A 521,643-nucleotide genomic window follows, 5' to 3' on the forward strand; every position below is an offset into this window, starting at 1 on the left:
AAACTACAGCCTTCAAACTTGATGCACATGCATAATTTTGTGTACAAAGAACTTTATCCTTGAAATTGATCTAGTGACCTACTTTCACATTTCTCAAGCTACAGCTTTCGAATTTGGACCACATGCACAGTGTTGTGTACGGAAATGAAATTTGACCTTGAGCTAGTCATTAAGTCTTGAAATTTGGAACACTCAAAAATGGCACATTGGTGGGCGCCAAGATCACTCTGTGATCTCTTGTTATTTCTACATATTATATGATTTTTTTGACATTTTTGCGAGTAAAATAAGTCAATGAAAGTACAGAAAAAGATAAATGGATATGCTTAAAAATATTGAATTAATAGTCTTTTGAATAAACATCTCTGTTATGAATTATCTCCAATAAATTATTTGTTATCATTTAGTTACGACCTTGTTGCACTAAGTTTTTGACAAAATTTCCACACATTTAAGCGCAACATGGTCGTAACTGGAAAACTTTCAAATAACTCCTCAGTGAACATTTTTTTGACATTTTTTCCTGTAGTATTGTAGTTATTATTGTTATTTGATAAAAATAATATAGATTTTATTGTTTTTCATTACATCATTTGAATACAAAAATATTTTTTGCTTCTCCTGTATAGTTTTCAAAAAATGAGTTACGACCGTGTTGCACTGACCCATCGATTTGACCCCAGATGACCCAATATCTAACTCGTTCAAGATTTTATTGAGGGTAACATTCTGACCAAGATTCATTAAGATTTGGCCAAAATTGTGACCTCTAGAGTGTTAAAAAGCTTTTCCTTTGGTCTGACCTGGTGACCTAGTTTCTGACCCCAGATGATCCAATATGGAACTCTTCCAAGATTTTATTGAGGGTAACATTCTGACCAAGTTTCATTAAGATTGAGCCAAAATTATGACCTCTCAAGTGTTAACAAGAATTTCCTTTGATTTGACCTGGTGACCTAGTTTTTGACCCCAGACGACCCAATATTAAACTCGTTTAAGATTTTACTGAGAGTAACATTCTGACCAAGTTTCATTAAGACTGGGTCAAAATTGTGACCTCTAGAGTGTCAACAGTCAAATTGTTGACGGACAGACGACGGACACAGGGCGATCACAAAAGCTCACCTTGAGCACTTCATGCTCAGGTGAGCTAAAAATATACAACTATGTACAATTTTCTGATACTTGTATATTTTTTTCAGGCACAAGCACCGAATGAATGTTACCACACATCAAAATCACGTGTATTGAAGGCCTCATCATGTTCTTTGAAGTACCGTTGTATATGCCAAAGACACATCTAGAAGAAAATTCTAGTATATACCTATGACTAAATGAGCATACATACAATATACTGCAGAAGAAGTTTGTTAAAATGATACATTTTTGTTTGCATTTCTTGTTGTCAGTGTGGTGACTGTCTGTTTCTAAAAGAAAACTAATGTCAATCTGTAGGAAATCTTTAAAACTTTACCCTGCTTAATTTCTAAAGTGGACAGGTCTATCATTCAGTTTGGACAGTACCATTTATTATTCAAAGGGGTGTTCACTGAAAATTTACAGATGTGCAGGCTCATCTTGGTCTGCACTGGTCGCAAAGGCAGAATCACTTGCCGCCAGCAGGCTAAAGGTTTAGGAAAACTAACTGACATAGAGAACCTTTGGGAAAACTAATGGGAAAAAAATAATGAAAGCACAATACAATCACTTAAGTAAAGTCGTGTTTCTTTTGCAAAAAATAATATATGTACTTCAGCGTGATTCTAGCGTTAACAACGATTTTCTATTATTTTACCTTGTGGCCTAGTTTTTTCAACCCAGATGACCCAATAAACAAACCTGTCCTATATTTTATTAAGAGAAACATATTGATGAAGACTCATTGCATTTTGGAAAAATATGTGATCTTTGGAGGGCGAATAGTCAAACTGTTAAATGTCAAACTGTTAACGACTGACACGAGACGCCACCAGACACACAGCAATTACAACAGCTTAAGATAGACACTTTGTGTGTACGAGTGCTAAAACAGAGCCGACTGGCGATTTTAATTCTAACATATCGTGGGCTGAGCGCGAAACTATTGTATCTTGTTCTTTATTCATATACAGTTACAATAGTTTCGCGCTCAGCCCTCGATATGCTATCGGCGAGTTTCAAGATATAAAATCCATTCTTCTGCTACCAGAACCAATATAACAGAAAGACTCATCTACTCACCACATACTATCATCCTAAGGAGACTTATCAAAGAGGCAAAAGTAAAATGACTAGATATCATCTTGTCGCCTAAACACTCAAAACAGTGATTGTACTCCCAGTAGCTTCAATGGTGAGCAAAAGAAAGCATTAAGTCAGCATCATTTTGCTCTGGTGGGCTGAATTGCAGAAGGCACTTTACTTTCGTACAATATAACAAAAAAAAATGTGAATAGCAACATTTATTCTAGAGACAGTTATTAACAGCACATATATATGGCAATCACAGTAACAATGACATATGAGCCGTGCCATGGGAAAACCAACATAGTGGGTTTGCGACCAACATGGATCCAGACCAGCCTGCGCATTCGCGCAGTCTGGTCAGAATCCATGCTGTCCGCTTTTAAAGCCTACTGCAATTAGAGAAACCGTTAGCGAACAGCATGGATCCTGACCAGACTGCGCGGATGCGCAGGCTGGTCTGGATCCATGCTAGTCGCAAAGCCACTACGTTGGTTTTCCCATGGCACGGCTCATATGAGGAAAACATTAAGTAAATCTTGCCCGACACATTAAGTGGTGCCTTATATACATATAAGTACACTTTCAATGCATGCATGTGCATATTTTCGTGAACGGAATACTTACAACAGCAGGATACATAGAAATGAAAAGCATGTAAAACTTTTTTTTTCTATTGGATCAGTCGCAGATAAAAAGAACCATCCGACAGCTTTAAATTAACAAACCAGTTTTCTGATTCCCAATCACGTACCCTTTTTACAGCAGTAAATATAGACCCTTCTGTATAGCAATATGTCTTATTTATACACTGTAGTAAAATATAGTATGTGCATCTCGTATATATTGTTCATATGGGTTTTATGGTGCATCAATGTTATTTAGCACATCTTATATACATTGAAATACGATCATGCGGTAAGGAATCAACTTTTATACCAGCTGGAATCACAGAGATACAGCAAAACCAAGTGTTCAGACCCTATTAGTAGACTCATAGGATCATGCCAAGATAAGACACTGGTTCCAATACTGTCCATACAGAAGTTGTCCCAGAAAAAAAGGGGTGCATCTTTTATATAAAATCGACTTCAAAGGGACTCATCTCCAGCTGTATGTCAGTTTTTAAATTCCTGTATGTTTTGATGGGTTAGGAGTATCATGACACAATTTAGGTCACATTGCGACTTTTCCAGCTTTTGTTGGTGCAGGAAGACTCCGTGTGCCTTTCCGGCATCGGAGGGCACCTGTGTAATCACAAAAAGTCTGTAAGACAGCTGGGTTTCTCACATGAAAGAAATCTACATGCCATATGAAGTTTCAAACCAACATGGCAACATTGGTCCTGGACATGTAATTTGAAGCCAGCGACCTTAACCACTCTGCCACATAGATGGGAAAACACCTGTTTGCAACAGTAACACAAGAACATTTTGATTGACATTGGGATTAAGGTAATATCTATGTCAAACAGGTACTCAGGCAGTTATAAGATGTATAGAAAAATATTAGGAATGCAAAATTTGTGCAGTAAATTTGTAGAACTGTGGCGGTTCATTGAAGCACACAACAAAACCATCAATTTCAGTCATATTCAATTTTAATTTCAATACCCTCCATATGTTTTAATCTGTTTTGAGAATTAGAACATTTTGACAAAAACCTGGAGTTAAGTCCATTTAAAACATTTTGATTCGGTAAGATGGCCCTTTCTGAAAGTGACAACATAATTGAATGTGTACTCAATTCATATAAACATCAGTCATCAATATACCCTGCATTTTTTCCATTTCCACGTAACGAAAATACCCCGTTACAGCCTTTTTGTCCAAATTTCGTAACAGTCCACATAATGTAAACATCAGGCATAAAGGAACAACATACTCCACATAATTCAGTAACACAGTCTCAAAAACATTCATCAGTAATCTATTAACCGGTGTCTCCATTGTATAAGATATCGTTTATACTCAACTAAAACATACAAAAAATAAAATCAACAATCCCTAAATAATATTATATATGAAATAGAAAAAACTCTATCATATTATCCAATAAATAAACTCTTCTAATTTATATTACTTTAAAGACATTCAGTAAGAATGCCTCAACTCTCATTTATGTCAGTTGTAATGCCTTCCTATGTATGGCAGTATGGTATTATTAGATATGTACATAACATATACAACATAAAAATCATGCTAGTTACTGCCTAACCCCTTTGTAGATAGATATGTGAATACATGCCTTCTGATGTGAAATGTAGCTATGCTACAAATGTTACGAAAATGGGATATAACTATTAACCAATGAAATGTGACAACTTTTAAGATTTCTTCTGTGAACCGGCTATATCCAGGCAAGAGGGACAACCAGCTATATCCAGGCAAGAGAAACATCAATCACAACAAAGTTCTGTGACCTAACAAATTCACAAACGGTACATGACTGTTTCACAAACGGTACAATCAGAAAAGGCTACTTACATACCAGAACACTTTGCAAAATCATAATAGTGATTAAGGATTAAAAACAAGAGCTGTCCATAAGGCAGCGCGCTCCACTATTCGGCGATTTGACAGTAAAATGAATTTATGTCTGAATTAAAAAAAAAAAATTAAGTATAAAAGGGGCATAATTTGGTCAAAAATACAAATCAGAGTTATGGGGATTGTTACCACACATGCAGATGATGATGATAAAGATACATTTTAAGTTTCAAGTCATTATCTTATATTGTACTAAAGTTATATCCAGAAAGCGAAGATTGCCTAAAAACATTAAGTATGAAAGGGGCATGATTCTGTCAAAAATACAATTAGAGTTATGGGGATTGTAACCACATACGCAGATGATGATTATAAAGAAATATTTTTAATTTCAAGTCATTACCTTTTAAAGTACCAAAGATATGTCTATAAACGAAGCTTTTGAAAAAATTTAACATGAAAATAATTCCAAGTATAACAACTTGGTGACCTTGACCTTGGGTATAATGGGCCCAGCCCCTGCAGGTACTTTGTTTGTATGCTGGACAATGTTTATGTAAAGTTACAGTAAGATATAAGCAATAGTAACAAAGATATGACAGAAAAACAAAGGTTGCCGAAAAACTGACCATAAAAACAACCTAGTAAGTATAACACCTTGGTGACCTTGACCTCGAGTATAATGGGCCCAGCCCCTGCACATACTTTGTTTGTATGCTGGACAATGTTTATGTGAAGTTACAGTAAGATATAAGCAATAGTAACAAAGATATGACAGAAAAACAAAGGTTGCCGAAAAACTTTAACCAAGAAAGTGACACGCTGACGTCAATGCCAACGCAGATGCCGACGCCGGGACGAGTAGAATAGAACCCCTATTCTCCGAATAGTGGAGCTAATAAACTGGTATAAAAATAAGATACCAAAATATTTGAGTTCCAGTAGCTACCCTAGCATTAAGCTGTTATCACAAATAAATGTAAATGAATGTTGGCTTAGTACCGTACTTGTATGTTGGCTTAGTACCAGTACTTATAACAAGCAAGGATGAAATGTCTGTGTGTGTGTGTGTGTGTGTGTGTTTGGGTTTAACATCTTTTTCAACAATTTTTCAGTCATATAAACGACGGTGAAATGTCTGAGTGACATGGAGGAGAAAATGAGTTCCTGACCTATCACATTCTTCCAATCACAATTGTGCAAGTTTACATCATATCAACTCATACTGACAAAACAATCTGGGCAAATAATCATTAACATTCTGAGCCTGCATTTCCCTATGTCTGGGTGGGCCCATATTTATGAACACTTTAGGCCGATACTCGCCAACTGCCTACTTACGAAATACAGACTGAAGGATGAGAAAATACATGCCTTCTGATAAGAAAGTAGCTACGCTACAAATGTTGACTATGAAAATGGGATGTAACTATAAAGCAAACATTTCTGACCGTCAATATCTAACAGCCAGACTGACCTATGACTGGTGGAATAAACTGCACTTGAAATCCCCCGCGACTAGCAATATTTATCTATCTGGCGCAAGCTTTGTAAAACTTATTCACCAATCGCAAATAATCTGCACCACCTATGGCAAACAGGGATGTAACTGATTAAATGTTAATGAGATACTGATGCATCAACAACATAACAATGATTACCATTTTGAATATCAAACATCAAATAGTATTTTGCCAAACAATGAATTTCAACTTCAGCCAAAAACATTTCTCTGAAATTAACCAAAAAGTATACCAAGACTTGATCCAGGGCTAACAAATTTGATACATTTTTACCTTATTCTATAGATATATATATATATATCAATATGAATTCTTAATCAATTACATCAAATTAAACATCATCCCCCACAGCACCTATGGCAAGCAACTGTCACTACTGGGACAAGATAGTCTCTGTTTTACAAGTAAACAAAAACGAATCTGACATACCCAAACATACAGCTACATAAAACGTATGAATATAATGGTGATCAGTGTAAATTTTAAAGTAAATAAAATAAAATTATATATACCGGTAATACACTTATAGCATTCATAATTAATTATGTGGAGAAACTTGAGACTACAAAATGTGAGACTATATTTGGTGCTTAGGGAAGCAACCTATACATAAATGCAAGTATTAATGTAAAATAACTATGACTAAACAATAATAAAGAATCTTGAAAAAAAAATGGTTGCTTAAAATAGAACATATGGCTCATAAATAAAAGTAAATATGTTGGTTAAAATTGAAAAATATGTAATCCGTATTCAAATAATAACAAAATTATCCATCATTACAATAATTCTGTGACAACTCACAAAATACATTGTCATAACAAATATTAAAACCAAATTCATTTATCTTTAATATAACATTTGCCCGAGTTTAAATTATGAAACGAATAAACTGCTGATAAGATTTGAGACAAATGGACTGCAATTTTAAAATATATTGGGCAACTTTCCGGCTTCAAATTGTCTGGGAAGAACCAAAGTGCTTCTTTTGGCATTATTTCAGGAACCGGCAGCCACCTGGGTAAAACCACCGATCTTATACCTGCCAGTTAGACAGCTAGATACCTTCATCTCTGTGTACGGAATACTTTGGTGCTTTTTTGGTTTCATATTTTTTTGTTGGGTTTTGAGACACATGATTCAGGTCTTGATACAGCCAATATATGTTATTGCTGGTATACTGTTAAGCAAGAAATAGTAAACATGTAAAACATATCAATATACAAATTGATGAACATAACAATAAGATTCTATCTAATACTTGTTTTGCAAGAACTATAACCACTAATCGATGGAATGAGTAAAATTTGTAACTTACATTATTTAAACAAGAGGACCATGATGGTCCTGAATCGCTCACCTGCCCCCACATGAACTGAGTATGACGTCGTTTTTTTCTATTATTTGACATAGTGACCTAGTTTTTGAGCTCATGTGACCTACTTCTGAATTTGACCTAGATATCATCAAGAGAAAAATTCTGACCAATTTTCATGAAGATCCATTGAAAAATATGGCCTCTAGAGAGGTCAAAAGGTCTTTCTATGTTGAGACCTAGTGACCTAGTTTTTGACCGCAGTTGACCCGGTTTCAAACTTGATCTAGATATCATCAAGATGAACATTCAGACCAACTTTCATGCAGATCCCATGAAAACTATGGCCTCTAGAGTGGTCACAAGGTTTTTCTATTATTTGACCTACTGACCTAGTTTTGGATCGGACGTGACCCAGTTTAAAACTTGACCTAGATATTATCAAGATGAACATTCAGACCAATTTTCATACAGATCCCATGAAAAATATGGCCTCTACAGAGGTCACAAGGTTTTTCTATTATTTGACTTACTGACCTAGTTTTTGACCGCACGTGACCCAGTTTCGAACTTGACCTACATATCATCAAGATGAACATTCTGACCAATTTTCATACAGATCCCATGAAAAGTATGACCTCCAGGGAGGTCACAAGAATTTTCTATTTTTAGACCTACTGACCTAGTTTTTGATGGCACGTGACCCAGTTTCAAACCTGACCTAGATATCATCAAAATGAACATTCAGACCACCAACTTTCATGAAGATCTTGTGAAAAATATGGCCTCTAGAGAGGTCACAAGGTTTTTCTATTTTTAGACCTACTGACCTAGTTTTTGACCGCACGTGACCCAGTTTCGAACTTGACCTAGATATCATCAAGGTGAACATTCTGACCAATTTTCATAAAGATCCCATGAAAAATGTGTCCTGTAGAGTGGTCACAAGCAAAAGTTTACGCACGCATGCACGGACGGACGGACGCACAGACTTTGTGACAGGTGAGCTAAAAAGCAGATATTCAGAAGCTAACAGTAATCCATTTTATATATCAAGAGTCCTACACAACAATTGTATAATTTCAATATATACGTGGCTTTTTTATCAAGTATAAGCTCACAAAGGGAAATAACTATTATCATAGACAAACCATGATAAAAAACTTTTTTCCATTAAAAGAATCGACATCACCACAAGTGATAGCTTACAGTTTTAGCATTCTAGAGCTTCTGCTTCCAAATTTACATCTGTAGGCTAGAAAACAAAACAGACTGACCAAAAAATGGTAACTATATACTCCTATGTAGCCTTTTCACCGGGCATGAAAATACAATAAATCCTTACTAAACAAAAGCACATTTCTAAAATGACCAGTAAGCACAGCAAAATAAACAAAACAAAGATAAGAAGTATCAGAATAGTCTAAAAATAACAGTTCTTCACACAACAGAGTTTTCCAAAAAGAAGTTGTAGATTTCAAAAAGTGGGTGTCTGTGCCATGGTGATGCTGACTCATGGCACTTAACTGTCTGTTGTACATTAAGAGCATTTTCAATCATAGTATCTCTACAAAAATAATCCAAAGTTTTTCTTATGTCTGACTTAATGTGAAAATAAAGCATATTGATGAGATCTGTGATATTTAATGGATAAATTGGTGTACATCAGACGAATGTTACCTTAAAACTTGAAAACTGTATAAGGGTAAGCATTCCTTCTCTAATAAATGTACCATACTAATTATGTAAAAATTTTATGGCAAGCTTATTTTGAATTTTTGTTGGTATACCACTAACAACGTTTACCAAAACATTTCATTATAAAACTGTTCTTTGATTTTCATTTGGCACTGAAATAATCACATCAGGAATAATGATATTTAGTTTCTTTTTATAATCAACTAGATAAAATAATAAAGATCATAACCTTTGGTCAAGAACGTTTCTGCCAGATATAAAATTACTTAAAATACATCTTCTGTAAAACATTATCTATTGAGCTATAAAGTATGTATGTTTTAAATAATGAGACAACACAACATGAAGTATATGTTAATTAATTCTACTAAGCATCTAAAGCAAAAAGCAATCTGTGAGTAAGGCTCTAAACAAGCATAAATGTACAAAAATGTATAATTTTATTGGGTTAATAAATAATATTTAAGTGATTAAATACCTATTTAATGACAATATAATATTCATTTCATATGTTGTACAATGTCTTGAAAAAAAATCAAACTAGAATCTAATTTAAAAAAAAATGTCATAATAATTCACCATCAGAACAGGAGATCATACATTGTAAAATTACACAAATGACATAGAAATAAATTCGCAAGTAAAGCAAACATATTTCAAAAATAAACCTGAAACCATTCAAAAACAGATACCAAGTTGATAAGGATATAACTCAGATCTGTACAAAGTCTAAATATAACCCATATTGTACAGAAAAATTTAAAATAAACAATTTGTTCTATACTCATCTTTTTGGTGCAAATCTGTATTGTTTTTGTTGGGTTATGTATCACACTGACACAATTATAGGTCATATGGTGACTTTCCAGCTTTTCATTAAGGAGGAAGAACCCAGGTGTCCCTCTGGGGAATTATTTAATCACAGACGGGCACCTGGGTAGAACCACCAACCTTCTGTAAGCCAACCAGATGGCTTCTTCACAGAAGGCTTGAACCCACAACAGTGAGGGGCAAGTGATTTGAAGTCTACGAGCTTAACCACTCGGCAACGGAGTCCCTTTCTTGGTGAAAAATGGGGGAAAAAATTCAGACCAACTCAATCTAGATCAAGGGGTTCAAAATTACTGGTAACTTAAAAAGTACACACAAAGAATAATGCAACAGCATTTGATGACTTTGATTTTCATGCTTATACTTTTATCATCATAAACTTTTATTGTTAATTCATGTAGCAATAACAAATTCTGAATTGTCTGATTCAGAAAATACTGTACTGTCATGTGGAGCAAGTCATAATCATTTATTGAAAGAAGTAGGTATATGAATTTCCAAAGAAAAGGAAAGTGCAATTTTTCTTCCATGAATGAACAGCTGAATTTGACTTAATCACATTAGTTTTCATGGTCATCCTAACATTAGTATATAACAACTTTCCCCAACATCAAACATTCTAAACAACACAAATTTTCATTCATAAAAAACAATGAATACAATTATGGAAACCTGTGGAGATTCTTTTTGGCAAAATAATGTTCTTACATGGATAAAACGTTGATCAAGATTACAACCATTATAATCCTTGAAATACCCATACGAAGGTGACTAGAACATATATGCTTTGAACACAATCATAAATGATGCATGAATGATGCTGTGTATTACACTATGACAAGAAGGAGCATATTTTACCTATCTGAGATAGTGGTAAAAAACCTGGACTACAAAGCCAGGGTTCATGTATTCTATTCTCAAGCCCCCAGCTCTTCTAACTAAACTTCCTGACTCTCTTTATGATATAACTTTAAATCTAAGTTGTGTAGGGTGCATCTCATAGAAAATCTAGCTGGTTATCATGTTACCAAGTCTGGTGAAAACTGGACAAGAGATGCTCAAGCGAGCAGAAAACTTTAGTGGACTCCATCATCTGCCTGCCCACCTGCTGCAGGTGATCAATTTCAAAGGCATATAAAAATGAAACACTTGCATCTTGTACAATATTTTCAAAACCTAAGTTTACTAATTTTCTTATGGAGGAGTGGTCCAAATAAACCCATGGCAACTTTAAATACACTTAGATAAAACAACACTTCATCTACCCATTACCTGTGTTAAGATCACACTAAGAAGAAAAAAATATACATTTTGGCAACCATTATGTAGAAAACTGATTATCAATATGTAACTCATAATAGTGATGATGATTCGAATATATGACTAGACATTTCAAATATCTACCCATTTTCCTAAATTTATCAAAATGATTTATACAGATTTATGTGTCATTTTTCTTCCTTGATTTATACAGATGTCATTCACATGATTTTTAATATAAAAAAATTCTGAACATTAATTATCATGAAAAAAGCTGTTGCATATGCCTCTCACCCTACTGATGACCTGTTTCAAGGTTTGAAGTGTGATGGCCACAGGCCCAATCTTTCTGTAGCTGTGTGTCATTAAACAGTAATGGACTGGCCAACTCATTCTCAAACTGATGTAAAACCATTTTTATCCCGATGTTGCTGTGACCTTGACCTCAGAATGCCTGATCTCCAAAAACAAAATGGGTATCTACAGACTTCAGATAATAAGCCCTGTGTGGCAATACCGTTCTCTGGCTACAGATGAAATACCATTTTTCTAGTCAATGACTTTGGCCTACTGACCCCCAAACTAGAAGTGGTCATCTGGTAATTACAGGCAACCATCCGTTGAATCTTGAACACTTTAGTCTGAAGCATTTTCTGATATCTTATAGGAAACCATTCTCAGTAAACAAATAGAAACAGACTGGCATGAGCAAAACAATATACCCCATTTTCAAGTGGGTAACAAGCTTAAACAGACTCAAACAAAACTTCTTTAACAAAAAAGACACATCTCAATCAAGAAATAAATATTTTCTTACAAATTTGTCTAAATCCAGGTATGGTAAGCTTAGGGGCAGATGCCATTCAAGATTACTAACTTCCTTTCATATTTTGGAAATCTTTCTAAAATCTGTCATATCAAATATATAATTTGTTCTGACTGAATTTCCTGTTCTAATTAGGACAGTGATTCTTTCTGGTAACCATGACTGAACGAGGAACATGACATGCAATTGAAATTGCTGTGATAATTTGGTCATTTTGCAACTATAACTTATCAGGGAACAGAGACTTGTGGGTCTTAAACAGCCGAAATTTCTATATGAATCAGTGATGTAGTTGTATTAACATAATTGCATTATTTGTTGCTTATTGAGAAGAGATTATACACCTCATTTTAAACTAATCTTTTTCCTCGTTTATTGCTTTTTTTCTTTTGTTCTTTTTCTTCTGAAGGAAACTGTTGAGACATCACATCCTTTGGAATCTCTCCTATCTTGTCATCATATTTGGTTTTCTGCTATTCCATTTATATTATTCTCTGAGGCCTTTACTTGCAATTCTGTACCATGCAGAAGTTCCTCTTCTACAGCTGCCGCAACCTCATCACGTGCCCACGGTTGTATTTCACCCGAAGCAAATATTCCATAGAAAACTGCGCCAAATATGTAGAAACCACCGGCTATATAAAACACAATCTGCCATTGTTCCCTTGACTGGTCCTGTCAAAATATACACAAAACGAAATTTAATTTTTAGAAAGTTGTTTTCTTTTTATTACTTGAAAAAAAAATGTTTGACAGAAAACTAGGAAACAATACGTTTTCAACATCTCCTGCAAGTTTTATTAAGATACAGGTAAGAGAAAACAGTTACAAACAAAAATGAGCTGATCAACCAAGCAAAACTCAGAATATTTGACTGACCAATGATACCATACAAACTTGTTAATTGTATTCTAAGAACTTGCATCTTCATTAACAATTTCATCTACCAAATTTTAAGGTGAACATTTTAAGAGATTTACGTTTGAAGCATACAAAAAACTGGAGTTAAAGAGCTAATTTTATTTAGTACTATTAGTTTGGAGGTATTTTACAACTTCATCTGGGATACATAATGGCCCCAGAATGCTCAGCTAAGATTCAGAGCTCAAACAGGCTAGAGAATAAGTAATTTGAAAGATGACCATCATACGCTCCAAGGGTAAAAAATGAGAAGAAGTTGATTACGTAAGTGAGAGATGAAAAATAGTTCATACACTATAATGCTTCTTTATAGGTCTTTAAATCTGAATGGAAAAAGCATAGAATGACAACTGAAGCAGGCTGAAGGTGTTTTGGAAGGTCTCTTTAATATAGTTCTATTTTTACTATTAGCTCTGGTGACCCCTAAAAGGCGCCAAGCTCCAATGTGAACAAATTTTCAATGTGAACAAATTTTGGAGAGGACCTTATAACAATCTTAAAGATCAACTTGATAAAATTCCATAGAGTGGTTCACAAGAAGAAGTCGTATAAAGGTACTTCTATTTTAAGCTCCAGTTGCTCCTACAAGAGGCCAAGAGACCCCATTTTATAAAACAAGAGTGTCCTGAAAACCCTGTATTGCTCAACTGACCCAGCTCTTATCCCAATTAACCTAGTATCTAATTTGGCCTAATTTTCATAAACAAACATTCTGACCATGTTTTATGCAAATGATGTAGTTCATTCACAAAGTTTTCACAATAGTTTGACCTAGTGACCTGGTGTTTTATTAAAGTGACCCAATTATCAATTTATTCAAGATTTTAATTAAACGTTCAGACAAAGTTTGATGAAGATCATGTTGAATATGTTACCTCTGGAATGTTATCAAGGTTTTTCTATGATTTGACCTAATTACCCAGTTTTTTAACTAAGTGACAAAGTTACATCCTAGATTTTAAATAAACACTAAATACCATGGAGATCAGCTAGAAAATATGGCCTTTTTAGTGATAAAATCCAGTGACCTCGTTTTTGATCTCAGGTAATCCAATCTTTAACATGTTCTATATTTTATGGAGAAGTCCGCCCACTTAGCTCAATAGAGAGAGCACAGATCTATGGATCATGGGCTCGTGAGTTTGATACCTGCACGGTGGGTACGTTCTCCATAATGTTTTGATAAAAGACATTGTGTCTGATTTAATTTGTCTTCCACCTCTCCATTCTTGTGGAGAAGTTGGCAGTCACTTGGGGAGAACAGGTTGGTACAAGTACAGAATCCAAACAGTTGTCTAAGGTTAACTGCTCGCCGTAACATAACTGAAATACTGTTGAAAAACGGTGTTAAACTCAAAACAAGCAAACATACCTTTATGGAGACAAACATTCTCACAAAGATTTATGACAATCAAGATTAAAGTTAGGGATCTATGGTGTGAACAGGGTTTTTCAATTATCTGACCTGATTAAGTAGTAAATGTAGCCTCTAGAGTGTTAACAAGGTTTCCTATTAACTGAACTAGTGACCCATTTTTGAACCAAGATGACCCATTGGCAACAGTCTGACTAAGTTTTATTCAGATTGGGCCAAAAATGTGACCGCTCGAGTGTTAACAGTCAAATTACTGAAGATGCACAATGATGGGCACAGGGGAGTCACAACAGCTCATACTGTTTTCATAATCTAATAACAGATTTTTGGAAATTTGTATGAGGAATGTGTTTGATTAACTTAATATATCAAACCAAAAGATAGACATAATTATTACTTTACAAAAATATTCATAAATAAACAACAGCGATAGACAGAAAATATTACTACATACTAGTAATGTCTGTTTTTGTCAGACTTAACTTGACACCAATACAATTAACGGTCTTATAGCAAAATATAAAGAAATGAAAGTTTATTATCTGCAAAAATGATGAGCCATTTTCTGCTGTAAATCTTACATACTGTGAAATCATTAATATTCGTGGGGGACTAATATTCGTGGATTTCGTGGTTGAGTCAATCCACGAAATTTAATCCCAACCAACAAGTAAAATTCCCATTCATTTTATGTTCAAAAGTTGAATTTATATCCCCACGAAACTGCCGTTTTGACCAAAACCACGAAATTTCATGCCCACGAAATTAAATGATTTTACAGTACCTATTTCTTTTCAATATTTTACCAGTTTACTAAAATAGCCAATAAAGTGTGATCAGTGTGCTCTCCAATTTTGTCACATACGTACAGAAAGAACTCTTTTTAAACATAAAGAAATATTAAAAGGCTTTTTCAGCAATTTATCACAGATGAAACATTTCAAAGTAAACAGAAATCGTCTATCTATATTTTTCAAACCTGTATAAAGTGGTTTACATTCCAGAAATTCTGTTAGCTTACCAAGTATGGTAGTGAGAAACTAAACACTTGTTACAGTGTATACAATAATTTCCTGCAGATAACCAGCACAGTTGTATATTGTATAACGCACATTTGTTGTTTAACCCCTTATTATTTTGAAAATGGAGAAAAAAGATATGGCTTGTAAGTGGCATTCGTAGATTACCAACTATATCTCATGTGAATATATACTACAACACTATGTGTTTCACTTCTGTTTTTCCCTAACTAAACAGGCAGGTGAAAAATATGGTAAAAGAGCCTGTATACTAACTATGGCAACTTATTATTTTTCGATTCTACAGTGACAAACTTATGAATTAAACATTGGGAAGGCAACAAAATGTCAAATTTTAATTTGAACAAAAATAAATTGGTTTATATCATACATTGCCGCATAACGCACAGGTCGTATCTTTAAGGTTAATGATAACCGTTAGTTTACCTGCTGGAAATTAAGGTATATGCTAATAAAACGCAAACAGTGATGACAAAGATTGTCCTAGCAACAAGAAAGTAAAACACAGTCAAACAGAAGCTTTTTCTCCAGGAAAATAAAACTCAGCAGAAGAGAATAACTTACCATCTTAAATACAACCATGAGAAAGAATATTTTCCTGGAATTTTTCCAAGGCCAATGTAAAATAAATTTCTATAAATTCTCATGCAGCAGACATAATGCAATATTTCTATATGAATTTATCACTTTTCTAGTTAAAAGAAATACTCTGAAGGAAAAAAGCCATTGAAACAGTTTAACCCTTACTCTGCTAAATTTCTATAATGAACTTGTCCATCTTTCAATTTGGACAGTACCATTAACCGTGAAAAGATACTGGCTGAATGGTGAATAGTGCAGATCTTGATCAGACTGCGTGGATATGCAGGCTGATCATGATCTACACTGGTCGCAAAGGCAGAATCAACCGCGTCTAGCATGGTAAGGTTTAAATATCATATCGGAATTGATAGCATAAAAATAAGTTTACATTGGCCTTCAAGAAATATAAGAGTAAATACCTGCTTAGATATATCTTGCTGCTGTATTTGCATAATAAAATATAATATTGTATTTTAGACATGACCAATGCTTTAGCAACCACTATAAATCAATCTAAGGAAAATACACATATATCAGGATCACTTATATTTCATTCTCTTCTCTGTCGGTTACAGCTGTCGTCGTAAATTGCTACTGATGATACGATCAAGTCAATGAAATATGTATACAGAATTTTAAAATATCATTACAATATAAAAGCAAAATGTGATAAATAAGACTATTGCCCTGGTCAAAATATATAACAAGAAACGCGGCAATGCCACGAAACCAGGTTTTCAACACTTTTCATAAGAATAAACAAGAGTGCCAGAATGTCACAATATACGCCCGTCACAGCAAATTTCTTTACTCTAGCACCTGTATTTGCAGATGTAATTTTAATTTTGTGGTTGTTTAGTAATCATTGTAATTCTTTTGTTTTTCTAAGTCCACAAAAAAACTCCTTACCAGGTAGAGATACCTTAAAATACACCTAAAATTAGAAAGTAACAACTATGTTGTACCACAGAAAAGTGGTCTTAGTATTTCCCTACGGTCAATTATAAAAAAGTTACAATATAAATTATTTACAGTAACAACTAAGGGAAGTTAATCTTAAAAAAAAAAAAAAATAAAAAAAAAAATAAAATAGAATACAAAAAAAAAATTGTAAGTCCACACAGAAATTCTTACCAGGTAGAGATTGGTCAAAATACACCTCAAAATTGGATGTAACATGCATGTTGTACTACAGAAAAGTGGTCTCGATTTTTCCCTATGTCTAGTAATGAAAAAGTTACAATATAAGCTATTTATAGTAACAACAAAGGGAAGTAATTCTAAAGAAGGGAACTGCGCAAGACACTTCGTCTTATGATGGTGTATAATTGTGCCAAGTTACATCAAAATCCCTCTATGCATGAAGAAGATATGCTCCGGACAAAGTTTTCATTCTTGTATCCTTTGACCTCTAAGTGTGACCTTGACCTTAGACCAAGGGACCTGGTTCTTGTGCATGACACTCCGTCTCATGATGGTGAACAATTGTGCCAACTTTCATCAAAATCCCTCCATGCATGTAGAAGATATGTTAACCCTAACCCTAACCTAACCCTAACCCTATTTTTAGTAACAATGACCTTGACCTTGACCCCAGAAACCCCAAAATCAATCCCAAGCTTCAACTTTATATAAGTTTTCTATACACCAAGTTTCATCATGATAGCTCATTCCTAAGTTAAGTTATTGACCGGAAACCCTTTTTCTATTTTAAGTAACAGTGACCTTGACCTTGACCCCAGAAACCCCAAAATCAATCCCAGCCTTTGTCTTGATATAAGCTACATACATACCAAGTTTTATTCAAATATCTTTACCGAAACAAAAGTTATTGACTGGAAACCCTTTTTCTATTTTAAGTAACGTTGACCTTGACCTTGACCCCAGAAACCCCAAAATCAATCCCAGCCTTTGTCTTGATGTAAGCTACATACATACCAAGTTTTATTCAAATATATTTATCGAAACAAAAGTTATTGACCGGAAACACCAGTTTGACGCCGCCGCCACCGCCGCCACCGCCGCCCGCCCGCCCAACGACATCTACCCTTATCTAATAACTCAGGTTTTCGATGAAAACCTGGTTAAAAATAAGGAGCTGCGTTCAATAAACGCTTGATGCCCCCGGTGGCATCCTTGTCGATACAAAGCAACCTAAGTCCAAAACGAGGTCAAGGTCAAACTGAGGTCAGGTGACGTTTGAAGATGAGGAATGGTCACAGGTTACATCTGTATTAGTATCAATTCATTCTTGAAAGCTGTACTGATGCTAGACGAAACAGTCCCATTTGGTTAACCAAAAGATGGCCCATATAGAGCAACCTAAGTCCAAAATGAGGTCAAGGTCAAGGTCAAACTGAGGTCAGATGATGTTTGAAGATGAGGAATGGTCACAGGTTACATCTGTGTTAGTATCAATACATTCTTGTAAGCGGTATTGATGCTAGACGAAACAGTCCCGTTTGGTTAACCAAGAGATGGCCCATATAAAGCAACCAAAGTCCAAAATCAGATCAAGGTCAAGGTCAAACTGAGGTCAGGTGATGTCTGAAGATGAGGAATGGTCACAGGTTACATCTGCATTAGTATCAAGTCATTCTAGTAAGGGGTATTGATGCTAGACGAAACTGTCCCATTTGGTTAACCTCGTACTCGTACGGACGGACGAACGAACAGACGGACGGACAGAACAATCACTATATGCCTCCCGCATCAGTAGATGCCGGGGGCATAAAAACAAGTTTTAAGCTCAAGTTGTATTATAAGACATACCATGGAATATCTATTAGCTCATTCAGTGACTGATGGAAATAATTTGTATACTAACGATATCATTAAATTTTCTATCCTACTTCACTTAAAGAGCAGTAATTTTTCAAGGCTATATTGTAACTAACCATGCAGGAGTGAAAAGCTTCATATAATGCAAATACACTCAAGCACAATATATGTTCCAACACCAGAAGGATTAATGTCAAATTTTTCTAGCACTCTTCTTACACTTGTTCTAGTTTTCGGAAAATGAAATTAAGTTTTGCAGTAACAGAGCACAATAGAAAGAACTAATACCTAGATTCATAAGGTCAATAAGTGATTTGGAACCTATCTATAGATTAAAGTATCCCATTTGATACTTACTGAATCATTTAATAAATCTGTTTTGAGCAGTTTTGAGCAGTTTTTTCAAATTCCTAGTAGTAAATGGATAAAAAAAATGTTTCAAATAGTTTTAATAAATCAAAAACCTAAGCAGTCACTGAAGCTCTTTCATAATGTTTATTCTGACAAAATGTGTAAAACTAAAATCCAACAGTGCCAGAAAAACCAGCATTAATCCTTCATAGCTTAGACGAAAAATTCGTACTTACCACATCAGTAATTACTCCAACAACATAGGGTGACAAAAATCCTGTTACAGCCGCAATGGAGTTGGTTATACCAAACAATATTCCCGCAAAAGCTGGGGCAACATCCATATGGTTCACAATCCATCCACTGTACTGAAATCCTGTTGTTGCCACACCAAGTATCAGCAGGGCAATAGCAACACCCGGTTGGGTGCAGTCCACATATCCAAGGCCTATCAGTAATGCTGCTGGAAGCAACATCCCTTAAATGAAGAATGATAGAAGGTCCATTGAAACACCTCTGAACATGCCAAAAACTACAATATATATGTTTGCTTGTTTGTTTGTTTTGGGTTCAACGCCTTTTTTCAACAGTATTTCAGTTATGTAATGGCTGGCAGTTAACCAAACCAGTGTTCCTGGATTCTGTACCAGTACAAACCTGTTCTCTACAAGTAACTGCCAACCTCCCCACATAAATCAGAGGTGGAGGACAAATGATTTCAGAAACAATGTCTTTTATCAAACTGTCACGGAGTACAGCCTTGCCCAGGAATCAAACTCACAAGCCTGCAAGCCGTAGATCTGCACTCTCCCTACTGAGATAAGTGGGTGGGTCAAACTTACTACAATACAGGTAGAAGTATCGTACATTTACTAACTGAATAAAACATTTGTTGTAACTGTACAATGAAGCTTATCTGAACTTCAAGTATAATTTTTAACAATGCATTAAAGTAAGCCATCCTTAAGCTTTTTGTACAAAGCTTTGACCAAATAACTGCATGAAGTGCCTCCAGTAGACTCTTTCAAACAAGAGCTCTGAGAACACTAAATGCCCCCTTGATGCATTCAGTATTTGCACAAGGATCAGAAATTATTTGCTTACTGTAAACAAAAGTTCTACTGTTCTGGTACAATGTGACCTTGACCTTTAACCTACTGACCTCAAAATCAACAGGGGTCACCTGCTGGTCATGATCAACCTCCCTATTAAGTTTCATGATCCTATGCCCAAGCTCTCATAAGTTATCGTCCGGAAAGGGTTTTACTGTTCTGGGTCACTGTAACCTTGACCTTTGACCTACTGACCTCAAAATCAATACGGGTATTCTGCTGGTCATGATTAACCTCTCTATTAACTTTCATTATCCTTGGCCCTAGCGAGTTATCGTTCGGAAACCATTTAACTGTTCCTGGCCAATGTGACCTTTAACTTTGACCTAATGACCTCAAAATCATTAGGAGTCATCTGCTGGTCATGACCACCCTCCCTATCAATTTTCCTGACCCTAGGCCCAAGCGTTCTAGAGTTATTGTCCGGAAACTGTTTTACTGTTCCTGGTCACTGTGACCTTGACCTTTGACCTACTGATCTCAAAAACAATACAGGTCATCTGCTGGTGATAACCAACCTTCCTATCAACTTTCAGGATCCTAGGCCCAAGCATTTTAGAGTTATCATCTGGAAACCATTTAACTGTTCCGGGTCACTGTGACCTTGATCTTTGACCCACTGATCAAAAGGGGTCATCTACTGGTCATGACCAACTCCCTATCAACTTTCAACTGATCCTAGGCCCAAGCATTCTTGAGCTATCATCCGGAAACCGTTTAACTGTTATGGGTCACTGTGACCTTGACCTTTGACATAATGATCTAAAAATCAATAGGGTCATCTGCTGGTGATGACAAACCTCCCTATCAACTTTCTAGTGCCAAGCGTTCTTGAGTTATCATTCAGAAACGGGTTGGTCTACATACCGACTGACCAACATCTGCAAAACAATATACCTCTCCATCTTCGAAGGGGGGCATGAATATATAGATATAACTTGATAGGATCAAACTATTTTTCTTGTGTTGATGCATGTGTAAAACCTGCTGAATCATGCACACACTGGAATTTGGGACTTCATGTCAAATGTATAAACTATTCGACAAGGTTTAAACATGAATATTAACATTCACTGTATGTTTTTAGTAGAAACAAAACAAGGACTTTTTCTTATAAGTAACATTGGTGCAATCATATCAATGATGACCTTTTCCACGAGACTGCACAAACAATCTTCCATCACTCATTAAACAAGAGGACCATGATGGTCCTGAATCGCTCACCTGTCCCCACGTGACCCAGTTTTGAACTGAGTATGACGTCGTTTTTTCTATTATTTGACATAGTGACCTAGTTTTTGAGCTCATGTGACCCAGTTTTAAACCTGACCTAGATATCATCAAGATAAAAATTCTGACCAATTTTCATGAAGATCCATTGAAAAATATGGCCTCTAGAGAGGTCATAAGGTTTTTCTATTATTTGACCTAATGACCTAGTTATCATCAAGGTGAACAATCCCACCAATTTTCATGAAGATCTCAAGAAAAATATGGCCTCTAGAGAGGTCACAAGGTTTTTCTATTTTTATACCTACTGATCTAGTTTTTGATCGCATGTGACCCAGTTTTGAACATACCCTAGATATCATCAAGGTGAACATTCCCACAAATTTTCATGAAGATCCATTAAAAAATATGGCCTCTAGAAAGGTCAAAAGGTTTTTCTATTTTTAGACCTACTGACCTAGTTTTCAACTGCAGTTGACCCAGTTTCAAACCTGACCTAGATATCATCAAGATGAACATTCAGACCAACTTTCATACAGATCCCATGAAAAATATGGCCTCTAGAGAGGTCACAACGTTTTTCTATTATTTGACCTACTGACCTAGTTTTTGTCGGCACGTGGCCCAGTTTCAAACTTGACCTAGATAACATCAAGATGAACATTCTGACCAATTTTCATGAAGATCCATGAAAAGTATGGCCTCTAGAGAGGTCACAAGGTTTTTCTATTTTTAGACCTACTGACCTAGTTTTTGACTGCAGGTGACCAAGTTTCAAATCTGACCTAGATATCATCAAGGTGAACTTTCAGACCAACTTTCATACAGATCCCATGAAAAATATGGCCTCTAGAGAGGTCACAAGGTTTTTTTTATTATTTGACCTACTGACCTAAATTTTGAGGGCACGTGACCCAATTTCGAACTTCGTCTAGATATTATCAAGACGAACATTCTGACCAATTTTCATGACGATCCATTTGAAAAGTATGGCTTCTAGAGAGGTCACAAGGTTTTTCTGTTTTTAGACCTACTGACCTAGTTTTTGACCGCATGTGACCCAGTTTCGAAACTGACCTAGATATCATCAAGATGAACATTCAGACCAACTTTCATAAAGATCCCATGAAAAATGTGACCTCTAGAGTGGTCACAAGCAAAAGTTTACGGACGGACTGACGCACGCACGCACGGACAGACGACGGACGCCGCGCGATCACAAAAGGTCACCTTGTCACTCTGTGACAGGTGAGCTAAAACCATTAACAAAATGGCGTCATTTGAAAGCATCTTTCAAAATTGGACACCAAAATTTTTAAACAAGAGGACCATGATGGTCCTGAATCGCTCACCTCTTCCCACATGACCCAGTTTTGAGTATGACGTCGTTTTTTCTATTATTTGACATAGTGACCTAGTTTTTAAGCTCATGTGACCCAGTTTTGAACCTGACCTAGATATTATCAAGATAAAAATTCTGACCAATTTTCATGAAGATCCATTGAAAAGTATGGTCTCTAGAGAGGTCACAAGGCTTTTTCTATTATTTGACCTATTGACCTTGTTTTCAAAGGTACGTGACCCTGTTTTGAATTTTACCTAGATATCATCAAGGTGAACATTCTCACTAATTTTCATGAAGATCTCATGAAAAATATGGCCTCTAGAGAGGTCACAAGGTTTTTCTATTTCAAGACCTACTGACCTAGTTTTTGATCGCAGTTGACCCAGTTTCAAAGTTGACCTATATATCATCAAGATAAACACTCAGACCAACTTTCATACAGATCCCATGAAAAATATGGCCTCTAGAGAGGTCACAACGTTTTTTCATTATCTGACCTACTGACCTACTTTTTGAATGCACGTGACCCACTTTCGAACTTGACCTAGATATCATCAAGATGAACATTCTGACCAACATTTATGGAGATCCATTCACAAGTATGGCCTCTAGAGAGGTCACAAGGTTTTTCTATTTTTAGACCTAATGACCTAGTTTTTGACCGCATGTGACCCAGTTTCAAACTTGACCTAGATATCATCAAGATGAACATTCAGACCAACTTTCATACAGATCCCATGAAAAATATGGCCTCTAGAGAGGTCACAAGGTTTTTCTATTATTTGACCTACTGACCTAGTTTTTGAAGGCACGTGTCCCAGTTTCAAAATTGACCTAGATATCATCAAGGTGAACGTTCTGACCAATTTTTATGAAGATCTTATGAAATATATGGCCTCTAGAGAGGTCACAAGGTTTTTCTATTTTTAGACCTACTAACCTAGTTTTTGATGGCACGTGACCCAGTTTCGAACTTGACCTAGATATCATCAAGGTGAACATTCTGACCAACTTTCATAAAGATCCCATGAAAAATGTGACCTCTAGAGTGGTCACAAGCAAAAGTTTACGAACTGACGCACGCACGCATGCACGGACGACGGACACCACGTGATCACAAAAGCTCACCTTGTCACTTTGTGACAGGTGAGCTAAAAAACCATTAAATCATAGCTAAAACTGTTTCTCAAATGGTTAAGATCAAAACTGAACAAATAAAACCACATGATTTTTTCAAGATTCAACGATATATCATATAAAACTCTGGAACAGCTGAGCTCAGCCAAATATCAAGGCTCTAGCTATTATCACTTCAGGGAAGAATATTTTTGAAGTTTAATAGCTGTCAACCTAATTTTAGCCATAGTGACTCATATGTTCAATGAACCGGAACTATTTGAACAACTTTGGAAGAGGGCCACAAAGAAATCATTTGTATAAAGTTTCAACAAAATCCATTCAGTGGTTTTATGGGAGATATCATTTACAGAAATTGCTGACGATGGATGCACGCACAACATACGACCAACACAGCGTGATCACATTAGCTCACCATGAGTACTTCCTGCTCAGGTGAGCTAAAAAGAAAAATAATATTTGAATTATTTTCAAAAGTCAAGTGATTTTCATGGTCACATGGTATTCATGGTATAACCTAGAGGCCCGTACTGGTTCTTCTCAGAAAAGACGGCTTCGCGTGTATGGGTGCTACACACCGGGCTCGTTAAAGAACCAGACTGTCTATTCGCAAAGAGCTAGGCTAAGTTAGCCGGACAAGTCTGTATCTAAAAAGGATTCTTTTTCTCTGTTCTGGGGCTTTATCTCACTCTGTCCCTTTGGTCAGATCACGCTGTGTCTGTACTAGCAGAGGATGAATTTCGCGCCCCGTGTGGCTGCATTTGCTATATGTAAAGCGCCTTTGAATGTGTTTATCATGAAAAGGGTGTTATATAAATCTGGTATGATAATAATAACTAGAGCTATCACTAAAGGTGATGAATGTACCCCCCGCATGCACTGACACAGTACATTGCAATTTGACACACACAAGACTGCATAATTATGTGGACTGTATGTATATAGACTGTATGTATACAGTATAGTAACAAAAAACAAAGTCTCATAACTATGCAGAATATTTATCTAAAAGAATGTAACATGCCCCATGGACAACTAGGGTTGGTACTGATCACTTGTGTGAAGTTTCATTAAATTGTGTGCAAGGGTTTGGTAGATTAGGCACGCACAAGATTGCATATGCAGACTGTATGTACATAGTATGTTAACAAGAAACAAAGTCCCATAACTCTGCAATTTTTGTCGCTGAAAGAACCTAACATGCCCCATGCACAACTACTGTTGCTACTGATCAGTTGTGTGAAGTTTCATTAAATTGTGTCAAGGGGATGAGGAGAGATGGTGCCCACAAGATTGTGTCTATGTCTATAGTATAGTAACAAAAAAACAAAGTCCCATAACTCTGGAAAAAAAATTTCTGAAAGAACCTAACATGCTTCATGCACAACTACTGTTGTTACTGATCACTTGTGTGAAGTTTCATTAAATTGTGTCAAGGGGATGAGGAGAGATGGTGCGCACAAGATTGTGTCTATGTATATAGTATAGTAACAAAAAACAAAGTCCCATAACTCTGCAAAAAATTTTTCTAAAAGAACCTAACATGCCCCATGCACAACTACTGTTGGTACTGATCACTTGTGTAAAGTTTCATTAAATTGTGTCCAGGGAATGAGGAGAGATGGTGTGCACAAGATTGTGTCTATGTATATAGTATAGTAACAAAAAAACAAAGTCCCATAACTCTGCAAATTTTTTTTCTAAAAGAACCTAACATGCCCCATGCACAACTACTGTTGGTACTGATCACTTGTGTGAAGTTTCATTAAATTCTGTCAAGGGGATAAGGAGAGATGGTGCGCACAAGATTGCGTCTACGGACAGACGACCAGACGGACAGACAGACAGACAGACAACCTGAAACCAGTATACCCCCCCTTACAACTTTGTTGTCGAGGGGTACAATAATTCAAAATGACAGTGATTAATGTAAGGTACATACCCAAATGGGTTTGTATTACACATTTTCCAACTTTTAATGAAGCAGAAACCTGCATAAACTAATGCAGTATCAATGCTCTAATTCATATCTATTACTATTGTATGACAGTGCATGTTTAAATACATTGTTTTTATTGCTCTCCATACCTGCAATAGTGAAAGACTTTCTGGCTATAACAATTGTACAGCATCCCTTTGCCATGATAAAATCAGCCATCCACCCTGACACATTGATCATAGCCCAGAAAACAATGTATGGTAGGGCAGAGAATAAACCATTCTGAAATTAAAATCATACAATATAAACATCTGTTATACAAGATGAATTCAAGGCCAGATAATACTGATATCAAACTTTTGAATACCACGCTAATTCATGTCTCTTCTGATGGAAATATATATATATATCCCACTGCATATAATATTAACAATCAGTGTTAATACAATATTTGTGGATAATATGCACTGACTGTTCTATTAAAGGAACAGCTTCCATTGCAAAAATGGCTTGTCAGCGATATATGGGGATGTAATTTTCAGTCTCAAATATTCAATGACCTTTGACCTACTCGGTCAATTTTCTGTTTCTAAGTCAACGTGATCATCTACTGACAACAAGCAATCATCACATGAAGTTTGTTTAAACTGACCGCCACAGGCACAACTTACCAGAAGCTGTTTTCAATCTTGGAAACATACTGACCTTGAACTCTTGACTTACTGACATCAACTGACACCAAAGCTTATTACTGTAAAATCATTTAATTTCGTGGGCATGAAATTTCGTGGTTTTGGTCAAAACGGCAATTTCGTGGGGATATGAATTCGTGGATTTCAACTTTTGAACATAAAATGAATGGGAATTTTACTTGTTCGTTGGGATTAAATTTCGTGGATTGACTCAAACACGAAATCCACGAAAATTAGTCCCCCACGAATATTAATGATTTCACAGTATTAGAATAAGCAATAAAACCCTACACATAATTATGTACATCGTTTTAGAAACTGAACGTCTGCTAATTAAATAGAGCATACTACAGGAGTGTCTTTTCATATTGAATGTATTAAACGAGTTGAATAAAATAATAAAATGAGAGGCTCTGCCGAGCATTTTATCAATTTTTTTCAACTTGTTTAATAAATTCAATGTGGAAAGACACTAAATAAATGTAATATTCTTTTTATCACATGTAAGCTTTTCCTGTTGAAACATCAAAATTTCTTCTTTCTTTACCTATTAAAGACCAAGTAAATTCGCCCAACGTCTCCTATTAATAAACGACGTCAACATCAAAGCTTTATTACACTAGTGTATAATCAAATATATGTAATGGCTTTATTTTACTCCCATGACGTCAAACATGTGATAAATTTTATTAATTTATGCAGTATTCTTGGTTAAAAAAAAAGTCAAACCCAAATTCTTGGGAAAAAAATCTCTGAAGTTGCTGCATAAGACACACACGTGAAATTAAACAAAGAACAGTACTCACTGCCGATATATCGAGTTTTAAAACTTCATTCATGTATGTTGGTATACTGGTGAGTAGAGTGTATGTTCCCCAGTCCGTCGTAATGTTAGCAACCAGGATAGCTATCACAGGCATTGATACTGCCATACGTAACCATGGCACGTCTAATTTCTGTTTAAAGTAGAACAGTGAGTTAATTTTGTTGAATTAAGTAACACCAAAATACTATTTAGTTTATGTTTATTTTGTGAATAAAGTCACATCAATCTAGTTTATATGGTGATATTCCCAGCTTTTGATGGTGTAAGAAGACACCATGTTTCAGGCATCGTCAAGCACCTAAGTAGAACCACAGTCATTCCATAAACGTTGGCTACCGGGCTCGGGCACCAGCAAATCCATTGGGATACTGCAGATGTTATAACAAAAAAAACATGCGTTATTCCTACAACTAGTTGACAAGAAATTCAGGAAAAAGACAAGAGGCATCATTTTATACTTATTATTCATGCCGTTCTGTTTAACTAATTCTGCATGCGCGACGCATTAATGCATCAACCGATTATCTGTATACAGCGTGCCACTTCTAGGCGGTGTTGTTATCTACATCTGGAAACCGCACGCCGCGTACATGCATCTTTGCAGTAATAGCTCTGAATTCCGCATGACGCATTCAGTCGTCACATTTCATTGGTCTTAAATAAAATCTTTTAGTTCTTTCTAAGAAATTGGACCGGTAAGTTTTTGTTGCGTAACATTTTTAAAACATAAATAAAACAGGATGTTGTGAAAAAAAAAATGCTTCCGTTGAAGAAAACTGTAAAAGCGAGCGTCATTCGAGTTATAATTTGTGATTTCTCGAAGCCTGAAAATTACAGGTGATTCTTTATATGATCGAAACATAAAACAAGAGCACCGCCATGCGGGTGCTGACGCTCATCTGATTTTGTTTGTATAATAGAAATATTGTCCTACCCATGATTTTCTAAGTCTAAAAAGGGCCATCATTCTTGCAAAAAGCAGGATAGAGTTATGTTTCTTGATGTACAGTGTCCACTTATGATGGTGAAAAACTGTTGCAAGTTTTAAAGCAATAGCTTCGATAGTTTATGAGAAAAGTTGACTTAAACATAATATTCAACCAAGAAAATGATTTTTCTAAGTCCAAAAGGGGCCATAAATCTTGCAAAAAGCAGGATGGAGTTATGTTGCTTGCTGTACAGGGTCAGCTTATGATGGTGAACAAGTGTTGCAAGTTTTAAAGCAATAGCTTTGACAGTTTAGGATAAAAGCTGACCTCAACATAAAACTTAACCAAGAAAACTGATTTTCTAAGTCCAAAAGGGGCAATAATTCTTGCAAAAAGCAAGATGGAGTTATGTTTCTTGATGTACAGGGTCTGCTTATGATGGTGAACAAGTATTCCAAGTTTCAAAGCAATAGCTTTGATAGTTTAGGAGAAAAGTTGACCTAAACATAAAACTTAACCAAGAAATCCGATATTTTCTAAGTACAAAAGGGGCCATAAATCTTGCAAAAAGCAAGATGGAGTTATGTTTCTTGCTATACAGGGTCAGCTTATGATGGTGAACAAGTATTCCAAGTTTCAAAGCAAAAGCTTTGATAGTTTAGGAGAAAAGCTGACGTAAACATAAAACTTAACCTGGCAACGCCGACGCAGACGCCGACGCCGACGCCAACGCCGACACCGACGCCGACGCCGACGCCGACAACCGCTCAAGTGATGACAATAACTCATCATTTTTTTTCAAAAAATCAGATGAGCTAAAAATGAATAATAAATAGATACCAATGAATATTCATTGAGAAATGACAGTTGAAATAATGCAACCCAAAAGTATATACTTTTTCGCTCGTCGCTATGTGGCAAATAATGCCATCTGCGGGTACAATCAATTTTATGGCTAAATGAGTTTATTCTCATTATTACCGTATCCGTGTTACGTTTTATTACAAAAAAAAATTATTATTAAACATTGTGCCAGAATTTCATTTAAATCTGTCAAAATGTAAAAGAGATAAATAAAAAAAACCCAGCTATGGAGCAAGAAAAGGCGCTGAGTACATTCTTTATAAGTACGTTCTAAACATTTGAGTGTGGAAAAAAATTGAATTGTAAATGATCGTTATAAAAAATACACTTCAGTAAAGACAGACTTACATAATTACCACACAAAAATAACATGTTCGTTTCATACTGAAATGCAAAACAAAAATTTCATAGAATTATTTTACATTTTCATACCGCGTGAACATTGTCACATCTTTACGTCGTGATGATGCACACAACACTGCCTGGACAAAACTGGTAGAATTGTGGATTATATCATTGAAAAGAAAAGAACTAAAATATTTTCTTTTACATGTAAGGTTAAACTATCTTCAACTCATGCACACCAGATCTTTCATTTTTACTTATGCGATATAACAATGCTCATGTGTGTATGAAAGAGTAAAACATCTTCATGGGTATTTATTTATGTATTTATTTATATTTATTTATTTATTTATCTATTTATTTTGTTGTTAAACTCCGAGACTGTCCCTTGATCTATAGAATAAAGTGTTAATAATAACTCAATTATTTCGACAGCTTGTGTGTGATACTTCAGAAACTCTACAAAATTGTTTCAAAATTCAAATTTTCATAGAGTACATGTTTTCTGAAAATTAGTCCAAATAATCTCATTTTCAGCACAATAGTTTCTGTATAAAATAGTAAAAATATTCACTTTTTTCATTTTATTACATCTTCATCCTAAACACATACGCTTTTTTTTTATGAGAAATAACTTTATTTTGATGCGTTTTGATTGCCTGTATGCATATAACTGAGTAAAATCAGTGTTAGAAAATGACCATATTAATATGTATTTAAAATTATTTTTAAGAATTGTTCGTATTTGTTGTTTAAATATGTTCATGATAAAATTTAGCATTTTATAAATGTTGTTTAGCCAAAACAAGATCTGATGAGAGAATACGGTCATTTGTTTTGTTTCTTTAATTCAACAGTCTGTTGAAATTATCTTTGTTGCGTAGCTACTTCAATTTACTTACAAAGAGTGCAAATTCCATACCTATTAGCACATATTTGATGTCATATGTCACTAATTAACAACAATATCCCAAGCAAAAAACTACAAAATCAATGTTATCACTCAAAACATCTCTCGGTATTCTGGGTAGATTGGCTTATCAGACTCCTAGGTGGCTGAAAGATAAATATCTACACAGTAGAAGTGGAGATAATGCTTTAGGGCAGAATAAGTTAAATAATCTTAAACTGGAAGTAAAGCCTTTTCTCACTAACCTTATCACCATCAGATTTAACGCTGTCTTTGAGAGCGTGTTGGATATAGTGTCTCTCAGCTTTAGTGATACGCCGATGCTGCGCTGGAGAATCACTCACAAAGATCATCCATAGTACGAGCCAAACAAAACTTAGAATTCCTGAAAAATTAATTTAATAAAATATTTCTATACAATAGTAGTTTCTATCTATGAATCATATCATCTACATATTCTTATGCCTTTAACCTGCTAAATTTCTAAAATGGACTGGTCTATCATTCAAGTGGGGCAGTACCACTGATTATTCAGAGGGGTGTTCACTGAAAATTTACAGACTGAATAGCGAACAGTGCAGACCATGATCTTGGTCTGCACTGGTCGCAAAGGTAAAACGACTTGCCGCAAGCAAGCTGAAGGTTAAGGGGTATGGTGGAGCAAGGACTGACACACCAGAAAAATAGAAATGGTCACCAAAAAAATATTACATTCACTTTCTCTTTATACACGAGACTGAAATTGAGTTATAACGTTCTGTATACCTTGCTATTGGTAAGATTATGCTTGTAAGTTTGCTGAAGCTTAACTGCAAAGAAGCCCGCCCACTTAGCTCAGTAGGTAGAGCGTTTGGTCTACAGAACGCGGGGTCGTGAGTTCGATCCTCAGATTGGGCGTATGTTCTCTGTGACTATTTGATAAACGACATTGTGTCTGAAATCATTAGTCCTCCACCTCTGATTCATGTGGGGAAGTTGGCAGTTACTTGCAGAGAACAGGTTTGTACTGGTACAGAATCCAGGAACACTGGTTAGGTTAACTGCCCACTGTTACATGACTGAAATACTGTTGAAAAATGGCATTAAACCCAAAACAAACAAACAAATAAATAACTGCAAAGAAAACATAAAGTTAGCCTAACCCTTATCATTTTGCACACGATTGATTCTGCCTTTGCGGCCAGGCCAGTTCAGATCATGATCTGTCTGCACATCTGGCAGTCTAATCATGATCTGCACTGTTTGCCATTCAGTCAATATCTTTTTGGTAAGCACCCCTTTTAACAGTTAATGGTAGTGTCCAAACTGAAAGATGTGCAGGCTGATCATGATCTACACTGGTAGCAAAGGCAGAATCTATCATGTCCAGCATGATAAGGGTTAAATTATGCATACTGTCAGCTTGAAGACAGCAAAATATCCCTAAATTTGCTTATTCACTTGTTTGGGATATTTCACCAAGCCATAGCTCTGCCTAATTTGGTTATTTTACTTTAATTACAGACTCAAAACCTACTAACTAGTTGTTGTCATTGCATTCGGATATATTACCTAATATATAGAATATGGATGGCCAGCCACCAGCAAAACCATATTTACAGAGTAGACCAGCTAGAGGGAATGTTATAACATTTCCAACCTGTGAACCTGAGAACAGAAAAGTACAATTCAATTAATGCTGAACCTGAAAATAAAAAGATCAATTAAATAAATGATTAATTTCAAACAAGAGTACTCAAAGAAGAGACACAATAAACAAGGCAGTCTGAAAGACAGTTAAATCCCCCGCCACTGCTATGGATAGTGAAAGGGTAAACCTTTGATTTTAGCTGTGACCTTGACCTTGAACTGACATGGCTGACTCATGAATTCTGCACAATGTCTTGATGTGACCATTTGACGAAAGTTTCATGAAAATCCTTCAAGGGGTTTAGAAGATACAGAGCTGAAACCTTTGACCCTCAGTTGTGACCTTGACCTTGAGTTGACATGGCTGACTCATGAGTTCTTGATGAGGTGATCATTTGACTCAAGTTTGATGAAAATCCTTCAAGGGGTTAAGGAGATACAGAGTGGGCACCAAATGGAAGGCTCAAACCTTCGACCCTTAGTTGTGACCTTGACCTTGAGCTGGCATGGTTGACTCATAATTTCTGCACATCGTTCTGATGAGGTAATCATTTGACCCAAGTTTTATAAAATTCCTTCAAGGGGTTTAGGAGATATAGAGCGGACACAAAATGGAAGGCTCAAACCGTTGACCTTCAGTTGTGACCTTGACCTTGAGCCGACATGGCTGACTCATAAGTTCGGCACATCACCTTGATGAGGTGATCGTTTGACCCAAGTTTGATGAAAATCCTTCAAGGGGTTTAGGAGATATAGAGCGGACACAAAATGGAAGGCTCAAACCTTTGACTCTAAGTTGTGACATTGACCTTGAGCCGGCATGACTGACTCATGGGTTCTGCATATCGTCTTGATGAGGTGATCATTTGACCCAAGTTTTATAAAATTCCTTCAAGGGGTTTAAGAGATATAGAGCGGACACAAAATGGAAGGCTCAAACCTTTGACCTTGAGCTGTGACCTTGACCTTGAGCCAGCATGGCTGACTCATGGGTTCTGCACATCGTCTTGATGAGGTGATCATTTGACCCAAGTTTTATAAAATTCCTTCTAGGGGTTTAGGAGATATAGAGCGGACACAAAATGGCAGGCTCAAACCTTTGACCTTGAGTTGTGACCTTGACCTTGAACCAACAAGGCTGACTAATGGGTTCTGCACATCGTCTTGATGAGGTGATCATTTGACCCAAGTTTCATGAAAATCCTTCAAGGGGTTTAGGAGATATGGACCGGACACGATTTTGTTACGGACGAAAGGACGGACGGAAGGACGGATGCAGACCATTCCTATAATCCCTCCGCCACGGCGGGGGATTAAAAAGCAAAATAGAGTTATGGAACCTATGCAATGTAAGTCAGTTAATCAAAGTGAAAAGGAGTGTGAAGTTTCAATCCATTCCCATAAGTGGTTACTGAGATACCAGCTTACATGCAAAAACTTAACCAAATCTGGATGCTGATGCTGACGCATGGCTGGGTCCAATACCTCTACCTATTCTTCGAAGAGTCAAGCAAAAATCAAAAACAAAACAAAAATGCTTCAGGTGATAAAAAAGATGGAAAATGGATCTGCATTCAAAGATTCCCCTTGAAAATTATAAAAGGGGGAAAAAATGTAAACATCAAATTTCATAACTCATTCAAAACTGCTTAATCAGTATTTTACCAATTTTCTTTTAAAAGAAAATACAGTAGTATTACCTTAAAAAAATGCATATCTGTTATATTGGTGATCTATAGTTTTCAAGTAGTATTCCAAAATTTAAGGTTATTTCTTCTATACTTCTTTTTCAACTGAAAGTTTTAAAATTCCATGACTTTTCCTGAAACAGATCATTTTCTGAAGCCTGGATATCAAAATTCCGGAGTCCCTCCTAAATTTTTGCATGATATTGCCGACTACAAATACTGTTGGGTTTTTTTTTTTTTAAATGACCATTCTAGAAACTTGCTTACCAGCATAGGTAAATGCAGCCAGTTTACTCCTCTCCAAGGGTGGTGCCCAGGCTCCCCACAGGGCATGCATGGACGGGTAACAAACTCCCTGTTGTAAAGAGAAAAACTTAGATCATAAAATTCCATGTTGTTTAAGAATCAAATGCTATTTTTTGTGCCTTTATACGGGTATAAACCACATTTGGACTTACTGCGCTAGCGATTCTTGGATGATCTGCAAGAAATCCCAATGTGGTTTATACCCATATAAATGCACAAAAAAGAATATTCAATTTTTATAGTTACATTTTCTTTACAACAGCTTGCTAAAAAATATAAATGGTTTGCTTTCCAGGAATACCAGAAAATCAAAATATATGTCAAGATACTGATCATAAATTTAAACATCAAAATAGAACAGCAAAAAAGACCCAGCAACCTTCAATTATTGTAATTAGCCTTCCAATAAAAATACAGTTCCTGGTTTTTATCTAAAATATTATTAAATCCAGTGTTCGCTAATGGTTTCTCTCATTGCAATAGGCCTTGAAAGCGAACTGCATGGATCCTGACCAGACTGCGCGGATGCACAGGCTGGTCTGGATCCATGCTGGTCGTAAACGCACTATGCTGGTATTCTCATGTCGCGGCTCATTTTATTATTTGTTGTGGAATACTTTTAGTTGAATTTACAGTTGTGTCCAACCAGTGGATTCACAAAATCAAATCTATATGAAAATGAACCCATTGAAAATTTTCAGTAGAACATACCTTTCAAAACTAAGAGATCAAAGAATTTGCCTGTGCCCATTAAGTTTCTTTCCAACAAAATAAAGTGATTTCAAAGTATGCTACGCTAATCACTTTCTTCAATAGCACCATTTAAAGCCTAAAATCAGTGTTTCAAAAGGTTTCATACAGAATATTTCATCCAAAAAAAAAAAGAGTATTGAAACTTTGGGTTTCTTTATCAAGTAAAATAAAATGACGAGAAGATCAAATGCTATCACTTTTACTTAAGTCCCTTGATAAACATGTTTCTATTTTGATTGCAAAAAGAACCAAACTGTAGTTCTAAAGCAGAATTTATGTAACATATCATTAATAAATATGTTTTAATTCAAAAAGATGTAAGATAAGAGACTAAACAGTTTACCTAGATAAACATTACTACAAAACTTTTCCTGACAACAGTCCAAGCTCTCTACAGTGAATCCAACTAAAAACACTAACGTTTTTCTGTTGTACTGAGGTTTTTGCTGGGAAGGGACTAATTAACTACAGTGAAACACTGCTCAATTAACATTTGAAACATATGACTGATAGCACCTGGTAGTAAATAAATTAAAACTTTGTATTAATGTTGTGTATACTATTACAAATTTATTGTTTCTGTACTTTCTCAGCACAATAAATAAATTTTGTGAGCATAATACTTTCTTGTTCTGGCTGATACACTTACTTTGGATGATGTCAACAATCACTCGCATGAAGAGAACCATGACCTTAACCCTTATCCTGCTTAATTTCTATAATGAACTTGTCCATCTTTCAGTTTGCACAGTACCATTAACTGTTAAAATGGGTGCATACCAAAAAGACACATGTACTGACTGAATGGTGAACAGTGCAGGTCATGATCAAGACTGTGCGGATGCGTAGGCTGATCATGATCTGCAATGGCCACAAAGGCAGAATCAATCACGTCCAGCATGATAAGGGTTAATTCTGACATGCATCATGCAGCTTATTCCAAGTTATCTGACCTTTCGCCTGCTGGCGGCAAGTCATTCTGCCTTTACGACTAGTGGAGACCAAGATAAGCCTGCACATCTGTGCAGGTAGATCATGATCTGCACTGTTCATTATTCAGTCAATAAATTTTCAGTGAAAACCCTTTCAATAAATAAATGGTACTGCCCAAATTGAATGATGGACAAGTCCCTTTCAGAAATTTAGCAGGCTAAAGGTTAAAGATTTTACAACATATATAATTTCACCCTTACCGAAGTAATTCCAACAATAACACGTAACACTATCAAGAAGATATAGTGTGTCTGGGCTGCGAACGGTGTGAGAAATGTAGCTATGGTGGCCCCTAACATGCTGTATCCGAAAACACGTTTTCCGCCAATCTTGGTTGCCAGCCAGCCCCCGGGAATCTGGGTGAGCAGGTATCCCCAGAAGAATGATCCAAGTATCACTCCTTGCACAGATTTGTTCCACTCAAATTCCCCATCCTGTAAAATATACAGAACAACTGAACCTCTACACACTTGACAAAACTCAAAATCTGTTAGTTTAAACTGGCATATATTTATCTCAAATGATGCATTCTGAATACCTGCTCCATTAGCCTAGAGGTAAAGTGCTTGCTTCTAGTGCAGAAGTTCATGGGTTCACTCCTTGGCTGCGTCATACCAAAGACATGAAACAATGGTCCTAGTAGCTTCTGCATTAAGATGATAGTTCTAGAATCCCAGAAATTTAGCAGGGTAAAGGTTAAAGCAAAGTACTGAAAATCTGTGGCTGCCCAACCGACTTTAACAGAAATTTCACTTGCTCTGGTGACTCTATTTTCTTTCGTTAGGCAAATGTGCATTATTTATAACACTGTGTGATGCTTTTCCTTACCTTCATATCAGTACCAGTTCCATTTGAAGCATTTTTTGCTTCAATAAATCCACACTGACTACTGGAACTTATTTGCGTTTCGTTACTGCCCACTTTTGCATCTTTGAGACGAATTGCTGTTTGGTTTACCATGCAAACGATTGCAACACTCATGTTCACGCGTAGAGCATACACATTCACAAACCCGAAAAATCCTAATACTGCCAATGCTAGACGACATGAGCTCCACCATGGCACTGAAAAATACCAATGAAAACCAACTTATTACCAAGTTAAGTTTAAAGGGCAAGGAAAGCCTGAAAATAAGTTCATTTTTTATGAAAGCCATCCTCAAGACTCTCATAATGCTGAAAGAATTTTTAAAATCGGACCACTATTGAAAAAGATATGGCAGTTTGAAAAAGAAAATGGCTGATCATTGAGGCAGCCATTTTTTTAGTGTGTTTATGACGTCATTTACATACTGCTGAATTCTTTATTTAGCAAATAACTTTTTAAATAGACTAATGTCATATGTTTCTTGAGTGTAAGATGTAAAACATGGTAATCCCTTTTATTATAGCTTGAAAAAGTAGAGAAAATTATTTTACAGAAATAAGTAAATACAGTTCAAATATGTATCTAGAAATTTAAGAAATCCGCAATTTTGTTTTTTGTTGCCATGAAAACAAAATGGCCACCATTTTGATCAAATATTTAAATGCTGATAACTTTTCATTTTTAAGCAGATTTTGAAAATTCTTTCACTTCTTTAAATGAAATATGAAATCCTAGCAAACAGAATTAACATAAGAACAACATTGCCTTTCCCTTTAAGCGAAATTTTGACTGTCTAATAATACAACAGGTCAACAGTAAATAGAGAGATAAAAAATTAACAAGCAAATTCAGTGAATTTATATCCTTTGCCGAGTAAGTGGTTTTGTGAATGACGGGGCTATATTTTCAAAGATGTTTTATTTCCAGATAGTTATGTACAAACGGACCATGCAATGTTGTTGTTTTTTCAAAATCAAGAGAACAAGCTCTGCCCTAAAGTAACTTATATTTGAATTAAGTTTCATGAAGATCCATCAATAGGTTACTTTGTTTTATAGGATTTATGAATTTTAAAACAAAGGGCAATAACTATGCAGTTACTGAAGAGATCCTGATGAAAGATACCCATACACAACCACCCTATAGCGAACTTTATTTGTGTAAAATGTTATGAAGGTCCATCAAAGGGTTACTTTCTGGTTAATTAAGTTATCCTGACAACGTTTCATGATGATCCATCAATAGGTTAATTAGATACAGTCAAAAATCCCTATTTTTTACCAAATCAAGATGAAAAACTCAGCTTTTTCTGGGTCAAGGAGGATAATACTAAACGTGAGCGAAGGTCATGTGCTTATCAGTCATTATGTGAGGTTTAGTGATTCTACTTGAAAAGCTCTTTGTATTATAGGCATTTCAATTTTTTTTACCAAATCCGGAGAAAACCTCTGCTTCTACTGGGTCAAGGAGAATAATACAATATGTGAGCAAAGGTTATGTGCTAGTTAATAATTATGAGAGGTTAGATGATTCTACAAGCATCTGCAATTGTCTTTTACCAAAGCAAGGGAAAAAACTCTGCTTTTACTGGGTCAAAGGGGATAATACAAATACTAGCAAATGCCATGACATTGTGCTAATTAATAATTGTATGTCAGATTTTTTGATTCTAGCTGAAATACTTTCTGAAGTTTAAGCATCATCATTTTTTTTCAAACAAATCAAGGGGAAACTGCTATTACTGGGAAACGGGGGATAATACTTGATGTGAGCAAAGAAGATGAGCTAATTAATAATTATGTCAGATTTTGTGATTCTAGCTGAAATACATTTTGGACTAGAGCTGCTTTTAAGAAAAGCACATGTCCCCCACAACTGCCTAATCATCTGAATAGTAGTATATTAGTCAACCATGCACCAAGACCTCAACTGCCTTATCAGACTTTCAGTGCTTTGATTATCAAAAACAAGTTGCAAGGGCAATAATTCCAAAGTGCCTTGGCCGATTTGGCTAGTTATCGAACCTGGCCGAGACTCAATGGCAAACACATTTTGTTCAAGTTTGGAGAAGATCGGATGAGAAATATTCGACTGGAGTGTGGACAAGATTTGTGACAGACAGACACACAGACTGACACACACACAGACAGGAGTAAATGTCTCCCCCACCAATGTGTGGTGGGAGACATAATAATAAGCATTTCTAAATTTCGGATGGATGGATGGACGCCTGCACAGATGGATGAACAACCAGAAGAACAACACCAAAAACAATATCCCTCCACCTTCGTAAGGGGAACACAAATCATCAAATTTTTGCATACATGAAAGTGCATTCTCAGGCCTATCTCTCCCAATCTCATGGGTCTGACAATTATATTTATATATGACTTGTATATTTCCTCACGTAAATAAGGTTGCATGTCCACCAAGGATGGAAAATTACCAGCCTAACGTTTGGTGGAAACTAATTCGTAAATTCTAGTTAATGCATAAATAAAAATAATTAGGCAATGAAAAAACAGGCATCCTTAAATTTTGAGCCTGATATGAGACAACATAATTATATGGGAGTAGCATGATCAATTTAGATGTGGGTACTCAAAAGGAGAGTGTGGGGAGTGGGGAGAGGAATCCCCTCTTTGGCAGGGTCCAGGGAGCCTCCCCCTTGGAAATTTTAGAGCAAACAAATAGAAGTTAATTTTCGTATAAAGAACATTGGAGTAATAACATCAATGACGGCCCTTTACGCCAGATTGCACGCGTAATCTGATGTCCTTCACCAAAAACATGAACAAAATGGCCTCTGTCCAAAAATTCTTTCAAATTTGGACACCAAAACTTTCAAAAAGAACATGTTATAATAAATTATAGCATTAACTAATTTTTCTGATGTTGAAGATCACAACAGAATCGACAAGAGCAGTATAAATTTTCACTGAAGTTAAAAATATTTTAAATAAAAACCAGGAACAGTTCACTGTATTTTTATCGGAAGGCGAATCATATAGTTGAACATGGGTGGGTCTTTTTGACTGTTAACGAAAAGATCGAGATCTTAAAATTTATTTTAATTTTCTGATACTCCTGGAAAGCAAATCATTATTTTTTTAGCAAGCTATCGTAAAATGTAAATATAAGAATTGAATCCTATTTTCTGTGCGTTTATATGGGTATGAACCACACTGGAAGGCTTCTTGCTATTCATGAGTTTGCAGAAAGTGGTTTATTACCGTATAGGGGCACAGAAAATAGCATTTAATTCTTAAATAAAGCACACATGTGTGCATACGTTTTACAACAGAATATAATTATGCAAATCACTTTGCAGTAAATACTCTAAAATGCCTAAGAACGAGGACAAACTTTGACTTAAGCACAATTTCAAAACAGACAAAATGATGAAGCTATTTCAACAGATTCATTGTTTCAGTAAATTTATGGTAAATTCTCTTTTCAATACTGCAGTTATAGGAAAATTTTGTAAGCAATATATTGTTTTCTAGACCAAGGTAATTACCAAAAGTTATTGTTTGCCATCTGTTGTATGTTTGCATGTTTGTAATATCACAATTGTCCTGGCACATTTCTTTTCAAAACTTACAATTTCCCTGAAATGTATCTCTACATTCTTTGAAACAATCAAGTAAATAATGATACAGAGACAAAAGTCTTGTGACAGATGTTTAGGCTGAAATATAAAATCTAAATTCACAAAACGATAATAAGAAAATGTGAAGACAACATTACTAAATAAATATTTGCTGGTTATGAGTATTTATTACATATATGTATTCTAGGTTTAAAGAAATCGAGGTATTACCGTATTTCAAAGGTATTGAAGTGTAGGATGTACAATTATTTCGTGCGTTAAATAATTTTGATTAATGTATTTTTTCAGCAATAAATTTTGGGAAATGGGTGTCAGGGCATAAGAAGAAGGTGGCTGGTGTTAAAATTTGGTTTCTTTTTACTGTGTGTTTGGGTTTAACATCTTTTTCAACAATTTTTCAGTCATATAAACAACGGTGTCTACTTGTAGCAGTGAGCACAATGCCGAACTTTATAGTGCTGCCTCACTGGAATATCACGCCGTAGACACGTGGCATGATACCCCACCCAGTCACATTATACTGACACTGGGCTGACCAGTCCTAGCACTATCCTCTTAATGCTGAGCACCAAGCGAAGCAGCTACTAGTACCATTTTTTACGTCTTTGGTATGACGCGGCCGGGGATCGAACCCATGACCTCCCTCACATGAAGCTACCCCACCCACTATGGAGTGAAGTAGGTTGAGTAGGTGCCTCGCAGCATGATGACCCGGGAAGTACATATATTCATAACCATATGTTTCCATGTAGAAATTCATGAATTGATAGTTTATATGACTGAAGTTGAGTGTTATACTATGGCAATGCAGACAACAAAGTCTAAATGTTAATTTATGAATCTGTTCTTTTTACTCCTGTTGATTCTCTTTGATTATGAAATAGATAATTTATTTTCGTTTGGGCGTAGCGAATTAGGAAATAATGCTTGGGAATTCATAGCTGTTACAGACACAGTTGTTTATCCTTCCAAATTTAACTAGTGATGGACAACTGCCATTAAGAAGATTGTTGGTCAATAGCAGCTACAGTATATTATTATATGCATGATCTGAAATCATATATGTATTTAGAATTTTAAATGTATTTAGATTTAAATATGTATTTACAATAACAAGTACAACTGCAGCAAGAAACAGATTGGTCTACATATAGATCAACCGACCGACTGATGACCGACCGACATCTGCAAAACAATATACCCCTCCTTCTTCGAAGGGGGGCATAAAAATGCAGCCCCTATTGCATACACAAGGTTTTTTTTTTTATTCAACCAGGTGACCTAGTTTTTGACCCTAGATGACCCATATTCGAACTTGACATGAAGGTCATAAAGACAAACACCCTTATCAATTCTCATGAGTTTCAAACTTAAAATGTTGTCTCTAGAATGTTAAAAAGATTTTCCTTAGATCTGGCCTAGTGACCTAGTTTTTTACCCTGTATGACACAGTTTCGAACTTGGCCTAAAGATCATCAAGATAAACATTCTGACCATTTTCATGAAGATAAGGTAATAAATGTGGCCTCTAGAGTGTTAACAAGCTTTTCCTTCTATTTGACCGGGTGACCTAGTTTTTGACCCCACATGACCTGGAACTTGACCTAAACGTCATCAAGACAAATATTCTGACCAATTTTCATGAGTTTCAAACTTAAACTGTGGACTCTAGTATGTTAACAAGATTTTCCTTTGATCTTGCCTACTGACCTAGTTTTTGACCCCACATGACCCAGTTTAGAACCTGACCTAGAGATCATCAGGACAAACATTCTGACCAAGATTCATAAAGATTGGGTCAAAACTGTGGCCTCTAGAGTGTTAACAAAGCAAATGTTGACGCAAAACGGCCGACAGTGACCGGTCACAATAGCTCACCTCAAAATCAAAGAGACTTGTATTTAGCTATTTCATGTGTACATTTATGTAAGCAAATTACTCAAAACAGAATGTATGTCTTGATGGTGCTTGTTAGTTTTGAACAAGAGCTGTCACTAATGGTGACAAATGCCCCCGCAGCACATTGACCTTTGACCTTGAGACCTTGACCTCTGACCTAATGACCCCAAAGTCAATAGGGATCTTGTACTCAATAAGTACTATCAGCACGTGAAGTCTGAAGGTCATGCGTGCAGTGGCTCACGAGTAAAGTGCCTTCATGCAAAAAGTTAACATTGGCCCCTGTGACCTTGACCTTTGACCTGGTGACCCCAAAGTCAATAGGGGTCGTGTACTCAATAAGTACTATCAGCATGAGAAGTTTGAAGGTCCTGGGTGCAGTGGTTCGGGAAGAAAGTGCCTTCATGCAAAAGTTAACATTGGCCCCTGTGACCTTGACCTTTGACCTGGTGACCCCAAAGTCAGTAGGGGTTGTGTACTCAATAAGTACTATCAGCAAGTGAAGTTTAAAGGTCCTGGGTGCAGTGGTTCGCAGGTAAAGTGCCTTCATGCAAAAAGTTTACGTTGGCTTGTGACCTTGACCTTTGACCTGGTGACCCCAAAGTCAGTTGGGGTGGTGTACTCAATAAGTACTATCAGCATGTGAAGTTTGAAGGTCCTTGGTGCAGTGGTTCACGAGTAAAGTGCCTTCATGCAGAAGTTAACGTTGGCCTTCATGCAGAAAGTTAACGTTGTGATGAACGAACAAACGGACGGACAGTGATTGCATCAATTCCATTATTTTTTTCAAATAATATACATTTTTAATATCATCTAATATTACTTTATCCAACATTTTTATTTTATTTTTTCCTGACCGAAAAGCACTATTCAAATGAAAACTGTAACATTATCATAAAATATAAAACTATCTCTGCATTTATAACATCAAACATTTTGGACTTGTTCACTAATTAAAACCACTTAACATGTTAAAAAGTAATATTACACATTAATTATAACGAAAACTGTTTATAAATTTCATATTTTTTCAGGGACCGGAAAGCGCTAGCGTAATATTATCCTACTTATAATCCTAATATGGGCCGTGCCATGAGAAAACCAACACAGTGGGTTTGCGACCAGCATGGATCCAGACCAGCCTGCGCATCCGCGCAGTCTGGTCAGGATCCATGCTGTTCGCTAACAGTTTGTATAATTGCAATAGGCTTTGAAAGCGAACAGCATGGATCCTGACCAGACTGCGCAGAAGCAAACAGCATGGATCCTGACCAGACTGCGCGGATGCGCAGGCTGGTCTGGATCCATGCTGGTCGCAAACCCACTATGTTGGTTTTCTCATGGCATGGCTCAATTTTGTATGAAACCTCATTAGCCTAAAATTTATCAAATTATTTCTTTCTTTCTTCTGTTAATGACTTCAATCAAAACTGATCATTATGTCATGCGGGTGGCAAGTTAAACAGTCAGAAAAATTGATAAAACAACTACCCATATATAATACAATTTATAAAATAAGTAATTTTGAAGCCAAAATCGCTCTGACAACCGAATTACATGTTTAAAAAGGGTAGCTGACACAGCCTGCTAAAATTATGTACAAGGCCATAATACATTATATTGACATAATAGCCTTCTTAAAGGAGTTGTGACAGGGTGATGTTTATGATGTAATTTTTTATATTAAATATAATGAATATTCAATATGAAATTAGCATTTAGGCAATTAGATTATAAAAAGCTCACAGTATAAGTTCTTGCAGACTGTAAAGGTCATTAATTATTAAGCATTAGTTTCAAAGTCCATTGAGATATTGCTTTGATATTTTGCATACTTGTTTACCATCATGACCCCAGTCTGTAAAAAGGAGGAGGCAACTCTACCAAGCATTTTGACTGAATTATGGCCCCTTTTCGACTTAGAATATGCTTATTGTAATGTTAAAGTTTGCGTACCACCCCAAATATTTTCAAAGTCCATTGAGATATTGCTTTGATATTTTGCATACTTGTTTACCATCATGACCCCAGTCTGTAAAAAGGAGGAGGCAACTCTATCAAGCATTTTGACTGAATTATGGCCCCTTTTCGACTTAGAATATGCTAATTGTAATGTTAAAGTTTGCGTACCACCCCAAATATTTTCAAAGTCCATTGAGATATTGCTTTGATATTTTGCATACTTGTTTACCATCATGACCCCAGTCTGTAAAAAGGAGGAGGCAACTCTATCAAGCATTTTGACTGAATTCGAAAAGCACTGAGAATAGTCGAGCGCACTGTCCACTGACAGCTCTTGTTCATCTTCAGTCCACTGATTTATTTGTGCCACCTTCTCAAATTTTTCCATGAAAAAGTTAACATTTTCACCATCTTGAAATTGTGGAGCATTGACTGTCATCTTTGCTCTTGGCAAACTTTAACATTTGTGTAATGCTCAGGCTCACACTCATGCTCACGCCGACGCCGGGGCAAGTAGGATAACTCCCCTATTCTTCGAATAGTCGAGCTAAAAATGTGTTCAATTCTGTTTGGTGATGCCTAAAAGTGCAGAACAGTGGTACTTAAACTTAACTGAGATGTAAAAAGGAACTTTGATGACCTTAAGAAATCTTTTAAAAACTGTTTTGACAATGTCAGTAACCATGCAAAGTTGTATGGTCAATTCATGAACTTGTGTCAAAAAAACAACACTGTTCAGCAGTATATCGACAATGTGACCTCCTGTGGAAGACTTCTAAATAAAACTGAAGATGAAATAATGGACAGAATTATATATGGGATGAAAGCAGACATTAAGAAACATGTTATCATGAAGGAGCCAAAAACTGTGGGCAAATAGTGAAATATGCTAAAATGGCAGAAGACGTACAAGAGGTACACGATGCTAAAATACCTCTTAACCAAACACATGAATCAAATGGGCAAACTGGGCGAGAATCAACTGGCGATCTATCTGGGCAACAGACCTACAGACCGAGACAACCATGGCGGCACAACCCCTACAGAAGACAAGGATTTACCCAGAAGCAGAAGAACAAGTGCATTCATTGTGGTAGGTGCAACCATTTGTCTTCTGATTGCTATTTAAAGAATGCCACTTGTAATATTTGCAAAAAGATAGGGCACACAGCAATGGTACATCAGTTAGCTGGTAAATAGGGATGCGAGCCTGTCCCACAAAATTTGGGGGATGGGCATAGAAGGGAAAATTTAAATAATGGCACAAAAATTGGGAAAGCCTATCAAATTGGGAATGAGAAAAATTTAGTCCATGTAAGATTGGGAAAATTTTCAGTGGCTGCTATGTTAGATAGTGGTGCCTCAATTTCATGTATTACTTTATCAATGTACAAACATTCTGGCCTTAGTAAAGAGTTCCAAATTTCGGATTCTGAAATTAAACATGCTGAAACTGTTGATGGTACGTCAATGCCAATTATTGGTAAAATTTGTGTCCCAATGACAATTTGCAGGCTTACGTTAATGCAGACCTTCTATGTTTTCAAAAAGCTTAATCAGTCTGTGATTCTAGGTCATGACTTCCTAAAAGACCAAAAGGCCTGGGTTGATTTTGGCAATGACATTTTACAGATTCAAGGGGGACTGGTTGAAACACAAATGTTTTCCAATCCGAGAAAAAGTAATCTTGTGAAACTGATAAATAAAATCAGTATTCCTCCTTAATCATGTTGTATTGCTAAGGTCAAGGTCAAAACTTCAAATGTAGAAGGATTAGCATTGGTAGAGCCCATAAGAAATTGCCCAATAAAAACCAAGTGATAGGAGCAAGGGCCATAACTGAGGTCGAAAGAGGTAAGACTTGTGTACAAGTGTTATACCCAACAAATGACTGGGTGCATTTAAAGCAGTATGAACCAACTGCTCGAATTGATAGGATTGACAAATTTGCTGTCGTTGAAGATTTCGATAAAAATGAAAGTTCGGTAGAAAATGAAGGGGACCTAGAAAATAATGATGCTAACAATGAGCAGCAATATGCTGACATAGCAAAGTCCATTATAGATTTGTCAGAGACTTGTTTAAGTGATGAGCAAAAACTCAAATTGCTCAAATTGATAGGTCAAAATAGGGATGTATTTGCCGCATGCACTGCTGAATTAGGGCATACTGATATTTATCCTCATAGAATTGAGACAAGTGATGCTGCACCAGTAAGAAGGCCTCAATATAGGATGACTCCTGAGCAAAAATTAGAAACTGAAAGGCAAACTGAGGACCTTGAAAAACATACATGTAATATCATTAGTAAGTCGACCACTATGTGGCAAAGTCCTGTTGTGCTACAGTGAAAAAGAAATCAGGGGACTACAGGTTTGCTATTAATTATCGCGGCGTTAACAAGGTGACACGTCCTATAACTTTTTGATCACCCAAAATGTGGTTGATTCTAGGGCTGTCATCGATAGAAACGATATCGATGTATCAACGATATTATTTTGTCGATCGATTATCGATTCCCATTTTCAAAAATCGATACTTTACAGAGAGAAAAAACTACCCAAATAAACACTCAGATCCTAAAAAACAACTAAAGTTCACAAAGTTGTAAATTTGGATAAATGCAGAAAAAGGAGTGAAGGCAAAATAAAAATGAAAGATGTTATTAATTTTTATGTATTTCTTTTATTTCATAAATACAAACACAATACAATCAAACAGAAATATGGAAAGTAGGCAATAAAACTACAAATAGCATTTACAGCGGAAGGTATATAGTATGCATATGAACAAATAGGTCGTTAATCTAACTTAATAATCAATATATCGATGTATCGTCGATATTTGTCTTCTGATATATCGGTATCGCCGATACGCCTAAGACCCAATCAATGACAGCCCTAGTTGATTCCTTAGGTCAGTCAAATTCTGCAATGTATTCTGTGCTAGATATGGCTCAAGGGTACTTTCAAATACCATTAGACCCAGAAACAAAGCACAAAACTGGATTCAAAACCCATCAAGGGGTATGGGAATTTAATAGATTACCTTTTGGCCTAATGAATAGTGCTTCTGCATTTAGTATGGTAATGACCAAGGTTCTTAGAGGTATTAATTACAAATATGCCTTAGTCTATATCGATGACTGTCTCATTTTTAGTAAAGATTTTGAAGAGCATTTGCGACATTTGACTGAAGCGTTTGATAGGTTCAGAAAGGCAAATCTGAAGCTTAAGCCTACTAAGTGTACATTTGCTGCTAAAGAGGTAAAGTTCTTAGGTCACTGCTTCACACATGAAGGTATCTGGGTTGATCCTGACAAAATTTCTGCAGTTACTAGTTACCCAGAACCTAAGGATCAGACATCTGTACGTGCTTTCTTAGGATTAGCAAATTATTATCGTCGCTTTGTGAAAGGATTTGCGGATATTACTAGCCTTTGAACAACCTTTTAAAGAAGGATACCCTGTTTTGTTGGGATGAGAGCTGTCAGGCAGCTTTTGATAAATTAAAACAATTGCTGACTACAGCACTTATCCTAGCATTTCCAGACTTTAAAAGGGAATTCATGTTGTACACAGTTGCGTCAACACAGGCAATAGGCTTTGTACTAGGACAGAAGGACGATCAGGGCAGAGAAAAGGTTATATCGTATGCGGGAAGAAGCTTGCGACCTGCTGAAAGGAACTGGGGTATTAGTGATCTAGAAGGATTGGCTTTAGTGGAAGGAATAAGATATTTCCATACTTATTTAGCAAACAGGCATTTTACAGTGTATACTGATCATATTGCATTACAGACATTGAAGGACAATAAGACAACAGGTAGACTAGGTAGACGGGCTGTCTTTTTACAGGCTTACCAGTATGACATAGTGTAAAAGGCAGGAAAACAACATTCTAATGCAGACGCATTATCTGGGAGGGCCTATCCAATGGTCATTGAGAATAGTGAGTCTGATGCTGACGACCTACCCATTGATCCGTAGGTATGCACTATAAATAATGTAACATCTGTAAGTAATAATGTAATGTCAGAGTCCAGGGAATACACATTAATATTTTCACAACCTGAATGTCCTGTGGTTAACTCAGTGTCTACACGTCAAGAAGAAGCCGAGCAACATACGTTATCTATAATGATGTGTGCGATAGATGCCTACGAAAAAGTAGATCCTGTTCAACAGATGGCAAAGATCAGTGACATGACCCCTGAAAAGTTACGCAAACTGCAGAAGAAGGATACAGATTACATGACAATGTTTGAATACAAGGAAAATGGGAGGGTACCAGATGATAGGAACCTAGCTGATAGACTTGTGGCTGAGGCGCAGTATTATGAGCTAGATAATGGTGTTCTCTATCACTTGTACCAACCCAGAACAAAAGGGCATAGATAGTCAGATGTGAAGAACAATTGTCTGTACCTCATGTATTGCAGGATAGTGTATTGAAGTCGTATCATGATGCACTGACAGGTGGACACTACGGAATAGAAAAGACATATGAGGCTAATCGACAGAAATTCTTTTGGCCATCCATGTACAAAGATATAAAACTCTACTGCCAATCATGTGAGCTATGTCAACAATCAAAGAGATACACTCATTTCCACAAGGCACCAATTTACATCCATTACCCGTAGGCGAGGTGTTCTCGAGGATTCATATGGACATTTTAGGACCCTTACCAAAAACAGAGAAAGGATGCAAATACATTCTTCTCATTATGGATTCCTTTTCTAAGTGGCCTGAAGTATTACCTTTGTACACCATGGAAGCAAGAGAGGTGGCATGGAAGTTGTATGATGAGGTTATTTGCAGATATGGTTGTCCAAACTCCATACTAACTGATAGGGGAACAAATTTTATGTCTAATCTGATACAGGAACTTTGTAGCATTTTTGAAATCAGTAAAATAAATACAAGCAGTTACCATCCAGCTACAAACTCAACAGCTAAAAGAATGAACAGTGTAATTTTACAAAAGCTGCACATTTTCTGTAACAAAAAGCAAACAAACTGGGCTCAACTGTTGCCAAGTATTATGATGAGTTATCGCATGTCTCCTTCAATAGATGCAACCTGTTACTCTCAATTCTACATCATGTTTGGTAGAGAATGTCGACTTCCTCTAGACACTGGGTTGATACCAACATCAACAGCACTTGCGCCGCATAACTGAAAATCAGAGAGTTTGCAGGGAAATGGTTAGGGAGAATATCCATAAGGCCCAGGAGAAATACAAGCGCCAGTATGATAAATCCTCAAAAGCTCCAGAGTTTCAAGTATTTGACAATGTGTGGTTGTACAACCCAAAGACAGAAACAGGAATCTCTCCTAAGTTAATAAAGGCTATTTACACCTTAAATTCTGTTGAAAATGAAATAACAAATATAATAAATAAGACTTAATCTGTGTTCACCTAAAACTTGCATCTAAATTGTTTACAGCATTCACCCAAATGTTGACCTTTTCTATCAAAACCTAAATAACCAAGGAACTCCAAATGAATACAGTATACACTGTTCCCTGCCGATTAATTTTATTGTAAAATAAACTGTTGATAACAGATTAATGAGTGTACCTAACCCTTGAATGAATTATATTTGAAATTCATCAGAAAACAAGAGCTGTCACTAATGGTGACAAATGCCCCCGCAGCGCCTTGACCTTTGACCTGGTGACCCCAAAGTCAGTAGGGGTCGTGTACTCAATAAGTACTATTAGCATGTGAAGATTGAAGGTCCTAGGTGCAGTGGTTCACGAGTAAAGTGCCTTCATGCAAAGAGATAACATTGGCCCCTGTGACCTTGACCTTTGACCTGGTGACCCCAAAGTCAGTAGGGTTCGTGTACTCAATAAGTACTATCAGCATGTGAAGTTTGAAGGTCCTGGGTGCAGTGGTTCGCGAGTAAAGTGCCTTCATGCAAAAATCATTACCGTGAAAATTTCGTCGTGCAACACAGCCATATCTTGGCCAAGAATTGTAATGGTTACCTAAGAAGGCGTTTCATGCAACCCGTTTGATCAGCCTATCACAATAACTCTCACTGAACTCTAAGCTTATAGTTGTCTTGCAACCGGCCACTAGAAAACCCCGAACAGGCTTGTCTAGAGGTACTGGCACGTACCTCTAAAGTCAGATTCTAGAGGTACAGATCCATACCCCTAGATACTTCCTTTGCAGAATAAGGTTAGACTTGAGACCTCTCTTCTATGCTCTGGACTATCCGGATCTAATTCAGTCAACATGTCATGGTTGTCACCCACATGACTAGACCTACGCCACCTCCTACATACCCGTCTTGTCACAGTGCGTTGCACCTTTTCAATACTCTGCACATTATGCTGGGTGTACGGATTCCATACCGGGGACACATACCCAATCTGGGGCCTGACTAAAGTTTCGTATGTCATAATTCTTGTCCCCTGCCGCAAGGGAAAGGTTACGACGTATGAAACCCAGTGTTCTAGTGGCCTTGCTAGACACATTGTCTATGCGTTTGGACCAATCCAAAAGTATTGACCAGTGAAAGTTACAACAAGATAACTATATGATTTTTCAATAATTTGTCGATTTAAAAGTAGATAAAACACTTAAAACCCAACAGAACATCCCTTTTATGTTTCTGTAAGAAATATGAGTGGTTTCCGGTGTTTCAGTGCTTTCCAGTGATTCTATTCAGACATAAAGGTAATTATAGTGTTGCGACTGAAAGACATTTTGTCTTTTGAAGGCATTTTGCCTTTCGAATAAAAGACAGTGGATCAATAGAATATCTCTAAATCTAGTCCAAAATATTAGACATGTACATGCTCATTTTACCTTCAACATCCATTTTTTTATTATTTTACGTTTTATTTTCAATTTGCATTCTAACATAATATTGGCATAACCGATAGACGTCAAAATGTAAAAATCGGCCACACAAAAAAACAAATATACCCAAATCTTCTCAAAATAATTATGTTTAGAGCAAATTTATCCACTTATATTATGTGAAATGTACGTATTATGATTGCAGCAATTTTTTTCCTTCTTTATAAAGTACCCCTAAAACAGGAAGGTCTAATACATATCAGTTGTTCCAGCCTAAAAGGACCTTTTCTCAATTGAAAAATGCAATCTTTTTTCCCAATTATCATCCAAATATTCCCCAAATGACCAAATTAAGTTTGCATTTTGATGATTGCAGAAGGAAAACTTAGTTACATTGACATTCACCATGATTTAACCATTCAAACAATTTGTTTGATGATATTTACATGGAATTAAAGGAAGAAGCATTCTAAATGATGTTATTAATTAACTATAAAAATTCCCAATCTGAGTAAAAACCCCGCTATTTTTCTCAATTTATCTGGTACCGGACCTTTTCCCAAAAGGGAAAAAAAAATCACTGGATTGTTTTGTTAATTTATTTCCTATAAATATTTCAAAAATATTGGACAATGACCAAATTAATGAGAAATGTATTCATGCCAAGGATTTCAGTATGGTGGTCATGAGAATAACTTTCCATGATAACACCTTGTGTTGTGACTTGCTTTCGCTTAACGATCCTTGTGAAAAAATAAAACTTTAGGACCAATATCTTATTTACTGGTTCGAGTCGTAAATTCGGCCACTTTTTGCGGTTTTTCATAAATATTTCTTTCGTTTTACAACTGATTTGTACAAAATTTCTACCATATGTGCTTTAATACAAGCAACATTGATTGTTATCATCAACGGCCGTTTACAGTACAGTAAACAATAAAATAGCGCTTAAAATAACGGACGGGTTTAGCCTCCACATTTTGCCTTCTAGAGGTTGTAAATATTCGGCCACTTTTTAAACATAAAGTTGGTTATATTTTCAACATTGTCTAGGAAATAAATCGATGCTACAGCCAAATCGTTCTATTTTAAACAAACTGCAATCAATTTTCAATAGCATACCTCGTGGTAAATATTTGCCATCAGAGATTTAAAAAGCGCCTGTCATCCTTCTCAAAGCAGCATGACGTAGTTCAGTTTTTACGTCACAGTTAATCACACATTTTAGCATAAAACTGCTGTTCTTGCCACTTTTCGGGGGTGTTTCAGCAGGGGAGTAAAGAGAATCTCTCGCTCACATGCTATTATAACAACTTTTTATATTACAGAGTGATCTTGGCACCATCCACTGAGCCATTTTTGAATGTTCCTAATTTCAAGACTAGCTCAAGGTCAAAATCAAGGTCAAATTTCATTTCGGTACAAAACAGTGTGTACGTGGTCCAAATTTGAAAGTTGTGGCTTGAGAAATGTGAAAGTAGGTCACTAGATCAATTTCAAGGTCAAAGTTCATTTCGGTAGACAGAACTATGCATGTGCTTCAAATTTTGAGGATGTAGCTTGAGAAATGTGAAAGTAGGTAATAGGTAAAATATTAAAAATCAATGTCAAATTTCAATTCAGAACACAAAAATATGCATACGGTTCAAATTTGAAGCCTGTAGCTTCAGAAATGTGAAAATAGGTCACTAGGTCAGTCTCAGGATCATAGTTCATTTCGGTACACAAAATTATGCATGTGGTTCAAATTTAAAGGCTGCAGCTTGAGAAATGTGAAAGTAGGTCACTAGGTCAAAATCAAGGTCAAATTTTATTTCGGAACACAAAACTATGCAAGTAGTCCAAATTTGAAGCCTGTACTTTAGAAATGTGAAAGTAGGTCACTAGGTCAATCTCAAGATCAAAATTCATTTCAGTACACAAAACTATGTTTGTGGTTCAAATTTGAAGGCTGTAGCTTGAGAAATGTGAAAGTAGGTCACTACGTCAAAATCAAGGTCAAATTTTATTTTGGAACAAAAACCTATGCATGTAGTCCAAATTTGAAGCCTGTACCTTCAAAAATGTGAAAGTAGGTCACTAGGTCAATAACAAGGTCAAAGTTTGTTTTAGCACACAAACATATGCATGTGGTCCAAATTTGAAGGCTGTAGCTACAGAAATGTGAAAGTAGGTCACTAGGTCAAGATCAAGGTCAACTCATGTCAAGGTTCATCTTGCCGTTCAAAACTATACATGTGGTCCAAATTTGAATGATGTAAGTTATGGACATGAAGATTCTATGTTTTTCCCTCTATTAGTCTATATGAATCATGTGACCCCTGGGACGGGGCCATATTTGACCCTAGGGGGATAATTTGAACAAACTTGGTTGAGAACCACTAGATGATGCTACATTACAAGATACATAAGCCATAGTCTTTGTCGTTTGGAGAAGAAGATTTTCAAAGTTTTTCCCAATTTAAGTCTATGTAAACCATGTGATCCCCAGGGCGGAGCCATATTTGACCCTAGGGGAATAATTTGAACAATCTTAGTAGAGGACCACTAGATGATGCCATATACAAAATATCAAAGCCCTAGGCCCTGTGGTTATGGACCAGAGGTTTTTCAAAAAATGTTCCTATATAAGTCTATATAAATAATGTGACCCCTGGGGTGGGGCCATATAATATTATTTGACCCCAGGGAAATAATCTGAACAGTCTTGGTAGTGGACCACTAGATTTTGCTACATACCAAATATCAAAGCCCTAGGCCCTATGGTTTTGGACAAGAAGATCAGAAACCGTTTAACTGTTCCTGGCCAATGTGACATTGACCTTTGACCTAATGACCTCAAAATCAATAGGGGTCATCTTCTGGTCATGGCCAACCTAACTATCAATTTTCCTGACATTAGGCCCAAGCGTTCTTGATTTATTGCCCGGAAACCATTTTAATGTTCCTGGTCATTGTGACCTTGACCTTTGACATACTGACCTCAAAATCAATAGGGGTCATCTGCTGGTCATGACCAACCTCCATATCAATTTTCGTGACCCTAGGCCTAAGCGTTCTTGAGTTATCATCCGGAAACCGTTTCACTGTTCAGGGTCACTGTGACCTTGACCTTTAACATACTGACCTCAAAATCAATAGGGGTCATCTGCTGGTCATGACCAACCTCCCTATCAACTTTCATGATCCTAGATCCAAGTGTTCTTGAGTTATCATCCGGAAACCGTTTTACTATTCAGGGTCACTGTGACCTTGACCTTTGACATACAGACCTCAAAATCAATAGGGTCATCTGCTGGTGATGAGCAACCTCTCTATCAACTTTCATGGTCACAGGCCCAAGCATTCTTGAGTTATCATCCGGAAACGGATTGGACTACATACCTAACGGCCGACCGACCTACCGACAGACCAACATCTGCAAAATAATATACCCCTCCTTCTTCAAAGGAAACAACATAGACATGGAAATTCAAAGACGTTGAGGGACAATATATTCATTTTCTTTGTTTTAACGGGTTTTATGCTAGTTAGTGTATGTTCTTTTTGTGTTATAAAGTTTAGATTTGAATTAACCCTTGCCGGGCCTCAGCATAAACGAGCGCGTGCAATGACGTCACGCGAACAGCGAGACAAAATATTTGCTAATTAGAGTACACAACTTTAGGGAAGGACAGACAACTTTTTTTCTACTCATGTCAACTTGTAGTTTTTTGCCGACTTTGTTGCTAACACAAGTGCTTGTGATGACATAGATGCGTTCTCAAGCATCTGGCTCGAAAAAAGGCTTTAAAGTGGGTGGCCGAATATTTACTACCTGGCCGAATTTACGACTCAAACCAGTACTTCACTTGTTAAACAGTGCTGTTCACTGCCTTCTTTCACATAAGATCCCGAAGAACAGTCGTGAAAACTGAAATTATCACCTTTTCTAGCCACATCAGATTTATATTCAATCAGAAGATAAAGTACGCATCTTCTGCAAAAATCAACCCTCCCCCATGCCCCTGGCCCCTTCTATTAACAAATGTGTTCTTTTAGTGATTCTTATAGGAAGTGTCTAGGGATACGGATCCGTACCCCTAGACATTTCCATTCTTATGGCAGCGAACTTACTCGTCCGGAACCGGTTCTCTAGCCAGATTACCGTGCATAGGCTAGGGAACCGGAATTTTATTTCTACATGCATAAAGCTGTCAACATTCACTTTGTTTCTTTTGGAAAGTGTCTTGCATGTTATTATCTTAATTATTTTCACCATTTCAGCAAGCTAGCTATGCCCTTTCATTTATCTGTGTTTACTATGTCTCCAAAAGTGTACTCTCCGCATACTATCCGCCATATTGGAAGATAAACTTGTACGAATGAATGCGGAAATCGTCGGCATTGGAGCAAGCCGAAATAAACTTGAAATTTAAACTTAAAAAGTACAATACAATAAAAGAAACAATTAAAACAAACTAATTAATTTCTGTTAATCAGTATTGATCGCACATCTTTGAACGTGTAATGCCGAGGTGTTACAAACCAGTATATAAAGTGATCAGATAATCTGCAAGAAGTTTTAATGGCAATTAAATTAGTTTGTACATCTATAATTATAAACATGTAATGACGCAAATACAAATTAATACTATTTAAAAAAAAAATAGTTTAAACATTGTACATGTTTAAAAAAAATAACATTTAAAAACGACAAAGTAGTATTCACGCATTACATCATTCCAATTAATATGTCAGACACGGTATGCGGCGAGTACATTTTTGGAGACAGTAAACGCAGATAAATGGAAGAGAATGGTAAAATTAATTAAGATAGTAATATGCATGATACTTATAGAAACAGAGTGGATTTCGGCAGTGTTATAAAATTCCGGTTCCCTAGCCTATGCAACGTATTTTGGTTAGAGAACCGGTTCCGGACTAATAAGTTCGCTGTCTAGGGAACCGATTCCGGTTCTCTAGCCACTGCCCATTCTTATATTATACCAGCGCGTTAATTAATGCATCTATATAAAATCTTCATATTATACGCCCAATCTTTAATCAAATTAATGCCTCACATTGCTTCTGAAATCTCTGCTAGTGACTTACCAGATTCTTTATCAAAGTTATCGTGATTTTCATCAGATTCTGTTTCGCTCCTTTCTTTCATTCTGTTTCCGAACAAAAGCTAATAACTTTAGACAAATCAAACGTTTTGAAACCAAACAGCAAATTATGTCTCTCCTCCCTGTTGGCAACAAATTTCAAAGATTTATCTTCATGTCTTAAAAAAATATATTCTGTTATAAATAGACACCTAATACGGCTAACACGCTTCTCGCTACGTAAACAAACAAATGATGCAACCGGATGCTGGTCAATTCGGATACAAATCTACTTTTTACCCAAATCCTCCAAATTTACCATAAATACAGCATTGCTTCGGTGCTTTCATATTTTTCTGGTCCTTTAGGATCAATGTTCATGGGTAATGAGTTCCGCTTAAGGTAGTTCTGCACGTTCAGATCGATTTTTTTTCTACAATGTAGAATTTGATTAAACATTCCATTTTGCCCATACCTGCCTTCATAGAATTAGATTGTTAAAATATTATATCGTGGTATTCGTGATATTTTCTGTTTAATTAATTGTGGATTTGTAAATAATTAATGATTTTGTGTAGTGTGCTAATTATCATAATGGCGGACAATTGTGCTTTATGTAGTGAGGTTGTGCGTCCTCGGCAACAGGCACTTTCTTGTGATAAGTGTGACACGTGGCAACACTGCACGTGTAACGCAGGTAAGTGTTTATAAATTTATGTGTTATTGTTGAGATGAAAATTTGACTTTTATATATTTCATACCCATGTGTTTGTTTTGGAGTTCCACCTTGTGTAATTTATTATTTTGATGTAATATAAAAATGCCTTTTCAACAACTTACATATCCTCAATAGTCACGAATTAAAACATGTTCAACCATTAACTATGCCTTGAATGTTTAGAAAATATAACATTTTTGTACTACAATGTAATGTATTTATGTGTTTGTTTTATTTTATTTTAATAAAAAATATCGCCTTTTAATCAATTTATTTTATTTCAATAAAAAATTATCGCCTTTTAATCAAATCATAGCTCCTTGATTCATCACCTAGTTGATATACCGCACGTGTTTCAAAACATACTAAAGTACCCGGTCAATTGAAGTTTAAATCAATTGACACTATAACACTTTCGCACCTTTTTTACGTCTGTGCTACTGACAGTTTCTTTCATCATCACATAAAATGTAATGCCTGTAATATTTTTTGGTTCCATTGAGACCCTGACAACATCTTATAATATTGTGTTTACAAATTGTAACTATTTTGTCTCTTATTAATGTTATTGTGCCTCCGATAACATCTATTAATGACTAAATGTAATTATTTTCGTTTGCTGACCAATATATCATATGTGGCTATAAAATGTAAACAATGTTTGATGCCGAAATAAACGTATTGTATTGTATTGTTTTGATTGTTTATTTGAGTCTAATCCCATAAACATGGAACAATTTTCACAATGCACATAATAGTAATGATGTACATAATTGAGCCGCATCATGAGAAAACCAACATAGTGCATTTGCGACCAGCATAGATCCAGACCAACCTGCGCATTCGCGCAGTCTGGTCAGGATCCATACTGTTCGCTAACGGTTTCTCCAATTACAATAGGCTTTGAAAGCGAATAGCATGGATCCTGACAAGACTGCACGGATGCGCAAGCTGGTCTGGATCAATGCAGATCGCAAATGCTTTATGTTGGTTTTCTCATGTTGCGGCCCATATATATAATGACTGTATCTAACATGTTATCATCTAATTCATATACCGCACGTGTTTCAAAATATATATACAAAGTACCCGGTCCACTGAAGTTTAATTTTTACGACCGAACTACTAACAGTTTATTCTTTATCATATAATGATAAAGTTATAATTTACAAGCGCGAATGTACAATGTATATTTAACTAATTTGCAATTTGTCTGTACGTTATATGTAGTATAAGTAGATTGCATTTCGAGAGGCGGCGAAGGGTGAGACGGAGATCGCCTTCACGTGCTTCTTGTGCAGCGAGGCTGAGGAAGATGTCAACATATCTGCCCACGGCATTGAGACTGCGGCCCATTCAACAATGATAGAGCTATCAACATCTACCCACGTATCACTTTCAACCTCGAGTTCAGTACCGGGAGGTGACACTACCTCCGCTACAGAAATCACCGACACCGCTACCACCGACATCGCAACTAATGAACTGATGAAACAAACTTCGACATCACCCGTGAGGGCCTGACAGATATTACCTACGGAATTCCGTTAGGGCCATCGCCTTTGTACGTGTTGATCTGAAACGCAATACTCGAATTCCGTAATTACCCTCATTCAGGACAGAGCCATCATCGAACCGCCACTTACTAACCCCATTCAAGAAGACAACGACGATGAGACCATGGTGACGTTTGAAGTTGTTGTAGTGGGAACAACGCACAGGAAGAAGAAGCTGGTAGCATCAGATTGATTTTCATACTGTGTAAATGTAACTTCAGTTTAGCTTAATACAGACTTAAATGTCAGATTTAGAATATGATTTTTGTTATTTACATTATTGCTCTCATGATTCTTATTCTATTAATGATATTCCTTTCAGTTGTTAAATGTCAAACACGAAATCCCCGTTACTGCGTTTTCATAAATATTTTCATTTACAGAAAATACATACTATAAAATTAAAGGTACTACCTGTTTAACACTATTTCTTGTGCTGGAACCATTCTAATGCTTATATTACAACTAAACGCATGTTGTATTGCAAAATGTATGGATGAAATATCAGAATATGTTCTGTTCTGTTCTGTTCTGTTCTGTTCTGCACGTGAAAAAAAAACAAGCAATTTTCATATTTCATATCTTTAAGGAAAATGTGGCAGTCTCATTTTACTTTGTTTTTATTTTATTAAATATTTTAGCAAATATATGTGATTTAAAATATGGTTTTAACAAGCGATTTACATAGATGTACTTAATATTTTAAACACAAAGGCTTTATAAACGTTTAATGTCCATTTATTTTAGAGAGAGGCTACTAACAGAGTCCAATGGAGATGTTCCGTCTGGCGAAAGCAACTGATGTCCTATGCGAGTGTGACGCAGCGTGGTGATATTTTCTCTGTAGGCACAGTTAAACACTGCCATCCGGCCGACCCACTGGTGAAAAAGAGAGTAATCATCAAAAGAGACGGTTATGTCTTCATAAAGAAATGTTCACATATAACTTCCGGATCATCCAGTGTGCTACTCATCCCATCTATTTCTAATATAGCGTTTCTGTACAATAAATTACGGAAGTGAAACTTCCGTTTTCTTGAAACAACTGGACTGAACTTCAACCTTTTTACTACATTGCAGGGCCGTCGCCGGCTTCGAAAAAGTGGTCCGGTCATGGGACACCGAAGACAGGCATCCCGCGAGAGCATAAGGCAGGAGAGGATGGAGAGCACGAGTTGGGAGATTTCCCCATATCCCCCGAGAAAATTAATACTTCTTTGATCGAACTGTGTTACCTAAAGTAATTGTTTATTATTGTTTTATTATAAATTCATTACTGTTTACAGATACGACGTGAGGCAGTCATAGACGTCCATACCGCATCCGGCCGCCCTTGTTTGAAGACAAAACGTTTGACTTTGTTTTTCACTCGCATAGATTTTAACCTGCCTAAACCAGCTGCGCTTGTTCGTCAGACAGACCATATAAAATAGATTTTTTAATACATTTGATTTGGGGTTCAGTTTACATTGATTTATTTTAGCTCCACTGTAAATCTTCAAGATTTTTTTAACACTCTGAAATCCGCTTCCTTGAAAAACCAATACCGGTGTCATAAAAAAATGGTGTGGGCTCGAACATACGATCCGCGAGTTGAGTGGCCGGCACCTTTACCACTAGACCACCGCTGCCTGTTATCCATTTATTCAGCCTTGATAAAAAAATCAATAATGTATACGACATGTTATTCTCTTTAGTGGTGGATCTATTGAAGTCATAAGGACTACAATCTGTTAAAATATTTAAAAGAACTTCCCAGAAATATATAGGGATATGTACGTGTACTTTAAAGATAATCAAAACAAAAAAATTATATGTACGAATCTTTGAAGATTTGAGGGAATAAAATTTCTTAAAGCGTTATATACATTTTGTATATTGATATTGCAGAAGATTCTGAAACAAGCATTTCTTATTTATTCAAACGATATTGGTGCATGATTAAAAATAATATTAGTTTGAAATATCTAAAATATGCTAATCTCTGTCAGACTAATGGTCTAGGTTGTGACTACTTTTCATTACATTAAATAGCACAAAGATGATATTTATCTTGCGAAATAATGACCAAATGCCTAAATAAAACCCTTGTTCTTAAATAACTCACGGAAGATGTCATGCAATCGAATCTGAGACGAAATATCAAATTTAGAGTATAGGCAATGTTGTTTTAATGTACATTATGTATTCTATCAATTGTATGTTTCCTTAAATCATTTAATGCCCTGAGGGAATATTCAAAATCGGTTTGAAATGAAAACAATATGAACATTTCAAATAAGAAGCCATTTTGATTCAATGGCAACGTAAAACAAAATAGTGAATTTCTTAATTTCTACACATAAAGTACATATTAGCGCATCATTTACATTGAACCATTGTTTACATGTATGTTAGGTTCATACAGGTATGACATTACCAGATAAAATAAGAAATGGCAATTACCATCCTCCAAAATCAATTCACATCTATCAGATACATGGATTAAAGGGATAGGGTCAGGATTTACTTATAAAGTTACATCATGCGAGTGTTCATCATTGAGAAATTACCATATAATACATCATATGATTGATCTATGTGTGAAAGTCTGCAATTTCTCTGATCAATAGTTGATAAAATAAAGCAAAAATGGCAACACTATAGCACGGCTACTAAACCCTAGCTCCACCACCAAAAAGCGGTGATAAGGAAATATGCTGTCGACACTTCAGTGGCGCAGCTATCACCGGTTTCAAATTGATATAATTTTTTACATTCGTTTCATATCTTAATTTGTAGAGCTTATTTCAGAAATCGGAGAATGTAGTGTGGTGTAGGAATTCTTTTACTACAGACTGACCGTAATTGTGTTAAAATTCTATGTAAATTGTGATCTCTTGATTTGGACGTTTGTACATTTTGATATGTTTACATTCAAACAACATTTCGATGCATATACATATTATATTAACATTATCACGCATGCAAACGGTATCAATGTGTATGATACTTTCAAAGGCAAACATTAGTTTTAACTAGGATGTTGACAATGTCGATACTATATTTGTTGGCATACCGCCTGAATGACTCAAACATTTCAATCAATTAATTAAAACAATCTTGTCCCAAACTTAAATTATTTAACAGAAACGATCCTCCACACAGAAGAAAAAATCTAAGGCTACATTTCACCTAAACAATTGATGTGTCATCCATATTGTACCGCAGAAAAAATATGGTGTTAATTTATCCGTACGATAAATAATTTTAAAAAAGTTACAAAATAAGCCAACTATAGAAACAACAAAGGGAAGTAATTAAAAAAAATATAGTCCAAAAAATTTTTTTCCATCCACAAAAAATATCCTTACCAGGTAGAGATAGGTCAAAATACACCTGAGAATTTGAGATACCATCCATGTTGTACCACAGAAAAGAAGTCTCGGTTTTTCCCTACGGCCTATAATAAAAAGTTACAATATAAGCAATTCATATTAACAACACAGTAATTCATAGTAACAACAAAGGGAAGTAATTCTATAAAAAATATTGTAAGTCCACAAAAAAGGGATTTGCCAAAACAGATTGATCAATGCATGTCAAAGTCTGGCCTAAGATCTTATATGTCATTTGACCCCTAAGTGTGACCTTGACCTTTGAGATAGGGGCCTGGGATTTGTGCGTGACACTCCGTTTCACTGAGGCAACGATTTACACCAATCAAAATAAGATTGTTCAATGCATGTCCAAGTTGTGGCACGAGCAAGCTCTAAAATGACCTTTGACCCTAAGTGTGACCATGACCTTTCAGGTAGGGATCTGGCAGTTGCGCGCGACACTCCAACACATTGAGGCAAACATTTATGCCGAATAAAAAAAAATAGACTGGTTTATGCATGGCAAAGTTACAGCCCGGACAATCTCTAAAATGACCTTTAATCTCTAAGTATGACCTTGACCTTTGAGAAAGGACAGTATTCCGTCGTATGAAGGTGAAAATTTATGCCAAATAAAAACAAGATTGCTCCATATTTATCAAAGTTATGGCCCGAACAAGCTCTAAAATGGCCTTTGATCCCTAATTGTGACCTCAACCTTTGAGACAGGACTCAGGGAGTTACGTGCTGCACTCCTTTTTATTGAGGTTAACATTCATGCCAAATATGAAGAAGAAATGTCAAAGTTATATGCCCCATACAATATCTGATATGACTATTACCTGCAAGTTTGACTTTGACCTTTGAGATAGGAACCTGGTGCTTGTGCATGACACTCCGTCTCACTGAGATAAGCATTAATGCCTTTTATAGCGTGATTGCTCCTTGCATTGTTCGGACAAAAAATCCGGACGGGCGCACTAACGCACATACTCGTACACCTAACATCCATTGGTCGATTATGTCCTCACTTTCCACTAGCGGACTCGACCTTCCTTAAAAGAAACATGGCAGTATATTTTAAGTGGGGGAGCTATCGTACTAGTGATGACGCTATATCTGAGTAGTGGTGGCGCAGTGGTGTATGATATATTGCGGCTACTAATTAACACTTCCATATTGTTTTAGATTTGAACAAAATGAACAAATTTTTTTCTCATATACAGTGAAACACCGCTCGCTCGAGCATCGATGCCGATCAGCGACCCGGGCCTGCTCTGAGATAGTGGGCCTGGGATTTCGTGCTGACATTTTCTATGAGAACATTTAACCAATCATGGTTCAGCATGATAACATCGTTCGTGGCATCGAGCAAGCCTAAATGACCTTTGATAATTGCCCTCTTTGGTTATGGAAATCTGGCAAGTGGCGACATCAACACATTGCGGTCAAATTTATCCGATAAATAAAAATGTCACTGAGTATATGCATGGTCAGTCCCGGGACAATCTTAAATGTTTATCTTAGTTGTATGATTTGATGAAAGGGAAGTATTCGTTATGATGAAAAATGCAATAAAAAATTTTATTTGATCAAAATGTTATAATAATTAAAGCTTTGTTTTTGCGGGCCCCTTGAGAAGATAATTATGGCATCTTATTTTTGAGGTTAACATTTTTGCATGAAAAAGAAATAAATGCCCTTATACAAATTGATATGACTATACTGAAGTTTTTTTATTTGAGATAGGAACTGGTGCTGATTCATGACAGTCCTTTCCTAGATAAAAATGCTTTAGCTGTTGTCTTACGATTTATCGACAAAAATCCGACGGCGTACTAACGCATTCGTTACATAACACCATGGTCGATTATTACCTCACTTTCCACTAGCGGACTCGACCTTCGTTAAAACAAACTTGCAGAAATTTCTTAGTGGAGTGTTGTAAATGTTTGGGCGCTTATCGAAATGCCATGGGATAATCGGCATTTTTCTCATCACTTGTTGATTCTCGAACAAATGACAATTTTTCACTTAGCTTGATATTAAAGTCATTAATTTCGTATCAGAGAAAAAAAAAACAGAAAAGATGTAACAGTTCATTACGAATCATCACAGAATACTGTCTACAAAATTACATTTCCTATGGCTATTAATTTGTTTCTTCAAGAAGGTTGTCATTATTCATATCTATAACTTGCTGAACGCCTTATGCGTTGAATCATTTTTAAATAACCGTATACAGGCAAAAGTATCAAGTTTCGACAACTCAGAAATTAATTATCATTTTATATTTTCTTTTTTCTAATATTTCTTTGTGTTTGTATGTTTTCGGGTTTCGTGTCTTTTTCAACGTCAAATATTTCTTTTGTTTTTGTTAGGTTAAACGTCGCACCTAAACAAGTATAGGTCATATGGCAACATTCCAGCTTTGATGATTTAAGAAGACTCTAAGCCAGTTGGACGGCTCGCACAAAGAATTCGACGTGTAATGCTCGAACCCACATTGGTGAGGGGAAAGGGGTTTAAAGTCAGCGACCTTAACCTCTAGGCAACGGGATCCCCTTCAAATATTTCTAGAACATCTTCAAAAACTTGAAATGATTTGCTTCCTAACATTTTTCTTTGTTAAAAATAAAGGAATCAGTCGACTTATCTGCTTGATTAATTGCAGAGACGTTATACGCACCTAATGAATGAAAGTGCCACGCTGCTCCATTTCTCTAATATTTTCAAGAATTTCTCCATGTTCGTTTTCATTGTAGAATCGTTTCATATCTTATGTGTTTCTTAACTTAATAACGAATGACTTGCCAAAGCTGTACTCCGTTTGGAAAGTGATTTTATTTCTTCATGAACATCTTTTGATTTGGTGAACAAATTTAGCCATACTGCATGGCGATGTTTTTCTGGAGTATGTTTTCTTTTTCTGTGATGCACTTGTGTAACTGGCTGGAGAAAAAGGCTTGGCAAGATATTGTTCGTGCTTTTGTTGTTAGCAGAGGCCCTCCTTCAATTTGCAGTTGATAAACAGTGTATGCTTAAATTGTCATAGTGATACTTGAGTATACATGTATAAAAGTTTTGTTGATCTACAAGTCAAAAATCAATCATTCGCTAATTGTTCGCACACATCCTTCTCTTAATTCAAGAAAGATAATAATTATGAGAATAAAATGGTAAATGACAATCCTTAATTGGAAGCATACCATTCTTTTTCATTAGTAAAGTTTGTTATTTCTAGTCATGATATTGTAAATTCATAAACCAACAGTCTTGTCAAAACATGTTTCGCTTTAATAAGCTTCTTTGACAATATATGAAATATACAATGATATATGAAATACGAAAATGACGACGACGCGCTAAATGGACGTCGACGTTTAGACGCCACAAATGGTGCATAAATGTGCATCATCAAATAACATGTCTTTATATGTTCAAATGCTAAACATTATTACACAAATTCTTCAATGTAAATAGTTGCAGACGTGATCATTTAGATAATACACAACAAATTATCATTAATTAACTGGGTCAAAACTGATGAACCTGAACTTCCTTAGAGACTCGGCCAGTAAATAATATTCAAAGAAGCGGAAATAACAGTTCATTAATTGATGATTCAAATACAAATGTTTTTAGGGGAAACAGAGATTCTTCTTAAATAGCTTTTAACTTGGATCATAATGCCATGATAAAGCCAAACTTTCTAGTCAGACATTTAGCATTTATACGCCAGAGAGCGCCACCACTATCGTTTGATCAATGATGCGATAGCGCAACCACCTGTATAAAATTAATGCTGTCATATTTCTTTTAGGGGAGAATTTCATCAATCCTAATGTTTGCATTTGTAAGTAACCTATACATTTTGATCATTTACATGCGCGATAATATGGTGGCTGATTTCTGCCATTTCGCGTTTTCGCCCCGCGACCCCGCCGAGCGAAAACATGAGAATTTACAAGTTAAAATGGCGGGGACGCGGGGCAAAAACTCGCTATTTAGCGGGGGCGCAGAGCGAAAACACGATAATAAGCGGGGTCGCGGGGCGAGAGTTAGTAACTGGTATGTCGGGGGCGCGTGGCGAAAACACGATAATTAGCGCTGCTTAAACGCCGAGTTTTAGCACCACACCCCCGACATTCCAGTTCCTAAATCTCGCCCCTCGACCCCGCTAATTATCGTGTTTTCGCCCCGCGACCCCGCCGAGCGAAAACACGAAAATTAACAAGATAAAATGGCGGGGGCGCCAGGCGAAAACTCGCTATTTAGCGGGGGCGTGAAGCGAAAACACGATAATTACTATGGTGGCTGTTTTCTGCCGTTTCGCGTTTTCGCCCCGCGACCCCGCCGAGCGAAAACACGAGAATTAACAAGTTAAAATGGCGGGGGCGCGGGACGAAAACTCGCTATTTAGCGTGGGCGCGGAGCGAAAACTCGCTGTTTAGCGGGGTCGCGGGGCGAAATTTAGTATCTGGTATGTCGGGGGCGCGAGACGAAAACACGATAACTAGCGCTGCTTAAACGTCGAGTTTTCGCACCGCGCCCCAACATTCCAGTTACTAAATCTCGCCCCGCGCCCCCGCTAATTATCGTGTTTTTGCTTCGCGCCCCCGCTAAATAGCGAGTTTTCGCCTGGCGCCCCCGCCATTTTATCTTGTTAATTTTCGTGTTTTCGCTCGGCGGGGTCGCGGGGCGAAAACACGATAATTAGCGGGGTCGAGGGGCGAGATTTAGGAACTGGAATGTCGGGGGCGCGGTGCTAAAACTCGGCGTTTAAGCAGCGCTAATTATCGTGTTTTCTCCACGCGCCCCCGACATACCAGTTACTAACTCTCACCCCGCAACCCCGCTAATTATCGTGTTTTCGCTCCGCGCCCCCACTAAATAGCGAGTTTTCGCCCCGCGCCCCCGCCATTTTAACTTGTAAATTCTCGTGTTTTCGCTCGGCGGGGTCGCGGGGCGAAAACGCGAAATGGCAGAAATCAGCCACCATACATAGCTCCTTTCCTTATCACCACTTTTTGGTAGTGGAGCTGTAAGATCCAAAGAAGTTAAGAAGTTTATGGAGAGAAGAGGGTTTGAGAGAATGATTTAATTTGTTTGTTTGAGTAAACAATCGATTTTGCATTGAGCCCAAATAGATTTATATATTAGGTCATTTATGCCCTTTGGAGCGTGAGTGAGTGAGTTGGGTTTTACGGCGAATCGACACAAAATGGTCATATATCGCCGAGAAGAAGTTATATTGTAAACGCCGCCTTTTGGGGCAGTCAATCGTATTTAAACAACATTTTATGACATTTTTCATTTTAGTATATTCTGTTAGAGATTTACTTAAGGAATAAAAGATATATTTCATATAGTTAGCGCCTTATTAGAAATGTATGTTTTATCATTTTTATGAAATTTTGCAATTATTTCTCTTCAATATAAAAACATTAAAAATACACTATTGTTGTTTTTTTTTTTATTTCAACATAATTTTTAAACTTACATTTGCATTTGATAGATATTGGAATATTTCAACAAGTGTGTAGCTTTGAAATTCATTTATTTTTCAGTCTATCCTGGTAGCGCATCCAAGATAAATAAAGAGAGGTCATAGGAATTTTACAAACTTGCATATTTAATGAATTTTAAAAAATATAATAGAGTAGTTCTTTTATTCATGTGATTTCTTAGGCAAAGTATGTTCATTAAATTTATACACATGCTGATTTTTTTTTATTTCGTCAAGGTTACATATCAGTAACTACAGACAATATATTAAATATAACAGATTGAACACAGAATTAGATTAACTACTTTTAACAGAATAATTATTATTCAAAAGGTGTAATTTTTCACCTAATTTTGCGAGTGCAATTTTGATATTTTCGAAACAAAGTGCACGTGTCGGTTGGCTGATGTAAATGAGAAATTACAGAGTTCTTGTAAAATGCTCTTATAGAATATCGGATAAGAGAAAGTTTTGCTTTTGTTTTGTTTTTAAGTATCTGATTAAATAAGAAACAAGAATCTTTATTCAAACAAATTGGTGCCAATGTGTAATACCGTCATATATATTATATAGAATATAGATACAAAACACTGTATAAGAGACAGAAGCTATTACACATTTTTCGATGGAATGTTTTCTAACTGCTCATTTTAATTTGGCATAATATGACACCGTAAAATTATAAATTGAGTGAAAGTAAGTTTAAGACAGTTGTTAAAAAAGGAAAAAGTATGTTGATTTTCTATATTATTTTAAACGCTTTATATCGGTATACTTAATTCTGCACATTTTTGTCATTTCTTAGAATATCTTGCCAAATTCAATGTCAGTAAGCCTGTACTACTTTTACTGAGCTTTTCTGAGAGAGAAAAAACAAACTTTTGCTTAAAAATGAGTCCCTTCAAATATACCCTGTTTACATAAGAAAGAAATCATATGCAGTATGAATATACATATGCACTGAAAAACATGCTTTAAACGCCTTTTGATGGACGATGATATGCGTCTAGTTTTTAGTTTTATACGTGATTCGCCACTTCTAAACTCAAACTGAAACTGAATAGATTGATTAAACGCTTATTTCTATACACTGACATATTCAATGGCGTTGTACACAACAACAATAATAATAATAATAACGACAATAATAACAATCATAACAGCCTTATTTAAACAAAAAGTCATGACCGCAGCCCCTCCCCCTGAGGTTATTTTACCCCACTTGTAATTACCAGAGCTTAAAGCCTTACAGGTTCAACCCCCCTGGTTAATGGTGCCATCACAGACTATTTGGGGAAAAAATACACACTACCCTACTCACAGAGCCTGTACCAGCAATGTTAATCGAATTTGTAAATATTTTTTTTTAATTAAGGTATGCTACCAACATGATAAATTCAGTTTTTAAAGTGTTCATTATCAGGTTGTTTCTATTCATCCAGTCATTGATTATAACTGCGCACCGTTTGAAACTACGTTTCCGACCGCTTGTGATTCTACAGAAACAGATGTGGGAGAAAAGCTTTTATTTGCTATATGATCATCTGCAAAACCGTAGACTGATATGGATTTTGGAATGACAACAAAAAGAGTTCCACCACAGGTGAGATACAACCACGGACCCAGGCAACTGCCTTTGGGTACACTGCATTCAAGATGGCGCTCTGATTTGGTTGTTTGGGTTTAACGCCGTTTTTCAACAGTATTTCAGTTGTGTAACGGCGGGTAGCTAAACTAATCAGTGTCCCTGGATTCTGTACCAGTACAAGCCTGTTCTCCGCAAGTAACTGCCAACTTCCCTTCGTGAATCAGAGGTGGGGGACGACATATAAATGTAAATGGATTGGTTCTGGTGTCTACAACAGAGTCAACATGACTGCTAGCTAAAGAAATATTCTTGGCTTCTTACATAATTCATTTCATTTACATTGTTTTACGAATTCACTAGCAAATCTATGTATCTTATTGAAACTATATTCTAAGAAATAACACAACTTACCCCAAAGATATCACTAATTTCCATATCATTAAAAGATGCGTCATCTTCGATGCCTTACATCAAATATATTCTTAATGTTTATTAGTGTCCCGTCAATGTGTAAGAAAAGCCATAGCAACAAATACAGTCGAGACTGTTTTAAGAGACCGACTTTGGGAAGCAGCGAAAAAGGTCACATATGACAGGGAGTCTCTTAAAACAGTCTCACTTAACAGGATGACGCTGGTTTCATATATTTTTCCAATTAAAGTACATGAATATCGGATACTTATATATTGGCCTCTTTTAAGGTAGGAGTGGAAAATGATTAAATACTATTTCTTTAATTGCATATTGATAAAATATAAATTTCAAATAATTTGCATCATTCGTATGATGTTGATAAAACAAATTAAAGCTCATGATCTGGCAAGAAAATAAAGGAGAGCAGTAAAATATAAATGTTCCATTTGAACTATTTACACACTGCTCATGAGGTTTATGATATTTATATTTTTGTGTACTAATTGTTCATTGACATTTATTCGATTATTGACTGCATCTTTAATCTGTGTTTACTTCGTCGTTTCCTGTTAAATACCGCCATATTTTTGTTTCACCAGGAATAAAGTTAATTTATGCACCGACTCCGAATTCTTCAGCGACTTTATACGCTGGTTTTCCCTAATCGAGCAATTCAAGTGCCTTAACACGCTGTTCTAATGTCAAAACAGTTCTTTTTTATGTTTTTCATTAGCCATTTTTTGTAAACAAAAAGTTCTCGTCTCAAACAACTTCACGCGAGATAAAGAACGGTAACTCTATCGTGTAAAGTCTTGCGAGGGAGCGTCTCAAAGTCGCTGAAAACGGTCTAAATATCGATTCGGGAGCCTGATTTCACAGTCGCTTGTCGCGTAAGGCAGGGGGTTGCTTAATTCAGACTCTTTTAATAGTAAATTGCGTCCGGAGCATAAAATAGGGTCGCATATGACAGGGAGTCGCTAAATTCAGGGGGTCGTTAAGGCAGTCTCGACTGTATGCCCAAAATATTACAAAGGCGGTAACGAAATATGCCAAAAGCGTGCTAAAATATTTTACTTAGCTTGCAAGTACATGTATATACTTACTCTGAACAACTAACAGTTGCCTTGGCAATAGGTGTTTGATGACACTAATCATGGCCAGCTAAAATCCGACCTGATCAGAAAGAAAAATACATAAATAAATGTATCAATATTATCCTTGAGAGACAGGTATCTGTTTTGCAGGTGGAACAATTTGGACTGGACCATTGTCACAGTGTGGTGTCTGTATACAAATAGTCTTTATTATCAATAACAGATTATACAAATAAAAACTTTATCTTCCTTCTTTTATATAGATGTGACCAACAAAGCAGTTACGTAACATGCAAAATTAGATGTGTCAATAAATATCAAACAGATAACCCATTTATTACTGCCCATGGCCAATATAGGGAACAGTTGCTATTTTTCGATCAAGTCATGTTACATATGGTATTATATTTTAGTGTAGCCCTCTTTACTAATATGTCTCAGTGACATATACATATCTGTCTCAAAGCTGCTGTTCCTGTGTACATGTCACAAATGTCAAATGTACTCTTGTATAGCGTAGAATCGAGTGAGTGCTAATATAAGTTCTTCACATTTACTACAACAGTTTCCGAGATTGATAATTTAATACTTCATGACTTTGCAGTAACAGTTGCTATTTTCTCGTGAGGTATATTCATCTCCAGGTAAAATTTTATTTTAAATTATTCAGAGTGTTACGACTAGACTACCCAATTGTCCATGTACTATAACGTGTTAATTTAATAGATTATGTCACAAGTTTGACACCTCTAAATAGATAGATGTGTACAGTGATAGACTTTGTGAACGTAATTATTTTTTCTACATTTAAGTTAAAGATTAACACTGGACATAGCTTTCACAGACGCGCGGTTCCAACGCCGCGACGGTGGAGGATTTGTTGCAGACACGGTGGATAAATATGGCCGGATGAAGGTAATCAGTAAGTTTTCTAATGACTATTATCTTATTTTTCACGTTTAGCCGGAAACAACAAGTGAGACAGGAGCCCACATATATGTACTCTTCCAGTCACAAACAATTCTTTGACATGAATGTAAATACTTCTGTACAATTTGTGAGGGACTGCCGTTTTCTGTACGATTTTGATTACAATTGTAGCATTTTGTACAAAACGACTCTTGATTACGTTTGCATGAAAACGTAAGTATGGCAGTATCAAACAACAACCATTTACTCGTAATCGGTGCATTGTAATTGCCAGCATATAAAAATAATCGACCAAAAATGATTCCAATGCAGGGGCGGTGGATACAATTGCAACGTATTACGGTGTATCCGATTCCGTTAGTGATCGTTTTGGACTTTTAACTTACCTAAACTGCACCTTCCCGGGATTTTGACTTGTGTACGACCACTACATCACTTTGACACAAGACAGCAATAGAAACTCGATTAATAGCAATAATGTATAATTGATTTGCACTTCTGTTTTCTGACTGTTGAGTAACCTATATGTTTTGAACCATATGTTTATGCTTTATCTACTGCCATGAACTAACACCATGTTCTGATCGTAATAATTGCATCGAAAATGTGCTCCATTTCCTGCGTTTCTATGAACGCATGAAAGAGTAATTTAACATGCATTTCCCCAAAATATAAACAAAATATCAATCAATGTGACTCACTGCAGAACTGGATTCAAGCAATTTGAATGAAAAATATCTTTAATGCATATATTTTGTAACCATGGTAATACTGCCCTTACCTTTAGTCAGTATATTATACATATTATACACTAAATGCGTGCGGACATGCAATAATTTGCGTATTTTGCCGTGCGCTCCAATGGACATGCCAGAAAACCGCTCCAGCTCTGCAATGAGCAACATCGAATATCAATAGATAATACGAATGTTAATTAATGTCTGACCTGATTCAACTTTTACCCGATATACCTTACCATATTCACTAATGTGAAGTACAATGAATAGTACGTAGACATATATCAATAGCATATTATAACAAAGTGGTACTGAGTTGCTGCGTTATACGAGTTTAGGTTTTTTATAATTTGGCTGACTTATCTTCACTTCTACAAAATTAAAGATTCATTTAAAAAAAAAACAGGAAAGGAAACAGGAACAGGAAAATATTGACAATACTTTTGACTATAAACTGTCAAACATTTCAATAAGTGCTTTATTTTTTGAAAGGAATCATTATAAGACAGGGAACAACCGCGATGCAGTCCAAAAATATCAAAATGTATTGATCTACATAAATAATGCACTAAACTTGAATAAAGCTTCTCTATGCTCTGTGGCGGAAAGAAAATCCGCGAAGATTTAAAGCAAAAAACTGTTATTACTAACTACAATTATAGTAGTATGTCGGCCTCGGTTTGGGAACAGGATTTGAAAAGTGTTTTGAATGTCGAGATGTTTGATGTCTTATTTGCAGTAAATAAGAACGTGACAAGAAATTTTAGCATCCCGGCAATAGTGTTAATAAAAAAACTTTTAAGCTAATGGACCGGCAAGTATTCATGGCTGTTCAAAAACTATGTAAAAGCCATGCTATTAGTTTAACTGAATACACATAGTGATCGAATGTCCTTTATTCTGTTTATTTCCTTGTCCTACATGTCCGTGATGAAAGCGTAAAAAAGTTAATAAGCTTCCACTAAAATGCATGGAAACCAATTTAAAGCAAAAATCATGGAGTATCGTGTTTTAGAATACCTAATTCAGTTCCGGCAATACCCAGTTCAAACTAAAATGATGGGGTAATACCCAATTCACTTTGAAAACTTATCCTTTACTCTGTACAGTATATTATTTTTTGACTAATTAGCCCAATAAGCATGTGTTGAAAATAGACCAGTCATATCGCACAAGCTATGGATCAATGATTTATATAAGCAGTCAATGTAATAACATACACTGTTTCTAAACGTTGTGTTATCTAGTGTCAGAGTGGTGTGATGGCCGTAACCAAGTCCTTTCCTGGGAAAGTGTACTTTAGTTAAGTTTAAAGCCCAGAACGGACATTAAAGGATTCAGACTCACCGTAATGCGTTGCAACTGTATCCACCGCCCACTGCGTTGGAATCATTTTTGATCGATCATTTTATATACCTGCATTGACAATTCACCGATTACGAGAAAATGGTTGTTGTCTGATAGTGTCATACTTACGCTATGATGCAAACGTAATCATGGGCCGTTTTGTACAAAAATCATCAAACTATACAGAAGTGTTTACATTTTAATGGCAAAGAATTGCACTGAACAAGTGTTTGTGGCTGGAAGATCACTTATGTGAGCTCCTGTCACTCTTGTTGTTTCCAGCCAATGAAACAAAAAATAGGACAAACTCATTAGACAGTGGAAATACATTCAACCGGTCATATTTATCCACCGTTTCTGCGACGACATCTCCACCGTCGCGGCGTTGGAACCTTCGCTTCTGTGAAAGCTATGCATTCACCTGGTCATATTTATCCACCGTTTTTGCGACGACACCTCCACCGCCGCGGCGTTGGAACAACCGCTTCTGTCAAAGCTATGGCCAGTGTGAGATTCGTAATATGGGAATTAAGATTAATAAATGGATTATCAAACATTTATTATAGTCTCATCAATGCACAGTAACATGTTGTACTTTAAATATACATACATGTATAACCAAACTGCATCGCTTATTCATAAATGAATAACAAGAGACTTTTAAAACTACCGGTATTTATAGACATCTAAATTACTGTGTGAATAAAAGTCACATTTTAAAGCAACAAACTGTTATTATTATACATAAACTAGATTGTTATTGCTAATCCAAGGTTTAAAAAAACTGCATTAAAATACCTAAAATAAGACACTGAGAATATTAACTTTTCACTTTAACCATGAAATTCACCATAAAATTGTTGGAAGAAGCAACTACATCAGCATGGATCTGCATCTTGCATCTCGTGTCTACAAGCAAAGTTGTCCGTGTTGTAGATATACCTTGGAACAGACTACAAGTACGCATCACGACAACCATTTACACTCGTCTGTTTTATGTGTCACTACATTTACAAAAGAACCAACCGTTTGGGGTTAAGCATGGATCATTTCTGGGTGTCAGCATATATACTGGTAGGTTTATTCATATATACATCCATCTTGAAATAACGTGTAGTTCATCTTTGGCGGTTGCTCGGATTCAGTGTCATTTTATATTTGATGTTTTTGTTTGAGAGCACCATTGTATTAAGAATTTGTGTACTATGCCTAAATAATCAACTTTGTTTCCGGTGAGATTTTCAAACAATGAGTTATATAGTTCCTTGTTCTTTAGCAATCTCTTTCAAGGAGCTGTCATTACTATCAGAAGACGTTCCAGTTCAAGAATGTTTCCTGCCTTTTAGCATGTCAGGTGTAAAGGATCCATACACGGGACTCATACCAATGTTAGTAATTCTACTTGGAGGAACGGGGGCATGAACTCACGACCCCTGCTTTCGTAGACTAGAAACCACTGGACCACTGTGCCTCATCTTCTATTTTCTCACAATTTTATTAAGAAAGAATGTTCTATGCTCTGCAGAAATGATATTTATTTATTATACGAAGGCAATGTCTTTAGATAAAAAGGTACAGGTTTTAAACGTGCATGCGTCTTCTTCAGTGATACAGACCGCCACCACTGGCTGGTATTTCTTTCCTCAAAGAAATACCTCAAGACGAAAAGCTCAAGTATTATCTCAACCTATATAATTATTTACCACACATATTTTTACAAACGTTTAAGAACATTTACAACTGTACTGTTAGTAATATGAACGATATTTCCAAACATCAAAGTGGTCTAGAAGTTTTGTTAAGGGACCTAGGAAGAAAATTTGCAATTTGATAGAGAATGGGTCAGACTGGAAGGGTAGCCCTGTTTTCATTTTCGAAAAAAATCTTTTTAACTCAAAAGTGATAACCTACCACTTATTGTATGATCTCACCGATGAAGAGATTAAACCAGTTAAGTTGCCAGATTTGTTTTCTATTTCTATTGAAATTTGGAGTCTTTCTCCATACAGTCAAAACCCGCAAAATAATATGTGATATTGTTTTGCAAATATAGTCCAAATATAAGAATCTAGCTGTTTTTTGTCCTCTTTTAGGTCAGTAAATCTATGGTAAATTGTGATAAAATGGGTAAGTTCACACTGAAGCTCTAGGGTAGAGTAGAGACCGACTCTATAATTGATAACCCACTTGAACGGTGTAAGTAAGTACACAATCGTACCTTCCCTGTTGAAGAGCTGGCTGAACTCTACAAACTCCACGGCGAGGTAGGGTTTACTGGTTCCTTGCTTTTCATCACAGCGCTCAATGTGCAGGGGGAAAAAGTTTTACATATTTCCAGGGCCTAATTTTTGATTGGTCGGTTACTTTACTGGTGGGAGTAAATATCATCTACACAACAGCCTACCCTTCCCTAGATCTTCGTTGTGATTGTGAACTTACCCCACATGGTGGTAATTGTTAGAGGCATACTGGTTTGAGATGAATCTGTGACTTTGAGATCTTCACGTTTGCCTGACATTTGAATATGTGAAAGGAAAATAACATGAACGTTACTAACAGGTTTATATTTATTAACATGCGTTTAAAGTCTTGCAGTAAGCTTTTTTCGTGTTGAGGATTTCGAAGAACGTATATAAACTTCTTCAGGAGGAAAACCCGTATTATAAACTACGTAAATATTTTGCTAAATTTTACTATAATTGTAATTCAGATTTGGATATAAATTTTAAAAGTAATATAAAGACACTCCTATGAGAAGGTATATAAAAACATGAGTTTACAAACTTGATATGATATTTTCCAAATTTATCTGGTTACGTTTTAATGAAGAGGTTTGATAATGTCTGACGGAGCATGTGGAATACTCTATGATAGGCAGTTTTTAAATCCCTCAGGGGCTGAGCTGTTTTGATAGCTGTCTTCTGACCTGTTTCGCCCGGCCCTTCATGGTATTTACTGCTGATGCTCTGTCTTCTGCAAGGGCATTGAGTACATGTATTTTAGGTCCTGAACTTTTACTTTTTATATAAATTTACTAGAGCATTTTTGTGTTTTACATGCCATGCCTTCTACTACGTTGTGTCTATTAGAGATTCGCCTGGCGGTGATAATTTTTATTTATACTGCCGTGTAGCTTTGGAACATGCTGATGTTAGGTGTGCACCATATGGCTTTGTCACCGTTCCAAGGCGTTGCCCCATTGTGTTCCTTATTTTCCATTTTTTCTCGTATGTTTGCTTTGTCTTTGTCTGCGTATATGTGTGCGTGTGTTTGTCTATATGTGTTAGTTTTGTGCACGTCCGCATGCTTTGGGCTGGGCTTTTGGGAGGCTGCGTATTTGGAACGTGGCTTAACCTATTCGATATTCAGTTGTTTTTTTCTTCAATTATATATCAGGATAATGATATATTACAAATAAATATTTGTACCAGTTTAACATGACCTAACTACAAGTTCTACAGCTTTAACAGAGTATGTAACTGTAGCACAGTTTCTGATGTCATTCAATTTCAATTATCAAGTTAAATGATTAAAACATAACTCGTCCGATTTAGGGATAATATTTAGTTCACTTTAAAGGCAATTTTGTACACATGAGCTATGTTCTTTCTTCTACATCTATATCTAACATATATACGTTATACTGTCAAACATGAAAATGCTATAACGGTACATAAGATAAGGAAAAGAGAGGAAAAGATAGTTATAGATAGAAGTCACAGTCAAGGTGGATAGTATCAAAAGAGACAGATAAATAAGATAAAGTGACCCCAGCTACTTTCTTTTTGTAACTGTGATAAAGGGTCCCCATTAGTAGATCAGGTTGGACCATCCACTCTTACAGGATGCCAAAGAATGAGCCCCAACAACTCATGCTGGTACGTTGTTCCATAGTGGAATACATCTCGGAAAAAAGCTGTACTTGTACATGTCTGTAGATGCGGAGTACGGCAGGAATCTAGCACTGTGTGAAGACCGTGTCAATGCTTTTGCTGGTTTGAGGTAGGTTTATGACTCTATGTCTATTATGTGATGGGTGATTTTGTAGAACATAATGATCTGAAGTTTTTGGCGGCGAGCTTCAACAGTTTCCAAATTTAGTAAGCCGATCATGTCGGGCACACTGATTGTATTATAGTACCAGTCAGTTTATGACGAAGCGCGCTGCTTTGTGCTGGACAATATAGATCTATCTTATTTTAGAGATATTTGTGGTGTGGATTCTAGATGGTACAAGAATATTCCAGATGTGGACGAACGAGGGAGGCTCTTACGTCATAGAAAGCCAGGCATGTTATTTGTCTTTTTCGTCACTCTATTTGTGATTTCCGAGCCAGGCCTGATCGAAGATCCTCTCTCAGGAGTTTTGATGTCCGTTCCTCGGTGAGTTAGATGCCTTTTAATATGTGATTCACTGGTGGAGTTGATTTTGACCTTGTCACATGTAAAACACTACATTTTTGTAGGTGAAAGTTTATTCCCTACTTCTGTTTCAATTTGACTAGAGAGTCTAGGTCGGTTTGTAGAAGTAGCTGTCATCTGCGGGCCTTATCTGGCGATAGAGCTATCAGTCGTCTGCACGCAAAGAGGCGGGTCTTAGAAAGCAATCCCTCAGGAAGGTCGTTGCTGGAAGTTAGTAACAGTAGGGGACCTAAGGCGGATCCTTGAGGGATGACTAATTGTTGACTATGACTTTTTGTGATCTTTCGTGCCAGCAGGAAGAAATCCACTCTAGGATCTGCCCCCGTATACCATGGTGGTGAACTTCCTCAAGAAGCCGCTGGTGTGGGACACGACCAAAAGCTTTGCTGAGGTCAAAGATGACCATGTTCATCTCGGTCCTCTTGTCAGGTGACGATGCCAACTCACATACCAAGATCAGCAGGTTTAGCAACTCCTCTTCGCCCTGAAGCCATGCTGGCAGTCATGGAGGATATCATTCTTGTCTAGGTGTTTCAGCGACAAGCTCGAGCAACTTGCTACAAAGACATGTGAGAGACACAGGCCTATAGTTAGCGGGATTCTGCCTTATTGCCATTTTGTAGATTGCTGAGACATTTGCGAGCCTCCAATCGTCTGGCACCCTGCCCTCATTACCGGTAATTTAATGCTCAAATATCATAGACAAGATTGAGGCGAAGTCCGCAGCCAAGTGTGAAAGGCTGGGTATCTTGTCCATTACATGGTATGGTGTTTTTGTTGGGTTTGGGGATAACATCTTTTGAATCGTGTGTGAAGACAGATATATGTTTCTGTTCAGAATGTCGGCATTATTTCGTGCTGAATTGAAAAGTCTTCCTTTGTCTTTGAGGGGTGAAATACCAGAGGAGTTGTCTTCACGTAAGGATTTTATAAAACTCCAAAACTTTTTTCTGCTTGGGCTTTTTAGTTTGGTCAGAGCCGTTTAATTTCTATCAGGTTATTTTATATATGAATTGAAGGCTTGTCTTTCTAGCTTTTTGTGATTTTGCTTTAATCTTTATAATTTCCGGTATCGGAGTCTTTGTTTGATTTCTTCATCTTGGTGTATAACTTAAACCTTTTCCTGATGGTAGCCTTTATCATCTTAGTCTGGATATGTTGGTTCATCAGAGTGCCCATTATAGTTGGCTCTGTTATAACAGAAAATTTTCCGTTTTCAAGAGTGGTGGGATCTTGTGAAGCAGCAGGCTTCCTTCAATATAGACTTGTATGTCTGTAGTCGTTGATAGCATTCGCTTATTTTTCATTTGCAGTAATATTAGAAAAATACGTAAGATTTAATTACCTACGTCAATGATTTTGTACTAGATCCATTAAAACCGGGAATCATAACAGAATCATTTCCATACATAACCGATTGGTTATGATTCTGGAGATTACCGGGCGTATTATTCGGGTAGAGAAAACATTACCGTTTCCTACCCCGTTGCTCGCTTGTTGTGCGTAAATGGTTTGGAATTGGGTTTTGAAGTAAAGTTTTTCTGAAAGGTCATTCACCTGCCCAAAAGGCAATAATTGATAAGAAAATATTTTTTTGAAAATTGCGGAACTGGAAGCAATGCACATGTAAAAACGCCGATGTCCACCTTTCTAATGGCAAAAAAAATTCAAAATGACTGTTTGGCATTTCTCTCTCAGAAAATTAACATTATCATTGTAACAAATTTAAGTGTGCTGTATGACTCATGGACCCATACTGTATCCTAGATACGTTATTCTATGAATCTGCTGTTGGTTATCTGATGCTTTGATGCCAGGATTGACACAGCTGTTATTCCAATCTATGTCGCTCAAGTTAAAGCCATCCCCTATAACCAGACGTGGGCACCTTCCGGAATCTTAACCAGGTTCTCACTAATTCCAACGGAACAGACGAAAAGTGGACATACACGCTGGTTTTTTTTTATATCAGCTACTCCTCGCAATGGAACATCACTCCTATTGGAACCGAATATACAAGTTGTAGCCGAAACATTGGGACAGCCAATGTGGATGTTGGTAGTTTAATTTGTTTTATGGTGAATCTCTTTCTTTTGACCAATCGCTGCGCGTTAGTCAAGTGTTATTTCCGGTTTATTTCCAATTAGCAGACAATTAATTAATCCGTTTAAAAAGGTAGATATGTCCTTTCTTATAACCTTTTATGATTTCAAAATCCTGCTAAATAACAAGTCGTGTATTTTTATCCAAGAATACATTAATTTGAATTATTTTGCTTTAATACATTTACGACATTATTGTTGTAATCGCCTGAAGAAAGTGTCCTGTAGTTCGGACAGCCATCTCGGCATCTGTATTTTGTATATTTCTTATCTAAAAATTCCTTCTAGGGCTTATCTTAATCAAAATATATGTGTATTTTTCTTTTAATGTTGAAGTGAATGAAATGAAATAAGTCATTGCTTAGCCACTGATCATATGTGGTACAGGGTTCTTCCCAGGATTTTGTTATAGCTGGGCTCTGTGGAATTATACCCAGGTACTCTTTTTAAGGGGTTTATCGTGCTAAAAATATTATTCATTTAAGTAAACTGAGGTGATGAATTATAAGAATGATATGAAACAGCTTCTGAAACTGTAACATATTTATCAAAGGTAGCTTTAGCCTTTAGTAAATAAATAAACAGGCAGGTAACATTGCCCGATCGGGCTTACGACATAAAAAGTAATATTTCTTGAAAAATAATAAAGGTATTTCTTTCAAACTTGGTCCATTTATTAAGCATAACAAATGATACAAATTAGAATTAAAATTAACTTGGTTGCCTTCAGTTTTGGTAGAATTATTTCCCCTTTTCCGATTTTTATGATGCATAATCTTTGAAGTCCAAAACAATATGTTCTAATGCTAAGTTTAAAACAAAAAAGGGTTAAATGGCTTTCTAATTCTCTGAATCAGGGTTTTTTCTTGCTGTTTTGAGAACATAGCCTATACCCCAAAAATTGGGAATTTTGACGTAAATGTTCCGAATTGGGAAATATTTAGACCCATAGTATATAGTAAGAATGTGTTTAAGCACTTTCTTATAGTATTAACTTATACACTTGTTTCACATTGTACAACCTCTTTAACATACTGCCATTACAAAATTGTCCATAATTTGGTCAGTGTTTGTGCAATTTTGATGAAATTTTTTTCAGAATGTAGATTGGGAATTTTTGCACTCATATTGGGATAAAAACCATACTTTTTAGCTTTGGGAATATAGCCCAATAACGGCTATAAAAACGGCCGAAAAAAACCCCTGTAAATTATTGCGCTAGTACATGAATATATACATTTTACTCTGCTTTCACTTAGAACATAAAAGAGAAATGTAAGTTCTAAAAAAATGCTCATACATGTGCACTAGAAAAAAAGTATTTACCCTAGATATTCAGAAGTTGCACAAGTTTGGAGCAATAGAAAGCCATTGAACCTTTTCTGTTTTAAACATTGCATTAAAACATAACTTTTAGGACTTCAAAAATTATGCATCATAAAAATGTGAAAAAAGGAAGTAATTCTAACAAAACTGAAGGTAACAAAGTTATTTCTATCTTGATAAGCATCATATGTTAGATATGCTTAATAAATGGACCAAGATGAAAGAAATATCTTCATTATTTTTCAAGAAATATTAATTTTTATGCCGTAAGCCCGATCGGGCAATGTTACCAGCCTGATAAAGAAGAAATCAATGCAAGAATCATTATATTTTCTATTTGATTTTCTTTGAAGTTGGGTTTAAAAGAAAATATGCATTGTGATTTTTTTCTTGCATTAATTAAGTTTTTACAGAAACATAGCAGTTTTTGAGAGGAAATATAAATGTCAATCTATTTGGACCTTATACAGTGTCAAACACGAATCTAACTTTTAAACCCAGGCGTAAAAAAAAAATATGTATGTTTCCGGTGACCCGACCCCAAACTTTTTTTCGGACGAAAATTTGCGGGTACGAAAAAAATTTTATGCTCTCATTTAGAAACATCGGATCGATGTACATTCACTGGGCTTTTTGAACAAGTCCACCCGCCGACAGGCAGTTTCTTTTGAAGGATCTGACAGTTCTATATTCACCTCCATCGTACATTGACGAGTTAAATTCTGGATAGGACGAGTCAAAGAAATATTTATTTTTATAGCTCTTTGGACAAGTGGACTTCGCTGTATACTCGACCGATCGGGCGAGTGGTTTTAACGTCGTTATTTTACCAAATTCAGAAATTATAACACGAAAAAATACCTGGATTGACTGGAATTAACCCGCGAATCATAAGGATATCAAAATGTCATGCCGGTAATTTTCCATTCCATGAGCACGTGCGACCTATCGTAATATCTAATCTCGCCGTTACTTTTGTTTATCGACACGAACACAAAAAACGCGCGTAGTGCATTCATTTTTTAATATAATCGCTTCAAATTTTCAACACCGCTTGAGAAGTAATACAGTTTAAATTCTATAATAATTTTAATAAGACATTGACAAAACTGTAGGCAAAATTCTATAAAAACGGCCGAATTTTCATGTAATCACTTGTAACATTTCAAACAGCGCGATCTTGATTACTTATTTCTTTCTTAAAGTAAATAAATGATACATAATACGGTCATAAAATTCAGACTTTTGAACAGAAAGTATAAAAATAGAATTAAAAAATCTTAAATAATGAAAAAGTGGCAGCAATTTAAATACATGGCAGCGTTCGACACTAACTTTTTTGCCAGGTATCCCAAAGGAATACCTGCTGGGAAATTTAGGAATCCCTGCTGAAAATTAGGAGTCCCTGATAACAAAATGTGGTAAGAACATGAAAAAACTAAAATCTAACAAACAACTGTTTACAGTACTAGTAGTACTACTACTACTACATGTAATTTATTTCCACTTTATTTCCATTTTACATCAATGACAACAATAGCTTGTATGACTTTTGCAGTAAAAGAATAATGTCATTTCTGTCCAGGTCTTCTTCCCCCTCATCTTCACTACCATCGCACTCCTCTGCCATTTGTTGTAGTTCGTCTAAATGTATGCCGCCTAGTTCATTCCCCCTTATAACCCCCTTATTTGTAATCATTTTTTTGACAATTCCGAAGTCTCCCTTAAATAAAAAAAAAATAAAAATGTTCCGACCTACCTACCCTAATTTTTTGAGCATGTTACCAGATACAAAGATTTTTTAGGCCTTATTAATGCAACTCCCACAGACTTTATCTAAAACTAGTACTTTGGTCATAACAGATTTTCTTAAACATTTCATATTTTAGTTGTTTTATTTTGCACATTGCCTAAAAGTGGGTGGGGTTTAGTGTTTGCATGCTTTTATTATTAGCAAATTTTTCTAAATAAGAGCTGCTTTGGCAACAGTGATCATATTTTTCGTAAATGCAGACGTTTTATTGGCTTTTTATTTTAGTTTGTACTAGAAAAATCTTGTAAGAAATGATAAAAATGTTCGAAAATGTCGGTCTAGAAAACGAGTGACAAATACGAAAAACAAAAGTAACAGTTAAAGTTCTTGAAAAGAGAACTGTTTTAACTTTATTTTCTCATTATACCACGTATAATTTCTGCTTATTTAATTTGTTTTGCCCAAACAAAGCCTCGGCAACGATAATAAATTTGTTATAGACCGTAACGGCCGACGATGTAATCGTATCGAGCACACAAATGAGTACAACACGATAATCTAAGGCTGCATTGTTTATCAATTAATTTGTAAACATTGATCATGACAAGGCATATTGTACTAAATACAAACCTCGAGATAAGCAAGTGTCATTTGGCGCGTGGCGTGACTGACATCTGTCGGTAGCTAATTAACATACGACGCTCCGCCTACTGCCATTTTTCCGCTTGTACCGGCGAACAATATTGAAATTCACTGGGATTTTGATTGACAGGGGGCAGAACTATCGAACTTGGAACGCATCTAAGTAAATTTCCGCGAGTCAAGCCGACGCACGTGCCGTAATTTATGCGGGTAAAATACGAGTTTTTCTCGATTTTCGCGGGTCAAAACCCGGGACCTCGGGTCAACTGAACGCCCTGGCTTAGCAAAAGACCGATGTTTGAGCGAACAAGACTGGGGAATTTCATTTTTTTAGAATCATATTTTATCTGAAAATCAAGAGTCCCGACGGAACACCGAAATTGTGAACTTTAGGATCCCTTGCAGATTTTTGGTGTCCTCGGGATCCCGGGACACCGTTAGTGTCGAACGCTGCATGGAGTAAAACGATTTTTCGCAAACAGATTTCTGTTAGAGCGGCAGAATAGGTTACGTGACCTCGTGAATGTAAATAGAATTGTGGCTTTAGAATAATGCAGTATGATGTTGTTGCGGTTTTTGATTAAGTTTTAAATGAATCTTTTCGTACAAGTATTATTTTTGACATGACACTTTGTAAGATATTCTTCTCTAACAATAATGTAAATTCTTTGAGGGCAAACAGGTCACAGAGGTAGGGTATCCGGTATAATTGTTTGACACATTTACCTGTCAGTTCATTCGTGATGTTGTACATTCGCTTTTAAAAAAAGTAAAGAAGAAACTTTTTTTATTGATTTCTTCTCAACAATTTAAAGAAGCAAGGCGGTACGATCAAACAGTGATGTTTCACATGGCGCGAAAACGTATGACGTAATGCCATGACAATCTCGGGCAACTATACCGCTTTGATCTTTCCTTCAGATGCCATGATACCGACACACTTCTTTTAGCTCTTTGGAGTGTGTTAATTAATGATCAAAAAAAAAGGCCAATTACTTAGCTTATAAACAGAATAATTTCCGATAATTTTTTTTTTCGCTTTCACAAATTTAGGGTGTGTGGATGATGATAATTATGTCCATATTTTGGGGCCACTTTTCAAAATAATTATTTTCGGGAAATAAGTCTTGAGAAAATGAAAATAACTAAATATTTTATGCTGTCCTAATAGTTTAGGAAAATACGGGAGGGGATAGACTTTAATTATTATTACTTTTGGAGAGCAACTTGCTGGTGTTGCTGACAAAAATACAGGAAAGAAAAATAAAAATGTCTGCTTTTAAGAAGAACAAATATGCCACCTAAAAAAAGGAAATGTAGGGTACAAGAGAATAGTATTTGTCTACTGAGTGTTACATTTGAAATTTACTTATTGTATAATACTCCTTTCATAAAAGTGACAATATTAAACATGTCAATTATAATGGCAAGTGACTGTTCACTAAGGGCAAGCAGATTTTAGTGGTTAGTAGTCCTGCAGGGCAGGTGGTAGGGAAAAAAAATACACCCCTGCCTTGACATAAAATATCATGAGTTTAAGCTAGGCTTGAACCAATGGAAATCCAAAGGTGCATTCTGTTGAAATATTCTGACGGCATGTATTTAAAAATTTGACTAAAAGTCAAAGGGAATATAAAAAGCAGTGTATTTAAAGTGTATAGCATCTACCATCTAGTACAGACATATATGTATTGATGAGACAATAGGCAAAAAGCAAAGACAAGGGAATTCCACTACTGTAAAGATGTGTATTCTAAAAAAAAAAAAAAAAAAAAAAATCGACCTACCTACCCTATTTTTTTCTGGCATGTCACAGGAAACATACATATAATTTTTTTGGCCCTACCAATAATTCTGTGTTTCCTGTTTTAGTTGAATCTGCGGCTCATTTCATGAAAGAATATTTAATTTAAAGTAAAAGTAATTTAATCAAATTATTGATGTTTTTTACTTTCTCTGACACTATGCATTGACTTATCCGAATTTGTGTTGTGTGAAATACGCTGCAGTTTTAGGTACGATTTTTCCCGATTTGTAATTATTAATCCCCCGCCACGAGTGGTGGGTTTCCGGTCTGTATCTCCTAAACCCCTTGAAAGATTTTCATGAAACTTGGGTCAAATGATCACCTTATCAAGACGATGTGCAGAACCCATGAGTCAGCTATGTCAGCTCAAGGTCAAGGTCACAACTCATGGTCAAAGGTTTGAGCCTTCCATTACGTGTTTGCTCTGTATATCCTAAATCCCTTAAAGGATGATCATTAAACTTAGGTCAAATGACTAGCACATCAAGACAATATGCAGAACATATGAGTCAGCCTTCAGCTCAAGGTCAAGGTCACAATTCAAGGTAAAAGGTTTGAGCCTTCCATTTTGTGTTTCCGCTCTGTATCTCCTAAACCCCTTGAAGGATAATTATAAAACTTTATTCAAATGATCACCTCATCAGGGTTCGATCTTAACGCAGTCCCGCGATCCCGAGGACACCTATTTTAGCGGAGGGCCTCCTGAACTTGGAAGCTGGCTGTCCCGTCGGGACAGTAAGTTTTCAGTTCAATATCTATAGCTAAAAAAACTTATCAAAAATACCAAAATGACAGAAAAACCTTGCTTTGAAACGATTTTCGAAGTCGACATCTCAGCAGGGGTGTAAAATTCCACTCGCCCGCTCGCATTGGCGAGTTAAAGTCTGAGTAGGACGAGTGGACCTCGCTGTATACTCGACCGATCGGGCGAGTGGTTTTTTTACGTCCTTACTTTACCAAAATTCAGAAATTACAACTCCAAAACGTCAACAAACTTTGAGATGGTTCAATCGCTACCTGGATTGACTGGAATTTACCCGCGAATCGTAAAGATATCAAAACGTCATGCCGATAATTTTCCATTCCACAAGCACGTGCGACCTATCGTATTAAATATCTAATTTACATCGACACGTACACAAAAACCGTGCGTAGTGCATTCATTTTTTAACATTTTCACTTCAAGTTTTCAACTCCTCTTGAGAAATAATACTATTTGAATTCTATAATGATTTTAATAAGATATCGACAGAAATGTAGGCAAAATTCTATAAAAACGGTCCAATTTTCATATAATCATTTGTAAAAATTCAAACAGCGCGGTCTTAGTTACTTATTTCTGTCTAAAAGTAAATAAATGATGAATACTCTGGGCATAAAATTCAGACTTTTGACCAGAAGGAACAAAAAACAGAATAAAAAAATCTTAAATAATGAAAAAGCGGCAGCAATTACAATACATGGAGTAAAACGTTTTTTGGCAAACAGATGAGATTTCTGTTAGTGCGGCAGAATAGGTTACGTGACCTCGTGAACGTAAATAAAAATGCGATTTTAAAATAAAGCAATGTGATGTCATTGCTGTTTTTAGTAAGTTTTAAATGAATCTTTTCACATGTATTTTTTGACCAACAATTTAAGTTTTTTTTTGTCAAACAGTAATGTAAATTCCTTGAGGGCAAATAGGTCACAGAGGTAGAATATCCACTATAGTAACTATCGTTTGAGACATTTACCTTTTATACGGGATATAGCACATTCGCTTTTGATAACAAATTAAAGAAGAAACTTTTTATTGATTTCTATTTCTCAGCAATTTTAAGAACCGATGCGGTACGATCAGACAGTGATGTGTCACATGGCGCGAAAACATGACGTAATGCCATGACAATCTCGAGCAAAAATACCGCTTTGATCTCCACTTCAGATGTCAAGATACTGACACACTTCTTTTAGCTCTACTTTGAGGGGGTGTAAATTGATCATGAAAACAAGGTCAATTACTTAGTTTATCAACTGAATAATTACCGATAATCTTTAACGTTTTTTCCCATCTCTTTCAACACGGGTGGATGGACGATGATTATTGTGTCCAAATTTTTTAGACACTTTTCAAAATAAATATTTTTCGGGAAATAATACTATTGTACATAATACTCCTTTCATAAAAGTGACAGTATTAAAAGTGTCAGTTATTAGGGCGAGTGGCTGTTCACTAAGGGCGAGTAGATATTACTGGCTACTAGTCCTGCACGGCGAGTGAAGTGAAATTTTTTTTTTACACCCCTGTCATTCTAACCACAGTCCGGATGTTTACTCTCGAATACATACATGTACGTAGACTGGTTCCGCGTTATTTTCAAAGTTCATGGCTGAAGGACTACAAATGTTAATGTATCGATTCTTTATGTTCAATAAATATAAATAAAAGAAAGATGTATTTGCTTTGGTTATATATGTTTATTGAATCTTTTTAAATAGTGTTAACAATCGATAAAATCACTGAAAATGGGAGGGATTCCTGAAATCAGGGAGGGACAGCTGAATTTGTAAGGAGGAATCCCGCCAGGATTGTTAGAAAAAAAGTAAGCATCTAACCCTGCTCATCAAGATGATGTGCAGAACTCATGAGTCAGCCATGTTGGCTCAAGGTCAAGGTCACAACTCAAGGTCAAAGGTTTCAGCCATCAATATTGTGTCGGCTCTTTATCTCCTAAACTCCTGAAGGATTTTCATGAAATTTGGGTCAACTGATCACCTCATCAAGACAATGTGCAGAACTCATAACTCAGCCATGTCAGCTCAAGGTCAAGGTCACAACTCAAGGACAAAGGTTTGAACCTACCATTTTGTGTCCGCTCTGTATTTCCTAAACCCCTTGAAGGATTTTCATGAAACTTGGGTTAATTGATCACCTCATCAAGACGATGTTTGGAACCCATGAGGCAGCCATGTTGGCTCAAGGTCAGTGTCACAACTCAAGGTCAAAGGTTTGAGCCTTCCATTTTATGTCTGCTCTGTATCTCCTAAACCCCTTTAAAGGTTTTAATATGACTTGGCTTTAATATTTCCCTTATCATACATGTATGTGCAGAATTCAAAATTCACCCCTGCCAGCTTAAGGTCAAGGTCACAACTTGAACGTTTAATGGTTCCACCCAATACCATAAACCCTTTCACTAACCATAACAGCGGCGGGGGATATAGCTGTCTTACAGACTGCCTTGTTTATCCTGTAATTGATTGCAAACAGCAACCCATATGTCAAGATGTTTATTACACACGTTACTTCACACAGGTGAAAAAACGCAGACTGCGTATCAGTATCGATTTTTCGCAACCTGAACAGAAGGCAAGTTATGTGAACCAGTCAAAATTCTAGAAAGGTTACGATTCAGAACAAACAAATATGTAGAAATTTCCATTTTTGCCACTTGCGATTATTATGAGCCACTTTTATCGCATATTCGCCAATTGGCTCAAGTCACGAACAACAGCGTGGGCCCTGACACAAGTTTGATAATGCTGGCACCAGTCTGTTCTGAATTATGCACTCTTTTTACTAATAGAATAGTGTTATTTCTAGAGCTCAAAAGGGCTAGGGTGCTGTCCGAAAGGGGCAGGGTGCTCTTTTAGATGTGAAAGCGACCGTAGCAGTAGTTGCATTTCTAGATGTCTATAGCTAATATGTATTCCATTTATCTTTATTACACACTTGAAAGAAATGTCACAGAATAAAGTGCTAAATCTTCCCAAAACCAGTAACAAAGTTTACAAAGGCTTTTTACTTACTTTATAGTTTAGGTTAAACCATTCAAGCCTTTCTCTTAAAAATGTCAGCAAGAATGTCAACTTATTCATATGAACGTGGAATAGTGGAGGGCCTTAATATAAGCTTAATCTTGAAACCAAGATAATGTTAATTGTGAACAACATAGTTAAATGCCTGTTTCAGTCACATTGTAAACTGATAATTATCAAAAGTCCTGTTGTATTTATCAGGTCTTTCATCAGTATTTCATTAACAGAAAAGTGCTAAATTACAGTAAGGTTAAAGTTTACAAAATCGCATATCCAAAATATACTATCCGGATACAAGTACACTTTCGGAATGTTATCTGAAAGTAGTTTTTACTCAGTTTAAATGACCCACTAGGGTAAATCAGAGAAAGTTCTACATATTTTGATGTTTCTCATCATAAAAAATGCAACGACTGTCAGCTTATTTGAAGGAAATATGGAAAAATTGAATACGACATCGGGAGTAATAAGACTCGTGAACGGACATTCTAAACTTTCTTTTACTTTCGATAATCATTAAAATTTTCTAGTTTAAATTACAGTAGAATCAAACTGCATTGATATATACTGGTTATACTAAACGACGGTCTAATTCAAATTTTGCCCAAAGAAATCTAGGGCACTTTTCACATGCTCAGTAATCAGCTGGCCGCTTACGCACGCTTTGTTGACATTTCACAGGATCCATACTCTTTATCAATTTGTTTTAACACTTCATAGATTCTCATTACCTGTGTGCACTCGCCGTGACGTAATTTGCAGATCAAAAAATCGTTGAGGCATGTCAACAGGGAAATTGGCGGGATTTAGCTGAAGATCAGAGGCAAGAGGGCACATTTTACGGGCAGCGTGGCGGCAGTAAAAAAGGACAGGGCGGGGCGCCCCGCTGCGTCGCTCTAGAAATAACACTATAGAATTTCTGGTTCAAGTTGTGATGCTCTAAAATTTGCTGTATCTCCAGTATTACTAAATAGATTTGATTCAGACTTAAAATAGTTGTTCCGAAATAGCCACATGATATGACACATGGTGCATTACTTTTGCAGAAGTTTTCCATGCATTATTTTCTTTTTATACTGATTTGATGTTTTGAGACTTAAGCTATTTTCCAATATATTCATCCACATTTGAGTCATTAAACATTCCAGTGACAGCTTCAGCTTCCTCATATGTGCCCAATTTCACTATCCAGCATCAAAATAATCAAGCGCGCTGTCTCCTGTGACAGCTCTTGTTTTATTTCTGCCTCAACACTGTTAAGTGATTCAAAAGGTGGCTATAATTTTCTTGTTTCTAGATAAAAAAAACATTGATGTGACCATTCATTTTCTTAGTTACATCACTTCCTATACAGTGGTAATTGTTTCATTACAAAATTCTGAAAAAAGTTGTTTTCAAAAATTCAAACCGATGTTGTAAATCTAACCTGTTGATTTTTGATGCTGTATCTTGTATGAATGCAGGATGAAAGTGTTTATTATTGACATGAGTCACTTTGGTGAACAGTATCTCACTCAAAAACAACTGAAAGTAAACTGTGTAAACTAGAAATTATTCAAATCAATTTATCAAGGAAAGTAAATTTTACTTTACATGTCATTCTTTTACCATAAATACCAAATAAATGTGTACAACTCCAATTAATCGCATGGTCAATCAACAATTTCTTGTTGTTTTTTAGCTCACCTGTCACAAAGTGACAAGGTGAGACCGTGCGCTGGCCGATCAATCCCGTGACGATAAGATCACTCCGACTCTGCGTGCGTGCTAGTAGCGAGTTAAATCTATTTTGCTTGTGATTCAACAGTCACATTTTCATGGGAATTTATAAGTTGGTCAGAATTTATCATTGCGGATCATCGAGTTGCATTTCGCGAGAATGAGTCAAATTGTGCGTCCAAAAACTTTGCCAAGTGTCAATAAATAGAAAAACCTGGTCACGAATACAGTGATATTTCTTAAATGGAATTCACTTCTGAAAAATTTGACTTAGTATTGATTTTACTCCTAGTATCTCGGTCCAGTTTTGAAAACTGGTTTCACGTGGGTTCAAAAATGCCAGTATCTTGAAACAAGAAAAACTGTGTACACTACTTTAGGGCTCAGTTTTTCATGTGCGATCTTTAAAAAATTAGTAAATTTATGATTTATCTATCAAGCCGAACGATTCAAGGTATTGACGTCAATACTAGGTCAGAAGTCAAAAAAAGAATGCATCAGCCTTGTCAACTTGTACAGTGCCTGTTTTCAAAAGAAATCAAAATGATCAGATTTTTTCACTTTGGTATATAGGGTACAATTTCACAAAAAGCCCCTTGTGGATCAAAAAGTCAGTTGATCTTTAAAAATAAAATATGCGACCTCACTTGTAGCCCTATTTTTAATGAATATCAGAAAAGTGAATCAAAGTTACATTTAAAGCTTTTATGGTTAATTCGAAAAACTTGTATGTTCAAAAATGGTTCTCAGTAGGTCTAAAAATGAATAAAACCTATACTTTTAAGCATGTTTCTTCAATGGATGCTTAGAAAATTCATAGAGTTGTTCAGCATTGATGACATCTAGTCCAATTTTTTAGAAGAGAAAATGATAGTCTATGATAGAGGCAATAAATGGTCATCGCTTTAAAATAGAAAAACTTGTGACCTAGAGGCCATATTTTTCATGAGATCTTCATGAAAATTGGTGAGAATGTTCACCTTGATGATATCTAGGTCAGGTTCAAAGTGGATCATTTGCCTTCAAAAACTAGGTCATTAGGTCAGATAATAGAAAAACCTTGTGACCTCTCTAGAGATCATATTTTTCAAGGGATCTTCACGAAAATTGGTCAGAATTTTTTATCTTGATGATATCTAGGTCACATGTGCTCAAAAACTAGGTCACCTTGTCAAATAATAGAAATAACCATGTCATACTCAGTTCAACACTGGGTCATGTGGGGATAGGTAAGCGATTCAGGACCATCATGGTCCTCTTGTTTTTGCACTAGCACATGTTGACAATTAATGTCAAAGATGAACCGCGGTGCTAACTGGCCGAATACAATCATCTCTGGTGTAACGGATAATTTGATTCACTTCCGAACTTCTCGCGAAAATCGCAAGTACCTAAAGTAGGCGGAGTTTAAATTATGCTATCTGCATGTGTTTGTGTATTCAACACTCAATTTTGACATCGTGCAAATTGTATACAGTCTGAGTAGCGGTAATTAGCGATTGCGGATCAAAAAATCGGACGAGTTGCATTTCGCTTTGAGGTTAGATTTGAGCGAAGTTTGCAGCTCCAAAGCGACTATTTCGCTCAAGTCGCCCACTCGCGAGACCCTTTGGAAAAGTAAAAATATCTGGTCACGAAAATACATGATATTTGACATCTACACTCACATGGAATTACAACTTTCTGTAAACGAGATTTTGTACTTAGGTATTGATTTTTTAGCTCCCACGCATCGTTCCAGTTACTAAAAATAGAAACAAGACTGGTTTTCCCAATTCTTTTTGGGTTTCATGTGTAAAATGCCAGAATTATCTTGGTAAAACAAGAAGTTAACTGTTAACTATATTAAATTTTGGGCTTCAGTTTTTCCAACATGTTCGCGTTCTTTTAAAAAATTCGAGAAATTTGAGATTTTCTCATTCAAACACAGGATCGTATTCAAAGGTATTTTGAAATCGTCAATTACTAGGTCACAAGGTGCCAAATTCATAAAGACATTTGCATCAGCTCTTGCAAATTGGTACAGTGTCTGTTGTCAAGAAAATCAAATGATTCAGATTTTTCCCTTTTGGGTTTATCGGGCTACAAATTTTTCCCATCAAAAAGCCACATGTTGTTTTGAAAAATCCAAAAAAAATTCACTGAATTTTGAAACATTTTTTGAGAATAAAATTAATATGCGCAGTCTCAGCACTTGTACTGCAGCTATGTATAAACTGTAATACAAGGACTAGTGAATATACAAAATGTAACATTTTAAAGCTTTTATTGGGCTTAATCCGACATAAATTATTTATTGTTCACAAGGTTCTGCTAATTAGAGCTTAAAAAAAGAATAAAAAGAAAAAATTATAAACATGTTTCTTTTTGATATGAACTGCTTGAAAGATATTCACTAAAGATCTTTGTTAGCATTATTGGATGGATCATTCCCAATTTATTTAAGAGAGGAAGAGACATATTTGAATAGCTCCTATGATAGAAGCATTATTGGATGGATCATTCCCAATTTATTTAAGAGAGGAAGAGACATAATTGAACAGCTCCTATGATAGAAGCTCTGGCCTTGAATGGACTTGCAAAATTTACTGTACTTTATTGATCTGTAAAAATCATGCTTTCATTACTTCAGTAATGCATGCACATCTAAGGCTTTATATCGAGAAACTTTTAGGTTTTCCTTGTAATTTTATGGACTTTCAGCATTGATGAAGAGCATAGACATGAATTTGAAGCCATGATAATTACATTGTATCGCCACTGGACCCACATTGGTGTAATGACACTATCAAGATACTGCAAATTATAGAATTTTTGTGATTTCACATGTAACAAACAATTTCGCGAAATTTTGAATTCACTGACAACTGCAAAAATGGCTGGAAATTGCCGCTGCATGTTCTTCGTAGATTTCTGGTGACCCAACTTTTTGTGATATTTAATGTATTAATGGAAAAATTACATAATTTCGGATGGACATATTTCCAGATATGCCGGAACAGTAGACTATTGAAAATTATGGAAATTGAAGAAAATATTATTATTCATTGTCATGAAAATATTGAGGGTAGCTCTAAATATATGTAGATATGACATCAGTATTAATATGACACGTACAAGACAATATTTGTGTGTGTGTGTGCTCGGGTTTAACATCTTTTTCAACAATTTTTCAGTCATATATGGTGTCTACTTGTAGCAGTGAGCACAATGCCGAACTTTATAGTGCTGCCTCACTGGAATATCATGCTGTAGACACGTGGCATGATACCCCACCCAGTCACATTATACTGACACCGGGCTGACCAGTCCTAACACTATCCCCTTAATGCTGAGCGCCAAGCGAGGAAGCTGCTAGTACCATTTAATATTTAGCTTAAAGTGGAGAGAACGTGTAACCGTTGACATTGAACATTCATAGAAATGAAAATATTTTCAAAATCAGACCACATTAGGAAAAGATATGGCACTTTGAGATTAAAGAAAATTTTTAGTAATAAATTCCAACAGTTGGGGCATATAGTTTTTATGCCCCACGAAGGTGAGCATATTAAAATCGCACTGTCCGTCCGTGCGTGCGTCAGGTAAATTCTTGTCCGGTCTGTAACTCTCCCATCCATATGATTTTGAAATGTTCACCATAGTGAGATGACATGTCATGAGCAAGACCCAGCTCCAGGGTCAAGGTCACACTTAGAAGTCAGAGGTTAACAGGGTCTGTTTCTTGTCTGGTTCATAAATATGCCATTCATCAAGGGATTTTGAAATTACTTGGCATTAATGTTCCCCATAATGAAACAACGTGTCTTGCGCAAGATCCAGACCTCTAGCTCTAAGGTCAAGGTCACACTTAGAGGTTAAAGGTTAACATGGTCTGTTTCTTGTCTGGTCCATAACTCTGCCATCAATGAAGGGATTTTAAAATTACTTGGCATAAGTGTTACTGTAAATCCGGTATTATTCGTGGTGTTTTAATTTTCGCGAATCAGGTGCTTCGCGAAATCATGAATCCGCATAAATATCCTTCTATAACATACAGACATATCCAAAAAATGTCCAAAATACGGTCAATACTAGCCGCCTATGCATCGATGTTTATTGAATGAATTTCAATTCATTTCACATTTCAATATATTAGGAATAATTCATGTAGAATATACTGCTTAAGGTTAGATTTACATGCAGCTGGCAGTTTTTAGCGGAGAGCATCTCCTTGATGCACTTCGTATGTGTCAAACAAGCAGAGCGCGTGTTGCCCGAGGGGAAGATCATCCCTTATCTTCTCAACAAACCTGACTTTTTTACACATTTTGTTTAGACAACAATAGGGATTAGCGGACAATTTATCACACCCTTGTATTATTATACTTGTACGTTAATTATTTATGAAATGGCTGTAACAAACTTTGAACATTTTATCAGCTATGAAGTGTAATAAGAATAATCGCCAGTAAATTGAACAAAGGATTTAAAGGCTCAATTATTTCAGTCTGTGTTAATAAAGTAACCGATTGCTAATACGAAATGTGTTTAACGAGTCTTTGGCATGCTAAAATTCGACACAGTACTGAAAAATGGGCATTAATATAATCATGGCTTCTGGAATTGAAATTTCACTAATATAAGATAAGAACCTTCACGAATTTAAATTCCTGACCCTTCCGTCGCGAATTCATAAATCTGCAAAATAATTCAGGGTGGCGGAATTCGCGAAATAAAGATCACGCTAATATAAAGTGATTTACAGTACCTTTAATGAGATGACTTGTTATGCACAAGACCCAGACCCCTAGCTCCAAGGTCAAGGTCACAGAAGTCAAAGGTTAACATGGTCTGTTTCCTGTCTGGTCCATAACTCTGCCATTTATCAAGGCATTTGAAAATTATTTGACACAAATGTTAACCATATTGAGAAGGTGTGTCACGCTTATGACCTGAGTCTCTCAGGTCAAGGTCACAAAATGATTCATACTTAAACTATTCTGGCATATTTTGCGCAGACAGCTATAGCATTCTTGGGCACGCTTCGCGGGCATTTGTCACTAATAGTGACAGCTCTTGTTACTTCTGCAGTAGGCTCGTATGTATCAAATGAAAATGTAGTATATTTGATTATGTTTCATTGACAAAGGATTGTTATACAATAAAGATAGAAATTCATAGAGTATGACATCCTCCACTACATTGTACCTTACAAGGATGCACAAATATATGTGATATATAAATTTGACTCAGTGATGTTGCCTTCCTGATTAATTTGTCAGGCAAATGACTTGTTTCCTTTCATATAGCTTGTTTTACATGTGTTGTTTTTATGCTTGTCCAAATTAATTAATTATGCAAATAATGAAGTCAGCAAATATAGCACTTTATGTGCGTTTTAATGACAGTTTTATCATTTTATTATACAGCAATATTTGTATTTATCCTTTACGATAAATGTATCCCATGTCAGTGTAAGAAAATTTCATATGTTTGATTAACTTTATTATTTGACAAGGATTGAACAGGGCAGATCTACTGGCCCTTTTTAAGTATGAGTAGAAATTGGAATTTGTAGTAATACTTGTCCTGTAGGACGAGAGGGAGTGTTGACCAGAAATACATTACATTAGACTTCATATTAGACTTTAACAGAGTCATGCAGAAGCAGATCTAAATCGGAATTTGGTTTTATGTTTGTACACTAAAATCAGTCCTGTTCTTTTACAAAATTTTACTTTACACATCTACAGATTGCATTACCTAGACGCCCTAAAGCCCAGAACAAAATCCTGGAATGTATCGGTTTTAACACATTTGAAAACAGAGCTGCCTGTAAAAATGTTTTTTCTTTAGATGAATTGCAGGACAAATACAAATGTGAGACTTGATGAGAAAAAATTCTAGGCTGTTTGTGATGACATGCTTTCAAAGATTTGTTAAGCCCAGTTTTATATTTAGCTCACCTGTCACAAAGTGACAAGGTGAGCTTTTGTGATCGCGCAGCGTCCGTCGTCCGTGCGTGCGTGCGTCCGTGCGTGCGTAAACTTTTGCTTGTGACCACTCTAGAGGTCACATTTTTCATGGGATCTTTATGAAAATTGGTCAGAATGTTCCCCTTGATGATATCTAGGTCAAGTTCGAAACTGGGTCACGTGCAGTCAAAAACTAGGTCATTAGATCTAAAAATAGAAAAACCTTGTGACCTCTCTAGAGGCCATATATTTCACAAGATCTTCATGAAAATTGGTCAGAATGTTCACTTTGATGATATCTAGGTCAAATTCGAAACTGGGTCACGTGCAGTCAAAAACTAGGTCATTAGGTCTAAAAATAGAAAAACCTTGTGACCTCTCTAGAGGCCATATTTCTCAATGGATCTTCATGAAAATTGGTCAGAATGTTCACCTTGATGATATCTAGGTCAAGTTCGAAACTGGGTCACTTGGGGTTAAAAACTAGGTCAGTAGATCTAAAAATAGAAAAACCTTGTGACCTCTCTAGAGGCCATATTTCTCAATGGATCTTCATGAAAATTGGTGAGAATGTTCAGCTTGATGATATCTAGGTCATGTTCGAAACTGGGTCATGTGCGGTCAAAAACTAGGTCAGTAGGTCTAAAAATAGAAAAACCTTGTGACCTCTCTAGAGGCCATATTTTTCACGGGATCTTCATGAAAATTGGTGAGAATGTTCACCTTGATGATATCTAGGTCAAGTTTAAAAGTGGGTCACGTGCCTTCAAAAACTAGGTCATTAGGTCAAATAATAGAAAAACCTTGTGACCTCTCTAGAGGCCATATTTTTCAATGAATCTTCATGAAAATTGGTCAGAATTTTTTATCTTGATGATATCTAGGTCACATGTGCTCAAAAACTAGGTCACTATGTCAAATAATAGAAATAACGACGTCATACTCAGTTCAACACTGGGTCATGTGGGGATAGGTGAGCAATTCAGGACCATCATGGTCCTCTTGTTTTTTTCTAAAATTGCATGGCTCTTCTGCTGCCATTCAGTGTTCTTTGACACACACATCCCTTAACAGCAAAAATATAAAGCTGTGTAGCTCTTCCACAGTCGATCAAGGTCCTGTGACACCCTAGTCCCTTACCAGCAAAAACTAAAAAGATGTGTGAAACTTACAGTTAGGGGCCTCCGTGACCAGTGGATAAGGTCCAGTACATGTACTTGTAATCGCTTGCCCCTTACTGCTGTGGGTTCGAACCTTGCTCTGGGCATTGAATTCCTTCTTCATGTGAGGAAGCCATCCAGATGGCATACAGAAGGTGGATGATTATACCCAGGTGCCTGCCTGAAATGAAATAATGCAGGGAGGGCCACCTTGGGTCTTTCTCCACCCTCAAAAGCTGGACAGTCGCCATATGACCTATAATTGTGTCAGTATGATCTTATAATCAATCAAGTCACTATGATAACCCAGTCGTCTAAAGCTGTGTGATTCTTCCACAGTCAGTCAAAGTATTGTGACATGCCAGTCCCTTAACAGCAAAAATCTAAGACTGTTTGACTTTTCCACAGTCAGTCAAAGCCCCATGACACCCCAGTCCCAAAATAGCACAAATCTAAAGCTGTGTGTCTCTTCTACATTCAGTCAAAGTCCTGTGACATACAAGTCCCTTAACATCAAAAATCTCTACCTGTGTGGCTCTTCCAGTCCTATGACATAAAGCTGTCTGGCTCTTCCAGAGTCAGTCAAGGCACTGTGGCAACACAGTCCCTAAATAGAAAGAATCTATTTAAGCTAACAGGTTCTTCCATTGCCAGGCAAGACTCTTCCAGTGTCAGTCAAGGCACTGTGGCAACACAGTCCCTAAATAGAAAGAATCTATTTAAGCTAACAGGCTCTTCCATTGCCAGGCAAGACTCTTCCAGAGTCAGTCAAGGCACTGTGGCAACACAGTCCCTAAATAGAAAGAATCTATTTAAGCTAACAGGCTCTTCCATTGCCAGGCAAGGACACCCCAGTCCTTTAACAGCAAAACTCTTCAACTGTTTGGCTCTTCCTCATGTTATTCAAAGCTCTGGGGTACCCCAGTCCCTAAATAGCAAAAATCTAAAGATGTGTGTCTCTTCCACATTCAGTTAAGGTCCTGTGACACCCTAGTCCCGTTAACAGCAAAAAACTAAAGCTGAGTTGCTTTAATAGTATTCATGATTGTAAAGGAGTAAGAGTTCCTTACAATTTTTCTTGATCCAGCATTTTTTTGCCTCAAACTTCAGTTCTTTTTGGCTCTATATATGTTTGCTTTACTTTTGATATCTTGAAAACATTGTTTACACAAAAGCAACATCGTTTATTTTTGTAACCAGAAAATGAGGGAGAAAAACAACAAAACATCTGTGTTGCCACTAAATTTTGATTTTTTAAAGCATGTGCTGAAGTTACTTGTTTGCTGTTCATAATTATAAAACATAAAATGATTTGCATAATATGTTGATGCAAGACAGTTTCTATATGAAACATAAAAGCATGGCAGATAAAATACTGTGAAATTTCGTTTTTTGCAATTCGTTAAACTAAAGGTTTTGTAACGTAACTGATGCATGGGTAACTTACATAACAGAAGAACTTCAATAAATACACATTTACAATGCATTTATATTGAAATTTCAAGTTTTTGCCACTGATGCAACTTTGAGAGATGATTTGTTAACTTTTTTTATAAGCAATATCTTTTATAATCATAGACTGCTGCATGTTTGTGCAGCTGCTGATTGAATAAATAGCTGCATTTTTCCTCTCTTCCCTCCCCCCACCCACCATGGTGGCAACATTATTTATATTTTGTCAAGAAACAGGTTGCTGATGTTGACCTTACTGCATCTGGTTTTCAAAGGTTATAGGTCTGAGTTTGGAGACCAGTCTCGAAATTAAATATATGTAAGCATGCATGCCATTGGTCAATTTCAAGGTAGCAACCAATCAGATGCAGGCCTTTTGAAGCTGGTCTCTTTAATTGAACCCAGAAAATGATATTTCTACTGCAGGATTTTGACAAAATTTCTAAACTTCATTAGAATTTATGCAGCCTTTACCTTTCTGCATTTCTTCTTGGGATGTCCCCTGGCTGTTTCAGCCGAGCCCACATATGAGCTGTGCCATGAGAAAACCAACATATTGGGTTTGCGACCAGGATGGATCCAGACCAGCCTGCGCATCCGCTCAGTCTGGTCAGGATCCATGCTGTTCGCTATCAAAGCCTATTGGAATTAGAGAAACTGTTAGCGAACAGCATGGATCCTGACCAGACTTCGCGGATGCGCAGGCTGGTCTGGATCCATGCTGGCCGCAACCCCACTATGTTGGTTTTCTCATGACACGGCTCATATGGTTAATGTTGTTAGTCCATCCAGTTGATCTATACAAAGTCATGTCTGTCTTTAACTTTGAAACCTGAAGTTGTATGTGTATATTTTTGATCACCATGATACAAAGGTTAGTTGAGTACCTAATATATACCGTACTTCACCTCCCTTGCCAACCGATACAATGTACGTAGCCCTGACTCAGTTCTTAATCAGTCTGTATCGTTACTTTGTTTGGACACTTTTAGCCAGAAAGATATACAAGAAATAGAGCAATATGTTGTTTATTACTCTGCAACATTTAATTACGTCCACTTTGGTGTTACTTATAATGTTTGAACTTTTTTTTGTAAATACTATGTTTGAACTTTTTTGTAACATCATTTTCAATAGAAAACGAGGAATTTCCCTGACTGTATGTTACTTGCCATTGACTTACGCGGAGCAGACATAAGACAAAAAAATCCTGTTTTGGGCTTATCATTTGTAACTTTTTTTTATGCCCCCAGCATCTACTGATGCGGGAGGCATATAGTGATTGTCCTGTCCGTCTGTTCGTCCGTTAGTGCGTCCGTACGTGGTTAACCAAATGGGACCGTTTCATCTAGCATCAATACCCCTTACTAGAATGACTTGATACTAATGCAGATGTAACCTGTGACCATTCCTCATCTTCAGACATCACCTGACCTCAGTTTGACCTTGACCTCATTTTGGACGTAGGTTGCTTTATATGGGCCATCTCTTGGTTAACCAAATGGGACCGTTTCGTCTAGCATCAATACCCCTTACAAGAATTAATTGATACTAATACAGATGTAAACTGTGACCATTCCTCATCTTTAAACATCACCTGACCTCAGTTTGACCTTGACCTCGTTTTGGACTTAGGTGCAAAATCTGTCGACAAGGATGCCACTGGGGGCATCAAGCGTTTACTGAACGCAGCTGCTTGTTTTGTCTGTGGCTTTCCCAACCACAGATAGCAGACCCCATATTAAATGCACTGGCCTCAAGATTTCTTTCTTGAAAATTGAAGTTTGGTCATATTATGAACATTAGAACAGGAGTTTTTGTTTCAGAACTATCTTTAAAATGCCAAATCGAGAAAAAAAAATATACCTGAGTCAGGAATCAACCCCAGCCACCTCAGCAATAAAATTTTTCCTGCTCTTGACACTCCATGGAGGAGTACTTACTATCATTAAATATAAAGCTTTTTAAGCGGTATCCCATTACAAACAATTTTGAATGTAAAAATAAGTAAAAATAACAAATTCTCATGTGTTTCCATATCATGTAATCTTATTAACTGTCAGTAACTAAGTTTCAGCAATAATTTCCTGATATCTAAAAAATGTTTTTGTTTTTGTTGTTGTATGATCAGGAGGTCAGTGCGTTTAAATGGTTTCACAGTTCTTAAATTATCCAGACCTAATATGAGTCATAGAATAGTAATTTAAGACATGTGGAACTTTAAACTATTTATGAACATATTTTACCATGGTACTTCTTAAATCTGAATATAGGACTGAACACTGTTTTGCTGCATATACATGTATAGGTTCAAGGTCATCTATATTGTCCTAACCAAACATAATTGTTGGAGTGCCAGCAAAACAATATTTTTGTAACTTTCGTATCCTTTCAGCATCTGTAAGGTAAAAAAACATATTAGCATCTGATGGACAGGCTTCCGTAGAATCAACATCTCAAATACAGAAATATGGTTTGACATTTGCCTTGCAAGAATCTTTATAAATGTGCCATTGTCCTAAGGATATAAAATATTACTTTGAGCTGAGGATGTTGTAAGATGGTAAACACAGAAGCAAACTGTTTGTGAATTAAAATTAAAATTACTAAAAAATTTTTGGCGGGGTGGGGGAGGGGAGAAGGATAAGAATGCCGTTTGCTATTGGTGCCTTACATCAGTCATGGAAGAGAACCAGTGATGACTCTGTCCCAGGATGATACTATCTTGAAATTTCTGACTCAAAATTCTGTTCTATTTGATTAAGAAAGATAATTTTGTTAGTCCAATTATACAGAAGCATTCATCATTATTATCTCCCTTTCTTATCATAATAGTAGAGATTTTTTTTTTTTTTTTTTTTTTTTGGAAATGTATACAATAATATACAGTTGAAAGAGAAGCTGAAGCTAATAGTGCAGTTGCTTTTATATATAAAATTGTCATTCACAAAAAGTATGTTTTTGTATACAGACACTAGTGGTGTCCAGTACCAGATCAATTTTTGAGGTCCTCCCAAACTCTTTGGTGTCTTAGCTATGGCATTCAATTTTGATTTAAATGAAACTTACACAAATGCAAAGCATGATAAGATGATGTGCCCGGTATGAGAGTCAGGGTAGTACCTCCAAGCTCATTGGTCACAGGCAAAGTCTTCAATTACATATTTGACAGTTATGGAGAAGGCAATTTTTTTAAAATTTGTTAACCAGGTATTCAAAAAGATTGCAATAAAACTTTTAGGTAGCTTGCTTAGAAACAGAGTTTAGAATGAGATCTCAAGGGTCAAGGTCAATGTCCCATTGGTTAAAATACCACTGCAAGCTCTATAGAGTGAACACCACTGCAACTTCAGTATAGCAGGTTTTTTTCAAGCAAATTTGGGAACATGGCCTGTACCCCCCAAATTGGGAATTTTTACGCGTAAAATGTTCCAAATTGGGAAATATTTTGTCCCAAAGGATATAGTAAAGATGTGTTTGAGCACTTTCTCATACACTTTTTTCACATTGTACAACCTCTTTAACATACTTCCATTACAAAATTGTCAATAATTTGGTCAATGTTTGTGCAATTTTGATGAAATTTTTTTCAGAATGTATATTGGGAATTTTTGCACTCATTTTGGGAAAAATACATACTTTTTGGCATTGGGAATATAGCCAAATAACGGCTATAAAAACGGCTAAAAAAGCCTGGTATAGTGAACACCAGTGCAGGCTGTGTGGGGTGAACTCCACCACATCCTCTGTAGAGTGAACACAATTGCAACTTCAATATAGTAATCACCACTGCAAGCTCTATAAAGGGAAAACCACTGGAACTTCAGTATAATGGACAGAACTGCAATTACTGAAGAGTGAACATTATTGTACCCTCTGAAGAGTGAACATCACTGAAAGCTCAATAGAGTGAACATCATTGCACCCTCAGTAGAGTGAACACATTGCAACTTCGTAGAGTGAGCACACTGCATGGCAAGATCGCAATGAAGTGCGCACATTGGTGCCTGAGCATGTTATATGGTATTTCTGATGAACAGTATGAAGTAACGTATCTTTTGTGGTGATTTATTACAACTTTCTGCAATTTTTTAACCAGCACAACAAACAGGGAGTGAATCGGTCAACATTCAGGCATCTTATAATGTGTTTTTACCTCTAAAAATGGCCAAAAATACATGTTATGCAGGGACTTTTTATAAATGCCTAAAATTCAAAGATGCCGAAATTGTAAATCTTGGTCAAAACAACGCTAATTTTGGTCTTTGCTTATTCAGTTACTGTCACAGAAACACCAGAATATGGAGAAACCTAGGAAGTAACAGAATAAAAAAAAAATATAGCGCTTAAGGCATATAGTGCGATGCATATACAAAACGTTCCCTCAGTGAAGACATTTACATGGTCGTTGACATGTAATCTTTATGAAAATTTGCGGTGTGTTATAATGTAGCACACAAACCTACGTTGAAGAATGTCAATGGTTTTGAAGGTCTATATATACACTTATAACTGAGACATTTGGTGATAAAACCAGCAGTTGGGCTGTCCACAAAAATCATGTAGGACACAGCCTCCTTGAAGATTTCCTACTTTCAGTGAAGTTTGAGTATTTATATTTTACCGGTGTAACTATGGCTTTGAATGATAATTATAGGGTACATAACATTTAACATTTTGGTTTTGTATAGCTGTGATGAAGCGGTTCAAAGTAATTTGTGTAGAACACGGCCCCAGTAGGACACGGTCCCACAAAATCAGATTTTTTCAGTATGTTAACCATTTCATCCTAAAATGTCATAAATTTTATTTTGGTAACATGTAGCATAAAATAGACATTAAAGATTGTTACCTAATCAATATTACAATAAATAAATTTGTTTTATTCAAAATTCTGTAAATTGAATATTGTAGATAGAACTGTAATTTTGAAAGCATAAAATTTTTAATATCATACATACATTACTCAGAAATATACACAATAAATTGCAGTTACCAGTAACTGTTATAAAAGCAAAATAATAATAAATACATAATAAAAAAAAATTGTTGTTCAAAAACACCATGCATAAAAACTTTAACCAGTTATTAATGAGATCCTCTCAAGTTAGGTTTTAGATAGCCATTTCATTAATTGATCAAGATATTAAAGTTACTTAAATAGGCAGCATGTTGTAACATAAGGTAGAACAGTAAAGTTTCAGACCTATAAATGTACACATGAACATATCGTTCATATAAATTTCATTCGAACATGATGTTTAAACAATTTCCGTTATTGTAACATTATTTTAGTTTGGTCCGTAAGTACAGGTACATGAAATGTGCTCAATTTTTATCTTTAACACGTCTTTTGTTCCATATCTGTGTTTATTTGATCTCATCTATAAATGCATATACAAAATCTAGTATCAATTTTACCATGATTTGTTACAAAGTAAACGAATAAAATACTCCAGTGCCTTTTGATGACATTAGTGTGTAGGACACGGCCCCTTGTGGTAGTAGGTGTAAACAAGTCAAAATTTCGATACATTGTGGATACATTTGTGCTATTCCAACACCGCAGACTGTAGTGTGAAAAACACTGCAGAACACCACTGTAACCCCTGTAGTGCAAACAACACTGCAGCCTATAGTGCGAACACCACTGCAGACTGTAGTATGAACACCACTGCAACCTGTAGTGTGAACAACACTGCAATCTGTAGTGCGAACAACACTGCAGGCTGTAGTTTGAACAACACTGCAGAACACCAGTGTAACCTCTGTAGTGCGAACAACACTGCAGCCTATAGTGCGAACACCACTGCAGACTGTAGTATGAACACCACTGCAACCTGTAGTGTGAACAACACTGCAACCTGTAGTGTAAACAACACTGCAGACTGTAGTGCCAACAACACTGCAGACTGTAGTGCGAACAACACTGCAGACTGTAGTGTGAACAACACTGCAGACTGTAGTGCGAACATCACTGCAGACTGTAGTGTGAACACCACTGTAGACTGTAGTGCGAACAACACTGCAGACTGTAGTGTGAACACCACTGCATTTTAGTAGAGCAAACACCACTGCAACCTGTAGTGTGAACACCACTGCAACTTCAGTAGAGCAAACACCACTGCAATTGTAGTGCAAACAACACTGCAGACTGTAGTGTGAACACCACTGTAGACTGTAGTGCGAACAACACTGCAGACTGTAGTGCGAACAACACTGCAGACTGTAGTGTGAACACCACTGCAACTTCAGTAGAGCAAACACCACTGCAACCTGTAGTGTGAACACCACTGCAACTTCAGGAGAGCAAACACCACTGCAACCTGTAGTGTGAACACCACTGCAACTTCAGTAGAGCAAACACCACTGCAACCTGTAGTGTAAACACCACTGCAACTTCAGTAGAGCAAACACCACTGCAACCTGTAGTGTGAACACCACTGCAACCTGTAGTGAGAACACCACTGCAACCTGTAGTGTGAACACGACTGTTACCTCTGTAAGGTGAACACTACTGCACCCTGTAGTGCAAACACCGCTACAACTCAGTAGCATATACACCACTGTTACCTCTGTAGTGTGAACACTACTGCACCCTGTAGTGCAAACAACACTGCAACCTGTACAGTGAACACCACTGTAACTTCAGTAGAGCAAACACCACTGCAACCTGTAGTTTGAACACCACTGTAATTTCAGTAGAGCAGACACCATTGCAGCCTGTGGTGTGAACACCACTGCAACTTTAGTAGAGCAAACACGCACTGCAACCTGTGGTGTGAACACCACTGCAACTTCAGTAGAGCAAACACCACTGCAGCCTATAGTGTAAACACCACTGCAACCTGTAGTGTGAACACCACTGCAACTTCAGTAGAGCAAACACCACTGTAACCTGTAGTGTGAACACAACTGCCAATGTTTTTTCCCACTAATTTGGGAATGGGGCCAGGGCCTTTACAATTGGGAAAAATGCGTTGTAAAGTGCCTAAATTGGGAATTGTTAAAAGTCATAATTCTTATTAAAATGTCACATTTAAGAAAAAATTGCCATAATTTATCATTATGCATTAAGTTAACTAACTGTCTTGTGTTTCAAATGTTTAAGGTTTCAGTCTTGTTTGAAAAAGTTGAAAAAAAAAGACAATAAATTTAACTTTGGGAATTTTAGCTTTGAAACTGGGAGAAAAACATACTATTTGCCACTGGGATTGAGGCCCCAAATTGGCCAGAAAAAAAACACTGACTGCAACTTCAGTAGAGCAAACACCACTGCAACCTGAAGTGTGAACACCACTGCAACCTGAAGTGTGAACACCAGTGCAACTTCAGTAGAGCAAACACCACTGCAACCTATAGTGTGAACACCACTGCTACTTCAGTAGAGCAAACACCACTGCAACTTCAGTAGAGCAAACACCACTGCAACCTGTGGTGTGAACACCACTGCAACTTCAGTACAGCAAACACCACTGCAACCTGTAGTATGAACACCACTGCAACTTCAGTACAGAAAACACCACTGCAACTTCAGTATAGCAAACACCACTGCAACCTCAGTAGAGCAAACACCACTGCAACCTGTGGTGTGAACACCACTGCAACTTCAGTAGAGCAAACACCACTGCAACCTATAGTGTGAAAACCACTGCTACTTCAGTAGAGCAAACACCACTGCAACTTCAGTAGAGCAAACACCACTGCAACTTCAGTAGAGCTAACACCACTGCAACCTATAGTGTGAACATCATTGCTACTTCAGTAGAGCAAACACCACTGCAACCTGTGGTGTGAACACCACTGCAACTTCAGTAGAGCAAACACCACTCCAGCTTCAGTACAGCAAACACCACTGCAACTTCAGTACAGCAAACACCACTGCAACCTGTAGTATGAACACCACCACTGCAACTTCAGTAGAGGAAACACCACTGCAACTTCAGTAGAGCAAACACCACTGCAACCTGTAGTGTGAACACCACTGCAACTTCAGTAGAGCAAACACCACTGCAACTTCAGTAGAGCAAACACCACTGCAGCCTGTAGTGTGAACACCACTGCAACTTCAGTAGAGCAAACACCACTGTAACCTATATTGTGAACACCACTGCAACTTCAGTAGAGCCAACACCTCTGCAACCTATATTGTGAACACCACTGCAACTTCAGTAGAGCAAACACCACTGCAACTTATAGTGTGAACACCACTGCAACCTGTAGTATGAACACCACTGCAACTTCAGTAGAGCAAACACCACTGCAACTTCAGTAGAGCAAACACTGCTGCAACTTCAGTAGAGCAAACACCACTGCAACCTGTAGTATTAACATTACTGCAACTTCAGTAGAGCAAACACCACTGCCACCTCTGTAGAATGAACACAGAGGAACATATGTAGAGTGAACACCATTGAAGCTTAAGTGGAACAAACACGACTGCATCCTTATTAGAATGAAAAACATTACAACTCTAGAGTGTACACCACTGCCACTTCAGTAGAGCAGTGGTAACAGAGGATATACTGTGGCTGTAGCTCCTGTTGTTTGAAATAAGTGGAGTATTAAATATAAATGATCCAGTAAATGATAAAAGTGAAAGGGAATTTGTCACAGATGTTATAAGAAAAAGAAAATATTGAACATAAAAAAATGAATAGCATTCTTGAGATTACATATGGTTTGTGTTTTGTGAAATATTTTTCAAATTGATTCTTCAGCAGCTTGCATTTAAAGCCCTAGGTAATTTTTTAGGGGCACAAAAACACACTGTGCAGTTGAAAAGTTATCGATTCCTCTGTAGTAACATGCAAGTTACTTCCCATCGTCATGCATGTATATAAAGCAGCCATGCAGTTACACTTACATGTACATGTATTATAGAAAGACAATCTAAGAACATGAGTCTGATTTAATCTACGACATACTAAACATTGAAAAAGAACTGGAATAGAAATTTTCAGGATGTTAATTCTTAACATTTTCTAAAACATGCATAAATAATATAACAAAGATGTATATTTGAAAATTTACCCCACCTAGCTTTTGATGTAAATATTTTGCGTCGTACAATTGTTTTCTACATGCAGTATGTCAGAAAATTAGAGTAACAAGTCATTGTTTCCTTTTAGTTCTGAGGGAATAATGGCAGAGTCCATCAGGAGGTGCTCATGATGAGCTTTTAGGACTGTTGATGTTCATCATCCGTTGGCCTGTTGTCCCTCCGTCCATCGTCTGTCCGACTGTTGTCCCTTCATGCATCGTCCGTCCGTCTGATGTTCACAATTTCTTTAAAGAACATCTTGATCAATAAGCCAATGTCAACAAAACCTTAAAAGATTGTTCCTTGGGTGATACCCCAGTCAGATTCCTCCAAACCTAGATCATCCATTGAGAGTTCTGGTTGCCATGACCCAATTTCGGAATAATTTCACAGAAATGTTCCTTGGGTGCACATGTTCCTCTAACAAATTCCTTCAAATTGTTCTGTTTCGTTAAAAAACTTGTTTTCCCAAAACGCTGGCTTGATTTCAAAATAATTTGACAGCATAATTGTTCCTTGGGTGACCCTCTACCAAGTTCCTTGAAGATGCTTATTTTCTTAAAAGATATGGCCTCCAGTGGGCAGGGCTAATATGCCCTATATGACTGCATGGAAGGCTTCGAAAAATCTTCTCCTCAGAAACCGCAGACTCGATTTTAAAACAGTTTAAAAACAAAGTTCTATTGTAATTGGTGATTATTCAATATAGCCCAAGACAACTTACCAATAACCTTAGATGGTAGATACAGCTGTATCTAGAAGTGATACGGCAGATTACTGGGTTGTGTTATTGAGGACGTCTAGCCGGCTGGAACGCTCCACAGGAAATCACCCTTTTCGGCTTCCGGTAGGGCTATCCTCACGTATGTCGGACCAGACCGGACAGGCACTACACTCCTCCCCGTCCTATAGAAGGAGGTAGTCTTAGACCATGGGAGTTAGCCGTGGTCTCTTACTCTCAATAATGAGAGATTCCTGGGTAAAACCAGTACTAGTATTGCGGCTTTTCAGTCACAATACCACAACTACCGGTGACCATGAACATTTCATCCACAGTACACCGGGTTGAGCCCCTATGGCTTAACCGGACTCATCACCGTACATTGAGACTGGAGGGAGCTTCTCAATGTACAGTCTTTTTGCATTATCGCTTGCCAACTTGAGGAGGTCACCCCAAGATTGGCCTCTGGCCTCAGCTACCCTGGATGCTACCCATCCAATCATATAGGGATTGGACTTTTTACAGCGTGGCGGACTGAAATAAGGAGCATCCGTTTCAAGGAGCAAACGGGAAGACTCTAGTTTCCGGAGCATGTCTAGGTAGTCATTGGACTTACAGATCATAACTGTGAACCCAACATAAGTGTTAGGGAACACCTCTAACCATTTCTGTAATATGTCCAAAGACCCTGTAAAGCAGTGAAGGTGAATCAGCTGCTCCTTACTGACTGAGGGATGACTCCGTAACAAGTAAAACATAGTTAACAGAGACTCATCTGAAAGGTTTGTCAAACTTCTGCAATGAATAACGAGCACATGCTCCGGTTGCAGCAAAGTCAGGACTTGCTCAACCTTGCGGAGCTGTTCAGCCCATTTTTCAGCAGGTTCAGTTCGATCAAGACCTATCTCCCCCAATCCTGCTACCTCCGGAAATTGGAGAACTTCCACCAGCTTACTGAACCCTTTATCGGTAAGAGCCTTCCGGGGGTGGATTCCCACGACCGGTACGACACCCTGTTCAGACCATGATTTAATACCCTCCTGTGTAGGGTAAGTCTCAGGGTCACAGAAAACCCCTACAACTCCCACGAGGTGAACCTCGTGAGACTCTAGCGGGTTCAGATTACTCATCTCTTTCAGAGATGGGTTAGTCATCCCCACTCCCTCATAGTCCTGTCAAGGTGACAAATGACTATCAAAGGCCTCAGGCAACTTAGGGAGATTCTGTTTGATCATCTTGGGACAGCTGAAATAGTGTCCAAGTTTCTCACACTGATGTCGCTCTAACATTGACATCAATGACAATAGAAAGCGCCAGTGTACCAAGGCCGTGACATCATTACCCTCCGGTCTTAATATCACGTCCCTAGCAACCGACACCCCCCCAAGTCCACCCAAATTCAACCATTGCCTGCACAGTGGAGGCATCTGGCTGCTCAACCGAGGATAGTGGACTCAGCGATTCAATATAAACCAGTAAATCACTGAGCTCCCGATGTGCTCCTAAAAGCCACCTGCAGCATAGCTTCAGGGCGCTTAACCTGCGTTGAGATATTTCATCTCCTGAAAGTGCCAGATTAAACACACCAGGCAAATGACAGAGAAGCGCATGTTTGCGACTAACACCTGCCCCACATCCTCCTACCGGACACCTAGGGCCATGCCCTGGTTGCCCTGTTTCTCCCAAAGACAGCTTTGGCCTCTTTGCAAGGGTTTCCACTCAGCGTATGCTGAAACTGAACTGCCCTTAACATGGGACCCTTTCCCCGGACCAGCAGGCTGCTTACCCTTACCCGGCACAGTAATGACTAGCTGAGGCTTGTCTTGCCGAACAGAAGGTCTTTGTGCCCTCTCTGCCGGGCTTCTAGAAACAGGGCCTTGCGGAACTGCCCTGTCCCAGAAGCACTGTGCTGGGTCTTACTCTCGTCTCGCTCACGCGGACGAGGCTTAACCGGACTAACCGGCTTCCCACTGCCTGAGGGTTTTGTTGGGCTGTTACCTCCCAACAACTTTTCGGCAGTTCCAGAAGAAACCGATTCTGACTCGCTGTCAGCCTCTCCCCCAGCAAGCAATTGCTGCTCTGCCGGAGGAACCGACTCGAGATTCTCACCAGTCCGTTCAATAGCCGGATCTGTCCCTAATCGGATGTCCCTACTCTGTTCACGTGGGGCATCCTGCCACTTGGATTTACGAATGGGCCCCAAACGGCTCACATTCTGGGAAATCCACTCACGGGAGTGACACTGTAGAATGTCTAACTCCCTGGCCAGATCCCTTAACCAACTAAACTTATGCCTGTTTCTGGCTTCACGGACATGGTCCAACAGGATTTCAAACCTGTTCGGTCGCCTACTAGAGGTGATTTTGAATGCTAGTTCCTTTGGGTTCATCAGGTTGCCCATCTTGAGCACCTTCATTGCCCTGCCCAGACCGTCCCTGTACTCTTCAGCCATGATTCTGAAAATAGACCCAAAAATGTTCAATTTTGAGTCCTCACTCTTCTTAGACAGTCCGGACACTTGTATTGATTTATGTCTAGTGCATCTGAAGCGGTTATGTTCACACAGGACCCATGGAACCACTCTTTACAGAAATCGCACTGGATCATAAATCTACCCTGCCATGGCTTTCGACATAAGCAGTAGACTCGGTCGCTGCCTTTAGCGGCAGTTATGTCACCTGGATTTTGCTCCCAGTGCTTAATCCACCGTGGCACTTCCCTGTCCTTACACTGTTTTAGTCTATCATGGTTTACTACCAAAACAGCATTTCTTAGTTTAACACGGAAGAGGAATGATGACAATTTGGATACTATCACCCCTGGTCCCTTCCATGGTGGACAGAGCTTGCGGCATTTACCCTTCAATACCGCAGTATCAAGTAGGTAGACCCTATCACCTACCTCATAATTCCTCTCTAGTAAACGCAAGTCATAATTGCGCTTCATTCTTTTTGAGGAAGTTTTCATCATTTTGCGGGCTATATCATGTGCTTCCCGCAACTTTTGGACCAATTCATCTGAGTAATCACTAGGGGACTGGCCTTTACCCAGATGCTGAGGAAACATTAGGTGAGCAGGCGCATTGACCTCCCGACCTAACATTAACTTATTGGCCGTAAACCCGGTCATACGGTTCACAGATGATCTCAACGCCCCAGCTATTTGCTGAAGGTGCAAATCCCACTGGTTTTGTGATTTGCCAATGAAACACCTAACCGCATCCATCAGAGTGCGATTATACCTTTCTACCTGACCGTTTGCAGAAGGTCTATACGGAGTAGTCCTTGCTTTGTGTATTTCAAGAACTTTACAGACCTCCGTAAACAGTTTCGATTCAAAGTTTCTGCCCTGATCAGAAAAATCTCAAAGGGCACTCCAAACCTAGTAAAGAAACCGTCCACAGCTGCCCGTGCAGTAATTTTCTGCGGACTGGTTAGGGAGTGGTTTATACATTCCACCCATTTGGTGAACTGGTCCACCATCATAAGCACATACTCATTACCCCTAGGAGTTTTAGGTAAGGGACCTAGGAAAATCAATATGTACTCTTTCCATGGGCGAACCTGCCTGGTACTCAGTCAATCGGCACTTTCCTTGCCGATCGGCTTTCTTATTCTGATTACAGTTTCACATTGCGACACGTACTGTCGAACGTCCCTGCCTAACCCATACCAGACAAATTTCTCCTTAACCCTCCTTAGTGCGTTTCACACCCTGATGCCCCGAAGATGGAAGTCTATGGTTGAGTGCTATAGCTTCCTCTTTCAGGCTTTCTGTATAACAAGACGAATGTCGTCTTGTTCTGAGTCATTTGGTATAAAACACCATCTAACAGAAGAAATTGTTCTTTGTTTAAACCAATTTGACTTAGCCCCTGGACTGGCACGAAACAGATCGGACGGATCCGGATCTATTCTCTCTCGTAACCAATTCAAAACAAACAGCAATTCCACATCCTGTTTCTGAGCATCTCTCATATCTGCTACTGAGAACCCCCAACTACACAGCCTTGATTTATCCCTCAGAGTTCCTTGATCTGGTACCGGGGTCGAACTCTGAAGGCTAGACCCCTGACTCTGTATAGAGTCGGAGTTACCTGTCGCACCCGTAGGTACGGCAAGTCCTTTGTCCTTTCGGGGGATCGGACCTTATACTGTGCATTGGTTGCCCTGCAGTAGACACTGAACCTGATTGTCCAGAATCGACTTTATTTACCGAGACCCTTACCTGCCTCAGTCTGATTTTTGGCACCCTTCCTCGTGGTTACCATATTAATGCTTGTAACTTCAGTTCCTGGGCTGTGCTCAGACACCTCCCAGGGAATGAGTTCTACAGCATCCCTGAACATATCTACCACAACAGGGCTTACTCCCCCAGAGTGGTCTACATCCATGCCAGATAAAATTACTTCATCTGGTAGGCTACTCTCAGATATGCATTCTGCATCTGAGACTTCTATTGCAAGGGCTGGCTTGCCACTCTCACCTTCAGTCTTAGTGGTGGTTCCGTCTTGATACCCGTAGACAGTCGTTCCCATGCCTTTGTTGGTCCCAGGCTTCCCAGATGCTCCGTGATGGCCACCCACAGAGGTATTGTCTGGGTTACCCTTATTTACCAACGGCACTGCGTCGTCTACTTCTTCATAGAAGTTTTCCCAACTATCATGGGCCTTCTTACAATATTTACACCGCCACAAGGCAACTGTTCCAGTCGTGTACCAGCATGATACTCTTCGCAATGCCCATCCTCAGCCGGCATTCTAGACAAAGCGTCAGCATTACCATGCTCACGACCCGCCCTGTGCTGCAGCACCATATTATACTGAGACAGCTCCTCTAGCCATCTCGCCAGTTGACCTTGAGGCTCTCGGAACCCCATTAACCACCTTAAACTCGAGTGGTCAGTCCGTACAATAAACGGTCTGCCAAGTAAATAGTGTCTGAACTGCCTGGTAAATCTAACTACAGCAAGCAGCTCCTTTCTTGTGACACAATAATTTCTCTGCTCTTTGTAAGAGCATAACTACCATATGCAATGACCTTTTCTTTGCCATCCTGGACCTGAAGTAATTCTGCTCCAATAGAATTATTAGAGGCATCCGTGTCCAGGATGAATTTATCAGTTTCGGTTGGCAAGGCCAACACAGGCGGCTGCGTCAGAGCTTCTTTTAAAGCTTCAAAAGCTTTAGCCTGCTCTTCCCGCCATACAAAACTGACGTTGGCCTGTCACAGCATACAGAGGTTCAGCTAACTTCGAAAAGTTCTTAACGAAGCCTCTATGGTAGTTCGCTAGGCCCATAAACCGTTCTACATGCTTTGCGCATGTTGGAAACCGGCCATTGCTGGACCACTTCAATGTCAGTCTTAGACATGGCTAAGCTATTGCCATTGACATTCCTTCCAAGAATTCTATATCTTTCTGGAAAAAGATACATTTCTTAGGCTTCAGTTTCAGCTTGTATGTGCGAAACCTCTGCAAGGCCTCTTTCAGATTAACCATATGGTCTCTGAAACTTTTACCAAGCACTACTATATCGTCCAGAAAGGCTAACACCGCTTTCCATGTTAGGCCTCTGAGGACTAAATTCATAATTCGGGCATATGTAGCTGGTGCTCCACATAGACCGAATCCCATTCGCACATGCTCAAAAAGACCGTATTTCGTTATGAAGGCAGTCTTTTTCCGGTCTTCTTCCCTGATGGGAACTTGCCAGTAGGCAGAGTTAGCATCAAGCTTCGAAAACCATACACTCCCGGACAGAGTGTCTAGACAGTCATCCACTAAGGGCAAAGGAAACACATCTTTCTGAGATTTTTCATTTAAAGCTCTATAGTCAATGCACCACCTGACGGTGCCGTCCCTTTTCCGGATAAGTACTGGGGCGGAAGCCCAGTCAGATATTGACTCTTGGATGACCCCTGCCTTTAACATTTTATTGAGGTGGGCCTCTTCCTCACCAGCAAAACACACAGGCGTGCGCCTCATGCGTTGCTTAACTGGTTCAGCATTACCCGTTTCAATAACATGTTCCATTGCCGTAAAATTACCAAGATCAAACTCATCTTGAGCAAACACATCTTGATACTCAATAAGCAACTGAGCCAACTGCTGCTGTTGCTCTTCATTCAGATGTTCACAGGAATCGGAGTATACTTGCTGAAGGTGGGGCGGGAGAGCACTATCACTCTCCGGCCTAGGAACAGTGTCCTGTTGCCGACCCAGATCAGAAATCTGATTTATTTTATACTCCTCATCCTCCTCCCCCACTTCAATAATTTCGGACACTGGATAAGCTCTCCCTATCTCAGATCCCTTTGAAATTAATTTATACCTATCAGTGGGGTTTACAACACAAACTACTGGATCAGTGAACCCTTCCCTGACCACCCTAGGCTTCCATACCTTAGACTGGTCTAATGGCTCTATGACATAATCAGTAAGTTCTGTGTCCATTTTACATTTTACATGGGCTACCGAATGAGGGGGAATAACCTTGCGTTTAGCCACAGTAACCCTGGACACTGAAGGAAAACCGTTTATGCTATCAACATCAAGAGTTATGTGCATGCCGTCAAAGATTATTATACCCCTACCCATGTCTAAAATCGATTGGCCTTTATCACAGAGAATGTCAAAACCTAACAACATTTGTTGTTCTATTGGGGCAACATATACATTCTCCTTATACCATTTCGATCCTATTTTCAACCGGACGGGGCCAACAATGTAGCCGTTTAACCATAACTCCCTCCCAGCAGTCATAAGTTTAACCTCTTTGACCTTAGGGGGCTTATGCCGCAAGGAATTATAGACCTTGTCTGAAATAATTGTGACCTGGGCAGCAGTGTCCACAATTGCTTTTACCGGTTGATCACCCACTTGAATTCCCATGGAAAATTGAGAGGCCGATTTTACCTGGCATACAATAACATGCTCAAGATCAGATTCAACCTCCACCCTAACCTGGTTATTACAAGTGCTATTACAGTGGTCTTTCTGTTCTTCCGGAACAGGGAATTTATCTAGGGTCGGGGTGCCACTGCTTTGTCCGACCCTTTGTAGTTTAACCGATCCTGTTGATCGGTTCTTTTCTTTGGACAGTCCCGGCGGAAATGTCCCTCCTTGCCGCACCCATAACACCGAAAAGGCCCTTTCTTAGCTTTAGGCTTTGGCCTATCTCGGTTGTGCTTAACTGCCATGACTTTATCAAATGTCTGTTGCAACTGTTTAATTGCCTCCATGACAGTTCTATTATCCGGTGCTTCTCTAGCACTTCCGGATCCTTCACTCACAGCGTAAACCCGTTCAGATTCACGCCGCTTGCTTTCGCGTTTTGATTTGTCATATATGGCCGAATGTCCCTGTTGGTACTTTCGAACCATCTGTTTAGCCTGTTGGATACTAGGAGGATTAAGCATGAACACATTCTGTCCAGCATCCTTATCCAATAGGCCCTGACAGAAACGATTTATGACCTGATTGGTCACAAATGAATCTGGCAGACTTTTAAATGCTTTCGCCGCAAGAGTCAAAAGCCGGTCTGCATAATCATCCAACAACTCACCATCTTTCTGGCAAGCCTGTTGAAATTGTGTTTGAGCTGCTGCCGGCAGCTCCTGTTCCCCAAAACGCGCTTCCATTTTACTACGTAAACTCTTATACGAGTTCACCACCGCTCTATCATGTATTAATACATAATATTCAATAGCTTTGCCAGTAAGTGCCCAGCACAAGCCATCAAATTTCTCTACATCTGACCATCCGCAGGCCTCCGCATATCTGGTAAACTTTAAATCAAAAGCTTCCCAGCTGCCTTTACCGTCGAATGTCAGATGTTTTGGTAAGGAACTTATTGACTTCCTTGCCCTACTATAGTCAGCGGTCACCTCTAACTCTGGCGATGGTTTGGTTGCTTTCGCATTACCATCACCCTCTTTAGGGGTGCTAGTTTCACCAAGGTCGAACTTCAGTTTCGTCCTTGGTACCTCTGTTTTACTCCTGCCCGCCGGTGTTGTAGATACAAAGTCGGCCGGACTTTTCAACAATGGCGGAAATTTACTATGAAATTCCTTTTGAGCCATTGCTGACATATAAATAGGTCTGGGGATGGCCCTTACTGGCGAAACCCCAGGTCTAGCATGAGCAGACCTTATACCTTCGGCCTTTATACGTGATGCTATACTAGGCTCCTTAGGAGTCTTAGCCTCTTCATCACCTTCCACCTGTACCCACATTTTATTCCGGGTAAAATCAATTTTACCCAGCTCTAAGTCCGTAAATTTCTTACGACAAATTACCAACAGCGTTTCTGGGGTTAAATTCCCAGTAGCCTCACGAACGGACAAAAGTGCCTTGGCAATTTTTTCATTTATGCCTGGTATTGTTTTTAATTGCTCAAGTGTCGCAAAATTAATTGGGACCACCTGTGCACTTACTTCTATAGCAAAAGGCTTACCTTTTGAATCTTCTTTCTGTGCCATCTTCGATAAAAATCAAAAGAATAACAACAAACAATATAGAAATAAATTTATTATTTCAATTCCAGACTAATCCAAAAAATATACCTTTTATGGATCCTGAAAAATTCACCAAAGGAAACTGAAATGCCGACTTCCTGGATTTCCGATGGCGCATGCGCAGACAGTCATCCGCGAGATTCAAATAATTATTTCAATTATTCGACTAAATACACTCAAAATAAAATTTTAAATGTATCTGACCAAGAACGTAATCGTCTAAATACAATTACGCCCCCTTGGTCCTTTATCTCACCCGAATTACAAAGTTTTTAGATCGGCAAAATGGCCGAATCTAAAAATCAAATTCTGCTAGGTAACGATTTATTGGTCGACGAAATTGGGCTCTAAATCACCGCTGCCACCAATATTGTAATTGGTGATTATTCAATATAGCCCAAGACAACTTACCAATAACCTTAGATGGTAGATACAGCTGTATCTAGAAGTGATATGGCAGATTACTGGGTTGTGTTATTGAGGACGTCTAGCCGGCTGGAACGCTCCACAGGAAATCACCCTTTTCGGCTTCCGGTAGGGCTATCCTCACGTATGTCGGACCAGACCGGACAGGCACTACAGTTCCTTTGGTGACCTTCTACTAATTTCCTCAGAATCGTACTGTCTCGTTAGAAAACATAGCCTCCAGGGGGCAGGGCAAGAGTTCCCAGTATGACTTTTTGGAAAAGTTTGAAAATTTTCTCAACTGAAACCACTTGTTTGAATTCAAATGGTTCCAAAATTATTCAGTCCAGCTGTGAGTTTTGGTCGAGTGATCTGGGGCCATCATGGCCCTCTTGTTTATTTTCAGTAATCCTTTTGTGTAAGGATAGTTAACTTTATTGCCAGTTGAAAGAAATGACCATGTTCAAGTGGAGTTACACTAACAGATTTTTAGCCCACTATCATCAGATGGTGGGCTATTCAAATCACTCTGCGTCCGTGGTCCGTCCGTCCGTTAACAATTTCTCGTTATCGCATCTGCTCAGAAACTACCAGGGGGATTTTGACCAAACTTTGTCAGAATGATGTATTGGTACCCTAGTTGTGTCCCCCTGAAAATCAGACTGGTTCAACAATATTTGAGTGAGTTATGGCCCTTTGTTTATTTCTATAATTTACATAGAATTATACAGGGAAAAATTTTGAAAATCTTCTTGTCCAAAACCACAGAGCCTAGGGCTTTGATATTTGGTATGAAGCATCATCTAGTGGTTCTCTACCAAGATGATTCAAATTATTTCCCTGGGCTCTAATATGGCCCCGCCCCAGGGGTCACATGGTTTATATAGACTTAAATAGGGGAAAACTATGAAAACCCTCTTGTCCAAACCCACAGGGCCTAGGGCTTTGATATTTTGTATGTGACCTCATCTAGTGGTCTTCTACTAAGATTGTTCAAATTACCAACCTAGGGTCAAATATGGCCCTGCCGTGGGGGTCACATGGTTTACATAGACATATATTGGGAAAAACTTTGAAAATCTTCTTGTCCAAACCACAAAGCCTAGGGCTTTGATATTTGTAATGTAGCATCATCTAGTGGTTCTCTACAAAGTTTGTTCAAATTATCCCTTTAGGGTCAGATGTGGCCCCGCCCTGGGGGTCACATGGTTCATATAGACTTATATAGGGAAAAGCTTTTAAAATATTCTTGTCAATAACCTACAACATTCAAATTTGGACCACATGTATGGTTTTGAATGGCAAGATGAACTTTGAGATGAGTTGACCTTGATTTTGACCTAGTGATGTACTTTCACATTTCTGTAGCTACAGCCTTCAAATTTGGACCACATGCATAGTTCTGTGTACCAAAACAAACTTTGACCTTGACATTGACCTAGTGACCTACTTTCACATTTTTGAAGGTACAGGCTTCAAATTTGGACCACATGCATAATTCTATGTTCCAAAATAAAATTTCGTCTTGATTTTGACCTAGTGACCTTCTTTCACATTTCTCAATCTACAACCTTCAAATTTGGACCACTTGCATAGTTTTGTGTATCGAAATGAACTTTGACCTTAAGATTGACCGAGTGACCTACTTTCTTATTTCTGTAGCTACAGGCTTAAAATTTAGATCACATGCATAGGATTGTGTACTGAAACAAACTTTGACCTTGACTTTGACCTATTGGCCTACTTTCACATTTTTGAAGGTACAGGCTTCAAATTTGGACCACATGCATAGATTTGTGTTCTGAAATGAAATTTAACCTTGATTTTGACCTGGTGACCTACTTTCACATTTCTCAAGCGACAGCCTTCAAATTTGGACCACTTGCATAGTTTTGTGTACCAAAATAATTTTTGACCTTAAGATTGACCTAGTGACCTACTGTCAAACTACAGCCTTCAAGTTTGATGCACATGCATAGTTTTGTGTACAAAGAACGTTGTCCTTGAAATTGATCTAGTGACCTACTTTCACATTTCTCAAGGTATAGCTTTCAAAGGGCTAGATTCACTAACTATCAAAATTGGCCTAATATCAGAATAAACTGAAATTTTCAACAAGTTATCAAAAATATATAAATTTTTGAAATCTGGGGTGATAAACAATATACATTTCCCAAAAATCTAAAAAAATAAAGTTTTTGGCATGGCTCTGAGTAAAGAAAAACTCAATATAAAATGGGGGTATATGAAATGAAATACCTTTTATTCTTATTTATGTTAGTTTGTTAACAACAAAAGTGACATGTTCACTTTAAGAAATATTGATACTTCCAAACAAAACAAAAATCAAATGTTTTCACTCCTGCGTATATGAAAAAACAAGGGAGATAACTCTTATTTTCTACAAATCTGAAATTTTACAAATAAATAGCGATATTTACGATAAATTATGTTTTTCACATTTTGTATTCTAAAATACCATATATAATCGTTTTAACTAATAATATGTAAAAATATGACAGATAAAACTATCAAAAACTACATCTGTTACCATGGAAACAGTCACCTAATTCCTTAATTTTACTGTATTTAAACAGCTGTTACAATAACTACCGTAATTATTTTTTAAAAGGATAGAACTTTTCAAGTCAAAATAAAAGTAATTAATTATTAAAAAGAATTGCATAAATGACACGGAACGGTTACCATAGCAACTACCTTGAAATACAAAATTTCTCATATTCAAATTTTCAGTTGATTTTTTAAAAGCAAACGTTTTAAAAACTGTGCGAACAAGTTAATACATTATTATTTCTATGGAATGCACTCTCAGTTTTATTTCTACAGAAACAGAACCCTCAGTACTATGTTGTTATATCGTGTTTGTAATTCTTTTGAGCTGATTATACAGAAACATTTTGAATGTAATCAGTTAAAATATGACCTTTTAATAAATGATCATTTTAACATAAATTGGTTGCTATTACCTTTTTTCAATGACCATCCAGTTTTACATACTAAATGATATACAAGTGTACATTCATATACAGAATATATCCGTACTTAAAGAAGAAAGTTGACTGGATGAACATAATGAAGGCTACCATGGTTACAAAACATGACTCATACATCACAATAAAATCTGATGATGAAAAGTTTTAAAAATATCAAACATTTAACATTGAGGGATGGTCTAAGTTCTACATAATGTCGGTGCGCTGCAGTTACTCTTCGATACAACTCGCCTCACTTTCCGTCTCAGAGCTATCAATTGGATCTGGTAAATTACTGGCATCAGACAAATGTAATCCCCAGTCACAAACTCCGTACCGATTGATGAAATACCTCGCATAACTCAGGTACCAAACAATTGCAGCCACATGCGCACAAACACCAACAACACGTGCCCCTGCGCGGCACTTGCAATACCACGCCGTCACCTCTGACGCGGTAAATTGTAACCACAACAGGTATGTTCTTGACGAAACGTGACGACTCTGAATTCTTACACGGATAAGATTTGCATTTTCCTTATGCACATAAATATCAGAATCTCCATCAATATATTCCTGTATATAACTTGGACTTAGCCGTAACTGGTATACTCTTCATCATTTACAGCAGACCATTTTGCATTTCCGCGCTCTAACTTATTTTCCTCGACATACGTTTTAAGCATGTTTACTTGAGAACTCAAGTGACGCATGTGTGCTGCTAACTGAATGTCACTTTCTTCAAGATTTGCCAAACTTAAAGGAGGTAAATATTTGTTACAAACTGCACATACTATACGCACATAGTCACCAATATATGGTACTTGACTGGTAGGTAGCACGTGGTCCAGGTATTTCCAAGCTTTGATCCTCGCATTAGCTGACTCTACAACCCATCTTATCTGAAATTAATGTAACAAACTGATAAATACTGTTCGTGTTGATATGATTTTTTTATGAATAGCACTATGAGGAAGGTTGCGATTTCATACGTATACGAGCATGCGTACTCGTATGCGAACGTGAAAAAATGTCCCTTTGTAATTTCAATCAGTTTCCGAAAAGACACAAAACAGATTCTTAAATATTAAAGTGTATATTTACCTAAAACGAGCAAATAGCGGACACTTTTAGCAGATAATATAATACTACTGCACATACTGACATTAGTGTGCAAACTTAATTAGCAGTTCTAAATACACATTTTACATTTACAATACTGGACATTTGACACTTCAAGTGTTAATCTAGCAGCAGATTTTCTCTACTTATACATCTGTCTAACATATATTAAGGTTTTATCATTCATAGCCGGTGAGCTTATGAAATTAATTTGTTAATCCTTATCATGCTGGACACAATTGATTCAGCCTTTGCGACCAGTGTAGATCATGATTCGCCTGCACATCCATGCAGTCTGATCAAGATCTGCTCTGTTTGCCATACAGTCAGTATCTTTTTGGTAAGCACCCCTTTTAACAGTTAATAGTACTGTCAAAACTGAATGATGGACAAGGTTATTATGGAAATTTAGCAGGGTAAGGGTCAATAAAATATAAATACCTTTGTCACCATACGACTTGAATTAGCATCATCTGTTGGCATCTGTTTTGCACCTTTAGTCATGAATGCTGGCATCTCTGCTCGTAAACCGAGATCTTCTAACAAAGAAACAGAATCTCTAAATCCTCGGTCCACAACAAATATATCTTTCTCTTTCACAAAATTTCTTATGTCCTCCGTATTTGAACGAAGCATGTGATTTAAGATTGCTGCATCATTATTTTTACTGTCAGCAAAGAATGGTCCTACTATGGTAACGAAATACCCAGTTGTTGTCACTACAACCATAGGTTTCACTAACGGTCGACCTTTGTGTATACTGTATGATCTTCTCTGAAACTTAAAATTGCCACTTTTCTGAATATAAATGTACGTACCGTCTAAAACCAGAATCATCTCATCTTCTTCAGCACCAAATAGATGTTTTGCAAGAGGTCTTGTATGTTGTGAAATAATAGTATTTCTAGTGATACTTTCAAGTCCAAGATACAAAGGGACAAAACTCCTCATCAGTGCTTGCCTTACAGTCCTAATAGCCCGTCGCACACTTGATTTACTTACCCTGAAAAGTGTTGCTAACAATTTATTAGACATTCCGGACCGTAGTTTTAATAAAAGCAGCCCTACCGATGTCCGGCTTGTCCGTGCCGGTGTAGCTTTTACTTTGTCCTTTATGTGTGAGAATAAATCATTGAACTGTTCGAGACTAAGTCCAGTTAGATTTCTCATTTCTTCATCCTTTATATTGTCAAAGTCCAATATGTTTTGTTTCTTACAGCACATTTCTCTCATTTGCTTCAGTAAATTCAGAATAGTTGTTCTATTCATAAACGATTGCTCTGTAACTGGTATATTTCGTAAACATTCTGGTCTAAGCATACATGTTTTTTCTTCAATGTGACTTGGACAGCATCTTGCTCCAGCAGGAATTATAACATTATGATGAAGAAATGCAGCAAATCGGGCAGGTGCCGAAATAACTATAAGTTTAGGTCCTGGTTTCTTGCATGCCAAACACCGTGCATGTGTTTTTGGTGTAGATGGTATATTTAACTTTACCGAAGGTGGACTGGCTGCTGGAACAGATGAATTTGAAGCGGTTGGGTGAAAATCTGCATCCCTGGTAGATTGAGAATCTCTCTTGCTGTTGTTTTGCTTAGACTTTGTACATATATCATACGTGTAATACTTGTGTTTACATTTGTTGCATATGATATCTTTTTCTGAACTGAGCTCGATAAATAATGCCTTTCTGAGGTATTTCTTCACATCTTTGTTTATAATGCGTCTTTCCTTTGGTTTGGTTCGTTTGTTACACACAACACAGTTGTAGTGTTTCGTCATCTGTAATGAAGCAAACAAATCACTGCATTTTCTCATAGAACATGTGTATAAATAAATTCAGAATGGGCTAGATTAATATAACTCCAAATGTACCAGACGTTTTCTTCAATTACTATTAGAAATTATTCCGGGGAATACAACCCCCACCCATTCCAGATGAGCATGCTCTATAATGCCACTCCACAAACTATCCTGAGAATGTGTACCTACACATTCATAAAGAACTTGGTGCTGTGATATATTTATAACAAAAAGGTGAGAACACCAAAACGTTTTTGGATTTTGATGAAGATGCGTAGGTTATCAGTGCTTTTAGAATATATCAAATATTGATGCCTGGTAAGCTTATAAAATTCTAGTAACATTTGACTGAAAAAAAGAAAACATAGAAATGTAAATCACATGACAATAATATGTTACAGATTTTTTTTACTAAATATATTTATTTATTTTGTTGGATTTAACGTCGCACCGACACAATTTTAGGTCATATGGCGACTTTCCAGCTTTAATGGTGGAGGAAGACCCCAGGTGCCCCTCCGTGCACACTTTCATCACGAGCGGGCACCTGGGTAGAACCACCGACCTTCCGTAAGCCAGCTGGATGGCTTCCTCACGTGAAGAATTCTACGCCCCAAATGAGGTTTCGAACCCACATCGATGAGGGGCAAATGGTTTGAAGTCAACGACTCTAACCACTCGGCCACGGAGGCCTTTACTAAATATAGTCTTCAATGAAACGTCAACAGAAATCCAGTTATTACAGTGTAAGTTTTATCATTTTGCAGTCAGAAAACATGACTGTAATGATCCTTGCATAATTATTTATGGTCATCTTATTCAATAATTCTTGTTCAGCAGACACAACTCTTTCAAATGATACCAAAAGACATAGGGTCATAAGGCAAGGAAATATTGCGTATATGTTGATCGGTCGGATACCTTAATTCAGATATTTAACAGTAATAATTAAAACAGCAGAGGAGTTGTATCAAGAGCAAGTACTAAGACTGATAGAAAGCGTTGTTTAAAAAAAAAAAAAAAAAAAAAAATCATGTTTCACATCGGATTCGAACTCGGGTTTTCGGATTGGAAGGCCATCATGCCATCCGCTACACTACAGAGGAATTAGTTACGTAATAGCAAATTAATGTACTATTTAAAAATAAAATATTATCTAGTAATATTCATTTTACGTCTACCCCTTTTTTTTTCAACGGACTGCATACTCTGTTCTAAACGTTATTTCATTCTCGCACTACTATAACGTCATGTCTATGGACTTTGTATGTAACGCAGCTAACGTTAAAACCTACTACAAATTGCACGGTACAGTTTGGCACATTTATCTACAGTAGTGATACAGAATCCCTTTTCACATTCATCAAAATTCCAACAATGAACTATGTGAATTCAGTGTATAAAGCCAAACAATGTGTGGAATTAACTAGCTTTTCAAGCCTGGGATCGTTGAATAAGAAGCGATTACGAAAGTCGGAACAAAATGGGGACGAATGTTGTCAACATTTTAGCGTCTGCAAAAAAAAGAAGCAAACGAAAATATCAAATAAAACGTTACTTACCTTTCTTGTGAATTTGAATTCCTTCAAATATATACTTAATCCATTATCTAACGTATCATTTACACCAGTGGTTCCACTAATAAAACAAAAAAGTTCATTTGTTTATCTATTTTTAGCGTGACGTTTGACAGATTTTCTTCCGTTTCGTACTCCGACTTATTCGCTCCTTCTATTTTCCTACGGGTGGCATTAAGTGTCGTATTTACTTCTTGCAACACAATACTTTCTCTGTTTGCATAATTATTTTTTGACCTTTATTCGTCTTAAAATTAATGTTTTGATGTTAAAAACTGCCGAATTTATGAGTCATTCTCCCGATAGGTTAATAAAAACTGGCAGTTCAAGGTATTAGAAAAAAGTAAAATGCATAATGAGCGCAGGTGTCGACAAACTTAAGATTTTCACAGACTATATATGAATATACAACGAATTTAAACACAAAAAATAAAAACTGTCGACAGCTGCGCTGATATCTAAATTTTGATGTGAACATGGAAATAACAATAAAAAACTTGAAAATCGCCGATTTGGGGTATGTTTGATACGATATATCTGCTATATTGCAATCAATATTTTGACAACAAATGTCTTATTCGTACAGATTAAGGTATAAACTAATGAAAAATAGTAATAATTTTAAGACAGTAAATACTGTAGTAATTGTCATAATCTTAGGCCAAAACTATGGGTTAGTGAATCTAGCCCTTTGGACCACATGCATGGACCACATGCACATAGTTGTGTACTGAAATTGAATTTGACATTGAGCTAGTCAGTTAGTCTTGAAATTTGGAACACTCAAAAATGGCACATTGGTGGGCGCCAAGATCACTCTGTGATCTCTTGTTAGCTCACCTGGTTCAGTGTGAGCTATTAGGTAAAGGTAGATGGACAAGGGGTCCGTCGTCCACATTTTCACATAAACATCTTCTCAGAGACTACTGGTCAAAATAACACCAAATTTGGTCTGTAGCATTCTGGCGAGGTCCTCTATCAAGTTTATTCAAATGGGGGCACTTTGTCCCCTTTAGGGTCCGCTAGAGCTGAAAATAGAAAAACCTTTATTTGACTTCTTTTCATGAATCGCTAGATAGATCTCCATCAAACTTGGTCAGTAGCATCATTATAAGGTCCTCTCCCGAATTTGTTCAAATGGGGGCACTTGGCCCCCCTTTTAGGGGCTGTTAGAGCTAAAAATAGAAATACCTTTAAACAACTTCTTATCATGAACCGCTTGATGGATCTTCATCAAACTTGATCTGTAGCATCATTATATGGTCCTCTTCCAAGTTTGTTCAAATGGGGGCACTAGGCCCCTTTTAGTGGACGCTAGAGCTAAAAATAGAAATACCTTTAAAAGTCTGCTTCTCATGAACCACTTGAGATGGATCTGCATTAAACTTTGTCTAGTATAGTTATATGGGCCTCTCCCAACTTTGTTCAGATGGGGGCACTTGGTCCCTTTTAGGGGCTGCTAGAGCTAAAAAAAAAAATAAATAAGCTAAATTGTAATAATACATATTGAATAAACAGTGTACTGTTCTACTGAGTAAGAATTATTTATAAATTCTCTTGAATAGGTATAAATTAAATTACTTCTTTACGAAAAACTTTAAAAATCTTCTTGTCTGAAACCGTAATGTCCAGGGCTTAGATATTAGGCATGTAGCATTAAGTAGTGGCCCTTTAGTTCACCTGTCACATAGTGACAGGGTGAGCTTTTGTAATCACCCTTCGTCCGTCGTCAGTCCATGTGTCCATCTGTCAACAATTTCTTGTCTGCACGATAGTGGTTTCATTTATGATTTTATTTTAACCAAACTTGCACACAACTTGTATCACCATAAGATCTCGGTTCCTTTCTTGAACTGGCCAGATCCCATAATGGGTTCCAGAGTTATGGCCCCTAAAATGGTCAAAATTAGCTATTTTGACCTTGTCTGCACAATAGCAGCTTTATTTATGATTTGATTTTTACCAAACTGGCACACAACTTGTATCACCGTAAGATCTTGATTCCTTTCTTGAACTGGCCAGATTCCGTTATGGGTTCCAGAGTTATGGCCCATGAAAGGGCCAGAATTAGCTATTTTGACCTTGTCTGCACAATAGCAGCTTCATTTATGATTTTATTTTAACCAAACTTGCACACAACTTGTATCACTATAAGATCTTTGGTCCTTTCTTGAACTGGCAAGATTCCATAATGGGTTCCAGAGTTATGGCCCCTGAAAGGGCCAGAATTAGCTATTTTGACCTTGTCTGCACAATAGCAGCTTCATTTATGATTTGAATTTAATCAAACTTGCACAAAACCTGTATCGCCATAAGATCTCAGTTCCTTTGTTGAACCGGTCAGATCCCTTAATGGGTTCCAGAGTTATGGCCCCTGAAAGGGCCAAAATTAGCTATTTTGACCTTGTCTGCACAATAGCAGCTTCATTTATATTTTGATTTTAACCAAACTTGCACACAACTTGTATCACCACAAGATCTTGGTTCCTTTCTTGAACTGACCAGATTCCATCATGAGTTCCAGAGTTATGGCCCCTTAAAGGTCCAAAATTGGCTATTTTGGGTTTTGCTGCCATATAGAGACTTCATTTCTAGTTTTATTTGATACAAACTTCCAAAATATCTTCAACAACAATAAATCTTGGATTCCATGACAAATCAGATCCAATCGTAGGTTCCAGAGTTATTTTATATCTGATTACCTCCCCTGATTGTAATCAAAATGGATTTATATCAGTAAGTACTTATAGGACTTCTTTGAAATTTCATTATTGTCATTAGTTGGACTGAGTCAATCAGGGTAGATAACTGTGGACTGATTTTATGTCAAATTACCTGCCTTTATTTCAAATTAAAATTGGTATATCTCCGTAACTAATGAAGATACTGATCTGAAATTTCATTTATGTCAACCAGATTTATTTGGCAGATTCTTCTTTTGTTCACTTACAATAATTTTCTTTGTAATTACTTCCCTTTTACATTACTATAAATAGCTTATTTTTAGTAACTTTTTTATTACCGGCTGTAGGGAAAAACCGAGGCCACTTTTTAATGGTACAACTTGGATGGTACCTCCAATTTTTAGGTGTATTTTGACATATCTGTACCTTTTAAGAATTTTTTTTTTCTTTTTGGTTAAATTTCTTCCCTTTGTTGTTCCTGTCCTTTGGACTTAAATATTTTTTCTGAGGACCTTCTTGTCCTCAAATGCAATGATAACAGGTGAGCGATATAGGGCCATCATGGCCCTCTTGTTCAAATCATGCCCCTGGGGTCAAAATTGGCCCTGCCCTAGGGCTCACTGGTTTTACATAGAATTATAGGAATAACTTTTTTTTCATTTTTATGCCCCCGAAGGGAGGCATATAGTTTTTGAACCATCTGTCGGTCTGTCAGTCTGTCTGTCGGTCTGTCAGTCTGTCCGCAATTTTCGTGTCCGGTCCATATCTTTGTCATCGATGAATGGATTTTCAAATAACTTGGCATGAATGTGTACCACAGTAAGACGACGTGTCGCGCGCAAGACCCAGGCCCGTAGCTCAAAGGTCAAAGTCACACTTAGACATTAAAGGATAGTGCGTTGATGGGCGTGTCCGGTCCATATCTTTGTCATCGATGGATGGATTTTCAAATAACTTGGCATGAATATGTACCACAGTAAGACGACGTGTCGCGCGCAAGACCCAGGTCCGTAGCTCAAAGGTCAAGGTCATACTTAGACGTTAAAGGATAGTGCATTGACGGGCGTGTCCGGTCCATATCTTTGTCATCGATGGATGGATTTTCAAATAACTTGGCATGAATGTGTACCACAGTAAGACGACGTGTCGCACGCAAGACCCAGGTCAGTAGCTCAAAGGTCAAGGTCACACTTAGACATTAAAGGTCATTTTTCATGATAGTGCATTGATGGGCGTGTCCGGTCCATATCATTGTCATTCATGCATGGGTTTTAAAATAACTACGCATGAATGTGTGACACAGTAAGACGACGTGCCGTGTGCAAGACCCAGCTCCGTAGGTCAAAGGTCCTAAACTCTAACATCGGCCATAACTATTCATTCAAAGTGCCATCGGGGGCATGTGTCATCCTATGGAGACAGCTCTTGTTTTTTGAAGCTTTGGTAAAAAAATTGTTCAAGCAAGCAACTAAACTCAGGTGAGCGATATAGGGCCATCATTCATGGCCCTCATGATTTTTTTGTAGACAATGCAGTTTGTACCATTTTTATTGAGGTTAAGAAAACACCCACTACTTCAAGTCCTTATTTGGAATAGTAATGGTCATAAGAATGTTTCCTGTGATAAATTGGAAATAGGTTTAATGATATACTTAAATAGGTTTATTGATGACTGGAATGTGAATTTGCTGTTCCACTATGTAATGAGGAATTATGTAACAAGAAAATGGGCAGGAAACAAGCTCCATAAACTCTATCTACAGATTTAATTGCATATAATACTGCAAAGCGTAATTATAAGACAAGTTAGGGATTTTTATCAGTGGCAAATGATCTTGCAGAAACTTTGAAGGATGTAGTGAGGAGTGGTGCGCATTAACTTTAGTGATTGCTAATTATTGTTTTACGAAAATACATTTTGCTTGCCTGATATTGTTTTTGTTGGGTTTAGCATAGCACCTACATAATTATCGGTGATATGGCGACTTTCCAGTTTTGATGGTGGAGAAAGACCCCAGGTGCCCATCCATGCATTATTTCATCATGGGCAGGCACCTGGGTAGAACCACTGACCTTCAGTATGCCACCTGGATGGCTTACTCACATGAAGAATTCAACGCCCCTAATGAGGGGATATATTTTGAATGACTTTGCCTATTGTTTTTCAAATAGAGTCGCTCAAAAGCTCTGTTGAGCTTATGTTCATTGTTTCATAAAGTGAAGGTAAATGAAATTTACTTTTACTTTTTTAGTTCATCTGATCACAATGGGCACTGAATGAGCTATAACATATCCTTTCTGCACATCAGGGATCATCCTACAAGGCAATTTGAGCGATATCGTCGCTTTAAAGTTGGCCACTTCGCCTAATTATCGCCTCCGGGCGAAATCCAAATCGCCGAGTTTTTCAGCGAGTTATTTTCTGTAAAACTTGATGCATATTCTAGATTAAATTATCGATAAATTCATAGTCAACCCCGCCTACTCGCCTGTCAAATTTCAGCCAATCGTAACGTGTAAAAAGCCGATAAACTTAAAGACAGCATGATCTTATGCAACAATTGTATATTATTCTTTCATTTTATTAAAGATAACTTCAAAAATTATTTCAATTACCATGATTACGGTCAATTTCTGCAAATGAATTGCTCGGGTACCGTGGATAAAAAATGATTTCGCGGACGTCAGAACTGCCGTACAAAATATTGTAAAAAGATGGCCATTATCTACGAGTTTGATATCATTTTCGAAAAAAAAAAATAAATAAATTAAATGTATAAATCTGAACAAGTTGATGCATAAATCAGGCATTATAAAAGCACGAGAATCGAAACATGAATGAAAATTTTCACGGCGTTTTGATCGTGCACCTGTTAAAAATACAAGTTTCGGACATGTAAATTTCGGATAAAGATTTAAAGGCGACTTTTTCATAGCTAAGTTTATGCTTTATTTAGAAATTCATGAAAATGATAATGCAAGAATCAATTTCCTTAAATAATTACTGTTTATAAGTTACAGCTAGACCCACAGAAAGTGGATATATATAGGCAGGAAACTAAATGCTATGCAGATTCTTCTCCTTAAATTCCTCAACTTCTCCCTAAATTCTGTGGAGGGAGAAGTCACTTCTCCCTAAAATTTTGACCTAGGATGATCCCTGCACCTGTAACATTATAAAACATATTATCGTCTGATGGCCCTTTAACGCTTCCGTATAATCAACATTTATTACACAAAATTCATTTTGAAATTATTTCTGAAATGTCTAGGTTTGCAGCTCTCAAATACGGAAACATCTTACATCCGAGGCATACACTGACACTTTCAGACAACACCAAAAAGGACCCTTTGAACGATTCAACGAAGTTCCAAAAATCTCCATATAGTCCCTTGCTCCGTTACGGACCCCTGTGGGATTTGTGTTTATTCCGCGTTCAAATATGTTTCTCTAGATAAAAAGCTGACACGTTGTGCTAAAGCCCAGGTATTTCCAAATCGTTAGAAAGTGCTGAAAATTGACTCCCTATTAGCAAAAAAAAAGAAGTCCATGCGCATATATTTAGATGGGGTGACCCCTGCGCGTGAACCCTGACTATCGACCAATGCAAATGCAACTCGTTTTTAAGTTTCGCCTGTCTACTTTCATTTTCTTTACTTTCGGGAATAGCTGAAGGCCGAGTGATGTCATTTTCTGTGTTGTCAAAAACATATTTATGCCTGGCGATATTGCATGAAAATGTGCCCGGTCACAGTCCTAAGGATATTTAAAGAATGAAGGTTTTTGTCAAAATGTGTATCTTTTCTCATTAGCAATTCCTTGGCGTAAACAATACAATACAGGGATCATCCTAGGTCAAAATTTTAGGGAGAAGTGACTTCTCCCTCCGCAGAATTTAGGGAGAAATCGAGGAATTTAAGGAGAAGAATCGGCATAGTATTCAATTTCCTATAATTATATATTTCCACATTCTCTGGGTCTTGCTATAACTTATAAACAGTAATTATTTAAGGAAATTGATTATTGCATTATTATTTTCATGAATTTATAAATAAAGTATTAACTTAGCTATGAAAAAGTCGCTTTAAAATTGTTATCCGAAATTTACACGTCAAAAACTCGTAAATTTATCAGGTGCACGATCAAAACGCCGTGAAAATTTTCATTCATGTTTCGATTCTCGTGCTTTAATAAGGCCTAAAAAGAAAATATGTCTGTTTCCTGTAACCCGACCGACCGTAAGTTTTTACCGCCGACCGCAATTTTTTTATGGGCCGAAATTCGAGATTCTGATCATATCTTTATTGATTATAGGGATAATTTAGTTGTACCCGACCTCATGGCGCATAGTAACGAGCGTTCCTGGTTCCGTCGACATGAAACAACATGGCGAAAAGCCTGTTTGTCGGTAGACTTTCACCCGCGAAAATTGAGAAGTTTTCTTTGATGCATGTCGAGTTCAAAAGTTCTGTCCCTTGTCAATCAAAATCTCGGTGAATTTCAATACTGTTCGCCGCCACAAGCGGAAGTATGGCAGTAGGCGGAGCGTCATATACTAATTAGCTACTGACAGATGTCAATCACGCCATGCGCCGACTGACACGTGGTCATCTCCCGGTTTGTATTTAGTACAATAATGTCCTTCATTATGAAAGGTGTTTATTGATCAATGTGTAAATGTTAATTGATAAACAATTCGTAAAGAGCAGCCTATTATCATGTTTGTACCACTTGTTCAGGGGTCACGCTGTCAGTTGCACTTGAGCCATTTGCGACAAAAGATTAATTGTGGCCCCGAAAATCTCTATGTCTGCAAAACTATGAACTTTGCCTGTTACACAATGTTTACTGAACAAAAGGAATCAGTGTAGAAAAAAACTTGTATGAACACGTCTGTTATTGAAAGGAGTTAAAGTCAGGATAGCACAAATGGACTACTCCACTGATCGGGAGAGTGGTTTTTACGTGGTAACTTTACCAAATTGAGTAACTACATCAGGCAAAATTACCTGGATTGACTGGAATTTACCCGCGAATCGTAAAAATATCAAAACGTCATGCTGGTAATTTTCCATTCCACAAGCACGTGCGCCCTATTGTAATACTTAATTAACCTCGCAGTTACTTTTGACACAAAAAATGCGCGTAGTGCATTCATTTTTTAATATAATCGCTTTAGATTTTCAACACCGCTTGAGAACTAATACAGTTTGAATTCTATAACAAGTTTAATAAGATATCGACAGGAATGTAGGCAAAATTCTTTAAAAACGATCAAATTTTCATATAATGTTTTGTAAAATTTCAAACAGCGCGATCTTGATTATTTATTTCCTTTTTAAAATAAATAAACGGTACATGCTATGGTAATAAAATTCGGACTTTTGACCAGAAAGTACAAAAAACACAATTAAAAAATCTTAAATAATGAAAAAGCGGCAACAATTTAAATACATGGAGTAAAACGATTTTTTGGCAAACAGATTTCTGTTAGCACGGCAGAATAGGTTACGTTACCTCATGAACTTAAATAGAAATGTGGTTTTAAAATGAAGCAGTATGATGTCGTTGCGATTTTTAATAAGTTTTAAATGATTCTTCGTACATATATTTTTTGACACAACACTTTGTTAGATATTCTTCTCAAACAATAATGTAAATTTCTTGAGGGCAAATAGGTCATCATCGTTCACGGTCTGACACATTTACATGTCAGTTTATTCGGGATATTGCACATTCACTTTTAAAAAATTAAAGAAAAAACTTTTTTACTGATTTCTACTCAACAATTAAAGGAATCGAGAAAGTACGATCAGATAGTGATGTGTCACATGGCGCGAAAACATGACGTAATGCAATGACAATCTCAGAGAAACTCTACCGCTTTGATCTCCACTGCAGATGCCACAATAACCGACATGCTTCTTTTAGCTCTTTGAGGGGGTGTTAATTGATGATGAAAACGAGGCTAATTGCTTAGTTTATCATCAGAATGATTACCGATAATTGTTGATGTTTTTTTTTTCACTTTCAACACTGGTCAGGAGGATGATGATTGTGTCCATATTTTGGGACACTTTTCAAAATAATTATTTTTCGGGATAACAGAGATTGTTACAGTCTTCCATTTTTAATTATTTTAGAAATAAGTCCTGTTTCTTTGAGTCATATGAAGTTATGACGTCTACAGCATCACAATTTATGAGATAGAATTGGAGGTCCACTAAAGTCTGAGCAGGTCTACTAGATTTTAGCAGTTGGTGAACCTGCTGGCAACTGCTGAAAAAAGTTAAGGTCGAGGCCTGATTAGGCAGTTAATTGGTGATAATAAGGTTACTAAACACTGAAATGTTCTGACACCTACTAAAAAAAAAAAAAAAAATTCCTACCTACCGACCCCCATTTTTTTCAGCATGTTACAGGAAACAAACATATTTTCTTTTAGGCCTAATGCCCAATTCTTGCATCAAATTGTTCAGATTTATACATTTAATTGATGGCCCGCCCGCTTAGCTCAGTAGGTAGAGCGTCGGTCTACGGATCGCGGGGTCGTGAGTTCGATCCTCGGGCGGGGCGTATGTTCTCTGTGACTATTTGATAAACGACATTGTGTCTGAAATCATTAGTCCTCCACCTCTGATTCATGTGGGGAAGTTGGCAGTTACTTGCGGAGAATAGGTTTGTACTGGTACAGAATCCAGGAACACTGGTTAGGTTAACTGCCCGCCGTTATATGACTGAAATACTGTTGAAAAACGGCGTTAAACCCAAAACAAACAAACAAGCAAACATTTAATTGATATATTTATTAATCTTTTCGAAGTGCCCGCACGCTTAGCTCACTAGGTAAGAGCATTGGTCTACGGATCGCGGGGTCGTAAGTTCGATCCTCGGGCGGGGCGTATATGTTCTCCATGACTATTTGATAAATGACATTGTGTCTGAAATCATTAATCCTCCACCTCTGATTCATGTGGGGAAGTTGGCAGTTACTTGCGGAGAACAGGTTTGTACTGGTACAGAATCCAGGAACACTGGTTATGTTAACTGCCTGCCGTTACATGACTGAAATACTGTTGAAAAACAGCGTTAAACCCAAAACAAACAAACAAACAAACAAAATCTTTTCGAAAATAGTACCAAACTCGCAGATATTGGCGATCTTTTTACAATGATTTTGTACAGCAGTTCAGACGTCCGAAGAATCGTATTTTTTTATCCACAGCGCCCAGGCAATTCATTTATAGAAATTGAAATATTTTTGTACCCCCCTGACAACAAAGTTGTAAGGGGGGGTATACTGGTTTCAGGTTGTCTGTCTGTCTGTCTGTCTGTCTGTCCGTCTGTCCGTAGACGCAATCTTGTGCGCACCATCTCTCCTTATCCCCTTGACAGAATTTAATGAAACTTCACACAAGTGATCAGTACCAACAGTAGTTGTGCATGGGGCATGTTAGATTCTTTTAGAAAAAAAATTTGCGGAGTTATGGGACTTTGTTTATTTGTTACTATACTATATACATAGACACGATCTTGTGCGCACCATCTCTCCTCATCCCCTTAACACAATTTAATGAAACTTCACACAAGTGATCAGTACCAACAGTAGTTGTGCATCGGGCATGTTAGGTTCTTTTAGAAAAAAAAATTGCAGAGTTATGGGACTTTGTTTTTTTGTTACTATACTATATATACATAGACACAATTTTGTGCGCACCATCTCTCCTCATCCCCTTGACACAATTTAATGAAACTTCACACAAGTGATCAGTAACAACAGTAGTTGTGCATGGGGCATGTAAGGTTCTTTCAGAAAAAAAATTTGCAGAGTTATGGGACTTTGTTTTTTTGTTACTATACTATATACATAGTCACAACCTTGTGCGCACCATCTCTCCTCATCCCCTTGACACAATTTAATGAAACTTCACACAAGTGATCAGTGACAACAGTAGTTGTGCATGGGGCATGTTAGGTTCTTTCAGCGACAAAAATTGCAGAGTTATGGGACTTTGTTTCTTGTTAACGTACTATATACATACAGTCTGCATATGCAATCTTGTGCGTGTCTAATCTACCAAACCCTTACACACAATTTAATGAAACTTCACACAACTGATCAGTACCAACCCTAGTTGTGCATGGTGCATGTTACATTCTTTTAGATAAATATTCTGCATAGTTATGGGACTTTGTTTTTTGTTACTATACTGTATACATACATTCTATATACATAAGTCCACATAATTATGCAATCTTGTGTGCGTCAAATTGCAATGTACTGTGTCAGTGCATGTGGGGGGTACATTCATCACCTTTAGTGATAGCTCTAGTTTGAAGTAATTTTTAATAAAATCAATAAATAATATACTATTGATGCATAAGATATCATGCACTCATTAAGTTTATCGGCTTTTTACACGCCGCCTGAACATTTTCAAAATGGCGGCGGCTTACAATATTATTTTTACAACTTTAAGTAAACAGATTACAACACTCAGAAAAACTCGGCGATTCGGATTTCGCCTGGAGGCGATAATTAGGTGAAGTCGCCGACTTTACAGCGACGATATCACTCAAATCGCCTTGTAGGATGATCCCTGCAATAACAGGGTGGCCAACCCACATTACTTTAACATTTTTGCTTATATTTTCCTTACTACTTAAGGACGCATGTGGCAGTTTTGGGTAAAAAATTTCGCAATAGAATTTGTTCAAACTTTGTATATGAACACATTGTCATGTTAGAAACAGAATTATGAAAAAAAATTCGAAGGTCACCATGCTTGTACAGGATTTATCTGTCCTTGAATATAAAAATTTGAAGAAAAATCCAGTTTTAAGGGCAGATAAGTCCTAAACAAGCATGGTGACCTATGAGTGTTTTTGCATTTTTAGCTCGACTATTCAAAGAATAGTCTAGCTATTCTACTCACCCTGGCGTCGACGTCGGCGTCACACCTTGGTTAAGTTTTTGCATGCAAGTACATACAGCCATCAATTAAAAGCATATAGCTTTGAAACTTATTTTTTCTTTTTCTAGGTCAATTACCAACCTCTCTGGGTCAAGTCCCATAACTCTGACATGTATTTTGAGCAAATTATGCCCCCTTTTGGACTTAGAAAATTTTGGTTAAAGTTTTACATGCAAGTTACTATCTCCAAAACTAATGCAGATATTGATTTGAAACTTCACATGTGTCTTGGGGGTTATGAAACTAGTTGATAGCAACAAGTCCCATAACTCTGACCTTCATTTTGGCCAAATTATGCCCCCTTTTGGACTTAGAAAATTCTGGTTAAAGTTTTGCGTGCAAGTACATACAGCTATTTCTAAAAGGCATATAGATTTGAAACTTATTTTTTCTTTTTCTAGATCAATTACCAACCTCACTGGGTCAAGTCCCATAACTCTGACATGTATTTTGAGCAAATTATGCCCCCTTTTGGACTTAGAAAATTTTGGTTAAAGTTTTACATGCAAGTTACTATCTCCAAAACTAACGCAGATATTGATTTGAAACTTCACTTGTGTCTTCGGGGTTATAAAACTAGTTGATAGCAGCAAGTCCAATAACTCTGACCTTCATTTTGGCCAAATTATGCCCCCTTTTGGACTTAGCAAATTCTGGTTAAGGTTTTGCGTGCAAGTACATACAGCTATTACTAAAAGGCATATAGATTTGAAACTTATTTTTTCTTTTTCTAGATCAATTACTAACCTCACTGGATCAAGTCCCATAACTCTTACATGTATTTTGAGCAAATTATTCCCCTTTTTGGACTTAGAAAATCCTGGTTAAAGTTTTGCGTGCAAGTACATACAGCAATTACAAAAAGGCATATAGATTTGAAACTTTTTTTTTTTCTAGATCAATAACCAACCTCACTGGGTCAAGTCCCATAACTCTGGCATGTATTTTGGGCAAATTATGCCCCCTTTTGGACTTTGAAAATTCTGGTTAAAGTTTTACATGCGAGTTTCTATCTCCAAAACTAATGCAGATATTGAATTGAAACTTCACATGTGCCTTTGGGGTTATAAAACTAGTTGATAGCAGCAAGTCCCATAACTGATATGCATTTTGGTCAAATTATGCCTCGTTTTGAACTTAAAATTCTTTTGATATTTTACCTTTTTGGGTAATATTTTCCTGCTTCTGGGACAATATTTCGAATAGTCGAGCTTGGCTGTCTTATGGACAGCTCTTGTTCTATTATTGCACCATCTCTCATACAAGAAACTGCAGCAAGTGACTTTAACAGATTTCAATAAAATAAGAAGCCTCAAAAACACGAAACTGGGTGCTTTCCTTGCCACAATTTTAAGCATCCAACAGAAATTCTTGATACTGAAATTTCTCGAATCACCTTGCCCAAATGTTTTTTCATGGACCAAATGTGTAGGTAACGTACACACTGGAATTTGGGCAAAGTGTTTGAAGACAGTATTGATTCAGTCTGGCAGACATTTTGTGCAGAGGAAAGCACTGGTTTTTCTGTCTTCAACACTTGTTATCTTATTAAAATCTATCAAGTAGTAAGGAAATTGGAAACAAAAGTGTTAAATCCAAGTAAGCGGTTTTCCTGTGTGTACAATATCGAAAAGTCATCTGAGTTAGTCACCCTGAATAATATTACTATAAAATTTCCAAACTTTGCAGGATTAGCTTTGATGAACTGAGTTTCGATTGAAAAAGAACACTAACAATTGTAAGTCAGTCTAAATTGTCTCATCTACATTTGAATAACCTTTTTATTAGCTCACCTGAGCATGAAGTGCACAAAGGTGAGCTTTTGTGATCGCCCTTTATCCGTCATCCATCGTCGTCAACAATTTGACTGTTAACACTCTAGAGGTCACAATTTTGGCCCAATCTTAATGAAACTTGTTCAGAATGTTACTCTCAATAAAATCTTGGACGAGTTTTGATATTGGGTCATCTGGGGTCAAGAATTAGATCACCAGGTCAAATCAAAGGAAAAGCTTGTTAACACTCTAGAGGTCACAATTTTGGCCCAGTCTTAATGAAACTTGGTCAGAATGTTACCCTCAATAAAATCTTGGATGAATTCGATATTGGGTCATCTGGGGTCAAAAACTAGGTCATTAGGTCAAATCAAAGGAAAGCTTGTTAACACTCTAGAGGTCACAATTTTTGCCCAATCTTAATGAAACTTGGTCAGAATGTTATCCTCAATAAAATCTTGGACGATTCGATATTGGGTTATCTGGGGTCAAAAACTAGGTCACCAGGTCAAATCAAAGGAAAAGGTTGTTAACACTCTAGAGATCACAATTTTGGCCTAATCTTAATGAAACTTGGTCAGAATGTTACCCTCAATAAAATCTTGGATGAGTTTGATATTGGGTCATCTGGGGTCAAAAACTAGGTCACTAGGTCAAATCAAAGGAAAAGCTTCTTAACACTGTAGAGGCCACATTTTTGACTATATCTTCATGAAACTTGGTCAGAATGTTAGTCTTGATGATCTCAAGATCCTCATGAAACTTGGTCAGAATGTTAGTCTTGATGATCTCAAGATCCAGTTTGAATCTGGGTCAGGTGTGGTCAAGAATTAGGTCACCAGGTCAAATCAAAGGAAAAGCTTGTTAACACCATAGAGGCCACATTTATCACTGTATCTTCATGAAACTTAGTCAGAATGTGAACATTGATCATCTTTAGGTCAAGTTCGAATCTGGGTCATGTGGGGTCAAAAACTAGGTCACCAGTTCAAATCAAAGGAAAAGCTTGTTAACACTCTAGAGGCCACAATTATGATCATATCTTAATGAAACTTGGTCAGAATGTTAATCTTGATGATCTTTAGGTCAAGATCAAATCTGGGCCAGGTGGGGTCAAAAACTAGGTCACCAAGTCAAATCAAAGGGAAAGCTTGTTAAAACCATAGAGGCCATGACTATATCTTAATGAAACTTAGTCAGAATGTGAACGTTAATCATTTTTAGGTCAAGTTCTAATCCAGGACATGTGGGGTCAAAAACTAGGTTACCAGGTCAAATCAAACAGGGTTCCCACGGTCAGGGAAAAGTCAGGGAAAAACAAAAAATTTTCAAGGTCAGGGAAAAGTCAGGGAATTTTGTAATTGGTCAGGGAAATTTGGAAATTGGGCAAAAGTGAGGGAAAAGTCAGGGAAATTTGGAATTAGTGCTCAAGGGTTTAGGAATCAATTTGTAAAAAGCAGAAAGAATGTAATAATAGGCTATGGCAGTTTCTTAAATTTTAGTTTAAATCTAGCACTTTGGAAATATTTTAGTCAGCACTGTAAAATTATTCTGTATTTCATATCCAAAAATTATAGTCTATCTATCATTAAGTCTGTTTAACAAAACTAGTGTAGAATTTTAAAAGAAAAATTAAGACTGTAGAACATTATTTCGTAAAGCAAGCTTATATCCCTTCTATTCGCCATTAAAAGCTGACTCGCACAGCAAGTACCATAACTCTACATTGCTGTTTGAAAGAATTATGGCCCCTTTTGGACTCAGAAAGTCATGGGTAGGACAATATTTCTAATATACGTACAGAGACAAAAAAATCAGATGAGTGTCTGCACCCGAAAGACGGTGCTTTTGTTAATCATATTAAAACCCAAACATAGTCATAGGTAGTCTTTCAGTGAATAGTGTGGACCTTTCTTATTGTCTGTTACATCTCACTAAAATAATACAGGGTTTGTTTAACTGAAACAAACTTTATTTACGCCATCGTTATCACTATAACAAGAAAGGTGATGAAATTTAGCTGATACGGAGGATTGAGGTCAATATTTATAAATCTATGCCCAGGTAAACTTCTGTGAACATGGAGCGTTTTGGTCAGGGAAAATTGGACTTTGGTCAGGGAAAAGTCAGTGAAAAGTCAGGGAATTTTATATTCTCTGCTTTGTGGGAACCCTGTCAAAGGAAAAGCTAGTTAACACTGTAGAGACCACATTTATGATTATATCTTAATGAAACTTGGTCAGAATGTTAAACTTGATGATCTATATGTCACATTCAAATCTGGGTCAGGTGGGGTCAAAAACTAGGTCACTAGGTGAAATCAAAGGAAAAGCTTGTTAACACTTTAGAGGCCACATTTATGACTATATCTTCATGAAACTTAGTCAGAATGTTAATCTTGTTGATCTTTAGGTCAAGTTCGAATCTGGGTCATGTGGGGTCAAAAACTAGGTAACTAGGTAAAATCAAAGGAAAAGCTTGTTAACACTCTAGAGGCCACATTTATGACTATATCTTAATGAAACTTGGTCAGAATGTTAATCTTGATGATCTTTAGGTCAATAGGTCAGGTGAGCGATACAGGGCCTTTATGGCCCTCTTGTTTTTCCTTACTTTTATATATCAGTATTTTAATAAACCCATATATCAAAAGTACAGTCTGAAAAATCTTGGATGGCGATATTGAGTGATCCTTAGTAGTTCCAGAAAGACAATAAACTGAAAATAATGTCCCCAGAAATTTGGTTGCCATCAAACTACCTAGACTAAGCTAGGTCGTTGGTTCTTTCCAGATGCCCGGCTTCCTAAATTGCCCCAACAAAGTAAAAAAAAAATATGACTGAAAGCTTTTAAAGTAGACTTTTACCACAGATGTTAAAATAAAAAAACACTTGATTTATGCAAGTTACATAATATAATTGCTTGCCTTGATAGATTTGTGCCAATTAAGAGGCAAATAATGATTATGATAGAATACAACTAATAATTGTCACCTTTGCTATTATTTAATGAATAGCATTTGGCATGCTGGATTATTGTACAAATAATTTATAAGAGCGGTGATGTAATGTTAGTTTACTGAAATGGCTCTAATGCAGTAGTGGACGTAATTTTCACTCATGATTTATGATGCATTACAGGTTTATTCAGCAAGAAATGAAAATATTATTTTTCTTTTTTAGCTCGACTATTCGAAGAATAGTCTAGCTATTCTACTCACCCTGGCGTCGGCGTCGGCGTCGGCGTCACACCTTGGTTAAGTTTTTGCATGCAAGTACATACAGCCATCAATTAAAGGCATATAGCTTTGAAACTTATTTTTTCTTTTCCTAGGTCAATTACCAACCTCTCTGGGTCAAGTCCCATAACTCTGACATGTATTTTGAGCAAATTATGCCCCCTTTTGGACTTAGAAAATTTTGGTTAAAGTTTTACATGCAAGTTACTATCTCCAAAACTAATGCAGATATTGATTTGAAACTTCACGTGTGTCTTCGGGGTTATAAAACTAGTTGATAGCAGCAAGTCCCATAACTCTGACTTTCATTTTGGCCAAATTATGCCCCTTTTTGGACTTAGAAAATTCTGGTTAAAGTTTTGTGTGCAAGTACATACAGCTATTTCTAAAAGGAATATAGATTTGAAACTTATTTTTTCTTTTTCTAGATCAATTACCAACCTCACTGGGTCAAGACCCATAACTCTGACATGTATTTTGGGCAAATTATGCCCCCTTTTAGACTTAGAAAATTCTGGTTAAAGTTTTACATGTAAGTTACTATCTCCAAAACTAATGCAGATATTGATTTGAAACTTCACATGTGTCTTCGGGGTTATATATCTAGTTGATAGCAGCAAGTCCCATAACTCTGACCTTCATTTTGGCCAAATTATGCCCCCTTTTGGACTTAGAAAATTCTGGTTAAAGTTTTGCGTGCAAGTACATACAGCTATTTCTAAAAGGCATATAGATTTGAAACTTATTTTTTCTTTTTCTAGATCAATTACCAACCTCATTGGGTCAAGTCCCATAACTCTGACATGTTTTTTGAGCAAATTATGCCCCCTTTTAGACTTAGAAAATTTTGGTTAAAGTTTTACATGCAAGTTACTATCTCCAAAACTAATGCAGATATTGATTTGAAACTTCACATGTGTCTTCGGGGTTATAAAACTAGTTGATAGCAGCAAGTCCCATAACTCTGACCTTCATTTTGGCCAAATTATGTCCCCTTTTGGACTTAGCAAATTCTGGTTAAAGTTTTGCTTGCAAGTACATACAGCTATTACTAAAAGGCATATAGATTTGAAACTTATTTTTTCTTTTTCTAGATCAATTACTAACCTCACTGGATCAAGTCCCATAACTCTGGCATGTATTTTGGGCAAATTATGCCCCCTTTTAGACTTTGAAAATTCTGGTTAAAGTTTTACATGCAAGTTTCTATCTCCAAAACTAATGCAGATATTGAATTGAAACTTCACATGTGCCTTCGGGGTTATAAAACTAGTTGATAGCAGCAAGTCCCATAACTGATATGCATTTTGGTCAAATTATTCCCCCTTTTGAACTTAAAACTCTTTTGATATTTAACCTTTTTGGGTAATATTTTCCTGCTTCTGGGACAATATTTCGAATAGTCGAGCTTGGCTGTCTTACGGACAGCTCTTGTTAACCCAGTGGTTATGAATAATTTATGTCCATATTTAAATATCGCACAATTTATATGCCTGTGAAGTAAAATGGTCAGATAGCTCAAGGTTAGGCTAAATTATCTGGGGTTTCCAGCGATCCAAACATTATGACCACATTAACCCTTAGCCTGCTAAACTTCTAAAATGGATTGGTCCATCATTCAGTTTGGGCAATACCATTCATTATTCCAAGGGGTGTTCACTGAAAATTTACTGACTGAATAGTGAACAATGCAGACCATGATCAGCCTGATCTTGATCTGCACTGGTCGCAAAGGCAAAATCACTTGCCGCCAGCAAGCTAAGCATTAATTACTTGAGCAACCCTGAATTCTGTAGCTGTTGATGCTAAAGCAAGTGGTGTTCTGCTGAAATCTAGACTAAATAGAAAGTTGTTATGTTTTTAGCTGACCGGAGTCGTAGGTTCTGGTTAATCTGCACGTATAATCAAGTCTTTATCTTCAGTGTCTGCCAAACATTTGCCATTGGTTTCATAGCTTTATTTGAACACCTAAGGAGCGAAGGAGCTAAAAATAGAACTGTAGAACTGGTGTCTTTTCTCGACAGTGTCTCAGTTGTTTTGACATCTTTATGTAGCAGCAGAGCTCAAAATAGAACCTTTACCTATTGTTTCTGTGGACTGTGAGTATACTAGCATTCTTCAGGAGGTGCATGGTAAGGCAGAACAGAGGAGTCGTAATACTGAATGTAGCGCCATCACATAATGAAAGTTATTTTGGAATCAGTTGTAAATTAGGACAAAAAATTGGATCATAAAATTGATGCCAGAAAGCCTCATAATCACCTGCTAAATGCAAGCTCATTACAGATAACTAGTAACCGTATTCTTTCATTAAAGGTTGAGGACCATGTACCAATTTCTAACTCTCGGAAAATATTGCTATATCTCTGAGTTTATCTGTTGTAATCTTAAGGTCAAATTGTGACTCAAACTTGGGAGGATGATCCCAGGGAGAACTTTCAAGTTCAATGATTGAAACAGCAAAGTTGAATAGTGCTACGTCTAGGCATAAATTCATAGACAGTATATCCCTTTAAATTTTGGTGTATATTGCCAGACTATAGCCCACCCACTTAGCTCAGTAGGGAGAGCGTTAGTCTATGGATCGCGGGGTCGCGAGTTCGATCCCCGGGCGGGGCATATGTTCTCTGACGATTTGATAAAAGACAATGTATCTGACATCATTCATCCTCCACCTCTGATAATTCATGTGGAGAAGTTGGCAGTTACTGGCGAAGAACAGGTTTGTACTGGTACAGAATCCAGGAACACTGGTTAGGTTAACTGCCCGCCATTGCATGACTGAAATACTGTTGAAAAATGGCGTTAAACACAAAACAAACAAACAAACAAACATTGTCAGACTACCTGTATTTGCCCTCCAGTTAATGTTCCCTGTCAGCCTGAAATTTCTGTGAACTTCCATTAAGTAAAAATATGAATGATAGTAGATATTAGTTTTACAAAGCAGAAATATTTCTTTGCAAAAATTGTGACTCTTTCTCCATCACATACTTTTGTGACCCAAGTTTGTGGAAAGTTTTCAGTTATTTTAGAAAGACTTAAAAGTGCAGACTCATTGACTTTTAAGACCAAATACAAACATTCAGAATGGAAAAACAATGTCAAAGAAAGACTTACAAGTGCTAATTTAAGACCAAATACATGTAAAACATCCAGAAAATGTTGGAAAAAGTATAAACTCTTAATTTGTAACATTAAGAATAAATATGCTTAGAATAAACAAGTCAAAACCATTTTCAAGTTATGTGTTACTACTCACGCACGATAATTTAAATGACAAGATGTTTATATTATTGTTTGATTGCACAGTTCTCATGCATTGTTGAACTCAAAAAGGTTGTCCATGATAGAAGTTAATTGTATACTGTAATGTTATACAAAAATATTTTCTGTATTGAAACGTTTTAATGAAGAAAAATCATAATTATCAAACATGCTATTGTTCGAGTTATCGTGTGGGATTTATACTTGTTGATTAGGGCTAATGTAAACACTGAGCATTGTATAAGAGATATTTACTCACTCATTATGTTTTTCTTACATACTACTTCTATGTACTTTATTTGAAACACAATTTTGTGGTTTATGTTTATAATTGTATGGGCAACTTTTGAATATATATATAGTTTGAAGAAATTCTATTGTTGGGAAAAATTTTGCCCATCTCATATACAGAGACTGCTAACATGCGCCTTTAATACATTTATACACAATGGGTAGATATATGTTGGGTGAAATTATTTCATACGACGTTTTACAGCCGGAGTGTATAAATAATGTTTAAACACTGTTTTGCTATAAATTATTTCAATTTTAATATGAGATTTTTTATCATGAAATTTAGATCAAATATGATCTGTTTTTTTTGGCGCACATATGGCGCTAAACTGTACATTGTTTATGCACGCCAGGACTGGTCATGGTAATATGTCTTGCAGAATTATAAGTTCCATTAGAGCGCAAATGATGACAAACTATTCTGCACAGCAAATGACTAATTCATTGTGTGTGTAAATTAATCAAGACGGAATTTTTAAACTGTTGTGCTATGTGACATTTGGTTTTAATTATGCCCCCCTTCGAAGAAGTTTGCAGATGGTCGGTCGGTCGGTCGGAATGTAGACCAATCCGTTTCCGGAAGATAACTCAAGAACGCTTGGGCCTAGGATCATGAAAGTTGATTGGGAGGTTGGTCATCACCAACAGATGACCCCTATTGATTTTGACATCTGTATGTCAAAGGTCAAGGTCACAGTGACCCTGAATAGTAGAACGGTTTCCGGATGATAACTCAAGAACACTTGGGCCTAGGATCATGAAAGTAGATAGGGAGGTTGGTCATGACCAGCAGATGACCCCTATTGATTTTGAGGTCAGTATGTTAAAGGTCAAGGTCACAGTGACCCTGAACAGTTAAACGGTTTCCAGATGAAGTCATTAGGTCAAAGGTCAAGGTCACATTGGCCAGGAACAGTTAAACGGTTTCTGATCTTCTTGTCCAAAACCACAGAGCCTAGGGCTTTGATATTTGGTATGAAGCATCATCTATTGGTCCTCTGCCAAGATGATTCAAATTTTTTCCCTGGGGTCTAATATGGCCCCGCCCCGGGGGTCACATGGTTTACACAGACTTATATAGGGAAAAACTTTGAAAAACCTCTTGCTCAAAACCACAGGGCCTAGGACTTTGATATTTTGTATGTGACATCTAGGGGTCTTCTGCTAAGATTGTTCAAATTATCCCCCTAGGGTCAGATATGGCCCCGCCCCGGGGTCACATGGTTTACATAGACTTGTATAAGGAAAAACTTTGAAAATCTTCTTGTCCAAACCACAAAGACTAGGGCTTTGATATTTGTAATGTAGCTTCATCTAGTGATTCTCTGCTGAGTTTGTTCAAATTATCCCCCTAGGGTCAAATATGGCCCCGCCCTGGGGGTCACATGGTTCATATAGACTTTTATAGGGAAAAGCTTTTAAAATCTTCTTGTCAATAACCTACAACATTTAAATTTTGACCACATGTATGGTTTTGAGTGGCAAGATGAACCTTGACATGAGTTGACCTTGATTTTGACCTAGTGACCTACTTTCACATTTCTGTAGCTACAGCCTTCAAATTTGGACCACCATGCATAGTTTTGTGCACCGAAAAAAATTTTGACCTTGACATTGACCTAGTGACCTACTTTCACATTTTTGAAGGTACAGGCTTCAAAATTAGACCACATGCATAGTTTTGTGTTCCAAAATGAAATTTGATCTTGACTTTGACCTAGTGACCTGCTTTCACATTTCTCAAGCTACAGCCTTCAAATTTGGACCACATGCTTAGTTTTGTGTACCGAAAATATTTTGACCTTAACATTGACCAAGTGACCTACTTTCACATATTTGAAGGTGCAGGCTTCAAATTTGGACCACATGCATAGGATTGTGTACCGAAATGAACTTTGATCTTGAGATTGACCTAGTGACCTACTTTCACATTTCTGATTGTACAGACTTCAGATTTGGACCACATGCATATTTTTATGCCCCCGGCATCTACTGATGCGGGAGGCATATAGTGATCGTCCTGTCTATCCGTACGAGGTTAACCAAATGGGACCATTTCGTCTAGCATCAATACCCCTTACTAGAATGACTTGATACTAATGCAGATGTAACCTGTGACCATTCCCCATCTTCAGACATCACCTGACCACAGTTTGACCTTGACCTTGACCTCATTTTGGACTTAGGTTGCTTTATATGGGCCATCTCTTGGTTAACCAAATGGGACCATTTCGTCTAGCATCAATACCCCTTACTAGAATGACTTGATACTAATGCAGATGTAACTTGTGACCATTCCCCATCTTCAGACATCACCTGACCTGAGTTTGACCTTGACCTCATTTTGGACTTAGGTTGCTTTATGTGGGCCGTCTCTTGGTTAACCAAATGGGACTGTTTCGTCTAGCATCAATACCGCTTACAAGAATGAATTGATACTAATACAGATGTAACCTGTGACCATTCCTCATCTTCAAACATCACCTGACCTCAGTTTGCCTTGACCTCATTTTGGACTTAGGTTGCTTTGTATCGACAAGGATGCCACCGGGGGCATCAAGCGTTTATTGAACGCAGCTCCTTGTTGTGTTCTGAATTGAAATTTGACATTGATTTTTACCTAGTACCTACTTTAACATTTCTCGAGCTACAGCCTCCAAATTTGAAGCGCATGCATATTTCTGTCTACCGAAATGAACTTTGACCTTGATATTGATCTAGTGACCTACTTTCACATTTCTCAAGCCACAGCTTTCAAATTTGGACCACTTACACATTATTTTGTACCGAAATGAAATTTGACCTTGATTTTGACCTTGAGCTAGTCTTGAAATTTGGAACATTCAAAAATGGCTCAGTGGATGGCACCAAGATCACTTTGTAATCTCTTGTTAGGTTAATAGGTTAAAGGTCAAGGTCAGATTAAACCAGAATGGTAGAACTTTTGTTTACAGTGAGCATATAATTTCTATTCCTTGTGCAATTACTAAATGCATCAAGGGGGGCATTTCGTGTTCGACGAGCTCTTGTTATGTTTTTAGCTCACCTGAGCCAAAGGCTCTTGGTGAGCTTTTGTGACCGCTCAATGTCAGTCGTCCATCGTGTGGCGTGCGTTGTGCGTCTGTCAACAATTTGTAAAGAAATCTTCTTCTTGAAAACCACTGGGCAGAATTACACCAAACTTAACAGGAATGATCCTTGGGTGGCCCCCTTTCAAAATTGTTCAAAGAATTGAATTCCATGCAGAACTCTGGTTGCCATGGCAACCGAAAGGAAAAACTTTAAAAATCTTCTTGTCCAAAACCACAGGGCCTAGGGATTTGATATCTGGTGTGTAGCATCATCTAGTGGTCCTCTACCAAAATTGTTCAAATTATCCCCCTAGGGTCAAATATGGCCCCGCCCCGGGGGTCACATGGTTTATATAGACTTATATAGGGAAAACTTCAAAAATCTTCTTGTACAAAACCACACGGCCTAGGGCTTTGATATTTGGTATGTAGCATCATCTAGTGGTCCTCTACCAAGATTGTTCAAAGTATCCCCCTAGGATCAAATATGGCCCTGCCCCGGGGGTCCCAAGTTTTACATAGACTTATATAGGAAAAAAAAGTTTAAAAATCTTCTTCTCTGAAATCACAACACTTAGACCTTTGATATTTGGTTTGTAGCATTGTCTTAAATTATGGTCTTCAACCAAAATTGTTCAAATTGTACCCCTGGGGTAAAAAGAGGCCCTGCCCTGGGGGTCCCAAGCTTTATATAGACTTACATAGGAATAAACTTTAAAAATCTTGTGTGAAACCATACGACCTAGGCTTTTAATATTTGGTATGATGCATTGTCTAGTAGTCCTCTACCAAATTTGTTCAAATTATGCCCCTGGGGTTAAAAGAGGCCCTGCCCTGGGGTCACTTAGTTATTATATGTGAGTTGTTTAGGAAAAAATACTTAAACAATCATCTGATCCTATTTCCAAGACTGTTTAATTATAATTACCTGATGACCCCAAGTAATATTATGTCACTTGACTGTGACCTTGACCTACTGACTTACTTTCCTGTTTTTTAAGATACAGCCTTGAAGTTTTGATGACATACACAGTTTTGCACACTAATCGTAAAACTGAATTTCATTGACCATGAATGTGACCTACTGACTTTCTTAATATTTTATTATCAGTTTGACATTTGAAACATGTAGCTCATATTACTCAGTTGAGCGATTCAGGGTCATCATGACCCTCTTGTTAAGTAAAATTTGGATCAAATTTCAAAGCGTTATTTCCCAATGCATACATCAGGCGCTTATAAATACCACGTCAACGTGATGTCACTATAATATCGTTGTGATGATTTAAGCATTGCTTGTCATATTAGAATGTTGGTTGGTACACTCTTTATTAGCCTCTGATCAGTAACTGAAGAAAGCCTGGATGTACCCATATCAAACTTCAAATGAGCCGTGCCATGAGAAAACCAACATAGTGGGTATGCGACCAGCAAGGATCCAGACCAGCCTGCGCATCCGCGCAGTCTGGTCAGGATCCATGCTGTTCGCTTTCAAAGCCTGCTGGAATTAGGTAGCGAACAGCATGGATCCTGACCAGACTGCGCGGATGCGCAGGCTGGTCTGGATCCATGCTGGTCGCATCCCCACTATGTTGGTTTTCCCATGGCACGGCTCAAATGATTACCAGTAGTCAGTAAATGATGCCTTTTGTTTTATTGACCAGTGGCTTATGAATGCCTTGGTTTACAAAATCTACATGTGAAATGGGGAATCAAAGGTCAAGGTCATAGTAGCCTTGGAATGGAAATGTTTTTGATTAATAATTAGAGTCCTCTTGGTTCTATGGCTGTTTATAGAATCATGATTGCTTTTGGATAATAGGTGATGATTACTTTTTGATAATAGGTGACCTCTTATTTTCTGAGTGTCAGTTATGAGGTCAAAGGACAAGGTCAGTTACCCATGACTTACACAGTCTCCAGTCAATTAATGGAAACTGTTTGGCCTTTGTTGTTTCCTGTACGTAACTTGTATTATTTTTCTTTTTTCTTTTTTTTTGGGTGAGGGGTGGGGGGGGTCAGAGGTCAAGGGCACAGCTCACTGGGGATGTGAACAACTTAGACAGGCCTTTAAGGGCTTAAAATTATGTGTTTTACAAGCAGTTCTTGCTTTCATTTCTATTTCAGTGTACATGTCTTTTACTGCGTAAACTGCAGAATTTCTAGTTATGCCATGTATTCATTCATGCCATACAGTTGTAGATTAAATGGAGTTATTTTGTTGCCACACTAACTCTGTGAACATAAATGCCAAGATAAGGACTTTACTGTATTTTAACTACAGAATGATAAAAGCTATGAAAAAATATATAATGCCTTGAAGAGAGCTGTTTGTTTTAACTGGCTTCCATTAGATAAGTGAAATATTGTTTGAAAAGTGGCATGAACACAACACAAATGAGTTATAAATCACCTAGCAACACTGTGAAGGAGGGTTGAGAACCTTTAAAGTTTGTTTTGTAATGAAATGCAAAGCTTTTATCACTAATTTTCTGCAAATTTATCTTCAACATTTTAACAGCTCTTTTAGTGCCCTGTTATATATCATCTGGAGTATTAACACATATTTGCATCCTAATAGTCTTGCAAGTTTTCAATAAAATTAATCGTAAAAATAATGCAATACAGATGCTTGCGAGAAATTATGATATTTTTTGTCTCCCAGTCAAGTTGTAAAATACGGGATCTGGCACAGTTTTCTGTTTGTTTTGAAGAAAGGAATATTTCTAATGCGTCTTAATTAGTTTGTTTATTCATATTTCTATTTGTTTTTGTTTTTTTCTGATAATCAGTGACTGAACATCAGGATTTTTGGTTTTAAAATTCCTCAGTATAAGATCAGTTAGATATTTAGTTATGTAACAAAATTAATGGAATTGTTTTTTAAGTGGGGATGTCAGGCAAGGTGTATGTAGGCCCTCCGGCAAAATTCTTAATATATATTTAAAGACTTAACAAGTCTATACAGCTGCATTAAAACTGGAAGTTGGGACCGTTATCAAAATTAAATTTTTAGGAAACATTAAAATATTTAATGCTTGTCAGGACTTCTCTTATTATATTGGATTATACCTGACTACATTAAGATTTAATTTTTCAGATTTTCAGGGGTTTTTTTATTTTTCAGGTGTTTATTGTGGTTTTAGCCAGTATTTTGTACAAGAGAAACAGAAAAGGTAACAGCGAAGTATTATATCACGGACCACCAAACATTTCTGATACTGTAGAATTCCAAAAAGGTAAGTAGGTCTGGAAATGAGATGTCAGAAAGAAAAATGTTGCCGGCAGCTGTTTTAAGAAAAAACACATGATGGGGGAAAAAAGAAGTTTTTTTTTAAATTTCAGTTTAAGATTGTTACACTGGTTTTGTTCACATGAAATATTTGGGTGGAATGATCATTGATGAGCCATTATAAGTTTAAATTTGTAAATGGAAGTCCAGCAGTATCTCTTGGTCTTCAGCTTTTAATTACATGTTGACATTTTTAGCTCACTTGATCACAAGGTGCACAATGTAAGTGATTGTGATAGCTCACTATCTACAATATGTCTCTAAAATTTATGTATTTTTATACTGTAAATATTTTTGTAAAAAAAAAAAGGTTACAATACTAGAAGATATAAAACTTCCAAAGATCATGAACAGTGAAAATTAAGTTCTTTAGAGCAGGTCATTGAAAAGGCTCAGTATTCTAAAATGGTTCTGCGAAGCAATTTGATATGAAGTGAAATAAAGTCTACAGGTTTCTAACTCACCTGAGTACAAAGTGCTCAAGATCATTCTGTGTCTGTCTTTCTTTGTAGTCTGTTGTCTACAATTTGACTGCTTAAACTCTAGAGGTCACAATTTGGCCCAGTCTGAGTGAAACTTGGTATGAATGTTGCCCTCAGTAAAATCTTGGACAGCTTCTTTACCAGGCTCATCTGGGTTCTAAAACTTGGTCACTAGGCTAGTAAAATAGGGTAACTTTGTTAATACTCTGAAGCCACATTTTCATTAAATGTCTCAGAATTACAGGACAGTATCGAAACTCTGTTATCTGGGATCAAAAACTAGGCCACTAGATGAAATTATACAAAAACCATGTTTACTTTCTGTACACCACATTTTCTGCTTGATCTTCATTAAAGTTTGTCAAGTTGTTTGTCTTTATGAAATCAACATGTAGGCCAAATTTGAAAATTGGTTACCAAAGGTCAAAAACTAGGTCAGATCATAGAAAAACTTTAGTAACTCTTTAGATGCCACATCTTCTACCTGATTATCGTAAATTTTGTCAGAATATTTTTGTCAATGAAATCTGTTTGAAATTCAAAACTTGATTACCTATCTAAAATCAAAAAGTAGCCCACTAGGCCAAATCATAGGAAAAAAAACAACAGAAAAACAGGTAGAGGCCACATTTTCAACATAATCTTCATAGAATTTGTCAGGTTCTTTGTCTCTATGAAATCTAGGTCAGATTTGTAAATGGATTTCCTGAGTTCAAAAACTAAGTCAATAGGTCAAATCATAGAAAAACCTTGTAAACACTTCCATTAATGGCTGCAATTTCTACTACTTCATCATAAGTATTTGTCAGAATTTTTGTCTCTATAAAACCTAGTTGAGTTTTGAAACCGGTTTACCTGGGGTCAAAAACTAGGTCACTAGGTCAAACCATTGAAAAGCCTTGAGGCTTAACCACACCGTAGAGGCCACATTTTCTACCTTAACTCCATATATGTTTGTTAGAAAATTAGTAGGACGAGGTCAAAAATTATGTCACTCAGTCAATTCGTTGCAAATTTTATACCTGATTTTATAAAATTTGGACAGTTTATCTGTCTGTATCAATGTTAGGTAAGTTTAAAACTGTTTAACTACATTCAAGAACTTGATCATAAAAACTTGGTTAATGTGCTGCAGGATTTGAATAAATCTCAGCACAGTCAGAGTGTTTGTTGTATTGAAAAGTAGCTAAAGGATACAAGGTTACCTAGAGTTTCTAGGTCAGGTAGAAGCATACAGAGCAATCATGGCCCTCTTGTAAATATTTTTTCCATAAAGGGAGGTAATCACAGAAACTGATAAAATTAAATGAAACCCACCTGTAAGATGATGAACAGTAGGTCTAAGAAACATCCCTACTCACTCTACAAATGAAGACAAAATTTCCTTGATCAACTGTCAAGATCTTAGACCAAATAAATTGTTTTTTCTGAATTAGAAAGAAAATACGTTTAGAGCTACAAATTGATAATGTGATTGACCACCTTTAGTAAATGTATAGAATACTTCTTAATCACATGCAAGGAGGAAGTTTTGCAACCTGTCAGGTGTTTAAATCTCTATCAGATTGCTATGAAATTTTAGATTTCTGCATTTGCCTCAGGCATATTACATTATAAGTCAATGATATAAAGTCTTTACATTTAGATAGAAAAGTTTTTTTAAAGTTTTAAATCTAGAAAAGAGATTGGAAAATAAGAACAACTAGACTCTGGTATGATGTTTACTTTGGGCTTGATTTTGACCTAGTGACCTACTTTCACATTTTTGAAGGTACAGGCGTCAGATTTGGACCATATGCGTAGTTCCGTGTTTCAAAATGAAATTTGATATTGATTTTGACCTAGTGACTTACTTTCACATTTCTCAAGCTACAGCCTTCAAATTTGGACCACATGCATAGTTTTGTGTACCAAAAAAAACTTTGACCTTCACATTGACCTAGTGACCTACTTTCACATTTTTGAAGGTACAGGCTTCAAATTTGGACCACATGCATAGTTTTGTATTCCGAAATAAAATTTGATCTTGATTTTGACCTAGTGACCTACTTTTACATTTCTCAAGCTACAGCCTTCAGATTTGGACCACTTGCATATTTTTGTGTACTGAAATGAACTTTGATCTTTACATTGACCTAGTGACCTACTTTCACATTTTTAAGGTACAGGCTTCAAATTTGGACCACATGCATAGTTTTGTATTCCGAAATAAAATTTAACCTTGATTTTGACCTAGTGACCTACTTTCACATTTCTCAAGCTATAGCCTTCAAATTTGGACCACATGCATAGTTTTGTGTGCCAAAATGAACTTTGACCTTTACATTGACCTAGTGACCTACTTCCACATTTTTGAAGGTACAGGCTTCAAATTTGGACCACATGCATAGTTTTGTATTATGAAATAAAATTTGACCTTGATTTTGACCTAGTGACCTACTTTGACATTTTATCAAGCTACAGCCTTCAAATTTTGGACCACTTGCATAGTTTTGTGTACTGAAATGAACTTGACCTTTAGATTGACCTAGTGACCTACTTTCACATTTCTGTAGCTACAGGCTTCAAATTTAGACTACATGCATAAGATTTTGTACCGAAACAAACTTTGACCTTGACATTGACCTTGTGACCTACTTTCACATTTCTCAAGCTACAGCTTCGAATTTGGACCACATGCACAGTGTTGTGTACTGAAATGAAATTTGACCTTGAGCTAGTCAATAAGTCTTGAAATTTGGAACACTCAAAAATGGGACATTGGTGGGCGCCAAGATCACTCTGTGATCTCTTGTTTTATTTTATTTTTTTTTTTTTTTAAAGATGAACTTTCCTTAGTTGTAACTATAAATAACTTATATTGTAACTTTTTTATAATTGACTGTAGGGAAAAACCAAGACCACTTTTCTGTGGTACAACATAGATGTTACTTTCAAATTTTAGGTGTATTTTAAGGTATCTCTACCTGGTAAGGATTTTTTTTTGTGGACTTAGAAAAACAAAAGAATTACAATAATTGTTAAGAAATTTGCTGTGACGGGCATATATTGTGACATTCTGGCACTCTTGTTCACCATAGACAGTTTGGGTGACAGTATGATGTGAAAGTGCAAAAGCATTATGGGAAAGTCATAAAATTATATTGGTATTGCGTCTTTGCATCATGTATTTTGCATTTTTGCATTGTATTTGCATGCTGTTGCATTATTATTAAAATATTCACATCTTCATCTCATATTATCTTGCAGGTACTGAGGGTGAAGGGGGAATCATTAATGGGCCTAAAAGAAAACCTTACTCAGTGAGGTGTATGCCATGAGTTTAGAAGACACTGTGGGAATGAAGTAGACTGGCTACTCCTCCCTAAAATGACATTTCATTCTTTATATGCCTTTATGATCACCATTTGACTTATCAGTGCCTTCCTAAGGGATTATAATGTTCTTGCAATTTCTGTGAGACAGAGCAGGGGCTAAAAGATATCAAGTTCATTGTTAGCAGTTGTCAGGGATTGTCCCCTTTCTCTGATAAGGCTTTAGACCCAATGTAGATTATGCACATTATTAAGGTGATAAGAAATGTTGATAAAAAGTAAAATCCGGCTTAAGACATTATCTCTTGGCTTTTAGTTTTCATACTATGCAAGAGAATTTTTTAGATTTTTGTAATTAATGCATTAAAATCATCCAGGAAAGCTCCTCTGTTTTAGGGAATTTTGAAATGAACCCCGTGTAATGGCGTCTTTAGTCTGAAATAAGCAACTTAGAAAAAGGTAAAAAAAAAAATATGTATGTATATACTTGAAAGGTTGTTTCAGTACATTTATATTAGTGGCAGTCTTACACCCAATTAATTTTCGGGCAATCTGATATCAAGTTTACTAAATGAGGATGACAAGATGGTCCATATAAAATCAGTGGTGTGTGTAAATTTCAAGTTGACATCGTATTATTTCAAAGGAGTTGGTTTGACAGTCTAGTGTCCAATTCAGGATATATGATACTTAAGTATAAATACTTTACATATTGTCAGAAAATAATATTATATTATAATAAACTTTGTGGCAAAAAATAGAATATGATATTTTTACCACATTGTATGGCCCATTCTTTACACACAGCCTGCTTTATGCAACAAATTTTATACTAGATTTTTATAATAAATGCTTTTAGTGATAGCATACCCCCAAACAACAACAAAAACCAATAGAAATGTGCAGAAATGATGAGAAATCACTTGTAAACATGTAATACGTAATTATGTGGAGAAATGGTTGTTAAAGGGCAAGGAATGCCTGATAATAAGTTAATTTTATATGAAAGCCATCCTCCATTCTTTCACAACCCTGAAAGAAGTTTTAAAATCGGACCATTATTGAAAAGGTATGGCAGTTTGAAATTTTAGAAAATGGCTGATCATGGAGGCAGCCATTTTAGTGTGTTTATTACGTCATTTACACACTGCTGAATTCTTTATTTAGATAGATTAATTTCATATGTTTCTTGAGTGTAAGATGTAAAACATTGTAATCCCTTTCATTATAGCTGAAAATAATAGCGAAATTAATTTACAGAAATAAGTAAATTTTTGTATCTAGAGATTTAATATACCCGCCATTTTGTTTTTTGTTGCCAAGGAAACAAAATAGCCATCATTTTGATTAAATATTTAAACGCTCATAACTTCCTCATTTTTAAGCCAATTTTGAAAAAAAAAATTCACTTCTTTAAATGATTTAAGAAATCCTAGCAGATGGAATTAACATTAGAACAAAATTGCCTTTTCCTTTAATTTTTTTTCTGTACATTGTGAAATCTCTATATTTCTTATTATTTCTCTTAGTGCCATTAATTGTCAAAATTGCATAAAAATGCGAAATATGTTAAAAAATTGAACTTTGCATTATTTTTATAGCATTATGGCAATATGAAATATGAAGATGCCTAGTCTAAATAATTATTAAGTTTTATGCAACATAAAGGAGAAAATGTCTGATAGCACTTACTGGATTCCGTAGCCTAAACAGTAGCCTTTAAAACCACAACTTATAAGGTAGTTGTCAGACGTTTTAGTGTGATTTTGTCCAGAGCCTCTGATACACATTGAAAAGTTTTCAGTATCATTTTGTCCACAAAATCTCATTCATGTGGGAGAGCTTTCAGTTGCATTTTGACCATGTCCTCTGATTAGCCTTTGAAGTTATTCAGTTACATTTTGTCCACAATCTCTGATTTGTGTGTGGTAAAATTTTCAGTTACATTTTGTCCATTAGCTCTGATTTGCGTGGACAAGTTTTAAAGTACATTTTGTCCACAACCTATGATTTGTGTGGGAAAGGTTTCAATTACATTTTTGTTCAAAACCTCTGATTTTTGTGGAAAAGTTTTCAAAGACATTTTGTCCATAACAATTCTGATTTATGTTGGAAAGATTTCAATTACATTTTGTTCACAACCTCTAATTTGTGTGGGAAAGTTTTCAGTTACATTTTGTTCACAACCTCTGATTTTCAATTACATTTTGTTCACAACCTCTGATTTTCAGTTACATTTTGTTCACAACCTCTGATTTGTGTGGAAAAGTTTTCAATTACATTTTGTCCATAACACATCTGATTTGTGTGGGAAAGTTTTCAATTACATTTTGTTCACAACCTCTGATTTTCAATTACATTTTGTTCACAACCTCTGATTTGTGTGGAAAAGTTTTCAATTACATTTTGTCCATAACACATCTGATTTGTGTGGGAAAGTTTTCAGTTACATTTTGTTCACAACCTCTGATTTTTGTGGGAATGTTTTCAATTACATTTTAATCACAACCTCTGATTTTTGTGGGAAAGTTTTCAATTACATTTTGTTCAAAACCTCTGATTTATGTGGGAAAGTTTTCAGTTACATTTTGTTCACAACCTCTGATTTTTGTGGGAAAGTTTTCAATTACATTGTGTTCAAAACCTCTGATTTATGTGGGAATGTTTTCAGTTACATTTTGTTCACGACCTCTGATTTTTGTGGGAATGTTTTCAATAAGATTTTGTTCACAACCTCTGATTTGTGTGGGAAAGTTTTCAGTTACATTTTGTTCGCAACCTCGGACTTCTGTCAGAAAGTTTACAATAGCCTCAGACTCATGGGAATGTTAGCTAAATTAGATAACCGAAGTACTGTTAAAATGATATAAAGACCAGCATCAAGAAAATAATGCTTTCATTTAGAAGAAAATAGTCCTTAAATTATTTCAGCCATTTGGAAATCTGATGTTCAGAAATGAAGCATTTAAGTCCTTCTTCAAAGTAGATTACTATTTCATAATGACAGAGATGAAAAGAAACTGATTACATAATTTGCAGTTATAGCCATACTTTAAAGGAAAATGTTGACATGTTACTGCTTTTCCTAGAAAATAAAGCAAGGTAATTGTTACTTTATGGAGCTTTAATGTGAACTATTTTCATGTAACCAGAACTTGGCATTTAGAAGCAGTTTCAAAATATGAGTTATAAACTGTTCATTAGTGGTTATTATTCTGAAATATTTTCCTAAAAAAATAAATTCACATCTAAGTTTTCATGAAGTGTTGAAAAACCCTAAATTTGTGAAATTTAATCTCTTGTGAATGTTTCTGATTTGACAGTAATAGGATAAAAAAATTCTGTCTGATTGGATTAGCAGACATGTTGTAATAGCTTCAGAGGAAATATGTTTGCTTTGTAAACTGGAAATATATCCCAGACATGGCATATGGAAATCACGTGTATTGTTTACAACTCAGCTCATAATAGTAATGTTTTTTGGAGGGAATAATTGTATAGTTGATAAACAACATCTTCTGAGAGCCTGATTCAGTTTTGGCATACACTTGTTTGTTATTCACTCAAAATACCCATTCACCTTGCCTTTGGAAATTCCCTGAATCTGACAATGTACTTTCATGTACTGTTCTTCAAAATGCCCATTCACATTGCCTTTGGAAATTCCCTGAATCTGACAATGTACCTTCATGTACTGTCCTCGCATTGCTTTTGGAAATTCACTGAATCTGACAATGTCCCTTCGTGTACTGTTCTTCAAAATGCCCATTCACATTGCCTTTGGAAATTCCCTGAATCTGACAATGTACCTTCAAGTACTGTTCTTCAAAATGCCCATTCACATTGCCTTTGGAAATTCCCTGAATCTGACAGTGTACCTTCATGTACTGTTCTTCAAAATGCCCATTCACATTGCCTTTGGAAATTCCCTGAATCTGACAATGTACCTTCAAGTACTGTTCTTCAAAATGCCATTCCCATTGCCTTTGGAAATTCCCTGAATCTGACAATGTACCTTCAAGTACTGTTCTTCAAAATGCCATTCACATTGCCTTTGGAAATTCCCTGAATCTGGCAATGTACCTTCAAGTACTGTTCTTCAAAATGTCTATTCACATTGCCTTTGGAAATTCCCTGAATCTGACAATGTACCTTCATGTACTGTTCAGAATACCCATTCACCTTGCCTTTGGAAATTTTCTGAATCTGAAAATGTACTGTTGTTCAAAATGACCAGTAACACAGGTTTTTGTAAGTATAAGTTTGGTATCCTGGTTTATTCAATACTGAATGGGTCTAGAGATAAAGCATTTCCCGGGGCATATATTTTTCCCCAGCAGATATTTATGTTTGTTACTGTACAATTTTATTCAGTTAATTTCCTGTGGTAGATGGAGTTTGTGGTAATTCCATTGGGGCATTATATTATTCTGGAGATTGGAATGACATTTAGTAGAAAACTGAGGATATAAACAAACAAATAAAATCACATTCAATATACTGTGAAATCATCAATATTCATGGGGGACTATGTTGATTTAATTGTTTCATCAGTCCATGAAATTTAATATTTGGAAACAAAGCAGATTCCCAGTAATTTTATCTTTAAATTTTGAATTATGATTCCATTATTTTTATGCGCATGAAAAAAGACTTAACAGTAATTTAACCTTTAGTCTGCTGTCGGTAAGTGATTCTACCTTTGTGACCAGTGCAGGCTGATCATCATCCAGGTCTGCACTGTTCTCTATTCTGTCAGTAAATTTTCATTGAACACCCCTTTGAATAATACATGGTACTGCCATTATTGAATGATGGACCAGTCCATGTTAGAAATTTAGCAGGCTAAAGGTTAAATGATGATTAACACTGTATATTATCTCCCTTTATAGAATCAGAATTTGTTAGTATTTGTTTAGGTTTGACATTATTTCATTTCTATTAATGAGATTAAAATAAGTTATTGATGTGAATTTGACAGAGCTTGGATCAGATCATTTAAGAGAATGTTTGGCCTGGCTGTGGGTTTGATTTTGTAGCCTCTTTACCTAATAATTTGTATATTTGATACTTTGATAACGTCACACAGAAGTACAGATATGGTGCTTGACTCTTTTTCATTCTGTCATTGCTATAAATATAGTTGAACTGCTGTAAATAATAGGATTTGGGTCATTTATGGACAATTTGGGTTAATTTCAATAGCATCTCACATTATGTACATAAGTAAAATACTCTGTTGTAAAATACCATGTATGAATTAGGATCAATCAGAAACAAGTTCTAATAATAGCACCAATCAAAGCGCACTTCTGCTAGGTATAAATAAGTAGACAGATGACTGTGAATTCTTTCTGTATCCAGTGATTGATGTAGACACATTGAGGATGATGAGAAAGCTATTGCAGGCTGAGCATAGAGACATACGGTTTGGTATTCTGCTGAGACAGTAGGAGAGTTACAGCTTACAGACGAGGTTCAACGATACTGATGAAGTACAGCCAAGGTATTAGGGTCATACCTGTATGGTAGTTTAGTGCTATAATTAAGTTATAACATATAGGCGCCGAGCATCAGGAGTCGGGGCAATCATATTGAGTTGCAGCTTCAATTAAGAGGACATGGGCTGAACAACTATGTGATAGGACTTGTATGTTGTTGATTCAAGGACGTCGTCCGACGGGAACTTCAACAAAAGGACCAGTCAAGTATAGTATCTCCAGCCTATAGGAGTTTGAGCTGATTATCATTAGTTGAAGGTTGTTAGTTTAAAATATTGAGTGATTTGTCTGATCCCTGAAATTATCTAGCTCGATCATAATTGAAATCATTTATAAATCATTGGTATAGTATCATTTAGGCCAGAGAAAAATTTATATATAGAGATATATGGTCTCACTAGCTCTACATTTTAACAAAGGACATTCTACATAGTTTGTCATCTAGTCTGAGACAATTAGTCACCTTAGCGATTGGACCCATTTCATTGCTCAAGATACTAAAAAACGTAGGCACTTCCCTGGGTCATATAAGTCGTATCCTGACACTGCTCACATAATTATAATAAATACATCAACATCCAGTGTATGAACGACAAGCTTTTGTATTCTGGTTTTGAAAAAAATGATGTGGGCACAGTCAGATGTTGCATGGTCTGGGTGAATGCTTTTGGCTTTCCAATGTTGCATTGTGGGCCTGAAGATCCGATATGCAGTTGACTTCATTTTGTGATTTTCAATTTTTGCTTCCAGAAAATTAACATAAAATAAACAACATTGCCTTGGTTTATCGTTTGTCATGTACATCTTGTCATTTTCCAGCTGCTTATCTGTGTCAAATGTTCAAATCATTAATATTGCAGAAATGTGGGTAAAAAAAGTGAAGTTTTAAGCCTGAAACCAAATAACTTGGAGACACAGTTGAAAGAACATGCTAAAACTGTTGAAACCATAGCCATTAAAATGACATTAAACAAAATGTGTATCTCATATGCTCGCATGCTTATGTAGATGTTAAGATTAACATCAGAAAAGGTTTTATTGCTCGTATCACTCCACCAGGCTGAAAGGATTTTTTTTTATATCAAACCTATGAGAAATAGCCTTTTTTTTCTCAAGGTTCCCTGAGTTTCGATGAGTCATAACTATTTTTTATGATGCACATTAACATAGATATTTATAAACCTTAATGCTGAAGAAACAAATGAATACAAGTATATACATGTACTTAGAATAAAATGACAGAAACCTACAAATGATTCTGTGGAGAAGGCTGCCTATTATAATGTTCTGCTCAGATTGTCAATTAATTGTTTTGTCAGGAGCCCTAATATTTAAACTCATATTTTTGTCAGGAGCCAATTTATGCTTTGTTCTTTAATGTGTTTGTCAGTCAATTTGTTCTAGTCAGTGAGTCTGTAAGTGTTTTCCTAAGAAGCCTATTAATGTTTTAGTCTGGTACCTATTGGTGTTTTTGTCAGGTGCCTATGAGTTAATGTTTTGGTTTCTATTTATTTCTTGTCGATCCATAGTACACATTTTTGTCAGAATGTTCATTAATATTTCTGTAAAATTTAAAAGATTTTATATGAAAAGATTTTTTAAATTTCTATCATGTCCCCCTAATAATTTTTCTTTCCCCCTTGGATTTTTTTGTCAAACCACCCCCGGTACCCTTTTGGGGTTTTAGAGCACTTTGATGTGGGGGTTTTGGTATTCCCGGGTTTGGCATCAATTAAGGATAGATAGGGCTGGTCGCCTGGTGTCAGTTGGTGATGGGTGGGGTATATGTATGTGTTTTCGGCAGATTAAAAAGTTGGGCACTGTGCTGAGTGCTAAAAGTAGACATTGTGTTTAAATGACTGAAAAAAATTGTTGAAAAAAAAAGTAAACCCTGAACACACACTCAATGCATGTAAAGGGGTTTTGACGCCCAAATCCCTTAATAATTTAGACTGATTGGGAAAATAAGTTTAAATTCAAGGACTGTTGGATAAAAGGGTTTTCATGACTGTCTAAGCAGTATTGTCCCTGTTAAGATTTCATTCCTATCTAAAAGATAAATTTGAGTTTTGGGAAAAAAAAAAACTTACTTTTACAAAAAGTTAAGAGAATTTCAATTTTTTTTTCTTTTATCCGCTGTAGCAAGTTTTGTCTTCATTTTTCTAAAAAAAATTCGTTCCAGATAAAAAAAATTCGGGGCTGTAAGGATTAGGGAATAGTGCTTTTTGAACCCTTGAAGGTTTTTTCAATGACTTGTCTGCAGTTTAAGCACCCTTCCCTTAAAATTTCTTTGAAAAGCAAGAGTCTTTAAAAGAAAAATTTCATTCTTTTTTTTCAAGTGAGTGACTAATGCACAAGACTAAGGAAAAGCATGGTTGTTTTTTTGTATCCAAAAAACAGGTATTTAAAATTTTTGTTTGTTTTGGTTAGACTACCCACTAGAGATTTTAAAGAATTTGCCAAAATTTTCAACTTTTGTAATTTTTGTCTTTTTTATGACAGTGGAGTTACAAAATAATGAAAGTCTATTTTACAGTTTTTTGTAGAGAACTGGCTGTAAGATATTTGAATGGATAAAGATGGCTACATTAAATTTTAAAAAAAAAAATTAAAAAAAATTTTATCATAGTCTGGAGTTTGTCTACTTGTGGGCCCGTGCTAATATTACAGAGGGAACCTGTCCCTTAACACAACATCATTTAATTAGCAAAAATCATAAAAAAACCTCCCATAAAATTATAGTAAAAAAAAACCACTTAAAATTAAAAATTCGCTGAAAAATGTTTGTTAATTAGTACCTCTAGGGAATAACAACAGATGTGAAAAAAAAAAAAACAACTTTTGTCCCTTAATTGGGCCCTTTTCTTTATATTTTTAGCCTTTCTCTATGGGAAATTACTTGTATTTTATTCAAAAATTCAAAATATTTTGTGGTTTTAATGTTTCTGTTGGAATTTTTTTGTGGCCTCTGGCTGAAAATTGGATTTAAATTTCAGGAGGGGGGAAAGGTTTCAAATTACCCAATTTTGAGGAAAAAAAAAAACCTAAGAAAAATTTGTTAAAGAGTTAAGATACAAACATTTTAGGCTTAATTTGAACTAGTGAAATTTGTAATTGAATTTATGGTATTTTTAGGATATATGTGATTAATTTTAATTTTTAAGTGAAGCATCCCTTAAAAATTTAAAAAAAGCTTTACATGTTTAAAAGTAAAGAAGTAGAAAAAAAAAAATTTAAATATTTACTTTTTTGGGGAAATATTTGAATGGTGTTTTTAATAAATTTTAGGGTTTTGCAAAATATTTTGTAAAGCATTTTGCCCTGCTGAGAAAACTTGAAATTAGATTGCGTGTATAGGGTGGGAAAACACAAAAAAACCAAGTTCCTTCCAACTTAGCGATATAAAACTGGAAAAAGTTTGAAAGAGGCCCTTTGATGGTATACAAAAAATGTTGGTTGGAATTTAGCAGCGTTTGGTTGTTTATTGTCAAGAAATAACATCCGCTGTCGAAGAAAACCAGTTTTCCAGATTTCTCTGAAACGGAATACCAGTTTTGTGAATTTTCAGTGTGCAATGAAGGATATATAGTTTCATTTGTTACGAAAGAAGCTAAAATTTGTTAAATGAGTGAAATTTGTGTATGAACTGGAAAACAGTGAGGTTTTTATCTCATTGAAAGAAAAGTGGGTGGGCAAAAAATTTTTAAAAGTGGCGCGGTTTTAAACACAAATCATGGAAAAAAACCCCCAACACCAGTCCCCAGTCAACAGGTATCAAATCTTATTTTGATCTCTCTTGCAGTTTTACTTTAAAAAAAAAATGGGCAACATTTAAACCCCCCATAGATTTTTCAGGAATGTTACATTGCTTTTTACGAAAAATTGAATGCATAGAATTCTGTGTTGATAAGGTTTAACCCTTCCGTGTAAATTTTTATGACTTCCCCACTTTAAATTTGGGTATCATTCTTTTTTAAAATCCCAAAAAGATATGATGAAGGCCACATGCAATCTGTCTATAGGGTCAAAAAGGGAAAGAATCAGTCGTTCTGGTAGAAAAAGGTAAATGCTTGTTTTTTTTTTCCCTCAGTCCCTTACAAATGTTTTTTTTTGAGTGAGGTCTGATTTTTTTTCAGAAATATTAAAGGGGGGAAACCCTAGGCTTGGTCAGCCTCTCTGATTTTTTCAGAGGGGGAGGAAAAATGACTTCGGGCCTTGGGAAGATTGCCATCCCTGAAGTCAGATTGCGACGCGAAAAAGGCTTTTTTAGTTAGTTTTTAAATGTACAGACGGGCCTTTTGGGCTACTTTAAGAATGAGTAGAAATTGTAATTTAGTATTTGTGTCTTTATCTTTTGTTTCTTTTAGTTTTTCATATTTTCCCTTTAAAATGTTCAAATGGTACTTCCATGGCCCTTTTTAAAAATTTGTTCCCCATTAAAAACATCTTTCCTTGAACCTCTTGATGAATGTGCACCGTTTGGTAAACTTTCATTTTATATCTTTATGGGCAGCAGTATAAAAAAAAAAATCTTGTTGATTTTTTTGTAAGGATGTTTTAAAAATATTATGGCTTGATTTAAGTTTGATTTTTTTGGAAAACGATTTCCTGGAAATTTTTTTAGAGTGATTGCCCTTTTTTAGACAAAAAAAATAACATTAATTTCTTCTGTCATTGCAGTTTAAATTATTGATTAAAAAAAACGGGCTTGTTTGGTTTTAGAGTTTGCCCCGAGAGATTTTTTAATTTGTATTAAAGCTTTCCCGTCTTTGCCGTGTTAACCAACCAAAAGTAACCCTTTGTTTAAGTTACTATGTTATTATGCCTTGAACTTTATATAAGGTGATTTTAAAATCAATATTTAGTACATATTTGAAAATTTCTCTTTTTTAGTTTCTTTCTAGAAAAAAAATTTAAATAAAATTCGTTTGAGTTAGCAACAGTCTGAATAATTTTTAGTTCTGATTCAAGGGAAAAGTGGTAACGGAGCAATTCATGGGATGGGGTTGGGAGGGGGGGGGGGGGGGGGGGCATTTTTTTTTAACCTATGGGCCAATGTGTGCAGTTTAGAAAAATTTTAAATTTTTTCTCCCCCTCACGTGGTGTTTGGGGGAATTGATTTTTTCTCCCTCTGTGTGGTGTCCCCTTCACAAAGCTTGTCCGCACTTAAGTCAAATTTCTCATCCCCTTTTCACCAAAATTTAAAAAAATGTGTTTACCCTAAGACCCCCCGGCCAAAAACGATAACTGGCCCAAAAACGGTCTTGGTGTTTTTGGCCCCTTTAAAACCAAAAAGGTCTTTTTTACTCTTGTCCGCACTTTTATTCGTATTTCTCATCCCAAACTTCACCAAACTTAAACAATCGTGTTGGGCCATGAACCTCGGCCAAGTTCGATAACTAGCCCCAATCGGGCCAGCATTTTTTAGTTACGGCCCTTGAATTTTCGAAAAAAATGGCCTTTTTACTCATTCCGCACTCTTAAAACAAAAATTCCATCCGACTTCACAAACTTGCAAAAAGGTTTTACCAGGACCTCGCCAGTTCGATAACTACCCCAAAGGTCCAGGCTTTTGAGTTCGGCCCTTGAATTACCGAAAAATCTGTCGTTTATCTTGTCCGCTCTCTAAATAAAATTTTTCTCCGATTTCACCAAATTTAACAAAATTGTTGGGCCCTAAGGCCCTTTCCAATTCGATATAGCCAGATCTGCCCCGCACTTTTTTTTATGGCCCTTTTAATGATTGGATCCCCTATTTCCCCAAACCTCTATTGGATCCATGTCTAAAAAATCAGAGAAACTCATTTTTTTGGGGCGTTGTGGGAGTTTCTCAAAAAAATTTCCCAGTTTTTTTCGATTTTAACATAATCAATAAGTCCTTTTATATTTTCTAATTGAGGAAAAAAAAAAAAGCAAACAGAATGAAATAAAAACAGCCGTCAGACTTGAAATTTTCTTAACCCTGTATTATCATCCATATTTTAGGTCAAAATGTCACGGTCAGGGTTTTGCCCTTTAAAAAGGGCCCGTGTTTTTGAAAAAAAAATGATGTTAAAAATTTTTAAGTTTTCGCCCAAAAAAACCCTTGTATAAAGATATTTCAATGCATTTATTAAAAAATACAAATTTAAGTAAAACGGTTTTCCAAGGGTAATGTTTTTTTTTCTCTAAAGTAGATAATATATCTCCATGTTTTATGTTTTTGATGGTTCTTACCCATCATTACAGAAGCTTGTGAATCACTCTTTTCTTTCCTATTTTTTTGTTCTGCAAAAAGGCTTAATATAAATCATTTTTAAAAGGTTATTACTTTCTTGTTTCTGAAAATTACGATATTTTTAGCTCCCCGTGTTGGAAACTTGGTGCGTTTTTGTCGCTTTTTGTGTTAAAAAACAGATTTTGAACACATTTTTGGGGGCTTTGGGCTCAAAGGGCTATGGTGTCTAAATTAAACATTGAAAAGTTGTCATGGTTTTAAAAAGGCTGTTTTTTGTCCCCTCCTTCTTCAAAAGAAAGGGGGAATAAATGGTGGTCCTTTTTTTCCCCCCCCTTTTCCGTCCATCCCTTCGTGTCCGGTCATACTCCACCCCATAAGGGTTTAGAATAATTGCACCAAAAATTTCCCCAAAAGGAAAGACAGTCATGGTAAGACCAGCCCAGTCCCAAAATCAAGGTCACGGGTCAAAAATTAAAGGGGTTTTGTATCCCTGCTAAATCTGCACTCTCAAGGGAAATTTTAAATTACTTGGCACAAAGTTCCCCTTGGACGTATGTCTTGGGGCCCCGACCCAAAACCCTTTTTCTCTATGGTAAGATACACTTAGAGATTAAAATTTTTTGTTGGTTAATAATCTGCCCTTCATCAAGGATTTAAATTTTGGCCCCAAATGTTCCTATAATGAGTTGATGGTCGTGCTGGCTCCAAAGGTCAAGGGGCCCTTTGGAGATAGAACTTTTTTTTTGTTGTTGTAACTTTTTTTGATTTGGGGTTATTCAAATAACTTGGCATAAATTTCACCTTACAAGCTTTGTTCTGTGCAAGGCAAGGTCACGGCACCCAAGTTAACTTTTTTTTTTTATTCGTACAGACATTACCCCTTTTATTGTTTTGTCAAAACATGTGTTTTTATATCAGTTTTTCCACTATTTTAAAATGAAAATTTTTTTTAAAATAAGATGATTGATGTTATGGTTTAATTGTAGATTGTAGAAAACAAGCCCCGGCAAAATAAATTAATGGCATATATAAAAACCCTAAGGTTTATATGTAGGCGCACTGCTCACGAAAAATTAAAATTTTTTTTTTGGTGAGTAAATTTAAAAAATATTATCTATTTTTAAAACAAATTATTTTGTCCATATAAATGCGCATTTCATTTGTTTTTAAATTTCCTCCCTTTTTATGATAAAATATTTCGCTATAATAGTTTTATTTTTTTTCCTTTTCCCAATTTAAAAAAGAAATCCATTAAATCTTTAAAACAGATTTAGATTTGAAAGCATTCCCCATTAAAATTTCCAGACATTTTCAAAAATTCATAAAGTCTTCAGAAGTTATATAATATAATTACAACTTCATACATTGTTAGTATGTTGCCTAATTACTTAAAATATGTTGTACTGGCATGCAGTTTTTTTTGTAACAATTTCCTAGGTGGGGGGTTTTTGGTAATTTTTACAAAAATTTTTGTCCTATTTTGATGTTTGTTTAACTCTTTTACAAATTCTTGTTTTTCTGATTTTGGAACCAAAATGTTTTTTTGTCTTGAAAAAACTTCAGTGATTTAAAAAATTTTGAGAAGCTCCCCGAAAAATTTTTTGGTATGATGGTTGCATAGGAATCATTGTTTTTTGTTTCAAAAAAATCCCCTTTTTAAAAAACTGGTTTTTTTTAGCTCGACTATTTTGAAGAAAAAGTAGAGCTATCCACTCACCCCGGGTCGGGGTCGGGTCGGCGCGGTTTTCGGGTGGCGTCACACCCGGTTTAAATTTTTCGTACCAGTCCACATTTTGACAAAATCTTTTGAGATAAACTTTGAAAACTTCAAACTTGTTTTCTCACCTGCAGTTTAGGAGAGTAAAAAAACTCCCTCAGCTTTTGGTTGAATTTGGCCCCTTTTTGACTTAGAAATCTTGGTTAAATTTTTCGTACCAGTCCACATTTTGACAAAGTCTTTTGAGATAAAGCTTTGAAACTTTCAACACTTGTTTACCATCACAATGTCCAGTTGTAGGCAAGAGTACATAACTCCATCAAGCATTTTGTCTGAATTATGGCCCCTTTTGACTTAGAAATCTTGGTTAAGTTTTTCGTACCAGTCCACATTTTGACAAAGTCTTTTGAGATAAAGCTTTGAAACTTTCAACACTTGTTTACCATCACAATGTCCAGTTGTAGGCAAGAGTACATAACTCCATCAAGCATTTTGTCTGAATTATGGCCCCTTTTGACTTAGAAATCTTGGTTAAGTTTTTCGTACCAGTTTATATTTTGTGTAAAGTGTTTGACATATGGCTTTGAAACTTTTATATCTTGTTCAGTATAATAGTCTCTATCAATAGGCAAGAGTACGTAACTCTCTCGTCTTTTTTGGCTGAATTATGGCCCTTTTTGAACTTGGAAATTGGTTTTGTTTTATATATGTCCATGTTTTGTCAAGACTATTTGACATTTTGGCTTTTAAACTTTAAACACTTGTTTATCATTATGATTTCCATCTGTAGGCAAGAGTACATAACTCTGACAACTATTTTGACTGAATTATGGCCCTTTTTGGACTTTGAAATTTGTTCAGTTTTTTAGCTCACCTGTCACAAAGTGACAAGGTGAGCTTTTGTGATCGCGCGGTGTCCGTCGTCCGTCCGTGCGTCCGTAAACTTTTGCTTGTGACCACTCTAGAGGTCACATTTTTCATGGGATCTTTATGAAAGTTGGTCAGAATGTTCATCTTGATGATATCTAGGTCAAGTTCGAAACTGGGTCACGTGCCATCAAAAACTAGGTCAGTAGGTCTAAAAATAGAAAAACCTTGTGACCTCTCTAGAGGCCATATATTTCACAAGATCTTCATGAAAATTGGTCAGAATGTTCACCTTGATGATATCTAAGTCAAGTTCGAAACTGGGTCACGTGCCATCAAAAACTAGGTCAGTAGGTCTAAAAATAGAAAAACCTTGTGACCTCTCTAGAGGCCATATTTTTCATGAGATCTTCATGAATATTGGTCAGAATGTTTATCTTGATGATATCTAGGTCAAGTTCGAAACTGGGTCACGTAGGGTCAAAAACTAGGTCATTAGGTCTAAAAATAGAAAAACCTTGTGACCTCTCTAGAGGCCATATTTCTCAATGCATCTTCATGAAAATTGGTCAGAATGTTCACCTTGATGATATCTAGGTCAAGTGCGAAACTGGGTCACGTGGGGTTAAAAACTAGGTCAGTAGATCTAAAAATAGAAAAACCTTGTGACCTCTCTAGAGGCCATATTTTTCATGAGATCTTCATGAATATTGGTCAGAATGTTCACCTTGATGATATCTAGGTCAAGTTCGAAACTGGGTCATGTGGGGTCAAAAACTAGGTCAGTAGATCTAAAAATAGAAAACCCTTGTGACCTCTCTAGTGGCCATATTTCTCAATGGATCTTCATGAAAATTGGTCAGAATGTTTACCTTGATGATATCTAGGTCAAGTTCGAAACTGGGTCATGTGCGGTCAAAAACTAGGTCAGTAGGTCTAAAAATAGGAAAACCTTGTGACCTCTCTAGAGGCGATATTTTTCAATGGATCTTCATGAAAATTGGTCAGAATGTTTACCTTGAAGATATCTAGGTCAAGTTCGAAACTGGGTCACGTGGGGTTAAAAACTAGGTCAGTAGATCTAAAAATAGAAAAACCTTGTGACCTCTCTAGAGGCCATAATTTTTCATGAGATCTTCATGAATATTGGTCAGAATGTTCATCTTGATGATATCTAAGTCAGATTCGAAAACTGGGTCACGTGGGGTCAAAAAACTAGGTCAGTAGGTCTAAAAATAGAAAAAACCTTGTGACCTCTCTAGAGGCCATATTTCTCAATGGATCTTCATGAAAATTGGTGAGAATGTTCAGCTTGATGATATCTAGGTCAGGTTCATAACTGGGTCATGTGCGGTCAAAAACTAGGTCAGTAGGTCGAAAAATAGAAAAACTTGTGACCTCTCTAGAGGCCATATTTTTCACGAGATCTTCATGAAAATTGGTGAGAATGTTCACCTTGATGATATCTAGGTCAAGTTTAAAAGTGGGTCACGTGCCTTCAAAAACTAGGTCATTAGGTCAAATAATAGAAAAACCTTGTGACCTCTCTAGAGGCCATATTTTTCAATGGATCTTCATGAAAATTGGTCAGAATTTTTTATCTTGATGATATCTAGGTCACATGTGCTCAAAAACTAGGTCACTATGTCAAATAATAGAAATAACGATGTCATACTCAGTTGAACACTGGGTCATGTGGAGATAGGTGAGCGATTCAGGACCATCATGGTCCTCTTGTTTTAACAAGTCAGCGTTTTGTCAAAACTATTTGAACTGTGGCTTTGAAACTTTTAACACTAGTTTATCAACATGATTTCCATCTGTAGGCAAGAGTACATAACTCTGTCAACTATTTTGACTGAATTATGGCCCTTTTTGGACTTGGAAATTAGTTAAATTTTTCATATAAGTCCATGTTTTGCCAGACATATAACTTAACATATTTGCCATCATGGTCACACATTGCCAGTTAGTGCAAGACTAATCGAAATCCACAAATACAGGAACATTTTTTGTTTAATCCATTTTTTTGTTTAGTCTGAAAAACTATGGAAATATTTTGACCCCATTCTTCAATCAATTCTTCGAATAGTCGAGCGCGCTGTCATCCGACAGCTCTTTTTTGCACTTGGTCTGTAGCATCCTTGCATCAACTTTTATCAGTTCTGACCCGCTTTAAAAACATGATGACTGCTTGATGGATGTTCAACAAATTTGGTCTGTATCATCTTAGCATGGATCCTTATAAGTGAATTTCAGCAGTTTTGCTCTGATGCATATATGTGTAATGAGAGCTAGAAATAAAAATGAAACATTCTTCGAATAAGTCATTGCATTAAAAAGAAGAAAAGCCCTTCAGTGTAAAAATATAATTAAAATTATTTGTCAGTCAGTCAATCTTTGCTCATTTAACTTGCAGTTGGGAGTAAAAAGGGAGGCAACTAGAGTTAAAAAAGGGTTAATTATGGGAGAAAGGGAGGTAATTAGAGTAAAAAGGGAGGTAATTGGATTACAGTCTCTCTGTCTTGTGAGGTTAACTGAGTGGGGTCATTGTTTAGTGTGTTGGCCAGCATCTTCACCAGGCCTCCATGCAGCCACTGAAATTATTTCCACTTATCCATATTGAATCAAGTAAAAGGAAAACTAACTAAATTACTAACTCTTTTCAAAAGTAAAATTATGTCTTCTTTTTATACAAAGAATATTCTGATGAAAGAAATTTGTGTCAAGTTTTTGCTGGAAGGGTATGCTCACTTGACATTGACTGCAATAATAAATTCTGTTTTGTAGTACTTAATATATATTGCAAGATTACTTTATATATTAGTGACCATGTTTTGGAATATGGTTAGTTTTTGGATTTTCTTTATGATTAATTATTGTTTTCGTCTAGTGCATATCCACCCTGTGTAGTTGGTTATACTGATTTGCGGTTACTTGTTTGTGGTGACATCAAAGGCTAAAGTAGAAGTTTTTGGAACACTCAGTGCTTGTTTTTCTGTCAAATAATCAACACAATACAGATAGGTTCTTGTTTTACTTCTGTAGGTTCTTGTTTCATGTCTACAATTATCGCATAGTGCAGCAATTTTCCTTTGATCTTTGCAGCATGTTATACATAGTAACACACATTATTACTACAAAACTGTGCTGATATCTTACAAAACTGTTGCGATATATATCAACACGGAAATCTCTATGGAGTTTCGTAAGAAAAAAAGTGTTCCGATATATATCAGCACAGTAAAACTGTTCCGATATATATCGGAACACTTTTTCTCTAGTGAGGTCCTATCAAGGGAGTATAATTTTTTCCTTTCAAAGAAAAGATGATTTTAGCTCCAATTTACAGTTCACAGAGAAAGAATTGTCACAAACACCTACATTTATAAAGTAAAAGAATAAATAAACTAGAATATTTCAAAAACTTGATAGTTATTGCCAAATTCAGAAATACATGAAATATATGAAATTCTGAGATTTCTCAATTGTTTCTTTTTCTTTGATTTTTTTTACAAACAAAACAACAAGTTTTACAATATGTCTGGCCAATGAAATACAAATATTTAAAACCAATGCAGAAATTTGTTGGGTACTTTTATCTGGGGAACACATTTTCTAAAACAGAAGTTTTAGTGTTTCAGTCTGCGAGGCACAGAAAGGGAATCAAAATAGTAAAAATAATAATAAACAAATTTAAATGAAAATAATATATAAATTTTAATGATAAACTATGCGATAAAACAGTTATAATATGTAGTGCTCGTGTGTTACCAGGATATATCAGAGCTAGGGGTACATCTCGTTATTTTTCTCTTCACATATCTGTCTCGGCCTACCGGCCTCGACGATATATGCAGAGAAAAATACCCTCGATGTACCCCTATCTCTGATATATCCTGGTAACACACTCTCACACATACTATAACTATTACTTAACAGAGCAGCTTTCAGAATGATTACTAATTCTGATAACAGCGTATTGATGTCTTTTTTGCAACAAATTTGCATTGTCCCTGCAAATTTGTGTTACCTTTCAGTGACTGGGAAAGAAATTTTGTCCATGGGACAATGGCTCGTCATACACAATAAATTATGTGACATTTATAAATCTTATGTGACATTCAGAAATTTCTATGGGACAATTGCGACTTGTAAACTAAGAACTGGCATTGTAGTATGTACACATTTCATATTAAAGAAGCTCTCAGTAAAAAACAAATATAGTAACTAAAACTGTAACAGCTTGTCAATAAAGAAAATTATTGAAAACTGACAAAAAATGGAAGTCTAGAATAAAATACGATGTTAAAACATGTTTTTAAACACTGGAAGCACTTTGAATCTGCACACTGAATACATTCATTTGTGTAAGATTTGCACTATTAAATAGTTTCATCCTTTTGCATTCAATACAATTTAGACATATGACACAGGGCTCATCAGCACTTAAACTTATGAGACATTTTTCATTTTTATGTGACTATGGCTCATGTCTCATGGGTTTCCCAGTCACTGACCTTTTGAAAATGGTGATATCTGTTCAACTTTGCATGTTGTTATCAAAATAGATTGTGAACTTACAATTAAATATACCAATATTGCTCCTATCAGCTTTGTTTTGTCAATTAAACATGGTATGTGTACGTGATGTCATTGATCAACTTGGATGAGATGGTAGATATACCTTGTATTCATGTTGTCGCTTGTAAGTTGCAAAGCCGCAAATTTATGTTACTGATTGAACAGTGTGATGTTTCAATCTTGCTTTTTGTGAACCTGACATACATAAATTCAGACTGCAGTTATTAATGATTGCCATAGGGTGTTCATTAAGGTAACTGTCTGTGTCTTCATTTGCTTGACTTATTTCACTTTTAAAGGATGAAATATCCTTGTACTTCAATACATGTATTAGTATTTCTATTATAATTAGGAAATTTTCACTCCTAGTTGAAATGAAAAAATGTCACATTATTAACTGTGTTTAGTGGGTTGAGTTTCGTTATTATGCCCCCGAAGGGAGGCATATAGTTTTTGAACCGTCTGTCGGTCGGTCCGCAGTTTTCGTGTCCGGTCCATATCTTTGTCATCCATGGATGGATTTTCAAATAACTTGGCTTGAATGTGTACTGCAGTAAGATGACGTGTCGCACGCAAGACCCAGATCCGTAGCTCAAAGGTCAAGGTCACACTTAGACGTTAAAGGTCATTTTTCATGATAGTGCATTGATGGGCGTGCCCGGTCCATATCTTTGTCATCCATGGATGGATTTTCAAGTAACTACGCATAAATGTGTGGCACAGTAAGACGATGTGTCGCGCGCAAGACCCAGGTCTGTAGCTCAAAGGTCAAGGTCACACTTAGATGTTAAAGGTCATATTTCATGATAGTGCATTGATGGGCGTGTCCGGTCCATATCTTTGTCATTCATGCATGGATTTTAAAATTATTGGGCATGAATGTGTACCACAGTAAGACGACGTGTCGCGCGCAAGACCCAGCTCCGTAGCTCAAAAGTCAAGGTCACACTTAGACGTTAAAGGTCATATTTCATGATAGTACAATGATGGGCGTGTCCGGTCCATATCTTTGTCATTCATGCATGGATTTTAAAATAACTACGCATGAATGTGTGGCACAGTAAGACAAGGTGTCGCGCCCAAGACCCATGTCCGTAGGTCAAAGGTCCTAAACTCTAACATCGGCCATAACTATTTATTCAAAGTACCATCTGGGGCATGTGTCATCCTATGGAGACAGCTCTTGTTTTTCAGACAGGAAGGCAGCTCAGCACCTTAAACAGGTTCTTATCACTGACATTTTTGTCACCAAAAATTGTATATAAAGATCTGTCTTGGGATTATATTTGCCTTTGTTGTGGTCATGGTCAAGGTTTCTGTTTCTGAAAAAATAGGAAAATGATTCAGTAAATGTCTACGTATGTGTTGGGCTGCAAAAGTTACTGAAAATGATATTGATAATGAAGCGAATATAGGTTAATTCCATTTTGGAAACTTAAGTCTCTGTACTTTGGGAGTAACAATTAAGAAAAGAACTTCTAAATGACTACTTCTTTGGGAGTAACAAGAAAGAACTTCTAAAGCCCAGTCTGTCTGCTTGAGCGTTAATTCATAGAACGATGTCAGAGTGCCAAATGCAGTGTGTCTAAGGGTACTTATTAATCATACAGCTAATTTTGTTAGTCTCTTAAGAGTGCTTTTTTTTTTATCAGACAGCTTATTATGAGCAGCTGCAAGACTGCAGTTGTCACAAAAGATCATCATTATTATGAAAAACTACTAGTAAATGTTGTATTTATTTTATGATTCATGCTGCTTATATAATACCTTGTGCCACTGTTGCAGTATGAGTGGTAAAGTACAAAGTAAATATTACTGATCCATAGTGTCTTTAGTCTTAAAGATTTAGATCTTTAGATATGTTAACACAGTGGTTTCATTAAGGGCGAAGTGGTGGCGATTCTCCACCCCCCCCCCCCTCCCCACCCCTCCCCCGTGTAGCAGAAGTTCTAAATTGGAGGAGCCTCAGACAGATTTTCTACTTTGTAACTTCCACCTTCTGCTTCAATGATTAATGAAACTCCTGTAAATCAAGGCAGAGATTTCATACTTGTATGTGTTGTTGAATTTAAAGTGACTGTAGGCACAATGTATATCATATGCAACTTTCTAGCTTTTAAGACCCAAGATGCCTCTCATTTATGTTAGCATGGGGAGTCTCCTTGCATCCGTAAACTAGCTGAATGGCTTCCCTAGGAGGGGTTGAACCCACTGAGTTGTCGGAGAAATGATTTGAAGTTAGTTACTTTTTAGCTCATCTGATTTTTTGACAAAAAATGATGAGTTATTGTCATCACTTGATCGGTGTCGGCGTCGGCGTCAGCTGGTTAAGTTTTATGTTTAGGTCAGTTTTTCTCCTAAACTATCAAAGGTATGCTTTGAAACTTGCAACACTTGTTCACCATCAATAGCTGACCCTGTACAGCAAGAAAAATAACTCCATCCTGCTTTTTGCAAGAATTATGGCCCCTTTTGGACTTGGAAAATATCAGATTTCTTGGTTAAGTTTTATGTTTAGGTAAACTTTTCTCCTAAACTGTCAAAGCTATTGCTTTGAAACTTGCAACACTTGTTCACCATCATAAGCTGACCATGTACACCAAGAAACATAACTCTGTCTTGCTTTTTGCAAGAATTATGGCCCCTTTTGGACTTAGAAAATGTCAGATTTATTGGTTAAGTTTAATGTTTAGGTAAACTTTTCTCACTATCAAAGCTATTGCTTTGAAACTTGCAACAGTTGTTCACCATCATAAGCTGACTCAGTACATCAAGAAACGTAACTCCATCCTGCTTTTTGCAAGAAATATGGCCCTTTTCTGACTTAGAAAATCATGGGTAGGACAATTATTATTCTGTTATACAAAAAAATCAGATGAGCATCAGCACCCGCAAGGCGGTGCTCTTGTTTCTTCTCAGCCACAGAGATACCCTATACTTGTACAGGTATGTACTGGTACATACCTGTAGTGTTATGTTAGAGTGGCGGAACCTGTGCCCGGCATATTCTAGTGCTTGCCATATTTCTTATTCGTTAAGGGATGTCACAAGTACTTCTACAATTTTAAGAAATATTGTCTGTGTGCAGTATTTGTTTATTTCTACTTTTCAACTTCCCCCCCCCCCCCCCCCAACACACACACACACACTCAAGCAGCAGTTTTGCACAGACTCAAAAAAAAAGGCCATTTCATTTCCTACTTTTGCACTATCTGTTTATAAATAGGTTGGTTTGAAAATAATGTAGGTGTAGCCACATGCATATCATGAATTTTCAAAACTACTTTTAACTTTTCACTCTTCCTGAACTGGCAAAATGCCTTGTATGAAACTTGGAGAATTTGTGTACATAGCTGTTTAATCAACCAGTTTGTATTCATGGCATTAGTTATAATATATTCACATGGTCAAACCCTGTTCACATGTTGATAGAAAATGTCGCGTGTGATAGTGTCAAAGCCATAACTTTGCATAAATAGGCTATGGCTCGTTAAAAGTTATATCGATTTATAATCAAATGCGTTTTAATAATTTTTTTTATCAGAAATGTCTTTCATTGTTACAAACTTGTAATAAGTTCTTTTAAAAACACTCATTTTAGTGAAAAACTTGAGTGATATCTCCCAGTTTTTTTTTTTGAAGACCTGGGGGGGCATATAGTGTTAGAACTGTCTGTACTTCAATGTGTCACTCCATCTGTCACAGCCTCTTGTGTACTCAGCTCCTCCTACAGTTTTCATCCAATTGAAATGAAGCTTGGTCTACATCATCAGTATGAGGTGGACATATATGTAATTTGGGACTTTCATGTCTGATAATTATTTCTAGAGTTTAGCCCTTTTCGGACTTTAAAATACAGAACATTGTGTACTCAGTTAAGTCCTCCTACAGTTTCTGTCCAGTTGAAATGAAACTTGTTTGTTATACAGCATCATCATGAGGTGGACATGCATGCATTTTTTGGACTTTTGGGTCTTTAAATATGATTTCTTCTTGACTTACAACCTTGTTGTGGACTTTATTTATTATTCTATCAAGCGTTTTCAGGGGTCATGTGACATTGCAATGTTGACATCATTCTTGTTCCTTTATGTCAGCTATTAACTTCATATTTATTGGAGTGAGTTGTGAAAATACAACCTCTGTTAGCGAAAATTCAAGTTTTGCATCTTACCTCTGTTAGCGAAAAATCAAGTTTTGCATCCCAAATGTACAGCTTTTTGGATAGGCATACATTCGGATATGCTAATATAAAATAAGTCAGAGAAATGTGAATTGTCTATGTCTGGATCTGAAATGTACGCTACTAACAAATGAAAAGTCTAAAACATACAACTCTCATGCTATAAAGGTAAATTGCTGCAAGGAAGACAGACAAAGTTTCCTCCTATATCTACCTTGTTTTAATAAAAACCCACTGAGATAATTAAACATTAACATAATGGGGGGAAAAAATGATACACGTTTGTTTAACAAGTGATAACTTCGTTAGCTTAATGTTTGTAGTGTAATAAAGTCAGTCTATTTGAAGAATGTTGACAAATGTTGTTTAATTAAATTTAAATAAGTTTTTAACAAACAGTGTTAAAGCATCTAAAATAGTTATGTAAGCAGGATTGAATATGTTTTTTTCTTTTGTAAGCAGGACGGAATATGTTAAAAAAAAATGTTGACATGTAAATGTGAAAGTCTTCTCAAGAATTTCACTAGGTCTATCTGTATTTGAAATCTTGACATTTCCCAATATTACCCTTGGCAACCTGCGTAGCATTTCATAGATAGAAAACATTTTATTTTGGAATACTTTTGGCTCCAGTTGGAGCGATAAGCAGTTTTCCTAATCTTGTTACTGATAATTTATCATCCACATGTTATGCAGTCCAATCATTTATATAAGTAGATATTTGATAGCAAAATCTAGAAAAGCATTCAATTATAGCTTATCAGTATGCTTGTTAATGAAATGTTTTGAACAAACTTTTATAGTATAGTTTTTGTGTAGGGAAATAGAGCAGAGAATTGTGAACTAACATGATAAAAGTTGTATATTTCATTTGGGATATGGCTGTCATTTAATTATCTATCAGAGATTTAGATTTGGCTTTTTTTGGCAAAATTTAAGTAAGTGTATTACCTCCCTTTATTATTAATTTCTCTATTTTTTGTGAGACTTTTGCCGACTCATCTCGGTGAGATGGCTAAAACTCCAAACATTTCAAAGGACAGGAAATGCATTGCTTCCAGGTTCTCTTTTCATTACAAATATGAAGCCAGCAACAAATCACAATCATGTGACAGTGAAATATAAAAGACAATTAGCTTATTGAAATATGACTAAATTGAAACGGGTCTTTCAAAGCAGATATTTTCCACAACAATCCGCCGTTTTGAATGGGAGACCATCATTAATAAAGTGTTCAATGATGTGGAAAGAAACAATGTGGCTTCATTTTCTTTCAATCTGACTGAAGCACCCAGTATCTGAAGGCGAAATATTCAAGTCCTTCTTGAAAAAAAGAGGTTTCAGGATCGCTATTTTTATTTCGAGTCAAAACAGTTGTACCATAACATCTGTAAGAAGATTCTTTGGAAGGATAGAATGTTACCAGGCACAGTGATAGCAGACTCAGACAAGAAAATAATATGAAATTAGGTAAAGCCTCAAAGCGAGGTTGAGGAAATCAGATTTTACATTTTTTCCTTCAAATTTTTTTACAAGCAACTATTCACTACTCTGAAGAAGGTAGAAATTTGAGAGGAACTATTCTCTTGAAAAGGGTTTAAATATAGTATTTTCATACCTGTTACAGTGAATATCATCATTGAGTTGATGACATTGTCGCGATGATGTCATTTCCTGTTCGCTGTGTTTAATTAATATTTATTATTGACACTCTTTTCCAATTTCTTTCTTAAATTTAGCTTTACCTGCTGAATTTCTATAATGGACTGGTCCATCATTTTGTTTGGGCAATACCGTTTATTATTCGAAGGGGCGTTCACTGAAAATTTACTGATTGAATAGTGAAAAAGTGTAGACCAAGATCAGCATGCATGTCTGTGCTGTTGCGACCAGTGCAGACTAAGATAAAGTAGTTATTCCACATTATTAGCGACATGACACATAGTGCATTACTGTTGCAGAAGGTTTGCAAGAATCAAGTCCCTTTTATACTCATTAAACTTTATCTTTATCTGTTATTACTTAGACTTAAGCTATTGTCCAATATCTTGATCCACATTGGAGTCATTAAACACTCCAGTGACAGCTCCAGCTTCTTCAGATGTGCCGAGTTTCACTATCCAGCATCGAAATAGTCCAGCACGCTGTCTCCTGTGACAGCTTTTGTTAAGCTAACCTTGTAATGTAATATACATTAGAAATTATGTCTTCCTTTTTTTCTAGGTAAATTTGTTGTCAATTCCTGTCACTGCACATTAATTTTTATGCTCTAGGGGAAGGTATGAAACTCACTTCCAAGAGAAATGCTCATTTTATACCTCAATTTTATGAGTAAAATCGATGCCATGCTGTCTGCATGGATGATTAAGAAGTTCTTACTATGTGCATCCTGCATTATGTGTTAACAGTTTGAATAAAAGATCTGAATATCTTTGTTTACATTAACTTCAAGGTCAAATGTATATCTATATCATTGAGAAATATAATTTATACATTTTGTAATGTAAAATGGTTGAGAGTCACATTGGCATAATCGTAATTATAGTCATGTGAAGATTTTTCAGCTTTAATGGCCAAGGAAGGACCCAGGTAACATCTACAAAAATATTTCATCAGTAATCCTGGGTAGATTAAGTCAGATAAGTTCCTCACAGTCGAAAACTTCTTCATTTCCATGGGTGAGGGAACCAGGCATTTAGTAATAAAAGTTTTATTAAGTTGTAATGAAAATAGCTAGTTAACGTTCTATAGTAAAATTTCCATTAGTGTAGTCAGTTACTTCCCTTTATCATTTTATAAGAATATAGCTGTGTAGTTATGATGGTATTATTAAAAGAAAAAGAAAGAAACAATAAAGGAAAATCTTCTAAATCAGGATAAAATTTCTTTGATGTGACAACTATAAAAAAATTATGTCCTGGAAAAAAGATATGTAATATCCGCCTTTACAATATACATTTCCTGATATATATGTATGACTGCCTTGCTACTTGAAATACCAGGATATAAGATGTGATAGATAAGTAAGTATGTAAATCAGTTAATCAAAAGAACTTATCAGAGAATGTAACAGATGAGCCAGATGATAGACACAGATTACTGGTCACTTAACGTAGATCAAGTGCTTTTTGCTTTGCAGATTTTTTTACAGTTTCTTAAGTTAACCTTTAGCCTGCTGGCAGCAAGTGATTTTGCTTTTGCGACCAGTGCAGACCAAGATCAGCCTGCACATCCGTGCAGGCTGTCATCATGGTCTGCACTGTTCGCTATTCAGTCTGTAAATTTTCAGTAAATACCCCTTGGAATAAGATTTAATGGTATTGCCCAAATGACTGTAATGATGGACCAGTCCATTATAGCAATTTTGCCTGGTAAATTTAGGTTAACAGCTCTTTTTGACTTGTGTCTTCATGTAGTTTAATTAATCACTTTGCTGATAAATAATCATGACTTTAAGACTTAAATTTGGGAGTCAGTAGTATCTTGCTGATATGAACGAAAACTACAATTGCTGCAAACACTATCTGATGTACAGTATATTTGATATGATATATGCATGTGTTTTATATTTGTTTATTATATATGTGCTTTGCAAGAAGAAATCTTTAAAGCAGTGTTTGTTTTGACTGGGACAAATTTATCAGCCTGGAACAAATTTTCTCCCAGACTGTGCTGTATATGGAAAATAGGAATATTAAGGAAGTGGTATTGGAATAAATTGCACTGAGCCCATGAGCTGATATTATACTGGAGATATTAAATTTGACCTACAAATGAAAGCCTGGTTATTCTGGGAATTTTCACTTCACATCCTCTCAATTTGGAGAGCTAATGCTTAGTAATTGGAACTGTTTTAAAGGGGACTTATTAAATTTCAGAAGCTGCTTGGAGTAAATAGCAAAGTAGTAAGTACACGTACGCTATAATTGGGCATTCCTTCTTTAAATTACTGTAATTAAAATGGTATGTAAACAGAGATAATTACAGTAGTATATTTTTTTTTAACTTGCGTAATTTGTAGATAGATCATGTAGAAGAGTGATATACTGTGTTAATCACGAAGTAAAAGTGAAAAAGGATGTAAAGTAGAAGAATGTTTGTTTGTATTATTTGGGTGTTGTTATGTGTTTTGACATTGATGCTATATTCATCTTTATTTCTATCTGGATAAAAATAACGCACCACATTATTTCACCATCCAGCATCGAAATACGTATTCTCGCTTTGTCTCGATCCTGTGACAGCTCTTGTTCAACGTTTTGTTCACTAAAAATTTACTAACAGAACAGTGCAGTGCAGGCTGATCTTGGTCTGCTCTGGTCACAATGCAAAATTAATACTTTTGAGAGTTAAAGACCTAGATATAGCACTGTGTTCTGGTAAATTCCAAGTGCACAGTTCATGCATAGAACATAGACACAGGTATGATAAGTTTCTCATTATTTTATGACCCAGAGATTTACATGTCAAGTCTGACATGTCTACACAACTGTTGTATTCTGTAAGGATTTTAGAACTTGGAATGATAAATTCAGAAAATTAAATGTTTTGAATTGTAATTTTTGAGAGGAAAGAGAACAAGCTTTGCCTGAAAATATCTGGCTTCAATAGTCTTTAACTTCACAGAAATATCTTTACAACAAACAACTGTTGCTTAAGTGTGGCTTAACCAGCTTGATATTTTTTTTTTTTTTCAATCATTATTCTTACAATGATCTTGGCATTGATTATCTAATGTTTTGAGAAGAAAAGGGACATAATTATACAAAATTTGAATAGCCTCAGGAGTTATCTCCTGTGAACAAAACATAACTGTTGCATGCATCCATACGTGAAGATGGCGGCATGGATATTCATGTCAGTCTGATGCCTGATGTTGAATATAAAACATTTTCTCTATCTGATTCATAAACTCTGATGAATTAATGTTTCCAGGACTTTTGTGCGTAAAGAGCATGATCTCATAATGTTAGTGTGCAGGGTAGATGGCTTTTATGCCCCCAGCGTCTACAGATGCAGGAGGCATATAGTGATTGTCCTGTCCATCCGTTCGTTCATTCGTTTGTCTGTCCGTACGAGGTTAACCAAATGGGACCGTTTCGTCTAGCATCAATACCCCTTACAAGAATGAATTGATACTAATACAGAATGTAAACTGTGACCATTCCTCATCTTTAAACATCACCTGACCTCATTTTGACCTTGACCTTGGCCTCGTTTTGGACTTAGCTGCAAAATCTATCGACAAGGATGCCACTGGGAGCATCAAGCGTTTATTGAACGCAGCTCCTTGTTTTCCATATGAAATCTTAAGATACATTTTAGAGAAGAAAAAAAAGTCTTGGATTTACTAATCTATTTCACATTCATGTCTCATAACTCTTGTATAAAGAGAATTAAGTTGTCAGTTACCTCCCATAGAATGTTAACTTAGCTACAAGTCTTAGGTAATATGATACCTGAAAGGAAGAAGTTTTTATTTGTGGACCAAAACATGTTACAGTTGATTGACAGTCCACTAATAATTTGATGCTAGGTGGGCTGACAGTTTGAAGGTGATTATCACAATTTGTTAAGACAAAACATTTTCAACTGGGCAAAAATAGATGCTATAAAAAGATATAAAACATTGATTTATGAGCTTTGTTTGATTAATTACACCTAGTTTAGTAATGAAATATGCAGACGGCATATTTTCAGTGTCATTTCATAAGTCTACTTTTAATAACAGGTGTAAAATACGGCTCATTACAGTAGAGGTGCATAAATTTATAATGATCTATAGAGGATACATTGTACTGTGTGAACCGCCTTAATTTTGATACACAGTGACTATTCACTTGTTATGATTTTATCCCTATCATGGTATTTCCTTGTTTATCAGTGATATATTGTTATCAAGGGAGGTAAATCAGAAGCTTGTTGAAGTTTTTATAGCAATGCTATAGAGAAAAGGAGATGATTGTGATCAAGAAAGACAACTCAGGAGATTACTGCAAGTTTTCCAAAGTCTTAATAAAGGGGAAAGAGCATTGTCAAGGGAGGTAAATCCTTATTTTGTTATAGGTCAAGTAACAAAAAGAAAAAGCGATTTTATTATTAAGGGATGCTGAAGCTGAAATGGTGTGGATATTTCAGTGATGGTAGGAAGTAAATAAGAAACTTTGTTAAAGCATGAATAGAATGGAAATATCTATTGTCAAGCTTCTGAAGAGGGGAAGTAGTTCAGGGAAAACATGAAATAAACTAAATGTTAAAGGGAAAAACTATGTTATCCTGAATAAATGCCCCCCCTCCCCCCCCCACCCCATTTATTTAGGGGTCCAGTTAAAAAATGTAAGTGGATATACTTATGAATTAAACTTTTAAATTTTAACAGTTAACAAAAAAATGCTAAAATTCATTTTCATTATGCCCCCCATGGCATGTAGTAGTTGCAGCATCCATCCGTCTTTTCATCAGTTTGTTTGTTCCGATTTTGTGTCCACTCTGTAACTTTGTCATTTATTCAAAAAGACATAGCACAAATGATCAATATGACATGACTTTGTTCCGTGTGCAAAAACCATAAATCTACCTGTCTGACTTTATGAATGTTCTCCCTTAATTGAATGTCTATCCTGATTTTGTGTTCAGTTTGTACTTTTGTTGTTCATAGATCAGTTTTGCAAAAAGTTTGCATCAGTGATCAGCATGACATGACGATATGTGGCATGAAAGAACATTAATACAACTCTTGTCACTTTTTGAATTATCTCCCTTTATTGAATGTCTGTCCAGATTTTCTGTCCAGTCTGTAACTTTGTCATTGATAGATGGATTTCAAAATAACATTGCACTCCTAAATCAGCATGACATGGTGATGTGTATTGTGCAGGAACCATAACTCTACCGGTCCCTTTCTTTTTGAGTTATCTCCTTTATTGAATGTTCTTGTCCAGGGCTTCTGTCTAAAGACTGCTGTAGGGAATGTATGCAAATTGCACCTAAAGATAGAGAACAAATAAAATTAAACCAGTATCTAATAAGTTTTATGTAAAGTTATAGATAATAAAAAAATGACCAAACATTTTACCCAAATATTACATATCAGTTACCACTTTCATTCAAAAGAAGCAGTGTTAGGGGCATGCAATTTTTCAAAAGAAGTCTCTTGTTCATTATCCCCATGCAATGGGGGTGAAGTGTGGGGGAATTTAAATTAGTATTTTTGATTAAGGGAGGTAAATCTGATTTTTTTTTTAAACCCAAAATAGAATGATTAAAAGAGATAAATCTGAATATCTGAATGTTGCTTAGAGAATATAAAGCTGAAGTAGAGAGGAAATACAATTACATGAATATAGGAGGTAAATCAGAATTTTTTTATGTTTTCTGAAACTATAACAGGATATATGATATAGTATGTCACCAAAATGTGGCTAGCATTTCATTGAATTTGATTGTGGTATAATAATTGTTGTCTTCCTGCTTTTGTAAACATACATTTGATACCTTTGAAAATTGTGAAGCATTAAGTGACAAATGCAAATTATTTTTGCCTCTCATTAAAAATGATAGTTATAATATTTCGTTTGGGTTTCCACCCAGCTTACATTCATCTGTAGCGGTGTATGTTTTACTTATTATGTACGCTCATCTTGGAAAACTCTTCCATTTAAAAAGCTATTTAGTTTTGTTTGTTTCTCTGCTGGAGGCCTAATGTTAGCAGTAATCTATTCATTTGTTTTCATTTAGACTAAATTGAAAGGGGCGTGAAATGTAATCATTTGTGCGCCAAACGAAAAAGCTCAGATAAATTGCATTAGCATTTTTCTGTAAATTTACTAAATAAATGTAATTGCAACATTGATTTACCGAAGTTGATGATAAAGTTGGTATACAAAAAATCATATATTACAGAATACTGGAATATATTATAATATTTCAGGAAAAGTTTCATACACATATTTTCTGCGTTGCATAGATATTAAAGTTTGGTTTTCAGTGAAATCCTAGGATATATATAAACTGGATATGTGTTTTGACAGTTTAAATTGCTTATATATAGATATATCAGTGAAAATGTTAGGTACACTAAATTAATGTATGGCTCTATGCAGTCAAGGTCAAAGGCAGTTTTACTAAAAAAAGAGTAACATCACATAGTCTAGTGAAACATGGTACATGTATGTTAGGTGGTATTTTCCATTGAGTGAAAAAGGTAATGATGGCTTTTCGGCTGTCTGATAATAATCAAGGTCACTGTTTCTACAGTAGAATTTCCATTTCCATGTATAGAATTAGTGTGAAGTTGTAGTATATTGCCAAAGAACTTAAATTTCAATTCATATTTGGGGTTTAGTTTAAACTAGATGTTTAAATGCCCAATACAGAATGGAAGGTTCAGATTATTGGGTGGCTCATTATAATCAAGGTCATTTAGGTCACTGTTACTTTGAAGTATATTTTTCATTTCGCGACAGAAATTTACCGCATTTTGGTGCATATAGGTCGCACTTTTTCTACCCATTTTGCTGCCTGAAAAAGTTCCTGCGACCTATACGACAGAACATTGTCAGCAGAATTTTTTTTTCGGGCCAATTTTCTGACCGTAGCTCTCGCAAAATGACGTGCATCTGTTACGAACGAACAAAATGGATAAAACATATCAATATCGGCGGCTTTTCAACCAATAGCGGTTACTTTCAATAAAATATATCGTAAATAACCCATACAGACTATTAAAATTACGATTGACTAATTCAAAGATGTTTTTGCAGTTTGAATTACGTTTGTTTCTACTTTTGTTTTACTGGATGCCATTGACATGTACTCCGGGTTGGATAAAATCCGGACAGATCTGTCCTCCATTCCAAACATTGTTTATACTAATTCTTAGCGTATTAAAAAACTTGAAAGATAAATTTTTTACTTTTGATTTTTAAATAAAAGAAAAAAATCCAAAAAGTGATATTTTGTTAATCTTTTAACTCAGAATCAAAAGAACGCGGTTAATTACATGACGTGGAAAGGTGTTATAATTGCAGTGAAAACAATTCACACTTTCACTTGCATAATTACAGAATGTAAACACAAACCGACTGCTGCCAATTAGTGTCAAAAAGCCGCTTTTCTTTGATTTGAGATGTAGTCTGTTACCGATACTACTGTTGGTACGAAACGGTTGGGATCGAAAATAACTCTGTGCGATTTCCACCAATCAGGTTCTGATAATAATTCAGTCCGCGGCATCAATATGGCCACTGCCATAACTTTTTTGCCGGTAAATATTGCTGAGGAAAAAATCCGAAATTTAACTGCAACTAATACGCTAGAACTTAAATTTTCCGACAATTTCCAGAGCAAAAATTAGATGTGGACTATACATTACCGCGACCTATACGCACCAAAATACGGTATGTGACGATTTGATAAAAGACATTTTGTCTGGAATCATTCGACCTCCACCTCTGATTCATGTGGGGAAGTTGGCAGTTACTTGCGGAGAACAGGTTTGAACTGGTATAGAATCCAGGAACACTGGTTAGTCTGCCGGTTGTTTAACATAACTGAAATAGTGTTGAAAAATGGCTTTAAACCCAAAAAAACAAAACAATAATGGTCTTTATATGTGAGCAGCTGTCTTGTTGAAGAAATTAGGTCACTAGGTCAGATGTGTAGAAACATGATGGTCAGTTTAATATTAATTTCCGAAATGCTGGTAAGGAAAATACAGATGAGGGATGCTGGACCATTTCTTGGTAAATGGTATTTACCAGGGACTCTGGTCTGATGCATTAGGGTAAATATTAGTACCATTTCAGTTAATGTTCTGATGGGCAAAACAGCTCAGCGCAGTGTACAGTAAAATTATACAGGATGTGTTCTAATGGGAAAACAGACACTTGAATCCTGAATAGGTTCGCAGATGGAAACTTAAAACGAACAGATATTTAAGCAGTGAGAGATGTAAACCAAAAAACTGAAAAACAAATGAGCCGTGCCATGGAAAAACCAACATAGTGGCTTTGCGACCAGCATGGATCCAGACCAGCCTGCGCATCCGCGCAGTCTGGTCAGGATCCATGCTGTTCGCTAACGGTTTCTTTAATTGCAATAGGCTTTGAAAGCGAACAGCATGGATCCTGACCAGACTGCGCGGATGCGCAGGCTGGTCTGGATCCATGCTGGTCGCAAAGCCACTATGTTGGTTTTCCCATGGCTCGGCTCAAATGTATAGCGCATATGGGAAGCTGTAGTATATATAACACAATGTGTTTTTACATGTGTGCTAAATTTATTATGTTTTCAAGGTCGTTTTACTGTAGTTTGATGTGAGAAGTGTTTCAAAGAACTATTTATCTCTTATATTTATCAGGATTAATTGTCATATATGTTTGGTAAGTATTACATTTTGTATGAAAGGAAGATACTCCATTAGTCTTGTTAAGTTTACCTTTACCCTGCTAAATTTCTGAAATGGACTGGTCTATCATCAATTTTGGCAATACCACTTATTATTCAAAGGGGTGTTCACTGAAAATTTACTGACTGAATAGCAAATAGTGCAGACCATGAACAGCCTGCCTGGATGTGCAGGCTGGTCTTGGTCTGCACTGGTCACAAATGCTGACAGCAGGCTAAAGGTTAATGACAGTGGAAATTATTCATTATATGCCCATCTGTCTATAGTACACTGTCAACTTCATAGTGGACTTTGCCCAAGGTGTGGTACACTTATGGCAGAAGAAACCTTTTACTTTCTCTATGAGGTTTTGTTATTTGTAAACTTAACGAACAGATAATTGAACTGGCTGAGGTTTTGCTAGATTTATTGCCCTTTGATATTTTTATGTCCACAGGCATATAGTGATTGAACTGTCTCTCTGTTTGTCTGTCCATAGGAACCAGATTGCCTACAGTCCACATTAATGATCAGATTTAGTTCAACAGTCCTTGTTGCAAGACCTAGATACTGACCTATATATAGATGACCTTGACCTTTGCCCTCATATGACCTTCACCTTAAAATTAAAACCCTAATAAGCTACATATTTGGTCCTCAGCCCACTTAAATGATACAATTTAGTTCATACACACACTCAACAATCCTTGTGGCAGGATTTACAAACAGACATATATATAAATGACATTGACCCACATATGACCTTCACCTTCAAACTTAAAACCTTAATAAACAACATTTTTGATCCTACTACCCACATAAATGACCTAATTTAGTTCATACTCGCACTCATGATCCTTGTGGCAAGACCTACAAACTGACCTTTATATAGATGACCTTCACCTTCATCTGTCCATACAAAATCAGATTGCCTTCAGTCCACATTAATGAACCGATTTAGTTCATACCCACACTCAACAATCCTTGGGGCAAGACCTACAAACTGACCTATTATATATAAATGACCTTGACCCTTATATGACCTCCACCTCCAGACTTGTTGCACATGAACTTATTTTGTCAAAAGTCATAAAGGGAGGTAATAATGAAGACAGGATTCAGTAATTCTTTGTTAATAAGATAGTCAAAAGTATATGAAATAAACAATTACCAAAAATAGGAAGGAACAAGACATTATTATATTTTATATTCATAACAAAAACATTTGACAGTCACATAAGTTTAAGAAGCCATTATGAACCATTAATATTTTCAAATGAGTTCATAATTGTATATACTGAGGGTCTTTCATTTTTACCAGAATTTAGACCCTTTAAATATTGTCATTGTTTGCTATTTGGTTTCTGTCTTAATTATCATATTCCCAGATACAGAGTATATGAGTGGCTATATTATAGTCACATGTGTCTGTCCCCTTGTTGGTCTGTCTGCCTGTCCATCATTTTGTCTCCATATCTAGACCGTTAAAAAGATTTTCATCAAACTAGTATTAGTTGTGCATAAGGTAAGTTCTTAGGTCCAAGGTCAAGGTCACACTTGGACGTCAAACGTCAAAAAATAGCCCTTAAAACTTTATGACCAGTTTATATTGTCTGATCCATGGAATATTTACAGAAAACTAACATCATTCGTTAACCTCACCAAAACAAGATGCAGAGTGCACAATCCAGGTTATTAGGTCTAAGGTTAAGGTCACATTTGGAGGTCAAAGGTTGAAGAGCTTAACTTTATGTCTGCTCTGTATTTTCTTAATTGCTTGGAAGTTTTTAATAAAACTAGCATCATATTTGCTTTGATGAAATTTAAGTTGAGTTCAAATAGGAGTCATCTGGGGTCAAAACTAGGTCACCCAGTAAAATCGAAGAAAAACTTTGTGAATGCAATAGGGGCTTCATTTTAGGCAGGATGTTCATGAAATTTGATCAAAATGTTTGCTTTGATGAATTCTAGGTCAAGTTTAAATATGGGTCATGTTGGGTGAAAAACTAGGTCACCTGGTCAAATCAAAGAAATACCTTGTGTAAGTGTTAGGGGCTGCACTTTAGACTGGATATTCATGAAATTTGATCCTGCCAATTGTTTTGATGAAATCTAAGGTCTGAGGTTCAAGTTTGGGTCATCTTTGGTCAAAAAATAGGTTTACCGGTCAAATCAAAGAAGTACCTTGTTCTATCTGTTCTCTGGTGAGCGACCTAAGACCATTTGGTCCTCTTATTTTTGCATATAATCATATAGGAGAAAAAAAGTTTCATCTGACTGGCCAGAAAAAAAGTTGGGTCGCAGCAATTTTCACGGGTAGGCCATGTTACTGCAAACAAATGTTTTTTTAATGATAGCCCAGTGAAAAACAGTTGTGTAATAAAAGACATTCATTTATATGGAATTAGTTCTTTACCTTTTTGATTTCCAGACATCATGCAGAAAATAATGAATATTGTTGCAATACATTATTAATATTTATTGTCATGCCTTAATGCACAGATTGTTTAGTATGATTATATGTTTTGAATTAATAGCACCAAAAGAAACTTTATTGAAGAAATGGAGAAGATTGTGACTCAACTCCTAAGATATCATTATATTGGGTCCCAGTTCTGTACCTTTTTACAATGCAATGTACATTAAAGATAACACAACTTTATCTAGTAAACAGAAACCTGTAAAAGTCTTGGACTAGACAATAGTTCTTCCTGTGTAAGAAAGTAAATCATCTGAAAGTTCATAGAAATACTGTAAAATTATAAACTGCTGTCAGGGACTAATTTTCTTCGATTCCATTTGTTGTTAGTTTAAACATATTAAATATTCTATAGATTTGTACAATTACAACAGAAAAGGGGAAGAATGAAAGACATGTCTTATAGAATTCTTCTCCTCATTGTTGTTGCATTATCCACTTAAAGTAAACTGGCAAGAAACAAAAAATCCAATTCATTTGCAACATACCCTACTTGAAATCAACAAGCATTTATATCACCTTTTGACTTGAAAACAATGAATATCCATACCCAAGAAATTAAATGGATTCACAGTAGTATGATATGTACATAAAGCTTAAGTTAATTAGTATTGCTAACAGTGTACTAATTATAATCTGTCATTTGAAGAAGAGTTATCATTTTTAATTGTGAAACTTAACATTTGATTGCTGTGTTTTAAAGGAATTGTGAGCTATTGTGATGGGCCTGTGTCTGGTGTCTGACATTAGCTTTTAATTCATCTTTAAACAACTTCTTCTCATGAACCCTTTGATGTGGTCTGTAGCATCCTTGTAAGATTTTCTCAGATTTGTTAAAATGGTTCCGCCTGACTGATTTAAGGGGCTGCCAGAGCTAAAAATAGAAAAACCTTTAAACAGCAGGACTTCTCATAAACCCCTTGTTGGGTCATCACCAAAGTTGGTCTTTAGCATGCATGTAAGGTTCTCTCTCAAATTTTCCTTGTTCCGTTTGACTGATTTTACATGGGACCAGCTAAGAATAAAAAAAAACTAGAAATGTGTCCATGGTACACAGATGCCCCCACTACATGACATTAAAATGAAAATTTTTTCCTAGGTCAGGGGCCATAACTCCTACAATACTGAATGAAACTGGACGCGAAACCCCAGGTGCACAACTGCACATGCTGACCAACATTCCTGTAAACATTGGTGACTCTAGGTCAAATACTTTTGGAGCTACGTGCAACACAACATTAAAATGACCAATTTTTAACTAAGTCAGGGGCCATAATTCCTACAGGACTGGATGAATCCGAACGCGAAACCCCAGGTGCACAACTGCACATGCTGACCAACATTCCTGTAAACTTTGGTGACTCTAGGTCAAATACTTTTGGAGCTATATGTGACACAACATTAAAATGACCAATTTTTGTACTAAGTCAGGGGCCATAACTCCTACAGGACTGGATGAATATGAACGCGAAACCCCAGGTGCACAACTACACATGCTGACCAACATTCCTGTAAAGTTTTGTGACTACGTCAAATACTTTTGGAGCTAGGCGCGACACAACACTAAAATGACCAATTTTTACAAAGTCAGGGGCCATAACTCCTACATGACTAAATGAATCCGGAAGCAAAACCCCAGGTGCACAACTACACATGCTGACCAACATTCCTGTAAAGTTTTGTGACTCTACGTCAAATACTTTTGGAGCTAGGCACGACACACCATTCTCGGAAGGATGGACAGACGGACAAGGGCATATCTATATGCCCCCCCCCCCCACCCCCCCAAAGTGGGGGCATAAAAATTAAACAATTTCTTCTCATGAACTGTTGGATGGAATGTCTCAAAACGTGGTTTGTAGCATCCTTCCTCTCTCAAAGTTTTACAAATGGTTTTGTTTCACTGACTAAAAATTAGGGGCTGCCAGAACTAACAATAGAAAAAAAACTTTTTGTCCTGAACAGCTTAATAGATCATCAACAAACTTGATCTGATCTAGCATTCATCTAAGGTCCTCACCTAAGTTTGTTCAAATAGTTTCGCTTTACTGATTTCGGGGGCCATCAAAGTTTCTTTTCATGAACAGCTTGATGGATCACCACCAAACTTTGGCTGTTGCATTCTTGTGAGGTCCTCTCAGGTTTGTTTAAATGGTTCTGCTTGACTGATTTTTGGGGCCAGCAGAGATGAAAATACAAAACTTTTAAAGGACTTTTTCTCATAAACCCCTGGATGGATCATCACCAAACTTGGTTTGTAGCATCCTAGGTCCTCTGTCAGATTTGTTCAAGTTAATTCTGCTTGACAGGTTTTAGGGGCTGCCAGGATCAGAAAATTTCTGTTTGTTCTGGTCAAGGTCAAGTTCGAAACTTGGTCATTTGGGTTAAAAAACTTGTTCACTAGGCTGAATCATAGAAAAGCCCTCTTAACAGAGGCCACATTTTATACCTGTTCCTCATCAGATCTGGTTATAATGTTGTTTCAATCAAACCATGAGTCATTTTCTAAACTGGGCGATTTAGGGTCAAAAGTTAGGTTAAAAGCTCAAAAGAGGTCATGTTTTCTGCCTGATATGAACCAAACCTGATAAGAATATTTGTGTTTATATGGTTTAGTCTGAGTTTGAAAATGAGCTGTCTGTTGGAAAAAAAACAAAAAAACTACGTCTTGAAAAACTTAAGCATTCTAAAGGCCACTTCTTTACCTGATGTACATGAGACTTGGTGAAGAAGATTACTTTTTATGTAATGTAGACCATGTGTGAAACTGGATAATCTATCTTAAAAACTGGGTTACAAAGTCAAATCACACAAAAACCTTGTTAACACCCCAGATACTACATTTTTACCTGAACTTCATGAAACTTGGTCAGAGCGTTCACTACAATGAATTCTAGATAAAGTGCCAGAGTCATATATGTCAAAATTTGGGTTACTAGGTCATTTCCCAGGAAAATCTTGTTTGCAGTGTTTGGAGATCCCATCTTTACCTAATCTATATGAAACATGTCAGGATGTTTGTCTTTATATAATCTATTTCAAAACTCAGTAATCTTAGGTAAAACATTTAGTTAATAGGAAAATCTAATTAACACTTAGGAGGAGACCACATTTGTTTTCTTGATCTTCATAAAACCTGGTAAAAATGCTTGCCTAAAAAAAAGCTAGAAGGAGTTCAGAACTGGGTCAAAATGTAGGCCAGTAGGTCAAAGTATAAAAAAATCTGCATTAATGCTCCAGTGACAGACATTATCTAGGTCACGAGGTCAGATCATAAAAAATGTTATTTACACTTAGAAATGAAGTTTTTGACAGAACATTTCTTGCCTGTCTAATTTCTATACTAAACACAATTTTTACATTTCAACATACAGTTAATTGTGACATATATTGAAGGTCAAATGGTCATGGTCTGGTGAGGGACGTAGGGACATGATTGAAACAGAAAGGATTGGTAGACTAAAGTTTTGAAATATTCAGCCATTGTATGATGACTCACCCTTAACAATGAAATACTGAGCTTATATGAAAATGTATCATAAACTGTCTTGGAAATTGTAGTTTTCCTAGAAATTTTTAAGTGGAAAATACCTGCCAAATCTGAAGTGTTTCATGTCGAAATACAGTTTTTGTTGTCGGTTATTGATGTAGGGCATGTCTGGCAGTTTGGTCTATATTTGCAAACTTTTCAAGAAGTGAGACAGGCCTCATTTGGAAATTGTGAGTTTTTTTTTTTTCAAAAACTAAGTCACCAGGTTTAATCAAAGGAAAAGCTTTTTTACACTCTAGAGGTCACAATTTTGGCCAAATCTTAATGAAACTTGGTCAGAATGTTACCCTCAATAAAATCTTGGACGAATTTGATATTAGGTCATCTGGGGTCAAAAACTAGGTCACCAGGTCAAATCAAAGGAAAACACTCCCCCCACCTCGGGATACAAAGCATATGATATGGGACCTATATTGGAGTACATGTTGTATCTGTTTGTTTGTCATTTCTTCTGGTGGTATATTGTTAGATGGATTTTCAAAAAAAAACAACAACTAATGTTTGTAATGTTTAGTGCGACAACCTACATGCACATTTAAGATTAGCTGGTCCATTAGGGCAGTGAAAGGTCAAATAATTTCATAATTTCATACCTTCTCAACTGCTTGAATTTTTCCTTAAAATTATTAGATCATTAGATTCAAGGATAAGGTCTAACTTGCAGGTCAAAGGACATGATCTCAGCATTTTCCCTTCACTTTGTCAGAGTGACATCTGGGGTCATTAATCCTCTAAAGTGAATCCTTTGTGTCTGCACAAAGTCATGTCTGTCCATCTATATGTTTGTATTCATTATATGCATTATTAATTTTTTTTAGTTACCTCCCTTCAGTGAATTTTCATTTGTAATTTTTAACCAAAAGTCTCACGGTGAGCTCTCTACATACAGGTTCATGGTCCTTCATAAACAGTTTAACTTAGAAATGTCTTCTTCTCTAGAACTACGTGCCAGAATCACACCAAGCATCCTGGCAGTTTATTTAAATGATTCCACCTGACCCCTTTTAATGGCAGCCAGAGCTATAAGAAGAAAAAATAAACTGAAAACAACTTCTTCTGATGAACCGCATGAACCAAACCTGGTCTGTAGCATCCTTCTATAGTCCTCTATCAAATTTATTCTAACGTTGTTGCTTTTTTCCCCCTTTTAGGGTTCATAAGAGCTAAGAGTAGAAAAATCTTTAAACAGCTTCTCATGAATTACTGGATTAATCTTCACCAAATCTTTTGACTTCCCCCAAGTTTGTTCAAATGGTTTGTGCGAACGAAAAGAAGAAGAAGTTCAAATGGTTTTGTTTGGCTGTTTTAAGGGGCTGCCAGAACTAGAAATAGAAAAACCTTTAAACAACTTCTGATATATCTTCACTAATTTTGGTCCTAAGCGTTCTACTATGGTCATCTCTGAAGTTCAGTCACATAGTTCAATTTGACATCTCGACCTTTAGTAAGTTGCAAAAGCTGAAAATAGAAAACCCTTTAAATGACTGCTTCCCATGAACCACTTTTAATAGATCTTCACCAAGCTTCGTCTATGGTATCTACGTGTGGCCTCTCTCAGAGTTGAAGTGGGTAGGCAGAGCTAAAAAAAGACAATCTTTTAAACAACTGCTTCTCATGTACCACTTTATAGACCTTCATCAAACTTGTCTGTAGCATCTATATATTATGGTCCTCCCACTATTTTGTCCAAATGGTTCCACTGCCAAAAGTTAAATAAAAAAAAGTTTTTATAACAGTTTCTGATCAATAAATGAGGCCAGAGTTTTTTAATTTTTTGTTACTCGGATTCTGAGCATAAAAATGCAGACAGGAGGAGGGAAAAAAATAAAAATAAAAAAGGCAGGAAAACTTGATGATAAATGATCAAAAGCTTTATTGGACTCCTTTGTTCAGCAGCACTGTTTTGCCTCACAGGGTCACCGATATATATTTCTTCCCATATCATACATTATTTCCAAAATGCATGTCAAATTCACATTCAGTGTTGCTATTGTTATTTACATTTGGTTACATCTAGCAAATTTTGTTTGTTTGTTTGTTTTGGGTTTAACACTTTTTCAACAGTATTTCATGTAACGGCGGGCAGTTCACGTAACCAGTGTTCATGGATTCTGTACCAGTACAAACCTGTTCTCCGCAAGTGAATGTAAACTACCCCCTCATGAGTCAGAGGTGGAGGACTAGTGATTTCATGACCCCGCGATTTGTAGACTAACACTCTATACCTACTGAGATTAACTGGTGGGCAGCATAAATTTGAGACATTGTTTAATTGTCGATATACCGGATTTCACTTTTTCATCGCATTTTGTAAATGGTTCAAAGACAATCCTAAATTTCACACAATTGTTTACATATTGAAGACACTTTCATTTGAGAGGAAATCACACCTACAAGACTCTGACACCTAATACACTGACAAATATTGGAGTTGTCATCATTTAGAACTCAGCAAAACTTCAATCATTGAGTTTTTCTGATAGCTCGATGTCCGGCGTCCGTCGTCTGTCTGTCGTCTGTCGTCCGTCAACATTTAGCTTGTGTATGCGATAGAGGCTGTATTTTTCAACTGATCTTCATGAATTTTTGTCAGAATGATTACTTTGATGAAATCTAGGCCGAGTTGGAAAATGGGTCATCTGGGGTCAAAAATTAGGTCACTTGGTCAAATCAAAGAAAAACCTTGTGTATGCAATAGATGCTGTATTTTTCAATTGGTCTTCATGAAATTTGGTCAGAATGATTGCCTTGATGAAATCTAGGCCAGTTATGAATATGGGTCATCTGGGGTCAAAAACTAGGACACAAGGTCAAATCAAAGAAAAACCTTGTGTATGCAATAGGGGCTGCATTTTACACCGGATCTTCATGAAATTTGATCAGAATGTTTGTCTGGATGAAATCTAGGTTGATTTTTAATATGGGTCATCTAGGGTCAAAAACTAGGTCACCCGGTCAAATTAAAGAAAAACCTTGTGTACGCAATAGGGGCTGCATTTTACACTGGATATACAAACAATTTAGTCAGAATGATTGTCTTAATGAAATCTAGGTCAAGTTAGAATATGGGTCATCTGTGGTTAAAAACTAGGTCAAATTAAAAAAAACCTTGCGTATGCGATAGAGACTGTATTTTTCAATTGATCTTCATGAAATTTGGTCAGAATGATAGCCTTGATGAAATTAAGGTGAATTTTGAATACAGGTCATCTGGGGTCAAAAACTAGGTCGCTAGGACAAATCAAAGAAAAAGGTTTTGTATGCGATAGAGGCTGTATTTTTCAATTGAGGTTCATGAAATTTAGTCAGAATGATTGCCTTGATCAAATCTAGGCCAAGTTTGAATGTAGGTTACCTTGGCTTAAAAACTAGGTCATTATGTTAAATTGAAGAAAATACTTGTTTACACTTCAAGAGACTACATTTTTGGTCCAGTCTTAATGAAAATTGGTCAGAATATTTGTTTCCATGAAATCACTACAGTCCGTGTATGATAACTTCAAAGTGACGTCACATTTGTTCATGTTTTCTGGACTTATTAAACTAACAAAATAGGTAAAGCAGCTTACATAAACAATAATATTGGGTATATTTTATTGCACCAAGTCTATCAGTCCCGGTAGCTCAGTGGTTAAGCATTGGTGTTTGAAATATCCAATTTTGCGGGCCGTAGGTTCGAATCGGGGTTGTTTTTTTTTTGTTTCTCTTTCAGGGTAACCACCATAATCATTCATTTCTCCTGGAATATAATAATATAATTTAGATAGACATACTATTGAATTAATTTCTGTTTAAAGAAGATCAGCCATCAGCTCTGTGTAAACACATCGTATTATGAATGCATAGTCACGAAAACACTCGAAAATTTCGTGCAGGTTAAATTCCTCTCTTGTATATTGCCAGTATTAGTGTAGTCAACATGTCCGAGGCGTCCACGTCTTTTTTGCAAAGAAAAAGTTAACACTGTTCAGTATAAGAATGTACAAACTATTACTCTGAAGGTTATTTCAAGCATCATCATTTTTCCATATTTCAGTTCATTATTGTATACCGTAGTGCTGTATTACTGCTATTTGAATATTTTTAATTGTCTTTGAATTTTTTTTAAATTAAAACAGAGATAAAAAGCAGATTTAAAAAAAGTATAAATCACGGTGGGATTCCAACCAACGGGACAATGGAAATATAAAAGAATCGCACATGTAAGGCTAACGCTCTATGACCAGTACTAATCTTCTACTTCAAAATAAGCGTTCCATATAGTAGAATAAAATAAAACTGTGTACTTAGATAATGATATTTATCTATTATCCTCCTGACTTGGACTCGTCCAAATAGTCACTCCGAAGTTATCAGACACAGACTGTATGTCAAACATGTTAACACTGTTATGGTGTGTTTAGGTGAGCGACCTAGGGCCATCTTGGCCCTCTTGTTCTTAAAAAAATTTCAAATTTTTGAAATTTCATTTTTTTTTTTGTGAAAATGACAGAAAATAGGGCAGGAGGGTATGAGTAATGAAAAATAAAAAAAAACTCTGGCCTGAGGAACTCAGCAGTTGTCTGTAGTCAGCCCTGACAGATCAAGTTCAAGGTTATGGTGATTGTTAACTGTTTCCAAATAGTTGGAGAAGTCTTAGGATTATGAGAGTCTGATTGTGAAGTCATTTGATTATTGTTTTATAATCTGGATCAAAGTTCAAGGGAATGTATTGAAAATACTTAGTGATCAAGAATAAACAATTCAGCCTACAGCCATCAGCCCTTCATTGTCAGTAGGTAATCCCTGTTGTTATGAGGTCAAAGGTCAAGTTTCTAGCTGGTCTGTGTTCAGAACATTGTTCATGGACGATAGTAGCCACAATAGTTTCCAGCATGCTTAAGACTGCAAATTCATGACAGGCCATCATTGGGGGCATATTTTTTTCAAGCAGCAGCTGTTGTTTAATTAACTTTTACCCTGCTAAATTTCTAAAATGGACTGGTCCATCATTCAATTTGATGAGTACCATTTATTATTCGAAGGGGTGTTCAGTGAAAATTTACTGACTGAATAGCAAACAGTGCAGACCATAATCCATGTGGCCTGATCTTGGTCTGCTCTGGGCGCAAAGGCAAAATCACTTACCATTAGCAGGCTAAAGGTAAGAGTGTACAACCCTAACTAAAGGTTAAAAAAGTTCTGTTATTACCTGCGGCCTTCAAGAATAAATGCTTTTTATCTCTGTTTTAATTTAAAAAAAATTCAAAGACAATTAAAAATATTCAAATAGCAGTAATACAGCACTACGGTATACAGCCTGAAGGCCGCAGGTATACTGGAATGCAACAAGTAGTGTAGCACATGGGGAATGGGTGATATCACGTGATTTTTTACCGATATGTGATTGGTTTATCACATTTATGGAACGCCGTTTCCGCAATATAGCTGGCGAGCTATATGATATATAAAGAAATGCTTGTGATCTGAATTCCTCATTCATTATTTCATATAATTTATTCAAACTTTCAGCAATGATCAATATTGATACTTAGTTGTGCATAAGAGATTTTTAAATGCTCTTTAATTTCCTGGATTATGGTTCTGTGTTGTTTTACTCTATATGTCAACGACGTCCAGGTGAAAGCATGAATCACATTTGTGACAGCTCTAGTAAAGTGTTTCAATAGTCAAGGAATGTGACCAGTTGAGATAAAAGCTATGTTATACATAAAAGGGAAATATAGTTATTTTGCTCAAAACAATGACTTTTAGAATTAAGAAATACCAAAGAGCTATTAAAATAAATTTAGATTAGATTAAAAATAGATTATCTCCTGTTGCGATTCTGTGTATTTCATACTTATTTGGAAATGTATATTTCATAGATCTACTTATAAAACACGTAGAATGGAGTAATTTTCTACATTAAAGCGTAATGGTACGATAAAAAAAAAAAGCTCCATTTTCACCCATAAATTACTTTTTAGACTGTGGTCACACAAACATCAATAACAATTTCTGGTCTGTTTAACTTCTGGCCGCAGGAAATCTTTCGACTTGTAATAGATTTGGTGTAGTCATGTATATTCTGACAAGCAATGGTCTGCAATATACGAAATTCAAATAAAAAAGATCACTAGTCTTGGTGGGAGGTATTTTAGACCAAACAAATTATTAGACTCTGAAAGAAGCACCAATGTCTAGGGGACTCAGTTCTTGTTCTTATCAGATATATGTTTTCACTTGTAACCTAAAGCCCTCTACAGACGGTAGGTTTTTGTTGTACAACACTAATTATCTGAAAGATGTACAATTTTGAAATTGTACATTTTTCACATACAGACAGTATTCCATTCTCATAAAAGTCACAGAGATTTACCTAGTAAACATAGTGCATCAGGTACTGAAAAAAAAATGTAACTATTAATAATAAAAATAATATTCGCCTTTTTATGTTCCATAAATTTGATTACGTATGACACAAATGAGTCACGCCATGAGAAAACCAACATAGTGGCTTTGCGACCAGCATGGATGCAGACCAGCCTGTGCATCCGTGCAGTCTGGTCATGATCAATGATGTTTGCTTTCAAACTCTATTACAATTAGAGAAACCGTTAGGGAACAGCATGGACCAGACTCGGAAACGCACTATGTTGGTTTTCTCATGGCGCGGCTCAAATCATTTAACTTTTCAGTGTCATCCTTTTTCTATTATGCATTAGAAGCCATTTTATATTAAGATTTGTGTTTATTTTTTGGGCAATTGTTTCTGGAATTTCATTCACTTGCCTCTTATCAACTAATTATTTACCAATTTGTTGCTTGTCAACGTGGGTGGTACGTAAGGCAAAACTTACGAAATAGAACATGTCCTAATCTGTAAGTCAAGACTTAAGATTTACGAAATCAAGGAATAGCATCGTACACACGGTAATATTTGGCTGTACATCTTGAATTTAATTGGTGTTGTACAACAAAAACTTACCGTCTGTAGAGGGCTTAATGGTTTCTTTGTAAATCTGTCATTCTCAGGCTTGTCACATGTTCTGCCATTAATAGCAGAGATAATTGTGGTGTCACAGAGCACAAAAATAAACTTTTTAACAGTAGTTCCAAACTGACAGAATGATTTATCATTAAGCAAATGATTTATTAGTAAGAGCTTATCTTTCTGGGAAAAAGCTATTATTTTCCCAGAAAATCTAAAATTTTGCTTGGCTCAGTAGACATCTATGTCTCCATTGTGAAGAGTTAATCAATACTGAAATGATGCTCTTAAAATTTTCTTGATCACAAACCACATTGGAAAAGTTTTGTTACTGTAATAAACATTTACAGGTGATGTCACAAACATTAGTTCTATTTCAGGATTGTCTTGAATTAGTAACTTGCAAATTTCAAATGAATGCTGTTGTATTCTCAGGCATGAATATTTTTACCTTGCCTAAGCAAGAAGTGCTCAGGGTGGGCTTTAAGGATCGTTGTGTGTCTGTCATCCATCTGTAATCCATCTGTAATCCACAATTACTTTAAAGAACATCTCCTGCTAACTTCACAAGAATGTTCCTTTGGTGGTCCCCCTACAGATTCCTTCAAATCTACGTCATCCATGCAGACGTCTGGTTCCTATGGTAACCAGAAATAAAAATCTGTTAGTTAGAAACCACTGGGTCCCATTTTTAAATACTTCCACAGAATTATTCCTTGGGCGACTGTCCACCAGATGTCTTCAGATCATTCTGTTTCTTTAAGATTTTGCAGTATATCACAAAACAATAGAAATTTTTAGTAAACAAACAGCATCTTGACAAACAACCTATCTGTCCAATACATGTTTTACTGTTTTGTCCCATAGAGTTTGATACTTAGTATTCTAAAGGAGTTGTCCCCCTTTAAAAAGAATGCCATTTGTGAAGAAATAAATGTAAACAATTGTCAAAAACAATGTTTTACCTAGTTATGATAAGTTTACAAGCACTGGTACGTTGTTGCAAATGCATCAAAAGGAAGACATGTAACAGCTTTTTAAAAATGGTGAGTTTTTAAAGGCGCTGAACTGTCCAAAAGTGTGGCCCCACCATGCAGTCCCTTTCTGGAATACATATATGAGTAAATTGACAATGGTTGTGTAGAATAATATAAATGTTTTAGATGCTGTTAAATTTTCATGTAAAACAGTGCTTTCTTTCTATGATTTGATGATGTTCGAACTTTTTTCTCCGAAACATGGACATAACTCTTAATAAAACATGGTTTCCAGAGGGCTGGTTTTCTCTAGGATTGGAAGAGAAAAATAGCTAAAGAAAAATGCGCTATAATGTTGTACTGTATATTGTTGCTTCTTATTTTACTTTACATGACGGAGGTTTAATAAGTTATTCTGTTCTGATCTGTTCTGTTCTATCCCTATTGAAAATTTCATGAGCTTTTCTTGAAATCTTCATGAATTATTTTTTTTATGAAGCCATGAACTGAAAATGAGACTCCTTTCTGTTGATGAACAGATCATGAACACATTTTAGGATTTTGTTCATGAACAAATTCCATAATGTGTTTATGAACATATTCCATAATGTGATCATGAACAAATTCCATAATGTGTTCATGAACAGTTCATAAACTGGAAAGTCCCATTTTCAGTTCATGAGCTTTTCAGTGAAACTTTCATGAACAATTCATGAAACTTTCAAGTTGCCTGTTGCCTGTTGCCTGTTGCAAAGGCACTAAATATTTAAGTAACCCTATCAAAAAATTTCATGAACTTCAGATCTTAGCAAGATTTTTTTTTGAAACTACAGTTATTTAGCATACTGACCATCTAAGCCAATGGCACATCCCATGAAATCTGACAACTGTAGGTCAAAGTGTTGTTCAGTTAGTGGCCAGAGACTGTTTTTTTTTTAGTCTCAGTCACTGTGACAATTTTTAAACCCTCAATAAATGACATGAGTAAGACAGTAAACTCAGAGTGGGATTGGGAGCATAATAAGAAGTAAACAATTGCTGGGTAAAATACAAAACATTAATTAAGTTAAACAATGTATAATTTACTTTAATCTCAAGATTGAGATTCAGATACTTGCCTTGCTTCAGGGTTGTAAAAACTTGTGACATTTTAAAAGGATTCTATATGTTTTGAAATGAACGATAATGACAACACCATAATTATTTATTTAATATTCAGTGCACTCCTGTTCCTTTTAAACCATTCCTTGCTGTAGTATGATAAATAGTCCCTTCTTATTTGCTACACAAACTTCTGAAATCACATGTGCAAAAACATTTCCCAGCATGCAACAAAATAATGGAAACTGATCATGTGACCAAATCAAATTTAATGTTCATGAACAGTTCATGAACTTATTCATTATTGTAAAAGGTTGAATAAGCCTAAGTATTATGTATAATGAATGAATATTTCAATGTTCATGAACTGTTCATGAATTAAGTTGGCTAAAGATGTTTTGTTCATGAACCACCTCAAATTTGTTCATGTACTTTTCATGAATAATTGTTCATGAATACACTTTATGGATAGATCATGAGCAGTTCATGAACACTTCATGAATGCTCATGAAATGAAATTTTCATGAAAGTACATGAACTCATGAACATTATCTCGACTGGGAAATTTCTGTATTATGTACTCAATATATTGTTTTGCTTAGGGTAGAAAAATAATATAACATACAGTATAATCGCTTAATGATTTCATTTTGAGACACTATGTTGCCTTATCTTGTCCTGTCATCCAGAAATAGAAAAAGGAGAGTCCAGTTCTCTGATAAACTAGCCCAGTTAGACTGTATCAAGTTCATATTTCTATCACATGTCTGTAGTGTGCACAGTTTAAACCTTGACATTCATGGATTTTGCGGCTACCTTAAAAGCTCTCATGAAATTGTTAGACAGTCCTAATTCACATAGACCTATTTATCTGGTGTTTGTTTGAAAAATATGTCTACTGAAAGTTTGTCAACAATGAAAGTTTTCTGATAACATAGAATTTGTGTCCAAGATAATGTGCATGTCCCCGTTTGATAACGGCCAAATCTAGGTCGCTTTTGGTCTCAGGTGATCTAACATAATGTAGCGTGAAACTGATAACGAATTTTAATAGTAGTTATTCACACAAAATATTGAATTATTTGATGTAGTTTCTATCTTTTAATTTACTTAATTGCATGTGTCTTGGATACTGTTATTCATGGACCTCGATCTTGCAGACGTGTTCATGGGTATGCTTTTTGTATTGTCTTCTGTCTGTACTGAATAGGGGAGATAATTCAATCTGTTTAAGAGGGGAGCTAATTTGATTATTACAGCGCAATAGACTTTTTCATGTAAATTGCAGAATGCTATGAAAAAATTAATGTAAAATAGAAATAATAAATTGTGAAACACATGTAGGTTAGTTATTGTACAGGTGATGTTTGATTAGATAATATATATTCTGCTTCAAATAAATACCTGGGGTGGGCCCGGAGGTGGAAGAAAACTTGTTTCAATATAAATGGTACAGTGGTAATGTTATATAGAAGTTAGTTTCCTGGAAAGCTGTAGAGGCCTCAAGGCAGGGTAGTTATTAGGCCATTGACTCTGAATGTCTTGTCCCTAAGCACTGAAGGTGTGAGCCTTGCTTAGGCTAAGCTTTGGAGCCAAGGAAGGTTGCAGAAGCACAGATGTGGTTTTTCTGAAGATTTGTGTTTTTCTGCAGTTCCTGTGGCTCTAGGGATAAACTGAAACAGTAGATACATGTTTATTAAAAAGTGTTTGTTTCCTGTATTTTCAGACAGTGGCACACTGGATTTACAAGACGATAAACTGGATATAGATGGCAGTGTGGTAAGTACACTTAAAGTTATTTGCCCTTGGATGTATGGACAGTTATGAATAATTTAGATGTAGTTCAAACAAACCTGCCATTTGATAAATCATGATGGCAAAAGAAAGTTACATTATGGTTACTATACATCAAAATCTTTGAGACTGCAAAATTGTTCAGTTAAATCTGAACTGTTGTTTTTCTACCAGAAAAACCTGCTTTAGTCATCTGTTATCCTTCCACTATTAAAATGGCAGAGAGTGTGTTTTATAGCTCATTTGAAAAAAAAAACAAATTGGCAGACTTTGTCTATTCATGATTTGGCTCGTATTTAGATATTTATAAAATGTCCTTGTGCCTAAGTCCTCCTACATGGTTGGACCTTTACCAGAGCTGCCTCCAACCAAAAAAATGTTTTATTTCACAAGATGTTCTCTTTTGAAAATTTAGAAATTTTTGGAAAGGTTGAAATGGTTTTTCTTAGGCAAATAACATCTATAGGAATTAATACTTTTATTAGTCCCATACCGTAACACCGGAGGGGACTATAGGAATGCTCTCTGTTTGTCCGTCTCTCTCTCCGCAAAACTGGATCCTGCAATTACTCAAGAAGTATTCAAGCTAGGTTCATAAAACTTGATATGTTAATAGAGGGCAATATGTAGATTATGCTTGTACATGACTTATGCTTGTAGGTCAAAGGTCAAGGTCACTATTGAAGGTCAAGTAAAAATTGATTCTACCATAACTTTTATATGCATTGATGGATTATCTTAATAGTGCTACACAGAAATGTTCCCCATGATGAGACAAATTGTGTTCTATGCTTTTCGGTCAAGGTCACTATTGAAAGTTTTCCACCGGTAGGGGACTTCTGTATTGCCACTGCAATACTCTGTCACTTGCTTGAATTTAATATGTTACAAAGGTGTATAGAATTTGTCAAAAACATATAGAAGTCTGTTTTTTTAGCTCCCCTGTCACATAGTGACAGGGTGAGCTTTTGTGATCGTCTGTCGTCCGTCCGCAATTTCTTGTCTGCACAATAGTGGTTTCATTTATGATTTTATTTTAACCAAACTTGCGCACAACTTGTATCACCATAAGATCTTGGTTCCTTTCTTGAACTGGCCAGATCCCATTATAGGTTCCAGAGTTATGGCCCCTGAAAGGGCCAAAATTAGCTATTTTGACCTTGTCTGCACAATAGCAGATTTATTTATGATTTGAATTTAATCAAACTTGCACAAAACTTGTGTCACCATAAGATCTCAGTTCCTTTCTTGAACCGACCAGATCCCTTAATGGGTTTCAGAGTTATGGCCCCTGAAAGGGCCAAAATTAGCTATTTTGACCTTGTCTGCACAATAGTAGCTTCATTTATGATTTGATCTTAACCAAACTTGCACACAACTTGTATCACCACAAGATCTTGGTTCCTTTCTTGAACTGGCCGGATTCCATTATGGGTTCCAGAGTTATGGCCCCTGATAGGGCCAGAATTAGCTATTTCGACCTTGTCTGCAGAATAGCAGCTTCATTTATGATTTGAATTTAATCAAACTTGCACAAAACTTGTGTCACCATAAGATCTTGGTTCCCTTCTTGAACCGGCCAGATCCTTAATGGGTTTCAGAGTTATGGCCCTGAAAGGGCTAGAATTAGCTATTTTGACCTTGTCTGCACAATAGCAGCTTCATTCATGAATTGATTTTAACCAAACTTGCACACAACTTGTATCACCATAAGATCTCGATTCCTTTTTATATGCCCTAAGGGACATAGTTATCGCCTCTGTGACCGTCTGTCTGTCTGTCTGTTGGTTAGCAATTTCCCTTCCGCTCTGTAACTCTTGAACCCCTTGAAGGATTTCAAAGAAACCTGACACAAATGTTCACCTCATCGAAATGTTGTGCAGGGTGCATGTTCCGGATCTTCAAGGTCAAGGTCACACTTAGGGATCAAAGGTCATATGACTTTGTTTTCTGTGTATATCGCCCTGCATTTGCGTTGCATTGCAGTGCTCTTGTTTTTTTAATTCGCAGATCCTTCTTTTGTTCACTTACAATAATTTCTTTTTAATTACTTCCCTTTTATGTTACTATAAATAGCTTATTTTGTAACTTTATTATTATTGGCCATAGGGAAAAACCGAGACCACTTTTCTGTGGTACAACATGGATGGTACCTCCAATTTATAGGTGTATTTTGACATATCTGTACCTTTAAGAAAATTTGAGCTATATTTTCTCATGATTCTTTTGATGGATCTTGATTATGATTTTTTGACCTTCTTGTCCTTAAGTGCAATGATAACAGGTGAGCGATATAGGGCCATTATGGCCCTCTTGTTTTTCGTTGGGAGTTTCATGTAAGATTGAGTTCCAGTTCAGTTACATAGTGATCTGTAGAACTAGATTTCCTTAAAAATGACTTTTAAAGGTACAAGAAAAAAGAAAATTTTTAGATTTAGATATCAGAAAACTATTGCTGTATTTCTTAAGAAGGCTTTTAAACTTAGTTACTGACAGATTTTATGTTATGGAAACAGGGAAGATATAATTGTTTTTTCCATTCAAAATTTTGAGGAGTGTTTGTAATGGGATACTAGAGGTTAAATGCTTTATATTTAACGACTGTTAAGGTTTAGGGGTAATCATCAAAACACAGAAAATAATGGATAAACAAACAACATCTTTACCAACAACTTGCCAGACCATTATATGTTCCTCCGTACTGTACTGTACTGTGGATACTTAAAATGTTCTGGAAAAGTTGTCTACCTTTAAAAATGAATGCCATTTGTAAAGAAATAAAAATAAACTATTGCTGAAAACTACATTTCACCTAGTTATCTGGAATTTGACAGCACTGGGTACAGCAACAAAAAAATTAAAAAGAAATTTAGGTATAGGGAAATTAATGCTATACTTATTTTTACAATGAAAATTGAAAAGCCTTTGTAACGCTTTACTTGAGGTAAATTGTATTTATATTTAATGCATTAAACTTGATCCTCTGTGGCGGTATTGGTAAAGACAGCAGAAAAGGTTTTATTGCCGTGGTGGCTCGGGTTCCATTCCCGACCCGACGCGGGCATCATTTTTAGCTCGACTATTCATAGAATAGTAGAGCTATTGGACTCGCCCATGCGTCGGCGTCCGCGTCGGCGTTCGCGTCCCGCTTTGGTTAAGATTTTGTATGTAAGCTGGTATCTCAGCAACCACTTGTGGGAATGGATTGAAACTTCACACACTTATTCACTGTAATAAACTGACTTACATTGCACAGGTTCCATATCTCTGTTTTGCTTTTTTACAAAATTATGCCCCTTTTTTGACTTAGAAATTTTTGGTTAAGGTTTTGTATGTAAGCTGGTATCTCAGTAACCACTTGTGGGAATGGATTGAAACTTCACACACTTATTTACTGTGATAAACTGACTTACATTGCACAGGTTCCATAACTCTATTTTGCTTTTTTACAAAATTATGCCCCTTTTTCGACTTAGAATTTTTTGGTTAAGGTTTTGTATGTAAGCTGGTATCTCAGTACTCACTAATGGGAATGGATTGAAACTTCACACACTTGTTCACTGTCATGATTTGACATGCACAAAGTAGGTTCCATAACTCTATTTTGCTTTTTTACAAAATTATGCCCCTTTTTCAACATAGAAATTTTTGGTTAAGTTTTTGTATGAAAGCTGGTATCTCAGTATCCACTAATGGGAAAGGATTGAAACTTCACACACTAGTTCACTGTCATGATATGACATGCAGTGCAAAGGATCAATAACTCAACTTTGCATTTTACAAAATTATGCCCCTTTTTCAACTTAGGAGTTTTTGGGTTAAATTCTTATATGTAAGCTGGTATCTCAGTACCCACTAATGGGAATGGATTGAAACTTCATACACTTGTCCACTGTCATGAGCTGATAAGCACTTTGCAGGTTTCATAACCCTATTTTACTTTTTTACTAAATTATGTCCCTTTTTCGACTTTCTTATTCATTCAAGCGACGAGGCTGTTAAATAGTCGAGCGTTGCTGTCCTCCGACAGCTCTTGTTATGCTTTAAAATCGCACTGTCCGTCCGTCTGTCCGTGTGTGCGTCCGGTAAATTCTTGTCCGGGCTGTCACTCTTCCATTCATAAAGGGATTTTGAAATAACTTGGCATAAATGTTCACCATAATGAGACGACGTGCCATGTGCAAGACCCAGACCCCTAGCTCCAAGGTCAAGGTCACACTTAGAGGTCAAAGGTTAACATGGTCTGTTTCGTGTCCGGTCCATTTCTCTGCCATCCATGAAGGGATTTTGAGACAACTTGGCATAAATGTTTATCATAATGAGACGACTCGTCATGCTCAAGACCCAAACCCCTAGCTCCAAGGTCAAGGTCACACATAGAAGTCCAAGGTTAACAGGGTTTGTTTCGTGTCTGGTCCATAACTCTGCCATTCATTAGGGGATTTTGAAATTACTTGGCATAAATGTTCCTCATAATGAGACGACATGTCATGAGCAAGACCCAGACCCCTAGCTCCAAGATCAAGGACACACTTAGAGGGCAAAGGTTAACATGGTCTGTTTCTTGTATGGTCCATAACTCTAGCTGCCATTGATGAAGGGATTTTGAAATTACATAACATAAATGTTCCCTATAATGAGATGAGGTGTCATTCGCAAGACCCAGACCCCTAGATCCAAGGTCAAGGTCACACTTAGAAGTCAAAGGTGTTTCTTGTCTGGTCCATAACTGCCATTAATGAAGGGATTTGAAAATAATTTGACACAAATGTTAACCATATTGAGAAGATGTGTCAAGCTTATGACCTAGGCCTCTTAGGTCAAGGTCAAGGTCACAAAATGATATGTGATTTTTTTGCGCATACAACTGTGGCATTCTTGGGCCTACTTCGGGGGCATTTGTCACCAACAGTGACAGCTCCTGTTTTTCTTTATTTAGCATTTTTAACATTGTATACAAACAGAAACTCATATTCTTATGTTCATAATATGACCAAACTTCAATTTTAAAGAAAGATGATTTTTAGCCAGTGCCTTTGATTTTGGACACTTAACTATGAACACAATTATTACCTTAAACAGGGGCGATATATTATATCATAGGCTTATAATGTTCTGAATCATGACACGATAGACATTTAAGAAGTCAACATATGTCATTGTATTGATATAACAGTTACTGCTGTCAATGTAAGATAATGATATCTATTGGAGATTGTTAGAGTTCCCTCCCTTCTATTAAAAGAAAAAAAAAAAAGAAATTAATACCAAAAGGCCAAACATGATAACACAGTGGTTTCTGTGTGTCAACAGCACAGCAGTATTCATTTATAAAAGCACTCAATGTTGAAGTAGAAATTGCAGAATGAAAAGTGTTTAGTCATGTGTTAAATATTAATTGATACTGTCTGTGTTGATATTAATACACATGGAGATATTGATCTTTATTTTGATTCAAGTTGTATATTGTTTTATCTTTTGACCTTATCATGTACACAGGAAAGGATTAATTTAACAATACTAGTGCTTTTTGACCTCATTGTGTTCTAGACAGAGAGCTCTTACCAGTGTTAGTATGTTCATTTTTTTGCATGCTGCTTTATAATACAAGTTCTCAACATGAACTTGAGGCGAAGGGTGAAAACAAGTCCTGTAGATCATCACTTTGTGCAGGGACCAGACTCTTGATTTAAATAGTCTGGTGCTTAACCTACTGAGCTGCTGTTGTTTGAGCTCCTCAACATTAAACTGCATTGTAAAGAGGATATTTGTTTGTTTTAGTGTAAGATCAAAATATATTACACTGAGTGAACACTATAATGCAATATTTTCATCAGTGGCGCAGCCACGAGTGAAAATGTAAATTATGGTGTTCACGAGTGAAATATATTTCAATCTTACACTGAAACAGAAATTTTTCTATTTATTTTATGCATTTTTAATGGTTTTAACGAAATTATATCCAGTTTGTCTGTAGCAATAATCCCATTCATAATGTCATGACGTTAGGATGCATCTTTGTAGAAAAACTGTGTATAGTTCTATTACGTTTCCTGATTTCTTTTACATTTTATTATGATAGAATGTAAATATTTATGATCTTGTTATTATTTTTATACATCTTTCTTTATTTATTTACAGTTAACAATTATAAAAATAAATTTAATTTTTTATTATTTATAGCTTTACACTGAGGTGATGAAGTGACTTTACTTACCTTTTGCAAACAAACCCTCTGCTTAGTGTATTAAATGTGTTACAAGTAGGAAGCAGATGCATGCCAGCAGGTCTGGGCAGTGCTTGCACATGTCTTGGAAATGCCAAATACTTACACTTTTCTTTGCAGTGCCTTTTCTTTGCAATGCCACCTGGTCTTGACAATGCTTACACATTTCTCAGAAATTCAGAAATGCCAATAGGTCTAGTTAATGCTTACACTCTACTGCACAATTCCAAAAGGTCCCAGGGGCATACACTTTCCAGCTCAGTGCCAACAGGTCTTGGCAATGCTTACACTTTTCTGCTCAGTGCCAACAGGTCTTGGCAATGCTTACACTTTTCTGCTCAGTGCCAACAGGTCTTGGCAATGCTTACACTTTTCTGCTCAATGCCAACAGGTCTTGACAATCCTTACACTTGTCTGTGCAATGCCAACATTTCTTGGCACTGCTTACACTTTTATGCACAATGTCTACAGATGTGGATCATTTGTTTGGGCAGTGCCAACAGGTCTGGGTACTGCTTACACTTGTCTATGCTGTGGCAACATGTGTCAGGAGTGCCAGCAGGTTTGGGAAATCAGGGGTGTAAAAAAAAAATTCACACCACTCGCCCTGCAGGACTAGTAGCCAATAATATCTACTCGCCCTTAGTGAACAGCCACTCGCCCTAATAATTGACACTTTTAATACTGTCACTTTTATGAAAGGAGTATTATGTACAATAGTATTATTTCCCGAAAAATATTTATTTTGAAGTGTCTAAAAAAAGTTGGACACAATAATCATCGTCCATCCATTCGTGTTGAAAGAGAGGAAAAAAAACGTTAAAGATTATCGGTAATTATTCAGTTGATAAACTAAGTAATTGACCTTGTTTTCATGATCAATTTACACCCCCTCAAAGAGCTAAAAGAAGTGTGTCAGTCTCTTGACATCAGAAGTGGAGATCAAAGCGGTATTTTTGCTCGAGATTGTCATGGCATTACGTCATGTTTTCGCGCCATGTGACACATCACTGTCTGATGGTACCGCATCGGTTCTTAAAATTGCTGAGAAACAGAAATCAATAAAAAAGTTTCTTCTTTAATTTGTTGTCAAAAGCGAATGTGCTATATCCCGTTTAAAAGGTAAATGTCTCAAACGTTCGCTATATCCCGTATAAAAGGTAAATGTACAAACGATAGTTACTATAGTGGATATCCTACCTCTGTGACCTATTTGCCCTCAAGGAATTTACATTATTGTTTGTCAAAAAAACTTTTAAATTGTTGGTCAAAAAATACATGTACAAAGATTCATTTGAAACTTATTAAAAACCGAAATGACATCACATTGCTTTATTTTAAAATCGCATTTCTATTTACGTTCACGAGGCCACGTAACCTATTCAGCCGCATTAACAGAAATCAGCCAAAAATCGTTTTACTCCATGTATTGTAATTGCTGCCGCTTTTTCATTATTTATGATTTTTTTTATTCTGTTTTTTTTTGTTCTTTCTGGTCAAAAGTCTGAATTTTATGCCAAGAGTATTCATCATTTATTTACTTTTAGAAAGAAATAAGTAACTAAGATCGTGCTGTTTGAATTTTTACAAATGATATTACATGAAAATTCGACTGTTTTTATAGAATTTTGCCTACATTTCTGTCGATATCTTATTAAAATCATTATGGAATTCAAATAGTATTATTTCTCAAGAGGTGTTGAAAACTTGAAGCGAAAATGTTAAAAAGTGAATGCACTACGCACGGTTTTTGTGTACGTGTCGATGTAAATCAGATATTTAATACGATAGGTCGCACGTGCTTGTGGAATGGAAAATTACCGGCATAACGTTTTGATATCTTTACGATTCGCGGGTAAATTCCAGTCAATCCAGGTAGAGGCTGAACCATCTCAAAGTTTGTTGACGTTTTGGAGTTGTAATTTCTGAATTTTGGTAAAGTAAGGACGAAAAAAACACTCGCCCAATCGGTCGAGTATACAGCGAGGTCCACTCGTCCTACTCAGACTTTAACTCGCCAATGCGAGCGGGCGAGTGGAATTTTACACCCCTGGAAATGCTTACATTTTTATGCACATTCTGCAAAAAGGTCTGGGCAATGCATTCACTTGTCTGCGCAATGTCAACAGATCTGGGCAATGCTTACATATGTCTGTGCAATGCCAACAGGTCAAGGCAACGCTTACACATGTCTCGGAAATGCCAACAGGTCTGTGTAATGCTTACACTCTACTGCACAATGCCAAAAGCTCTTGGCAATGCTTACACTTTTATGCACAACTCCAAAAGGTCTTGGCAATGCTTACACTTGTCTGGGCAATGCCAACAGGTCAAGGCAATGCTTACACTTTTCTACACAATGCCAACAGGTTTGGGCAATGCTTACACTTTTCTGCACAATGCCTACAGACGTTGGGCATTTGTTTGGGCAGTGTCAGCAGGTCTGGGTACTGCTTACACTTGTCTATGCTGTGGCAACAGGTGTCGGCAATGCTAACACTTTTCAGCACAATGCTTAAAGGTCTGGACAGTGTTTTTAAACACTTGTGTAGACAATGCCAACAGGTCTGAGCAAGGCTTACACTTGTCTGCGCAATGCCAACAGGTCTTGACAACCCTTGTACTTGTCTGATCATTGCAAACAGTTTCATCCCATACTTGTCTGTGCAATGCCAACAGGTCTGAACAGTGTGTGCCAACAGGATTAGGCATTGAATGGCTGTATGGTTGCAATGGACCTATAAGCTTATTTAAGAAAACAAGTTTGAACTACCAGTTCAGGTGTTTGATCCTCAGGTAAAGAAAATTTTCAGGTACACGCTTTCTGTCTGGGATAAATAAAGACATTAATGTTTGCAGAGTGAATCAACTTTAATTAATGTGAGGGAATTGTCAGTTAGAAATAGCGAACAAGTTGAAAGTGGTGTGAAATCTAGGATTGCCCAAGGCCTGACTTACTACAGATTCTGTAATTCTGTTGAAAAACTACTTTACAGTTTAAAGTGGAATTATGCGCATTTTTCAAGTAAAAATCCGGCTGAAGTAAATATGTGTCTAAAAAGGGCGGAGGAAATAATTATAGCTTTTAACCAAATATACCAAACTCTTTCTGTTACCAGTACGTTTTCAAATATGACTTTTCTTATTTTGACTGGGGCAGTCTTTTTAAGAAAAGTCAAAAGGCACGCAGGAGTTGCTTCCCTTCAACTTCAGAAAATTTTCACTATATGTAAGGGAGATCACTGGGTAGAAGATTGAAGAAAATAACTATTATTTTATTAGTCCTATTTCTTTATTTATAAAGCATCAATTTCAAATACTTATGCGGCACTATCGTTAATTTAACTCATTTAAATGCACAGCAACCGAAAATTGCTTTTATAAAACATTCACCAAAAACACACTATGTGTAGTAAGATGCGCATAATGCCACTTTAAACTAAACTAGAAGGAAGATTTCATCTAAAAGAAAAAGAATAATAATGTGTTATTAAAAAACAGAAAAAAACCCAAAATGATGCCAAAGCTAAAGAATACAAAAAGCAAGTTATGACAGGTATGTGCAAATATTCCTACTGCTATAAAAAGAAAGAGTTCTTTGCCTTTCTGCATGTCATCATTTAAATTTAATTAAAACATTTACAAGTCATCATAAATGACACATTTTAACAGTGTATCATTTACCCACAAAAGTCTATTTATTCATCCCTTGCACAGCCTTTGTGATAGATCAAATTCCATTCAGGCACCTGAAATTCTATAGTTTGGTGACTGGGTCGCCCACTATGTACTTATCGCTGATTCTATCGCCCTGACTGGGTGATCTTAAGACTTGGAAACTATAAAGCAACAAATAATCCAATTGTTCAAAATTGACACAAACACAAAAAATTGTAGAATCTGATCTCTGGATATCATTCTTTTTTATCTTAGTTACAAAAAAATGTGTGGTGTAGGGTACATGACATTGTGGTCTGTTTGTGTATAAAAGCTTTGTTACAACAGGTTGACAGGAGTTTTGCATATAATCATGTCTGCTGTCCAGATATGTTTTTTTGCTTTTGGTAGACTAAAAGTATTGTTGACTAGGTTATTATTGGTGTAAGGACTCTTTTCAGTCTACTGCTACAGGGGTGATTATATATGGCCTAATCACAAGTTGAAAAAATTACATGTTACTTTCCTCTAACAGCTTTTCTAGTTCTGTTCCACATCTAGATAATAATAAATAACCACAGGCACCAGTATGGACCTGGGGCAAACAAATATGACCAGACTGATAAAAAAACCTGTTTTCATCCTAATTATGTCCAGAATGAAAAATACGTAGTGAAATATGAGCCCCCTTCATATGATATGTACATTCTGCTGAAGAATCTAGAGATTCGAGCCTGCGAGCAAGGTGTTCACTTCCTAGGCCATTGTGAAATAAATTATTCCAGGAAATTACACAAACTGTCACTATTTCAGGTTGGTATTTAGATACAAAATGAGACTGACCACAAGTCTTTAGCACTTCCCATTCATAAAATATCTATAAGGAAATGTCAGTGCCTTAATTCCTGCTGCAAGTCCCAGGTAGGTAAAAATGCGGCACAACGAAACGGTACTGAAACATAGACTAAGATAAATTCACTTGCCATTACTAACAAGTATAACTAGATACGTAAATTAAGGCCCACTCACTACCGTCAGTAGCATCTGCTACACGCGATATTTACTGTTGGTCTTTCGATTGCATTCGCCGCCATTGAACAGAATTCCTTTGGTATTTTGGAACGTAATTTCTGATTGGCCAATAGTGACACACCTCCGACAGAACCACAATGTGGCCAATAGCGACACACCTCCGACAGAACCGCAATGTTTTGCACAAAATTACTCGGATATTATCATACTGCTTTCAGTGGCGGCAAAATGCAATCGAAAAACCAAGGGGAAAATAAAAAAGTAAATACTGCGTGTAGAAGATGCTACTGAAGTTCCTGAGTGGCCTTAATTTACATATTTTAGTTATACTTAATTGTTAGTAAAACTTAATTTACTTATTTACTTATGCCCAAGTTGCCAGAGGGAAGACGGCTTTTAGTTTGAGGACTCCAAAGGTCAAGGTCACAGGGAATAATTTCCACATGCTTGCCTTCACTTGTATCAGTTCCAGATCAAGGTTGTATGCATTGTGAGGTCGTATCGGCTGTATTTCTTGTCCTTTCTGTATCTTAAATTTTTATCTCTTTAAAGGATTAGTGATGCAATATGTAAAATCAAGGTCATGTAGACAGCTAGTACAAAAGATTCATAATTAATGGAATTTAAAATTACTTGGCACAAGTATTTTTCCATAACGGGAATACCTGCGAAATTTAACTTCCTGTCATACCATTTCAAGGTTAAGGTTGTGCATGGCATTGATTTGGTCACAGACAGTATATTTTCTGACCATTATAATAGCTTTGAAGGATTTTCATATAATTTACCATTATAGTGTGAATTCAGAAATGATCAGGTCAGAAGAATTGTTGAAACAAGATGTTAGAAAACTTTATTCTAAACTCCTATGAAAGTTTAATCTTTCATGGAAGCGAGTGAATTGGCTTTAGGGAAGTACTTTCTCAGAACATACATTGCCTGATGTGATATTATAAATGAGAAATGTTTGCCTGTGGGGTAAGAAATGAGATATTACTCGCTATAGCTGCCAGATATGCCACTTTGTCAATACAGTTATTGAGGAGAAAAAAACCCAGTTTTCTGCCTGTTGCATTGTTTTTCTAGATATTGCCGATTCTGATGACTCCGCTGTCTACTATTTTTGGTTTTTCATTATATTACCAGCAAATTTTTGGAGCGCCATAAAGTTGTCAGTGATACGACCATCATCATGATAATTTTCGTGTCAAAATAACATTTAGTAGACTCTAGTGTGCGTTAAAAGTGTCCGCGGCAATATTAAATACTGACAGTTTATGAACCTTGCCACTGAGGGCATTGTCAAAGGCCTGATTCATTGGATTCGTGATCTTTAAATAAAATTTCAAACTGTTGATTTAAATGTTTCTGATGCTTTTATACGTATTGATAAGTAATAAAATTGTTGAAATGTTTTCAATAGTTTGATTTTAAGTATCTTTTTGCCCTATCATTAAGTTATCCATGTATGGATAAATAAACGCCCAGCAGACACAAGCGTTAACTTTAGGTGGGGATTTCATAAAGGGATATGAGAAAGATATCGAAGTACCGTTTGAATACTGTATACCCTCAGCCATTTCCTTTCAATTCTCTGTGTTTGTCAACTATTCAGCAAAGAAATTTATGTCAATATTTGCAAGCATGTAATAAAATCAGAAACACAATAAACTTCTTATCTTGTCAGAAGAAATCTTTATTCTTTATTCATCATTACATTGAAAACATTTATCTTTACAGAAAATCGAAGTCCGTATTGAATAAAACATTTTTTTTTTTTTGGTTTTTCTTTTTTTTGGTAATTTAGAATAAAATAAATATGCGGACTTTAAATGATATTATTTGAAGGATACTGTCAAGATATTGAATTTCATAGTTGTTTGTCTTAGATGACTAATAGAGGAAGAAAAATGAAGATGACAGTTATTTAAAGTGTTTGGAAATTACATGATGTTCTAGTAAGTTGAGTTTAATAATAAAAAAAAAAAGCAGGAAAAACCATGTATTTTACCATGGTACTCATTCCAAGAGCTTCTCAATTGTAATATTTTTGTATAAGGAGACACACAGTTTCTGTTCAAGGTGGTCCATCTGATTTTAGATATGTGACATGGATGGTTCTTTGAAACTCTGGAGTATTGTATGTACTCTGAATATTTTAGTATTAAGATACCAACAGGAAATATTCTTTAATTTTGGTTTTTCTCACCGTGTGTCACAACCAGTTAAATGTAAGATTAATAACTGTATTTTGGACAAAAAAATTTAGGGGTATTAAAAGACTTAAATACAGAATTATTTTTGTAAATTTGACAAAAGAAAACATTTTTTTGGCGAAAGATATACCATTAATTACAGTTAACATTTTTATTACCTCCCTTTTGTCTGTATTTTCGACACATTTATAGAGCATACAGTGACTTTCCAGCTTTGATGGTGGATGAATACTCCAGGTGCCCCTCTGTGCATTATTTCATCACAGACGGGCATCTGGTTCATCAGAACCATCGACCTTCCGTAAGTCAGCTGGGACGGCTTCTTCACATGAAGAATTTTACGCCTCGAGCAGAGCTCCAGATAAGCTTTGGGTGCAATTGGGTATTTACCCATCACTTTTTGTCTGAATTGGGTATTGGAAATTTGAATTGGGTAAAAATAATATCATTACCCAGCCTTTTCAGAAGTAATTGGGTATTTGCTAAAACCAATTGGGTATTTTACCAATCTCGCACTAACAATTGAGTATTTTTTTGCTTACAGTATACATGGTATATATCATTAAACAGGACTGACTAAGTATTTTAATGGCGCCCTTCAATGTTTAATACAAAAATGTATTTAAAATTGTAACGAATGTTTCATACTGTTGTTTTCTTTTTCACTTTTAATGCAGTCTGAGATAGTTCATCCACAATATCCCAAACGATATGGTCACCGCAGTATGCATTCTCCCAAAAGATGTCATCCAGTATTGGTGACACTGCATCGTCACAAACAGATAACTGTCATTGTTGAACAGCAAAATATCCCACTAATTTGTTTGTTTGTGCTGCAACAATGTTTTTTCCTGCAACCTCTTTACATTTTATCGGCGTAAAATTGTTTACAAAGCGTCCAAATAACACCGATCAGCCGACTGAATGGTCCTGTTATTTTTCCGATAATTGCAACCTGTTCTGCAGTAACGTATAACCAGTCAGTCAAATCTAGCGTTAAAGTCTCGTACCCGTTCTAGTTATAAGGAAAATGCGATATGCAAGCTATTTTTTACGAATTGGGTATTAGGAATTTTAATTGCGTTTCAGTACGCACACTGTATGAATTCAATTGGGTTTTCTGCAATTTTAATTGCGTATATACGCAAATACGCAGCTTATCTGGAGCTCTGGCCTCGAGTCTCAGGTTCGAACCCACATCGATTAGGGGAATGTGATTTGAAGTCAGCCGCTTTAACAGCTCGGCCATGGAGGCTCTCTTTCTGTCTAAAAATGGTTGCATATATAGCTTAAGTTAGAAACAGTTAGAAAATATCTATGCAAGCATAAAATTACTCCATACATAGCCAAATCAAATGGAACAGTAAAACATATTTTTTTGTTGAAATCAAAAGAAATAAAATATAGTTAAAGGGAGAAGAGTAACAACCTTAAACAAAGGTGAATAAAACATACAATTTTTCAAAGGTAGTTGACTGTATGAAACAAATGGTACTGTTAGTTAAATATATATCTGTAATGTGTAATAATATTAATGAAATTGAACACCTTTAACCCTGACCCTGCTAAATTTCTGTAATGAACTTGCCCATCTTTCCATTCATGGACTGTACCATTAACAGTTAAAAGTGGTGCTTGCATGCCAAAAAGATACTGACCTTATGACAGCAATGTAGATCTTGACCAGACTGCATGAATGTGCAGGCTAATCATGATCTACACTGTTTGCAAAGGCAGAATCGGTCTTGTCCAGCATGATAAGGGTCAACACAGAGTTTGAAGCATCAGTGTTCAAACAAACATAAAAGCTATAGAATATAGTTTCTCTTGTTAATGAAATACTTTGAAAGTCTAAATTGTTATTTAAATAGATTACCTGAAGACAGACAATGTTTTATTGAATGGATATCAGATAAGTAGGGGAACAATTGTTTAAAGCTTTCACTATTTATGCATGTGCAGCCACACTATCACCTAGGCCAGGGTAAAAATATATTGTGAAGTCATGCAGAGACTAATTTTTGAAGATTTCAGGGTTGTGTAAATTTGTGAAATTCAATCCAAACTCCCTTTTATTTCACTTACTTAATCTAAAATCCACAAATTCACAACCCACGAAATAAATTTTGGCCAAAACCGCAGAATTTCATATTCCAAGAAATTAAATGATTCAACGGTATTAAGTTGTACCTAATCCTTATCATGCTGGGCACGATTGATTTGGCCTTTGCAACCAGTGTAGATCATGATCAGCCTGCACATCTATACAGTCTGATCAAGATCTGCACTGTTCGCCATTCAGTCAGTATCTTTTTGGTAAACACCCCTTTAGACAATTTCTTCAAATAGGTGCATCCTAGATAATTTTTCAGTTATTAATTTAAATGATGCTTTATTTCCGGTAATCTGAAGTGTTCTAGTTTTTTTTATAACATGTACAGTGAAGAAGGAAGTATTATGTGATCACCCATTGTGGGCGGGCAGCATCCAATGAAATTGTCCGCTTTCTATAACTTCAGCAGTTCTTATCCAGTGTTCACCAGACTTGGTCACAAATTGTTTATGTGCATAATATCTTGGCCATGACTTTGATACCAGCTAAACTGTCCCAGAGGCTCAGACAAAATGGCCCTTGAATTACCAAAAATTGTGACAGATTGACAGTATCAGCAGTTCTTATCCAATATTCACCAAACTTTGTCAGAATGTTTTTAATGGATAGTCTTTGTTGCTCTGGAGTTATGGACCTTGAATTAGTCAAAAGTGGAAAAATTGACGACTGGTCTGAATTTGCCGTGATGGGCGTATTATGACAGTTTGCCACTCTTGTTCATTTTAGTTCTCTGTCTGTAAAAAGTGCTAAAAAGTCATGGGAAAAAATCATGGATAATTCATGGAATTTGTCATGAGCATTGGGCTTATAATACACTGTAGTATTATGGTGTGCAAACACAATTAGAAAACCCGATATAAACAAGCATGTCACTTTAAGTGATGTAATACTATACATGACTATGCTGTTATTGAAGAATTGATTTTTGTGCTTTTAATACTTTCGTTTCATGTGCAATTTCTCGTAAAAATGAAGCTGCGTAATTGACATCCACAATCAATGCAATGGGTTATTGCATAAAAGCTGATTGTGATAATGAAAATATTTCTTAGATATTAGCCTCAAGATATAGTAAAATGAAAATCAAAATATTGCGGTTTGTGTAAATTTTGATAAGTTTGTCAGCATTAAATGTTTAGCTTTCAGGAATACATGTGCATGGTTTATAAAAAAATTTAGGTTAGGGGAATTTTTTTGTTAAATATATTATATGAAACGTACGTTTGTTGTGAATTTAAGGGGTTTTGATTGGGGAATAGTTTTGTGCAGGAGGTAAGTGTATTTATTTATATGTGAGAGATAACATGAGAAGATTACATAATTATTTAAATACACATACCTTACAGGTAAAGTCTAAACTTTAAATTCTTGGTTTAATTAAGGTCCTTTACCCAAGGCATAATGTAAACTTAAAACTGCTTATAAAACCTTACAGTTTAATACTATAGAACCATTTTGACCACTCGTATTTGGATAGTCTGTTATGTAAATATTGTTAAAGTTACATTTAAGCTTATTTTACACATGGTTTATTTCTTTTGTAACCGTCAAGTCTAGTATATATTTAAAAGGACAAATTTATTACTATGACAAGACTGTTACAACCAATGTTTAATGCTTAAACATGTTAATTTTAGCTCGTAAAAACACTTAAGTCGCATACAAAAACGTATCACCAATTTTCGGTTGAGTGATTATCATAAAGGACATAAATTGTATTCATACTACAAAATAGGAAGATATCGAGGTGTCTGTTAGTGATCAGTAAGGCGAGAAATAGAATGTACATTTTTTTCTTACTATTTTATATATAGTTGTCACGTGTGGGGAAATAAGTAAAGTGTTACATAGAGTATGCAATACTGGAACGGAAATTTATTATGAAACCAGGAGTAACGTGCAGCTGGGTTTAAGGTTTGTGTTTATACTTAAAATAGTATGTGTTTTCGCTTTAAACTGGGTCAGTTCATATATCTTTATCTTTGGTTATACATTGCATTAAGATTGAATGGCCATGCAGAAGGATAATACAAGTATAAAATTTAATATTTACTTTGTATTCAAAACATAGCAGTCATTGTTTTTTTCATTTTGTTGACATTTTCTTTCTTATGTATATGGGGCCTCTGCTGAAATAAAGGGGAAAAAGCAAAATAGCTATGAAATAATTAAGAACAAGACAACGAAAAAAAACTTAAGCACATTTTGCTTAGACTAGCTGCTAGACTGTGATATCTAATTTTTTATTTTTCACCTTTAGCAAGTCTATATCATGTTCAATGCCCAGTGTATCATTGTCTGATAATCTTATTGTCTCTAAGATAGACTTAAAAAGTAAAAGTCTGTCTGTATTTTTGTTATCAGTCTTGGAGCAAGTCTTTTTAAGGCTGTACAAGCTGTAGATACATCAACATTAATGTATCCTTGAAAGAGTGAAAGTAGTTTCTTCTGGTTTCTTTTTTTAGCTCACCTGTCACATAGTGACAAGGTGAGCTTTTGTGATCACCCTTCGTCCGTCGTCAGTGCGTCCGTCTCGTGCGTCCGTCAACAATTTCTTGTCTGCACGATAGTGGTTTCATTTATAATTTTATTTTAACCAAACTTGCACACAACTTGTATCACCATAAGATCTCGGTTCCTTTCTTGAACTGGCCAGATCCCATTACAGGTTCTAGAGTGATGGCCCCTGAAAGGGCCAGAATTAGCTATTTTGACCTTGTCTGCACAATAGCAGCTTCATTTATGATTTGAATTTAATCAAACTTGCACAAAACTTGTGTCACCATAAGATCTCGGTTCCTTTTTTGAACTGGCCAGATCCCATAATGGATTCCAGAGTTATGGCCCATGAAAGGGCCAAAATTAGCTATTTTGGCCTTGTCTGCACAATAGCAGCTTCGTTAATGATTTGATTTTAACCAAACTTGCACAAAACTTGTATCACCACAAGATCTTGGTTCCTTTTTGAACTGGCCAGATTCCTTTATGGGTTCCAGAGTTATGGCCCCTTAAAGGTCCAAAATTGGCTATTTTGGCTTATGCAGCCATATAGAGACTTCATTTACGGTTTTATTTGATACAAACTTCCAAAATATCTTCAACAACAATAAATCTTGGATTCCATGACAAATCAGATCCATTTGTAGGTTCCAGAGTTATTTTATATCTGATTACCTCCCCTGATTGTAATCAAAATGGATTTATATCAGTAAGTACTTATAGGACTTTTTTGAAATTTCATTATTGTCATTAGTTGGACTGAGCCAATGAAGGTAGATAACTATGGGCTGATTTTATTTCAAATTACCTCCCTTTATTTCAAATTAAAATGGGTATATCTCCGCAACTAATGAAGATACTGATCTGAAATTTCATTTATGTCAACAGATTTATTTGGCAGATCCTTCTTTTGTTAACTTACAATCATTTTCTTTTAATTACTTCACTTTTACCTTACTATAAATAGCTTGTTTTTAGTAACTTTTTTATTATTGGCCGTAGGGAAAAACTGAGACCACTTTTTTGTGGTACAACATGGATGGTACTTCCAATTTTTAGGTGTATTTTGACATATCTGTACCTTGTAAGAATTTTTTTTTTTTTTTTGGTTTAATTTCTTCCCTTTGTTGTTCATGTCCTTTGGACTTAAATATTTTTTCTGAGGACCTTTTTGTCCTCAAGTGCAATGATAACAGGTGAGCGATATAGGGCCATCATGGCCCTCTTGTTATACTGTTTCATATGCTTAAAGCATACATTGCTAAGAGTGTTTAATTCATTTTAAGAATCATTTGTCAGCCGCCTTTGCATGCATGCCATCTCTTTGGTGCTTCAAGAGTTATCTGTTCATATTTGCATGTTGTGTGTTTGTTTTTGGTTGCCCCGCGTCTACAGTTGGTTTGTTTATTTTTTTTATTTTGGATTTAACATCGCACCGACACATGATAGGTCATATGGTGACTTTCCAGCTTTAATGGTGGAGGAAAACCCCAGGTGCCCCTCTGTGCATTATTTCATCACGAGTGTGTACCTGGGTAGAACCACCGACCTTCCGTAAGCCAGCTGGATGGCTTCCTCAGCTGAAGAATTCAACGCCCCGAGTGAGGCTCGAACCCACATTGATGAGGGGCAAGTGATTTGATAGTTTGTTTATGTTTTAACATTGTATCACTAAATCACAAAAATATTTGGTAAATGAGTAACACCTTTACCAAAATCTACCTGTCCAATTCACTTTTACCAAAAATACTGGCCCTTTAAACCCTTATAATGCTGGACAAGATTGATTCTGCCTTTGTGACCAGTGTAGATCATGATAAGCTTGCACATCCGTGCAGTCTTATCATGATTTGCACTGTTTGCCATTCAGTCAGTATCTTTCTGGTATTAAGCACCCCTTTTAACAGCTAATGGTACTATCCAAATTGAAAGATGGACAAATTCATTATAGAAATTTAGCAGGGTAAGGGTTAAGACTGGATATTTAAAATATTCTCCAAAAGTTGTTCCCCTTAAAAAAGAATAATGCCATTTGTAGAAAATTAGTCAATATGTGAAATTTCAGCACTGGGACATAATTGTAAATGCGTCGAAACAAGATATGTAAGTGAGGTTTTAAAGGCGTTGAACTCCCAGAAAAAGTAGCCCCTTTTTTGCAGTCCTTTCCCTGCATTGTATGCTTATATCAGTAAATTAACTGTTGTTTTGTAGAGTTACAAAGTATACGTGTTTTATATGCTGTTCAGTTTTTATGTAAAACAACTACGTCTTTCTATGATATTATGTTGTTTGAAATATTTTTTTCTAGTAGCAATCCTTTTCAAACTGACAATGTGACAGCAACTGTTGGAAATTTGAATCTGTAAAAAAAATCCTAAAGACTCACGCATTGTGCTTTAGAATATGATCACAGGAGAGTTTCAAAGACATTAATTATGTCTCTCACCACACAGTGGCGTGGGAAACATATTGATCGATTTACTCCTGTCTGTGTGTGTGTGTGTGTCTGTCTGTCACAAAGCTTGTTCGCACTCTAAGTCGGACATTTCTCATCCGATCTTCACCAAACTTGAACAAAATGTGTTTACCAATTAGTCCTCGGCCAGATTCGATAACTAGCCAAATCGGCCCAGGCACTTCAGAATTATGGCCCTTGAAACTTGTTTTTAATAATCAAAGCACTCAAAGTCTGGTAAGGCAGTTGAGGTCTTGGTGCATGGTTGACTCATATACTACTATTCAGACAATTAGGCAGTTGTGGGAGACATGCGCTTTTCCCAAAAGCAGCTCTAGTTACTTATTAATATCAAGGGCAAGCCTATTTAAATGTTACTACCTTCATTTATTTTCTGGTAAAAATGAAATTTTCGATTTATAAAAAAGTTGTAACTAAAGAAGTAATTAATATGAGTAAATGTTTTTGCAGAAATAGAAGAAAAAAGAAATTAGGTACAATTTAAAAGATACAGGTATACTGAGCATCATAATGCATTAGCCACCAAGGAATTATTGTTTTTACCTGAAAAGTTGTAGTGGTTGTCTTGCTTGAATTTTATATGGTTGTTATTATTAGTTTTTCCTCTTGATTTGTTTGGGGAAGGGAGAGGGGTGGATGCTTATAAATCAAAAAGTATTTCAACTGGAATCAATAAACCTCATATAATGATTAATTAGCACATGAACTTTGCTTACACATTGTATTAGCCTCCTTGACCGAGTAAAAACGGACTTTGTTCTCTTGATTTGGTAAAAAAAAACGAAATGCTTATAATTAAAAAAGTCTTTTAATTGGAATCACTAAACCTCACAAAATGATTAATTTAAGCACATGACCTTTGCTCACATCTAGTATTATCCCTCTTGAAGTTTTTCCCTTGATTTGGTAGAAGTTGGGATTTTTTACTGTACCTAAGTAACCTATTGATGGATCTTCTCACATACCTAACCAGAGTTATTATGTATGTTGTTTTTGCCCTTCAGTCCAAGCAAACCAGAGAACATTTGTTGGGCACTGAAGACAGTAGGTAACGGTAAATTCTGTTCATTCTGTACTGCTTATTTGGTACTTTCTGTCGCTTATTGAACAGTTTATAACAAAAGAAATGCCCAATAAAGGTATGTAAGAAAGTCCATCCCTCCGTCACACTTCATTTCTGATCAATAACTGGAGAACCATTTGACCTAGAACCTTCAGACTTCATAGGATGATAGGGCTTATGGAGTAGATGAAACATTAGGGGGTCACACAATCAAAGGTCAAGGTCACAGGGGCCTGAACATGGAAACATTTTCTGATCAATAACTTGAGAACTGTTTCACCCAGAATGTTGAAATTTTATAGGATGATTTGACATGCAGAGAAGATGACCCCTTTTGATTTGGGGGTCACTCAATCAAAGGTCTAGGTCATAGGAGCCAGAATCCTTCACATCTTATTTCCGATCAATAACTGGAGAACCATTTCACCTAGAACCTTCAAACTTCATTGTGGGATAGCGCTTACGGGGTAGATGACTCCTATTGTTTTTAAGTTCACTCCAGCCAAGATCAAGGTCACCGGGGCCTGAACATGGAACACAATTGTTTCTCAATTACTTGAGAACCTCTTGACCCAGAATGTTGAAACTTCATAGGATGATTTGACATGCAGAGTACATGACTCCTATTGATTTTGGGATTACTTGATCAAAAGTCAAGGTCAGCAGGTCCAGAAAATGGAAACCGTTCCTGATCAATAACATGAAAACCATTTGACCTAGAATCTTTAAACTTCATAGGGTGATAGGGCTTACAAAGTAGATGACACCTATTGTTTTTGGGGTCACTCCATTAAAGGTCAAGGTCACAGGGTCCTGTTTCCAATCAGTAACTTGAGAACCACTTGACCCAGAATGTTGAAACTTCATACTATGAAGCTATTAGGATGATTGGACATGCAGAGTAGATGACCCCAATTAATTTTGGGGTCCCTTGATTAAAGATCAAGGTCACAGGGGCCAGAACATGGAAATATGTTTCCAATCAAAAGAACTTGAGAATCACTTGACCAAAAACCTTGAAACTTCATGGGATGATTGGACATACCGAGTATATGGTCCTTATTGCATTTCAGTCACTAAGCCAGCCATCAATGTCTCTTTGACTTTTGCTCCTGTCCCCTATTGACTTTAAGATCTTGCCTACTTAATTTGGCAGAGACATGTGCTTTTCTACAAATTTAAAGCATCTTCTAGTTGCCCTTGAATTATTTTACAATCTACAAATTCCAACATAGCAGTGATCTGTTGGTGGGTACACAAATATAGATCACTGTAGGGTATGGTGCATTCTTTCATCATGATCTCATCAGTAACTGAAGACTTATTTATTTTTAACCCTTAGGCTGCTGCAGGCGACTTTAACAGCCTTTGCAAACAGCTTGGAACCAGATCAGACGCCGATTAAATCGGCGTCTGATCAGGTTCCAAGCTGTTTGCTACTCTGACAATATTTCTTCCAATTTTGGAGCAAATTGAATGAACTTTACAATTTTAGCAGACGACAATTTATCTAGCATGCTAAGGGTTAAATGGCTTAAAGTTCATAAATTCATAAATTCACACAAAACAAAGCAACCCTTTGATGGATCTTCCTGAAACTTTATACAAATATAGATCACAATATGGAGGAGAGCTTTTCCCCTTGATTTTGTAAACATGGTCCTTTTGTACAAGGTTTATAAATAACTTCATTATGAATCAGAACTACATAAATTAAAATGCTGTGAATCGTTATGAAAGATGACATGAGATATTAAATACATTTGTTGTGTTTAAAAATAAAATTTTGGTTGTCATTATCCATACACTCATAACACACCAAATATATTTCATATCCAGAACTCTTGATTCCTTGCTACAAACACCCACCATTTAACCTTTAGCCTGCTGCAGGCTGTCTAGCGTCCCTAAAATTCCTACTTTTTCCTATTTTTTTTCAATTTGGCTAAAATTCCTATTTTTTTTAAAAAATCAAAGGCAATTCCTAAAAAGGCCCTATTTTTTCACAAAAATTCCTAATTTTTTAACTGTTTTGCAGTGATCAAAAAGAGAAAATGTTTTAAATGTTGTTTAAAAGTTCTTCTAATTCAGAAAAAAACAGTTTAGCACAGTTCAAAGCAGTTTACCAGTGGTAGATGTCTTTTCTGTAAATAAAGCACTATTTGTGAGTTACTTTTATGTCAGTCACATAAAGGTAAGCACATTATATGGTCTTTAAAGTCCATATTTTAATTTGAAAATTTCTAGAATTACCCCTAAAATTTCCTTAGAATTGTACCAAATTCCTAAGTTTAGCCCTATTTTTTTGTACAAATTGCCCTAAAATTAGCCCTAATTTTTTGTCAGGGTATGCTAGACAGCCTGCTGCTGGCGACAAGTGATTTTACTGTTTTGACCCGTGCAGACCAAGATCAGCCTGCACGGAGTAAATTTTCATTGAACATGTTGCACCTCTTTGAATAATAAGTGGTACTGCCCAAATTGAATGATAGGCCAGTCCATTTAAAAAATTTAGCAGCATAAAGGTTAATTTGAAAAGGATGTCCAGAAGATCTTAAAAAACATCTGGTAGAACATATGTTACATGAGGACTTCATGTATTAGTTTTATATATAATCAGAGCATCATTTACATAAATCATTTTTAGCTCGATTTTTAGCTCACCTGTCACAAAGTGACAAGGTGAGCTTTTGTGATCGCGTGGCGTCCGTCGTCCGTGCGTGCGTCCGTCCGTCCGTGCGTGCGTGCGTAAACTTTTGCTTGTGACCACTCTAGAGGTCACATTTTTCATGGGATCTTTATGAAAGTTGGTCAGAATGTTCATCTTGATGATATCTAGGTCAGTTCGAACTGGTCGTGCGGTCACTGGCAGTAATCTTTAGCTTGTGACCCTCTAGAGGCAATTTTTTCTGGATCTTCATGAAATTGGTCAGAATGTTCATCTTGATGATATCTAGGTCAAGTTCGAAACTGGGTCACGTGCGGTCAAAAACTAGGTCAGTAGGTCTAAAAATAGAAAAACCTTGTGACCTCTCTAGAGGCCATATTTTTCTTGAGATCTTCATGAAAATTGGTCAGAATGTTCACCTTGATGATATCTAGGTCAAGTTCGAAACTGGGTCACGTGGGGTCAAAAACTAGGTCAGTAGGTCTAAAAATAGAAAAACCTTGTGACCTCTCTAGAGGCCATATTTTTCAATGGATCTTCATGAAAATTGGTCAGAATGTTCACCTTGATGATATCTAGGTCAAGTTTGAAACTGGGTCACGTGGGGTCAAAAACTAGGTCAGTAGGTCTATAAATAGAAAAACCTTGTGACCTCTCTAGAGGCCGTATTTCTCAATGGATCTTCATGAAAATCGGTCAGAATGTTCACCTTGATGATATCTAGGTCAAATTTGAAACTGTGTCACGTGGGGTCAAAAACTAGGTCAGTAGGTCTGAAAATAGAAAAACTTTGTGACCTCTCTAGAGGCCATATTTTTCATGTGATCTTTATGAAAATTAGTCAGAATGTTCACCTTGATGATATCTAAGTCAAGTTCAAAACTGGGTCACGTGCGGTCAATAACTAGGTCGGTAGATCTAAAAATAGAAAAACCTTGTGACCTCTCTAGAGGCCATATTTTTCAAGAGATCTTCATGAAAATTGATCAGAATGTTCATCTTGATGATATCTAGGTCAAGTTCGAAACTGGGTCACATGCGGTCAAAAAGTAGGTCAGTAGGTCTAAAAATAGAAAAACCTTGTGATGTCTCTAGAGGCCATATTTCTCAATGGATCTTCATGAAAATTGGTGAGAGTGTTCAGCTTGATGATATCTAGGTCAAGTTCATAACTGGGTCATGTGCAATCAAAAACTAGGTCAGTAGGTCGAAAAATAGAAAAACCTTGTGACCTCTCTAGAGGCCATATTTTTCATGAGATCTTCATGGAAATTGGTGAGAATGTTCACTTGATGATATCTAGGTCAAGTTCAAAAGTGCGTCACGTGCCTTCAAAAACTAGGTCATTAGGTCAAATAATAGGAAAACCTTGTGACCTCTCTAGAGGTCATATTTTTCAATGGATCTTCATGAAAATTGGTCAGAATTTTTTATCTTGATGATATCTAGGTCACATGTGCTCAAAAACTAGGTCACTATGTCAAATAATAGAAATAACGACGTCATACTCAGTTCAACACTGGGTCATGTGGGGATAGGTGAGCGATTCAGGACCATCATGGTCCTCTTGTTTAAAGAATGCCACTGCTATGGTGCAAAACATCAGACTAGCAACATTATCTTTACAGTTGAATAAAAAATATATGCAAAAACGTTTTAGAGCAGTCTTTAATTTGTGCTTGGGGTGCAATGTTTACAAATAAAATTTTAACGTATTGATTCTTGGCATAATTTTGCCCTTTTCCCATATACAAAATGTATGACACTTTTCTGCTCTTCCATGTAGATAAGCTTACTTACCTAAACTAATGGTTTTACTTCAACTTTCCACATTTTCTGGCTATTTTCAGTTACTGTAAGTTTGTTTTTCACCGCAGAGTGAAAAAATATTTAGTTTGACTGTTGTTGTTGATCTAATCTGCCTCACTTCTTGTCATTTACAAGACTTCTCTGTAATTACAAAATAAGGACCTAACAAATAAAATTGTAATGGATTATTTTGTTCCATAAATAAATCTCTAACAGAATATTATACAAAAAAGTGAAAAATGTGATTTGTAAAAGGTTTTAAATGTGATTGACCACCTTTAAGATGAATCATAGAATTTCTGCTAATTAAGTGGCCATGTGATAAAAAGGACAGCATCAGGAGTATAAGGATACAAATGGAACTCATGCAGGTAAATTATGATTCTTATGTCAATCACATTTCAGCATTGTTAATGATTTCTGCTCAATCACATTTCAGCATTGTTAATGATTCCTGCTCAATCACATTTCAGCATTGTTAATGATTCCTGCTCAATCACATTTCAGCATTGTTAATGATTCCTGCTCAGTCACATTTCAGCATTGTTAATGAATCCTGCTCAATCACATTTCAGCATTGTTAATGATTCCTGCTCACTCACACTTCAGCATTGTTAATGATTCCTGCTCGGGGTGGGCCTTTAGAATGTTAATTTGGATGTGGGTCATCCATCTGTCGTTCACTGTGGTTTCTTTAACCTTTAGCCTGCTAAAATTCTAAATTGGTCTGGTCCACCATTCAATTTTGGTAGTACCATGCATTTATAATTAAAAGGGATGTTCGCTGAAAATTAATTGACTGAATAGCATACACTGCAGACCATGATCAGCATGCACAGACGTGCAGGCTGAACTTGGTCTGCACAGGTCACTAAAGGCAAAATCACTTGTTGCCAGCAGGCTTAAGGTTAAAGAACAATGGTTACTCTTCCTTAACTAAATTTCAACTACACAGGAATGTTTCTGTGGTTGTCCCCATTTGAATTCCATCAAATCTGGGTCATCTGTACAGAGTTCTGGTTGCCATGGCAACCAAAAGGAAAATCTTCAAAAATCTTCTCAGAAAGGGCAGGCCTGATTTTGAAATAATTTCGAAATCTGCTAATAGTCCTAAAATGTTGTGTAAATGACCACCTTCAGCAACAAGATGATTTGAATCTTTTAAGGATTGGTCACTGTAAAGGTAACTATGCCAACATTCACACACCAGTCCTATTAGTACATGAGGAAAACAATTAAGACTGTTTATCATGTTATCATGAAAAGGGGCCTAACCAGTATGTCTGTTGGTGGTTTCAAAGGTTACCACATATTTACAACTGAAACTTTAACTGTATAGCATGAATTGGAGAAAAACATTATGCATAAAGGTATGTGCTGGTCTTTGAATATTGAATTTTTTTTCGGGTGATGGGGGGGTGGGGGGGGAGCGAGGTATCTAAGCCAACTTTTGACCGACTTAAAGAACCAATAAAAGTTGTAAATTTATGATTATTCAACAAGTAAAAACATCTGTGCTGGACTAAAATGAATACATGCATATTTTTAATTGGTTGAAATTAATATACTGTTTTAGGAATATGGTCAGTAATTCGGTTGAAAAATGTGCTTCCTTGGTGTAGTCGAAAGAAGTCCATAGTAAATAGATCCTAATTTTCCCATTTTTTTTGCGCAAATCCATGTAGAGGCAAATTTTACATAATGAGTGGACTTTGTCAAAGGAATATTCTAACCAGCCGCAAGGAACAAAGAATAATAAGTCATCTTTGTTAGTTTAATACTTAACTGTATGGGAGAAAACGCTCTGAAATATAACTTAGGAAAGTCGTAATCTATATTTAGATGCTACTTGATATTATGATTGGAAAGGAAGAAGTACTTAAAAGTCTGAAGTGTACACATCATGCAGCTTGCTTTTTTTTACTTGGAAGTAACTTAAAACATACATTTTCCATATAATTGCATAAATTTACTACTGTTTTCAATGTGACTGTTAATTCAGTCTTGCATCAGGGGACAAGTAAATTGTTTGAGATGTAAAAGGTCTCCAAAGTTACATTTAAAGTTACATTTTGGAAAGAAACATTTTACAGTTCCATCCCATTGTAAATGAATTACTGAAAAGTACCCATCCAAATTTACTTACAAAGTGGTGGGACAGGGTTGGTAGGGATCTTGTGGGACAGGGTTAGTAGGGATCTTCAGAGTACGAATTATAAAACAGGAAAAATAAGTAGAAGAACTGAGGCAAACAGTGGATATCTACAATTATTATACCCCCACATACAAAGTCTGTGGGGGCTATAATGGAGCCTGGTATGGCCATTTATAATTGTTTTCTCTCCATATCTGAAAGACGGATGTATAATGGGAATGCCCTTGGCGTGCAGGCGGCGTCCACAAACTTTGTCAAGAGCAGTTCTTCTTGGAGTTCTTCATGCATGGAGGGATTTTGATGTAACTTGGCACAGATGTTCACCATCATGAGTCGGAGTGTCTTGTGCAAGAACCAGAGGTCTAAGGTCATGGTCACACTTAGAGGTCAAAGGTCAAATTCAAGAATGGCTTTGTCCGAAGCATTTCTTCTTCATGCATGGAGGGATTTTAATGTAACTTGGCACAATTGTTCACCGTCATGAGACAGAATGTCTTGCGCAAGAACTAGGTCCCTATGTCTAAGGTCAAGGTCACACTTAAAGAGGCCTTAAGGTCAGATGCACTTAGAGTTGCCCTCTTCCATCTGTCCGTTCGTCAGAATTTGTGTCATTGACATATCTCTAAAAGTGATTGACCCATAGTTATCAAACTTCACAGGATTGTCATTCAGCAGCAACACCACAGTTTTTGCCCTGTAGTAATAAAAAATGTGGCTGTCCATTGGACTTTATGTTGTGCATATCTCAAGAAGTACTGTAAGTGTATTAATATTAGTGGAGTACTAATTTTTGCGCTATTAGCGGGATTGGGCATGCACTAGTTTATGTCTAGCGCTAATATTTGACTGAAAAGAAAGGCTTTTTGAATAGAATTTAAACCTCTCTTAGTGAAAAAGTCATCTATTTTTGTAAATTAAGTTGCATTATTTTATCTTCGCCATTGTCCGTAAACATCATGTATAATACATTCGGAGTAGATAGCCGGTTTGTCTGGTCGCGCTAATTACGAGCGTTACCATAACATCTTACTGCTTTGAAAATAAAGTGTGATTTTGAAAACAAACAATTATCACCATTCTGTTCTGTATACATGTAAAAATTTACAGTATACAGATTAATACTGATAAAAAGGAATGTTTTCATTGCGAATACCAGTCAGCCTCCAGCCATTTAGTATTGTAGAGTTTTCACACTCTGACGGGCAGTAATAAGCCAGTTTGCATGAATGGACTTTATTCTTGAAAGTTTCGAGTCGTTCCGTATTTCATTTCTAAATCAGATACCGCCAATTGGTTATTTTAGTGCTGCTGATACTGGGTAATACAAGTACGCGCTAATAAGTTGAAACTACTCAAATTAAGGCGTTCGCACTAAAATTTAGCTGCGCTAATATAAGTACACTTACAGTATTTGACCCGGAGTCATCAAACTTCAAAAGGATTTTCATTCAGCAAGTTAAGTAATTGTGAACCTGGTGTTATAATTGGGATTTCACGAAGCCAGAATAGAGTTGTGGCCCTTTACTTAGAAAAAAATATACATAAAATTGGGCTTTAAAGTTTGTGTTGCATGTATCTCAAAATGTATCTGCCATAGGAGAATGAAATATTATAGGAATATTATTTAGCAATGTGAAATTGTGCACTTTGGGTTTTGTTTGAGATTTCACGCAGCAGGACCAGATTAATGTTAAAAACATTGCCACTAGAGGGTGGTGTTTAAGTTTGCTTTGTGTTTTAATACCTCTTTGATCTTTGAAACACAGGTGAGCAACTGAGGCTGTGATGGCCCTCTTGTACTGTAATAATTTACTTGTAATATAGACAAGAAAATATATAAGAACATTTTTACAGAAACTGATAAAAGGTTTTGCACTTGAAAACTGCTTGAAAATAACCCTAAAAGCAACTAATGGAAAAGTCCTTGAATTTTGGCAAACTGGAAATAAGATTTTAAGGCTTCTTTAGGGAAAAAAGTTTGTGATTTTTTTTATGCCCCCGAAGGGAGGCATATAGTTTTTGAACCGTCTGTCAGTCTGTCGGTCTGTCAGTCTGTCCGCAATTTTCGTGTCCGGTCCATATCTTTGTCATTGATGGATGGATGGATTTTCAAATAACTTGGCATGAATGTGTACCACAGTAAGACGACGTGTCGCGCGCAAGACCTAGGTCCCTAGCTCAAAGGTCAAGGTCACACTTAGACATTAAAGGATAGTGCATTGATGGGCGTGTCCGGTCCATATCTTTGTCATCGATGGATAGATTTTCAAATAACTTGGCATGAATGTGTACCACAGTAAGACGACGTGTCGCGCGCAAGACTCAGGTCCGTAGCTCAAAGGTCAAGGTCACACTTAGACTTTAAAGGATAGTGCATTGATGGGCGTGTCCAGTCCATATCTTTGTCAACCATGGATGGATTTTCAAATAACTTGGCATGAATGTGTACCACAGTAAGACGACGTGTCGCGCGCAAGACCCAGGTCCGTAGCTCAAAGGTCAAGGTCACACATAGACGTTAAAGGTCATTTTTCATGATAGTGCATTGATGGGCATGTCCGGTCCATATCTTTGTCATTCATGCATGGATTTTAAAATAACTACGCATGAATGTGTGGCACAGTAAGACGCATGTCGCACGCAAGACCCAGCTCCGTAGGTCAAAGGTCCTAAACTCTAACATCGGCCATAACTACTCATTCAAAGTGCCATCGGGGGCGTATGTCATCCTATGGAGACAGCTCTTGTTTTGTCTGGGATGTGGTGTATAAAGCATTGTATCATTTTTAATTTCTCATCCTATTGTATTCTCACCCTATGGTACTTGATAATTTTTCATTTGTAAATGTTGTAAGGGTTTGACTTTCCTGCGTTATCAGTGGTGGACTGAAAATTGCTGTAACTTCCATAACTTATGTTTGACTTACAACATTTTTCCGTTACACTCTCGACTGATAATGTTACCTTTAGAAGCTATTTGTGAAAGTAAGATAACAGTAATCGTACAACTTCTTCCTATTGGTGCATTATATTTGCATAACAACACATGAGGTCATCAAGTATATTCGGCCAGATTCTGTCCTTAAAATCTCAAATGTAAACATGAAACTTTAGGAAATTTTACATGGATAGCAATCATAACATCCCGGTAAGAATTTTTATGCAAAACAAAATGATGGAACTTTGTATACAAAGGTTGGGAGTTTAAATCCCCACTTGGGGCATTTGTTCTATGACTAACATGCAGGAATCACATCTTTATGCCAGTGGAGTTAACTACTTATTTGTGCTGATGTGACCTAAAATATAAACTTGTTCATCTGTTCTACATTATAGTGATTTGGTCAAAGCATGTTCAGCCATATATAGTTCGATTACTAGGTCATACGTGTTTCCACGTTTTCAAACCAAAATTTCTCTACTTACAAAATGACCTTTCTACATTTTGATTATGTTTCGTTTTAGCTTGATATCATGTTTTTCTTATACAAGACACACTAAAACATGGAACCCTGAGTTAAGGTTACAAAATGCAATCTTTAATGTTTACAAACATGATGTTTACAAAAACGAACTATTATTAAAATTACCTTATAAAATTGACCAAAATATTATTCTCATGGTAAGAAGGATTATGAATAATATTTTAATACTTTTATCATCCTGTTCAACACTTGACTTCAAGTATCTGTCTGATATAATTCAGGGAAAAACCTGTTCGTGCATTTCTCATTAATATATTTCTTTCAGAATAGCAACAGTATTACATTATTTCAAGAGCTAAATGCTGAATAATTACCTGCATAATGATTTTTTAATGCGTGCATTTTCTCAGCAGTAGCGGTATTAAATCATAAACAAAGGGAAGTAATCTAGTTAATGTAAGAATTGCAAATGAGGCAGTCATAAGGAAGGGAGGTAATCAGTCACATTAAAAAAGTACTGTAAATGAAGTAGTAAGAAGAAAGGGAAGTAATCTTGGTAATTTTATCTCAGTGGAGAAAGTGTTAACAAATGAGGCCACTTCTTTTTAATAAATTGGTTTACAAAACCGGCGAGTGTAATTTTCCGAAAAGTAGAAAAAAAATAAAATTGCAATTTCCCTTTTTTTTAAAAACGTATTTTTCCGACCGAACCGAATGTGGGACGAAACGAAAAAAAAAAACCGAATGTTTTTAAGTACGAATCGACATTTTTGACTGAATACACTATCTTGGACACATTATGCATACAACGATAAAAGCCGAGGTATTGTAGACTGGTTTTCATATCGGTAACATGATTCATAAATTTCGATTAAAAACACGTAAAGCAGTCAGCCATCATGGCAGCCCCCACGATGAGTGCGTGTTTTTTTGAGCTGACTTTATGGGGTGCATTGTCTATTAAATCTGGACAAAACAAGGTTTTTTTGCGTGCCGACATTAGCGAACTAATAGGTACGGCTATCAGTCGGGTGATTCCCGACAACCTAATCGTTCGGGGAATCACAGCTAGCAGGACGAATAGTCTTGGACATTCAGTGATATTAAAATGTTGGTATGTTTGAATTTTTATAATAACAGGAATGACAAGTAAATGGAAAGGATATTTAATGTTTTATTTATTCCTCTGATTTAAGTCAATTAATACAGAAAATATTGGTTTTCACACGCATGGTGGGCAAAAGTCTTTTTTTTTTTTTTTTTTTTTTTCCCGACCTACCAGTGGACATTTTTCCAAAAATATCTTGTAAACCAAAAAATAAAAAAGTAGTGGCCTGAATGATTCACAAGAAAGGGAAATAATAAAGTAAATTTTATCATCATTTTTAAAGTTACAAGTAAGTGAGGAGCGAGAAAAAGAAGAAAACAAGTTAACCATGGTTGTAAAAGTGTAACAAATGAGGAAATGCTGGGCACGATTGATTCAGCCTTTGTGACGTGGTGGTGTAGATCATTATCTGCCTGCACATCCGTGCAGTCTGATCAAGATCTGCACTGTTCGTCATTCAGTCAGTATCTTTTTGGTAAGCACCTCTTTTAACAGTTAATGGTACTGTCCAAATTGAAAGATGGACAAGTTCATTATAGAAATTAAGCAGGGTAAGGGTTAAAAATGGAAGTCGTAAGATTAGGAGGTTGTCAAGAAATGATTATTCTTGTTTGTTGCAGCATGTCCAATATTGAAACAGTTTCATTAAATATGGTATAGCTGGATGATTTTAAGGTCATAGAGTGGCCATATACCGTTAATGGGCTAGTTGTCTGGTTATAATGAAGATATTTCATGTGTTGCCTGTAACCTCAAAAGTTCAGTGGTAGAGTTTCTGCTTTGAGTGCTGGAGCTCGCCGTTGAGTTCATGGTGGCTCACACTAAAGATATAAACAATGATTCCCTTGCTTAAAAGGGTCTGAATAAGGGTCAGTTGATACCTTGTTGATCATATGCCATGTTATATTACAAAAAAAAATTGAAAAATATAAGTTGCATGAATTTCCATCATGAACTTTTTTGAAATTTTGACGACATTAAGTTTCATAAGTGCGTGTAAAAGTTTTAACAATGCACTGTTAGGAGGATTTGATTATTGTAATTCTGTGATTGAACACAGAGGCAGACATGTTGGACATTTATTGCTTATAATATTAGGAATATTAGTAATAAATGGTATCATTAATATGTCATAAATGGGTTAAATAAACATTTAGATTAAGGTCAAAGTATGACTGATACTCTCTACTGTATTGTTTCATTTATAAGTGACTGTGGGCAGCATTTTTAACATCATTTGTTACACTTTAAATTTGTTTTTTTTTTCTTTCCATCTTTAAAAAAAAGGCATCTTTTCTATATAAGAAAAATGTTTCATCACAGCATATAATATGTCTGTATGATTTCCTATTTGAATAGTTTATTAAGCGTATTACTGAGGTTGCATCAAGTACTGAAGAAGAATAAAAAGCATCCCAGCCCATTTTATACACTCACGAAACTTAAGGAATGATGTGTGGGTTGTATCCAGTAAAGTTGTTCACGACTTACTTAAGCTGAGTTTTTTCCATGCAGTAGTTCACCAGACTTTGTTACAATGTTTATGGGCATAATATCTTGTTTAAGTTCGAGATCCAGCTGGATATTCCAAGAGGCTCTGGTCCAGTTATGGCCCGTGAATTACTACATATTTTAATAATTGACAATCTGTTCTCTAACTTAAGTAGTTCTTATCCAGTGTTCACCAAACTTGGTCATAATGTAAATTGTTATAATATCTTGGCCAAGTTCAGTAAGCAACTGGATCATCGATGAAGTCTACCCAGAGTAAATGCCCTTGAATTACTCAAAATGTTTCTGCTCTCTAACTTGAGCAGTTCTTATCTTATATACACTTCAGACTTTGTCACAATGTTTTTGGGCATCAGTTCTCACACAAGTTCGATAACCAGACATATTTTCCCAGAGGCTCCTGAGTTATTGCCCTTGAATTACTTAAAATTGACTGTCCCCTTTCTGACTTGAGTAGTAACTTTTCTTATCCAGTGTTAACCATTCTTGGTTACTATGATTATGGACAAATTTGATAACCAGCCAGATACCCCCAGTCACTCTTGAGTAATGGCCCCAATGAATTACTTAAAATTGTGAAAATTGGCAGTGTTCGCTTACAAACTTTAGCATTTCTTATCCAGTGTTTAGTCAGAATGTTTATGAGCATATTATCTTTGCTAAGTTAGATAACCAGGTGGATCATCTTTCTTGCTCTGGAGTTGTGGGCCTTGTATTAGTCAAAATTGAGAAAACTGACATTGTTAACTAGTCTGCTCAAAAAGTAGAGTATTTTAAAATTCATAAATACTTTGCTGTGACGGGCATATATTGTGACATGTCTTTGCCACCCTTGTTAAATATAGGCAGGTAGAATTCAATAGAAATCATGCTAATGACAAGATCTTCTATTCTGATTGAAGTATTCCCCATTTTATCTTTATATAATTTAAACATTTTAAATTTCACACAAGTTATAAAAATTTGAAGCCCTTGGGAAATTTGAAAAAAAACGATCAGAGCAGACTTAATTGCAAAATTGTGGTTTTGATAGGGCATATATTTGAGGCAAGATGGTCGACAAGTGTCTAGAAAATGTATGATTCGTAAAACAATAATTTATCATTGTGACACAGAAAGTGTGTGTTAGGAATATAAAAAACATAAAGTGATCAAGGTTTTATGCTTTTGACCTGGTTTTTTTGCCCTTGTGTCATGGTATGATATACCGTACAGCATATTTGGTTATGATTGATGATAATTTGATACATATTTAGCACATCAGATTATTAGTCCATTTTGGCATTGTCTTTTTATGCCCCCCCCGAAAGGAGGCATATTAGTTTTCAACTGTCCGTCAGTTCGTCACAACGTTAACTTTTTGCATGAAGGCACTTTACTTGCGGACCACTGCACCCAGGACCTTCAAACTTCACATGATCATAGTACTTTTTGAGTACACGACCCCTACTGACTTTGGGGTCACCAGGTCAAAGGTCAAGGCACTGCGGGGGGGGGGGCATTTGTCACCATTAGTGACAGCTCTTGTTGTTTTTTTTTTTTCAGAGTAATACCTGTTTTTATACTTGTACTTCATATTGTAAGGGTTTTTTTGTGTGTTTAAATGCTTGTTAACATCTTTCTGTTCTTTACTGTCAATTAACTCAGAATTTCCTCTAAAACTGTATTACCCCCAAATTTAAACTGGCTAACAAATTGAAGCTGGACATTAAAAGATGACAATATACCTCCCTATTTAAGAAAGACATATTTGTATCTCTGAGCTGATTAAATTGTACCCTTGCTTTGTAGGAGGTAACTTTTAATGCTGTTAAAATTCTATATAATTATTAGGGCTGTCATTGATTGGGTCTTAGGCATATCGACGATACCGATATATCAGAAGACAAATATCGACGATACATCGATATATCGATTATTAAGTTCGGTTAACGACCTGTTTGTTCATAGGCATACTATAATACCTTCCTGTAAATGCTATTTTTAGTTTTATTGCCTACTTTCCTATTTCTGTTTGATTAGATTTGTATTTATAATAGCATCTTTCATTTTTATTTTGCCTTCACTCCTTTTTTACATTTATCCAAATTTACAACTTTGTGAACTTAAGTTGTTTTTTAGGGTCTGAGTGTTTATTTGGATAGAGTTTTGTCTCTGTAAAATATCGATTTTTGAAAATGGGAACCGATAATCGATCGACAAAAAAATATCGTTGATACATCGATATCATTTCTATCGATGACAGCCCTACCTGTCATGAGTAGTGCATGAAAGATTCAAGAAAATTTCATCATGATTGTTCCCATTAACCTTTTATCATGGACAATTCAAGAACCCTTGTGATTCTTTAGTAGTTCATGAACTGTTCATGAACACTTTTTAAGGACAGTCATGTCCAGAAGTTCATGAACACAAATCAAGAACTGTTTAAGGTTAGTTCATGAAAAGTTCTTTAATGGTGTGAAGTGTTCATGATTTCAAGAACTGCATTTCGCAGGGTTGCCTTGTCAAACCAAAGACAGGGGTTGCCTTGTCAAACCAAAGACATGAAAAATGATATTAGTAGCTTCCTGGGACCCTTGAGCTTGGTGTTCAGTTCTAGGACTGGTCAGTCTGGTGTCAGTATAATGTGACTGGGTGGGGTATCATGCCGTATGTATACATGTCTACGGGGTGCAGCACTATTAGGTTGTGCATTGTGCTCACTACAACAAGTAAACACCATTGTTTATAGGACTGAAAAAATGTTGAAAAAGATACTAAACCCGAACATTCACTATTCCTCAGATTCATTTATACTTACGGTTACAGAATCCATGCATACTGGTGTAAGGTTAACTGAATGTAAAAATGTTTTAAAAATCAGAAACAACAAAGAATGAATGAGTTAAGCAAAAATTACAAAAATGAATGAAAATCATTTTTTACAGGTGTAACTATCGGTATGAGTATTTATGAATCCATTAATAAATATATTAAAGTATTTAAATGCACAAAACTGAAGATGAATAGCTAATCCGGATTTGCACATTTATATGATATGGAGGTGACATGCATGATGGCACACAAAAGGAGGATATTTCATGCAAAAATTCCGAAGTATAAAAAGCTTATCAGTATAATCAAATACGCCTTCAAAATTTCATGAAAGATTCATTTTGTATATATCAAGTTGATGTTTGGAAATGCATACAAAGTCAACGAATTGTGAAAATTTTATGTAAAGTTGCAGCTGCTAAATGATGTGTCCTCTGATTTTATTGAATTCTTAACCTTTAGCATGCTAGATAAATTGTTGTCTGCTGGAAATGTCGTCTGCTAAAATTGTAAAGTTCATTCAATTTGCTCCAAAATTGGAAGAAATATTGTCAGAGTAGCAAACAGCTTGGAACCTGATCAGACGCCGATTTAATCGGCGTCTGATTTGGTTCCAAGCTGTTTGCAAAGGCTGTTAAATTCGCCTGCAGCAGGCTAAGGGTTAAGGATGGAACTGCAAATTGATGTACAGTCAAACCTGCCTTAGCGCCCATCTGGATTAACCTTTACCTTGTTAAATTTCTAAAATGGACTGGTTTGTCATTCAGTTTTGGCAGTACCATTTATTATTTAAAGGCTGAATAGCGAAAACAGTGCAGACCTGGTCTGAACAGGCCGCAAAGGCAGAATCAGTAGTGACCATCTGTATTTAGCAGTCACTTGTATTATACGCAGTCTGGCAGTCAGCTCAATGTCCAAATTGACATTTTTGTTTTAATTTCAACTTGTCTCAAGCAGCACCCTGCTTGAAACAGCCGCATTGTGTTGCTACCTTGACTGGCTGCATATTATAGGTTCTACTGTATGTAAAATAACTTTAAAGGCTCATAATGCTTTTATATGAAATTTGGCTGCAATTTTTTTTGCCATGAATACAAAAACTTTTAATATGTTGTTAAATCCTATTTTCGATATCTTTTTTCTCTCAAATTTGTCAAAGGTTTGAATATCGGTGAATACAGAAGAAAGTTTATTTGAATTTATTGGTTTTGGTTACCTCCCTTTATTGCTCTAACTGTACAGTATTAAAAATAACACTTTTCTCACCATGTAATTGTGTATATCATCTATTTGGACAGCTGTTTCATTTGTTTTCAATATAAGATTTAAAGCCGTATGGAACTGTAAAATATAAGCAGCTCTTTCTCATTTCACTACAAGTTACAGAAGGGTGACCTATTGCATTATACACCCGTTTTAAAAACATGAGCATAATGTGTTGTGACATTGTCTATCTAAGTATAATAGTTATTATAAGCGTTCAGACTTTTCTCAGTGTTTAAGCACCACTAGTGTTTTGGGAGTCAGTGGCACAAAGGTCAAGGTCACAGGTACACAGGTTAACTTTTCCAATTTATTTGTATTTACTTGTATCAGAATAATCCTGCACAGACAAACCAGTCTCCTGGAGTATTGTGCCTAGTCTGGCTACAGCCTAGATGATCTTTTTATTTTTTTTTTTTTTATCATTTCTCTTATATATTCTGACCTAACTGTCTTGACTCTGATTATCTAATGTTTTTAGAAGAAAAGGGACATAATTATACAAAATTTTAATAGCCTTAGGAGTTATCTTCTGTGAAAAAAACACAATCATGTTCTGAACACAGACTATATTGTGTCCCATGTTTTATTTTGTTGGCATAGAATTGCTTGTATCCTGCCAAAGTTTCTGTTTTGTGGGGACATGAAAAACAAAATAAAAGGCAATTTTGTATTGTTTTGTTTCTGTTTGTTTGGTTTGTAAGATTTGAGAAATATTGATTGATGCTAGCACAAAATCCACGAAAAATTATTCCCCTTTTAGTATTTAATTATATCACAGTATATTGTATACTTAGGAGGGAAGTGGGACCATTAAAAAGACCTGTTTGGCAAAAACACATGTGCTTTGCTGAACATTTTTATTGTTAATGGGTTTTTGTGTCCTGATTGAAGCAGAAATAAAAAAAAACATTATGGATGCTATAAATGGTTACATTGATCCCTGTGTCTCCTTAAAGTAAACTTACTTGGTTAATTATTGAAACTGATATATAATTAGCATTTATGAATGTTTTATTTTATTTTGAGCAACAGGTTATTGAAGAATGAAACAGTTCCATGGTGAGGTATAGATATCCCATGAGCAATGTTTTGCAAGCATGAAATTTATGGTAATGGGGAAAAATAATTCTGTAATGAAATGACATTTCCTAAACACATTTTATGGTCTTTGCTTCTGTATGAAGAAAACAAATTCAAAGAAATTCATTGCAGTTATATTTTACATAAGGGACATAATAGTCACCCATTAAAACATTCATGTTGACCTTGATCTTCAAAGTAAATTATTGCATAGAGTATAGATTTAGAATGATAACTTGGGTCCTCAGCTATGTACAATAATAGGACGATAGTCTACTGACGATAAGTTGGCATTGATAAGTGTGTACAGAAATAGGTTGATAATTTTGTACAGAAAATAGAATGATAACTGGACAGTAATGTAGTGAAAATTGCTGATAACTATTTTGGCCATTGTGTAGAGAGAAAGAAGATATTAATTTAGCAGTTGTGAAGAAAAGCAGAATGGTGTTAATTGGATAGTTGTGTATAGAAATAGGATGTTGATTGGACAGCTCAGTGTGTATAGAAATAGGATGTTAAATGGACAGTTGTATATAGAAATAGGATGTTGATTGGACAGCTCAGTGTGTATAGAAATAGGATGTTAAATGGACAGTTGTGTATAGAAATAGGATGTTGTGTGTAGAAATAGGATGTTAATAGACAGTTGTGTATAGAAATAGGATGTTAAAGGAGAGTTGTGTATAGAAATAGGATGTTAATTGTACAGCTGTGTATAGAAATAGGATGTTAAATGGACAGTTGTATATAGAAATAGGATGATAATGGACAGTTTTGTATAGAAATGGGATGTTAATTGGACAGCGGTGATGATCACTTAGTTAAAAGTTCTGTATTTTAATGCAAATAGGACAACAGCAGGTGATGATAAATTGACAGTTGTGTACAGAAATTATACTGTAAATAACTAGAAAAAGGATTATAACTGGACAGTAGTGTACATAAAAAAGATGCTAACTGGACAGTAGTATACATAAAAAAGGATGACAACTATATGATAGTGTACATAAAAAAGTATGACAGCTATATGATAGTGTACATAAAAAGGGATGATAGCAGGACAGTTTTGGAAAGGGTGATAGCTTGACAGTTGTGGAAATGGTAATAGCTGGGATGATAGCTAGACAGTTGTGGAAAGGGTGATAGCTGGATAGTTATGGAAAGGGTGATAGCTGGATAGTTATGGAAAGGGTGATAGCTGGATCGTTATGGAAATGATGATAGCTGGACAGTTGTGGAAAGGATGATAGCTGGACAGTTGTGGAAAGGATGATAGCTGGACAGTTGTGTATGGATATAGGATAACAGTGGATAGTTTAGAACAGACAGGATGATAGTTATTCATAATATAGAAAAGAAAGATGATGACTGGAAAGTTGTGTACATGATAACTGGACAGTTGTGTTTATTGTTTGTTTGAAATTAGAAACACATACATGCATATCCTTGCCCTGCCACCTTTGGGCGGTATGCAGTAGTTGCAGTGTCTGTTCATTTCTTTACCCTGATTTCTTGTCCAATTTATTTCTTTCTTACTTATCGATGGATTTTAAAAAGTATCGGCAAGTAAAAAGCGTTGAAGGGATTCTTTTTTGTACTGTGCCTGCTTTCATGTTATATTAATAAAATTCATATTTTCATCTCTGAAAGAAAACTGCTCTTTAATTTCTCTGTTACGTTGATTTTGATAAATTACATAGTCTTATTTACTGGCAGTAGAGTCATGTCAGCTCTATTACACAATTTTTTCTGACTTTTGACTGTCAAAATGTAGAAAGGACCTGTGACACAATTAAATTATAGTTCTGGTTACTCATGGCAGAGATATTTTAGTTCACTCAGGCCTGTCAAGCTGCTCTGAATTTGCTTAACTTTTTATTACTTTAAAATCATGCTATGAGCATTAGCTTACAACTACTGTAACTTACATACTAGTATTTCCTTTACTATCGTCAAGTCCTCTATGTGGAAAAAATTACAATTGTTTAAGGTAAATATGGTCATATTTCAGTTGATTTGGTTTAAAAGTATGCATACTTTGGTTAAACAGTCGTTCTATTTACATTAACATGCAAATGGTATACTAGTATCAAAGGGAAGTAACTGAGATTATCAGAACTCCAGGGATCTCTGTTTTTCATTTGGACAATGTCTTCTTTCTATTAATAGAGTGACATTAAGTGTTCCAAATAGATTTAAATGTGTAGAAATTGTTATTAGTCGTGTAGGTCATAAATTCAAAGAATCAGAGTACTGTAAGTTCCGAAATGAAGTTATTAAATGCTAAACTTGTAGTTAAATTCAGACTTTTCCAATCTCTTACTGCAATTCCGTAGCTTTCAAGAAATTGAAGTACTTACCGATAATCAAAATTTTTGAGATTTTCCAAGTCTCGATGTGATATGAGAGAATTTAATTTTCATCTCTTGTTTATTCGTTTATCTCAGCAATAGCAAGCATTGTGCTGATATTTGTGCCTCCGCGACTGATCAGTGTCTCTCTGATCAATATTAATTTCAACGGCCTGATAAGGCTGCATGCCAGTCTTAATGAAACCTTGAAATATTGATCTGCAACACAGTCTGGTGGACGGCGCAACATAATAACACTATTTTCTCTAACTAGGGAAAAACTATGGATGAACATGACTGTATGTACGTTAAATTCCTATTGAATGAAATTATCCTGTTGATAAAAGTGAATGAATCTTTTTTTGTACAATAGCGAATGATTCTTTTTCTCTGTGTTTGATTTCGTAATCGAAATAATGTATTATTGGAAATATATAAAGCGGTGTATTTTCAATATCTATGGTAGGTGGTAGCTATAACTTGATTATGTATATTGTTGTCTATTAGCGGTAATTGATATTGTGTATTATGTACATAAATAATATTATAGGGTGTAGAATATAGGGTATATTGTTATTAAAAATGTGTTACAGCTTGTAGTATTGGCTGTCTCTCATATGCCTGTAAGAGGGAAGCGCTAACTTCTTTTCAAAATAATGATCAGTAAATAAAATTTAGACTTGTTGGAAATGTTATATATAAAATTTAATGTTGTATTGAATTTAATACAGATATAGGAAATATAGATTAACTGAAAAGTTCGGGAATTTTATTTTGATCCAGTTTGAAGGGGCTTAGCCCTTTGAATGCGAACTAAATGTCCAAGAAAATGTTGAACTTTTAAAATTTAAATAGAAAATTCTGCAGTTATTTGAAAATTAGGGCATATTAGGCCTTTATTTTTTTATTGTTCGTTTTACAAACCGTGGAATTGCCTAAGTGTCCTAGGAGGAGGGAATAAAATTAAAAATAAAATTTCAAATCCCAATTTTTTTTTACTGTAGGAAAGGAGTATGGAGTAAAAAATAAAGAATAATAACAGAGGAGGAAATAAAAAAATAAATTGATAGAAATTCCCTGACAGAAAAATAAAATTCCCCAGTTTATTTTGTCGTAGGAGGGTTTGTAAAACGAAGAATATAAAAATAACCGCATAATGTCTAGGCCAAGTTTGATATCTAGCTAAATGTGCCCAGTCTTCCTGGAGTTATGGACCATGATTTAACATGTGTCCATATTACGAAATTTTATGCAGTCATAGGATTGTTTTTCTTCATTTACTACCATTTTTTGAATTTTTTTGAAAGGATTTTAAAAAAAAAAAAAAAAAAAGATTATTATATATTTACAACCCTTGTCTTCTTTTGGTTATTGTGTGAGTTAAACAGGCTGTACAGTTTAAAAGTTTATTTGAATGACAGCTGAATGAAATGTTACAAAGAAATTATTATTACACAAACATAATATATACTAAATATCAAATATTATAAATTCTAGCAATTCTGGGGAATAACTCCGCTTTGCAGTGAAGGTACAAAATTAATGTTTATTCCAATATTTATGCTTAAGAGTTAGGTCCATGTTTCGGAGAAGAAAGTTCCAACATCACCAAGTCATAGAAAGAAAGAATTGTTTTACATGAAAATTAAACAGCATATAAAACATTTCTATTATTCTACAAAACCATTGTCAGTTTACTCATATATATATTGAATTCAGAAAGGGCCTGCATGAAAGGGCCACACTCTTGACAGTTCAACGCCTTTAAAAACTCACCATTTCTAAAAAGCTGATAAATGTCTTCGTTTTGATGCATTTGCAACATTATGTACGAGTGCTTAAACTTTACATAACTAGGTTTAAACATCGTTTTTGACAATTGTTTACTTTTATTTCTTTACAAATGGCATTCTTTTTAGCTCATCTGATTTTTTGAAAAAAAATGATGAGTTATTGTCATCACTTGAGTGGTTGTCAGCGTCGGCGTCGGCGTTGCCTGGTTAAGTTTTATGTTTAGGTCAGCTTTTCTCCTAAACTATCAAAGCTATTGCTTTGAAACTTGGAATACTTGTTCACCATCATAAGCTGACCCTGTATAGCAAGAAACATAACTCCATCTTGCTTTTTGCAAGATTTATGCCCCCTTTTGTACTCAGAAAATATCAGATTTCTTGGTTAAGTTTTATGTTTAGGTCAACTTTTCTCCTAAACTATCAAAGCTATTGCTTTGAAACTTGGAATACTTGTTCACCATCATAAGCTGACCCTGAACATCAAGAAACATAACTCCATCTTGCTTTTTGCAAGATTTATTGCCCCTTTTGGACTTAGAAAATCAGTTTTCTTGGTTAAGTTTTATGTTTAGGTCAGCTTTTATCCTAAACTATCAAAGCTATTGCTTTAACACTTGCAACACTTGTTCACCATCATAAGTTGACCCTGTACAGCAAGAAACATAACTCTATCCTGCTTTTTGCAAGATTTATGGCCCCTTTTGGACTTAGAAAATATCAGATTTCTTGGTTAAGTTTTATGTTTAGGTCAACTTTTTCTCTTAAACTATCAAAGCTATTGCTTTGAAACTTGCAACACTTGTTCACCATCATAAGCTGACCCTGTACAGCAAGCAGCGTAACTCCATCCTGTTTTTGCAATAATTATTGCCCCTTTTAGACTTAGAAAATCATTTTCTTGGTTGAGTATTATGTTTAAGTCAACATTTCTCATAAACTATTAAAGCTATTGCTTTAAAACTTGCAACAGTTTTTCACCATCATAAGTGGACACTGTACATCAAGAAACATAACTCTATCCTGCTTTTTGCAAGAATGATGGCCCTTTTTAGACTTAGAAAATCATGGGTAGGACAATATTTCTATTACACAAAAAAATCAGATGAGGGTCAGCACCCGCAAGGCGGTGCTCTTGTTTTAAAGGGGGACAACTGTTTTATAATATTTTAAGTATCCAGTTCTACAGGACAGAATGGTAAAAATGTATTGGGCAGATGGGTTGTTTATAAAGATGTTGTTTGTTTACTAAAAAATTCTGATATACTGCTAAACCTTAACTATTAGTTCTTCAAGATGAATGGCGTTGAGCATCCAGGAGCCAGGGCGATCATATAGAGTTGTAACTTCAATTAAAAGGACAGGGGCCGAGCATCTATGCGATAGGACTCGTAGGTTGTTGATTCAAAGACATTGTCTGACAGGACCTTCAACAAAAAGACCAGTCAAGTATAGAGTCTCCAGCCTATAGGAATTTGAGCTAGTTATTGTTAATTGAAGATTGTTAGTTCTAAATATTTAGTGATTAGCCTGATCCCTGAAAGTATCTAGCTCATAATTGAAATCATTTAAGAATCATTGGTACGCGAATCATTTAGGCAAAGTAGCCAGAGGAAAATTTTATATAAGAGATATTTGGTCTCACCAGCTATACGTTTTAACAAAGGACATTCTATTTCGTTTGTCAACTAGTCTAAGACATAGTCACCTTAGCGATAGGACCCATTTCATTGTTCAAGATACTAAAGGTGTAGGCACTTCCCTGGGTCATATAACTCGTATTTTGACATACTGTCACCTATGTTTCTCATTTTAATTTAGTTGCTCCCAGAGACAACAGCAAACATAAATTTCTGGTTTCTACAAGTTTTTCCTAAATTTTGATAACCATTAATAAAATACCTGTTTGTATAGAGTTATTTGATTATATAAAATCAGGGTTACTGTAAAATCATTTAATTTTGTGGGGATGAAATTTCGTGGTTTTGGTCAAAATGGCAATTTCGTGGGGATATGAATTCGTGGATTTTAATTTTTAAACATAAAATGAATGGGAATTTTACTTGTTTGTTGGGATTAAATTTCGTGGATTGAGTCAACCACGAAATCCACGAAAATTAGTCACCCACGAATATTAATGATTCCACAGTATTTGAAAAGACAAGTCTGATACTCTAATATATTTTAGAATGTAATGATACAACAAAGAAAGACATAAACATTAAACAGCACTATTATAAATTATGCATTTTTATAAGCTTTTTTTTTTTTTATTAAGCTAGGAAATTTTCTTTGTGAAAAAAACTATAAAAAAGGCTTAAATTTGATCAAGCTATGTTATATTTCTTAAATTCCAGGTATCCTAAAAAGACAGTTTTTCTGCAGCTTTGGTATTAATCAAAGCGAGATCAAGGGAATAATGTTACAGTAGGGTGAACCAGTTCTTATTGTGTTAATTTTTTATTACTAAATGAAGGCAGACAGTCTCAAAAAAAAAAAAAAAAAAAAAACGTTTGGAATTGATGCACATTTTTTTTTGAGATAATAGCATGGCATTGTTAAACTGTTTCAGAACTAGATTATAACCAGTTTTTGTCTTTGAAAAAGATAATAATTATATTTCTGGAGATGTAGAGAATATTGTGATTTTCAATGAAAAATAGTTATACACACCTGTAAAATGGAACATCTGCTGCAGCAGGCAGGCAGTGAGCAATGTCCACAAAAGTTACCTCTTTGGAAAAGAAAGTCTTTGAAAGGAACATTGTGAATAAAAGGAACACTGTGGGTAAATAAAGTGTATAATGACTGCAGATTATATCCAGATTCATGGACCTTCACATCAACAAGGATAAAAAAAAATTATGTTTGTTTTTTTTCTGTTTTCAGTACCTGTGTGAGCAGACCCTCAAGATGACAAGCCTCAGGTAAGTGCCAGTTTTTCCAAGCTTGCATTCAGGATTTAGTCATTTGAGCTGCTCAGTGAGAAAACCAACATAGTGCATTTGCGACCAGCATGGACCCGGACCAGCCTGCGCATCCACGCAGTCTGGTCAGGATCCATGCAGTTCCCTAACAGTTTCTCTAATTGCAATAGGCTTTGAAAGTGAACAGCATGGATCCTGACCAGACTGCACGGATGCGCAGGCTGGTCTGGATCCATGCTGGTCACAAATGCACTATGTTGGTTCTCTCATGGTGCCGCTCAATTTTATTCTTGGCATTTTTGTCATTAAAGATGTATGAGTTTTGTTGTATCCAAACAAAATAGTTTTCATGATGTTACAAAACTTCCAAATGAAGGCATTAATATAGCATCATCACTCATACTAGTATTCAAAGATGTAAATTTTTCACTCCTGGTGCATTTTATATTAGGTAATGTCTTGGTTGTTTTTAAGTAAATTGACATTAATAATTGCACTGTAACCTACTGTAATTTTAATATGTCACTTAAAGGTTTAAATTATTATAAGTACACTTATATGAATAAAAGACACGAGATTAGCATCGTGCAAGCACAGGAGTCTGAAATTCTATCAATAAGACCATAGAAGTCTATCTTTACAAAAAATACCCCCTATATATATAAAATAAACACCAGGAATGAAACGTCAAAAACCCAGGGTCCCCTGAAAATAGGCACGGAACACGGGGTGATTGCAATTTAGCGAGCGTGGTGAAGAAATAACACTAAAATACACCTACCACACTTGACAGTATTCAAATCTGATACACTTTACAAGAGTAATCAGACATTTTCTGAGGTTTTCTGAGATTTTCAGCTGTCGCCGAAGCCATTCGCTGACGTCACAACAGCAACAACAATTACAGCACCGAGATAAAGATAAAATACTTATTTTATCCTTTAAAATACTTATTTTATCCTTTAAAATTTGTACATCGAGTAATTAAGTATTAGAGTATTTATATGTTTACATCAGTCTATAATATCCCCTAGATTCCTTTTGCAATAAAAAGATAATTTACAAAATTTGATTGGGAAAAACCCGTAAAGGGAGTTACTCTTGAGATAATCCATTTTCGATGCAGCGAATATCTAAATTTCAGTAGTAAAATTTGATACTTAGTGAACAATGACTTTTTATTTAATAGAGTAATTATAAAAATGTCTGTTATGTAATTTGAAGTAAGACAGTACGGGAATTGCTACTTTCTTATTTTCATCCCGGCGCTGTAATTGTTGTTTATTGTTGTGACGTCAGCGAATGGCTTCAGCGACAGCTGAAAATCTCAGAAAACCTCAGAAAATGTCTGATTACTCTTGTAAAGTGTATCAGATTTGAATACTGTCAAGTGTGGTAAGTGTATTTTAGTGTTATTTCTTCACCACGCTCGCTAAATTGTGATCACCCTGTGTTCCGTGCGTATTTTCAGGGGACCCTGGGTTTTTGACGTTTCATTCCTGGTGTTTATTTTATATACATAAGGGGTATTTTTTAGCTCACCTGAGCACGAAGTGCTCAAAGGTGAGCTTGAGTGATCACCCTGTGTCCGGCGTCCGTCGTCGTCCGTCGTCCGTCCGTCCGTCCGTCCGTCCGTCCGTCGTCAACAATTTGACTGTTAACACTCTAGAGGTCACATTTTTGACCCAATCTTAATGAAACTTGGTCAGAATGTTCACCCTCAATAAAATCTTGGACAAGTTCGATATTGGGTCATCTGGGTCAAAAACTAGGTCATCAGGTCAAATCAAGGAAAAGCTTGTTAACACTCTAGAGGTCACATTTTGGCCCAATCTTAATGAAACTTGGTCAGAATGTTACCCTCAATAAATCTTGGACGAGTTCGATATTGGTCATCTGGGGTCAAAAAACTAGTCATCAGGTCAAATCAAAGAAAAGCTTGTTAACACTCTAGAGGTCACAATTTTGGCCCATCTTAATGAAACTTGGTCAGGATGTTACCCTCATAAATCTTGGACGAGTTCGATATTGGTATCTGGGTCAAAAACTAGGTCACCAGGTCAAATCAAAGAAAAAGCTGTTAACACTCTAGAGGTCACATTTTTGGCCACAATCTTAATGAAACTTGGTCAGAATGTTACCCTTAATAAAATCTTGGACGAGTTCGATATTTGTTATCTGGGTTCATAAACTAGGTCACCAGGTCAAATCAAAGAAAAGCTTGTTACGCTGTAGAAGCCGCATTATGAACTGGATCTTCATGAAACTTGGTCAGATTGTTAATATTGATGATCTCAAGGTCCAGTTTGAATCTGGTCATGTAGGATAAAAACTAGGTCACCAAGCCAAATCAAATGAAAAGCTAGTTTACACTGTAGAGGCCACATTTATGACCATACCTTAATGAAACTTGGTCAAAATGTTAATCTTGATGATCTATAGCTCAAGTTCAATCTGGTTAGGTGGGGTCAAAAACTAGGTCACCAGGTCATATCAAAGGAAAAGCTTGTTAACACTCTAGAGGCACATTTATGACTAATCTCATGAAACTTGGTCAGAATGTTAAACTTGATGATTTTTAGGGCAATTTTGAATCTGGGTCATGTCGGGTCAAAAACTGGGTCCCAGTCAAATCAAAGAAAAGCTAATTAACACTGTAGAGGCCACATTTATGACCATATCTAATGAAACTTGGTCAGAATGTTAATCTTGATGATCTTTAGGTCAAGTTTAATCTGGGTCAGATGGAGTCAAAAACTAGGTCACTATGTCATTCAAATGAAAGCTTGTTAACACTTTAGAGGCCACATTTATGACTATATCTTCATGAAACTTAGTCAGAATGTTAAACTTGATGGTCTTTAGGTCAAGTTCGAATCTGGGTCATGTCGGGTCAAAAACTAGGTCACGGGGGTCAAATAAAAGGAATAGCTAGTTAACACTTTAGAGGCACATTTATGACCATATCTTAATGAAACTTGGTCAGAATGTTAATCATGATGATTATAGGTCAAGTTTAAATCTGGTCAGGTGTGTTAAAAAATAGGTCACTAGGTCAATCAAGGAAAAGCTTGTTAAGACTCTAGAGGCCAGATTATGACTGTATCTTCATGAAACTTAATCAGAATGTAATCTGATGATATTTAGGTCAAGTTTGAATCTGGGTGATGTTGGGGCAAAAACTGGGTCACCGGGTCAAATCAAGGAAAGCTGTTAACACTTTAGAGCTACATTTATGACCATATCTTAATGAAACTTGGTCAGAATGTTGATCTTGATGATCTTTAGGTCAATAGGTCAGGTGAGCGATACAGGGCCTTCATGGCCCTCTTGTTTTGTAAAGATAGACCTATTGTCTTATTGATAGAATTTCAGACTCCTGTGGTGCAAGCTTGCAACCTTGCATGTCAAGGACTATCTTCATCAACCTATTCAAGGTTTGTGAGCAGAGAGTCTAAAAATTGTATAATATTAAGTACTTCCTTTAAATTGACAAATTACACAATTTATAAAACTCTTGCATTTTGATAAATGTTATTTGTAGTGATCAGTAGATAAAGACTTAAAAATCTGGGACAATATTTTTTAAAACAACGTATTTTGACATAAAAAAAATTAATAATTGTTTAAATGTATTACCTCCCTTTTTTACGTATCAATGAACTGAAAGAGTTTTAAAAATGTTACAGGATCACAAGCTAGTTGCAATCTTAAAAAGTATTAAGATTGCAGGATGCCAGCTGCAAGCTTGCGATGCAAGACTTATCTGCAAACTTAATTTCTATGCTAGCATCTGCAAGCATTATATTACATGACTGCAAGTAAGCTTGCGCAAGCTTATGGCAAACTTCTCACAAGCTTGCGGCATGCTTGTAGTTTGGTTTGGATATGCTGCATGTATAATTCACTTCATTGTGATACACAATTGTGAAATTATTCTACAAATGCATACCAGGATCGTATTGTTTCTGTATGTTAAAACATGGTTCAGCTATTTCATAATTGTGAAATATGTAATATACAACAATGCATTTTATAAGCTTAGACCATAATGACATAAATATGTGACTTGAATAGTTAAAATAGCTATGAAACGTAACCTAGCAGTTTTAGCTCACCTGAGCATGAAGTGCTCAAGGTGAGCTTTTGTGATCACCCTGTGTCTGCCGTCCGTCCATTGTCCGTCCGTCATCAACAATTTGACTGTTAACGCTCTAGAGGTCACAATTTTGGCCCAATCTTAATGAAACTTGGTCAGAATGTTACCTTCAGTAAAATCTTGGACAACTGATATTGGGTCATCTGTGGTCAAAAACTAGGTCACCAGGTCAAATCAAAGGAAAAGCTTGTTAACACTCTAGAGGTCACAATTTTGGCCCACTCTTAATGAAACTTGCTCAGAATGTTACCCTCAATAAAATCTTGGACAAGTTAGATATTGGGTCATCTGGGGTCAAAATCTAGGTCACCAGGTCAAATCAAAGGAAAAGGTTGTTAACACTGAAGAGGCCACATTTAAGACTATATCTTCATGAAACTTGGTCAGAATTTTAATCTTGATGATCTTTAGGTCCAGTTCGAATCTGGGTCATGTAGGTTCATAAACTAGGTCACCAGATCAAATCAAAGGAAAAGCTAGTTAACACTCTAAGAGGCCACATTTATGACCGTATCTTAATGAAACTTGGTCAGTTAATCTTTAGGATCTTTAGGTCAAGTTCCAATCTGGGTCAGGTGGGGTCAAAAACTAGGTCACCAGGTCAAATCAAAGGAAAAGCTTGTTAACACTCGAGAGGTCACAATTTTGGCCCAATCTTAATGAAACTTGGTCAGAATGTTACCCTCAATAAAGTCTTGGATGAGTCAAAAACTAGGTCACCAGGTCAAGTCTAAGCAAAAGTTTGTTAACACTCTAGAGGCCACATTCATGGCAATATCTCTATGAAACTTAATCAGAATGTTTGTTTTGATGACCTCTAGGTGAAGTTCGAATTTCGATCATGTGGGGTCAAAAACTAGGTCACAAGGAAAAGCTAGTTAACATTCTAGAGGCCACATTTATGACCATATCTTAATGAAACTTGGTCATATTGTTAATCTTAATGATCTGATCTTTAGGTCAATAGGTCAGGTGAGCTATACAGGGCCTTCAGGGCCCTCTTGTTTTCTAACAGTGATTACATTTACTGAGACAAAGTCCTAATTTAGGTCTGAAATGGAGATTGACATGCATTAATATTATTAATTCAAAGCAGGGCTTTAGAAATTTGAAAATCCTGACTGGTCTGAATAGTAAATTCCTTACCCCACCCACTTTCATATACAAATGCAGATAATTTGAACAGGAAAAACATGCAAACAGAAAAGTGACATGCACAACAATTTATTTATGGGAACTAAAATAATGTACATGTAGATAAATGATTGGTTTATGAATGTTTTTGAATTATTCAGTATTGTGTGATTTTGGAACAAGGGCATTAGTATGTAAGAAGAAATAACTTTATGCAACTATATATATATATATATAAAATATAAGTATCTTGATAACATGCTTTCATTGTGATTAAAGTTCATTTGACTGGCATTATTATGATTTGTTATGTCTGTAAAAAGTAGCACAACAACAAAAAAAGCTTTAATTGTGTAAATGCAAGTAAAACAAAAACAAATGTTTGGTTTCAGAAAACATCCAGTGCAATAAAGCTCACAAACTAATTAAATTACTGCCCACAGATTGAATTAATGGTTATTGGTCTTCCTTTATTAACTACATAATAAAAAAAAGAAAGAAATATTTTTTTTGCTGTTAATGCGATTGGGTGAATTTTATTATTATTTTCTTTCTCAGAGGTTAAAGTTTTCATGAGGTCGCTCCGAAGAACTATGAATAAAATTGGAATGGCCCTAGTCTTGTACTGCCTCTGTAGCCTAGTGGTAGAGCGTCCGCTTCGAGTGCGGGAGGTCGTGGGTTCGATCCCCGGCCGCGTCATACCAAAGACGTTAAAAATGGCACTAGCAGCTTCCTCGCTTGGCGCTCAGCATTAAGGGGATAGTGCTAGGACTGGTCAGCCTGGTGTCAGTATAATGTGACTGGGTGGGGTATCATGCCACATGTCTACGGCGTGATATTCCAGTGAGGCAGCACTATAAAGTTGAGCATTGTGCTCACTGCTACAAGTAGACACCGTCGTTCATATGACTGAAAAATTGTTGAAAAAGACGTTAAACCCGAACACACACACACACACACACAACACAACACAACACAACACAACACAACACACACACACACACACACACACACACAACACAACACAACACAACACATCACAACACAAACAGGGAACAAATTTTGGCACCCGCAGGCAGTGCTCTTGCAAGGCAGTGCGCTTGAAATATAATTATTATACTGTTTGATTTCTTACTTCATTATTTTTGACTACCTCCCTTAGTATTTTCGATTACCTCCCTTAGTATTTTTGATTGCCTCCCTTGAGTGTATGAGCTGAATTTGGAGGTGCAAACTGTCATTGGCATTGGTCAGTTCAAATATTGACTGAAAAAAATTATCCTATCATGTTAGAGTTTAGAAACTTAAAGATCCAGGTTAACATGAATTGATATGTAATTTTATGGAGGTGGATGTTTTATAAATTGAATAGATTTTAATCATAGATGTCTGTTTCTATAATTTGTCTTGTTCTGTTTGTTTAACCTAGTTTAACCAAAATTTAGATGACAGATGAAGTAATGAAATAGATTTATCTTTAGCTTGCATAGATTTGTTTACTAAGAATCTTCAATGCTTTATTTGTTTGTGAAAAGTATATATAGATATCTTCACAGGGAAATGTTATTTCCAAGTTTCTTGCAATTTATATTTCAAGCTATGACTGCAGCAATCGCAATTGGCCTGTTCCAGTAGATTTGACCTCACCAGCCATCATATTATAGGCATTTGCAGACTCTTGAATGGAACTTGTTGTCCAGTATATAATTGTCACCAAGAAAAACAACAACAAAATGGTGTATATAAATATGAGCCGCGCCATGAGAAAACCAACATAGTGGCTTTGCGACCAGCATGGATCCAGACCAGCCTGCGCATCCGCGCAGTCTGGTCAGGATCATGCTGTTGTAACAGTTTCTCCAATTCCAGTAGTTTTAAAAGCGAACAGCATGGAGACCGACAGACTGCGCGGATGCGCAGGCTGGTCTGGATCCATGCTGGTCGCAAACCCACTATGTTGATTTTCTCATGGCACGGCTCATATATAAATATTGCCAGTGTTAGCAGTGTTTCTGTTTTCATCAGCATTAAGGGATAGTGATGCTTGTAAAGTCTGAAAACCATTTTGAACATCTGTATTGAAGCAAGAGAAGTTAACTGCGCTTTAACCAAATAAAGGGAAGTAATTTAACATATCTGTTAGAAGAGATTATGACTTGTAAATGAAAGGACTTTGACAGTCTATTTCAAAATTAATTATATAACCAAATAATTGTGAGTAGTATATTTGAAACAGTGGAGAAATGCCAGGTAAAGAGCTGTTAACTATCAAAATCATAAAAATTAAACAGATGGGAACATTACCCATTCTATGGTATTAATTCTATCATTCATCTCAGAAAGCTGACTTCCAGTGCACCTTTCTTTGGATTAAATGAACTTAAAATAGTTTGAACTAACATGCTGTATATTGTTCAACTTAAAAAAAAAATAGTGGGAATTGTTTTTATCTTTAACATAAATATGTTTAAGGTGTCAAGATTAAGTTGATGGCTCCATTCCAAAAGCATGTAGATATCTGGTAGATAAACATAGAAGTATTTAGATTAGACATGGCAGGCTAATATGCTGTATTATAATGTAAGGGGTTCATCAGGTGTATGTTGTATAAATAAGTAAAAAAGTACTCCTGACCTGATATGCGTACTAGAAATGCATACGCACAGGCTTTTTAGGGGCTTTTACGCATTGGATATCCCCAGAGCAGGAGAAGTAAGTTAAAAGGAAGGGGCAGGAACATATACAATGATTTCTTGTTGACTTTCAAAATAAATGCAACTAGTAAAAAAGAGGCTTTAAGCTTGTCTAAGCTCATTTGAGCCATGCCATGAGAAAACCAACGTAGTGGCTTTGCGACCAGCATGTATCCAGACCAGCCTGCACATCTGTGCAGCCTGGTCAGGATCCATGCTGTTCGCTAACAGTTTCTCTAATTGCAATAGGCTTTGAAAGTGAACAGCATGGATCCTGACAAGACTGTGCGGATGCGCAGGCTGGTCTGGATCCATGCTGGTCACAAAGCCACTATTTTGGTTTTCTCATGTTGAAGCTCATTTAATTCAAGCTCAAGGATCTGGCTGTGTCTATTGTCTGGCCTCATGCTGTATTTAACATTTTCACTGTTAATACCCTAGAGATCACAACTCTGATCCAGTCTTAATGAAATTTGGACACAATATTTTGTCTCTATCAAATTCAGGTCAATATATTAGGTCAAACACTAGGTCATTAGGTCAAATAAAATAGAAACCTTGATAACAACATAGAGGCTGATAATTATGTATTTTTTTTTAGCTCATACCTGAGCACGAAGTGCTCAAGGTGAGGTATTGTGACCAGTCATTGTCCGTTGTCCGTCGGCATCCATCATGCGACATGCGTCGTCCGTCAGCATTTGCCTTGTGAACACTCTAGAGGCCACAGTTGTGACCCAATCTTTATGTAACTTGGTCAGAATGTTTGTCTTTATGATCTGTACTTCAGATTCGAAACTGGGTCATTTGGGGTCAAAAACTAGGTCAGTAGGCCAGATCATAGGAAAAGCTTGTTAACACTCTAGAGGCTACAGTTGTGACTCAATCTTTATGAAGCCTGGTCGGAATGTTTCTCCTGATGATCTCTAGGTCAAGTTCGAATCTGGTTCATGTGGGGTCAAAAACTAGGTCACCCAGTCAAATCAAAGAAAAAGCTTGTTTATGCTCAAGAGGCCACGTTTTTTGGTCCAATCTTAATGAATTACTCCTGAGGCTATTGTATAATTAAGTCCCTTTTCTTGTCAAAACATAGTATAATTAAGTCCCTTTTCTTGTCAAAGCATAGGTAAACAAAGCTGAGAGGAATTGTGCTGAGAAATGATAAAAGCGAGAAAGTAGAAATGCAAAAAAAAAAATGTTAAACAGTTTGAAAGATTTTCTACTCTGCAGCCAGATTATAATTATCGTATATATTGCTTTCATTGCATTTTTATATGCACGTCTCTGAAAGAGCGGGGCGTATTATGTGAACACCCCGTGTAGGGTGGGCAGGCGGCGTCCAAAAGTATACTCTCTAAGTCAAACTGTTTTCATCCGATCTTCACCAAACTTGCTGACAATGTTTGTGGGCATAATATCTCGGCCAAGTTTGACAGCTACCCGAAATCGCCCCAGGAACTCTTGGATTATGGCCTTGAATTACTCGAAAAACTGCGAATTTAGCCTTGTCAGCTCTCTGAGTTGAACAGCTTTCATCTGATCTTCACCAAACTTTCTGACAATGTTTTTGGGCATAATATCTCAGCCAAGTTCAATAACCACCCAAATTGCCCCAGGCAGTCTTGGATTATGGCCCTTGAATTACTCGAAAATTGCAAATTTAGCCTTGTCTGCCCTTAAGTCGAAAGTTTTCATATTCAGATGGGTGTTTTTTGTGACTTTCTTGCACTCTTGTTTATTTGTGAAATCACCTGATAGACCATGCAGTGCTTGACATTTTAAGGTAGCATTTTCTCATGAAATAATTGCATTACAGAGTTTGTCATGGAAACAATAGGTTTGCACCTGGGACTACTACAATTTAAGATCCAATAATTCTTCAAGAAAATATGTTGCAGTCATTTAGTATGGGTTCTGAACTTCTGATGTGTGCTACAGCCATTGAAACTTTCTCAATTTTATATAGTGTAAATTTTAAGATGACCAGCTAATAGTGTGTTCATACCATAATATATAAAAGCACTGTATGAACTACTTACTTGATGATTCTGAACTCCACAAAATATATTTTATTCCCTAATAGAATGATACAATATAAATTACATCTCAGATAATACTGTAGAGGAACCATTATTTTGTTTATTTTTAAGTTGAATCAAAATGCATGGGCTTAATTTTCCAAACATCAACCACTGCTGCTGGCATTAAAAACAGATCTTTTAGTATTATCAGAGTAACCGGATTCCTATGGTGCAGTAAAATTGATAAATATAAACAGACAGAGATCAAAAATTGATATTGATAAACAGTAAAACGTTTCTTTTGAATTTCTTGAAATTGGCAAATAAAACAGTTCTGCAAAGAGAGAAATTTGAGGGAATGTTACCCAATGGTCTCATGTTGATTAGATTAGATCAGTTGATATCCAAATCCTCTTTCAGTTATATTTTATAAATGATGTTGAGTTCAAAATTTCCATGTTTTAGAGTGCTTAGAAATTATGACTACAGTATAACCAGTGAGTACCTCTTATTAACCTTTAGCCTGCTGGTGGTAAAGTGATTTTGCCTTTGCAACCAGTGCAGACCAAGGTCCGTGCAAGCTGATCTTTGTCTGCACAGTTCGCTATTCAGTAAGTAAATTTTCAGTGACCACCCTTTTGAATAATAATTGGTACTGTCTAAATTGAATGGTGGACCAGTCCATTTTAGAAACTTAGCAGGGTAAAGGTTAAAAGATATGTATAACTTTATTTGATTATTTGAAGCATGACTAGTCACACATAGAATTTTAATGATTTTTTAAATTTACCTCCCTTGTCAAAGGGGTTAGATCAGGATCAGCATTTTTTTGTTCTGGAAGCTACCAACTAGATAATCTTTTTAAATTTTTTGAATAATTTCTCTTATAGATTCTGACCAATCTTTCTTGGCTCGGATTATCTGCTATAATAGCTTGACCTGATGAAAGGTCGATCTCCAGGATTCAGGAGATGCTGAAACCAATCTTTCACAGACCCAGTGGTTTGAGAAGGAAAGGGACATAATTATACAAAATTTGAATAGCCTCAGGAGTTATCTCCTGTGAACAAAACAAAAGTTCTGAACACAGACTAGCAGTGTACAACACCACATGAAATGCCATTTAGGGAGGTTAACTCTGAGGTTGCACTGTACAGCAGATCTTGGGTGATCTCCTTGTTTTAGTTTGGGTGCAGACTAAATATTACGATTTTTATGCCCCGGAAGGGAGGCATATTAGTTTTCAACTGTCCGTCCATTCGTCACAACGTGAACTTTTTGCATGAAGGCACTTTACTCGCGAACCACTGCAACCAGGACCTTCAAACTTCACATGCTGATAGTACTTATTGAGTACACGACCCCTACTGACTTTGGGGTCACCAGGTCAAAGGTCAAGGTCACCAGGTCAATGGTCAAGGCGCTGCGGGGCCATTTGTCAGCATTAGTGACAGCTGTTGTTGAAAGAAAAAATTAAAAAGAGACATAATTATACAACATTTGAAATTAACTTAAGGAGTTATCTCCTATGATGAATGTACAAACTACCGATTTGTGTGCTATTATATATGCTGCATTCTGTGTATCATGTATGGAAATTAAATATTTTTGTACCTAATTATATATAGGAAGTTACGCAAAATGTTTAATATAGAAGTCATTAAAACTGTAATACATGTATACCATTTATATTCACAATAAAAAATCTGTCAACCTGTATAAAGTGTACATGGTTAGAACAATGATATCAGCATTTGGAGGAACATTGATTTTATACAATTGATCTCTTGTCAGTTTTAGGGTACTGCTTTTGTTACTGGGTATCTATTTCAAGGTTTCTGGGTGTCATATTTCATAATACCCAGAGCAGAATGTCCATGTTTTGTAGATAGCTATCATAATTATACTGTTTGTATTCCTGTAACTTAAAAGAAATTATTTAATTTCCTTTGACAGATTTTACGTTGGGGTAGATATATCTTATAACAATTGTTTAAAAGTACATGGTAGATAGCTAATTGATTTTTCAAGTTTAATCAAATTTGTAAAACTATATAATTGAGCCGTGCCATGGGAAAACCAACATAGTGGGTATGCGACCAGCATGGATCCAGACCAGCCTGCGCATCCGCGCAGTCTGGTCAGGGTCCATGCTGTTCGCTAATAGTTTCTCCAATTCCAATAGGCTTTAAAAGCGAACAGCATGGAGCCTGACCAGACTATGTTTGTTTTCTCATGGCACGGCTCATATATATTTGAATGTAAAACCATAAATAATTGTCAGCTAAATAACAGTTGAGAAGACATTGTGAATAAAATGTTTTTTGCTTCTAAATAATAGAGCAAAGTTAATAGCTTTATATTTCGGTTTATAATTTGAAATTAAGATTTGTTTATCCTATTAGATAAAATTCTATTTTACAGAGAGGTAAGGTCAGTATGTTACTATTTAGAGCACTGGACTTTCAGAGCACTGGACTTTCAATCAAGGGGTTGCAAGTTGGAACCCTGAACAGAGAATATTTAAACTTTAATATTCCTCCATGACAATTGATATAATTGACAGACTTCCATGGTCATTTGCTAGGGTTGGATACCGGTTCCCGGTATCGGTACAACACCGAATAATCACTTCGAAAAGTACCGGTATATACCGTTTCGTAAAAGAACCGGTACCGATTTCGGTATTTCCATGAAAGTAAAAACAAAATTCTTACAAAATCTGCTGCAAAATAAAGCAGAAATTTAAGCAAATAGCGTAATAACGTGATCGACATTGTTTTTACTGTGATACCGCTCAGAGTAACCTCCCTTGACATGGAGAGCCAACCGTGCGAATAGTTTCGTATGCTAAATATTCCCTGAAATACTTCTTTCCCCGTCATTTCAAACAACGTAAACCAATACTTAATTTCAAAATATATGACACTATTTTTCTTTGTAGTTTTCTTTTAAAATCAATGAAAAAAAATGATGTAAATAAAAAATTACGAGACTAAGCTGTAACCTACGTAAACAAATAATCGGTTTTCGCGAACCATTAGAAATAATGTTATTGTTGGAATGTTGGTTGTTTCAAGTGTTTTGAAGGTTGTTGTACAATTAAAAATGTGTTGCAAAGTGTTTCACTTTATAAACTTTACTAGTCAACCAAGTCGAAGATTATCATGAGTGAGAATGAGTCTGACTTGTTAGAGGGGTAGTTTGAAAGCTAATAAGTGTTCAGTTTAACAGTTCTAGACAGTACTGAGCTTTAAAAGCATTGCTACAGTGAGTGTATTCATAAATTTTAATTGCATAGTGAGCGAGGTATCTGCTCTAGATTTTTATTTTGGAAAACTAGTCTGTAAGATATGTTTATTTTTAACTCTTTCATAACCTAATACATACAACATTCCATTAACAAACTTAAAATGTTCATTTAACACAGCAAATTTTCATGTATATCTACTTACATAGGTGTATATAATACTAAGCGAATCATTGCTTATGTAATGTACTACAAAGCATGGTATCGGTATCGGTATCGTTAAAAATACCGTATCGTTTCGTTGGTATCGGTATCGGTATCGGACCGCTTCGTCCTTAACGATATCCAACCCTATCATTTGCCCTACAGTGCTGATTCATGAGAGGAAGTTGTTGGTTAGTCAAAGTCTCGTAAGAAGACCATTGTTTGGACCTTTGATAATGACGTTGATCAAGCCAGTAAATGTTGTATGATTTTGATCGATTGTTTTCATATTACTATAAAATTAGCTCGCTTTGTGTCTTCAAACATAACTTTAGAGGTACAGGAGGAAAAATATAATCAGATCTTTGAGTATATTAGTCAGAAAGAGTTCAATATGGCCTAAGGTAAAAATGCAGCTCTGTCAAGTCACTGTCTGCAAAATAGGTTGTGATGTTTTTATTTTCAATAGTCAAAAAATGTAAAAACAAAAGAAAAAGGAAACACAACACAGTGACTGCAGTATGCACAGCTTTAAGGTACTTCTGCATGTTTGAAAAACCGGAAGTGATGGCGTAACGTCACTTATCCGGAAAACGTAGAATAATGCCTGGATTCGGAGTACGGAAACGAAAATCAGTTTATGAATTAAGGGTAACCTGTGAGTAAATGTATTAAAATGGCACTGTTACTATCTTTCTAAAGTAAAAATATGATATTAAAACATCTTACACGTTAAATAATTCAAAATAATGTCTTAAATTTAGCTTGAAATAGGCGGTTCACTTTAATCGTAGCCAGATATCTGAAAAGTAAGCACACGGACCTATACATTTTATTTCACCATATTATAGGACATATGTTTATTTATGACTGTGGGAAGTTTCATTAAAATCTACATTGTAGAAATATTTCTATTCGCGAAAATGTTTTGAAAACTGCGTTTTTCCCATAGACTCCCATTATGAAAACTTGCGTGAGGTCGAAATTTTTCAAATCAGTCTAGCAAAAAATCAAGCACTTGACCCTATATCTTTTTTATTTGCTGAATTTTCTTAGTATATTCCGAAGTTTTAAAAAATTAGAGTTTAATCAAATTCTACATTGTAGAAAAAATTTCGATCCTACACGTGCAGAACTACCTTAACAACAGCTTGCACAGAGAGCACAGCTAGAAACACTGTTTAGAAGTATTGAACTGCTTTCAACAATGCTTTGCATGCATATTGAAACAGCTGGAGAAATTATAGTCTGAAATATGAAGTTAAACTGATAAGTATAAAAGTTCAAGGAGGGTCCTTCACATCACATCTGTTAATTGATTAAGTGAGCTGCACCATGAGAAAATCAACATAGTGCGTTTGCGACCAGCATGGATCCAGACCAGCCTGCGCTTCCGCGCAGTCTGGTCAGGATCCATGCTGTTCACTTTCAAAGCCTATTTGCAATTAGAGAACCCGTTAGCGAACAGCATGGATCCTGACCAGACTGCGCGGATGCAAAGGCTGGTCTGGATCCATGCTGGTCGCAAATGCACTATGTTGGTTTTCTCATGGTGCGGCTCAATTTTATTCTGTGAATTGATTAGTGTTCTCAGCAGGATTCCACACCTTGAGCAATATGTCCAATCCTAACAAAGGTATCAGACATTGTATTAACTTGGAGAAGCTTTGAAAATAACAAATTCCTGCTTCTGAAGCCTTAAAGTTCATTTTCTAGAAACATAAATTGTAAATAATGTACATGTATGATTATTAATTCATTTTCAAGGAAGTGTAAAGCAGTTCTGTTAAATCTCTTGTGCACAAAAGAATGTTCACATTTTTTTTTAACTGTGTTTGGTCTATCTATTTACTTCTCGGTAATTATTATAATAACACCTCAAAGTGACACTCGGTTTCTTTTTTCTTGAACACTTCATAATTATTATTATAATTACTGTGTAAAGACATTGAGCCGTAGAAAAATACAGAATATGATATTATAATTGAATGTTAATAAGTGAAATACACTTCGACAATGGGTTATACATTATACTTTTATTTATATTATAGAAAAGATAAATATACACGCAGAATTGAAAAGATCTCCTCCCTATTCTGTTTACTTGAACTTTTCATAAGCTAATACACTATAATAATAATTAATTTGCCACCTGCTTTAATAGAATATAATGTTTGCAGACTTGTAACATACTTGTTACTTAAAATGAAGTGGTATATGATATGATTGATTGATACATGTTATGCAGTGTTGACTGTTTTTTCATGAATAAATTCATAAACTATTCATGAAAATTTCATAAACTGAAAATGGAACTAATATATCCTGTTCATGATCTAATTCATGAACACATTTTAGAACTGTTCATGAACAAATTCTTAAAATGTTTTCATGAATTAGATCAAGAACAGGATATAGTCCCATTTTCAGTTCATGAATAATTCATGTGCATTTCATGAACACCTCATGAAATTTTCCACAGGGAGAAAACCTCAGACCTAATGGCAGGGGCCACAAACAACAATTTGTTTTTATGCCTCCACCATAAAATTTCACCATAAAATTTGTGGGGTAGGGGGGGGAGCATATAATGTTATCCCTGTCCGTATGTGTGTTTGTCCGTTTGTGTTCGGGAAAGGGTGATGTTCGTGTCCGGTCCATAACTTTGACATTGCATGGTCCGATTTCAAAATAATTTGACACAAATAATAAGCATGGATAGATGATAATGTCTTGCGCAAAGCCAGGTCCCTAGCTCAAAGGTCAAGGTCACAGTCCTTGGTTGAACTGAGCCAATTTTCACTACATATATACTGATAATGTGGTCTTCGTGTCCAGTCCATAACTTTGACATGCATGGTCCGATTTCAAAATAATTTGACACAAATAATAAGCATGGACAGCGTTCGACACTAACTTTTTTGCCAGGTATCCCGAAGGAATACCTGCTGGGAAATTTAGGAATCCCTGCTGAAAATTAGGAGTCCCTGATAACAAAATGTGGTAAGAACATGAAAAAACTAAAATCTAACAAACACAACTGTTTACAGTACTAATGTATTTTATTTCCACTTTATTTCCATTTTACATCAATGACAACAATAGCTTGTATGACTTTTGCTGTAAAAGAATAATGTCATTTCTGTCCAAGTCCTCTTTCCCCTCATCTTCGCTACCATCGCACTCCTCTGCCATTTGTTGTAGTTCGTCTAAATGTATGCCGCCTAGTTCATTCCCCCTTATAACCCCCTTATTTGTAATCATTTTTTTGACATAAAAAAAAATTCCTAAAAGTCTCCCTTAAATAAAAAAAAAATTCAAAAAAAAAAAAAAATGTTCCGACCTACCTACCCTAATTTTTTGAGCATGTTACCAGATACAAAGATTTTTTAGGCCTTATTAATGCAACTCCCACAGACTTTATCTAAAACTAGTCCATTGGTCATAACAGATTTTCTTAAACATTTCATATTTTAGTTGTTTTATTTTGCACATTGCCTAAAAGTGGGTGGGGTTTAGTGTTTGCATGCTTTTAATTATCAGCATATTCTTCTAAATAAGAGCTGCTTTGGCAACAGTGATCATATTTTTCGTAAATGCAGACGTTTTATTGGCTTTTTATTTTAGTTTGTACTAGAAAAATCTTGTAAGAAATGATAAAAATGTTCGAAAATGTTGGTCTAGAAAACAAGTGAGAAATATGAAAAAGAAAAGTAACAGTTAAAGTTCTTGAAAAGATAACTGTTTTAACTTTATTTTCTCATCATACCACGTATAATTTCTGCTTATTTGATTTGTTTTGCCCAAACAAAGCCTCAGCAATGATAATAAATTTGTTATAGACCGTAACGGCCGACCTGCTCATGTAATCGTATCGAGCACACAAAATAATGGTACAAACACGATAATCTAAGGCTGCATTGTTTATTAATTAGCTTGTAAACATTGATCAATAAACACCTTTGATAATGACAAGGCATATTGTACTAAATACAAACCGCGAGATAAGCACGTGTCATTTGGCGCGTGGCGTGACTGACATCTGTCGGTAGCTAATTAACATACGACGCTCTGCCTACTGCCATATTTCCGCTTGTGTCGGCGAACAATATTGAAATTCACTGGGAATTTGATTGACAGGGGCCAGAACTATCGAACTTGGAACGCATCTAAGTAAATTTCTGCGAGTCAAGCCGACGCACGTGCCATAATTTATGCAGGTAAAATACGAGTTTTTCTCGATTTTCGCGGGTCAAAATCCGGGAGCTCGGGTCAACTGAACGCCCTGGCTTAGCAAAAGACAGATGTTTGAGCGAACAAGACTGGGGAATTTCATTGTTTAGAATCATATTTTATCTGAAAATCAAGAGTCCCGACGGAACACCGAAATTGTGAACTTTAGGATCCCTTGCGGATTTTTGGTGTCCTCGGGATCCCGGGACACCGTTAGTGTCGAACGCTGATGGATAGATGATGTGTCATGCGCAACATACACAAACTTCTGAAAAATTGCTGAATCACATGCAAAAAATTTCCCAGCATGCAACAAAATAATGGAAACTGCTCATATGACATTATGAATATAATGTTCATGAACTTATTCATTATTGGAAAAGGTAATAAACCTAATATAAGTTTTATGTATAATGAATGAATGAAAGTTCATGAACTTTTCTTGAATTAAGTTTGCTAAAGATGTTTTGTTCTTGAACTACCTCAAATTTGTTCATGAACTTTTCATGAATAATTGTTCATGAACACACTTTATGAACAGATCATGAGCAATTCATGAACACTTCATGAATGCTGATGAACTGTTCATAAACTTTTCATGAAAGTACATGAACTCATGAACATTATCTCGTCTGGGCCCGGGCAATTCAGGAAATTAAATCGCAACAAATAAACAGAATTCATATACATATATTTTATCTCAAAAGTGGTATCCATGCAAAATGGCTACCACATACCAAATATATGCAGTATCAGGCCTATGAAAAAAGAAAATCTGAGAGTAATATATATTAAAGCTTTCAGAAAATTTTGATTTGTTCAGTATTACTGTCTAATAAATTGCAATAACCAAACATTATAATGCAGGAGTGTGGCACTTAAACAATATCATAGATACGTTCAAATTGCAGTGAAACCCCTGTAAAAATTAAACCTTCCTCGGTGACCATTTGTGGGGGTGGGGGGGAGGGTAAATTATTCATTGAAATATAAGAGGTTTGAACAGGAATTTGAAATGAAATTCAGTCTTTTCCATAGTATGTTTGAAATTTGTTCCTCTTTTATAAAAGAATTATTTTGTAAACTATTTTATGTATGTGATATACTTACTTACAGGTTGTTAAGTATAAATTTTTACATCAAACAGTATGTCTGTTTCACTGTAAGGAAGATTTACAATATACTATTTGTTCAAATGGTGCCAACAAACAAAATTGGGTGAACAGGAACACACTTTACACTAACAAAAACAGACAGTCAGAATGAACATTTAGCTCCCCGATATCTATGCACCAGTTCACCTCATGCTTTGGCTAAGGTTACCAACAAAGTGGAAAGATAAACACTATACGTATCATGGCTGAGCTGAAATGAATAAATATCTATGTACAGGACTATAGTTTTTAAATCAGTCAGTATATGCTTTTGTTTTAGGAGGTTTTTTTGCTTAAAATTATACATAAATTGTAAAATTCAGTTACAAGTGCACGCTTGTAACATATACTTGACTGAAAATTTTGTTTAGCTGCTAAAAATATGTAATTTAACGTCAGTACAAACTGGAAGTGTGTAAATAACAAGTGTAAAGTACTTAGAAATTTATGAGGTGTTTAATATGGACAAAATGATTTTTGTAGTGTCAGTGTAGTCATGCGTCTTGAATCTATGAACTCGAAAATATATGCGAATGTATGAAATATATGGTTTAAAATCACAAACGTTATAATGATGATCGAATTAAATGTTTGAAATGGAATATGGAAAAAGAAGCATGTGATTGTTTAGGATAATCGTGTTACATATTATACGGGACTTTGAATCTAACTGATTGATTTCTCCGATGCTTTTTAACGCAACGTTGATTCTTAATGGATTATGCATATTATATGTAAGCGAGAAAAACAGAGAAATATTTCCGATGAAATATGTGCCTAATCTTGGTCTATTTCATTGCTTAGCTGAGATTTATTGATTGAGAAAAAGCTGTTTGTCATTTGTTCCTTATTTGTAATCTATGCGTGACATATATTATTTAAATATAAAATACTGTAGAAACGGCACACTCAGCTGTTATTATAAAGGCTTGTAAATGAAGAGAATCTCAAAGTTTTAATTATATAGGGACTTTCAGTAGATATGTGATAATTTTGAGACAATCCTAAAGCTGTGTCAGAATTGACATCTTCAGTTCTTTGTGGAGTTGAATGGCCATACATAGGGACTTAAAATCTGTGATAATTTTGAGACAATCCTAAAGCTGTGCATGGATATAAAGTCAGAATCAACATCTTCAGTTCTTAGTCAGGGTATGACTTCTACGTGTTACTTGAATACGATGTATTTCGGAAGCAGCATTGAAAATGGGGATGACAGGGCTCAGCCCCTGGGTTATTTGGACAGGTACCGAGCAATTACAAGGTATGAAATTATACATATTTTTAATATGACTGAATTTCGATTAATTATTGTGATTTTATGACTCTAACAAATTTGAAAACCTGTTATGTGATTTTATGATAAGTCCACAGGCTTTGAAAGAGGAATGGTATATTATAGAACTTGAATATTTTTGATGAATTGTGGGGTTGAAAATTTGTTTGGAACTGAAAATCTTGTGAGTCCAATGATATATATAAAACATGACTACAGAAGCTCAAGATTTATTGTTCCTGATTGATTAAAAAAAGATGTGTTAACAACTGTCTTCTAATCTTAATCTTTATTAGAAAGAACATGTATGACCTTAAGATCTATTGAAAGTTTAACAGCGGGTAAAATATGACCAGTAGATAAATAGTTATGGCCCTTGTTTATCAAAAGAATGCCTTATTGCACAAACTTGTGTTTTTTTATGAATTACTTCAGGGCCCAATCTGTAAAAAAGGGCCACCAAAGTTGTTTATACGAAAATAAGCACTTTTTTCTTCCTATGCAAAACATAAAGGGATTGATCCCCCACAAAACAAAGGGTTTTTTTAGGTAGGGGGTGGGGGAGGTATATAGGAGTGAGCTTGTCGGTCGATCTGTTGCTTTTCATGGTTTCCAGACAATAATTCATGGAAGGCTTGACAGACTTAAATAATTTTTGGTACACGTGTAACATTATAAATTACAGCTCAAGTTTGACCTTTAGGTCTGTAGGTCAAATGTCACGATCACAATGACCCGGAACAGTTAAACGGATGATAACTTGAGAACGCTTGGGTCTAGGATCATAAATTTTGGTACACAGGTGGAACATCATAAAATACAGGTCAATTTTCAACTTTTGAGGTCAGTAGGTCAAAGGTCAAGGTCACAATGACCCAGAACAAACGGTTTCTGGATGATAACTTGACAATGCTTGGGCCTGGGATCGCAAATTTTGGTACACAAGTATATCATCGTAACATACAGGTCAAGTTCAACTTTGAGGTCAGTAGGTCAAAGGTCAAGGTCACAAGAACCCAGAACAGTTAAACGGTTTCAGGATGATAACTTGAGAATGCCAGTGGGCCTAGGATCATGAAAGTTGATAGGAAGGTTGGATATGACAAGCAGATGACCCCTATTGATTTTGAGGTCAGTAGGTCAAAGGTTAATGTCCATATTGAGGGTGTATAATTTGTCACTCCTGTGACAGCTCTAGTTTTGTTTTTGTTGGGTTCAACATCGCACCAACACAATTACAGGTCATATAGCGACTTCGTAGTTTTGATGCTGGTGCCACTCCGTGCATTATTTCATCACGAGCAATCACCTGGATAGAACTGACCTTCAGTATGCCAGCTAGATTGCTTTGTAATGTATTAAGACTATTGGTCAGCAAGCTGCCCACTGCTATGATAAGCCCCGCCTACTGTAACTGCCTCTCTGAAACCAATATAATTGTATGTTGTTGAATTTTAGAATTAGAATAGATTTAGTAACTATCAAAGTGACTTGTAAATTTTTAGAAACTCATTGCAACATGATACCGTCATTGTACGAGCAGTGAAAAAATATCTACAGATTTCTGGAAAAATGCTCATAACCGTGTATTGGTCGCAGAAAAAAAGGAATGTCAAAAACGTAAATTTGTAAGGAAATGCGATTTTCCTGGCATCGGTCGGCCATTGTTGCGGCACCCGTAATTTTAACAAAGTTGTGAAAACGACTTATTAAAATCGCGAGCTGAGATACTGCTAACTTGACAGTTTCAATGGAATTTATTCTCAAATTTCTCAACACCTTTTCGATCTCATCACCTTCTCAGACATCTCCTGATTATTGACTTGTATGTAGCGGCAACTTGTAATTACACTTGGTTTGATGTACTTGCAAAATTTTACACAGGTTTTGCTAAAAACTTGATGAGTTATAGAAATGTGTTGTAAAATGTATTTTTATGAAAATAGCTTTTGCGGGAGCTCTTAATTTTACATTTTATACAAAATTCATTTAAGACGCCGGGTCCTGATACCGGCTTTTACCTATGCCCGAGTCATTGATAGTTACTCCCCTTGAATTCTCTTCAATGTAAAGGTATATGGTGTAAACAAAGATCGATCTTCTTAATTTTTTTAAACCAGGGAAAAAATGTGGTCTTGTCCTATACCCATATATAGGTCGCATCGGTCCTGACCAAAATCTCGCTAAAAAAGGTGCGACCTATATTCTTACGACGACTGCATACTGTATTAGATTTAGATTTATTCAATGTTTAGTTATGTATCATATGCATGTTCAATAACAAAGGAAATGTTACAAACAAGCTTTTGTAAGATAAAATGATTTGTATTCAAAGACATCTTGTAACATGTGCACATACATGTGACAATAAATACATTAATTTACACAATTGATTGCCTTTTCTGATTAGTTTATTAATAATGTATGTAATTCTGATATTTTAGTTCCTGATGGACATAAATTATAACTGTAATACTATAATATCTATTTAAATAAATTTGTCATGCCACTTTTATTTGGTCATTAAGGCAGTGGTAAAACATTAATGGAAATAAAAGAAAATCACCCAAGTGTGTGTCAGAATTTTCAACATGGTAAAATGTTTTTGAATCATGGCTTCCAAAGCAAGGAACTTTGCAGTACACGTTTACATGTACCAGACTGCCAACCTTATAATTTTTTTATGTGTTTTTCGCTTTTACTTTCACAGGAAAGTCCTATCCTAGCTTAAGTGGTCATATGTTTTTAGAAGAAAGGGACATAATTACATAAAATTTGAAGTTTTAGAAGTTATCTCCTATTGAACAACCACCTTGACATTTGAGGTGAATGTTTTGTCTTCTAGCTGTCTCTTGTTTGTTGGGTAATTATTTCTAGAATTGTCTGAATTCAGATGCATAGGAGATAACTCCTGAAGGTATTTTGATTTTGTATAGTTATGCCTCTGTCTTAAAATGTAAACAAATTAGAAAAAGTATTATCAAGTCTGTAGCAAGACAAAGTATAATGGAATCAGACAATTTGAACCACGTCATGAGAAAACCAACATAGTGGGTTTGCGACCAGCATGGATCCAGACCAGCCTGCGCATCCGTGCAGTCTGGTCAGGATCCATGCTGTTCGCTAATGGTTTCTCAGATTGCAATAGACTTTGAAAGCGAACAGCATGGATCCTGACCAGACTGCGTGGATGCGCAGGCTGGTCTGGATCCATGCTGGTCGCAAACCCACTATGTTGGTTTTCTCTTGGTGAGGCTCATTTATCACTATGTAAAACTAATTGCTGTTTAATCATAAGGATGTATTTAGAATGGATCCCTCAATTTTGTTCAGAAGGTATGTTTGGTTGTTTTGTTGGTTTACTGATGTTTTTGATCAGTATTTCAGTTGTACACAGGCAATCAGTTAACCTAACCAAATTTCCTAGTTGTTTTTCTGGTAATCACTTTGTTCTCTTCAAGTAACGGGGTGGCAACTTCTCCACATGTGTCAGAGGTGGAGAATGAATTGCTTACCAGCTGAGATCATTTTACAGAACATATGAATTGCCTTTGAATTTAATCAGACTCACAACTTAGGTTTACAAAGGTAACCCTGAAAAAGAAAATATGCATGAAAGTGTTAATTACAACAAATATAAAACAATAACATCACAAGAACACTGGTTATATCATTAAAAAAAAAGTTTTAAAATTCTCTAAACTTTATATTTAAGTAGAACATGTTAAACTTTACCCTGCTGTGATAATATTATAATAAATGGTGTTAATTTGTTTCCATGGTAACTTGTCAGCAGTTATGTATTCAAAGACCTCTGTTACAACATGATAAGGCTTCTCCTGCAGAGAATGTACAGTGCAACCTCGGTAGAAAATGCACTGGGGAAACCTGAACATTTTTTTAACAAAGACATCAGACTGTGTTAGAGAGGTATTTGCATATCGAAGATGTCATGGACACATATTTAACTGTAGGAGGATAAACAATTGTTATGTATATGGAGAACATAGTACATGGATCAAACTCATGACTCCGCGATCCGTAGATCTGCGCTCTCCCTATTGAGCTAAGTGGGCGAGCTAATATGATGACAGATACAAGTAGATTTTTGTATGCACTTGAAACTTATTAGTGTTTTTCATTTGAGAAACATCTTGTATGATATGCCCAGCGGTAGATTGTTATCATTTTATTATATTATTTACTTTGTAAAGGTAATTGAATTATTGCCTAAGAAACATTTAGAATCAGCAGGTACTTAATTAACATACTTAATTGGCATATATTATGCTATGGAAGCTCCTCAACTGTAGCAGTGTTGATCAAAAATGTTTTTTTGATCTTTGACATCAGTTATATTGACATATTAATGACTTACCTATATCAATGGCATTTTGAATGTTGGCAGTAACCTTGGAAATATAAAAATAATTAACACTTAACTTTCATGCTGGCAGTGGTGTTGATTGGCATGGTACAGTGGGGGGGGTTAAGGGTCACCAGGAGCATAGCCAGGAACCAAAGAAAACTGAGGCAAGACAGTATAAATTGGGACGGGTGTTTAATACTATCAGTAGTAATACCACTTAGTAATATTGTTTATAGTTGCTCGTTACATATAGTCGCTCTTTCAAGTCGAATTTCATTTTGAAAGGTGTTTTTATTCCAATATTTAGTCTTGGGTGTTTTAACAAAGACCTTTTTGGTTGTTCTAGGGGAGGTAACTTCTAAAACCTCAAATTTTATGTAATTATGTCCCTTTTCCTCTTGAAAAGATAGGATAATCTGAGTTAAGATAGAAATTTCCTGAGAAACATTAAACAAAACAGAAGAAATAAAGAAAATGATATGATTTGTAGTCAGACTGTTTAAAGACAGGGATGTGATATGCACTTGAGTTTTAAATTGTGTTAAGTAAGTGTCTGTGCATATTTAAATGAAAATCAATTATTTGTTTGAAAAGCTTGTTTGAAATGGGGTTTGTTTGTTGACTTTCACAGTTTGATTTGATAATATTATGCCATAAAACCAATAATTAGGTGACATATTATTTAAAGGTACTTTTATACACAATGAAATCATAAATAAATGTATTACATGACATTCAATCATTTGTCGTTAAAACTGAGTTAGAAAATATAATTAAGACTTAAGGTTTGTTGTAAGTGTAAATGGGCTGTGCCAGATTGATTTATAATTTCTTAAATGAGGTTTAATGTCAGTTTGAGTTCAAGGTTATTTGTCTTACTGAAAAGGTCAAGGTAACACAATGATCCGTTTATTTGGATAAGTGAATTTGTTAGTGATTAAAGACACCAGTATGACCTTAGATGTCCAAAAATCTAGATAGCCTATAAGACATATGTTCACTATCATAATAGGATGAGAAATCCCACATGACAGAGATCCCTCAAAGGTCCAAGGTCAAGTTCACACTTGGAGGTCAAAAGTCAGATAGATATATTTTATGTCCGGAAATACCTTACTAAGCTCTGAAAGGATTTTCATAATAATAGCATCAGTTTTTAACCTAGTCATGACAACATACAGAGTTCAAAATTAAGGTGACAAGGGTCAAGGTCAAGGTCACAGCATTATACCTTTCCAGTATCAAAGCAGCATCTTTGGATATTGATCACCATCAGTGATAGCTTTAGTTCTAACAAAGCATGCAGTGTTACAGTTAGGCATACTTTCATTCTATGTTAATAAATGAGGCCAATTTGTTTCTTTTTATTTTGTTGGGTTTAATTAATGTTACACACTGACACAATCATAGGTCATATGGTGACTTTCCAGCTTCCAGTAAGGTTTGAGCAGACTGCATTATTAAAATTAACATTGATTGCCTTCTGTATATAATAAATCACCAGCCCATAGTTTGTACTGTTGACTTTCAAAGGTTGAGCAATGACCTTGACCATTTACAAACATTTTAGCCATTCAATAAGCCTATATTATTTATTACATGATTTGGTAATTACTGTCACTGGTCCATAGTGTGTGCTATTGACCTTGGTCTATAAGTTCAACACAAAGTTAGTCAAAATATGAAGAAAAAAGATCATGTGAATTTATTTCTGATGTCTGTTTTGAACAAAAGGCAATAGATTTGACTTCAATAAGTGTAATGTAGAGTTTTCATGTGTTAAATGCCAAGGTTACATACCAGTGTCAAAGGTCTATTCTTTAGTATGCCTTTAATTATCTTGAAATAATTTCAAAAGTACTGAAGCTTACCGTCATAAAAAAAATGTATGAATTGGTCTGAAACTAGATCTGAAATTAAGCTGAATTTTGGATGAAAGTGTCTTGAATATGTGGTCAGAAACCATGTCTGAATTTGTCCTTAAAATGGAACACTTTCAGACGTATTCAGCCAGTTTTCAGAAATATTCTGTTACAGGGATTCATAACTGCTTAAACTATTATCTGAAAAAAATCAGCCAAAGTTCAGAGACATTCAGATTGTCTGAATTTGTCCTTAAAATGGAACACTTTCAGACAAATTAAGCCAGTTTTCAGAAAAATTCTGTTACTGAGATTCAGAACTGTTCAGACTACATCTGAAAAAGCTAAAATTCAGAGTCATTCAGATGTCTGATTTTGTCCTTAAAATGGAACATTTTCAGACGAATTCAGCCAGTTTTCAGAAAAATTCTGTTACCGAGATTCAGAAGTGTTCAGACTACATCTGAAAAAACTCGGCCCCAATTCAGATACTTTCAGATGAAATGTTCAGATATAATTTTTATTAATTTGAGTACTGTCAATGTTATCTTCTACTTTAGAAACACTTGGGCAAAAATTATCTGATTAACAACAGACAACAGATGATTACAATATTAAACTGGTCTAAAGCACTAGAGCTCAAGCGAGTAAAAGTAAAATTTTTATTTATAATGTGATAGCAAGATCGTGAAAACTGATGACAATTGTGTCTTCACCAAACTGTTGACATTTATCTGAATTTATCTGAATAATTCATACTTTTTTATTCATACACTTTCAGACATCTGAAGAGTTAATATCTCATTCAGAAATATTCAGCAAATATTCAGAAATGTTCTGACAAACTCACATGACTGAAAAATTCAGTCTATTGGCACACTCAGAATAATTCAGATAAAAAAGTCATCTGAATAATTCATCCTTTCTTATTTCATACACTTTCAGACGTCTGAAAAGTTAATATCTCATTCAGAACTATTCAGCAAATGTTCAGAAATGTTCAGTTCCTAAAATGCTTGATTCAGAAATATTCATACAGAAGATTTTTGTGCAGAAATATTCAGTATGAAATCTGACAAATTCAGAAAAATTCAAACCGATTCAGACATACTTTTTTATGAGGGAATTAAGTAATTGCTGAATATGAAAATGTTTAGATTTTATTTGCGTGGCAACCTGATTTTGAATATGTCATTTTCATGAATCATCTGACTGATTTAATTCATAATTTCATGAGAATTGCATGAGAATTTCATGCGGTTGCCAGTGATTGTCTTATTTCTTTTATTTCAGTGTATTTTGAAGAGCTACTTAATTATGTGTAAGTTGTTGTGAAAATGAACTCCTTTTTTCAAAAATTACAGTGTATGAGTCTGAGTGCTAGCACTGTAGCTTTGAGCAAAAAGTGATTCATCTGCAAGTACAAATGTACAATTTTTTTCTCATTATCAGTAAGAAAGAAAGCCTTCCATTGAGAGTCAATCTGAAACATATACTTCCTGTGCAGAACATAGGAAATGTAATAAAAAGCCACTATGGAAAAACATTAAATCTCTAAATTAAAAAGCTGGATAATAACATCCAGCTGGTGTAGCCACAAGGTTAAATATATTAATTTTTTTTTTTGAAGACAGGATAAAAAAAATTTGTAGAGCTCTTAAGGTTTTGATTCAACGATTGGGTCATTCAATTGGGTAATAAACGAGATCATCTTTAGTAAATTTTGCATGTTACTACCTTATAATTTCAGAGTTCCTGTGACTATGGCTGACTGGTCTGTGCATGGTACATTTTTTGATTGTATGGATTTTGAAGGCCATGGTTTCATTTCCACCATGTACATGCATTTTTTTTCCTTTGAAGTGGTTTGTTAGGAGGAGTTTGGTTTGGGGGGAATTTCCTTGTCTTGTTGTTCATTAGCTTTTATCTCCTGTGATAAGTCAATGATATGTAGGACTTTCTCTGAGAAATCAGGTCAGACTGCTGGAAAACTAGGTCAATCAGACACCTAAAAATGCAATTAGGGTAGGTGTAATTGATTATAGTGCCATATAAGACTAACTACAGGCATTTCGAACAATTCCTGGCTCAAAATGTATTATTAAAGGTCTTATAGGAAAGTCTTTGGTCATTTGATTTACTGAGAATTTGCAGTTATTAAATTATTTCACGCTTTCTGACTAGATCTTTCCATTTGAGAAGCTGGTAATTTGATCAAATCATTTAAAGCTGGTAGTCTGTAATCTTTTAATACCATGTTCAGACTACGTTTTTAATCCTACATTAACTTGGGTTTATTTTTTAAACTCGTTTGCATCCACACTATATGTGGTGTAAAACGTGAATTTTGTAAAGGTGAAGTGGTTTCTGTTATGTAGCATTAAAACTACCTCCGGAGGTGGTTTTAATACTACATTAAAAAGTAATGCTACATTATTTTACAAATGTGAACGCAAATGTGGGTTATAACTGGTTTTACAATCCCAAATCCACAGATCTTACCTTTTGGAGGAAGAATACCATGTGTTTCTCTTTTGTATCAAACAACTGATGCTGTGTCTGGCAAAAGTAATTAGTGTTGATGCAACAAAAATATTAAATTGCGATATGGAGTCATGCTGACGCTCAAAATGGACAATAGATGGAGTGAACAGAAATTCTTAGATGAACACAGAAGTTTAAACATTGATGACCCCTTCTTGTTGCTGTTAGCCTCAATTCTTTGTAACCTTTTTTGCTTATTGCAAGACATTTGTTAACTTCCAACATTGCATGTATATATTTAAACCACATTTCTTTGCCTAGTGTGGACGCAAACTAGATTATATTTTGATGGGTTTTGAATGTCAAATACCAATTATAGCCAATTAGTGCCTGATAAAAATAAAACCGTTCTGCTAGTGTGAACACGGTATAAAAGTAATATTTTCTTTTAAAGGCTTACAACATTGCCTTGGTTATAATATGGATGCCACAGCTTTTGTTATTAATATATTCCTGTTATTTCCTGGTTGACATAGGCTTTAATATTTCATTAACATAGCAGAAAGTATTATATTAAAACATTGTGTTTTATTACCTCCCTTTTATGGCTCTGGCAGTATAAGTTCATGAATAGCATTGAAAGAAGTGCTTTTTGAACCATGTAATTATGCATATTCACCATTATAATGGACAACTTAAGTATCTGTATTTAACATATTAAAATTAAAAGCACTATGGAATTTGAAAATGTCACTATTGTAAAATATAGCGATGTCATAAAAATGCACCTTTAAGGTAAAGTGCTTTAGTATGAGAAACTTGTGCACTGAAACACTCAGCTGCTGATACCTTTTTAATTGGCACTATAGTATGAATGCTTATGCTTAATAATTATGAGTAAGTGCATGATGCTGGGTATATTTTACTTAGGAATCTCAGGTAAAAGAATGCTGTTGCTTGCCATGCCGTACTTTTGTAAAATTAATTAACTGAGAAATATTATATTCCGTGTAAAATTTTCATTTTTACAAGCTGCCACTGATGCGGACAGACTTAAATGGAGCGGTTGTGTAGGTGGATAAGAGTGTCATCAGAATCCCAAACTTAACTGCAAGCATTATGTTTTAAATCGAATTTCAGTCATTGGATGTGTCTGTCATGATTGTATGGTAGTCTCTTGTGTGCTCTAATTGTGTTCAGCGAATATTCTTATGGGAGTGTTACTAAGTATAGTCTCAGCTTGGTTACTCTGTATCTATCTTATTTCTCAGAAACTAATGGCAAGAATTCTTTGGAACTTAATGGTAAGTGATCAGTACCAAGAATAGACTTGCATATCATTGGCATGTCCAGGTCAGGTTACTTATTGCAGAGTTATAGCCCTTTAATTGTAATTTTGGGTATAACATTTGTCTGAACAAGGTAGTTTTTCTGTACTGTTGATATGAATGATTGATATAAAGCTTTGTTGTTGCACATATATATCAGGTTTTATGATTGAATGATTTTTCAGTGAGGATTAACATCGAGTCTGTCCAGATATTCTGTCTGGGCTATTCTCAGCAACACTGGCTGGAATTCAACTAATGAATGGGAAATTTCACCACCAGTAAGAGATGCACATAATAATGGCACATCCTGGTATAATAAATGTGGAGTTATGGCCCTTCAGTTTTAATTCTTTAAATAGAATTTGTCCAGATTACTTCATATATACTCTTGTCGCGATTTGAATGGAACTGCATAGGAACAGTCGTTAATAAGCATTGTTGTACATGTTTAACAGTAAAAGGATTTTTCGCTGGGTTTTGGCCCTTTAATTTTTTAGACAGGGCTTCTTATATCAACAGGAGATACACAGCCTGTTCTGGCATTGCAATGGCAGAATTTTTCTTGGAGCAGCTAGGGCTTTGTACTGAGCATTAATTTTGATGAAGAGTTTAGTGACCTTTACCTATTGATCTATACATATCCCCTAATCCCTTAAACTACAATATACATGTAGATGAATAATCATAGGATTTTTAGTTTTAGTTTAGTTTAATCATATTTTATTGCTCTCTGTTTCAATATTACACACAATATTACATACATTTTTAACACACAACAAAAAACAAAAGGCTTCAACCGTTGGGCTAAATCATAGGATTTAATTATAAGTCTTGCAGAGAAACTGGGATCAATGAACAGAGGAATTCACCTTGATTGTAAATTTCATTCTTAAGGTATTATAAATGCTTTGTCAGTGGATGTGTATTGATTCTACAGTTTATTATATGTTTCCCAGATACCTTTTTCCCAGGTTGCTGTAAAGAAACTAAATGAATCATGGCATTAGAAAGGCTATAGAAACCATTAACATTCCATGCTGTTGTTTTTTTCTCTTCATTTACTGTATAAAATAGTATGTATTTGGCACAATGGTAAAGACCTTTTTTTTTTTTTTTTTCCAATTTTTTTTTGTATAATATTAGAATAATTTCCTACATGTCATTGTATCATCCTGGTGAAATTAAGAGTTTAAAAAAACAGCTTTTTCCATTCAGTGATATTGCGTGTACTCTAGAAACATCCTGCAGCAAGTCTGCAAATGAGCGCAAGTGTTTCTAAATTGGCACGGAAGGAAGCCTGGGCACATTTTTGCCTATTCTAATTTTGGTATATATATTAAAAAAATTTCAGAGGTCACAATAATGTCATGCATTGTCATCCTTCCATAAAATAATAGTACGCTTTGTTTTTTGCATATTTTGTAAAGTAATTAGTATGGGGGAAAAGCAAAAAAAAGCAAATGACAAAAAAAAGTGAAGAAGCCATTAAATTAATTGCGATGGTATTTCACATTTTAACTTAATTACTCAGAATATTCAAATATATTCACATAAATGTTAAGAAAGCCAAACAATGTCATAATAATTGCCTCGCTCTGATTTTTATTAAACTTTCGTAGCTTTCCAGGATCACTAGGTACAAATTTTCGAGCTTATAATTTTGTTGAACGTAAACTGGATCGTATCCAGTTTCTTTATTATTTTATAAGTACAAGATTTGATAGAGAGATAAAATGTTGGTGAAAATGATTATTTTCCCCCTATTATTGTCCTGTAAAAATCAAAATGGAATCTGATGAAAAATGAAGATTTAACAATATTTTATGAGTGAAGTCCCATATTCTGCACTTAGTTTGTCTTATATGTTTGTCTTTAAATGCAAGTGACAATTTCTCTACATTAAAAGGGCCTGTCATGCAGTTTTGAAAAGATGTCAAATAGTTATTGAGCTATGCTTCATACAAGGTTTTTTCTGTAATTAGAAATCAAATTATTTTAAGTTCAATGATTTTTCCAGCTGAAATGATGTATCGGATTTCATTTTGATGACAGATTTTCTAATTTATGGATTTTTCCCACATCATTATCCAAATTATTTCATTTTAAGTTTATATAAGTTTCACCTTTAACAATAAAAGAGATGATCTTTACAATAATTGTTCAGTTTTGTGAAGTAAGAAAATAAATTCTTCAGGTTAAGTGGCATACTTAGTGTGTTATGTTATAAATTAAAAAGATTTAAGTGTAACTTCCGAAAATTTGTTAATCCTGGTTATTGTGTCAGGATGTTCAAATTTTGCTGGTATCACAACCACACATCAGAAGAGACTATAGTTCTAGAACTTAACCCTTACCCTGCTAAATTTCTATAATGAACTTGTCTATCTTCCAATTTGGACAGTGTCATTAACTGTTAAAAGGGGAGCTTATACCAAAAAGATACTGGCTGAATAGCGAACAGTGCAGATCATAATCAGACTGCACGGATGTGCAGGCTGATCATGATCTACACTGGTCGCAAAGGCAGAACCAATCGTGTACAGCATGGTAAGGGTTGATTTAATACTGCCTCTCTGCAAAAAATGGCTAAATGCTTCAGTTATTCCATTTTTGCACTGAAGAGACAACATTTTAAGTTATTCTTAGGAAGACAATCAGAGAACGCAGATATACAAATGTAGGACAAGAGAACTTAAGTAGTTTTTTGGGAATTAAGGGAGATAATCCGAAATACCATTATACGGTTAAAGTCCCATTATGCTTATAATTTTGTTAAAAAAAAAGAGATAGAATGATTGTTATTAGATATACTGTATAATACATGATTAAAGGAGCATGCCTTACTGTAGTTGCTGTACAGGAAGTTGAACAAGGTCAGAGAGTTATAAAGGGAGGTAATCACAAAAATAACTGTGTTGATAAAATAGTCAATTAAAGTTTGTAATAAATTCAGAGATACTATCAGCAGCAAATAAGAAGAAATAAATAAATGAGTAGGTTATATGTTTATATCCCAAAGTACTTGAGCTGTGGCAGCCTTATTATATTAAACTAATGCATTATAAACCTTATTTAAAGTGGAATTATGCACATTTTTCAAGTGAAAATCCAGCTGAAATAGATGTGTGTGTAAAAAGGGTGGAGAAAATTATAGCTTTTAACCCAATATACCAAACTCTTCCTGCTGCCATTACGAAATAATAAGTTTCCAAATATGACTTTTCTTATTTTGACTGGGGCAGTCTTTTTAAGAAAAGTCAAACTGCATGCAGGAGTTGCTTCCCTTCAACTTCAGAAATCTCTATATACCTATAGGTAAAGGATATCACTGTGTTCTAAAGCATCAACTTCAAATACTTCTGCGGCATTATCGTTAATTTAACACATTTAAATGCACAGCAACTGAAATTGCTTGTATAAAACATTCACCAAAAATTCACTATGTGCAGTAAGATGCGCATAATGCCACTTTAAATTTCATATGATTGCTAAAGAATGTAGAATTTGAAGTGTCAAAATGTTTCAGGTACTGAAATTTTTTTTTTTTATTTTTTTTTTTTTTTTTTTATTTAGTAAAGATATTAAATGACCCAGAATTAGGTTATTTTAACTTGACAGGTTTCAGAGAGAAAAATATTTATCTTCTCATTTGTCAAACTTGTTTTTGATATGATTATGTGATAATTTCTCTGACCAGAAAATTCAGGGAGTAATTCAATTATCTTAGTTGCAACATGTGTTTTGTTATCTGCTTGAATGATTGTATCCTCTATGGACAAGATTATAAAACTGATGAAATGAAAATGCAATAGCACTTTGTCATGAAATATTACATGTGCATTTCTCATTCATTTCATACATTTTTTGCCATTGTCAGATATAGGGGAAGATAGTGGTTGGTATTCTGATGAAAATATCTCAGTCCATCTAATTACATTCTTCGTGAACAAAATAGGCTGCACACCCTGTACATGTGCAGTAGCTGCATTTTTGCAGTCATTAACCTTCACCCTGCATATATTCTAAAATGGATTGGTCCATCATTCAATTTGAGCAGTACCATTTATTATTCAAAGGGGTGTGTTCATTGAAAATTTACTGACTGAATAGTGAACAGTGCCAGACCATGAGATGTGCAGGCTGATGTCCAAAGGCAATAACACATGCCACCAGCAGGCTAAAGGTTAATTAATGCCCCTGAAGTGTTTTTTGTTCGTTTTTTTTTTGCAAAAGTTGGCTCTAAAAAAAGTTCTTTTTCGTACATTCGCAAATCAAATTTATGATAAGTTAATTGTAACAATTATACAGTGCTGCCATTATGAGAGCTGGTTACATTTACTTATGACCTAAATTAACTTTTTTATATTATTATTATAATGAGTCAGGGTTGGGGTGGGGAGGGGGGGCATTAACTAGGGAATATATGGTATACTGAAATTTTCATCAACAACTAATTGAATAAGAAAACGGCGTGACTGACTGATGTTGCTTCGTTAGCAGAAGTTCTGTAACATTGTTACAAAAAATAAAAATTGTAAATTGTATTTTAATTATCAGTCTGATGACGTTATTTTTCATTAACGTTTGCAATTATTGTCTACATTTTTTTGTTCTTTTTCTCATTACCGTAAAAGGACATTCATTGCAAAATATATGCAATTTTGATACACTATTAGCTCTTAACAAATGGTTTCCAATTGAATTTCAGTGTTCTTTGATATTTATGGATATTTTGGGAATGGATCTGTGTTAAAGGGTGCAGATTTTGGCTTGTATGATATAGGATTTTATAGAACGTATGTGACAATTCTATTGTTTCCAAGTTTTGAAATACTATAGGGTCTACGAACAAGATATTTGATATTTGATTGAAAAAGTCAAAACCCAGTAGGGGGGCATTGGGTTCTAAATTTTTATGTTAGATATTATCTGATTTGTCCTGTTCAATATATTGGTCATTATCTGGGCTGTATAGATACAATATGTTGAAAATTTTGCGAATACAAATTTTTCGTTTCCGCAAAATGATCTGTTTTCTCAACCACAATGTACTTTTAGAATAATTTATTCTGAAGTTTTGTAAAGAAGTAAAAAAAACAACTGCATATTTAAATAGTTTAATTACTTTTATAAAGGGACAGATCCATATTTGAGTTTGATTTTGTGTGGATCAGAGAGAGGGGGGGGGGGGGGGGGGGGGGGTATGGTGGGGCAATACCCCTCAGATTTCTTTTGGCAAGAACTTAAATGGTGCAGTCTAATGTATACTGTCATCTTTTAAGTTTACAAATTTAACAAAAAATTATTTAAGGTTAAAAACGAGGCATTTGCCATTCATGAAGCAAGCTAGATGATTTTGTTTCAAGGTCTCATTGTTAGCCTACCAACAACTATATGCTTGCAGGATTAATAGGGAGTGTGTGCCAGATAAGGCCCCCACCAAAATCTGTTGTGATCATGTAATACGACAATATCTAAGGGAATTAACTCTAGATTATCCTGCTGATTTGCCAGTGAGAGTTAAGCTTCTTGGTCATATTTTATGATATGCAAATATTTCAAAATGTTTATTCTCCTATCATGCATCCTGTTAATATAAATATCATCCTGTGAAAAACTTGTATTGAATGTATAATCATAATGACTCTGCTAATAAATCTTTTCCAAAGTGAATAATCTCGTTAAAACCAGACAAGAGAAATAATGCACGAGATGTTTATCTTTATAGGTAATATCACGCGCAGAATGCATTTTATAGGTACAGGCAGGCAACGATGTGCAGTGAAAGCTTGATTATCAAATACATGATATTACCTTTATGTTATGCAATCAGATTGTATTGATTCTAGTCTTTCCGTTATCAGATTTGTTTAATTAACTTTCCTTGCAAGGAAAATGTTAACAGATTCCTTCCAGGGCAAAATAAGAAATGCATAGTTTTATCCCTGTGAAATTTTCATTCTTGCGCAGTGTAGCCTGTGATTCACAATACTTATGTTCTGTTAGAGATAATTTGATCTAACTATGACCCTGCACATAATATTAAAAAATGCTATTACTTCCCCTGAAATACACTCAGGAAACTGAGAGTTTATTCCCTTGTCACTGGCATGCAGGTATTATGTTTCTACGAACTGATGTATTATATGGTGATTTTTTTGCAAGCAGAATGTATCTGATTCCAACATTGCAGCCTTGCTATGAAATGCAAATATATATCAATATCTGCTATCATGATAATGAAGGTAAGAACTAGATGTATGCACAGGTGGCAGTAACGTACCTAGGATACAGTATGGGTCCATGAGCCATATGCACTTAAATTTACTACAATTATAATGTTTTCTTAGGAAAAAATGACAAAAAGCCATTTTGAAAAATTTTTTACACCTGTGACAATGAGCCATGAGAAAGGTAGATATGAACAGTTTGACATGTGCATTGCTTCCAGGTCCGTATTTTTTTTCAAAACAATATTTCCTTATCAATGATTGGCCGCCTTTTTGGCAAAAGATTAATCTTTCAGAAAAACCTTACTTCAAAACCCAGTTCCAAACCGTTTACGCATCACGAGCGAGCAACGGCGTACGAAACGATAGTGATTTCTCCACCCGAATAAATCCCACACATTTTTCGCACCAAAGTCTCCCCCCTAAAACAAATCGAGTACACCATGTCAGTTAAAAATAGCACTACAAGCAGTCAGAATAGGCTAAATGTAAACTAACAAGACTAAAAATAAGGTTCAATTCTACTTAATTACTTACCAGTTGTTATTTATTTGAATTTGGTAAATAATCCTCGTGAGCCATCGCTGCTTGTTTATATTCGGGTACTCTTTGGATTTTATCGCTACGTTTGAAATACGTAAACTGTCTCCGCCAATGAAAACGTTCTTTACAACCACCGTCTTGTCAACGGTAATCATGGCAGGCGAAGGTAATTTCCGAAAGCGAAAATGTTAAATAGCGAATTTGTAAGTAACAAAGTAGGATTTAACCTAGTTTTCGGTCTTGTTAGTTTGTGTTTAGTCTGTTATGAACGGTTATAACGTTATTTTAAACTCGCACTCTGTGCTTGATGTGTTTTAGGGGGGAGACTTCGATAGGAAAAATGTGTGGGATTTATTCGGGTGGAGAAATCACTATCATTTCGTATGCCGTTGCTCGCTCGTGATGCGTAAACGGTTTGGAACTGGGTTTTGAAGTAAGGTTTTTCTGAAAGATTAATCTTTTGCCGAAAAGGCGGCCAACAATTGATAAGGAAGTATTGTTTTGAAAAAAAATACGGACCTGGAAGCAATGCACATGTCAAATTGTTCTTGATCACCTTTCTCATGGCTCATTGTCACAGGAGCAAACATTTTTTCAAAATGGCTTTTTGTCATTTTTTTCTTAAGAAAACATTATAATTGTAGTAAATTTAAGTGCATATGGCTCATGGACCCATACTGTATCCTAGGTACGTTACTGCCACCTGTGGATGTATGTACTAACATAATATCAAACACTGGCATTGAATTTTCATGAAACTGGTTTTGGTCCTAAAACATGTGTCTAAGCCTATACAAGTTTACATCAAGTTCAATGGACTTAATGTGTGATATAAAAAGAATCTTGTACTAAGGAAAATTTACTTCTTTGAATAAAAAGCCTCAATGTATATAAGAAAGATAACTCATACAGAATTATTGAGCAATCTGACAGTGACTTCTAGATTTACTTCCCTTTTGTAAACCTGGCAGTCTTTGTTTCAAGTGTTACATCCAAATTATCATCGTCATCACTTTCATTGTCATCATCATTAAGTGTGCTCGAATTCGTAATATATACAAAACAGGGAAAAGCTGGTAATTAATTAAATATTTACACAATTTCATGTCAAAGTGGCATCATTTAAGCATAATTAATGCGTGCTTCAAAGAAATTCACTTATTTCTTTTTCCGTTTTATCTCGGAGAAAATATCCTTCCAGTAACACTAGAATTCCCCCATTATAAGCGGTAGGTATATATAAGAAACTGCTCAATCTTAAAAGAAAGTCCCTTGGGGTGTGAATTAGGTGCAATTAAGCACGGTTACTCCATCATTACTTTAGCAAAACATGTGCAAGCAAAAACTTTATTGTTTGGTACAAAACAGTTTCTGGCCTTGAATATTTACGTAATGTATGTTTCGCCTTCTTCCTGACAGGAATTCAAGAGTCAGCCAATAGAAATCCGTTTACCTTCATGTATGTTATTGCTCTGGGTGTTGTTGGGTAATAAAGTTTCTAGAAATGTGGCAGATCTGTAACTAATGATATTTGTGTAATTTCTTCATGTTGGAATAAAAAGTGTTTGATATCCCGCATTAATTGCTATGAAATTATCATATTATATAAAAAATGTTAAAGACAGATTGCTGTAATGGCTTAATGACGAATTTTTTAAAACGGAAAATTAATGTTTTCTATTAGCAAAAGGTTATTTATCTATTTCGCTGTTTTTCACTTAAAAAATTGCATAATTCCCTTTAATAAGGTTTTAATGCATTATTTTAATATAATAAGGCTGCCACAGCTAAAGTACTTTGGGATAAAAACATATAACCTACTCATTTATTTATTTTTTTATTTGCTGCTGATAGTATCTCTAAATTTTATTCCCAAACTTTAAATTTGACTATTTTTATCAACACAGTTTATTTTTGTGATTACCTCCTTTATAACTCTCTGACCTTGTTCAACTTCCTGTACAGCAACTACAGTAAGGCATGCTCCTTTAATCATGTATTATACAGTATATCTAATAACAATCATTCTATCTCTTTTTTTTTAACAAAATTATAAGCATAATGGGACTTTAACCGTATAATGGTATTTCGGATTATCTCCCTTAATTCCCAAAAAACTACTTAAGTTCTCTTGTCCTACATTTTGTATATCTGCGTTTCTCTGATTGTCTTCCTAAGAATAACTTAAAATGTTGTCTCTTCAGTGCAAAAATGGAATAACTGAAGCATTTAGCCATTTTTTGCAGAGAGGCAGTATTAAATCAACCCTTACCATGCTGTACACGATTGGTTCTGCCTTTGCAACCAGTGTAGATCATGATCAGCCTGCACATCCGTGCAGTCTGATTATGATCTGCACTGTTCGCTATTCAGCCAGTATCTTTTTGGTATAAGCTCCCCTTTTAACAGTTAATGACACTGTCCAAATTGGAAGATGGACAAGTTCATTATAGAAATTTAGCAGGGTAAGGGTTAAGTTCTAGAACTATAGTCTCTTCTGATGTGTGGTTGTGATACCAGCAAAATTTGAACATCCTGACACAATAACCAGGATTAACAAATTTTCGGAAGTTACACTTAAATCTTTTTAATTTATAACATAACACACTAAGTATGCCACTTAACTTGAAGAATTTATTTTCTTACTTCACAAAACTGAACAATTATTGTAAAGATCATCTCTTTTATTGTTAAAGGTGAAACTTATATAAACTTAAAATGAAATAATTTGGATAATGATGTGGGAAAATCCATAAATTAGAAATCTGTCATCAAAATGAAATCCGTACATCATTTCAGCTGGAAAAATCATTGAACTTAAAATAATTTGATTTCTAATTACAGAAAAAAACCTTGTATGAAGCATAGCTCAATAACTATTTGACATCTTTTCAAAACTGCATGACAGGCCCTTTTAATGTAGAGAAATTGTCACTTGCATTTAAAGACAAACATATAAGACAAACTAAGTGCAGATATTGGGACTTCACTCATAAAATATTGTTAAATCTTTCATTTTTCATCAGATTCCATTTTGATTTTTACAGGACAATAATAGGGGGAAAATAATCATTTTCACCAACATTTTATCTCTCTATCAATCTTGTACTTATAAAATAATAAGAAACTGGATACGATCCAGTTTACGTTCAACAAAATTATAAGCTCGAAATTTGTACCTAGTGATCCTGGAAAGCTACGAAAGTTTAATAAAATCAGAGCGAGGCAATTATTATGACATTGTTTGGCTTTCTTACATTTATGTGAATATATTTGAATATTCTGAGTAATTAAGTTAAAATGTGAAATACCATCGCAATTATTTAATGGCTTCTTCCACTTTTTTTGTCATTTCTTTTTTTTGCTTTTCCCCCATACTAATTACTTTACAAAATATGCAAAAACAAAGCGTACTATTATTTATGGAAGGATGACAAGCATGACATTATTTGTGACCTCTGAAATTTTTTTAATATATATATACCAAAATTAGAATAGGCAAAATGTGCCCAGGCTTCCTTCCGTGTCCAATTTAGAAACACTTGCGCTCGTTTGCAGACTTGCTGCAGGATGTTTCTAGAGTACACGCAATATCACTGAATGGAAAAAGCTTTTTTTAAACTCTTAATTTCACCAGGATGATACAATGACATGTAGGAAATTATTCTAAATTATACAAAAAAAAAAATTGAAAAAAAAAAAAAAAAGTCTTTACCATTGTGCCAAATACATACTATTTTATACAGTAAATGAAGAGAAAAAAACAACAGCATGGAATGTTAATGGTTTCTATAGCCTTTTCTAATGCCATGATTCATTTAGTTTCTTTACAGCAACCTGGGAAAAAGGTATCTGGGAAACATATAATAAACTGTAGAATCAATACACACCCACTGACAAAGCATTTATAATACCTTAAGAATGAATTTACAATCAAGGTGAATTCCTCTGTTCATTGATCCCAGTTTCTCTGCAAGACTTATAATTAAATCCTATGATTTAGCCCAACGGTTGAAGCCTTTTGTTTTTTGTTGTGTGTTAAAATGTATGTAATATTGTGTGTAATATTGAAACAGAGAGCAATAAAATATGATTAAACTAAACTAAAACTAAAAATCCTATGATTATTCATCTACATGTATATTGTAGTTTAAGGGATTAGGGTATATGTATAGATCATAGGTAAAGGTCACTAAACTCTTCATCAAAATTAATGCTCAGTACAAAGCCCTAGCTGCCCCCAAGAAAAATTCTGCCATTGCAATGCCAGAACAGGCTGTGTATCTCCTGTTGATATAAGAAGCCCTGTCTAAAAATTAAAGGGCCAAACCCAGCGAAAATCCTTTTACTGTTAAACATGTACAACAATGCTTATTAACGACTGTTCCTATGCAGTTTCATTCAAATCGCGACAAGAGTATATATGAAGTAATCTGGACAAATTCTATTTAAAGAATTAAAACTGAAGGGCCATAATTCCACATTTATTATACCAGGATGTGCCATTATTATGTGCATCTCTTACTGGTGGTGAAATTTCCCATTCATTAGTTGAATTCCAGCCAGTGTTGCTGAGAATACCCCAGACAGAATATCTGGACAGACTCAATGTTAATCCTCACTGAAAAATCATTCAATCATAAAACCTGATATATAATGTGCAACAACAAAGCTTTATATCAATCATTCCTATCAACAGTACAGAAGAACTACCTTGTTCAGACAAATGTTATACCCCAAAATTACAATTAAAGGGCTATAACTCTGAAATAAGAAACCTGACCTGGACATGCCAATGATATGCAAGTCTATTCTTGGTACTGATCACTTACCATTAAGTCCAAAGAATTCTTCCCATTAGTTTCTGAGAAAAAAGATAGATACAAGTAACCAAGCTGAGACTATACTTAGTAACACTCCCATAAGAATATTCGCTGAACACAATTAGAGCACACAAGAGACTACCATACAATCATGACAGACACATCAATGACTGAAATTCGATTTAAAGCCATAATGCTTGCAGTTAAGTCTGGATTCTGATGACACTCTTATCCACCTACACAACCGCTCCATTTAAGTCTGTCCGCATCAGTGGCAGCTTGTAAAAATGAAAATTTTACAGGGAATATAATATTTCTCAGTTAATTAATTTTACAAAAGTACGGCATGGCAAGCAACAGCATTCTTTTACCTGAGATTCCTAAGTAAAATATACCCAGCATCATGCACTTACTCATAATTATTAAACATAAGCATTCATATTACAGTGCCAATTAAAAGGTATCAGCAGCTGAGTGTTTCAGTGCACAAGTTTCTCATACTAAAGCACTTTACCTTAAAGGTGCATTTTTATGACATCGCTATATTTTACAATAGTGACATTTTCAAATTCCATAGTGCTTTTAATTTTAATATCCCTTATGAAAAACCTTCCCTATTGTCAGTGTGTGGTCAGTTTATGTCCAGTGTGTTTCCAGTCAATAATACTCTAAAATCCAGTTACTTGCCAGCCTATTTCCAGAGCTGACAATAAACTGATCCAGTGTGTTGCCACTTAATAACCATCATGTGTCCATGTGCTTGTCAGCTGATTTCCAGACCTGAAAACCAGCTGTAAAATTTAACTTCCAGTCTGCTGTCAGTTTATATACAGTTTGTTGTCAGTGATGTTTGTAATGACGTTTTAACAAAATTTCATTGATTTTTCATATAAAACTATTTGAAGGAGCTAAATTATATAGAGGTATCTGGAAATAAATGCTGACAACAATCTGGCAACAAACTGGTATGCAATGTCAATCTGGCAACACACTGGATACACAACTGACAACAAGCGGCTTTTTGGACTTTCCAGTCTGTTGTCCTTGTATTGTCAGTGCACAGCCAGTCAACTGGAAATATTTTTCTGACAACACACTGGCATATTGCCAGTGTGTTGTCATTGTATTGTCAGTGTGTAGTCAGTCACAACATGCCAGGCTCTCTTACATGGACAAGAGAAACACTTTAGCAAACTGGAATCATTATTTAAAGTTTTAACTAAATTCCTTTATGCAGTACAAAGTTATGAGCACTTATACATGAGTGTTTTTTTTTGTTTTGGGTTTTAACGCCGTTTTTCAACAGTATTTCAGTCATGTAACAGCGGGTATACATTAGTGTGGCAGATGGACTAGTTTTGTTTGTTTGTTTTGGGTTTAATGCTGTTTTTCAACAGTATTTCAGTCATGTAACAGGGGGCAGTTAACCTAACCAGTGTTCCTGAATTCTGTACCAGTATAAACCTGTTCTCTGTAAGTAACTGCCTACTTCCCCACATGAATCAGAGGTGAGTGACTAATGATTTCAGACAATGTCATTTATCAATAGTCACGGAGAACATAAGCCCCGTCCTAAGATCGAACACACGACCCCATGATCCGTAGATCGACGCTCTACCTACTGAGCTAAAGATGGACTAGTATCCCATATATCGCTTACTACTCAGTGTTACTAATTTTTTTTATTTCCCCCCAGGAAGATTGTCTTTATTACCATTGTATTGTCATAGCATTGTCAGTGTATGGGAATGTTTGTTTCCAGTTTAGTGTCAGTATATATTTTTTTCTATTTATCCTTATTAATGTTTAATATGAATTTTAATGTGACTTAAAACCTTCATTTGCTTGTGACTCATTTTAATACAAATTCAGATTTGCAATATTTCAGTTATCAATAATATATATTGAAACCAAAGGAAATTTGACAAAGATTATGGTAAATCTGCAAGTTTAATTTTACAGGGTAGCGAAAATACATGACTTTTAAAATTTCTGTATCTGTTTACCAAAATACTTGTTGCGGACAGAATCTGTGTTACAATGAAAACAAGTAACTGTATAATGATGAAAAAGTACCTTTACAATGTGCCCATCAGTGCTGGAAAACTATTGAAAACTGAAAATAGTTTTGGAGGGAAAAATGCAACACTTGGCCATTTTGATAAGGTGTCTTGTAATATTTGTTTTGTTGTGAAAATTGCTAGATGGTATGTTGCCAGTGTATTGCCATTGTGTAGCCAGTGTATTGTCAGAATCTGCTCTGAGTAAATTATATCCAATGTACTGTCAGACAGACAGCCAATCCATACAATATTGTCATTTATGTAATTTTTATCTCGATTATTCAAAGATAGAAGTTATTGGACATGCCCCTGTGTTTTTTTTTTGTTTTTTTTTTTTCAAAATTACAGATTGAAACTTATTACACACTTGTTCAATGTCATGACCTGACATGTACTAAGCAGGTCCCATAACTATACTTTTTTCCAAAATTAAGCCCTTTTTCCACATAGCATTTTTTGCTTAAGTTTTTGTATGCAAGCTGGTATCTCAGTACTCATCAATTCGATTATAGAAATTATGTTTTTTATTTCCAGTTTCTTGCCATTTTCCTGCCAGATTTCTTCCAGACACTGGAAACAAGCTGACAATATTGTCAGTGTGTTTACATGCTGATTGTTATGAGCCAGTTTATTGTCATATAGTTTGCAGATTATTCCCAGAAACTGGAAATAATATGGAAATAGTGTCCATATTATTTTCAGCTAAACTTTTTTTCTTGGAAGTTTGTTCCCATATAGGAGTCAGATTATTTCCAGTTACCTTTTTTTTTTGACAGACTGTTGCCAGATCATTGACAGTTACCTTGCAGCTTAATGCCAGCTTGTTTCCATGTTTCGTTTTCGTAAGGGATGTTAAATACAGATACTTAAGTTGTCCATTATAATGGTGAATATGCATAATTACATGGTTCGAAAAGCACTTCTTTCAATGCTTTTCATGAACTTATACTGCCAGAGCCATAAAAGGGAGGTAATAAAACACAATGTTTTAATATAATACTTTCTGCTATGTTAATGAAATATTAAAGCCTATGTCAATTTTACAAATGTGAATATATCAGTTAAAAACCAGGAAATAACAGGAATATATTAATAACAAAAGCTGTGGCATCCATATTATAACCAAGGCAATGTTGTAAGCCTTTAAAAGAAAATATTACTTTTATACTGTGTTCACACTAGCAGAACGGTTTTATTTTTATCAGGCACTAATTGGCTATAATTGGTATTTGACATTCAAAACCCATCAAAATATAATCTAGTTTGCGTCCACACTAGGCAAAGAAATGTGGTTTAAATATATACATGCAATGTTGGAAGTTAACAAATGTCTTGCAATAAGCAAAAAAGGTTACAAAGAATTGAGGCTAACAGCAACAAGAAGGGGTCATCAATGTTTAAACTTCTCGTGTTCATCTAAGAATTTCTGTTCACTCCATCTATTGTCCATTTTGAGCGTCAGCATGACTCCATATCGCAATTTAATATTTTTGTTGCATCAACACTAATTACTTTGCCAGACACAGCATCAGTAACTGTTGTTTGATACAAAAGAGAAACACATGGTATTCTTCTCCAAAAGGTAAGATCTGTGGATTTGGGATTGTAAAACCAGTTATAACCCACATTTGCGTTCACATTTGTAAAATAATGTAGCATTACTTTTTAATGTAGTATTAAAACCACCTCCGAGGTAGTTTTAATGCTACATTACAGAAACCCACTTCACCTTTACAAAATTCACGTTTACACCACATATAGTGTGGATGCAAACGAGTTTAAAAAATAAACCCAAGTTAATGTAGGATTAAAAACGTAGTCTGAACATGGTATTAAAAGATTACAGACTACCAGCTTTAAATGACTTGATCAATTACCAGCTTCTCAAATGGAAGATCTAGTCAGAAAGCGTGAAATAATTTAATAACTGCAAATTCTCAGTAATCAAATGACCAAAGACTTTCCTATAGACCTTTAATAATACATTTTGAGCCAGGAATTGTTCGAAATGCCTGTAGTTAGTCTTATATGGCATAATAATCAATTACACCTACCCTAATTGCATTTTTAGGTGTCTGATTGACCTAGTTTTCCAGCAGTCTGACCTGATTTCTCAGAGAAGTCCTACATATCATTGACTTATCACAGGAGATAAAAGCTAATGAACAACAAGACAAGGAAATTCCCCCCAAACCAAACTCCTCCTAACAAACCACTTCAAAGGGAAAAAAAAATGCATGTACATGGTGGAAATGAAACCATGGCTTCAAAATCCATACAATCAAAAATGTACCATGCACAGACCAGTCAGCCATAGTCACAGGAACTCTGAAATTATAGGTAGTAACATGCAAAATTTACTAAAGATGATCTCGTTTATTACCCAATTGAATGACCCAATCGTTGAATCAAAACCTTAAAAGCTCTACAAATTTTTTTTATCCTGTCTTCAAAAAAAAATTAATATATTTAACCTTGTGGCTAAAACCAGCTGGATGTTATTATCCAGCTTTTTAATTAGAGATTTAATGTTTTTCCCTAGTGGCTTTTTAAATTTCATTTCCTATGTTCTGCAAGGAAGTATATGTTTCAGATTGACTCTCAATGGAAGGCTTTCTTTCTTACTGATAATGAGAAAAAATTGTAAAATTTGTACTTGCAGATGAATCCTTTTTGCTCAAAGCTACAGTGCTAGCACTCAGACTCATACACTGTAATTTTGAAAAAAGGAGTTCATTTTCACAACAATTACACATAATTAAGTAGCTCTTTAAAATACACCCGAAATAAAAGAAATAAGACAATCACTGGCAACCGCATGAATTCTCATGCAATTCTCATGAAATTATGAATTAAATCAGTCAGATGATTCATGAAAATGACATATTCAAATCAGGTTGCCACGCAAATAAAATCTAAACATTTTCATATTCAGCAATTACTTAATTCCCTCATAAAAAGTATGTCTGAATCGGTTTGAATTTTTCTGAATTTGTCAGATTTCATACTGAATATTTCTGCACAAAATCTTCTGTATGAATATTTCTGAATCAAGCATTTTAGGAACTGAACATTTCTGAACATTTGCTGAATAGTTCTGAATGAGATATTAACTTTTCAGACGTCTGAAAGTGTATGAAATAAGAAAGGATGAATTATTCAGATGACTTTTTTATCTGAATTATTCTGAGTGTGCCAATAGACTGAATTTTTCAGTCATGTGAGTTTGTCAGAACATTTCTGAATATTTGCTGAATATTTCTGAATGAGATATTAACTCTTCAGATGTCTGAAAGTGTATGAATAAAAAAGTATGAATTATTCAGATAAATTCAGATAAATGTCAACAGTTTGGTGAAGACACAATTGTCATCAGTTTTCACGATCTTGCTATCACATTATAAATAAAATTTTACTTTTACTCGCTTGAGCTCTAGTGCTTTAGACCATTTTTAATATTGTAATCATCTGTTGTCTGTTGTTAATCAGATAATTTTTGCCCAAGTGTTTCTAAAGTAGAAGATAACATTGACAGTACTCAAATTAATAAAAATTATATCTGAACATTTCATCTGAAAGTATCTGAATTGGGGCCGAGTTTTTTCAGATGTAGTCCGAACACTTCTGAATCTCGGTAACAGAATTTTTCTGAAAACTGGCTGAATTCGTCTGAAAATGTTCCATTTTAAGGACAAAATCAGACATCTGAATGTCTCTGAATTTTAGCTTTTTCAGATGTAGTCTGAACAGTTCTGAATCTCAGTAACAGAATTTTTCTGAAAACTGGCTTAATTTGTCTGAAAATGTTCCATTTTAAGGACAAATTCAGACAATCTGAATGTCTCTGAATTTTGGCTGATTTTTTTCAGATAATAGTTTGAGCAGTTATAAATCCCTGTAACAGAATATTTCTGAAACTGGCTGAATACGTCTAAAAAGTGTTCCATTTTAAGGACAAATTCAGACATGGTTTCTGACCACATATTCAAGACACTTTCATCCAAATTCAGCTTAATTTCAGATCTAGTTTCAGACCAATTCATACATTTTTTTTTATGAGGTAAGCTTCAGTACTTTTGAAATTATTTCAAGATAATTAAAGGCATACTAAAGAATAGACCTTTGACACTGGTATGTAACCTTGGCATTTAACACATGAAAACTCTACATTACACTTATTGAAGTCAAATCTATTGCCTTTTGTTCAAAACAGACATCAGAAATAAATTCACATGATCTTTTTTCTTCATATTTTGACTAACTTTGTGTTGAACTTATAGACCAAGGTCAATAGCACAAACTATGGACCAGTGACAGTAATTATAGTGGACGCAACTTGACCCCGATGGTTGACCTTTGCATTATAATACATAATGAGGCACAACCTATTATTGAAAAGGAGTGTACGTAAAATTCGATCTGCACGAGAAAAATGAAATATAAATTTGTGTAAATATAAATTAGTGTATTCGAAAATTTTAACTGATCAAATGAAAGTACATATAGTTTGATACTGCACTGTTTACAAATTAATTCCATATAAATATACACGGATACCCTAAGCACCCTTGATTTCTACAATGAAATAGTCGATATGAATAATCAGCCTAAGGTCAACCATCGCGGTCAAGTTGCGACTACTATACCAAATCATGTAATAAATAATATAGGCTTATTGAATGGCTAAAATGTTTGTAAATGGTCAAGGTCATTGCTCAACCTTTGAAAGTCAACAGTACAAACTATGGGCTGGTGATTTATTATATACAGAAGGCAATCAATGTTGATTTTAATAATGCAGTCTGCTCAAACCTTACTGGAAGCTGGAAAGTCACCATATGACCTATGATTGTGTCAGTGTGTAACATTAATTAAACCCAACAAAATAAAAAGAAACAAATTGGCCTCATTTAATAACATCGAATGAAAGTATGCCTAGCTGTAACACTGCATGCTTTGTTAGAACTAAAGCTATCACTGATGGTGATCAATATCCAAAGATGCTGCTTTGATACTGGAAAGGTATAATGCTGTGACCTTGACCTTGACCCTTGTCACCTTAATTTTGAACTCTGTATGTTGTCATGACTAGGTTAAAAACTGATGCTATTATTATGAAAATCCTTTCAGAGCATAGTAAGGTATTTCCGGACATAAAATATATCTATCTGACTTTTGACCTCCAAGTTTGAACTTGACCTTGGACCTTTGAGGGATCTCTGTCATGTGGGATTTCTCATCCTATTATGATAGTGAACATATGTCTTATAGGCTATCTAGATTTTTGGACATCTAAGGTCATACTGGTGTCTTTAATCACTAACAAATTCACTTATCCAAATAAACGGATCATTGTGTAACCTTGACCTTTTCAGTAAAACAGATAACCTTGAACTCAAACTGACATTAAACCTCATTTAAGAAATTATAAAGGCACAGCCCATTTACACTTACAACAAACCTTAAGTCTTAATTATATTTTTTAACTCAGTTTTAACGACAAATGATTGAATGTCATGTAATACATTTATTTATGATTTCTTTGTGTATAAAAGTACCTTTAAATAAGATGTCACCTAATTATTGGTTTTATGGCATAATATTATCAAATCAAACTGTGAAAGTCAACAAACAAACCCCATTTCAAACAAGCTTTTCAAACAAATAATTGATTTTCATTTAAATATGCACAGACACTTACTTAACACAATTTAAAACTCAAGTGCATATCACATCCCTGTCTTTAAACAGTCTGACTACAAATCATATCATTTTCTTTATTTCTTCTGTTTTGTTTAATGTTTCTCAGGAAATTTCTATCTTAACTCAGATTATCCTATCTTTTCAAGAGGAAAAGGGACATAATTACATAAAATTTGAGGTTTTAGAAGTTACCTCCCCTAGAACAACCAAAAAGGTCTTTGTTAAAACACCCAAGACTAAATATTGGAATAAAAACACCTTTCAAAATGAAATTCGACTTGAAAGAGCGACTATATGTAACGAGCAACTATAAACAATATTACTAAGTGGTATTACTACTGATAGTATTAAACACCCGTCCCAATTTATACTGTCTTGCCTCAGTTTTCTTTGGTTCCTGGCTATGCTCCTGGTGACCCTTAACCCCCCCCCCCCCCCCCCCTCCCACCCCCACTGTACCATGCCAATCAACACCACTGCCAGCATGAAAGTTAAGTGTTAATTATTTTTATATTTCCAAGGTTACTGCCAACATTCAAAATGCCATTGATATAGGTAAGTCATTAATATGTCAATATAACTGATGTCAAAGATCAAAAAAACATTTTTGATCAACACTGCTACAGTTGAGGAGCTTCCATAGCATAATATATGCCAATTAAGTATGTTAATTAAGTACCTGCTGATTCTAAATGTTTCTTAGGCAATAATTCAATTACCTTTACAAAGTAAATAATATAATAAAATGATAACAATCTACCGCTGGGCATATCATACAACATGTTTCTCAAATGAAAAACACTAATAAGTTTCAAGTGCATACAAAAATCTACTTGTATCTGTCATCATATTAGCTCGCCCACTTAGCTCAATAGGGAGAGCGCAGATCTACGGATCGCGGAGTCATGAGTTTGATCCATGTACTATGTTCTCCATATACATAAACAATTGTTTATCCTCCTACAGTTAAATATGTGTCCATGACATCTTCGATATGCAAATACCTCTCTAACACAGTCTGATGTCTTTGTTAAAAAAATGTTCAGGTTTCCCCAGTGCATTTTCTACCGAGGTTGCACTGTACATTCTCTGCAGGAGAAGCCTTATCATGTTGTAACAGAGGTCTTTGAATACATAACTGCTGACAAGTTACCATGGAAACAAATTAACACCATTTATTATAATATTATCACAGCAGGGTAAAGTTTAACATGTTCTACTTAAATATAAAGTTTAGAGAATTTTAAAACTTTTTTTTTAATGATTTAACCAGTGTTCTTGTGATGTTATTGTTTTATATTTGTTGTAATTAACACTTTCATGCATATTTTCTTTTTCAGGGTTAGCTTTGTAAACCTAAGTTGTGAGTCTGATTAAATTCAAAGGCAATTCATATGTTCTGTAAAATGATCTCAGCTGGTAAGCAATTCATTCTCCACCTCTGACACATGTGGAGAAGTTGCCACCCCGATACTTGAAGAGAACAAACCCTTACGAAAATGAAATATGGAAACAAGCTGGCATTAAGCTGCAAGGTAACTGTCAATGATCTGGCAACAGTCTGTCAAAAAAAAAAGGTAACTGGAAATAATCTGACTCCTATATGGGAACAAACTTCCAAGAAAAAAAGTTTAGCTGAAAATAATATGGACACTATTTCCATATTATTTCCAGTTTCTGGGAATAATCTGCAAACTATATGACAATAAACTGGCTCATAACAATCAGCATGTAAACACACTGACAATATTGTCAGCTTGTTTCCAGTGTCTGGAAGAAATCTGGCAGGAAAATGGCAAGAAACTGGAAATAAAAAACAGAATTTCTATAATCGAATTGAATGAGTACTGAGATACCAGCTTGCATACAAAAACTTAAGCAAAAAATGCTATGTGGAAAAAGGGGCTTAATTTTGGAAAAAAGTATAGTTATGGGACCTGCTTAGTACATGTCAGGTCATGACATTGAACAAGTGTGTAATTAGTTTCAATCTATAATTTTGTAAAAAAAAAAAAAAACAAAAAACAAAAAACATAGGGGCATGTCCAATAACTTCTATTCTTTGAATAATCAAGATAAAAATTACATAAGTGACAATATTGTATGGATTGGCTGTCTGTCTGACAGTACATTGGATATAAATTTACTCAGAGCAGATTCTGACAATGCACTGGCTACACAATGGCAATACACTGGCAATATACCCATCTTAGCAATTTTCACAGCAAAACAAATATTACAAGACACCTTATCAAAATGGCCAAGTGTTGCATTTTTCCCTCTAAAACTATTTTCAGTTTTCAATAGTTTTCCAGCACTGATGGGCACATTGTAAAGGTACTTTTCTATCATTTTACAGTTACTTGTTTTCATTGTAACACAGATTCTGTCCGCAACAAGTATTTTTGCTAAACAGATACAGAAATTTTAAAAGTCATGTATTTTCGCTATCCTGTAAAATTAAACTTGCAGATTTACCATAATCTTTGTCAAATTTCCTTTGGTTTCAATATTATATTATTGATAACTGAAATATTGCAAATCTGAATTTGTATTAAAATTGAGTCACAAGCAAATGAAGGTTTTAAGTCACATTAAAATTCATATTAAACATTAATAAGGATAAATAGAAAAAATATATACTGACACTAAACTGGAAACAAACTTCCCATACACTGACAATGCTATGACAATACAATGGTAATAAAGACAATTTTCCTAGGGGGAAATAAAAAAATTAGTAACACTGAGTAGTAAGCGATATATTGGGATACTAGTCCATCTTTAGCTCAGTAGGTAGAGTGTCGATCTACGGATCATGGGGTCGCGAGTTCGATCTTAAAACGGGGCTTATGTTCTCCGTGACTATTTGATAAATGACATTGTGTCTGAAATCATTAGTCATCCACCTCTGATTCATGTGGGGAAGTTGGCAGTTACTTACAGAGAACAGGTTTATACTGGTACAGAATTCAGGAACACTGGTTAGGTTAACTGCCCCCTGTTACATGACTGAAATACTGTTGAAAACGGCGTTAAAACCCAAAACAAAAAAACACTAATGTATAAGTGCTCATAACTTTGTACTGCATAAAGGAATTTAGTTAAAACTTTAAATAATGATTCCAGTTTGCTACAGTGTTTCTCTTGTCCATGTTAGAGAGCCTGGCATGTTGTGACTGACTATACACTGACAATACAATGACAACACACTGGCAATATGCCAGTGTGTTGTCAGAAAAATATTTCCAGTTGACTGGCTGTGCACTGACAATACAAGGACAACAGACTGGAAAGTCCAAAAAGCCGCTTGTTGTCAGTTGTGTATCCAGTGTGTTGCCAGATTGACATTGCATACCAGTTTGTTGCCAGATTGTTGTCAGTGTTTATTTCCAGATACCTCTATATAATTTAGCTCCTTCAAATAGTTTTATATGAAAAATCAATGAAATTTTGTTAAAACGTCATTACAAACATCACTGACAACAAACTGTATATAAACTGACAGCAGACTGGAAGTTAAATTTTACAGCTAGTTTTCAGGTCTGGAAATCAGCTGACAAGCACATGGACACATGATGGTTATTAAGTGGCAACACACTGGGTCAGTTTATTGTCAGCTCTGGAAATAGGCTGGCAAGTAACTGGATTTTAGAGTGTTATTGACTGGAAACACACTGGACATAAACTGACCACACACTGACAATAGGGAAGGTTTTTCATAAGGGAAGTGATTACCAGAAAAACAACTAGGAAATTTGGTTAGGTTAACTGATCCCCTGTGTACAACTGAAATACTGATCAAAAACATCAGTAAACCAACAAAACAACCAAACATACCTTCTGAACAAAATTGAGGGATCCATTCTAAATACATCCTTATGATTAAACAGCAATTAGTTTTACATAGTGATAAATGAGCCTCACCAAGAGAAAACCAACATAGTGGGTTTGCGACCAGCATGGATCCAGACCAGCCTGCGCATCCACGCAGTCTGGTCAGGATCCATGCTGTTCGCTTTCAAAGTCTATTGCAATCTGAGAAACCATTAGCGAACAGCATGGATCCTGACCAGACTGCACGGATGCGCAGGCTGGTCTGGATCCATGCTGGTCGCAAACCCACTATGTTGGTTTTCTCATGACGTGGTTCAAATTGTCTGATTCCATTATACTTTGTCTTGCTACAGACTTGATAATACTTTTTTCTAATTTGTTTTACATTTTAAGACAGAGGCATAACTATACAAAATCAAAATACCTTCAGGAGTTATCTCCTATGCATCTGAATTCAGACAATTCTAGAAATAATTACCCAACAAACAAGAGACAGCTAGAAGACAAAACATTCACCTCAAATGTCAAGGTGGTTGTTCAATAGGAGATAACTTCTAAAACTTCAAATTTTATATAATTATGTCCCTTTCTTCTAAAAACATACGACCACTTAAGCTAGGATAGGACTTTCCTGTGAAAGTAAAAGCGAAAAACACATAAAAAAATTATAAGGTTGGCAGTCTGGTACATGTAAACGTGTACTGCAAAGTTCCTTGCTTTGGAAGCCATGATTCAAAAACATTTTACCATGTTGAAAATTCTGACACACACTTGGGTGATTTTCTTTTATTTCCATAAATGTTTTACCACTGCCTTAATGACCAAATAAAAGTGACATGACAAATTTATTTAAATAGATATTATAGTATTACAGTTATAATTATGTCCATCAGAACTAAAATATCAGAATTACATACATTATAATAAACTAATCAGAAAAGGCAATCAATTGTGTAAATTAATGTATTTATTGTCACATGTATGTGCACATGTTACAAGATGTCTTTGAATACAAATCATTTTATCTTACAAAAGCTTGTTTGTAACATTTCCTTTGTTATTGAACATGCATATGATACATAACTAAACATTGAATAAATCTAAATCTAATACAGTATGCAGTCGTCGTAAGAATATAGGTCGCACCTTTTTTAGCGAGATTTTTGGTCAGGACCGATGCGACCTATATAGGGTATAGGACAAGACCACATTTTTTCCCTGGTTTAAAAAAAATTAAGAAGATCGATCTTTGTTTACACCACATACCTTTACATTGAAGAGAATTCAAGGGGAGTAACTATCAATGACTCGGGCATAGGTAAAAGCCGGTATCAGGACCCGGCGTCTTAAATGAATTTTGTATAAAATGTAAAATTAAGAGCTCCCGCAAAAGCTATTTTCATAAAAATACATTTTACAACACATTTCTATAACTCATCAAGTTTTTAGCAAAACCTGTGTAAATTTTGCAAGTACATCAAACCAAGTGTAATTACAAGTTGCCGCTACATACAAGTCAATAATCAGGAGATGTCTGAGAAGGTGATGAGATCGAAAAGGTGTTGAGAAATTTGAGAATAAATTCCATTGAAACTGTCAAGTTAGCAGTATCTCAGCTCGCGATTTTAATAAGTCGTTTTCACAACTTTGTTAAAATTACGGGTGCCGCAACAATGGCCGACCGATGCCAGGAAAATCGCATTTCCTTACAAATTTACGTTTTTGACATTCCTTTTTTTCTGCGACCAATACACGGTTATGAGCATTTTTCCAGAAATCTGTAGATATTTTTTCACTGCTCGTACAATGACGGTATCATGTTGCAATGAGTTTCTAAAAATTTACACTCACTATATGCTGTTGGGGCCTCTGTGGCCGTGTGGTTAAGGTTACTGACTTCAAATCACTTGTCCCTCACTGATGTGGGTTTGAGCTTCACTCGGGGCGTTAAATTCTTCATGTGAGGAAGCATGTAATGTTCTTGTGGGTTCTTATATGATATTATCTTATATAGACATTGGACTAGAAAGGAACAAGTCACTTTGATAGTTACTAAATCTATTCTAATTCTAAAATTCAACAACATACAATTATATTGGTTTCAGAGAGGCAGTTACAGTAGGCGGGGCTTATCATAGCAGTGGGCAGCTTGCTGACCAATAGTCTTAATACATTACAAAGCAATCTAGCTGGCATACTGAAGGTCAGTTCTATCCAGGTGATTGCTCGTGATGAAATAATGCACGGAGTGGCACCAGCATCAAAACTACGAAGTCGCTATATGACCTGTAATTGTGTTGGTGCGATGTTGAACCCAACAAAAACAAAACTAGAGCTGTCACAGGAGTGACAAATTATACACCCTCAATATGGACATTAACCTTTGACCTACTGACCTCAAAATCAATAAGGGGTCATCTGCTTGTCATATCCAACCTTCCTATCAACTTTCATGATCCTAGGCCCAATGGCTCAAGTTATCATCCTGAAACCGTTTAACTGTTCTGGGTTCTTGTGACCTTGACCTTTGACCTACTGACCTCAAAGCTGAACTTGACCTGTATGTTATGATGATATACTTGTGTACCAAAATTTACGATCCCAGGCCCAAGCATTGTCAAGTTATCATCCAGAAACCGTTTGTTCTGGGTCATTGTGACCTTGACCTTTGACCTACTGACCTCAAAAGTTGAAAATTGACCTGTATTTTATGATATTCCACCTGTGTACCAAAATATATGATCCTAGACCCAAGCGTTCTCAAGTTATCATCCGTTTAACTGTTCCGGGTCATTGTGATCGTGACATTTGACCTACAGACCTAAAGGTCAAACTTGAGCTGTAATTTATAATGTTACACATGTGTACCAAAAATTATTTAAGTCTGTCAAGCCTTCCATGAATTATTGTCTGGAAACCATGAAAACCAACAGATCGACCGACAAGCTCACTCCTATATACCTCCCCCACCCCCCACCTAAAAAAACCCCTTTGTTTTGTGGGGGATCAATCCCTTTATGTTTTGCATAGGAAGAAAAAAGTGCTTATTTTCGTATAAACAACTTTGGTGGCCCTTTTTTACAGATTGGGCCCTGAAGTAATTCATAAAAAAACACAAGTTTGTGCAATAAGGCATTCTTTTGATAAACAAGGGCCATAACTATTTATCTACTGGTCATATTTTACCCGCTGTCAAACTTTCAAGTAGATCTTAAGGTCATACCTGTTCTTTCTAATAAATATTAAGATTAGAAGACAGTTGTTAACACATCTTTTTTTAATCAATCAGGAACAATAAATCTTGAGCTTCTGTAGTCATGTTTTATATATATCACTGGACTCACAAGATTTTCAGTTCCAAACAAATTTTCAACCCCACAATTCATCAAAAATATTCAAGTTCTATAATATACCATTCCTCTTTCAAAGCCTGTGGACTTATCATAAAATCACATAACAGGTTTTCAAATTTGTTAGAGTCATAAAATCACAATAATTAATCGAAATTCTGTCATATTAAAAATCTGTATAATTTCATACCTCGTAATTGCTCGGTACCTGTCCAAATAACCCAGGGGCTGAGCCCTTTCATCCCCATTTTCAATGCCGCTTCCGAAATACATCGTATTCAAGTAACACGTAGAAGTCATACCCTGACTAAGAACTGAAGATGTCGATTCTGACTTTATATCCATGCACAGCTTTAGGATTGTCTCAAAATTATCACAGATTTTAAGTCCCTATGTATGGCCATTCAACTCCACAAAGAACTGAAGATGTCAATTCTGACACAGCTTTAGGATTGTCTCAAAATTATCACATATCTACTGAAAGTCCCTATATAATTAAACTTTGAGATTCTCTTCATTTACAAGCCTTTATAATATCAGCTGAGTCTGCCGTTTCTACAGTATTTTATATTTAAATAATATATGTCACGCATAGATTACAAATAAGGAACAAATGACAAACAGCTTTTTCTCAATCAATAAATCTCAGCTAAGCAATGAAATAGACCAAGATTAGGCACATATTTCATCGGAAATATTTCTCTGTTTTTCTCGCTTACATATAATATGCATAATCCATTAAGAATCAACGTTGCGTTAAAAAGCATCGGAGAAATCAATCAGTTAGATTCAAAGTCCCGTATAATATGTAATACGATTATCCTAAACAATCACATGCTTCTTTTTCCATATTCCATTTCAAACATTTAATTTGATCATCATTATAACGATTGTGATTTTAAACCATATATTTCATACATTTGCATATATTTTCGAGTTCGTAGATTCGAGACGCATGACTACACTGACACTACAAAAATCATTTTGTCCATATTAAACACCTCATAAGTTTTCTAAGTACTTTTACACTTGTTATTTACACACTTCCAGTTGTACTGACGTTAAATACATATTTTTAGCAGCTAAACAAAATTTTCAGTCAAGTATATGTTACAAGCGTGCACTTGTAACTGAATTTTACAATTTATGTATAATTTTAAGCAAAAAAAAACCTCCTAAAACAAAAGCATATACTGACTGATTTAAAAACTATAGTCCTGTACATAGATATTTATTCATTTCACTCAGCCATGATACGTATAGTGTTTATCTTTCCACTTTGTTGGTAACCTTAGCCAAAGCATGAGGTGAACTGTGCATAGATACGGGGAGCTAAATGTTCATTCTGACTGTCTGTTTTTGTAGTGTAAAGTGTGTTCCTGTTCACCCAATTTTGTTTGTTGGCACCATTTGAACAAATAGTATATTGTAAATCTTCCTTACAGTGAAACAGACATACTGTTTTGATGTAAAAATTATACTTAACAACCTGTAAGTAATATATCACATACATAAAATAGTTTACAAAATAATTCTTTTATAAAAGAGGAACAAATTTCAAACATACTATGGAAAAGACTGAATTTCATTTCAAATTCCTGTTCAAACCTCTTATATTTCAATGAATAATTTACCCTCCCCCCCACCCCCACAAATGGTCACCGAGGAAGGTTTAATTTTTACAGGGGTTTCACTGCAATTTGAACGTATTTATGATATTGTTTAAGTGCCACACTCCTGCATTATAATGTTTTGGTTATTGCAATTTATTAGACAGTAATACTGAACAAATCAAAATTTTCTGAAAGCTTTAATATATATTACTCTCAGATTTTCTTTTTCATAGGCCTGATACTGCATATATTTGGTATGTGTAGCCATTTTGCATGGATACCACTTTTGAGATAAAATATATGTATATGAATTCTGTTTATTTGTTGCGATTTAATTTCCTGAATTGCCCGGGCCCAGACGAGATAATGTTCATGAGTTCATGTACTTTCATGAAAAGTTTATGAACAGTTCATCAGCATTCATGAAGTGTTCATGAATTGCTCATGATCTGTTCATAAAGTGTGTTCATGAAGAATTATTCATGAAAAGTTCATGAACAAATTTGAGGTAGTTCAAGAACAAAACATCTTTAGCAAACTTAATTCAAGAAAAGTTCATGAACTTTCATTCATTCATTATACATAAAACTTAGGTTTATTACCTTTTCCAATAATGAATAAGTTCATGAACATTATATCATAATGTAATATGAGCAGTTTCCATTATTTTGTTGCATGCTGGAAATTTTTTGGCATGTGATTCAGCAATTTTTCAGAAGTTTGTGTATGTTGCGCATGACACATCATCTAATCCATCAGCGTTCGACACTAACGGTGTCCCGGATCCCGAGGACACCAAAAAATCCGCAAGGGATCCTAAAGTTCACAATTTCGGTGTTCCGTCGGGACTCTTGATTTTCAGATAAAATATGATTCTAAACAATGAAATTCCCCAGTCTTGTTCGCTCAAACATCTGTCTTTTGCTAAGCCAGGGCGTTCAGTTGACCCGAGCTCCCGGATTTATTGACCCGCGAAAATCGAGAAAAACTCGTATTTTACCTGCATAAATTATGGCACGTGCGTCGGCTTGACTCGCAGAAATTTACTTAGATGCGTTCCAAGTTCGATAGTTTCTGGCCCCTGTCATCAAAATCCCAGTGAAATTTCAATATTGTTCGCCGACACAAGCGGAAATATGGCAGTAGGCAGAGCGTCGTATGTTAATTAGCTACCGACAGATGTCAGTCACGCCACGCGCCAAATGACACGTGCTTATCTCGCGTTTGTATTTAGTACAATATGCCTTGTCATTATCAAAGGTGTTTATTGATCAATGTTTAACAAGCTAATTAATAAACAATGCAGCCTTAGATTATCGGTGTTTTGTACCATTTTTTGTGTGCTCGATACGATTACATGAGCAGTCGCCGTTACGGTCTATAACAAATTTATTATCATTGCTGAGGCTTTGTTTGGGCAAAACAAATTAAATAAGCAGAAATTATACGTGGTATGATGAGAAAATAAAGTTAAAACAGTTTATCTTTTCAAGAACTTTAACTGTTACTTTTCTTTTTCATATTTCTCACTTGTTTTCTAGACCAACATTTTCGAACATTTTTATCATTTCTTACAAGATTTTTCTAGTACAAACTAAAATAAAAAGCCAATAAAACGTCTGCATTTACGAAAAATATGATCACTGTTGCCAAAGCAGCTCTTATTTAGAAAATATGCTGATAATTAAAAGCATGCAAACACTAAACCCCACCCACTTTTAGGCAATGGGGGCAAAATAAAACAACTAAAATATGAAATTTTAAGAAATCTGTTATGACCAATGGACTAGTTTTAGATAAAGTCTGTGGGAGTTGCATTAATAAGGCCTAAAAAATCTTTGTATCTGTAACATGCTCAAAAAATTAGGGTAGGTAGGTCGGAACATTTTTTTTTTGAATTTTTTTTTTTTATTTAAGGAGACCTTTTAGGAATTTTTTTTTTATGTCAAAAAATGATTACAAATAAGGGGGTTATAAAGGGGGAATGAACTAGGCGGCATACATTTAGACGAACTACAACAAATGGCAGAGGAGTGCGATGGTATTGAAGATGAGGGGAAGAGGACTTGGACAGAAATGACATTATTCTTTTACAGCAAAAGTCATACAAGCTATTGTTTTGTCATTGATGTAAAATGGAAATAAATGGAAAAAAATACATTAGTACTGTAAACAGTTGTGTTTGTTAGATTTTAGTTTTTTCATGTTCTTACCACATTTTGTTATCAGGGACTCCTAATTTTCAGCAGGGATTCCTAAATTTTCCCAGCAGGTATTCCTTCGGGATACCTGGCAAAAAAGTTAGTGCGAACGCTGTCCATGCTTATTATTTGTGTCAAATTATTTTGAAATCGGACCATGCATGTCAAAGTTATGGACTGGACACGAAGACCACATTATCAGTATATATGTAGTGAAAATTGGCTCAGTTCAACCAAGGACTGTGACCTTGACCTTTGAGCTAGGGACCTGGCTTTGCGCAAGACATTATCATCTATCCATGCTTATTATTTGTGTCAATTATTTTGAAATCGGACCATGCAATGTCAAAGTTATGGACCCGGACACGAACATCACCCTTTTCCCGAACACAAACGACAAACACACATACGACAGGGATAACATTATATGCCCCCCCCCCCCCACCCCACAAATTTTATGGTGAAATTTTATGGTGGAGGCATAAAAACAAGTTGTTGTTTGTGGCCCCTGCCATTAGGTCTGAGGTTTTCTCCCTGTGGAAAATTTTATGAGCTGTTCATGAAATGCACATGAATTATTCATGAACTGAAAATGGGACTATATCCTGTTCTTAGAGGTCAAGATTTTGTGTCATTTTTCTTGTTTGGTCTATAACTTTTATATGCAAAGGAAGATATTCAAATAACTATAATACAAACTTTGACCTTACTAAGACGATGTCATAAGTTTGTGCAGTCATTTTTCTTTTATAGCTTATAAGTCATGTTCTTATAATTGTCAAAGTGCCGAAATTCGCAGGACCTGCACTTCTGTGTCCTAACATCACATAGCGGGGGTATCTGTTTCCTATGGACACACTTCTACTTTTGGAGAAACACAGTTGTTCATGGGTAGAGTGCCAGAATCCTGATTAAGAGGTCTTTGGTTATAATCCCAGTATGAAGGGAATTTGACCACAGTGCAACAGTCCCTTACCAAAGCACGAGTACAAGTGACGGTTAATTGAAGCGTTGTATAGATAAGCAAAACTGTAGAGATCGAAATTTTGTCATTGGCACTGATCCTTAGAAAGTCATAAAAAACACAAGGAGGAAATTATAGTTATTACACTGACGAACAACAGCATTAAATAAAGGTGGCTGGAGGATGAATTGGCAGGAATAAATTAAATATAAAGTTTCTGAAGCAATCAAAGACATACTTATTGTTAATAAGTTTTACATGCTTAACATGATTAATTTGGGTTATATTGGTGCCAGCATAAGATTAATTTAGAATTCCATTGACAGCATGACGTAACATGTGAATATTGTAATATAAGCTATGAGGGAATAGTTTTGATATTAAGTAGGCAGATTTTATTTTCTATACGGTTATTTCATGGAACCCCGAGGGATCGATATAGTCGTGCCAGGAGAATATACAGGTTGTTAAACACTTACAGACTTCATGATGTATTAAGAAAATGTTTTAACTTTTGTGGTTATGAGATTTTAAGGTTTTGGCCAAAACACCTTGGGACACAAATTCTTCGTTAATTTGTTTTTGTGAGTTAATATGGTACTTGCAACCAAACAGTGAAAGAAAATGAGTCCATTACATGTAATATTACTAAGGAGTTTGCTTGACAAAACATTACCTCATCTTCGAAATATTTAAAGCAGTAAAAAACAAAGAAATTGTTTGGTCATTTTGCTCTAAGCAAGACTTAGTATTGTGAAAATCTTTGCTTGTAAGTAGAGCAAGTGGGGATTTTTTTTTGCACATGAACAAAGGTTTAACTGTATCTGTGCGCCATCAGCTAATTGTGAAAAGGATGTTAAAATGTTTTAGCTTATTAATATAGAGAATAGAATTTTTATGATAATAGACAGTCTTTGTGAGGCAGATAAATTCGACAGTGCTATGTTTTCATCTTTTATAATTATGGTTATATTATATTCGATAAAAAAATGCTTGTCATCGCCATACGTCTAAAATTCCCTTCCACCCTTTGCATTTTAATTACAACTTCGTATTATGAAAGCCGCAAGTACTTTCCATGCGGTAGCGAATTTGGAACTATTTATCCTTTTGGTTAGACATTATCATGCGATAATGAAAAAGAGATCATATTTAATGAAAAGCTTGCAGGGATTTTAACGATGAAAAAATTACAGCTTTGTTGATTTTCAACTCTATTTAGAAACTTAAAACCGTCAATTTTCGTTCGTATTAGTTCAACTACAAGGCTTTGATTGTATGATCGGCCATGTTTTGTGACAATATTTGTGGAGAGACTGAAAACAGAACATATCAGATTCAAAAGATTGATAACTTTATTTAAAATGGCCGACAGATTTGAAATAAATCGCATGCTGGTGTATTTGATGGGCATATGCAAATTAGCTGGAATGATTTAGATTTTGATGAAAACAGATCATTGCTGGCATATGGGAGTGAAATAGGATTGTTTCTATTTCTAGATAAATGCACATTATTGAAAATGAAATTCACAACAAAAAGACAAGATCAGCAGTTTTAAATAAAATTATAAAAAATATTAATATTGCCATTGAAGAAAACAGAATTTTTATTTTCTAAATTCATTTTAAGAATCAACAAGAAAGAAACAAGTGAATATTTGATATAAGTGTATGAAAAGTTGCAAGTCCTGCCACTATTTCTCTGTTATCCAGCTACTTTATTAAAGTCAGAGGAAATAACTTTGTATGTTATTGTGCCACACTTCCATTCAGGGGAAGCGACTTAGTTTGAGTTGTCAATGTCAAGGGAAGTAACTTTTTATGCCCCCGGCATCTACTGATGCGGGAGGCATATAGTGATTGTCCTGTCCATTCGTTCTTTCGTTTTCATTCGTCCATCCGTCCGTCCATACGAGGTTAACCAAATGGGACCGTTCCATCTAGCATCAATACCCTTTACTAGAATAACTTGATACTAATGCAGATGTAACCTGTGACCATTCCTCATCTTCAGACATCACCTGACCTCAGTTTGACCTTGACCTCGTTTTGTATCGACAAGGATGCCACTGGGGGCATCAAGCGTTTATTGAACACAGCTTCTTGTTTTGTCTAATAATGCCCCTTTTTTCAAAAGTGAAGGGGGGACTAGCTGAGTACATTTTATGAAAGACAGAGAAGTAACTCAGTCTTTGTTCTGATGTCACTTCATAAAAGGCTGGGGGAAATAACTCTATCTCAGTTCATGCGTCTTTAATAATTAATTGATGTAAAATTATAAGCTCAGATGTTTTTGCACACTGATTCAGTACCTCTCCTCTTCTAGTATCATATTTTAATGTGCAGAAAATGAATAAATCTTGATCATATCAGAGGTGGTTTATGCTTTTGTACCAGAATAACTTCATTATAAGAAATTAATCCTGGTAACCGATACCAGAAATCCAGTTGTTTCTATGATACGTTTAATTTATGTGTTGATATATATTTTTTTAATTCATTTTTAATTAATCAGTGAACATGATATCACAGCTAAATGTACAGTACAAAGTTTGGGCTCCAAATCCATTGAGAGCAGTAAGTTTCCTCTTTCTTTAAGGTAGTTGCACACATTTGATGGACAAAGGAACTTATTATCCAGTACAAATTAAGTACATCAATAATGGTATTTGAATGTAATTTGTTAAAGTTAATGTCGTAAGATTATTTTTATTCCAACTTTAACAATTTCTGAAAATGAAGATATATATGTACACAATTATATATTCTCTGAATTAAGCACAACTAAGTTGTGAAGCATTTGTCGAACAATACCACAAACTTATAATAACAGAAGGGTTTCTTTCTTTTTGACTTTTTACACAATTGTTCAAGTTAATGGCTTGGATAATTTTTATTCCAATATAAAGAAAGACTTTTGTTATAAAATAGAAGTAGAAAGAATGTTTTAATTTGCTCATATAAAATTTTATTGCAATAGCATCAAAGTAATATTATTGATAGTAAATAGATTATTACTACCGACAACAAAACATTTATAAGATTAAGGGAAAATAAGAAAAGAGCACTTGTTAACTCCTTTGATTGTAAAAAAAAAAAATCGTTAATTTGTTGGAGATTGTGGACCAGATGACAAGCTAACTGATGTCCGACTTGTTATTTAGGAACATTACCATAGTAATGTGGGAATTTAAGCTTGTGTAATTTGAAAGTAAATGATAACTTTGTCTCCCGCACCAATTCACATCACGTCACCGGGCTGTTGGAATATTTTAGACTTTGATAATGAGAAATTCTATTCCTACAATTCATTGTTCTTTGGGTTTGTCTTTTATGTTTTTTGGTAAGCATATACAACCTGTACTGTAAAATCCTTTAAATTTCTAGGGCACAAAATTTCGTGGTCAAAGGGGCTAGTTCTTTGGGTTGTGAATTCGTGGATATCAAATTTTGAACATTAAATGAATTGGAAATTTTGTAGTTCGTTAAGATTTGATATAGTGGATTGACTTGTCCCTAAAATCAGCGGTTCCCTTGCAGTATCTTACATATATCATAATCCTTATGAACAATTCTCATTTAAATTTAATTTGAATAATGATTGGCAGTTAAAGTCAATGAAATAATTCATCTCCTTTAATATCACTGATTTTTACACTAATTTTTTTTTTGTGAGATGACATAAAGTTACCAATATATTGATAGATTCTGATGAATTACAAATCAAGCTCTTAACAGCATTTTCAACTTTGAGAATGATCTAATCAACCTTTGGAGTTGTTTCCAATTACTGTTAAAGCCCGCTGCCTAATACATTTTTGTGAAGTTATTTTCGTCATCGCAGCTTAAAAAATGGCTGAGGTAAAATGCAGGAAGGAATTTGTTTATATTTAAAAAAATATTTTAATACCTTTGATTTTAATTCATGGTTCTAAACATCACATGATATTTTATTTTCAAGGCTTTCCAATGTGACCTTTCTTACAAAGTCTCAGTTGCTCTTTGCAAGTTACTTTTTCTTGCAGTATAAAGGCTACATTTTCAAAGGTTAGTGTCTAAAATGTGGCTGTACCAAGGACGTTTTAAATTGTGGTCTTTCTTGCAGATTTGGCAATGTTTTCAGTTGTATACTTTCTTGCAGATTTGGCAATGTTTTCAGTTATATACTTTCTTGCAGATTTGGCAATGTTTTCAGTTGTGGACTTTCTTGCAGATTTGACAATGTTTTCAGTTGTATACTTTCTTGCAGATTTGGCAATGATTTCAGTTGTAGTCTTTATTGCAGATTCGGCAGTGTTTTCAGTTGTATACTTTCTTGCAGATTCGGCAATGTTTTCAGTTGTATACTTCCTTGCAGATTTGGCAATGATTTCAGTTATATACTTTATTGCAGATTCGGCAGTGTTTTCAGTTGTATACTTTCTTGCAGATTCAGCAATGTTTTCAGTTGTATACTTCCTTGCAGATTCGGCAATGTTTTCAGTTGTATACTTCCTTGCAGATTTGGCAATGTTTTCAGTTGTGGACCTTCTTGCAAATTTGGCAATGTTTTCAGTTGTGGACCTTCTTGCAGATTTGGCAATGTTTTCAGTTGTGGACCTTCTTGCAGATTTGGAAATGTTTCCAATGGTGGTAGCATATGAACTCTTTTTGAAAGTGTTATTTCTTGTGTACAAAAGTTTATTTACCTATATTTGAAATGTTTCTTATTCCTGCAGAAGTCTTTTCAAAAGTGTTATTGGCCTTTACAAGGTGCTGTTTTAAACAAGCAGGATTTTTTTTTTTGCTGTTGGTGAAATTAAAATCTTCAAATTTGGTTTCTATTGTTTTTAATAAGTTCTGCACTGTTCGCTCTTCAGTAAGTAAATTTTCTTGAGATCTTGAGATTGACCTAGTGACCTACTTTCACATTTCTGAAAGTACAGGCTTCAAATTTGGACCACTAGCGTAGTTTTGTGTTCAGAAATAAAATTTGACCTTGATTTTGACCTTGTGACCTACTTTCACATTTCTCAAGCTACAGCTTTCAAATTTGGACCACATACACATTGTTTTGTACCGAAATAAAATTTGACCTTGATTTTGACCTTGAACAAGTCTTAAAATTTGGAACATTCAAAAATGGCTCAGTGGATGGCGCCAAGATCACTCTGTAATCTCTTGTTAGGTTAATAGGTTAAAGGTCAAGGTCAGATTAAACCAGAATGAACTTTTGTTTACAGTAAGCATATAGTTTCTGTTCCTTGTGCAATTACTGAATGCATCAAGGGGGGCATTTCGTGTTCGACGAGCTCTTGTTTTACTGTATGTTAATATAATTACAAACTTTTTACATTGATAAGTTTTATGACTAACAAAGACCATTGTATTACAATATGAAGACATAAATTACAATATTTATATAAACAAAAAGTCATAGACAAAACAAACAAAACTGAGATGATTTATGGATGTTTATTTTTATTTCATTGTAATTAACCCCAAGGTTTGTTGACCTTTAAAATGTGTACAAGGCTGACATGTAAATTATGTAATAATGCATCTGTATTAAGGTAATTTTAGAGTTATTTTTAGAGTAATTTTAGTAATTTTAGAGTTGGTCTGGCATAAACCTGTTATCTTCATTTTGTATATTTCAAGACAGTAAATTGACAGGAATATTATGTTGCTTTTTACTTGACAAAACAGTTCACAGTACAAAAGTTAATATAATTTAGTCTGTAGAGCTTTTAATCAGTCAGTCATTCAATCAGTTAGTGAGTTGGTCTGTTGGTCAGTCAGTCAGCCAGTAAACAGATGTACTATTATACAGTCAAACTTTGTTCGCTCGTACTCGACGGGGCTGGCAAAACTTGTACGAGTTATCAGCAGTTTGAGCTATCAAACAATTTATATTATACAGGGGTTTAACCGGGACCCAACAATGAGTTCTAGCAAAGCGTGGTATCAGAATTATCCCGAGTTCGAGCAAAAGAAGTTTGACTGTATATAAAACGAGTAGACATTTGACTGGCTGGTATTTACCTGAAGCTTGATGAAAACGAGCAGTCAGCCCGTGTCCCTTCAGCTAAAGCAACTGACTGTGCAGTTTAGACAAGACTATTAACAAAGGTCCATGTTATGGATTCTTAACCTTCTGCCTGCTGGTAGCAAGTATAATTCTGCCTATGCAACCAGTGCAGACCAAGATCAGCCTGTACTTCCGTGCAGTCTGATCATGGTCTGCACTGTTCGCTATTCAGTTGGTAAATTTTAAGTGAACACCCCTTCAGATAATAAATGGTATTGCAAAATTGCATGATGGACCAGTCCATTTTAGAAATTTAGTAGGCTAAACATTAATCCCAAGCCAGTGCTTGGATTGTATTATATGCTTCCTAGTCACCTTCTTATAGATTTTTTTCTTTATTCTCCAAAATCTGAAATAACAAAAAGGGAAGGAATCGAGTGTTGCAGCAGTAAAATGGTAACCTAAAGTATAGATATAAGCTAATTGACCAGACAGTGACAAGGTCAAAAGGCTATTTAAGTAGCAACTAGACATATTAAATTTTATTGTAACATGATATATATTGTGTTATACATGATTTTATTGCTCATCAATATTGCATTGTTACAATTTAGTATGACTAGCAGTTTTGAAAATTTTTATTCAAATTTTTGCTGTTATTTTCACTATTTGCTCCTTAATATTATGTTTTTATTCAGTTATTAATTTGATGTTAAATTCTTATAACAGAAGGTATAAATCAAATTAAGATTTATTTTATCTTTAAGTGTACAAGACTTAGTGTTATAATTTTTCACGCCTGACTGTAAATAAAAAATTATAGCCTACAGCTTAGTTGCTGTATACGCAAAAATTTCAGTCCAAACTGTTGTATAGACTTGAACTGAGTAACAGTCTGGTACTAGGGTAAATGACTTTAGACTTGAACTCAGTCTGGTACTAGGGTAAATGACTTTCATTTGATCTCAGTATGCCCTTTTAGAGGAAAATATACGCAAGGAAAAAAATTTATGATTAAGACGCCGACTATTGAGCTTGTTTTTCTGTGTATATAGCTTACGAAGTATTAGTGTTTATGGCACCGATTGTCTATTTCGTGTAAAGAAGAAAATAAATCATGGTGATATTTCATCAACAATGTTCCAAAATGAGGAATTTTGGTACAAGTCACCCCGTCAGATAATGACAAAAACAAATTCCCCTGATGCAAGTGAGATATTTTTCACTTCTGTATGGAGATCAATATATCGGAACTGATAAATCTGTTTACAGAGTTATTCGGTACAGAAAATGGATCGTTTTCTTGTATTTTGTAAAAAAACTGAAAACTTGTGGGAGCTTGTATCTTGTATAGTTACATTTTAATATAAGAGAGTTTTATTTTCAAAGAACTTTAATTAATTTTGCTTCAGATTTATTTCATTTTATGTACACCCAGTTTTAACGTCATCATCTCATTTCCGATATATTAAGCTGAAAACAGTTTGTCAAAAAAAGTCTGTTAGTGTATCATGCGAATAATTTCAAAAAACAGCAGTAAAAACAAACAGCCAATTTAAACAGCATCATTTCATTTTCTAATATATTAAGATAAAATACTTTGACAGCATGTTCTGTAAAACATTTATTTTGCTGCTTTTTTTGCAGTATTTGCATCTCTCATGGCAAGCATTCAAATGCACTCTGAGATCATCCTCTTGTCTCAGTTTAATGATAGAAATTAAAATAGAGGGAGTGTACATAAAAAAAAAGAGTTGTTATTGAAATCTAAAGATGCATGTAAATCAAACATCACTGAGCAGAATCAAAGTCAAACGTGATACATTTACGGCTCGATCGGTTTGTTTCACCCGAGTTTGCGTATAAGGGCATTCATGTGTATTGATACTTAATTGATTATTGAATATAACTTGATAAGTTTTATTGAAATATATTCAGCTCATTCCGTGTCATAAGCCGTATCAATATTCATAACATCTTGTTTTCATTAGACCCCCTAGAATACAGCAGAAAAGAACTTTGCTGGTAGGTCTTAATGGAGGCGTTGTTGCGAAATGAGTTTGCTTTTATGATGTAGCGAGCAACCATTTAAGAACAAGATATATCGTTTGTTAAAGGTTTCTCTATAGAACCGAGTTATGGTAGCCAAGTTTAAATACGGTAGTTGCTATGTTAGTACTAAAACTTGTTTCTGAACCGAGTTATGGTAGCCAAGTTATGGTAGTTGCTATGTTAGTACTAAAAACTAAGTGTTTCTTTGTGTATATACATTTTTTCTCATCCTTTAAAAAAGGCGATTTTTTTTTCTAAACAGTGCCATCGTTGAGAAAATGTTTTGTAGTAACAATCACTATATTGTTTTTCATAACTGCAAAATAAAAGCATCAGTTTTAAAACTTAAGAGAACGTAATAATAATGTAGTATTTCTTTTTGCTTGAAATTTTTCCGAGGCCGAGGCCCAGCTAATATTATGATACTAAGTTTGTTTCAGGCTAACAGCTGAGGAGACAGAAGTTTTTGGCATTATTGTGACTGATGATTGCAGGTCCTCAATGTTACACGATGGAAGTTGTTCATTTTTTCCAGAAAGACCGGTTTATTATCTGACCCCCTCAAGTAATTTTTATGCCCCCGAAGGGAGGCATATTAGTTTTCAACTGTCTGTCCGTTGGTTCGTTAGTTCGTCACAACGTTAACTTTTTGCATGAAGGTACTCGCGAACCACTGCACCCAGTACCTTAACTTAACATGCTGATAGTACTTATTGAGTACACGACCCCTACTGACATTGGGGTCACCAGGTTAAAGGTCAAGGCGCTGCGGGGGGAGGGGGGTGGAATTGTCACCATTAGTGACAGCTCTTGTTGAAAAAAAATTCCATTCTGTTTATTCTGTGGACACTGAACTGTTTAAAAATGTAACCTAGACAAAACAATTGATGAAATTAATATAACAGTCTAAGCTTTATCACCTTTATCATTATCCTCAGTTTCTAACTCTTCATTTCCCTGTGAAATGCTAATTGTTTGCTATTATGGCACAATCTTGTGAGGGTAATTGGAGCCCAGTGACCAACTACAGAGATTTTGATTCCAGTAATTATGACTGCATTGCATGCATGACAGACAAATGAAGCTGGAGGAAGCATTGTTAGATTTTTGATTCCTGGAATATTGCTAAATCGCATGTACTATATAGACAAAAGAAGACCAGCGCCCCACAGTGAGATTTTCTATTCCAGCAATACAGCCGATTGCATGCACAGGCACAAAAATAGGGCTATTGATGCATAATCAATTACCTCCTACGTTTTTTAAAGTAATGGTTGTCTGTCAAGCTTTACTGTCCAATTTCATGTTAATTGAAGTAGCAATTAATTATTACTACCCTTATGATAAAAGTTCTTTTTCTGCAAATTGAAACAGAATATCTGACACAGTGATGTGGTTGTGTATAATAGGATAAATTTATTCATCTTATATCAGTCTGTTCACTAATCTTGCAAACTTGACAGCATTTTTTAAATAATTTTGGCAAATGAGCCGTGCCATGAGAAAATCAACATAGTGGGTATGCGACCAGCATGGATCCAGACCAGCCTGCGCATCCGCGCTGTCTGGTCAGGCTCCATGCTGTTCGCTTTTAAAGCCTACTGGAGTTGGAGAAACTGTTAGCGAACAGCATGGATCCTGACCAGACTGCGCGGATGCGCAGGTTGGTCTGGATCCGTGCTGGTCGCAAACCCACTATATTGGTTTTCTCATGGCACGGCTCAAATGTTGATACAAAGGTACTGAGGCAAGTTTTTCTATTTTCTGGATTATGGGGAGAGTCTACCCTATGTTGGTGTAATAAACTGTAAGTGTAGTGTATCTAACCTCTAATAAAACACAGGGATATCATTAGGCACCACCCAGCTTTTGTTGTCAGGCTTTGGCCTCTTCAGTGTAGGAAAATACACCATTTCAAGCTGCCAACATCTGCAAATTTGATTTTCTGATGAAAAGAGTCAAAATTTAAAGGGTCACTAGAACTAAAAATAGAAAAAACTTTTAAATGACTTCTTCTCATGAATCAGCCTGATTGGTCATTACCAAACTTGGTCTGTGGAACCGCTTTTCTCAGTTGTTGAGCTTGGCCTTTTCTAGCAGCTGCAAGAGCTAAAAATAGGCAAGGTTTTAAATAACATCTTTCCATGAACCAGTTGATAGATCTTCCCATACTGATTCTGTAATATTCTTGTTTGGTCCCCTCTCATATTTGTTCAAATGGTTCCACTTGGCTTCTTTTAGGGACCGCAAGATCTATAATAGAAAAACGTGATAAGAATGAATATGGTGCAGTTTCGAATTTCACTAAAAATGGCTAAAAGGTAAGGTGTTTGTTTACGTTATAATTATCATAATATTATTATGTACATGTCAATATTTTTGTACACTTCAACATACTTGCTTTCAAAAATATTTTGTTTTGATGATGCAGTGTATATTTTCATACATTTTCAAATTTTTCCTCACATTTTCATGTATATATAGCATCCCAAAATTTTGGATGCTGGACATAATAATAAGCTTTTGAAAACTGGAAAGTATATTGGTACAAACATTTTAATGTACTGTTATCAGAATGCTTGTCTTCTTTCAGATACAGAGTAAATAAAGTCAAGGTTTCTGGGGGATGATACATGCAAACTTCATCCATGGTGATACAGTTTTCACTGAACTTGAGGACACAACAAAAAGAGATGAAGAGAATGGCGACAAAGACCTTATGGGTAAAATAAATAAACTGGCAAGCAGTTACATTCTTTGGCACAAATTGTGGGTAGACATACAGATGGAAGTGTTACAGGAACTGAAATGGAAGATGAATGAGGCACTGATGCTACAAATGAAAACACAGAGAATGAGGAAGTTCATCTGAAAACACCGTTGATTATGTCATATTCAACTTCTTACGCATCAGAATAAGGATGTTCCAGTGCACCAAGGTGCTGAAAACGGTTATTGCACATTGATAGAAGGGTTTCCGCTGCAGTATGTTAGGACCACATGAATAACTTTACAGTCGTTGTCAGATGGTTTGGCGACTTTGGACGGAAATTAGCAAGAATTTGTGCAGAACCCAGGCTTGCATGATAGGCACTTCAATGGCATACCATTAAGGTGACCGAAAATTTACCAAATTCATTTCATGGACTTGTGTGCACTTATAATTGTGAATGAATGTGATTTACAGATACTCAGAACAAATGAATGTTTTCTGGTCTCTGTATATTTTTAATGTCTGGTGTCCTATATTTGAGATGCACCTAAAAACATAAATACTATGCATAAGTAACCTTTTTTTTGGAAATTGATTTGTTATTGTTCTTTATTAGATGTTACAAAAAATTGTTAGAAAAAAAAATAAATCAGGTACTGAAGGTAAAAATAATAATTATTGTTATTATCTTGCCCATTCCAGTCTATCTATACTTTAAAATCACTGCATAAAAATTAAACAGAACATATTGGCTTTGACATAATTTTACGTTGAGCAAGACTTAGTTCATTTGAAAGCATCATCTCGAAGTGGACACTGTTGTTTGTTGTTGGGATGACTTTGTTTTTGTTTTTGGCAGAGGCTCATTTACTTAGAATTAGATGTAATGGAAAAGAAAATTGCACTGGAATTTCATGCAAGTGTCATGATCAGTTGTTAACCACATTAAGACGTCTTGCAGTGTGTGCAACCCAGGTTACTACGTCCAAGGTCACTGTCACACTTGAAGGTCAAAGGAAGTGATCACAACATTTCACTTTCCTTATAACAAAGTGGCGTCTGGGACTATCAATCAGCCATAATGATAGCTCTAGGTTATTTGCCCTTGTTGCAAAGTAATTGTGTCATACACCTTATTTAAGCAATAAAGATTGTCTTATTATTCAAAACATATAAGGACTTTGAATAATTTTGATAATAATTTACACCTCTAGGTATATTTTATACTTTTTTCTATGTTAATTATTTTAATTGACTAATGCTTGATACTACTGAACTCTCTGTTGGGTCATAGATTGTTGTATAAAGTCACCTACATAAAAATTTCATATGTTGATAGAGGTGACTTTATCAAGTTGATAGATTTTGATTGAACTCTGCTGAAAATTGCATATTCAAATTTTCATGAGGTATCCTCATTACTGCCACCATCTACATAATTTCTTATCTATTGTGCGAACTAAGACAGATAGTTCATTATTTATTCAGTAGTTCTGTGTTATGGATGCAACATATTGCCAAATGCTGCACATTTACATCAATTGTAACACGTCTGGAGAATTAGATTAAGCCGTTGATGCATAGGGATACTGACCCATAGGGCATCCAATGTGACAAATTTATTAGCCAGCGAATGCAACTGTTCCGAAATTAACTGATCGTTATCTTTAGATTGTTTTGAATAAAAGCATTCCTGAGGGCATAATATCTACATATTAGGTCCTATTGGACAAATATATCTCTTTCTTGTTCCATTAATAACAAAGATGAGCAGTAGTGCAAAAAGTTCGAATGTCTGGTTGCAAACCTGACAGTCCTAGTTTGCGGTTAATTATTACATGTCTAGGGCAGTTTTAATAAATTCAGAAAGAATTTTTTTTTAGTTAAAAACACCAATTCTCAAAAACAAATTCTCCTTGTTGCAAACTAAACAACATCTACTGAAGTTTCAGTTTTGTTTTAAAAGAAGAAACATTTTCACATAGAAAAAAATTCATTTTTATGCACAAGGTATTGTAAAATTATCATTATTTGTTTCCTTTTAGATCTTTGAATGCATTTTTATGTGTACAGATCTCGCCTTCATTCTTTTGTTTTGATTATTTTCACTTTCTGCAAATACAGCGGGTATTACTTTTGTTTTTGTGATAATCTAAAGGCTTGTGCTTTCAAATATTCTTCTAGCGTTGTCAGATCTGCTGGTATATTACTATGTTCTATTCAGCTATCAATAATAAAGTAATGCGAACATAAAAGCACACGTATGTTTTTGCAATTAAAATTATAGCTATTATATTCTGAGGAACTGAATTAATCATGCATGGTAACTGATTCATAATGAATAAAACATACCTCACATGTTTTAAATTTTATGACTTTCTTCTTGAATTGTGAGTATGGCTCATAAGTTGAGTTTATTATCAGTTTAAACGTTTTGAAACAGATTTCTTAAAATCAATAACACCTACATTCAACTGCCAAGGTTAGATATATTTATGACCTACGCTTTAGAAATCAAACTTTTTTTCACGGGGTAATTAAAACAATTAGAATGTTTTTAAACCCAAAAAAATATAAATAATGTCGTGCCAGTAAGTAATCCTATAAATTGTATGTAGGAGGAGCTTCATTGTAACAATATTGCTCAGAGGCGTTTGATGATTGGCTGATAGAGACATAGTGCACCGGTTCACCTCGTACTGTATAACGTATTTTATTTATTAACAGTCAATAGTACAGACAGGCTAGTAGGAAAACGGTACAGAGATGAGATATATCAAGGCTTGTATCAGTGTCATCTCTACATCTTGTTAGAAGGAATTGATTTCGGGGACTTATTTTGCAGTTTATAGAGTTCTCGGGCTTAAAATTCTCTTCTCTGTACCAGTTAGATTCGGGCTTTGGAACTGTGAGGATCAGTCTGATGTGAATTTGTGTTGATATTTGTGGATAGTTACTTTTTATTGGTTTTTGTGGTTTTTTTGGAGAAAGTTTATGAAATCTTTCAAATCGGACATCTCTGATCTGTTTTAACGCCTGGATTTTTTATGTTTAAATTTATGATCAGATACTTGTGAACTGTTTTAAAAAGTGTGAAATATTTTTAAAAAAATTGAAAACTACAATTTCTTTGGATTTTGTTGGAAACGTTGTTATCACAATTCTGCATTAAGCTTTTTAAATGAGAGATTTGTATAAAAACTGAGTACAGATAGATAAATATGATGTTTTCTGACTACGGTGGTCGCCCAGGGCCACCCCCACAGTGGAATCAGCCCCATCCACACCAACAGCTGTATGGACCCCCAGGACCGTATAACCAGGGTCCGTCACCACATCAGATGGGTGGTGCGGTATTTCCCCCACGCCATAGGATCGATCCAACTAGTGAAGTGTTCACTTGCTTATTTGGGGATTTATTTGTTAAATGGTAGGTTATTATAAATTAGTTTTATACTATATTGCCCCATAAAATATAATATTCTGGGTGGAGTTGCCCATTTACAGGCATATTTCGTTCACTGCTCCCAAGCTTTAATTTGGAACTCCCTTCCCTTCAAGATCAGGGAAGCTCACACGCTGGCTGCTTTCAATAGCCTGCTAAAAACCGACTTCTTTGTACAACATTTCATTAACTGACTAATACATTTTATTTTTTTCATAACACAGCGTAGAACAGTATTTTATCCTAGGGTCACTTAAATTCTTTTAATATGTATATATGTTTGTTGTGTTTTATCTATATGTTTTACATTCATGAATTTTGTTAAATTGAAATGCATTTTTTTGTTTGTGTTGAATGCATATTTGTTTGTGTTGTTTGCAATTTAGTCTGTAAAGCACTTTTGAACGTGTACATGTGCATGAAAAGATGTGGTATAATAATAATAATAATAATAATAATAATATTGTTCAAAAGAGATAAAAGTTGGGTTCATTTGGAGAAACAGGAAGTCTCAGTGATAATTTTTCTCTGATCTAATGGTCACCAAGATATTAAAAATACTTCATATGCAGTTTTTGACATTCGATCATTTAATGTGCATAATGTTGTCAATGCCAGGGTCGATGCGGTCAGTACAGTAAGGGTTACACATCTGTCATTTACAGCTGATTAATGGTCAGTTATATATACATGTCTGAATGTCCAGGTCTGAGACCCTGAGGTCATTAAATGTCAATGTTACTGACCTCGTAGTGCAACTTTTATTTACTTTTCATACAACAATTGCAATGTAAATAGATCGTAAATCAACATAAAATTCCTTCCATCAAAAGGTCCTCTAGTACTATTGAGTTTATTGCTTCATAAAACGAAGTTTTAAATGACGTTGTTAATGAAAATATGCCGATAAGATCCCTAAAAGTAATACCCAATACAATTGCTCATTAACATGTTCATATATGGATGTCTTAAAGTTTATGTACAGAGAATGCACTTGAGAAACACGGAGTCGGCCATCTCATTTTCCAATAACACTAAAATGTGAGCGCAGTGCATTATGTACACTAGGCGCATGTAGTACAGATTCAAAATAATGTTAATCAATGTAAAAGTTCAATTTACCAAACAAACAAAAATAGGTATAGATTTATGTCATTTTTATGTCATAATAATAAACTGAGGTCTATGTTTTTCATTATATATATTTTGTTGTTATGATGTTGTTACGTATTGTTGCTATATTATGTTGTTATAATTATGTACTAGCTGTAGGCTGAGATTTATAAGTACATGTGTATATTAATAACTTGGAGAATCAGATAAAAAGGCTGGTATTATTGCCCCTGGGATGCACATATTGGATCAGTTTTTCGGCTGCTTTTTAATCATTTTACCAGAGGGATGAGACAAATAAATGAACATTTTATTACCAGCAGATTACATAGCTTAACAATAAAGATCAGAGACTATTTTTGATCATGCAAAAATATTAACTCTTCTCTTTTTATGTATCACTGAAATTCGTAAGTTTTAAGACATAACCCAAATATGGATTTTCACAAAATGGTTTTTTTTTATATATCAATGTATACATTCTTTTTAAGTTTTGTGAAATCCCATCCTGTGTTTTATCACCAAGAAAGTGTACATTTTAATGAATCTTGATTATATTTCTGTTTTTTTGCTGCTGAAAGACGTCTTAAATGACTGTCTTAAGTGACTCGTCTTTTACTTAATTAAATAGACTTAAATGGATATGTCTGCGGTGCCCCACCTCAAAGTCATGCAAAAATGTGTTTGTCAGACTATGAATAATTAATGCCTCCAAAAGGAAACTATAATGCCGATTTACGTAATCACCGATTTGATTATTAAAATGATAATTTTACGTCATTACTCTTAATGAACCTAAAAAAATAACGTAAATAAACTTTTGTAGTCGATTTATAACCAGATCATTCCAGTTTTTGCGAAATTAAAAAAAAAAAATGGTAGGAATTTGTAATTTTAGGTATACCATTCATTTTTACTTAATCGTACATTGTTAAAAGTTTATTGTACCATTATGTCTTTGTACAAAGTACAATACTATTCGTTAGCGTTACGATACTTTGCAGCACTGTGTGTCATCATTATGTTGCAATACACGTGAATGACTCAAGAATGATACAGATCTGTTTACAAGTGCCCACTTAAAGACTGGAAAAAATATTACAAATAGATATATAATTAACATTGTAGGCTTTATGTAAAAAGTTGATCATACTTAAGAGGGTCAGGAAACAGCCATATAATAACGCCCATTGTATTGTATACTTTATATTGTACTTTATATCTCTGTACATCATCCTACAACAGTATTGCTGGAGTATTACCAGGTGCAGCCAAATTATGTAATTGAAGGAAGGGTTAAAATATGTATTGTTGTTTCAAAATTTTAATCATTTACAAAATTGTTATCTTCATCTTTAAGTTATTGAGTGGTACGAAACCTACTTGGGACAAAGTTATAACTTAGGAATTAGGTGTTTCACGAGCATCATTTAAGCAGATTCATTTTTAGTTATCCAGGCTATTCTTAAAAGCAGCACCGAAGGAAAATAAGATAGATTTGTCCTAATAGTTTTCAAAGTCCATACTTAGAAGAGAACAAAAATAGTATACTTCCAAACTTCCCAGACCACATTTGTCTTGAGCTCAGTTTAGATTAAATATCCTAGTAGATCCAGAAAAAGGTTTAAATGTCACTTAAGGACAATTAAAGGATAAATTTCACTAGAAGATTCAAAATAAAACTTTAAAAAAGTTTTAAGACCATGAAGTGTGGGAATACAAACAAATTCATTGGTAAATTTGAAATTTTTAGTAAGAGCTGACCAATCAGATGGTAGACTTTTTAGACTTAACTGAACATTTTTTTCCTCGAGAAAACTAAAAAAAAACACCTCTACTAATATGAGACCAAAATAAACTAAATGAACATGGCATTTCTCATTTAGCGATCTAACACCTGAAACTTTACCTCACATTTGATGACTTTCAAAGTTTTAATGTTGTAATTAATATAGCGTATTGTAGTCTTTACTTTTGTTGTTTTTTTATCAACAAACAAGAAGAATCGCTTGAAGGTTTAAAGAGTCGAAAAGTCACCTCGGCACAAATGATACAACAATGTTGAAGTATATTTGGTTGAGTAACTTAAATTTGGGACAAGCAACAAAGTGTAAATGTTTCTACTTTCTGCTTAAGAATATCATTTTTTATGGCTTGTTTAGAATAAAGCTGTTCTCACCTTTTTAAAATTCATTGAAAAGATAGCTGACGACAGTGAATCTGATAATCATGGACGCTAACAGGATTACAAAGAACAAACTGTGTGAAAATAATTAATATACCAGTATTTAATCGGATATTTCTGAGACTATTTGAATAAGGTGACTATTCAGGAATGGTAATTTAAATTTCCTTCCAACCTCTCCATTCTTTATGGCAAAACACAAGACGAAGAATTTTGTGGATGCAAAACAACTGTAGTAGTCTTAAAATTGCGTATAAATAGCTCACTTAAGTACATTTTGTACTTCCTTAACTAATGGATGTTTACCATTTTTTCCACTGTAATCTTGTCAGAAAACTGTTTTTTATATAACAAAAGACTCATTGTTGCCCTGGTCCTCAGATTTTACTGATATAACTTCTAGGTTTTCATGAAAGAACTTCAAGATTTCAAAGATAACTGCAGAAAGTCTAGAATACTGCTAATCTTGATAAAGAAATTCAATGAATTTTTATTGATTTTTACATTTGAAACCTTTCTGCAATTTTCCCCTCAAAGTTGTGATTTCAAATGGGTTTTTGAAGGCTTAAAATGGTTATCCAGTCAATAGAAAATATAATATATGGTATATCAGTTGCTCTCCTAATTTTCCAAGCGCCAAAATCTATACAAGAATGGTTAAAATTGGTCAATATTTCCACTGCATATCTAGTCTTATTCAAATGCAGACAACAAAAAGTCCTGATTTAAACCACATTTTTTTTTTTCAGTTTTGAAAGGTATTTCAGTTGTTTCGAAAGTTACCTCCGAAACTGGTCATTTTGTCATGGTTTGATCTAGTTAAAAGTCATTTGTACATTAATTAATAAAAATGGTTGTTCTGTCATTTGAACAAAAAATATTCTTTTGTGCCATTAGTTACGTGTTTCCCACGAATCCAGATTGTCCAATCATAAGTACGTCAACAATTTATTCACGATTCCTCAACTTCCTGAGTAACCGACACATCACGTATGGAAAAGTAAAAGGAAGTGATATATTATTTATATAACTGCATAATAATTTATACATTAGAGATTTGTGCTACTAAGGTATTATGTATGAAACCCATTCCTTTAGCTCATTGCTAGTTATATTATGTACCTGACAAAGTTCAATGCTTTCGTTTTTTGTTGCAAATCTTTGTAGATAGCTCGTCAAAATATTCCATCCCATTCTGTTTGTGCTGCCAAAAGTCCATCCTAATACTCTGTTCACTTTTAGACTGCAGTTTGTAGGAAAATACTGTGAAATCATATGTTTTCAATTATGGGACTACCAGTTATTTTCATGAATTTTGTTGTTTCTGTCAATCCCAACAAATAAGGGATATTCAAATTCATTTGCTCTTAAACATGATTTCAAAGTAAACCATAGAGTTTCTGTGTGAAGTTGGTTTTAATCATCATTGATGATATGACTTAAGCTAAATTTCTCTTTTACAGAAAGATTCGTAACTGATCTCTCGGGCTTAAAATTGCAATGTCAAAAGTGTTTGTAATACTTTTTAAATAGTAAAATTAATGTTTTATTATTGTTCATATACTTTGAAAGAAATTGCCAGTTTCTTTATAAACTTTGCCTCAGCGAGACATATTTGTAAATTAAAAATTTCTTATTGTATTGTTTTAAGCATCTTTATAAAATCTTTTACAATCCCAGTTTATTTTTTATGAAAGTTCTAGTTATTAAATGTGCAAGATTGAACAATGTTTCATTAAAATTTCCCTAGTTTTCTAAAATCTGAAGAACTCTCAAGGTGCAACATTTTTGAAGCTCTACTGGTGACACAAGAAAAACCTGTGTGTGGTAAATTAGAAGCTTTTGTAAAAATCAATCGCTTTGTAATGAAATGTAGAAGTATTTCACTTATTGGTAACTTAAACATTTACTTTTTTGAATGCTGAAGTATAATTTGTTAGTTTTTCAAATCTGCAATCTCTTAAATTTTCAATCGGTGACATTATCAGTCAAATCTTTTTGAAAAGAAAGAGATGGTATCAATGAAACTAATGCTTGACATAAATTGTTACTCTATACAGCATTTGTGAGAAAAAAGCTCTGTTAAAAAACTCTCAGAGGTATAGAATTAAGTCGTTATATCCAATAAAAATGATAAAAATCACCCTTCATATATATTTTACAAATTATAACATACCCTTTTTCCATGTATATTTATGTACTGTAGTCATTGAGTTTGGAAAATCATCACATTGCAGTATGCCATTTAAGTAAGAAATGATATGTCACGTATACAAATGTCTGTACTAATGAATGTCACTAAAACTTCATGTTTGTATTGTGCAGAAAAATATTTAGTACAAAATTCACTTGAAGTTACTGTCTAAAGATTTTTGGTCTGAAGCGTCCACAAAAATGAAAGTTCGAACAAAACGTGACCCAAAACTTAAATATAAATTTAAGAAACAGTCTGTTTGTTTTCAAGTATTTTCCTGAAGAAGTAACCATCATTTAATGTTCAAGAAGTTACAATAAAATCTCTAAACTCAGAATAAATTTACTGCAGTTGAAATGAAATGGATGGAAAAGAAGCAGTTAATTTTCAAAATTGGCGTAATAAATTGTTATCTGTTACAGTTTTTTGTAAAAACAAAAATTTATCTTGCAAAAAGATTTGTTATTGCGTTAGTATTTATTCAATTATCTCAGAAGATTAGCAAAGCTGACGAAGCGCTAAGTTTTGATCTGTTAAAGCCAAACTCCAAAGCAATGCAGGCATCGTATGTCTGAGAAAGTACTTATCGAACCCTCTGGAAGCATGTTCACAAGTTTACCAGATGTATCGCTCCATGTGACCCCAAAACATCGCGTACCTGATTATTGGTCTATTTAGAGAATATCTTTTGTAAATGCCTGGAAATCAAATTAAAGAAAATAGACTCTGTTCATTTTCACAGGTTAATATGAAGTCTGTTACACATGATATATTGTTTTATAGAAAGAATCCTTGTCATGTCTTTAATTAATTATTATCAGTAAATCAGTTAGTTTGATATAAAATAGGCACTTAAAATAACAACTGAATACTTGATGAAACTTTGCAGAAAACACCATTTAAATATAAGCATAGATGTTAGGCAGTGATGGAGTGGTTAAAAAGATCAATACAGAAAACACTAAGCAAACCTATTCATTGCAGAAAAGATATTGCATTAAAATCTCCCCCAAGATGATGCACTCTTGAGTGAAAAATTGAGTCTATAATGAAGTCAGTTAGTTGGCATTTGAAATTAGAGACTGTTTATCAGAACTCTTTATGCCTTTTACCAATTCCAAAATTAGCCTCATTTAATCTAAGTTTACATAAAAAGAATTTGAGGGTATCTGGTATTAGACAGGGGGCTGTTTTTGCTCCTCTATAATTAAGTTAAACAGGATCAGATTTCTTTCATTCTTTGAACTGTACAACACAGGGATCTCCTTTCAGAAGTACTGCCAAGTAGTAAAAAATGGATAAGTACATTTTTGAATGACATCTCATCTACTTAAAATCTTCTTGATTGAGCTTTTGTGTTCTCATAAAGAAGAAAGAATGAATTAAAAGGAAACCAGTATTCAAGTAAAAAAAAGAAGAAGTAATGTCATGCAGAGCCTGCCCACTTAGCTCATTAGGCAGAGCATGGATAGTCATGTGTTTGATCATGGGCAAGTTTCAATTTAATGAAACACACTGGGTCAGAAGTCCTATTGTCATCCACCTGCGATTCATATGGAGGAGTTGTGGTATTTACTTACAGGGAACAGTTAAGAACTGGTACAGAACCTAGGAACACTAGATTCGGTTAACAGTCCTCTGTTATATATCTGAAATACTGTTGAAAAATGGCCCTAAACTTCCCCCCCAAAAAAACTTAAAAATGTGAAAGTGATTATTTCAGTCACTGTATACATTGATTGAATCACTAAATGATTTCTGGTAATAATCGGGTACTTTATAAAAGGGTTAGAAGTATTTATTTCATAAAGGTGTTTCGATAATTGAAGATACTTTAGGAAGTGCAGATAGAAGGTAGAAATTAATACACATGAGTTCATGGCTTGAGAATTTAATTCAGGTAAGAATTACCATACATTTGTCTTCTTCTGTATCTAAATTTCCATATTGGCTATACCTAATTTGTAATAAAATCTAACATGTTTATTAGGATGTTCACAGATATACGACTTTCCTTGGTAATAACAAAATGGGAGTTGCCATTACTTGCTAATTCTTTCAACAAACAATTTACAAGTAGTCATAAGGTATATTTAAGTGCATTCTGGTGCATACGCCTGCAGATTCTTTCCAGCGGAGCATGGATATTGATATATTGGGAGGAACTATGATAGATTAATTCCAGGTATTGATGTATGGGACAAATCTGATGGCTGTATTGAAGTAGTTGGTAACAAGGACAAAATCAATATATCTTAATTGGGAAACCTGCTCATGTGGAAATGTTGATGAATCTATTACTCTGAGTGTTCTTAAAGTAATACTTTAAGTATAAGAATTATACTTAAATGGAACGTTGCTTTGTGTTGCTCTCTCTCTGAAGACAGAAAAGGTGTTATTGGTAGAGCAACATGTTGCATATAAAGTAGGACAGTATCTATTATGTTTTTGTACGAGTTTGTTAACTCCTGTTTTGTTTGTTTTATTTTTGCTTTTTAAGGATAGTTTTTTCTTGCAAACTTTTGTATTTTCAGTATCTTTATTTACATATTTTGACACAAGAATGTGCAAACCAGTTTTAAGATTAATAATAGGAAAATCACTGAATCAAAGCTTGACTCAGCTGAGTTAAAAATATAAGGGTTCTTCATATTCCTTGTTCTCTTGTGTTCAGTTTGTAAGCAGGTTGAAAAAGAATAAGAATTTCTTCTCATTAAGTTATATTTCTGTCCACCGTGAGATACAGACATGACTGTGCCTTTGGGCTTACTTACAAAATGTTATAAATACCTTAGTTTTATCAGCTGGGCTATCTTGTCTGCTGCACTCTCAGCTGGGCTATCTACACTAGGAACATGGGATGGTTCAGATTTTTCATTGGCTGGGCTGTATCAAGAATTATTACTTTTACATCATTGTATAGATGAAGGTCATTATATGACCGAAACCAGTAGATACATATTAAATAAGTAAAAACTATACCCGGTGTTTGACGTGTCGTTCCTCTTTACTCTCACTTATAACAATCATTGTGTAGAGTTCAATTCAGTGTCGAGTTCAACAAAGCTGTAGACTTGTGGTCAGATATAATTTATTAATGAAAATCTGGAATGCAATTTAAGTGTTTTAATTGATATATTATGCTGGTATCCATTTGAATTGTCTGCCCAGTATGTTGTCATTTATGGGGTTGTTTTACCTATTACCGTCCAATTAAACAACAATAATACTTATTTATATTACATGCATTTTAATTTCCTTCAATCTTTGCCCTTTATTTGCAATTGTTTGATGTTTTTTTGAAGCTCATACGATGTTGATTACAAAGGCTGCTATTGACACGTTCAATGCTGATTATGCAGGCACAATACCACTAATAAAACCTTTCTAATCTCATATAGTTTAATTATTATGGATTGTAGATCTATATTCATACAAACAGCAGTGACTTCATTTACATTTATAAAATGCATTACCTTAATGACGATAGATTTGATTAATAATTTAATGAGACTGGGCATCTCATCTGAAGAGGCGTTAAGAACGGGTCTTGTTTTGTAAGGAATAAATCCAGTAATGATGTAGTCGACCTTGAAATAACTGGAACTATGATGAAATTCTGGACTGGTTTATGATATTAATCAGCTGAAAGTTATAGTTTCTGTAATATTTATTGTCGTATCAACAGATTCCCTGTCCATGTCCAAAAAATTTTTACTATCATAATGTAGTTTTCTTTTGTCATGTTTTATTGTATTGAGGACATAGCTTTTATGTATGTGCTTTATAAAGACACTTCAATTGTGTGTCAGAGTTGTCAAGCGTATAGGGTTCATTCGGTACAATTTGTATGTCGGCGTATTTATATAAGGTGTTTAAGATTGAATCGTTAAATTCTGAAATGTTATTGTTTAACATGACGAGGGTTATTTGTTAAAAAAAAGTCTTAAACTGTTCAGTAGTCAAAATATGAAAATATAGATCTTTGATACTAAAAGAGGAGCATTGTGTTTTTAAATTATGCACTTGTCAAAGATCGTATCTAATTTGATAAGTCTTTTATGGAGTTTTTTCAACAATTGTTACTATACGTAGCACTTACCACCATGGTCATAGGAGGGATGACGTTCGGTGTTATGTTATTAATTACATTTAGAAAAATAGCATTTTCATTCCTGCTAAGTGTGACGTTAATTAATTTTCTGGCAGTCTCTGTGACAAATCCTGAAACTGATTAAAAACTTTCGGAGAATAAATATATAAAAATAACATCTCTGACTTGCCCATTTATTATTCCCATACACTCAATATTATATTACCTGCAAGCAGCTCTATTTTTAGCCCACCATCATCAGATGGTGGGCTATTCAAATCACTCTGCGTCCGTGGTCCGTCGTCCTTCCGTCCGTCCGTCAGTCCGTCCGTCCTTCCGTCCGTTAACAATTTCTCGTTATCGCATCTCCTCAGAAACTACCAGGGAGATTTTAACCAAACTTTGTCAGAATGATGTATTGGTACCCTAGTTGTGTCCCTCTGAAAATCAGACTGGTCCAACAATTTTTTAGTGAGTTATGGCCCTTTGTTTATTTCTATAATTTACATAGATTTATATAGGGAAAAACTTTGAAAATCTTCTTGTCCAAAACCACAGAGCCTAGGGCTTTGATATTTGGTATGAAGCATCATCTATTGGTCCTCTACCAAGATGATTCAAATTATTTCCTTGGGGTCTAATATGGCCCCGCCCCGGGGGTCACATGGTTTATATAGACTTATATAGGGAAAAACTTTGAAAAACCTCTTGTTCAAAACCACAGGGCCTAGGGCTTTGATATTTTGTATATGACATCATCTAGTGGTCTTCTACTAAGATTGTTCAAATTATCCCCCTAGGGTCAAATACGGCCCCGCCCCGGGTGTCACATGGTTTACATAGACTTATATAGGGAAAAACTTTGAAAATCTTCTTGTCCATACCACAAAGCCTAGGGCTTTGGCATTTGTAATGTAGCATCATCTAGTGGTTCTCTACCAAGTTTGTTCAAATTATCCCCCTAGGGTCAAATATGGCCCTGCCCTGGGGGGTAACATGGTTCATATAGACTTATATAGGGAAAAGCTTTTGAAATCTTGTCAATAACCTACAACATTCAAATTTGGACCACATGTATGGTTTTGAGTGGCAAGATGAACCTTGACAAGAGTTGACCTTGATTTTGACCTAGTGACCTACTTTCACATTTCTGTAGCTACTGCCTTCAAATTTGGACCACATGCATAGTTTTGTGCACTGAAACAAACTTTGACCTTGACATTGACCTAGTGACCTACTTTCAGATTTTTGAAGGTACAGGCTTCAAATTTGGACCACATGCATAGTTCCGTGTTCTGAAATGGAATTTGACCTTGATTTTGACCTACTGACCTACTTTAACATTTCTCAAGCTACATCCTTCAAATTTGGACAACATGCATAGTTTTGTGTACCGAAACAAACTTTGACCTTTACATTGACCTAGTGACCTACTTTCACATTTTTGAAGGTACAGGCTTCAAATTTGGAACACATGCATAGTTCTGTGTTCCGAAATAAAATTTGACCTTGATTTTGACCTAGTGACCTACTTTCACATTTCTCGAGCTACAGCCTTCAAATTTGGACCACTTGCATAGTTTTGTGTACCGAAATGAACTTTGACCTTAAGATTGACCTAGTGACCTACTTTCACATTTCTGTAGCTACAGGCTTCAAATTTAGACCACATGCATAGGATTGTGTACCGAAACAAACTTTGACCTTGACATTGACCTAGTGACCTACTTTCACATTTTTGAAGGTACAGGCTTTAAATTTGGACCACTTGCATAAATTTGTGTTCTGAAGTGTAATTTGACCTTGATTTTGACCTAGTGACCTACTTTCACATTTCGTCCTTGAAATTGAGCTAGTGACCTACTTTCACATTTCTCAAGCTACAGCTTTCGAATTTGGACCACATGCACACTGTTGTGTACAGAAATGAAATTTGACCTTGAGCTAGTCAGTAAGTCTTGAAATTTGGAACACTCAAAAATGGCACATTGGTGGGCGCCAAGATCACTCTGTGATCTCTTGTATTACATATACCTTTTGAATTTTGAAAATAAGAATATTAAACGAAAATTAAGATACTAATACAAAAGTATTTATTATGGAGTATTGTACAGTTGTTTCGTATGGTACAATAGTTTATAATGTAACACATATACAGCTGCTGACGGTCCGAAGGCTGGAGTTATAGCCTTACAGAGATGGCTTATTATATAGTCTTACATTTTAACCCTTATCTTGCTGGACATGACTGATTCTGCCTTTGCGAACAGTGTAGATCATGATCAGCCTGCATATCCATGCAGTCTGATCATGATCTGCTCTGTTCACCATTCTGTCAGTATCTTTTAGGTAAGCACCCCTTTTAACAGTTAATGGTACTGTCCAAATTGAAAGATGGACAAGTTCATTATAGAAATGTAACAAGGTAAGGGTTAAGCCTTTCTGCCATCAGCATTTTACCATTGTGGAGTTTTGCATTTTTTCCAAATCACATAATTAGATCTAATCTATGTTATCTTTTGAAAAAATGCTAAAACCTGAGTTCTTTAAATGACAGTGAAAATTTATCATTATTTGGACTAAGAGTTAAGGGAAAAGAAAAATGTAACATAGTGCAGATGTATACTACTCAAAGGAAATGTATGTATATTCTGTACTTCAAATTTTTATATACAAAAATAGATTGTTAACTATCGAAAGATTTTGTGGTTACTGTCTTTAAAGTCGGAAAACCGCAAAACTGCAACGATTTCATAAATTTGCATGTGGTGCACTTAACCGAATTTTATACTGACAAATTTTATATGAAGTTACTTCAAGTTTACCCAGGGAATTTATTATCATGTTGCATAAGATAATAAATAGGAAGAAAAGTACATTAGGCAAGGTCACAACTAAAATTTAAATTAAAATTGTGGTCACAAGTGTTTGACTTTGAATTTGCTTTTAACAGTCTACTAAATATTTGTTAATGTCTCACTATAAAATATGCTTGGTTTAAGTTACAAGAACCTTTTTTTAGTGAGTTGTGTATTAAAGTCAGTTCTATTAGCAAGGGAGACGTCTCTTGTCCCAAACTGAAATTCTGTTGTTTTTTTTTTAAGGGAGATAACTGGGTCCACTAAAATGTATATCCTGTCTTTTTTCCTTCATCTTAAGTATGTGAATGCTTCCTTGAGAGAAAAAGTTATCTTACTCTTAGTGGGCTCAGTAATATAATATTTAGATTTTTCAGTTTCCGAAGAAGAAGGGATAGATAAAAATATATTTTTAAAACATTTCCATTTTACCCAGATGTTTGTGATTTAATGTAACTTCACTTTGCAGGTGTCTATAATTGTTTCAGCATGTCTTCTTGAACTTCTTTATTGTAAGTTTATACACTGAAATGACTGAGTTTTTTTTTAAACTGGCAATTTAACTACTACGTTTTGACCTATGTGACACTTTTATTGAATTTTAAGTTGAATAATTATTATTATTGGTACTATATTCATTTGCTGGCAATATGCTTTTAGAGATGGCTGTTAAAAGTTCCTGAGAAAGAGTTATGATATAAATATCCCTTTAACTGCCAAGTACCTTTAATGCTTGTACTCAAATGATTTTTGCAATCAAAAGAAATTTGTTTTTCTTGTACTTGGATATGTCTAGATTATTTGTTCCATCACAAAACTAATTAGTATCCTCAATATCTTCATAACCATCATTGTCATAATCATCATGTTCCTATTCATCATTATCATCATAATCGTCTTCATCATAGTCATCATTGTCATTATCATAATCATCATCATTCCTGGCATCAGCAACGGCAGATGTGTTATAAAATTTATTGCCATCTTCAGCAATAACAACAGCAGTGTCTTTAATACGCATTTCATCAGCATCGTCATCATCATCATTGTCGTCTTCAGTTTTATCACTTAGAGGGTTGCTAAGTACAAACCCTCTATCCGTCTGTATGGTAAAAGTTAAACTTACTGAATGAAAGAGATTGGTATAATCAAAGTCAGCTACCGGAATGTAATTAAAACCTACAAAGGAATATAACTGCTCAACAGATGTATCTTTTGCTAGTAGCAAATATTTTCATTATGTACTTGTATTTATGAGGAAATCATTTTACCCCAGAGTATTAATTGATTCTTGGCATGGGTCTGCATATATACATTGAAAAATGTTGACTTTATCGAGAACAGTTTGTTAAAAAGTAAATATTTGTTTAGTTGTATATGCCCTTAAAAAGGAGAGAAAACAAAGTTTGTTTGGCAAATAATGATTTGTGAAAAGCGTAAACTGAATAGAGAATGGCTGTTCCGACGTGAAACTCTTACGCGATCGAAGGATAGCCTCATTTGCATGAATTTGGGTCATGCGCCACAGGCTATCTTTGTCGTAGTAGTGGATCAATTTAAGTTCACTTGGTGCAGTTTGTTATGAGGTCATTGAAATATGCTTGTTCAGGATCAGAGATTCCATTCCGAATATTTAAAAGTAATTCCCGCTCATCCATTCGTGAAATTATACAGTATTAGTTAGCATGAGGGGATTTAATACCACAGTATGCTTTTTGTATAAGCACGTACCCACACAGTTTTTTGTTTGCGTGTTAACTGAAGCAGAATTAGGTGGCAAAAAAAATGTGACTCCAAAAAACAGCTACGTATGTTGTAATTTTCGTCCCTCGGAAAATGTAATTTGTCCAAATGAAAGGAGTAGTCCTTTTCAAATTGACACATAATTACCAAATATAATTGTGATAATTTCAGGTTCGTAACCATTGACAGGCGTCACAGACTGAACGTGGAAAATGATTGAAGTTGACTATTAAGAACAGATATAATTTACTGTAGCCTATTTATGTTAAAAGTATACCTAAAGTAAATTCTTACTCATTTCTATTTTCAGTTTTGAGGACTCAAACAGTAATGGGTATGGGGACGGCATACCCAACCCTTACAGACCAATGGATCTGCGGCCTGATTACAATGGTATTGAACCAATGCACAAAAGCCGTAAAAATAAAGAAGACAAATATTGTGGGGTGTGCGGGGATCGAGCTCTCGGGTACAACTTCGATGCCATATCATGCGAATCGTGTAAAGCGTTCTTTCGACGAAATGCTCCAAAAGGACTGGTAAGAAATGGTTTCATTTTTGTTTCTATGTTTGACAAAATGAACTTAAACGGAGAGAAATGCTTAAGATTCCGAGAAATTAGGTTCAAATTTCAATGTCTTCTCGTATAAAGATGGCAGTATTTGTGTTTCCCAGTCAGCGGACATATTGATTAATGTTTCATGCTTTTAATTTTTAATTACACAGTATCTACTGTAGGTGTTACTGACTAAATACAAACACTGTGTATTCGATATTGAAGCAGAGGACAAAGAACATTTAGAGACAACAAATTGCAGATGAACTACAGACGGCTTGAAATCGTTGTCACCAAATTTTAAAAAGTAACAGCGTTAGAAATATGTTTTAGCATACAATGCATAACATGACATTTTAATGGCGACTGGTAGTCGGCCATAGTGTTGTTTAAAAGTAGTTTTTTGCCCCTGTGACTCCAGTTTGCGCTACCTTTTGATATTTAGAAAAGTAGTTTCATAGTAAATGTAATGAGAATAATTTTGAATTTTTTATTGCGATATTTGCAGCAGAATGCTGAAATGACTAAAATGCGATCATAAAATTTGCTTCAAAATTTGTCTTTATTTTGAATTAATAGGTTAAATTGCAATTGAAATTTTAAAAATTTCAGACTTATTTAATAATGAGAATAAAATGCTTTCTGTCATACTGTTGTTTTGTTGCCTGTACGCAAAATTACTGTAACTGTAAATGTATATATTACATAAAAAGTAGATACATTAGTTTCTCACAGGGATGACTATATAGCATTTGCCATTATTTGTTCTTGTCATATTAATTGTTTCAAATATGCTGGAATTAGCAATTTTGCCTCGATTATTGCTAGAGGTTATTCGGTACATTCCTCTAATGCAAAAACGTAAACAATTCGTCTCAAGTTGCTTGGAACTCAACTAATATTGGGGTATTATTTACAATCTCTGATGTATTAGTAGTGCTTTGTTCTTGTTTATTTGTGGTTTGGTTTAGATGTTCTTTTAAAGTGCATATGTGACTTTATCTAATACATTGTGGATTTGCATGAAACTTTGTCAAAAGAATTTCTGACTCACAGCGAAAATTCTTTGTTTTAATTTTCTATAAATGTCAAAAATAGAGAACAATATGTCACGGTGGTGAAGACAACTTGATTATATACAGAGGTCTTTCTAAAAAGAGATGATCATGCAACAAGCTATTCTAAGCTGTACTGAACCATGAGTACTAAATAAACTAGCCTCTGGTACAGAATAAAGCCTGGGCTACAGAATAAACTAGCCTTGAGTACTGAACAAACTAGCCAGAGGTACTGAATAAACTAGCCTCTGGTTCTGAATAAACTAGCCTTGGGCACGGAATAAACTAGCCAGGGGTACTGAATAAAGCCTGGGCTACAGAGTAAACTAGCCTTGGGCACTGAATAAACTAGCCAGGGGTACTGAATAAAGCCTGGGCTACAGAATAAACTGGCCTTGGGTACTAAATAAACTAGCTTCTGGTACTGAATAAACTAGCCGGGGGTACTGAATAAAGCTTGGGCTACAGAATAAATAAGCCTTGGGTACTGCATAAACTAGCCAGGGGTACTGAATAAACTAGCCACTTATACTGAATAAACGTGCCAGGGGTACTGAATAAACTAGCCTTGGGTACTGAACAAACTAGCCAGGGGTACAGAACAAACTTATAGCCTGGATACTGAATAAACTAGCCAGGGGTACTGAATAAACTAGCCTCTGGTACTGAATAAACTAGCCTTGGGTACCAAATAAACTAGCCTGGGGTACAGAACAAACTAGCCTGGGTACTGAATAAACTAGCCAGGGATACTGAATAAACTAGGTCTGCAGACAAATTTATCTACTTTTCTGTCAAAGTTTATTTTATATAATCATTTAAGGGTCCCATAAAAACAGAATTATCCATAAACAGCTGTTGCATCAGTGAGTTTTCAACAATTTGTGTAACATCAGTTTTACATTGGTGTGTAATGGAGGTTTTTGTTTTTTGTGCAGTTCTAAATGTGTTTTTTTACTACTGTATCTGTTTGTTTTATTTCAACAGCTGAAAGGGTTTTGAAAGTTTAGACACCTTTGATGCCAGTTAAGCACAATTGTAATCTAAAGAAAACATGCTTTGCAACATATGGCAGTTTATGCACCAAAATGCACCTACAGTAATCAGTTAATGTAGATAAGCAATAGTGTGCCAAGATTATGAATATTCATAAACTAGTCTTTTTTATCAACCATCGCAAATAATTTGTCATAGTCAGTAATATCTGCACAGGTCAACTGTTTCAAAACTCCTTTATCTGATTGGTTGATCCTGAGCACAGTGTTAAAATTAACCAATGGGGACATAATATTATAAGGCTGTATTCCAGCATCTGATTGGTTGATCCTAATTACAGTGTTGAATTTGACCAATGGGGAGATAATATTTTGAGGCTGTATTCCAGCATCTGATTGGTTGATCCTAATTACAGTGTTGAATTTGACCAATGGGGAGATAATATTTTTAGGCTGTATTCCAGCATCTGATTGGTTGAACATAGACGGTTTTGAACTTGCATAACCAGTTGGAAGATTATTCCAGATTTAATGTCTTAAATTAATCCTAGGACCCAGGCTTTCTTCATAGCATCCCTTTTCCTTATATAATGGAGAAATGACTCTTGCAAAATGATGTTATAAGATCTCCATAAAACAGACACACATTCTTTAAAAATTGAATAGATGAGTTAGTGTCTTTCATTAGAGGAATCTGTGTACTTAAATCTCTAAATATTCAACTTAGCAATCGAGAGAGCCTGTTTCTTCAACAGAAACTAAAATCTAATTTAAAAAACATCAAAACTAAAGTAGGTCCATAAAACTTGGAAAAGATTACTTGTGATGATGTGAATAGGTACAAGAACAAAATCCAGTATAAATGTAATTTTCTTAAGATTTTTTATCTAAATCTTTTATGTTTTTTTTTTTTTATATATATGAAATGCATTTTAGCATGGTTCTGTTCTACATGAGCATTTATCACAGTGGATTGCGGGGTCATGAGTTTGATCCCTAGACAAGGCCTATGTTCTCCATGACTATTGGGTAAAAGTCATCATGTAAGAAAATATTATGTCCTCCATCTCTGATTCATGTGGAGAATTTGGCAGTTACTTGTGGAGAAGAGGTTAGTACTGGTACAGAATCCAGGAACTCTATTAGGTTCACTCCCCGCCATTACATAACTGAAATATTTTGGAAAAAGGGCATTAAACCAAGAAAAAATTAGCGAACAAATAGAATACATTTTAAACTTTTTAAAGAAGAAATAATTGAGAAATGGTATTGAATCAAATCTGTAAGATTGAATGCTTACAGGAAGCATAGAAAAATGGACTCAAGTGTATGAAGACACTGTCAAGGTTATCTCCCTCTACTACATAATGGGAGGAACAAAATTTGAATTTTCATACTACAAAGATAAAAATAGTAATGTCTGGATCTAAATAGCCTATGGAATGAAACAGTGATTGCTTTACTTCTTGTTGACTTTTAACCAAAAGAAAAACCTGTTGCTTAAAGAATCCACTGGCAGCTAAAAATTAACAGCATCATTTTTCTGGCCAGGATGTGAATATCGGCGTCAATTAACCTTTATGGCATCTTGATAATACTTTTATGGCAGCTTTATGAATTTCCTGAAAGAAAAACATATTTTCCTATCTCTACTCAATTTTAAAAAGATTATCATAAAATATCTAGCACATGTTAAGTTTAAACATGAGAAGTTCATGTCAAAATAAATAGGTAGAACTTTAGTTGAACCAGTTTACGAATACAGCTATAGTGACTTCCAAGTGAAGTTTGCCGCTAGCCTGGTATAGAGCTATTAATCGAGAATCGCATTTGTTTGAATTTCAAGTTTGATTCCTGTGTGCAAGACATAATGTTCTCTGTGACAAATCTACAAAGCACAAACTATATTTGTCTGAAGTTAGTCATCCTCCACCTCTGATGTATGTGGAGAAGTAAGTTTCGGTGCAGAATCTATAAAATACAGATAAGGCTAACTGACTGTTTATTAACTGACTTGCTATTGAAAACTGCATTAAACCCGATCAAACAATCGTAGATGTATTTAGGAAAGTCTTTGATGTCCCATACATGTATTTTAGACACAGGCATGCTTTTAATTACCTTAGATACATAATGTACATTTACAAGAAATATTCACCTCATGGCTGTATGATATTGAAAAAAAGTTAATGATCGTTTTTACTTTTATGAAATTGTCAAGTATTTAAAATACAAAGTTGGATAATCTTGAAAGGCTCAAAATAAGGCAAATATTTACTCTGCATTTCAATAGCGGTTTCTCTAAATCAACAGACTAATGGTAAAACAGTCTAACTCCAGGTAAAAGATTCAAACACATACGGCATTTTAGATTTTGCGCTGAAATAAGCTACACAGAATGTTTTGAACAAGGTAATAATAACTTGAGAAGAAGACTTTAAATAAAGATATTTTCATGAAATATTTTGAATGATTTTTTATTTTATTTGAAAGCTGAATGTTGTTTACACAGGAGGGCATAATATATTTAAAGTCGAATAGATACTTGAGCTTAATACTGTTTAACCCTTAATGTGTTTCATAGAAATTTATTGACAACATTAGTTCACATATGAATATAAAATGATCTGGTTTACTAAATACGATCTACATTCTTTTGACTTGATTGAAGGTTACTCGGTGTAATTAAACTTTTGAAGGAAAAGTTTGCTCAACTTTAATTGTTCACTGACAGTATTTTGTCAGTGTAAAGTTTTTGCTAGTTTTTAATAGGTTTTATGAAGCATTCATTAAGTTCAGTATTACTGTTTGAAGTTTACCCTAGAATATTAGACTTTTAAATTTAACGGAAAAAGAGATTTTGAGTTAAGTTAGCAGGTGGTTGAGAAGTTGAGCTGATTAGGACTGTGAGGGTGGTAACATGTCTATGATGCTAATAAATTTGCTTAATCTATTATTATTTGTTGCCATGAGATGCTTTGATGCCCATTTGAGCCCCAAGAGATTTTTTGATGCCCATCTGAGGCAAAGCCCGACTGAGGCCAAGAGATGTTTTGATGCTAGTCTGAAGCCAAGAGATGTTTTAATGCTAGTCTGAAGCCAAGAGATGTTTTAATGCCTGTCTGAAGCCAAGAGATGTTTTAATGCCTGTCTGAAGCCAAGAGATGTTTTAATGCCCGACTGAAGCCAAGAGATGATTTAATGCCCGTCTGAAGCCAAGAGATGATTTAATGCCTGTCTGAAGCCAAGAGATGATTTAATGCCTGTCTGAAGCCAAGAGATGTTTTAATGCCTGTCTGAAGCCAAGAGATGATTTAATGCCTGTCTGAAGCCAAGAGATGATTTAATGCCTGTCTGAAGCCAAGAGATGATTTAATGCCTGTCTGAAGCCAAGAGATGTTTTAATGCCTGTCTGAAGCCAAGAGATGTTTTAATGCCTGTCTGAAGCCAAGAGATGTTTTAATGCCCGACTGAAGCCAAGAGATGATTTAATGCCTGTCTGAAGCCAAGAGATGATTTAATGCCTGTCTGAAGCCAAGAGATGATTTAATGCCTGTCTGAAGCCACGAGATGTTTTGATGCCAGTCTGAAGCCAAGAGATGATTTAATGCTAGTCTGAAGCCAAGAGATGTTTTGATGCCTGTCTGAAGCCAAGAGATGTTTTAATGCCTGTCTGAAGCCAAGAGATGTTTTAATGCCCGACTGAAGCCAAGAGATGATTTAATGCCTGTCTGAAGCCAAGAGATGATTTAATGCCTGTCTGAAGCCAAGAGATGTTTTAATGCCTGTCTGAAGCCAAGAGATGTTTTAATGCCTGTCTGAAGCCAAGAGATGATTTAATGCCTGTCTGAAGCCAAGAGATGATTTGATGCACGTCTGAGGCTATGGATTGTTTTGATGCCCGTCTGAGCCCAAGAATGTCTTGATGCCCATTTAAGGTTGAGAGATTTTTTGATACCCATCTAAGGCCAAGAGATGTTTTGATGCCTGTTTGAAGCCACGAGATGTTTTGATGCCTGTCTGAAGCCACAAGATGTTTTGATGCCTGTTTGAACCCACAAGATGTTTTGATGCCTATTTGAAGCCACGAGATGTTTTGATGCCTATTTGAAGCCACAAGATGTTTGATGCCTGTTTGAAGCCACGAGATGTTTTGATGCCTGTGTTAAGCCACGAGATGTTTTGATGCCTGTCTGAAGCCACGAGATGTTTTGATGCCTGTCTGAAGCCACGAGATGTTTTGATGCCTGTGTGAAGCCACAAGATGTTTTGATGCCTGTCTGAAACCACGAGATGTTTTGATGCCTGTCTGAAGCCACGAGATGTTTTGATGCCTGTCTGAAACCACGAGATGTTTTGATGCCTGTCTAAAGCCACGAGATGTTTTGATGCCTGTCTGAAACCACGAGATGTTTTGATGCCTGTCTGAAGCCAAGAGATGTTTTATTCTGAGTTTAAGATCAATCTGAGGCCAAAAGATGTAGATTTGAGCCTAGAAAACAAAGGTCTCCACCATATATCTCTTCGACTATGAAAGGCTTTTGTCACAGAGTTGACTTCAGGGTCACTCCAAGATTTGAAGTGCCTGGAGAATGAAGTCAAGAGCTTCTGTCCAACAGTGCATCATCAGTATAGGGTAACCTGCTTCATATCACATATAGAAGATAGGTGTTCACACAGAAATAAAAAATACATATTACTACCAGGAAAATGCCTTTACATATATCTTGCTGGGAAAAAAATAGATCTTAAGTGTTTTAAAAAAGATCTTCACTTCTAGCAAATGTATTTTTTTATTTGTAAGGTATCAGTAATTTAAGGCTTTCGTCTGTGAAATTAATTTGACAGTGAAGAAAGTTGGAGCCAGGAACTTTGTTGCACATCACTCATATGTTTATAGGTGACACGAAACATACAATAAATGTCTAAAATCTTGTAACTTACTGTCCCACGGTCATGTTTATTTAATTGTTTTCAAAAATCAAACAACAAAAAGTGCAACATTTTACAAGAGTTCAAGCGCTAAAATGCACGAAATATTTTACAATGAGTCTGTTGGCATTTCGGACTAAATTTGAGGACGATACTGCAGATGATCTTTTTTTTTTTAAATTAACAAATGAATTTGAGCGGGTATATGTAGGCATTGCTTTGTTTTGGTCCATTCAAGACGATACCTAACTTTTTAAAAAATTTATATACATAATGATACATTGGCAAAAAGAGGAAAAATGAAGAGCAGTAGAGCATTTACTGTATCTCATTTCTTTTTTAACTTTTGTGAGGGATTTTGACATTTTAGACTTTTGCCTTAGTCAAAGATGGTATCTTTTCAGGTTATGGATGGATGTTTAAAAATAAAAGGACTTTTTTTTTTTAGTAAATGAAGACAATAGTGTCAGCATAGTTTTGTATGCTTTGGTTTGCTATATAACAGTTAGTTTGTTTATTAAAGTGTTCTACAAATCCCTGTGGTTAACCAGAGGTGGAAAAAATAAGGAAACCATATCAACATGTGGTTTTCTAATATACAAAATTTATTCATGCTTAACTCCCATTATATACAATATCGGAGAGAAACGCACCGAATGAACCCTGGTATAAGATAACCATCACGCTCATGTATACAAAAGCCGTGCAATGATTTATACACGCAGAACACACAAGGTTGTTTTTTGGGGGGAAACTGAAGGAAAAGTTTTAAAATACCTTTACGATATGATAATTGTTGATGTTTTTACTATGTTACTTGTTTTTGTTTGCAATTAAGTTTCATGTCGAAAATGTAAAACACCGCCTTTATTGTTATGAATATACTTGACATGTATTTAATGCTGGCCATTACATTGTAATTACTCATAACCCGAAAGTTTTTGTAATACTTCTTTTGTGACGTTCGGAACAGGTTGTAAGGGGTTTTTGCTTCGAAACTAGAGGGAAACATTTTGCACAAAAGTGGATTGTTTTGTCTTTTTTGTTATTTAGCTCTTTCTTGTTCCATTCGGTAAATATATTTCTAACTTAGCTAATTTGTTCATTGAAAATAGATGGTTGTTAGAGATTCATGAGTGTATTGAGTTTGCTCCCTTGGGGAACTCCAGTGCTGACATTTATCTATGTGGTGCCACAACTTAAGATAGTTTTTATGCTGCCTGTTGCCAAAGTTGGAATAATTTATTGCTTTTATTATTGTCAATATGTTGGTTGGTCTGTTGGTCAGTACACTATTTGGTTTCCAATCAGTAAGAAGAGATTGCTTGCTGTCACAATAACAAAACTTAATATGGTCAGTGAATAACCTCTATTGTTTCTGGGATCAGTAGGTCAAAGGTCAAGGTCATAGTGACCATGAAACTGAAAAAGAATGCTTTGGTCCCACTAAGTCATCAAACTTCGTAGGATGATTGCCTGTGGTTGGCAGATGACCCTTATCAGTTTGGGGGTCAGTAGGTCAAAGGTCAAGGTCACAGTGACCTCTTGACTGAAAATGGGTCAGACCAATTTGTGGGGCGCACAAATTTTACAAACAGCTCTTGTTTATTTTGTTTTTGCACATATGTTCAGTTTCTTTTATCTGTAGATATTTGCAATTGTACATACATACATGTACATGCAACAAATGGTCAGCATATGGTGTAACTTTTAAAATGCAGAAAGGGATGTTCCCAAAGATGCTTCACTGTTGTATTTACTACCATTTTTTTTATTTCCCTAAGTTTTAGGTTACAGTTATATACATTTATGATAGATAAAGAAAATTGTACATCAATCTAATATGAATATTTGATGGATGAAACCTTCGTGGGGACATGCATGTTAAGTGTTTGTTGATTTCAATTTAGAGTGTGTCCTAGTAGCGGACTCCAGGTAGCTTTGTGGAGGTTATCGATTCCCAATTTACCGAACGCCGGAATTGAATTGAAAATTGATCAATTGAGATGGATCACGGGATACGAATAATTCCCACTTTAATGAAAATGTATCTGTGCTAATGCCGTTGAAGCCGATTTAAAAACATGGAAAGAAAAATAATTATCAGAAGTTCCAGAAACTGATTGGATATGTACTGGTGATCATATTGAACGGTTTGATTGCAGGCTTCCTGACGATATAATTGCAGATTGTCGCAAGTGTCGCCGCGCACAGAGAAACAAAAGTGGCTGATTACGGCTTTGAATATGAAATTTGATTGAATTCGGTTAGTTCAGGTATCTAAGCGATGATGAGAAGTGCTGTTCTGGTTTATTATTTATAAGGGCTTGTAGGCAGTAGAATAATTTGCCATTCTGCTAAAATGCGGCAGTAATTGAATTTGATGATTGATACCCTGGGTCGGTTTCATGATCCAATGATCAGGATGGTCAGAGAGAGGCAGAAGTAGTAATCAAATAATCTCCATTTTATTTCAGAAATTTTTATAGTATTTGTGGGTGGTTATTTTTGTATTCATCCCAAGTTCCATTAAATAAATTAAAACGAATGTTTTTCCCCTCGCCTGACACAGTTTCTCTGATAAAATGATTGAGGATTTAAGATTTTTTTTTATTGATTACATCTTTTTTTTTTGTAAGTTTATTTGTTTGCTGAAGCTGAATTGTGTATCTGTTTTCAATGAATTGCTTTTCTCTGTGTGGTATTTTGAGGAGTGTTTTGCATGACTCATGTAATATTGTACTTCAATAACTTATATTACCATATGTATGGAAAAAACATCCTTGCTGTAGGAAGATTAAGTCCAAAGGAAGTCATTTGAAGTTTTAACACATCAGTGAACTAACTTATTTATTACACTATGACTTATAGCTGGTTTGCAATAAAAACCTCTCATTGTCCTTGACCTTTGCAAAGTTTGCTTCTTGGCTATCAGGACAGGTCAGCTCATAGAACAACTCTTGTTATTAACCCTTACCATGCTGGACATGATTGATTTCTGCCTTTGCGACCAGTGTAGATCATGATCAGTCTATACAGTCTGATCATGATCTGCACTGTTTGCCATTCAGTTAGTATCTTTTTCGGATAGCACCCCTTTTAAACAGTTAATGGTACTGTCCAAATTGAAAGATGGATAAGTTCATTATAGAAATTTAGCAGGGTAATGGTTAAAACTTAAGAAGAAAAAAACAGCCCTCAGGTCAACATAATTATGTGGAAACTTGAGAGAAAAGTATCAAAGTATGAGTAATTATTCAGATCATGTGATTGTCTATTTTCAGGACTACTTTAAGTGCCCTTATGAAGAGAAATGTAAAATGGACGTGTCAAATAGGAGGTTCTGCAAGAGGTGTCGGTTAAGGAAATGTTTTGAGATAGGAATGCGGAAAGAATACATCCTGACAGAAGAAGAAAAGATGAGAAAGAAACAACGAATTGACGACAACAGGTATGGGTAAGATCTCAATCCAATGTTTTATTACAATTTTATTGTTTTGCACATTTCTAGAATGTTATGACTTTTCTGTTTATTGTTTGCTGTGCATGTTACTCTTTGGTGACCTTCTATGGTTGATTGGGTTGGCAACTGCCTTCAGATCATTAGCCTTACTCATCATTAGCCTTACTCATTTGGCTTATCGGGATGACTTATTTTATGATCTGATATTTTATAATTGTCATCCCTCTAATGAACGGAGACAGTGACAGTCAAAAGTTATCATGCTGTCCCGAAACGTCCTGTTATTTGGACTATCAGATCATATGCTCAGAATCTCTGTTTCTTTGAAATTCTGCATTGTTTTATGTGAGGTTGCAGCTATCAGGCTCGGGTCAATGGTTTTGGTGATTCTACCCAGGCACTGAGCCATTAAATCCAGCATTGCGGGTTAATGGTTCTGCCTTGTCATTTAAATGGCACGGCTGGTTAACAGTCTGTTGCTTCTGCCAGGTCACTTGGCCTCCACCACTATATCTGATACTGCCAGTTTACAGGTTGATGGTTCTACCAAGTTGCCTACAGTGCCACCAACATTAAACCTGAAAAGTGTGTAATATGACCTAAATTTTGTTAAGACTTAAAAATGCAACATCAAAATGTTTAATATTTTGTAGACGGAAGAGCACTGTTTATTTATGACTTCTAACAGACAGTTACGTTTTCTTTCTGAAATTTGATTTACAGTCAGATTTTAGGTTTTCATATCCTATTTGAAATAAAATTGTCACTTCAGTGCAAAAATATTTGAACTGGCAAACACAGAGGCAAAATAAGTTTGTGATTAAAGGGAGATAACTGTTATTGTTACATTAGGAAGATATGCTTGGATTATGCTCTTGTTTCGTTGTGAAATTTTTCTTGACATGACATTTTGTAAAAATTAATTCTAAAATGTAGATTTCAAGGCTGTTCTAAAGGAAGTATTTAGCTTGTAGCATTTTTTGTTTGCAAATAAATATGTTACACAAGGTGATTTTTTTTTTTTACTTTCCAAAAATACCCTATTGCATTATGTGCTGGAAAATTTGCAAAAATGTGATTCACAAATGTATTTCTATGAGAACTGTCAGTATCTGCTGATTCTAAAGAACAAAAAAACTAGCTTGTACTGAAGGTGAAGTATTCAGCTTTTAACGTCTTGAATCATGAATTATTTTTCTAATATGTATGCAATTTCACAGATATTTTATTGTCAGACTTTGTTGTTTTTTTTTTTTATCAAAATGGCAATATGGTGATGTGTGTTCTTTTCGTTAAATTCTGGTTTTACATTTCAGACGGATGCGAGATCTCGAGAAGAAAATGTCACAGTCTGGAGTTGTCACATCATCATCAACACAGAAGCTCCGCCCACTCGAACCAGCAGAGGAAGCTGTCATTGGTGAAATCGTACAAGCGTACCGTGCATCGCTGTCTATACCCATCGAGTCAAAGGTGCCAAGAGATAATGCCAATTTTGCCGCGCTAGTTAATATTGCTGAAGTCAGTGTACGTAGGGTAGTTGATATGGCCAAAAAATTAAAAGCCTTTAAGGCTCTTTCACAGACTGATCAGATTGGTTTACTGAAGGGAGGAAGTATAGAATTGCTCATTCTTAGATCTGTTATTTCATTTGATAAAGAAAACAATTATTTTCTAGATCCTTATGACAAGGATTCGTTAGCCATGTCAGCTGATCAGCTTAGGGAGGGCATCGAGAAACCAGGCGTTGATGTTGGCGGTTTGCCAGGATTCAGTCAAGCCGGTGGACTATTTGACGAGCATATGAAATTTGTCAAATCTTTGGCAATAGACTTAAAAGCCGACGAGACCGTGTTGATATTACTGCTAATGTTATCACTGTTCTCGCCCGATCGTCCCTGTGTGCAGGATAAGGTGTACATTTCTGCAGAGCAGGATAAGTATGCCCTGTTACTTCAGCGGTACCTTGAATCCAAGTACCCCAGTCATGTAGTTCGTAGCATCTACCCAAAGCTTTTAATGAAGCTCACTGATATTCGCAACTTGAACGAGGAACATTCACAGGTTTTGTTGAAACTGAATCCGGAAGGCATTCAGCCCCTAATGAAGGAAGTGATGGATTTACACCTGAAAAAATCGGAAACGGACAGTGATTCATCGTCAGTTGCATCGCCATAGAGACAGTTTAGATATAAAGAAAGTCTTATAATCGTAAATGTGCCTATTTTTTGGAGGCAACCTGAAGGACTAGGAAAAATCTTGTTTTTTGAGTTGGACATTTCAGAAAAGTTGTTTCTTGAAAATTGTCTTTGCCATCAAACTTACAGGGATATAGTTTATCAGTTGTGTGATTTGAAATATCATGCCGACTGCGATATTGTTGCTTGTTTAAATAAGCCCGCCAGTTATTTTTGCTCCTATTGCCATGAAATGTTTTCTGTTGATTCGCTGTAGAAAGTGATAAAAAAAAAAAAAGGTGATAAAGAATTACGTCCATATAGAATTTATTTGTACAGCCTCAATTCTGCTATTACCTCAGCGACAGGATGTTTTAGATGTTGTACGCATAAATGAATTTTGCCATATATACTAATAATATGAAACAGAGATCTCGGAACGATGGTTACATTATTATATAGGGAAGGGTGTTGTTGTGTTAAATGGGAGAGGCCTGTTTAAAAGTTGTTGATGTTTTGTGGTAATATGTGAGAAAAAAAAAGACTTTCTGTGTAGTTTTATAGAATCCGGTGAAATAAATATTGTAATATCGGGGATATAATTCTGTTATAAATGTATTTCTGTAGTGAAAGATACTATTTAATGAAATCATCATGTGTTACTAATGAGACGAAACCAGTCCCGTATAAATTCCCTTCCACCGAATTTAGCCAACAAACCTGAAATGGACTTAATTATATGGCTAATCTTTCAGGCTAGTTCTTTGCTAGTAGCATCTTGTTAAAGAATAAATGGTAAATGATTCAGAAAAATAGATATTTCTTTTTTCTCAACCTGTTAATATAGTACAAGGATATGGCATTTTTTATTGAAGAAAAAGCTTGTTATAGATTTGGCTTGCCGTTATATAAAAGACCACTTTTAACAATCTACTTATCAATGACTGAAGACTGAATTGTACTGTCTTCATCTAGAGTTAGTATGGGCTAAAAAGCAAGATGTATATATTTCATTCTGCTCAAGTTTGCCCTACCTATTTAGACTTGAATGGGGGGTTTTATTGTGTAAGCTAAATTCAGTGTGAAGTCTGTTTGTTCCTCATTAATAAGACACAGGTATAGAGGTGGAAAACCATTTTGAAACTAAGGAAAAGATGCCAATGTATTTGATACAGGAGAACAAGTATATGCACGCAACTGTAAGCAAACTGAGATTTTTTAAATACTTCCTAGGTTTTATGTCTGGTTAAGGACTATTGTAACTAAACAGATGTTTGAGGAAAAGAGGTGTAAGTGCCTACAAATGAAGGAAAACATTTAGTCCTCTTTGGCCCACAAGTCGTAAATTTATTTAGCAGGATTTGTCTTCTGGATTTTTTGCTGTTGTTTTTTTTTTAAATATATATAAAGCTGAGTTATAGAAATTCTGCTGTTTAATATATTCAGTCATCTTACAGAATTTTTATGAACATTTACGGTGTATGACTGTAGATTGTACACATTATTTGCCCATATTTATTATGGATGATGAAAGAGGTCCTTGTTTCTGCTGTACATATGTCTGTTAATTGATACTTTATTCTTTGCTTGTTTCTTTAAGAGTTCTCTTCAACTGTTATAATTTTTTTTTTCTTCTTTTCTCTGTTATTTCTGTTTAATTTATGTTATTTAAACCTTGTTAAAGATACTATAAAAGTTTTTAAGCTTGATTTTTATTAATTGTTTAGATAATAAAATTATCTAAGTTACCATTCTTATCTATAGATAGATCAATTTTTTAATGAAGCTTTCAGAAATTTGACAAGTCTCCTTTAAGACCATTTTTTTGTCCAGTTTCAACTAGGCAGCTAAAATTCTCTTCGATTATTGGTCCTAATTTGTCCTCTCATATAACAAAACCTCTTGAGTGTAGGTATCTCTTTACAACGACATTTGTTTTCTTAATTGACCAGTTTTTTAGTAAACTCTCCTTGTTTATACAAAAGAAAAGTACAGATGTTTGTTTCAGGGGATTTGTCGAATTTCTGAGGATTTTTGAGAGATGAAGATTTTCATGATAAGATATATGCAGAATTGAATATTGTTTATAAAACGCTTTTGAATATATTGTTATATTATTCTTCTTATTTTGTCTTTTGAAACTTCCTTGTGCAGAATATATTATTTAGCAGAGCTGTAAAAATCATGTACAAATGATATCTGAAGGAGCTAGTTACTAATTTCGGCATTTTTGTTGAGGAATAATGTGCGACTTGTTAAAAACATAACACATCTTTCCCCAAAACATTAATATATAACATGCATGTTCAACCTCAGACGAAAAAAAAAATGCCTTATTTGTTAATATATGTTGATGTTATCATTTTTAGAATAATTTTTGTCAGTATGACTGCCTTATGAAATGAGCAGTACTGCTCGATTAAGATTTTAGAATAATAAGTTATTTAACTGTATATCTCAAATTTTTAAAATCTTAATTCCGAGAGACTGTTTTGTTAAACCCGTTTCCTCAAAATACTGTTTTCAAAATAACAATAGTGCCTTTTTGATTGTCGCCAGAAATAGGTCATTAGAAAATGTCAAACAAAATTGTTAATCAATTTTAAAGCATAGATCTTGTAGGTTTATTATTTACGGCACTGCTGATCTTTCTCTACAGAACCTTGAAAGTAATGTGTGAGGGTATTTTTTTCTAATACATGCACAGGCTTTCGTATTTCTTGCCTAGGAAATAACAAAATTGTGCAAACAAGATGGAATGTCATGTGCACGACTTAGCAAAATATATTTTCTAATGTCACATTCAGGCTTTTGTATTTCTAAGAATTATACGCTGATAACTTTGTTTTGCTCAGGTAACCTACTTTTTTTGATATTAATGATGTAATTCCCTTCTCTAAGTTGCTCGAAAAACTTCTGCACTACACACGGTGAAAATTTACGTTAGTATACTATTCTATATGATAAAGTATGCTGTTTGAATCATAAAAATAAATGCTGTTGCAGAAAATAAATAGTTAAAGACAGCTCTTTTGTTCAGTAAAACTAGTGTTTTTGAAAGCTGTTAATTTTGTTTTTCTCTCTCTGCATAAAGAAACTGCCTTTTAAATGCAGTGGGCTCAATGTTTTGTGATGATGCAACATAATCAGGGTTTCAGTACGTCACTGGAGAGTCGGTTAGAATTACCCCAGTGACAATTTAATTTTGATGGCGATGTATACTTACTTTACTGTAGATGAAAATTTAGCCGAGTCATCTCTTTTAATTTTTTTGTTTAAAAAAAAAAAAAAGAGTATGAATTGCAACACTCACATTTTCAGCGATTTAGTAAATTCTGATGTTATACTCGTCTGTGTTGTCCAAAAACAAGATGTTAATTTTTTTTGACACAGCATTTAGCGCCAGAGGGACTAGACAACTTTCTTGTAATTGAAGCTTGAGACACATGTCAACCCACCCACCCAACGACCGTATGATGTAACATTCACATGTGTAAATAGGCTGTTACAAAAAATTTAGATTTAAGTATTTGTTAAAGCTTTTTCTTCTTTGTTTACATATTATTTGGGGCAGAACTTCCAATGATACAGAAAGGTCAAATTTCCACACGCAAAATTCTGGAATTATTCACCATGTAGGAAAAATAATATGTGCATTGTCTAAAACCACATGTGGAATATTTTTCCAGAGACTTTTCATAGGTAGGAAGGGATTTTAGATATGAATAAGGATTTTGGTATGGTTAAGTAGCAAGCTTTTTTGCAAGTCTTTGCTCATAGACAGGTCTACACTTGTTCAAAGAACTAATAATACATTTTATAGCTCTTTGACTTGTTTGAGGCTAATTTTTGTTCTCTGTAAGAGGTAGTACAGTTATGTACATCATGGAAATCAAAGCAGGACAATACTGGCATAAGTAAAATATACATGTTACATGATTTTTTTGTTATTGTTTTGTTGAATTAGGGCAGCAATTATTTTGACCTGTTCACCCCTGTAGACCAGATTGGTAGAGTCCTTGGTATGATATAGTAGAGCCCATTTTCACAAGTATAGGGTGTGAAGGGGTTAAAATGATGTCATTTCTTCTCTTGTATATACATCAAATTCTTTTTTATTTTTTACAGTATTTGCATTATATAGATAAAGTCCTTTTTATAGGCAAAGATAGAATTAAGTTTCAAAAACTTTCGAAATTATGAGACGGTAAGAAATTTTTATTTATTTATGCCTTTAAAATTTTATTATTAAATGGATAAAAAATGAAGGGATTCTATCTGATGTGAATATAAGAGAAGTTTGAAATTTAAAAAAAAAAATTAGAAATCAATGTTTTGTGATCATTTGTGTATCACCATGTATCAGAGCTATAGAACATACAGTCGAAGCTATGTACAGAGATCACCTGACTATAAGACCACATAATTTCATGTGCGATTGAAACATTTGATGTTTATCCCTTATCATGGTCGACAGGATTGATTCTGCCTTTGCGGCCAGTGCAGGTCATGATCAGTCTTCACATCCGTGCACTCTGATCATGACCTGCACTGTTCGCCATTCAGTTGGTATCTTTTTTGGTCAACACCCCTTTTAACCGTTAATGGTACGGTCCAAATTATAAGATGGACAAGTTCATTATAGAAATTTAGCCGGGTAAGGGATATCAACCGCTTCTTGATTCTCTCTCAGTGGCTTGTCTCTTTAGACATGTTTAGACTGTATGTGATTACCATATAAGGCCATGTCACCTTTATACATGTGTGTGGGTGAAAAAAAAACATCATTTTATCAGAGGATTTTTACCCTGGTGTAATTTCATGCACATTTTTCACACAAAAAAAAAATCATAAAAAGTATGAAATTCAGATTGAATTGCTGAAGAAATATGCTGAGATTTTTTTTAAAAAGACCACATTTGTTACTAGAAAAATTCTTTGCCATGTTTCATGTTGTATCGTAAAAATATAAAACAATAGTAATTTGATCAGATTACTAGCATTTAAGAAAAAAGGCTTCATATTTCAGATAATTAGTGAAGTTGTATTTTGAGAAAGGGCTACAGATTATATATATATATATGTATATTTGGGTAAGCTTTTGTGATTTTCATCCAAGTATTTGTGCCATATATTGTTTGTATGGAGAAAATGCAAACTAGAATGCAAAATTAATAAGCCCATTTTTATGAAGTATTGATCTATTTTTTTTTATAAACTTTTTTATGAACTCTATATTAATTAATAAACTTTGCAACAAAAATGTTGAATTTCAATATTTTGAAATTTTTTTACGAAAGTTTTTATTATTTTAAAAGCTTTCTCGATTGACACCAAGTATTAAGACTTAAAAAAACGTTTTTTGTTGTTTTTTTTCGCTACCACACAAGAAGTTAAAGACTTCACGAGAAACTAAGTGAAAAAAAAAACTGAATACTGGAAAGTTTAAATCTAATAATTAAATTTAAAAAAGGTATATTGCTAAATTTTAAGCAAACAAATTTCTCCTGTCAGTGAGCAAAATTGAAGAATTAAAGAATACAACTGTATTTGCATTCAAAATAATGAAGCAGATATGGTTGGTTTGCACTGGCATAGTTTTATTACAGTGTATATGGTTTGTGTCGGCATACTTTTATTGCTGTATATATGGTAAATTTGAGTCAGCATATTTTCATTGCTGCGTAAAAGGTTAGTCTGTGTAAGCTTTAAGTGTGTAGGCTCTGGTAGAATGATATTGAAAAAATGGCAGCCAGTATGTATGACAATAAATGGCATTTTATAAAATTCCATATTGCATTAAATATTTTTCTTAATATAAAGATATTCTTTAGGAGTTCTCGCCTTGCACTTTCAAGGTTAGACATAAGCATGTAGAAATGTTGAAGGCTTTGTTTAATTCTTCACTCCTTTGAAAAGTGAAAATCTGTGCTGGAAATTCTTTAATGTTATTCTTGTATTTGTAACAATAAGATATTTTCTATCCCCAATCTTTCTAGGTGTATTGTGAACAGCTTCAAGGGAAACTTACACGGTCCTAGGTGAAAAATCAGAGTTTAGAGACCACCCGCCCCAGAAATCTTGCCTCTGATTGGTTGATGCTAAGCTCACTCTTCAAATTGACCAATGGAAATGTTCCGAGAATAGTCTCTAAACTGTGATTCATCACCTTGAAGCCTGATCTTCATATTATGCTAAAACCATGAAAATTTCAAGATAACTTATTTTTAGGATGTTATTTTTTTTACCACCACCTTCCAGATCTGTTAGATTTTTAGTGGGTTTTTTTCTTCTGTTTTAGTCAGTCTTATATGATAATTGTTAACACAGCATAAAATATATTACCAGTATTTTGTTTTTTTCTCAGCAGACAACATGGTAAAATTGCTAGAAACACATTTGCACTAATTGGCCCATACATAAGAGGTTGAATCTGCAGAAGTAATTAGCAAATGTTTTAATTAGCGCTACAATATATTCGTAAAATGTAGCTTACGGCTCCTTTGTAGCACTTCCTATGTAATAATTTTCACTAAAATACAGCTGTTTTCCTCGAACATTTATATTCACCTCAACCATCAGTACAGTTTGTATATCCAGCACAAAATTCTTCACTTTTTTTTTTTTCATTCGCTTTATCGTCAGTGTAATAATATTGTAACTGCCGATAAAAATAGATGCAGAAACAGGATTTTAGCGCTGAATAAACGGTGTGTTAAATTGACACGCCGGCCTTTAACGATTTGCACCACCTTTTTAGCTCACCTGAGCAATGCTCAGGTGAGTTTTTCTGATCGCTCGATGTCCGGCGTCTGTCGTCCGTCGTCTGTCGTCTGTCGTCTGTCAACATTTAGCTTGTGTATGCGATAGAGGCTGTATTTTTCAATTAATCTTCATGAATATTGGTCAGAATGATAACCTTGATAAAATCTAGGCCGAGTTCGAAAATGGGTCATCTTGGGTCAAAAACTAGGTCACTAGGTCAAATCAAAGAAAAACCTTGTGTATACGATAGAGGCTGTATTTTTCATTTAATCTTCATGAATATTGGTCAGAATGATAACTTTGATGAAATCTAGGCCGAGTTCGAAAATGGGTCATCTCGGGTCAAAAACTAGGTCACTAGGTCAAATCAAAGAAAAACCTTGTGTATGCGATAGAGGCGGTATTTTTCAGTTAATCTTCATGAATATTGGTCAGAATGATAACCTTGATGAAATCTAAGCCGAGTTCGAAAATGGGTCATCTCGGGTCAAAAACTAGGTCACTAGGTCAAATAAAAAAAAACCTTGTGTATGCGATAGAGGCTGTATTTTTCAATTGACCTTCATGAATATGGTCAGAATGATAATTTTGATGAAATCTAGGCCGAGTTCGAAAATGGGTCATCTTGGTCAAAAACTAGGTCACTAGGTCAAATCAAAGAAAAACCTTGTGTATGCGATAGAGGCTGTATTTTTCAATTCTTCTTCATGAATTTTGGTCAGAATGATTGCCTTGATGAAATCTAGGCCGAGTTCGAAAATGGGTCATCTCGGTCAAAAACTAGGTCACTAGGTCAAATCAAAGAAAAACCTTGTGTATGCGATAGAGGCGGTATTTTTCAATTGATCTTCATGAATTTTGGTCAGAATGATTACTTTGATGGAATCTAGGCCGAGTTCAAAAATGGGTCATCTGGGGTCAAAAACTAGGTCACTAGGTCATATCACGTAAAAACCTTGTGTATGCGATAGAGGCTGTATTTTTCAATTGATCTTCATGAATTTTGGTCAGAATGATAACCTTGATGAAATTTAGACCAAGTTCGAAAATTGGTCATCTGGGGTCAAAAACTAGGTCACAAGGTCAAATCAAAGAAAAACCTTGTGTATGCAATAGAGGCTGTATTTTTCAACTGATCTTCATGAAATATAGCCAGAATGATTACCTTGATAAAATCTAGGCCGAGTTCAAAAATGGGTCATCTGGGGTCAAAAACTAGGTCACTAGGTCAAATCGAAGAAAAACATTGTGTATGCAATAGAGGATGTATTTTTCAATTGATCTTCATGAAATTTGGTCAGAGTGATTGCCTTGATGAAATCTATTAAATCGATTTTGAATATTGGTTATCTGAGGTCAAAAACTAGGTCACTAGGTCAAATTAAAGAAAAATCTTGTGTATGCGATAGAGACTGTTTTTTTCAATTGATTTTTATGAAATTTGGTCAGGTTGATTGCCTTAATGAAATCTAGGTCGAATTTGAATATGGGTCATCTGAGGTCAAAAACTAGGTCACTTGGTCAAATCAAAGAAAAAACTTCTGTATGTGATAGAGGCTGTATTTTTCAGTTGATCTTCATGAATTTTGGTCAGAATGATTGCCTTGATAAAATCTAGGTCGAGTTTGAACATGGGTCATCTAGGGTCAAAAACTAGGTCATATCTAAGAAAATGCTTGTTTTATCGCAAGAGACCAATTTTTTGGTCCAATCTTAATGAAAATTGGTCAGAATATTTGTTTCCATGAAATCACTAGGTCAAACATGTTTTACACTGTTATGGAGTGTTTCTTAGGTGAGCGACCTAGGGCCATCTTGGCCCTCTTGTCTTAATTATTATATGTATTTTATGTGAGCAGGAAAACTATTACTGATTTTAGAGAAATAGTTTTTAAGTTTTTAAGACATTACTTGTACATGTATTATACATATTAACAGAATTTTTCATTTATTCAAATTTTTTAGTTTTTATTAAACTATTTCTCTAGCCTGTTTTTACCTTTAATTGAGAATTTGTAATTTTTCTCCCCACCTTTCGGATTTTGTAAAACTGATTTTTATAGAGATGTCTTATAGTACGACTGTATATTTAATGACTATTTTTGAATGTACTTGCGTTTTAAATTTCATTATCTTATGGAAAGATGTACATAATTGATGAACTTTTTTCTTTGAAATTTTAATAATTTTGAATAAGTTTACTACATGTCTCCTCATCTTTAGCTCTGATACATATTTTATATCATAGAAAAAAAAAAAAGATGTATCACCATTTTGCAATCATTGTATATAACCATAATATGTGCTTTCTGTTAACAGATGTTATATCGGCTTACATAGTAATAATGTTGATTAAAAATTGTAACATGAATTGGTGAAGTTATAAAGTAATAAATATTGAGTAATGTTATATTATTGTTTATTTTTGGTATTCTAAACTTTACCCTGCTGTATTTCTAAAATGGACTCGTTCATCATTCAGTTTGGACAGTACCACTTATTGTTCGAAGGGGTGTTCACTCAAAAATTTGCTAACTGGATAGTGACCAGTGCAGACCATGATCAGCCAGAGCGGACGCAGTTGTCCAGTGGTAACACTGTCTGACTACAAAACCAGGGGTCGCGAGTTCGAGCTCCCAGTCCTCCAACTAAAATTACTAACATTGGGATATGAGTCCCATGTATGGGTGCTTTACACCTGGCATGCTAAAGAACCAGGAAAGCTTCCAGAATTGGGTGTGTTTTCTGAATCTTGCACTATCCTCTTACTAACATTACTAACAGTTTTCTGGAGGAATCACCCTATGGGTTACTGGTGGTGACTATAAATTATATACACACGCACATGATCAGCCTGCAGATTTGCAGGCTGATCTTGGTCTGCACTGGTCGCAAAGGCAGAATCATTTGCCGCCAGCAGGCTAAAGGTTAAAAATTCCATTACACACTTGCTGGTTCTAATGTCAGAAAATGCTAGTTTTCAGTTTCTACAAAGGATAGTTGAACCTGCCTAACAGTCTGTATAGAGCAGCCACTTGCCATAAGCAGTCACCAGCCTTTAGGAGTCACATTGTGTCCTGCAGTCGCATTGTGTCACTCCTGCAACTGACTGCTGTCACATTGTGTCACTGCTGTGACTGACTGCAGTCACATTGTGTCACTCCTGTGACTGACTGCAGTGGCACTGTGTCACTCCTGTGACTGACTGCAGTTGCACTGTGTCACTTCTGTGACTGACTGCAGTCGCACTGTCTTTCCTGCGACTGACTGTAGTCGCATTGTGTCACTCCTGCGACCGACTGCAGTTGCATTGTGTCACTCCTATGCCCGTCTGCAGTCACATTGTGTCACTCCTGTGACTGACTGTAGTCGCATTGTGTCACTCCTGTGACTGACTGCATAACACAGAGTTGACTACATTAAATACTTGAATGGCAACTCAATCTAACGTCCCAGCTTGTTAATATATATTATATTATATAAATTATATTATATCGTCATTTTCATGATGAATATGTTTAAAGGCGTTTTACATAGCGCAAAGACAGCCACTCAGGGCACCTAATTTATCTTCTACTAGTATAGACATGGGGATCTGACCAGAGTGAGTGAGAAAAAGCCACCATACCAGAGAGAGAGAGAGAGAGAGAGAGAGAGAAATACTTTTAGATACAGGCCTGACATCAGAAAAAGCTTTTTAATATTTTTAATTAATATGAAGAGTCCAGCCAAGTGTAGGGTTCAGTATTGCGCTTGCAAAGCCAGAACTTCTAGTGCAGCTAAAGTGACTAAGATTTGCTCTTCAATAGTGAAAGGAAGTAGAACATAATTATAAGACTTCCCAGTTTTACAAAGGTATGACTGTATTGTTCAACATGTAGTCCAAGGGAAATTACTCTTCCAAGTCCTGTTAAGCCGACTGTGTTTACGCAAAATCTGATTTAAATAACATATCTGTAGAATAAAAAGTATCGCTTCAATGTTGGAACAGGATCAGATCATTAACAAACTGATACCAGTAATATCATGAAATTGACTAATTATAAATCTGCATTCCTACACTTTTTTAATCCCTCGCCAGGGGTTATAGGAATGGTCTCCGTCATTCCGTCCGTAACATTTTGTGTCAATTCTGTATCTCATAAACCCCTTGAAGGATTTTCATGAAACATGGGTCACTTCATCAAGACGATGTGAAGAACTCATGAGTCAACCATGTCGGCTCAAGGTCAAGGTCACAACTCTAGGTCAAAGGTTTGGGCCTTCCATTTTGTGTCCGCTCTGTATCTCCTAAACCCCTTGAAGGATTTTCATGAAACTTGGGTCAAATGATCATCTCATCAAGACGATGTGAAGAACTCATGAGTCAACCATGTTGCCTCAAGGTCAAGGTCACAACTCAAGGTCAAAGGTTTGAGCTCTGTATCTCATAAACCCCTTGAAGGACTTTCATGAAACTTGGGTCAAATGATCACCTCATCAACACGATATGCAGAACTCATGAGTAAGCCATGTTGGCTCAAGGTCACAACTCGAGGTCAAAGCTTTGAGCTCTGCATCTCCTAACCCCCTTGAAGGATTTTCAGGAAAGCTGTGTCAAATGATCACCTCATCAAGACAATGTGCAGAACTTCTGAGTCAGCCATGTTGGCTCAAGGTCAAGGTCACAACTTGAGGTCAAAGTTTTGAGCCTTTCATTTTGTGTCTGCTCTGTATCTCTTGAAGGATTTTCAAATTCACTGATGTCGTCATACGCGGACTATAAAATATACTTAACGTCAATGCTTCCACTCAATACTATCAACCCTTTCACTATATCCATAACAGCAACAGGGGATACAGCCTTGTTCTATCAAATTATGGTAGTCTATCTCAATTCATACCAAAATACTACATTCAAAATTATCTTCCTGTAATTTAAGGTACAAGATTACTTAATTCAAATTAGTTACCTCAGTTTAAGGTACCAAAACACTAAATTCAGTGACATTACAAATTATTTTAATAGCCTTTAATCTTCCTCGACAAGACATATCCCAAGATCCTTTCCAGACAGCTAAATCTGTACAAACCCATACCATCACTGCAAGTCAAAAATAGCAATATAGTCGGTAAGCACCTGCAAAAATCCCAGACTGCAGTTACTGTACCAGATGAAAGATAGAAAAATTATTCAAAACGTAATATTTAAGGTAGTTGGGCACATTCGAAATTTATGCTACCCTATAACACTTACCAGGCATTATTCTAAGTTTTCCAGATACGGTTAATCAAATGCACCTTAAAGTCCACCCACTTAGCTCAAAATGGGAGAGCACAAATCTACAGATCGTGGGGTCTTGAGTTTGATTCCCCGATGTATGTTCTTTGTGACGATTTGATAAAAGGCAGTTGTCTGAAATCATTTGTCGTACACCTCTGATTCATGTGTGGAAGTTGGTTATTACTTGTGGAGAACAGGTTTGTACTGGTACAGAATCCAGGAACACTGGTTAAGTTGACTGTCTGCCAAAACATAACTGAAATACTGTTGAAAAACTGCATTACATCCAAAACAAACAAACAAAACTACCTTAACTATGGTCCTGATATATTTGTCCCCAAATTCTGTTTTGTTTCTGGTTATCTGTTGATCAATCCCTCTCTAAACTTTGTCCACTCCATATATGTTGTTTTCAATGATTGAGCATGAAATAATGTTGACCAAATATTTACAAGACAACATGCAGGTTGCAACTTATGACTATGTCAGTTAAGGAGGTTGTAGGTCAAACAGGCAGTGCCCAATCTGTGCTGTTTTTTTACACCTTTCATGGATTTTAAAACTACTTGACCGAAGGCTACATTCAGTCAGGTTTGTTCGGAGTCAGGCATGTATTCTGAGATCAAGTTGTACTTTGAGATTAAGTTGTACTTTGAGGTCAAGTTGTACTTTGAGACCAAGTTCTACTATGAGACCAAGTTGTACTTTGAGACAAAGTTCTACTTTGAGATTAAGTTCTACTTTGAGATGAAGTTCTACTTTTAGATTACGTTCTACTTTGAGATGAAGTTCTACTATGAGATAAAGTTTTACTTTGAGATCAAGTTCTGCTATGAGACCAAGTTCTACTTTGAGAACATGTCCTACTATGAGGCCAAGTTCTACCTTGCTGTCATAGTAGAACTTGATCTCAAAGTACTACTATGAGATCAAGTTCTACTATGAGAGCAAGTTCTTCAAGAATCAAGACTGATCTGTGCTGTCGAGATGGCTACCAGAAGTCTGGACTTGCCAACGCCAAACCCTTTAAAGTTTTGGGATAAAACACTAATTTATCAAGCACGTGGGACAATTACATGAAAAGATTAGAATAGATTTTTTAACTATCAAAGTGACTTGTGTCTTTCTAGTCTAATGACTATATAAGACATCATATAAAAACGCACAAGAACATTACATATTTTGGCTGCGAGACCAAGTTCTACTATGTGACCAAGTTCTACTTCGAGAGCAAGTTCTACTTTGAGATCAAGTTCTACTATAAGACCAAGTTCTACTTTGAGAGCAAGTTCTACTATGAGACCATTTTCTTTTATGAGACCAATTTCTTCTTTGAGACTAAGTTTTACTATAATACCAAGTTCTACTTTGAGATAAAGTTATACATTGAGACCAAGTTCTGCTATGAAAAAAACGAAGTTCTACTTTGAGACCAAGTTTTACTTTGAGACTAAGTTCTACTTTGGGACCAAGTTCTTCTTTGAGACCAAGTTCTGGTTTGAATTAAAATTCTACTTTAAGATCAAGTTCTACTATGAGACAAGGCTCTACTTTGCAATCAAGTGCTACTATAAGACCAAGTTCTACTCTGAGACCAAGTTCTAATTCGAGATTAAGTTCTACTTTGAGATGAAGTTTTACTTTGAGGCCAAGTTCTAATCTGAAACTAAGTTCTACTATAAAAACAAGTTTTACTTTGAGAAGAAGTTCTAATTGGAGACCAAGTTCTAATTTGAGATTAAGTTCTGCTTTGAGTTGAACTTTACTTTGAGACCAAGTTCTACTTTGAGTTTAAGTTTTATTCTGAGACCAAGTTCTACTTTGAGATTAAGTTCTACTATGAGACCAAGTTCTACTATGAGACCAAGTTCTAATTTGAGTCCAAGTTCTACTTTGACAACAAGTTCTACTATGAGACCAAATTCTATAATGAGACCAAGTTCTACCTTGAGACCAAGTTCTACTATGAGACCAAGTTTTACTTTGCGATGAAGTCTACTTTGAGACCAAGTTTTACTAAGAGACCAAGTTTCTCTTTGAGACAAAATTCTAATTTGAGACCAAGTTCTACTATGAGATCAAGTACTACTTGAGACCAAGTTCTACTTTGAAACCAAGTACTACATTGAGACCAAGTTCTACTTTGAAACCAAGTTTTACTATGAGACTTAGTCTCATAGTAGAATTTGGTCACAAAGTAGAATTTTAATTCAAAGTAGAACTTGGTCTCATAGTAGAACTTGGTCTCAAAGTAGAATTTTAATTCAAAGAAAAACTTTGTTTCAAAGTTGAACTTGGTCATATAGTAGAACTTAGTCTCAAGGTAAAACTTCATCTCAAAGTAGAATTTGGTATTATAGAAGAACTTGGTCTGAAAGGATAAATTGGTCTCATAATAGAAAATGGTCTCATAGTAGAACTTGCTCTCAAAGTAGAACTTTGTCTCAAAGTAGAACTTGATATCGTAGTAGAACTTGGTCTCATAATAGAACTTTTCATAGTAGAACTTGGTCTCGAAGTAGGCCTTGATCTCAAATTAGAACTTGGTCTCAAAGTAGAACTTGATATCATAGTAGAACTTGGTCTCATAACAGAACTTGGTCTCAAAGTATAACTTGGTCTCAAAGTAGAACTAATGGTCTCGAAGTAGAATTTCATCTCATAGTAGAACTTGATTTCGAAGAAGCACTTGGTCTCACAGTAGAACTTGGTCTCATAGTCGAACTTTGGCTCAAATTAGAACTTGGGCTTAAAGTATAACTTGATCTCAAAGCAGAACTTAGTCTCAAAATAGAACTTGTTCTCAAAGTAGAACTTGGTCTCATAGTAGAACTTGATCTCAAAGTAGAACTTGGTCTCATAGTAGAAATTCATCTCAAAGTAGAACTTTGTTTATTCGTAGAACTTGGTCTCAAATTAGAACTTGGTTTCAAAGTAAATCTTCGTCTCATAGAAGAACTTGATTTCAAAGAAGAACTTAGTCTCAAAGTAGAACTTTATCTCAAAGTAGAACTTGGTCTCAAAAGATCAAATTCTACTATAAGACCAAGTTCTACTATGAGACCATTTACCGTTTGAGACCAAGTTCTACTATGAGACCAAGTTTTACTTTGAGACCAAGTTCTAATTTGAGACCAAGTTCTACTTTGAGACCAAGTTGTACTTTCTGACCAAGTTCTACTATGAGACCAAGTTCTACTATGATATCAAGTTCTACGTTGAGACCAAGTTCTAATCTGAGACCAAGTTCTACTTTTAGACCAAGTTCTACTATAAGACAAAGTTCTACTTTGAGACCAAGTTCTAATTTGAGACCAAGTTCAACTATGAGCCCAAGTTCTGTTATGAGTCCAAGTTCTACTTTGAGACCAAGTTCTACTATGAGACCAAGTCCTACTTTGAGATGAAGTTTTACTTTGAGACCAAGTTCTACTTTGAAACAAAGTTCTACCATGAGACTGAGTTTTGCTTTGAGACCAAGTTCTAATTTGAGATTAAGTTTTACTTTAAGACTAAGTTCTATTCTAAGATCAAGTTATACTATGAGACCATGTTCTACTTTGAGACCAAGTTCTACTTTGCGACTAAGTTCTACTTTGAGACCAAGTTCTAATTTGAGACCAAGATTTACTATGATATCAAGTTCTGCTTTGAGACCAACTTCTACTATAAGTCCAAGTTCTATTATGAGACCAACTTCTAGTTGAGAATAACTTCTACTATGTGACCAAGTCCTATTTTGAGACCAAGTTCTAATCTGAGACGAAATTCTACTTTGAGACCAAGTTCTACTATGAGACCAAGTTGTACTTTGAGACCAAGTTCTAATTTTAGACGAAGTTCTACTTTGAGATTAAGTTCTACTATCAGACAAAGTTTTACTTTGAGACCAAGTTCTACTCTGAGACCAAGTTCTAATTTGAGACCAAGAAAATGAGACCAAGCTCTACTTTGAGACCAAGTTCTACTATGAGACAAAGTGCTACTTCGAGTCCAAGTGCTATTTCGAAATCAAAATCTACTTTGAGATCAAATGCTACTGAAGAGACCAAGTTCTAATTTGAGATCAAGTTCTACATTGAGATCAAGTACTACCTTGCAATCAAGTTCTACTTCGAAACCAAGTTCTAATTTGAGAGCACATTTTAATTTGCGATCAAGTTCTATTTTGAGACCAAGTTCTACTACGAGACCAATTCTACTTTGAGACCAAGTTCTACTTTGAGACCAAGTTCTGCCATGGGACCAAGATCTACTTTGAGACCAAGTTCTCCTTTGAGACCAAGTTCTACTGTGAGACCAAGTGCTTCTTCGAAATCAAGTTCGACTATGAGATGAAGTTCTACTTCGAGACCATTAGTTCTACTTTGAGACCAAGTTCTATAATGAGACAAAGTTCTACTATGATATCAAGTTCTACTTTGAGACCAAGTTCTAATTTGAGATCAAGGTCTATTTCGAGACCAAGTTATACTATGAAAAGTTCTATTATGAGACCAAGTTCTACTACGATATCAAGTTCTACTTTGAGACCAAGTTCTAATTTGAGATCAAGGTCTACTTCTAGACCAAGTTCTACTATGAAATTAAGTTCTACTTTGAGACCAAGTTCTACCAAGACAGACCAAGTTCTACTATGAAACCAAGTTCTACTTTGAGAATACGTTCTAAAACAGTAAATATGAGACCTAGTTCTACTTTGAGACCAAGTTCTACTATGAGAGACCAAGTTCTACTATGAGTTCAAGTTCTATTTTGAGATAAGTTCTACTATGAGAGACAAAGTTCTACTATGAAACCAAGTACTACTTTGAGAACAAGTTCTACTATTACAGTAACTATGAGACCAAGTTCTACTATGAGACCAAGTTCTACTTTGAGACCAAGTTCTATTTTGAGACCAAGTTCTACAATGAGAGACCAGGTTCTACTATGAAACCAAGTACTACTTTGAGAACAAGTTCTACTATCACAGTAACTATGAGACCGATTTCTACTTTGAGATAATGTTCTACTTTGAAACCAAGTTCTACTTTGAGATCAAGGTAATTTTTTATAGTATTTCATATACACTTTGTGTCTTTTTGTTTTCTTTGAAGAATTAATTGTCATGAATAATTGCCAAAATGACACAACATGTAAAAGTATTGATTCAAGGCAAACACATCTCTTAGTGTAATGGTCAGATATTACACTTCAATTTCAGTGAAGTGGAATGGGGAAACATATGCCTTTTCAAAAGCAGAATACATTTAGTGATATTCTTCATTGGTACATATTTTTAGACCTTAGATCCAATATTACTCTTGCCAGAGATACAGATACGACAAAATCAATACTGCAAAGTTTCGAAAGAATAAATAAGCAAGCTTTTGTCACGTTATTTATATAAGATTACCTTAGTTACTTGAGACAGTTCAATAACAGGTTAACAAAGATCAATGACACCTCCAGTTGTGGACTATGTGTTTTAAGGTGAAATGTTGAGTAGCTATTATTACACCCCTACAAACGAAGTTTTGGGGAGTATATAGGAGTGAGCTTGTCGGTTGGTCAGTCCATTGGTCTTCATGACTTCCGGACAATAATTCCTTATTGGCTTGACAGATTTAAATAAATTCTAGTACACAGGTGTAACATCATAAAATACAGGTTAAGTTTGACTTTGGCTACAAACTACCAATTTCTGACATAGTTATGGCCCCTTTCCAACCTAAACTTTGCCAAACTCATGGTTTCTAGATTCATGAAAGTGTTGACAGTTTTAAATAATTTTTGAAACACAGGTAACATCATAAAATGCAGGTCAAGTTTGACTTTGCCTACAAACCACCAAATTTCTTATGTAATTATGGCCCCTTTCTAACTTACAATTTGCCAAACTCATGGTTTCCGGATATTAACTCATGAAAGGCTTGACAGATTTAAATAAATTTTGGTACACATGTGTAACATCATAAAATACAGGTCAAAGTTCGACTGCCTACAAACCACCATATTTTAAGTAGTTATGGCAAATTTGCCAAACTCATGGTTTCTGAACTCATGAAAGGGTTGACAGATTTAAATAATTTTTGATACACAGGTGTAACATCATCAAATATAGAACAAGTTCGCCTTTGACAAACTACAAACCACAAATTTTTCACATAGTTATCAACCATGGCCAAGACTAATTTTTACACTTGTCCAGGCGCTTTCTTTTAAACTAATGGCCGGATTTTGATGAAATCTCTCCATGGCCATCTATGCTATTAAAACAAAGCAATTACATAATCAATTGTATAATAACTGAAATCATTGTCTAATTATAAAACTAGGCTCTTTCACAAATTCTCGTTTCAGTTTGTTTTTTTCACCTTCAAGTTAAACAACTTAAATTGCACCTTCTTCTTATGGCTGCCATTCTTCTGTGACAAGGCTGTATTGTGGGGGTATTATTAGTCACGTACTCCTGTGACAGTTTCAGTTTTTACATCAAGTAATTATGGTGATTTGTCCTGAAACTGTGTCCAGGAAATTTCTCTATAGAACAGAAAATTCTTAATCATAGACGGCGTGGATGGATAACAAGTAAATACCCAGGGTGCGCCACAAAACTGATGCAAACTGGTTAGTGAAACAGATCAATTTAATAAACATCGAAAAAGAAATATACATTGTTGGTATACCATTCTAGAACAACAAGATTTTACATTAAATGATTAATGGGCAAAACACCAACATTAACTAATTCGCATTTCATATGACTGGTTTAAAAATTTGCACATTGGAATATTAATAATTCTGACAATCATTCAAAAGCATGTTTAAAATATGAATATTTTGTAAAGTAATCATTTCTTTGTGTTCTTTTTTGCAAAAGTTTTTATCAAATGTTCAAAAGTAAAAAAGTCAGAAACTCCTCCATCAGTCAATAAATTAATTGCTCAGTATTCCTCCTTTTTATACGCCCGTCTGAAAGACAACATATTATGGGAACGCCCTGGCGTGCGGCATCCACAAACTTTGTCCGGAGCATATCTTCTTCATGCATGGAAGAATTTTGATGTACCTTGGCACAAATGGTCATCATCATGAGATGGAGTGTCCTGCGCAAGAACCAGGTCCCTAGGTCTAAGGTCAAGGTCACACTTAGAGGTCAAAGGTCAAATTCAAGAAGCATTTCTTCTTCATGCATAGAGGGATTCTGATGTAACTTGGCACAATTGTTTACCATCCTGAGACGGAGTGTCATGTCCCTAGGTCTAAGGTCAAGGTCACACTTAGAGGTCAAAAGTCGATACTTTGTCTGGAGCATTTCTTCTTCATGCATAGAGGGATTTTGATGTAGCTCGGCACAAATGTTTACCCCATGAGACAGTGTCATGTGCAAGAACCAGGTCCCTAGGTCTTATGTCAAGGTCACACTTAGAGGCCAAAGGTCAGATACAAGAATGACTTTGTCCAGAGCATTTCTTCTTCATACATTGAAGGATTTTGATGTAACTTTATTGGCACAAATGTTCACCACCATGAGACGGAGTGTTATGCGCAAGAACCAGAACCCTAGTTTTATAATTACTTCCCTTTGTTGTTACTATAAATAGCTTATATTGTAACTTTTTAATTACTGGCCGTAGGAAAAAATCGAGACCATTTTTCTGTGGTACAATATGCATGTCACAAAAATTAACTTCTCTTTGTTATGACGGGCGTATATTGTGACATTCTGGCACACTTGTTGTTTGTGCAAATTGCAGGAGAGCCTGTTTTCCTGTCTGCATGGTTATCGTTTTAAAACTGCAAACAATTTTTAAAGTAAATTTTAAGCCTCAAAAATAACGAACTTTATCTGATGGTAAACCTATGTTCGGAGTAAGGGGCAATAAAAAATCTATTTAGAAACAGCCTGCTGGAGTTACTTCCTCTGCTAATGAAGAAACTTATACATAAGAAATATGACTGGGATGGGAGCCAGTCTAATGGCAGGACTGAAATTACAAATACACTGACACTTTTTTGTACTGATAACTGACTGCTGTTGTAATTATAGACTTACAAAGTCTGTTGAGATCAAGTAATCTGTAATAAGGTTTATTCTTTCTTCATACTGGCATGATATTTTTTCAGAAAATCCTTTTCTCTACTAATTAAGGCTCATCTCAACACAGTCAGAGATAAGAGATATTGTAATATTTTTCAGAAAGTGCTATTTAAGAGGATTTTATGGCAGAGATGTTTATTTCAAAGGACTCTAACGACTGATAACGAGCTATTTTATAGATTGAGAATTATTATCAATTTGAGAAAAAATGTCTAACCTCACATGTGTAAACCCTTCACTGTGGACATATTTTCGCCGCTGGAACATGTGTCTCATTAAAATAAATTACTGATGGATTTTTCACTCGTCCTTTTTAAATGATGTTGTCCAAAGTAACGGGGCGGACTGGAAGTAAGGTTACCGGATGATAACCATAATCTGATTTAAATAGTCATATTGCTGAAGTAAGGTGTTGCAGAAGCCTAACATTTTATTAAACTGTCTTCATATAACAATACATGAAACCCGCAATAATGGGATGCCTCTGAAAAACTTGTCTTGTTTGGATACAGGTCTGCATATAAGCTGCATTTCCATGTCTTCATCATAGTTTTATATTAACCGCAGTGTATGCCATGCATACCCTGTATCTACTACGAAAAGGTATGCTATGCATACCCTGATCCTTCTTCGAATAGGTACTCTGCTTATTAGGAAAAGGTATGCAATGCATACTATTTATCTGCTATGAAAAGGTATGCTATGCATACTCTGCTTATAGAAAATACTACGAAAAGGTATGCAATGCATACCCTGTTTATACTACTGATTATATTACGAAAATGTATGCTATGCATACCATAGTTATACTATAGTGAAAAAGGTATGCAATGCATACCCTGCTTATACTAGGAAAAGGTATGCAATGCATACCCTGCTTATACTAGGAAAAGGTATGTAATGCATACCATGTATCTGCTACGAAAAGGTATGCTATGCATACCGTGTATTTACTACGAAAAGTATGCAATGCATACCCTACTTAATCTACGAAAAGGGATGCAATTCATACATCGTATCTACCAGGAAAAGACCTGCTATACATACCCTGTTTATACTACGAACAGGTACCTCGATGTACAGTGTATGTCGTGCATACAATGTACCTACTATAAAGTGTAAACTGTATATACTATTTACGCCATTTTATTTGAACGCTAGGACTAAACATTTGTATAGGACACTACTCACTGACCTATCGTTAACATTGTCTTAATACATAATAACTTAATTCTGCCATTTATTATTTCTTAAACTGCAGTTATAACAGAATACAATTCTTGAATCTATACATTTTTATTAGTTTTCATTTATATATAACATGTTACACAATATACAAGTCATGGCATCATAACACACTAGTAACTATTAATTTTATCAGACATTAAACTCTAATGGCGTTATTAAGGAAATGGGGGCAAGGGACAGTAAATTTTAAAATTCTACAAAGCTGCATCGATACCAGTGAGAAAATCATAAACAAAAGGGCTAAGATGACCCTAGGTCACTCACCTGAGAAACACACCATAACAATATATACATGTTTGACCTAGTGATTTCATTGAAACAAATATTCTGACAATTTTCATTAGAATTGGACTAAACGTCTTGATGGTAAACAGGTATTTTCTTTGATTTAGTGACCCCACATGACCCAGATTCATGTTTGTCCAAGATTTCATAAAAACAAATATTCTGACAAAAAGGTTCAGACAGAATTGAGCAAAAAAAGTGACCTCTAGAGTGTATACAAACTTCCTTTGATTTGACTAGTAACCTAGTTTTTTGCCCCACGTGACCCACATTCGAACATGTTGACCAAATTTCATGAAGAGATAAAACGGATGACTGGATGACCTAGTTTTTGACCCAACATGATCCAGATTCAAGCCTGAACTAGAAGTCATCAAGACAAACATTGTGATCAAATGTTATGAAGATCCGGTGTTCTTTGATTTGACCTTGCGACCTAGTTTTTGACCACATATTACCAATATTGAAACTTGACCTAGATTTCATGAAGGCAGCCATTCCGACTAAATTTTATGAATATCCAGTGTAGTGTAAAATGCAGCCCCTATTGCGTACAAAAGGTTTTTCTTTGATTGACAAGGTGGCCTAGTTTTTGACCCCAAATAACCCATATTCTAAGCCAACTTAGATTGCATCAAGACAAATATTCTGATCAAATTTCATGAAGATAAAGTGAAAAATGCAGTCCATGTTGCTTACACAAGGTTTTTCTTTGATTTGACCTAGTGACCTAGCTTTTCTCCCAAGGTGACCTATATTCAAACTCGACCTAGATTTTATCAAGATAATTATTTTGACCAAATTTCATGAACCCCAATTGAGCAAGAGCTGTCACTAATGGTGACAAATGCCCCCGCAGCACCTTGACCTTTGACCCCAAAGTCAGTAGGGGTGGTGTACTCAATAAGTACCATTAGCATGTGAAGTTTGAAGGTCCCGGGTGCAGTGGTTCGCGAGTAAAGTGCCTTCATGAAAAAAGTTAACGTTGGTCCCTGTGACCTTGACCTTTGACCTGGTGACCCCAAAGTCAGTAAGTGTGGTATACTTAATAAATACTATCAGCATGGTAAGTTTGAAGGTTCTGGGTGCAGTGGTTCGCGAGTAAAGTGCCTTCATGCAAAAAGTTAACGTTGGACCCTGTGACCTTGATCTTTGACCTGGTGACCCCAAAGTCAGAAGGGGTGGTGAACTCAATAAGTACTATCAGCATGTGAGGTTTGAAGGTCCTGGGTACAGTGGTTCGCGAGTGCAAAAAGTTATACGTTAACTGCATACGCTCAAACATTCTGGTCAAATTTCATGAAGATCCTGTGTAAAATGGAGTCCCATTGCCCTTGTATCATATGATGTGGGTGGTGATGTGGTACAAAATTTAAAGTTTGAATCAAATCAGTTTTGTTTAAAATAAATAGAATGAAAGTTCATAGAAACTATAACTGAAATGTTTAGTAAAAGTGGGATAACTCATAAAAAAAGGTGTGACAGCTACGTTCATTGTGTCAAATGATGTAGGCGATGATGATAAACAATTTTTAAAATGCATCAAAATTAACATAAATTTCTAAGTAAAAAGGAACATAATTCATGAAAATCATGCCAGAATTATGGACCTTGTGTCATATGATGTAGGTGATTTTGTGGAACAACTATCTTAAGTCCGAATTAAATCGATTCAGTGACTGAGATAAAGTTAAAGTGCCTGAAATTCTAAGTAAAAAGGGGTATATTTCATGAAAATTAATATTGGTGCATGAGTTATTACCCTTGTACCATATGAAGCGGGTGATGATGAGGAATAACTACTTTAAGTTTGAAGCAAATCCATCAAGTAATAACAAAGATAAACAGAAAGTGTAAATAACTTTAACCAAGGCGAGGACGCGGAAAAAAACGCCGGCGCCGGGTCGAATAAAGTTTTAGTACATTCAATAATGGATACTGAACTACCCGCTTACATGAAAAATTTTGACATAGAAAATATCTGTTAATTCATTTGGATATCGGCATAGCGCTTTCTGACAAGAATATTTCTTGAATTGATCGACATGTTAAAAAAACTGTTAAAAAGTGGTGAATTTTGGTATTTTTTGTTCTTTTTGTTTTAATTTATAGTTTCTAGATAATATAAAGTGCTATCTTGAAAACTTTTGTTTTATTTATAGCTTAACATTATATGTATCAGTCAGAAAAAATATCAAAACCAAACCTGATCTACTTTAATAGATATTTGAAATTACCTACCCCTACCCCATTGTAAATCTTACGTCAATTTTAGACAAATGCCAGTTAAAAATAAGGGTGAACATTTTATTTTCGCAAAAAGCATAATATATTTGGTAAAATGGTACATTATTAACCATATTTTAATTATTTAGCATTAATTTTTGGCAAAAAATCTGTTAGAAAGCAATATTCGACGAAACATTTCTTCAAAATGGCGAATACCGTTAAAAAAAGCTCGTACATCCTTAATTCAGACAAACATTATCATAAAGTCTCATGAAGATCCGATTGAAAATGATGCCTTTTTTAGTGGACACAAGATCTTTCTATTTTCTAAGGGCAGTTCCAGAATAAATTATATGGGGGTCGGAAGGCACTTTTTGAAAAACCCTACCACCCATATTTTTTTTATTTTCCTCCACTACCCATAAATAATTATGAATTTTCCACTAACTCCCACCACCTATAATTATTCAGGCCCGGCCGAGGGGGCCCGTGCCCCCCCCCCTCCCCCTCCCCCAGTTGGCCGAGAAGTGACATATACTCATCAAAGATGCCCCTCAAAATTTAGACCCAGAAATGCACCAGAGGCCACTATTTCATACCTGTATTTCAAAATTTCCAGGGGGAGATCCCCCAACCCCCACCCCCATTCAAGAGGGGAGTATCGTACTCCTCCAATACCTCAAAATTTAGACCTAAAATGCACCAGAGGCCACCATTTTATGCATGTATTTCAAAAATTTCCAGGGGGAGTCAATCTGGTTCGCTCCTGACCCCTGAACCCCTACCTAACATGAGCAAAGGCGCCCCCTCGCAAACCTTGCGTCTCGGCGTCGATGTCCTCGTTCAAGACTTGTGCCCCCACCCCCCTCCCCCACCCCGTCAAAAATTTCTGGATCCGGCCCTGTTATTAAATGTACAAAAATCGAAACATGGAGAGGTCTATTGTTATAACCGATGGCGGTAGTATTTACTGTTTTCCCTTTCTATATCTCAAAAACGTTGAAGAATCACCAAAATGCTTCATTCCGCTTCGATACTTCGCCATTAGAATAGAAAAATGTTTATACCCCACCCACCTGATTTATTATAACCTCACACGTAAAATATGAAGGCACGTGCAGTTTTCCCGCCTAAATACAAAGAAGAAACGTCTGCTTCCGGTTATCAAGAAGGCCCGATTTTTACGCATATTCATCTTTTATTATTCACGTTTCCATCTTAACGTTCACATCTGCAGGTGTGTTCAATCAAACATTAGGAAAATCTTCCGAACAATGTACGAAAATGTATATATCGATCTAGTAGTTTCTACTGAAATATCATGTTGAGTCATAAAACATACACGTATCATGCCCCACGCCGACAAGACTTGTCATTTCTTTGGACATGATATATGGAATATTTGTCAACCGTTTTTAGAATAATGACTTCACGCAGTACATGTTTTGGTAAACTTGTTTTAAAGACACTGTCCTCCAGGTCGTACGACAACAGAAAAAAAAGAAAAAAAAAAGTTAGATATCAAAACAACTATTGTTGTATTTCTTAAGGTTTTAAGACTTAGTTACTGACAGATTATGTTATAGAAACACCTAAGAATTAGTTGTTTTTGCGAGTTTTTCCATTCAAAGTACTGGTATAGTGTAGGTAAACTGCCTTTATATTTATTAAACGACCGCTACGCGCATATTTCTCAGTGGTGTATTGGTCAGGACCGCAGGAAATTTTTATTGCCGCGGCGGCCTGTGTTTGATTCCCAACTCGAGCATGTTTTTTTCTCTCTCGCTCTTGATTTGGCATTTTAAGACAGATTAGAAACAAAATCTCATGTTCTATTGTCCAAAATATGACAAACTTTTAGCGAAAATCTGGGGGTCAGTGCCTTTAAATGGCTAAACGCGAATTTTGAATTTTATGATGTTGGTTTTCTTAGCGACTTACACAATTTATTGTAAAAAGGTTTCCGAATCGGCTAGTGCTTCATAAACATATTGAAATACCTGAGTCAGATATGTCCTTAATATGGATAATGACGATATGTTAATTACGTCGACATCGGATAATGAAATCGATACCATTGATCTATTAACATACGATTTCACGTGGAATGTGAACGCCAGTTTTTGTATTTGTGCGAGCATGGAAAAATTCGACTGATCTTCATGCAAATAATTTTTACTCAATTCACGCATGTTTTCGTTTCGGCCTGCCTCGATTTCACATTCTATTTCTTTTCCCGGCGTATGCGAAACATCCTTAACTGGTGGCATAACAACGTAACGTGCCAGTCAGAATATACGAGTGTGAATGAAAGGCGGGAAAAAGGAAATATCAATCGGTCTTCAGGGATTTCATTGAATTCTACACAAGTGCGAGATATAGGACATAATCGGTGACACGATTATATCACGTCAGTAAATGTTGACTGACAAACCTTCGGCGATTATGGACGCTGACTGCAAATTCAACGGGAATGAGACAGAAAAATGAAATATTTAATGAACAGAAATAAAAAAAAAAAGATCAAATTTCTTAGATCGGTAATGTCAAAATTGTGTTCCGTGTATCGCGGTCAGTAAAGGGAAATGTCCGTAAGTAATGAAGAGAGATGATCAAATACGCCCCCCCCCCCCACAGAGTTTTAATATTTTTACAATCCTCCCACCACCCATAAAGACGATTTTTGCGATGATTATGATTTTCTGATGGACCCCACCACCCATAATTATGATTTTCCGATAGACCCCACCACCCGTCAATAGAAAATTCTGTTGCCGTCCGACACCCCCATACAGTTAATTCTGGAATCGCCCTAACCTAGTGACCTAAATATTTATCTAGATACTTGACATAGATTTCATAGAGAGAAATCAATAACTTATGATGATCAACTAGAAAAGGATTTTGCAGACTAAAGTTTCCTAGTGTTGACATCAGGTAAAGCAATTTCAAAATTGGCAAAGATTTCATGAGGACAAAAATTCTGACTAATTTCTATGATGATCAAAATTGAGCCGCGCCCTGAGAAAACCAACATAGTGGCTTTGCGACCAGCATGGATTCAGACAGCCTGCGCATTTGGACAGTCTGGTCATCCATGCTGTTCGCTAACGGTTAAGCTTTGAAAGCGAACAGCATGGATCGCTATTGCAATAGGCTTTGAAAGCGAACAGCATGGATCCTGACCAGACTCTGGTCAGGATTTATGCTGGTCGCAAAGCCACTATGTTGGTTTTCTCATGGCGCGGCTCAAATGATAGATTTGGCATCTAGATCGTTAATTTGTATTTCTATGATCTGACACTGTGACCTAGTTTAGGATCTCAGGTAAACCAGTTTAAAACTTGACAAAAATTTCATAAAGATATAAACATTCTGACAAAGTTTTACGAAGATCTACTAGTATTAGAAAACCTAACCTCTAGTGTGAAAACAATGTTTTCCTATAATTTAATTTAGTGACCTAGCTTTTGACTTCATGTATATTGATTTTATTTACGGTACCAACACAGCAGACACAGGAGAAATTATATGGTGCCAAACAGCGGTAAAAGAATTCGTTTAGCAGCTCATTTACATCAAAATGAAAATATCATGTCTGTATGAAATCAACTTTTTCATCTGCTACAGCAAACCGAGTATTTATTCTCTATATGTCGCTTATTACGTTTAAGCAGTGGTTGAGACAATTATTCTTACAAAGTTGTGTGAAGGTGGGTTTGAAAATGTGGGCTTTAAAAATGAAAGCAAGGTTTTAGTATTAATATGTCTAGTGACCAAGTGTTTCATCTCAGATGGCTAAGTAAGGTAGTTCTGCACGTTTGGGTAGATTTTTTTTACAATGTAGAATTCGATTAAACCCCATTTTTTCAAAACTTCAGAATTCGAATAGAAAATTCAGCAAATAAAAATGTTAGGGTTGTGTTCTTGACTTTTTGCTAGACTGGTTTGAATTTTTTTGAAGTCACACAATGTTTCATAAAGGGAGTCTATGAGAAGATCACAAATTTCATGTTTTTTTTCAACAATATAGATTTGAATGAAACTTCTCACAGTCGTAAATAAACTTATAGTCTGGTCTATAATTTGATGAAATAAAATATTTAAGTCCGTGTGCTTATTTTTGTGATGATCATGATTTAAGTGAACCGCACATTTAAAGCCAATATAAACACATGTTTTTAAATCATTCAACTTTTCAGATGTTTTAATATCATATTTTAACTTTAGAAAGAAATTGACAGCGCATTGTAATAAATTTACTCACGGGTTGCTATTGGTTTATGAAATGATTTTCGTTTCCGTACGCCGAATCAAGGCTTTATTCTACGTTTTCCGGATAAATGACATTACATCACCACTTCCGTTTTTTCAAATGTGCAGAACTACCTTAAGGGTAACATAATGAACAATTAAATTAACATTGTGATTACTATAGTATTAACGTTTCAATTGTTTGCTGACGGACACAGCGAAACCACAATAGCCTTCACGGAGCACTTTGTGCTCAGGTGTGTTATAAACTTAACAAAATTAATAGTGAAGCAATAATGTTTATGCCACTTCTTGTGCTGATACAGGCAGTAACACGTCCTGACATGGTCTTTTTGTACTGTTGTAGAACAGCGCTGCAAATGTTCGCTTCGCTTATTGACTAAACTATTATTGTCATAAAACACATAACTTCTTCACTTATTAAGCCAACAGGGTTTGTTGAACACATATCTATACCAAATTCGCTGAAGATTGGACGAGAAATAAATCAGTGTTTTTGCTTTAAAGAACACAGTCTGCATTTTTCATTGTTGTGCTGCACTTGACGGATTATGACGGTGCTTGACTTCTTTGCTTTTACCTGAAATGTAATGTAGAAACGTATAACATATGAACACAATTTACTGTCCTATCTTTGAAATGTTAGAACGTGTCATATACAACGGAAATATTTTGTGTTCCACACTAATCATACACGCTTTTCGTGTATTTTGTAAAATATAGGACTGGCGACGGGTTATGTGGGAGACGCCATGGCAAATAGCAAGGGACGGACTAAATGGATATTTGTCCCCTTTTCTGCTTAGTCATGCCCTTTACGGTGTTTCTACTGTGTGGATCATATCATCATTTTTTATATCGGAACTACTCTTTAAAACCCTTTTGATTCCATATGACAGCGTATTTTGAGTAAAATAATAAAATTACTGTACAAAATGTATATTCATACATGTACACGCACACACGCACGAAAGCACGCACATACATACATACACATCATATTGTAGAACCAATCTATATTTATAAAGAGCTATGCAGCACGCTAGCTACACAGGGACTGATTACACCAAACAGGAAGTGACTACTCAGTGTTAATGTGAAGTAGTCAAAGATGTAGTTCCATGCTGTTGATGAAATCTGGTATGAGGCATATGAGGATGTGGCAGTTATGATTTTGGCTTATGTTTATTGCTTATTGTAATGAGAAAAGATATAGACCATTTTCATTGTAAATTTCCAGAAATAAGTTTTATTCTTTGAGAAAATGTCTACATACGCGTAATTGCTAAAGGGCTATTTTCATGGGAGCATTTTTAATGGCTGATGTTTCTCAGAACAGATTATTTTTCTAATATGTAACATAATATGTCAATATTTTTCTATTTTTGATAAGAAGATATGTCATACTAAATGACCATATATATGGTTTACATATCATTGAAATGCTCTAAAGTGCTGAAAATGAAGTCTAAATATTTTAAATATTTGTATATTGAAATAAAGAAGGAAAAAGTTACATACTATTATTACTATGACATTGCTAAAACATAGATGAAGGATATTTGTTTGTTTCAGTGCAAGACTGAAACGCCTTTATCGAGTTCATATCAGATGCTGCATCTATTTTCACGAGTGGAACTGCCGCGAGTGAAAATTTAACATATGGTGTTCAAGAGTGAAAGATATTTTGATATTGCATGTAAAACAAACACACTTTCTTTTTATTTTACCTTTATACTAAAATGAACCCATTTTACAGCCTTACTAGTTGAATATGTATTATATATCTATAGCATTCTATATCTACTTCATCTATCCAATCGTGAACTTTAATTTGCAACACCGTTTTCACGTGACCGTACAGTATATTACCATATTTGATGCACATGTGTACAAAAGAGCCTGTATTTTTTCGTATTTGGACGGTTCAACTGTCCAATGTTAAACATACAAAAAGCCCGAAACGCTAGAAAATGTTCCGAATGTAAACCGGGTGAAGCGGGCGCTCTATGTGTTTAATTTACGTCTTGAAATCAAGAAAGCAGAAGAATCATTTCAAACTTAAATAAAATAGATATAGAATAAAAAGGTTATTTAACATTGTACTGTACAATACGAGATATATTTGGATTCCTAGCAGCTCGTCCAATATGATTTTCTCAGCAACTCTTCCAAATATATCTCCGAATTGTACGGAACAATGTTAAATAACCTAAAAATATTTTTCACTGTGAAAATATCAGATGTATTTCAAGCTCGTATTTTGATAATTCATTGAAAAGCATGTGTGTACAATACGCTTGTATTGCAACTGTTCTTGAATGTTTTGCTTTCTTGATGTCCTTATATATATTTATCACTAATACAGATTTTATCAATGAACGACTCAAAAATGTTTCAAATTATATTTACCTTTACTTGTCATCCTGCCACACCAGATTTTGATCTGCTGTTATTTCTGCAACCCTGCTTTCAGTCTTGTTTCCTTAGACCACTGAGAAAGGGAACATCCATTCATGCCGATCCATGGCTGTAATTTTAAGGCGTTACAAATAAGCTATTTAGAAAAAAATATTGAATTGAAAATAGTTAATGAAAACAAAACGATCACTCATTTATTACTTAATACTTAATTTCAATAAATCATACAATCGGGTATACATATATACAATCCTTTCTGGTCACTGTGCTCGATATGATACATTTATTTAATAAAAAAATCGTTTCTATCACATGACAAAAATCATATTTTGCAGAAAAATCTAATGTCAAAACTTACTGGATCCTTTGCTCATTTCTTCCTTTAAACAAGTGTAGTCTGGTAAGGGTTCACGCGATGGGAAGTGTCAGTATATGGTTGATAAGGAAATGCCCTTGTGTGTAATCATGTAATAGTTGACTTTTTCAGCCATCCTATCTATAATTCTTGTAAATTCTCAGCTTTCTGTTTCGTCCTTTCGACGTCCTATTCGATTCCTTACAGGAGCTGAAGATGAAAGAAAAAAAGGGTGTAAAGTATTGTAACGATTCTTTTTGAAAATGTCTAAACAACTTTAACTACCTTATTTGTTTTTTAAAACAATACTTTCTTCCAATGATAAAATCATTGTCTGGTGTTTTGAAATCTTTTTTCCTTACGATACCTTACATGTGCGCTAGTCTTGCTTCCGACACAGGGGTGTAAAATTCCACTCGTCCGCTCGCATTGGCGAGCTCAAGTCAGGATAGGACAGGTGGACCTCACAGTACACACGAGCGAGTCCTGATATAAGGTGAACTATTTTATTTCATTTTCGGCAATTTTTGCATTTATTTATCAGAAAACCTTCATTAAAGACAACCTGTGCAGTTCCATTTAGAAGTCCTATGTTAAAGTCGAGAAATTCCCGATTTTCTAAGGCCAACCCATGCCCGATTTTTGGCCAAAATTGTCACCTCATGTGCAAGTTTTCGCATTTTTCGAGTGTTTTACATTAGTTAAGCAAATGTTTTCATGCGCAGAAGGTAAAATGAGCACTATTTCTTCAAAAATGCCACGAATTTTGCAAATCCATCGTGATTTCATGTCTAAATCATACAAATATGGGAACTGATCTGCAGCAGATTTAGGAAATTGACAGAGTTATGTACTCTTGCCTACAGGTAGAGACTATTATATTGAACAAGTGATAAAAGCTTCAAAGCTATACATTAAAAAACATTACACAAATATCAACTAGTACGAAAAACTTAACCAAGATTTCTAAGTCAAAAGGGGCTATAATTCAGCCAAAATCCTTGATGGAGTTGTGTACTCTTGCGTATAACCACAGGCAATCGGCGTGTGACTTTGACCCCTTATGAATGATGGACCCCCACTCTGTTCTCTACAACCAAGATCCCCAACATGATAACAGAAAAACACATTTCCAAAAAAAAAAAAAAAAAAAAATGCTATATATATAAAAAAGTAAAGGTATGGTACTTTACGACCAAACATTAAGGAAAAAATGGAATGGCCTCAGTAACGATCTCACTGCGTACAGAATTTTCGGTCGATTTTTGAAAATCTGGTCTTAATCAACGCATAAAGCATAAATCTTAACGGTAAACATGCACTTTGGTCTCAAGGCTGCATCATTTTGATGCAGCGAGACGCTATTCTTTGACAAAATCATCTCGTACACGATGTGACCTAGAGTCAAGTTACCTATGCTCGGCCAGTCCAGTGCTCGGCCATCTAATATTCGTTATTGTATATCAAAAATTAGACTTGAAGACCTTGCTTCTAGTGTTTGTTTATTTTTCGATGTAAGGATGCCAATTCAAAATGGGGTCAAATCTGTGTCGGTCAGGCGCTTGTTATTTCTACAGCAGACGAAACCGGTCAATAGTGACAGCTGTCATTTTGCGTTTTCTGAGTTAAGATCACCGCACTCTGTGGTAAAAACGTTCATCTGTATATTAGTTTACATAAATATTCACAAAAATGTATATTCTATTGAATTATATACAGAATATACGAAATTTTATGTTTTATTTACTGCAAAAATTTGCTTCTGACGGCGGCACCGTCGGTAGATAATAGCCCGCACCGCACTCGCTCCCTACATTAATGAGTTAAACTATTTGTTATTCATTTAAATTCAAATATATAAACTTTTCTATTGTATTAGAGTTAATTGCTGCTGCATTTGTTGTTACCTGATTTGTTTCATTGTTTTAGTTTGACTGAAAGAAAAATGTACTATTAACTGAAATACATGTAGGTTTAATATGTGTATTTATCTACTTCAAAATATTGAAATATTGTTGTTTTACTCATAATTTGTTCTAGAAGCATGTTTAATAACATGAAAATATAATAAAATCAAAGCATATACCTTTCACAAGCACTATAAATGGGTGGCCGAGCATTGGTTCGTATCTGGTGAAATTAGTGGTGTTTGACCTTAGTTGCACCGCACTTATTTTACTCCGAAATCTGTGATCAATCAGGCGCTTGATCACTTGACCTATTTTCTACAATGGTGTACTGTTTAAAACACGATTTTGATAGAAACTGAACAACTTCAGTAAAACAGTATTAGCAATAATGTAATGAAAATGGCCGAGCATTGGTAACTTGACTCTAACCCGTATATTTCTCGGGCCAATAGACAAGTTAATGGCAGCCACCTATTCCCTTCGTTATTTCCAAGCACAATCGTGGCCAGCCTTTAGAAACATAAATAATTAGTCGCTTACCTATAATTACTTCGTCCAGTTTCCGTATCAAATAAAGTCCTCAGAACGCCCAGAATGCACCAGATGGATCCATTGTTTTCAAACTTTTCCGGGGGAACATGCCCCCGGGCCCGGAACCCCATCCCCAGTTGCTCGAATACAGTTTGCGCCCCCCCCCCCCAACCACCCACTTCTACCAAATCCTGTATCCGCCTCTTGATAATACTAGCTACACCAAGCGTACATTATGAGCATTCTGCACATATTTTGCCCAATATATTATAAAAACATTTTTTTTGTCAATACATTTTAGTATTTACCTTAATCTTGATGTATATTCACTTTTAAATTTTAGTAAACAGCTAGTCGACTTCCATTTCTTTCATTATTGGTTTACATGATGATGTCATAAGTGATGTCACAAATGACGTCATAAGCAATTTTTCTCGTTCTTTTGATCTAGGCATGACAGTTGTGAAAATATCGACTTGTTGACTGCTTTGTTGATCTTGTCACAAAATTTTGTTTCCGTAAAAAACACAGGAAGGGATTGTTACATCTATGCAGCAACTTGTCAACGAATAGTCAAGGTAAATAAATTATCCATACCTTTTATCACAGTCGCTTGAAGCTCTATCAATAAATATTGATCATATCCCACCCACTTCAAGGCACTTGATATACTTCACTTAGTTGAAAGAGATTTATATAAAGGAATAGGCTCATTTCTATGCTTTGTCATAATATACAGAGACGCGTCATCAAGTATGGACGACGATTAGAAGTTTTCTTCAAGCGGGTGGTAAATTATGATAAGAACCACTTGACCCAGAAATGGCAGAATGTTGAAATTTCACAGGAGGATTGATCATGCAGATTAAATAACCCCTATTGATTTTGGGGTCAATCTAATAATTTTCAGTGTCACAGGGGCCTGAACATGGACAAATATTTCCGGTCATTGACTTAAGAACCACTTGACCCAGAATGTTGAAACTATGCAGGAGAATTGACTATGCAGAGTAGATGACCCCTGTTGATTTTGGGGGTCACTTTAATAAAGGTCAATGTCACAGGGACATGAACATGCAAAACCATTTCCTCAATGATTTGAGAACCACTTGACCAAGAATATTGAAACTTCATAGATAGATAGATTTATTTCGATAATTGAGCAAACATAACATAGTTACAATACATGCATATAAAAATTTATAATCACATATAAAAGTTGTCATATGAAGTAATGTGTTATGAACTATGTCAGTCACATCAATATCAAGGATGACACAAGAAAGAGAGAAAAAATCTCTTATTTCCATTGTGGTCCTTAATTCATAGGATGATTGGACATGCAGAGTAGATCTAGTTGATCTCTATTGACTTTGGGGTCACTCTATTAAAGGTCAAGGTGGCAGTGGACAGAACATGGAAATCCATTTCCAGTCAATAACTTAAGAACTATTTGGTCTAGAGCCTTCAAATTTCATAGGGTGATAGGACGTTCAGAGTAGCTGGCCCGTGTTGTTTTAGGATTACTCCGTGAAGGGTCAAGGTCACAGGGGCGGCTGGACATAGAAAACACTTTTCGTTGAAACTTATTAGGATTATTGGACATTAAGAGTAGATGACCCCTTCTGATTTTGGGGCCACTCGATCAAAGGTCAAGGTCACAGGGAAATGAACATTAAAAAAACCCGTTTCAAGTTCATAACTTGAGAACCACTAGGCCCAGAGTGTTTAAACTTAGTGAGATGATTGGACATGCCATGCAGATGATCCCTGTTGCAGCCAACCATCAGTGTTCTAATATGGCTAACAATACTTTAATCATAATAACGATGTTATGTTGACGTCACGTCAACGTGATATTTAGCGCCATGTACGCATCAAGAAATAGCACTTTCAAATTTCATTTAATATTTTACTTAAAAACATGTTTTAAACGAAATGTCACATTGCACAACTGTTTGAATTAATTTATACACGTACTGAATAAGTTTTTCGCTTTGCTGAATAATTCGCAATTATTTTCGCTCGAACTGAATTCTGTCGCAAGACGACATACCAGGGCTTTTTTTTCGCTATAAATCTACCTCCTGTAAAAGGAGGTAATCCCAATGCAAAAAAGTATGTTTTTTTTTCCGGCAAAGTTGAATTTAAAATTCCCAAATGATTATACCTTTTAGGGGTTTTGCTGTTTTAAGATAGTTTTGCTGATTTGTATGTATATTTAGGTAAATTATAATACTGTTGAACAATTTCTGAAATGTAAAACACATTTATGTAGATTTTGGTAATTTGCAAATTGTCCCAATTAAGACCATTTCCGAGCAGATTTTCCCAATTCCACCGGTGTCGGTGGCATTCCTAAATTGATGAAAAAAAGGCCTGCATACTATTACCGTTTCCGGTCTTGGCGTGTTTTAACAAACATCTACTATTGGCGCCATGCTTGCGCGAAGAAACAGTTCCATCATATTTGATATAAATTTTACAATAAAGAACATATTAGAATCGAACTGCGCCCTCGTGAAATTATTACGCCCGACGTATAACCGCCCATCGTGTATAAATAGTGATAAAGCACTGTTTTGCTATAAATTATTTCTTAAATAGTATAGACGTTACGCTCATTTTTGGCGTACATTAGCGTAACTGACGTTATCGTCGTTTTTAACCACTTGACGTTACAGGGATTACTTGGGGTGTTTGGGCTAGTTTTTTTGAGTGTCTTTTCATATTGAGTTTATTAAACGAATTAAATAAAATGCGAGGCTCTGACGAGCATTTTATCAATTTTATTCAACGAGTTTAATAAATTCAATGTGGAAAGTCACAATGTTATTTTTTTTATTATGTTGACTTTTCCTGTCGAGTCACAAAAAAATCTACTTTCTTTACTATATAAACAAGTCAGTTCAACCACTAATGTACTATAAACGACGTCGACGTCAAAGCTTTATTATACTATAGTGTATTATCATTTTTAAGTTATGGCTTTATTGCACTCTCGCGACATCAAACATGTGATGAATCAAAATAAAGACAAATGTTCAATTCAAATGACATATCATTTTTATCCATTTTATTGACATGAATAACAAGCAGGGCATAGGATATTATCTGATGTTACAAAACAGAATAAGATGTAATATTATTTTAGCTCACCTGAGCACGAAGTGCTCAAAGGTGAGGTTTTGTGATCGCCCAATGTCCGTCGTTCATCGTCCTCCGTCAGTCGTCCGTCGTCAACAAAGAAACAATTTGACTGTTAACACTCAAGAGGTCACAATTTTGGCCCAAACTTAATGAAGCTTGGTCAGAGTGTTACCCTCAATAAAATCTTGGACAAGTTTGATATTGGGTCATCTGGGGTCAAAAACTAGGTCACCAGGTTAAAATCAAAGGAAAAGCTTGTTAACATTCTAGAGGTCACAATTTTGGCCCAATCTTAATGAAACTTGGTCTGAATGTTACCCTTATTGGCTTAATAAAATCTTGGACGAGTTTGATTTTGGGTTATCTGGGGTCAAAAACTAGGTCACTAGGTCAAAGCAAAGGAAAAGCTTGTTAACACTGTAGAGGCCAGATTTATAACTGTATATTCATATCCTAATGAAACTTGGTCAGAATGTTAATCTAGATGATCTTTAGGTCAATATGTCTGACAATTGAGCGATACAGGGCCTTCATGGCCCTCTTGTTTATAAAAAAATTCGGTAGTTGCAAAAGAAAAAAATGATTTCAGGTGAAAAACGGTGCCAAGATGTTATATGTTTTTGGTTTGCGCATGATGTCATTTAATTAAAAAATACCGGTGTCTCAAAAATATTGTTAAAGTTGATACTTTTTCTGGAAGGGTTCAACTGATTCATGAACTTTTTCGAAGTATATAATTCAGTCCTCATTTCATTTCAACCAATGTCTGATAAAATTTTACATCTATTTATTTATTTATTTATTATTCATTTATTTTCGCAGGATGTAAAAAAAACAAGCCATATTTTGGGGAAATGGAGTAGGAAGACGTTGGCTGGTTGCAGTGGCATTTTAACAGTAGGTTTTTCAGTAACATTGTTTTTTATCTACGGAACTGGACCCGTATTGACAATCGGCAATTTCCGTTTGTTAACGTTATATTGATATCCGTATGCGATTTCGACATTTCCCGAAGGTACGTAAAGTCATATTTTGCTTTTGACCACCGATGAATGCCGAAGTAGCGTATGGAGAATATACCGAAAATTGCCGAAAGTCATTATGTGTCCGCTATCGTATACCAATCAATTGGTATCGTGACCTTTTTTACAAGTACAATTAATACATGTCATGTAGTAACATTCAGTCTGCTTTCAAGTTCCTTAATTGGGTTAAAAGCTTCTAATGAGACATGTTCTAACCTATTACATTACAGACTGAGAGTATATTAAATTAAAAACACACTGTAATATAATTACTAGTATGTTTATTGTGCGTCTTTAAACTGTCCGAATTATTTTCAACTTAAAAATTGGATGAGAGCAGTAGCAGCCCTGACACCTTTTCAGTTGCGATTTTCAAAAGAAAAAAAATGTCGTGAAACCAAACATTTATGTGCTACTGATAAAAAATTAAATCGCGAAAACGAATAGATGTTTGTCCATCGTTTGTTTTTTATTTCTTTATATTTTTGGAGTGATGGTGGTTAGCCTGTATGTTTGAAAACAATCTCTGACAATAGCGTAATGGAGTCGGCTTTTTTTGTTCTGGTATAAGCATTGAACTAGCACCCGAACGACCCGGATTCGAATCCCGCCATAGGTAGTTGTGATTTTTCGTGATAAAATGCTATGCTTTTTGATTTGTTACTGCTCAAACTATTAAGAATACAATATTTCATCATATGCATTCAAGATTCATACCTGTGCGAGTGAATTCATAAATCGCATGAAACTGAGATGCATATCTTTGCGAACTGTAAATCTAGCAAATGCCGTATTGAATTAATGCCCGAACATGCATTTTTTCTGCTTGAGATTGACGGTCGATGGAAGCAAAACTGAGTATACTCAGCGGGTTGTAGCTTTCTTATATAAGAGTTTCCACCCTTTTTATACGCCCGTTTGAACAAGTGAATGAAGTATTGCCATGCAATACAAAGTCCCCTACTGGAAGGCACCTAATTTTCTCTACTGCAGTATAACATAATGAACTGATATCTGTCAATGATGTATAAACAATATTGTACTATATATACAATATAATATAACAAAGCACTTGGATTAAAATTTGCATATATAAAAACGTACGGTTGTTTTCATTTGGAATTTTTTTAGCCGATGATACAAATGTTATCATAAAAGTTATTTATAGTAACAACAAAGTGAAATTAACCCTAAAAAAAAATAATAAAAAAAATCTATCAAATATAAGTCCACAAGAAACTCTTTACCAGGCAGAGATAGGTCAAAATACACCTAAAATTTGGATGTACCGCGCATGTTGTACCACAGAAAAGTGGTCTCAATTTTTCCCTACGGCCAGTAATAAAAAGTTACAATATAATCTATTTATAGTAACAACAAAGGGACATAATTCTAAAAAAAGTGTGCCTCATAGTGGTGAACATTTCTGCCAAGTTACATCAAAATACCTCCATGCATGAAGAAGAAATGCTCCGGACAAAGTCATTCTTGAATTTGATCTTTAACCTCTGAGTTAGTCCTGGCTTCCAAAACTCTAAATGCCGCTTTTTTATATTTTATTTTTTTCATAGTTGCGGCTTTATCCAAATCCAGTATATAAACCGAGAGAGCTGAAGATCTTAAGCTACCTCTGAGTATGACCTTGGCCTTAGACCTAGGGACCTGGTTCTGGCGCGCGACAATTCATCTCATAGTGGTGAACATTTGTGCCAAGTTACATTAAAATCCCCTCAATGCATAAAGAAGAAATGCTCCAGACAAAGGCATTCTTGAATTTGACCTCTAAGTATGACCTTGACCTTAGACCTAGAGCCGTGGCTTTGCGCACAACATGTTGTTTCATCCAGGGAAATGTTTGTGCCAACTGATATTTAAATCCTGTTTTGCATGACGAAGTTATAGACCGGACAGGAAAAAAATCCTATTGACCTTTGATCTCAAAGTGTGACCTTGACCTTAAAGCTAATGTTCTGGGTGTTGCGCATGACACGTCGTCTTATCATGGGGAACATTTATGCCAAGTAATATTGTAATCCCTTGATGGATGACAAAGTTCTGGACCGGACAGGAAAAAAACCATATTGACTTTTGGCCTCCAATTGTGACCTTGACCTTTGAGCTAGGGGTCCGGGTTTTGCGCAAGACATGTTGCCTCATCATGGGGAACATTTGTGCCAAGTAATATCAAAATCCCTTCATGGATGGCAGAGTTATGGACCAGACAGGAAAAAAGCCCTATTGACATTTGACCCCAAATGGTGACCTTGACCTTTGAGCAAGGGCTCCGGGATTTGCACATGACATGTTGTCTCATCATGGGGAACACCTGTGCTAAGTAATATTGAAATCCCTTAATGAATGACACAGTTATGGACCGGACAGGAAACAGACCCTGTTCATAACATGTTAACATATGACTGCTAAGTGTGACCTTGACCTTTGAGCTAGGGGTCTGAAAGTTGTTCACGACACATCCTCTTATTATGAGGTACAATTGTGCCAATTGATATTAAAATCCCTTCAGAGATGGGAGAGTTATGGACCGGACAGGAAAAAAGCCCTGTTGACCTTTGACCTCAAATTGTGACCTTGACCTTTGAGCTAGGGGTGCGGGTTTTGCGCACGACACGTCGTCTCATCATGGGGAACATTTGTGTCAAGTAATATTAAAATCACATAATGAATGAAAGAGTTACGGACCGGACACGAAACAGACCCTGTTCATGCCATGTTAACATTTGACTGCTAAGTGTGACCTTGACCTTTGAGCTAGGGGTCTCAACGTTGTGCATGACACATCATCTTATTACGAGGTACAATTGTGCCAAGTGATATTAAAATCCCTTCATGGATGGGAGAGTAATGGACCGGACAGGAAAAAAGCCCTGTTGACCTTTGACCTCCAATTGTGACCTTGACCTTTAAGCTAGGGGTCCGGGTTTTGCGCATGACACGTCGTCTCATCATGGGGAACATTTGTGCCAAGTAATATTGAAATCCCTTCATGGATAAAAGAGTTATGGACCGGACACGAAATTGCGGACGGACGGAATGACAGAATGACGGAATGACAGAATGACGGAAAAGCGCATTCCTATAGTCCCCGAAACTGGTTTTCAACCAGTAGGGGACCAAAAAACGGGACGTATTATGGGAACGCCCCTGGCGGGCGGGCGGCGTCCACAGACCTTGTCCGGAGCATATCTTCTACATGCATAGAGGGATTTTAATAAAACTTGGCACAGTTGTTCACCATCATGAGATGGAGTGTCATGCGCAAAAACCAGGTCCCTAGGTCTAAGGTCAAGGTCACACTTAGAGGTCAAAGGTCAAATTCAAGAATGACTTTGTCCGGAGCATATCTTCTTCATGCATGGAGGGATTTTGATGAAACTTGGCACAATTGTTTATCATCATGAGACAGAGTGTCATGCGCAAAAACCAGGTCCCTAGGTCAAAGGTCAAGGTCACACTTAGAGGACAAAGGATACAAGAATGTAAAATTCAAGAATGACATTGTCCGGAGCATATCTTCTTCATGCATGGAAGGATTTTGATGTAGCTTGACACAGTTGTTCACCATAATGAGACTGAGTGTCATGCGCAAGAACCAGGTCCCTAGGTCTAAGGTCAAGGTCACACTTAGAGGTCAAAGGATACAAGAATGAAAACTTTGTCCGGAGCATATCTTCTTCATGCATGAAAGGACTTTGATGTAGCTTGGCACAATTGTTCACCATCATGAGATGGAGTGTCAGGCGCAAGAACCAGGTCCCTAGGGGTAAGGTCAAGGTCACACTTAGAGGTCAAGGATACAAGAATGAAAACTTTGTCCGGAGCATTTCTTCTTCATGCATTGAGGGATTTTGATACAACTTGGCACAAATGTTCACAAGCATAAGACGGAGTGTCATGCGCAAGAACCAGGTCCCTAGGTCTAAGGTCAGGTCACACTTAGAGGCCAAAGGTCAGATACAAGAATGACTTTGTCCGGAGCATTTCTACTTCATGTATGGAGGGATTTTGATGTAACTTGGCACAATTGTACACCATCATGAGACGGAGTGTCATGCACTGGTCCCTTCTTTTGAATTACTTCCCTTTGCTGTTACTATAAATAGCTTATATTGTAACTTTTTCAATACAAGTCATAGGGAAAAATCGAGACCACTTTTCTGTGGTACAATATGCATGTTACATCCAAGTCTGAAGTGTATTTTGAGCTATCTCTACCTGGTAAGGATTTTTGTGTGGGCTTGTCATTTTTTGGGGGGTGGGGGGATTTTTTTTTCTTTAAAGATGAACTTCCCTTAGCCGTTACTATAAATAAATTACATTGTAACTTTTTTATAATTGATCGTAGGGAAAAACCAAGACCACTTTTCTGTGGTACAACATTGATGTTACTTTCAAATTTTGGGTGTATTTTAAGGTATCTTTACCTCGTAAGGATTTTTTTTTTGTGGACGTAGAAAAATAAAAGAATTACAATAATTTCTAAAACAAAAAAATATTTGCCGTGACGGGTGTATATTGTGACATTCTGGCACTCTTGTTTCTTTTTCTGTAGCAGTGGGAGTATAAGTATGTGAAAATATGATTTGCTAGAAATTGTTGTAAAAACGGTATTAAGTAAATGGATGGAACAGCCAGATTTAATGGTGTCCAGATTTGTAAGGTGCACCGGGTCTACAACAATACATAATCAAGTTCTTATCATCAAATTTGTTCTAAATGTGTTGTGCTGTCACAGCAAAATAGGTTAACATTTAAATAATTTCTTTAAATGATCAGCTTACCAAACCTAGTCAGAAGCAAAGTCAGATGGTTCAGGCCTTCTTCAGATAAGCGCCTTGGGCCCATTTGGGCCTCTTTTTATTAATCTATAGTAGGAATTCTGTATCGTAAGCTAATAACCGGAGGCGGGCACACTAACCGGTTTTTAAATAAAGCTAAAAAATTTGTTTTCTTTAAAATTGTCATTTTCTTACATGATTAAGAAAGAATTTATAGCAAAACCGTATTTAAACATTATAAACACAATATGCGTAATAATTGCACGAGAGCGCAGCACTTGTGAAATAATTTCGAACGACGTATTGCTACCCAAGTGTATAAATAGTGTTCAAACACGACTTTGCTATAAATTATTTCTTTTCTAATGTGTTTTTTTATTTATTTTATTTAGACAGTTGTGCAATGCATTTTTCGTGTAAAGTAATCAGAAAGTTGTGCAATGTCATAGTTCGTTTTAAACATGATAATATGTAAAATATTTGATCAAGTTTGAAAACATTGAAAGTGGTGTTGCGACACTACATAGAAGACATGGACACTTTCTAATGCACACATATTTTTCAAAGATGGCAAATTTTAGGTTTAGTCGTGCTAATAACCCACTTAAGGCTCACCATTAACATTTGATAAAACTACATTTTATTTGTGTATATTTTTGTTTATGCATAAGCAATGCTGTCTTATTAAATACCATTTATCCTACCATCATACAAGATATAGCACAAAATCGGCCTGCCTAATAAACTTTGCTTTATTTAGTCAGTGTCAAGATTTCACTTTTGCGGGAACTTTTGAAATCAACTATTTTATCAAAAGTTTGCATTTAAATCATCACCATTGTATTGGAAATGGCTGAACATAGAAAATGAGTGGTCAAATCAAAGGTTTTTATCCTGAAACAAAAAAGTTATTGCTATTTGCACTTTTACAGCACTTCAGCCGGAAATTTTGAAAACATTTTTTTCCGAATTTTTCATTGAAACTGTTATCATTGTATTGGAAATGTTCTAACTAAGAAAATAAATGGTAAAATCACAAGTTTTTATCCAGAAACAAAAAAGTTATTGCATTTTTTCGATTTTCCACAAACTGAATTACACTAGCAAACGTCATATTATATGACGTCAAGTCTGCACGCTGTTACTCTTTCCAATGACCTTTTTCCCAATTTCCTGAGCAGTTAGGATAAATAGAATATTAGATTACTGTCTGAAAAAAAAATTATTCGGCTCGTCTACGAAAAAATATCAGGCTCGGCAGAGCCTCGCCTAATATATTTTCTTCAACTCGCCTAATAAATTTAAATTTATCAGACAGTAACCTAATATTCTCTATTTATCTCCATGTTGTGTTCCAAGTATCCAACTTCTTATTGTATGTTTTATTACATTTTAGTGTCAGGATGCAATAATGCATATTCCAAATGGTTTATTGTATTAAAATTCCTCTTATATTTGAAAACAGGTACCGCAGTAGATGTTTAGGAAGTGCTGGTAGACGAAGCTATGATTACCTAGTAGAGCAAAACAGTTCCGCAATCCAGAATTCCAGAAACAAAGGATGCATCATAGTTGGACTAGTGTAAACGGAATTAATGCAGTGGACTTTTATTTGTTGGACAATCCATATTATTCGTTTGACAATTGATTTATAAAGACACCTGTCAAAATGTATTAGGCAGGTATAAAACAAAATAAAAGGCTTCTTATGGTCAACCTTCATACTATAGTAGCCTGCTGTCAGAAAATTACCTCTTACATTATTTAGGTAAAGAGTAAAGGTGACAGGTATCTCATTACTGCAGACTATCTGGAATAATGATCTTTCCTCGGACATTTAAATGTAAAGGCTAATTGCAGGTGGCCAGTAGATGAAACCTGTCATTCTAGCGACCAGTAGGTTTAAGGTCAAGGTCGGGTGAGCGATTAGGATCGATGAATGTCCGTTGTCCGTCCGTTAAATTAAGTCTGTTTACACTCTAGCATCAACAATTTTAAAGCAATTTTAATCAAAATCAAAGGAAAATCTTGTAAAAACTCTAGAGGTCACATTTATGAACATATCTTTCTGAAACTTGGTTAGAACGTTTATCTTGATAATCTTTAGGAAAGTTTCGAAACTGGTTCAAGTGAGGTCAGAAACAAGGTCATTTGGCCAGATTAAAGGAAAAACTTGTTAACTCTCTGGAAACCACTTTTTAAATTTGAAACTCTTGATAGTCAGATTTTTTGTTTTAGGTTAAATTTGATTCTGTGTCGAATCAAAGGAAAACTGTATGTGTGTGTGTAATAGGGTGTGCATTTTACACTGAATCTTCATGAAATTTGATCAGAATGTTTACCTTGCTGTAATCAAGGTCAGCTTTGAATATGGGTTATCTGGGTCAAAAACTAGGTCACCCGATTAAATCAAAGAAAACTCTGTGTGTATGCAATAAGGGCTGCATTTTATGCTGGATCTTTATAAAATCTGATCAGAATGTTTGTCTTGATGCAATCTAGATCAAGTGTAAATATGGGTCATCTGGGGTAAAAAAAAATAGGCAACCCGGTCAAATAAAAAAGAGCAAAACCTTGTGTGCAATAGAGGCCGCATTTTTCACTGATCTTCATGAAATTTGATCAGAATGTTTGTTTTAATAAAATCTAGGTCAAGTTTGAATTTGTATCATCTGGGGTAAAAAAATAGTTCACCTGGTCGAAACAAAGATAAACTGTGCGTATGCGATGGGGGCTGCATTTTTCACTGGATATTCGGTAAATTCGATCAGAATGTTTGTCTTGATTATCTTTAGGCCAAGTTTGAAACTGGGTCATGTGGGGTCAAAAACTAGGTCATGAGGCCAGATTTAAGGAAAATCTTGTTAACACTCTGGAGACCACATAAGTTTAAAACTCATGAGAATTAGTCAGAATGTTTGTCTTGATGACTTCCCGGTGAAATTTGAAAAGTAGGTTACCCGATTAAAAATCAACGAGAAACCTATATATGCAATAGGGGCAGCATTTAAAACTAGGTCTTCATGAAATTTGATCAGAATGTACGTCTTGAGGAAGTCTAGCTCAAGTATGAATATGGGTCATCTGGGACTAAAACTGAGTCACCCATTCAAATAAAATAACATTGTGTTTGCAATAGGGGCTGCACTTTTCACTTGATCTTTATGAAATTAGATCAGTCTGTCTTGAGGAAATCTAGGTCAAGTTTGAATATGGCTTAACTGGGTTCCAAAACGTGGTACCTGGTCGAATCAAAGGAAAACTGTGTGTATGGAATAGGGGCTGCATTTTAGCTCACCTGTCACAATGTTAGCTTTTGTGATCGTCCGTCCACTGTTGCTTGTGAACATGATAGAGACCTCAGTTTGCAATCAATTTTGATCAAACTATGCACACAACTTGTACTGGCATAATATCTCGGTTCCTTTTAAAACTAGGCTGATCCCATCATGGATTCTAGAGTTATGGCCCCTTACAGGGACAAAATTTGCTAATTATGGCTTGTGAACTCGATAGAGACCACATTTTGCAACCAATTTTAAACTTGCACAAAACTTAAATTGGCATAATATCTCGGATCCTTTCGAAAACTGGCTAGATTTCATCACGGGTTCCAAAGTGATGGCCCCTTAAAGGGCCAAAATTTGTTATTTTTGGCTTGTGAATAAGATAGAGACCACATTTTGCAATCAATTTTGATCAAACTATGCACACAACTTGTATTGGTATAATATTAATATCCCGGTTCCCTTCGAAAACTAGACAGATCCCATCATTGGTTTTAGAGTTATGGCCCTTTAAAGGGCTAAAATTTGCTATTTTTGGCTTGTGAACACGATTAAGACCACATTTTGCAAATCCATTTTAATCAAACTTGCACACAACTTGTATTGGCATAATATCTCGTTGTCTTTCGAAAACTAGGCAGATCACATTTTGGGCTCCAGAGTTATGGCCCCTTAGAGGGTCAGAATTTGCTATTTATGGCTTGTGAACATGAAAGAGACCACATTTTGTAACAAACTTTAATCAAACTTGCACACAATTTGTATTGGCAGAATATATATCGGATCCTTTCGAAAACTAGGCAGATCCCACCATGGGTTCCAGAGTTATGACCCTTTAAAGGGCCAAAAGTTGCTGTTTTTAGCTCACCTGTCACATAGTGACAAGGTGAGCTTTTGTGATCACCCTTCGTCCGTCGTCAGTCCGTCCGTGCGTGCGTCCGTCAACAATTTCTTGTCTGCACGATAGTGGTTTCATTTATGATTTTATTTTAACCAAGCTTGCACACAACATGTATCACCATAAGATCTCGGCTCCTTTCTTGAACTGGCCAGATCCCATTATGGGTTCCAGAGTTATGGCCCCTGAAAGGGCCAAAATGAGCTATTTTGACCTTGTCTACACAAGAGCAGCTTTATTTATGATTTGATTTTTACTAAACTTGCATACAATTTGTATCACCACAAGATCTTGGTTCCTTTCTTGAACTAGTCAGATTTCATCATGGGTTCCAGAGTTATGGCCCCTTAACTGTCCAAAATAGGCTATTTTGGCTTTTGCAGCCATATAGAGACTTCATATATGGTTTGATTTGATACAAACTTCCAAAATAACTTCAACAACAATAATTCTTGGATTTCATGACAAATCAGATCCAAGCTTAGGTTCAGAGTTATTTTATATTCTGATTACCTCCCCTGATTGTAATCAAAATGGATTTATACCAGTAAGTACTTATAGGACTTATTTGAAATTCCATTATTGTCATTAGTTGGACTGAGCCAATCAGGGTAGATAACTATGGACTGATTTTATGTCAAATTACCTCCCTTTATTAATCCCCCGCCGTGGCAGAGGGATTATAGGAATGGCCTGCGTCCGTCCTTCCGTCCGTAACAAAATCGTGTCCGGACCATATCTCCTAAACCCCTTGAAGGATTTTCATGAAACTTGAGTCAAATAATCACCTCATCAAGACGATGTGCAGAACCCATGAGTCAGCCTTGTCGGTTCAAGGTCAAGGTCACAACTCAAGGTCAAAGGTTTGAGCCTGCCATTTTGTGTCCGCTCTATATCTCCTAAACCCCTTGAAGGAATTTTATAAAACTTAGGTCAAATGATCACCTCATCAAGACGATGTGCAAAACCCATGAGTCAGCCATGCTGGCTCAAGGTCAAGGTCACAACTCAAGGTCAAAGGTTTGAGCCTTCCATTTTGTATCCGCTCTATATCTCTTAAACCCCTTGAAGGAATTTTATAAAACTTGGGTCAAATGATCACCTCATCAAGACGATGTGCAGAACCCATGAGTCAGTCATGCCGGCTCAAGGTCAAGGTCACAACTTAGGGTCAAAGGTTTGAGCCTTCCATTTTGTGTCCGCTCTATATCTCCTAAACCCCTTGAAGGATTTTCATCAAACTTGGGTCAAACGATCACCTCATCAAGGCGATATGCAGAACTTATGAGTCAGCCATGTCGGCTCAAGGTCAAGGTCACAACTGAAGGTCAAACGTTTGAGCCTTCCATTTCGTGTCCGCTCTATATCTCCTAAACCCCTTGAAGGAATTTTATAAAACTTGGGTCAAATGATTACCTCATCAGAACGATGTGCAGAAATTATGAGTCAACCATGCCAGCTTAAGGTCAAGGTCACAACTAAGGGTCGGAGGTTTGAGCCTTCCATTTTGTGTCCACTCTGTATCTCCTTAACCCCTTGAAGGATTTTCATCAAACTTGTGTCAAATGATCACCTCATCAAGAACTCATGAGTCAGCCATGTCAACTCAAGGTCAAGGTCACAGCTGAAGGTCAAAGGTTTCAGCTCTGTATCTCCTAAACCCCTTGAAGAATTTTTATGAAACTTTGGTCAAATGATCACCTCATCAAGACGTTGTGCAGAATTTCATGAGTCAGCCATGTCAGTTCAAGGTCAAGGTCACAGCTAAAATCAAAGGTTTACCCTTTCACTATCCATAGCAGTGGCGGGGAATTTAGCTGTCTTCCAGACTGCCTTGTTTCAAATTAAAATGGGTATATCTCCGTAACTAACGAAGATACTGATCTGAAATTTCATTTATGTCAACAGATTTATTTGGCAGATCCTTCTTTTGTTCACTTACAATATTTTTTTTTTATTACTTTCCTTTTACGTTACTATAAATAGCTTATATTTAGTAACTTTTTTATTATTGGCCATAGGGAAAAACCGAGACCACTTTGCTGTGGTACAGCATGGATGGTACCTCCAATTTTTAGGTGTATTTTGACATATCTGGGCCTTGTAAGAATTTTTTTTTCTTTTTGGTTAAATTTCTTCCCTTTGTTGTTACTGTCCCTTCGAAAACTGGCTAGATTTCATCATGTGTTCGAGAGTTATGGCCCATTAACCCTTACCATGCTAAATTTCTATAATTGACTGGTCCATCTTCCAATTTGGGCAGTACCATTTATCATTTGAAGGGGTGTTTACTAAAAATTTACTGACTGAATAGCGAACAGTGCAGACCATGATCAGACTGCACGGATGTGCAGGCTGATCTTGGTCTGCACTGGTCGCAAAGGCAGAATCACTTGCCGCCAGCAAGCTAAGAGTTAAAGGGCCAAAATTTGCTATTTTTGGCTTGTGAACTCGATACAGACGTTTTGAAATTGATTTTAACTAAACTTGCAAACAATTTGTATTGGCGTTATAACGTGGTTCCTTTCGAAAACTGACCAGATCCCATCATAGAGTTATGGCCCTTTAAAGGGCCAAAATGTGCTATTTTGGCTTTTGCAGCCATATAGAAACTTCATTTATGGTTTGATTTGATACAAACTTGCAGAATATTTTTAACAACAATATCTCTTGGACTCCATGATGAATCTGTCAGATCTATTCATAGGTTCCCGAGTTACGGCCCCTGATTGACCCCTGAAAAAGCCAAAATGTGTTATTTTTACCTTGTGTAAACACGAAATAAGTGACATTTTATATTTGATTTTAACCAAACTGACACACAAGTCACAATAAGATTCCATCACGAGTTCTAGTTACTGCCCCTGAAAGTGGCAGAATTTTCTATGTTGGCCATTTCAGCCATATAGAGGTTTGATTTATGCTTTGAGGTAATACAAACTTGCTCAGAATATTTATCTTGTCGATTCCTAGGCCAAGATCAAAACTGGGTCATATTGGGTCAAAAACTAGGTCATCCGGTCAGAGCAAAGGAAAATCTTGTAAACACTATTGAGGCCACACGTATCTATCTTCATGAAACTTGGTCAGAATGTTTATCTTGATGATTCAAAGGCCAAGTTTAACAGGTGAGCGATATATGGTCATCATGACCCTCTTGTTTACTGATTATTCGTGGACTTTGATCAGAATGTTTGTCTTAGTAAAATCTAGGTCGTTTAAATATGGGTCATCTGGGTTTAGAAAAAACGTCACCCGGTCAAAAAAAGGAAAAAGAAATACTCTGTGTGTGTGCAACAGGAGCTGCATTTTTCACTGAATATTCATGAAATTCGATCAGAATGATATTCTTGAAAAAATCTAGGTCAAGTTTAAATATTGGTCATCTGTCGTTAAAAACTAGGTCACCAAGTCAAATCTGACAAAAACGTTGTGTAAGCAATTGGGGCTGCGTTTTCTAACTGGATATTTGTGAAATTTGAACAGACTGTTTGTCTTGATCAGATCTTGGTAAAGTTTAAATTTAGGTCATATGGGGTCAAAAAGTTGGATCATTCTGTCAACTTATAGAAAAACTTGGTGTGTGCAAGAGGGGCTGCATTTTTATCTGATATGCATGAAACTTGGTCAGGATGTCTCCATGAAATCTCTAGTTTGTTTATCTGGGTTACATCGGTTCAAAAACTAGGTCACCATGTCAGAAAAAGCTTGTTTACACACTAGGGCCGCATTTTTTATTTAATATTTATTGAACTTGGCCAGAAAGTTTGTTTTCACAAAGTCTTAGAGGATTTTGAATCTTGGTTACGTGGGGTCAAACACTAGGTTACTAGGTCAAATCAAGGGAAAGGCTTGTTTACACTGTAGATGCCACTCTTTTGCTCCAATCTTTACAAGTCTTTGTTAGAATTTTTGTTTCTGTAAAATCTTGGACGAGTTGTAATTTGGGTCTTATGAGTCAAAAACTAGGTCACTATGCCAAATTTTGTTTATACACTAAAGTATACATTTGTGCTCCAATGTTCATGTAACTTGGGCAGAATGTTTATTACATGAAAAACTCGGACGAATTTGAAATGGATGTTTACACTGTTATGGTGTGTTTCTCAGGCGAGCGACCTAGGGCCATCTTTGCCTTCTTGCGTATGATTTTTTTTTCACTGGCATCGACGCAGATTTGTGGAATTTTCAAATTTACTGTCCTTAATTATGCCAATAGAATTTGATGTCTTATAAAATTATTAGTTATTTTGTGATGCTATGACTTGTATATTGTGTGACATGTTATGTATAAATCAAAACTAATAAAAAATGTATATTCCGAGGCATTGTATTCTGTTATAAATGCAGTTTATGAAATAATAGATAGCAGAACCAAGTTATCATGTACTTAGACAATGTTTAAGATAGGTCAGTGAGTGATGTCCCATACAAATGTTTAGTCCTAGCGTTCAAATAAAATGGCGAAATATTGTTTTGGTGGGAATTATAGTCTGTAGATACGGCAAACTCTACTTAAGTAGATACGATATACACAGTTTTAGTAGTATACTCAGCATACACTGTCACCGTAGGCACATGGTGTGCACGGCATACACTGTAGATTGAGGTACCCTTTCCTTATTTAAGAAGAGTATACATAGCATACCTTTTTTGTGGTAGATACATGGTATGCATTGTATACCTTTTTGTAGTCTAAGCAGGGTAAGCATAGCATATCTTTTTTGTGGTAGACACATGGTATGCATTGTATACCTTTTTGTAGTCTAAGCAGGGTATGCATAGCATACCTTTTTTGTGGCAGACACATGGTATGCATTGCATACCTTTTATACCTTTTTGTAGTCTAAGCAGGGTATGCATAGCATACCTTTTTGTGGTAGATACATGGTATGCATTGCATACCTTTTTGTAGTCTAAGCAAGGTATGCATAGCATGCATACCTTTTTGTGGTAGATGCATAGTATGCATTGCATACCTTTTCCTAGTGTAAGCAGGGTATGCATAGCATACCTTTTTGTGGTAGATGCATGGTATGCATTGCATACCTTTTAGTAGTGGAAGCAGGGTATGCATAGAATACCTTTTGGTGGTAGATACATGGTATGCATTGCATACCTTTTCCTAGTATAAGCAGGGTACCTTTACGAATCAGGGTATGTATAGCACATGCATGGCATACACTGTGGTTAATATAAAACTGTGATGAACACATGGAAATGCAGCTTATATGCAGACCTGTATACAAACAAGACAAGTTTTTCAGAGGCATCCCATTATTGCGGGTTTCATGTATTGTTATATGAAGACAGTTTAATAAAATGTTAGGCTTCTGTAACACCTTACTTCAGCAATATGACTATTTAAATCAGATTATGGTTATTATCCGGTAACCTTACTTCCAGTCCGTCCCGTTACTCTGAACCACATCATTTAACAAGGACGAGTGAAAAATCCATAAGTAATTCGTTTTAAGGAGACACATGTTCCAGCTGCGAAAATGTGTCCACAGTGAAGGGTTTACACATGTGAAGTTGGACATTTTTTCTCAAAATGATAATAATTCTCAATCTATAAAATAGCTCGTTTGATGCCATTCTATTGTAATTATTGCACACTTTTATGTGTGAGTATTGTATCAACCATTTCAACCCATATGCAGCCCTATTTGTCAAAGTGTGAATCTCTACTGTTGATGTAACTGGTACTGAGACAAAGCAATGCAACTTGGCAACTTGCGTAAAAGCAAAAAATGTTTAGAGTTGCTAAATAAGGCAACTGGTTACGTTGTTAGAAATTGCAATACAGTTTACTTTCAGTTTTCTTTGATTTGTTTAAGATCAGATTTTGTTCTCATTTCAATCAAGGTCTTATCAATGGCAAAACACTTGTACTATAAGGTTATCAAGTGCATAAACATATTTCGCACATGGAAATACTGATAAAAGACAAATGTCATTATCGGTATTTTTTGCTTCCAAAATTTAACTTTTTCATTCAAAAAGTTTTTAAAGCATTTAGATTTCAAAACTCCAACAACAGTGAACATTATTGGCAAATTCGTCTAAGAAATGTAAATTATAACGGCCACACAATTCAGACATCAATATTCAGACAACGTAACTACTGTATTCGCATAAGAATATTTGAACATCTACAAATGAGCCGTGCCATGAGAAAACCAACATAGTGGGTTTGCGACCAGCATGGATCCAGACCAGCCTGCGCATCCGCGCAGTCTGGTCAGGATCCATGCTGTCCGCTTTCAAAGCCTATAGCAATTAGAGAAACCGTCTGGATCCATGCTGGTCGCAAACCCACTATGTTGGTTTTCTCATGGCGCGGCTCAAATTATTTATCTGAATACTCAAATGTTAATTCTAGTATTCCTTTAATTCACATCCTAAATTTCATTTATTGGAATGTGTCCAGATGATTCTTCTAAATTCCGAAATTTTCATTGAGGATATCAATTAAATGAGAGTAGTTTCAGTACTAAATTTATTGGACCAGTTTTAAATACAATTATATTTTCAAGCCTCTGGCAAGAATATTAGTCTTTTATTTAACAGTTGCAATAAATTTAGTACTGAAACAACAAAGACAAAATATTTTATTTATCACATACCAAAACAAGAATAATGTCTACACTGTATGACACATGCCCACTGAAACTGCTCGACATAATAATGTCATAATATCCAAAAAAGATGCTTACTTCCCCCCCCCCCCACCCCCCAGCCACCCACAAAATAAAGGTTAGAAAGTACTAAATGCCCCTGCTACTATTTTCTATGTAAAAATAACAATTTATAACATATTTGTATCAGCATTTCTAGCCTTCCACTTCTTGCAAGATTACCCTTGACTTGAAGATCTGTCTTAATAGGCAATCAAGGTGTGGGGAATTACCTTGAAAATCAGAATTTTGCCTACTTTCCAAAAAAATCTTAATTTTGCCCAAAATATTCAAATGATATATCAAGTTTGTCTTAAAATGGTGTTTATTACTCAATTCTGATCAGAAAGTACCAGTTTTACATCGGTTGAAGCATTATTTTCACGAAGTGCGATTTTTTCATTATAGGTTAGAAGGTATTAAATGCCTCCGCTACTATTTTCTATGTAACTATAAATAACAATTTATAACATAATTTTATATGTATCAGCATTTCTAGCCTTTCACTTCCTGCGAGACTACCCTTGTCTTGAAGGTCTGTCTTTAGGCAATCAAAAAATACCAAAAAAATATAGGGTCGACCATAATGCAACGAAACAATGGTCACGTGATTGAGACACGTGACGAAAACACTACTATTGCGTAGGTAGACATCAGGAAATAGCTTTGACTCAGCTTCTGAAGCATATAACATAGCTTAAAATCATCCACAGACATTCCTCTTTACAATTAAGCATCAATAAAGCTTATATCTGGCATGAAAATGGCTTTTACTAGGCGGGAAAATTGCACTATATATTGATATGGACTACTTTCGAGTGGACCACGGAGGCATATCTGGCAAATTACTACCTTCATGCCATAACAGAAAATAGAACTTCTGACAATATGTGCATGTCTTCATTTGAAGTGGAGGATCTGGCAAGGTACAACAGTAGTGTAGCAAGGGACCCTCTTACATATATAGATAAAATACACTGTTACCCGTAACTAAATATAGTGGTCATATACCGATAAAAGATAAACAAAACAGCAGACGACGTCTTCTACAAACCACTATTAAAATACAGGTAAAAACTCAGTCTAGTTATAGAATAACCACTAAATATTATTCCTTTTCTTAATCCTGTTTGATTACATGCAGAAATCATATTCTAGGCTGATTATTTACGCTAAAACTTGGTCTCAAAATAAGTTGGTTCGTACTCAGTCATTTCGACCCTGAGGACGAATCGTATGGGTGCTTGATTACGGTCGGTATCGAAAAACGCTTTACTACTGGTTCCAATACTGGTACCCGGTACAAGCTATATAACGACCTGCGGAGCAGCCGACTGATCAGAATCGGTCCGACTGTGGTAGTGTCCACATCGTCAGTAATATATTAAAATAATTATATTAAATTACAGAACGCCTATTAGGATCTTGTCTCTTAGGCTTGACTTCTATAGGTTTTCCGATTCCTGTACGTGGAGGGCTCACTGCAAGCATTGCGGTTGCTGGGAGCTACTAAACTGCAGGATAGGCTGACCTGTTCGTGGAGGGCTCGCTGCAAGCATTGCGGTTGCTGGGAGCTACTAAACAACAGGGCATAACAATTCTTATACTCTTAGGTTATAAATTAAGGATATCTCTTCTCGTGCATTAAAGGATAAACTCATTTAAGATAGATAGGATCAGTTAGCACATCCACTATTCAAGAGGGACATAAACCTGTCTGCGGGTACAGGATAGACATATAGGGTCTGATATAAACACTTTAATTATATCTTGATTAAGGATAGTCCATCCACAAGACTTATAATCACTGAAATCATTTGTCTATTTCCTATAATTTTAAACTGATTGCTGGCACCTTAAATCATTTCATTAATCATTGGTAACTAATCAAACGGCTAAGAAGCCCAGAGGAAAATTATCTATCCATAGTAGCTACACGTTACAAAATTTGGCGCCCAACGGGGGACCCTGTTATAGTTTTGAATAAGCTATAAACCCACAATAAACATAATGGATAGGAGTAATAGATGGACTGACGAGGATTTCCTCTTGATGATGGAAGAGATGCAAGAACTTAAGACCGAAAACCGAAGGCTCAGGATAGAGCAAGAAATCAATGAGTTGCAGCATCAGATAAACCAAACTTTAGGTGCGATATCCACTTCTACCCCTGCTCCAGATAAGACTTTTATGCGGGATATAAGGCATGGTAGACCAGATGATGTGGAAACACCTAGTATTTCAAAACCAAGACGTTTACTGCCTCGAGTACCGACTAAAAGTGAGGATGGCGAAAATGATAGGACAGATAGATTTGTCACTGTACGGAAGAAGAAGGTAGATACTACCTCAGCAACAGGGGATAATTCTGGTATAGGAAATACGGACGAAGCAAAACCAACTGCTGGTAATAAGGGCACGATCATGAAACCTGCAACATATGACGGAACCAGTGCCTGGACAGACTATAAGGCACATTTCGATGCCTGTGCAGCTTTAAATGGTTGGAATGAAAATCAGAAGGGTCTTTACTTATCTGTCTCTTTAAGAGGACAGGCACAAGGTGTTTTTGGTAATCTCAGTACCAAAACTACAGACTTTAACGAGCTAGTAAGAGCTCTTGAAGATAGGTTCTCCCCTAAAAACCAGACAGAGTTGTATAGAGTACAGTTAAGGGATAGACATCAAAAAGCAACGGAGTCTATGGCTGAACTAGGGCAGGATATCCGCCGATTGGCTAATTTAGCATATCCCAGTGCTCCAGTTGATGTCCACGAGACATTAGCTAAGGAACAATTTATGGATGCACTTATAAATTCGGATATGCGACTGAAAATAAAACAGGCAAGGCCTACAGATTTGAATGATGCAGTCAGACATGCAGTCGAGCTTGAAGCCTTTTATCGTGCAGAAAAACAGCAGCAAGGCATAATAAGAAGTACAACGTCAGAGGTCCCATCCTCTGAAATGGAAAATTTAAAGAAGACTGTATCAAAGTTACAGGCGACGATAGACAGTATGAGACGAAGTAAATACCAGAATAATACAGAAACTAGATATCCGCGTCGTCCATTAAACTATGGTTATCCACAAAGGGGTGCATTTAGAGGTAGGTTTCAACGTCCATATAACCGTGATAGGCATTTTTCACCAAGAACACCAAGCTGGCAACCACGTCCAGACTCAAGATCTAATACGGATAGATCCTCGAAAGATAATATGACACCACATCAAAAACCAGAACAGCCTTGTCAAAATCAAAGTAATGATAGCACCAAAAATGTCAAAGATGGGCACAGTATGCAAAACTTAGGTATTTTAATGTCTGGGTTATATGCTACGGCTACAGTCGATAAGATGTCAGTAGATTGTCTAGTTGATACAGGAGCTACTTTAACTCTAATCTCAAATAAACTTTGGAATGCTTTAGAGCAAAATTATAAGGTTATGCCATTTGATTTCAAGATAATGTCAGCTAGTGGAAATCAATTAGAAGTTAAAGGACAAACAGAGTTATCCATACAATTCGGAGATATAACATGTCAGACAAAAGCAATAGTAGCTGAAATTGAAATGGATGTCGTGTTGGGATTAGATTTTATGCAAAAGCACGATATTTCCATAGATGTTGTCCACAATATAATGAAGATAAGCGGACAAACAGTTAATCTATTTTGTACAGGCAAAATAGGTTGTTATCGTGTCGTTCTCTCAGAGCAGATAACTATACCTGCCGAATCAGAGATGATAGTAAGGGGTAAAGTAACTGAAGTAGGAATCAAGCGCATAGGATATGGTATAGTAGAACCAAGTCAATTCTTCAGTGAACAAGGAAGTGGACTTCTAGCAAGGACGTTAGTCAAAGCAGATGATGACATACCTTTAAGAATTGCTAACTTTTCTAAAGAGCCTCAAACCTTCTATTCGGGAACAAACGTAGCAACCATTTCAAAAATTGACAAGATTGAAGATAACCCAAGAAAAAGAAACAAGGCTGATATCCTACCAGACCATATGCAAGATTTATATCAGCGAACGGTTGATGGAATGAATAAGGATCAAAAGAAGCAAATTCTGAAGTTGTTAAGCAAATATTCGCATATTTTTTCTGTATCGGATAGCGACCTAGGTAGGACAGGCATAATTAAACATCACATTCCCACAGGTGACGCTAAGCCAATAAAACAACCCATACGAAGGATACCTGTACACATGCAAGAAGAAGTTGATAAACAAATTGACCAAATGCTAAAAGATGATGTGATACAGCCTTCAACAAGTCCTTGGGCCAGTGGCATAGTTCTTGTCAAGAAAAAGGACGGCACACACAGATTTTGCATTGACTACAGGCGCTTGAATGAAACCACGATAAAAGATGCATATCCACTACCAAGGATAGATGAGTGCCTAGATCAACTAGCTGGATCAACCTGGTTTTCTTGCCTAGACTTAAGTTCTGGTTATTGGCAAGTAGAAATGTCAGATAGTGATAAGACAAAAACTGCATTTGTTACACGGAGAGGTTTGTTCGAGTTCCAAAAGATGCCATTTGGTTTATGTAATGCCCCAGCCACGTTTGAGCGATTGATGGAGTATGTACTGGCTGGCTTACAGTGGCAGATATGTCTTGTTTATTTGGACGATATAATTGTTATTGGAAAAACTTTTGCAGAGATGATAGAAAATTTAGACAAGGTATTCAAAAGATTTGAAGATGCTGACTTGAAACTAAAGGCACGAAAATGTCAGTTATTTCAAAAACAAGTAGAGTTTTTAGGACATGTCATTAACGAAAATGGAATTGGTACAGACCCTAAGAAGATTGACTGTATAAGACAATGGCCAATACCAAAGAACATAACTGAGCTACGCTCATTCTTAGGTTTATGCAGCTATTATAGAAAGTTTATAGAGGGATATTCAAGCATAGCTAGGCCTCTTCATAAACTAACAGAGAAGAATTCAAGATTTAAATGGGATACAACTTGTGAAGAAGCTTTCAATACTCTGAAAAATATGCTAATCACAGCTCCAATGCTCTGGTATGCAGATTTTACATTACCCTTTATCCTAGATACAGATGCTAGTGATTTTGCAATCGGGGCTGTGCTGTCACAGAAAATAGATGGAAAAGAAAAGGTTGTGGCATATGCTAGTCGCACACTTAGTAAAACAGAAAGGAAGTATTGTGTCACACGAAAAGAGATGCTAGCCTTAGTATATTTTGTAAAGTATTTCAAACATTATCTTTACGGAAGAAAGTTTACTGCTCGAACTGACCATGCATCACTAAAGTGGTTATTGCATTTTAAAAACCCTGAGGGGCAGGTAGCACGCTGGCTGGAAATTTTATCATCCTACCAAATTAAGATAGAACACAGACCTGGACGGTTGCATGGGAACGCAGATGGAGTTAGTAGAATACCATGCCGACAGTGTGGTTTGGATGATATTGAAAAGAAGAACACTGATGGGACAGGTTGTATTAATCTAGATCAAGTCGTTACTGTTGGTAGCATCAATGCAAGTGTTGATAATTTAGAGACTTTACAAAAAGAAAGTAGGGATCTCAGTACAGTAATAAATTGGGTTCTGGCAAAGGAGAAACCTAAATTTAAGGATATAGGTTCAGAAAGTTATATAGTAAAATCACTGTGGAACCAATTTGAAAATCTAGAAATACAAAACAGCCTTCTAGTGAGAAGATGGGAAGATACTGACACTAAAGAAATAAAATTTCAAGCAATAGTTCCAACATCTCAAAGACGAAAAGTGTTGACATATGCACATGATATAAAAACAGCTGGTCATTTAGGGATTAGGAAGACACTGTCAAAGATAAGACAACAATACTACTGGCCAGGTTTACAGAATGATGTACGTTTGTATATTGGAGGATGTGACATATGTATGAAGAGAAAAGGACCGGGTAGGACAAAGCAAGCTCCTATGCAAATCGTACGGAGTGGATATCCAATGGAGAGATTTGCCATTGATATCCTCGGAGAACTACCTGAAACAGAACAAGGAAATCGCTACATTCTTGTTATAGCAGACTACTTTACTAAATGGACCGAGTGTTTTCCAATGAGAAATATGGAGGCATCAACAGTTGCTAGGATATTAGTAGAGGAAGTAATAACAAGATTTGGAGTACCAGCAAACACACACTCGGACCAAGGTCGACAGTTTGAGAGCAAATCATTTCAAGAAATGTGTGGGATTTTAGGTATCAATAAAACACGTACGACACCATACCACCCCCAGTCTGATGGGATGGTTGAACGCTTTAATCGTACTCTCACAACAATGCTGAGTGCGTTTGTGAATGAACATCAGAAAAATTGGGATGTCCAGATCCCATATGTGATGATGGCATACAGGAGTGCTGAGCATGAAACGACAGGAATGAGTCCGAACATGTTAATGTTAGGACGTGAAGTATCTACACCTCTTCAATTAATATTTGAGATGCCAGCAAGTATTAAAGTACTTCCTGATAACGAGTGGGTTTGGGAGTTACGCGAGAAGCTAGAAATCGCGCATAACCTTGTTAGGCAAAATACTGATAAAAGTATTAATAGACAAAAGTTAGTACATGATAGGCGAAATTCGTATGAAATGTTTGAGATAGGTGAAAAAGTATATGTTTATTTCCCTGTAAAAAAAGTTGGGACTTCTTCAAAATTTACTTCATTCTGGAGAGGTCCTTATACAATACTTGGGAAACTATCCGAAGTGCTGTATAAGATCGATTGCGGACGTAATCAAGCTACCCAAGTCATTCACTGTGATAGAATTAGAAAATGTAAAAATCAAATTCTATTTGATGAAAACACAAGTGTTTCATATGACGAAGAACAACATGAGATTCAGGAAATGGTAGTATAGATGAGACTGGTAAGTTTGATACAAATGATAATATATCTGATATAAACAGTAAGAGAAAACGTAGAAAGCCAGTATGGGCTAAAGATTATGTATTTTCTACTTTCAGGTCTAAAATGTCGAAAGTAAAGACAACACCTAGGAAGCATCCCATACTTCCACTATGTCCAAAGTGTAAGACAAGTGTGCCAGAAAGCGAGAGCTTTGGAGATCATGTTAACTCATGTAATATGAGTAATGCCAAGGACAGAACATGTGAGGTGTGTGGTAAGGTGATGCTAAGAGTACAGTATCTGAAGAAGCATATGAAACTTCAGCATGGAAATGATAAAGAGCTTGAGAAAGTGAGTACCGCTAAGCAAGGTACAGAAAAAGATAGGAACGATAACGCCAAAAGTAATGAAGAGATCTCCAAGAAAAGAGATACAGCTTTGATCAGTGATAATTCTGATACAGATTTAGACTATGAGGATAGTGATTTTGATCGCAGTGAAATTTCAGACACTGAAGAGGGTGAAGATAAACCTGGTGACAAATGTACCAAGACAAACCAGGAGAAGAATCAAGATGAACAACAGAAGGGAGAACAGAGTTCTTTAAAGATAACACCTAGCAATAGTCTCTTAAGTGGAAGGCTATTTAGAAAGGCAACAGAGCCGATACTGCCAGGAAAGAGACAGCCGACGGAGTCACGTGAATGTAGTAAGAGTATGGAAGCTATAGGCACCCAGATGAAATATAGGAAGAGACAGAGAGACATTACAGTTAACATCTGTCAGAACATAGACAACAATAAGAAAAGACAGCGTCTTGCCATCTATGATCAGGGTGAAACAAGTTATGAAAGTTCAGAAATTGTACCAGTTCACAAGAAACTAGGGTCAAGAGCCATTAACCTGGGAGAATACATAGGTGATGGTGAGATAAGGCCATCTGATGTACAGATCAGCACAGAAGATGATGGAGAAGTAACCATCAAACTGTCCGTGATGGAGAAATAGAGTTTTGTTATAGAATTAAGTTATGTGTAACTTTAAGTTACATGTAACAGCGTACAGCTCAGATATAATGTATAACTAACGTGTTCATATAGCTATGGTTTCAGGTAAAACCAAGACAGTGCATACATTTGAGACAATATTTTATAGGAATATTTTATTTTGAAAAGTGTTTCAGGAAGGAACAATAAATTCTTACGTCCTTTATTATTTTATTATTTATCTGTAAAATACAATGTTTTAAATATATCATGCGGGACGCATGATCTAAAAGGAGGGGGTAATGTAGCAAGGGACCCTCTTACATATATAGATATAGTACACTGTTACCCGTAACTAAATATAGTGGTCATATACCGATAAAAGATAAACAAAACAGCAGACGACGTCTTCTACAAACCACTATTAAAATACAGGTAAAAACTCAGTCTAGTTATAGAATAACCACTAAATATTATTCCTTTTCTTAATCCTGTTTGATTACATGCAGAAATCATATTCTAGGCTGATTATTTACGCTAAAACTTGGTCTCAAAATAAGTTGGTTCGTACTCAGTCATTTCGACCCTGAGGACGAATCGTATGGGTGCTTGATTATGGTCGGTATCGACAAACGCTTTACTACTGGTTCCAATACTGGTACCCGGTACAAGCTATATAACGACCTGCGGAGCAGCCGACTGATCAGAATCGGTCCGACTGTGGTAGTGTCCACATCGTCAGTAAGTATTAAAATAATTATATTAAATTACAGAACGCCTATTAGGATCTTGTCTCTTAGGCTTGACTTCTATAGGTTTTCTGATTCCTGTACGTGGAGGGCTCACTGCAAGCATTGCGGTTGCTGGGAGCTACTAAACTGCAGGATAGGCTGACCTGTTCGTGGAGGGCTCGCTGCAAGCATTGCGGTTGCTGGGAGCTACTAAACAACAGGGCATAACAATTCTTATACTCTTAGGTTATAAATTAAGGATATCTCTTCTCGTGCATTAAAGGATAAACTCATTTAAGATAGATAGGATCAGTTAGCACATCCACTATTCAAGAGGGACATAAACCTGTCTGCGGGTACAGGATAGACATATAGGGTCTGATATAAACACTTTAATTATATCTTGATTAAGGATAGTCCATCCACAAGACTTATAATCACTGAAATCATTTGTCTATTTCCTATAATTTTAAACTGATTGCTGGCACCTTAAATCATTTCATTAATCATTGGTAACTAATCAAACGGCTAAGAAGCCCAGAGGAAAATTATCTATCCATAGTAGCTACACGTTACAGTAGTTTTGGACTTAAATATATGTCATATAAACACTGTATCAATAAAAGCAATAATTTGTTCAGTGTGAAAAGCAGGAAATATTATTGATAGAACCCTTACAGGGATAAGGAAGTAAAGTGGAGCCAATTGCACAAACGTGAGAGGATGCTTTTTACTGAGTTTGGCGAAGATTCATTAATCAGTTCATGAAGAGTTGTTTAAAAGCCTTTATATTGCTTTTAAGTGGTCTCTCCAAGTGCAGTTAACCTTTTCCCGTCTAAATTTCTAAAATGGACTGGTCTATCTTTCAATTTGGGCAGTACCATTTATTATTCAAAGGGGTGTTCACTGAAAATTTACTGTCCGAATAGCGAACAGTGCAGACCATGGACATGCAGGCTGATCTTGGTCTGCACCAGACGTGCAGGCTGATCTTAGTCGCAAAGGCAAAATTACTTGCAGCCAGCAGGCTAAATTTTATTTTTGTTGGGTTTAACTTGCACCGATACAATTATAGGTCATATGGCGACTTTCCAGCTTTGATGGTGGAGGAAGACCCCAGGTCCGTGCATTATTTCATCAAGAGCGGGCACCTGGGTAGAACCACGAGCTTCTGTAAGCCAGCTGGATGGCTTCCTCTCATGAAGTGAGGCTCGAACCCACATCGATGAGGGGCAAGTGATTTGAAGTCAGCGACCTTAACCATTCTGCCACGGAGGCCCCCGCCAGCAGGCTAAAGGTTAAGCAAAACCTTTGGAAAGGGCTTAAGAAAAGTACATCCAAGGATACGTACTACAGACAATGTAGTGGTCCATGAGAATAATTTGTTTAAAGCTTTTTTTCCCCATGTTTTAGCTCTGGTGGCCCCAAAAAGGGGTGAAATAGAACCATCTGAAAAACTATGAGAGAAGTCCATGTAAGTGAAGACCAGGAATGTTGAAAATCCGCCAAATATGGTCGGTGAGAAGTTGTTTTGAGTTTTTTCTAATGTAGCTCTAGCAGCCCCTATAAGGGATAAAGCAGAACCATGAAAATAATTTCAAGGTTCCAAGCCGGATCTTTGGGCCCTATTTTGACTAATTTCTGCCAGTACTTTGGATTTTTCCCGGAAAAGGGAAAGACAGAAAAACAGTTTTCGTGTTATTGTTGAAATTGCCCGTTAAATTTCTAAAAGATTAAATTACGGATTAAATGCATAGTTGTATTTTAAAGCTGAGCTGAAGTTTCAGTGGAAAAGAACTGAGTTTCAGTTTTGAGTAAAAATTAGTGGATTTCCCTTGCCCGTAAAAATTTGAGTATTTGATTGCGATGTGAAAACTTGTGTTGCTGTGCTAGTTAAACAAGGTGGGGAAACCAAAAATGCAACGCCCGGGTTTTCGACTCGAGAAAAAGTGCCCCGACCGGCTGGAGTTTTATTCTGTGTAGGTTCCATATTGTACGATAGTTGGTTTTTGCTGGGGAAAACGGAACAGTTGGAAAAGGGGTATGTGCTGTACCACATTTTTTGTTAAAAAAGTGATTTTTGCCCCCCCTTTTTTTTCGTAAATGGGACATTTTTGACGCTTTTTTAATATCAGTGCGGCATAAAGTAACTTTGGTTTTATTTTGCGATTTTCAGGATATTGAGATATTTTTTTCAAAACAAACAACATTTTTAAAAATGGAACATCCACACTGCGACTTTGTTGGAGAACTCCACACTCTTAATTACATTATTGCAGTTATGGTCCTAAATTATGTTTTAGGCATTTTAAAGTTCTTTTGTTAAACAACAAATGTCTTTGGGGAAAAATTAATTTTGGGTTTAAATCAACTTTACTTCCAGTCGTTTTAACCCCGGTAAGTACATACTGTACGCGGAGCTTAAATTTTTAACAAAAAAATTTTAAACATAAACAGGTTAGCCATAATTAGAAAAAAAAATTCTCTTCCATTTAAATAATTTTTGGGGCCCCCCTTACATATGCGAGATAACAAAGTATATGTAAATTTCTTTTGTAAACCACAAACTATACTTAAACACCCCTTTCAATTTTCCCGGCTGAATATTTTTAACGGCAATACGGCTCAACTCTATAAAACAGTTTAAAAATTTTTAAGATTGCAATGTGATTTGGGTCCGCAAACTAGTAAAATTTTTTTAATACAGTTGTAACGTATTTTGTGTTTGAAAAATTTTTTTTTCCAATGGCATTGCAATCTTTCAAATTTTGGGAAATTTATTTTAATAAATCGCATTTTATTGAAATGCGTATTGGGGGTAACCGGAAAACCGCTTGCGGGAACACTGACAGTCACAGCGGAGAGAGAAAACCAGTTGGAGGAGTGTGGGGAAAAGGGGTATAAATATGACGAAAGTTGAAGGCGTACATGAAAAACTTTTCCCTTAGCCTAAGGTAGTTTACAAGTTGGATTCTTTTTTTTTCACTGATTTAAAATTTGGATTTTAAAAATCCCATTTTTTTTTCCAGTTATAATAAACTTGCAATTTTGGGAAAAGAAATGATGTGTCATGTGATTTTTCTGCTTTACAAAATGTTTTTACCTTAAGTAACTTTTTGTAATATGTGCCTATATGAAATCATCTTTTCAAAAGTAAATTGTCCCCAAAGAAGCTTTTAATGAATCTTCTCAGTCGAAAATATAAGCTACGGTCTTACGTGTGCCTTTATTTTAGTTTATACAGAATTCATTTTAGGTCGATTGTGAAGGAAGTTCTACAACTTATATTATTCACTCTCGACCCCTCATTCCTGATAGGATCAATCGCTACGAGGGTATGAGAGAAGAGGCCAGTTTCCCTTGTAATGCTGAGCGCCAAGCAAGGGAGCTACTGATACCATTTTTCACCTCTTTGGTATCACGCGGCCGGGGATCGAACCCACGACCTCGTGCGCTCGAAGCGGACGCTCTACCACTAGGCTATAGACGTTGCCTTTATTTTAAGAGATCAGCGCATTTCAAGCTGATTTAAAGACACTATTTAGAACTATTTAATGTTCTAACAATTTTATTATCACGTTTTATCTTTAGAAATATAATATTGTTGTCATGGGATTGCCATTCAATAAATGAATTTCGGTTCCGTATGCAGAACCCAGGCTTTAGTCTACGTAATGATAATACAGTGTATGCCTTTCTGCCGGTTTATCAAATGTGCATAATCACCTCAAGGTAGGATTGTATTTGATATTTGAAAGAGACTTACATTTGCTGAAATAAGAGTTAAAATATCTTACAGTTATAATATTTAGTTAAAGTACTAACTATCCGTGTTTTATGCACTTTGGGGTGGATATAGTTATAAACAAAATAACAATACAATAACTATTCCAATCCTCTATTTGCTTTTAAACTTTGTTTGCAAATTTGTCTTGTTATCTTAAAATAATGTTTTTCCTAAAATACAATCAATCTTAACACCGTGCCCTTATGCCACACTATACACAAAGATTAATGTTAACTAGCCTAATATGTGCTCAGCCATTGCTATATGATTTGGCAGATCTATTTTAACTGGTCTACAGCCTCGCGGTAAATGGTTAGAACTGCTGATTGTATGTATAGACGACATTTGTTGTTGAACAACGTAGCTTGACTGCCTAAGACATAGATTTTAGGAAGCATAACTGCAATAATGGTAATTAAGAGTGTGGATGTTCTCCAACAAAGTCGTCAGTGTGGATGTTCTCATCTTAATAATGTTGTTTGTTTTGAATAAAATATCTCAGATATCCTTGTAAATAGCAAAATAAAACAATGGTTGACTTTTATGCTCGTCACTGATATTAAATGAGCGTCAAATCTGTCCTCATTTCACGAAAATACGGTCAAAACTCACTTTCTTAGACAAAAGTGTGGTACAGCTCATACTCTCTTTGCCAACTGTTCGCGTTTTCCAGCAAAAACCAAGCTATACGTACAATATGGAACACTACCACAGAATAGTATACTCCAGGCCGGGTACGGTGCTCTTTATCTCGAGTCGAAAGCTGCAGTAATAAAAAAGTTACAAGACTTTTCTTAACTGAATCGACGTAAATTTGTGTGTGGCCAGCTCATTTGCGCTGCTTTTTGATGACGTTGCATTCTTGGTTTCCCCACCGTGTTAAAGTGGATCTGTCATTTTGACAGAAGCCCAAGGAAAATTGGAATAGTGAAAAAATGGGACGGATGGTACATGTTTGAGCTTATTTTCAGGTTTTACAGAAACAGTGTAGCAGTTGGTGCAATCATTTGCAGGCAATTTTTTGTAGTGATTTGAAAATTGATGTATTTAGCTTTTTTTCGTCATCAGATTTCACGACCAGGAGAGCACAAAATTCAGTTTGTAAACTGAAAACTAGATGTTAGACATGTATTGCTGATGGTTTGTAATAAGACATGTACAGTAATGTTTATAGAGCAACATTTTTATTTCAGGTGTGTGGTTACTTTTCTGTTAGGCGACTGTAGTCGGAGAAGTTCTGAAATAAAAAATGTTGATGATGGACCATCCACCCGTACCAATAGCTCTGCCTGAATATAGTTCAGGGGAGCTACAAAAGGACATAACACAAGAAATAAATAATTAAAAGTGTACACAATATGAACATTCACACTTCATGCTGAAAATCTGTATGGGGAGTAGAGTCATTATATATAGTTATAACTGTAACAGTGTCAGGTCTGAAAAATAAGGCATGACTCAAGAAAGAAGAGGCCCTTGAAGGCCGCCCTGTATTGCTCACATGACCTAGTCCTTATCCTAGATAAACCAATATCTAATTTTGCCTTGATTTCATTAAAATAAACTCTGACCATGTTTGACCTGAATCAGGTAATCATTAACTAAGTTTTTCTAAGATTTGACCTAGTGACCTAGTTTTTACTGTTAAGGTATTGGACCTGTAATAGAGTACCTCCTTTTTGAAGAGTATTCAATTCATACCATAAACCTATTTTGACTGCAATTTTCAGGGGTGCATAGGTTCAAGCCCCACTGGGACCAAATTTTTTTCCCCATATTTTCTTTTTTTCCTAGTAAATTTTTACTTCTTTCAAGACTTATTATGAATGTCTTGTAAAAAAGTGGAAAATTTTCATTTTATAAGCGATTTCTTGCTGTTCAAAGTAAATTTACCTCTGAATCAGGAGGGGTGGAGTTAGACATCTTTAAAAATACTGAGTTACATGCGGTAAAAGTTCTCTATTTTGCCTTCATTCCCGAATGTTTGCAGTACATAAATTCATTCCATTAAATGACTCTTTTATTAAACGACTAGCGACCACATTAATATAGTCCCGACAGGTAAAATATTCGACAAAAGTATCTATTAAGCAACCGGGTACCCAATTCCCGCCAGGCATTTCTTCACCTGTGTATCTGGCGAGTACTTTTAGCACCTGACTGAATGCAATTAACTTTTTTTCACGATCTTAAAACAAATTTTGAAATCATACATGCAGTTTTCGCCATCATGGCATCCACATCGGCTAAACGCAAAGTACATTTAATTTAATAGTTAAAAATAACTTTTCTCTTCACCTGACTGAAATTCATTAAGAGACCATTCTGTTTAGAGACCACTTTTTAGCAGTCCCTTGGGCGGTCTCTTAATACAGTGTCGACTGTACAGTAAAACTGTTGACAATGCAAAAAAATAGGGCATGTTTCCCTATTCATTTAATCTGGATAAGGTAGTTTTTTAAAGAATCAGAACGTGGTTCCTAGTAAATGATTCTTAATTCAGAAACATACTGAAAATAATACATGGTGCTATGTACATTTTATACATAAAAATCAAAGGGCTATAACTCAGTCAACTGCAAAACCCTTCATACATGCTACAGTAGGCTTAGTACTTGGATTCAGTGTTAAAATTTGTTATATTTTCTGCTCCTTTGGGAGTAACCTTTAGCCTGCTGCCAGCAAGTGATTCTGCCTTTGCAACCAGTGCAGACCAAGATCAACCTGCATGTCCATGCAGGCTGACCATGATCTGCACTGTTTGCTACTCAGTCAGTAATTTTTCAGACAACACCCCTTCGAATAATAAATGGTACTGCCCAAACTGAATGACAGACCAGTCCATTTTAAAATGTTAGCAGAGTAAAGGTCAAGGAGTCAATTCAACATCTGTGTAATAGTGTTCTACTTAAGCCGGTGCTAGGGGATGTGAGGAGTGTTGCGTTTTCCAGTACCTCTCATGAAAAAGACTCGATCAAACCGAGTCTGCTATTAATTGCTTGGATGCATTCTATACTTTCATAGGATCTCCTTACAGATTTTATTTGCTACTGATCATTCCTGTTAAGAATAATAAAAATCACAATAATATTACAGGAGTAGTTCAGACAAATGTTATTCAAAAATGATTTTAAGGGGCCAAAATCTGCCAAAAAAATAATCCGTGTAGGACATGTTCAAGAAATGCACAACTAGGCTTTATATAAATAACTCCTGTGTGAAGTTTCATTGAAATCTTGAAGGGAGGTTTGGAAATGAAGCTTGGACAAGAATTTCTATAATGCCACAAACACCATGTATAATAATCAAAGGGCCATAACTCAGTGAAAATTCAGTAAACTGTATAACATTATATGTGCAAAATTAGGCTGGCTTCTAATCATTCCTTTGAATTTTGATTAATTTCCCACCAATAGTATAGAAGAAGTAGTTCGGATAAATTTTACTCTTAACCCTTACCCTGCTAAATTTCTATAATGAACTTGTCCACCTTTCCATTTGGACAATACCATTAACTGTTAAATGGGATGTATACCAAAAAATACTGACTGAATGGCGAACAGTGCAGATCATGATCAGACTGCACAGATGTGCAGGCTGATCATGATCTACACTGGTCACAAAGGCAGAATCAATCGTGTTCAGCATGATAAGAGTTAAGTGGCAATAACTCAGCAAAAAATATACTGTGCAGGATATGTCAAAGATCTGTTTTTACACCAATCACCCCGTTTGAAGTTTCATTGAAATCTGAACAAAAGTTTGGCAGAAGTAGAGAAGACAAGAATCTCTACAGCCATTGACTTTATATAAAATAATCAAAGGGCCATAACTCAGTGAACATGGAGCTGCGTTCAATAAATGCTTGATGCCTCCGGTGGTATCCTTGTCGATACAAAGCAACCTAAGTCCAAAACGAGGTCAAGGTCAAATTGAGGTCAGGTGATGTTTGAAGATGAGGAATGGTCACAAGTTACATCTGTATTAGTATCAAGACATTCTTGTAAGCGGTACTGATGCTAGACGAAACGGTCCCATTTGGTTAACCAAGAGATGGCCCATATAAAGCAACCTAAGTCCAAAATGAGGTCAAGGTCAAGGTTAAACTGAGGTCAGGTGATGTCTGAAGATGAGGAATGGTCACAGGTTACATCTGCATTAGTATCAAGTCATTCTAGTAAGGAGTATTGATGCTAGACGAAACGGTCCCATTTGGTTTACCTCGTATGGATGGACGAACGAACAGACGGACGGACAGGACGATCACTATATGCCTCCCGCACCAGTAGATGCCTTGGGCATAAAAATCATTCAACCATAACTCCACAAAAGTAATCACAGTGAGACAGTCAAAGATATGAAGAACTAGGCATTATATACAAATCAAATCAATCCTGTAAAGTTTCAATGAAATCAGAACAGAAGTCTTGAAGATAAAGTGCAGATAAAAATCTCTACATAGACTTTATGAATAATAAAATCCAAGGGCTATGACCGACAAGAAGCACAAACAAGGTAAATGGTAATGTACAGAAAGACAGACAGACAGTAAAGGCTTATAAACAGATGTATCCCATGAGCTTGGAATAATAAATTATCTGACATAGAAGTCCTGACAATGTCTATTATATCTTGATGGAGTACCAAGTTTCATTTGAATTGGATGGAAATTGTAGGAGTGGAGTATACCAGAATTTAGTGTAATGGATGGATGGACTAAATGATAGATGGATGAACAGTTCAAACATTTTATGCCTCCTGGATCTTTGTCAGTAGCAGCATAACAAGAGCTGCCACAGGAGACAGCACGCTTGACTATTTCGATGCTGGATAGTGAAACTAGGCACATCTGAGGAAGCTGTCACTGGAGTGTTTAATGACTCCAATGGTGGATGAAGATATTGCACAATAGCTTGAGTCTGTGTAAAAATACTAAGTAATAAGAGAGATAAAGATAAAGTGTACCAAAACACTAAATAAGTATCATTCTAAGCAAAAAGGGGGCATAATTCATAAAATATTGGCGCAAGAGTTATGCACCTTATGTCATATGTGGGTGATGATGTGGAACAAGTACTTCAAGTTTGAATCAAATCCATTTAGTAATAACTAAGATATAGTGTGTGTGTGTGTGTTCGGGTTTAACGTCTTTTTCAACAATTTTTCAGTCATATAAACGACGGTGTCTACTTGTAGCAGTGAGCACAATGCCCAACTTTATAGTGCTGCCTCACTGGAATATCAAGCTGTAGACACGTGGCATGATACCCCACCTAGTCACATTATACTGACACCGGGCTAACCAGTCCTAGCACTATCCCCTTAATGCTGAGCGCCAAGCGAGGAAGCTACTAGTACCATTTTTTACGTCTTTGGTATGACGAAAATGCATCAAAATTAACCTTAAATTCTAAGTAAAAGGGGGCATAATCCATGAAAAATTTGCACCTTGTGTCATATGATGTGGGTGATAGGGTCGAACAACTATTTTAAGTTTGAATCAAATCCATTTAGTAATAACTGAGATAGACTGAAAGTGCATCAAAACTTTAACCCGAAATTAAAAGGGAAAAGGGGAGATAATTCAAGAAATACTGGTGCAAGACTTATGGCTCTTGTGTCATATGATGTGAGTGATGATGTTGAACAACTTTTTCAAGTTTGAATTAAATCCATTTAGTAATAACTGAGATAGAGTAAAAGTGCATCAAAACTTTAATCTGAAATTGTAAGAAAAAGTGGGGGACAATTAATTAAATATTGGTACCAGAGTTATGGACCTTGTGTCATATGATGTGGGAAATGATGTGGGACAACTACTTTCAGTTTGAATAAAATCCATTAAGTGTTAATTGAGATAGAGTGAAAGTGCATCAAGACTTTAATCTGAAATTCTAAATAAAAAGGGGGGATAATTCATGAAAATTAATATTGGTGTGAGAGTTATGGCCCTTGTGCCAGATGATGTGAGTAATGATGAGGAATAACTATCTTAAGTTTAAAGCAAATCTATCTAGTAATTACAGAGATAAGGAGAAAAAAGAGGAAGTGTAAAAAAACTTTAACCAAGGTGGGGACGCGGAAAGACGCCGACGCCAGGGTGAGTAGGATTATCTCTCCATATACTTCGTATAGTCAAGCTAAAAATGTACTACCTCAAGCTGGATATTACAGACAAGGAGGGCTTTGAGGCTATCATTAAAAAAACGTTTGTTTGCGGTAACACTACCTACCCGTGAAAATCGCTGCAACCCAACTATTTTCTGGCCAATGAAATTTTTTTTCCCCTATAATTATGACTATATGCAAAAAAAAAAAAAATTCCCTACCCACACAATAAACTTTGGGTCGCATTACCGCAAACAAACAATTTTTTAATTATGGCCTGAGAGTTATTTTACAACTTATGAGAATGAAATATATACAAAAAGCTCAAAACAAAACTGAGAGAGATCCATACAAGGATGCGAAAGACCAAGTTTGGTGAACATCCTTCAAGCAGTTCATGAGAAGTTGCAAGTTTTGTTCTTTACAAAAAAAACTTGATAAACCGAGTTTTATGCTGCATAAATACAACCACTGTGACTCAGCTCATTATTGTCAAAATTTAGGAACTACTTTCATACGTTAGAGATGTTGTTTACAATAATGACAAATGAAAGAACTGTTTAAAATATAAACATTTTTGACCATGTCTCTAACTTAGATCATAAATATCAAATAAATCTATTCGAAAGCCATATATAGAATACAGAAATGCAAAATGTTCACATTAAATTAGCACTTAAAATATTACACCGTCATTCATGAGCTCATTACTTATTTATGGTTGACAAATTTAACACCTCGGTAACATAAAAACCAAATAGACGTCAAAAATTTTAAGCAATACTTTCGTTAACATCAGTTGTTGATCAGACTGGTATTCACTTCCTCCCAATAATGATTTTAAATCTGCCAACCAGTCTGAAAATTATAACAACTGTAAATCTATTATGATTTAACTTATTTACGCACTTTGTTATCCCATGTTACAGACAATTTAATTACCAAACCATTCCATATGAGAGCATAATTATATTTGTTAATTTTGTCAGCAGACAGTTTCAATATTACTTTTTTTACAATGTTGCAATCAACTAACCATTTTTTTTTCTAAAATTGGACTTATTTACTGGTATTCTGACAGTTGAACTTATTGTACCGACACACTTCCGATTAGAAAGCAACATGACACAAGAGAAAACAAGTCAAAATATAACTGGCTTGTACTTTAAAAAGTTCAATCCAATTTAAACAATGCACGGAAACATCTAAATCTCTGCTAAAATATCCATACTGTCTCACGAATGCCAAAACACTTTAAATCATGACTGGTAAACAGAAATGACCCTCTAATAATATTTGTACTAAATGCTTTCATAACATTTTTTTAATCAAACAGAAATTATCAATGCTTGCTCACAGCATTCATCTTACACACAGGGAGACAACTCCATTAAACTTGGTACTGTCAACATTAGTTTTCAAATTCTCAATTCCCTTTAGCATAGGGAAAGCAACTGAAAAGTCTTTGTCAATTTCAGCTGAACAATATTTCATTTAGTGTAGAAAGGATACCTAGATTCTGAACCACACTTAACCTAATGTCCTTAACTAAAATGATCTGTCTCAAATCATTAAAGAGAACAATCACCGTAAATCCAGAGCCAAGCAACTGAGAATGATAGGCTAACCATAGTTGTGTGCTATATCAACTAGCAACTCAGGATGAGAGGCGAGTATGTAAGCTAGCAACCTATTAATTTATAGTTTAGCGCTCTTACTACAAGCAACTGAGGATGAGAGGTGAATAGGTAAGCTAGCAATCTCTCAATTTATATTTTAGTGCTCTACAAACAAGCAACTGAGGATGAGAGGTGAATAGGTAAGCTAGCAATCTCTCAATTTATAGTTTAGTGCTCTACCTACAAGCAACTGAGGATGAGAGGCGAATAGGTAAGCTAGCAATCTCTCATAGTTTAGTACTCTACCTACAAGCAACTGAGGATGGGTGGTGAATAGGTAAGCTATCAATCTCTCAATTTATAGTTAAGTGCTCTACCTACAAACAACTGAGGATGAGAGTTGAATAGGTAAGCTAGCAGTGTCTCAATTTATAGTTTAGTGCTCTACCTATAAGCAACTGAGGATGAGAGTTGAATAGGTAAGCTAGCAGTGTCTCAATTTATAGTTTATTGCTCTACCTATAAGCAACTGAGGATGAGAGGTGAAAAGGTAAGCTATCAATCTCTCAATTTATAGTTTAGTGCTCTACCTATAAGCAACTGAGGATGAGAGATGAATAGATAAGCTAGCAGTCTCTCAATTTATAGTTTAGTGCTCTATCAACAAGCAACTGAGGATGAGAGGTGAGTAGATAAGCTAGCAATCTCTCAATTTATAGTTTAGTGCCCTATAAACAAGCATCTGAGGATGAGAGGTGAGTAGATAAGCTAGCAATCTCTCAATTTATAGTTTAGTGCTCTACCTACAAGCAACTGAGGATGATAGGCGAGTAGATAAGCTAGCAGTCTCTCAATTTATAGTTTAGTCCTCTACCTAAGAGCAACTGAGGATGAGAGGCGAGTAGATAAGCTAGCAATCTCTCAATTCATAGTTTAGTGCTCTACCTACAAGCAACTGAGGATGAGAGGTGAGTAGATAAGCTAGCAGTCTATTAATTTATAGTTTAGTGCTCTACCTACAAGCAACTGAGGATGAGAGGTGAGTAGATAAGCTAGCAGTCTCTCAATTTATAGTTTAGTGCTCTACCTACAAGCAACTGAGGATGAGAGGTGAGTAGATAAGCTAGCAGTCTCTCAATTTATAGTTTAGTGCTCTACCTACAAGCAACTGAGGATGAGAGGTGAGTAGATAAGCTAGCAGCCTCTCAATTTATAGTTTAGTGCTCTACCTACAAGCAACTGAGGATGAGAGGTGAGTAGATAAGCTAGCAGTCTCTCAATTTATAGTTTAGTGTTCTACCTACAAGCAACTGAGGATGAGAGGTGAGTAGATAAGCTAGCAGCCTCTCAATTTATAGTTTAGTGCTCTACCTACAAGCAACTGAGGATGAGAGGCGAGTAGATAAGCTAGCAGTCTCTCAATTTATAGTTAAGTGCTCTACCTACAAGCAACTGAGGATGAGAGGCGAGTAGATAAGCTAGCAATCTCTCAATTTATAGTTTAGTGCTCTACCTACAAGCAACTGAGGATGAGAGGCGAATAGGTAAGCTAGCAATCTCTCATTTATAGTTTAGTACTTTACCTACAAGCAACTGAGGATGGGTGGTGAATAGGTAAGCTATCAATCTCTCAATTTATAGTTAAGTGCTCTACCTACAAACAACTGAGGATGAGAGTTGAATAGGTAAGCTAGCAGTGTCTCAATTTATAGCTAAGTGCTCTACCTATAAGCAACTGAGGATGAGAGGTGAATAGGTAAGCTAGCAGTGTCTCAATTTATAGTTTATTGCTCTACCGATAAGCAACTAAGGATGAGAGGTGAAAAGGTAAGCTATCAATCTCACAATTTATAGTTTAGTGCTCTACCTATAAGCAACTGAGGATGAGAGATGAATAGATAAGCTAGCAGTCTCTCAATTTATAGTTTAGTGCTCTATCAACAAGCAACTGAGGTCGAGAGGTGAGTAGATAAGCTAGCAATCTCTCAATTTATAGTTTAGTGCCCTATTAACAAGCATCTGAGGATGAGAGGTGAGTAGATAAGCTAGCAATCTCTCAATTTATAGTTTAGTGCTCTACCTACAAGCAACTGAGGATGATAGGCGAGTAGATAAGCTAGCAGTCTCTCAATTTATAGTTTAGTCCTCTACCTAAGAGCAACTGAGAATGAGAGGCAAGTAGATAAGATAGCAGTCTCTCAATTCATAGTTTAGTGCTCTACCTACAAGCAAATGAGGATGAGAGGTGAGTAGATAAGCTAGCAGTCTCTCAATTTATAGTTTAGTGCTCTACCTACAAGCAACTGAGGATTAGAGGTGAGTAGATAAGCTAGCAGTCTCTCAATTTATAGTTTAGTGCTCTACCTACAAGCAACTGAGGATGAGAGGTGAGTAGATAAGCTAGCAGTCTCTCAATTTATAGTTTAGTGCTCTACCTACAAGCAACTGAGGATGAGAGGTGTGTAGATAAGCTAGCAGTCTCTCAATTATAGTTTAGTGCTCTACCTACAAGCAACTGAGGATGAGAGGTGAGTAGATAAGCTAGCAGTCTCTCAATTTATAGTTTAGTGCTCTACCTACAAGCAACTGAGGATGAGAGGTGAGTAGATAAGCTAGCAGTCTCTCAATTTATAGTTTAGTGCTCTACCTACAAGCAACTGAGGATGAGAGGTGAGTAGATAAGCTAGCAGCCTCTCAATTTATAGTTAAGTGCTCTACCTACAAGCAACTGAGGATGAGAGGTGAGTAGGTAAGCTAGCAATCTCTCAATTTATAGTTTAGTGCTCTACCTACAAGCAACTGAGGATGAGAGGCGAGTAGGTAAGCTAGCAATCTCTCAATTTATAGTTTAGTGCTCTACCTACAAGCAACTGAGGATGAGAGGCGAATAGGTAAGCTATCAATCTCTCAATTTATAGTTTAGTGCTCTACCTACAAACAACTGAGGATGAGAGGCGAATAGGTAAGCTATCAATCTCTCAATTTACAGTTAAGTGCTCTACCTACAAACAACTGAGGATGAGAGTTGAATAGGTAAGCTAGCAGTGTCTCAATTTATAGCTTAGTGCTCTACCTACAAGCAACTGAGGATGAGAGTTGAATAGGTAAGCTAGCAGTGTCTCAATTTATAGCTTAGTGCTCTACCTATAAGCAACTGAGGATGAGAGGTGAATAGGTAAGCTAGCAGTGTCTCAATTTATAGTTTATTGCTCTACCTATAAGCAACTGAGGATGAGAGGTGAATAGATAAGCTAGCAATCTCTCAATTTATAGTTTAGTGCTCTATCAACAAGCAACTGAGGATGAGAGGTGAGTAGATAAGCTAGCAATCTCTCAATTTATAGTTTAGTGTTCTACCTACAAGCAACTGAGGATGAGAGGTGAGTAGATAAGCTAGCAGCCTCTCAATTTATAGTTTAGTGCTCTACCTACAAGCAACTGAGGATGAGAGGTGAGTAGATAAGCTAGCAGTCTCTCAATTTATAGTTTAGTGCTCTACCTACAAGCAACTGAGGATGAGAGGCGAGTAGAAAAGCTAGCAGTCTCTCAATTTATAGTTTAGTGCTCTACCTACAAACAACTGAGGATGAGAGGCGAATAGGTAAGCTAGCAATCTCTCATTTATAGTTTAGTACTCTACCTACAAGCAACTGAGGATGGGAGGTGAATAGGTAAGCTATCAATCTCTCAATTTATAGCTTAGTGCTCTAACTACAAACAACTGAGGATGAGAGGTGAATAGGTAAGCTAGCAGTCTCTCAATTTATAGCTTAGTGCTCTACCTATAAGCAACTGAGGATGAGAGGTGAATAGGTAAGCTAGCAATCTCTCAATTTATAGTTTAGTGCTCTACCTATAAGCAACTGAGAATGAGGGGTGAATACGTAAGCTAGCAGTCTCTCAATTTATAGTTTAGTGCTCTACCTATAAGCAACTGAGGATGAGAGGTGAAAAGGTAAGCTATCAATCTCTCAATTTATAGTTTAGTGCTCTACCTATAAGCAACTGAGGATGAGAGGTGAATAGGTAAGCTAGCAGTCTCTCAATTTATATTTTAGTGCTCAACCAACTAGCAACTCAGGATGAGGCGAATAGGTAAGCTAGCAACCTGTAAATTTTAGTTCTGTGCTCTACCAACAAGCAACTGAGGATGAGAGATGAATAGGTAAACTAGTAATCTCTCAATTTATAGTTGTGTGCTCTACCAACAAGCAACTGAGGATAAGGGTGAATAGGTAAGCTAGCAATCCCTCACTTTATAGTTTAGTGCTCTACCTACAAGCAACTGGGGATGAGTTTTGGAAAAATCTGACTGGGAGAAAAACTGGACTGTTACACTGGTAAGCAAACTTCTAGTTTGGCAAGGTTATTGTGGTAACAAATTCTAAAATAATTAATTTTCGTTGGCATAAAATATTAATGTTTCGATCAAATACCTATCTCATGCGGGGACAGGAAGTAGTAAATTTCAATTTAATAGACAAAATGAACAAATTTTATGCTTTCCTTTGGATTTACTTCTATCTATTGATGAAAAAACAAAATTCCCTTCGAATAATAAAGATTTTATAGTAGTTGGTAGTGTTTGGATAAGTTATTGCTTAAACGTGCTCGTCATGTAAAAATGCAAATTTCCAACTATCACTTAAGACAAATTTTTAATTCTATCACCTCAATAACAAAGAAAATCTCAGCTGTTTTTCACTCAAATTACTTTTCGGAAATGGGTATTTATTGGTGGCTAATACCGGAAAATGGGATTTATCCTATAATATCGAAATCGTCAATGTATTGGTAAATGCATTTAAAATGGGACATTTATTAAACCAAAAACGGAGGTAACTAGAAGTTTCTTTTGTAGAAAAGCACACTTGTCTCCCCCAAAGCATAGTAGTAATAGTCAAGAAGTCAATAGGGGACAGAAAATCAAAGAGACACTGATGGTTGGCTTAGTGACTAAAATGCAATAGGGATCATCTATATGGCATGTCCAATCATCTCATGAAGTTTCAATGTTCTGGGTTAAATGGTTCTCAAGTTATGGATTGGAAACAGTTTTCAATCTTCTGGCCCCTGTGACTTTTGATCAAGTGACCCTAAAATCATTAGGGGTCATCTACTCTGTATATTCAATCATCCAATGAAGTTTCAACATTCTGGGTCAAATGGTTCTCAAGTATTTGATAGGAAACAGTTTTCCATGTTCTGGCTCCTGTGACCTGTGATCAAGTGACCCCAAAATCATTAGGGGTCATCTACTCTGTATATTCAATCATCCAATGAAGTTTCAACAATCTGGGTCAAATGGTTCTCAATTTATTGTTCGGAAACAGTTTTCCATGTTCAGGCCCCTGTGACCTTGACATTTGATTTAGTAACCCCCAAAACAATAGGGTCATCTACCCTGTAAGTCTAATCAACCTATTAAGTTTGAAGGTTTTCCATGTTCAGGCCCCTGTGACCTTGACCGTTAGTGGAGTGACCCTAAAATCAACAGGGGTCATCTGCTCTGCATGTCCAATCATCCTATGAAGTTTCAACATTCTGGCTCAAATGGTTCTCAAGTTATTGATCGCAAACAGTTTTCCATGTTCAGGTCCCTGTGACCTTGACCTTTGATGGAATGACCCAAAAAACAAAGTATGATGGATTCTGGCCCCTGTGACCTTGATCTTTGATGGAGTGACCCCAAAATCAATAAGGGTTTTCTACTCTGCATGTCCAATCATACTATGAAGTTTCATCATTCTGGTTTAAGTGGTTCTAAAGTTATTGATTGGAAATGGTTTTCATTGTTCAGGCCTGTGTGAACTCGACCATTCATGGAATGACCCCAAAAAACAATAGGGTTCATCTACTCCATAAGCCCTATCACCCTATCAAGTTTAAAGGTTCTAGGCCAAAATAATTCTCCAGTTCTTGATCGGAAATGAAGTGTGACAGATGGATAGGACAAAAACAATATGAGACATAATTACAATGTGTGTGTAAGTGTGTGGGTGGGTAGGGGTAGGGGCTCTGATGACTGACTAGGAATAACAAACTTATGTATCCAGTCTTGTTATCAAATATATAAAGTTTAAGTCAGGTATTAGCAATATCCTCACCAAATTTTGATGTATTCTTTGCTCACCTGGGCACGAAGTGCTCAAAGGTGAGCTTTTGTGATAGCCGTGTCCGTCGGGACCGTCGTCGTCAACAATTTGACTGTTAACACTCTAGAGGTCACATTTTTGGCCCAATCTTAATGAAACTTGGTCAGAATGTTACCTTCAATAAAATCTTGGACGAGTTCAATATTGGGTCATCTGGGGTCAGAAACTAGGTCACCAGGTCAAATCAAAGGAAAAGCTTGTTAACACTCTAGAGGTCACAATTTTGGCCCAATCTTGATGAAACTTGGTCAGAATGTTACCCTAAATAAAATCTTGGACGAGTTCGATATTGGGTTATCTGGGGTCAAAAACTAGGTCACCAGATCAAAGGAAAAACTTGTTAACACTCTAGAGGTCACAATTTTGGCCCAATCTTAATGAAACTTGATCAGAGTGTTATCCTTAATAAAGTCTTGGACGAGTGTGATATTGGATCATCTGGGGTCAAAAACTAGGTCACCAGGTCAAATCAAAGGAAAAGCTTGTTAACACTGTAGAGGCCGCATTTATGACTGTATCTTCATGAAACTTTGTCAGAATGTTCATATTGATGATCTTAAGGTCCAGTTTGAATCTGGGTCATGTAGGATCAAAAACTAGGTCACTAGGTCAAATCAAAGGAAAAGCTTGTTAACACTCTAGTGGCCACATTTATGACTGTATCTTCATGAAACTTAGTCAGAATGTTAAACTTGATGATCTTTAGGTCAGGTTCGAATCTTGGTCATGTCGGGTCAAAAACTAGGTCACGGTGTCAAATCAAAGGAATTGCTAGTTAACACTTAAGAGGCCACATTTATGACCATATCTTAATGAAACTTGGTCAGAATGTTAATCTTGATGATTTTAGGTCAATAGGTCAGGTGAGCGATACAGGGCCTTCATGGCCCTCTTGTTGTTATTATTTTGCTTATAAATTTTGACTATTAATTTTCACTGTTATCAAAATTAAACATCTGGCTCTTCATTTGTGAAGAAAACCAACTTAAATATATGAAACAAAGCCCGATTGGCCCCAGAAAGTCATAAAGTACATATTAAAATTCAATTATTGAAGACAATATAATACAAAATAGGGAAATAAGAATTTATGCTTTACATTTTCAGTATCAAGTACAAAGGCATAAAACCTGATCATCAATCCCTCATGAACGTTATCTGCACTTTAAACACCTCGAACTCCTCTTCAATCTTCAAATTCAAAATTCATAAGAGACAATGATATCTTCACCTTTTCATAACTTACTGGGTAATGAAACTGGCAGATAAATGATCAATTAAAGCCTTGCGCCCCCCCACCCCCAGTATATTCACCTTAAGATGCATAAATCATTAACAATATGTCTGGCATACAAGACAGTAATTTATTTATGTTACTTAGGCTTTGGTATAACTATTACCTACGAAAATGTTTAACCTAATTCTCACTACCCTTTACATCAGACTAATGAACTTATTTTAAAGATGAACGTTGAAATGGACACTTTGGCACCGAGATACTTTAACTTTGTTTCTTTGCAGTACCTTGAAATGGAAACTTTGCCACCGAGATACTTTAACTTTGTTTCTTTGCAGGATGTTGAAATGGAAACTTTGCCAGAGAGATACTTTTAACTTTATTCTCGTGGAAGGAAGGTGTATGGTCACATTGACACAATTACAGAAAATAAATTATGGCAATTTTCCAGCTTTTAATAGTGCATTAATACACAAGGCGCCCCTCTGGACATCATTTCATCATGTGCAGGCACCTTGGTTGAACCACTGACCTTCCATACCAATAAGCTGGATGGCTTCCTAAAATGAAAGAATTTTTCACCTTTCACCATTATGTTGCCAGGCAATTAAAGATGTAATTCAGCTTGTTTCTATTTTTAGAAAAATTGCCTTTTGCAGATGAAACCAAAAAAATTATTTTATTTTTATTTTGTTGGGTTTAACGTCGCACCGACACAATTTTAGGTCATATGGCGACTTTCCAGCTTTAATGGTGGAGGAAGACCCCAGGTGCCCCTCCGTGCACAATTTCGTCACGAGCGGGCACCTGGGTAGAACCACCGACCTTCCGTAAGCCAGCACCAAAAAATTATCTAGAAAATCAAACTTGTTTCTATTTTTAGTAAAATGGCAAATGTGTGCAAGCCAAACAAATCATCAATAAACCTGCTTGCATACTGTCATTAGCGTAAGTGAGAACTTTCCAAAACATGCAGAATTATTAGAGCACCACATTTTTTTGACAGAAACTTAAGTCCATAAATAAGCATAGATACCGAACATCACGTATTTCCGTGGCCCAAGCTTTCTTTACTCTTTTGACAATTTAATTGCAGTTGTGATAAAAAGAATCCGGTAAACAGTATTGTTATAAAGAGAAGTTAAAACCCGAAAATGATACTTTAACCTTTAGCCTGCTGGTGGCAAGTGATTTTGTCTTTGCAACCAGTGCAGACCAAGATCAGCCTGCACGTCCATGCAAGCTGATCATGATCTGCACTGTTCGCTATTCAGTCAGTAAATTTTCAGTGAACATCCACTTGAATTATAAGTGATACTGCCCAAATTAAATGATGGACCAGTCCATTTAAAAAAATTTGCAGAGTAATGGTTAACACTAGATTTCTCCTTATTGTGAGGGGCACATCAGCAATGCCAAATTCATACATGAACATAGCAATTATCAACCATTCATCTGTCCTACACAAGCTAAATAGGTTGTATGTGTCAACTCAATGCATTTAGAATCTATCAGACTGTATCATTTTTCGGCCTCAATTCTTGAGACATTTCTAGACATGCCCACATTAGAAGGGATTTGGGACTTTCTCCTCCCCCTCCCCGCGCCCCCCCCCCCCCACCCCACACACACACAAAAGCTTTGGCCTACTTCTTTTCAAAGCCAGTTGTTGATTATTTTGCATAGAAAGGTCTGCACCATTACTGGCTATTTATTTTCTTGGTCTTTGAAGAAATTTGGGAGAGGACCTTATAATGATGCAACAGACCAAGTTTGATGGAGATCCATCAATGGGTTCCTGAGAAGAAGTCTTTTAATGGTATTTCTATTTTTATCTCAAGGGCCCCAAAAATGGGTCAAGTGCCCACATTTGAACAATCTTTGGAGAGAACTTTAAAATGATGCTACAGACAAAGTTTGATGAATATCCAGATTCTAGCATTCTAATTTTAGCTGTAGCAACCCCTTTTAAGGGCCAAGTGCCTCCACGTGAACAAAAATGAGAGAGGACCTTATAGGAGAGATCGCCGTGGCGTCACGCATTAACATCTGTTTATCTGGTGGTGGGCAAAACAAATGATTTTACATCGTTTGTGTATGGGATAAGAATTTTTAAATTTTAATAACTTTTTCACTCATTTATGGATTTTCAAAATTCAGAAAGTTTTGAAATACTTACAATTTTCATACTTTCTTATTTAAATATCTTTTTCAAACGACTAACTGTTTTAAATGACATATAATTTTAATAGTGGCATAGTGATGTTTAAAACTTTTAGAAAAATACTGTAAGTTAAGCTTTCATAATTAATCCATTTTATTTCAAAATAAAAATAAGTGATTAATAAATTTCTTGTTTTATAACCTTTCCACTGATCAAAAAATTATTGATATAATTTGTGTTTTAAGAAAGTTTAGGCCGTTAGAAAAACATCACTGTTTACAAAAAACATGGCCCACTCGATCACTGTCTTATCAGTTCTAAAAATAGAATATACAACGGATTTGTATACAAACATGATCTCTCCTATAATGATGCTACAGACCAAATTTGATGAAGATTCGTCAAGCAGTTCATGAGAAGTTCTTTAAAGGTTTTTCTATTTTTAACTCTAGCGGCCCCTAAAAGGGGCCAAGGTAAACCATTTGAACAAACTTGATAGCGGTCTATGCCAGGATGCTACTGACCAAGATTGGCGTTGTTCTGACCAGTAGTCTCAGAGGAGAAGATGTTTAAGTAAAAATGTTGACGCAGGACGCAAGACGATGGACGATCCACCTATACTAATAGCTCACCCTGAGCAAAGTTCAGGTTAGCAAAAAAATAGAAAGAGATAAAAATCTTTGGACTGTTACTAAATAAGCAACCTTTTGAAAAAAGAAATTTTTCAATGGGAAACTGCATCAAAATTCCCATTATGCATGATATTATTATTATATTTTCCTGTAACAGTAAAATAAGAAGACCTCAGGGTACACATCTATTTTCTCAACTTTTTCAGTATGATTGCACAAACTATTCAAACCAATATTTTCTTAAATGAATACTCTGTGACAGGTGTACTCTAAACATTACATTGTATCAGAAATTCTAATATACCAGTTTCTGTTACGCTAAAATGAAGTCATGTTAACGTGCGTTGACGTCAATGTTCTTGTTGCGACCAAGAAAGAGCGCTACTATATTTTATCTACTGTTTATTAGAATCGAAATAATGTATAGCAAAATCGTGTTTAACCTAAATTAATACACTCAAAATCGGTTATATGTCACCAGAATAATTCACTCGGGCTACGCCCTCGTCCGCGGACATATAACCTCTTTCCGTGTATTAATAACGTTAAAACACCGTTTTTCTATACATTATTTCTTAAATCCAAAGAAACTGATAAAATCAAGCATAACAAACCAAACTGTTACTTGACATGTACAGAAGTGTGGACGTGAACTGTGGCAGCATGGGCATGTACAGCAACCCAATGATTCTGCTTTCACTGAACACCCCTTTGAATAATAAGTGGTGCTGCCCAAACTGAATGATGGACCAGTCCATTTTAGAAATATAGCAGTATAAAGGTTAATATTCTGCATATTATGTCAGGTCAGAAAATACCTGTTACATGGATTATTCTTGCCCAGTATGAAAATTGCCAAAAGTCACTCGACTATTTAACTATTAATAGGTTAATGAAATCATTCACAAATAATTAGTATGCATGACTCAATTTTGACTGAAGGTTTTTGTTAATATTACATCAACTATATTTTGACATACGATATATTTAATTATCTGAGGTAATATATTGTACACATTGTGCAACAAATTAACATTCATGATGGTATTCAGTCTCATTTATACATACATCATAAAAATGGAGAAATGCATAGTTTGTGAATTTGCTGTTTCATTTGTAATTAACCCTTAGCCTGCTGGCGGCAAGTGATTCTGCCTATGCGACCAGTGCAGACCAAGATCAGCCTGCACATCTGTGCAGTCTGATCATGTTCGCTATTCAGTCAGTAAATTTTCAGTGAACACCCCTTCAAAAAATAAATGGTATTGCCCAAATTGAATGATGGTCCAGTCCATTTAGGAAATTTAGCAGGCTTAGGGTTAATAACAACAAATGCAATGTTTGTACATGTTCCTTATACATTTGTCATATAGTACATGTAACATTGTTTTGCGCGCCATTCCGATGGCGTCACATTTAACGCGCCTTAGTATTGTATTGTAACGTTTACGTATGACGGCCTTGGTGTCACTTACTTGTATTATCTTTGCCACTTTGTACAGATCAGCAATAAACTATAGAAACCCTCATTATTGTCTGCTTACTAACATTTAGTGTCTATCCGACATTTTGGTGCCGTGCCACAATGTTACAAGTACTATATGACAGCATTGTTGATGACACTGATACAGAATGACAGGACACTGACACACTCAATACAGAATGGAAGAAAAAATTAATAGAACGGATGAATGAAAATTGGTAAAGAATGTAACAGTACTGGTTAAACCAGCTGCTGTTTATGACAAGTTTCTCAATTTCACTGTATCTTCTTAACTAACATAAGAACTGATGTGAATGTATTAAATGTTCAAAAGACAAGAGCTGTCATTGGACAGCAACGCTCAACTATTCAACAGCCTTGTCAACTGAATGAACATAGAAGTTGAAAAAGGGGCATAATTTTGTAAAAAAGCAAAATAGAGTTATAAAACCTGTGCACTGTAATTCAGTTTATCACAGCAAATAAATGTGTTAAGTTTCAATCCAACTCCTACACATGGATGAGTCCAATAGCTCTACCTTTTCTTTGAATAGTCTAACTAACAAGAGGACCATGACGGTCCTGAATCGCTCACCTCTTCCCACATGACCCAGTTCTGAGTATGACGTCATTTTTTTCTATTATATGACATAGTGACCTAGTTTTGAGCTCATGTGACCCAGTTTTGAACTTGACCTAGATATTATTCAAGATAAAAATTCTGACCAATTTTCATGAAGATCCATTGAAAAATATGGTCTCTAGAGAGGTCACAAGGTTTTTCTATTATTTGACCTATTGACCTAGTTTTCGAAGGTATGTGACCCTGTTTTGAATTTTACTACTGGCCTATTTTTTGACCGCACGTGACCCAGTTCAATTTTCATGAAGATCCATTGAAAAATATGGCCTCTAGAGAGGTCAAAAGATTTTAATAATTTTAGACCTACTGACCTAGCTTTTGACCGCATTTGACAGTTTCAAAACTGACCTAGATATCATCAAGATGAACATTCAGACCAACTTTCATACAGATCCCATGAAAAGTATGGCCTCTAGAGAGGTCACAAGGTTTTTTTATTATTTGACCTACTGACCTAGTTTTTTAAGGCACATGACCCAGTTTCAAATTTGACCTAGATATCATCAAGGTGAACATTCTGACCAATTTTCATGAAGATCCATTCAAGGGTATGGCCTCTAGAGAGGTCACAAAGTTTTTCTATTTCAAGACCTACTGACCTAGTTTTTGATCGCAGTTGACCCAGTTTCAAACTTGACCTATATATCATCAAGATAAACATTCAGACCAACTTTCATACAGATCCCATGAAAAATATGGCCTCTAGAGAGGTCACAATGTTTTTTCATTATTTGACCTACTTTTTGATGGCACGTGACCCACTTTCGAACTTGACCTAGATATCATCAAGATGAACATTCTGACCAATTTTTATGGAGATCCATTCTTAAGTATGGCTTCTAGAGAGATCACAAGGTTTTTCTATTTTTAGACCTACTGAACTAGTTTTTGACCGCACATGGCCCTGTTTCGAACCTGACCTAGATATCATCAAGATGAACATTCAGACCAACTTTCATACAGATCCCATGAAAAATATGGCCTTTAGAGAGGTCACAAGGTTTTTCTATTATTTGACCTACTAACCTAGTTTTTGATAGCACGTGACCCACTTTCGAACTTGACCTAGACATCACCAAGATGAACATTCAGACACACTTTCATACAGATCCCATGAAAAATATGGCCTCTAGAGAGGTCACAAGGTTTTTCTATTATTTGACCTACTGACCTAGTTTTTGAAGGCACGTGACCCAGTTTCGAACTTGACCTAGATATCATCAAGGTGAACATTCTGACCAATTTTCATGAAGATCTCAAGAAATATATGGTCTCTAGAGAGGTCACAAGGTTTTTCTATTTTTAGACCTACTGACCTAGTTTTTGACCGCACATGACCCAGTTTCGAACTTGACCTAGATATCATCAAGATGAATATTCAGACCAACTTTCATGAAGATCCATTGAAAACTATGGCCTCTAGAGTGGTCACAAGGTTTTTCTATTTTTAGACCTACTGACCTAGTTATTGGCCGCACATTACCCAGTTTCGAACTTGACCTAGAAATCATCAAGATGAACATTCTGACCAATTTTCATGAAGATCCATTGAAAATTATGGCCTCCAGAGTGATCACAAGGTTTTTCTATTTTTGGACCTACTGACCTACTTTTTGGCCGCACGTGACCCAGTTTCGAACTTGACCTAGAATTTACCAAGATGAACATTCTGACCCATTTTCATAAAGATCCCATGAAAACTGTGACCTCTAGAGATGTCACAAGGAAAGGTTTACGCACGGACGGACGACGGACGCCGCGCGATCACAAAAGCTCACCTTGTCACTTTGTGACAGCTGAGCTAAAAATGAACAGAACTTAAAAAACCTCTCTTTTATTTTTCATTAAGGGCTCAGTGTGAAAATATTGCTACTTGCTGTTTTATTACGTTGGCTAGTTTTGCACCGAGGCATTGCCATACTGCTCTTACATTTCTAACAGCATCTCTTCCAAGATTCCAGTGATCAAAATTTTACCTATACATTGTACTTGAAATTAACTTGGACGGACCTATTTCTACCCGTCATAACTTCCACATAACAATATAATCTCAATACCTAAATAGTGTTCATATTTTTGGTCTATATACCACTCATAGTTTTCAATCAATGCCAACTACTTCAAGTCACTTTTGTTTGAAGTTAACTGACCTTCAAAGATTTAACATTTCACCTCAATTTCTGCATGCTCAGAGACAGGCATTCTCATATATCTTGTGCTTGTAAACACTAAACAATATATTTCAAAGCACAAAACTAGACACTTCTTGATATTGATAGTCAGAGTTACTCCCCTTTGTTACAAATACACCATTTGTATGTCATGCTGTTATCAATTTAATCTTACATATTCTTTTTAAACCAAAAGTAAGTAAACTTATTTCAGTGTGTTGAATAACTGTAACACAGAAAGTTCTACAAAAGCACCAACTTCCAAAAATTGCTAAATGAATTATCTTCCATTGTTTCTTAAATGCCTCAAAACATCTCCCAGTTGTTGATTTTCTATGGTAACAGTAGTGGGTGGGGGCGGGGGAGGGACTTAAAATTTGAGGGGATGGGTGTATGTGTAGACAGTGGGTATTTGAAAATCTGAGAAACAATATGAGCTGTCCAGTAGTATGAGGAATGTTATAATGTTTTCTTTGTGTGGGTGTAGAGGAAGTGTGGATAAGGGTTAGAAATGGGGTTAAAAGGGATACCAGCACTAGGAAATATTATGTAAGTCAAATTGAAAAGTGAGCCATAAAACCTTTCTCAATACTATTACAGAATCTGATCCCAGTGCCCTTCACCTTTGAGATACCAGATCCGAAACCAAAACATGTCTACCCCTTAATAAGATCGAGCCTTATGTGAGATCTGATGATTATAGGGACAACAGTTAAAAAGATACAGTGAAAGAAACTCGGCATGAAACTTTTAACCAGCATTATTCAATATCGTATCTTTGTCCTTTAAGATACCCGACCCTGAACTATCAAAGTTTTGGCCCTCACGAAGACCATCCCTTATGCGAGGTTTGATGGTAATAGGGGCAGTACTTAAGAAGATAATTATAGTGAAACTTTAAAGCAACGGAAGTATATTAGCCCTAATTATACTTCAAAACAGCAATACTCTTGACATTACACATGCCTCATATATAATGAAAGCATATACATATGCATATCCACACAAGAATAAATTCTCAAGATCTCTTTATGAACTATCAGACACATAATTCTCTAGGCGGTGGTCTGGTTGGTATAAAACCAAGTGTAAATGTTGGTGCTCTGAACTGTTCTAATTCTTCAGGAGTCAATTTGTCTATGGAAGTATAAACTGAATTTGTCTCCCCTGATGCAGTTGCCTGGACTGGTTTATTCTCTGCTGCTGAAGAGGCTCCTGATTGGGATTCAGGGGGGACAACTGTCACTGAATGACCAAACAAATTCCTTGCAGGTGCACTTGATTGTCCAAAAGGGGTTGAAGTTTGAAATAAGCTCCCAGATGTACCAGCTGATGTTTGTGGTGTACTGAATGGTGAGCTGCCTGCTGCTGGTTTACCAAATAAAGTTGGTTTTGGAGTCTGTGTCTGGTCTTGACCAAAAGTACCAGATGCAGACTGACCAAATAAACTACCCTGTCCAGTCTGTGACTGTCCAAAACTACTTTGTCCAAATGTACTTCCAGACTGTGAACTTTGAGCAAAAGCACCTTGTCCAAATAATGAACCAGTCTGTTCAAAACCAGACTGCTGAGAACCAGTCTGACCAAATGCAGACTGGGACCCACTCTGTCCAAATAAAGACTGAGCACCAGTCTGTCCAAAAGCAGACTGTGTACCACTCTGTCCAAAAGCAGACTGTGTCTCAGTTTGGCCAAAAAGGGACTGGTTTCCAGTCTGACCAAATGAAGGAGGCTGACTAAACAGCCCAGAACTTGGCTCGGCACCAGCAGTACTTGTGCCAAATAGTCCTCCACTGCTGCCGCTACCAAATATATCTCCTCCAGAGTTTGATTCTGAAAATGTAAACAAAACAAATCAGGAACTTGGTAGGGCTATACAGTAAGTTAAGGCAAGATAAGGTAAGTTAAGGCAAGATAAGATATTTTAAGTTGTACAGTGGAGCCTCTCTAAAGTGAACCCCTAAAAAGCCAAGTCCCCTCAAAACTGTTCAACTGCAGAATAAACCCTCAAAACCCATTGCTCAGAATCTTTCTATGCAGAGAGATGCCAATGTATGACATTACATCTAAAAGATAGTAGTTCATACAAACTGCCACTTCTTTTCTTCACATTTCTAATACAGACGATGCTTATTTATGTTTTTTAATAGAAAATGTCCTCTCTTTCAAATTCTAAAAAACAATTTAACTTTACGGATACAAAATTTGTTTTTAGAACAAAACACCATGTGACTAAATATTCCCTATGTCAGTACTTTGAATTTTCCATTACCTTTTTCATGTACCCTTGATTAGAGTCAACTTGCTTCAAACCAGAAAGATGTCAACATTCAAGGACACATGACCACTGAATATGTTTTACGGAAAAAATATAAAGTCAAAAATGGGGCAAACTATACAAAACAAGAGGATCAAGATGGTCCTGAATCGCTCACCTGTCCCCACGACTCAGTTTTGAACTGAGTATGATGCCGTTTTTTTTCTATTATTTGACATAGTCACCTAGTTTTTGAGCTTATGTGACCCAGTTTTGGACTTGACCTAGATATTATCAAGATAAAAATTCTGACCAATTTTCATGAAGATCCATGAAAAATATGGCCTCTAGAGAGGTCACAAGGTTTTTCTATTATTTGACCTAATGACCTAGTTTTTGAAGGCACGTGACCCAGTTTTGAACTTGACCTAGATATCATTAAGGCGAACATACTCACCAATTTTCATGAAGATCTCATGAAAAATATGACATCTAGAGAGGTCACATGGTTTTTCTATTTTTATACCTACTGACCTAGTTTTTGACCGAACATGACCCAGTTTCGAAATTTACCTAGATATCGTCCAGGTGAACATTCAGACCAATTTTCATGAAGATACTTGAAAAATGTGGCCTCTTGAGAGGTTTTTCTATTTTTAGACATACTGACCTAGTTTTTGACCGCAGTTGACCCAGTTTCAATCTCGACCTAGATAACATCAAGATGAACATGCAGACCAACTTTCATACAGATCCCATGAAAAATATGGCCTCTAGAGAGGTCACAACGTTTTTTTAATATTTGATCTACTGACCTAGTTTTTGAAGGCACATGAACCAGTTTCGAACCTGACCTAGATATCATCAAGGTGAACATTCTGACCAATTTTAATCTTGATCCATTCAAAAGTATGGCCTCTAGAGAGGTCACAAGGTTTTTCTATTTTTAGATCTTCTGACCTAGTTGTTGATCGCAGTTGACCCAGTTTCAAATTTGATCTAAATATCATCAAGATGAACAATCATACCAACTTTCATACAGATCCCATGAAAAGTATGGCCTCTAGAGAGGTCACAATGTTTTGTTATTATTTGACCTACTGACCTAGTTTTTGATAGCATGTGACCCAATTTTGAACTTGACCTAGATATCATCAAGGTGAATATTCTGACTAACTTTCATGAAGATCCATGAAAAGTATGGCCTCTAGAGAGGTCACAAGGTTTTCCTATTATTTGACCTATTGACCTAGTTTTTGAAGGCACGTGACCCAGTTTGGAACTTGACCTAGATATCATCAAGATGAACATTCTGACCAGCTTCCATAAAGATCCCATAAACAAGAGGGCCAAGATGGCCCTAGGTCGCTCACCTGAGAAACACTATAACAGTGTAACATGTTTAACCTAGTGATTTCATGAAAACAAATATTTTGGTCAATTTTCATTAAGATGGACTAAAAATGTGGTCTCTTGAGTCGTATAGAACACCTAGTGACTATTTTTTACCCATTGAATTTTCAAAACAATATTTGACCAATATTCATATAATTGAAAAAAGCTCTATAACAACAAGTTTTTTCCTTGATTTGACCTAGTGACCTAGTTTTTGACCCAAAATAACCCATTTTCGAACTCGGCCTAGATTTCATCAAAGCAATAATTCTGACCAATATTCATGAAGATCAAATGAAAAATACAGCCTCTATCGCACACACAAGTTTTTTCCTTGATTTGACCAAGTGACCTAGTTTTTGACCCCAGATGACCCATTTTCGAACTTGGCCTAGATTTTATCAAGATAATCATTCTGACCAAATTTCATGAATATCAGTTGAAAAATACAGCCTCTATCGCATACACAAGGTTTTTCTTTGATTTGACCTAGTGACCTAGTTTTTGACCCCAGATGACCCCTTTTCGAACTCGGTCTAGATTTCATTAAAGTTATCATTTTGACTTAATTTAAGGAAGATCTATTGAAAAATACAGCCTCTATGGAATATACAAGCTTTTCCTTTGATTTGACCTAGTGACCTACTTTTTGATCCCAGATGACCCATATTCGAACTTGACCTAGATTTCATCAAGGCAATCAACCTGACCAAAATTCATGAAGATTAATTGAAAAATACAGCCTCTATCGCATACACAAGGTTTTTCCTTGATTTGACTTAGTGACCTGGTTTTTGACCCCAGCTGACCCCTTTTAAATTTGGCCTAGATTTCATCAAGGTAATCATTCTGATCAATATTTATGAAGATCAGTTGAAAAATACAGCCTCTATTGCATACACAAGGTTTTTCTTAGATTTGACCTAGTGACCTAGTTTTTGACCCCAGATGACCCCTTTTCGAACTCAGCCTAGATTTCATCAAGGTTATCATTCTGACCAATATTCATGAAGATCAGTTGAAAAATACAGCCTCTATCGCATACACAAGGTTTTTCTTTGATTTGACCTAGTGACCTAGTTTTTCACCCCAGATGACCCATTTTCAAACCCGGCCTAGATTTCTTCAAGGTAATCATTCTGACCAAGTTTCATGAAGATCAGTTGAAAAATACAGCCTCTATCGCATACACAAGCTAAATGTTGACAGACAGATGACAGACGACGGACGCCGGACATTGAGCGATCAGAAAAACTCACCTGAGCATTGCTCAGGTGAGCTAAAAAGGTGACCTCTAGTGTGGTCACAAGCAAAAGTTTACGGAAGGACGGACGACAGACACTGCGTGATCACAAAAGCTCACCTTGTCACTTTGTGACATGTAAGCTAAAAATGCCTGACACAAATGTTCCAGCTATACATGCATGTCTACTTCATGATGATGATGATGGACACCAAAGTCCAATTGAATTGAATGGAAACTGTAAGTGGCAGAGTAGTTGAATACAGAAGGTACAGATATAGTTGGATCCTGTACCAGTACTAACCTGTTCTCCGCAAGTTAATGCCAACTTCCCCACATAAATCAGAGGTGGAGGATGAAAGATTTTAGACACAATGGCTTTTATCAAATTGTCATGGAGAACATAATGTGCCTTGCCCTAGAAAGCGAACTCACTACCCCTTGATCCATAGATCTGCACTCTCCCTATTGAGCTAAGCAGGCATGTTTATTTCACAGAGACAAACAATTTGACCATGCTTATGTAAATCAGGTATATCATTAACCAAGGTTTTCCAAATTTGACCTAGTGACATAGTTTTTGATCTCTGGCACCCTTCTTTTTAAATCTGACCAAGATTCCATACAGACAAACATTTCGGCACAGATTTATGATGATCAACTTGAAAAAGTTGTCTCTACAATGTTAACAAATTTTTCCTATGATCTGACCTAGTGACATAGATTTTGATTCCAGGTAACCAGTTTTTAACTTGTCCTACATTTCATAGAGAAAAACATTCTGAAAAGTTTCATAAAGATGAGGCAGATAGTGTGGCCTCAAGTGTTAACAAGGTTTTTTCTATGATTTGACCTAGTGACCTAGTTTTTTTATTTAAGGTATTCCAGTTTTTAAGCTTGTCCTAGATTTCATTGAGAGAAATATTCTGACAAAGTCTCATAAAAATTAAGTAGAAAATGTGGCCTCTAAACTTTCCTATCAATTGACCTAGTGACCTAGTTTTTGACCCCAGATCACCCATTAACAAACTCTTATGGCATAGTGTGGCAGTTTTCCTTTGATCTTTGCAGTATGTTAAACATAGTAACACACATTAATACTACAAAATCTGTGCTGATATTTTACAAAACTGTTACGATATGTATCAACACAGAAATCTCTATAGAGTTTCATTAGAAAAAAACTGTTGCGATATATATCAGCACAGTAAAAATGTTCCGATATATATCGCAACACTTTTTCTCTATTGAGGTCCTCTCGAGGGAGTATAATTTTTTCCTTTCAAAGAAAAGATGATTTTAGCTCCAATTTACAGTTCACAGAGAAAGAATTATCACAAACACCTACATTTATAAAGTAAAAGAATAAATAAACTAGAATATTTCAAGAACTCGATAGTTCTCGCCAAATTCAGAAATACATGAAATATATGAAATTCTGAGATTTTTCAATTTGTTTTTTTTTTACAAACAAAACAACAAGTTTTACAATATGTTTGGCCAATGAAATGCAAAGATTTAAAACCAATGCAGAAATCTGTTGGATACTTTTATCCCGGGAACACATTTTCTAAAACAGAAGTTTTAGTGTTTCAGTCAGCGAGGCGCAGAAAGGGAATCAAGAGTAAAAATAATAATAAACAAATTTAAATGAAAATAATATATAAATTTTAATGATAAAACTATGCAATAAAACAGTTATAATATGTAATGTTCATGCGTTACAAGGATATATCAGAGCTAGGGGTACATCTCGGTATTTTCTCTGCACATATCTGTCTCGGCCTACCGGCCTCGACGCTATGTGCAGAGAAAAATACCCTCGATGTACCCCTAGCTCTGATATATCCTGGTAACACACTCTCACACATACTAAAACTATTACATCCGAGACTTTATTGAGGTTATTGTTCTGACCAAGTTTCAGTAAGCTAAATTGTGACCTCTAGAGTGTTAGCAGCCAAAATGTTGACGACACACCATGCATAGGGTGCTCCAAAATAGCTCACCATGAAGACTTTCTGCTAAGGTCAGCTAATAAAATATCCACATCAAATATAGCAGACAAAGTTCAATATAGAAAACAAAAGACAGAAAAAGAAAAAGAAAATTGTCCAATATTTCAGACATATGTGCAATACAAAGGGTAACTTCTATCCTAAAGAATAATATCCATATTAATAAACAAAGTACTGTACAATATAGAGGACAACATCTAATATAAAAGTGTCCAGCAAAGAGAACAAAGCCAAGGTACAAAAACAAGGGCAACATCCATATTAGAGGGCAATATCCAGTATACAGATAACAATGTCCGTCTTAGAGGACACAGCCAAATATATAGTTCATATATTGCTTAATTTAGCAGACAAAAATCACTTTACAATGCAAATATGTTCGAAGTCAAAAGACACTATTATTATGAAAGATTACTTACCGCTAAATAATGATACGTGTCCCCCTGAGCTGAAAGTACAGGAAAGAAATACATCAAAAATGTTAAAAACTGCCAACTGTCAACAGACAACCCTTATTTTTTCTTCAAGTTAAATACCATGTGTCTGTTACCGCTTTAAGCAGGAGTTATCAATAGACAACGAAGCTTGTTGCTAAAGATGAAGTTTATCAAGAGCACATTCTCAAATCATTATTCCACATAACGTTGTACAGATAAAAGAAGGGAACAGCTTACGACCATTAAAAAAGCAAACACCTTTTCAATTTTTATTTTTACTGTGGATTTTTCTGTACTTACGTTAGATATACATCATTTTAAGGGTCTTTTTGAAAAAAAAAAATTAGAAATTTCTTCTTGTCACTGAACATGGTTTCATGACTCCATTCACTGAACATGATTTCATGATGAAATATTTAATAAGATATATACAACACAAACTTTAAAGCACTTTAAGTGTATTTTCACTAAGTGAAGGCCCATAACTCTGGCCTAGCTGAGTAAAACCCCAGAGAACATCAAGTGCATAACCTCACATGCTATATATTAATCCTCTTAAATTTTATGACTGTTGGTGAAGTACATTTTGAGATGGGACACTAACTTTAATGTCCTTGATGCATATTTTTGACCAAGTCAAGGGCCATAACTCTGGCCATGTAGAGCGAAATCCCCCAAAAACATGCTGAATAAAATTTCTATTATGTTTCATCACCCTAGGTAAAAAACAAGAGCTGTCACTATTGGTGACAAATGCCCCCGAAGTAGGCCCAAGAATACCACAGTTGTATTCGCAAAAAATCACATATCATTTTGTGACCTTGATCTAAGAGGCCTCGGTCATAGTGTGACACATCTTCTCAATATGGTTAACATTTGTGTCAAATTATTTTCAAATCCCTTGATAAATGGCAAAGTTATACACCAGACAAGAAACACCTTTGACTTCTAAGTGTGACCTTAACCTTGGAGCTGGGGGTCTGGGTCTTGCATACGACACCTCATCTCATTATAGGGAACATTTTTGCCAAGTAATTTCAAAATCCCTTCATCAATGGCAGAGTTATGGACCAGACAAGAAACAGATCATGTTTACCTTTGACCTCTAAGTATGACCTTAACCTTGGAGCTAGGGGTCTGGGTCTTGCTCATGACAAGTTGTCTCATTATGGTGAACATTTACGCAAAGTAATTTCAAAATGCCTTAATGAATGGCAGAGTTATGGACCGGACACAAAACACACCCTGTTAACCTTTGACTTGTGTGACCTTGACCTTGGAGCTAGAGGTCTGGGTCTTGCGCATGACACGTCGTCTCATTATGGTAAACATTTATGCCAAGTTCTTTCAAAATCCCTTCATGGATGGCAGAGTTATGGACCGGACACGAAACAGACCATGTTAACCTTTGACCTCTGTGACCTTGACCTTGGAGCCAGGGGTCTGGGTCTTGCGCATGACACTTCGTCTCATTATGGTGAACATTTATGCCAAGTTATTTCAAAATCCCTTCATGGATGGAAGAGTTACAGCCCGGACAAGAATACGGACACACAGACGCACGGACAGTGCGATTTAATATACCCACCTTCGGGGCATAAAAAAAGTTTTAAGACATGTGCAACACAAACTTCTATGCCCTTCTATGCATGTTTTTGTCTAAGTCAAGGGCCATAACTCTGGTTCGGCTAAATGCACAACTTCAAATGCTGAATAATATTGCTGTAATTTTGTACATTAATTTTATTTATATGGTATGTGAACATCCCTGACCTGTCTATCCAAAAACCTATTCCTCTTGCGAAGCCACATGGCTTTATCTAAAAGATTTATCTATATGGTTAAGATCAATCTATCATTTATCAAGCTAGGTCAGACTGATAGAAATATTTATAATCATAGTGTTGTTTAACTCTTAGCTTTTGAATCTGCTTTTTGCGACCAATGTAGGTCATGATCAGCCTGCATATCTGTAATTTCAATTTTTAATTTGTAACATATTACAGTCTTGAGAAATCTTTCAAAGACAAAACCTCCTTGCAAAACTGATCATTGTAATTACTATATGCAGCCCCCAGGAGGCGTGTGTGGGGATGAAAAGGAATGTAATATTTCAATTTTTAACTTGTAACATAATACAGTCTTGAGAAGTTTTTCAAAGAAGGTATCTCCATAATTAGGTAGAACAAATACAAAGCTCACGCAAAGCCTAACAAGCTGCACAAAAGTGAATGTAATCAGGGACAAGGGCAGACAACAATTATTAAACAAGAGCACCGCCTTGCGGGTGCTGACGCTCATCTGATTTTTTTTGTATAATAGAAATATTGTCCTACCCATGATTTTCTAAGTCTAAAAAGGGCCATCACTCTTGCAAAAAGCAGGATAGAGTTATGTTTCTTGATGTACAGTGTCCACTTATGATGGTGAAAAACTGTTGCAAGTTTTAAAGCAATAGCTTTGATAGTTTATGAGAAAAGTTGACTTAAACATAATATTCAACCAAGAAAATGATTTTTCTAAGTCCAAAAGGGGCAATAATTATTGCAAAAAGCAGGATGGAATTATGTTGCTTGCTGTACAGGGTCAGCTTATGATGGTGAACAAGAGTTGCAAGTTTTAAAGCAATAGCTTTGATAGTTTAAGAGAAAAAGTTGACCTAAACATAAACCTTAACCAAGAAATCTGATATTTCCTAAGTCCAAAAGGGGCCATAAATCTTGCAAAAAGCAGGATGGAGTTATGTTTCTTGCTGTACAGGGTCAGCTTATGAGGGTGAACAAGTGTTGCAAGTTTTAAAGAAATAGCTTTGATAGTTTAGGATAAAAGCTGACCTAAACATAAAACTTAACCAAGAAAACTGATTTTCTAAGTCCAAAAGGGGCAATAATTCTTGCAAAAAGCAGGATGGAGTTATGTTTCTTGATGTACAGGGTCTGCTTATGATGGTGAACAAGTATTCCAAGTTTCAAAGCAAAAGCTTTGATAGTTTAGGAGAAAAGTTGACCTAAACATAAAACTTAACCAAGAAATCTGATATTTTCTAAGTACAAAAGGGGCCATAAATCTTGCAAAAAGCAAGATGGAGTTATGTTTCTTGCTATACAGGGTCAGCTTATGATGGTAAACAAGTATTCCAAGTTTCAAAGCAATAGCTTTGATAGTTTAGGAGAAAAGCTGACCTAAACATAAAACTTAACCAGGCAACGCCGACGCAGACGCCGACGCCGACGCCGACGCCGACAACCGCTCAAGTGATGACAATAACTCATCATTTTTTTTCAAAAAATCAGATGAGCTAAAAAATAGTTATTTGCATAAAGGGCCATAACTCTGGAACCCATAATGGAATCACGCCAGTTCAAGAAAGGAACCAAGATATTATGGTGATACAAGTTGTGTGCCAGTTTGGTAAAAATCAAATCATAAATAAAGCTGCTATTGTGCAGACAAGGTCAAAATAGTTAATTTTGGCCCTTTCAGGGGCCATAACTCTGGAACCCATAATGGGATCTGGCCAGTTCAAGAAAGGAACCGAGATCTTATGGTGATACAAGTTGTGTGCAAGTTTGGTTAAAATAAAATCATAAATGAAACCACTATCGTGCAGACAAGAAATTGTTGACGGACGGACGCACAGACTGGTGATCAAAAAAGCTCACCTTGTCACTATGTGACAAGTGAGCTAAAGATTTAGTGGGCTAAAGGTTAAGGATATGTGTATCAATCAATACCTAGTGGTTGACATAATAATAGATGTGTAGAGACATTACCCCAAATTTTTCTCCCGTCTGCAGTCATCAATGAATGATATCTGTAATAAATCACATCACAGCATGAAATTTTAATGGTATTACAGGATACTTGTGCTCATCTGAGTTTGACAATTATAGGTTAAACAGTACCTAACTTAACCTTAAAATAGTGCAGAAGGTTCATATAAACTCCAAGCTTGAATAAATGTGTATAAATTACAGGTTGCTGGGAAATATTTGTGTCAAGGTCACTTTCAGGAAATTGAAAAACAGCTTCTGTTTTATCTTTAAAAGTGAATAAGAGTGTATAAATTACAGGTTTCTAGGAAAGCAGCGAAACATTGTGTCAAATGTGTATAAATTACAGGTTTCTAGGAATGTGTCAACTGTCAAGGTCACTTTTAGGAAAGACAAACTGCTTCTGTTTTATCTTTAAGTTCTTTCAAATGAAAAATGAACCAGTATCTGTCATTTAATAAGTAACTTTTGTGGTTAAGAACCACAAACTAAAGATAATAAAATTGAAACAAAAATAGTAAAACTGAAGCATATTTTAAATAAGAATTAACATATTAAACCACAAAAAGCTGCACACTGTGCACCGGTTCATCTTGTACGACACTCAACAGTAATTTTGCAATTTTAAGATGGCTACAGAATTGATATCAACAAAAAAAAATCATTCGTCATTTTAGGCCGATGAAAAGAAATATCGTATACCAATAAAATAGTTTAATACAAGATGTCCATTAAAATGCTAGTTTTGGCAATGTTTGGTTTTTTAAAACATCTAGCTATGTCTCTAACAGGTGACCATTAAACACACACATCAAGTTGCTGAAAACCAATTGATGGTTACTAAAGATGCCAAACTTCAAAAAAAAGGTAGAAGTTACAATTTTGTTCCAGCTATCCTGTACCATTAAAGACATTTGCAGGAGCGATTCATTTATCACTATATTGACGCACCGTAAGTCGAACTCCTGAACCCCGGTCTCTGTAGATCTGTGCTCTCCCTACTAAGCTAAGCAGGCAGGCTTCTTAAAATAGCAAAACTATCTGATTTTACAGTATGAAAGATTTTATTGGCAGGGTCGCCTTTTAACATGTTCTTCCCTCTAACCAAGCTTAATTCGACAATTAATCTATCAATCAAATTAAGTTTTCAAAATGATGAATGGAGATTCATCATTTCCAGAGACATGCTAACGAAATGAGCCGCGCCAAGAGAAAACCAAAATAGTGGGTTTGCGACCAGCATGGATCCAGACCAGCCTGCGCATCCGCGCAGTCTGGTCAGGATCCATGCTGTTCGCTATCAATACCTATTGGAATAAGAGAAACCGTGAGCAAACAGCATGGATCCTGACCAGACTGCGCGGATGCGCAGGCTGGTCTGGATCCATGCTGGTCGCAAAGCCACTATGTTGGTTTTCTCATGGCACGGCTCAAATGTGTTTTAATGATGCAAAAATGGAAAAAAATGTACCTTTGGCACTATATATGAAGAAATGCTCAATCACAGTGACAGACAGACAGAAGTGTCTAACTTACCAGTTTCTGTTTCAATGTCATATTTGGGTTTTTCAGTTCCTGCCTCTGTGTATTCAGTTGGTCAACTGCTCCTTTAACTTTCTGTATCTGTTTGAATAATATAAATAATGTACAACTGAATATGAAACAATACATACAGATTTTCAGCCATCAAAAATGATTAACAGCTAACTTAGATTCCTTAATCTCTTTACTCTTTATAAACATTCAATGTCATCATTAAGTGACAAATTCCCCTCAAAGTGGTGAGATACGGCAAACTTTTGGGTTAAGGTCCTTGCTAGTCAGCAAAAATTGGATTTGGATACTACACTCAAAATTAAGTTTTATTTACTTTGAACAACTAAAAAGCTTTGAGCAAATTTTCCAATGCCTTGCCTACAGACCCAGCCTAGATGGGATGCAGTGTGCATCCTACAGTGGTTTATGTCAGCTCTTTACTCCTTAAAGGAAGGCAGCATGCATGTTTTGCCCTTCCTCCTGGTGGGCCCTTTATTCAATAAAGAATTGCAGTGAGTGTTGTTTTGGCAGCATGGTGCAGATTACTATCATGCCACATCTGAAGAGTGTATATAATTTACATATGGCTGAATACAACTTAATATTTACTGAATAACACTTACATATGGCTGAATATAACCTATATATGGCTGAATACAACTTATATACAGCTGAATACAACTTATATATGACTAAAACAACTTATATATGGCTGAATACAACTTACATATGGCTGAATACAACTTATATATAGCTGAATACAACTTACATACAGCTGAATATGACTTACATATGGCTGAATACAACTTACATACAGCTAAATACAACTTATATTTGACTGAATACAACTTACATATGGCTGAATACAACTTATGTACAGCTGAATACAACTTACATAAGACTGAATACAACCTATATATGATTGAATACAACTTATATATATGACTAAAACAACTTATATATGGCTAAAACAACTTATATATGGCTGAATACAAGTTATATATGACTGAAAACAATTTATATATGACTGAATACAACTTACATATGGCTGAAGACAACTTACATATGGCTGAATACAACTTACATATGGCTGAATATTTCCTAATTTTAATGCTTCATATGCATCCCATCTCATCTCTTCTGGTGCAATATCCATAAAACCTGCAACAGCAAAAACACAATCAGACAACAATGCAACATCCACTTCTAAACTGGCAGACCAGTATTTAATTAAGTTCAATTTCATTCAACAGTGCTCCATGGACTTTGGTCTTGTAGCTAACAACATTCCTTTATATTGCTTGTTTTTGTTGAGTTTAGGGTCACACCAACACAATTTAGGTCATATAGCAACTTTTCCAGCTTTTGATGGTGGAGGAAGATTCCAGGTGCCCCACCAGGCATTATTTCATCACAGGCTGGCACCCGGGTAGAACCATTAAGCTTCTGAATGCTATCACATGAAGAAATTTACGCCCACAGCATTGTTTTGAACCCATACTGGTGATGGGCCACTGGCCTTAACCACACAGCCACAGTGATGCCTTGAACAGTCAACGGGCTTCCATACGTAAAAGCTCCGGACATGGCTAAACTCCAGAGTTGTGCGGGGCAAGATACCCTGACCCACTCAACCACTGAGACAACTTATGAAAAAACACAGAATAACTGGTGATTACCGATGGTATAAGTTGAGTTTGGATGTTACCTTGCAACTGGTCAATTTTCACACTGTAATCAAAAACAAACAAAAAGACCTTGAAGGCTTGAAACAGGTCTAACATATGAGCTGTATAACCCAGGCAAAAAAAACTGACAGGACTGGTAATTCAGTTAGTCTTGTGATTTACCACTGACTGCCACAGTAACTAAAAACTATAAAGGTTCAATAAATTCGGAAAGCTAGTTTAAACATGACTTAAGGCCTATGCTATTTTGACAATGCAAAATTCCTATGTAAAACTGAGATTGTCGTAACAACGCGAGAAATGCACGGGGATGAAAAAGAAACTAATAATAATAAAACAAGAGGGTCATGATGACCCTGGCTCGCTCACCTGAGTAATATGAGCTACATGTTTCAAATGTCAAACTGATGATTTTTAGAAATTTTTTGGAAAATTTTCCGATGTACAATTAAGTAACCCCTGGGGCGGGGCCAATTTTACCCCGGGGGGTCATGATTTGAACAAAGTTTGTAGAAGTGTACTAGGCAATGTTACATATCAAATATCTAAGATCTAAGCCTTCTGGTTTATTTTTAGCAAATTTATAAAGATTTCCCTATGTACAATAAAGTAACCCCTGGGGCTGGGTCAATTTGACCCTGGGGGGTCAAGATTTGAAAATTTTTTGTAGAGGTCCACTAGGCAATGCTACATGTCAAATATATAAGCTCTAGGCCTTCTGGTTTATTTTTTAGAAAATTTTGAAGATGTTTCTATGTACAATCAAGTAACCCAATGGGGCGGGGTCAATTTGACCCCGGGGGTCATAATTTGAACAAAGTTTGTGGAAGTCTACTAGGCAATGCTACAGGTCAAATATCTAAGATCTAGGCCTTCTGGTTTATTTTTAGAAAATTTTTGAACATTTTCCTATGTAAAATCAAGTGACCCCTGGGGCGGGGTCAATTTTGAACCTGGGGATCACGACTGAACAAATTTTGTAGAGGTCCACTAGGCAATGCTACATGTGAAATATCTAAGTCCTAGGCATTCTGGTTTATTTTTAGAAAATTTTTGAAGATTTTCTATGTAAAACAAGTGACCCCTGGGGCGGGGTCAATTTTGAACCTGGGGGTCATGTTTGAACAAATTTTGTAGAGGTCCACTAGGCAATGCTACATATGAAATATCTAAGCCCTAGGCCTTCTGGCTTATTTTTAGAAATTTTTTGAAGATTTTCCCATGTACAATCAAATGCCCCCTGGGGCGGGGTCAATTCTGACCCCGAGGATCATGATCTGGACAAATTTTGTAGATGTCCACTAGGCAATGCTACATGTGAAATATATAAGCTCTGGGCCTTCTGGTTTATTTTTAGAAGATTTTTGAAGATTTTCCTATGTAAAATCAAGTGACCCCTGGGGCAGGGTCAATTTTGAACCTGGGGGTCATGATTTGAACAAATTTGCTAGAAGTCCACTAGGCAATGCTTCATACCAAATATCTAAGCTCTAGGTCTTCTGGTTTTTGAGAAGAAGATTTTTAAAGTTTTTCCTTTCGGTTGCCATGGCAACCAGAGTTCTATATGGAATTAATTTCTTTGAACAATTTTGAAAGGGGACCATCCAAGGATCATTCCTGTGAAGTTTGGTATAATTCTGCCCAGTGGTTTTCAAGAAGATTTTTTCAGATAATGTTGACGGACACACGACGCACGATGGACAGCAGACATTGAGCGGTCACAAAAGCTCACCATGAGCCTTTGGCTCAGATGAGCTAAAAATGTATCTATGAGTAAATTAAAAATTATCATTGACACTCAAAAACATGTCCCAACAGTGCACTAGAAGAAAATGAATAGAAATTTTCGGGGTAAGTATTTGGTACCGTAAGTCTCTCATATATATATACAACATATATATTCTTCAATCAAGGATATGTCAGTGTAAATGAGCTGAACGTTAGTTTTCTAAGAAAACGTCGTTAAACTGTGTTACACTAATCACACGATCACCGCTCTTTTACAAAAATATGTCGGCCATGTTTTCTTCAGTGAACGAAATAAAAGAAGTATTTTACCTTAGATTTCCTTATTGTAGAGTACGATCGACTTTCTAATCCAAATAAAGCATCACTTTTTTATAACATCCCACTGTCTGATCTTTTTAATCACTTAACAATCACTCACAATTACAAAATAAAACCAATGTGTCATCAAAATTATCACTTTACACGGCTTCATGGACATCACGGCCTACTAACATTAAATTTGTAATCATGCGCCAACCAAACAAATGATGAAAGATCGGGACTTTTTCAAAGATATGTTTTATTTCCTGTAATTTTCTGATTTTCTAACCTTTAAACAACCGAACTGTATGCACAGAAATAACGAAATATTTATGCAATATTACTTTTAGTTTAAATTTTGGACCTATCTTTTTCCAGCCCAACAACATACAATGTATATGTCACAAGCCCGGCCTGTCCTCGAAATCAGTGTCAAAGGTTACTAGAACATAAATACAATAAATAAACAACCGCTTACTACGTTCTTGTAAGTCCTGTAAGATGAAACGGCTCGTGTTTATACATTCAAATATATTCCGTATCAGGAACATTGACAATCACAAGTCGATCCTTACAACGAACATGAAAACAGTTACTTTTATGCCTTTGTTTACATTTCAAACATGACGATTCACATATAAGTTCAAGAACGTAAATTTCGTGCTTTCCGACCCACATGGTGTGTAAAATTTTGTAATTAAAAGTATGGTGTATTCAGTAAACCATTTGTAATTTCCGACGTGGTAAATGTCATTGAGAGTATCAGTTATGTTCACGAAATTTAATTGGATATTTATGTTTTATACTTGCAAAAGAAAAACTTGATGGTCATGGTCACTGGCTTCAAATTCCTCACCCATCACCGATGTGGGATCAAAATTAAACTCACATGAGGTGTAAAACTTTTCACGTAAGGAAGCCATCCAACTGAGGTTAGTGTCTCGATCTAGGTACTAGTCTGAGCCCCAAAAAATGTCTGGAGGAGCACCTGGAGCCTTCCCCCAACAAAACTTGGGAAAAGTTCATTGTGTCGTTTCGGTGTTACTCTCAATCAAACAAAATAAGCATTGTTCCCGTTTTTGTTTGTTTGTTTGTTTATATTTTTATATATTAAATGGATATGCAAAAAGGGTTTGTTTGTTTTAGTGTAACGTCAAAATATAATATTACAATTATATATCAACAGTGAACGCCACATGCATTATAATGCTTTCATCTTACATGTAAAACAAACATATTCCTAATGTATAAAAGGTAAATATATATGTATAATTATGTGTGTACCCGTGGAATTAAATGTTAAGTGCAAAAAGTATATATTCACAGTGCAAATCATCCTTGCTAAATAATAAGTGCGATATGTTTGCTTTCTCACTGTCTAACATGTCCGAAATGATCTATTCGATTTTTATCATAGAGTTCTAGTTTATTTTTCACCTTAAATTAAAGCAAACGTGTTCAATATAATTTTAAACTTAAACTTAAACTTTGAAGTTTAGTAGGTTGTAGCATTCTCTAGGTCAAGGGTATTTTTATTACCTTCTGTCAGTCATTATCTATTGTAAAAAATTCGTTTTTAACCAAAGTGTAAAATTTCAGTACTGAAAATGCAGCTTCTAAAAGGTCAGTTAGAATCTCCATGTCATTTGTAACATACCTTGTAAATAAATAATATTTTACAAAATTAATACTGCTATTTCATTTGTTGCACTTTGCGGACTTACGATAAAGTTATATAATATATATTTATCTGACGTACAATCCTGTAAATGAGCACTAAGTAAGCGCTCAGGCCTTCTCGCACACCATACCTATACTAGTCGGACTTCTTTCAGTGTAAAGGCATGTGCACAAAATACAACTTTTGCCAACACCTGGTAAATTGTAATGTGTTTTTTAGAAAAATAATAAACAGAAATAATAAAATAGCTCTTAGCTCATTTACACGGATAGTTTAGCTTTTTTATGTATGTTAAAGTTTTTCGCAGTTATGCACGATGACATAGAATACTTACCCCGAAAATTGTGACACGAACATACTGATAACTTTCCCCACTTTACTTTTTTAATTGAAGTAAGAGTTCAGCACTTCATGGTTTTAATGTATTGTCACACTGGAACAGTGTGACAGTTTTAAGACCAATCATTCTCTAGTTATTGATGAGAAACCGAACAGTGTACCAAATGGCCATGATTAAAAAATAATATAACTCGTGTGTATAAAAATGTCCAAGATGAACACTAACCATTCATCAACTTTCAAATTTCCGCATTTCTTACGTGCTGATAAGTATCAAGATGAGGTTATATTTCACTGAAACAATAACAACACAATCTATCAAACACTGGATTGTCCATACAAACATTCCTTTAGACAGTTATTGATACGTTTTCTAACCTGCATTTAAAATAAGCACTGATTAATTAAACTAGTTACTGTCGATTTCATCTTTGCAAAATATTTATAACGATAACATTATTCATATTATACGAAGCTCTATCATAATCGTGCATTCCCTAGCCCCATTTAACATTTTAGCTCGATCGAAATTTGTGAGAATATCCTACCAATAATGAGGTCATAAAGTACACCATCTACGTGTATCGGCAATCATGAAGCTATGGTCGAACTATGTACCAGCAATTTATATAAGAAGAGGGTCATAATGACCCTGGATCGCTCACCTGAGTAATATGTGCTACATGGACAAGTGTAAGAGATCACGTAAGAAAGTCAAATATAAGTAAGCATTGAAAATTTTTCCCAGTTGTGTGAACTAATTCAATGTCAAACTGAGGCTAAAATATTAAGAAAGTAGGTCACATTCATAGTCACTAAAAGTTAGTTTATAAGATCAGTGTGCAAAACTGTGTATGTCATCCAAAATTCTAGGTTGTATCTTAAACAAGAGGGCCATGATGGCCCTATATCACTTACCTGAGTAGAGCTGCTTGCTTGAACAAATTTCTTAGCTAAAGCTTTAACAAGAGGGTCATGATGACCCTGAATCACTCACCTGAGTAATATGAGCCACAAGTTTCAAATGGCAAACTGACGTTTAAATATTAGAAAGTAGGTCAGTAGGTCACATTCATGGTCACTAAAAGACAGTTTTAAGATTGGTGTGCAAAACTGTACAGGTCATCCAAATTTCAAGGCTGTATCTTAAACAAGAGGACCATGATGGTCCTGAATCGCTCACCTCTTCCCACATGACCCAGTTTTGAGTATGACGTCGTTTTTTCTATTATCTGACACAGTGACCTAGTTTTTGAGCTCATATGACCCAGTTTTGAACCTGACCTTGATATTATCAAGATAAAAATTCTGACCAATTTTCATGAAGATCCATTGAAAAATATGGTCTCTTGAGAGGTCACAAGGTTTTTCTATTATTTGACCTATTGACCTAGTTTTCGAAGGTACGTGACCCTGTTTTGAACTTTACCTAGATATCATCAAGGTGAACATTCTCACTAATTTTCATGAAGATCTCATGAAAAAATATGGCCTCTAGAGAGGTCACAAAGTTTTTCTATTTTTATAACTACTGGCCTAGTTTTTGACCGCACGTGACTCAGTTTTGAAATTGATCTAGATATCATCAAGGTGAACATTCAGATCAATTTTCATGAAGATCCATTGAAAAATATGGCCTCTAGAGAGGTCAAAAGATTTTAATAATTTTAGACCTACTGACCTAGTTTTTGACCGCAGTTGACCCAGTTTCGAACTTATCCTAGATATCATCAAGATGAACATTCAGACCAACTTTCATACAGATCCCATGAAAAGTATGGCCTCTAGAGAGGTCACAAGGTTTTTTTTATTATTTAACCTACTGACCTAGATTTTTAAGGCACGTGACCCACTTTTGAACTTGCCCTAGATATCATGAAGATGAACATTCTGACCAATTTTTATGGAGACCCATTCATAAGTATGGCCTCTAGAGAGGTCACAAGGTTTTTCTATTTTTAGACCTACTGACTAGTTTTTGACCGCACATGAACCTCGTTTCAACTTGACCTAGATATCATCAAGATGAACATTCAGACCAACTTTCATACAGATCCCATGAAAAATATGGCCTTAGAGAGGTCACAAGGTTTTCTATATTTAACTACTGACCTAGTTTTTGATGGCACATGACCCACTTTCGAACTTGACCTAGATATCATCAAGATGAACATTCAGACCAACTTTCATACGGATCCCATGAAAAATATGGCCTCTAGAGAGGTCACAAGGTTTTTCTATTTTTAGATCTACTGACCTAGTTTTTGATCACACGTGACCCAGTTTCGAACTTGACCTAGATATCATCAAGGTGAACATTCAGACCAATTTTCATACAGATCCCATGAAAAATATGGCCTTTAGAGAGGTCACAATGTTTTTCTATTATTTGACCTACTGACCTAGTTTTTGATGGCACGTGACCCAGTTTCAAACTTGACCTAGATATCATCAAGGTGAACATTCTGACCAATTTTCATGAAGATCTTGTGAAATATATGGCCTCTAGAGAGGTCACAAGGTTTTTCTATTTTTAGACCTACTGACCTAGTTTTTGAGGTCACATGACCCAGTTTCGAACTTGATTTAGATATCATCAAGGTGAACATTCTGACCAATTTTCAAGAAGATCTTATGAAATATATGGCCTGTAGAGAGGTCACAAGGTTTTTCTATTTTTAGACCTACTGACCTAGTTTTTGACGGCACGTGACCCAGTTTCGAACTTGACCTAGATATCTTCAAGATCAACATTCTGACCAACTTTCATAAAGATCCCATAAAAAATGTGACCTCTAGAGTGGTCATTAGCAAAAGTTTACGGACGGACGGATGCACGCACGCACGGATGACGGACACTGCGTGATCACAAAAGCTCACCTTGTCACTATGTGACAGGTGAGCTAAAAACAAGAAAGTAGGTCAGTAGGTCAAGGTCACAGTCAAGTGATCCCTAATCGCTTAAGTCATCAGGTAATTATAATTAAACAGTCTAGGAAATATGATCTGATAATTTTTGATGTATTTTTTTCCTATACAACTCATAATCATAACAAGTGACCCTAAGGGCGTGGCCTCTTTTCATCCCAGGGGCATAATTTGAATAAACTTGTTAGAGATCCACCAGGTAATGTAACATACCAAATATCAAATGCCTAGGCCTTGAACTTTCCGACAAGAAGATCTTTAAATTTTTTTCCTATATAAGTCTATGTTAAACTTGGTACCCCCAGGGCAGGGCCTCTTTTCACCCTAGGGACATAATTTGAACAATTTTGGTAGAGAAACACTAGGAAAGGCAACATACTAAATATCGAAAACCTGGGCCTTGCAGTTTCAGGCAAGAAGATTACCAAATATGAAAGGCATAGGTCTTGTGATTTCAGACAAGAAGATTTTTGAAGTTTTTTCCTATATAAGTCTATGTAAAACATGAGACCCCCCGGGGCAGGGCCTCTTTTCATCCCAGGGTAAGTATTTGAACAATTTTAGTAGAGGACCACAAGGCAATGCTACAAACAAAATATCAAAGGCCTAGGTCATGTGGTTTAAGACAAGAAGATTTTTAAAGTGTTTTACTATATAAGTCTATGTAAAACTTGTGACCCCCAGGGCGGGGCCTCTTTTCACCTCATGATCACAATTTGAACAATCTTGATAGAGGACCAAAAGATGATGTCACAGGCCAAATATCAAGGCTCTATGCCTTGCGGTTTTGGACAAGAAGATTTTTAAAGTTTTTCAATTCCGTTGCCATGGCAACCAGAGTTCTGCATGGAATTGAATTCTTTGAACAATTTTGAAAGGGGACCACCCATGGATCATTCCTGCGCAGTTTGGTATAATTCTGCCCAGTGGTTTTTAAGAAGAAGACTTTTTGAGAAAATGTTGACGGGCGCACAACTGACGATGGACAACTGACGACAGACGACGGACATTGAGCTGTCACAAAAGCTCACCATGAGCCTTTGGCTCAGGTGAGCTTAAAATAAGAAAATTAGGAGAGTGGGTCAAGATAAAGATTATGCCAGATTACTTTTGAAATCTGTGATAAAAATATTACATGTGGTTCAAATCCTTTTGCTGTAGCTTAGAAAACAAGAAAGTAGGTCAGTAGGTCATATTGATGGTCACTGAAAATCAGTTTTAAGATTGGTGTGCAAAACTGTACATGTCATTCAAATTTCAAGGCTGTATCTTAAAAAACAAGAAAGTAGATTAGTAGGTCAAGATAACATTCAAATGACCCCTAATTACTTGGGATCATATGGTAATTATAATTAAACAGTCTAGGAAATAAGATCAGATAACTTTTGAAATATTTTTTCCTATATAACTCATATAAAAACTATGTGACCCTTGGGGCTGGGCCTCTTTTCACCCCAGGGGCATAATTTGAACAATCTTGTTAGAGAGCCACTAGGCAATGTTACATACTGAATATCAAAAGCATAGGCCTTGAACTTTCAGTCAAGAAGATTTTTAAAAGTGTTTTGCTATGTAAGTCTATGTAAAACTTGGGACCCCCAGGACAGGGCCTCTTTTTACCTCAGAGGCATAATTTCAACAATCTTGGTAAAGAACCACTAGGCATAATTTGAACAAATTTGGTAGGGAACCAAAAGGCAATGCTACATACCAAATATCAAAGGCCTAGGTCTTTTGGTTTCAGATAAGAAGATTTTTTAAAGTCTTTTCCTATTTAAGTCTATGTAAAACTTGGGACCCCGGGACAGGGCGTCTTTTCACCCCAGGGGCATAATTTTTGACAATCTTTATAGAGGACTATTAGATGATGTCACATGCCAAATATTGAGGCTCTATGCCTTGTGGTTTTGGACAAGAAGAGTTTCAAAGTTTTCCCTTTCGGTTTATGTTTATGTAAGCCATATGACCCCCAGGGCGGGGCCATATTTGACCCTAGGGGAATAATTTGAACAACCTTGGTAGAGGACCACTAGATGATGCTACATACCAAACATGAAAGCCTTATGACCTGTGGTTTTGGGCAAAAAGATTTTTAAAGTTTTTCCTTTTGTTTTGGTTGCCATGGCAACCAGAGTTCTATATGGAATTCAATTCTTTGAACAATTTTTAAAGAAGACCATCCAAGGAACATCCCTGTGAAGTTTCATCAAAATTGGCTTGATGGTTTAGGAGATGTTGTTTAAAGGAAAGTGTGGACGGATGCCGGACGCCGGCCAGACAGTGAGTGATCACAATAGCTCACCCTGGCTCAGATGAGCTAAAAACAAGAAAGTAGGTCAAGATCACAGTCAAGTGACCCCTAATTACTTGGGGTCATCAGGTAATTATAATTAAACAGTCTAGGAAATATAATCAGATAATTTTTGAAGTATTTTTTTTTCAATATAACTCATACAACAAGTGACCAGGGGTGGGGCCTCTTTTCACCTCAAGGGGCATAATTTGAAAATTCTTGTTAGAGAACCACTAGACAATACTACAAACCAAATACCAAAGGCCTAGGCTTTGAGCGTTCAGAGCGCTATAATTTGAATAATCTTGGTAGAGGTCCACAAGGCAATGCTACATACCAATTATGAAAGGCATAGGTCTTGTGATTTCAGACAAGAAGATTTTTAAAGTTTTTTCCTATATAAGTCTATGCAAAACTTGGGACCCCCGGGACAGGGCCTCTTTTCACCCCAAGGGCATAATTTGATTAATAATTTTCATAGAGGACCATTAGATGATGTCACATGACAAATATTGAGGCTCTACGCACTGCCATTTTGGACAAGAAGATTTTTAAAAGTTTTTCCTTTCAGTTGTCATGGCAACCATAGTTCTGTGTGGAATTCAATTCTTTGGACAATTTTGAGAGAGGGCCACCCAAGGATCATTCCTGTGAAGTTTGGTGTAAACCTGCCAAGTGGTTTTCAAGAAGATTTTTTTAGAAACTGTTGACGGACGGACATCAAGCGATTACAAAAGCTCACCATGAGGTGAGCTAAAAATCAGGTCTGCATTTTCACGTAAGAAGATCTTTAAAATTTCCACTATGCTGGTTGGAAACTAGTATCTGGACAGGACCAGTTACCGGACACATGTAATAACCGCTTTATTTCAGCGTTTTTCAAGCAGCTATTTCATCTGGATCATTTGGATGTTTGTTCTTCATGCCTACAACAAACCACTGTTTTACAAGGCTGTATACTGTTAGGTTTTATGATGATGCCTCACCTGCGTTTACAAAACAATTTCGGTCTTAACGAGGCATGAAGATAGCATTGCGCATGCGCAGAAGTTTACACTTGTAGAGGTATCAAGTTGGGAAAAAATAATTAAACTACATATTGTTTGTCTGCTGGTAACATGTGCTACTTTTAATTTCAAGGTAACAGTTACATTAAATACAGGGCTGTCAATTTTTGCACTAATTTTATTCTATACCTATTTGAATTATCAAGAATTCGTGTTAGACGAAATCCGAGTTTTTTCTAGTTAGTCTCTCTTTGCTTTCGTAGCTACTATTGAAAGCCGGGTTATCTTTCATGTGCATTTTTGGAGAGATTAGTGATACAGTAATGTGTAACAAGAGCTGTCACAGGAGACAGCACGCTTGACTATTTCTATGCTGGGCACATCTGAGGTAGCTAGAGCTGTCACTGGAGTGTTTAATGACTCAAATGTGGATGAAGATATTGGACAATAGCTTAAGTCTCAAAACATTAAATCAGTATAAAAAGAACAAAATTCATGGAAAACTTCTGCAAAAGTAATGGACCATGTGTAATATCATGCGGCTAATAATTCAGAACAACTATTTTATGTTTCTATCAAATCTATTTAGTAACACTGGATATATAGCAAAAGTGCATCGCAACTTGAACCGGAAATTCTATAAGTAAAAAGAGGGCATAACTCAGAATGTACTGGTGCCAGCATTATCAAACTTGTGTTATACGAAGTGAGCGATGATGTGACACAACCTTGTTAAGTTTGATTAAATCCATTTACCGGTAGTAACAACAGAGCTATAAAAAGCATAAAATTTAAACTGAAATTCTAAGTAAAAAGGGGGTATAACTCATAAAATATCTGCACCAGAGTTACAGACCTTGTGTCATATGATGAGGATGAGGATCTGGAAAAACTCATTTAAGTTTAAGTCAAATTCATTAAGTAACTAGAGTTATCACTAAAGGTGATGAATGTACTCCCCGCATGCACTGACACTGTGGGATCTAATCTTGTCATGCCGTTACAGTACATTGCAATTTGACGCACACAAGAATGCATAATTATGTGGACTGTATGTATATAGACTGTATGTATACAGTATAGTAACAAAAAACAAAGTCCCATAACTATGCAGAATATTTATCTAAAAGAATGTAACATGCACCATGCACAACTAGGGTTGGTACTGATCACTTGTGTGAAGTTTCATTAAATTGTGTGCAAGGGTTTGGTAGATTAGGCACGCACAAGATTGCATATGCAGACTGTATGTACATAGTATGTTAACAAGAAACAAAGTCCCATAACTCTGCAATTTTTGTCGCTGAAAGAACCTAACATGCCCCATGCACAACTACTGTTGTTACTGATCACTTGTGTGAAGTTTCATTAAATTGTGTCAAGAGGATGAGGAGAGATGTGTGCACAAGTTTGTGTCTATGTATATAGTATAGTAACAAAAAAAAACAAAGTCCCATAACTCTGCAAATTTTTTTTCTGAAATAATCTAACATGCCCCATGCACAACTACTGTTGTTACTGATCACTTGTGTGAAGTTTCATTAAATTTTGTCAAGGGGATGAGGAGAGATGGTGCGCACAAGATTGTGTCTATGTATATTGTATAGTAACAAAAAAACAAAGTCCCATAACTCTGCAAATTTTTTTTCTAAAAGAACCTAACATGCCCCATGCACAACTACTGTTGGTACTGATCACTTGTGTGAAGTTTCATTAAATTGTGTCAAGGGGATGAGGAGAGATGGTGCGCACAAGACTGTGTCTATGTATATAGTATAGTAACAAAAAAAACAAAGTTCCATAACTCTGCAAATTTTTTTTCTAAAAGAACCTAACATGCCCCATGCATAAGTTTGAATCAAATCCACTTGGTAATAACAGAGATAAAGTGAAAGTGCATCAAAACTTTAACCTGAAATTTTAAGAAAAAGGGGGGATAATTAAAAATAAATTGGTGCATGAGTTATTGCCCTTGTGTCATATGATGTGGATGATGATGTGGTATAACTGTTTAAAGCTTGAATCAAATCTGTTTGGTAACTAGAGTTGCTTTTGAGAAAAGCGCATGTCTCCCACAACTGCCTAATCATCTAAATAGCAAGTCAGTCTTTATATACTGTTTACTCACTATAAATATACCTTTGAAGAGTAAAAAGGCTGATTTTGGGTAATTCAAGGGCCATAATTCTGGAGTGCCTCGGGCGATTTGGCTAGTTAATGAACCTGGTCGAGGAGTTATGGTCAAAAATATTTGGTATAAGTTTGGTGAAGATCAGGTGAGAAATGTTGGACTTACAGTGCGGACGAGAATAAAAAGGCCGATTTTCTTTTCAAGGGCCATAATTCCAAAGTGCCTGGGCCGATTTGGCTAGTTATCGAACTTGGCCGAGGACCTATGGTCAAACACATTTTGTTTAAGTTTGGTGATGATCGGATGAGAAATGTTCGACTTAGAGCACGGACAAGAGTAAAAAGGCCGATTTTCGGTCATTCAAGGGCCATAACTTCGAAGTGCCTGGACCGATTTCGCTCATTATCGAACTTGCCCTACTAGAGCACATGCACATTCATCAAGTCAAAAGGACTCCTATACTACTCAGACTGCATGCGCATTCCTGGAGCCAAAAGGACCCCTATACTACTCATGCCAAAAGGACCCCTATACTACTCATGAGAAGTATAGGGGTCCTTTTGTCATCAGGAATGCGCCTAAAATCTGAGCATTTTTCAGTAATTCAAGGGCCATAATTCCAAAGTGCCTAGGCCGATTTGGCTAGTTATCGAACTTGGCCGAGCACTTATTGGCAGACACATTTTGTTGAAGTTTGGTGAAGATCGGATGAGAAATGTTCGACTTAGAGTGCGGACAAGCTTTGTGACACACACACACACACGCACACACACGCACACGCACACACACACACACACACACACACACACACAGACTGGAGTAAATCTATATGTCTCCCACACCACTGTGTGGTGGGCGACATAATAACAGAGATAGAGTGAAAGTGCATAAAAACTTTAACTTGAAATTTTAAGTAGAAAGGGGGACAACTCATAAAATACAGGTGCCACAGTTATGGCCCTTGTGCCAAATGATGTAGGTGATGATGATAAACAATTATATTAAGTTTGAATCAAATCCCTTCTGAAATAACAGAGATATAATGAAAATGTATCAAAATTAATATAAAATTCTAAGTAAAAAGATGTCATAATTCATGAAAAATTGGTGCCAGAGTTATGGACCTTGTGTCATATGATGTGGGTGATGATGTGGAACAACTATTTTAAGTCTGAATCAAATCCATTTAGTAATAACTGAGATAAAGTGAAAGTGCACCAAAACTTTATCCTGAAATTCTAAGTAAAAAGGGGGGTAATTCATGAAATATTGGTGCCAGAGTTATGACCCTTGTGCCATATGATGTGGGTGATGATGAGGAATAACTATTTTAAGTTTGAAGCAAATCCATCAAGTAATAACAAAGATAAAGAGGAAGTGCATCAAAACTTTAACCAAGGTGTGGATGCGGAAGGACGCCGACACAGATGCCGGGTTGAGTAGGACAGCTCTCCATACTTCGTATAGTCCAGCTAAAAATAGTTAAATTACTTATTTCGATATCAAAATAACAGCAAAACATTGTCAAAATATTTGTACGGCTACTAGTTTACCTCACGGGGAAAATAACTTCTTTTTGTGACCCCATTTGAGGCCCCATGGAATCCGTATTTTACGTCACAACGCGATGCTGATTACAACATCGGATGCAGAAAGGAGCTGAAGTTTGTGCAGTGTGGGCTTCATTTATATCAAATAGTTTTTGAGGAAATAACGGAGCTGAAATATGAAAATTTGCCCGGCTACTGGTTCCCAACCAGTATACATATTGGGAAAAGTGACCACACCCTCTGGCGGCCATTTTTTTTTTTTGACAAATCAGAATAATATGAACGCTCTTGGAGGACCATTTAAGTGAAATTATTTCAAATTCTGACTAGGGGTTTAGAAGGAGATGTTGTTTGGAGATTTTTCTATTTTTAGCTCTGGCAGCCCATATGTGCAACTAAGCGGAACCATTTGAACAATTTTGGAAGAAGACCACCCAAGCAACATCCAGATCAAGATTACATCGTTTCAGAGGAGATGTCGTTTGAAGAAGTGTGGACAGACGAACAGACAATGGACAAATGGATGACGGACAGTGAGTGATCACCATAGCTAGCCTGAGGACTTTGTGCTCAGGTGAGCTTAAAAATTTATATGCGAAGGACTAAATGACTACCTTTCGTTTATCAAAATTTTGTTTTCAGACTCATGGCAAGTTTTACATTTACCCTTTGACCTACAGATTCCCCTGTAGTAAAGATTCCTATAAAATTATTTAACAATATACTATGCACACCCTTCACCAAAATATCCTAACATTAGATACTAATTTTTGTAGAAAATCATTAAATGTATTCAACTTTGCTTAATATAAAAATAACTTTATATGTACTGCTGTACTCACAATTAAATATCATGTACGACATTGTGAAAAAAATTTCAAGAACTATTCTGAACAAAGTATAGCCTCAAAGAAAAGATCTAATGTTGCAAAAAAAAAGTCACATATACAACAAATAACTTATGTAACTTAAGCTCATTGACTGATTCTTTGATTTCCGCCCAGCATTACAGTCACTACGTGAGACAGTAAATGTAGTAACCTTGTTGAATTCTGCATTTGAATCTGCAACCTCACCATCAATCTACCACACTTAATCATTGAACTTCTGAATGATTAAACTGTCTGGTACCCATGGGTTAAGGATGTTTTGATGTGACATTAGGACACTTGTTATTCCAGTAACAGTCTTTAGTTGACAATTTTATTTTTTCAGAGATTTATTTCTTCAAACTTCTGAAAAACTGTTCATTAAATATTCTTTTCATTATCAATTAGCATATGTGTATCTGTTCACACCCTTTTAAATATCATTTTTTTGTAATCAAGATTCTTTTCATCACCTAATTAATCACATGTGGTTCATCATTTCAAAAAAAAACAACAACTTGAATTTCAAGTATTAAAGCACCCACCAGGTAAACTTGGCATATCTTTCTCGAAACCAAGACATGAAAACGGCCACATGTTTCCTCCTTCCCATGTTTGTGATACCTCTGTTGCAAGACCTTTCCTAAAATAAAAGAAAAATCTTATCTACGGTGACAATCCACTGGCTTTAGCATCAACAGCTTGAGCCCATGGGCTCACTGGAGTAACTGACGAGGTTCTATTCATTTTCTTTGTACTGGCCTATGTCTGTTTTTTTTAACCTTTAGCCTGCTGGCGGCAAGTGATTCTGCCTTTGCGACCAGTGCAGACCAAGATCAGCCTGCACCTCCCATGGTCTGCAATGTTCGCTATTCAGTCAGTAAATTTTCAGTGAACACCCCTTCGAATAATAAATGGTACTGTCCAAATTGGATGATGGACCAGTCCATTTTAGAAATTTAGCAGAATATAAGTTAAAGCCTGGAAATTCTATCATTTAGCACATTTAAAGGAATTTCTAGATTTAGCTTTAGTGGTCCCTAAAAGGGGTCAAGTGCCACAATTTGAACAATTTTGGATAGAAGGCCTTATAATGATACTCCAGCCCAAGTTTGATGAAGATACATCAAGCAATTGTTTAATGGCATTTCTGTTTTTAGCTCTAGCAGCCCCAAAAAGGAGCCCCAAATTGAACAAAGTTAATTGAGGACCTTATAACAATGCAGTTCATGAGAAGAAGTTGTTTAACAGTATTTCCATTTTTAGCTCTAGCAGCCCCTAAAAGGGGCCAAGTGCCCCCACTTGAACAAACTTTGGAGAGGACCTAATAATGATGCTACAGACCGAGTTCGATGAAGATCCATCGAGCGATTCATGAAAAAAATAGTTGTTTAAAGGTTTTTTTCTATTTTTACCTCTTGTATCCCCTAAAAGGGGCTAAGGTGAACCATTTGAACAAACATGATAGAGGTCCATGCCGGGATATTACAGACAAAGTTCGGTGTAAATCTAATCAGTAATTTTAGAGAAGATGTTTAAGCAAAAAATGTTGACGCAGGACGATGGCCCACGGACACTGGATCATCCACCTATTCTAATAGCTCACCCTGAACAATGTTCAGGTGAACTAAAACCGTGGAAACTATAATTTCTATTCAAAGTGTAAGCTTCATTATCATGTTTTTCGTCAGATACAGTTTAACCTGCTGAAAGCCATATCAATCTTAACCTTTACCACGCTAAATTTCTAAAATGGACGGGTCCATCTTTCAGTTTGAGCAGCACCATTTATTATTTGAAGGGGTGTTCACAAAAAATTTATTGAACAGCGAACAGTGCAGACCAGATCAGCTTATGAATGTGCAGGCTGATCTTGGTCTGCACTGGTTGCAAAGGCAGAACCACTTGCCTCCAGCAGGCTAACGGTTAAGTTTATCCCATTTATATACTGATACTTCATAAACGCATAATTATGTTAATTTTAAAAGTCAAAAACTTTTAAATTCTTTGAAACAATTAACCCATTTTCCGAGTATGTCATTTTTGTCTTTTTTGAATGCTTTCAATTGCTTTCCTTTAAAATACAAGAGTTGTGAATTTCTGCATGTACAGTTTATGTAAAATAGCCTTTAAAATCCTTTCATATACTTTCTCAACTGCAAAATAAACACATGTTGTTTGTAAAACATAATTAAAAGCCCCTCATGATAGCTTGTTGGAGCAAACTTGTTATACTGCAAATGCAGATGTATAATTTCTAGCACACTGTCATGTGGAGCCTAATTCTCGGTTCCGGGTCAAGTGGTTCTCAACTTGTGGGTGGAAACCATTTTCAAGGTTCCAGTCCCAGTGACCTTTTGACCTTTGAGCTAATTTGACCCCAAAAACTACAGGGGTCGTCATTTATAAGCTCAACCACGCTACAAAGTTTGAAGGTTTTGGGTCCAGTGATTCTCAAGTAATTGGGCAGAAACTGTTTTCAAGGTTCAGGCCCATGTGACCATGACCTATGAGTAACTAACTATCGGGGTCATTACTTCATACGCCCTATCATGCTAGCCTGTTTGAAGGTTTTTGATCAAGTGGTTCTCAAGTTATTGGGCGGAAACCATTCACTCTACCTCCAGACAGACAGTTGGACGGACTGATCAAACAATGGACATACCTATGGGGCCAACAGGTGCAAAACAATTTAGCCCCACTTCAAAGAAGTGGGGCATAATTAAAATCAAGATAAGTTCCAGAAATCAAGTTTCAACTAAGTCAGTGTCAAAGCTTTAAGTCTGTTGTTATATTTTCTGGTCCTTCAGGATCATGGGGGAGAACATTCAATTTTACTACTAAAATACAATATTCCGCTTTAAGCCTGAGCTAGTGTGCATGCGGGATGTTGAACATTTAATTACCTTTCATGAACTGACTCAAATTATATTGAATCTGCTATAATGTTTCTTGGCTGCCTTCCAAAGTCGTTTTTTTTTTTAAAGATTTTCTTTTAACAAAAATATTTGTACAAATTAAATTATCACAAGAACAAAACACTAGAAGTGAAAAACTTTACACAATGTCTGCAGCCGACATCTGCTGAGTATTTGCCATTGTATTTCTACTCTGTTGCTGTGCATCCTGGGATATCCATCGGTAAGGATTCTGATTTTGTCCAAAGGAATCTCGGAACGACACTTTTTGTCCTCCCCCACCCTCACTGCCGCCAGCACCACCTTTTTTACCACCACCAAACAACTGTCTCTGGGCTGTCATACTGAAACCTGTAATGTATATGCAGATGTTAGCGAGCTTGAACCCTTACCCTGCTATATTTCTATAATGGACTGGTCCATCTTTCAATTTGGACAGTACCATTTATTATTCAAAGGGGTTTGCACTGAAAATTTACTGACTGAATAGCGAACAGTGCAGACCATGATCAGACTGCACGGATGTGCAGGCTGATCTTGGTCTGCATTGGTCGCAAAGGCAGAATCATCTGCAGCCAGCAGGCTAAGGGTTAAGGTTAGCTGCACTCAAAACTTTAACCCTTACCATGCTAAATTTCTATAATGAACTTGTCAATCTTTCAATTTGGACAGTACCATTAACTGTTAAAAGGGGTGCTTACCAAAAAGATACTGGCTGAATAGCGAACAGTGCAGATCATGATCAGACTGCATAGATGTGCAAGGTGATCATGATCTACACTGATCACAAAGGCAAAACCAATCATGTCCAGCATGGTAAGGGTTAAAATATGAGCTGAAACTTATTCTTAATTCAACCAAGATTTATCTAACTTGGTTACTTTGGTAGATTTGGTCCAATCAGATATGGTTACTGAGATATGGTCTTATGAGTACCCAGCTTTCGCGACAATACTGGGGTGAGCAGAATAGCTGCCACCTGTTGAACTTGGCCTTGGAATCATCAAGATAAACATTCTGACCAAGTTTCATGGAGACTGGGTCATAAATGTGGCCTCTACAGTGTTAACAAGCTTTTCCTTTGATTTGAGTGGTGCCCTAGTTTTTGATCCCACATGACCGAGTTTCAAACTTGGCCTAGGAATCATCAAGATAAACATTCTGACCAAGTTTCATGAAGATAGGGTCATAATTGTGGCCTCAAGAGTGTTAACAAGCTTTTCCTTTGATTTGACCTGGTGACCTAGTTTTTGACCCCACATGACCCAGTTTCTAGCTTGGCCTAGAGATCACCAAGGTAAACATTCTGTGAAAGTCTGTATCAAATCAAAGCATAAATGAAACCTCTATATGGCTGAAAGGGTCAAAATAGAAAATTTTGCCCCTTTCAGGGGATTTTGTTTGTTTTGGGGGTAAAGTCGTTTTTCAACAATATTTCAGTTATGTAACGGCGGGCAGTTAACCTAACCAGTGTTCCTGGATTCTGTACCAGTACAAACCTGTTCTCCACAAGTAATGCCAACTTCCCCACATGAATCAGAGGTGGAGGACAAATGATTTCAGACACAATGTCTTTTATCAAATTGTCACGGAGAACATATATTACGCCTCGCCCAGGTCTCTAACTCACGACCCCGAGATCCGTAGATCTGCGCTCTCCTTATTGAGCTAAGCCAGCGGGTGTGTGGTAAAAATCGAATGTAAAATGTCACTTCTATCGTGTTCACAAGGCAAAAATTAACAAATTTTGTCTCTTTCAGAGGTCAATTAGGGGCCGTAACTCCGGAACCTATGATTGGATCTGATGGATATTCTGCAAGTTTGCATCAAATCAAACCATAAATGAAGTCTCCATACGGCTGCAAAAGCCAAAAAAGCAAATTCTGGTCCTTTAAGGGGCCATAACTCTGGAACCGGCCAGTTTTCAAAAGGAACCTAGATATTATGCCAATACAAGTTGTGTGCAAGTTTGAATAAAATTGATTGTAAAACGTGGTCTCTATCGTGTTCACAATCCAAAATAAGGAAATTTGGCCCTTTAAGGGGACACAACTCTGTAACCCATGATGTTTTCGAAAAGATATTATGCAATACAAGTTGTGTGCAAGTTTGATTAAAATTGATTACTTTTCAACTCTTACTTTCTACAAACAGTTCACATTAGTACTTGGATCACGAAAGGTGTGAACTAAACTAGGTGAGACATAAAACAGAACACTGAGAACAGAATGTATATTTTATTAGATTTAACATTTACATTACATATAGTATTACATTACATGTGACTGTATGATAAATTAACCATAATGAAAAGCAGTTTATATAGAGGACGATCATATTTTGCTTGACATTTATGATAGTATTTCTAATTTGCAAACTTTCTTTAACATATTAAACATTCTTTTATTACCATTTATATTAATGATTTAAATCTTCTTTACATAAAAGTACGATTTACAAAAGGAGATCTGAAGCGGTCATATGCATAAAATGTTATGACAAATGTGCCGTAAAATTTTAGTTCTAAATAATTACAACAGTTGTCATTAAACATTGTTTCCTTAAATTGAACTGTTATAATTAAAACATCCAGAAATGTGATAAATATATGTTATGATATGATTATTCCATGTTGACATATTAAAATTAATGAAGTTTATGACCACGGATTTGAGTATAAATATTATTGCTAGAATAAACTGGACAAAAATCCCTTTGATTTCTTTACACAGTTCCTGTTCATTATGTTAAAATTCAGACAACTATCACCTTAAAATATTGTAATTTTTCAAAAAAAGGTTGATACCATTTCAAGTACAGCTTTGATTAAACATTTGAAGTCAAAAGGGGAATTTCATCTGCATTAACATATTCAGCAGAGGTATGGTGAGGTTTGAACTTCGAGGAGCACTGTCCTACATTCCTTCATCATTCACGGCTGGGGTGAAAAATTTACACCAATTTTGATAGATAAAATTAATGTATATCTGACATTGAGAAATACCTAAGTCAATGGAAGCCATATATTGAAAAAAATCTTCTCCAAGGCCTTTAGGGTTGGGCCAAAAACATTTATAACATTTAGGGTTGGGCCAAAAATTTAGGGTAGGTCAGGATACTGGAAACAAACAATTTTTTTAGACCTAAGTCAAGTATAAATAGGGCATAGGTTAAGATAAAAATAGGGCATACATTAAGGTAAAAATAGGGCAATACTTAGTAAGTCAGATTCATTATTTAAAATAAAAAAATGAAAGTTTTATGACAATGAAGCAAGGACTATCTAATAAATAAATGTCAGTTATCAGATCTATCAGGATTATTAATTACAAATTAAATCAGTTCACACATAATTATAGTGTGCTGCATAACTGTTGACTGTATAACTGTCCAAATTTGCATTTCATTGTCAGCGAAAAGAGCACACTGTGACCTTACTTAGTACAGTACACAGTACAGGTATTAGACCGTTATAACGGACACTGACAATGTAATCGTACTATGTACTATGGTCAATATCTGGGGAATTTCTCAAAACACAAAAATTGTAACCACAGGGATTCGTTTTTTTTTTAAGATATTAATATAACAAAGGTTTTCGCGTAATTATAATTATCAAGGCACAACATCTCTTTATAATTCTTGGCAGTGCTGTCCTTTGCTGCGAATGAATCTTGCCCTCAAGGAGAACACAGACGAACACTTTATATCTGCATATACATAAGATGAAAAAATACCATGTTCAGTTTAATTAAACGTCACATACCTGTAATTTTATTTATTGTCTGCCATTTGATAAAATACCATTTTTTACTTTTGAGAGTTATTTTGACAGTCTATCGGCAAACAACGCAATTTATACAGCAAATTTCAAAGAATACATTTTGAACTAAATTCATTGGACGGTAACTGTTTTTGTATAGGTGAAACAATTCTGAACTCGACTCAAATAGACCATTGCTAGGTCTTTTCACTCAAATAAGTATAGTTTATGGCAGAATATTATCTATTAATTTAGATACAGCGACTTTGATCCAAACAGCTGTAATGCAATTGCAAGCTGATGTTTTTATAACCATGTTATTTCTCATGCTTGGTGATAATATGTCATTCCAAACTCTTGACCGAAAACCTGTGTTTCTATTTTCAGTAACAAACAAACAGCTACCCCATATATATCCAAGCCGTTCTATATTGGAAAGCTACCTATAAACAACGTTTTGTCGTAACATCTTGTTGTTACTTACTGTAATTGAGCTCAATCAATTTAAGCGAATAAGGATCTCTCTAATATGTACTCTGTGACACCGACTGTGTCCGTTTTGCTCTTTGCTCTTGAGTCAAAGTTGGCCACCTTCTAAATATTTCTAGTAACTTCCCCTACAGGCCTTTTTTTCATCAATTTGGGAATGCCACCGACACTGGTGGAATTGGGAAAATGTTCTCGGAAATTATCTTAATTGGGACAATTTGCAAATTGCCAAAATCTACATAAATGTGTTTTTGTGTGAAATATTAATGAATTGCATTTCAGTAATTGTTCAACAGTATTATAATTTACCTAAATATACATACAAATTAGCAAAACTATCTTAAAACAGCAAAAACCCTAAAAGGTATAATCATTTGGGAATTTTAAATGCAACTTTGGGAAAAAAACATACTTATTGGCATTGGGATTACCTCCTTTTACCGGAGGTAGATTTATAGGGAAAAAAAGCCCTGCCCTATAATCATTAAACCTCATATTTTGTAATAGTGTTGGTTTAATGTTTAAGTAAACCTTCTCAATGCCTTCTTACAACAATCACAATAATAAACAAGAGGACCATGATGGTCCTGAATCGCTCACCTCTTCCCACATAGTTTTGAGTATAACATCGTTTTTTCTATTATTTGAAACAGTGACCTAGTTTTTGAGCTCATGTGACCCAGTTTTGAACTTGACCTAGATATTATCAAGATAAAAATTCTGACCAATTTTCATGAAGATCCATTGAAAAGTATGGTCTCTAGAGAGGTCACAAGGTTTTTCTATTATTTGACCTATTGACCTAGTTTTCAAAGGTACGTGACCCTGTTTTAAACTTTACCTAGATATCATCAAGGTGAAAATTCAGATCAATTTTCATGAAGTTCCATTGAAAAATATAGCCTCTAGAGAGGTCAAAAGATTTTAATAATTTTAGACCTACTGACCTAGTTTTTGACCGCAGTTGACCCAGTTTCAAACTTGACCTAGACATCATCAAGATGAACATTCAGACCAACTTTCATACAGATCCCATAAAAAGTATGGCCTCTAGAGAGGTCACAAGGTCTTTTTATTATTTGACCTACTGACCTAGTTTTTTAAGGCACGTGACCCAGTTTCAAACTTGACCTAGATATCATTATGGTGAACATTCTGACCAACTTTTATGCAGATCCATTCATAAGTATGGCCTCTAGAGAGGTCACAAGGTTTTTCTATTTTTAGACCTACTGACCTAGTTTTTGACCGCACATGACCCAGTTTCGAACTGACCTAGATATCATCAAGATGAACATTCAGACCAATTTTCATACAGATCCCATGAAAAATATGGCCTTTAGAGAGGTCACAAGGTTTTTCTATTATTTGACCTACTGACCTAGTTTTTAACGGCACGTGACCCACTTTCGAACTTGACCTAGATATCATCAAGATGAACATTCAGACCAATTTTCATACAGATCCCATGAAAAATATGGTCTCTAGAGAGGTCACAAGGTTTTTCTATTATTTGACCTACTGACCTAGTTTTTGATGGCACGTGACCCAGTTTCGAACTTGACCTAGATATCATCAAGGTGAACATTCTGATCAATTTTCATGAAGATCTCATGAAAAATATGGCCTCTAGAGAGGTCACAAGGTTTTTCTATTTTCAGACCTACTGACCTAGTTTTTGACTGCATGTGACCCAGTTTTGAACTTGACCTAGATATCATCAAGATGAACATTCTGACCAACTTTCATACAGATCCCATGAAAAATATGGCCTTTAGAGAGGTCAAAAGGTTTTTCTATTTTTAGACCTACTGACCTAGTTTTTGACCGCACATGACCCTGTTTCGAACTTGACCTAGATATCATCAAGATGAACATTCAGGCCAATTTTCATACAGATCCAATGAAAAATATGGCCTTTAGAAAGGTCACAAGGTTTTTCTATTATTTGACCTACTGACCTAGTTTTTGATGGCACGTAACCCACTTTCGAACTTGATATAGGTATCATCAAGATGAACATTCAGACCAACTTTCATACAGATCCCATGAAAATTATGGCCTCTAGAGTGGTCACAAGGTTTTTCTATTATTTGACCTACTGACCTAGTTTTTGACAGCACGTGACCCAGTTTTGAACTTGACCTAGATATCATTAAGGTGAACATTCTGACCAATTTTCATGAAGATCTCATGAAATATATGGCCTCTAGAGAGGTCACAAGGTTTTTCTATTTTTAGACCTACTGACCTAGTTTTTGACCGCATGTGACCCAGTTTCGAACTTGACCTAGATATCATCAAGATGAACATTCATAAAGATCCCATGAAAAATGTGACCTCTAGAGTGGTCACAAGCAAAAGTTTACGGACGGACGGACGCACGCACGCACGCATGGACGACGGATACCGCGTGATCACAAAAGCTCACTTTGTCACTTTGTGACAGGTGAGCTAAAAAGCAACATTTCTTAAAAACTGATCTTGTTAAAGGGTAGATATCTCATATGCTCCAACTCTTTACGCCTGTACAACTGGCAATGGCTTCATTTTGTGAAATTAAGCATATTCTTTATTTTGTAATAAAGTAAGCCTCTCAAATAAATAGGTACTATTTCTGTGAAATACTAATGTTTTACTAACCGGAGCGGAATATATTGCAAAACTTCATTTTCGTTTTGAACAGGCTGTATATCACTACCCTCGATAGTGCTAACGTAAAACAGGTAATCTTTGAAAATCGATCTTCATAAATGTAAGTTATAGTCATCTGTGATTAGAACTATATTGCGCGTTTAACTGAAATAAGGTTCCAAATTGTTAAAGAAAGAAGTCTTTTTGCTACTTAGAGCCTCCTCGGAAGTATCATTAGAGATTTCCTCCACTTACTTTACTAGCCAACAAAAGTATGTGAATCCAGTGTTCACAGGCCGTATAGCTGATATTGTTTCTAAGTATCTATTTTCCTCCATCCCTCTGACTCTTACACCCTGACTACCAAAACATGAGACAACAAATAAATAAGTTTTATGTTCTTCTAATTTTTAAGTATCTCCCAAACACCCAGATCCTTAAACCACCCAATTACACTCCTACATCGACTGTCAGTTATCTTTGTAATTTCAATTCATATTCCTTTCTTTTTAAAATTCCATGTGTATCTTTTAATTGTTTAAGAACACCCTTTCCTTTCCCAAACAATTTCAATTATGTCAAAGATCAGTGTTTTTGTAAGCATGAACAGCATGCAACTTTACAGGATTAAACTTTACCTCTACACAATTTAAAAGACAATGCGCTGTAATTATAATTATACATATTCTCGATACACACTAAGTACAATAAGTTACCATTTTCCAATAATATGTTTGAGAAAAAACCCTCAAATTTGATTGCTGTACAGAGTAAGTTTACATTTACATTTCCATGTCCGTGTCTGTGATAAAGGTCTATTAGTAAATTTTCAAGGTGTAAATGCAGTTAACAATCAGTTATAATAAGGCTGTCAAATTTCTAAAATGGACTGGTCCATTATTCAATGTGGGCAATACCACTTATTATTTGAAGGGGTGTTCACTGAAAATTTACTGACTGAATAGCGAACAGTGCAGACCATGATTGATCTTGGTCTTCACTGGTCGCAAAGGCATAATCACTTGCCAGCATTTGATTAATCTTGGTAGAAGGTCACACAAGGACCATTTGTCTGAAATGATTTTAAAATCGGGCCAGCAGTATAACTATAACAAGAAATTTTTTAGTTTCCACTATAAACATTCCACAATATACATACGGGGAAAAGTGTCCATGCCCCCTGGTGGCCATGTTTTTTTGACAAATTGGAGTAACTTTAACAATCTTGGTAGATGGTCACATAAGGACCATTCAAGTGAAATTATTTTGAAACCGGACCTGCCGTTTAGGAGATGTTGTTTCAAGATTTTTCTATTTTTAGCTCTGGCAGCCCCAACAAAGTGGAACCATTTTTATAAATCTGGTAGAGGACCACCTAAGGAACACCCAGGCCAAGTTTCATAAAAATCCATTCAGTGGTTATGGTACCGTAATCCTAGCCTCCGATTCTAGGATTACGGAAGTTCCGTATTCCTAGACACACCTATGAAGATAGGCTAGGATTATGGAAGTACTTAAGAGGCATCAAATTTATGTTAGGACATGCATAAATGTTATTGTAAAATTACTTATTTCACTTAAAATAGCGTTTTTTTTTTCATGCCTGCCCTATTATTTTGTGTTATCAATCAGCCATTTCGGGTTAGTATAATCTTAAAGAAACAGGTGAAATCAACACCCATATACATACGTTTTTCTTTCCAAAACCACACTAAATATATATATATTTTTTATTTGAAAATTGGCAGACAAATGAAGAATTATGTATATTCTTAATAATAGCTCAAAAATATTTTTGAAAATAATCATTACTTGAAATTTGATGATTTAATTTTGCCTGTCACTTTAGATTTCCGCGCATATAGAATCGGGCGAAATCAACACCCGAATACGTTTTTGTATTTCATTTTCGCTATTTTAAGTGAAAACAAGAGCGCCGCCAAGCAGGGCAATATACGCCCGAAGGCTTACATCATAGGATGGGAGCAAAATTTTAAGAACTTGACTGTTGTAGCCCCAAAGGACTGGAACAACAAAAGGAAAATTTCAAAAAACAAATCTATGTCCACAAAAAAAATATTCAAAGTCTACAAAAAAATCCTTATCAGGTACAGGTTTGTAAAAATACACCTTAAAATTGGAGGTACCATCCATGTTGTACCACAGAAAAGTAGTCTCAGTTTTTCCCTACGGCCAATAATAAAAAAGTTTCAAAATAAGCTATTTATAGTAACATAAAAGGGAAATAATTCAAAAAAAAATTATTGTAAGTACAAAAAAGAGATCTGCCAAATAAAAACAAGAGCACTGCAATGCAGAGCAATACACACAAAGCAAAGTCATATATGACCTTTGACCCTTAAGTGTGACCTTGACCTTGAAGCGAGTCATCCGGAACATGCGCTCTGCACATCGTTACAATGTGGTGAACATTTCTGCCAAGTTTCTTTGAAATCCTTCCAGCAGTTCAAGAGTTACAGAGCGGACATGAAACAAACTGATATGACTTTTGACCCCTAAGTGTGACCTTGACCTTGAAGCAAGTAATCCGGAACATGCGCTCTGCAAGTCGTCTTGGTGTGGTGAACATTTGTGTCAAGTTTCTTTGTAATCCTTCAAGGGGTTCAAGAGTTACAGAGCGGACACGAAACAAACTGATATGACCTTTGACTCCTAAGTGTGACCTTGACCTTGAAGCGAGACATCCAAAACATGCGCTCTGCACATCGTCTTGGTGTGGTGAACATTTGTGTAAAGTTTCCTTGAAATCCATCAAGGGGTTCAAGAGTTACAGAGCGGACACAAAATTGCTAACAGACGTTCCTACATATGGATACTTATGTGGCTACTCTTTTGTTCTCTCTATTGTTCTTTTAGCCACATAAGAGAAAAATAGCCACATAAAAGCCTTACGGAATGAATGACATCAAAGAACAAGGGTGCAGAATGTCACAATATACGCCCGTCACTGCAAATTTGTTTACACTAGCACCTGTATTTGCAAATGGAATTTTAATTTTCTAGTTGTTTACAATGTTGTTTTTTTTAGAAATTATTGTAATTCTTTTATTTTTCTAAGTCCACAAAAAAAATCCTTACCAGGTAGAGATACCTTAAAATACACCCAAAATTTGAAAGTAATATCAATGTTGTACCACAGAAAAGTGGTCTTGGTTTTTCCCTACGGTCAATTATAAAAAAGTTACAACGTAAGTTATTTATAGTAACAACTAAGGGAAGTTAATCTTTAAAGAGAAAAAAAAAAAAAAAAAAAAAAAAAAAAAATCGAAAAAAAAAAAAATTACAAGTCCACACAAAAATCCTTACCAGGTAGAGATAGCTCAAAATACACCTCAGAATTGGATGTAACATGCATGTTGTACTACAGAAAAGTGGTCTCGATTTTTCCCTACGACTTGTAATGAAAAAGTTACAATATAAGCTATTTATAGTAACAGCAAAGGGAAGTAATTCAAAAGAAGGGACCAGTGCATGACACTCCGTCTCATGATGGTGTACAATTGTGCCAAGTTACATCAAAATCCCTACATGCATGAAGAAGAAATGCTCCAGACAAAGTCATTCTTGTATCTGACCTTTGACCTTTAAGTGTGACCTTGACCTTAGACCGAGGGACCTGGTTCTTGCGCATGACACTCTGTCTCATGCTTGTGAACATTTGTGCCAAGTTGTATCAAAATCCTCAATGCATGAAGAAGAAATGCTCCGGACAAAGTTTTCATTCTTGTATCCTTTGACCTCTAAGTGTGACCTTGACCTTACCCTAGGACCTGGTTCTTGCGCATGACATCCGTCTCATGATGGTGAACAATTTTGCCAAGCTACATCAAAGTCCTTTCATGCATGAAGAAGATATGCTCCAGACAAAGTTTTCATTCTTGTATCCTTTGACCTCTAAGTGTGACCTTGACCTTAGACCTAGGAACCTGGTTCTTGCGCACGAACTCCCTCTCATTATGGTGAACAACTGTGCCAAGCTACATCAAATCATTCATGCATGAAGAAGATATGCTCCGGACAAAGTCATTCTTGAATTTTCATTCTTGTATCCTTTGACCTCTAAGTGTGACCTTGACCTTAGACCTAGGGACCTGGTTTTTGCGCATGACACTCCGTCTCATGATGATGAACAATTGTGCAACTTTCATCAAAATCCCTCCATACATGAAGAAGATATGCTCGGACAAAGTCATTCTTGAATTTGACCTTTGACCTCTAAGTGTGACCTTGACCTTAGACCTAGGGACCTGGTTCTTGCGCATGACACTCCGTCTCATGATGGTGAACAACTGTGCCAAGTTTCATCAAAATCCCTCCATGCATGTAGAAGATATGCACCGGACAAGGTCTGTGGACGCGCCGCCGCCCGCCCAACCGCCCATCGCCCGCCAGGGGCGTTCCCATAATACGTCCCGTTTTTCAAACGGGCGTATAAAAAGTACAGTTACCTATTGTTCCTATAGCCACCTAAGTATGCAAATGTGAGCTCGGACAGACGGATGGACAGACACCAGCGTCATAACATAATACGTCCCTTTGGGCGTATAAAAATAAGGCTGGGTACCATCTTGAAAAAAATACCGGCGTATACCACGTTTTTTCCTAATAAACACGGTATACCACCATTTTTATCGTAAGACTTACAGCTAAGCCTATGGTAGTGGTCATAAAAATATTGAAAAACTCTCAGAAAGAATTTATTATGAGCAACAACGAAGACTTAGTTACTTGACTAGAATCAAAGAAAAAAATACACTGGAATAATAACTTGACTAATGACTAGATTAATGACCCTTAGTAATTTTTACCAGTGTGTATTCGTCGGAAGACACCATATTGTCTCTAGGGAAGCACTGGGTCACATTTTTATAGGTCGCGCTTGTTTGAAGTTCGATTCGTGCAGCCATTTGATAAACCAGTAACGTTTACAAATAGTATGAAGGCTTCATCAAATTGTTTTCAAACAAAAAATAATAAATTTCAACTCAACATTTCTATTTATTTCTTTTTGAATACATGCAAATACATAACCGGGATATTTCATCATTTAAACAAGAAGTTGGGACTCGCCGAATTTACCAGACTCAAAGTAAAAACAAGACTTTGTACACCCATGACGTCATCCATCTATATGGAATAATCCGGAGGTTTTCGAAGGTTTTGATTGGGGATCACGCGGTCGATCATGCATGTTCAATTGTACCATTGGGTGGTTATTTGTGGAAACTAATAACAGTAGCATGGGAATTCCAGAGATATAAATCAGAAAATCATGCATGGTGTCATTTGCTGTTACGGTAGGCTACATAGACAAAGTAAATTAAAAATAAACAGAAGTAGGGATAATGTTGATAAAATATTGGTATTCCCCGATGGTACCGCAGTATCGTACCACGGGAAGATGGTACCACGGTTACCAGTATACCTAATACTAGCAACCCCAGCTAAATTAATTAAATACATCTTAAAGGGCAGTGTTGACCTAACTCAGAAGTTAATTTTTTTTTAAAGGCCTTAAAAAAAATAAAAAAGTTCTGAGGAATTGAAATTTGGAAAAAGCTGCATTTTTGTGGAAATTTTTACCAGTATATTATATAGGAAATCAACTCGCATTCACGGACCGAAGGAAGGGGAATTTTTAACTTCAAATCTTCATAACTATTTCATTTTTTATGCTATATTCATGAAACTTCACAGTCAGATAGGATGTTTCCTGTAGAATCCATTTCTGTCATCAGTTTTTGTATTAAGCAAACAGACACTGCCATAATACAGGAAAACTTGAGGAAATTCAGTATTTTTTTTTTTGTCAGTCCCCACATAAAATTATATAGCAATTAAATTTTCAACAATCAGTATGATGATACAATGTTGTGAATGTTCATCAATCATAGTGTAGTGTTTCTAAAAGCAAATGCATACAGTGATATACTCAGTATAAAAGACATTGTTTAGTTTAAAACATTATCAGAAGCCGACTAAAATATTTAGAATACATTTTAATTTCATAAAAAAATATCATCATAATTCAGATGGAAATGTTTTAATATATATTAAACTGGTCAAGACTTTTAGCATGATATCATAGTAATTTTGTGTAAGTTCCACTTTGTGTTACTTTTTATAATTAAAAGATCATGGAATGAAACTTTCTGTAAACTTTAAATTGTCAGTGCATGTTTTCATGTTCGATGATTTTCCTATAGTTGCTGTTGGATGGACAGTGCTTTCGGGTAACCTGCAGCTTCACTGAATAGTGAATATAGGATGTCAATGTACTGCTTCTTAGTCAAATTCTTAGTGCCGCAATAATTTTCAAGTTCAAGAGACACACCGTTTGATATACTGTAAAAACTGATATACATCCTTCAGCAAGTAGGGTTTCTGTCAGTCCTAGAAATTTAATTAACTTACAGAAATGGTCAAAGTTTCACAATCTATTGCCTAAAAAAAATAATATTAATAATGTAAATGATTTATTTAAAAAACCATTTTCATTGTTCAACAATGATACTAACAGCAGACATATGGATGTCCCCCAAAAATAATTTGTATATCACACCTAAATATCTGAACATGATACACAGCTTGCCAGTAATCCGAATCGTTTTATCCGAATATTTAAACACCTCGATAACGAAAGTGGTCACGAGAAATTTGTGACCACAGCATAACATAAATTATGTGATAATACAAATGATTGTTTTTATTGTAAATATGTTTCGTGAAATATGTTTCCAATCAAATACAAATCGATTTTTACATGCAATTATGGAATTTGATTCCCAGTAGAACGGAAAATATTCGGCGGGTAATAGTATATGGTGCAGCTGAAAAAGACGAACTGTATTCAATCACAAAATCCCCTTTCTACTGCAAGTTTACATCGTATTATTTAAAAAAAAATAATATTCTCGTATGAATAATTAATTTAGCAACTAATTTACGTCGACTATGATGTTTTTTTACGTTGTATGTGTTCAAGACGAAGCCTTTTAACGATACCGCTATTTGGAAAATTAAATCGGCCGCCATTTTGACAGCATTGCATCACGTGATTCGGTTCAAGGGTCATACTTTTCAAATCAAAATGCAGTATACTTAGAATTGGTTCCGAAACATGTTTTTGGTATCAAATTAAAGATAAAAGATTTAATTTTTCAATTCTGTATGAAGACTTTCTGAAAAATAATTTTCCCCGTTTTGTGATTTTAATTAAATTTTCGCCGAACTATATCTCGGGAAAGGGTTGGCCCACATTTAAAATTCAAACGCCTACTGAAAGATCGACCAATCAGCTTTCACATGACGTTAAAATTGTGAATATTAATTAGGTCTTAGGTACCGGCATGTGTCGGCAAAACATGCATGTACTTTGCATCATAGTCCGTGATCTCAATTAACAGCGAGGTGCAATAAACAGGTCAACATCCTGTGTTTATACAGCCATGTGGTTTAACTTACAAAAGTGTCTGTTAAGTAATTTATATCACTGGAAAGAGAATTTTATATGCTTTCTAAAGGTGTATGATGCAATCTGTTATCTCTATGAATAATGATTTTATGAACAAATAATTCAAGTGACCGGCTGATATTGGAAAAATTCCAGTTGATAAGCACTGTCAAGGCTTATCAGGTGGGGTTGCTAGTAATGCCGTGCACCTCTAGAAAAAAGGTAAGTTTACAACATTTATACATGTCTCAACATATATTTGATGCCTCTTAAATTCTTCCGTAATCCTAGCCTACCCTCATAGGTGTTTTTAGGAATATGGAACTTCCGTAATCCTAGAATCGGAGGCTAGGATTACGGTACCGCAATCATAGCCACTGCCTTTCCACTATCATATATAATGCGGTTTAAAAATCACCAGGTACAGCACACACAGTTACATTAGCAGATCATATATAAATCAATATATCACCTGTAAATTTATATATCAACACAACTTTTAATCAATATATGTAAAGTAAGTAAAATTGTTTTAAAAAAAATCACAGTCAAACCGCACCATAAAATGCACATCCGGGGTTTATTTTTGTTTACACCAGCACATTTGTGAATATAATTTCAACTTCGAATGCTGCGAATTTTGCTTTTGTGGACATATTTTCAAAGAACTATACAAGTGAAGGACTTCAGGAATATAATACCCCAGAAAATGCAAAAATAAGTCGACAATTCGTTTCTCTGCCTTTCAATTCACCGGAAGCATTTTGATGTTGACTGGTACTTTTCCATCATTTATTTTAGCAAGCCCTGTGATTGATGCTGACTAAGAGATGCTATTCATTACTAAGAAGCTGCTGATGAAACTGAATGACGATGTTGTAAACCAGTCAATCGTGACTGTCACCTCGGAAAAGAAAGGAGAAGAATTTCGACATTTTCAGTTGAATAAGTTATATTTTGACATATTTATAGCATTTGAAACTGTTAAACATGCGTATGTGGTTGAATACAGATATGCTAATGCAGTTTATTGTACAAACGCATCATGACAAACATTTTTTGAAAGGCAGTGGCTAGTGAACCGTCACCGGTGCAGCAGACCCGAGGTCTAGTGCACCGACATTTTTGTTATATATAAAATATAGCCTTTCTTTGAACTATAATTGTAACATCTTTTCAACAGTTATCAGGGCTTAAGCTAGGCTAAGATTTTAGGGAGAAGTCACTTCTCCCTCAGCTAAAATTAGGGAGAAGTGGAGAGATTTTAGGGAGAAGTGGCGAGATTTTAGGGAAAATTTGAAAGATTTTAGCACGATGACATGCAAGTTGAAAAAGGAACTAATTATGCTTAATATAAGTTACTATTTTTATTATTTCCTGTCTTTGTTTATTAATTCAAAGTAATCATTTTAAACCTTGTGAATCTAATGTGTTTAAACTGCAAATTCAAGGTTTTTTCCCCCCACTTTTGCAATGATTCCCCAAACCAAGAAAACCCTTTAAATATGAATACAATTTAAAAAAATTAATTCCATATCAGCAAAAAATAAATCAAGCTCACTGCACTCAAAGTTGGTCACTTTAAATGACAAGTGTATGAATTAAATACATGTCAATAGCAGTGACATCACTATGCTCACACAGAATACACGTCTTCTTTGATCTGCTGGTGTCTCTTTGATATGCTGGTGTTGGCACACATTAAAAGAAACAGTTGTCAAACAGGTTTAACTGAGTTTCTGATGGCATGTGTCAAAAATCTGGGTAAATTTCAGTTACGTTATTTTATTCACAGAAAGTGTCAGTGATAATATTATGTTTCTAAAGTTTGGGTTTTAAAAAATACGAGTAAAATTAAGTGGATTTAAAGAAATTACTCGAGCCAGTCACGGTAAGATACTTTCTAAAGGTCAAAAAAGAATGTGTAAGCTTATGTAATATAAATCCCTACTGCTTTGTTTATCAACAGTCAGTTTACAAAACAACTGTCACCTTTGCACTTCTCCATAATCTGAAGTAGGCGGAGCTTAAATTATGTGTTCGTGTATTCCAGTCAAGTGTCAACAGGCTGATAGCGGATAACTGGAGGTGTGTGGATAAAAAAAATCGGGCGACTTGAATTTCGCTTTGATGTTACCTTAGAGCGAAGTGGGGAGCTACAAAGTGACTATTTCGCTCAAGTCGCTCTCCCTAGCTCAAGCCCTGGTTATATGTATGGCCATTAACAAAAGAATGAAGATAATTCAAATTTAGATAAACCTTGACTTACCGTTTAATTTACCAATTTAACAATTTCCCTCAATGCGCTAATTTGATTCTTCGGCAACAGTATTATCCACCATTTACTAAGATATTTCCGAATAAAAACATTGTGCTGCTATTAGATATGGTCTATTAATAGAAAGTTTATCATGGCGGAATGATTTTTAAGAAGTGCGTTCAGTTATGACAGAAAGAAATTATTAACTTTTAATTCCTTCATAAATACCATACTAGTAATTATTTATGTCAATTTATAATTAGTTATTGTCTGTATTTGGATTCATCAAAACTGAAATCCGAACTTAATTTCAGATTCACTCTCTCATGATCACAGCTGCCAACACAAAAGACAAACACGCCCAATCCAATTATTAAATAATTTTAACAAGCAACCCAACAAAGTCTACATTTGTAGATCTCCATTTATTGTCTTAATCTAATTATCTACTATTGATCTTAATCTTTTTTGTTTTTCACAGTTTTTATCATAGATGTCGTAAGATGTAGCTTTTATAGTTAATAATATAACAAATACTGAAATTATAACAGTTTTCACCGTACATGTACATTATAAAATATTTGCTTGCAAGATGTCAGTATTTCCGAATTTCCTGTTCCACGAAGAGTTAATCGTCAGTTGTCAATGACATAATAAATCTGAAATTAAGATCGAATTTCAATTTTAATACATGTACATATATATCCAAATACAGACAATAACACTTAAATTGACAAAAATAACGATACATGGTATTCATGAAAATTAAAAAAAAATCAATAAAATTCATTCTGTCATTTGGAAATAGCTTAGTAAATGGCGGGGACACCACTGTTGCCGAAGAACGGAGATCAGCGCTTTGAGGTAAAACGGTGAATTAACAGGTAAGTCAAGGTTTATCTTACTTCATTCTTTTAATTATGTTCTTGCATATTACTGGTGAAAATATCTTTAAATTAAACTCTAAGTAAAGGCTATATTTTATACATAATAAAAATGACGGTGCACTAGACCTCTGGTCTGCTGCACCGGTGACGGTTCACTAGCCACTGCCTTTTTGAAATGAAATGAAAATTTACAGTCTTTTGTTCTGTCTCCATCGTTGAAATCTTTGCTGAAATGAACTGCATCAGAAAATAAAGGTTATGAAGCGACTGATATGTTGCTTAAAAGATGTGTTAATATATAAATTTACCGGTGATATATTGATTTATATTTGATCTGTTAATTACTGTGTGCTCCACAGGCCCCATCTAACGGTATCATCATTACTTGAATAGAACTGAATGAAAAAGTAGCAGCAAACAATAATAAACAAAAATTAATTCAGTTAGACGAATTAAGGAGCGCTGCTAAGCGTGGCCACAACATTATTATATCAGGCCAAGCCGGTACAGAATATAAATTTTTCAATTTATTTTCACGAAATTTTATACCTTCGATATTGAAGGTTTATTTTTGACCACCACAATAAGGACTACAAATTCACTACGTTGCAAACCAGATGTATACAAGCAGGGAAGATGTAGAAATCTGAAGTTCGTGGAAAATCGCTGATTTCTTTAAAAATACTGTAGTGATAAAGGTCAAACTTATGCCGTAGGTTTATTACAATAATAGCAGAGCTACCGGCGCCGCATTACGGTTAAACGTGTGAACAAGAAAACGAATAGAGAGATCTAACTGTGTATACTATCGAGTTGAAAATTCGTGGTACTTTTTGGAATCGGTGTTGTTCGGATTTTTTCATGTGCACTATGCACATAGTAATTAATCAATAAAGACGTCAGTAGACGCTTACTGTTTACGGTTGACAAAAGCGTCTCGCTTACTACTTTGAATATTGAATAAAAATGTAAATGCGCGTTTGATAATAAAAAATTAGTGCTAAATACATTTTCTACGAAGAAAAAAGAAATAAAATACAATATTTTCATTTTGAAACGACTTTCGTCACGCTGCCATTACCGAACTTTATTATATATACTTAATTTTGTCCTAATGATGTCATAACTCCACAGTGGTGTAGTGGTTAGTGAGTTCGCATTGAAAACCAGAGGTCGTGAGTTCGAACCTCACCTGGACCATATTTTTTTTTCAGTTCCTTTATTTCATTTTTTTTTGTATTATTATGAGTTTTGAAAATATTGTATAACTAAAGTAATTCATGTGAAATTTAACTAGTGTTTAGTTTTGATGTCAGGTTCCAATGTAGTGCCTGTGCAGTAGTCAGTAGACATAACTTTAAACAAAAAAGCTTTAGGATCAAAATATACAGGCATTGAACTGTGAAAAGCAAATAATGCTCTTCTCCCCGTTCGCATATATTTTACCCGTTAGCTTTAAAATCACTGACCAGAGTTTATAAAAAAAACCTAAAACTATTGGCGATGAATAATCAATAAACATCAAAAAGGTTCTTACTACCATCCCTGTTCTATAGTGCTAAAAGATTAACCATAAAAAAGCCATAGAAATGTTAACATAGAAGTTCAGTAAATAAACAGGGGTTTTCGAGAATTTCGGCAAACACTGTTTTTCTCTAGGTAAAATTCTGATCATTAATTTTTAAAAATTGCTAGTCTTTCGGGTTTAAAACAAGCTTTGTACAGTCATGTAAATGACTGTAATTTTCCCATACCAGGCGTCTATTATAGCAGTATTTTTTACTGAAAGTTGGACACAATCATTCTTCCTTTCAGAAAGAACCAATATTTGACAATAATGACATTTAAAAGAATTACAATAGTCATTTCAAGGATTACGTTAATTCTAATTTCTATTAACTTTGGAACTGGAACATCAACTTTTTACATTAAGTCCTCATTGCCAAACATTCACACGCAAAGAGACAGAATTCCTTTGGCTATTGGCCTAATGAGATTCTGTTAGGTTTGAAATTTTCAAGGTTCAAGCTTTTCAATTTGAAGGAGTTACCATTTGTGACTGGTTTCCAGTATGATAATAATTTATGTAAAATTGTTGATGCAGTACGTTTTAATAAGAATAACAGAAATTATTCAAATACGTTTTTTTCTTTATCTTGGTGCAGATGTTAATCTATATCGAACTTTCTTTTAATTATATACAGAATATCTTTCGAGTACTTCACATGTCAAGAATTAAATTTGATGCAGTCTAAAACATGCATTCAGAAATCATGAATTATCATTAATACTTATAATTTTAATAGATCTAATAGAACATAAACTCCCTAAACGAATCCATAATTGCAGACAATTCCAACAACACTCCTTTAATTTTTAAGGGGCACTGGTGATTTTTTCGAGGGAGCTCTGCCTTTTAGGTAGCACCTAATTTCATATTATCAATTAATTAAGTGTATCGTTTGAACCTTCCGTTCTATATTAGCTTCAAACCAGATTTGGTGTTTTGGAAGTGTCCTACCTTTTTTTTCTTACTCTATAATGCTATACCATAAGGATACCGTTAGATGGGGCCTATGGTGTGCTCTACCTGATCACTGCATAGAATTGTCACAGAAGGTTCACCACAGAAACAGTCCTTCCTATGTTGTACATGGAGGAGATATATTGACCTGTGCAAAAATTATCAAAATATCGCGACTCGCGTACAACTTTGGACTATTCAACGACTAGACGAAAAATGAGATATCCGGTAATTACAACAATTACATTCAACATTTGCTAAACTCACCCTGGTTTCCACCACTTGGGTGATCATTCCAGCAATTGTTTCCATAGCGACAGTTCCCTTGTAGGAAAAACCTACAAACAACCATAACTTTCTAAATTTAAAGAAATTTTGATTATAAAAATTTTCAAAATGAAACCGGTGAGAGTATAAAATGAACTTTTCGTGAAGGAATAATTTTGCCTATTTCCAATGACGTACCGTACCATTACTGTACATGGATGGTGGTGGTTTCGTCAAATCACCGGTTCGTCATACTTAATTTATATAGTAAATGAGAAGTGGTTTCGTCATACTTATTGTTACAGTGTAATAATGATTGTTTGTTGGTCGTTTTATTGTTGATGTACTTTGTGTGGCAAACAAGTTAATTAGTTGTTAATTTTGAAAAGATAATTTCAAAGCTAATTATTTATACAAAAAATGGAATGAAAATGAAAAGAAGAATAAATGATATAATTGCTGATTATTAAGATAAATAGAGATTTAGTTTTTATTAAACTAATTCTTATGTACGAAACTTATGTATTTATTACTGGTTTACAATTTGTAAATGCAAATGTTAAATTCGACGCAAGACAATTTATTTTTTGTACATAATCGAACTCTGGGGCATTATAGACAAACAGTGAAAAAACAACAAGAAAATCATGTCAGGATACGTATGTGAACAACTTAATTGGATATATCAAAAGTGACGCAGAACCGTTCTTGAAATATATATGTAGCTGGTAAAAAAAAATCGAAAAAAAAACTAGAATCACTTCATTCTTCTTCTTCTTCTAATTACTACACTCTTCATCACTTTGAAGATTATTTGTAGGCGCTGAATAAAAATTATGGTGTTTTTACATCAAGTTCGTACAGTAAATGTGCCAAAACAATAAAACTTTCCAAATTTTACATTAATAAAAGTTTGTACACTGGTAGCGGTTTAAAGATTGAGGGCAGAGATTAGAACAGGCACAGTGACATAAGCTTTGAAGGAGTCAACTGTGGCTGGTGTGTGTGCGACAGTGGGCAACATGTTCCACTGACCTACTGTTCTAGGGAAAAATGAATATTTATAAGAATCTTTGGATGTGCCAGTGTGTCTGAAGCTGCATATGTTACCATGTCCATGCCGTGTTCTTGAATCAACTGGTATTAATAAATTCTTTTCCGGGTGGTATATAGCTACTACATGGTGGACAATTTTAAAGAACATTATTAGACGGGCTCTAATTCTTCTTATCTCTAGTGATGGCCAATTCAAATTTGTTATCGTATCAGAAACTAAGCTTGTATTATGATAGCGATTAGTGACAAATCTAGCAGCCCTTCTCTAAACTTTTTCAATTTGATCTATCTGGATTTTAGCATATGGGTCCCAAATAGTACATGAATATTCTAACTTTGGTCTTACTATAGCTTTATGTGCATGTTGTTTTTTTTCACTTAAGAAGAGTTAATTTTTAAATTTCTATGCAGAAAGCCAAGGGACTGATTAGCTGGGGGGTTCGTTTTGAGGAGGCTGCGCTTTTGGTGCGTGGCACTCCCTGTTTGATATTTTTCTTTGTTTTTAGTTATTGAGTTTATGTACTTATCCCATTTCAAGTTGTTTTGAAGTGTTACGCCTAGATACTTTGATGATTGAACTTTTTGTAGAGTATGATGATGTAGTTTATAAATAAACTGGATGTGATTATTCTGTGTAATACTGAGGATGTTAAATTTATCAGGATGGAAATGCATCAACCAATCCTGTTCCCATTTACTAGCAGCTTCCACATCAGACTGAAGAAGATTAGAGTCATTTAAGGTTTTAATTTCTCTATAAATTATGCTATCATCCGCAAAGTGTCTTAAAGTACTGTGTTTTATATAGTCAGCAAAATCATTGATGTAGATTAAGAAGAGTATAGGACCCAGAACTGTGCCCTGGGGTACACCAGAGGTTACAGACACCTTCTTTGACATTTCACCTTCTAGGACTATTTTCTGGGTTCTATCCTTCAGAAAATCAGAAATCCAGTTGAGAGCATTACAAGATATTCCATAGTATTTTAATTTATACAGTAGATGTTTATGTGACACCTTGTGAATTGCTTTGGCAAAATCCATTATGATAATATCAGTCTGGTAGTTGTTGTTATGAAACTTACTAATGTTTTGGATAAAAGAAATGAGCTGAGTTTCACAAGAACGTGCTGATCGAAAGCCATGTTGCAAATCATATAAAATGTTGTTACTTTCCAAAAAAGACATAACATTGCTAGAGATAACATGTTCAAATATTTTACAACAGATACAAGTTAGAGATGTTGTTATGTAGTTGATGACATCATGTTTATCTCCCTTTTTAAAAACGGGGCACACATTTGCATGTTTCCAATCAAGTGGGATCAAGTAATTGTGAGAATTGGCGATATACTTTCTTTAAATTCTTTCAAAATTTTAGCATGTAAATTGTCAGGACCAGAAGCTTTATGGAGAGTTATATTTGACAATAATTTAGTAATTCCTTTTTGAGAGATGGTTATGTCTGGCATGACATTAATTTGAAAAATAGGCCCTGTCTATCTGATTGTCCAACACGTACAATAATTATCAATTTCATTTCATTTCAGTTTAACAAAGATGTAAATATGGATTTACGTCCTTGATTCTGAAAGTCTGACCAACTCAATCTCGTCAGAACACAGGCGTTTTGAACATTAATTGTAATTTCAAGAGTATAATGAACGAAAAAATGCCCTAATTAATCTACTTATCTTGACAGTTCTTTGGCCTCGTCGCATAGGATCTTCTGGAAAAATAGCTAATAAATATTATATGCATGAACATATAGCATTAACCACAGTGGAATGTTGTGTTCTCACTGTCCACCAAAGTTTATCCAGAGATTTCGCATGAAACTAAAGATACACTAATCATTTAGAAAACACGTGATGTTATTCAAATATTGTCAGTTAATGTAACTTCCTTAAAAGAATAACAAATAATATACACTGAGAATTATTCTGAGACGTTGTGTTCATTAACTGCGACCTGGTACAGGTACAGGACGCTGAATAAAATGCACCAACACTGGCGTTAGAAAGCTTTGGTGTCGTCAATGGCGAAAAATAAAAAGTTAATAGAGATTAGAAGGTATTAAATGCCTCCACTACTATGTAAAAAAAGCAATGTTTTATCAGCATTTCGAGCCTTTCACTTCTTGTGAGACTGCCCTTGTCTTGAAGAAAAAATATAGGGTTGACCATAATGCAATGAAACCATTGTCACGTGACTGTGACACGGGACGAAAACCCTAATGTTTCTAAAGTAAAGATCAGGAAATACCAGAAGCTGCGACACAACTTTATAAAGATACAACGTTGATTAAAATCATCCACAGACATTTGTTTTTTTCAATCAAACATCAATAAAGCTTACATTTCGCATAAAAACGACCTTTACTAGGCATGAAAATGGCACTATATACTGATATGGATTAGATTCGAATGGACCCCGTACGCGTAGGGAGAGGGATAACGACAACAGGCCGCGCATGGTTGCAAAATGCGCATGCGTCAATTAGTTACTTTTTATAGATGTCGGAAATTCCAATATTTACATATCATTTAAAGGAGTTCATCACAATATTTTGTGCGCAGCTCAATCGCGCAGCAAGCGTTATCAACTGTAAAGTTCAGAATTCGCCGCCGAAAGTGTATAATTGTCGGATATGTAGCGCACTCGCGCAAAATATATCGTATGTACTGACAATATAGGTCGTGCATCCATATTTTACCTTTAAAAATGATGGTGCTTTATTGGAGGAGTAGTTGTAGGAAGTGCTCGAATCGAATACATTGTGGACAGCCAATTTGAAAGTTAACTATTTCGTCCAGTAATGATGCAGCCGACTCCAACTCAAATACAATTCCAGAAAATCTTAACGTAGATATATCTCCTTCAAGTTTAAATGTGACTTCCTAAAAATGTTGTTATACTTTTTGTGCCCCATCCCGTTTTTCACCTAGTAAGACCAGAGTTATGGCCCTTGATAGTCAAATTGTACATAAAGGGTCTAAACATTTGTGTCGCATGTACCTCAAAATTATATGCGCCAAGAGTCATGAAACCACACAAGAATTAAATTCAGTATGCGAAGTTGTGCACCAGTGCTTTTATTTGAGGTTTCACTCAATAAAAACAGATTTATGTCCCTTGCCGTGGTCAAATATATACGTAAATGGGATGTGAAAGCTTGTGTAGCACCTATCTCAAAAAGTATTTGACCTAGAGGCATGCAGCCTTAAAGGAGCATTATTCCGCATGTGAGTAAGAATATTGGTTAAGGAACTGATAATAACATTGTGCAATTTGTTTTGTAAGAAAAAAAAATGTTCATAATTTTTAGGTGGGTGGGGTAATGAAAAAATAGTTTTGTGGGTGGAGTGAATATTTTTTAATTTTTCTTGAAAACAAGCACGGGTTGATATTATTTTTTTGGTTTAGATTTTTTTGTCTTAGTTCTAGCTTACATAATATAAAATATGGAAAAATTCTGTCCGCTAGATTTTGCATATCATTAAGAAATACTTCGTGTTTTTCTCAGTTTCAGATACTTTCAAGATCTGTCAAGAGTAATTTTTCTGAGTAAATATATCTATATGTTGAAATTTTATGCATATTTATAGTGGTGTTATAAATTCGGATGCATAAACAGTAACATCAGAGTGAAACTTCGGATAAATAATTGTTTGCAGTAGTTTTATTATGACATGTATGTACTGTTTCTTCAGACAAAAATACCGATTTGGTGTTCTTAATAAACTTTGAATATTGAAAAAAGAAGCACGGGTACCTACTATTTTTATTTTTTATTTTAACTTGTTATACATCAATCTATAAATATGCAAAGTTACAAAAAATTCTGTCTGCTAGAAATAATTATGAAAAACATCTTTAAGTTCCATATTGTGACGTATCCTATCGTACAGTATGACTTAGCAGGGTTGTCAACGTTATGTAACATACAACAAAATGATTATTAGCCTGATATGTCTCATTTATTTCCGTTTATGTGGCCTTGAAAACTTTCAAGTGGACACGTCTGCGGATGAAATAATGATGTAGTAGTTTCATTTAACTGGAAGTGGTTAGTGCAATTTGAATTCGTATATTTTTTCTTATATATATAGGTTACACGTACCCCATGAAACTGCCACGTTTAATGCAATTTTGTTCAAAATAATTAATTACCTTGAAATAGAAAGTTTTGAGGTATGGTTCAAAATATTTTATTCATGTACAGCAAGTAGACAGATATACAAATAAACAAAAATCGCCAGCAGAACATTTAAAATAATGTTTCAATATAAAACATATGCAACAAAACTCCCTGTAACTTAGTGTTTCCTTTTGTAGACATCATTGCTTTCAAGTTAAAATTGTTACTTCAGAGGAAGCAAAACAGCATGTATTTCCTAAACCTAATTAGTTTATACTGTTTATTTGATTAAAATTCTAATCTTACATATCCCTTTTAGAGTTATTGCAGCCTTTCACAGTCACTGCCCTTGTGATAACTAACGATAAAAATGAATGCCGTTCTCTAAAATTCAAACTATGTTTGAAGTGGATAAAATGTGTAAGGGATCGGGTAGCTCTGTCAAAAGTGTTCGTCCTGTAAGCGAAAGGCCCCGTGTTCGAGTCCTGGTCACGCTGTACATTTTTCTCACCCAGTGACATATCCCTCATGGAGCAGCCTATAAGCCACTTACGAGGCAAAAAACACGGTATCATAAGTTTACTTTTTGTGGCAACATACATTGAAATTGCTGCTTCAATATTTGACATATACATGAAGATAAGGTCTCACAATTCTTTCTACGACACGCACCATTTGAAATATTAGTGCTATATTGAATGGTATACACAAAAGTTAATTGTGCAGAATTTGATCATATTTGCATCATTTTTGTCTACAAACGTTATTTGTACTGTTCTGAAATTACTTTAACCATGCACCCACTGTTGTCATGGTCAGAGCAAGATCTGTATCATAAATACAGACAAAAAGGCTCCAACTGATGTCATGGTCCAGTAACAACAGCTAAAGTAGGTCTGTACAAGTACAATAGATAACCAGGCCCCAACTGTTGTCATGGTTGTGTAACAACAGTTAGAGCATGGTGTGTATATGTACTATAGATAACAAGGCATCAACTGTTGTCATGGTTGTGTAACAAAGGCTTTAGCATGGTCTGTATTTGTACTATAGATACGAACGATCAAACGTTTCTTATGGTTGTGTTACAACAGCTAGAGCATGGTCTGTATCAGTACAATAGATAAACCTGCCCCGGCTGTTGTCATTGACCGGTAGCAACAGCTAGAGCATAGTCTATATCATTACAATAGATAAACATGCTGCGGCTCTTGTCATTGACCGGTAACAACAGCTAGAGCATGGTCTGTATCAGTACTATAGATAACCAGGCCCCAACTGTTTTCATGGTTGTTTTACAACAGCTGGAGTATAGTATAAATCAGTACAATAGATAGAAATCTGTTTCTAGTATATAGTACCTCATAAAACAAAACAACTCTTTTGTAGTTTTAACAACTATTCAATATCAGAGTTATCACTTACTTCCAACATGTCTCTGATAGGCAGTCTCTGGCTGCTTTTTCAGAATGAATATTCTTGAAGTGCTGATGGAATTCTGAAGATATTGTTCCATCAGAACAAAGCTAGAGAAGGTCCTTCCTTTTTTATATAATGGAACGTTTTGCATTGTAGACCGGCAGTAAATCAGATTTTATAGAAGCTCCTTTCCTTGATGATTTCAGTTTTATACAGTGGAAATGTAGGTCATAGAAACATATTCATTTCCAGGTTTACCTTCTGTAAATTTTAGGCTTTTAGTTTTTTCCACTTTTTCTGTCCCTTTTTATCTTAGCATTTTTGGAATTCATACGTTGCAATGCTCTTTATTGAAAGAAAAAAACTCTCACTGGTAAATGTGCTACAACAACAGCCAGAACAAGGTTATTTGTAATACCGATATATACCGTGTTCTTCCTTTGCATTTCAAACCATGACAACAGTTAGGGCATGGTTATCTATAGTTCTCATATTTACCTTGATTCAGCAGTTGTTATCGAACCACAAAAACAGCCAGAACATGGTCATCTGTAATACTGATATAAACCATGCTCTTCCTGTTGTTACCAAACCACGACAACAGTTAGAGCATGGTTATCTATATAATTCATATATACCGTACTCAATCTTTTGCTACCGAACAACCACTACAGTTTGGTCACGTTTAACTACAGTACTGATAAATACTACTCTCTTCCTACTGTACTCATATATCATGTTACAGTTGCTGCTACCGAACCATAACTACAGCACGGCTGTTGTTATCAAACCATGAAAAGAGTCAGTTCATGGTTATTTATATTACTCTTGTGTACCATGTTCCAGCTGTTGCTACTGGTGGTCATGGTAAACTATAGTACTGATATATACAATGCTCCAGCTGTTGTCATCAAACTTTGACAATAATTAGAGCATTGTTTTCAATAGAACACATATATATCGAACCACAAAAACAGCCAAAACATATTCATCTGTACTACTGATATAAACCATGCTCTTCCTGTTGTTATCAAATAATGACAACAGTTAGGGCATGGTTATCTATAGTACTCTTATTTACCGTCATCCAGCAGTTGTTATCGAACCAAAACAACAGCCAGAACATCGTCATCTGTAATACTGATATATACCATGCTCTTCCTGATGTTACCAAACCATGACAACAGTTGGGACATAGTTATCTATAGTACTCATATTTACCATGCTCCCACTGTTGTTACTGAACCATAACAACAGCCAGAACATGGTCATCTGTAATACTGATATTTACCATGCTCTTCCTGTTGTTACCAAACCATGACAACAGTTGGGGCTTGGTTATCTATAGTACTCATATTTACCATGCTCCCACTGTTTTTACTGAACCACAACAACAGCCAGAACATGGTTAACTGTAATACTGATATATACCATGCTCTTCCTGTTGTTACCAAACCATGACAACAGTTAGGGCATGGTTATGTATTGTACTCATATTTACCGTCATCCAGCAGTTGATACCAAACCATGACAACAGTAAAGCCATGGTTATCTATAGTACTCATATTCACCATGCTCCCACTGTTGTTACTGAACTACAATAAACAGCCAGAACATGGTCATCTGTAATATTGATATATACCATCTTCTTCCTGTTGTTACCAAACCATGACAACAGTTGGGGCATGGTTATCTTTAGTACTCCTCATATTTAACATGCTCCCACTGTTGTTACTGAAACATAACAACAGCCGGAATATGGTCATCTGCAATACTGATGTTTACCATGCTCTTCCTGTTGTTACCAAACCATGACAACAGTTGGGGCATGGTATATTTACCATGCTCCCACTGTTGTTACTGAACAACAACAACAACCAGAACATAGTCATCTGTAATACTGATATATACCATGCTCTTCCTGTTGTTACCAAACAATGACAACAGTTGGGGCATGGTTATCTATAGTACTCATATTTGCCATGCTCCCACTGTTGTTACTGAACCATAACAACAGCCAGAACATGGTCATCTGTAATACTGATATATACCGTGCTCTTCCTGTTGTTACCAAACCAGGACAACAGCTGGGGCATAGATATCTATAGTACTCATATTTACCATGCTCCCACTGTTGTTACTGAACCACAACAACAGCCAGAACATAGTCATCTGTAATACTGATATTTACCATTCTCTTCCTGTTGTTACCAAACCATGACAACACTTAGTGCATGGTTATCTATAGTACTCATATTTACCATGCTCCCACTGTTGTTACTGAACCACAAGAACAGCCAGAACATGGTCATCTGTAATACTGATATATACCATGCTCTTCCTGTTGTTACCAAACCATGACAACAGTTTGGGCATGGTTATCTATAGTACTCATATTTACCATGCTCCCGCTGTTGTTACTGAACAATAACAACAGCCAGAACATGGTTAACTGTAATACTGATATATACCATGCTCTTCCTGTAGTTACCAAACCATGGCAACAGTTAGGGCATGCTTAACTATAGTTCTCATATTTACCGTGACCCAGCAGTTGTTATAGCCCACAAAAACAGCCAGAAAATGGTCATCTGTAAAACTGATATATACCATGCTCTTCCTGTTGTTACCAAACCATGACAACACTTGGTGCATTGTTATCTATAGTACTCATATTTACCATGCTCCCACTGTTGTTACTGAACCATAACAACAGCCAGAACATGTTTATCTGTAATACTGATATATACCATGCTCTTCCTGTTGTTACCAAACCATGACAACAGTTAGGGCATGGTTATGTATTGTACTCATATTTACCGTCATCCAGCAGTTGTTATGGAACCACAACAACAGCCGGAACATGGTCATCTGTAATACTGATATTTACCATGCTCTTCCTGTTGTTACCAAACCAAGACAACAGTTGGGGCATGGTTATCTATAATACTTATATTTACCATGCTCCCACTGTTGTTACTGAACCAAAACAACAGCCAGAACATGGGTAACTGTAATACTGATATATACCTTGCTATTCCTGTTGATACCAAACCATGACAACAGTTATGGCATGGTTATCTTTAGTTCTCATATTCACCATGCTCCCACTGTTGTTACTGAACCACAAAAACAGCATGAACATGGTTTTCTGTAATACTGATATATGCCATGCTCTTCCTGTTGTTTCCATACAATGATAACAGTTAGGGCATGCTTATCTATAGTACTCATAGTTACCGTCATCCAGCAGTTGTTATAGAACCACAACAACAGCCAGAACATGGTCATCTGTAATACTGATATATACCATGCTCTTCCTGGTGTTACCAAACCATGACAACAGTTGGGACATGGTTATCTATAGTACTAATATTTACCATGCTCCCACTGTTGTTACTGAATCATAACAACAGCAAGAACATGGTCATCTGTAATACTGATATTTACATGCTCTTCCTGTTGATACCAAACCATGACAACGGATGGGGCATTGTTATCTATAGTACTCATATTTACTATGCTCCCACTGTTGTTACTGAACCACAACAACAGCAGGAGCATGGTCATCTGTAATACTGATATATACCATGCTCTTCCTGTTGTTACCAAACCATGACAACAGTTGGGGCATGGTTATCTATAGTACTAATATTTGCCATGCTCCCTCTGTTGTTACTGAACCATAACAACAGCCAGAACATGGTCATCTGTAATACTGATATATACCATGCTCTTCCTGTTGTAACCAAACCATGGCAACAGTTAAGGCATGCTTATCTATAGTTCTCATATTTACCGTGACCCAGTAGTTGTTATAGAACCACAAAAACAGCCAAAAAATTGTCATCTGTAATACTGATATATATCATGATCTTCCTGTTGTTACCAAACCATGACAACAGTTAGGGCATGGTTATCTATAGTACTCATATATATCGAAAGACAACAACAGCCAGGACATATTCATCTGTAATACTGATATAAACTCTTCATGTTGTTACCAAACCATGACAACTGTTAGGGCATGGTTATGTATAATACTCATATTTACCGTCATCCAGCAGTTGTTATCGAACCACAACAACTGCCAGAACATGGTCATCTGTAAAACTGATATTTACCATGCTCCCACTGTTGTTACCAAACCATGATATCAGTTGGGAGATGGTTATCTATAGTACTTATATTTACCATGCTCCCACTGTTGGTACTGAACCCCAACAACAGCAAGAACATGGTCATCTGTAATACTGATATATACCAAACCATGACAACAGATGGGTCATGGTTATCTATAGTACGCATATATACCGTGCTCCTGCTGTTCCTACCAAACCACGACTGTCACAAAGGTCAAATTATAGTTAACTAGAGTACTGATATATATCATGATCCAGCTGTTGTTACCATACCGTGACAATAGTTGGGGCATGGTTATTTTTAGTACGCATATATACCCTGGCTTAAGCTGTTGCAAATTACATTTGGGTCATAGTAAACTATAGTACTGATATATACAATGCTTCATTTGTCAAAACCAAGAGAAAAGTTAGGGTATAGTACTCATATATACCGTACTTAATCTGTTGCTACTGAACCATAACTACAGTTGGGTCATACTTAACGATAGTGCTGATAAATACTATGTTCTACCTGCTGTTACTAAACCATGATGACAGTATCGGCGTGGTTATTTATAGCACCTATATGGACCGTGCACAAGCTGTTGCTACAGAACCATCACTACAGTTTTGGCATGGATAACTATAGTTCTGATATTTTACAAGCCCCAGCTGATGCAACAGAAACACGACAACGGTTGGATCATGGTGAACTATAGTAATGATATCTGGAAGTAGCTAGGGGCCCGGTTACCCGACAACTAGACCCGGAGTCTAGAGGTCCTGTTACCGGACCACTAGACAATACACAGGACATGCTAGAAGTCTGGTAATCAATATGAATACTGAGAATTACAAAGAGCAACATATATTTTATCTATATAAATGGTTGGCGATTTTAAAAGTTTGTTCTCGTATTTTTCTCATTGCTTTAATATTTAGATGTATGGTAACTCACAGGAAACAGAAGCATTTATAATTCTTTAATCCCGGAGAAAAATACGATTGCAGATTCGGCAAATAATTAATAGTAACATGTACGCCGAGATCGGAAGCTTTGGTTATTGTTCTCTTTTTGTTTTTTTTCTTCTCGGGACTGATGAATAAAAATGATAAACTCCATACGTTTTCTTCAGTATTTGTTCAATAGTTGTTGAATTCGTTTTACTGTTTGAGTAAATGAATAACAGTGACTACCGAAAATCGCTGTTAAAATTTCATATTCATCATATGCGTCGAACCTGAGTGAGAGCTTATTATATACTCAGCGTCACTGAAAAGTTACCACGTAATATAAATCTCTTTACTATTTTATACAATATCGACGTCACCTTTTCATGGCCTGTGCGCGGTCTATTACTCATAGACCCTGTCTGATCATGTCTCCTAACCCATTTCATGACTGTCAGGTGAGAACAGCATATACGACGTGCACTTTCGCGACATGAAAGTTCGGCGTCAACCATACCAATGGCCTGATGGCGTTGATCGTGCCTTAAACGTGGCATTCTAAGCAAGGATATTCTGTTTTTTAACGTATTCCTTTGAATCTGTCGGCTAACTTTCAAGTGCGATGAATGATTTGAGAAAGAAAATTCGTACATGTCGACATTGCTGGAAAAAATCATGTTGCACGTGCAGCCCGTGCCTCAAATGGAGTTAATCGAATTTGACAAATCTTTACACCAGTGACGACTCAGCTGCGTCTAAAATGTAGTCCTGTTATACTGTTAACACAGTCCAGTGCGCTTTTTAAAATATAAGGGCCATTAGAGTGGTAACTTTTCAGTGACGCTGAGTATATATATATAAAATTTACAAAAACAAAACGTAATAAAAACTTTTTGACAATAATCATAACGTTTACCAGCAATTGCCTTATAGAGCTCTACACTGGTATTACAGTACATGATAGTACATGTATACTATCGAATTTGCGATCGTATTTTTCCCATGAGTAAAAAAATAATAAATACCTATTTCCTGTGACTAACCATGTATTTAAAACAAATTTTTGAAATCATCGTTCGTTTTTAAAGATAAAATATAGTATCCGACATCTTTTTTTATCAAATTTTATACCGTTCTCAGTATTCTTATTGATTACCGGACCTCTAGCCTGCCCTCTACGGGTTATCTAGAGGTCCGGTTACTGGACCCCTAGTCACTTCCATGATATATACCATGCACCAGCTGTTAATATCTAACCAGGACAACAGTCAGAGCATGGTTATCTAAAAAACTCATGTATACCATGTTCCAGCTGATGCTTTTGAAGCACGAAAATATGCGGAAATATCTATGGTACTCACAGATACCATGCTCCAGCCGTAGCTATCGAACTACGATAACACTCAGGGCATTGTTTACAGTACTGATACAAAACCATGCTTGTCTGCACTTAACTTAAGGCCTCAACAGACGGTAGGTTCTAGTTGTACAACACTAATTATCTCAAAGATGTACAATTTTAAATTTGTACCATGATTTGTCAAATACAGACAGTATTCCACTTCCATATTAAACACAGAGATTTACCTAGTTAACATAGTGATCAATGATATTTCCTTTCAAAGTCTATTGCAATTAGAGAAACCGCTATTAGTGAACAACATGGACCAGACTGCACGGATGCTGGTCGGAAACGCACTGTGTTTGTTTTCTCATGGCGCGGCACAAATCATTTAACTTTTTAGTGTCACCCTTTTTCCATAATGCATTGGAAGCCATTTTATATTCAGATTTGTGTTTATTAGTTGGGAAATTATTTCTTGAATTTAATTCACCTGCCTCTTATCAATTAATTATTTACCAGTTTGTTGCTTGTCAACGTGGGTGATACGTAAGGCTAAACGTACGAAATAGAACATGTCCTTATTTGTAAGTCAAGACTTAAGATTTACGAAATCATACACATGGTTATATTTGGCTGTACATGTTAAATTTTATTGTTAAAATTTAAAGGATTTAATTTAAATGTTAAATTAACAAAAACCTACTGTCTGTTGAGGGCTTTACTGTTTCTGAATACTTCTGAAAACAGTCGGTGAATGTTTACTAATTGTTATATAAAATGTTATATAGCAGTTTCATTTCAATTCACTATTGCAGTTAAAACCACTTATCAACATACTTCATTACTTGTGCGGCTTCGGGTCTGACACTAGTGAACATTCCATGATGATCGAAACCGGAAACGGACAATTTATCTAAAAATATTTCTAATGGGATCCTACATGTACGTGCTAATTTTAGATGGGCTATTTTTACACGATAATTGCACATGCGCACTTTGCAACCATGCGCGGCCTGTTGTCGTTATCCCCCTCCCGTATGCGTAGGCAATCTGGCGTATAATTACTTCCTTCGTACCTCTACGAAATGTCAAAGTTTGCACAATCATTCTTACGCAATCAATTTGTTGTACGTAAGTCAACAATTTTGCGACCTTTCAGTGTTGTCATACTTACGCCCCTTTAAGATAGGTCGTACATATATCCAAAAACGTGTCGAATGTCAAAAATATGCAAATGATATACCAAGTTTTCTGAAAATGGTGTTTATTATTCTAATTTGAATAGAAAACACAGTTTTACCTCGGTTTAAGCAATTTTCGAAGTGCGAATTTTTCATTATAAGGTCAGTTGGTGATTTTCTTCAGGTACTGCTTGACTCGCATGACATAGTACGCATTACACAAAAACATGTGATACTGGAAAATATTTTGTCTTTTCGCCGTTAAATCATCATAGTGTTAACAATCATATAATGGAAGACTGAAGTACCTCGATTATGCAAGTTTGGAACAGCCGGATTTTTTTGTGAATCTGTGGACGGAACGTGGGGGAAGGTAATTAGATTATTAGAGGCACGCATTGGGACTACCTGTTACGTAATAGCTATATACTGTGTGCGAGTGTGTAACGAGGATATATAAGAGCCAAGGGTACATCGAGGGTATTTTTCTCTTCACATATCGTCGGGGCCGGTAGGTCGAGTCAGATGTGTGCAGAGAAAAAAACCCTGATGTACCTCTGGCTCTGATATATCCTCGTAACACACGAGTTTTATATATTATAACTGTCGCATAGTTTTATCATTACAATTAATATCTTATTTTCAGATATCATTTAAATTTATTTCTATGATTATTTTTACACTTGTAATTTCCTTTCTGAGCCTCACTGAAACGATCTGTTTTAGAAAATGTGTTCCCCAGATGAAAGTATCTAAAATATTTCTGCATTTGTTTTAAGTCTTAGCATTTCATTGGACAATAACGTGTCTGAGAATCTAATTTGCTTCAGTGCCCAAATAATGTTTTCATTTCAATGTGCGATCTCTGTGCAGTGTAGCTGTGTAAATGATAAAAAAGAATTAAAAATCGACATAATGTCGGACTTAAAATTTGATGATGGAAATGACATATTTTTGTCTCAGGTCCTAAACGACATTGAATGCATACAAGAGGACGATAAAGCGTTGTCGCAAGCTCTAGATTTATTTGAAAACCTGGAATCAATTGCCTTATTAGATTCACAGTTCAAAGATCTTCTAGAGGATTGTACGAGTACTAGTACAGACATTTTCGGCAGTTTTACCTTGAAACTACCGACTGGAGAAAAAATGTAAACTATTATTAGGTGTCGATAAACATTGCGAAAATCGCTTTGTAAAACTACCAAAACTGAAGATTTTGACGCACTGATAAAGGACCAGAAATCGAGTAACACCGAGAGGAGTACAAAATAGGCCACCTCTGTATTTGAGGCTTGGAAATCCATTCGGAAACGGGACGGAGAGGACATTCCACCACCCGAGGAATGCAATATCAACATTCACCTTTCACGGGTAAGTCAAAAAGCATATGTACCTTTCTGTTATCAGATCTGGCATTGTGAACTATACATGTTGAGATTAGTTGCAAATGCTACTAGGATATATATTTTAAATACAGTTTTGATCCACCTAATCCGTAATAGAGTTTTTCGCGAATTGCAGCTTTATTTGGCAAGGTCAGTTATATTTAACAATACATCATTCTAAATGTCTCCGAGGGTGGTAAGTTTTTAAAATATCTTTTAAGAATGTCAGTTTTATGGCAAAAAAACTATTTTCCTATTGTAAAAATCTGGTATAATCACAATTTCGAAAACAGATTTTTTAAAAATTTTACATTATTTTTTTTTTTTTTTTTGCATGGAAATGCACCTTGTATGCTAACTAAGATATCCTGAAAGTTTTATAACAGTCCTTCGTCCTTCAACAAATGATGCTAAAATTAAAAAAAAAAATTATTGTCTAAAATGGATGAAATTTACAATGGAAAATTACTCAAACAAAATCATTTTTTTGTCAGATTTTAAATTGAAAATTGATAAATTTTGAAAATTGGAAATTCTTCATTGAAATGAATGCCACTATGTGAAAAATACCTTATTGAAGTAAAATACATTGTTATTGTGCTATTTTTAGATTTTTAAATTCCTGCAAGTTTCAACGTTAGTATGATTTTTACACTTGCAGTTATTTGTGGTAGAAGCATGATAGCAGGATGGTTCCCCCTACCCACCTGGATCGCTATATAATATTGTCTGCGGACTTTTGAGAAATCTCCGATCTTCTGGCATCTATGATAAAAACTTCTTGGATGAGACGAATCCACAGTACGCGAGGTTCCGTGAGGTACTAGATGCTCAGATGAAAAAGCTGACTTAGGATGGGTTAGGTATTTGTCAGAGGGAGGGAAGCAAAACTGGTCACTGAAAATGAAAAGATTTTGTGGTCTAAAGGTGTATTTGGGAGCTCTTCAGCATACCATGTATTTCAATAACTGTAAGTTCTTTTGGATTGAGGGCTTTTGATGAGCACCGAACATTAAACTGCAACCAATTTGCGACCGGGAACGACGAAAATGGTCGTTTAATACTTTGATTTTAAAGGTACAAATAGCAAAACATACAATGGAGGATTAAAACACAGGCGTATTGAACCGTATTGAACCAAAAATTACAGGACATTTTGACAAAGAAGTGGAATTGTTGAATTTTATGAGCAGTATCTGAATGCACTGGGACTTTCAGGTCCATTTGATCGGCGGCCTTTAAACACATCTGTTCGTCAGCAGATTTCGAAGGTCGATATACAAACCGTAGTGGTAAGAAAACCTGCGCCACAACACTTTAGCAAGGAGGAATTCCCGAGGAACAGATTATGAAACGTTCTGGCCATAGATCCACTACAGGGTTAGGAAATACCCAAAACCGTCCTCCACCATGTTGAAAGAAATATCAAACACACTTAACCCACCACAGACGACAATTCAGGCACAGTGTGAAATGATCAAAGAGGATAAAAAACGCAAACAGCTTTTCAAAGAAAATAGAGGAGTCAATGGATAATAAACCAAAAGTCCGTATCTGCAGTGATCCAAGTTTTAAGGGTTTATTTTCTGCAAATCACTCATCTGGATACACTTTTTAATAATACAGTTTTAACAACAAGAACTGCTGTAATAGTGTGTTGGAATTGTTGTTCATAATGCTTGTGAAAACATTATAATAGACATACCCATAGCGGATACATTGTAGCACTTTTTAGTTTGTTGTTTCGTTTGCAAAAAGATTAAAAAACATTAAGAAAACTCAGAATTCCTATATTTCTTGTAGATTTCTGATTGTCATTTGGCGATAAATACTGTGTCTTTGAAATATTCTAGTTTATTTATACTTTTACTTCTCAGTGAATTATAATCTAGAGCTAAAATCATATTTTCTTTGAAAGAAAAAAATCCTGCCGTGATAGGACCTTACCAGGTAAGAGAAAAAATGTTGCGATATATATCGGAACTGTTTAACTGTGTTGATATATACCGCAATAGTTTTATACAATATCAGCATAGATTTTGTGGTAATAATGTGTGTTACCATGAGTAACATGCGAAAATTGCCGCATCATGCGATAAACGGGAAAACTCGAACATGTAGGGTTGTTAACTCTGTAATGCTAAGTTGAAAAGGGCCATTTGGTTATTTTTCGTCTAAATGGGTCTTTTCGATATTTTCAACGGTAAATAGTTTCCCCACCAAAAAATAGGCAGCACCTTATTTCACCTTGTAAGATTTTTAAAGCGTAAGTATTTTATTTGATGGTATGTCGACCTGAAAAAAAATATTACAGCGAGCAGTAGTGCCGGAAGAATGGAAATGGAAATATGCCGTGTTTTAGACTGAAAATATTCTATATGTTGAACTGTCTATAGGTTTACTTTGCGAAATCGGATTTCAATTTTAAAATGAAACATAAAGGTCCTATAACAAATGAAGTCAATTTTTACGTATCAGTTGTAAGCTCTTACAATACTCTATTGGAACTAGCATATTATTACATATTATATTACAAGCATATTGTTAGGGACTAATCAGATCAGTATCAGCATAAGCAGGTGTTGTGTGGATTCCCATTTGTTGTACCTGCAAGTAAAACTTGAAGTCAAAAACGATAAGCTAGGTTCGTCACATCAAATAAAGTGCGAAAGGCCTCCAAAATCATATCAAAGGTGTGAAAATGGCAACAACAGTACTCAGCCTTTCAATGAGCTTCTTTTCATTCATACCCTCATGGCGATGGATACCAACAGATGTTGAGAGTGATGAACACAATGTTACAGAACAATTTTGACGTTTGCCTGTATCCATTTTTATAAAAGTGTTACAAAAACAACTTAACTGACAAGAGTGACTCGGCAATTTCACAAGCCGTAGACAAGAGAATCTGCGGGACGGGAGAAGGTTGAATAAAAACTTGAGTTCCTATGTTAAGGTCTATTTATGGCCAACATAGAAAAATGTTTTGTGTTTGTTCTTTGTTCTAAACGCGCCTCTATTTATGCCATTTCAATATTTAGAAAGTGTTTTCATCTCTAAATTGTCATTTAAGTTTTAAGCCAGTCCTACTTTGGTATATTATAGGGCCTTTCTCAAACCATTCAATGATGTAAACATATGACATAAAGTAAATATTTACTGAACTTAGTGTCAAATTTATCTAAAAAGGATCTCTACACAGATTATTGGTAACTGGCTCATTTTCATTGCATTATACTTTTTTTATACACTACCTAAAGCGTTGTCTGCAGCTTGTCCAAAATAGTATTGGTCCTTTGTATGTAACATCAAATGAGACAGTGTCTGGCAGTTTTAGATATCTTAAAATGGTATCTTTCATGGCATTAGACTTTAATTGCATATGATAGTAAGTTTGTTACGATTTTGGATAAACAGACGAATTCCCCTACGGTGAAAAAGTCGACGTTAAAAATTATAATTATTTTGATGTATCTTTAGGTTACGTTAGAGGTGCTAAATTCATCAAGGGATTTTACTTCAACAATTCTTCTAGGGATTCTTCTTCAACAATATCTTGAAACAGCTAATTGAAGCGAATTTATAAAAATTATTCCGATCATAGCAGCTAGCAATACTCATTGAATGTTTTCAGTATGATCTGGAGACGGCAATCTTGCATAATCATGTAAGCTTGTCGAGTTCTTGACTTCAGAAAGTTCTTATCTATATCAAGTGTAAAAATCTAACCAATTTAAAACCTTAATATAGCTGAATTACTTTCACAAATCGGATATATATGGAACAAGAGTTGTTCGTGTATATTCTTTCTTCTTTCTAAAATTTTATGTTTTGCACAGAAAATATTCATTGCCCTACTTTATAAGTTTGTGCATGGAATGAACATGCCGTTTTATTTTCTTTCAGACTTGCGTACTGACACGAAAAGTATAAACACCAGAATATATCTCTAAAGAGACCATGCTTGCTAAAGTTTGCTCAATTCAGACAGGGAACAAGTTTAGTAGTGAGGCATACATGAAAAATTTCTGCCAAACAACTAAATTGTTAAGCTTTAAATTTCGACTGCCAATTCAGCTAGAACTCTGAGAACATGACCTAAGATTTTAAGAATCTAAAAGGGTACCAATTAAAACATATTTCTATAAAGTGTGGTCAAAATTTGGTAGGTGGTTAAGGAGAAGATACTCATTAGGATAATTGTAGACGACAGACGACGGACAAACACACGACGCAGTTAAATAATCATGTAAGCTTACTATGAGCAAACTTCATGCTCAGGTGAGCTAGAAATGTGCACATGACTGTCCATAAAACGTAAAAAAAAAAAACCCTGCTATATATCTTGTTGTTCAGCACTAGTTTACTTTCAATATGTTTAAGGAAACATGTTAAAACATTCTGAAATCTTAACGTTTTACACCCTGCAGGAAATCTAAAAGAATTTCGAAAGAAAGGTCTGTCGCTCTGAATGGCAGTAGAAGAATGGGCAGCAGCATCTTTGAACTCATCAAGCGACGAACTATCTGAATAAAGTGCAGCAAAAAGCCGGACAAAGGGAAGATGATATGAGCCATGCCATGAGAAAACCAACATAGTGGCTTTGCGACCAGCATGGATCCAGACCAGCCTGCGCATCCGCGCAGTCTGGTCAGGATCCATGCTGTTCGCTAACAGTTTCTCCAATTCCAATAGGATTTAAAAGCGAACAGCATGGAGCCTGACCAGACTGCGCGGATGCGCAGGCTGGTCTGGATCCATGCTGGTCGCAAAGCCACTATGTTGGTTTTCTCATGGCACGGCTCATATACACTGTCGTCCATGTTCTATGATACTACAGCAACATCATTACCTAACAGTGATTTTTCTTACAATACACCAGGGCAACTGAAACGGAAACGCTGCATTGGGGAAAATAACTAACAGGATAAGTGGAAACACTAATGTCCAAAACCTATGTTTGAGTTTGTATAGAGTCGAGCGATTCAGAATGAAGCATTAAATTAAACAGCTTAAGGACGTATGCTAGAATTTGGTGCGAAAATTTTCCCAATAACAGAATTTCTTCAAACTTTGGATATTGAAGGACAGTCATCTAAGAAACAAAAAAATGCAATAAAAATCATAGGTCACCAGTATCGAAAAAGAGTTATCTGCCGTTGAAAACGGCATTTCCCCAAAAATGACGTTTTCAAGGGCAGATAACTCTTTTCGAATCCGGTGATCTATGATTTTTATTGCATTTTTTTTTTGTTTCTTAGATAATTGTCCTTCAATATCCAAAGTTTAAAGAAATTCTGTTATTGGGAAAATTTTCGCCTTTAAAGGCGTACGCTAGAATTCCCTGTATATGAGATGGGCGAAAATTTTCCCAATAACAGAATTTCTTTAAACTTCGGATATAGATAGAAAATCATCTAAGAAACAAAAAAATGCAATAAAAAGATATCCAAAGTTTGAAGAAATTCTGTTATTGGGAAAATTTTCGCACCAAATTCTAGCATACGTCCTTAATGTACTTGGAATATAACGTATTGATGTAAATTAAAATTTGAAAAAGCAGATTGTTCTAATAACTAATATTTACAGTGAGGCCTTGTATATCTTATAACAACTAATACTTACAATGTGGCCTTTATCTTGATAAATGTTTTGAAAGTCTCCTAAAAAGAGCAGTAAGGATATCCGATCACGATCTCTGACTCGGTATGCTTAATTCGCAAATGTCTAATAATTGTGAACAAAATGTACATATATATATTTTTCCAGTTGTAAAGAATGATAGAAGTATGTTATAATTACCTGTATTTATCTGTTCTTCTTCAAGTCGCTGCTTAACAATAGAGTACTTTGCTCCAGTATTCATGGCATGCTATAAACATAAACAACTGAAATGACTGGTGTTAAGCAAATTCAAAGCCTAATTACCACATGGAATATTCAGGTGTTGAGCATGTCCGCAGGCGGTTCGTATGGAAGTCTCCATTACCACGTTGGGCCAAATAAAAGTGTAATTATGTTTTGTTGTAAACTCAGTAGAGTGTTATTATTTGTTGACCATGGAAAACGTTTTATTACGTTTCTTAGTGTCATTTTGGAACTATAATTTGAAAAATATGAAATAAAATTCCAATTGTTTGAAATAGTTAACGTTGCCCTTTTAACACTTCTGGCATTTCTTTTCCTTCTGATGGTTGCCTCATAGTTTGTCTTTATAAGAGGTGGAGAAATTAGTGCAGAACCTAATTAGAAATCACGAGGTTTTGAGAATTGTGTCATTAGATTTGTACTATAAACTGAGCCGTGCCTTGAGAAAACCAACATAGTGGCTTTGCGACCAGCATGGATCCAGACCAGCCTGCGCATCCCGTGTTTCTCTGATTGCAATAGGCTTTGAAAGCGAATAGTATGGATCCTGACCAGACTGCGCGGATGCGCAGGCTGGTCTGGATCCATGCTGGTCGCAAAGCCACTATGTTGGTTTTCTCATGGCACGGCTCAACTATTGTGTTTTATTTTTAATTTTTTCATGACAAGGTTCGAATATCATTAAATATGACATGGCGAACTATGGTTTTCTGTTTCATTTCTAATGAAGTATATTATTGCATACATTTCTAGAAAAAAAAGTTTGAATTTTCCCCGTAGGAAATATTTATAGATGGAATGTAGGGGATTTTTTTTTACTACACTACTTTATGATGCTTCATATCATATTCACTCAATGAAACCGAGTCTGTTGTTATTTTGCTTGGTTGCATTCTATGTTTCCAAAGGGTCCTTTTACAGATTTTATTAACCATCACAACAGCAATGTTTAAGTGCCGTGTTGCGGCCGTAAAAAGTCTCCACGTATTTGGATTCAGTGTTGTTATATTTTCTGGTCCTTTGGGATCATGGAGTCCATTCAATATCTTTGTAATAGTATTCCGCTTAAGCCGGTGCTAGGGTACGTGAGAGGTGTTGCATATTTTATTACCTCTCATGAACAGACTCCGTCAAACCGAGTTTGCTATTATTTTGCTTGGTTGCATTCTATGCTTCCAAAGGATCTTTTTACAGATTTTATTCATGATGTGTTTGAATTTATTTATATTTATTATGTATATCTGATCATCTGAATCATAGACATTTTTCTGTCAATTTTACGTTATTAGTAGTATCAAAGACATTTGAAAAAGTCCTTTAATTATCCGACAACATTGCAATACGAATGGATGTATTGCTTTGTTAAGTCAAGTCAAGTCATTGGCGCCTCGGTCAATATTCATATATCTCGCGGTGAACATTTTTCATATCACCCTCTCAGAAATGCAATATTTATTTTATTATACCGAAAGCTTGTAAGTGTCAAAGCATTAACTGGAAAATCAACATAATAATTTATTTAACATTAAAAAGTAATTACTAACTAAATAATGAAGACAGAATTAAAGAGTCTTTACTTGTTAGCACTCATAATTTGTGGCGACTTTGCTGTAATAAGACTTTTTTGATAGATTTAGTCGAGACGTTTACATATCGCTGACCCCTATATTTATTCTAATATTTCAACATTGCGTCAAACAGTAGCATTCGAAAAACGGCGATAACATTCTTTTTTTCTAAATGAAACATATAAGTGTGAGTACTCATTTTCTTAGTTAGATCATTTCCAAACTTATTGTTGTAGTTTCGATTCAATATTTGATAAAAAATTGTTTTCGAAATATTTTTCACGTAGCATAAAAAAATCAATGCGAAAGTATCAATCTCTCAACGGGTGATATGAAACAATAATATCACATGCGCAGAAAAACAAAATAACGCTGTTGCGCATGTGATATGAAATTATGGATCATATCACCTGCGCAGAAATTGAAAATAGCGATTTTGCGCATGTGATATAAAATCACTGGGGAATATGATATATTATTCAAGTTAAACTAATGGGAAATTTGCATTGGACATTTATGTGAGGTATAATAACATACATTATTCCATCTCTGTGCCAAATTTGAAAAACAAATATTCTTTTTTGAAAATGCTATTTTCTTAAAGTCCGAGAAATTTTCATTTGATAAGGGTAATTTAACTGGGCTTTTTTTCTGTGATATTCGATGTGAAAAAAATATTTTGACTGTGTATATTCTGGTATTTCTATAGAAGCATGTTACTCTAAGCAAAAGTATTATGATTATTTTCAGTAAAAAATCGCAAGTCACCATCACTTTACCAAGTCATTTTTAACGTGATATTTCAGTGATATGAGACTGAATTTGACCACAATACATGCGGAACTGGAGCCAAATCACCCAATATAATTCGGCTTTAAATGGCTTACATCCTATACGTTTGGGATGTGGAAAAAACTTGGAGCGGCCCCAAAAAGTCGCCTTGCATTTTTAATATTTCTGATCCTTTGGTATTAACGTATCTTCCACTTTAGCCGGTGCCAAAGGGATTGAAGAGTGTTGCACATTTCAGTACTTCTGGTGAACAGACACTACTATTATTTTGCTTGATTGTTCTGGGTGTTTCAAAATGATCTTACAAATTCCATCTGAACCTTCAAGAAGGTAGGCTTGGGGAAATGCTCTACAAAGAAATACCCCGATTTCTAGTAATTTATTCTGTATGAAGGAAAAATTTAAGTGATGCCACTAGCGATTAGTTTGTTCACAAATACGTCATACCATTTCTGGGTAAAAAATGTGTGCGTGCGTGCGTGCGTGCGTGCGTGTGTGTTCGGGTTTAACGTCTTTTTCAACAATTTTTCAGTCATATAAACGACGGCGTCTACTTGTAGCAGTGAGCACAATGCCCAACTTTATAGTTCTGCCTCACTGGAATATCACGCCGTAGACACGTGACATGATACCCCACCCAGTCACATCATACTGACACCGGGCTGACCAGTCCTAGCACTATCCTCTAAATGCTGAGCGCCAAGCGAGGAAGCTACTAGTACCATTTTACGGGGTAAATAATGTCTCTTCTTTATTTATTTGGAATAACAGTATAATTAATACCAAAAAAAACAGTCTGACCAATATCGAGGTTTACCTGTTCGTTATTACTATAGATGTGTGGTACCCAGACTGAGCCACCGATCCGCTTGCTAACAAGATAATAACCTAAAAGGAAAGAAATTGACGCCATATGCTCATGTTGCACAAAGGTGAAGATAAATGCTTCTGAACTTTGAACTTATCAACTAAGTCAAGGCCACTAATAAAGTGACTTAATACATATGTTAGTATATACATTAAGTAAACTGGTGCTGTTCTGAAGGCACGACGATTACGCTTGTTCCCGATATTATTTAACCACAACGGCCCGCTGACTTTTTTTCGTGACTTACAGCGACCGCCATGTTGAATATCATTATAAGTGTTGTTTGTTTTCGTTTCTGTTAAACATTTGCTAAGATAGATAACATTCATTATAGTAAAACAGTTTTCTACTTTGATTTATCTCGGTCATTCCTTGCAGCTTTCGCATAATTTGTATTCATGTGTTATGTTCAAATCGCAAACTACTGTGGAGTTTAGACCTCCTTGGCAAATCTTTCATTCAAAGGAATGATTTTTTTAAAATCTGCATTCCAAAACGTATACAATGTCGAATGATGATTTTTAAAACGCATGTATACTGCCAGCAATATGTTCACCCACAAGACATGTTTATTTACAACATTTATGCTGCAATTTCCATGAAGAAATTGATCAGAATAAATTCAGTAAGTTTCAATTGCTTGCTGATAAATTAAGGTGCATATAGAAGACATTAATGCTTGATTGCTCTGCGCAGTTACGAGTTAATTGCCCTATAAAAGAAAAATGTTCTTCGGCCTTAAGGCCCTCAGAGCATTATGCATGTACTCGGACAATTAACTAAATTTCGCGCAGGACAAGCAAGTATAACCTCAGATCCCCTTTCTAAATTCCAGTTTGTTTAGTTCTGCCCATTGTTTTCTCGTTTAGGGCAAACCCATTATTTTAACTGGGGACCAAACGCCGCTTTTCATGGATTTACACACTAGTGTAGCATTGAAGGTAGCATGTACACCGCCGTATGAACACATTTGCGGATGTCTCTAAAT

At 35.7% G+C, this 521,643-nt stretch overlaps 5 protein-coding genes and 3 long non-coding RNA genes across 18 annotated transcripts; 2 read left to right on the forward strand and 6 right to left on the reverse strand.

The window, feature by feature from the left end:
- Positions 1–3,805: 3,805 nt before the first annotated feature.
- On the reverse strand, positions 3,806–56,416 carry LOC123547118 (uncharacterized transporter slc-17.2-like). 2 transcript variants are annotated; one of them, XM_053551405.1, is made up of 11 exons: positions 56,170–56,416; positions 36,742–36,977; positions 36,114–36,347; positions 34,129–34,216; positions 32,096–32,191; positions 30,790–30,929; positions 27,477–27,626; positions 26,128–26,260; positions 19,452–19,693; positions 16,503–16,523; positions 3,806–12,840 (listed from the first exon to the last, which is right to left on the reverse strand). In XM_053551405.1, the coding sequence occupies exons 1-11, from the start codon at positions 56,228–56,230 to the stop codon at positions 12,622–12,624; spliced, it is 1,620 nt and encodes a 539-aa protein (XP_053407380.1). In that variant the 5' UTR covers positions 56,231–56,416; the 3' UTR covers positions 3,806–12,621. The 2 variants fall into 2 exon arrangements, with proteins under 2 accessions (XP_053407380.1, XP_045189876.2); XM_045333941.2 differs by lacking the exon at positions 16,503–16,523.
- Positions 56,417–79,954: 23,538 nt separating this feature from the next.
- LOC123547119 (nuclear hormone receptor HR96-like) lies at positions 79,955–357,862 on the forward strand. 10 transcript variants are annotated; one of them, XM_045333954.2, is made up of 7 exons: positions 79,955–80,014; positions 152,174–152,285; positions 206,397–206,449; positions 252,620–252,657; positions 342,873–343,101; positions 353,388–353,560; positions 354,883–357,862. In XM_045333954.2, exons 4-7 carry the CDS (start codon positions 252,644–252,646, stop codon positions 355,742–355,744), a joined length of 1,278 nt encoding a protein of 425 aa, XP_045189889.1. In that variant the 5' UTR covers positions 79,955–80,014; positions 152,174–152,285; positions 206,397–206,449; positions 252,620–252,643; the 3' UTR covers positions 355,745–357,862. The 10 variants fall into 10 exon arrangements, with proteins under 10 accessions (XP_045189889.1, XP_045189890.1, XP_045189885.1 ...); XM_045333955.2 differs by lacking the exons at positions 79,955–80,014; positions 152,174–152,285 and adding an exon at positions 182,854–183,108; XM_045333950.2 differs by lacking the exons at positions 79,955–80,014; positions 152,174–152,285 and adding an exon at positions 189,564–189,585.
- On the reverse strand, positions 109,682–110,476 carry LOC128559283 (putative deoxyribonuclease TATDN2). The gene has a single exon (XM_053550565.1). The coding sequence runs from the start codon at positions 110,474–110,476 to the stop codon at positions 109,682–109,684; it is 795 nt and encodes a 264-aa protein (XP_053406540.1).
- On the reverse strand, positions 120,490–125,893 carry LOC123541944 (uncharacterized). The gene is made up of 3 exons (XM_053551406.1): positions 125,727–125,893; positions 122,800–124,143; positions 120,490–122,138 (listed from the first exon to the last, which is right to left on the reverse strand). Exons 2-3 carry the CDS (start codon positions 124,141–124,143, stop codon positions 121,830–121,832), a joined length of 1,653 nt encoding a protein of 550 aa, XP_053407381.1. The 5' UTR covers positions 125,727–125,893; the 3' UTR covers positions 120,490–121,829.
- A 2,016-nt stretch (positions 357,863–359,878) lies between the features above and the next one.
- On the reverse strand, positions 359,879–360,655 carry LOC128559516 (uncharacterized). The gene is made up of 2 exons (XR_008372427.1): positions 360,290–360,655; positions 359,879–360,228 (listed from the first exon to the last, which is right to left on the reverse strand). It is a non-coding gene; the product is annotated as an uncharacterized LOC128559516 (long non-coding RNA).
- Positions 360,656–383,882: 23,227 nt separating this feature from the next.
- On the reverse strand, positions 383,883–386,856 carry LOC123556261 (uncharacterized). The gene is made up of 3 exons (XR_008372428.1): positions 386,674–386,856; positions 386,307–386,424; positions 383,883–384,474 (listed from the first exon to the last, which is right to left on the reverse strand). It is a non-coding gene; the product is annotated as an uncharacterized LOC123556261 (long non-coding RNA).
- A 6,225-nt stretch (positions 386,857–393,081) lies between these two features.
- Positions 393,082–401,480, forward strand: LOC128559520 (uncharacterized). The gene is made up of 2 exons (XR_008372429.1): positions 393,082–393,158; positions 399,548–401,480. It is a non-coding gene; the product is annotated as an uncharacterized LOC128559520 (long non-coding RNA).
- A 38,732-nt stretch (positions 401,481–440,212) lies between these two features.
- On the reverse strand, positions 440,213–496,115 carry LOC123547121 (nucleoporin NUP42-like). Its single transcript, XM_045333958.2, has 8 exons — positions 495,955–496,115; positions 475,800–476,007; positions 473,284–473,381; positions 457,288–457,364; positions 456,204–456,290; positions 454,668–454,708; positions 450,877–450,905; positions 440,213–445,377 (listed from the first exon to the last, which is right to left on the reverse strand). The coding sequence occupies exons 1-8, from the start codon at positions 496,037–496,039 to the stop codon at positions 444,584–444,586; spliced, it is 1,419 nt and encodes a 472-aa protein (XP_045189893.2). The 5' UTR covers positions 496,040–496,115; the 3' UTR covers positions 440,213–444,583.
- Between the last annotated feature and the right edge of the window lie 25,528 nt (positions 496,116–521,643).

The sequence above is a fragment of the Mercenaria mercenaria genome, chromosome 9 (genome assembly GCF_021730395.1).
Source record: "Mercenaria mercenaria strain notata chromosome 9, MADL_Memer_1, whole genome shotgun sequence".
Taxonomy (NCBI): domain Eukaryota; kingdom Metazoa; phylum Mollusca; class Bivalvia; order Venerida; family Veneridae; genus Mercenaria; species Mercenaria mercenaria.

Bases quoted from the DNA above. Each gene is read 5' to 3' on its own strand.
- LOC123547118 (XM_053551405.1), bottom strand. From the start codon at position 56,230: ATGAAAGAAAGGAGCGAAACAGAATCTGATGAAAATCACGATAACTTT. The intron at 32,192-34,128 runs GTAAGCAAGTTT...TTCTGTTCTCAG, and splicing joins GGCTGCATTTACCTATGCTG to GTTCACAGGTTGGAAATGTT. The intron at 30,930-32,095 runs GTAATATATCCG...TTAATTTTTCAG, and splicing joins ATCCATATTCTATATATTAG to GAATTCTAAGTTTTGTTTGG.
- LOC128559283 (XM_053550565.1), bottom strand. From the start codon at position 110,476: ATGACTAACCCATCTCTGAAAGAGATGAGTAATCTGAACCCGCTAGAG.
- LOC123541944 (XM_053551406.1), bottom strand. From the start codon at position 124,143: ATGACGAAACACTACAACTGTGTTGTGTGTAACAAACGAACCAAACCA. The intron at 122,139-122,799 runs GTATTTATATTT...CATTAATTTCAG, and splicing joins CAAGTCGTATGGTGACAAAG to ATAAGATGGGTTGTAGAGTC.
- LOC123547119 (XM_045333942.2), top strand. From the start codon at position 328,153: ATGATGTTTTCTGACTACGGTGGTCGCCCAGGGCCACCCCCACAGTGG. The intron at 328,362-342,872 runs GTAGGTTATTAT...TTCTATTTTCAG, and splicing joins GGGGATTTATTTGTTAAATG to TTTTGAGGACTCAAACAGTA. The intron at 343,102-353,387 runs GTAAGAAATGGT...GTCTATTTTCAG, and splicing joins GAAATGCTCCAAAAGGACTG to GACTACTTTAAGTGCCCTTA.
- LOC123547121 (XM_045333958.2), bottom strand. From the start codon at position 496,039: ATGGTTGTTTGTAGGTTTTTCCTACAAGGGAACTGTCGCTATGGAAAC. The intron at 476,008-495,954 runs GTGAGTTTAGCA...TATACATTACAG, and splicing joins CCCAAGTGGTGGAAACCAGG to GTTTCAGTATGACAGCCCAG. The intron at 457,365-473,283 runs GTGGGTGCTTTA...TTGCTGTTGCAG, and splicing joins AGATATGCCAAGTTTACCTG to GTTTTATGGATATTGCACCA.